The 474,005-nt window shown below is 42.9% G+C and overlaps 11 protein-coding genes, 1 non-coding gene and 2 pseudogenes across 59 annotated transcripts; 6 read left to right on the top strand and 8 right to left on the bottom strand.

Moving 5' to 3' along the window:
• Positions 1 to 3,771: 3,771 nt before the first annotated feature.
• On the top strand, positions 3,772 to 3,843 carry TRNAD-GUC (transfer RNA aspartic acid (anticodon GUC)). The gene has a single exon. It is a non-coding gene; the product is annotated as a tRNA-Asp (tRNA).
• Positions 3,844 to 6,468: 2,625 nt separating this feature from the next.
• Positions 6,469 to 52,282, bottom strand: PLA2G4E (phospholipase A2 group IVE). 3 transcript variants are annotated; one of them, XM_030762724.2, is made up of 21 exons: positions 51,807 to 52,273; positions 51,191 to 51,268; positions 45,363 to 45,435; positions 39,685 to 39,821; positions 35,948 to 36,079; positions 34,876 to 34,916; positions 32,918 to 32,960; positions 32,354 to 32,414; positions 31,591 to 31,751; positions 31,414 to 31,500; positions 31,015 to 31,052; positions 29,007 to 29,142; positions 27,562 to 27,698; positions 24,992 to 25,214; positions 22,452 to 22,566; positions 21,760 to 21,897; positions 20,212 to 20,319; positions 19,459 to 19,662; positions 18,057 to 18,223; positions 10,492 to 10,675; positions 6,469 to 10,068 (listed from the first exon to the last, which is right to left on the bottom strand). In XM_030762724.2, exons 1-21 carry the CDS (start codon positions 51,900 to 51,902, stop codon positions 9,830 to 9,832), a joined length of 2,598 nt encoding a protein of 865 aa, XP_030618584.1. In that variant the 5' UTR covers positions 51,903 to 52,273; the 3' UTR covers positions 6,469 to 9,829. The 3 variants fall into 3 exon arrangements, with proteins under 3 accessions (XP_030618584.1, XP_089760998.1, XP_089761000.1); XM_089904874.1 differs by lacking the exon at positions 6,469 to 10,068 and adding an exon at positions 11,869 to 11,955 and having other exon boundaries at positions 10,588 to 10,675; positions 51,807 to 52,282; XM_089904872.1 differs by lacking the exon at positions 31,414 to 31,500 and having other exon boundaries at positions 51,807 to 52,272.
• A 27,283-nt stretch (positions 52,283 to 79,565) lies between these two features.
• PLA2G4D (phospholipase A2 group IVD) lies at positions 79,566 to 114,264 on the bottom strand. 10 transcript variants are annotated; one of them, XM_089904898.1, is made up of 24 exons: positions 112,785 to 114,264; positions 112,464 to 112,505; positions 111,493 to 111,723; positions 103,679 to 109,769; positions 103,420 to 103,512; positions 100,810 to 100,996; positions 100,016 to 100,088; positions 98,980 to 99,111; positions 98,275 to 98,315; positions 97,852 to 97,894; positions 96,751 to 96,814; positions 96,279 to 96,415; positions 94,992 to 95,102; positions 94,831 to 94,868; positions 94,518 to 94,653; positions 94,070 to 94,206; positions 92,664 to 92,886; positions 87,543 to 87,660; positions 87,050 to 87,187; positions 86,726 to 86,833; positions 86,387 to 86,578; positions 85,948 to 86,114; positions 85,121 to 85,307; positions 79,566 to 84,013 (listed from the first exon to the last, which is right to left on the bottom strand). In XM_089904898.1, exons 9-24 carry the CDS (start codon positions 98,283 to 98,285, stop codon positions 83,787 to 83,789), a joined length of 2,037 nt encoding a protein of 678 aa, XP_089761024.1. In that variant the 5' UTR covers positions 98,286 to 98,315; positions 98,980 to 99,111; positions 100,016 to 100,088; positions 100,810 to 100,996; positions 103,420 to 103,512; positions 103,679 to 109,769; positions 111,493 to 111,723; positions 112,464 to 112,505; positions 112,785 to 114,264; the 3' UTR covers positions 79,566 to 83,786. The 10 variants fall into 10 exon arrangements, with proteins under 10 accessions (XP_089761024.1, XP_089761029.1, XP_089761005.1 ...); XM_089904903.1 differs by lacking the exon at positions 112,785 to 114,264 and having other exon boundaries at positions 112,464 to 112,778; XM_089904879.1 differs by lacking the exons at positions 100,810 to 100,996; positions 103,420 to 103,512; positions 103,679 to 109,769; ... (1 more) ...; positions 112,464 to 112,505; positions 112,785 to 114,264 and adding exons at positions 99,685 to 99,821; positions 103,199 to 103,396.
• A 98-nt stretch (positions 114,265 to 114,362) lies between these two features.
• Positions 114,363 to 129,022, bottom strand: PLA2G4F (phospholipase A2 group IVF). The gene is made up of 20 exons (XM_022587381.3): positions 128,823 to 129,022; positions 127,704 to 127,776; positions 126,974 to 127,110; positions 126,742 to 126,870; positions 126,270 to 126,310; positions 125,987 to 126,029; positions 125,440 to 125,506; positions 123,357 to 123,526; positions 123,155 to 123,268; positions 122,931 to 122,968; positions 122,612 to 122,747; positions 120,850 to 120,986; positions 120,371 to 120,593; positions 119,138 to 119,252; positions 118,776 to 118,913; positions 118,556 to 118,663; positions 117,363 to 117,557; positions 116,927 to 117,093; positions 116,212 to 116,398; positions 114,363 to 115,933 (listed from the first exon to the last, which is right to left on the bottom strand). The coding sequence occupies exons 1-20, from the start codon at positions 128,931 to 128,933 to the stop codon at positions 115,713 to 115,715; spliced, it is 2,550 nt and encodes an 849-aa protein (XP_022443089.2). The 5' UTR covers positions 128,934 to 129,022; the 3' UTR covers positions 114,363 to 115,712.
• A 2,727-nt stretch (positions 129,023 to 131,749) lies between these two features.
• On the bottom strand, positions 131,750 to 178,238 carry VPS39 (VPS39 subunit of HOPS complex). Of its 3 annotated transcripts, XM_022587379.2 has the most exons (25): positions 178,023 to 178,238; positions 170,490 to 170,555; positions 162,676 to 162,740; positions 162,325 to 162,367; positions 161,003 to 161,097; positions 159,976 to 160,074; positions 159,435 to 159,527; positions 157,090 to 157,273; positions 151,110 to 151,230; positions 150,877 to 150,997; positions 147,674 to 147,803; positions 142,905 to 143,047; positions 140,634 to 140,777; positions 140,033 to 140,174; positions 139,286 to 139,372; positions 138,884 to 138,957; positions 138,459 to 138,557; positions 137,698 to 137,815; positions 137,073 to 137,201; positions 135,933 to 136,035; positions 135,668 to 135,713; positions 134,607 to 134,756; positions 134,307 to 134,441; positions 133,958 to 134,049; positions 131,750 to 132,915 (listed from the first exon to the last, which is right to left on the bottom strand). In XM_022587379.2, exons 1-25 carry the CDS (start codon positions 178,093 to 178,095, stop codon positions 132,840 to 132,842), a joined length of 2,628 nt encoding a protein of 875 aa, XP_022443087.1. In that variant the 5' UTR covers positions 178,096 to 178,238; the 3' UTR covers positions 131,750 to 132,839. The 3 variants fall into 3 exon arrangements, with proteins under 3 accessions (XP_022443087.1, XP_022443088.1, XP_089760976.1); XM_022587380.2 differs by lacking the exon at positions 159,976 to 160,074; XM_089904850.1 differs by lacking the exons at positions 170,490 to 170,555; positions 178,023 to 178,238 and adding an exon at positions 168,815 to 170,270.
• A 1,772-nt stretch (positions 178,239 to 180,010) lies between these two features.
• Positions 180,011 to 223,317, bottom strand: TMEM87A (transmembrane protein 87A). 6 transcript variants are annotated; one of them, XM_089904919.1, is made up of 21 exons: positions 223,123 to 223,317; positions 221,766 to 221,826; positions 218,746 to 218,831; positions 215,376 to 215,489; positions 213,226 to 213,279; positions 213,091 to 213,135; positions 209,105 to 209,222; positions 204,346 to 204,407; positions 203,381 to 203,564; positions 202,062 to 202,161; positions 201,633 to 201,746; positions 199,659 to 199,752; positions 198,094 to 198,162; positions 196,191 to 196,299; positions 195,217 to 195,275; positions 194,202 to 194,305; positions 186,722 to 186,795; positions 186,239 to 186,300; positions 184,324 to 184,379; positions 183,752 to 183,782; positions 180,011 to 181,269 (listed from the first exon to the last, which is right to left on the bottom strand). In XM_089904919.1, the coding sequence occupies exons 1-21, from the start codon at positions 223,264 to 223,266 to the stop codon at positions 181,228 to 181,230; spliced, it is 1,782 nt and encodes a 593-aa protein (XP_089761045.1). In that variant the 5' UTR covers positions 223,267 to 223,317; the 3' UTR covers positions 180,011 to 181,227. The 6 variants fall into 6 exon arrangements, with proteins under 6 accessions (XP_089761045.1, XP_022443084.1, XP_022443083.1 ...); XM_022587376.2 differs by lacking the exon at positions 201,633 to 201,746 and having other exon boundaries at positions 223,123 to 223,316; XM_022587375.2 differs by lacking the exons at positions 198,094 to 198,162; positions 201,633 to 201,746 and adding an exon at positions 198,784 to 198,855 and having other exon boundaries at positions 223,123 to 223,295.
• LOC111181557 (COP9 signalosome complex subunit 7a pseudogene) lies at positions 187,119 to 193,068 on the top strand (annotated as a pseudogene).
• GANC (glucosidase alpha, neutral C) lies at positions 223,073 to 305,796 on the top strand. Of its 10 annotated transcripts, none has more exons than XM_022587365.3 (25): positions 223,445 to 224,341; positions 227,218 to 227,280; positions 228,822 to 228,930; positions 237,301 to 237,428; positions 245,350 to 245,532; positions 252,022 to 252,070; positions 254,986 to 255,052; positions 256,481 to 256,577; positions 257,641 to 257,821; positions 258,050 to 258,203; positions 264,638 to 264,873; positions 267,446 to 267,572; positions 268,491 to 268,570; positions 270,816 to 270,959; positions 272,063 to 272,159; positions 275,336 to 275,437; positions 276,814 to 277,057; positions 279,306 to 279,370; positions 280,840 to 280,916; positions 284,189 to 284,263; positions 287,483 to 287,596; positions 289,070 to 289,182; positions 294,932 to 295,035; positions 301,001 to 301,094; positions 305,685 to 305,796. In XM_022587365.3, the coding sequence occupies exons 1-24, from the start codon at positions 224,319 to 224,321 to the stop codon at positions 301,054 to 301,056; spliced, it is 2,688 nt and encodes an 895-aa protein (XP_022443073.1). In that variant the 5' UTR covers positions 223,445 to 224,318; the 3' UTR covers positions 301,057 to 301,094; positions 305,685 to 305,796. The 10 variants fall into 10 exon arrangements, 6 of the variants coding, with proteins under 6 accessions (XP_089760965.1, XP_022443073.1, XP_022443074.1 ...); XM_022587366.3 differs by lacking the exon at positions 305,685 to 305,796 and adding an exon at positions 303,229 to 305,675; XR_002646562.3 differs by lacking the exon at positions 294,932 to 295,035.
• A 100-nt stretch (positions 305,797 to 305,896) lies between these two features.
• CAPN3 (calpain 3) lies at positions 305,897 to 355,294 on the top strand. 2 transcript variants are annotated; one of them, XM_089904970.1, is made up of 24 exons: positions 305,897 to 306,206; positions 330,387 to 330,456; positions 331,949 to 332,067; positions 333,531 to 333,664; positions 334,429 to 334,597; positions 335,429 to 335,575; positions 337,399 to 337,482; positions 338,381 to 338,466; positions 340,616 to 340,693; positions 341,466 to 341,626; positions 342,838 to 343,007; positions 343,352 to 343,363; positions 344,005 to 344,213; positions 344,984 to 345,020; positions 346,767 to 346,784; positions 350,138 to 350,296; positions 351,233 to 351,310; positions 351,688 to 351,745; positions 351,844 to 351,908; positions 352,391 to 352,459; positions 352,549 to 352,627; positions 352,845 to 352,961; positions 353,282 to 353,340; positions 353,751 to 355,294. In XM_089904970.1, exons 1-24 carry the CDS (start codon positions 305,898 to 305,900, stop codon positions 353,775 to 353,777), a joined length of 2,514 nt encoding a protein of 837 aa, XP_089761096.1. In that variant the 5' UTR covers position 305,897; the 3' UTR covers positions 353,778 to 355,294. The 2 variants fall into 2 exon arrangements, with proteins under 2 accessions (XP_089761096.1, XP_022443079.1); XM_022587371.2 differs by lacking the exons at positions 335,429 to 335,575; positions 346,767 to 346,784; positions 350,138 to 350,296.
• On the bottom strand, positions 354,915 to 416,934 carry ZNF106 (zinc finger protein 106). Of its 14 annotated transcripts, XM_089904763.1 has the most exons (25): positions 416,811 to 416,899; positions 409,988 to 410,091; positions 409,639 to 409,734; positions 406,341 to 406,407; positions 401,463 to 401,548; positions 397,569 to 397,630; positions 389,167 to 389,364; positions 383,661 to 385,832; positions 381,975 to 382,608; positions 380,746 to 380,815; positions 379,251 to 379,408; positions 379,110 to 379,170; positions 378,292 to 378,630; positions 375,531 to 376,311; positions 375,113 to 375,168; positions 373,869 to 374,014; positions 372,271 to 372,405; positions 367,389 to 367,505; positions 364,871 to 365,062; positions 363,996 to 364,058; positions 362,840 to 362,959; positions 361,896 to 361,967; positions 361,002 to 361,073; positions 359,248 to 359,394; positions 354,915 to 358,808 (listed from the first exon to the last, which is right to left on the bottom strand). In XM_089904763.1, the coding sequence occupies exons 5-25, from the start codon at positions 401,544 to 401,546 to the stop codon at positions 358,752 to 358,754; spliced, it is 5,736 nt and encodes a 1,911-aa protein (XP_089760889.1). In that variant the 5' UTR covers positions 401,547 to 401,548; positions 406,341 to 406,407; positions 409,639 to 409,734; positions 409,988 to 410,091; positions 416,811 to 416,899; the 3' UTR covers positions 354,915 to 358,751. The 14 variants fall into 14 exon arrangements, with proteins under 14 accessions (XP_089760889.1, XP_089760903.1, XP_089760894.1 ...); XM_089904777.1 differs by lacking the exon at positions 406,341 to 406,407; XM_089904768.1 differs by lacking the exon at positions 409,639 to 409,734 and having other exon boundaries at positions 406,341 to 406,423.
• On the bottom strand, positions 389,009 to 389,129 carry LOC115803498 (U2 spliceosomal RNA; annotated as a pseudogene).
• Positions 416,935 to 419,762: 2,828 nt separating the features above from the next.
• Positions 419,763 to 452,993, top strand: SNAP23 (synaptosome associated protein 23). Of its 3 annotated transcripts, none has more exons than XM_022587353.2 (8): positions 419,764 to 419,886; positions 437,868 to 437,969; positions 438,543 to 438,584; positions 439,001 to 439,049; positions 439,798 to 439,915; positions 449,095 to 449,253; positions 450,333 to 450,477; positions 451,675 to 452,993. In XM_022587353.2, the coding sequence occupies exons 2-8, from the start codon at positions 437,913 to 437,915 to the stop codon at positions 451,738 to 451,740; spliced, it is 636 nt and encodes a 211-aa protein (XP_022443061.1). In that variant the 5' UTR covers positions 419,764 to 419,886; positions 437,868 to 437,912; the 3' UTR covers positions 451,741 to 452,993. The 3 variants fall into 3 exon arrangements, with proteins under 3 accessions (XP_089761084.1, XP_022443061.1, XP_089761078.1); XM_089904952.1 differs by lacking the exon at positions 419,764 to 419,886 and adding an exon at positions 429,003 to 430,176; XM_089904958.1 differs by lacking the exon at positions 449,095 to 449,253 and having other exon boundaries at positions 419,763 to 419,886.
• LRRC57 (leucine rich repeat containing 57) lies at positions 422,109 to 461,708 on the bottom strand. 4 transcript variants are annotated; one of them, XR_016391438.1, is made up of 6 exons: positions 461,279 to 461,384; positions 461,035 to 461,173; positions 460,097 to 460,365; positions 457,609 to 457,794; positions 456,808 to 456,970; positions 422,109 to 451,334 (listed from the first exon to the last, which is right to left on the bottom strand). XR_016391438.1 is itself a non-coding variant. In XM_022587348.3 (6 exons), exons 2-6 carry the CDS (start codon positions 461,360 to 461,362, stop codon positions 456,929 to 456,931), a joined length of 720 nt encoding a protein of 239 aa, XP_022443056.1. In that variant the 5' UTR covers positions 461,363 to 461,384; positions 461,626 to 461,708; the 3' UTR covers positions 451,887 to 456,928. The 4 variants fall into 4 exon arrangements, 3 of the variants coding, with proteins under 3 accessions (XP_022443056.1, XP_022443059.1, XP_022443058.1); XM_022587348.3 differs by lacking the exon at positions 422,109 to 451,334 and adding an exon at positions 461,626 to 461,708 and having other exon boundaries at positions 451,887 to 456,970; XM_022587351.2 differs by lacking the exon at positions 422,109 to 451,334 and adding an exon at positions 461,619 to 461,706 and having other exon boundaries at positions 451,887 to 456,970.
• A 40-nt stretch (positions 461,709 to 461,748) lies between these two features.
• Positions 461,749 to 472,943, top strand: HAUS2 (HAUS augmin like complex subunit 2). Of its 2 annotated transcripts, none has more exons than XM_022587347.3 (6): positions 461,749 to 461,881; positions 465,276 to 465,368; positions 465,722 to 465,791; positions 466,768 to 466,900; positions 468,991 to 469,099; positions 469,857 to 470,691. In XM_022587347.3, the coding sequence occupies exons 1-6, from the start codon at positions 461,789 to 461,791 to the stop codon at positions 469,896 to 469,898; spliced, it is 540 nt and encodes a 179-aa protein (XP_022443055.1). In that variant the 5' UTR covers positions 461,749 to 461,788; the 3' UTR covers positions 469,899 to 470,691. The 2 variants fall into 2 exon arrangements, with proteins under 2 accessions (XP_022443055.1, XP_022443053.2); XM_022587345.2 differs by lacking the exon at positions 469,857 to 470,691 and adding an exon at positions 470,707 to 472,943 and having other exon boundaries at positions 461,750 to 461,881.
• Positions 472,944 to 474,005: the final 1,062 nt, after the last annotated feature.

Raw genomic sequence — 474,005 nt, 5'->3', positions numbered from 1 at the left:
GTGTTTCTCGAAACCACCAGCGCACTCTGGCCAGGTGGCGTCGGCTTCCGGGCAAATCGGAGCTGGTAATAAAAGAGCCTCCGGAGGCTCCTTAGTCTCCGGGAACGTTTACTCATTCCAACCCTGTGGACGTCGATGCTGGGGACAAATGTTCAGAAAGTTCACAGGCAGGTTCTTTCTACCTACTGGCAGGTTATTACACACATTTTATTGGTGAAGAGACCCTGACTCACGGACACAATTGACAATATTTGAAGTAGGGGAAGTAGACTTCAATTTACTTGGGTCTATGTTTCTGCACACTGCCTCCACTAAATTCTGGGTCGATTGAAGACCTTTTGCCCTTAGTTTTCTTTATCTGATTTTCTGTAAATTTGAAGATTTAGTTATCGTCATTATTACAAACTCATTGCCACATAGTAACATAAAAAGACTGTTACCTCCTAGCTGTCTCTTTTTCAGGTGAAAAGGATACATCTAAATTGAGATTGGGAGAAATAATCAGCCATCACTTTTTGGTGTCCTAGGTTACAGTTTTAAAATGTCTCAGTTGTTTCAGAGCATTTCTCAAGTGTGGTGGAGGGGGGCACCTGCATAAGAATAACCTGGGATACTTGTTAAAAATGCAGATTTCTGGTCATCACCCCAGGCCTACCGAATTAAAATACTGAAGAGGGTTGGAGCTCAACAACTACCCCCAGGTGATTCTGATGTATCCTAAATGTGAGGTAATAGGATCACACAGACTTCTCACATTTGATAGCAATGCAGTCTGATTCAGTGGGTATGGGATGGGACCCAAGACTGCATTTCTAACAAGCCCCCAGGGGATGGATCTGCTTGTTCATGGATCATAATTTGAGTACCAAGGCTGTGGTGGAGAGAACAGGATTTGGCATCAAAAGACCTGGGTTTGAATTCTGACTATATAAATTAATTGCTATGTGATCTTAAATGCAATGAGTTGTCTCTCTGCCTCAGTTTTCTTGTTTGTAAATTGGGAATTCCTTTGGAGTTGTGTGGATAAAGTATTTAGATGGAGCTATGTGTGACTAAGGAAGTGCAAAGAAAGCCAAGGGAAAATGTAGTTAGATATCTGCCTCATGTCAAAATAAAGATTGAAATGTAAAAATAAAATGAAACCATAGACCTACTAGAAGAAGAACTACTACTTCAGAAGCTACTGAAGATTTGTAAAATTTGGAAGGGAAAAGCTTTTCTAATCAAAATCAAAGATAGAAATTATGAAAAAAAGAGTTGATAGATTTGTCAACAAAAAAGTAAAGGCTTCAATTTTTTTTAAATACATACAAACAAACCCATATAAACATACTCTTGCCATGTGATCCAGAATTTGCTCTCCTTGGTATTTACCCAAATGAGTTGAAAACTTATGTCCACAGGAGAACTGCACACAAGTGTTTATAGCAGCTTTATTGATAATTGCCAAAACTTGGAAGCAACTGAGATGTCCTTAACGAGGTGACTGGGTAAGTAAACTGTGGTATGTTTAGACAATGAAATATTATTCAGCTAAAAAGAAATGAGTTATCAAGCCAGAAAAAGACGTGGAGGAAACTTAAAACTATATTACTAAGTGAAAGAAGCCAGTCTAAAAAGTCTACATACTATATTATTGCAACTGTATGACATTCTGGAAAAGGCAAAACTATGGAGACTGTAAAAAGATCAGTGGTTGCCAGGGATTAGAGAGGAGGGAAGGATGAGTAGGAAGGGCACAGAAGGTTTGTAGGGCAGTGAAACTTTTCTGTGTGATAATGTGATTGTGGATACATATAATTATACATTTGTCCAAATCCATAGACTATATAACACCAAGAGAGAACCGTAATGTAAACTGTGGATTTGAGGTGATAATCATGTGTCAGTGTAGGTTAGGTTCATTGATTGTAACATATGTAACACTCTGGTGTAGGATGTGGATAGTGTGGGATGTTGATAGTGCGAAGGCTGTGTTGCAAGGATAAGGGATACATGGGAGCTCTCTGTACTTTATACTCAATTTTGCTGTGAATTTAAGACTGCTCTAAAAAAATTCTATTAAAAATAGTATATATAAAAAGCCAAACAAATCCATAAACAAAAGTAAAGGGCAAAAGACAAATTGGGTCAAATATTACAGACATATGTGATATACATATTTAATTAAGGACATTAGAACTTTAAAAAGCTACTATGAAGTTATTAAGAAAGAAATGAATAAACTGAACACCGCATTAGACAAATGAGCAAAGGACATAGACAACTAAAAAAACTAATACAACTGGCTAGTAAACATTAAATGATGCTGATCTCCATTAATAATCAAAGAAACAAATTTAAAATGAAGAGATAACATTAAGAATGGCAGACTTATTTTTCTAAGATGATGCCTAATGTTGGCAAGGGTGTATGAAAAGGTACCTTTTCATACATTGCTGGAGATGGTGTAAATTGGAACTTCTCTGGAGTCCATACTTATCAAAAATCTTGAAAATGCACATTCAAGACTTCTGCTTCTCAACATCATACTTAAGGTGAAATGACTGAAAGCTTTCCCTCTACAATCAGGAACAGGGTAAAGATGTCTGATTTTACCACTTCTATTTAATATCCTACTAGAGGTTCTAGTCACTACAATAAGGCAAGTAAAAGAAAAGGTGTCTAGATTGGAGAGGAAGAAGTAAAACTCTATTTGCAGAAAATATGATCATCTATGTAGAAAATTCTATGGAATCTACAAAAAAAGCTTGCAGAACTAAGTGAGCCTAGCAAGGTTGCTGGGTATAAGACAAGAACCTCCTGTATTTTTATATACTAGAAATGAATAACTGGACAATGAAGTTAAAAAAATCAATATCATTTGCAATAGCATTGAAAATGTTAAATACTTAGGGATAAACCTAATTTTAAAAATGTACAAGGTCTATACACTGAGAACTACAAAGCATTTCTGGGAGAAATAAAGAAGGTCTAAATAAATGGAGATATATACCATGCTTGTGGCTCACAAGACTCAATATTGTTAAGATGTCAATTTTCTCCAAACTGATATATAGATTTAGTGCAATCCCAGCAGGCTTTTATTTTTGTTAATTGACACGCTGATTCTAAATTCACATGTAAATACAGAGGACCTAAAATAGCCAGAACAACTTTGAAAAATAACAAAGTTGGAAAACATACTACCTAATTTCAAAACTCATTGTAAAGCTACGGAAATCAAGACAGCATGGTATTGGTATAGAGATAGACTAATATATCAAAAGAACAAAATAGAGTCTAGAAATAGACCCACACATACATGGTCAATTGATTTTTGACAAAGTGCAAAGGCAATTCAATGGATAAAGGAAAGTCTTTTCAACCAATAATGCTAGAACAGTTGGACATCCATATGTGAAAAAATGAACTGTGATCTCTACCTTGCACTATATGTAAAAATTATCTCAAAATGATTATAAACATAAATCATAAATGTAAGACTTAAAGTTATAAAACTTCTAGACAAAAACATAGCAGAAAACCTTTGTGACCTTATGTAGGGAAAGGTTTCTTAGATGATACTAAAAGCATGATCCATAAAAGAAAAAAATTGATAAATTGGACTTGATCAAAATTAAGAACTCCTGGCCTTTGAAAGATACTGTAAAGAGAATGAAAAGACAAATCACAGACTAGAATACATTTGCAAATTACATATCTGATAAAGGACTTGTATCCAGAATATATTAAGACCTCTTAAATCTCAATATCAAGAAGACAGGGAGTTCCCTGGTGGTCCAGTGGTTAGGACTTGGCGCTGTCACTGCCATGGCCCGGGTTCAACCCCTGGTCAGGGAACTAAGATTCCACAAGCCAGGCGGCACAGGGGGAAGAAAAAAACACACCAAGATACTGTTATATACCTATTAGAATGCCTGAAATTAAGTCTGATTATACCAGTTGTTGGTGAGGATGTGGAACAACTGGAACCCTCATTCATTTGCCAGTGGAATGTAAAATGGTACAACCACTTGGAAAACAGTTTGGCAGTGTCTTAAAAAGTGAAGCATACACCTACCACATGACCCAGCAGGGGGGGAGCAGAGGGAAGGATTACAAAGGGCATTAGAAGGAGACTTTTGTTGGCCTGAAGGATTTACTCATTACCTTGATTGTGGTTATGGTTGACAGTTGGATATATCTGTTGAAACTCAACAAATTGTGTACTTTAAATATGTGCAGTTTATTGTATGTCAATTGTACCTTTACTAGTTGTTAGAAATGCTCACACTTCTCAGGAATTTTATCCTGAGGGAATAATGAATGTAAAGATTTATCAAAGGAATGTCTATCAGCATATCATTTATAATAGTGAAAAGCTGTGACTAGTTGTCCCCCCATGAAAGACTAGTTAAGCAGATGACGGATTCCTATGCAGTCTCTGAAAATTGTTATATAAGATGAGTATTAATGACCTGAGAAAATGCTCAGAATATATTTTTAAGTGGAAAAAAGCAGATTACAGAAGTGAATCCATGTAATTGCTATGGCAAACCGTATGGCAGTTCCTCAGACAATTAAAGACAGAAGTACCATATTATCGAGCAATCCCATTTCTGGGTATATATCCAAAAGAATTGAAGATAGGGTCTCTAAGACATATTTGCATACTCATGTTCATAGCAGCTCCACTCACAATAGTCAAGAGGTGGAAGCAACCTAAGTGTCGATTGATGGATGAATGGATAAACAAAATATGTGTATATACATACAATGAAATATTATTCAGCCGTAAAAAGGAAGGAAATTCTGTCTTAGGTCACAATCTCAATGAACCTCGAAAACATTATGCTACATGAAATATGCTGAGACCCCTTTATCCTTCCTGCTGCCTGGAATGTGGGCATGATGGGTGGAGCTCCAACAGCCATATTGGACCAGAAGGAAAACTTGAGGATGGCAGAAGCAAGAGCTGAAAGGAGCCTGGGTCTCTGATAAGAAATAGAAAAATAAACTTCTTCTGTCTTGTTTAAGCCTCTTTAGATCCTTTTTGGTTATGTAGCAAAAGCAATGTTAACTGATATAGAATTTGAATACATGAATCAAGAACTTAGGACATTACCTTGGCTAGAACTAAAGCGTTGCAAGTTTTCAAAATAGAAGCAGTAGTAGAAGACCTGGGTGTAGATGAGATTGCTTAAGGAGAGTATAGAGTGAGAAGGGGGGAGAGCTAAGCAAAGAGCCTCAAGGAATACTAGCAGTTAAAGGAGAGAGGGGAGGTGAAGCCAGGGAAGAGGCTTGAAAATGTCCAAGCACATGTGGCCCCTTCCCTCTAGGGCTGGGTTGGCAGCCCCTAACGTGTGCCCCTGTGTACACAGCTAATATGGAACTTCTATTGCAAGCCTCTGTTTCCATGGAGGTCTCCTGCATGGGACCAGAAGGAAGCTCCTTGAAGTGTGGGGTCAATTGTTCATCCTTTTTTTTGTTGTCCCAGTGCCTACAGCAGTGACTGGCATGTAGTGGGAAGGCAATAAATATTTGCAAGCAGAACTGAATTGAACTGCTTGCTGTTGGCAAGCAAGTCATGGGAAGGGAGGGTTTCAGGAAGGAGAGAGTGGTCTGCAGGGCCAAAGGTGGTGAACAATCGAGTAAGATAAGGCCTGTAAAGGGCTGGTGCCATTTGGCTCAGTGTATTGGCAATTAGGAGGGCATTGGTGACCTCGGGGAGAAGTGTTTTCATGGAGACATAAGAGCAGAAAACATCCACTGTGGGGCAGGGTGACTGGGCTGTGTGGCAGTGTGGTGTGCTGCCTGCTCTCAGGAAGGAAAGGGGAGACAGGGAGGGAGGGACATTGGGGGAGAAAGGAGTTTTATTTAATTTTTCTATTAAATCATGTTATAGGCAGAGAGCAGGGAACCTGAGGCGGGAGCCTCTCTGTCCTCCCCAGGACCCTATGCTCTTGCCCCTCTCGGAGCTGATGACACTTTGTCCTTATCCCTTGTGTGGCCCTTACTCATCCCCTGCTCTGTGACACTGCCAGCACTGTTTTAGAAGCTAAGTCACTATTTAACTTCTCGAGTCTATATACAAATCTTTTCATGTTTTACCCCCCAACCCAAATCTAAGTTCCTGGAAAGCACAGGCTGTTCACAGACTGCTGTATATCAGGTAGGTGCTAGGCTGATGCTGGCCGCCCTTCCTTCCTCTCCGTCAATTAGTGCTTCGTGAAAACCATCTGAGCTTCAAACAGCATAAGTCAGCAAGGGCTGGTGCTCCACTAGTCGCTGCCGCGGCTTCACAAAAACAGAGGGGCACCCCGCCACACAAGAAAGGGGGAACCCCTGCGGGAGGAGAGGAGGGCGGGGACGAAAACAGCCTTCTCGCACCTCTGGCCGTGCGTGTGGGAAGCCCCGGCAGGGATGAGGGCAGGAGTTATGCAGGGTTTGCAGCACCAGGTGATGAAAGCTGGTGAGTCAACAGCGTTTACCCGCGTGGCCAGTTTATTCTGTGCTCAAAAAATACAATGATTTTATAAACCTCGTTTTACATACTTCGATGAATCCAAGGCAGGGCTGCCTTCACCTTACAATAAACACCCAGGTCTTACCCAGTGGCTCACTCTGATCATTTTAGGAGAACCCGTTTCTTGCAGATGGAAAGAAAAGATGGCAAAGTGGAGGCAGCTGGCTGCTCTGGTGCTGGAGCAGGGTGGGGTCCCAAGTCAGCATTCCCTGGGTGGGGACCAGCTTTGCAGGTCCAGGAGCCCAGTTTATCAGTGGCTCAGGGGAAGTGATGGATTCATGCTTTCCAGCTTATGAGTGAGCATGGCATAAACCCTCTCTTCTCAGACTTTAATATGCATAAGCATCACCTGAGGGCAGTGGAGAGGAGGTGAAAATCTCCTTAAAATGCAGATTCTGAACTCAGTATGGCTGGGGTGCAGCCTGAGATTCTGCATTTCTAACCAGTTCCCCACCACACTTTGGGTAGCAAGGATGTAAATCAGAGGACAATTTTGGTAAACTTTTGACACCTGTCACCACACATCTCCTAACATCCAAAGGACTGCTTAGGGAACATGGTGGCCCAGAGAGGGCCATGTCTTCCAGGTTTGCTGGGCTTCATGTAGACCACATGCCTTTCTGGTCACGCCTTCCATCAGCACAGGCATCTCAATGGCTCAGGTTACACATTTCTCTCTTTTTTTTTAAAAAATAAATTTATTTATTTATTTTTGGCTGCATTGGGTCTTCACTGCTGTGCAAGGGCTTTGTCTAGCTGTGGAGAGCGGGGGGGCTACTCTTCGTTGTGGTGCGTGCGCTTCTCATTGCGGTGGTTTCTCTTGTGGAGCAGGGGCTCTAGGCACGTGGGCTTCAGTAGTTGTGGCACGTGGGCTCAGCAGTTGTGGCGCATGGGCTTAGTTGCTCCGCGCATGTGGGATCTTCCCAGACCAGGGCTCGAACCCGTGTCCCCTGCATTGGCAGGCGGATTCTTAACCACTGCGCCACCAGGGAAGTCCTACACATTTCTTTAGTTAAGTTCCCAGCCTGATGGGAGATGTGGATACTTCGAGCTTCTGTGTCCCAGGGCTTTCCCAGAGATTCATCTGGAAACCATCTCCAAAGATGAGCATTTCCCTCAGGGTTAACCTAGTCCTTTCTGGGTTGATCCTTTCCAGTTTTGTTATCTCAGGGTGACTCTTCAAGAGTTGGGATGTTCTGGCCATGGTGTTTACATAATAAATAAGAGAAATGCCGCTTAGAAATAAGTAATACCATCTGGAAACCAGAGAGGAGGGTTAGGGTTGGAGAAGTGCCTCTGGAGCAGGTTGGTCAGCGAGTGGTGGCCCTGTGGAGTGGTGGCACCAGGCAGCATCACTCACCTGATGCCTCATGTACCTGCCCAGACGTCCCAGAGCTGCATCCCAGATCCTTGTTTGGTGAACTGGAGCTGCAGACTTGGGCTTTGCCTGGCATTTCGCCGGAGCTGGATGCTCAGTCGAGGCTGCCCAGTGGGGATAAAAGGGATCACTTGTCCTCGGCCTTTAAGTGGTTGCAGAGGGGCTGCTGAAACCCCATCACCTGTTTGTGTTTGTTGTTGAAGAGACCAGGATGTCTCTAGTGCTCCATCTAGATCTTCAAGCATTATGCTTCCTATTAATAAGCTGATTCATAAAAATAAAAATCACAAAATACAATTGCCTATAAAAATCACAAGAATACAATTGCATTAAATTTAAAAAAGCATTTGAAGTCAGAAAGAGAAAAACACCGTATGCTAACACATATATATGGATTCTAAAAAAAAAAAACAAAATGGTTACGAAGAACCTATGGGCAGGACGGCAATAAAGACGCAGACATAGAGAATGGACTTGAGGACACGGGGAGGGGGAAGGGTAAGCTGGGACGAAGTGAGAGAGTAGCATGGACATATATACATTACCAAATGCCAAATGTAAAACAGACAGCTAGTGGGAAGCAGCCGCATAGCACAGGGAGATCAGCTCTGTGCTTTGTGACCACCTAGAGGAGTGGGATAGGGAGGGTGGGAGGGAGACGCAAGAGGGAGGAGATATGGGGATATATGTATATGTATAGCTGATTCACCTTGTTATAAAGCAGAAGCTAACACACCATTGTAAAGCAATTATACTCCAATAAAGATGTTAAAAAAATTAAAAAAATAAAGACCACCTTCAGAAATAAAAAAAATTAAAAAGCATTTTTCCAGAGAACCCAGAATGCTTCTCAGGTCCTCTTGCGCATTTCCTGAGCAGAGAGGAGTAGTGAGGGGAGGGCTTTGAGTTCCAGCTCCGAATCCGAGGTTTCTGGGGAACCAGCCATAAAATTGGGCCATGCTATTATTCTCCACACTTCAGGCATGTGTGGGAGCCTGTGGCTCTTGGATCCCCTTCCCTGCAGGGAAGGTTTAAAAAAAATTCCAGTGGGTATACTACTGGGCATATACCCTGAGAAAACCATAATTCAAAGAGACATGTACCACAATATTCATTGTAGCACTATGTACAATAGCCAGGACACAGAGGCAACCTAAGTGTCCATCAACAGACAAATGGATAAAGAAGATGTGGCACATATACAAATGGAATATTACTCAGCCATAAAAAGAAATGAAATTGAACTATTTGTAGTGAGGTGGATGGACCTAGAGTCTGTCATACAGAGTGAAGTAAGTCAGAAAGAGAAAAACAAAATATACGTGTATGCTAACACATATATATGGAATCTAAAAAAGGTCTGATGTACCTAGGGGCAGGACAGGAATAAAGACCCAGACATAGAGAATGGACTTGAGGACACTGGGGGGGGAAGGGGAAGCTGGGACGAAGTGAGAAAGTGGCATGGACATATATGCACTACCAAATGTAAAATAGATAGCTAGTGGGAAGCAGCTGCATAGCACAGGGAGATCAGCTCGGTGTTTTGTCATTACCTAGAGGGGTGGGATAGGGATGGTGGGAGGGAGACGCAAGAGGGAGGGGATATGGGGATATATGTATACATATAGCTGATTCACTTTGTTATACAGCAGCAACTAACACAACAGTGTAAAGCAATTATACTCCAATAAAGGTGTTTAAAAAAAAATTCCAGTGGGTATAAAGCCCCATTACATCCCTTTGTTATTTTCCTTTGTCTCTCTTTCTCCTTCAACCTTTTTTTTTTTTAATTTTAATTTTTTTGATAGAAAGCCCAGGCCAGCCTGCCTGCAGCCCTTGCTAGACAGCGGAGCTGGCTCTGAGGGCCGGTCAGCCCTGGGTTCTGCACCTCTGATGCTAGAAGCAGACACAGGACTGCCCTGGGACTTTAGGGGGGACTCTTACGAGTGTCCTGGGACTTTAGGGGGACACTGACTCTTCAGGCGTTTCTTCTTCTCTACTGCTAGTCGCAAGGCCTGAAGGAGCTTGTCCTTGTTATTCAGGATGTTATATTCGGAGAGCTTCACCAGCTTGTCGAAGGCGGCCTCTGTGTACGTCAGCTCCTTGGTGGCGTAGGGAGATTTGGGACCATAGATGTCAACCTGGCCCTGCTCCAGCTCCTCGGGGCTTCGCTCCACACCTGGAGGAGCAGAAGGACTTGCTGTAGCCCCTTATCACGTGAGGTTGTAATGGTTTGTTTCTACCCCTCTCCCCGAGGCCCACCCCTGCACACCCACAATAAAACGTGCCCATGTGCACACTCACACACGCAGATGCGCACGCACACCTCCTAGCCCACCATGGCAAGGGACATAGCTTGCCCATCTCAGGACGTCCCTGGCACCGCACAGCGCCAGGCTGTGAATGACTGAAAGAGTAGAGCTTGACATCGCCGGTGCACGGGGGCACGGGGGGCCGTTCTTTCTCGCCGAAGCCAAGTTGGGCTCAGACAGGAGCTATGCCAGGCTTTCCTGTTAGTGCTGTCAGAAGACTGCACACGTCTAAGAACAGGAGCTCTCCGTCCAAGGCCAGTTGGGTGCGACCTGAGCTCCCGGCGGCTTACCTGGGGCCTTGTACTTTTGGAAGGTGTCACTGATGAGTGGGAAGAAAATCACAGTGGGGGCATCGGGCTCCTGGGAGCTCTCCATCAGGTAGCACTCCTTGAGGTTATCCTCCTCCTCCTGCACCTCATATTTGGGGAAGGGGATGTTCTGCTCGGTGCAGTACTTGCAGGTTTGTTTCACGGGCTGGAACATCACAGGAGGACATGTTTGAGTATCAGGAGGGGTGAGGGTGGGCAAGAAACACAGAATTCTTAGGTCCAGCTTTCTGATTTCCCCAGTTAACAACTCAGGTCTCCAACTGCTCTGCCTATGTGTGCTATTTTTAGGACAAACCTGGATCCGGATGAAGAGCCTGAGGCAGTAGGTTGGTGTGTGTCCAACTGCAAGCTCCTTCCCCAAGTAAACTGGACAGAAGCCCTTCCAATGATGCTTCACCCACAGACCTGGAGATGTGGCTGGCTCCCTAAGAGGGTGACAGCCATGGCTGGCCAGGCTCCTGTGGGACACTCATGGGCTTTGGAACATGACAGGGCCAGAAAGGACTCTGAAAGGGCATCTTTATAAACAGGATGTAACAGAAAAAGCAGCAGACTTGGAGTATCAGAATCCCCTTAGTTCTTCCCCGTTCTAAGCTCACTAGCTGTGCGATCTTAAGCAAGCCATTTACCGTCTCTGTGCCTCACCTTCCTCACCTATAACATAGGAATAATAGCAGTTGTGCCATCTACCTCAAAGAGCTGGTGTAAGGATCAAGGGAGATCATGTGTAGGAAAGCATGTTGTCCCTTGTTTACAAACTTAGGTCATTATCATTGGTGTCATCCTTGTCATCTGTCTATACTCCCCTTTCCCTGGCCTCAGGATAGGACTGTATTAAAGTAGACCAGGGAGAGGAACCAAGATGGCGGAGTAGAAGGACGTGCTCTCACTCCCTCTTGCGAGAGCACCAGAATCACAACTAGCTGCTGGACAGTCATCGACAGGAAGACACTGGAACTAACCAAAAAGATACCCCACATCCAAAGACAAAGGAGAAGCCGCAATGAGACGGTAGGAGGGGTGCAATCACAGTGAAATCAAATCCCATAACTGCTGGGTGGGTGACTCACGGACTGGAGAACACTTATACCACAGAAGTCCACCCACTGGAGTGAAGGTTCTGAGCCCTACATCAGGCTTCCCAACCTGGGGATCTGGCAACAGGAGGAGGAATTCCTAGAGAATCAGACTTTGAAGCCTAGTGGGAATTGATTGCAGGACTTTGACAGGACTGGGGGGATCAGAGACTCCACTCTTGGAGGGCACACACAAAGCAGTGTGTGCATCGGGACCCAGGGGAGGGAGCAGTGACCCCAGGGGAGACTAAACCAGACCTACCTGCTAGTGTTGGAGGGTCTCCTGCAGAGGCGGGAGGGGTGGTGGCTGTGGCTCACCGTGGGGACAAGGACACTGGCAGCAGAAGTTCTGGGAAGTAATACTTGGCATGAGCCCTCCCAGAGTCTGTCCTTAGCCCCACCAAAGAGCCCAGGTACGCTCCAGTGTTGGGTTGCCTCAGGCCAAACAACCAACAGAGAGGGAACCCAGCCCCACCCATCAACAGTCAAGCGGATTAAAGTTTTACTGAGCTCTGCCCACCAAAGCAATGTCAGCTCTACCCACCACCAGTCCCTCCCATCAGGAAACCTGCACAAGCCTCTTAGATAGCCTCATCCACCAGAGGGCAGACAGAAGAAGCAAGAAGAACTACAATCCTGCAGCCTGTGGAACAAAAACCACATTCACAGAAAAGATAGACAAGATGAAAAGGCAGAGGGCTATGTACCAGATGAAGCAACAAGATAAAACCCCAGAAAAACAACTAAATGAAGTGGAGATAGGCAACCTTCCAGAAAAAGAATTCAGAATAATGATAGTGAAGATGATCCAGGGCCTTGGAAAGAGAATGGAGGCAAAGATCAAGAAGGTGCAAGAAATGTTTAACAAAGACCTAGAAGAATTAAAGAACAAACAAACAGAGATGAACAACACAATAACTGAAATGAAAACTACACTAGAAGGAATCAATAGCAGAATAACTGAGGCAGAAGAACAGAAAAGCGACCTGGAAGACAATGGTGGAATTCACTGCTGCAGAACAGAATAAAGAAAAAAGCATGAAAAGAAATGAAGACAACCTAAGAGACCTCTGGGACAACATTAAATGCAACAACATTCGCATTATAGGGGTCCCAGAGGAGAAGACAGAGAGAAAGGACCAGGGAAAATATTTGAAGAGATTATAGTCAAAAACTTCCCTAACAAGGGAAAAGAAGTAGCCACCCAAGTCCAGGAAGCACAGTGAGTCCCATACAGGATAAACCCAAGGAGAAACACACCAAGACACACAGTAATCAAATTGGCAAAAATTAAAGACAAAGAAAAATTATTGAAAGCAGCAAGGGAAAAACGACAAATAACATACAAGGGAACTCCCATAAGGTTAACAGCTGATTTCTCAGCAGAAACTCTACAAGCCAGAAGGGAGTGGCATGATATACTTAAAGTGATGAAAGGGAAGAACCTACAACCAAGATTACTCAACTCAGCAAGGATCTCATTCAGATTCGATGGAGAAATCAAAAGATTTACAGACAAGCAAAAGCTAAGAGAATTCAGCACCACCAAACCAGCTCTACAACAAATGCTAAAAGAACTTCTCTAAGTGGGAAACACAAGAGAAGAAAAGGACCTACAAAAACAAGCCCAAAACAATTAAGAAAATGGTCATAGGGACATACATATCAATAATTACCTTCAATGTGAATGGATTAAATGCTCCAAGCAAAAGACACAGGCTTGCTGAATGGATACAAAAACAACACCCATATATATGCTATCTACAAGAGACCCACTTCAGACCTAGGGACACATACAGACTGAAAGTGAGGGGATGGAAAAAGATATTCCATGAAAATGGAAATCAAAAGAAAGCTGGATTAGCTATACTCATATCAGATAAAATAGACTTTAAAGAATGTTACAAGAGACAAAGAAGGACACTCCATAATGATCAAGGGATCAATCCAAGAAGAAGATATAACAATTATAAATATATATGCACCCAACATAGGAGCACCTCAATACATAAGGCAACTGCTAACAGCTATAAAAGAGGAAATCGACAGTAACACAATCATAGTAGGGGACTTTAACACCTCACTTACACCAATGGACAGATCATCCAAAATGAAAATAAATAAGGAAACACAAGCTTTAAATGATACATTAAACAAGATGGACTTAATTGATATTTATAGGACATTCCATCCAAAAACAGTAGATTACACTTTCTTCTCAAGTGCTCATGCAACATTCTCCAGGATAGATCACATCTTGGGTCACAACTCAAGCCTCAGTAAATTTGAGAAAACTGAAATTATATCAAGCATCTTTTCTGACCACAATGCTATGAGATTAGAAATGAATTACAGGGGAAAAAACGTAAAAAACACAAACACATGGAGGCTAAACAATACGTTACTAAATAACCAAGACATCACTGAAGAAATCAAAGAGGAAAACAAAAAATACCTAGAGACAAATGACAATGAAAACACGATGATCCAAAACCTGTGGGATGCAGCAAAAGCAGTTCTAAGAGGGAAGTTTATAGCTATACAAGCCTACTTCAAGAAACAAGAAAAATCTCAAGTAAACCATCTAACATTACACCTAAAGGAACTAGAGAAAGAAAACAAACAAAACCCAAAGTTAGCAGAAGGAAAGAAATCATAAAGATCAGAGCAGAAATAAATGAAATAGAAACAAAGAAAACAAAAGCAAAGATCAATAAAACTAAAAGCTGGTTCTTTGAGAAGATAAACAAAATTGATAAACCATTAGCCAGACTCATCAAGAAAAATAGGGAGAGGACTCAAATCAATAAAATTAGAAATGAAAAAGGAGAAGTTACAACAGATGCTGCAGAAATACAAAGCACCCTAAGAGACTACTACAAGCAACTCTATGCCAATAAAATGGACAACGTGGAAGAAATGGGCAAATTCTTAGAAAGGTATAACCTTCCCATACTGAACCCGGAAGAAAAAGAAAATAAGAACAGACCAATCACAAGTAATGAAATTGAAACTGTGATTAAAAATCTTCCAACAAACAAAAGTTCAGGACCAGGTGGCTTCACAGGTGCATTCTATCAAACATTTAGAGAAGAAATAACACCCATCCTTCTCAAACTCTTCCAAAAAATTGCAGAGGAAGGAACACTCCCAAACTCATTCTATGAGGCCACCATCACCCTGATACCAAAACCAGACAAAGATACTACAAAAAAAGAAAATTATAGACCAATATCACTGATGAATATAGATGCAAAAATCCTCAACAAAATACCAGCAAACAGAATCCAACAGCACATTAAAAGGATCATACACCATGATCAAGTGGGATTTATCCCAGGGATGTAAGGATTCTTCAATATACGGAAATCAATCAATGTTATACACCATATTAACAAATTGAAGAATAAAAACCATATGATCATCTCAATAGATGCAGAAAAAGCTTGTGACAAAACTCAATACCAATTTATGATAAAAACTCTCCAGAACTTGGGCATAGAGGGAACCTACCTCAACATAATAAAGGCCATATACAACAAACCCACAGCAAACATCAATGTCAATGGTGAAAAACTGAAAGCATTTTCTCTAAGATCAGGAATAAGACAAGGGTATCCACTCTCACCACTATTATTCAACATAGTTTTGGAAGTCCTAGCCATGGCATCAGAGAAGAAAAAGAAATAAAAGGAATACAAATTGGAAAAGAAGAAGTAAAACTGTCACTGTTTGCAGATGACATGATACTATACAAAGAGAATCCTAAAAATGCCACCAGAAAACTACTAGAGTTAATCAATGAATTTAGTTAAGTTGCAGGATACAAAATTAATGCACAGAAATCTCTTGCATTCCTATACACTAATGAAAAATCTGAAGAGAAATTAAGGAAACACTCCCATTTACCACTGCAACAAAAAGAATAAAATACCTAGGAATAAACCTACCTAGGGAGACAAAAGACCTGTATGCAGAAAACTATAAGACACTGATGAAAGAAATTAAAGATGATACCAACAGATGGAGAGATATACCATGTTCTTGGATTGGAAGCATCAATATTGTGAAAATGACTATACTACCCAAAGCAATCTACAGATTTAATGCAATCCCTATCAAATTAGCAATGGCATTTTGTACAGAACTAGAACAAATCATCTTAAAATTTGTATGGAGACACAAAAGACCCCGAATAGCCAAAGCAATCTGGAGGGGAAAAAACGGAGCTGGAGGAATCAGACTCCCTGACTTCAGACTATACCACAAAGCTACAGTAATCAAGACAATATGGTACTGGCACAAAAACAGAAACATAGATCAATGGACAAGATAGGAAGCCCAGAGATAAACCCATGCGCCTATGTTCAACTAATCTATGACAAAGGAGACAAAGATATACAATGGAGAAAAGACAGTCTCTTCAATAAGTGGTGCTGGGAAAACTGGACAGCTACATGTAAAAGAATGAAATTAGAACACTCTAACACCATACATAAAAATAAACTCAAAATGGATTAGAGACCTAAATGTAAGACCGGACACTATAAAACTCTTAGAGGAAAACATAGGAAGAACACTCTTTGACATAAATCACAGCAAGATCTTTTTTGATCTACCTCCTAGAGTACTGGAAATAAAAACAAAAATAAACAAATGGGACCTAATGAAACTTCAAAGCTTTTGCACAGCAAAGGAAACCATGAACAAGATGAAAAGACAACCCTCAGAATGGGAGAAAATATTTGCAAATGAATCAATGGACAAAGGATTAATCTCCAAAATATATAAACAGCTCATGCAGCTCAATATTAAAGAAACAAACAACCCAATCCAAAAATGGGCAGAAGACCTAAATAGACATTTCTCCAAAGAAGACATATATATGGCCAAGAAGCACATGAAAAGCTGCTCAACAACATCACTAATAACTAGAGAAATGCAAATCAAAACTACAATGAGGTGTCACCTCACACCAGTTAGAATGGGCATCATCAGAAAATCTACAAACAACAAATGCTGGAGAGGGTGTGGAGAAAAGGGAACCCTCTTGCACTGTTGGTGGGAATGTAAATTGATACAGCCACTATGGAGAACATTATGGAGGTTCTTTAAAAAACTAAAAATAGAATTACCATATGACCCAGCAATCCCACTACTGGGCATATACCCAGAGAAAACCATAATTCAAAAAGACACATGCACCCCAATGTTCATTGCAGCACTATTTACAACAGCCAGGTCATGGAAGCAACCTAAATGCCCATTGACAGACGAACGGGTAAAGAAGATGTGGTACATATATACAATGGAATATTACTCAGCCATAAAAAGAAACGAAACTGAGTCATTTGTTGAGACGTGGATGGATCTAGAGACTGTCAGAGAGAGTGAAGTAAGTCAGAAAGAGAAAAACAAATATCGTATATTAATGCATGTATGTGGAACCTAGAAAAATGGTACAGATGAACCAGTTTGCAGGACAGAAGTTGAGACACAGATGTAGAGAACAAACTTATGGACATCAATGGGGGAAAACCCCAGGGGGTTGGGGATGGTAGTGTGCTGAATTGGGCGATTGGGATTGACATGTATACACTGATGTGTATAAAATTGATGACTAATAAGAACCTGCTGTATAAAAAATAATAATAAAATAAATAAAGTAGACCAAAAAACAGTTTCTTTCCCTTGAAAATCCAGAACTTTTCAAAAGGAAATAAATAAAAATAAATAAAAATCTCTGGTCCTAACTCTTTGGTGTAATTACATGGAGGCTCATACTTCCTGGTAGTGGGGAGACCATGTGATCACTTTGAACATAGGACATTACAAGCTCCTGAAGTGGTACAAAACTTTACAATTGACTGGGTTCTATTAAGGTTATTATTATTATTTTTTTAATTAATTAATTAATTAATTAATTTTTGGCTGCATTGGGTCTTCGTTGCCATGTGCGGGCTTCTCACTTCAGTGGCTTCTCTTGTTACAGAGCACGGGCTCTAGGCACACGGGCTTCAGTAGTTGTGGCACGCGGGCTCAGCAGTTGTGGCTCGTGGCCTCTAGAGCACAGGCTCGGTAGTTGTAGTGCACGGGCTTAGTTGCTCCGCGGCATGTGGGTTCTTCCCGGACAAGGGCTCGAACCCATGTCCCCTGAATTGGCAGGCAGATTCTTCACCACTGTGCCACCAGGGAAGCCCTAAGGTTATTTTTTAAACTCTTTTTTATTTTGCAGCTAAAGAATTGCCAAATATGGGAAATGCTCAAATGTAAGAATAAAATTGGAATTAGCTCAGTGAATCTAGTAAACCCATTGCATGAGGGCCAGCGGGCTACGCCCCTGAGGTTTGGAGGTGTAACCTCCATCAGGGATGGTGGCTTGAGCTTCTCCGATGCTAAGTCTAGGAGCCTGTGGGGAGTGGGGTGGGAGCCTTTCTTTGCCAAACTTGCCTTTGTCTGGGACCCAGCACAGTAATTGAGGTGGATGATGAGGTCAGCTTTTCTCTCCGGCCTGAGGATGGGCGGGTAGCTGGAGTTGATGACGAATGCAGTGTCCAGCAGGCACAAGTGGTTCACGGACGCTGTCAGCTTGTTTGGGAAGCCATCTAGCACCGAGTCTGAAAGTCAAGGCTTGTGGTTATCCTTACTCCTTGGCGCCCTGATCTCAGCAGATGGTCAGAGGCACCTGGTGGGGATGGGATGCCCTGCCCGGAGCTCATCCACTTCAGCCTGGCCTCCAGCCCTCCCCTTGGCCAGGGTACCCGGTGAGTCCCAGTGTCCCCCTGGGTAGGCTGAAGAAGAACAGCATTATCTGGGGAGTTTAGCAAGTCTTTTATGGAACATGCACAGAAAGCCCACTAAGGCTCAGCCACAGAATTTGTGGTGTAGCAGGGGCTTAAGACTATCCTATAAATTAGTGCAAACCGTGGGCCCAGAGCCAGCTGCCTTTTCTGCCCCAGATAGTGAGGACAAAGATTATTAGCCTAGGCTCAAGCAGCCATTGCAGGCTGTGGCCAAGTAAAATACCAAAGATGGTGGAAAGTCAAATTTAGAGCCTCAGCAGGGTGGGGACGAACTCCTGAGTTGAAGCTGCAAGACCACAGTTTAAGAGCCAGCTCTGCCACTCACCATTTGGAGGAGCCTGGGCTGGGCCATCCCTGCCCAACTCCGGGGGCAGCACTTACATTAAAAGGTGTCCCCAGGGGCTTCCCTGGTGGTGCAGTGGTTAAGAATCCGCCTGCCAATGCAGGGGACACGGGTTCGCGCCCTGGTCCTGGAAGATCCCACATGCCGCGGAGCAACTAAACCTGTGCGCCACAACTACTGAGCCCACATGCCATAACTGCGGAAGCCCGCGTGCCTAGAGCCCGTGCTCTGCCGTGAGAGAAGCCACTGCAACGAGAGGCCCGCGCACCGCAACGAAGAGTAGCCCTCACTTGCCGCAACTAGAGAAAACCCGCGCACAGCAACGAAGACCCAACTCAGCCAAAAATAAATAAAATAAATACATTTTTTTAAAAATGAAGGGAAAAAAAAAAAAGGTGTCCCCAGAACACAACTGTAGAAAGTCAGGGCCCATACTTCCCCAACTGTAAAATGGGGTCAACTTCTACCTGCTGGGATTGTTATACAGATGCCGTATAGAGTCATTGTACAGATTCAATTAATTAAGTACACCCCCACTCCACCCGTTGTTCAAGGCATCACCAGATGTAGAATACACTATGGGGAGAGTCTGCCACTTGGGCCCAATGAACATGGGCAGAGGAGTTTTCTCATCCTTTCTCCCTCCACATCCACTTCCCTTTCCTCTAAACAGAGGTAGGCCTCAAGGGGCAGCAGGTAAGGTTACCCTTCCACGTGGAGAACTGGCCGTTCTGGTAGTAGTCGGTGTGCATCTGCAGCCCCAGCAGGAAGTTGTGGAACTCAGACACAAAGGCCCGGGAGGTGAGGATGTTGCGGAAAGTATTGGACAGCCATGACCCTGGCGTCACCACCGTGGTGTCCAGCATGTTGGCATCACATTTGGGGATTTCAGGTAGGAGTGGCTCATCTTCTGCAGGGGAGGGGGGGTGGATGGAGGACAGGTTACAGAGCTGGAGTCCCCAGATTGCCCAGGTGAAGCACCGCATGGTTGCCCTGCACCCAGGGGTCAGCCTGTAAGTGCAGTGCACACCTTCCTTGTCTAGTTCTCGGAGCCAGGAGGACCCAGGGGAGAGACATAGAACAGGGGCAGGGTAGAGGAGAAGGAGTGGGGTGACAGGCAAGGAGGGGTTCCAGAGAAAACAGAGAGTCCAGAAGGGTGACCTTTAACTGCATTCATAGATCCCCACCCTCTGCAGCTCTCCTGGGCGCCGTGCAGTTCTTCCAAGCCTACCACACGGTGCATCCACTCCCCCGGGCCAGGCCAGAGCTGGCAAAGGTGTATCCAACTGCAATCACCCTCCTTTCCAGGCAGGGAAGACCCCCTAGCTGCCTTCCTATTTCCGTGGGCCATAGGGATGATGTTGAAACACGTGGCAGGTGGACTGGTCCTCAGTTGCTGACCCACCTTCCCCACCCCCGCCATCGCCCAACCAGGAGGGGAAGCCAGTGGGTCACCCACCTATATCATGCACTCTCTCCCTTGTCCACCTGTGGAAAAACTCCTCCGAGGTGTGGGACAAATTCCAGGCATCGAGCAGGTTCAGGGAGAAGATGCTGCTCCACAGACCTAGGGAGCAGGACCAGCGGTGAGCCGCTCTGCCCAAGAGCTTCCAGGCCCACCCAAATACTGATTGATTCTGCCTTGGACTCGATGCCCCCTCCAAGTCAAGCTGCTCAGGGAGTGGGACGGGCTTTCATTTCCCTCTCCCCACAGTGCAGCTCGACATAAGTGACTCAACTCTTCTCCGCTCTCCTCTTGGAACTGGGAGAGGGTATGAAGGCGTATAAGGCACAGCCCCAGGAGAGACTTAACGCTGACAAGTGCAGGCTTCAAGTTCAAGTCCAGAAATCACCCCTTGCATCAGTTAACACACTAGTTTAGGACAGCGCCTGGCACATGGTGAGCGCTCAATAAATGTAACACCATCTCTTATTATGATTTAAAAAATGCAACACAGTAATAATAATACTCATGTGAAATCGTTCACATACATTGACCCATTTGAATCCTCCATAAGGTTGGTTTTACTCTTAAGCCCAGTTTACAGATGAGAACACTGAAGCTCGGGAAGGTTAGGTAATTTGGCCTACTTTGCACAGCTAATAAATGAGGAACCAGAGTTCAAGTCCGAGTGTCTCACCTACAGATCTCTGAGCCACATGCTCAACAGCACAGGTGTTCAGAGGAAGGAGAGGCTGCTGGGGGCTGTGGGCTTCGGGGCTGACTTCCCAGAAGAAATGGGGCTTAAGTGGGACTTTCTGGGATGGGTTGGATTTGGGATAGATGGAAGGGAGGGGGAGGCAGACAACTAGTTTAAATAAGGGCATAACTGTTGTTGAGGCTGTAAAAATGGGTCCGCTTTTTGCGGTTGCCCTTTGACAGATGTACTTTGGGCTCTGAAGGGGAGAACTCTACGAGTGGACATCACAGTCAGGCCCCTGCACTCAGTGGGCCTGGCTTCTGGAGGACCAGGGAACATAGTGTTGGGAGCTGGGCCAGGCTTCCCCAGACACTCTGTCTTCACCCTGAGGTCCCCTCTGGCCCCTTGGATCCCAGGGGCTGGTTCAAGCCCCGGAAACAGGCATGTTGCTTCCTGGAACCAGGGGGAAGGGGGTAGAAGTTCCAGAAGCTTCCATCTCAGCCTGCAACTCCCAGTCTGGTTCTGAACGGACACCAGGGAGACGACTGGAGACCAGGACATTGGGAGAGTCCCCTTTGTTCCCCAGTGACCCAGGAGCCCCTGTCAGGTCCTTCTGGGCCCACAGGGTCACAGGGAGATCAGGGCAGGCTGGGAGGCTGGGAGGCTCCGGAGCGTCTCCTGGAATGAGGGTATGCTGACAAATGCCAGGAGGGTCATATGCCCAAGGGATAACCCAAACCAGCACCAGCACCTGGCACATGATCCTGGGGGAACAGACCGTGTCTCCTCGTCATTCCTCTAATCAAACTTGGAGCCTGTTCCGCACGGGGCGGGGTTCCCAAGGGCCGCCCCCAGCCAGGAGTCACCTAGCATGTAGCACATCCGCGACTCTGGGATCCTCCTCATCAGCCGCCCCATGAAGAACTCGGAGCCGAAGAGCTCGGTGGGAATGAAGGCTCCATACTTCTGCAGGCCCACCTCGTAGGGGGAGAACTCGAACCACTCTGCACACGAAGCAGCAGGGCAGGGTGTCAGTCTCAGGCCGGGGCGGCCCCGCCCACCCTTCTCCCAGCTCGCGCCGTCTCCCCGGCCGCGAGGAGCCTGGGGTGGGGAGGCCGCAGTTCCCCCGCAGGGCACAGGGGGGCGCCCGTGACCGGCTTCTGCTGGCCCGGCAAGACTCAGTGTGGCAAGCTGCACAGGCTCGTTTGCGCCTCATAAACCCGGACCAAAACCGGACCCCGAAGCAGGGCAGGTCTCTAGAGTCCCTCCATCCTGGCAGCTTAAGAAACGCCTAGGACTCTCTCCCTTCACGACCTTTATTTCCTCTATCCCATCAAATCTCTGCTCAGGGGAGCCATAGGACCCCTGCTGCCCACCAGCTACACGCGTCTGGGCAGAAGGGGGTAGCCAAGTGGATTTCTTCGGCTGTCAGCACATTCTTGGTGTGGAGGCTGGCAAAGGTATGGTGGCGGGATGTGTGCGCTGGGGTACTGAGTGCCTTTGCCTGCTGAGAAGGGACCCACCCCGCCCCGGGGAAATTGCTAGCCACCAGTGTTACCTCTGAAATCCTGGTTGCTTACGTCATCCTTTACATTGATGGTGAGGTAGATGGGCAGGGGGTTCTGGCCCTGACACAAAGCAGCACTCTGATCTGACAGTTTGCATTCATATCTCTGTGTGGAAAAATAATGGTTAAGGAGAAGGAGCAGACAAGCAGCCAGGAAGCGGTGCAGAATAAGAGGACAGTCTGGACCTCTGGTAGCCCACCAGGCTCCTGAGCCCACCAGGCTGCTCTGGAGGTCTCACCTGACACCAGTCAAAGCTGCTCTTAAAATGTACCCAGAAAATGTTCACGCATCCTTGGGCCGTTCATCACCCCAGACACATGGAGAGGGTGGGACTGGATCTGCAGTTTAGAGCTGTCCTTCAGAGTCCTGGGGTTCTCCTCGAGTCTCAGGGACCAGAGAATGAAAAGGCCGGGGTGGAGGAGGCCACCACTGCCCCCTCTTCATCATCTTCCACCCTACTCAAACCAGAGCAGCTCCATTTTTAAAAAATCTGCTTTGCATGTTGGGCTCTCTCATAAACTCATTTGGGAGGCAAAAAAAGATTCTTTTTAAACAAAAGATTTGGAAACTTGGCACCGGATGGCAGTCAAATTCCCTCTAAGCCCCCAGAGCACTAAGTGGTGTAATCAAAGTGGGAGTCCTGCAGATCAGCCTGGACCACAGGCCACCTCCCAAAGTGAATCAGCCAGTGTAGACCAGGCCAGTGGAGGCTTTAGAGGCCCAGGCTCTGATCCCAGGCCAAGCAGCTGCCTGGTGGGTGACATCCATGGTTGCGCGAGTGTGTAAAGGCACAGAACCTGTGTGGGATGGTAAACATGTGTGGGTCAAACAACTCTTAGGCCTCCCTTGCAAGGCCAACGGGATGCCTGTCAGAACTGGGCCCAGGGATATGGGCACCGCAGCAATGACCGTCATGGAAGGAGAGGAAGTTGCAGACTCGGGGAAGAGCCCAATCCACACTCATTATCAAGGGGGCCTGAGGCAAAGGAGCTCCTGCCTTGGCCAGAGTGGAAGAGCAGAGGCCACCTTCCATCAATCCTAGGCTTGCTTTCCCAGGAACCTAGGCTCCTTCCTACACCAAACCCTGGGCAATGCTCAGACTCTAATGTTAAAAGCCTTGGAGCTTTCCTCCCCACCACGTGGAGCACTAACTACTCTAAGAAATATTAACTGTTGACGGAACGGTTGATGAAATTCCCATTTAAGGAATAGCACAGAGCAGGGCCAGAATTCAAATCCCGTCCTGCCTGAATCCAAAAGCCAGCACCCTCAACCTCTGCCTGCCCTGCTCCGTCACGTGGAAAGAGTAGACAGTGGGTTATCAGAAAGGGCAGGGGTCCATCAAAGGCTGTGAGTGCCCCACTGTCTAGCACAGTTCCTGGCATGCAGGAGGTACTTAATTTTGTTGAAAGAATGAATGAGGGAATGAATGAACGTTGAAGATGAGGTTTGGTCCATCCTTGGTTGCTCAAATTGTCTGTGTTTTCTGGAAGAGGGGATCTACTAGAAAAGAATTTGCTGTCCCTCTTCCTTCTGGTAAGTTCTGATTTGAATTCAGAACACTTCAGACACCTTTGGGAGTGGGGCAGACAGCCATAGGCCTGGATAGAAATTAGATGGGAAGCCCTACTCTAGGGTCAAGCAACAGCCAAATTTGGTTCCACCCTGGGGCCTGGGCAGTCGGAAGGGTCCAGGTGTTAGCTGAGCTCACCCTGATGTCCGGGATGGCAGCATCCCATGGGGATCCCACTGCCCTGCCACGGCCCACATGGCTCTCACAGCAGCTGGGTCCCAACACAGGCTGCTTCTCTTCTTGGGCACACACGGCTCAGATCATTGGATATCAGAGCTGGAAGGAACCTCACTGGGCTCATCCTCCGTGTGGTGGCCATGAGAAGGGGCCCAGCAGACCTCCAACTACAGGAGTGTAATTGGCTGATGGCCCAGCTACCATGCTCTGAAATCCAGGGCCGAGTTTGTTCTAAGGCCACACTTCCCACTGGGCTGGTCCCAGCCCATGACTGAGCGTGGCAGGGATCCTGAGGCAGGCCCACTGTGGTGGAGGGGAGGGGGCGGTGCCAGACTCCTCTGATGGCCAACTTGGCTGGGGAACTCTGCAAGGGTCACTGTGCTGACCTTTCAGACCGCACAGTGGGCTAGGATGCTTCCACCTGGCCTTTCCTTCCCTCTCTCCTCCACTTGGGGTCAGGCTTACATCACACTCTGATGGCTCCCTCCCCATTTTCTCTCACAGGTTCTCAGAGGGCCCGCTGCCTCTCGGAAAGGTTGCACCTAAGTCACCCCTGATGTGAGGGTTTCAGTCATACTCCAAAGGGACTCGGGAAGACAATCCCACCATCTGCCTGCATCATGCGTTCTGATGCCTCATGCTTCTTAAGGCCCAAGGGTGCATCTGCAGGTCTAACCTAACTCCCTCCTGCTGTGATGTACCTCCCGGTGCCCCAGTGAAGGCGGAGGGCTGGGCATCATCCCCGGGCGGGTTGGGGCCCAGGGGAAGCTGAGCACCTACCTCGTCCCCCAGACAGGCCTCGACTAGCAGACCCCAGAAGTCTGTGAAGGTGACTTTGTAGCCTTCCTGCCTGCGCTGCTGCAGCTCCTCCCGGAATTTGAGGAGCTGATCTGGGAACAGAGCGGGCATCTTGTCCTTGACTACGTGCCTCCGCGCCTCGAGGATGGCAAGCTCCAGGTTTTTGGAGGACCAGTCAGGGTCACGGTACAAGGTAGCCATGGTCCTGGAGAGAGACAGGTGTGGCTGAGAGAGCTGAGCCAGCCCTGGTCAGATCGACCCTGGAGCCTGGCAGGAAAGGAGGTGGGTAGGTCATGGGAAACCCTCACCTGCCAGGAGAGGAGCCTGGAGGAAATGGGGTGGGGCCCGGTCGGGGAGGGGAGAACATTCTTACTCAAAGTCACGATTGCTGCCATTTCTTGACTGCCTGCCGTGTGCCACGTGGAGCGCAGTGCTTAACAGTGAAGATTCTGGACCCAGATCTTCCTGGGTTCAAAATCAGACTCTGCCACTCACCAGCCATGGGATCTGGGCAAGGTACCTAACTGCTCCTCACCTCAGTTTTCCCATCTGTGGACTGGGGAGAAGGGTGATAACTGTACCTGCCTCACAGCGTTATTGTGAAGATGACATGAGTCAATGTAAAATGACGAGGACAGTACCGGGCACGAAGTAAGTGCTGGGGCCACAGCATTTGACCCCAGGCTTTGCTGATTCCAAATCCTGGACTCTTCCTACTCTGCCACATTAATTCCCATAATTGTGATGCCAGCTAAGACTTACTTCCCCTTCCTCTTCTTAACTTCTATGTGGGCAGAGGGGAGGAGTAAAACAAAGATAGGTATCCCCCTAGCCCTGGGTCTTTGCCTCTGTCTGCCTCTGCTTGGCCTGAACCCGGCTTTTCTCAGTCTAGGTCAGGACAGCACCCAGGAATCCCCCTCCCCACAGTGGACCTGGTCTACAGCTGCACAGCTGTCTGAGCAGCGGCCTCTCCCTTCAGGAGATTTCTTCAACAAAAAGTACCCTGCTCTCCGTAAGGTTCACGCTGTTACTTTCATACCTTTAAAAAGCTTTAAAAAAACATTACAAATGATTGATTTTGATTTTACAAAATTCCTTCCCAGTGCTTTCCCAGGCCAGGAGACACCCTACCCCCACCCCAGCTGGGTCTGAGTTCCTCCCAGTTTCCTGCCTGGCCCAGAGGTAGGCCAGGAGGATGCAGGTGCCCCTCTACCCTGGTGCAAGCAAGTTTCTCTCCTTAACCTACTTCCCATGGGCAGCGGTTTATCGGTGAGATTAAGAATGTGGGTCCCCTCCCCCCCCAAAAAAAAGAATGTGGGCCCTGGACTCAGACAGCCTGGGTTGAAATCCCAGCTCTACCGCTCATTAGCTGAGTGACCCTGGGAAATTTCCTTTCTTTCTCCAGCTGTAAAATGAGCACAATGACAACATCTTCCTCATAGTCTTCTTGTGAAGAAGAAATGAGATAGTCCATTGGAAGCAGTCACCCCAGTGCTCGGTGCAGAGGCAATGCCCGTAATCGTCAGCTATCCTTCTGTCCCACCTGGGCTGAAGCCTCGGGGCCTCTGGTGCACCAGGAACCCTTGGTTTTCCTCACATCCACCCCCTCAAATGAAAGTTATCCAGAGCCCCTCCAGGATGAGGGACACAGCTTGGGACGTTGAGGGCTCTGAGGCCCACTAGTTAAACACAGAATAAGATGCAGCCCTGGCTGAGAGGATGTGTGTAGTCACAAGGCCTGGGTCACCCTAGACCAGGGCTGCATTATGACTTTGGTGGGCCCCTTCCACCATAAAAATATTAAAAATTATCTTCTATGACTGTTGTATAAAGACAAATATAGTGATATATTACTATATATTAAAACACTTTCTTCAAACTAGGTTTCTTTTAAAGAACTTAAAAGAAATTACAACATCTTTGTGGGCCGCCACCGGCATCGTGAATCCCAGGTGCCGTGGCTCCTGTGGAGAAGCCGGCCTCATGCTGGCCTCACCTGTCGGGGGAGCTAAGGGCTCACTCTCCCTGCTCACCAGCAAGAGTGAGGATGGGAGCCCGAGGATGCCTGCAGGGCAGAGGGAGCACGCAGGGCTGGGGGTGGGCTGGAACGTGGCAGCCAGAGCAGCGGGCCAGCTCCACCCACCCCAGGAGACCTGGCACAGTCTGAGAGAGGGCAGCTGCTGGGGAGATGCACCAGTGGCACCAGTGGTTCACTCATAACTGGCTGCCATGCTCCTGGGACCCTGCCATAGTAATGGAGTCATGACCAACACGTGTCCCTGGTGTACCCAGTACTGGGAGAGCATCTCACAACAACCCCATGAGGTCAGGGCTATTACTATCCCCACTTTACAGATACAGAAAATGAGACTCAGAGAAGTTCAACTGCATTCCCAAGGTCACACAGTTGTGAGGGGTAGAGCTGCCCAGGTGTCACGAGTCACTCTAACTTGGGACGGATGAGCTTTACCAGAGACCCCACCCCCGCCTGCCGGCCAGGCTGTTGGCTGCTCGCTCTGGGCTTCACCAGACAGTGGCCCCCCGCTCCTTACCAGGTGGCCCCTGACAGGCCAGTGATGTAGCTGGCACAGTTCAGGATGTTCAGCTTCTGCAGCCCCAGCAGGTGGCCATACATGGCAGTCATGGATCTTGTCCCACCCCCAGTGGCCATGATGGATATCAGTGGGACCTGGGGGCACATGGAGGCAGACTGCTGGGGCAATGCTGGGTAGGGGAAGACTTGGAGAGACAGGAGCTTAGAAATAACAGTGGAAGAGGAAGAGCTGGCGACAGAGAGCAGAGAGTGGGGACTGAGTGACCTGAAAACTGCCTTTCACAGTGTCAAGCCGCCTGGTAGGTCTAGAACTGGACCTTAGTTCCAAACCCAGTGGTCGGTGTCGGGCTTGGTAAATTAGAAGGCCGTGGCTGGAAGGGCTCTTGGCACGATTAATCTAGCTCTCAGTTAACAGATTATGAACTGGGGCCAGGGAGCTGGGTGGCTCGCTCAAGAGCCCAGCTAGCGTGTGATTCCCTAATGGCTGCAGATCAGCACCTGCTGTAGAGGGATTTGATGTCAGGCTCAGGCCTGGCACATGGTATGTGGTCCCTATAGACCATATGTGTAAAAGCAGGGGTAAATGGATTTTTGATGTGAGAAGGAGCACAGTTGTCACCTCTGGGTTTACTTAGGTTTAAGATGTCCTCAGTGTGTTTCCCTATAGATGGGAGAGCGAGGCGTGGAGTCTTTGCCAAGACTCACTCAGTTTTCATCTGAGTGGGGACTGTAAGATGTACTGTCGGCCAAAGCCCCATCACAGCCCTCCTTTAGGGACGAGGTCTCTGTCTACACCTGTGGTTGGCCTCTGAAGTGCGGGCTCTCCGAGGGCTGACCTACTGCTCAGGGGAGTGTGAGCCTCAGCCCCTACCAGGAAGGTGACAGAGGGCTCTGGCAAAGGTACCATCATCTACCCTGTGTGCAGAAGCTGGCCCTGCGTGAGGAAGCTGCCTCTCTCCAGCCCCCCACTGCTGTGTGTGTGTGTGTGTGTGTGTGTGTGTGTGTGCGCGCGCGCGCGCATGTGCGCATACATTTATGGGAAGGGAGAATTGAGGAATGAAAGGCCCAGGGCCTTTTGGGTGGAGGTGTGTAGAATGCGGGTGGTGGTGGAGCTTCCAGTGTTTTCCTGGCTGGGGAAAGGATGCCACATTGTCCCGTGTAGGTAAGACATCATTCATCATCTCAGGATCTGTTAGCGCATGGGGAGCAGCAGCTGGGGCTCCTTCCTTTCTCTCTACTCTGCCCTTCCTGCCCCTTGCGAACACACAACTGAATCACATCCAGCACAGCCCTCACCTGGGCACCTGGAACCTCAGCAGTAAGGGCCACCAGGAAAGGCAGTGCTGAGGCTGCCCTGGGGCAAGGGAGGGACTGCAGGGGGCAGCTGGCAGGCACAGTGTTCGAAGGACAAGCCTGGCTCTGAGCGGACCTCTGCTCACCCACCTCGTCTGCCTGCAGGTCCTCCTCCAGCTGCAACACCTGCTTCAGCGCCTCAGCCACCACCACCCTCCGCTTCTGCAGGAACTCCAGCTCTGCCTGGCACAGGCTGAAGCCTAGCCGCACGTCCAGTGCCTCGGAGCTGTGGGGACAGAGGAGCTTGGCTTAGCAGGTCTGTAGACTCCACCTCCATGGAGAAGGCATGGCTTTAGGGTCAGTTGGACCTAGGCTTGAAGCCTGGTTCTGCCAGGAATCACCTTTGTGACCTTGGGCCCCTGCTTTCTCATCTGTAAAATGGGGCTAATCGTGCTTAACTCCTGGCACTGTCTTCAGCACTTAATGAGATAACAAATGTAAAGCCCCAAAGCCTCAGCTGGTGGACCGTAAGCAGGTACTCAACACAATTAGGGACTCGCTGAACCCTCTGCCTCTTCAACGAGATCTGGAAAGTCTTGAAAGCCTTCCCCCAGGCACCTTCTAGAGCCCAAGGCCAGACATGGGTGGCAAGAGGCCCTGAGATCATTTTGGCCAGTCCCTCTGAATAAAGCTCTACAGTAGGGCTCTTCTGAGCTGGATAAACAAGGTCCTGTTCTCATGGAGCTCATATTCCTTGGTGAGCTTTTCCTGCTCCCAGAGTAAAAATCATCCTGTGTGACAAAAACCCTTCACATCCCTGATCTCACCCTGTCACCCCCACAGGTCTGCAAGGTGGGTGGGGCAGGAAGAGCATGCCCAACACTTGCCCTCTTTTTATCACATCCCTGATGTGAGCAAGTCCAGGCTTCTGGCCTGGCATCCAAGCCCCCACCTGATCTGTCCAACCTCACCTCCTGCTACTTCCTGGAAGGGTCCATCGGCTCTCAGAGCCCAGGAGTAGTCTGGGTTCTGAGCCTCCTCCCTCTGCCCATCAACATCCCTTGCATCCTCCAAGGCCCTCCTCCCCAGTGACTCCAGGAGAATGGACCTTGACAATTTCCAGCCTGAGTCTTAGTGACCCTGGTAACTATAAAGGTCACATCTCCTTGAAGGTAGAGCCTGGGAGCTCTCTCATTATGTTTCCTTCATGTCTGGTATAGGCCTGCAGACACAGCTGTGAGGAAATCTTCCCTTGGCCTCAACAAGGAATGAATAATAAAACAGCAATAATAATAACATTTGTTGATATTTTCTGAGTTTCCCACTTCGCAGATCACTGATTTCTTCACATGTGTTATCTCACTGGATCCTCAAAGCAACCCAATGATAGACAGTACTCCTGGTATTGCTCTAATTTACAGGTGAGAAAAACTGAGATTTAGAGAGGCTTAATAACTTGACCAAGGACAAACAGCTATCAAATTGTAAATGGAAACTACAGTCACTTGATTTTCAACAAGGGTGCCAGGACAATTCAAAGGGGGAAAGAACAGTCTTTTCACCAAATGATGCTGTGACAACTGGATATCCACATGCAAAAGAATGAAGTTGGACCCCTATTTCACACTGTATATACAAATTAACTCAAAATTGATCATAGACCCAAATTGAGAGCTAAAACTATAAAACTCTTAAAAGAAAACATGGGAGTAAATCTTCATGACCTTGGATTAGGCAATGGTTTTTTAAATATGTCACCAGAAGCACAAGTGACAAAAGAAAAAAATATACATACACTGAAGTTCACCAAAATTGAAAACTTCTGTGCTTCAAAGAACACCATTAAGAATGTGAAAGACAATCTCCAAAACAGGAAAAATATTTAGAAATCATATATCTGACAAGGGGCTTGTATCTAGAATATACAAAGAACTTTTACAAGTTAACAATAAAAGGCAAGTCACCCACTTTAAAAATGGGTAAAGGATTTGAATAGATACTTCTCCGAAGAAGATATACAAATGGCCCATAAGCCTGTGAAAAGATGCTCAACATCCCTGGCCGTCAGGGAAATGCAAATCAACACCACAACAAGATACCACTTTAAGTCCCTAAAGATAAATAAGTCAGAGGGACAGACCGAAAGAGGGCACTTTACCAGGGTGTAGACTTCATGTGTAATTCACAATTCTTGTTCTGGGAATTGAAAGATGAAAAGTTTGTCAGGGATGACACCTCAGAGCCAAGTGGTCCCAACCAAATAAGTGGAGACTCACCACACCGTGCCCGCCCCCACCCTGGGACGCTTGACTTAGCGCATGCGCATGCAGCGCCCCGCCCGCGCATGCGCACACAGGTTCTCTTCTGGACGTCTCTCGCCCCCAACCTGGCTCAGCTTCCGCACCCTGTCTTTGGCTCCACAATGCAGCTCAGCAGTCTTCTTTCCCCCAAGACTCCTGTACCCTGCCTGAGAGACCCCCAGACTCTCCCCGTCTCCCTTCCACAGGCACTCCAGGCTACGCTGCTCAGGGACCCCCTCCCAGACCCAGGCCCTCACCACAGGCAGGGTCACCGCCTGGCCGTCAGGGAGGCAATCCAGGGACTGGCACACAGGGTCGTTCTTGCACGCATTGCAGCGGCAAAGCTGGAAGGATGGGCGGTTTCGTGAGGGGAGGGGCTCCTCCCAACTCGAGTCTGAACCAGCCCCTAACCCCCTACTGCCGCAGCCTCCTACCACAGAGCTCCACTGGCTCTTGGGCACCTCCACGTGGATCTGGGGCTGGAAGTACTTGGGGTAGTGGAAGCAGGCAGGGTTTGGGCCGCAGGGCTCCAGGCAGCATGAGATGTGCTGGGTGTGCTCGAAGGACTCTGTTACTGTCACCAGGAGGTCCTTCACTGGAAGAGAGGACAAGAGGGCTGAGACCCCTGGGAAGCCTCCCACTTCCCACCCCAACTCGGCCCAATAAAAGGCCTAGGGGAGGCACCCAGGACAGGGGTTTAGAATTACCGAGGGCATTGGTTAAAATGCCCCAGAGAGTCTCATTCTGAAGGGCCAGGCGGGGCCCAGGAATCTGCGTTTTTACAAGGCTTTTGTGTGTGTGTGTGTGAGGTCTGAGAGGCTGAGTTTTCTGGACTAGTCCTCCTAGGTTCTGCTCCTCCACAAGGTGAAGTTACCTTCCCACTGCACTGAAAGCAGGCCCTCTCCTTGCTGCCAGTTTGGGGGCAGAACCTCTTCCTTCCCCCTCCCCCATGCCAGTTGGGCTGTGCTGCTCTCCTCTCTGCAGACAGGGCTGGAAGCCTTGCATGGGGGGGATGGGGTGGAGTGGTGAGAAGGAGAGTCGCGTATTTGCGGATCTCTTAGGTCCCTGCCAGCTATAAAATGCGTTCCCCATGGAGCCCAGGGCAGCCATGGAGCAGCCAACTCTGGTGTTGACAGGGTTGGGAAGTGGCACTGTCCTCCCCACCCCCCAGCAGGCAGAGGTAGTCAAAGGGCTCACTTTTCCTATTCTTCTGTCTCCTGGATTCTGCGTGAACCTCCAGGCAGGACATTTGTCGAGACTGAAACAAAGGAAGGGGAGGTCATTTTGATCACAAGCTTCCGGGGATGCTCTACCAGGCCACAAACACCCAAAGACTGATTTTCGGGGGAGAGATTTCCTTGAATCCTGAGGCTTTAGATGCATCTAATTGAAATGGCTGTACCAACAGCCTAATTATGAAAATCTTTTTAATTCTGAACTTGTGCTTATAGAGAGATTGGAGTTGGGGGAAAATGGGACGAGACTGATTCTGAGAGTGGGTGCTTTATTAGGGAGATTGCTGAGGTCATTGTTTTGGGAGATGGGATGCTGGTCCAGGTGTTTCCTCCCCAGGAGCAGGAGCCCAGCTGCTGCCCCCACCACTGCCCGCAGCCCCTTTGTCTGGCTTCAGTTAGTCTGACTCCTAGCAGGCTCTGGGACAAGGGCCCAAGTTGGGCCTGGTTTTCCCTCCCACAGTTCTGTTCCCAAGAGCAGCAGCCACAGGTGGCCTCTGGAGCCACAGGAGCCTGGAAGGACAGTTACCACCAGCACGCCATTCGTGATGAGACTCTCAGGTGGAGAGGGGCTGAAAAACAAAATGAGAACTCCTGGTCAGTCATATCGTTCTTTCTAAAAATTTATTTTATTGAAGTATAGTTGATTTACAACATTGTGTTAATTTCTTCTGTGCAGCAAAGTGACTCAGTTATATACATTCTCTTTCCTGTTCTTTTCCATTACGGTTTATCACAGGATATTGAATATAGTTCCCTGCGCTGTACAGTAGGACCTTGTTGTTTATCCATCCTATATACAATAGTTTGCACCTGCTAATTCCAAATTCCCAATCCAACCCTCCTCTACCCCCTCTTCCCCTTGGCAACCACAAGTCTATTCTCTAAGTCATATCATTCTTGACTGATTTCTCACAAGGCTGACAAACAGCCTACGTAGGGTCAATAAGAAGATAGCAGAGCCTTCTTAATCCTTGTGAAAAATATTGGCTTAAGAAACCTTAGATCTGCAGATTGTCAAGGAGAAAACTGGCATACATTTTAAATAGAATGTCCAGAAAAAAAAAAGATTTATAAGTTAGAGGGAGTAGAAGAGTTTCTTTTCTTTTTCTTCCTTAAAGGATAGCTGTTCTTTATGTCCAACCAGATGCAACTGCATGGAGTTACGAGGATAAACAGGTTGCAAGAAAAGGCCAGAGCCCACCATCTCGAGCAAATGTAAACAGTTCTGGTAGCAAAACGGACTCATCCTATTTAATTTGTGCATTTAACGAATAGTTTTGACCCAGCTAGAGAGGGGCCTGGTGAGTGTGAAATGTCCTTGTGTTACAAAGCTGAGAAAGCCTCCAAGGTTACAATTCGCCTAGGGGAGTCCACAGCCCCCCTTGTCAAAATTAAGCCCAAGATGACTGTGTTTCCCTATCAACTCTGACTACCAATGCTGACGTATTTCATTTTGTAAGCCACTTTCTAATTCACCCAAGGAATGTTTTTCCCCCTAAAAGTCCTGTCAAACCAAGAACTGAAGGAGAGAGCCCAGATTTTCTTTAATATGAAACAAATAAAGTTGATTTTAATTTGTCAAATTTAATTTAAATTTTAATTTAAGTTGATTTTAATGAGGCACCTCAAATAGTTCCAAGACCCCCTATGCAGAGGATTCTCCGGGTGGAATTTGACAAGCCCTCTTGTTCTTGTTCCTGCCTCTCATTGTCCCCCTGTCCCTGGGCTGTTAATAAGTCCAGGGGACTCAGTTCTGCCAGGGTTAAGAAGCTGGTTGCCCAATCACAAGGCACACTGCCGCCCCAGGGCAGGCTTGTCCCCTCCCGGCAGGAACCCTACTCCCCTCCCTCACCGCCCTTCCCTCTCCTTTCTCTCTCTGTGTCCTCTTCTTCCCACACTCCAGCTCTGTGACCCAATTCCACTTGAGTCCACGGCACAGTCATACCTCCAGGACCCTGGACCTTTTTCTTAATTGGACATGATGAAAAATAACCCCACATCTCTGTCCTGAGCCTCCCCTTGACTTGGTTCCAGAGATGACTGCAGAGGGGCATGGCCTCTGCTTCAGGCCAGGTTTGGGGGAGTTTGTTCTAACAGTCCTGGGTCCAGGAGGAGACGCCTTGGTCCTGACCTCTTTCTTAGCGTGGCCTCAAGAAGGCCCCATCCCCATGGTGGCAGGAAGTCTTCCCAGAGGCCACTCTCAGAAATGCTGGGGAGCTGAGGCAGGTGATTTGGCCAGAGTACTAGCTCTTTAAAGCAATACTGACATCAGTAGACCTGGATGAGAAGGGGTGGGGCCCAGGCACCTATGGGATTTAGAAGTTCCCAAGTGATTCTGATGCACAGTGAGGAGCGTCAAGGGTGGGAGTAGAAGCGGGGGTGGGGAACTGCAGAAAGGAGGACCCAGCTGTACAATGCCTGTGCCCAGAAGCTGCTTTGGGGTCAGGACCTTGGTGGAATCCTGGGGGGTTGGGTCCTACTCACCTCTCCTCCAGCAGGAACTCCACCTCCAGCTCCTCCATGCCCTGCAGAGGGAGGAAGAGACTGCAGTTGTGAGCTGTGTCTACGCCTCTCTGCAGACCAGGATCCTGTGCCATCCCAGGAGACCCTGTGGACCTGACCCTGTCCTTCGCACACGGCTGTCCTGCTGTCTTGGCATGGGGGCAGCTGCTCCTGGCTCTTTTTGTCCCCTCTGCCTCCCTCTGTCCCCAAGTCTTTGATATCAGGAACATCACTGACCACCCAGGGCAGGGTCAGGGTGTGGAGCTGACCCCTAGACCCAGCAGGTAAATCTCTCTGCCCCAGAACATTTTCCTTTCATCCTCTCCCTCCAGCTTCCATTGCTCCCCTTCTTCTCCAAGGGGCTCAGGGCTTGGGACAAGGGAGATATTGCCCCCAGCAAGCTCAACTCTGAAGGCTAGGAGCCCCTTCCTTCAGCTACTGCTTTGCATCTCTTGCTGTGTAACTTCAGGAAGTCATGACCTCCCTCACTGGACCTTAATTTCCCCACAGAGTATAAGCCAGGTGAGGGCAGGGATGCTTGTCCCTGAGGTGTCGCCAGTGCATGGAACAGTGCCTGGCCCATAGGGCATTCAAATACTTGTTGAATGAATTGATAACATCCTGGGCCTTTTCAGCTCTGACTTTCTCTGATTTGCATATTTGCACTCCTTATCTGTCCTCTGTCCCCTGGGACCATCCCAGAAGCAGGACTCTGAGGAAAGAAAGGGAATCAACACTTATTCTGTCTCCATTTTGTACTGTGAACAGTGCTAGATGCCTTAATTATGTATTCTCATTTAAGCCTCACAGTGACCCTGTGTGGTAGGTCTTACTGTCACTATTGTATGGACGAGGTAACAGAACTCAGAGGAATTAATCAATTTCTGCAGGGTCACAGAGCTATTGATAGTAAGCCAAAGCGCTGGGATTTGAACAGCAGTGCTATCTTCTCCTGACCTGGCTACAGAGAGAGGATCCCATAGAACAGCATCATAGGAATAACCAGCTGCCCCTTGTGAAGCAGGAGGCTGAGGGCTGGGGCACCTGCACTCACCTCTGTGTTGAGTGGGAACTTCACGTGGGTTTTCTCTCGGAAGCAGAGCTTGGTGAGGTCATAGAGAACTGTCAATAAATGGTCATCTGGTGTCACCGTGTCATCATCACAGACGCTCAGCTCTAGCACGTTCTAGGGGAGAACGGAGGGTTCAAGTCTGGTTACCAAGGTTGCATCAACCCATTCCCAGGATGAGCGGCCTGACCTCAGTCCTAGTGAGGAGGTGGGTCTGAGGGATGGGAGCCAGCACAGCTCAGGTGTGAGGGACATCTGTAGGGACATGAATTAAGAGAGGAAAGTGTCTATTCCCTTCTTTGCAACTCTCTGAAGCCTTCCTGCCCTTCTTCTCTGATTCTCCTACTGGGAAATTTTGCTCTTTTGCAAGCTTGGCAGGGGTTTGTGAAGTGTGAGGGATTTCATTTCACCTGGGGGAGAGATGGAAGGGCACAGCAGACAAGACCCCTGTCAAGACATAGAATGTATCCAGCATTGGGACCCAGGAGCTGAAGACAGTTTCTTTGGCACTAGAAAACCGAGCTAAGGGAAGCTAACATCTTCACACTCCAGGGGAGTGATGTGGCAAAGATTATAGAGGGTTTGATTGGGTTGGGATGACATATTGGATGGAACTCTGTCCTTTGGCTCATCAGCCCCTAAAGAGGTCTCATGGATGGTCCCAAAGCTGTATGTCAAGGATGGAGCAACTACCCTGTCGTCTGGCTGAACTCTAAGGTCAATGATTTTAGGTGACATGGATTGGCCTCTGAGGCCACTTTTTCCAAGGATCCTGAGAGATGTAGGTTGCAGCTGGGTTTGCCTCTTTGGTTCCTATCTAGTAGGCATGAGGTGGTTCTGGGGGTTCCCAGCTGAATGAGATCTGTTGACTTTGTAATGACTAGAAACCAGGTGTGTCCCTGAACCAACCCAGCAGCCCCATAGATCTTCAGACAAAAGAAACACGAATTCTGTTTTCAAGACGGTAGGCTGAGCCCAAACTGAAATCCCCCTTTCTCACCAAAAACCATACATATGATAGAAAAGATATTTTTAAAACAATAAATATAAAGCCCTTCTTGAAAACAAAAAGGATATGTCATTAACTTGGAATGGAAAAGCATCTCTAAAATATGAAAGCAGTAAGCTTGATGGAGCTGTCAAGCCTCAAATGCCTCAAGACTGCGTTTGATGCCTCCATGATGAGGCCAAGCTTGTCTTAAGGGCACCCTGCTGAAGCTGTCACAACTCAGGATGTTCAAGAGAGGATTCTCCCTCAGGAGATGTGAGCTCAACTTAGAGTCACCGTATATCTGAAGAAGACAAATACCATGAAACAGCAACTCAACAAATGAAGAACACACACCCAAGGAATTAGAAATAATAAAGCCATCTAAAAAGGATTTAAGATAGAGAAAGCCCTCTGGCCGGAATTAGACTGGTCTTGGGCCTAGTGAGTAGAATGGCTCTTCTCTATATTCTCCTGCTTGGAGTATGTTCTGAAAGATACTGGAAACACACTCTATTTTGGGGCAGGAGACATCCAGTTCCAGTGACAATTAGGTAGGACAAGAGAGACAGGAAAGAGGGTAGAAGGATAAGTATGCCTAGAGGGACAAGTGTGAGACAGGCAGAAGGAAGGAGTGGGTGAGTGGGGAGACAGATAGGTCGAAAGGAGGACAAGAAGTCGGTAGAAAGAAAGACAAATAGGGACTTCCCTGGTGATGCAGTGGTTAAGAATCTGCCTCCCGATGCAGGGGACACAGGTTCGATCCCTGGTCTGAGAAGATCCCACACGCCATGGAGCAGTTAAGCCCGTGTGCCGCAACTACTGAGCCTGCGCTCCAGAGCCCGCAAGCCACGACCACTGAGCCCACATGCCACAACTACTGAAGTCTGCATGCCTAGAGCCCGTGCTCCGCAACAAGAGAAACGACCACAATGAGAAGCCTGCACACTGTAATGAAGAGTAGCCCCCACTCGCTGCAACTAGAGAAAGCCTGCACACAGCAACGAGGACCAAATGCAGCCAAAATAATAAATAAATAAATTTATTTATTTATTTATTTAAAAAAATACAAATAGTCATTATACTACAAAGTCACAGTAATCAAAACAGTATGGTACTGGCACAAAAACAGAAATATAGATCAATGGAACAGGATAGAAAGTCCAGAGAAAAACCCATGCACTTATGGCCACCTAATCTATGACAAAAGAGGCAAGAATATACAATGGAGAAAAGACAGTCTCTTCAATAACTGGGACTGGGACAACTGGACAGCTACATGTAAAAGAATGAAATTAGAACACTCCCTAACACCATACACAAAAATAAACTCAAAATGGATTAAAGACCTAAGTCTGGATACTATAAAACTCTTGGAGGAAAATGTAGGCAGAACATTCTCTGACATAAATCACAGCAAGATATTTTTCAATCCACCACCTAGAGTAATGAAAATAAAAACAAAAATAAACAAATGGGGCCTAATTACACTTAAAACCTTTTGCACAGCAAAGGAAACCATAAACAAAACGAAAAGACAACCTTCAGAATGGGAGAAAATATTTGCAAATGAAGCAACTGACAAGGGATTACTCTCCAAAATATACCAACTGCTCATGCAGCTCAATAAAAAAAAAAGAAAAAAAACAAAAAAAACTGAAAAACTAAACAACCCAATCAAAAAATGGGCAGAAGATCTAAATAGACATTTCTCCAAAGAAGGCATAGAGGTGGCCAAAAAGCACACGAAAAAGTGTTCAACATCACTAATTATCAGAGAAATGCAAATCAAAACTGCAATGAGGTATCATTTCACACCAGTCGGAATAGCCATCATCAAAAAGTCTACAAACAATAAATGTTGGAGAAGGTGTGGAGAAAGGGGAACCCTCCTACACTGTTGGTGGGAATGTAAATTGCTATAGCCACTATGGAGAACAGTATGAAGGTTCTTTAAAAAACTAAAAGTAGAGCTACTATATGACCTAACAATCCCATTCCTAGGTATATATCCAGAGAAAACTATAATTCGAAAGGATGCATTCACCCCAATGTTCATTGCAGCACTATTTATGATAGCCAGGACATGGAAACAACCTAAATGTCCATCGACAGAGGAATGGATAAAAAAGATGTGGTGCATATATACAATGGAATATTACTCAGCCATAAAAAGGAATGAAACAGTGCCATATGCAGAGACGTGGATGGACCTAGAAACTGTCAAACAGAGTGAAGTCAGAAAGAGAAAAACAAATATCATTTAATATCACTTATACCTGGAATCTAGAAAAACAGTAGAGATGAACTTATTTGCAAAGAAAAAATAGAGTCACAGATGTAGAGAAAAAACTTATGGTTACTAAGGGGGGAAGACGGGTGGGATGAAATGGGAAATTGGGACTGACATATATACGCTACTATAGATAAAATAGTTAACTAATGAGAACCTACTGTATAGCACGGGGAACTCTACTCAAGTGCTCTGTGGTGACCTAAGTGGGAAGGAAATCTAAAAAAGAGGGGATATATGTATACGTATAACTGATTCACTTTGCTGTACAGCAAGAAACTAACACAACATTGTAAAGCAAGTGTACTCCAATAAAAATTAATTTAAAAAAAGAAAGAAAAACAAATAGTCATAAGAAGGGCACATGATCAAAGAGAAGGACAAGCAGGCAAGGAGGGGAATAGCAAGAAGGGCAGGCAGGTGCTGTCCCCCACGTCTCACCTTCACCTGGGTCTGGATCTGGAACTTGAAGCTTTCATTCCACTCTGGGTTTCGGCAGTTGGAGATGGTCCTAGTCCTCAGCCTCTTATGAGAGCTGGTGGGCAGCCAGAGGCTCACAAAGCAGTCTGTCAGGCTTACTGTCCGAGGAAGACAAGGGTGGGAGGGGAGGGTGAGGAGCCAACCCAGGTCCGGAGAGGAGAGAGTGTGGAGGCAGAAGCCAGCTTCTGGTCCCCTCCTGACTCATGGCTCTGACTCTCCAGAGACCTTTGTCCCAGAACCCTGAGAAGGTCACGGACTGCAGGCTAGAGGTTTCACAGAGGGGACCCAGGTCCCACTGACTGTTCTCGTGGACACAGATGGCCTCTGGCTCTTCTCAGCAGCACCCTGGCTCTCTGAGCAAACACCTGTTGGTTTGGGACAAGGTACAGTTGCACAATTTTCCCACTGCCAGGGGAAGATCTGGAGGACTAGCCCCCAAGGGTCCAGTTTATCTCTTGCCTTAGCCCAGGGCACCAGGGAAACCACAGTAGGGCCCAGCTCTTCCTCTGGGCTGAGGAGCAACAAGGATTAGAAGGGACACCATCGGCTGGGAGTCAGCCTAGAGGGCCCCAGCGGGGAAGGGCTTGAGTGGAACAAGCTATTCAGCAGGATCTAGGGGCAGGGACTACCATCCACACATGACTAACGTCTCAGATACACCCCGACGGGCTTTTCATATCTCTGCTGGTCTCCCCACATGGGGTGTGTGACCCAAGAAACCCTCACATCTAAGACCACATACTTTATTTTTCATTTGAAAGAACAACGCAACTGTGATGATGCTGTAAGTGCTCTGGAGAAGGACAAAGGCTGTGACCTCAACAGGCCCTCCTGAAGTGAAAGAAGGCCTCCTGGGTCTTCTGTTTGGAGCAGCAGAAGGCATACAGTGAAAAATGGCAGCCCAGCCCAGCTCCTTCCCTCCATTCTACCTGGGAGGAGGGAGGAAGAGGTGCCACGATTGCTCTTGTCACTCTTCTTCGGTCATTCCCAGGGTACCCACCCAATTCATAGAGAACGGGAACAGTCAATACAGTTTCCAGTGTCAGAGAGTCTTGTAGATAGTAAAGCTGGGCAGGGATGCGAGTTCTGTACTGATAAGACTCATCCAAACTACCTCCTAATTATAATTAATAATGTCCTGTGAGAGTGGAACCAGAGGTGACCCACTCCCCAGACTGACTTAGTCCTATATTGTCTCTATACTGAGAACTTTATCAGACTTAATAACCATGGTTTGCATCACAAGCATCCCTAGTTTCTGATTTCATCCCCGCTGTCTGGTTAATCTGTGAGGGCTCACCATTCAGTGAATTGGAATTCATGGCCTTCCTCCCATTGAATAGAGGTGAGATGACCCTGTCCTTTAAATGTCATAATCATCATTAATCCAAACACAAAGAATGACCCAAACCCAACAGAGTCAAAAGAAAATGATGACATCATCCCTATCTTTCCTTCCACACCTAACCTGTTCTTCCTCACCGTCAGCTCAGGTGTCCTGACTAGACACCAAATATCGCCCTTGACTCTCACCTTGAGTCGACTTAACTCCTTGGAGCTCTCCAGCCTGTCCACTTCTCCCTACTTGCATGGTCACTGCCTTGGTGCAAGCCACCTTCATCTCTGCTGCCACTGCCCCAGTGGGTGCCCTGTCTTCTGTCCTGCCCCACCCTAATCTTTTCTCTTTAGAGAAACCAGAGGGCTCTTTTCCCATCTGACCATGTCACTCTCCAGTTTAAGATCCTTTAGTGGCTCCCATATGCCTTCAGAAAGGAGTCCCACCCATTCAGCATGGATGCCCCTCCCACTTTCCCAGCCTCAGCTTCATCTTTCCATCTTCCCTATCACCCCAGCCCCTGCCCTGCCCCCAAACACACACACACACACACACACACACAGAGGTGCGTGCACACATGCACGCACATAAACACTCACACTCCAGACTCCAGCCAAACCCAGTCCCTTGTAGGTCTCAAAGGCCATGCCATCTTGCAATGAACACCCTTCTGTTCCTCCTTCACGCCACCCTTCCTTGGTTAGCCCCTTCAGGTTGCAGAAGAGACCTCCTCTGGAAGCCTCGTCTGAACCTCCAAGACTGGGCCAGGTGCCTCTTGTAGCCCAGGGCCCTCTGCTCTCCTCCCGATGGAGCACTGGCTACAGTTCACTGCAATGGCAGGTCGGTGCATCTGTCTCCACCTCCCACTGCACCCTGGGAAGCTCAGGAGACCCATGTTGGCACCGCTAGATATTTGTTGAATAAATGAATGATAGAAAAGCCCAACTTCCTGCTATTGGGCTGTATCAGTACCCAAGAAATTCTGGGCTGAGTCACCACAGATATAGATAGGCATGTTTAATGGCTCTGCTCAGAGGGAGACTCCCTGGGGACCTGCTTAGTCCTCCTGGACCCCTCCCTTGGCTTTTCCTGGACTCTGGGGCACCTCCTGCTTGTCTGCCTCCTGTACACAAGGAGCCTGCAGGCTGGGACCCACCAGGCCTACACCTACTTGCTTAGCATGATTTGAAGGACCCTGTAAAGGCCCCTTTCCCTCTAACATCCCTTTGCTATCATCAGTCCATGCCTAAAATTGTCCCATTAAATCCACTAAATAAAGTTTAAGTTATTTTGGCCAAAGACTTAAATCTCTAATTAAGATAAAAAAAACTCCTGGAAGAGCCAGGATTGATCAGACACCCACATGTCAAGCATTAATTTATTTCCCAGTCCTTTCGCAGGGAGGCGTTCCACCTCCTCCCCAACAAGGTTGGGAAGGAGAGTACAGCCCAAGAGGGGATAATCCTGGGGAAGGAGGGATGATGAGGTAGCCGCTGGACCCAGATGACGATCTGGGGCATGGGCATAATTAACTGACTGTAAGGCAGTGACCGTCGAGCTGGCAATGAAGAGTGGTTAAGCAAGGATGACCCAATTCTGAGAATTTCAGGGACTTCAGGGAATTTCCTAAGCACAGATAGGTTCTAATCCTTGTTCTTCATGAAGTGACAGAGGGCTTGGTCATCAGAATGACATATCTCTTTTCCCAGAATGTGGGTGGCCAAGATGACTCAATGATCTCTATAGATGTCAAGAACATTGTCTTCCTAATACCTTAGAGACACCTGCCTCACACCCCCTGGGAGTGCTGATTTGAGTTTATTTTCCCAAGAGGAGTAAAAACTCTTGACAGCGGGGAGATTTCCGGGCTGATTTTCTCCCAGCCCTGGTGCAGGGCTGGGTGGTGTGCTCCTTGATGGGGCAGTCACCCCTAAATCTCATCCCTGAATCTCATCCCTTTCAGCCTCCTGGAAATCTTAGAAACTCAGGCACCCATTACAGGGCTGAACCAGAGAAGAGCTTGTTTTTGATCCAAGCTGGAAGGCACAATGTGGGGCAAGGGTAACCCAGGACCTGCAAGAGGTTAGGATAGACTCAACCCAGGTGAGGCAGCAACAGATCCCAGCCTGTGACAACTGTGGATCCAGACACGTGACCTGGGCTGCTGACACCCCCAGACACCATGGCTGCCCCCGGATGCTGTTCTTTAGGGAAATGAGGAAAACATAAAAAGGGGTTCCCAAAGGGGCCAGGGTGTCCCCGAAGGGCAGCCTGTGTGCCAGAGGCGTGTGTGGGGAAGGGGGAGAGGAGGATGGTGGAGCAGACCTCAGCCTGTTTCTCTGGTTCCTGTTCCCCATCCCACCCCCACCTCTAGGGCTTATAGGTGACGGGTGTAGCAGGGAGAAGACAAAAGGAAGGGCCCTGGATGCGGGGGAAGGTCTGAGCGCACAGGTGTAGGCACGCCGTGCGAGTGTGAGGCCGCATGACGCACAGGGCTGGGACAGACACGCCTCCAGAGGAGCCGAGGCAGGCGAGGCAGCTGCCGGCATGTGAGAGCTGTGGCCGTCCCTGAGGGAAATGGGCTGAGGTGTCTGATGACCCATGCTGGCACAGCAGGAAAGGCAGAAGAGGCAGGCAGGTCCTGGGTCCAGCAGACACTTCCAGGCTCCTCAGGTCACACTCACTGGTGGCCTGAGAGGTCCCGAGAAGCCCAAGAAGTCCGTGGCCCTCTGGCTGGTCTTGTGACAGAGCCAGGCCCAAAATGATGCTGGCTGCAATTGCTCCCCTGGCATGGGCTCTGGACACTCACCCTCCCAGGGCCCCAGTCTGAATGCTGCCTGATCCCTTTGTTCTCTCTGGGGCTCCAGGGCCCTCCTTCCTCCACCCTCCACACTCATCCTTACATGGCAGTGTTGCAGCGACAGCTTCCCGGAAGGTTCGTCAGCCTCTCCCACCTGTGCTCCTGCACCATCTGCATATAGCCCTCGGGAAGTCATGCAATCCCTTCCTCAAGAGCTCAGGTGCCCACCACTTAGATTCCTGTCAACCCTCTGAACGGCCCTGACCTCCTCCTCCTGGCTTGTCTCCCTTAACCCCCAGCGGTCCAGACCTGGCATCAAACACTGATTCTGCTTTCGGCAGTTAATCCTCAATGTGCAAAATGGGCCCCACAGCCCTGCCCTCAGGTCGTGTGGAAGATGAATGGTGTTTGGATGTCTGGCCCCAGCTGGCCCCCAGCAGGGGCTCGGGGGGACGCAGCTCCTCTCCCTCAGACTGGGCTCCCCAGGCCTCTGGATGCTCACACCCTGTGCCCTCAAAGCAGCTTTCCTCAGCTACTCCCAGCTTTCAGTGTCCTCCAGTTCTAAATTCTGTGGTGACAAGATGAGAATGCCATCCTCTATTACTGCTCTATAATTGCTTTGGGCATAGACACCTCGCCGTGTATCACGGCTCTCCCAGGCTAATTGAATCCTGGGGTGAGGGCAGTATAACAGAGCTTTGGGGAAACTGGAGCCCTTGGGTGATTCTTGTGTGGTCACCAGTGAGTGGGGACCCCCTCAGCCATGGGCCTTGACACAGAGCTTTCTCCTCCTTGAGGGCCAAGCTTCCTCACTGGATGGGGTGGGGGGAGATGAGGGCAGCATAGGGAGGGGCTTTTGTTCTGCCCACCCAGATGCCTTCATTTCTTTCTGAAGCCAAAGACTTCCCTGGGTCCCCGTGGTCTGGGAATGCAGCAGGGGCTGGGATGAAAGGGACATTAAAGCTGCAAAAAGACCCTGCACAAAGAGCCCTGGTGAGTCAAACCACATCCATGGCTTGAACTGAGGAACTCGGCACTATGGGGCACCTGGCATGCACTGTAGAACCCGTTTGAGATCCAGGTCCTGAGAAGAGCACTGGGGCTGGCCGGCAGCTGGCTCCATGGTACTCAAGGGCCCTTCCTTCCCCGCCACCCCTAACAGCCCCTAAACTCATGCAGAGTCAAGGAGTGCCCAGTGTGGGAGAAGCTACTCCTGGAACGGATCCCAGGGAGGGGAGAGTGGGGAGGAGAGAGCGAAGTGAGCCGTTGGAGGAGGCCGAATGCAGGGGCCGGTCATGCCAAGGGTGCAGCTAGAGGGAGGGGCCTGGGAAAATGATACAAACCCCAAAGTCTGAAATACAACTTGAACATAGAGCGTGCACACACACACACACACACACTCATGCGCACACACACAGCCACACCTGACCATTTCTCCCCCGGGGCCTGTCTCCATGCTGGCCCCAGACGCAGAGAAGGAGGGAGGAGGGAGGGGATACTCACCCACGTCAGCCTGTTGGACGTTTTTCATCCGGATGACCCTCACTGTCAGCAGGTGGCATGGAGACAGCTCCTCCTGTGGATTGAGAGGACAGTGGACTCGCTCTTTGGGGGATTGTGGCAGGTGGCCTTGACGGAGAGAGCAGCACAGGCTCCCACTGCCCAGGCTCAAGTAACCTCCCCACTGTCCATTGGTGTTTCTGGGCTCTGGAGGCTGCTTCTGGTCCCCAGGCGGCCCGAGGCTGTGGACGTGAGGGGCTTTGTCCTCACCCCACTCTCAGCCAGCACACCTGGGAAGAGGGACAGCTTCATGCCTGTTCCGTCCCTGTCTTGCTTGTTTGGATCTTGGAATTGGAAGCCCTTTTCCTGAGCATTTTACCCAGGCTTAGACGAGTCTTTTTACTGTCCACTCCCAGCCCACGCCCATGGCAGACACCATCGGACTCCTCCAACCCACCCAACGACATTTATAGAGGCCTCTGAACTGGAACCCTTTACTCTCCACATCGTCCACTCCATGTTACTAGAATCACTTTCTACCCTTCCAAGAAGATGCAATTCTTCTGTATTTAAAATAATATTGGGGGACTTCCCTGGTGGCGCAGTGGTTAAAAATCTGCCTGCCAATGAAGGGGACACAGGTTCGAGCCCTGGTCCGGGAAGATCCCACATGCCGTGGAGCAACTAAGCCCATGCGCCACAACTACCGAGCCTGCGCTCTACAGCCTGTGAGCCACAACTACTGAAGCCCGCGTGCTGCAATTACTGAAGCCCGGGCGCCTAGAGCCCATGCTCCACAACAACAGAAGCCATGGCAATGAGAAGCCTGCGCACTGCAACGAAGAGCAGCCCCCGCTCGCCACAACAAGAAAAAGCCCGTGTGCAGCAATGAAGACGCAACGCAGACAAATAAATAAATAAATAAAAATTAAAAACAATATAACATTGGGATTTAGGGAAAAACATGAGAGTATGAAGGAAAAAAGTCCCCATAATGCCACCACTCAGAAAAGGTCACTATTTATAATTATTTTTATTTTCAACTCAGACTGCCCACAGATAGTTCATCTGCCTTGGCGGTTATCAGAGATGATACTATTTGTAATAGCATCTACTGAACATGTACTGCAGTAGGGGCGGGGCAGAGCGGGGCAGGACAGGCACCGACCCTTAGTGCGAGACCCTGAGCTCAGGGGTTAGAGGTTCCACTCAGTCAGCCTCACGGGGGTCCTGGGGCAGAGAGTGCAGTGGAGGTGGACAGCAGCCTTCTCCCCAGGGCCCTCCAGCCTCAGGCCAGCGGGTGAGCTGGGCTCCTGGGGGACAGGCTGGGTGCTGGGTCTCGCAGAGCTCCAGAGCCCTTGCCATGGCCACCCACTGGCCGGGCCCAGGCCATGAAGCAGCAGTGAACCTCTCCGCAGTCCCCACCTCTGCGACCTAATGGCGGCGGGGTCTCCATGGGTCACAGGCCGTGGGACCCACCCCTGTTTGGGTGGCCTGAGGACCCCGAGGGCCAGCTGGTTCCTGGGTGCCTGGCTTCCTCAGTGATGAGATCTGGGCAGGGTCTAGGGATCTCGCCCTGAGGACACCGCCAGCTGAGATCTGCCTCCTCAGCCGGGCCTGGGCATTGGCGCAAGGACCCAGACTGGAAGCTGGTCCAACACTCCCAGGCAGGGAACCAGTCCACATAGGGATCCCCCTCCACTTACCAGAGCCTGGACCTCAGAAGGCAAAAGTTGAGCCTTGGGACCTTGCCCTTTCTTGTCAGAAGAGAGAATAACATTTGTTTTGGTGGAGGTTTACAGGAACATCGTTACCTGACTGTGACCTGACCTCAAGAACAAAGGATCGGACACCAAGAAGTCTGCAACAACTAACCATGCCCCTCCTTCACCTTTCCTATAAAAGGGCTTTGCTGAAAGCTTTCAGGGAGTTTGGGAATTTTTAAGGCATGAGCCACCAGTCTCCTTACATGGCCCTGCAATAAACTTTCCTCTGCTCCAAACTCCGACGTTTTGGTATTGTTTGGCCTCACTGTGCATCGGGTACACGGACTTGCATTTGGTAACATTAGTATTTGCTAGACACTTCTCTTATAGTTTCTAATCCTCATAAAACCTTTATAATAGAGGTATTGCCATCTTTTTAAAAGTTAAGAAATAATTGTCATATAACATTGTATAAGGTTGAGGTATACAACATAATGATTTGATGTATGTGTTTAGTATTGCCATATGATTACCACAAGAAGTTTAGTTATCCATCATCACACATAGTTAAATATTTTTTTCCTTGTCATGAGAACAGTTATTTTGATGGCTGTCCTTCCAGCCTCTTCTGGGGCTTAATTCTGACCAGGAACAATAGGACGATGGCTGGGAAGACAGTTGCTTAGTCCCTGAGATAGATACATACGTCAGTTTTAGGGCTTCTTCCTCCTCTCTCCCCAACAACTGCCTCACAATCGGAACAAAAGCCACACTGGCAGACACATACAGGCCTGAGGATTCCTTCTGTGAGATTAACTCTGAAATGTTGAATATATTCATGGTCAATAACTTGCTCTAATGGGATTGCCTTTTGAGCTTTGTAACTGGGCCAAAGGTCACAACACTGCTTCTCTTTTGGTTCTGGAAATACGGCTCAGCCTCTGGGCACGTGGGCTCGTCATTCTCACTCCCCACCTGGGCAGAGCGTGTGTCCTGGTTTGATCTGGTGAGGAGGCAGGAGTCAGCTTTCATCCAGGAGAGCAATTCTGGTGAAACCTGTTCCCCCGGCCCATTTTCTCAGAAGGCAGCTAGAGGGCTACAAGTGGGGAGCTCCCTGAGGACTCAGCCCAGGCAGGGGTCACTCCTCATGTCTCTGAACCCAGGGTCACGATCCTCTTGGCCATCATAGGTCTTCTCTTGCCTCCAGGAGGGGCTGCCCTTGGCCCTGCCCAGCTCCCTTGTGTCTTCGCTGGGAGAGAATGAGCATCCACAGCTTCCCGCAGGACCTCACTTGAGGTCTCCCTGCCTCCCAGGAAAAGCTCTCTGCTGTCATCTAACACGATACCTTCCGATGAGGCTGACCATTTCTTTCTACTCTAACTCAGCCCCATTAACAACACAGCTACCATCTGCTGAGTGTCTTCCAAATGCTAAGTGTTGTGTATATAATCTCTATATTTTATCTTACTATTAGCCTTGCTTTACAGATAGAGAATCTGAGTCTAAGTCCTTTGGCTTTGGGCACTCAGCTAGAATCAAAGGAAACTGAGTTTGAATCCAATTCTAATTCTTAAGCCCACGTTCATAACCACAATTATACTGTCACATTACTTGAAAGTGACCATCAGCAAACATGAAGACAGGTGCTGCTTACCCTGATCTCCTCGTGCTCGGTCTTGTCCTCTGAAAATCTATTTTCCTGGCAGAGTCTTCTTTTCACCCTTCATTCCCCCAAAGCCCCCAAATAATCCCCACACTCTGGCAGTCCTTCTATTTACAGTGTTCTTCTGACACATTTCATCACCTCTCTCTTTTTTAAACAGATAGAGCACATCAGAACTGTAAGGGTACTTGGAGAAGTTCTCGCTTTCTAGCGGCCACAGATGGCTCCTTTGTGGTCAGCCTGGAGCCTCAGATTACACCTTTAGCCCAGGAATTTGCAGAAGACACCCAATTGCAAAGCACTCTGCAAAGCACTCTTACATCTGCCAGCAGGGAGCCAGAGCCTGGAGGGTTTGAGAGAGAGCCCAGAGGGGCGGTGCGGAGAAGAAGGCAGTGGGAACATGGGACTCGGGTCTTGGGCCCAGATGATTCCAGAAATGAGGTCTGTGAAAAATGACCTTCTGGGATTAACATGAGTGTACATATTTTGCTCCTGATATGATCAGCTCAATTGGAGTGCTGCTAGACACAAGCAAAACTTCATGGCCCCAGAGGTAATGGATAGAAAGACGTAGAAAGACGTAATACAGTAGAAAGACGTAATAGATCAAAGTACAGCGTCTGTGATTATGGGAACCTGAAACCAGTGAGCTTACGGAACCCGAGTGTATGGGGTAGCTTACGGGATCCAGGTAAGAACTTCAGGGACTTAGAAAAGCTCATCCTTCCAATAGGATGCCCTGGCTGGGCATCAGGGTGAAAGTTTAACAACAGGCATGGCCAGGCTGCGGCCCTGGAGTTGGGATGGGCAGTAATCCTCCAGTTCATGGGGGTATTGGAGGGTCCTGGGATAAGGACCAGGGAGCACTCCCTGGAGGGGCTAGAACTGAACGCAGGGATTATTTGGCAACCAGTGGAGGAGTGTATTTAGACGCTTTAATAACCAGAACAGCTGTGCAGGGAGGGTGGCTGGATGGCAGTTTGCTGGGAAGTCACTGCTCAGGCTGCAGACACACCTGGCTCCAGCCTCCTCCCTCGCCTCGGTCCCTGGGGCTGGACTTGCCAGAACTCCATTTCCCCCGAAAACTCCTCAGGACAGGGGCATCTTGCCAGCTCATATGGAAAAGAGCTTGACTGTCAGCACTGGCTATTGTGCAATCCAATATTACCCCTTCCCAAACCCTCACTTTAGAGATAGGACTTTGGCGGGGAAGTTGGGAATACAATTCCTTACCCTCCTCTAGTGCGCTGGGCTCTGCTCTACCTGGGGTTGCTGCATCTGTTCTCAACTACCGCCCCCCGCCCCATCCCAGCCATACTCTGAGGAAGGCACTGTTATCCTGCTTTGCAGAGGAGAAGACCGAGGTTAGAGAGCTTGCATCTCACATGGGGTCACGCAGCCCAGAAGGGGCGGGGCCAGGACTCAGACGCAGATCCACCTGACTGCAGGGCAGAGCCCTCTCCATCCACCTGGAGGCTGGCTCTCTCCGTGAATTAACCAACTCAGTTAAAAGCTTGCTCCAGGTCATGCACTAGACTAGTTAATAGCAGAAGCAGGAGTAAAACCCTCAGCTCCCATTTTGGGGCTGTCCTCACACCCCAAGAAACTAGCTATCATCACAAATTAGAAGAATATTTAGTTACAGATGGGCTCCCAGGGCCTGGCTCCCAGGTGCGGGTGAGGGTTGGGAGGAGGGTCTGACAACCCTGTTTCAGAAGTGGTTAGGGTCAGACATACCCTAACCACACCAGCGCGTGAGGTCTGGGTGCTGACGAGGGAGTACAACTCCCGGGGAGCCTGTGGGAACTCCCCTCCGCGGGGCTTCTCAGGGCAGGCCCGGCTGGCGATGCCACCTCCTCCCCCCTAGAGAGCTGGGTGTATCCATCAGTTCCCTGCAACACCCGTGTCAGAGCTCAGGCCAGCCTGGCGATAGCTTCCAGGAGGCAAGGGCCCTCCCTAAAAGGAGAGCATTGGATGGGAACTCTGTGGGATCCCAGAGCATTTCCCTGCTAGTCTGAGCAGCACCCCAGACCAGGGGTCACCTGGGAGGAGCCACTATGGCTGTTTTCCTTTTTATCTCCCAGGCTAGGTGAGAGGTCAGGGCAAGAAATCCCAGCTCTGAGTCATGGACCCTCCAGGACCTGAGAGGGATGGGCACAGCTCTCAATTGCTTCATTCCCGCTTCAAGGTAAGCTCTGTCCCTCTGTGGAGGTTCCTCCTTGCCCAAGCTCCAGGAGACTCAACGAGACAGGAGAGGCAGGAGCACGTGTGGACCAGAGGCTATCTCAGCCCCCTGAGGGCTGTGGAGGAACACAGCCCAGAAGGCGACGTCTATCCTGGCCCAGGCAGCGGGACACCAGGCACCATACAGCATGGGGTTTCCCTCCTGGGCTCCTTGGAGACTGAGCAGGGTCTCCACCTCCCACCCCAAAGGGACAAGACACTTTCAGGGCATCACTCACCTCACTCCATGATTTAGTGTGGTCCGGGGGAAGGTAAGGAGGAAGATGTTGCTGCTGACAGCCCTTGCCATGGCATGCCTACAGCAAATTGGAAGACAGAGACGATGGGAAAGCCGAGGCAGAGCTGGTCTAGAGCCCTGGAAACCTGACCCATGAACCTGGGGTGTCTCTGCAAGGCCGTGAGGGGCTGCATAGACCCAGGAGTCTAGACCACAGACCCAGGAGGGGTGCCTCGTGGCCAATGGAGACAGGTTGGCAATGCACAGATCCTCACCAGACACCACACCACACACTCTCCCAGCAGGCAGTTCAAGATGTCCACAAGGTAAATGCCTGCTCACCGTTAGGAGAGGCCAAATGTGACCCACCCCCGGTGCTGCTGGGCCCAGGATGTCCCTGAGCCACTCTATAGAGTCTTGTCAAGCCCATGGGTATCTGCAGCTGGGCCATCCACCCAGGAGCCCAGCCCCAACTGGGCCAGACTGTGTCCCCTGGTGCCGGGCAGGGGCTGCCCTAGCCGAGGTGCTCCACGTCTCTGGAGTCTGCAGTGCCCCCAGCCCTCCCTGAACCCATCTCCTGCTCTCAGCTGCGGACCCACCCAGCCCTGCTCCCTCACCTCCAAGGTGCAGGTGGCGGAGGGCCTGCCATCCTCCGCTTGGCTTGGGTGTGACGGGTAGTGGGAGGCTGAGGCAAGCATCTGCCTCTGGAGCATGGTGTAGCTCTGCCGCTGGGCAGCGAGATGGGGAACTTATACTCTTACTCAGAGCTCCGCCCTCTGGAAGACTCTTGGCAGTGTCTCGGATTCCCCGGGGAGGGGTTTAGGTAGGTAGACAGATGGCGTTCCTGGGCACAGGCCTCTTAGTATCAAGGGACCCTCAGGTCTTCAGATCCTGGAAATGCAGGGACAGCAGGGTCAGTGGTCTGCTGCCCCAAGAAGAATGACCAGGCTGTCCACTGCCCCAGAGAATGGCAGGAAGAGGCTGCTGGACCCTCATGACTTCAGGATTAGCCCAGCCATGATTTGGAAAAGCTGTCTCTACAGCTTGTCAAGGTCATGGCTCAGAGGTGCCCCTCTGGGGGATATGCCCTCCTTCCTAACTCTACTTAGCCCCATGGCTCAGTGCCCCAGGAGCTGTAGGCAGGGACCTCAGGAGAGGCAGGGACCACGACCAGGACTCAAAGTTAGAGGATGAAGAAGGAAAGTAATCGCCTGAATCCCTGGTGAGGAGAGAGTCAAGGGCTAGTGGTCCCTGCCCTCCCAGGCAGGTGGAGAAGGGGTGAGCCCAGCCCCTACCCGGGCTCAGAGATGCTCTTGCCCCCTGCAGCTGATCCCTATCTCTGTCCTCGTGGCTGACTCACTCCAGGGGTCTGGGGAGGCAGCTTTGCTTGCTCAGCTGCGCAGCTGGGAGCTTTGGGAATTTCCTGCCTGAGCTATTGCCTGGGGGCCCACAACCGGCTTTTCCGGCCCATGGATTAAAGTGATTTTATGAAACTAAGGGTGAGATCTGAATACAGGGCTGATTGGGCTTGAATGCAGGGATGGAACCTGGTCAGTGGTATCTGTGGGGCCTCTCCGTATGCCAGGTGGAGGACATCCCCACCCTGCTCCTCTCTGCTTGCCAGGCTCTCCAGACGGGGGATGGGGCCTTAGCTTGGACCCCTCCCAGCTTGCACCCTTCCCTGCCGCTGCCATGGCGCACTGCCAGGGACACAAACAGCATCCGCGCCCCTCGGTGGACTCTACCAAATTCAATTTAGTTCACAGCGCTTGGTGAGCACCTACTGCATACATGCTACTGAGAGAGGAAAGTCCAAGCTTGAAGCTGCTGACGGTCCAGCTGGGGAGCCAAATGCTTCCAACCCCTCAGAAGCTCGGAGGTCTGAGTCTCCTGTGGTAACGGGGGTATCCTAGAAGGAGCAATATAAACCCTTTACATTTGTAAAAATCTGTGGTTTGCAGACCTAATAACTGGCTACGGAGCACAGAAACGGGGAAATGAGTGTCAGCTGGGAAGGGAAAGAGTGGGCATGAGAAGGCTTCGTGGAAGAGGCAGCATCTGAATTGGGTCTTGCAGGAGAGACGGGATTGCAGTAGCTAACGATAGGTGAGAAGGGCATCATGGGAAGAAGGAACAGTAGGAAAAGGAATAAGGAGGCCAGAAAGCAGGCTATGCTCAGGTATGTAAGTGGGCTGGTATCAGAGTAGCGAGTTGTGTGGGAGGAGGTATGGGGGCGTGGAGAGTGGGACACCGAGGGTGGTGGAAGTTGGGCAGAGAGAAGGGAGGTTCTGTGAAGGAACAAATCTGGAAAGACATATTAGGCCCCCATAGTTGTGACCTTTAAAAGGCATGCTTTAGGGACTTCCCTGGTGGTCCAGTGGCTAAGACTCCACACTCCCAATGCAGGGGGCCCAGGTTCGATCCCTGGTCGGGGAACTAGATCCCTCATGCCGCAACTAAATAACCTGCACATGGCAAGGAAGATCCCGTGTGCTGCAACTAAGACCTGGAGCAGCCAGATAAATAAATAAATATTTTTAAAAATTAAAGAAAAACAAAAGGTGTGCTTTAAATTTGGACTTATTCTCTAGGCAATGGGGAGCCATCAATGGTTTTTGAGCAGGACAGTGACATGATCAGAGCTGAAATTTCAGAAGGCAATGGTGATTGATGTTGTAGACAACCCAGCCCACAGCACTACAATGTCCTGAATGTGATGTGGTGAGGCTATGGTGAGGGAAGGGGGACCCTCCCCCCAACGGAGGTGTCCACCTGGTACCCGTTCCCTCCACTCCCCCACCCTTCACCATCAAATGGGCCCAGGGCAAGCCCCAAACTCCAAAACATTCCTCAAAGCCTAGAACTTGATCCTCCTCTCACTGAAGGAGCCTAGCCACAAATACCCACCCTACCCCGCTCCATCCATCCTCAGCAGCCTATGAAAACTCTGGGTCTCCAATCCTTGTATTTCCTCATTGTGCATAAACCCCTCAAGAGCGGGGCCTCACTTTAGCTGAATGAAATCAGATTGAATAGGAAGCTAACAGGAGGTGGGATGGAAGCTTCTTCCTCCAGACCCTCTACACAGCCTCTGACCCAGGTGGGAGCTGGTGCAACAGCAAACAGAGTGGACTCACCTGCCAGCATTTACTGCCTGGCTCTGAGCTGACAGGGTGCAGTCGGGAAGGAAACAACAAAGAATTTGTGATCTAGTGAGGGGAGCAGAGAGGGCTGAGTTAAGTGGTGAATTGTCTAGTGTGGACTGTAAGCAGGGCAGGAGGGGACAGAGGCCTTGGTGGTGGGAGCTGTGGGAGTGGGCTGGGAAGGTGGGGAGTGCCAGGCATAAGGTAACGTCCAACTATGGGGTGACGGGAGCCTAACCCCCTCCTCTGATCCAGTGTGTCTCTGAATGAACACACAATTAAAGCTACAACAGTATTCTTGGTACACAACTGATGCTCCAGATCAATGCCCCTGCCCCCAGAGCTCCTTCATGCAGAAATTCTGAAGCCATCTCCGCACAAAGTGGAGGGGACTTGGTTTCTTTCTACCCACCGCCCTTTCCTCCCTAATGAGCAGAAAGCCTGAGATCTCCCCAGAGCCCCCCAACCTGCTCTTCTGAGCCTCCACCTCTGACTGTGTCCGGGGGTCTTGTTAACTGGCTCCCATTTATCAGGGTGACCAGGAGCTGCCTTCACCAGCCGCCTCTTGGTCTTAGGTAACCCAGCATTGGAAAGTACATTTCTCCCAGTGGTTCAGCTGACATCACTCCCAGGAGAACCAGCAAGGATGAATTCTTCACCTTTCCTCTTTCAAGATGCCTCGGGTGCCTGTCCCTTCCGTCCCACCCCAGCAGCAGCATCTGACTCTCAGCCTCTTGCCTCTCACGAGTTTTTGCCCCACACACCTGGCTGGCCAGTGAGCTTCGTAACCACGCCCTCAACCTGTCATTCTCCTGCGCAACACATCTAATGCTTTTCCATTCTTGCCAACAAATTCTGGATTCCAATACCTTCCAAGCAGAGCCCAGAAACAGCCCTATGTACACATGAAATTTCATTATACAATGAAGGAAGTATTTCAAATCAGTGATGAAACGATGGACTATTCATTACTGGAAAAAGTATTATAGCTTACCATTTGGAATAATATAAAGTTAGTTATAAAGTTAAAATGAACTTCATAACCACACAAAAATAAATTCCAGACAGATTAAATATCTAAACGTTAAAATAACACTATAGAAGGTTTAAAATAAAATGTTAGAGAATGATGAGGAAGAGGAGGATTTTCCTAAACAAGGTATAAAACCTAGAAACCAATAGGGAAATGCTGCCAGAATTTTTTTTTTAATTAAAAAAAAAAATTTACTTATTTTTGGCTACATTTGTTCTTTGTTGCTGCGCACAGGCTTTCTCTAGTTGTGGCGAGCAGGGGCCACTCCTTGCTGTGGTGCGCAGACCTCTCACCATGGCAGCCTCTCTTGTGGAGCATGGGCTCTAGGCGCATAGGCCTCAGTAGCTGTGGCTCACGGGCTCAGTAGTTGTGGCACACGGGCCTAGTTGCTCCTTGGCATGGGGGATCTTCCTGGACCAGGGATCGAACCCATGTCCCCTGCATTGGCAGGCAGATTCTTAACCACTGCGCTACCAGGGAAGTCCCTGTTGCCAGATTTAAATACATAGAAAGGGACTTCCCTGGTGGTGCAGTGTCCACCTGCCAATGCAGGGGACACACTTCGATCCCTGGTCTGGGAAGATCCCACATGCCATGGAGCAACTAGGCCTGTGCACCACAACTACTGAGCCTGCACTCTAGAGCCCTCGAGCCACAACTAGTGAAGCCCATGCACTGCAACTACTGAAGCCCACACGCCTAGATCCTGTGCTCCGCAACAAGAGAAGCCACTGCAATAAGAAGCCCGCGCACCGCAACGAAGAGTAGCCCCTGCTCACTGCAACTAGAGAAAGCCCACTTGCAGCAACAAAGACCCAACACAGCCAAAGACAAAACAAAACAAACAAACAAAAAACAGAAATGTAAAACTGGGGTAAAGCAAAAGATGCCATAAGCACCATTCTACCTCCAAAACTTATCCCAAATTCCTTCCTCTTAATAAATATCTGTGGATAACAAACCACTCTTAAAAAATAACAGTAAAGAGTAGAGTCTTACCCTGCCTGATACTAAAATAAACTACAAAGTCACACTAACACAAGCAGTAGGGTGTTGGTGCGAGAATAGGACCAATGGAACAAAGTAGAGGGGGCAGAGATAGACCCCGATATTTAAGGGAACTTAACATATGAGAAAATTGGCACCGCAAATCAATAGAAAATGAACAGATTGTTTAAGAGGTGACATGGTCACGAGTGGCTCAGTGTATAATGTAAAATAAAACAGCATCCTCACCTGTCCCCATATAAAAAGATGGGCTGTAAATGGGGTGAACATAAGAAAGGGAGAACTATGAAGTTGGCAGAAGATAACATAGGAGAGTCTATTTGTGGTCTTGGGGACGAGGATTTCTTAAACATCATTTTGAATCCACAAACCACAAGGAAAAAAATTTCTAAATTTGATTACATAAGAATTAAGGGTTTCTGTCAACTAAGAACACAGAGAAACTGTTAATAGACAGCCGACAGAATAACAGAAGACATTCGCACCGCATTTGCAAATCACAAAAGGATTAATGTCTAGTATATAGGAAGAATTTTTACATACTCCACAAGAAAAAGACAGCCATGCCAACACAAAAGTGAACCAAAGATTTGAACCTGCAATATATAGGAGGGGAAACCCAAAAAACTAACAAGCATTTGAGGAGACGCTCAAAATCATTGGTAATCAGAGAAATTAAAACCAAAATGAAATTTCACTGCAGCTATTAAATTGGAAAGCACTGAGAAAGTTGAATAAAGATTGCCTTTCTTCAGGGAGAGAATGGGAAAGGATTTGTGGGTTCAGGGAAGTAACAATCAAGAAGACAAACTCGGGGTAACAATCAAGAAGACAAACTCGGGGCTCATGGGCACCAAGGGTGATAACAGGCCATGTCCTCGGCCCTCTGCACTCAAGTGAAATTATTTTCCCTCCTGCTTTACTCCAGAGTCACTGCCACTGCTCCAGCCTGAGTCATCATCTCCCTCATCTCAGCTATGGCATTAGCCTAACTGGTCTTCCTGCTTGCACTTTTGCCTTGTTATAAGCCATTCTCTACAGAATCTCCTAAAAACATAACTAGATTATTCGACAGCCCCGGTTAGAACCCTCCCATAGCTTCTGGTGGCTTTTACTTCTTGTCATGGCTTCTCACATTCTACTCCTTCCCTTGAACACAGTTCAGCTTGTGAAGTGGAGATGCTGCTTTATTTCACCCTATATAGTGAGCCACTTGTAGCCATGTCATCTATTAAACAGTGTGTTCTTTTCCTATTGATCCGTGGTGCCAATTTTATCATATATTAAGTTTCCTTAAATATCAGGGTCTGTCTCATGGCCCTCCATGCCCTGAACGTGGTAAATCCTTTTCCACATCAGGGATTTTTGCACTTGCCTCTCCCTTGCCCGAAGTCCTTGACTTTCTGCTCTGTGCATAGCTGGCTCTTTCTTCTCTCTCATGGCTCTGCTCAAGCGTCATTTTCTCCAGCAGGCCTGCCCTGACCACCCTTTATAACATGTATGCCTTTCAACCACTTACTTGCTTCCGTGTTTCTCTGGTTATTAATTAAGTTAAATTAGATCAAATCTAACTTAATATATCATATATTGATTTATCATGTTCATCTTTTTGCCTCGTTCCACCAGACCGTAACCCTTTTCAGGGCAGGAACATTGCTGGTCTTGTTCATCAACTGGAAACACCTAACGCCCATCAGTAAGAAGACGGTTAGTTATGGCACATTCACCACTGGACCATCACACAGATGCCGACAGGAACAGAGTGGCTACCATCTATTGAATGTTTACAAAGTGATGGGGACTATTCTTCATATCTTGTATTACCTGTGAAGTAGATACTATTATGATCTCATTTTAAAGAATAATTGAGACATGGAGAGGGTAAGCCACTTCCTCAGAGTCACCATAGTAAGTGACAGGGCTGTGATGCAAATCAGTCTGTCCCAGAACTTCTGGCTTTAACCCTCATACACTCAGCCTTTTGCGAGATGCTACTGCCCTGGAAAATCAAGATTCTCCATTATGTTTTTTAAATGTCTCTTTATGTTCCTGTGTTCATTGATAAAGCTCAATTTCCTAAAACAAACATATAATGAGTAACACAGACATAGAAAACAAACTTATGATTCCCTTAAAGGGAAAAGGGGGTAGGGGAGGATAAATTAGGAGTTTGGGGTTAGTAGATGCAAACTATTACATACAGAATGGATAAACAACAAGGTCCTGCTGTATAGCACAGGGAACTATACTCAATATCCTGTAATAGACCATAATGGAAAAGAATATGAAAAAGAATGTATATATAAGTATAACTGAATCACTTTGCTGTACGTCAGAAACTAACACAACATTGTAAATCAACTATACTTCAATTAAAAACCATACAGTGAGCAAACACAGTTTTGACAACATAAAGTAAAGCAAATATTATGCCCTCCAAGTAACAGGAGATTAAAAAAAAATCAACCATTGAAGTTAATATGTCAAGATGTCTCAGAACTTCTGGTCAACAGATTAGACATGACCATTTCATGATGACAAGATATAAAATAAGGATAAATATGGGCTTCCAGTGGCATGGGTGGCGCAGTGGTTGAGAGTCTGCCTGCCAATGCAGGGGACACGGGTTCGTGCCCCGGTCCAGAAAGATCCCACATGCCGCGGAGCAGCTGGGCCCGTGAGCCATGGCCGCTGAGCCTGCGTGTCCGGAGCCTGTGCTCCGCAACGGGAGAGGCCACAACAGTGAGAGGCCCGTGTACCGCAAAAAAAAAAAAAAAAAGGATAAATATGACAAGAAAGGCTCTTCATTCCAACGTAGGTAGTATTTATGTTCCTAATGTTGTCAACAGATCCTGCCCTTCTTTATCTTTATAAGCAGATGTTAAAGTCCTACTCAGTGCTTTGTATTCTCAAAGCACTTGTGTCCATAGCTCAACATTTCTCAATCTTGTGAGGTTTCTGCTACTAAAACTTGTGCCTCTGGTTTCAACTGGATGATAGGTTTTATCGTCCTGACTCTCTCTCACACGTAGCAAGACTGCCTGGAGCTTTCTGTACACTGAGTTTGCTCTTTGTCACCAGTCACCTCTGTGAGGATGACATTGTCCAGTTAGTTCAAGGTCTAGATGTTGAAGTTTCACAGACCTGGATTTGAACACTTGTTCTGCCACATGTTAGCTGCATGAACTTGGGTAAGTTTATCCCTCTAAGCCTGAGTTTCTCCATCTGAAAAGTGGGAAGCAAAATAATTCCTACCTCATAGGGTGGTTGTGAAGACTAAACGAGATAAAGTCATAGCACATGGCCGGCCCTTAGTTAGCGATGGATTCAATACAAGTGCTATGATCCACAGTACGGCAACCTCAGACACCAAGATGTCATCTGCCCAAGGAGCTCACAACATACGTTGGGTGAGACAGGAAGGTCATACAAATGGTCTCAGGATGATCATGCCACATATGAGGAGAGGTGTAAAAATATGCTGCTTGGGGATCACAGCCACCCAGGGCTGGGAAAGTCAGAAGAGGCTGCCTGGAATAGGAAAAACTTGAACTTGCCCTCGAAGGAAGGATAAGGACTCAGGAAAGAGCATTTCTGTCAGGTGAAACAGCATGAGCAAAGGTATGAAGACTCAGAAAGGATATTAAATAAGGTACCAGATGTCAAGTGTAAGAATCATGATGATTCTTCTGTTGGCAGTGGTGACTCATGAGCAGAGAATATTTAAGAACGAGAGCAAATCCTACTCCTACAGGCAGAACAGGTGGCCATCGGCACTGTGTGGTTTGGGTGAGCTGGAAGGCAGGCATGCCTCCTTCATCAGCCCAGGGTGGCTCCTTGGTGCAAGCCGTGGCCTGCAAAAGCCCCCTGATAAATAAATGCCTCCCCCTCTTCACCAGCCGGGAGTGGCCACTGGTCTCGTCCTACCCAAATGCCCTGCAGTCTCCCAGGGCCCCCAGTTCCATGCAGACTCTGTCTCAGCTTCTCTAGCTGTCACTCTGGGCCTGAGGGGATGGTACTCAGGAAGGATAAACATGCATGTCTGTGGAGGAGGAGGAGGAATCCGGAGCAGGGCCTGTGAGCGTCAGAGGGAGACGATGGGAAGCAAGGTTGCAGGCTCCATTCGTTTCTTCATGGCGTCTGGTCACCTGGCCAGAGCAGAGTCCCATCCATCTGTGTTTAGGTCAGGCTAAGTCTACACAGGCAGACACTGCCTTTCTGTCTGGTCACTTTACAGAGATGGAAGGGCTTCCTGCTGGCCTCAAGGCCGGATATGGGCAGAGACCAGGTAGGGCAGGAGTCACCTGGCCATGGAGCCCGCAGGGCGCCAAGTGCCAGCCGCAGGTGGCATTGCTCAGTGGAGGAGACAGCTGATGTGACACAGGTGGAGAACATTCACTGAACACTCAGGAAGTGCCCTGCACCGGCTCTAATTCTGGACAGACTGACTCTGAACAGAGATTTCTTGTATGTAAGGAACTCTTTGGTGAGTCTCTCCTGGCAATCAAAGACTTAACAAAGAGTTAAAAAAAAAAAAAAAGGATGAAATGTGAACATTTTAACCTGTGTGGTTTTGTTTTATGTTTTTGTCCCTGCAATCCTTTTGGTCCTTTCTTCCCTCAAACTGGCCCCTGGCCTCTGCTGCCCTGAGGAAGGAGACAGTCTTCAAAATACAAAGAGAAACAGAAGATAAATCTTGGCTTCTAAATTTCTCTAGGCCTCAGTTTTCCTGTAAATAACAGATATGGAAAAATACATAGGCAGTCATTTATCCTTGCCCCACCTCCACCCTCCGACAGCTGGCGTAACAGCAAGAAACTCTTGGGATCCAGAGCGGAGAGCACGTCTGACCTCTGGGAGATGCAGCCTCACAGATGTGCCCTTTGGCTCCCAGAGAGTAGAGGGAAGAGGCCCGGGCAGACTCATGGAAACTCCGCAAGGCTGCCTGAGGGGCCCTGGAAGTTAGAGCTGTGGGCCTGTGGGCGATGGTGGGGCTGAGTGAACCAACAGTGAGAACTGCTGGGCTGGGGTTGCTGGAGCCTGAGGACCCAGCTCGGTAAAAGCCACATGAGGGCATCTTGGCGGACGGCCCAGTAGAATGATTGCACTTTTGGCAAACTCATCATTTGGTGAATTGACTTATTTTTTTCACTTTAAAAATCAACTTTACTGAGGTATAATTTAACACAATAAAGTATATCCATTTGATGGGTTTTGACAACTACATACAAATGTGCAACCACTGCCACAATCAAGACGGAGATCATTTCCTTCGCTCCCAAAATTTGCCTCATAGCCCTTTTGGTCAATGCTTCCACTTCTCCCTGGGCCTCAGGGAATCAGTGATCTGCTTTCTGTTGCTGCCAATTAGATGGGTCTTTTCTAGAGCTTCACGTAAGTGTCATACTGTTCAATCTTTTGTGGTGACTTCTTTCGTTTGGTGTAAAGTTTTTGAGATTTATCTACGTTGTTGTATGAGTTCTTTCTTTTTCACTGCTGTGTAGTTTTCCACTGTAAAAATTACAATTTGTTTATTCATTTGTCAGTTAAAGGTGTTTCCAATTTTCAGCAATTATGAATAAAGCTGTTATGAATACACACATACAGGTGTTTGCGTAAATATGAGTCTTCATTGCTCTTGGGAAAATAACTACGACTGGAATGACTAGGTCTGATTGATTTTTACCTAGTGACCCAGAGCTAGTGTGATGTCACATCTGGGATCACCTGACAATCCCAGCCTCCTGTCCTCGGCACTTCTCCACTCTCCCTGGGGGTAGGAAGATGAGTTGTAGTGGTTCAGACGGGAAACCCATGGTGACTCAGGCCAGGGTGAGTGGCAGGGATGGAGAGAAGTGATGGGATTCAAGACGTATTTCGGGGGACTTCCCTGGTGGTGCGGTGCTTAAGAATACGCCTGCCAATGCAGGGGACACGGGTTCAAGCCCTGGTCTGGGAAGATTCCACATGCTGCGGAGCAACTAAGCCCATGCACCACAACTACTGAACCTGCACTCTAGAGCCCACAAGCTACAACTACTGAGCCCACGTGCCACAACTACTGAAGCCCCTGCGCCCTCGAACCCACACACTGCAACTACTGAAGGCCACGCGCCTAGAGCCCATGCTCTGCAAAAAGAGAAGCCACTGCAATGAGAAGTCTGCTCACTGCAACGAAGAGTAGCCCCCGCTCGCCGCAACTAGAGAAAGCCCGTGCGCAGCAACGAAGACCCAACGTAGCCAAAAAAAAAAAAAAAAGACGAATTTTGGGATAGAACCATCACAGTATGATGGTTTAGATATGGAGGGCGGGGCAGAAGATGTCCAGTGGGCTTCCGTAACCTGAGGTGAAAAGATGTAATGCACAAGGGGTGGTCCCGAGGGAAATCCATCAAGTACAAAAGTAGAGGGCAGAAGGGGAGAGACTGGGGAACTGAGCTTTGAGCTGGGCCTGAAATGTGGGCCAGGCTAGGAAAGGCAGCAGGAAGGGAGGGCATTCCAGGAAGGGAAGCAGCAGAATCCAGGTGAAGGGGTGGGAATGAGCTTGCCTTACACCATGTAGGCGGCACAGAGTAGGGCGAGTCCCGCCAGGAGGGAAGGGTGGGCGCCGGGCCATAGGGTGGGCAGCTGGGGTGGGGTCCGATTTCGTCAGGCCTCTGGAGCCAGGCAGAGGTATCAGCCTTGATGTCAGAGATAATGGGAAGCCGCGTGGGCGCTGAGGCCTGCAGTCAGCCACCTGTCACTCAGCGTTCCAGGTGTGCACCAGAGGCTGCAAAGACACCAACAAGCAGCCACAAAGCTTGTGCTTCCTGAAGATATTTACTGACAACCCACTCTGATAAAAGTATGGGTCGTTTATAGACAAAGTCTCTTGGCTTCCTTGGTTTCTTCCAACCTCATTGGCGATTCCTTCTCAGTCTTCTTTGGTGGCTCTTCTGTCTCCACCAGGCGTCTAGAAGGTGGGGAGCAGAAGGGCATAGGCTTCTGCTTCTTCCCTTCTGTCCGCCCCACCCCCACCCCCATTTTTGGGAGACCTCATCCAGCTTCATGGCTTCAACAACCATCTATATTCTGCTTCATGTAGTCAACCCAATTATCTCCCCGACCTATCTCCCAAGTTCCAGACTTGTGTTTGCACCTGCCCACCTGACATCTCTGCTCGGATATGCATATATCAAGCACCTCAAATTTAAAATGTCCAACACAGAAACCTCCAGTCTCCTCCAACCCAACCCATTTGGGGAACCCTACCTTGGTGTCCCCTAGATGACTAAGGGGTACCTCCCAGTTATTAAGGCAAAAACCTAGGAGGCGCCTTTGTGTTCTCATTCCATATCCAATCTATCAGCAAGATAGAAGTTCTGCCTCCAGAAAAATTCAGAATCTGTCCACTTGTATTTAAGCCGCCTCCATTTCCTCCTGGATCACAGCCAGAGCCTCTTCATTTGCCTCCCTGTTTCCCCTCAGGCAGTCCATTCCACAGACCAGCCGCAGTGGTCGGTGTAAAACATAAATCAGATAAAGTCCACCCTCAGATTAGAAGCTTCCAGTGGCTCCCGCCTGATGCCTCAGAACAACCTCAAAGCTGCCTCCTGCTGCACTGGGTCAGCATAAGGCTCTGACTACTTCCTCTCTTCCCCTGCTCTCTGCTCTCCAGACACACTGGTCTTCTCTCTGTTTCCAGAACAGACCAGCCTTGTGCCCACCTCAGGGCCTTTGCACTTAGAAGTTGCTCTCTGTGGAACATTTTCCCACCGGTCTTCTTATGGCTCAGATCTTGGTTCAGATGTCACCATCCTACCTCCTGTCTGTCCCCTCCTGGCTGAAAGTCACCCTCTATCACATGTTTAGTTCCAGTAGCTTTGACATAGAAACAGTCATGTATTTATTTACTGCCTGTCTCCCCCATTAGAACGTAAGTTTCAAGAGGACTGGATCCTGTCTGACCTGCCCAGTGCTCTGTCTTCCACTCCTAGAACAATACTGGGGGCACAGTGGGACCTTGATAAATATTTGCTCAAGGAATGAATATGTGCTTCAGATGTGGTTCCTGGTCTTCCTGAGGTGGAAGACATGTAACAAACCACAGGAAGAGTTGCCTAAGAATACAGTGCAGGAAATGGTAATTCTGAAAACGAATCCGATAAATTCATTTTTGCTGAAGTATTGCTGGATGACGATATGCTACCCAGTAATGCCAGCCTCCACGGGGCCCTAGAAAGATGAAGACGTAATCTACAGGGTGGTCCTGGAGGGAAACCCTTCAAGGACCAAAATGGAGGGCAGATGAGAGACTATTTGAAGATTGGTGGGTCCTTGTGGGTCCCTCAAAATTTGCCATGTGGAGGATTCCTCTGTCACTGAATGCAGACACATCCTCCCCAATCATACACATTCCCCCCACATACATACATTCCCTAATATTACACCCCCTCTTGCAGAGCTGACTGTGATTCTTCTTGTCTTGTTCAGGTATTTCATACCGGTCTTAGGGAAGAACCAATTGACAAGCTTCTGAGAAATTCCATGGAAATTTGCAAAAATAAAGCACTATAAACTCTGACATTTCACCATAAATCTTAACAAATTATAGTACAGGCACACAATGGAATATTATTCTGCCATTGAGGTGACAATTATGAAGTTTAATTATCAGCCAAGAAAACATTCATGGCTGTAATTTTAGGTTAAGACAAAAAACCTGGACATAGATCTGGTCTAAGTATTATAAGCACAACTATATCAACATTATCTAAGGAGAAAAAAGACTGAAAGGGAATAGTTATTGTATTGAGTTAATGCGATTACACTGGGTTTTTCCTTTATGCTTCCAGACCTTTTTTGAAATGACTTTTACACACATGAAAAAGAAAATATTAAGGTTAAGCACAGTGTCTTTGCCTCTGTCCCAGCCCTGTGGCCTTCCTGCTCTTCCCTCAAGCAGCTGAAACAAGACAAGGGCACAGCCTCATTCCTGAGCCATGTCAGGCATGGGGATGACAGGGCAGAGGGGAGAAAGAATTGTAACGTCACGACAACGATGACGACAGCGGTCAGCATGGTTCCAGCTTCCTGTGCCCCAAACACTCTGCTATCCACACCTGACATGACTTTGCCCCAGAGGTGGAGAAACTGCGAGGTGAAGTCTGAGAGCTTAAGGAACTGGTCTGAGGTCCCAGGGTTGGCGACTGACAAAGAGAGTTATGGAAGCCCTGGTCTGATTTCACAGCCCACGCTCTCAACCACTCTAAGGAGGACGGCGCTCTTACAGATACCGAACCCCTGTGTTTCAATGGCTCTCACAGCTTTGAGGGGCCACCTCTGAGTCAGGAGGCCTCTGATGCCAGGGGGTGCGGGCCCCTGACCTCCCAACAGGGTTGTAGCTGGTGCATCTCCCGCTGCATCACATCAGGAGCAGGCCTGGCCTACTGGACCACAGGGACTTCCCCACTGGGGGTACAGGGGACTACAGGAAGGGCGGGAAGGTGTGGGGCAGAGAGGGGGAGAGGAGCCACCACTCTTCACCTGTGACTCTGAGAGGGGTCACCGGCAGGGGCCCTGGTGCTTCTATGGGGCAGTCTGGTCAAGGGGACGAATCTTGGGGGGACTGGTCATCTGCCCAGCTGCCCAGCTGCCCTCAGGTACCTTGGGTGGTGGACACTGGGCAAGGTGACCCCGTGGTGGAGGGCCAGGATGGAGCCAGCAAGCCAGGGTCCAGACAGAGTGGGACAGAGGCAGAGGGGTCCACAGGGGGCAAAGTGACCATGACGCAGTGCTCCTGTGAACAAGGCCCACGGACGGACGTGAGCCTTGCCCCCTGCTGAGCCCAGAGAGGCCAGAGGGGCACAAGAACACGGACCCCTCCCCATTGCTGGGAGCCCACAGGAAGCTCACCCACCTGCCCGGCGGAGAAGCTGGGGAGGCAGATCTGGATCTACCGACGATTGCCTAAAGCCAAGGTTCAGTTTTGGTAGCCCACTCAATTTACCAGATGGGACTGACTTAGTCAAGGTTTTCTCTTCACTGGCCCATAGGTGGGGTCCGTGAGGAAGGCCAAATCAGCACATTCCCTCCAACTTCCTCAGAGCTGCGTGTGGTTACGGTTATGACCCTGCCCTGCCACTAGGCTAGACGGCACAGGCTTAGAATCTATACGTGCCAGATGGTCTGCTAAGCCATTCACCTGCAGGATGCTGAGCCCTCTTCCCAGTATCATATCCGTCGAAACACCTGCCATCTCAGCTCTCCTATCGACTTAGCTGCGTGACCCTAACCCCACTGAGCCTCACTTTCGTCATCAACACTAATCCCTCCCAAGCACGTACAGTGCATGCAGTAAAAGGTCATCACCGTCAGAGTTAACAACTCTTTGGGGCACAGAGACAGGTAAGGACGGGTAGGTGATGGGCGGGGCCCATGGGATGCATCTGGGAAAGAAAGAAATGAACAAAAACACAACCTGTTAACTCTGCAGCAATGCAGGTGATCTTACTTATAGTCAGGAAAGCGGGGGTAAAATTTAAGGGGCCAGGAGCACTCCCCAGAAATGCAGACATACCTGAGAGCCCCCAGGGGCCATGGGAAGTAGAGGTGGGAGATGGGGAGTTTCCAAGACCTGTGTCTGCTCCAAATCACTGACACTCCTTCCTGCTGTGCTGCCTTCTTCATCCCCTTGTAGGCTCTGCAGGACAAACACATCAGTTCCCGAGCCAGGATGGCCTTCTGAGGTCTGGATAGTCATTCCAGCCACGTCCACCTCTCTGGGGCTTAGAACAGGCTGTTCGGTACTGGGTTGGTCCTTAACAGCGAGGCAAACTGTGGATATCCTTGGGAAATTTCAAGGGGGTTTTGCAAAACAGCAAAAGCAATGTCATCGGATTCCTCCTGAAGATAAACGAGCCTGATGATTAAAGAGGTGAAGGAAGTCAGTGCTTAGCTAAAAGAGTCCCACATCTCTGTGAATACATCAGCCAATCCGGGCCGACTTTGGTGGAGAGAATGTTCTTGCTCTGTGTAGAAAGTTAGCAGCAAGCTACAATTACATTCACCTGGAGCAGCTCTCCTCAGGGGAGGCCTGCATTTCTGAGCTCAGATCCAGGCTCCTCACTGCTCAGGGCTATTTTTAAAAGTGTGACACTCAATATGTCAGTGGGGAGGGAAGAGGGAGCAAGGGCTGAGGGTCAGGTGGCTGAGACCATCTAGGCCCCTGGTGGAGTCCCTGGCTCTTGGCTGACACACCCAGATCTCTCTTTTGAGCCCTGAAAATAAATCCCTAGCCTGGTGTTCAGCGCTGATGGAGGGGCCACAGGCCAGAAGGGAATTCGGTAATCTACTCTGCCTCTCATTTTCAACCCTTTCTTTGGTTTGATAGATGCCGTTTCTGGCAGCTTAAAGACAGTGCATCATAGCTCCACAGTAAAAACAAAAATGCAAAAATAAAAACAAAAAACAAACCCTCTTTGTGTCTGTTTACAAGTGTTTTAAAATATACATTCAAAATGTGCATCTTTCCGTTTCTCTGTGTGTGGGCTCTGAGTGATCCAGCATCCTCTCTAGCTGGGGCCACTCCATCATCCCCCTCCCCATTTCAAGACTCTCTTTTCTGAGGCTGTGGCTCTCCCGTGGGGCCTGCCTCTGGCCTAAACAGCCCTGTCAGAAATCAAGCAGCAGTCAGACTCCCAGGTCTGACTGACTACAGTCGTGTTTGGGGGGCGGGGGGGGGGGGGAGATGTATGTAAAGTGTCATTTTTCTGTTTGTGCTAAAAGGTAGCAGAATTCACACCCTCTACCCCTAATTAAGTCACTTAGCAGTAAGGATTATTTTCAGCTGAAAGCAATTAAGAAGAAGCCGATACAAGAAAAGCTTTCTGCTCTCCCTCTATTTGCCTAAAAGCAGTAGGTAGTTTCCTTCAGTCTCCACCAGTTAGACTGTAGGACTTCCCAAATTCTAAAAGATTATTTTAACCTAACAAAGCACCCTGCCATTTAGCCATACCATGGAAAATGCTTTTTCTTTATCAATGCTTTTTGCAATAAAAAAGAAAAGCAATACACCTTAAACTTATACACTGCTGTTTGTCGATTCTATCTCAATACAACTGGAAAGAAAAAAAAAATTAGATTTTAAAAAATCAGCCTTTTATCCAATTTCCAGTAAGCATTACTTTTAGGATTAATCAATGCAAAATAAAACCAGGAACAGCTAAAATGTTACATGGTAAACTTTTTTTAAAGTTAATTAATTTTGGCTGCGTTGGGTCTTCGTTGCTGCGCATGGGCTTTCTCTAGTTGCGGCGAGCAGGGGCTACTCTTTGTTGCGGTGTGCGGGGCTTCTCATTGCAGTGGCTTCTCTTATTGCAGAGCACAGGCTCTAGGCACACAGGCTTCAGTAGTTGTGGCACGTGGGCTCAGTAGTTGTGGCTCGCGGGCTCTAGAGCACAGGCTCAGTAGTTGTGGCTCACAGGCTTGGTTGCTCCACGGCATGTGGGATCTTCCCAGACCAGGGATCGAACCCATGTCCCCTGCATTGGCAGGTGGATTCTTAACCGCTGCACCACCAGGGAAGTCCCTATGTGGGCGTTTTATCTCCAGCTTGTAGGAAGAAAAAAAAAGGTCAGTGTATCCTTATACATCTGCTATTTTTTTCAAGTGCCTTTAACTCAAAATAATCAATATGCAGAGCAGCATATTTGAGGGCAAATCTGGTTTCTTTCAATAACTTCACCTTTGTGAATTTTCTTTTGTGGCCTCTATTTCTTGACAAGTCTAATTTTTTCCAGGTCATTTCTTTAAATCTCCAAGACATGATTCTTTTAAAGTTTACCATGTGAGGGACTTCCTTGTTAGGTTAAAATAATCTTTTAGAATGTGGGAAGTCCTACAGATTAAAAACAAAGGCATCCTCAGTTTCCAGGGGAAAGTTCTTTTAAAGAAGGAAGTTTTCCAACAAGAAAGTCCCCATACTGAGAAATAGAGGGAGAAAACCATGCAGAGAAAGGGGTTGTCAAATAGACCAGCGATACCAAACCATTCCATAATAATTATCCCATTTGTGTTTACATTAAATTACATTACATTCTAGAACTGGCGCCTGGCACAGTGAACTAGTTAGTCATGTAGGGGTACATTGTGTCTTGAGGTTTTGGAAGCTAAGGACTAAATAAGTATTTTGTGCACCTGCAGGCCTTCAATTTTAGGGAACAAAAAAGAAAAAATTTACAAACATAAACATAATATGCATCAAAATGTGTGTGTTTAAATGAAAAATGGTTCTGGTTTCATTGTTAGGAGGACTGTCTCTTCTCAAATATCTGTATCTAGCAGGAAAGGAGGCTTTGACAGAGTATAGCTGGGGACAGTTAGTGAGAAAAATAACATTGTTCCATATTTACCCCATGAACTGGTTCCCTTTGTAAAGGGCTCAGAGTCCAGTGGTGCCTGGCAAGCCCCCAGGGCATAGTAGCTGTCACCCCATCAGCTGTAGGCAGGGTCTCCCAAAGGCACTTTCGTCTCAGGCAACAAAAACTCACTTCATTTTGCTCAAAAAAAAGGGAGGTGGGGCTTTATCAAAAGGAGCTGATTTGTCTGTAGCCAGGGATACAGGGAGGTAATAATTAGAATATCTCATTACAGGTCCAGGAAGAAAGTATCTGATGACATCAGGAGAGACACAAAAGGCTAGGTGCCTCTCCTGCAGGCCTGGATCCCACTCTAGATGGAGCAAGCCCACCAAGGGCCCGGTATGGGCTCGTGGGGCAGAAAGGGGTTCCCACGGCTCCAGAGCAAACTATTGGCGAGTTACCAACCTTTCTGAGACTTGGTTTCTTTTTTTTTTCCTTTTTTTTTTTTGCGGTACGCGGGCCTCTCACTGTTGTGGCCTCTCCTGGTGCGGAGCACAGGCTCCGGACACGCAGGCCCAGCGGCCATGGCTCACGGGTCCCAGCTGCTCCACGGCACGTGGGATCCTCCAGGACCGGGGCATGAACCCGTGTCCCCTGCGTCGGCAGGCGGACTCTCAACCACTGCGCCACCAGGGAAGCCCCAAGAGACTTGGTTTCTTCATTTGTAAAATAGGGATAATGGTGACGATGCTGACCTCGTAGAAGTGTGAGAATTAACACCCGGCAAACAGTGGGCTGCAGTCAATGTTAGTTCCTTTCCTGCTCAATCCCCATTACAGAAAGTGTGGCTTCAGTAATCCAGCTTAATATCAGAACTGATTCATGTAAATATTGTAGATCTGTTGGGACTAAAATGATCTCAATATAACAATGATTTTTTTTTTTTACAGAGAAAAAGATATATCGTCATTTTTGTCTTGTCCCATGAAGGGGAGAGTGGACATTTTCCTAATTTTTCCGTCAAGAACTAGCCTTGATGGAGGTGCACTTGTCACCTCCACCCCCATCCCTGTCCCCTCCCCACAACAGGAATTCTTCATCACAGAGCAGGAAATGGGACAGGGCTTGGCTCGAGTTAAAAGTTCCCTCATTCCTGAGGCCAGAATGCAGAAATAGGGAAAGGAAGGTAGCTCAGAGCCAGTATGGGGCTGAAGCTGCAGTGTAGAAACCCTTTTGGACCCTGCCACCTTGGCACATCAGGCCTTGAAGAAAGTGGCTGTGGGCTGGTGCGAGCCTCATGAGCTGAGGAAGCCAGAGTGGGTCCGAGTCAGGGAAATGGCAGACAAGCCAAAGCCACCTGCCCTGGGGGGCGCGGAGCCTGTGGGTACGTGCCCCGCAAAGCCCTCTCAGCTTCATTCCCCAAGAAGCGCGCAGGGGCAAGCCAGGCAGCAGACCTGGTGGGGTCCCCTGTCATCCCCAGCTTGTCCAGTAGTGGGCAAAGAGGACAAGCCCAGAGCAGCTGGAGCATCTGTCTTTCATCATCAATGCTTCAGGACAAGAGCAGAGGGCAGTAGCGGGGTGCTAGCATTGCCTGTGCTCAACAGTGACACCATGTGGCACTGACTATATATAAAATAGATAAACAACAAGGACCTACTGTATAACACAGGGAACTACATTCAATATCTTAAACAACCTAAATGGAAAAGAATCTGGGGGACGGGATAAATTAGGAGGTTGGGATTAACATATACACACTGCTGTACGTAAAACAGGTAACCAACAAGGACATACTGTGTAGCACAGGGAACTCTACTCAATATTTTGTAATAACCTATAAGGGAAAAGAATCTGAAAAAGAGTATATATGTATACAGTGAGTCACTGTGCTGTACACCTGAAACTAACACAACATTGTAAATCAGCTATACTCCAATAAAAAAAAAAAAGCTGAAAAGTCAGCTGAAAACCTTGGCTGAAGGGAGGCTGCCCAGTTTCCTCCCCTCACAATTTTAATGGCCAGGACCCACCTCTTTGGATTAATAAGCAGCCCTGGGTGTTTTGTTGTTATCACTGACGGGAGAAATCCAGGAAGGAAAAACATGTTTCTAAGCTCGGCTAGTTGGAGGCTTGAAGTCAATTAGATTGATAATTAAAAAGAGTATAATCTCAATCTGAACTCCCAGCTAGAGGAGTGATTACACATTATTACACTGGGGGTTAATCATCACCCCAGGTGTAGGCAAAAATCACATAAAACACCAACGCCAATTTGCCCAGAAGAGTCCTCACCCCCTTCCTGGATGAGATGGACTCACAGTGATCACACTTTCCAAAGAAGAGGATTCTCCTCCACTTCCTGTTGCCTACTTCAGTAGGTGGCCTTGTCATCCGTCCAGTTGCTCAATGGATTAGTCACAACTCTTTCAGTTGAAGGTGTTGGGAGCAAGCTTAGCATCAACAGGAATGTATTGCCTCATCTAGCTGGGAAAGATGCTGGATTAACTCACAAAATTGAGAAATGAAGACCCTGGGAAGTTGAGAAAGGAGAGAACCTGGGATTCGGAGCAGCAGAACTCTTTCTCTGTCCTGCTCTCCTCTCCTCTTCCTCTGCTTCTCTTTGCCCTGGACCTCAGTCTCTCCTAATGTAGACAGTTCCCCTCCACCGGCAGGGGATATAGTCATTAGCAGCCCAAGCTTCCCAAGCCCACCAAAGGAGAAGTTTTCTCACCAGGCACCTTTATCCTAGGGAAGGGCTCTGATCGGCTTGCAGTGGGTCAGTGTCTACCCCTGGGCCAACTAGTGCCAAGGAGATGACATATGTGGTAGGTCAGTCCTGGTCACACCCTCTCACCTGAGGCCACTGAGTGGGGGTTGTGGGCAGAGAAGAGTGATGGGAACTCTCATTTTCTGGGAGCAAATTGAAGACTAGCACAGTCCACCCTGCAGATGCTGGTATCCACAGCATTTTATAATAAACTCCCAGTTGGACCTTAACATACATGCAGAAAAGTACATGAATCATAAGTGTGTAGTTTGATGAATTTTCACTATTGAACACACTCACAGAAACAGCACCTTGATCAAGGGACAGAACATTATCAGTATCCTAGAAATCTACCTTATGCTTCCTTCCAATCACCACTTTCCTGACCCCCCAAAGGAAAACACTATCCTGATTTCTAATACGGTAATTAATTTGATCAATTTGGGAACTTTACATAAATGCAGTCATTCAGTATTATCCTTTTATGCCTAGTTTCTTACACTCAATATTATGTTTATGAAATCCATCCATATTATTGCATGTAGACACAAAGTGTTCATTTCACAGCTGCATGGCATCGCATTGCATGAATATGACAAAATTTATAAATCTTAGAGGCTTTACCTAGGCGTTTATGTCTTTGAATTTTGCTCTGAATTATATCCTTCTTTGGATATACATGTAAATGCTGGTTACTAATTAATATTTTTTAATTAATTTTTATTGGAGCATAGTTGCTTTACAGTGTTGTGTTAGTTTCTACTGTAGGGCAAAGCGAATCAGCTATACGTATATATGTATCTCCTCTTTTTTGGATTTCCTTCCCATTTAGGACCCCACAGAACACTGAGTAGAGTTCCCTGTGCTATACAGTAGGATATCATTAGTTATCTATTTCATACACAGCATCAATAGTGTATATATGTCAATCCCAATCTCCCAATTTATCCCAGCTGCCCTCTCTTTCCCCCTTGGTATCCATACATTTGTTCTCTACGTCTGTGTCACTAATTAATACTTAAGGTTGCTACATGAGATTAAAAGCATATTTTGTGGAAAGGTGTTACAGAAGGATGAGGATGCTCTGCACACTTGAGGTCCACCTTTCCTCACCTCTTTTTGTCTGGGCAACAATCATTTGTCAACACAGCCCCCTGGTGGCGACTTCCTGAACTGCAACCACGGCTCATAGCAGAGGTTAATTACCGGCTTTTCAAAGTATTATATAAAGTAACCGGTGATGTTTATGGAAATAAAAGTGCTCCATCTCCATCTCACAATCTAAAATACTGATAAAAATTTAAAATAACAACTACCATTTATCAAGTACTTACTATGTGTCAGATATTATGTCAACTTCAACACAGTATTCTGTGTATTCCTTACAGCAAGGCTATGAACTGGTTATTGTTGTCTCGTTTTTGAGGTGAGAAAACAGACTTAAGGAAGTTCAATACTCACTCAAGGTTCATTCCCCCAGACCTCTCCCCGAGGAGGTGTGGGGTTGGACAAGAGCTTGCACCCCTCCTGGGGCTATCTGCTGGGAGGCAAGTGCTTCCAGATCCTCTTCTCACGTCTCCCTCTCTGTCCAAGAGGAAGGGACTTGCACTCCTGCTTTCCCCCATCCATTCCCGCAAGGGGTGCGCGTTGTTTTTGTGATTGGCAGAGGCTCGAGACATTGATTGGGTCATGTCGTACTAGTGGATGGGTTAATACACCTACAGATCAAGAGTCGTGTGGGTGTTTTCTCCGTCTTCCTGCACCTCTGCAGCATCAGGTCAGCCTCTCCTCTGTCCTTGCTAACTGCTCCAGACCAGGTATTAAGAAGGATGACAAACCTTTCTTGGTTTGCTGGGGACTTTCCCCCCTGTGCACTGAAATTCCCAAGTCACAGGAACTGCCTCAGTCCCCAAGCAACTTGACTTCCCTTCTCAACCGTGAGCAGGTCAGGACCAAGTTGTTCCACAGACTCAGCTGTTCTAGATTCTCTAAGAGGATGAGACATTCTTTAGGCCTCCTGGTTCATGACACATGAGTCAATCAGCAATCAGCAACTACCATTAGGAATGAGGATTATCAGGTGAGCTTTGACAGCATGTGGGATGGCCCAGCATGTGGGTTCTGCAGGTGGCCTGGGTACAGGCTTTGGTTTGTTGTACACAGAGCTGCCAAATCAGGTATGGAAATACCATGTTGTTAACCACAGGCTGTGATAGTCCCCCAGTTAGCGATCCTAAGTCTTTATTTATTTATTTATCTGTGGTACGCGGGCCTCTCACTGTTGTGGCCTCTCCCGTTGCAGAGCACAGGCTCCGGACGCACAGGCTCAGCGGTCACGGCTCACGGGCCCAGCCGCTCCGCGGCATATGGGATCTTCCCGGACCGGAGCACGAACCCGTGTCCCCTGCATTGGCAGGCGGACTCTCAACCACTGCGCCACCAGGGAATCCCCTAAGTCTTTATTTTTTATTATGAAATGTTTCATAATACAAGAGGATACATACCATACACACTCATATATGATGTAAAAAGTAATAAAACACATATACCCATGTACTCACCACCACTACCACCCCTGCTTGAGAAACAGAATATTTCCAATGCTTTTGAAGCTCCTGTGTGCCTCCCTGTAAGGGTTACAACTCATCTGAATTTTGTGTTTATCATTTTCTCAACTTTTGTTATATGTTTACTACATATCAAAAATAGATTGTTGGCTTTTGGATACTTGAGTACTAAGTCAAATGCAACCATACTTTCTTTTTTCACTTGACCTTGTGATTTGGGGATTCATCCACAATAATGTGCAAAAACTGTAGTTCATCATTTTCCTTGCTGTATAGTATTCTACTGTTTGACTATTCTGTAATTTATTTATCCATTCCCCTATTGATGGACATTTAGATTTAGCTTTTTGGTAACACAGACAGCGCTGGCGCAAACAGCCTCATATATGACTCCTGGTGTGCGTGTGTACAAGTTACTCTCTGGTATATACCTGAACCTGAAAGTCTTTACTGATCGCCCAGTGACAAAGTGCTGTTCTCTGGTTTGATTCTCCTTGCACCTCAGAGTTCCGAGTTCAACACTCGCATTTCCACTAAACCCTCTTTCCCTGTGTATTAGTTAGGATTCATGATTGTGAGTAACAAAAATCCCAACTGAAGTGAGATTAAGCCAAAAAATGAGCGTGTGTGTGTGTGTGTGTGTGTGTGTGTGTGTGTAGTGAGGCACGGGTGTGGGAGGAACGTATTGGAATGAATGTATGATTGAGCAGTCAGGAGGGGGACTGATTTAAACTAGTATCACCTCTGCAGCCCTAAAAGAAGTCTCTTGGTGTCCCTCTGGTTGGTCACCTACTCATCCCTGAGCCAGCCCCTGTGGCCAGGGGAGCACAGTGTGCTGCTCTGATGGGCCAGGCTGAGCTACAAGCCCAGCCCTGGAGCTGGGGTGGTGGGTCAGAGCCCTAAGCTTGTGGGCTGAGAGTAAAGGAGAAGGGAGTTCCTCACCTGGAGATGGGTACTGCTCCTAAAAGAAGGGTAATGACCACAAAGTAGCCTAAAACAGTGAGTGTCTGACTTGCCCTGGGCTTGCATGTGGCTGGACAAGGTATGTCGCATCCTCGGTGTCTGTTTCTTTCTGCATGGCTGAGGGTGATGAGCTGAAGGTCCTTGCGATCTTGTCTGGCTCTGAACTGTGAGCTCTGGCTGCCTCGTCATCCTCCTCCTTGCTCCTCTTGTGTCTCTTAAAATCATAGCTGGGCCCAACCTTTGTGGCGCTGCGAGGTCAGCCTTTGCTTCTCCAGTCTTCCAGAGCATTCCCCATGGAAGTTCTCAGAAATGCCAGGCTGCAGTTCTGAGCTCACCTCCACGGCACATTCATCTGACCACATGACGTGACTTCTCAGAGGCAGCTCACCCAACGCAGGACAACTTCTCAAGCTAAGCCCGCCACGAAGGCCGGAAGTCTTTCTAAAGTACCTCATCGTTCTCACCACAACCTTTCTTTCAGGCTGCAACCTTCAGAGTCTTCTATGGATCTTCACCTTCCTTATGCCCCTGAATCCAATCTGTCACACAATTTGGTCATTTCCTTCCTATATTATGCCCCTCAGGCCCCCTCTCTGCTTCTTATCGCTTTGCTCACTTTGATGAAGGCGGCTGCCATGCTGTGACCTGCCCTGTGGACAGGCCCGCTGACAGGGAACTGGGGGCAGCCTCAGGCCAACAGCCCATGGGGACCTGAGTTCGGCCAGCAGCCGCATGTGTCAGTTTGGAGGTGATCCTTCCCCAGGGGAGCCTTGAGCTGATCACAGCCCCAGCCAATGCCTTGACTGCAGAGGAACGGCTACATCACGCCTGGGCTCCGCCCACAGAAACCAAATGAGCTGCAGGCAATTGTTGTCAAGAGGTGGAGACAGCAGACATCCTGATCTTGTACCTGAACTTTAAGGACATGAATCTAATATTTCACCATTCAGGATGAAAGGAATTTTTTTTCTTCTTCTAATGGACACTCTATTAGTCAGGGTTCTTCCGAGAAACGGAAAAGAGAGAGAGATTTGGGGAGTCCAAAATCTGCAGGGAAGGCTAGGAGGCCAGAGACTCAGAAAAGAGCTGCCGCCTGAGGCCAAAGGCCATCTGCTGGCAGAATTCCCTCTTGCTCTGGGGAGGTCAGTCTTTGTTCTATTAACGCCTTCAGCAGATTGAATGAGGCCCATCCACATTATGTAGGGTAATCTGCTTTACTCAAAGTCCAGCTGATTTAAATGTTAATCTCATTTGCAAAACACCTTCATGGAAACATCCAGGATGCTGTTTGACCAAATATCTGGGCACTGTGGCCCAGCCAAGTTGACATAAAATTAATCATTACAGATACCCTGTACCAGTTAAGTAAATGCTCTTCTTTTTTTTTTTTTCCAGTATGTGGGCCTCTCCCTGCCGTGGCCTCTCCCGCCGCGGAGCACAGGCTCCGGATGCGCAGGCCCAGCAGCCATGGCCCACGGGCCCAGCCGCTCCGCGGCACGTGGGATCCTCCCGGAACGGGGCACGAACCTGCGTCCCCTGCATTGGCAGGCGGACTCTCAACCACTGTGCCACCAGGGAAGCCCATAAATGCCCTTCTATTCCTAATTTATTAAGGGCTTTTCGTAAGTCCTGAGTTTGTGTTGAATTTTATCAAACAATCTTTTTTTAAAATTTATTTGACTGTGTTGGGTCTTTGTTGCTGCATGCGGGCTTTCTCTAGTTGAGGTGAGTGGGGGCTACTCTTCATTGCAGTGCGCAGGCTTCTCATTGTGGTGGCTTCTCTTGTGGAGCAAGGGCTCTAGGCCTGTGGGCTCAGTACTTGTGGCACGTGGGCTCAATAGTTGTGGCTCGCAGGCTCTAGGGCTCAGGCTCAGTAGTTGTGGTGCATGGGCTTAGTTGCTCTGCAGCATGTAGGATCTTCCTGGACCAGGGCTCGAACCCGTGTCCCCTGCATTGGCAGGTGGATTCTTAACCACTGTGCCACCAGGGAAGTCCCTCAAGCTACACTTTTATATTACTATTCTCATTTGATCTATATGTTATTACATAAAATTTATAAGTTTTCTAAAACCCTTCTTGCGTTGTCGAAATAAATCCAACTTGATCAGGAAACAGAAATGTTTCTCAATTCACCCTTTTCTCACCATTCCCACCGCCACCACATGTGCTGGCCAGAAAGCAGAGTGCCAGCCCAGTGCCAGGACTAGGGATGAGACCCCCTGCAGGGCCTTCTGGTCCGTGCCCACCCCCGACCCCAGCCATCTCTGGGCTTGGCCCAGGACGGCCCACAGGCTGCAGGAAGAGACTTGCACAATCTACACGGAGCCTGTGGGTGGGACCTGACAGCTGTCCAAGTCACAGTCCTCACCCAGATAAGGGTGGGGCTGACGGGATGTCCTGGTAGTCAAGAGGCCTGGGGTAACAGCAGGTAGCTGGTGGTTGGGGGGTGAAACAGACAAATACACTCACATGCACACTCACGTACCAGGTAAGGACTTGAGCTTCAGCCATGGGCTGCGTAAGCACTCCTTGGCTCTGGGTCTCTCTGGCTTTATTGAAAGTTCCCCAAATGGGACAAGTCTTTTTTTCCGCTTATGCCCCCTTCTCAGTCTCCAGAGCCTAGGCACTGAGTCAGCCAAGCTGCAAGGTTGAGGGCACAGTCCTCCAGACTGCCAGGAATTCTGACCCACTTTTAGAGGGGCTTACCCAACTGTGCAGTCTCAGGGGACAGCCCCTACAAGACTGTCCTCACTTCAGACACCAGCTGCAAGTTCAGGGGTCCCCAGGACCACCCTCACTTTAGACCAGCTGGCTACAAATTCGGGGGTCCCCAGGACCGCCCTCAGGTTTGATCATTTGCTAGGATGACTCACAGAACTCAGGAAAGCTCTACACCTAGGATTACAGTGTGTTAGTTTGGTTTTTTTACAGTGAAAGGATACAAATTGAAACAAGCCAAAGAAGGAGACAACAGGGCAGAGTCTGGGAGAGGCTAAATGGGAACTTCCAGCTGTCCCTTCTCCGTGGAGTCACCTCTTCCCAGCCACAGTGAGTGACAGTACGCCCAGAGTATTACTAACTGGGGGCCTTGAGCCTTTGATGTCCAGAGTGTTTACCGGGGCTCCATCACCTACTGCCCACGTGGCTGACCTTTAGTCTCCAAGCCCTCTGGGAGGTCAGGCTAATAGCTTTAGTCCCAGTTCCTCTGGAGGTTGGAACTGATAACAGTCTCTTTCAGAGGCCTCATCACAGATCACACTGTCAGACTGTCCAGCGGCCAAAGCCCCCAGGCAAACAAAGACTCTCCCATCAGGCAGGCCATTCCAGGGGCCAGACCCCTCTTTAAGTCACGTTAATCCTTCACAGTACAATAGGGCCAGCTCCAAAGTAAGTGCCCAAAGACACATGGTGGTGTGACTGTTAGAAGCCTGGCCTTGATTTTAAAGCCTCCAGTTCCAGCTCTGGCTTTGCCACTCCTGAGTTTAGTGATCTTAGCAAGTTGCTTTACCCCTGTTGATACCCACCAGCCAAAGACACCCAGGAACATCACTGTAGTTGAATGAATTTGAGTTTATTGGTACTTGTTGCAACCAAGGAGACCGTACACTGTGGGGAACCACGGAGTGTCTCAGTAAGTAGGAGGTAGGAGGGGTTTATTGTAGGATTTGGGCTTGTATGAGGTGATTTACAGTGTAAAGAATTAATAAACAGAAACCTCAGGTAGAGTCGGGAGGCCAGAAGGGGGGTGTTCTCATGCACTATTAACAATAGCAGAGACCAACAGGAAGAAGAAAGACTCCTTTCCTGGCAAGGACTCAGCCAATGAAAAGCCATGGACTCTGCTTACTAGAGCCCTCCCAGCTTCCTTTTCCTCTCTGTAAAAGCATTCTCTTTCCACTGCAATGTAGGGGCTTGCACACACACACCCCCGACTCTACGGAGACAGAAGCTCCTGCACTTGGGACCCTTCCAAACCTCACTCTATGTCCTTCTTCAGGCTGTTCATCTGTATCGAATAAACTGGTAAACGTGTTTCCCTGTATCCTGTAAGCCGTTCTAGCTAATTATCGAATCCAAGAAAGGGGTCATGGGAACCCTAACTTATAGCTGGCTAGTCAGAAATACAGATAACAACCTGGGACTTGCAATTGACATGTGAAGCGGACGCAGTCTCATGGGGCTGTTCCCTTAACGTGTGATCTGATGCTAACTCCAGGTAGACAGTGTCAGAATTGAGGTGGATTGTAGGACACCCAGCTGATGTTGCAGAGAATCGCTTGGTGTGGAAGAAAGCCCCACTCATTTGGTGACCAGAAGTGTCAGAGGTGTTCTGTTTGAGAAATAAAGGAGAAACTGGAGTGTTTTTTCCTACTCAAGCCAGTAGATACCGTCATCGACATCACTGAAAAATAAGAGTTTGTGATAAAATGGAGAAATTGTAGAATCAAAATAAAGCCAAATACATGAGAGACAGAGGGAAGGATGTCCTGAGGAGAGGTCATCAGATGAGGGCCACGGTCTGTCACTGTGACACCTACATGGTGCCAGGGCAGACAGAGTTGTATGTGAGTTTGTGTGTGTGTGTCCCCTTTGAGTGTGGGAGATCATAAGTGAGTATAGTAGCAATACATAAACTGGATTATATACCATGACCAAGTGGGATTTATCCCAGTAGTGCCAAGTTGGTTTAACATCCAAAAAATCCATTATTGCCACATAGCACATTAAAGAATAAAGGGGAAAAAATATAATTGTCTCAATAGACACAGAAAAAGCATTTGACAAAATTCAACACCTTGCATGATAAAAAACACTAAAGGAGCTAGGAATAGAAGGGAACTACCTCAACCTGCTAAAGGGCATCTAAGAAAAAATGCTTTCCTTCCAATATTATGTACAAGACAAGTATGTCTGCTCTTGCCACTTCTATTATAGAACATTATACTGTTCTAGTCAGGAAAAGAAAAAGAAATAAATGGCATCTGGAGCAGAAATAAAGAAGTAAAACCATCTCTATTTGCAGGTGACATGATCTTATATGTAGAGAATCTTAAGGAGTCAAAAAAAAAAAAAGAGAAAACTATTAGAGCCATTAAACAAGTTCAGCAAGATTACAGGATGCACGATTAATATACAAAAGCATCAATTTTATCTCTTTATAATAGAAATGAGCAATTCAAAAAGAAAATTAAGAAAAGAACTCAATTGATAATAGCATTAAAGAGAACAAAATACTTAGGAATAAACTTAACAAAACAAGTGTAAGACTTGCTCACTGAAAACTACAAAACATTGTAGAAGGAAATTAAAGACCTAAATAAATGTAAAGACAGCACATGTTCATGAATTGGAAAACTTAAAATTAAGACGCAGTGCCCCCCAAATTCATCTATAGATTCAATTCAATCTCCATCAAAATCCCCAGCTATCTTCTTTGCACAAATTGACAAGCTAATCCTAATATTCATATGGAAATTCAAGGGACCCTGAATAGCCAAAACAATCTTGAAAAGAAAGAACAAAGTTGGAGGACTCACACTTCCTGATTTCAAAACTTACTACAAAGCTACCGTAATGAAGACACTGTGATATGAGCATAAGGATAGACAAACAGATCAATGAAATAGAATCAGAGTCCAGAAATAAACGCTCACATTTACAGCTAAATGATTTTCAACTGAAGGTGTCAAGACAATTCAATGGGAAAAGAACAGCCTTTTCAGCAAATGGCTGGAAGAACTGGATATTCACTTGCAAAAGAATGAAGTTGAACCCCTACTTCACACATATACAAATGTTAACTCAAAATGATGGAAGACCTAAATGTAGGGGCTAAATCGATAAAACCATTAGAAGAAAGCATAGATGTAAATCTTCATGATCTTGGATTAGGCAATGGCTTCTTAAATACGACACCAAAAGCACAAGCAGCAAAAGAAAATTTAAATGAACTGGGAACCATCAAAATCAGAAACTTCCGTGCTTCAGAGGATATCATCAAGAAAGTGAAAAGACAACCCACAGACTGGGAGAAAAACTGCAAATCATACATCAAATCAGAGAACATATGAAGAACTTTCTCAATTCAACAGAAAGACAAATAATCCAATTAAAATGGGCAAAAGATCTGAATAGATATTTCTCTAAAGAAGATATACAGGGACTTCCCTGGTGGCACAGTGGTTAAGAATCCACCTGCCAATGCAAGGGACACAGGTTCAAGCCCTGGTCTGGGAAGATCTCACATGCTGTGGAGCAACTCAGCCTGTGTACCACAACTACTGAGCCTGCGCTCTAGAGCCCATGAGCCACAACTACTGAGCCCACGTGCCACAACTACTGAAGCCCGCATGCCTAGAGCCCATGCTCCACAACAAGAGAAGCCACTGCAATGAGAAGCCTGCACACTGCAACGAAGAGTAGTCCCCGCTCGCTGCAACTAGAGAAAAGCCCGCACACAGCAATGAATAACCAACGCAGCCAAAAATAAATAAATACATACATTTATAAAAAAAAAAAGATATACAAAAGTCCAATAAATATGTGAAAAGATCCTTAACATCAACATTATGGAAACGCATACAAGATACCACTTCACACACACTAGGATATTTATAATAAAAAAGACAGACAGTAACAAGAGGTGGCAAAGATGTGGAGAAAGGGGAACCCTCATACAATGCTGACAGGAATGTAAAATGGTGCAGATACTTTGGAAAACATTCTGACAGTTCCTCAAAAGACTATGACCCAAAAAAAAAAAAAAAAAGACTATGACCCAGCAATTTCACTCCTAGGTGTACATGCAAGAGAATTAAAAACATTGTCCACACAAAAGAATTGTATATGAATGTTCATAGCAGCATTATTCATAATAACCAAAAATAGCAGAAACAATCCAAATGTCCATCAGCCCATGAATAAAGTGTGGTATATCTATACAGTGGAGTATTACACAGCCATAAAAGGGATTAAGTACTGATACCTGCTACATCATGGATGAATCCTGAAAATATTACGCTAAGTGAAAGAAACCAGACGCAAAAGGCTACATATTCTATGATTCCATTTATATGGAATGTCCAAAATAAGCAAATCTAAAGAAACAGAAAGTAGATTAGTGGTTGCCTAGGGCTGGGGTGGGTGTGGTTTGAGGTTGACAGTTAAGCGATGAGGGGTTCCTTTTTGGGTTAATGAAAATGTTCTCAAATTGATTGTGGCGATGCTTTCACAACTCTGAATATATAGTAAAAGCCATTGAATTGCATACTTTAGATGGATGAATTATATGGCATATGGATTATATCTCACTAAAGTTGCGTAAAAATAGCATAAGAGGAGAGGAGCAGAGGCAGTAAGGGGAGCCTGTCAGGAGGTACTGTGATTCCTGATACCTGGAGCCACCTTCCAGGCCCTCCCCTGCCCTGCCTGTCCCCACTCCTGGTCTGGCACCTCCAGCTTGCACCTCAACTCCATTCTGTTCAGGCGTGAAAAGAACTACGTGTAAATGTTTGGTCGAACCAGCTGTTCTATATGCTGGCCTGGTAAGGAGTTTATTGTCAGCTCCTTCCAAACCAGCTATGAAGGTGAGGGAGAACTCTGGGTAGGACACAGCCCCTCTGGGCGATGAGACCAGCCGCAGAGGCGGCCCAGGCCTGGGAGAGACCGGGAACTCCAGCCCCATGAGGGCCGTGGCTGTACCCACTGCAGGTGGATTAAGCCCCCAGCCCCCAGGATCAGAGCGTGGCCCTCAAATCTTGGGGACCCCGAGAAGTCTCAAGTCTGCGGCCCTGGAGGCCTGGCCCCCGGGGCCCGGTGCCTCAGAGAGGTCCTCAAAGCCTGCAGGATGGTGCCCTGGCTGTTCCGTACGTTGTAGTCACTGAGCTGCAGCAGGCGGTCAAAGTCTTCCTCCTTGTAGGTCATGTTGAACATGGAATAGGGGGAGTTGACCCCCGTGAGATCCACCTGGCCGTCCGGGAGCTCTGCAGGGCTGCGCTGGACACCTGTCCAGGGGTGGAAGGGGGTTAGGCGCAGGGCCCAGAGGCCTCCACAGCTGGCAGAACGGCTCCTGGTGGCTGGACACAGGGGTGAGCTGCTCCCCACTGAAGGGGTTCCTCCCAGCCCCGTGTCCTTTGCCCAGAACTATAACTGTGGATAGCAGGATGCTATTTTGAGGTATGAAGCATGTGCTGCTTCCCACATTTTCTCACAGCATTACACATCTTCCACGGTTCAGGCCCCCGCCCTGGTATCCACCTCACCCCCAGGGGTAAGGCGGAAGCAGCAGAAAAACAAAGCCCTTTAGGTTAGTGGGTGGATTCTTAAAACTCATGATGGAAGCAAGCGTCTGAAAACCAAAGAGCTTTTGTTTTGCAAGAAACAGTCTTTGTTGAGAAAGAGAATCCCAAGATGTGGGCTTAGCATGTTAATGAGTAAAGCTAGAAGGTTTGGAATTATGGCAGGAACTAGAAAGCCAGAAGATTGCACAAAGGCAGAATTAGGTTTTCCCATCAAAAGGGGATAAAAGTCTGACCAGTTGGTGGGAGGCGAGGATTAGAAGGAATGTGATGAGAGTTCAGATTTCGGGGGCCCTGGAGTAGAGGCCCAGCTCCCTGAGAAAGGACCCCAGAGTGGTCTGCGGTAGAATGACAGAGAGGCCAATTGTGACCCCAGACAGGTTTAGGGGAATCTGAGAGAGAGGGGACCGGGGCTTCTCTTTTCTGGCTGTCCAGCCTGGGGGGCCTTTAGGAAGTCCTCCAACAATGTGGTGCGCAGTAGTGGTGGACGGTGACAGTGCAGGGATTCCCATACATGGCCCCTGCCATAGAGCGGGGGAGCAGAGCCCAGTTGTAGTGACGGGCATGGGGAGGGGGAGGCCAAAGGAGCCTGGGGTCATGACAAAGAGGACACCAGCCCAGTGGCTTTGCAGACGGAGGGCCTCTGCAGGGATCTGGGCATCCACAACAGGCCAGGGTATTGCCGTGTCCCAGACTGGGTGGGACTAGCCTTAAGACTCCTCCCTCTGCTGGCTGCAGGGGCACTGGGAGGGCCCAGAGCGGTGCCTCTGAGGGGCCAGGCTTCCAGGCTGTTAGGAAGGGGGGCTGCCTCACCTGGGGCTGAGTGGTCCCTGAAGGAGGCGTTTACCAGCGGGAAGTGAAGCAGGACAGGGGCATCAGGGCAGGTAGGGTCTGAGAAGAGGTGGCACTCCCAGGGCTGGCGTCGGTCCTGAGGGCTGGGCTCCACACGGGGGAACGGCAGCCCCCGGGCCCGGCAGTCTAGCTCCGTCTGCTGTAGCACCTGGCGGGGCAGAGGGAGCTCAGAGAGCAATGGCTACTTCCCAGTCATCCCAGGTCAGCACTCTAGAAGACGCTAGGACAGCTCCAGCCCAAACTGACTGCTCAAGACAACCTGATTCTGTCCTGCTCGTGGCCCAGTCAAGCTACACAGTGCCTTGGAGGGAAGCAAAGGATCCCGGTGGTCTGCAGTATTGTTTGACTAAAATCTTTAGGTGGGGTACAGATCTAGCACCCCATATGGGATTGCTGTTTCTGGGATATTCAATCTCAGAGCCTCCAGGGCCTCAGTAGGGGACCCACTTCTGTCTCACAGCCCTACCCACCCCCTTCCCCAGAGTCCTCAGGGAGGCCCCTGGGAGGATGGACGTGGACAGGCCAGGCTCTCCTCCTAGCTCTGTCCAGCGGTTCCTCTTGGGGTGGGCATGGCGAGCTTCCTCCCTGTCTACCGTTCTTGGGAGCCCAGGGCCCCAGCACCTCCACAGCCCTTCCCAACCCTGGCAGGAGCCTTTGAGTCACAGCCTGTCATCTCTCCCTCCCCCTGGGGACCCAGAAGGTCTGGGCCAGTGGCCCTGCTGCTCGTCCCTGGAGCATGGCCTGGGTGGGCGAAGGGTCTGGGGTTCCCATGGGGTGACCAGCGGCACCTCAAAGGGCGAGGATAGAGAGTAGTCGAAGGATAGTATGAGGTCCAGCCTGCGGCCTGGCCGGAACATGGAGGGGCAGCTGGTGTTGAGGAAGTAGCCGGCATCCACCAAGCAGAGCTGGGGCTCCTGCGGGGTCAGGTGGCCAGCGGAGGAGTCTACCCGGCTGTCTGATGGGAGAGGTAGCAATAGTCAGGGGCAGCCAGTCCAACGCAGATCATCCACCCACCCCTAATACTGCATTCGCCTCCACGTCCCCTTCTAACCCCTGGTGTCACTCCCTGAATGCACGTGCCAGCCCAGCCCTTCCCAAGACCTCCTCCAAGCCACACCCCAGGAGTGGATGCTGGGACCCCCCAGGCCTCTGCCAGCCCCAGCCATGGTCCATCTCCACCCAGAAGCCCAACCTTGTTACCTGGGGACACATGGCAGTGGCCCTTACCTGCCCAGGTGGAGAAGTCCTTCTGGGCACAGTAGTCCTGGTGCAGCTGGAGGCCCTGGAGGAAGTTGGAGCTGTGCTGGTAGAGTGGTCTGCTCGTCAGGAAGCCCTTCAACATTTGGGCTAGCGCTGTTCCAGGCTGGAGCCACAAGGCCTCCGGCCCTGAGGAGGTCCCCGAGGAGGGAGGGGATTCCTCTGAGCCCAGAGAAGCAGACATTGGTCCATTGAGGGGTCTGGAAATGCCTGGCCCTCCCTCCCCTGACAGTCCCCCCCGCCGACCCTGTAGCATCTGAAGGGGAAGCGGCTTCACCGCAGGCTCCCCTCAGTGCCTCCCTTTCCTACCCAGGCTCCTGATCTTGTCCTTGATGTGCTGCTTCCAGGCATCACTGGAGCTGGTGAGGTTATACCAGGCATCCAGCAAGTTCAGGGAGAAAATGTTGCTCCAGATACCTGAAGGCCAAACTCCCAAGAGAGGTCAGCCTCAGGCCTCAGTGCCCTGCCCCCCATCACTTGGAAGGCAGTGGTCCCCACCCCTGAGTGCAGATGGAGAATAGGAGGGGCAGCGGGCTGCCTCTGCAATGGCCCTTCCCCCCAGCTCAGTATCTGCCCTCCCCGGCTGCTCTGCCCAGACCTGGGCACAGGGCGTTCAGACTGACGACCGCTCACCTTCCAGGACGCAGATGCGGGGCTCAGGGATCCTCCTCATCAGCCGCCCCATGAAGAACTCGGAGCCGAAGAGCTCGGAGGGGATGAAGGCGCCGTACTTCAGGAACCCGACCTCATAGGGGGAGAACTCGACCCACTCTGAGGGGCCAGGAGGGAATGAAAGGACAGGGGGTTGGGGGAGCCCCAGCTCTGACAAGGGCCAAAGACACTGCCCCCCAGCAGGCCTCCGCCTCCTCCCCGCCCGGCTGACTGTTGAGCTGACCTCTCCCCCACCCAGCCCCTTGTCTACATCCTCACCACCACAGCCCTGCCCCAGGACGGCGAGCTCTGCTGGCTACCTCATCAGCCCATCAGAACCACCGTCCTTCCAGAAGGCTGGCCATCTGTGCAGGAGTTTCCTGTGTGAACTCTCTGGGGGCCCTCAGGGTGCAGAGGAGGTGTGCGTGCACGTGTGTGTGTTGGAGGGTGGAGTGGACAGGACTGAGGACTGTACCCTTGAAGTCCGGGGTCTGCAGATTGTTCTCTTTGACATTGAGGCTCAGGTAGAGGGGCAGAGGGTTCTGGCCCCGCTCCAGCGCAGCTCTCTGTCCTGACAGCTTCTGATCCAACACCTGGGGTGGGGGCGTGGGGGCCAAAGTAAGGTTGGGAGCACCCTGGAGGCAGGGTGGGAGCACAGGCTGGGGGTGAGGAGCGTCGGGGTCTCCATGTAGGGCTGTGCACTGTGTATCTGCAGACAGCACTGTTCACAAGGACCACAGTGTCAACAGTGACACCCACCCCTGCATCCTGTGGTTCCAGTGGCCCCTCTTTATGGGTTGAAGCATGGAGGGTACATGGACCCTGATGCACAGGCACAAAGGCACACACGCGTACACACACACACACACACACACACACGCTGCTTTCCAGAAAGGACTCAGAAATCCCCCTTCAGTGTACATTGTAAGCTTTGCCAGGGGATGGGCTGCCCCTTCTAGGTTCACCTGGACCAGTTCAAGTTTCAGCCCCTGCCAAACACTCTCCTGACATTCTCATCTGCTCCTTTCCTGCTTTGCACGGCACAAAGTTGTACCCCACTATTTATCCTTGCCTTTTGTTTCTAATTTTCCCTCCAATAGAACTCCAAGCTCTGGCAAGGACTCTAGCTTGCCTTTTGGGGAAGCCGCCACAGAGCCTCACTGAATTCTAGGGGAACAGAAAGGTCTCCTTCTATCCCAGACCAGAAATGAAAATAGAGTTCATCTCAAGCCTCAGCAAGGTTGAGGGTGGTGACTGCCTGGAACCCCACCTGGGGAAGGATCCTGCTGCCACAGGCCCTGGGTTGTTACTCATGGAGCAGTGTGAGTACCACCTCTCTCTTAGGCTCTCTGAGCTGGAAGGCACCCCGCTCAGCAGCTAGACCTAGGAGGTTCCCACCCTGCCATATCAACCTTTAGCATCAGATTTACTGAGAGTTAAATATACAGATTACTGGGGCTCTTCTGAGAGTCATCAGAAACCACTTAGGAATTTGTCGTTTTAAAACCTCCCCAGGTGATTCTGATGATCAGCCAGATGTGCATCCCGGGACTCTAGCCTAGCCCATCCAACAGGGAGTCCGGCTCCCGCACCCGTGACAAAGCCTCAGCACACCTGGTGTGCTTCCCTTCCCCTGGCAGCCCTCTGTCACACAGTGGGAGCACTCAGGTCACAGCCACCTTTTCCTCCAGTTCTTCAGTGGTACCCAATATGACTTGAGTTATAGGGAATCCACAGGAAATTCTCCAAATATGGCTCAAGCGGCCTGGCACTGAGCATTTGTTATATTTACAAGTTAGTCCTGTGGGTGTGAGTATGTATGTGTGCTGAGGAGGGAGGGGGCTTGATGAATACCTGTGATTTCCTTTCTCAAAGTCTTTTATTTAGGAATCCTGTTTGCCTGCTCTTTTGACGTGTACAATCTTTTACTACAGATGCAATTTCTGCCCTGGAAAAGCCTTGGAAAAGGGTCAGCACACCTCTCTATCAACTGAAACAGCACCCAGTATTCCTTTTCCTTTTAATAGCTCACCAGTAAGTCATGGCAAGTCTCTGGATCTCTACCCGCCCCCCCCCCAGTTTCCAAATGAGGGTCCCCAACCCTGCAGAACACCACTCTGATGACTCAAGGGTCCAACCTGGAGTGTGGGAGCTGGGTGCAGTTGGTGGTGTGTCAGTGTGATCTGGGTCTTGCACAGGGTGGCACTAAAGTGTATATAAAACCTTTTGTCTAGAGTTGAAGAAAAATATGTAAGACCTTTTTAACTCAGGAAAAGATAGGAGAAAAACTGTAAGTCTCTCCTTGAAGAATGGTGAGCAGCTTCTAAGCCTTTCAATGTTTGCCAGCAAGAGAGTAAAAACAAAGTTTCAAAGAGATAATTTGAGAAGCCCTGATTACAACAGGTGTATTTTGTAAGTGGGTTTTTATAAAAACTGAAGTAATATTATAAAAGCATATAGACTAAGTAAGTTGTTCTAAGTTTCAGGGTATAATATTTCTCTAATAATACTTAGTATTAATGAAATTGTGATTTGTTGTCTATGGAGTTATATTTTCTGACGACTTAAAATGACTTTTGGTACTGTAGCTCAGTATAGTATAGAGATAATAAATACTTATTTTTATCTAAAGGCAAATTTGAAATCAACACTAAATTTTTCTCAATAAAGAATTATTTTAAAAATGTGAGCTTTAAGAGATAAAGCATGATGACTAAGAAAAAAAAAGAAACAACATTTGCAAAGCTTTCACATTGTGACAAAATTTTTTGAACTGCATGGGTATTCATTTTAAAGAATGCATTGTTGTTCAGTAATATCGCAAGGATTTTTATTCTTGTGAACAATAAGTTTGTCTTTTTTAAAATGACTACAAACTGTGTACATAAAACCATGTATTAAGTCATTACTGGAGGATCAAATGTAATTAAATATGTCTTCTTTATAGCCTAGGATCAAATTGCATTTTCTAGCACTTCATAAAATGAACTGTTAAAACAAGCTTTCCCCACTCTATAGTAATTAATTGTTGCCGCCAGGCAGAAAAGTCAGTTAATAAAACACAGCACCCTCAAAACCAAACATGAACTTAAACAGTAGAGCCAAAGAATACATGGGATATATTAATAAAATAAAAACATTTCAAGTAATTATGTTGGTTTTATAAATTCCGTGCCATTTCGACAAAGATCCCAACAATATTTATCATGAAACTTGACTAACTGATTCTATTATGTATATAGGAGGGCAAAGGGCCAAAAGTGGCCAAGATAATTCTGAGAACCAAGGTGGCAGATGGGGGTAAATTTGCCCTATCAGAAACTGAGATTTATCACAAAGGTAGTAACTAAGCCAGGGCAGGATTGGCACAGGGATAGAGAATGAGCCCCATTAGAATGGAATAGAGGGACTCCCTGTTGGCTAAGAATCCGCCTGCCAATGCAGGGCAGGATTGGCACAGGGATAGAGAATGAGCCCCATTAGAATGGAATAGAGGGACTCCCTATTGGCTAAGAATCTGCCTGCCAATGCAGGGGACACAGGTTTGAACCCTGGTCCAGGAAGATCCCACATACCGCGGAGCAACTAAGCCCGTGCACCACAACTACTGAGCCTGTGCTCTAGAGCCTGCGAACCACAGCTACTGAGCCCGTGTGCCACAACTACTAAAGCCCACGCACCTAGAGCCCGTGCTCTGAAACAAGGGAAGCCACTGCAGTGAGAAGCCTGCACACCTCAACGAAGAGTAGCCCCTGCTCGCTGCAACTGGAGAAAGCCCGCGCACAGCAACGAAGACCCAACACAGCCAAAAATAAATAAATAAAATAAATAATTTTTTTTAAAGAAGTTAGCATTAAAAAAAGGAGGATGTCCCAATGACAAATATACTTGAAAATATGCTCACTGTCACTAAAAACCAAGGAAATGGAAAACTACAATAAAATTTCCTTTCACACCCATAAAATGAAAAAACACTTAAAAGTGTGAAGAGCATGTAGAGAAAAAGAAACTATGATACACTGGTGGTGGGAGTGTGAATTAATACAACCTTTTTGGAGAACAACTTGTCAATAGCTAGAAAAGTTGAAGATACACTACCCAATGGCCTAACAATTCCACTACTGGCTATCATCTATCTTCAAGGCTTAGAGAATCTCTAACACAAGGGCACAAGGAGACGTCTACAAAACCATTGTACAAATAATATGACATTTTTCTTAAGGATATATATTTTTAATAAAAGTATGCATAATAAACGTATATCTAATAAAGTATATAATAAAGGTTTATAAAATATGTTATATATTATATAATATTATAAAGTGTACAGATTGCAGATATGTATGTGATGATAAAACTAAATTCAGGATGGTGGTTACCTCTGGGGGTGGGAGGGAAATGGGACTGAAAGGGGGGTCCACAGGGGGGGCTTTGGCTCTATCTGTAATATTTCACTTCTTAGGCTGATTAGTGAGTTCATGCATATTCCTTATATTATTCTTCATGCTTATGCATTTTCTTAAGTCTGAAGATCATTGTGAGAAATTTTTAATATTAATATTTTATAATAAATATTTTTAAACTAATAACTAAAAAACAAGAATGGTTGGTAATTTCCAAGTAGCACTGGGCTTGCCAACAAGAATAAAATTTAAAGAAAAAAGTTAAAACAAATTCACTTTTGGCATTAGTTTACACGCTAATCATTCTTGGTCAAACACCTGATATCCAAAGATAAGAAAGGTAAGAATCTTTCCTCTGCTAATATATTTGATAGTTTACTTTTTTGTTATGCATGTTAAAAATACTTTCTGTGTTTTAGCTGTTTCAAATGCTTTAAAAGAAACTTTGTTCAGATAACTATATGTGGTAAAACAACAATGTGAAAAAAATTCCTGATTTTAATAATTACATCAGTTAATGTAAGATTCAGCAATTAACTTACTAAGCTTTCCTTAAAGAAGCAACGCATAAAAAATTTATTTGCTCCGTTTTGTATTAATGGTGTTAGGATAATAGTAAAGAAATAGAATAGCTAACACTTAATGCTTACTCTATGCCAAGGCGCCACTGAGTGCTCACAGCAACCCTATGTGTTAAGTACCCTTCTCATCCTCATTGTACAGATGAAAAAAACTGAGGCACAGAGAAGTTAAGTAGTTTGCCTAAGGACACAGCTGGTAAGAGGCACTGGGATTAGAATCTAGGAAATCTGGCTCCAGAGTCTGTGCTTTTAACACTACCATGAAGATGAAGAAAAATACATTTCATATTACAGTATAAATAAAATAAAATGAAAGCTGTTCCAAAAACCTCACTGACTCTTAAACACGATGCTTAACTGACTTTGACATTGGTCCTTAGCTCTTGGGAGACCCAGAAATTTCTGTTTCATGGCAATCAGTTGAAGAATAACCTGATTCAAAATGTCGGCTTCCCAAAGTTGGCAGACAAGGAAGTACAGCAGTTCCCACATCCTTTAACCACTGGCCTCTTACCCAGCAGGAAATGTACGTGCACACGTCAGCTAGTTACAAGGCTGCCCCAGCCCTCACCCTTGCACATAGGCTCCGCCTCGCATGCGCAGGAGCCCTACCTGTCCGTGCAGTGCAAACTCCAGCACCAGACCCCACAGGTCCACAAAGGTCGTGGGGTGGCCCTGCTCAGCCCGTTGTTCCAGCTCCCGATAGTAGCTCGCCAGGCGCTCAGGAGAGAAGGCCTCCAGCTTGCTCTTGGCCAGGTGCTCCCGGGCGTGTCCGATGGGTCCCTTCAGGTCCCTCTGGGACCACTCAGGGTCCCCATACAGATGGGCCATTGTCCTGAGAGAACAAAGGGACATTACAGTCTGAGGTCAAGGCCCAGCATGGGTCGCTGCAACTCCAACTTCCACCCTCCGACTTCTCCCAACACGTGGCTCTGGCTGCCAAAGCCCCACCTATCTGGAAACTGCCTCAGGGCATTCTCTCCTTCTTGATCTGTACTGTCCAATATAAATAGAATGTGAACCACATATGTAATTTAAATTTTCGTAGTAACCACATTTTCAAAAAGTAAAAAAAGATCTGAAAAATTAATTTTAACAGTATATTTCATTTAATTCAGTATCTAAAATTATCATTTCAGTGTGTAATCGATATGAAAATTAATATAAATATTCTTTTCAAACTGTTCTTTCAGAATTCACTGTGCATTTTATATTTATAACACATCTCAGTTTGGACTAGCCACATTTCAAGTGGTCAATAACCACACGTGACTAGTGGCTACTGTATTGTACAGCTGTAGACCCCTACTCCCATCTTTATAGATCCGTCCTGAAGCCCTTTAAGACTCTGCTTGTCAACAGCTGTCACCTAAACTCTGAGTTTACTCCTCTTTTACTTCTTAAAGTCACATTTCGATAAGACTCAAAGGAATGAATCTCTAATAGTGAAAAGTCCCACTTCGTCATAGGCAGAGTGGAGCATAGGGTGGCAATGTTGTCTTTAGGTAAAATAGCATCTCTTGACCTCAGTTTCCTCATCTATACTATACAATAAGAGAAACGACCCCAGAGAGTGTTGTGAGGATTAAATGAGGCAATGACAATTAAAGGAAAAAAAGCTACCAATTTGGAGCTCCTGGTACATGTCAGACATGTTAAGTGCTTTACTTGGGCTGTCCCACTCCAGTACTATGGAGTATGTAGTATTATTTCCCCCACTTTGGAGATGAGTCGACTGAGAAGCAGGGGAAATAAGTTGCTCAGAGTCACCTAGCCAGTAAGTAGTGCTGCAGAAACTCAAACCCAGCTCCTTCTGGATCAGTAGCATGGAATGGATGTCCTGCAATGCCTTGCTCATGGCAGGACCTCTGAATGTCCGTTTCCCCCCTTTTGAGAAAGTCACTTGGCACCCATCAGAACATACTGCTCACACCCACTTAGAGGGCCCCTCTGACGTCCACTCCATTTCCCCTTGGGGCCTGATCATCTCTGCTCTTCCAAGTCCCAAGGGCCCTCACCATGTAGAGCCTGAGATGCCACTGAAGTAGGTCACGCAGTCCAGAAGGCCCAGCTTCTGCAGGGCCAACAGGTGGCCATAGAGAGAGGTCATGGCCCGGGCACCTCCTCCTGTGGCCATGATGCCCACAACGGGGACCTGGGTTGCACAGACACAGGTTGGCTTAACAAGGACAGGGATGGAGCTGCCTCCTGCCTCCAGGGAAGGGACTCGAGGTCAGAGCCTGAAGGAGTCAGGGTTAGAGCTAGCGCCCGGCTCCTCCCCAGCAAATGACAGCTCTCAGCCTTGGATAGATCCCCAAAGAGAGCTTCCCCATGCCCCACATCTCCCCACATATGCCCACTCCTCAGCCTCTGCTGACTGGAGTATCTGGAGAGGGCATAGCAATCAGGCACTCCCTTAAGGCGAGTGCAAGGTATCTGTACCCACATCCCCCTTCCCCCACAAACCTCATCTTCCTGTAGGTCTCTGTCCAGCTGCAGGGCCTGCTTCAGGGCCTTGGCCACCACCTGCTTCCTCCTGCTCAGGAAGGCTTTCTCCTCCGTACACAAATCGAAGCCCAGATGCACAGCCAGCTCCTTCAGGCTGGGGCAGTGGAGGATCCAAGGATCAGGGGGCACCTGCATAGCTCAGCTACTGGCTGGTCGAGCCCACGGTAGCTGCCAAATAAACTCCTTGCTCCCAACCCCTAGGACCACACTTTCCACATACTCCCCAGCCCCGTGACTACCTCTGTCTCCCACAGATGTGAATGTCCCTTACCAGCTCTCAGCCTTGAGCTGCAGCTTCACTCCTGGGGCCTGAAATCAAAACAAGAGACCCCACTCAGAATGTCCTAGACCCTGAAGGGAGTGTGGGTATCCCCTGGGGGCCTTGGGGTCTTTATTCTCACTGGCACTTCCCATCCAGCTGAGGCCACTTACATTTGTAGCAGGAACGTCAACTGTCACCTCCTTCCCCATGGCCAAGGACCTTAGGGGTACAGTGAGGTACCCAGCTGAGTTGCCTGAGTTCCAGCCATTGCTTTTAGAGGTCTGGAAAGAAAAGTCATTCATTCATTCACTCACTCAACAAATCCTTACTGAGTATCTAGACAGTGATCTGGACAGACACAGACCCTCCCTGATAATACAAAAATAATTACAGTATTTACAATTATTGTAATTAAAAAATTACAATTACTAATCATTACAAAAATAATAATAGCTCACTGAATCACTTTGCTATACATCTGAAACTAACATAATATTAAAAATCAACTAAACTTCAATAAAAAATAATAAGCATAGGGGGCTTCCCTGGTGGCGCAGTGGTTGAGAGTCCGCCTGCCAATGCAGGGGACATGGGTTTGTGCCCCGGTCCAGGAAGATCCCACATGCCGTGGAGCGGCTGGGCCCGTGAGCCATGGCCGCTGAGCCCGCGCGTCCGGAGCCTGTGCTCCGCAAAGGGAGAGGCCAGAGCAGTGAGAGGCCCGCGTACCGCAAAATAAATAAATAAATAAATAAATAAAAATTAAAAAATAAGCATAGCTTATATTTATTTAGTGTATTAATAGCTGATGTGTGTTTATTTATTATTCTGAGTCATGTGCATGAACTTATAAAGAAACAGGTAACGAGCTGACGTTAGTAAGTATTGTAAAGGAAATAAGCAGGATGATGTAATAGAGTAACCAAAGGTGGGGTACGTAGAATCTGTTTAAGATGTTGGGGGGGGTCAAGGAGGGCCTCTGAAGAGGTGCCATCTGAGCTGAGATCTAAAGGAGGAGGAGAAAGAGGAGCAGGCAGCCTCGGAAGGAGCCGCAGGAGGACAGGGAAAGCACTTGGTATGTTGGAAAAGCAAGAAGAGACAAGTATGGCTGGAGCATCGTGAATGAGGGGGAGCATGGAAGAAAATGAGGCAACAGAGGTGCGCAGGGGCCAGGTTATGCAGGGCCTATGGACGCAGAAATGGGATTTTATTCTAGGAGCCTTATCGGAGGAGCCATTGAAGACTTCAAACAAAGACTGACATGGCACAGCAGCCCCCCGTGCCCACGCGAGGCCCCTGGTGATCCTCCCTGTCTGCCAAGGACATGGTGCCTAACTGGGGGAGGCTGACAAGGCCACAGGGCCCTGACCTTGGCAGGTGAAAGGCCAGAGAGAAGCCTGCAGCAGGTGGAGCTGGCCCGAGGCTGGGGTCGGCAGGGGAGCTCCAGAGCCAAAACCTACCCTCAGGCACCCACTCAGCTCTGCCTCTTGGGCTGTCATGTAGTGGAAGCGGAAGGCAGAGGCTGTTCCCAGGGCAGATGTCTGTGTGTCCTCATATGAGCCCTTCAGCACCAGCTCCAGCTCCAGCTCGTCCTGATCTAGGGAGAGAGTGGACAGGTTAGCACAAGGGAAACAAGAGCCCGGAACCCCAGCTAGAATCCAGGAAACCAGCAGTACTGCCCAAGCCATGGGGAGGCCGGGTGGCTGGACCATGGCAAACAGCATTCTGGAGAGGGCTCTCCCCACACCCCCCATGGGACTCCCACCTCCAGCGACAGGCCTTCCCCCAGGTCAGGGGGACTCTCCTGCCCAGAGGAGACCAGTTGCTTTTGCGCTGTGTGGGCAGCCTCCTGCTGGACAGGTTCCCCAGCCACACCCAGCAACCCTCCACACTCCAGGCAAGAGGCCAGACCTCACGCTGAGCAGGTCTCACCTGCAGCCTCGGCTGTGCTCCCTGTGCTGTTCAGGTGAACGTCCAGGCAAGACAGTTCTCGGGCCTGGGGCAGATCACGTCATGGGCAGGGGGCTCTGCAGGGGAAGCTGAGGTCTCCCCTCAACCTCACCCCCTGAGCCCCCTGTCCCAAATCCACCACGCGCAGAGCCAGAAGTAGGGTCCAGGGTAGGACCAGTCCTCCCGTTGACCGACTTGCCAAGTGAGCCTGCTGCATTCTCTCTGTAACGCGTGCCAGCTGATGCCTGCAGCCCACTCAGCTCTGGCCGCTACCCTCTCCCTGAGAACTGCTGAGCTCATCAACATGCCGCTGGTCTCCAACACCTCAGATAAAAGGCAGCTGCCATAGGTGTGGCTATTTTAAGATGTATTTGAAAAAGTAATACTAGCCCATCAAACAGGCACTCGTAGGACCCCAAGGGTGGATGGATGCCTGCTTCAGTTTTGAACGCCAGCTGCCTTACTACATGCAGGGCCTGGCTTAGCTCCCAGGTCATGCCTGTGTTGCTTGTTGAGGGTGTTCCTTTGAGTAGAAAGTTTCTAATCCTCGCTCTCCGCACATTCCTGTCCACTGCAGCTTCGTGAGCTCGCTACGCTTTAGGAGAGCTGACCCTCCATTGTCCAGAGGAGAAGCTGATTGACCCCTGATCCTATCTCAAAGCTCCCTGACTGGAAGCACACCACACTGTAACCTGAGCCTGCTGGCCTGGCCTTCGAGAGACTTGCTCGCCCCCTTCAGGGCTAAGAATTATGAAGTTATCACACAGAACAGAACACCATCAGGAAATGCCTAAAATTCCCCCAATGTTCCCTCAACCCTCCTGCCTTGGGCCAGAATTCCTCTCAGCAGAGCCTCGGGCCTCCCCTCTCTCTCCGAGTTCTTTAGCCCCAGGCCCCTCCGAGGCCAGACTGCAGCCCCAGGTGACCACCTAGCAGGGAAGTGGACTGGTCTTACTGCAAAGCCACGTCCTTGCCTTGTCCCTTGCGGCCCACTTGCCAGGCAGCCCTGCCCCTACCCCAGTGTCTGCACTGGGGCCCCTCCCTTAGCGCACCCCACCCCACAGGCCTGGGGAAGATGGTTACCACAAGCACGTTGTTGGTGATGAGGTTTTCTGGGCAGCCTGACCTGGAAAAATCAAACCATCCAGAGTCCGGCCTTGCAAAGGCAAAGGCTTCCTGCACTGATGTGCCCCCTCCCAGCCAGGCTGCACCCAGGTGGGGCCTCCCTGGGTGACACTGAGGGCTCTCTACATCCTGGGTATGATCCAGGGTGTGGGGAGATGCTTCTGAAGAGTGAAAGGTCCTCACCTTTCACCATGGCAGACAAAACACCAGCCTTTCTCTCCTCATTTCTCTGAGGGTTCCCCCAACCCGACCGGCAGGGGTAAGAGATGAGGAACAGCAAATCTGGGCTGGTCAGACCAATGGGAAGATCTGGGTTAAAGGCATTTTCCTAAGGAAAGCCTGGGTCCTGAGACACCCCCTGATCTGTGTGGTATTACTCACGTTTTCTCCATCAGGAACTCCACGTCCAGCTCCTCTGGTCCCTGAAATTAAAGTTGAGCAAGCTGTCAACATGCACACATGTCTTTAGAGTTGACACAGCTCCCTTATGTATCTCATCATCCCGAGCAGCCTCTAAGGGAGGCACAGTGTTACAACTCTTCCCATTTTACGGATGAGGAAATCGAGTCCTGGGGAAAGATGGGCTACCTGCCCAAGTTACCCACAGCTAGCTAGATCCCTGCCTGGCAAGGCTGTAGGGGAAGATGTAGACCACAAGCCAAAGGAGGCTTGAAGATGCCCAGGGCCCATTTCATCTTCCTCTCGAGGGGGACCAACCCCAGAACTCTGCCCTCCCTCCAGGTCTTGGGCACCATGAGAGGGTCAGAGGCAGTAAGCAAGAGTGATAAGCCCACACCCCCCGAAAAGTTGGTCACAACGAGCTGTGTTTTGTGGCCCATGAGGAGGTTTGCCATCACCCAAAACCTTCCTTCCCCGTAGCTGACTAGAATTCCTCCCTTAAGTGATTCAGCCAGTAACAGTCAAGTTAACCTCCTCCTTTCCTATGAAAATGTAAATATCTCTGGGTGGGCCTTCCGTCTTCCTGCAAAGAAGTTCAAACCCAGCAGCATCCCAACAGACAGGAGAAACTGTGCCACTTCCTCAGCCTGGAGCTGAGAGGTGGGGCTGGCGGGAACCTCCACCCACCTGGGGATGCAGGGAGAAGGTCTTCCGGAGCAACCTGCCAGGGAGGACTTCAGAGACATCACAGAGAACCTTGAAGCAGGCGTCGTCCGTCTTGACGGCATCCTTGTCATAGATGCTCAGCTCCAGAACATTCTAAGGACCCGAGAACAGCAACGTAGCACGTTATTAACACATAGTGTGGCTCACACCTGTTGAATCCTCACTTGATGCCGAGGGCCGGGAAAGATTCTTATGCCACTGCACTTTGTACTTCAAAATAAAAACACTGGTAAAACCTAGAAGTGGTAAAAGGAAATCCAGCAAAGTTCCTAATGCCCCCCTGCTCATTTTTGTTTTTATAAAAAATAAAACTCTTTTGAAGTTTCCCCAGCCCAACCCCACCCCTGCTTGGCTGGTTCCCTAAGGCCTGGTAGGTACCAGGCACTATACTGGGAGTGCTCTGTGCGTGATCGCATTTAACCTCAAACAACCCAGGCAGGAGGGCTCTTGCTGCCTCCAGTCCATGGATGGGTTTAGGGAGGACCAGTAGCTTGCCGTTCACACATTCTCTCACACACGGCACATCCAGGCTGGGGCACAAAGACACCCCCTTCCCCAGTTTCTCTGCCTGAGCTCCGGAGGAAGGTGTACTCTACCCCAGGAACCTTCCCAGTGTGGGGCACAGCCTGTCCTCAGGGGGGTGGCCAGGGGTCCTCTGGTCTTCACCTTGACCTGACTTTGGATCAGGAAAGTGAAGGTCTCGTTCCACACTGGATGACTGGAGTTGGTGACCGTTTTGGTCTTAAACTTTGTTCCAGGTGCGGTTGGCAGCTGTAGGATCACATAGGGGTCTGCCTTGCTCACTGCCAACATCAAGAGAACCGTGTGAGACAGAATTCCTCACACCCCTCTCCAGGGGCCTCTCCAGGTTCCTCCCAAGACCCCTGCAGCCACTCTGGGCAGCCCAGCTCAGCCCAGCCCAGCCCCAAGGCACTGGGCCTTCCCCGTAGGACCTGGTCCTCCCCACACCCCTGGGGCCCAGGACACAGTTACTCACAGAGGTCAGCCCAGCCCAGGCCCCGCGCCTCCAGGACCCTCACGGTGAGCTGCCAGCAGGCAGAGGTCTCCCCCTGGAGAGAAATAGGCCACAGAGTCCCTCCTGCTCAGTTACGAGCCCCCCCATTTGGTGCCGAGGCTTCTCCTGAGATGCTGCTCGCTGACGCTGCCAGGCATTCTGGGGCCAAACAGCCTTTGCCCATCACTGTCCCTAGGGCCATGGTCCTGGGCCGCAGCAGTCAGGGAATGGCGGTAGAATTTGTGGGGCGCCCTCCCTTCAGGGACAGGATTGCACAGTAGAGAAAGCAGGAAACAGAGGGCCAAGGAACGGCCACCACACTGGACATGTCAGTTTGGGGTCAGCCACCCCCAGAGCTCACAGGGAGGGCAGCCCTTTGGTGAAGCATGGGACCCTGCTGCCAGGCATTCCCCCGGCCTCTGGACAGGAAGTGGGCACGTGACTCCAGGACCCTGAGCTCTGGGGATCCCAGTGCTCCGTGATGGCCTCAGGTACAAACTGTCTCTTGGGTGTGAATTGGGAAACTCCAAGAGCATCAGGCTGTTACCGTGTGCAGGGGGTGAAAGTTATTAAGATGGTGGCGAGGCCACATCAGCCCACAGGCAAGCCCAATAAGGTGGAAGAAGAAATGGAGTGGGCAGAAGCTCAGAGGGACCAAGAAGACAAGCAGTAGTAGGTGGCAGGAGGAAAAGCAGAGGGCAGGGGGGATGTGGCTGAATCCTGCTGGGACAGGGCCCGGCCGGGGCGGGGAGGGGGCGGGTATCTCAAACCCCTACTTCTGAGGTCCTTGCCACTGCTGAGATCCAGGGGACTCTTCGGTTTCTGTTCTTCCTGAGGCCCCGCTGAGTAGATTTTTCTGGGCACCCTGCACACGTTTCTTATGATAAGGCCCTGTGATCTGAGGCAGAGACAGCACCGTGCTTGCATGGTGGACATTCAGCCTTGCATGGTTGGGAGACAGCGCTGCGATGAAACCAAAGCTCTTTCCTGCTCTGCACCCTCCCACGACCAGTCCTACTTCTATGCGTGTGATCTGAAAGCCTAGGCTCCCACCAGGAAACGTCTCTGCTCTGCACAGGTGCTACCTGCCAGGGGCTGGCTCAGTGTCCACGGCACCAGCTCTCCATGCCCCACAGAGAAGCTTAAAGGACAACGGGTCACAGCAAAGCCAATCAGGCTTGTGCCCTTGCCCCGACCCTGCTACCCTGTGTCCCCACATCATCCCTGTCTTGTGGCTTCTTGCTAAGTGTCTTTGTCATCCTTGTCAGCTCTCTGGCAGAGCACACATGACCCTCCCAGCAAGGTAGGCTCATTTCTCCCTTCTTGGGAATCAATGCTAGTGACATCCACAGGCCTTAAGCCAGAGGTTGTAGTTGACAGGGATTTAGTGTCATTTTAGGCACCTGGCTCCGTTTCCTCCCCACACCCAGATTCCATCGCCGCCCATCACAGAGGTGGTGCTGGCTGGGACCTGGGTTCCTGTGAGGAGTTGTGGTTCAATGCCCGCTCCAAGCCAGGGCGAGGCAGAGGCAGCCAAGCTCTACCCCAGCTCCCACCCCGATCCTCAGGGCCACAGCCTGTGGGCTGCTCTAAAGCCACTTGGGGCTATTAAGAATCGCCCCCAATTGCTCACTTTCCAGCCAGCCACCATACCCAAATTGGGTGTTGCTGCCCATTTCCCCCTCTGGTCACTGAGAGCCTCTCAACTTCAGAAAGCCCACAGTTTCCTGGAGGGTATTTTTCCTAAGATGGAACCCCATTCTCCTCACCTCTAAGAGTGTCACTAACACAGAGCACCCGGAGGATGGGCTGTGACAATCACTATAATGACTGGCCATTGCTGGGGCAGAAGAGCAGGTTCCCAGCCAGGTTGTCTGGATCTAAACCCTGGTCCTCTGTTTACTTGCTGTGTGAGCCTGGACAAGTCACTAAACTTCCTGGTGCCTCTGTTTCCTCATTGTAGTGGGACAAACAATAGTATCAACCTGACACTGTGTTCTGAGGCTGAAATGTGTTAATGCTTGTAGAATGCTTAGCAAAAAGTAAGCAGTTTCTAGATAACTGCTCTTATTACTTACTATTTATTAAGTGCTTGTTACGTTCCTAGGTGCTATACTAAGCATATTACATATTCAAACTCTATTTATCCTCCTGACACCCTCATAAGATAGTTCTCTCATTTCCTCCCATTTTACAGATGAGAGAATTGAGGCTTAGCAAGGTTGACTTGCGCTAGGTCACAGAGTTAGTTAAGTGATATAGTTAGGATTTAAACCCAGGTCTTCAAGGCCAGAGCTCACAACCCCTTTGTGGTTCTACACTCTTAGGACTTTGCTTCTTTGTAAACGCATGCAACTCTCATCCCCTGCCCCATGGATATCTAAACATTAGAATTTCATAGATTTGTTTTAGACAAATAGGATTATTTAGCCAACTAATGTGTTAACTAGTAGGATTCTTTTCTCCTGAGGGCTCTGGGGCTTCACCTTGCCTGTTGAAAGATCCTGCCACCTGGAATACTGCCTTCATTGATACTGACCCTGGATGCTCCTGGAGGGGTCTCAAGCAGGGCGCCTGCACCCAGCTTCATGTAGCATCCTGGAAGTGCCTCTCTGCTGAGAGTCCCAGCCACCCTCTCTGCCCCTGCACAGGAGCCCCGGGGCCTCCTCCATCCTCCGTGGCTCAGTGCTGGTCTCTGCCCATCACGGAGGATATAGCCCAAGGGAGATTGAGCGGGGTCCAGAGGATCTATAACCATGAGGTCTTCAGCTGGGGGAGTAAAAGGATCAGGCTGCCTTTTCTCCCTGCTGGCACCCAGTGACCCGCAGTAGGACAGCGCGGGGAGGTTGGAGAGACAGGAAGTGGGAGCTGCGGGCACAGCCTCTGAGTCAGGCTGAGATGATGCTCCTCACCCTGGTCTCCAGGGCCCTAGATTCTATGGATGCTAATTGATCATCCCACCCACTCCCCATCCCTAAGCACAGATTCCCTCGCCATCTGCCTCCCACCTCCAGCCTCTGCCTAGGCAGAGACTCCAGGTCTGGGACCCAGCCCCTCTCCAGAGACCAGAATCACCTTGGTTTCAGCTATGTCAAGCTTGTTAGAATGCACGCTAGCTCCAGGCCCTGTCCTGAGTGATGCCGACAGGCTCAGTGACATTATTACCTGGTGAGGATGGCCAGGTGGTCCCCTAGGTGTCATTCTCTCCATGCCAAACCTTTGGCTCCACTCCAGGCCCAGCTCTCTCCAAGATGACAGTTCCCTGGCTGGCTGGCAGTGACTACTCCGATGGAATGGGACTGACGGTGGACCTGCCAGCCTCTGAGGAGCCACGATCCTATAAACAGTCGGAGCCCCACCTCCAGGTCACTCCCTCAGCCCAGTACCTTCTCCTCTTCTCCTGGAGGCTGAATCAACTAGCTTTTCCAGAAACTTCTGGCAAGGCTCCAGGACCTGCAGGCGGAGCATCGCTTCCAGACCTGGGATGTCAGGATACAAGAGAGGGGGAAGTCAAGTCCCGGGAGCAGCGGCAGGAAGCTGGTTTCCCTGCGGCTGAGGGCAGAGGGCAGGGTGGGGTCAGAGCTAGGAAACCCCTGCAGCCCAGCCCCAGCCTGAGCCAGGCCAGCCTCTGGGGGAGGAGGGCACCTGAGAGCAGATGAGCAGCCAGGAGCCTGGGAGTAATAATAGGGCGGCCCCAGGGGCGGGCTCCGAGCAGACTCTGGAGACCTAGCTGCAGGGGGCTCTGGACTCCGGCTCTAGGCCTCTCACTCCTTCCGTGTGGCTGGTCCTAGGAATTTAGAGGATTTCTGTTAAAATAGAGTGACAAACTTTGTAGTAAAGGTAAGAGACCAATCAGGAAACTCTTAGATTATGAATATTACAGAAAAAAGCTCTGTGAAGTTACCTGTTTAAACGATTCAGTATGCACAACATGAAATGTTCTCCTGAAATGCCATGAACTCAGTCATTTTACTGTCAATTTGTTATATAATTGAACAATAATGATTTGTTTTTTGAGGCAAGTGAAACTGAATTAATGTTAACCTATTACAAATGGATCTAAAATGTATTATTACAGAATCAGCCAGAAAAGAACATTAGTAATGGTCTATGAAAAATCATTTGAATGAGAACTATCAATACTTTTAAAAATGTAGAACACTGCAAAGAACAACTTATTCCAAAGTGGGTCACAGATGAAGCAATGCACAAAGTCACTGGCTGGTGAGTAGCAGAGCCCAGGATTACGCTCTCTAGACTGAAAGCTCTACCTCCACCCCAGAGTGGGCTCAGCCCAGCCTGGAGCCCATCCAGCAGGAACGCCCTGGTCATTGGTGGCCACCATGGGCTGGGCCAATCCCAGAGCAACCTGGGACCACAGGAGTCCTGAGGAGATACATCCCCCTGGGGAGTGAATTCACATCTCCCTGAACTTAACGCGGGCCTCATCTGGGATCGCTTCGGGGAACTACAGAGGCAGAGCTGCAGCATCACCCTCCAAGAGGTAACCCCCAGTGCCAGCCCTCCACACAAGTATGGGAGGGCCAGGCAGTTCCACACCCCAGAGGACGGGGGTCCCTGGGCTCAGCTGGCTCAGTTTCCCCATCTGTGCAGTGATGGTGTGGTAAACGCTGCACCTGAAGAAGCCCATGAAATCCTGAGGCAGAGATTCTTAATTCGTATGTGTTAGTAAAGCTAACGACCATTCGTATGTGTTAGTAAAATCTGCAAAAGTAAGCTACTTTAACTACAAACGGTGAAGACCGCTGTCTTCCCATTCTTTTATCTCATCTGTTAGCGTTGATGCAACTGTGGTACTTTCAGGATCCAAGGAGAAGCTGGGTTAGAGACACGTACGTCAATTTCGGCGCAGTGGGACATAGTTATGTGGTTTTCAGTTGGTTTCATGTATAGTGAAGTTACTGCCAGCCATTCTGGTTTAGAAATAGTTTCCAAAATACTCCTACCATGCACTGTGCCAACTCATCTGACATTGTGACACAGAGGTGTAGGCAGAGGCTGTGCTGCAGTACAAGAAGAATAAGGTAGAGGAAGATAAACAAGGTCTGAAACATACAGACCAAAACTAGCCTGTGGAAAATTCGTCCAAACAGACACATGAAATCCTAAGTGGAAAATACAATCTTGTTGAAATATGATCAAAACAGAAGTCTCCTGAAAGAGATGTTTTCAATCATACCTTAAATGCTTTTATTCCTTTATTTGATGGGAATTTCAAGAAATAGAAGTTACCATATTCCTGTACTACAAGCAGGTAGCATATCTAGATAGCTCAGAGAGGAGAGAAGCTGGTTAGAGGTGGTAGCAGATTTTATTTTTCTAAAGATGGTTGCAACAATGTCTCCTGTCCTCCTGCTCTTACCCCTCCCTCATCAAGAGGTGGACACAGATTCTCTTTCTCTTGGACCTTTTGGGCTGGAGCCGCTAACTAATAGGATGTGAGGAACTTGACGCTGCTTGACTCTGAGGTTAGGTAACAAAAGGTGATGTAGCTTCTCCCTGACGGCTGGAAAACTCCCACTGAGAGCCACCATGACAGATGTCTGAGTCCCTGAGGTTCCGTGCTGTGAGGAAGCCAGGCCATGTGGAGAGGTCAAGAGTCCAGGGCGTGGGGATGCATAAGCCTTCAGGTGATTCCAGCCCAGCTACTGAGTCACCCCCAGCCTGTGCCCTTTCTGAATTTTTGACCCACGGAAACTATGAGTCTAATAAAGTGGTTACTGTGTTATGTCATTGAGTTTGGGGTGGTGTGTTACATAGCCATAGTAACTAAATCAGAGCTTTTCTCAAATTTGCTAACAATCCTAAAGTTTTACATGGCATTGTCAATGAAGAGCTGCGAAGCAGAAGGAGACTACAAATAATTAACTATTACTAACTATCAATAATTTAAAAAACCAAATTTCATTCATCCAGGCTGGGGGAAGATTTCTTTCTATTTGATCTAAGAAGATGATTTTACAAAATTTTCCTCCCATCACATGAAGGGTTAATACTATCAAGGTGCCTCATCATTGTTGCTGTTGACCTTGATCACCTTGCTGAGATAATGTTTGTCTATCTTCTCTATTGTACTTTACTTTATTCCCACTTTTCATACTGTCCTTTTTGGAACTAAGTCACTAAGCATAGCCCACACTTAAGAAGTGGGAGTTATATTCCATCTCCTTTAGAGGGGAGTATCTATATAAATCATTTGGAATTCTTCTGCATTGAAGATTGATTTGCCTCTCTCCCTCACTGACTTATTTAATTCAATCATTTATTTACACCTGTGTGAACTTATGGATATTTATTTATGCTTTGGGTTATAAATACTATGTTAGTTATTTTGTTGCTCAAATTTATATGTATATGTAATATATATTAAAAATATTACAGGGGCTTCCCTGATGGCACAGTAGTTGAGAGTCTGCCTGCTGATGCAGGGGACACGGGTTTGTGCCCCGGTATGGGAGGATCCCACATGCTGCGGAGCGGCTGGACCCGTGAGCCATGGCCGCTGAGCCTGTGCGTCCGGAGCCTGTGCTCCACAACGGGAGAGGCCACAACAGCGAGAGGGCCGTGTACCAAAAAAAAAAAAAAAAAATTACATATGTATATATAAACCTGTGTGTGTATAATATATATTATATATTAATATATATTAATCCATGTATGTACACATATCCATAATTATTTCTACATGTATCTATCAGTATCTATATTAAGTTAAACATAAGTTCATACTCATAGAGTCTCTAGCTCTAACCCAGTACCTTGTGCTTCATTCTTGTCATCTGGGATTTTTAAAAAAATGAATTAATAATTAAAAATCTAACAATAACAAACATAAAACTCAAGACCCAGATTGTTTGATGACAAGTCTTACCAAGAATTCAAGGAATAGACACAATTTTAAAAGTGCATTTGAAAGGCACCAAGAAAAACCCCCAAAAAACAGGAAAGACGTTCCTAGATAGAAAGACTCCATATCTAAAGATGTCAATTCTTTCCAAAAATAACCTATATGTTTAATGACATTCCAGATGAAATCCCAGAAGGGTTTTCAATGAAATTTGACAAGCTGAATCTAAAATATATATATAGAAGGTCAAAAAACAATAATAGCCAAGACAATTCTAAAGAAGAACAGGAAGGGGATTTGCTTTACTATAAATTAATTATAGCTGAGTCTTGGTGCAGGAGTAGACAACTGGACAAATACAACAGATTATGGAGCCAAGAAACAGATCCACACATATTTGGAAAATTGTTAGATGAGAAAATTGGCAGTGTAGATCAGAGGGGACAGAACTATTCATTAAATGGTGCTGGCAAAAACATAATTTAGGTCTTATATTTAAAAGTAAAGAGTTTGATATTTACAACATCAGAATAAAAAGGGATTTCTTAAGCAAGAAACAAAAACCACAGACCACAAAGGAAAACAATCATATACTCAATTACATTAAAATGTAATTAAAATACAAAACTTCTTTTTAATAAACGACACCTTCCAAAGTTGCAAAAATAAGTTACAGACTGAGGGAAGATATTTGCAATACATTTAGTCAAAAAAGTATTGGAATCAAAAAATATCTTTATACATTAACAAATCAGTCAGAAACAAAAAAAGAACTGAATAGAGAAAATGGGCAGAGTATATAAACAGTCACATCACAGAAGAGCAAACGAGAATAGGCAACAAACATACAAAAAATACGTGCAACTTCACTAGTATTCAGGGAAATGCAAATTAAATTCACAGTAAGATACTACTTCATACACATCAGATTTGCAAACATTCAAAAATCTTACAAGATTTTTAAATGATGAAGTAAATTAAGCATTTTTCCTTCTCCCCTTGGAAGTCTTCCAAAAGCAACATGAGAAAATAATAACAGAAACACAAACTCCACCTCTGATAAAACTAAAAGACATTTGAATCCCAACCCACAAAATATCTGGAAGGACTGCCAAAAGTAATGAAGATCAAGCAGTAGGGGCAGGTAGAGAAGCAAGGATGCAGGCGATGCCTGAGCTCAGAGACAGCTGAGAGTGTACATACCAAGGTGCAGAACACACCCTGAATTGCAGAGCCAAAATAAGGAATGGGGTGCGTGGGCTTGTGGCAGGAACTTCCCTGGGATTGGTTTAGTTATGAGAAATATAGGAGGTAGGGCTGATTGATAAATCCCAGAGACAAGTCCCTTGAACACGAAGCTGAGTATCCCAACACCCGAGCAGACCCACAGCTGCCTATCTCCTTTGGCTGCATAATGGTGAAGTAAAGGAACCCATCATGCTCACTACCCTAAGACATAAAGATGGTTCCTGTTGAGGCACTAGTTGCTCAGGTCTCTCCTTGAGCCTTGAGATTAACTTTCTGTAAATAGTTTGTACCTGTTATTAGGGTTCCCCAGAGAAACAGAACTAATAGGTTGTTTGTATGTGTGTGTGTGTGTGTGTATATATATATATATATATATATATATATATATATATATATATATATATATATATATATAAAGTGAGTTATTATAAGGAATTGGCTCATGCAATTATGGAGGCTGACAACTCCACAAACTGCAGAGTGGAGACCCAAGAGAGCCAATGATGCTCATGAAGTCTGAGGCAGCTGGCTGAAGAATTCCCTCTCACTTGTGGAAGCCAGTCTCTTTGTTCCAGCCAGGCCTTCAACTGATTGGATGAGGCCCACCCACATTATGAAGGACAATCTGTTTTACTCAAATTTAAATGCTAATCTCATCCAAAAACACTCTCCAAGTTGACACATAAAATTAACCATCACAGTGTCCTGGGTTTGGTTCCTTAGAAGCAGAGCCTGAGGCAGGGATTTGGATGCACTTGTTTTATAGAGGAAATCCTCTCAGGAGACTAGCAGTGAGGGGAATCAGGGCAGGAAAAGTAGCTAAACAGCTCTAAGCTGCAGTCTAGCTTCAGGACAACCCTTTGGAGACTTCTGCAGCACAAATGACACCAGATTGTTTCCATTTTGAAGCAAGGGGCCTGGTTCTCTGAACTTCTGTGTCTGTTGGGTGTTGACTGTGGGCTACCCTAGAGTTGGGGGTACAAGTGAGAACATCACTTCCTTGGGTGGGTGGTTAATTTTATGTGTTAATTTGGCCGGGCTATGGTGCCCACTCGTTTGGTCAAACGCTAGTTTAGATGTTGATATGAAGATATTTTGTAGATGTAACTAATTTATAATCAGTTGACTTGGATAAAGGAGTATTGTAGGTGGGCCTCATTCAATCAGTTGAAGAGCAAAAACTGAATTTTCCCAAAGAAGCAGGAATTCTGCCGGAGACTGGAACATCAACTCTTGCCTGAGTTTCCAGCCTAATGGCCCCTCTACAAATTTCAGACTTGTCAGACCCCACAATCACATGTGCCAATTCCCAGATCCCCTCCTCCTGCCGCCCTCTCCAACTGGTTTTGTTTCTCTGGAGAAGCCTCACTGACACAGCAGGTAAGGGGGCTTTTATTCAGCCAAAGGTAAATCTCTGGAGGAGTTACCTGTGAACCGTTAGCAACTAACCATTCCAGCAGCTGGAGGATGGGTGCACTGGTCTGATAAAGAGAATCTGGGTAGGGCACCAATAGCATCCACTACAGTCCCTCTCCTGCACCACTCAGATCCACTTGCTTCCCACATTAAATTCATTCAATCCAGGAACAGCTTTTCCATGATTCTTGTTGGTCACAATTTCTGGGGACACATACAAGAGAAGAGTTAGTGGAATACAGCTTGTGCTGCTACAATTGGTCCCAAATCTGTAGCTGATACTGTCATCTTCCTCCTCTACCCCCCATTCTAGGTTCTCCTCCCCCCTGAGCCAGCACTTTTGCTGGTCCAAGCAGCTCTCATGGTGGGGTGTCCTAGACCCTCATCCCTGAGGGATCTGGAGCTCGGGTTACCACGCTATTATCAGACCATGGTTGCTACAATTGCCCATTTTACAGTTAAAACTTTGTGTGAGAAAATCAAGGATCATTTGATGCCAAGCATATTCCTCCCTGCTCTCGTTCTATAGCAGCAGCCCTAGCTCCTGACGATCGGAACCAATTACCCCTACCAGTATGGTAAGTAATTCCTTTCTTTGCCTGCTGGTCTATCAGCATGAGGAGCCCAAAGTGACAAGGCAGCAGCCATAGTTTTAAGTTTAGTGTGACTCATTGTGTCCCCATATAGAAGCTCCCTGGCCTGGGAGAGCTGGGAAGAGCAGCCCAGGGAGGGGTGTGGCTGTACCCAGCACAGATTGGGTTAAATCTCCAGCCCTTAGAGGGACAGAGTGTGGCCCCCAAAGTCTCTGGCAGCCTCCTTCACCCCTAACCCCCGCTGTATCAGGGAGCCTTGAGGTCCGCAGCATGGTACTGTGGTCCCATGGGTACAACAAGCTGTCAAAGTCTTTCCCCTGGGACACCATGTGGGAAAAAGAACAACGTGAGGAGAAGTCAAAAGAGTTTACTGCCCTGGACACCTGCCTCGGAGAGAAGAGGAGGAGGTTAGGAGCAAGTCACAGAAGCCCCCCACGAGGCCTCCAGGTCGGGCACAGGCTGGCCTTCATGTTTGGAACTGGAAATACCTGGGGGCTGGTCCCCACCTGATAATCCAAGGGGTCCATTGCTGTTTATCTTCCTTTCCCAGGAGTAAGGAGAACGTCATTGGTTCTATGGTCCATCATTATAACTATTCACTGACACCCACTCTTAACCCATTTGCCCATCTCTTGCTTCATTACACTCACTGGGGAACAGTCAATCCTGGTGGAATCCAACTCTTGGACCACTTGGCACCTGCACTCACTTTAACCCCATGACCAGGAGCCTCAAGTGGGTCCCTGTGTTGCCCAGCAGGCCTAGCCCCTGTCCTTAGTCCATTCCCCTCTGCCACTCCAATAACTTGGTCATACTTTCTCCACCATCCATAAACCTCTAAAACCTCCTCCAAACTCTCAGCTGATGACCTTGATTCCTATTGCTAATTGCTTCTGTTACCTATACTGTCTCCAATTTTTCTCCTCCTGTTTTCTTGAACCAGTCAGGTTTCTCTCCCACTGCTCTACCAAACTGCTCTTGTCAAGACCCCCAGTCAAAGCCCATGGCTAGTCCAGTGATGAGTTCTCAGTCCTCAGCTTACTTGACGTCTCAGCAGCATGTGACACAGGTGATGGTGTTTTCCTTGAACTGTTTTCTTCCCCTGGCTTCCTGGACAGCACACTAACCTGGTATTTCTCCTCCTACACCACCCACTCCTTCTCAGTCACCTTTGCTGCTTCTTCCCACCTTCCTGACCTCTCCAGACCTACATCAGTCCACACAGCAAACAGGTTCCAGAAGAGTCTGGATGCCCAGTCTACTCTCCAGCTGCTGTTTTTCCCACCCACCCTATTCCTGCAGCCTTGGGCTCCTCCCAGCCCATAGAAGTGTACCTGCACGGGGGTGATGTCCTCTGGGGCAGCTGGAAACATCAGGGCCTCAGGCTGGCGCAGGCCATGGCAGCAGGTCCCTGGCCATGCTGTCCCTCAGTGAAAGGGGATCTTGGGTCCTGGGGCCGCACGCTGCCTCTCACCCCTGAATTCACTGAGGGACAGCTGCTTGTCTGATGGGAAGCTGCTTGTCCAGACAGAGCTCAGGACTAGATTCCCAAAACCGGGCATAGTCTGGGAATGAGAGAAGGAGCCTCCAGATAGTGGCACTGTCTCACATGCAGGCCCCTCCGTAGCCAGCATATGGGGCATCAGGGGGGACTTGAGAAGGCAGCCTGCCTGCAGTAGTTCTTGCTCAGAGGAAGGCACAGATCAGGAAAGGGGGGTGCAAAGGAGGCATCTAGGCTAAGGTCATCAGGGGCTTCCACTGAGCGTGAAACTTTGCAGGTACCCCTGGGAGCCACTTGCCAGCCTGGTGAGGGCAGGGAAAGGGGCTTGTGTGAAGGCTGTGGCCTCAGCTGTCGATCCCAGCAGGTAATGCAAGAATGTCATGTCTGAGGAAGGCCAGTTGGTCTCTTAAGCCTGTACTTCCCACTCCTTCATGTCACAGCACCCCCATGCTGCCACGCCACTGACCTGAATCACTAGGGTAAATGGACAAGTCTGCAGGGAGCTGGAGGAGGATGGCCAAGAGGGCTCCAAACGCCCCAGGCCCTTTCAGGCACCTTGAGGGCTGGGGAACTCGCTGTCTCATTCAGGAATATCAGAGAACAGCAGCCACTGGCTGGGAAGACCTGCCCTCGGCTACTGGTTCACTCTGCCCCTCCCCTCCAGCCCTCGCTCCCTGGATGGTGGCAGTAACAATCCCACAGGGACGGGGCCTTAAATCTGCCCAGCTTAGCAAGGCAAGGATCTGTTAGGAGGTCAGGGCTCCACCCTCTGGGTGGCTCCCACACTGAGGGCTTTTTCCTCACCTCTTGGATGTCAGCCAGCACCACCAGAAACCTCTGGTACAGCTAATAAAAAAAAGAGCACACATACGTGCACACAGGGACACACGAAGATGGACCACCTCCTCCCATGCCAGGAGGAAGGAGGGAGAAGGGGAAGATTCATGGAGCAAAGACAAGGAGTGAGTCCTGTCAAATGTCCGCAGAAGGCCAGGTCCTTCCCCTGGCCTAGGGGAGGGTTGGGGCCTAGGGACAGGTCACTCTGGCTAGCATTACCAGCCAACCCTACCCCCAGTAAGGTGGCAGCAACAAGCCCAGTTCTGAGCCAGGTTGCTCTGAATGTACCTGGCAGGAGGCGGGGAGCGATGAGGACCAAATCATTTAGGACCAGGCAAGAGGTCACTTCTCTGCAGCTCAGAGCCATCAACACCCCTTAGAAAAGAGCAACCAGCAAGTACTGAGAGCACGCAGCACGCCAGCCACTGTGCTCAGCGTGTCACACACCTTGTCTCATTTCACCCTCATGGCTCCCTGTAAGTGGCCTCTGAGAGCCATAGTGAGGCCAGCAGCTCTCAAACCAAGAGACTCCTTACCCTTGCAAGTGTCAGAGTCAACTTGTCCCGTGGAAGAGTGGACCTCAGTTCTGATTGATGGTGCATTTGGGGACTAAAAAATATATTGGTGATCAAAAAACTCAGATATTGTTAATAGAATGTTATGGAACAATGATACCTAACTTTTTCTATTATTTAGGATATGCAGTTGCTGATTTAACCTAAGTTATTTCTTAAAAAGACAAATTCAGAAAATGTACTGTGTAACTGAAAATTGTTAATTTTTTTAAAATGCTGGGAAGTGATTTCAGCCTGTCCTCTGTCTTTCATCTTGAAACTGGAATTCTCCTTTGTAATATTTTACTTACCCCCCACAGCACCAAACCCATCAGATATAAATACAGATTAATAATTTCATAACACCACTTCAAGGCTCTGAAGTTCTCTAGAACTGCATCCCTTCGGCCTCCTCCCCAAGTCCCACACTGCCACCTGAAGGTCACTGTGCCATTGCATGGCCAGTGACCTGACCAGGAGCTGTCACAGCCCAGAGCTTGTACACAACCCTCTCAGACATGATATGACAATCAAATATATAAAGAAGGTAAAGCCTATTAACACCATCTGAGGGAAGTGGTGAAGCATTTCCATGCAATGAAAACAAGTAGTTTTGGAAGATCCTATTAGGGAACTTAAACAGGGAAATGTGACAGTCAAAAGTTAAACAAAACCCCCCAAAAGATGGATAGAGAAGCAGGCTGGACACAGGTGGAGTATATATTTGTGAACCAAGAAAATCCCCAGAATGCGGCACAAATGAAAAAAATAGAATGTGTAAAAGGAAAATTTAGGGATACAGAGAATCAATTCATACATTTCAATATCCATTTAATAGGAATCCTGAAAGAGAATGAAGAAGAGTAGTGTTTTCATACAGTTGGTAGATAATTTCTTAGAGCTTCAGAAAGACATGAATCTCAAAATCGAAAGAGGTCACTGATTTTTTTTTAAGTTCCCAGTTTAGAAAAATCATAGTGAAACTTTTGAAAATCGAAGACAAAGAGAAAACCCTAAAAATTAGGTAAAGATAAATTACCTACAATGGGATGAGAATTCAGCTGACATCAGGCTGCCCATTGGCAATATGCAACGCAAAGAGGCATTAAAATCTGAGTAGGGACTTCCCTGGTGGCACAGTCGTTGAGGGTCCGCCTGCCGATGCAGGGTACACAGGTTCGTGCCCCGGTCCGGGAAGATCCCACGTGCCGCGGAGCTGCTGGGCCTGTGAGCCATGGCCACTGAGCCTGCGCGTCCGGAGCCTGTGCTCCGCAACGGGAGAGGCCACAACAGTGAGAGGCCTGCGTACCTCAAAAAAAAAAAAAAAAAAAAAATCTGAGTAGATGTAAGCCTGAACCAAGAGTCCTACCCTAATCCAGACTATTATAAGTCAGGGCAAGAAAAGACAATTCCAGACATATCAGGTCTCAGAAGGTTTACATTCCACAGATCCTCCACTATAGAACTATTCAATTTTGCACTCCAACAAAAAGAAAGATAAACCCAAAAGGAAGACAGCAGGTCAAAGGATAAAGACTCATAAAAGATGTGTAAACACCAGCTAACCAGATAGCCTATCTCAAGAGCAATTGTCCCCACTGAGCAGGCATGAGAGAACCAAGCTACCCCGACCCCATGCCAGCCAAAAGCGCTGGCCTGTTAGAAGCCCAGCTCCCTCAGCAGCACCCCCTCCCCGGTTCATGTCCAGCTGGCAGGCCTGGGGTCCCAGGCCAGGCTGGAGGCACAGGCTGGGATCTAGACACCTTCCTCCCAGCTGGGAGCCAGAACTAGGGTCTTCTTCCCAGAGTCAGGATGGGTGAGGCTTTGTCACATAAGTTCCCTGATTAGAAGAGGAACTGTGACTTTGGCCCTGGAGAGCATGCGTGTGTGTGTGTGTGTGTGTGTGTGAGAGAGAGATTGAGGGAGGGGCTGTAGTCAAAGACAGCACTCCCGGCAGAGTGCCGAGTGAGTAATGAGTATGGCAGCCGGGCCAGTGAAGAGCCCCAGGTGGCTCAGCGCTGGGTGGGGTGTGGGTGAGAAGAGGCCACAGAGGCCCTAGCCAGAGGGAGAGGGCCTGAAGACCTCCACGCTAAGCCCAGTCAGGGTGGATCTCCTTTCCACACACCTAAAATCTGCCCATGCTGGAGAGGCTCCAGGTATTTGGAAGGTCCCGGGTGGGTCAGAAGAAATGATAAACAGATCCTCCAGAGAAAGAAACAGATCCCCCAGAGAGAGAAACAGATCCCCCAGATCGGTGGGGTACATCTGTGGAAAAGGCAGGAACCTGGGCCTCTGAGTTCCCAGCCAGGCTTCCTCTACCTCTGCCCATCCCTGGCAGCTGACAGGCCCCCACTAGGAACACGAACACACACGCAGGTTCACGTTCACTCCGCCCCTGATAAATGGATACGCCTTCTAGAAACACCCATTTAGCTTCTGGGAAGGGTGAGACTATTTGCACGAGGTGGCAGCTGTACCCCTGATAAGAGAATGTGACCCAAGTTTAAAGAGCGAAGATGAGTAATTAGCAGGGGGACCCACCAGCTGGAGCCCAGCCAGGAGGGGATATCATCCCACAGGGTCCACCACCCCTCCCTCTACCAAGCCCTGGTCCGGAGCCCACAGTCCCTCCTCTGTCCCAGTCCCCCGACTCCAGCCCGGGTCAGCCTCCAGCCCTGTCCCCAGCCTGTTGCCGGCCCAGAGCCAGCCGGAGGGCCTGCCGCACAGTCTCCACGTTGTTCAGAACGTTGTATCGACTCAGGGCCACCAGCCGCTCAAACTCCTGGGGCTCGTAGGTGAAGTTCATCATGCCATAAGGGGTGTCTGGCCCATTGATGACAAAGTCCCCACAGGCTTTCTCCTCATCTGTTTGTCGTTCCACACCTGCAGTGGGACGGGGAGAGAGTCTGGGCTAGGGCACTCTTGTGGCTAGGAGCTGCCAGTCCAGAAACCCCCCTTCCCCAGCGCATCTGGCTGGTCTGTGGGCTCTGCTTGGGGCCACATCTCAGCTCTCTCGCCCACCGGGAGGAGCCGGGCCAGTGTGCATGCCGAGTCCAGGAAGCAGTGGCCAGCTCGGGGCCTCCAGGAGGTACACTGTCCTGGGTCCAGCACCCCATCACCACCCCAGGGCTCCATGGGCCAGACCCAGACCTTCCCCTCACCTGGGGCCAGGTGTGTGCGGAAGGTACGGTTGACCAGGGGGAAGTGCAGCACGATGGGTGAGCGCAGGTCCTCGGCCTTGGCAAACAGGTAGCATTCACGGGGCTCCTTCAAGTCCTCAGGGGGCACCTCAGTGCTGGGGAAGGAGATGCCTCGGTCCAGGCAGTACTTCCCTGTCATCTGTAAGACCTGGGCAGACACCCAGCCCTGTGAGCTTCCGGCCCTGCCTGAGGCGCCCTGGACTCACGCTGGCCCAGGTTTCAACGCCAGCCCTGTCTCCCAGCAGCCGAGTGACTACAGGCAGCAAGAAGAGAGCCCGCGTCTGGGCGTGCAACCTGTCCATCACCCCACAAGCCTCGAGGGAGCCACTGATAGAGACTCCCTGGAGGGACCCTGATGGCTCTGTTGTTACCATAGCAACAAAGGGACAGCAAACCTGAACCCAGGCCCAGATAGGAGCAAGGAATCCTATCAGGAACAGCAGGGTCCAGAACAGGGGTCTTCTCTTCACCGGGATAAAGGCTCCTGAGGACTCCCTCTGGCCTCCTCTCCTGAACCCCACTCTCCTCCATCACCTCAGCAGTCCTCCCCTTCCAGCTGGGGAGACCAATGCTGCTAGCGGTGTTCGCAAGGTGCCTGCCCAGGCCCTTCTCGAAGGGCAATGCCCCAACACCCAGCCAGGCTGCCTTAGCAAGGACGCCCCACCCCGCACCGTACCTCAAAAGGGGCATCCAGGGAGTAGTCGAAGGACAGAATGAGGTCCACGGCTCTCTGCGGCTGCAGGCTCAGCGGGAACGGAGAGTTGATGGCAAAGCCTCCATCCACCAGGTACAGATAGTCCCGCATGGGAGTGAGCTGGTTGGGGAAGGCGTCCGGGTGCGAATCTGCACAAAGACAAATGCTTGCTCTTTGCAGCAGCCCTCTTCTCTTCGCACTGGGAACGCCCCACTGTTGAGAGTTCTCCTCTTCCTACAGCCACGGGGTCTCCCACCGCAGCCCCCGGCCTGCCTTCCATCACAGTCATCACAGTCCTTCCCCCACTAGCCCCTGGGCAGCAGGAGCCCCCCCCAGCCCCCAGGTCAAAAGGTAGCACTGGCCCCAGGGAGCCAGAGGCACAGGCAACAGGCGGGACCCCGCCCAGAGCAGCACCCACCTTTCCAGGCCAAAAACTCCCTGCCAGACACATAGTCCTTGTGCAGGCAGAGGCCCTGGGTGAAGTTCGAGTTCTGGGCTGAGGTGAAGCGGTAGGTGAATATGTCCAGCACAGCCTGGGAGAAGGGCCCTTGCGGGGTGAAGAGCCTGGTTCGCAGCCTCGCTGGGTCATGCAGCTGGAGCTTCTGGTGGTCGTCTAGGTGTGGGTGGGATGGTGAAATACCGTGAGAAGCCCTCCTTTGTCCAGCAGTCCTCACATCTCAGGGGAGCCCCTCTGTCTCCTCCCCACGTCTCTCCTCCTTCCCCACCCCGCCTCCCGGGTCTCTGACCACTGCTTCCCCGAACCCCTTTTAAATGACTTTTTCTTTCATGTTCCCCATGTTTTGAAAGTTGACATGCACGTATTAAAAAAGTTGAAAGTTGACATTGCATGTATTAAACAACATCACCTACCCTTAAAGTTGCATATGCAACTTCCAATCAGAATTTCACCCATTAAACACCCACTGAACAGTTACCACGTGCTGTGGTGGCCACTGCGCTGGGCACGGGGATGCAGAGGTGAACAGGGCCTGACCCTGGCCCTCCAGGGCTCACGGCCTATTTAGGGGAGAATCTAAAGAGGTAATAAATGGTGACAGTGTCCCGAGGTAAGGACAACATGGGATGTGCCTACGGTTCTAGGGAACCTTGGTGGTCAGACCCTCGATCAGCCTGGAGGGATGGACTGGAACAGAGACGTCCCCTGACAAAATGATGTCTGAGCTGAACTTTAAGAACTGAGCAAAAGTTATCCAGGGAAGAAAAGTGGGAAAGGTATTCGACGCAGCAGGGGCTGAGGCGGGGACAGAGTGTCAACCAGATGCCCAGTGGCCCTGGGCTGACTTGATCTAATGGGAGCCCAAGCGGAGAATTAAAGGTACAGGTTTATCACGGAGCACTCACAACTCCCACTAGGTTTTCTGACATGGGTTCCCCACCCCTTAGCCTCTCTGTAGACCTCTGGGCATCCAGAGACCCTAAGCTAGAAGTCATTTTCTCAGTATTTCTCTGAACCGAATAGGACATCCAAGTCCTTCACTGCCTCCTCCCACATTCCTCATGCTTCTGCCAGGGCCCTGCTGCTGGAAAGAGGTATTTCGGGGGCTGGCCGGGGGGAGGGGAGGTTTGGGGGAGCAGGCTCTCTGCCCTCACCTGTGAGGTTTACACTGCCTCTGCACCTCTGTAGGAAGCCGAGGTCCGAGCCAGTGGTCTTCAGGAAGATCTCATCCAGGCTGGCTGCAAACGCGCTGCCCCATATACCTAAGGAGAAAGGCAAAGTCCCCGGCCCTCACAAGTCCTCCACTGGCATCACCAACTCAGGGCCTGGCGCCTGCCCTGTCCCCTTGTCCCCAGGCCTCTGGCCTAGACTCACCCTGCAGGTAGCAAATCCGGGGCTCGGGGCGGAGCTGCAGCAGTCGCCCCATGAAGAACTCTGAGCTAAAGAGCTCAGTGGGAACATAAGCGCCATACTTGGGTAAGCCGACCTCATGGGGGGTGAACTCGCACCACTCTGGGGGCGCAAAGAGAAGGGAATGTCACCAGGGGCTTCCCACCAGAACCCCATGCTTCCCCTGAGCCCTTGTGACTTAGCAGGTATCTTTGCCTTGTCAAGAGCAGGAGGCAGCAAGCCCACTGTGCTCCAAGGCTCCCACCTGTGCCCTGACAGCCCTGGCCTCTACATCCTCACACTGACCATTGCTCCCACCAGCTTCCTAGGTCCCCACACCCGGGCACCTGCAAAGTCTTCCCCACTGATGTTGCTGCGGACGTTGACGCTGGCGTAGATGGGGTAAGGGTTCTGGCCCTTGCTGACCGCCTCCTGCTGGTCAGACAGCTTGGCAGGATTTTCCTGGTCAGGAAAGAAGGGAGGCCACTTGGCCTTTAGGGAGTTCCCTTTCCCCACCCCCATGGCCTGAGGCTCGGCACCCTGCAGGTGTGGCGTGCCCACGAGACTTTGGTTGCTAAGGCCAGGGCTCTAGAGACAACTCTCTAAGGGACAGGCTTTGGGCTGCAGCAGAGGTGAGGCCACATGGGGTTCGTGCAATTCCAGGGGCTTTGGACCCCCTTCCCTCCCATTCAAGAAAGCCTATCAGAACCCAAGGGAGTCAAGTGACATTTTTAAAAGAATAACTGGGGCTTCCCTGGTGGCGCGGTGGTTGGGAGTCCGCCTGCCGATGCAGGGGACGTGGGTTCGTGCCCCGGCCCGGGAGTATCCCACATGCTGCGGAGCGGCTGGACCCGTGAGCCAGGGCCGCTGGGCCTGCGCGTCCGGAGCCTGTGCTCCGCAACGGGAGAGGCCACAACAGTGAGAGGCCCACGTACCGCAAAAAAAAAAAAAAAAAAAAAAAGGAATAACTGAAAATCCAATCTACTTTCTTTGAAAAAGTAAATCACTAGAAAACATGTATTCTTTTCTTAGACATCACATTCATAACAGATAGCCACACACCAGTGGGCCAGGCCCCGCAGGGCCCCAGGGCTGAGAACCTCGCTCAGCTCTAGTCTCATCTCCCGATGCATGCTGGGCCTGCAGTTCTAGGAGAAGCCACCAGGTGGCGAGAATCATGTCTGCTTGGCCGTCGGGCTGGAGTGGCATTCTGCCTCAGCAGGAGGCTGAAACCATTTGGGACCCTTTCAAAGCACACTTGTACTAGGGCTCGACCCCTCACCAACCAAAACCAGTATCTCTGGAAGTGAGACCTAGGCATGGTGTTTTTGGAAAGCTGTACAGGTGATTCTAATATGCAGACAGACCTGAGAACAGCAGACCAGCCTCTCCCTCCCAGGGAAAGTGAGATGAAGCGTGTCAGCCCACCCAGAGATCCCACCCCTTGCCCCCAGGGAGCTCAGACTTAAAGGATAGCTTTGCAGATCTCAGATCTTAGCCTAATGGGTAAGGCAGAACTAAGTGCTGGTGGGGCAGGGTGGACAGGAGCCATGTTCATCTATTACCTGCTCTTCTCTTACCTCCTGGTATAGGAAATATTCAATAAGAAGCCCCCAGAGGTCGATGAGGTAAGCGCTGTGGCCACTGCTTTCCCGGATCCCCAGTTCCTGGGCATAGTACTGCAGGCGTTCCATGGACATTGCCCCCATCTTACTGCTGCAGACCCGCGCCTGGGCGTGCTCAATAGGGCCCTTCAAGGCCACCTGGGACCAGGCTGGGTCCTTGTAGAGTGTGGAGATGCACCTGGGCATGGAGGGAATTAGGAGCGTGGGAGCACAGTAAGGGGAGAGAGGGATACAAGTGTCTCTGAGTCATCCCTCCTCCCCCATCCCTTGCACCCACTGGCCTGCACCACCCACTCAGAGGGCCCTGGGGACTCAGTCCCTTACTGCCCTTCCTGACCCCTTTGGATCCCCGCCCCTCCCCACCAGATCACCAGGTCATACCTATGCCTCTTCAGGGCTCTCCTTTTTTTTTGCCCTGCCCCTACCTCACTTACCAGGTGGACCCAGAGACTCCACTCAGATAGGTCACAGTGTCCAGGATGCCGAGCTCCTGTAGCCCGGCCAGGCTGCCGTAGAGGGAAGACATGGCTCGGGTTCCACCTCCCGAGCCCAGCACAGCCACCACAGGCACCTGGGCACAATAATAATCATGATAACTTCTACCCCCACTATTGTTCATATGTTATTGCTTAGCATATCAGATATTGATCTAAGAGCCCAACTTGTATCATCTCTTTCAGTCTTCAAAGAAACCCAATGGCATCCCCACTTTACAGGTGAGGAAACTGAGGCACAGGAAGTTAGATAATGTGCCCACAATCATACCAACAGTAAGTAATAGGCTGTCAGACTGAAGCAGTATAACCTCAGAGATGGCTCTTAACATTATATCAGGAAAGTATGTACCTGGGAGGTATATTGGATTCACTCAAAACAGCTAAAGCAGGGTTTCTCAACCTTGGCACTGTTGGTAATTTTGGACCAGATAATTCTTTATTGTGAGGAACTGTCCTGTGTGTTATAGGATGTTTGGCAGCATTCCTGACCTTCACCCGGCAGATGCCAGTAGCATCCCTCTCCCCTCCCCTAGTTGTGGCAATGTCTCTAGACAGTGACAAATGTCCCCTAGGTGGGTGGGGGGATGAGATTGCTCCCAGATGAGAACCACAGAACTGAAGTGACAAAGACCAGCAGGCAGCCTGACCTGCCCCAGACACGGGAGGTCCCCAGATGTCTCTTCAGGATCAGAGGTTCCTGGTGGGATCAGACTAGAAGCTTTTGGGCTGCTCAGCTTTTCTACGAAGGTTTGGTTCATTCCACCCCAGACTTCCGGTTCCTTTCCCTGTCCTTCCTTTCTTCCCGTCTTGAAAAAAATGCTCCCTGGCCATTGCCCCACAAGGTCACTGTCCCTCCAGAGCTCTGGAGGAGACAGAGCTCTCTGAAGGCAGGTCTGTGCCCTCTCTACCCTCCACCCACAGAGCGGAAATGGGGCACAGAGCAGGCATTACCAGATGAGCGGTAGGCTTGCTCAGCGTGTCAGCACTGGGCACAGGCTATGTCTCCTTGGACATCTGCAGCCAGAAGGAAGCCACCAGCCTGTTCCTGATTTACCACAGGTCTCCCCCTCAGCACTGCCTTTCCTCCTGCCTCCACTTCCAAATCCCTTTGTCCTGTTATGGACTGAATTGTGTCCTCCCCAAATTCATATGTGGAAGCCCCCATGTGACTCTCTTTGGAGAAAGAGTCTATACGGAGGTAATATAGGTTATGTGAGGTCATAAGGGTGGGGCCTTAATCCCATAGGACTGGCGTCCTTGTAAGAAGAGGAAGAGAGAGAGAGATTCCCACAAACCCCTGCACGTGCACAGAGGAAAGGCTGTGTGAGGACACAGCAAGAAGGTGGCCTTGTCAGATAACGACCCTGACGGCACCTTGATCTTGAACTTCCAGCCTCCACGTGAGAAAATAAATGTCTGTTGTTTGAGCCACCCAGTCTGTGGCATTCTGTTATGGCAGCCTGAGCAGACTAATACACCTCCCTTGGCTGGGGCCGTTCAGCCCTCGTTCATATGGGGTCACATGGTCTCCCAACTGTGCCCATCAGCTCAGGCAAACGGGCCTGCCCCCTTCTTCCTCTGGTCCCCGCACTTCCTCAACACTTCCTGTCACCTCTTAGACACACAGTCCTCTCAAGGAAGAGGTTGGATTTGGTCCCAGCAACTCTGGTGTCTGGCTTCTCCATTCCACATTCCACACCTGGTTACTGTCGGGAGCCTGGCTCAATCCCAGCACCTGCTGTAGGGCCTTGGACACGACGTGCTTCCTCTTATCCAGAAACTCCTGTTCCCCGTCACAGAGGTCGAAGCCAAGACGCAGGTCCAGGTCCCCAGAGCTGCCTCAGAGGGGGTGGGGGTGGGGTATTGGGTGACTGTTCAGTGGAGAGCCTCCGGCCAAACCGATTTTCACGGGAGCAGACAGATGCACATTCCGTGGAACCTCCCAGAAAGATGCCACAGGACCCAGTCACCCCCAACGCCCGCTGAGCCGTAGGCAGAAGAGTCTCCACACCGCTCACCTCACTTCTGCCTTCACACTCAGAGCCACCTCCTGGCCCTGGAAGAGACAACAGCCCATCCCTGAGCGCACTGAGAGGGACTCGCATTTGCAGCCCTGGTTGCTCTGGTAATTCAGGCCCAGGTGTGGACACCATGGCTGGCCTGATTTGACCCCCTCCCCCAGACCTTTTGTGGGGGTCACAGAGCAGGCAGGGGCGCCTCAGGCACCCAGACGGAGCCTTACCTTGCCCAGGGCCACGACATGCTGCTGCTCCCGACCTAGAGCCAGAGAGGAGAGCAGGATGTCCGCCTCGCCCAGCTTGCTGGTCTGGACCTCCAGCTCAGCACTTGGGCCGCTCTGCAGAGAAGAAAACACCCAGGAAAAGGGGCCTCATTCAGGCTGGATGGATTCTGTCGTCTGTGCCTTCCCAGGCTCCGTCACTCACCTGCAGGACTGTGAGCTTCTCTCCCAGCTCCACCTCCAGCCTGGAACTGAGCACTGGGTTTACATGGAAGGTGAACGTGGCTGGGAGGCCTGCCTCCAGGGGAGGCTGCAGGGGCAAGAGCTGGGGCTTCTCGTAGGCCCCGGGCACTGCCAGCTGAATCTGCCTGGAGCCTGGGAACAGAGGGCCTAGGTGAGTGCCAGGTGAGGGGGTGAGAGTGGGGGGTGCGTGGCCCGTGACGGTAGCACGCCGAGCCGCAACTCTCCTTTCCTTCCCCTTGGAAGTGCCAGCTCATCGCCCTGCCCACTCTCTGGCAATGGGCCCTACAGACATCATGAAGGACATTTGGGGTCCTATAACCTGCTCTGGTCAGAGCTGCGAGCCTGGGATGGGGACGGCACACACAGTGCTCAGGGAAGGGCCCCTGTCCGGAGCTTATGGGGCTGAGGATTTTGAGATTATTATATTAAGTATATAAAATATAATTCTATAATTACCATATTATAATAATCATATATTAATTATTACATTTATTACAAGTTTTCAACTGGTAGTTCCCCCTCTCTTGCTCCATTCAAGCCCCGTGCTCATTGCCTTGGGGGAGGTTTGTGGCCAGAGAGAAAGCAAACAGGCTGCACGTTGTTTCCAAAGCATAAGCCCTTGGGAGAACATAGAGAGTTTGCAGGGGATGTAAAAGGAAGAAGTGGGTTCGTGGCACAGAGAGGGTAGGCTTGGGGAAGCGGAGGAGAGCCAGCCCCGGCCTGGTGAGGCCAGCTGGTGGGAGGCAGAGGGAGGCCTGTGGGCCCAGGAGCAGCGGGGCCCACCCTGTTCCTGTAGCTTTCTGGAGAGCAGGCAAGACCCCAGAGAGAAATGGCTACACATGATACCCAGGAAGAGGGGACCCCAGACAGACCCACGAAAGAGCCCCTAACGCCTCAGGAACCGACGTCCAAATGGAATCCCTGCCCCTACATGCCCTCCTTAGCACTAAATGAGACCTGGGGACTTGACATGACCAGGGGTGGGAGGGAATTAGAGAAAATAAGGAAAGTGATCCTTCTCTCATATCATGGTTTACAGACTGAGACTGATAAGGGCTGTTCACAGTCAGAAACAACAGAAGCTGTGGTGGGGAGAGCAGATGGGCCCCGGGTGTCACAGACCTGGGCCTGGGCCTGGGCCTGGGCCTGGGCCTGGGCCTGGCTCTACCGCTTACTGGCTGTGTGACCTTAACAAAGTTTCTTCTTTGAACCTCAGTCTCATGAATTAAAGGAGGATAATGACTGTACCTACGTTACGAGGTTGTTATGAGGATTAAAAGATAAAACACTGTAAAATGCTTAGATCAGTGCCTGGCTCATAGTAAGTGCGCCATGTTACCTGGGCACGACTCAGCCCGTAGGCTCAGACTCCCAGTGTCGGAGAGGACCTTAGCTGTCATGCAGCCTCCGCTCCCCTCCCAAAGCTGGCACCCCTCCCGAGTGGCTGTCCCCTGTGGCAGACTGCCATGGCCCCAGTTCTTCACTTCTGGAGTTCTCACTGTTTGCCATGTGGCCTTGGTTTCTCTCACTAAAGAGCCTGGCTATATTCCTTGCCCTCCAACTTAGAGTCAGCCTTGTGCTTGTTTTGGTTAACAAAATGTTAGTGAGGGCTGTGATGTGACCAAAGGCTCGAAAAGCACTTGCTCATCCGGCCATGCGCTCTTGTACCTCTGCCAGTGTCTTAAGAACATGCCCAGGCTTGTCCGCTGGCCACAGGAGGTGGATGAGGGACATGGGAGCAGAGCCAGGTCACTCCACCAAGCCCAGCCTAGATCAGCCATGCCCCACTTGACCACCAGATGTGTCTGCCACTGAGATTTTGTGGGTGTCTTTTGTACAGCAGTAGTTGAACCGATACAGCCTCTGTGCTTGAATACTTCCAGGGATGGAAATTTACTGCTTCTGGAGGCAATCCATGTCATCCTTGGTCAGCTTTCAGCAGTGAAAAATTAAGAACTTTCTGCCCCAGACCCATCTTCTTGAAACCAGCAGTCCCCAATCCCCCAGGAGAGAAGGCAAGACCCAAAGTCCCTGACCAGACTCACCATACTCTTGATGTGGGGCTGTCCCATCTCCCTTGAGGGTGCCCTGGATTCTCAGACAGGGCTGAGCCTGAGGAAAGCAGAGGCCTGTGGGAGCCAGACAGTCCACAGGGCCCTGCACAGGGCCTGAACCAGGATGGAGGGAGGGAAGGGTATCTGGGGCAGGGTCGAGCTAACATCCTTCCCAGGGCCTGTGCCTTACGAGCAGGGGTCTTCTGTCACAGCCCCCCCCCACTCCCAGGACTCAGAGGAAGTGGTCCCTGGTGGGAAAGGAGGAGGAGATGAGGGGCCCTGACGGTGGCTCCTTGGCAGACTCAGAAGCCAGGTGAGCAGTGTGCTGTGCACAGGTGGAAAGCCTGGCTTCTGGGCTATTCCATCAGGTGGGAGGCAAGGTGCCCCTCTGTCCCTGGAGGTGCCTCCCCAGCACATCTCCCCTCTGAGGAGGGGTTGAATGTCCTTCATGCAAGTGGGCATGATGGGCTCAGTCGTGGACTCCCCAGTCCCCCGTCCCCCAGACCTGGGCAGCCCCAAGCTGGCCACCCCTACTCACCACCAGGACCCCATTGGTGATGACTTCAGACGCCGGCACCTGGCTACAAAGGATGAGGGGCTCATGGGACGCCTGAATCCCTCAAGGTGGCTATTACTATAATAATGTAACCAAAGCAGCTGGAAGAGCCTGGGGAGCACGGCAGGTTTGTGGGTAGGGGTGGGCATCAAGGTCAGGACATCCCTTCTCAGGCCAGGCCAACACAGGACATGGTGACTGACAGCTGGGAGCTTTGGGTGGGTCTCAGAGTAAATGGGAGGGTACAGGCTCCACCTGGACTCACCTGTCCTCCAAAAGAAATTCCACCTGCAGCTCTTGCGAATCCTACATGGAGGGAGCAAGGGAGCGCCAGTTTTCAGAGGTCCCAGAGCCTCAGGACCTTCCCCTCCCACCCCCGGTTCTACTCAGCTCCAGTGACTAGAAGGCCAGACTGATGCTGTGGCTGCTCGTGGGCACAGGACAGGGTAGCGACATCGCCACTAGGAGCTCCATCTGTTCAAGGCTGTGGACAGGTGCTGTTCTAGACACTGAGGATTCAGCAGTGACCGAGACACACAAAGCCCCTGCCTTCAAGGAGCCCACATGTTGGCTTCCCTCAGGGAAGGAGTGCTTGTGGGAAAGATTTGTGGGGTCATTGCTGCAGGGTGGAGGAGGGTCTGTCTTGGAGGTTGGGCCTGTGCTGATCGGGAGCCCCCTGTGCCAGGGCCTCTTCTCCCGGTACTGGGCTCGTTGCTGGCGCAGGTGGAACCGCTCACCTGGTGGCTGAGTGGGAAGGTGTGTCTGCACGGTTGGTGGGGCTTGAGGCTCCTCAGGTCAAACAGCAGCAGGGAGAGCTGGTCACTGTCCAGGACGTCCTTGTCGTAGAGGGTGAGCTCCAGGACGTTCTGGGGGCAGGGCAGGAGGCAGGGGGGCCTGAGGCAGGGCGGAGGGCAGGCACCTGGGAGGAGCCCTCTCCCTCCGCAGCCCCAGCCCCTCGCTGACCCTCACCTTCACGGCGCCGTGGACCCGGTAGTGGAAGGTTTCGTTCCATTCGGGGTCACAGCAGTTGGCTACCACCCTTGTCTGGGCCGGGCTGGGGGACGCTGTGTGCAGCCACAGCTGCACGTAGCAGTCTGCTTTGGACACTGTAGGTGGGATGGGGAGGGTTCCTCAGCCTCTAGCTCTTATGGCTGGAAAGGTTGCCTGGAGGAGACTGGGGCTGGATGGGAAGGGGCAGAGGAGGCTGCCCGCATAGCAGGGTGGGGCGGGGAGAGATGCGGGAGAGCCCATGTCCTTGACTCCGTCTCCACCAGTTACACCTCCCATTCAACTGAATGGAGATCCTGCTGCAGCCAATTCAAAAGGTCATATGACAGTGCAGAGCACTGAGTCATTCCCAGAAAGGGCCTGATTCAGTAAACAAGGTCCCGCCCAGTGTGAGCACTGGCGTGGAAACCCCTAGAGAGAGACGGTAACTTGTGGCAGCAGCAGGCCTCACACGCTCACCCAGGCTGGCAACCTCCACGAGCCAGCCTCAGGGAGGAGGTGGTGGTCTGCACACTGCCTTCCCCTCCAGCTCCCGCAACCTGCCCCGGGCTGTGGCCCGGGCTCCCTCACCAGAGAGCCCTCCATCCGCTCCACTCTAAACACACATGCACGCTTCAGGCCAGCCCCTGTTGAGCTCTGGGGAGGCCCCAGGGAGAGGAAGGGAGAAAGCATGAAATTGGGGGTCACTCACACAGGTCTGCGCTCCGGATATTTCTGGCCCTCAGCACCTTCACCTGGAGGTCATAGTACGGGTGGGTCTCCCGCTGAAAGGACAGAACTCCGGGGACTCAGCTCCAGGAAGCCGGGTGTGAGGCCTGACCTCCCTGCCGTGGTGCCCACCCAGGGCTTCCCTTGTCCCATCGCAGAGCGGCAGCCTGGCCCCGGGTCACTGACGTCACTGTGCCAGGGACCCAGGAGGCCTCGACAGAGCAAGCGCTGGGGGCTGAGTGTGTTGGTGATGAACCTGACCTTGGAATCAGTTAGGCTGGGATCAAATCTAAGCTGCACTGTGGACTAGCTAAATGGCCTTGGGCAAGAGACTTGATTTCCCTGTGCTTTAGTTTCTCTGTCTCTAAAGTGGGGGTTATGATGATAATCTCACAGGGTTGTAGCGAGTTTTAAATGAGAAGTTGTACAAACTGCCTGGCATAAGTGCTTAATACATGGAGCCATTTTCACTAATTATGTTTATTATGCACCGCAAACATGCAGCCCCCCTGACTACAGTGCTGGGGCTGTAGCTTGAGAGTCAAAGTGAGAGCTGGAGTGATGTGCTTAAGAAGATTAAGTATCAAAAGAGAAAACTGTGATGGACCCCACCCACTAGCTCCTGACAAAGGCTAGAAGACGGCCCAAGAGGGTGCGGGCAGGTAAAGGGAAACCAAGAGTCACCCAGCTGGTACTGGTCTGATGAGTCGCTAAGGAGACGGCAGCTTGGGCTCAGGAGAGATGACAGTAGACTGCAGCCTCCTGGGAGTGAGACTGTCTCCTCCAGATCCCAGCGAGTGCCTCATTCCCCCCACTCCCTCAACCCCCAAACCCCATTCTACAGCCAGGCTAGGGCTTACCGGGCTAAAGCCAATCAGCTTCAAGTGTCACATGGCTTCCATTTCCTAACCGGGCGTGATTAACTTCAAGATTATTATTATTTGGCCAAGCTCTCTAAGCTCTACCAGGTAATCTGGAGCAAATCGGTCCTGGCCCAGATCAAAATGCATTCCCAGGGCTGGCCCCAGTCTCCACAGGGCCCTGTGCGCCCAGGACTCCTCCTGTCCACACCCCCCCCCCCAGGGGAGATCAGGTACTTTACCCACCACCGCCTCCACTGAGGTTCCCTCTTCTGTCTCTTCTGCAGCAACACCACACCCATGAGGGGCAGCTCCTTGCCTGTCAGCCACCTGGGCCAGAGCGCCCAGAGCATGGCCGGGCAGCCTGGCTCCCGGCAGGAAGCCCTGCCTGCGCTCCTCTGGCTACACTGGCTGCTGGCTCAGGTCTGACAGGTAGTGGAGTGGGGAGGGTGGAGCAGGCGGCTCTGCTGAGGAGTCACAGCTGAGGCTGGAGGTGGGGTTTGACGAGCTCCAGGAAGTGACTGGAGCCCAGTGTCCTCTAGCAGGAGGGACTTTCGACCCTCTCAAAGAGGATGAGGAACTGGCACTCTGGTTCCCAAACCTGGACCCTGGTTATCATGGCGCTGCTTATGGAAAATAGATGCCCGCGCCTTACTCCCCAGACGATTTGATTTATAGGGTGTGGCTAGAACCCAGGTGTTCGTACTTCCATCAAGCCTTTTAGATGATGCAGACACAGGTGGTCCAGGGAACAGCAGAGCCAGGAAGTGCTGCATCAGGGGCCTAGGTTCCCCCAGCTATCAGAAGAGACTCAAACTAACACCTTTCAAGTCCCACCTCCCCCACAGCTCTTAAGCAGAAACATGGAAATCTCTGATTCCCCACAGTGTTTCATCTGGACTCAAAGGTGTTTCTAATCCCTCAGGGCCTCTCTCATTTGTTCCCCAAACACTGAGAGGCTGCTGTGTGCCAGACACTGCGCTAGGCCCTGGTCCAAAGGTGAGGAGGGCCCAACTGTATCCTGAAGAAATTCAGACTCGTGATTCCCCGCTGTGGCTTCTAACCAGGACCCCTTCCTGAATCCACGGAAATACCTGGATGGTCCAGGAACAGAAGTAGGGATATGGTCAGGTGGTATCGATAAGGGCAGGTAAAAACCGGCCTGCCTGTCCTTAAGCTACTAGAGATAAAGGCTTTAGAGGGTCCCCTTTGACCATCGTGAGCCTTAGGCTGCAGGTGGTGTGTAATGCTCCCTTTTCTGCAGACCGCAGCCACCTAGGTGGCCAAGACAGGCAAAGTTTCTGGAAGAAAGGATCTCTAGGGCAGTGAGCTGTTGGGAGATACATTTGTTTTCCTCAACCAAGACCCAATCATCTCCACTCTCCTCCCCAGTGCCCAAGTTGGGAGACTGAAAAGATGACATTCCAAAATAAGGTGATTCAACTCTGAAATGAACTCTGCAGGCAAGTTCAGACCAGAAATTCCCAGAACTGCTGTTGGCAAGGTCCCAAGGGGGAGGACCTGTTTTTGCTTAATTTGGAGCATGAGGCCAAGACCTGTGCTGGGGTCTCAGAAGTGCCAGAGTTCCAGCCTCTTAGTGACCTGTATGCCCAATGTGGAGGCCCACGGAGCCACAGCAGGGGAGCCTGAGAGAGGGGCACGGAGCTAGCTGGGGGCAGAGCCAGGCCTGGCGTCCAGGACCCCTGACTGATTAGAGTGCTTTCTGGGCTGTACCACACTCTCTCCTGGAAGTCATCGGACCCATGCCTCAAGAAAGTCATACCTCTTAGTCCCAGACGTTTTTTTCATCCCCAGGGAAAACTCAGGATAGCCAGAGATGGCTCCGGAGAGGGACACAGAAGGACCAGATTGCCTTTTTGGAGCTGGCCAAAGTGGACCAACACTTCTCCACTTCTCAAACATCGCTAGGTCCCTTAATCCCACCAAGTCAACATCTTTCCTGCCTGTCTCAGTCATTATGAGCTGCAGGAAGAGGAAGAGGCACAAGGCCCTAATATGTGAAGCGAAGGGCAAGTAGTTTGGATCAGCTAGAGTTGCAGTGTCTACTAGCACTTTGTGATGCTGGAAATGTTCTGTATCTGTGCTGTCAACATCAGCTACACGCTAGCTGTACCGGACGGCACACATCAAGACAGCAGTGTTATACTGACTTTTTTTCTCAGTCACTAATTGGATTAGTCTTCTCGATTATTAATGTCTCATTGTTATTTTCACCAAATCCCACAGGAAAGGGGGAAAAAGAGACCCAGACAGGCTTGGTTTCGTACTTCATGATGTTTATTATGAGAGATCTTCGTCGTCCTCACTACAGAGCTTTCATCTCCAGCCTTCTCCACACCTCCACGGAGGGCAGAGAGTCCAGGGAAGGAGAATGGAGCTCAGGAAAACTGGGTCGTTTATGTATTCCAGAAGGGAAGGAAAACACACATTCTTCATTCTACTGCTTCAAACACGTGTGCCACACAGGTAGGGAGATACACACACCGCAGGCGGGGAAGGCAGGGCGCGCGGGGCGGGGCCCGTTTCTGCGGCTGCTCCCAGTGGAAGCTCAGTCCAAGCCACTGCAAGCTGCAAACAGGGCCCCGGGGAAGGACTGCATCTTAGCGGGGGCGTGGCCAGTGGGACACGGATCTTGTGAAGCGCTGCTCGGCTGCCTCTGTGAGCGATGCTGACGGCCCTCACTCCGTCCCTTCAGACCCTCCGCAGAGAGCGTGCCTGGGAGGAGCCTCATCTACACCAGCGAGTCAGGCTACAACACAGGCCCCAGATAGCACGGTGCTGGGGTTTAGGAAGGATCTCATGTCAAGGACAGGCCACTAGAACAGTGTCAGTATCGGGTGCTGGCACATACCCTCATTACTGTTAGCAACACTGGGGTAACAAGACGGTGCATCTACAAAATCCCCAGGATGACAGGATGCAGGGCCACTCTCCCTGTGTCCTCAGCCTGCAGTGCTAGGCACCCCTCCTGTGGGCTCTAGAGCCCCGTGGGAGGCAGGGTCTCCCCCGAACACAAACAAGTGCTCAGCGGATCTGGCGGGGAGTTATGTCACAAACTCCTGCTGCCAGCAGCTCGGCCGACTCTCGGCTGTCCCCGAGCACCTCACAAGCACGCCCTACATCACGTCAGTGTCAGTTCCTGATCTGATCGTTCTCTGAGTGCAGCAGAGATCCACCTACCTACCATAACCCAGCGCCATCCTCCAACCCCTGCAAAACAAAGCTGGAGAACAATGGCCAGGCCAAGGTGTAAGGTAGGCAGATGACACTGGCTGGGAAGAGAAAGGTGCCCAGAGCACAAAGCACGCTGCTCAGAAAGCCTAAACCAACCTGCCCTGGGTGGCTGGTGGATGAACCAGGAGCAGGGGCCTCTGCGGACACCTGCCAAGAGGTCACATACCCAGGGCAGCCCACCCTTAGAGCAGCCGTCACACTCGGCCCGAGGGACCGAGAATGAGGCTCTCCTAAGCTTCCAGGCATAGTGCATACAGTCCAGGGAGGATCTATTTACAACACACCTGACAATCGAGCAATGTATTCCTAGAAACTGGGACTTCCTCTTGCTTCTCATTTTACCTTGTTTAAAATACTAGTTATTCCCGGTGTCAGGAAAATAGGAGAGAAAGTCTGGGTGGAGAAGTGGGGGGGGTGAGATAAAGGAAGAAAATAAGTAGAAAGTGAAGGAGACTGAAAAATAAAGATCCGAGTGGGGAGACTGGTGCGGGGACACAGAGTCAGTGACTATAAAGTGACCAGCATTACCCAGAGGACGGGCCATTTGGCCTTTGCAGCCAGAGGAGCTCTGGTACTCCAGGACTTCAGGCAGCCGAGCTGAGGGCTCCTGTGAAGTCTTGCATGTATCTTAATAGAAAACTTGGAATAAACAACCCCAGGGTTGCAAACACTTGAGACAGTTTCCTTATTCGGGTGATTGGAATGCAAAGACAGGATGGTGCCCTTCCCCGTCTCCTCCTGTCCAAGCAGGTATAAAATTCTCCGGAATTGCCTGCAACATAATGGTATATAAGGTGTAACTAATTGTCTTTTCTATTAAAAGTCTGGCAACGCCAGAACACAAGTCTCATTGGTTCAGAGATGTTCCACGGCACAAGGTAGCCAGTAGTGTCCAAATGGAGAGACTCCTGGTGGTGGCAGCAGCCCCCGATTCCCCAGGCCGGGGCTCTCCCAGCCTCTGGGATAGCCGAGTTGTCCGCTGCTCAGTCTTCGGCTTGCTGGGCTCAGGTGTCAGCCGGGTTGACCTCTTTGGAGCAGAAATAGTGCACGACCACCCCATTGGGGTATCTTGCAAATGCACTGCAGGGAAGGAAAATGACCTGGGAGTGAGGACTGCCTCTAAGAGAAGACCACTTCTTACTGGAAAAGGCACCTTACCGGGTGCCATTCCAGAAGCCGCCCACCCTAACCACAAAGAACAGCCTGGCATCTCTGGATTTACGTAGCCACCATCTCTAGCAAATATCCGAACAGAGGATGAGGTCCATGCCATTTGAGCGCATGGGGATATTTCTTACTGTCATCAGTGTGCAAGCATAGGCAGATGGGGCAGTACCCCAGCCTGGCTCAGCAGCGGCTGAGAGCCGACTGCTCATCAGAACAAGTTTTGGGCTATTTTTTTTTTTTTAAATATTTGTTTATTTGGTTGCACCAGGTCTTAGTTGCAGCAGGTGGGCTCCTTAGTTGTGGCATGTGAACTCTTAGTAGCAGCATGCATGTGGGCTCTAGTTCCCTGACCAGGGATCAAACCTGGACCCCCTGCACTGGGAGTGCGGAGTCTTATCCACTGCGCCACCAGGGAAGTCCCTTGGGCTAATTTTAACAAAGGACAGCGAGTCTTTCTAAAGAAAAGGATTCTTCCAGCCATATAAGAAAAAGGACAAATCATTCCTCTTTGAAGGAAAGGGGACTGACTGGAGTATATGCCTTAAAACAGAATGATGCTGCCTCAGGATTTTACTCAAGTCATGAGGCAGCAGGTTGAAAGACCTTTTTCTTCCTTCAGAGGTGTATCCTTAAAAGATAAGGACTTCCTGCCCACATACAGCTCTCACACACCCCCTGGCTACATCACAATGTTTAGCTGCCAGAGCGGAAGGGCTTTATGGGCAAGGAGTCAAGAGCTCCATGCCATACATTTCAGGCCTTTAAATTCTCAAACCCCCTCCACACCCCCCGTCAGACAACGTGGCCTGCCCTCTGGAGGCTCAAGAACTAAAAGCGGCCCGGATAGTCTGCAGCTGCACTTTCCTCTTTGGTTAAGGGGCATAGGGACATTTAAATCCATCCTGAGTGTGACCCACATCAGAGCCGACAATGCATAGCTGTGGATGAGGCTCACCTGTTCCCAATCTTCTTCTTACACACCATGCACACCTTCTCCTCTGTGATGATGCACTTCACCTGCTGGTGTAAAATCCGCTCTTCCTGGACCTGGGAGCAGAGAGATTGAGGGAAAAGTCCCAATGTCCAGCAGGTATTTAGAACAGAAGGAAGGGCCTGCGCTGTCTCACTTCCCAGCCCACAGAGACTCCCCTAATTGAAACACCTGCATTTAAATGCCCAGTTGGTTACCAATCAGCTTGAACTAGAGTTCAAAAGCATAAAGCTCTGCCTTTATCTACAGGGAACGCGGTAACTGTCTCACACTGAAAAGTACCCGCCTGCCCTCATGTCTGAAAGGCTCATACCCTCAGGAACTCTGCATGGAGAAGGTTCTTGAGCACTTGATTGAACCGTTTCCTTTGTGCATTCTCTTCCAAGACCTTTTCCAGAAAGATGCGTATATCGTTAATCTGAGTGTTCGCTGGCAGAAGGTTGATGGCCTGGGGACGGGAAGAGAGAAGGGAATAGGGTGAGGCAGGACACAAGTGAGACTGAGGAAATGCCTGACATCACGGAGCTCTCGAACCCCAGTCCCTCCTCTGGCCCCTCTTCTCATTCCATGCTGTCCACACGCGCCCTCCGTCTCCCCGAGAAGAACTCCTGACCTTGGTGGTATCCAGTTTGCCGTGGTGCAGCTCGAGGACCTGCAGGGCAGCTTGGAGGTTGGCTTGTGGCTCCAGCAGTTCCAGCTTGATTGGCCCCAGGCAGTGAACGCTGGGTGGGGACAGGTACATCCGGAGCAGGGACAGATACACCTGTCTCATACACAACAAGCCACGCATGTCAGGCTGGCAGCAACCCTCCCAGAACCCCCAGTGTGACCACACCTATAGGCAAGAGGGTTGGTCTATAGGAACAGCTGTCACGGAGCATTTAAAACCCATCATTTTTCACCTTTTAAAAAATTTCGTAAAGTCAGTCAACTGAAGATGTCAAAAATTAAAGACTGTGCTCTCCCTGAGAGAAAAAAAAATCAAATGCCTTGTATTTGTTTTGCATTACACTGTTAACAAAACGACTCAAAGAGATCCCTCATTTCCTTTGGCTTTGAAGGCTGAGACCCTGCCACGTATTAGCAGGTGAGGATTACCCAAGATGAGATGCTGCATCTCCTACTGGTACCCGTACCACAGAGTTTCTCAGCCTCAGCACTCAATATTCTGGGCCGAATAATTCTTTGCTGGGTCTGTGCTGTGCACTGTTTAATAGCAACTCTGGCCTCCACCTCCTAGATTCCAGTAGCACCCTTACCCCCAGTCATGGCCACCAAAAACGTCTTTGTACATTGACAGATCCATGTGCAATCTAGACAGAGCACACGTGTGCACCTTACCAGAACCATCAGATGTTCCTTCTCAACAGGCTGACCACATAAATTTATTACACAAGTCGGGATTCTTTCGAGAGTAAAGGGGCAGGGGTGCTACGAATAATCACACGGACGACGACAGATGTAAGCCAGAACCATCCCAAGCAAACCAGGATCATGGTCACGCTGCCTCTACCTCAACACGCACGTGCAAAAGCAATCAGCACATTGACCCATGACCTGTCTTATCTTAGCAATTCATACCAGGGTCACCTGTGGCCAAACCAGAGGGGTTAGCTATGCTAAGAGGGACAGCGCAATGCACCCGTGCTCCCTGGGGCCAGGGTCACTACTTACATCTTTGTTGCCATCTTTATTTTGGTCATAATGCTTGTGGCAGTACCTGCAAGGGAGAAAGTGGTCAGACAAGGCCGCTAGAGATAGCGCATCGATGCTGCCTGTGTGAGCAGCCTAACGACAGCAAAATCGGGAGCCAGCACACGAGGTGATTCTCGCTCCTGCTGAAGGGTGGAGGGGTGGCTTTCTTAGCCTCTCACGCCTCTCATCTCTCTGGAGGGCCTCTTTTAGACCCTTGCGAGGTGGGATGACAGGGTCAACGTACTCTTCAGCCATTCTCGTATCCTTCAGGATGTGGACATAGATGAAGAGAGCTTGTTCGTGTTTCCCCATGCGTCCCAGCAGGAGAGCACGCTCTTCTAAGAGGCCTGTGGGGAAAAAGGTGTTTAAGTAACCATCATCCCCACTAGGCATGCCTAAGGCCAGGGGCTAAGCTATTAGAGGAATGGATATTGGGGAAATATAAAAGGGGAAAAATATTTTTATTACTTGGGATTTTTTCAAGGAGAAAATTACTAAAATTTTTAAAAGGGAAGAGGGGAGGGAGCTATTTTAGGAGGTACTTTATCCCATCTTTTTTGTGATTGCTTATAAATGGGGCAACAACTCTTGATGATCAGCCAAGTGCATAATAAGCACCTACAATGTACCAGGCACTTCAGCTAGGTAAACAGACACCTGGTCTCTGCTCTCATGGAGCTTATACATCAGACAGACGTGTGTCTTTTTTCAGACATACGTCTGTCTGATGTATAATTAGACATTACGCCAGATTATAAAAACTGCTAACCAATGAACTTGGCCAAGGATATGTACTGAAGCAAGAAACAGCTTTCGACCTGGCCATCAGTTAGCATGTGGTGGGGCTTCCCTAGTGGCACAGTGGTTAAGAATCCGCTTGCCAATGCAGAGGACACGGGTTCAAGCCCTGGTCCGGTAAGATCCCACATGCCGCGGAGCAACTAAGCCCATGTGCCACAGCTACTGAGCCTGCGCTCTAGGGCCCACGAGCCACAACTACTGAGCCCACGTGCCACAACTACTGAAGCCCACGCGCCTAGAGCCCGTGCTCCGCAACAAGAGAAGCCACCGCAATGAGAAGCCTGCGCACCGCAACGAAGAGTAGGCCCCGCTCGCCGCAACTAGAGAAAGCCCGTGTGCAGCGATCAAGCCTCAACGCAGCCAAAAATAAATAAATAAAAATTAGCATGTGATTCATACCCAAAAGAGACTCCTCTCAAACAAAACTGAGCCTTCAGAGGGGACAGAACAGGAGCACAGGCCTGAAACATGTGGCTTTTCCCAGGCCCAAACTTTTGGAGGGCTGGGGAACTGGTAAAAGGGAAAGATCCGTTTTTGCATTACCTTCTGCTAAAGTGGCTCTGGACCTAAGCCAGACACTCACCATCAAAAGGAAAATCACAGATGAGCCGGCCTGGGTCATAGTAGCTAGAAATTTCCAAGAACTTAAGGAGCTTCCGTCGGTATTCTCCCAGATCTCCTTCTTCCTCACCAGCAGGGACTGGAGCTTTGCCTTTAAGGAAAACCAGGCTCAGCATGAAAGGATGCTGTCGGGCAGCAATGTGGGGTCATTAAGAAAGACAAGAGGGATGGGATTCAATAATCAGAAAGGGCCTCCATGGTGGTTTCCACTTGGCCTTCTCTTAGGTTATGGTCTCTACATGGCCCCAAAACATCAGCTTGAGGAAAGAAGAAAAAAAACCAAGCTGCGTAGAGAAGCACTCTGCTACACAAACCTGTTTCTTATCAGCACAGGCGTCACTCTGCGGACAGATGTGCTCCTTTCCCACCACCAGGGGTGACGCCGAGGGGAGCTAAGAGGTGCCCAGATCCAGGCACCAGCCCCTGAGTCTCACCTGCGGGGTCACTTAGCTGCCCTGGCTCCTCTGAGGCACTTCCTGCCCACCTGGGCCTGCAGAGAAGGTCTTCTTCCCTAAACCACCCATGACACCCTCAGGTCCAGCTCTCCTCTAAGGCCTGGGGCCACCCCGCTTTCCAAGAACTGGTACCTGCAGGGAAGGACAGGAGATACTCCTTCATCAGACCTTGCACCTTCTCACAGTACAGCTGGATCAGGCAGTTGTGGAACCGAGAGCCCGTCTCCTCCCAAACGTGGATGACGTGTTCCTGAGGCAAGATACAGGTCTGCCTGGTACCCTCTGTGCTGTGACCCAGCCCATTGCCCAGGCTCCCTCACATTTTTAAGGCCCAAGAGGTCCCATCCAGGTTGTCCCCTAATTAGGCCACAAATATTACCAAGGGATAGCTCTTCTAAAACCACTGGGAAATTTCACAGTACAACCCAGCAGTATCAGGAATTATTGTCTTGATTTCCAATCAAAGCTCCTTTATAAACTCTGTCTCATAATCCTCCAAATCAGCCCATGTAATTAAGGTTGAGTATTTGCATTCTGGTACTTAGGACTGACTTGCTGTCCTTCGGTCACAGTTGAGTCTGGCTGTACAAATGTGGCTTTGAAATGTTTTTCTCCAGCATCCTTCTCTTTTATCCCTCTGTACGTCATCTTTAGAAGGTAGCATCTTTAAATCTTTAGAAGGTAGCATCAAAAAGTGCCATCTCCAGCTTGGTCTACTGGGATCTCTGTCTTCAGAGGATATTACATTCCTTACATTCCTTCCAATTCCTTCCTTACATTCCTTCCAATCCCCAAGGGACACAAACCCTAATCTGAACTGGCTAATCACTGCCTCATGCAGTCCTGGATCCTGGGTTTGAAGCCTTTTAGTTCAGATCAAAAAAATACCTTACCAGATATGGAATTGCCAGACCCTTAAAATTCTCCACTAAGAAGCCAAGCACTCGGTCTCGCGGCAGAGACTCCACCTCTGGGAGGTCCTCAGTAAATATCTGTTGGAACAAAACCTGAGTTCTAGCAGCAGAACCATCTGATGGCAATTCTTCCAAACGCACATGCGCACAAGCGTAGGGTCAAGGGGACAGACACTGTATGGGAAGGGCATCTGTGGCCAGTTACTATGGGACAGACTAGGTTGCAGGTCTCCTGGCATCTGCACCAGGCTCTTTCCACTCCACTCGTTGCTGTTCCATGTTTCCCAGCCTTTGAAACACCAGAGAACTGCATGAATCCTTCCTCCCCCTCCATCCACTGCCATCTGAAGTAGAATCAGGACCAACCGTGGTGCCAGACAAATCCAAGGGGCTCCGTGACCTACCTTCAGCCCATCCTCTGGAAAGTCTCTCAGCACCCACACTGAGTAGGAGAAAATCAAATGCAGGTTTTCTGTGCCTAGAGGGAAAAGTCAGCAGATGAAGCCCACCCACCCTGCCCATAGGACCTGGAAGGCAGATGCCCAGGTTGCCCAGGATTTATCTTCCGGAGAAGATAGCTCTGTCCAAGCACCAGTCACTCAGGGCTGCTTGGGCCTACCGAGCTGGCTACACACCAAGGAGCTGTCATGGTTCCATCACCAGGGGGACTTTCACCCCAGTCAGAGGAACCCAGTTGGGTGAACATGACGGAGGGAGGGGAATGACCAGTCGGAATCAGAAAGGGAGAGAGGTCAGGTCCACTTGCACCATCCTCTCCCTGCGCCCCTTCCACAAGCTGGACTTACCCAGATGTTGCAGGTATTGCACTGTCCTCTCATGGCCTTTCAGAGGGGAATTCGCTTTCTTGGACTGATCCACCAGCACCTGCAGAGCTGGCCACGAAGCCCAAGAATAAGGTCATGAACCCCTTCCAGAAGGTGTATCTCCTTGGAAAGTCATCACACTGTAAGCAGTTTTTGGCAGGAAAGAGGTCTTTGCAGGAGGCCCCTTTGTCTTGTCACTAACCTTAAACTGGGCACCTACATGCTCTGCTTATCTGTAGCCCTAGCACACCTTTCAAATCTTGTGATCACACAATACTTTGCTTAACTCGTTGGTTCTTTCCATAGATCAAAGAAGTAGAAATGAAGAATAAGTAATTAAAAGAGGACCAAATCTTCTCCCTAGCTTCCCCTTCAGTAATCTTGTGAACAAACTGTGTGAACAAGACAGCATCTAAAGAAAAATCACGAGAAGGCAACAGGCCTGCACACAGTGGGGGACGGCCCCTATCTCAATGATTAACTGAGATTACTTCCCTTTTTCCCTTTGTTGAGCAGAATCTTCAGAGGGGGTTTCTGGGGCACACTGAGTCCACCATCTCCCCAGACTGCCAGCAGTCTCAGTAAAAGCAACTTTCCTTTCTTACCAACGCTTGTCTCTCTCTCGTGTATTGATTTTTGAGCGGGGAGCAGCCGGACCTGATTCGGTAACAACACCTCAGTCAAAATACAAGAGACTCTCCCAACCACAGAAACCTCTCCTCCAGTCACCTTTCTCATGGAGCCCCTTCTTCTCGTACAGGATGATCAGTTCGCTGTACTTGTGAGCCTTCTTCAGCACGTGCTCGCTCTCTTCGATGTGGCAGTGGTTGTTCTCCAGGCGCAGCAAGGGGGCCACCAGGGCCACGTTCGTCTGCAGAGGAGGCAGGATTTCAGCAGAAGCTGCTTCCTGGGGAGCCCGCCCCTTCCCCAGCCCCGGCCTGCTTCAGGCTGAAACACCAGGGGTGTGACAAGCAAGAGAGAGCAAACAACCCTTTGCCAGGACTACAGGTAGTACCTTGTAAAGCATTTATGCTCTTTCAAACAACATGTTTCAAGGGTTTTCTTGGGAGAGGGAGGGTAAAGAAAGGGGAAATTTTCTTTGGGGAAATACTGTCCCTGTTCACCTCATAGCACTAACCCCCATCTTAGCAGAGAAGACCAGCCCACTGTAAGATTCTGGGTCAACATCTCGCCGTATCCCCTCAATTCCAAGAAGCTCACAGACGTCAGGCCAAGAGTAGCTGGTTCCTGTCATCAAAGGCTTCACTCTTACCAGGGGCAGGGACCCCAGAGTAGGGGACTGTGGGGACCCGAGTGCTGGAGGACTCACATGGAGGTAGCACTTGAGCAGGGTGGTGTCAATGATTTGCAGCAGCTTCTTCTTGGATTTGATGGTAGGAGTGCCTTCCATGAGCGGGGAGGTGCTAGACTGGTGATCAGAGTCATTCAGCTTCTTGACCAATTGGCTTCGTTTCTGCCAAGGCCAAAAATGCGGGGTCAAGGCCAGGACTAAATCTTTCTTTATCACCCGAGCTACTAGGCAATTCCAAATACGTCTAAATCAGCTCACACCTACCCACCCTGATCCCACATTAGCATTCAATTTTTATCAGGGATCAAAATAGATGACCACCAAATCACCAGACACAAAGACAATTATCTACTGAGTATTTACTACAGACCAGGCACTATGCCAAGCACTTTATATATTATCCTATTGTAAACCTAAAACAAATGCAGGTAATATTAGCCCCATTTTATAAGTGAAGAACCTAAGGCACAGATATTAGATACCTCCTAAGTGGCAGAGGCAGATTTCAAATTAGGGTCTGATTCCAAAGCCCCTGTTCTTTTCTTTTTTTAAATCAACTTTATTGAGGTATAAGTTATATACAATAAAATGTACCCCTTAAAAGTATACTATCAGGGGCTTCCCTGGTGGCGCAGTGATTGAGAGTCCGCCTGCTGATGCAGGGGACACGGGTTCGTGCCCCGGTCCGGGAAGATCCCACATGCCGCAGAGTGGCTGGGCCCGTGAGCCATGGCTGCGGAGCCTGTGCGTCCGGAGCCTGTGCTCCGCAACGGGAGAGGCCACAACAGTGAGAGGCCCACGTACCGCAAAAAAAAAAAAAAAAAAAAAAGTATACTATCATATGCGTTTTGACAGATATATACATGCATGTAACCACCATCCCAATCAAAATACGAAACATTTCTGTTACCCCTGAAAGTTCCCTTGTGCTCTTCCCAAAGAATCTCACCCACCCTCTACCCCCACTGATCTGATTTCTATCACTAGAGATTACTTTTCCCCTGTTCTCGAACTTTATATAAACAGAATCATCCAGTTTTTACTATTTTGTGTCTGACACGCCCATGGTCTTATTTGTTCCACCAACTCTGTGGCACAATGCTCATGTCAGTTACCTCCACACATTCCAAGCTCAGTGGAGAAGGCCAGGGAAAAATGTATGCTTGAAGTCCCCTAAAGCTAAGATGTTGAAAATAGAGGGTCTTCTGTGATGCCACACGCTCGGGAGACTTTCTGTCCCGGGAACCTTTTTTCACTTGGCTCATGGGGTGTGCAGTATGCAGACAGAGGCAAGTTTGTGGCTGTCAGCCACCCCTGGAACCCAATGTCAAGGAAGTGCCAAAGCAATGGATGCCTGGCTGGACCTGTGGGACACCCACTGACCCAGAAGCAGGTGATGGGAAGCTGGCTTACAATTTTCCTAGCAATATTTCTCATGCCCATCCAGAGGACCCCTTACAAAGGTCAGCAGAACACTTCTGGGAAAAAATTTAGTAAGTTCTCTGACTCTGAGTGGGTGAACAGGAAATAAATAATAACCTTCTGCACAGAAATGTAGGGTTCAGAGGCTTCAATGGAGACATTAGTTTTAGTGCTGACATGAAAATTTCACTTATCTGCCATAACAGTAAATTGAAAATAATTTAAGTCTAAATACTCCCCGTAAAAAAAACATGTCATAGAAGAATATTTAAAGACAGGGAAGGACTTTCCTAATATGTGGCTAAATGTTTTAAAAGTAAGCTATAAAATAATATATAGCTTGATATCCATTTGTAATAAGTAAACTAATATATAAATAAACAAAAATTATTCACAGGTACAAATAAAAGTCTGGAAGGACAACACTAAAATGTCAGTTAATTTTCTCTGGGTGGTAGAGCTATAGGTGATTTTTATTTTTGTTTTATACTTTTCTGTGTTTTCCAAGTTTGCTGCATAGAGCAGGTATTTTTTCCAAAAGTATATATGTTCCCAAAAAGTTTGTTTTAAAAAATGTATTCTTTTCTATCAACTAAACTTTTCTGTTTTTATTTCCTACAATAGCTTAGTGTGAATTTACCATGAACTGAATGTGTTTCCTGGTATCAGGATTTAGCAAAAAAGAGCTCAATACTATTGTTAAGCAGGGAGATGAAGCAGAAAAAAATGTCCCCCCCCGCCAGACTTCAATAGTGTTCATTTATGGAACACCTGTGGCATTATAGAAGGCCCCCAGTTCCCTGCCATAGAGAAGCAGGTACTGGAACTTCCAGGTAAGCTCTTCCATATACTTCTGTATATACCTACCTGTGTCAGGTAGTCAATCAGAGCTAAGTGAGCCTTCTCCAACTCAGCCCCAGAGAGCACAGGCAGCGGGTTAGGATACTGTAGTTGCTTCCTGTAGTCTGTGGGTAGCAGGTCTGGGTACAGGCCCATCACATGTGTAGGATCTACATGGAAGGTAAACATGATTCCCCAGAAAGGAACACAGCAATTTAAGGATAAACTAAAACAAGACTAGTTCTACAGCAATATAAGTTCCAGACTGACTTTTTAAAACGAATGACTCTTGGGGCTTCCCTGATGGCACAGTGGTTAAGAATCCACCTGCCAATGCAGGGGACATGGGTTCGAGCCCTGGTCTGGGAAGATCCCACATGCCAAGGAGCAACTAAGCCCATGCGCCACAACTACTGAGCCTGCATTCTACAGCCTGCGAGCCAGAACTACTGAAGCCCGTGTGCCTAGAGCCCGTGCTCCACAACAAGAGAAGTCACCGCAATGAGAAGCCCGCGCACCGCAACGAAGAGTAGCCCCTGCTTACCGCAACTACAGAAAGCCGGCGCACAGCAACGAAGACCCAACGCATCCAAAAAAAAAAAAAGAATGGCTACTACCAAAAAGACAAGAAATAATAAGTGTTGGTAAGAACGTGGAGAAAAGGGAACCCTTATGCACTGTTGGTGGGAATGTAAATTGGTGCACCTACTAGGGAAAACAGTATGGAGGTTCTTCAAAAATTTAAAAATAGAACTACCATACAATCTAACAATTCCACTTCTGGGTATTTATCCAAAGAAAATAAAAACACTAATTCAAAAAAATATATGCACGCTAATGTTCACTGCAGCATTATTTTTGCCAAGACATGGAAGCAACCTAAGTGTCCATCGATACATGAATGGGTAAAGAGGATGTGGCATATATATATATGCACACAACGGAATATTAGTCATAAAAAGGAATGAAATTTGCCATTTGCAACAACACGGATGGACCTAGAGGGTATTATACTACGTGTGATAGATTTTTTAATCTGAATTGGCTCATGTGCAGCTGGTAAGTGGGAGAATGGTGTAGGTATGAGGCAAAAGTTGTTTTGGTTGGTATGCAATTTTCCCCAGCTTGTTAATGCTTTGAAGTGACCAGGGGCAAGCTTTCTTATAATTAATGAGAAACTTAACTTATATAGGAAGATCTAAAGAAAAGAGCTGAAAATCCTATAAATCAGTGCAAGTAATGGCTGATTAGTAGCTTCAAAAACCACTATACTTTCTACTAAGTTAAGCCATCTGGGGAAGATGAGAGTAAAAATGAAGCAAAGGTGTTTCCTAGGGGCTTCCCTGGTGGTGCAGTGGTTGAGAATCCGCCTGCCGATGCAGGGGACACGGGTCCATGCCCCGGTCCGGGAAGATCCCACATGCCGTGGAGCGGCTGGGCCCGTGAGCCATGGCCGCTGAGCCTGCGTGTCCGGAGCCTGTGCCCCGCAATGGGAGAGGCCACAACAGTGAGAGGCCTGCGTACCTCAAAAAAAAAAAAAAAAAAAAAGATGTTTCTGCCCCATTAATTGTTTTGGAGGTCTCATAAAGAAGTCTGCACCCAGGATCAGATTTTTTACTTTGATGAAACTAGTTTCTATCAGAAGCAAATGTTCTCAAAGATCTTATCTCAAAAGAGAAAGCACAGCCCCAGAGTTTAAGATAGCAAAGGACTATCATGCTGGGTACCAAAAACAGTGGGAATTTCATTTCAGTAGGATAGCTATTTTTATCCAGTTCCAGTTACAAAGCTGCCTAGGATTTGAGTGGTCTGCTCCAATGTTATTTGCCCCTTAAGTCCTGTTATTTTTCATATTTGTTATAGAACATAAGGTTCTGCAGGACCACATTCAAGGCATTATAGCAAAAATGCCTGTACCTCGATACATATAAAAAAGGGCACCCTGGGTGCCACACGAATATTCTGGCCATTGTAAGGGATCTAGCCTCCCTACTATAAGCAAATAAAGGGACATTCTATTGATATATCAGTCTCATGTGTCAGGGTCAATCTGTCACTAGGGGTCTGATGATCTCTGAATATACTAAGAATATCTACTATAGGACCTAAGGACCAGTCCTTACACTGAAGTCAGTCAATGGAGATGCTGCCCGAAAGGCCCCAAAGGCCCAGTCAATAGCCAGCTGTCCCCAGACCACATCACCACCAGCACATACCTCCTGCTGCTGGTAAGGGTCCACTTGTGCCTTATCTTCCCTATTAGACTGCTCTTTGAAAGCAGAATTCCTGTCTGATTACTGTTGCCTGGGGCCCAGCAGAATGCACTGCACTCTCTTAAGAGTTCAGTATATATTTGTGGAGTGAACAAGTTAATAAGTAGTAGCTTCATTAGGATTGATTTTCAAGTACAAGTATTGTTGGTACATGGAAAAAGGGTTAAGTTTTTACAGCAGTTCTAGCTTATTATTCCAGTGTCTTCCCAAAGAGCTGGTGGCGTACTGAAAACAAATGCCCCAACTGAGTTCATTCAGAGGAAGGATGGTAAATATTTATCAATTTCAGGGTACCCAGCTTCCATCCTCCTTCTTAAGAGCAAACTATTTCATTTTGGTGGGCTCCTTCTTCCAGACCACGTGTCATCTTGGTGGGAGAACAGTTCAGGCAACTATCTTTGCCTTTAGAAGCAGAGTGTAGCCACAACCTCCTTTCCCACCCCTAGGACAGTCAGGAGTGAGACCATGACCTAATCCTGGCCAATCAGATCCCTTTGATCTTGAGAAAGTGATTCAAGGATGACAAGCAGTATGGCACAAATCAACATATATCCAGTCCTACACGCTTCTTTTATGTAATGCTGATACTCCTCCATCATGAGGTGGGGTCTGTGTTCCCTTGCCTTGAACTTGGAAAGCCCTTGTAAATCAATAGAATACAGGAGAAGTGACCATCGTAAAAGGCACTGAGGCTTCCACCTAGGCCTCCTGGATCACTCACTCCAGGAAAAGCTAGTCACTCTGCATGAGGACACTCAAGCAACCCTATGGAGATACCCACCTGGACAAGAACTGAGGTCCCCAGCCCATAACCAGCCAACATGTGAACTATGAGAGTGAGCCACCTTGGAAGTAGATCCTCTAGCCTAGTCAAGACTTCAGACAAAGGTAGCCCAGCCAGTACACAACTGCAACCACATGAGAGACCCCAAGCAAGAACTGCCCAGCTGAGCACTTCCCAAATTCCTAACCAACAGATACCAAGAGAGATAACAGACGATTTGTTATTTTAAGTCACTAACTTCTGGGATAATTTGCTACATGACATTAGACAGCTAATACAAGCTGATGGGGGCAACTTTTATTGAGGATGCAACAACAGGGGAGGTGGTGGCAGTAACAGCTAAGGAAGTGGCTGTGCCGGTGGAGGACTACCTCGGCTGTCCTGGCTACAGAGGGATTACTGTCCAGCTTCCTATTTCCTGCTGGGAGGTCCTCCGGAGCAACCTTGGTTCCTACTATTCCCAAGCCTGGTCCCCCATTCATTTGGTAGGCTCCTCCACCTGCCATTCCCTTAATATTCCAATAAGCCATGCTTAATTTAACCAGATACTGTTTGAATTCTCCAGAATTGGTCTCTACTGCTGACAACCAAGAACCTTAACTGATACAGGGAGTTACCACAGTTTATTGCTGGCCAAGGTCAAGGGAAGATGCAAGAAAGGTAAACAAAGAGGAGAAAAAAAGAGGAGATAGAGAGTCAAACCAAGTATATATAGATTGATCTAAATTAAGCAAAAATGGAATGTACCCAAATGAAAAATTTAATAATAATAACAGCAAACACTTACCTGGCATTTATTAAGTACCACACTGTTCTAAGCGCTTTCCTGTTCTAAGCACTTGACATAATCCTCACTGCCACACCATGAGGTGAGTAGTATTATTCTCCCTGTTTTGCAGAGGAGAAAGCTGAAGCAGAGAGAGTCCAGTCTGCCTGAGGTCAGGCAGTCTGCCTCCGAAGTACCTGCTCCTCATCACAATGCTCTAGTGTCTAGAGAGCTTTTAGGACACTGAGAAAAGAAAGGGATTTGCAGCACTGCCCTACGTGGCTCTTAAAAATGACCTACAGGTGGGACTTCCCTGGTGGTGCAGTGGTTAAGAATCCGGCTGCCAATGCAGGGGACACGGGCTCGATTCCTGGTCTGGAAGATCCCACAAACTGCGGAGCAACTAAGCCTGTGTGCCACAACTACTGAGCCCACGCGCCTAGAGCCCGAGCTCTGAACAAGAGAAGTCACTGCAGTGAGAAGCCCACGCACCGCAACGAAGAGTAGCCCTCACTCGCCGCAGCTAGAGAAAAGCCCGCGTGCATCAACGAAGACCCAACGCAGCCAAAAATAAATAAATTAAATTAATAAATTTTTTAAAAAATGACCTACTGTTGAATCCTACTAAGTTCAGGCCAGTGACTTTTGTCTAGAACAGCAGTCAATAACCACTAGATGATCAAACACACATGTGTTGACTTGAATGACTTTCTGTTACCTTCCTCTAATGGCAAGGGCAAAGCATCCCAGAAAACTGGAAGTCTGTATATGTAGGTGAGACCAGAGTCGTAAGATCAGGACTGTAAATATGTAGCCACATGGCCACCCACAGGATCCTGTTAGGTACGAGGATCAATTTAGATGAGCGTAAACTTTCCCCATTCTCAGAAGTCTGGTGTCATTTCTCCCCATCCTTTCCAGTTCCCCCTCCCTCGATTTAGTTCCTTATCCCTGGGCCATACCCACTTGTTACCTGTGCCAAGTTTAGCAAAGACCTGCATGGACTCATCAAAACGCTTCTGGCAGAAGAGGTTGAAGGCATACAAGTTCTTGATGTGATGGATCTGTTGCTGTTTTTCACTGTCGGAATCATCTTTCATTTCCTGATAAGAGAATATAATAGGTAGGAGCTCACTCACTCAACAAATATTTATTCAGTATACACCAGGTTATCAGACAATACCCTGAAACATGCTATGCCCTCACAGACTGCCCTTACATTCTAATCATAAGTCACTATGCAATTAAAATACAATAGGGTTCCTACAAAATACCTGACCAGTACTCCTGAAAACTGTCAGGGTCGTGAAAAACAAGGAAAGACTAAGAAACTGCCACAGCTCAGAGGACGCTAAGAATGCATGACAGCTAAATACAACGTGATTTCTGGATTTGAACCTGGAACAGAAAAAGGGACATTACTGGAAAAACTTGGTGAAATCTGAATAAAGTCTAGAGTTTAGTTTTAAAACAAAAAATCAAAACAAAACAGGGTGAGTGATGACAGAAGCATGTGGGTAGGGTATTCAGTCTAGTGTGAGTAGTGGGTCCAGGAAGGCTCCCAGGAGGAACGTAAACTGAGACACAAAGGATGAGCTGGAGTTGGCCAGGTGAGGCTGGCAGGTGACAGACGGGAGGAGATTCCAAGCCAAGAGGACAGCAAGTGTGCGCAGGGCCCTAAAATGACAGAGAGAACATGGCCTGCTCAAGGAATGAAAGACGTTTAACACAGCTGGCACAGTTGGGAAAGGTCCTGTTCACAGTAAAATCCAAATAAATAGAGCTACTTATTATCTCTGCTTCTTCCTTTAACCTTTTCCCCCCTTATATCCTTTTTAACCAATCTTTGCCACATTTAATTTCTTCCTTTGAAATGTCTCTCCACGTCAACTATACCCCAATTTTAAAAAAAAAAGGTCTCTCCATGTTTTCCCTTCTTTTCTTTTCCTCTTCTATTGCGTTCACCCTAGTCCAGGCCATCATCAGCATGTTGCCACGCTTGGGCTAAGCTCTCCTGCTTGGTGTTTTAAAGGCTCTCAAAGCCTGGCACAGCCTCCTTAGCTAGGTTATTCCCAGACATTCAAGCCACACCCTACATGCCAGTCAGGATGGCCTCCAAACATCCTGGAAATACTTGTTTCCACACTTGTTTTCACTTCTTCTTCTTCTTTTTTTTTTAGATGTTGGGGGTAGGAGTTCATTAATTAATTTATTTATTTATAGCTGTGTTGGGTCTTCGTTTCTGTGCAAGGGCTCTCTCTAGTTGTGGCAAGCGGGGGCCATTCTTCATCGCGGCGCGCGGGCCTCTCACTGTCGCGGCCTCTCTTGTTGCGGAGCACAGGCTCCAGGCGCGCAGGCTCAGTAGCTGTGGCTCACGGGCCTAGTCGCTCTGCGGCATGTGGCATCCTCCCAGACCAGGGCTCGAACCCGTGTCCCCCGCATTGGCAGGCAGATTCTCAACCACTGCACCACCAGGGAAGCCCTGTTTTCACTTGTTTAACTTCCTCGGGCTCTGTAACTCTCCCTGTTTCCTGCTCCTGCTCCTACCTATCCTTAAAAGGTCCAACCTTAGGATGCCTTTTCCAGCCCAAAACAAAGTTTAGTACATAACTGCCCTCTGAAAGTTTCATGTACGTTCTCTGATTAATTTAAATAAAAGATAGGTTCCTCAAGAGCTAAGATGATATCAAACAACCTTCTTTTGTCATAGAGCAGAACACCTAGTAAGTACAAGCCTAGAAAAGAGAAGGGAAAATGGAAACCCACTTCCATCTTCTCTACTGAAGATTTAACAGACAACCTGCAGCAGGAAGATCACTGGAAAGACCTGAGACCTTCCTTTTAAGAAAAACAGATACTAAAAAAAGCTATGTGCTACATAATACCCTTTTTATAAAGTTCAAAAACTAAATACATATTCAAGAACACAAATATATATGAAAGATTAAACAAAAAAATGTTAAGGGCACGATAAACACAAAGTTAGGATAATGGCTGTGTCTGGAGGGTAGGCAGAGGGATGGGATGGGGAGGGACATATAGGTTATGTAAGTTATTTTGGGGGGATAGGATGGTGGGTTCATGGGTATCATTATTTTAAAAATGAAAATAAAATAATTTAGAGAAACAGATGAGTGGGGAGAAAAATAGTAAGATGCTAAAATTAAATGGCCCAAGACAGAAACAATCTATGGTATATTAAATGTGTCTAACTACTAAGACGGGATTTTTGTTTTATATCTAGAACTTATACACCCAAAATAAATGTTGCTCTTCAAAAGTATACACCATATAGAATTATAAACATATGTATTCCAAAATTTGTGCCCACTGTTTTCCTTTCAGAAGTAATTTATAAGATAATCTGAAAACTAAGTTTTCCTACTATTATCTTCAAAAAATCTCTTCTCTTTTACCAAATTAGCACTGTCCAGTTTAATGACTAAGTGAGGCTTGGAATGACTTTTAGTTGTTTCATAAAATCAAATCCACCCTTTAGAGATGACAATAATCACCACTGGGGATGTTTAAAAGAATAAGACAAGACTTTAAAGTCAATCTCCAAGAAGTGTTTTGGCAATGAGAGCATCACTGAAAGAACAGAATGGTCAGTACTTTGCTGTGAGTAACATCCCACAAGTAACATCCCATCCATTCAAGGAGAGTGAGTCTTGTGACTGCAGCCCTGCTGAATTGAATGTAGCAACCTGAGGTGGGTTCAGAATACCTAAAGAAGGCCTACTTACCCAAGCCCAGGAGACTACTGGTGAAAGGGATTTTGAGAGGCCCTGTAGTTGTTGCATTCAACCACACTGTAATCTTGACAGTTATGACTGTTATTTTAATGTTAGCATTGTCCTTAATTTTTCAAGGCCATACCATATCTATTAAATTATTTTACTGTCCTATTAATTCTATGAAATACTAGTATAATTTAGTATAATTTGCATTCATTCTACATTTGACAGATAAGCAAACTGAGATAGTGAAATCATTTAGAGTCACATAGATATTTTATGGCAGGGTCAGATCCTGAATCCAAGCCCCCTGACTTTCAGCTCTGTGTTTATTCCTCCAGTCCAAACTAAATAAGAACATCTAAACTAAAATCCGCTACTCTGGAGAACAATGAGGAAGGCCCATTTCTCACACCCAAATCTCAGAAACAAGACTTACTGCAAGCTGCAGAGCCAATTCAAACTGCTTGTCCTGGAGAAGCTGTTGGATTTGGGTTGCCATGGGGACTGGAATGAGTCTCCAAACAAAATGGTTGCTGGCCACATAGATAATGTTTGATCTGGAGACAGGAGTAAGAGGATTAGCAAAAGAGCACTGGCTTTATGATAACACAGATAACTTTAAAGCTTTGCAGTAATATGGCAGCTACAGTCAAGAAAGAAATTCCTTACCCTCCTGAGGTAATGAAACGGGGCCTTTGCAATTCAATGCTCTGGACCAGAAGCCTTGGCTCAAATGTCCGGATCTCCACATATCGAGGCAACACTGCAATGATGTAGGGAGGCTGGTGCTCTGCACAAGAGAGAACATCTTGAGTTGCGCTTCTGTTCTAAGCCTTTAGGGTTATGGACTGTTTCAGCTTCTCAGTTCTAAGCTGCACTTGGATCTCCAAATGGTCCACTAGTCAAATACCAAGCCAGGATCCTACACTGTGATATACAAAGAAAAAAAAAATGTTTGTCTCAGTGATGCTAAATCTCCTGCACAAAAAAGATGCATCCAGCTTTGCTCAGAGGGACGTGACTCCACTCCTACTGTTTCCCCGAGAGAGCTGGGTGAAAGCGTCACTGGCTCCTTTCTCATTCGTCACAAAGCCAGGCCAGGCCAAGGCCAGCTGCAGCTCCCCTAACAATGAGTCAGTGGGAGAACAAGGTTACATAACTTCTTTCATTCTCTTAGGAAAGGCAAGAGGAGGGCAACTTCTCTTTTTTTTTTTCCCTAAAATTATGCTAGAGAAAGAGATCCACATTTCTGGCCAATGTTATTTCTGCTTGAGATTTTCACAGTGAAAAGATGCAGAACTCCACCTAATGCTCAATGGTTCACAGAGAAGGCAGCTGGATGGCATTCTCAGTGTAGCCATTTTCTTACATGAGGTAACTAGTGTGTCAAATTCATAAAAACAGAAAGTAGAATGGTGCCAAGGGCTGAGGGAGGGGAAAATGGGTTCTTGTTTAATAGGTACAGAGTTTTAGTTTTACAAGATGAAAAAGTTCTGAAATGTGCTGCATGACAATGTGAATATACATAACACTACTGAACTGTGCACTTAAAAATGGTTAAGGTCAAATTGAAGGATAAAAAACCATATGATCATCTCAACAGATGCAGAAAAAGCTTTCAATAAAATTCAACACCCATTTATGATAAAAACTCTCCAGAAAGTAGGCATAGAGAGAAATTACCTCAACATAATAAAGGCCATATATGACAAACCCACAGCCAACATCGTTCTCAATGGTGAAAAACTGAAAGAATTTCCTCTAAGATCAGGAACAAAACAAGGCTGCCCACTCTCACCACTATTATTCAACAGTTTTGGAAGTTTTAGCCACAGCAATCAGAGAAGAAAAAGAAATAAAAGGAATACAAATTGGAAAAGAAGAAGTAAAGCTGTCACTGTTTGCAGATGACATGACACTACACATAGAAAATCCTAAAGATGCTACCAGAAAACTACTACAGCTAATAAATGAATTCGGTAAAGTAGCAAGATATAAAATTAATGCACAGAACTCTCTTGCATTCCTATACACTAATGATGAAAAATCTGAAAGGGAAATTAAGGAAACACTCTCATTTACCACTGCAACAAAAAGAATAAAATACCTAGGAATAAACCCACCTAAGGAGATAAAAGACCTGTATGCAGAAAACTATATGACACTGATGAAAGAAATTAAGATGATACCAACATATGGAGAGATATACCATGTTCTTGGATTGGAAGAATCAACATTGTGAAAATGATTATACTACCCAAAGAAATCTACAGATTCAATGCAATCCCTATCAAATTACCAATGGCATTTTTCACAGAACTAGAACAAAAAATTTCACAATTTGTATGGAAATACAAAAGACCCTGAATAGCCAAAGCAATCTTGAGAAAGAAAAACGGAGCTGGAGGAATCAGGCTCCCTGATTTCAGACTACACTACAAAGCTACAGTAATCAAGACAATATGGTACTGGCACAAAAACAGAAATATAGATCGATGGAACAGGATAGAAAGCCCAGAGATAAACCCATGCATATATGGTCACCTTATCTTTGACAAAGGAGGCAAGAATATACAATGGAGAAAAGACAGCCTCTTCAATAAGTGGTGCTGGGAAAACTGGACAGCTACATGTAAAAGAATGAAATTAGAACACTTCCTAACACCATACACAAAAATAAGCTCAAAATGGATTAAAGACATAAATGTAGGCCAGACACTATAAAACTCTTAGAGGAAAACATAGGAAGAACAGTCTTTGACATAAATCACACCAAGATCCTTTTTGACCCACCTCCTAGAGAAATGGAAATAAAAACAAAAATAAACAAATGGGACCTAATGAAACTCAAAAGCTTTTACACAGCAAAGGAAACCATAAACAAGACGAAAAACAACCCTCAGAAAGGGAGAAAATATTTGCAAATGAAGCAACTGACAAAAGATTAATCTCCAAAATATACAAGCAGCTCATGTAGCTCAATATCAAAAAAACAAACAACCCAATCCAAAAATGGGCAGAAGACATAAATAGACATTTTTCCAAAGAAGATATAGAGATTGCCAACACACACATGAAAGGATGCTCAACATCACTAATCATTAGAGAAATGCAAATCAAAACCACAAAGAGGTATCACCTCACACTGGTCAGAATGGCCATCATCAAAAAGTCTACAAAAAATAAATGCTGGAGAGGGTGTGGAGAAAAGGGAACCCTCTTGCACTGTTGGTGGGAATGTAAATTAATACAGCCACTATGGAGAACAGTATGGAGGTTCCTTAAAAAAACTAAAAATAGAATTACCATATCACCCAGCAATCCCACTACTGGGCATATACCCTAAGAAAACCATAACTCAAAAAGAGACATATACTACAATGTTCACTGCAGCACTATTTACAATAGCCAGGATATGGAAGCAACGTAAGTGTCCATCGACAGACGAATGGATAAAGAAGATGTGGCACATATACACAATATTATTATTACTCAGCCATGAAAGGAAATGAAATTGAGTTATTTGTAGTGAGGTGGATGGACCTAGAGTCTGTCATACAGAGTGAAGTAAGTCAGAAAGAGAAAAACAAATACCGTATGCTAACACATATATACGGGATCTTAAAAAGAAAATGGCTCTGATGAACCTAGGGGAAGGACAGGAATAAAGATGCAGACATAGAGAATGGACTTGAGGACACGGGGAGGGGGAAGGGTAAGCTGGGACAAAGTAAGAGAGTTGCACTGACATATATACACTACCAAATGTAAAACAGATAGCTAGTGGGAAGCAGCCGCATAGCACAGGGAGATCAGCTCTGTGCTTTGTGACCACCTAGAGGTGTGGGATAGGGAGGGTGGGAGGGAGACGCAAGAGGGAGGGGATATGGGCATATATGTATACATATAGCTGATTCACTTTGTTATACAGCAGAAACTAACACAACATTGTAAAGCAATTATACTCCAATAAAGATGTAAAAAAAAAACAAAAAATGGTTAAGGTGATAGATTTTATGCTATGTGTTTTTTTAACTACAATTAAAAATAGAATTTTTTTAATTAGTAAAAAATGAACCACTAGATGGCATAATTATCATATAAAAATGTAACCTCAAAGAATATATTTATAAGAATAGTTTCTTAGTGTGACTAACTTGCTATAAATTTATTTTCCTCATTATTTATTTTCAGATAAAAAGTTTTTCATATTATATTCACAATTTATACTCTAAATGAATAGTACAATAAAATTTCAAAGCTAGAAGGGAACTCAGAAATGAGGAAAAACTAAGGCCTTAGTAATACCTTCATCAGTTTGAATGCTATTGTTGTTATTATGTTGATATTTTTCATCTTTCCAAAAAATAAAATTCAATAGCATGTTTTTTTTGTATTGAATTCTTTTTTTATGCTGACCTCATTTTAAGAAAGATAACTATGTAAAGTTTCTCTGTCCTTTTAAAATCTGGTCCACTTTAATAAGGTCTAATTCAATAAAAGAAGTAATCTATACTAGAAACCCTTTTGGTTGTCATGTCTTATCATTTGTTCAGTCTCCCCAAGTCTTTGACAACAGAGATGGTCTGGATCTCTCTGTGTCTTCAAACTTGGCAGACTGGCTGGTGTCCAGCAAGCATGTAATGAATGGCGGACAATGACAGTAATTCATCAATCAGCAAGCATTTAGTAAGAGGCTATGATGTTTCAGGCACTCTCAAAGTGGACCAAGACATAAGCCCAGAGCCCACAGAGCTCCTGCACGAGCAGAGGAGACAGACAACTCACTGCATCCAGTGGGACAGTGCAGCTAGCATGACGGAGAAACCTGAAAGGGCAGTGGAAGCACCAAGGGGGAAGTGACTAATTCTGCCTGTGGGTCAGAGCAGACTTCTGAGAGGAAGTGCCACTGAACGGGGGCCTTGTCATATGAGCAGCACGCTGCTGGGCAGACAAGAAAGGAAGAGGCAACAGCACAGATGAAGGCACAGGGATGGGGAGTCCTTTCAGAATGACTGGAGCCTGGGGGCAGTAGTGAAGAGGAGAGCAGAAATATAATGGAAGTCTATAAGAAGTTTAGTCTTCTTCCTGTCAGATGGTGTTCTTCCACCCTACCCAGGAAGAATGTCCCCTCCCTCCATGTGTTAAGGCACAAAAATGTTTTTGCGAAACACTGCCAAAGGGCCTGGGAACTAACAAAGGTCTTAAAACAGGGTCCCCACGCTGGGGAACCAGAAACCTACTTCCAGCATATTACACACAGCTTCACCTAGTCTACCAAGCCTCTTCTTCTAAAGGAAAACAAGGGTCCCTAGAACATCACGAAGCTTCTTGTGAAGCTCTTAACCACCCCCACCCATGGCAAACTTGTGAATATACATAATCTTGAGCCCTATAAAATACTGTCCTTTTGATTTATCTTCCTTCTGGTCTATTCATCTCTAATCACCACCTGAATAACCACCCAAGAACATGATGCTTTTATCAATTCTACCGTTTAGGAATCTAATGGCCTCTCAGACCTTCGAGTGGGCCTCTAACAACTGGCCCCATCCTCATTCCTCCATAATCCACACCACCTGTTTCAGTCAGGTCAGTCTCTGGAATGCCCTCTCACAAATCAGCATGTCTTCTGCATTTCTGCTCATTTTTCAAACTATTCTTTCTGCCTAAAATGAAAGAAATTTTTCTTTAAGCTAGAACCTGAACTCCTTGCCTGGTCTAGTGCAATCTTAATGGAACTTCTTACTGATTAATTGAACAATGAACTTCCCCTTTCTCAACTAGCAAGTCTCAACTCATCCGATTTAATGCCTTAAGCAGGGTCTTGTTTCATCTCTTTATGCAAGATGTAATCCTTGTTTCCCGAGCTAGAGCCCTTAAAGACAGCATGTCTGTATGCCTCTCCACAGCAGTAACTAAAATGCTTACTCTTCGGACTAAAAATGATTGCTGCCAACGTGGTGATATGCTTCCAGGCAATACCATCGCAGAGAGCTGGAAGCCTGAGGCAGGTGTAGGAGCAGAAACACCTGATGTGTAGGACAGACACACCTGAACACACTCTGTGCCTCTAAGCTACAAAAACAAGAGCAGCAATAACCACCACATCAAAAACCTTTTGATGCTGAGTTATACGGATTATAGGACGAAGTAAAAAATTTCCACTAATTTCCAAATGTAGTCTTTTTGGCAGAGACACAAACCATTAAAAAGAAGGTAAAAGAAAAGGAACTAAGAGGTAAAAATAGTAGTAGTAGATAATCACTTCCTAAAATGTACAATTCTGTTTACATTCTTCCCCCTCTGGGGCAAAACCCAACTTCCTACAAAAGCCAGAATATCCCTTTTGGTTTTTTTTTTTTGGCGGGGGGGGGGGGGCCACACCACGCAGCATGCGGGATTTTAGTTCCCTGACCAGGGATCAAACCTGTGCCCCCTGCAGTGGAAGTGCAGAGTCTTAACCACTGGACCGCCAGGGAAGTCCCCAGAATATCCCATTTTTAATAACCCTAAAACTCTTTTCTACTTACAAGAAGGGGAACTGAGAGTGAATGACACTGGAAACCACTGTCTGCTAAAGCTATGAATGGGGCTCCATTCTTCGAGGGTGGCCCAACGTGGGAAAGAGAAGCTATGGTGGTCTCACCCATGGCCACAGGGATGTCTGTCCAGTTCAGGGCACACTTCTGTGTGCAGATCCCCTCCTCATTGAGCACCACGGTGAGATCATCCTGACCCACAGCCACCTTTCCATCTGCCAGAGGTGCAACTAAGGGCTCCAGCTGTTTTCCTGTTGGAAATAGCTCTTTGTTGGACCCCTTTCCATCTACCTATAGGAAGACACAAAGTGAGTCACCCATCATTCTCCAGCCAGAGGCATGAACACACATGGCCCAGAAAAATCAAGTTAAAACCCCAAACCTACAGAAGCCAATAATATTCCTTATTTGGCATAAAGAAATATTATAGAGTCTGTTATGACAAATTTTGTCATCACAACGTTGAACCAGTTCTCTTTTTCTCTAACGTGGAGACAAGCATCTAGCCTGGCAACTAACAATGTCAATTGCTGGCGAGGATGCAAAGCAATTGGAACTCTCATATGATGCTGGTGAGAACACAAAATGGTATAGCCATTTTGTTTGTTGGCTTCTTATAAAGTTAAATATACACTTACCATGGGACCCAACAATCCCATTCCTAGGCATTTCCTCAGGAGAAATGAAAACCTGTGTTTACACAAAAATCTGTGTGCAAAAGTTTATAGCAGCTTTGTTTATAATGCATAAAAATTGTAAACAACTTTGTCCTTCAACTGATGAATGGATAACCAAACTGTAGTACATCCATACAATGGAATACTATTCAGTCATAAAAAAGAATATATTGACACACACACAACACAGTTGGATGTCAAATGCATTTACGCTAAGTGAAAGAAGCCAGGCTCAAAAGGCTACATACTGTATGGTCCCATTTATATGACATTCTGGAAAAGGCAAAACTATAAGAGATGAAGAACAGATCATTGGTTAACTAGAGGTTGGTGTGTGGAAGGAGGGCTGACTTCAAAGGGGCAGCATGAGGGAATTTCTTGGGATGATGGAACTCTTCCGAATCTTTTTCTTTTTTTTTTTTTGGCCACACGGCATGCAGCATCTTAGTTCCCTGACCAGGGATTGAACCTGTGCCCGCTGCAGTGGAGGCATAGAATCCTAACCACTGGACCGCCAGGGGAGTCCCCTGTTCTGACTCTTGATTGTGGTGGTGGTTATACAACTCTAGGCATCTGTCAAAACTCAGAACTGCACATCCAAAAGAACAAATTTTACTGTCTGCAAATAAATGAATACGTTTTGAATAACCTGGTCCTAAAGCAAGATTCCTCACCCTCAAAACACTCCACCCTCAAGAAGCTGACGGCAACACCTAAGGTAGTCAGAGGAATGAGAGCCCTCTTCCAACTTTTGGCTCTGTCCCCCGCCCCTCACAGACTCCTCTCAGGCACCTGTCTGCCTAGTGGCTATGCAGTCAGTTACACAGCAGTAACTCGCCTAGAAGCTTGCAATTCGGATCCTGATAAAATTAGGCTAGTCCAAGAATATAAACAGGGAACATATATATTAACCAGATAAACAATGAAGAGCTAACACAGCAGGGAGTAGGGAAGTGGGAGGTGGGGAGAAAGACCTCCAGGATTGTCAAGTCTGGATTATGAGAGGGGTATGAAGCTAAGGAATTTCTGTTATTCTATAAAATGAATGGTAAACCAACCTTTTTTACATACAGCCTGCATACTGGAGGGGAAAAAAACCAATGTCGTGGATATTTACCACTTAAGAGAAAAAGCAGGTTATAAAACAATGTGTATAACATGAGATTTTTGTAAATAGGGCAGATGCCCATTACCAAAATGTTAACAGTGATTATTTCTGAGTGGGAGAATTACGAATGACTTGCACTTCTTTTCTTTTCCTTATCTATATTTTCTTATTTTCTATAATAAACACATACGGCTTTTGAAATTTAAAAAAAAACAGTGAAAATAATTTTTACAACAAATATACTAAAAGATTTTGGGGGGCAGGAAACTCAAAGTCTTAAAAATACTTAAGTTAATACTAAAATTGGTATATAATTCCTCAGCACTGAAGCCTCAAGATAGCAGTCCATAATAATGCTACTGGACAGAGGCATGCAGCCCTAATTATCTAGCCCAATAACTAGATACAGGATATGGATAATTCATTATGTAGAGAACTGAGAGTTGACTCTGCCTGGCTTAAGATACACAGACATCTTATTTGTGAAAGATGTTTAGCGCATGAAAGATAACCAAACATAAAAACACAAACCCTGTTATGCCAAAAACTCTACTTAAGGCAGTCTCTTGACCTACAGTTCAGAAGCACATAATCATCTCTCCCAGGTAGACTCATAATCACCTTCCCCAAGGTAAACTGACGATACTTGCAAAATAGTAAATCTTACCCTTATTAGGTAGTAGTCTCTCTTGAAACCCACACAGATAGCATTTTCACACCATGCCATGGACTTGGGCACATCTGGTACACTAAAGTCTCCCTGGAGAAAGACAGCAAGAGTTCACTTGGAAAGATGTTAAAGGAAAACAACCATGACCTTCCTGTTATTCCACCCCCATTCTGCAAAATTACTCTCACCCTCATCTGAATACAATTCTCTTAGCATGAGGCCAGGAAACCACCCATAATAAAAATACAAGTCACCCATGAACTGGACAAGGTGCATTCGGAAAAGGTGAAAGCCCCCTTTGATATAAATGAATCTGTAGAGATGTAGAATTGTCCTACTCCTGCCTCTGAAGGCCAGGAGACTTTGACAAGTGGGCACAAGTAACTCATAGGTACTCCTAGCAGAGCATTCATCTGGGGAGAACATCAAGACTGGGCTCCTGAGCTTCACAGGAACTGAAAAGCAAGTCTTTCAAGCTGTGGGTCAACTTAGCAGCAGCTCTCACCCAACCCATGGACCAGGAAACAGTGGACTGTACCTGCAATTCATGAAATTCCCTGTCTTTCCAGAAATAGAGCTGCAGCTTCTTTTTCACAGCCACACACATCCGCAACACCTCCTCCCCAGTCTCTGTGTGCTGGGAAGAGACACCCAGAGCGAATGAGGATGTGCACACGATGACTCCAGAACTGACAACTATATTAGAGACTTTTCTACCTTGAAAAGGCTACTAATCTGAACATCCCTTGTCATACAAGGTCATGCTGCCATATGAGCCAAACCAAAGCACACCATTCTATCTAAGATGCGCTCAGAAACAACAGGCTGAGAAGCACTTCCTCCCCAAGGGCTGCCAGTCAGAGGCCCCGGTCCCAGCAAATGTCATGGGCCTTTATATTTAGAGAGGAAAACCTATATAACTGCTTCCTCCTTTTTTTCTTAAATGCTTCTTGCTCATGGCTGTCAATACCTGCAGGGGCAGGGATCAGCCTGTGTCAGTGACAGCAGGCCCACTTTCAATCCTTTAAAGGAGTAGGGGACGGAAATGCCTAAGCATACAACAAACGATGCAGCGTCAATATAGACCGTAAGTGCTAAAAAGTGATCAAAGCTGAGTAGAGGGGTGACGCAGATTTTGAAGAAGGTAAGGATGACGAATTGGCAAAAATCAGGAGAAATGTCTTTTCCGAATAACGAAAACTCCCTAAGGACAAAGACCACAACGATACGTTCAGAACAAGAGTCACTTTAATGCCCTAGAGCTATGTTCATGTACTGTTACAGTCATGATTTCCCACTAATGGTTTGTCCATGGCAAGCATTTTCGTCCTCGGTTAGCTGCCTCCTGAAATACAGCTGTCCGGTAGTGCACACACAGGGAATGCAAATGTTTCAACATTTTAAGGGGGAAATTCCTCTAATACAATCCAAAATCAAATATTCTCTTTGGAGTCTCTGCTGAGTTTGGATATCAATGTTATTCTTCCCATCTAATGGTAGGAATGATGTAGGAAAGGCTGCATTTATTAAAGCACAAAGCCAAATTTCATCTCGCCCACACTTACCTGGAGGTCACATGTGAACAGTGATGCTCCCTTTGCCTTGGAAACTGTAGTGATTTGTTGAAATGTCAATAGGTCATGGACATAAATATTATTTTCTGTTTGGAAGGAGGTAAGACACCCGTATAAATTCTCACAATTCTCTAGTATAGCCACCTTCAAGACACACACACACACACACACACACACACACACACAATAACTGTGTAACAACCAGAAGAACCAAATGGCAAATACTGGTTGAAAATGTACCTTCAGCTTCACTAACAATGACTTATTCTGGTCCATGACCAGTACGGAAACATTTAGGAAGTCACTTAGTCTTCTAAACTTGTATATTTTGTTCCTTTAAATTTGGGCTGGCTTGAATTAAAGAGCTCTTTCACTTCCAAAGAACACTCTTACACTCTGTCTTTTTCAAGTCTGGAAACTTGTGATGCAATATTTATACAAGAAATTCCTTTCAAAGCTACTCACATTAGGAGGCTCCAGTAAGAGAAAGGAAACCCCCTGTGGATTTTGTACAAACCCATGGCAAGGATTTCTTTTCTAGCAAAGCCAGCGCAATAATTTCACTTGGGCCTCTTAGCTAGTTTTAGTTAATTTAAATGTTTCTCTCTTGACTAGAAACTAAGTTTAAAATGATTCTACCATTTGGGCCCTGGGCTGAACAGTACAGAGCATGAGGCAAGTTTCTAGTTCTTCTGCTTGTCATGAAAAGGCCTCACTGGCCGCCTTCCATGAAACTATGGCTTTTCAAACAAAGCCTGGAATAGTCTGGCCCTGATCTCTCACCTGTCTCTTACCAGTCTCCACCATATACCCTAAGTCTGGCCAGATTTCAGGGCCTTTGCTTAAGCTGTTCCCTCTGCCTATAACACTCTGCCTACCCCTCTCTTCCTGTTGAAACCCTAGTCATCCACTGGACAATGCTGTCTCTCCCATTACTAAGATCCCACAACACTTTTTATAAATTTTCATTGTAACTTATCACACTGTAACATGAGTACTTTCTGTCATTTTGGTCTTCAAAACCAGAACCTAAGTTTCAAAGATAGAAACCATGTCTCATTCAACTTGGTATCCCCAATGCCTAGAGTAGGACTCAATAAATATTGAATGAATGAAGTGATACTTCTTGGAGAACAGAGCTCAAGATATGGGGATGCTGGTGCCTTTATTACCTGTGTACCCTGATGCATCTGGTTAGGAATGTGTCCGTTTCATTGCTAAGTAACAACTATCAAATTAACCATGAAAGGGTTAATCAGGTCATAGCTTTTGTTTCTTGACACATGAAATACAAATGCAACCCCTTTTCTTACCTAACAAGCTGACCAGAATCTTAAACTGGGAAACCACATGGATCTGGAAAATAGTAAATCATTAGACTCAAACACTTCTGACAAGGTTTAACAAATGTTCATTTTAACTGCAATACTAAAAAGGGACTAAAATGCCCGTATCAATGACAAGGATCTGACTTATGTGCAATCACAATTTCTGCTCGTGAAAGAGGATCTCAGGTACTTGATGGATGGACAGAGATCCCGGCATAAATGGGAGGACAAAGAGCAGAGGATCCAAAGATGAATAAATAATTTTACCAAAGTCCTAGCTTTGACGGGGTCTCATAGAAGTCAAATATTCTTGTAGCTACCACCATCACGGCCTACCTGCTGAATCTTTTTGGAGAAGTTCTTATTGGATTTCTCTAATGTCACTTCAAACCTGTTGCAACCTATGGGAAAGAAACAAACATTCACGTTTCCAAACACAGGGATACATATAAAAATAACTATGACAAAAAATGCTGGTCCATACTGCTCTCCTACATGAATTATAAAAAATTCCTTAAAGACTAGAAGTTGGAGATCTAAAATAGCCAGTTGTCTTTATTGAGTACAGTAAGTTGCTTTCAACTGCAATTTTAGAACAGAGGGTTTCATGCACCTTCACTTGGCATTAGCAGAAAGGACCACACCACATTTTACTGAAGCTGCAAGGTACTTATGAGGATTTTATCCTACATAATAGCACCTTGGCAAAGTATGTCACCAAAAGAGTGTAAAAAGTAACAGTCAAATATAGGAGCCCCAGCAATGAATCCCAGCCCAAAGCATCCTTAGACTGAGACAGACTAAATCCCAGCAGTTACCCTGTGTCCCGTATGACAGGACAGAGCGAACAACACCATCCCCAGAGCTAAAGCAATTTAATGCATCTACACTTACTGCCACTCTCAGGTGATGCTACCTCTGCTGACACTTGCTAAAAAGGGGAAGAAAGTTATAGACCATAAAAAACACATGAAGCCAGCCTTGCTGGGATGACCAAAACATTTAGGGTCAAAAGTCACCAGAGTCAAAAAGAGAATAATTATCACAATAATAACAGCTGCTATCATTAACTAAGCAATAGCTAAGTGCCAGGCTCTGGATTTTAAAATTTCTATGTGTTCTCTGTAACTTCACAACCACCTCCAGAAGTACGTATTATTATTCCAATTTCATATCTGAGGAACCTGACAGGTCAAGCAGTTAGGTAGCAGCCAGTGAGAGAAAGCCCAGAGGCAAACTCAGGGCTGACTTTACGTAAAGCCTGTGTGCTGAACCTGCACCCTGCCGCCTGCCTCCCAGCTTGGGGAGAGACTATGTACACGGCCGATCGCTCAAATCGATGGAGACTCTTTGAGGCAGCCACCAGGGCCCACACCACCAAAGCTGGTCTTACTTCCTCCACATGTCCCACAGAAGAGGAGATGAAGACAGGGCCCTGAAGTTCTGGGAGATTCAGAAACCTGCCCTGTATTATGCCATTACATTGCACAAGAAAAAAAAAAAGTCAGCCGTTACTGCTTGATAAAGAGTTCTGTATTTGAAAAGGACTTTATTACCTCTAACAATTCTCTTTATGAGCAGAATTATCTAGGGCAGAGATTCTCACACTTTTTGGCCTCAGGACCCCTTCATCTTAAAACTTACTGAGGACCAGAACTTTTACATGGATTATAGCTATCAATGCTTACCATTACAAATTAAAACTGAGGAATTTAAAAAATGTGTATTTAAAAAAAATTTTTTTTTTAATAAATTTATTTATTTTTGGCTTTTATGGGTCTTCTTTGCTGCTTGAGGGCTTTTCTCTAGTTGTGGCGGGCGGGGGCTACTCTTCGTTGAGGTGAGCAGGCTTCTCACTGCGGTGACTTCTCTTGTTGTGAAGCACGGGCTCTAGGCTCTCAGGCTTCAGTAGTTGTGGCACATGGGCTAAGTAGTTGTGGCTTGTGGGCTCTAGAGCACAGGCTCAGTAGTTGTGGCACACGGGCTTAGTTGCTCCGCGGCATGTGGGATCTTCCCAGACTAGGGCTCGAACCCGTGTCTCCTGCATTGGCAGGCGGATTCTTAACCACTGCACCACCAGGGAAGTTCCAAAACATGTATTAACTGACTTAAACATAACAGTAATAAGCTCATTACATATCAGTGTAAATAACATTTTTATGAATAATAACTATTTTTCCAAATTTAAAAGAAAAACATTGTTTTACACTTTTATAAATCTCTTTAATGTCTGGCTTAATAGAAGACCGCTGACTCTCACATCTGCTTCTGCATTTAATCTGTTTTGATATGTTGTTTGGTTGTGGTATATGACAAACATCTGTCCTCGTGTGGACATTTAGTTGGAAAAGAGAGGAATATTTTAACAGCTTTTTCAGATAATTGTGGATCTTCTTTGATGCTATACAAAAATTTGACAAATGGAGTTTCTTGCAATGTGGAATCTGAAACCTATTAATGAACTTTTCTGTAAAAGTCCATTGGTCTATCTTACACTTCAGATGGCTCTTTGATTCGTGCTTGGTTTAGAAATTTCATGCACTGGAAAATACTGGTTCACATAGTTACACAGATTTTCCAAATGTTGACACATTTTGTTATAGGGCTGAAAAACAATCATGCTCATTATCACCCCTCATCTCATCAGGAAAATCATAAGTATGGAGAAGCTGTCAAGCTCATGGGGATGGATACAATTTTTCCACAATTCTAATTTTCTCTTGAAAGCTCTATCTTTATCATTAGTAACAAACACTGCCAGTTGTCTTCTTTGAAGTGACAGACTCTCTTTGTTCCTTTGTGAGAAAACATCTACAAACACCCAAATGGTCTGAAAAACCGGTCTATCTGTTAGTCATTCTCTCAAGCAAAAATGATGCTCCATGAAATAAGTGGTCAGTTCAGCTCGTTGCTCCAACCATCACATAAGTACTTTTCCCCTGAGACAGCCACTGGGCTTTGTACCTTGCACACAGCTGAAGTGCTTCATGTGTACTTCCCATTGTATTACAGATTATTGAAAAGAGGTGTTCTCAAAGGTCAAGATAGAATAAAATTAATACTTTTTACTGCCCCACAAAGAATATTCTTGAGTGAAACTGGCTTAAAGAAAAAAAAAAAGCACTGTGAGCACATGCTGGGCAAAAATACAACTGCTTGGACAGTGTGGTGCCAACAAGACTGCCAACCACTGTCTTGAACTTGTTATGAGGGGCAGCAGTTTTAGCTGCCTTACTTGTGTACCGTCTGTGCAAATGTCAGTGAAAAAACAATCATGTTTTAGTGTTACTGTGAACTCAAGTTTCGACGTTGTGGCTCCTCTGAAAGGATTTTGGGGAACCTCCTGGGGTCTAGAAACTGTCGACTGGAAAAAAACGCACAACCTAAAAGTTGAGAATTATGTTTTATTCTGTAGACTTGCTAAGGACTTAAGCCAGAGAGGAGCCAGGATATATAGGAGTTCAGACAAAAAAAACAGGTAGTCAGACATCAAAAGATTACTGCTATGTAAGAAAATCAGACTTCTCAAGTTTCTATGTATGGGAGGATGCAAGAGTCTGGGCTCACTGAAATCATTCCTTTGATATGCACCTTAACTATCTAGGGCCAGCATCCTGTTTTTCTCCCTCCTGAATACCCTCAGGGCGCACAGTCTGAGGCTGCAGTGGCTGCCTGATGGCTTGAGGGCCACATCCTTTGTTTACTGATATGGCAGGTGACATTTTTCCTCCACAAGACCAAACTTTGAGAACCACTGCTCTAGGGTGAGGCATCACTGAAGTAAACACAAAGTTGTTAAGATCTTAGATAAGAAGTAAGAAGGAATCTAACTCCTCTGTTTAAGAGTAGACTGAAGTCTCTGAGTAGATTGAAGCCTAGAGACGTTTGTGAACTCACAGGAAGGGGATGGCTCAGGTCAGATCAGAGTCCAGGTCCCCTTAACCCCAGTCTTTCCATGACATCTCACTACCCGCTCTCTCCCTTCCCTCAGAAAGTTAGTCTGGTCGTAGCCTTACTGAGGTTTTGATAGGGACAGAGCAAAGGGACAAAGTAGGAAATTAAATAGTCAATCCCACTAGGGGACTGTAAGTAAAGAAAAAAGTATGGGAGACCCCTGTAAGTTAATGACCACTTAAGAAAGCTGGTTTATTTAACTGCAAAACCAAGCAGGCTTGCTTAGCAACAAAACCATGCAACAGAAGCATGAGACATGCTCCAAAACAATAAAACAATGGTGGCATGAGACACACATCCTTCCCAGTGAGCTCAGTAAGTTATTGATTCCTAGAACATGCTCCTCTGCACGCACTAAAAACAAAAATATAAGGAAAAGGTGACATTATACTGAAACCTGAGATGATGTGCCATTTTTAGCATATGTTACTACCTTTTTGCTCATTTCCATTGCACCATGACAGTCCTGGCTTGACCATGTAGGGATAAGAAAATTCCTTTGCCTGACGTAGAGGAGGAACTGATGACAGAAGCATGACACCTACTCTAGAATGAGGAAGAAGGTGGTCTTTTCCCCCTCCCCACTTTTCCTTTGATTATAAAACTGTAGCCCACTAAGTTCTCGGGGCATGGCACCCTCTCGCCCACCCGCTTATAAGCCTCACAAGTATCCTATTCTAATAAATCACTTCTTATCTATCACTTTGCCTCTCAATGAATTCTTTCTGCGCTGAGACATAAAGAACTGGAGCTCCTCGGAGCCTCCCAAAATGCTATCTAGTGGTTTCAGTTCGGAATATCTCAAATTTAGAAACCCAGTTAGTTCTATGGCTGATTCATGGAGGCCCAGGTCTACTTCTGGCCCATAAACAGACTAGAGCTGGTCCAGAACTGAACTGTTCTCTAGGGGTATAGGGAGAAGTGAAGTCTCTGATCAGTTTGATTTCCTAATTATCTAAGGTAGGTTAATATTGCTATTCAAGTTACCTGTGGGGAAACTGAGGAAGATTAACTAACTTGTCAAAGGTTACATGGTGAATTGGTCACAGGGCAAGAACAGTTGGCACCAGGGTTCCAAGTCACATTAACATTAATATTACCAGTTTGAGTCTATACTATGTTGAAAAGTTTATTCTTATAGTTTGGTTTTCAATTCCTTAATACAGAAATGATATAGTAAACAAGTTACTTTATCAGAGTATTTAGTATTTGATGGCACAAAGAACTGATTATCTCTTGGGATAAGAATATTAGGCTCTTTTTTTTTTTTTTTTTTTTGCGGTACGCGGGCCTCTCACTGCTGTGGCCTCTCCCACCGCCGCGTAGCGCAGGCTCCGGACGCGCAGGCTCAGCGGCCATGGCTCACGGGCCCAACCGCTCCGCGGCATGTGGGATCCTCCCGGACCGGGGCACGAACCCGCATCCCCTAGCATCGGCAGGCGGACTCTCAACCACTGCGCCACCAGGGAAGCCCTATGAGGCTCTCTTTATCTCCCTGCTTTGCACGTCATCTGAGCCCGCAGTAGGCAGTCAAAACACAGTTGTTGAAAGCTGAATAAAACCAAAGGCAGGCTTAATTTTTAAATTACAGACTGGGTCAATGTCACAGAATACAAATATTCTGGCTCTGAGAACTAAAATTTAAAGCAAGGGCCAGCAAAGTACTGCCTGGGGTCAAATCCAGTCCTCCGCCTGTTTTTGTAAATCACCCTTTACTGGTCCACAGCCACACCCGTTCATTTACATGCTGTCTACGGCTGCTCTTTTGCTACAGTAGCCGAGTACAGTAGTCATGACAGAGATGTTGTGACCTGCAAAGCCTAAAACATTTACTATTTGTGTAAGTCAATAAGGTAGAGGGTACCTGGAGAAAGAGAACCAGTCATGGTTTTCTTGATATAAGAGAAGCCATTTTTGGCCTAAGCCATTTTGTGAGCTAAGCCTGGCCACAATGCTTGTCCTTGGACAGATCTCAGTAATAATGATCTTAAGGGAACAAAAGAGCAAGAGAAGTAACAATAGCAAAGATAAAAAATCAGGTGAAAAGACTCCCAGTTCTGTTTCAGTGGTAAAGATTAGCCTCGCTTTCTTGAGATTTTGCAGAATTTAACCCCCTCTAAGGTGCTCAACCACCAGACCAACTGGAACCTAAGGGATGATGATGTTGACCTTTTCAGACCCTCAGTCACTTCACTCAGCTAACGCTTGGACTCTCAACTATCCAAGGCCATTCATGAATATGCATGGACCCTTAGCTCAAAAACTTCCCCAACTTTGCTGTTTGGGGAGACAGTGCTTTGGGCAAGATCCCTAGTGTTTTCCTTACTTGCTGCAAGTAATAAATCCCTCCTTCTCCCACTCTCTGCCTTGGTTGTGTCTTTTGGCTCAACACCCACTAAGAGGCAAACCCAGTTTTCAGGTAACATTTAGTCCTTTTTTTGGAACAAGTTGGCTGACTCCTGATTTAAAGGAAAGTTGAAAAACTTAGAAATGAAATACAGTAAGTCCCCTACGTACGAACCTTCCAAGTTGCGAACTTTCGAAGATGCGACTGCGTGTTCCATCAACATCAGGCGTGAGTGAAATTGCAGCTTGACCTCCGATTGTGTTAGCTGGCTACCTAAGCTAACTTTGTTGGACACCGAGGCTAACTTTGCTGGACTTACGAACGGGCTGTCAGAATGGAACTCGTTCGTATGTAGGGGACTTACTGTAAACCCTGTTTTGATCTTCTGGTTTCTCTTCTTACCCCACCACAGAACCTGACCAGGTACCTTCCTCCCTCCCTATTGCACCGGTGAAGGGTAGCAGAATATGCCACCCCAAAATATGCTACTCTGGCACAAGGATTATTTTGAGTTGAAGGTAACTGAGAAGAAGCAGATACAAGAAAAGCTCTCTGCTCTCCACCATCTGCCAAAGAGCCAGGCACAAATTTACAAAGGTGCCTCCCATCTCCTCTCTATCAAGGACAATATTTAATCAATTTAGAGACAACTCGAGACCCATATCAGCCCACAGACTGCACCAGAGGAATCTACATAACAAACATCTCTAATTAGTTCCCCCATATATTTGCCTTCCCATAATTTGCCACTGTAGAAACTCAAAGTCCTTTTCCTTTGTCTTGTTGCTTCTCTGATTTACAGGTCCCCATACAATCAACCTAAGATGGGTAGAGTTAAAAAGAATTTTTTCCTCCTTTACACCAGTAAGATACTCTTTTTTTCCCAATATGTTACCCTTGCTACAGGTTCCAAAGAGAAGGTTCTATTTCCACACTTACATTAAGCTATTGACTATGATAAGTTATATATTAGGTTGAAAGCTATGAAATTTTGTTTTTTCTAATATAGCCAAATAATGACAATTTAATACGGTTCAACCGACTCTGGCATTAATAGCTGACTTCTATACTCTGTAGCTCCAGGGTATAATATCCAAACACATCAATTTTCCACAGAGAACACAAATAAAATTAGGAAAAGGGAGCAAGGTACTTTTTTCCCCGTTAGAGGGCACTCTAACAGAATAAACGTCAAATACTTTTAGTTATTCTACATTTTTACTGACAAAGAAATATTTGATTAAAGTTTTAGTTTTCAAAGTCCTTGCATCTGACCCCAACAATTTTGTGAGATGCTTTATGGAAGAGGAAACTGACATTGGAAAGGACCTACTCATAGTCACGTGACTGGGGAGAAGTAAAACCTGACTCAAGCCCAGGTCCCCTCTGTCCTAGTCCACCCCGCAGAAGTTTAACAAGATCTTTAACATCAATGGCTCTTAATTTTTTTTTCCTACTACCATACCATTTACATGAGAATTTTACTCCCATTGTAATATTTCTTATTTCTGGTATGAGTCTCCAAGAAGTGAGAAGGGAAAAAACATCTAGCCTCACCTCCCAGATGGGGGTAGGGAAATACAGTCTGAAGAAAAGAGAAAACCCTGGAGATTCTCACAAGTTTCTCCCCACTTTTCCACTGCACTACCGCCAACCCGCAATCACTCTTTTAACGGTCCAGTTTTAGTATATGTGCTGCTGAAGCAAGCACTCTTTTAATGGTCCAGGAATCACTGATTTTACAGTGTATACATATATATATATATATATATATATATATATATATACTTTTTTTTTTCACATGAGCAGTAAGCCACCTCGTACTTTGTTCTGAAAAGCTGCCACTTACCAACATCCTTCCGAATCCTATAGAGAAGAAGATGACCTTGTTTCGTTCCAACAAGCAGCCATTCCTCTGGAAAAGAAAAGGACCATCAGGTTTAGTAAGACCCTATTTCTTTAGCTGGAGCTTATAATCAGAAATCAAAGGGTTGAGAAAATGAGTTGCTTTTGATAGTAGGTGTTTTGCAAAACTAAGGAATGTTTATATTCAAGAAATGTTTGAGGGACTTCCCTGGCGGTTCAGTGGTTAAGACTGCACTTCCACTGCAGGGGGCACAGGTTCGATCCCTGGTTGGGGAACTGAGATCCCGCATGCCGTGCCGTGCAGCCCAAAAAAAAAAAAAAAAAAAAAAAGAGAAAGAAATGTTTCAGAATCAACTAATTGAAGAAATATTTATTGAACTAGGTGAGACATATTAGAGAATGAAAAATGTCCCTGGCTTCATTGTTTCAAAATGAAACTGACCAAAAATTTGATGGAAGTTTATAAAATCATAAAATGGGTAGTATAAACATAAAACTAGGTATCTGATCTCAGAAATAACAGCTAAAAGGCATCCTTTGAAGGTTTGATGATTTTACTTTAGGAAAAATAAGAAGTGCCATAGCATATTAAACTTACAGAATTCATTATCTCAAAACATGGTCTAACAGATAATAATAAGTGTTGCCAAAGACGTGAAGAAACTGGAACCCTCATACATTGTTGGCAGGAAAATAAAATGGTGCAGCCCTTTGAAAAACAGTCTGATAGTTCCATAAAAGACTAAACATAGAGTTATCATATGACCCAGCAATTCCACCCATGGGCATACACACAACAGAAGTGAAAACATATGTCTACACAAAAACTTGTACATAAATGTTCACAGGAGTATTATTCACAATAGCCAAAAGGTGGAAACAACCCAAGTATCCATCAACTGATGAATGGATAAACAAAATGTGACATATCCATACAATGGACTGTTAGCCATTAAAAGGAATGAAGTGCTGATATATGCTACCATAGGATGGATCTGACAACATTATGCTAAATAAAAGAAGCCAGACAAAAAAGGCTACATATTGCATGATTCTACTACATGAAATGTCCTGGATAGGCAAATCTAGAGACAGAAAGATTAGTGGTTACCTGGGGCTCGTAGGCTTAGGAAAATGGGGCTGGTGGGACTGGGGAAAAAGAAAAGGGGTTTCTTTTTAGGGTGATGAAAATGTTCTAAAATTGTGGCAATACTTGCACAACTCTGTGGATGTACTGAAAACCACTGAATTGTACACTTTAAATGGGTGAATTGTATGGTATATGGATTACATTTCAATAAAGCTATTATTTAAAATTTAAAAAAATATGGTCTAGGCCAGTGGTTCTTAAACTTTGGTGTGTATCAGAATTATTTGGGGATTTATTAAAACAGATTGCTACGCCCTGCCCTCAAGTTTCTGATTCAGTAGGTCTGGAAGTGGGACTGGGGATCTGCATTTCTAACAAGTCCCCAGGTGATGCTGATGCTGTTTGTTCAGGGACAGCATTTTGGGAGACATCGGTCTAGGCTAAAAGGCAAAAGGTTCTGAAAGGACTTAAATAATTACCCTGACAGATTTATATTAAATCACTAAGGGAAGTTAAGCATGTACTTCCTCAGGTTTTTGAGGTTGTAACAGTCACTTATTCCTTTCATAAACTCTTGATCTTTTGCAAAATAAAATATTAGATAATGACATAAATAAACTTTATAGAGCATGCATTGTGTTCCAGGAAATGCTAAGCACTTATCATAGGTTATAACAACTATCCTTTGACTTATGTCCTTTTCTTAAATCCCCATTTTATAGATGAGAAAGTTGAGGCCTAGGTAACTTGTCCAGAGCCACACATGTAGTAAGATATGTGTAGCAGGGGCAGGATTCCAACTCCAGCCTGTCTGATCCTTAACCCCATGCTACAATGCACTTACTAAGGCATCCCATCTCAAAAGAATAGGTGTCAGCCATAGGTTGTCTGAAAGACAATGGTTATGTTTATAAAAACAGGTCAGGAGCCACATCAGGAACATTTCTCCAGGTTGATGTCCTTAGTCTTCCAGAAAAAGATAGTGACTCTGTCCTCTTTTGGGTTTTAAAGTAAAGGCAGAGCACAGAAAGTTAAGACACAGTGTGCCCTCAATGACATAAGTGGAAATCAGAAATAACACTAGCTCCAATGGAACACTGGTGATTTATGCCAGAGCAGAACATGGTGAAAAAAAGAAAAGAATTCAGTTCACAATGCTTGCTTTGCAAACGATACTATGTTTAGAACTTTACTTATAGATACCACTGTATTGAGCAATTGAAAATATTAAAGTTGATTTTTAGGACACCCACTAATGTTTCAAATACAAATGAAGTAGAATCTTTTTTAATTCACTTATAACATATAGAAAAATCTATAGCAAAAAGGCCACCATAATGTTCACCATCTTCCCCATCCTCTCCACTGTGACCCCCAAGCCCCTGCCAGGTCCTATTTTTCTTTACCTCTTTCAACAGCTTCATCTCCCACCCTGGTCCACAAGGCCTATCAATTTTACCTCTACAAGGTGCCCGGCAACAGCCCTCCCCAACAGAGTCTCTCCAGGGACCCCTCAGCTGGCCTCACTCTATGTGTACTTCCATGTCTGCTATCTGTTACCTTACAGCATAGCTCCAATGCTGTCACACTGGGGCTTAAAAAAATCCTCATGAAGCTGTACTACCAAAATATGAAGCCAAACTCCTAAGTATGACTTTTAAGAGTCTGCTTTCCATTTTTATTGAAATGTTTATTTACCAATAGATGTTTCTATCAAATGTCTACTCTATTGGTCATGAAATTGAATCAGACAAATTCACTGAAATTTAAAAAAAATTGAAATTTTATTTGACCTTTTTCAAGCATTCCTTTGGAGATGCTGAGGAAAATGCATTTCTCATACACGCAAAGTATTGTTAACAGCTTTCTTTTAACTAGTAAAAGCACCACACACATACTCATTCCTAATCCTCAAACTCATAAGGAAAAACAGTGGGGACTTCCCTGGTGGCGTGGTGATTAAGAATCCGCCTGCCAATGCTGGGGACACGGGTTCGATCCCTGGTCCAGGAAGATCCCACATGTCACGGAGCAACTAAGCCCGTGCGCCACAACTACTGAAGCCCACACGCCTAGAGCCCGTGCTCCACTGCAATGAGAAGCCCACGCACCGCAATGAAGAGTAGCCCCCGCTCACCGCAACTAGAGAGAGCCCATATGCACCAATGAAGATCCAATGCAGCCAAAAATAAATAAGTTAATTAAATTTATTAAAAAGAAAAGAAAAAGAGTGTATCACCCAGAGGTAATGATGGCACAGAGCTCTGAAAAGGCTTGATTTTGTTACAGATGTCAGTGGGTGCTCAGATGGCCGGAGGACCTGACCCAGGCTGGCCTGTGCACACTCTATGTCATCATATAACACAGCCGTGCACACAAGACACAGAAAATGAAAAGCCTGCAGAGCAGGCAGAGCACGGGATAGACAGTCCCTTCTGAGACTCAACACTGCACATCAGAAAGTGGAACACACTACACTAACGGGTAACACGTGCAAAAACAAACAAGAGTCAGCCCTAGAAAATTCCTGATGGCCTAATCCTGAGCCACAGGTTAGACATGATTCCTCCTGGGAAGGAAGGTAGAGCCCTCTAGCTCACAATTACCCTAGTGAAGCTCCATCCAACGTTGCAACCCAGTCCAAACTCATGTGATAAACAACCACTGCTGAACACAGCAGGGAGTACACGGACGAACAGGGTAGTCGGCACTTCTCTTCTTTGGGTCATACGGCAAAGAACAGTGTTTCTCAAAGCATCAGCCCCTGTTTAACTGCATCAGAATCACTTGGACTTACTAAAACTGCACATTCCTAAGCCCTGCTCCCAGAGATTCTAATGCAATGATTCTGTGGTGGTGCCCCAAAATCTGCATTTTTTAATTACATGAGACATTTACCTAGTTCCAAAGCTAAAACTATGAGAAGTCCCTCCTCGTCCACTTCCCCGTTCTCTTCCTTCTGCTATAGGTAACCTTTTTTTTTTTTTTTTTTTGCAGTACGCGGGCCTCTCACTGTTGTGGCCTCTCCCGTTGCAGAGCACAGGCTCCGGACGCGCAGGCTCAGCGGCCATGGCTCATGGGCCCAGCTGCTCTGCGGCATGTGGGATCTTCCCGGACCGGGGCATGAACCTGTGTCCCCTGCATCGGCAGGCGGACTCTCAACCACTGCGCCACCAGGGAAGCCCTATAGGTAACCATTTTAATCATTCTTGATTTATTTTTCCATTGTTTCTTTGGAAAATATAAATAAAAAGGATTGGGTATACACACACACAGATACACACGCACACCCTACATTTTTTATAGGCTCTGAATATACATCAAAGTTTGAGAAACAGGCTCTAGAATCAGACATGATTTACTGGACGTGACCTTGGAAAAACTACTTAAATTTTCAGGTTCTTCTTCTGCAAAATGGAGTTGTTATTATTTCATAAATGCTTAATGCAGATTAGTACTCAGTAATGGAAGCCATTACTACTATTAATTAATTAAGCAAATATTTAATAAGTATCCATTATGAGTCAGGAACTGTTCTAGGCACTGCAAATAAACCTATGTACAAAACGAAGTTACTGCTCTGAAGAAATTTATATTCTAATATGGAATGAGAGAGACAATAATAACATATAAAATAGCATTAGGTGGCAATCTGTGAAAGAAGATAAGGCTGAGTAAAAGAGTAGCACATTGGTGGATGTGGCATTTTCTTTTATATAGAATAGTTAGGGAAGGTCTTGCAGATTTATGTGACATTTCAGCAAATGAAATGAGGAATGAGCCATATAATACCTAGGACAAGAGAGTGCCAGGCAGAGGAAACAGCAAGTGCAAAGGCCCTGAGATAGTTACATGCTTTTGTGCTCATGGAACAAGGAAGACAGTGTAACTAGTATCAGAAAGGAGCAAGGGATAAGAACAAAGGGGATAAAATCAGGGAAGTAACCAGAGGCCTGATCATGACAGGTGCTGTGATGACAGGTGTTGTTATTCTAGTTGTGATGTGAAGCTACTGGAGGGTTTTGAGCAGAGGAGAGATGCAATTAGATTAAGTTTTCAAAGGATCACTCTACCTCTGTGTGGCTAAAATACTGCAAATGGCACAATGGCAAACCCAGGGTAATCAGTTAGAAGACTACTACAGTAATTCAGATGAGAGAGACTGGTGTTTTCGTCAACAGTAGTTAACAGTAGAGATGGAGAGAAGTGACTGGATTGTGGAATTTTTCAGGAGGTGGAGCAGACAAGATTTGCTGATGGATTGGATGTGGTGTATAAGAGAATAAGAGAAGTCAAGAATAATTCCAATGATTTGGGCCTTAACCAAATGGGCAAACAGAAATGCCGTATGCTGAGCTATGGGATACAGGGGGACAGGCATGTTTTGAAATCAAGAACTGTTTTGGCCATGCAACCAGATATGCAAATGAAGATGATGAAGAGGCAGCTGGATTCTACAACTACAGAGTTTCAGGAGAAGTCATCATCATCATCAGTATTTTCCTCATTTCCATATCCCAGGAGATGGATTATGGTGGCTCTGTGACATCTTCCACCTCCAATATTGTCTGGCTCTCCAGAAGCCTGGAGGTTCCTGGATGAACTTTCCGCCTAAGGTCATGGTGTAGATAGAAGGGGTAACAACTAGAAATAGCAATATTTATTGCTGGTAAAGTCTGAAAATAAAGTAGTTTTGAGGCACAAGGCAGTAAATGGCCTCTTGTAGCCAATACCTATCACAGCGTCCTAGTAGGCAATGGGTGTTTCTCCTGTTTGCTTGGAGATCAGGCAGAGTGAAAGCTATCTACCATTTCAAAAACTGTAATTCTGGAAAGCACAGGTTCAGGCAATCTTCACTGACACGAACCAGAGTTGGTGAAAGAGACTGAGATATGTGTACTGCTAGTCCCACAGGGTATCAGGGTCAAGAATTCTGACAAGCTAAGTACAGTGTGATAAGTAGCTGCATCCATCCTTTTCAGAAGTATATGTCCGAGGCTGAGTGGAATACCCCTCCCTCCACGTTCCCATGTTAGGCAGCGTATGTCTCTAGTATCATCTATCTTGCATCGTAATCTGTTCATATTTCTTTGCCTGCCACTGTGTGTCCTAGGAGCACAGGCATTGTTTCTTATTCAGCCTTGTATTCCTGTCTCTAGCAGAGAGACAGGTCCATGTAGGCACTTAGTACATACTTGTTGAAGAAACAGGAGAATGAGCCCCTTTGTGCTGAGTGTCAGGTCTTTCATTTTTTCAATTTCTTTATTTCTCTTCTATTTATTTTTAATTTTTACTGAGAGCATTTAATGACAGAAAAATGGCGGTTTTCTTGAGACATCTGGAGGAAGCAGGATTCTCTCCTTAACCCTAGGACAGCTTGCTGTGGAGGTGTGACTTTAAATTGGCCCAGAGCTAAACAACAAGGTCCTACTGTAGAGAACAGGGAACTATATTCAATATCCTGTGATAAACCATAATGGCAAAGAATATGAAAAATAATGTGTATATATATATATATATATATATATAACTAAATCATTTTGCTGTACAGTAGAAATTAACACAACATTGTAAATCAACTATATTTCAATTAAAAAAAAAAAGAGGTCCAGGGCTGCTAAAGGTTGGGGTGGTGGTGAGGGGCACACATTAATAAGAAGATCTAGAGTGAAAGCACCTTACTGAAAAGGATGTGGAGAACTCTGACTAGGTGGCACTGTCCACAGATAATGAATAGGACACCAGCTTCCACCAGGCCCATCATGGGTACCTGGCTCAATATAAGATCTGATTGAGGGTTCTGAGCCACCTTTTTATGGCCCTTGATTTCTAGGACCTGGACATTAACAGGAAAGACTGAAATTACTTCTGTTTGGTCTTTGGTTATCAGACACACACTCACAGATAGGAGCATAATGTTTGTAGTTAAGAGTCAAGGTTTATTTCAGAAACCATTTGTATTCTGGGGCAGAGAAGAGATACCTGACCCTGCTTTCTGCACTGGCCAATCCCAAAAGGATCATGCAAGTTTTTATAGGTTAGGTTTCATGACAGCCTGGAATGATGCTCTTCTACCTAGAAAAGCTAGGTAACTTGGGCATTTTGACTATAAGGCAATCAACCACTTGGCTAGATTAAGAGTGGAGAGTAACAAGTTAGCTACAGTAATTAGAAGTAAGCGATGAGTGATCATTAAGGGGGAAAAGACATAGCTGTTAACTTGTTCAATGCAAAAAACAAACAAACCATCAAAAGCAAACAGCTCCACCACCCTCGCTGTCAACAGTGCTCTGCCCTCCCTCATCCTAGGCCCCTCTCTGACGGCGTTCGACCGGAGTCCACACAGCCAGACTCCCGTCCACTTCCCTCGCCTCGTGAAAGGTCCCTGCCGCTCCCGCGCTAACCCCGCCTGGCCCCTCGGCTCACCCCAGGCAGCCAGACAGTCGATCTGCAGAGGCAGCTTTTCTAGGATCGGCACCGGTTCAAAGGCGTCGTGCATGGCGGCGGGCGAAGTCGCCGCCGCCGCAGTCTCACCCGGACTGTGCCGGGTCGGGTGTGGGGACGGAACCAGGCCAAGGGAAGAGCCGGGACCCCTGCTACTGGCTCTTGGGCAATATAGCCATCATCAACACCGGACTTCCTGCAGTCAAGCCCGCCCCTTCCGCAACCGAAGCCCCGCCCCTTCCGCTCCGGTTCCTAGAGCACACTCGAGGAATGCCCTGGTGATCGGGACTGCGTTTCACCCTGGACCGACCTTCTCCATCGTGGAGTGCGAGTGGCCGTGGGCTTAACAAGAAGGAAAAAGGATTTTAATCTTACAACTGTCTTGGGCAGCATAGGGTAGTGAAGAATTCAGGCTTTGGTGTCAGTTAGACCTGGGATGGAGACGTACCATTTAGGAAATGAGCTAAGTAGCTGTGGCGTTTAAGAAACAATCTCTAGAAGTCTTAGTTTCTTTATCTGCAAAATGATGGTAGTGTTGCGTACCTATCTAACGTGTGAGCGCTTAGCAACGGCTAACAATCTAAGCACTCAATGGTAGTTTTAGTATTACCATTATAAACCCAACTAGTTCGAGTACCTTACCCTTGTATTTTACGGGTTAGTCTAGGCCTGTGGTTCTCAAAGTGTGGTCCCCAGATCAGCATCACCTGGGAACTTGTTAGGCAATCTCAGACCTCATTCCAGCCCTACTGACTCAAAAACTGTGGAGTGGGGAGTCCAATAATCATTTAATAAGTCCCCAAGGAGAGACCATGAACTTTAAAATTTGAGAACCAATGCAAGAATGATCTGTATCTGGCAGTTTAGCCCCAAGAAAACAGCAGACATGTCATGAAATTAAGCATTTGGTTTAAAGCAAAATGTAAAAGAAAAAAGGAGTGAGCCTATGATGTAAGGTGTTAAAAAACAAAAACAAAAACCCACTGGCCCTGGTCAGTTTTACAGTCTCTTCATCTGTAAATTAGGAATACTGTCCCATCTTTATCAAATGCTGTTTCTGATAATCAAATGAAATATTTTCAAGTAGTAAGAAACAGAAAAATTGCTAAACGAATCTTGTGGCTGGTTTTCACCATAGAAACTGAACAACTTGAAAATTTAGAATTACCAGCTGCTGTGCTAGAAGGCGGCCGAATACCTTGTAGTTCCAGACCCAAGGACCAAGACCAAAATAAACAATGTAAACTCTAAGGTAACAGGTCAATGTGATACTACAAATTCCTTCTGAACCTCTTCTAGGAACTGATACACTATAACCAAGCAAAGTAACACAAGAAGCCATAAGAGAAAGCAGAAAGAATAATCAACCTATAGAATTTGTGCTATACACTCCTGCTTAAAACAACAGGTTCTTGGGAATTCCCAGGTGGTCCGGTGGTTAGGACTCGGCACTTTCACTGCCAAGGCCCAGGTTCAATTCCTGGTCAGGAAACTAAGACCCTGCAAGCCACATGACATGGCCGGGGTGGGTAGTTTTTTTTGTTTTTTTTTTTAACCTAGTCTCAAGTTAATATCTAACCAGTCTCGAAAAATATTTGACCAACTATCCTGCTGCATTATGACTGCTGTTCACTTGCTAAGTTTCACTGTGGAAGAACAGAAGCACACGAAGTTAACACCAGCCTTTTGCAAATGGGTTAACCTGAGAATAGTCAGTTCTTCATATTGTTTCTTAGAGATACTATCTAGGTGATTTTTTTTTTGTTGTTAATCACCATACCAAACAACTATAGGGAAATGTTACATAAATATTTAACACTTTAGTGAAGATTGTAGTAGTGTGGTCACTGGTTTGAACAGAAAATAAGACAACATAGAATAAAAACCATGGAAGGAAAATTCTACAGGAGAGAGTTTGGGAGAAAGAAGGGTCTTTAAAGAAAGTCTGGAGAAAAAGTGAGAAAAAGATATCAATTTTGTTAAAATTTTTTAATATTAAAAAGTGGCATGAACTTTCTATGTAGAACAAAAAATCTTGGGAAGGCAAAATTGGACAAAATCATTCAAACAAATATAGTGCTTCAAATGAATCCCATCACCTTGTGATGTTTCTTATAAACCATCCCTAAACCAACACCAGATACAAGAACAGTCGATCCTAAAGAATGAGCAGCAGTCCAGGGCCTCCACACTATTTCATGCAGAAAAAACTGTTTAAGCCAGAAGGACCTGTTTCCTTTGTATTAGCTCCTGCTTCTGAAGCATTATAATCCCTTTAACAGGGTGCTCACTCACATGCACTTACGACAGAGTGCCTTTCTGCATCTAGTGCAACACCCAGTAAAAGGCATGAAGGCAAGCAAAGCATTGCCTAGGACTCTGCAATGCTGCCCTTGAAGACTTACAAAACAGTAGTTAAAAGTTCTGGAGTGTGCACCACATTGCCAGCAATGGGATGTGTCACAATAGCAGATGTCAAAAGAGTTAAGCTAATATTTCTCTCTAAAGTACATCTGAAATAGAAAAATCTTTAATATACACCGTTTGTAAACAAAATTGCACTTGATTTTGCTTTTTCAAATGATCTAAATCACACTGTAACAGTCTCTCTCTTTTTTTTTTTGGTTGTTCTTTTAATCATTGTTAGAACCATGGCTCCTTAACGCAGAAGGACTCCTTTTTCTCAAAACTACCTCTGCAAGATTTAACCTTGGCTTCCCAGGAAATGCAAAGATAATTAACAATTTCCCCCATCACCTATGTAACTCCCTAAATAAATTAAAATTACAGGCAGTTGCTCCTGGATATTACTTATTATGGTGTTGATGTCACAGTTCTTCAGAAGATGTTAAATTTTTTAGTTTGACAGATTAAACAATTTAAACATTATAGAAGGTTTAGGAACAACATACACAAGTTGCATAAACATCCATGTCAGGGTGTGGGAGGGAAAGGGGCATCAATGCTGCAAATAAAAAACTTGTAGATTTTTCTCATCCTATGACCTTGTTTTCAAAAGAATGTTCTCCTTGTTCCAACACCTCTCGCCAGCTCCAATGCACAAAGATCAAGGAACAGATCAGGATGTCATTGCCTCCTTTAATCCCATGGAGCAGTGTAAAGACTAACACAGAAGCTGATCTCTTCCCAGGTACTAGCCATCTTCAGCTGCAAATCTTCCCATTCTTTACTCCATTTTGGACCTTTCAAAGTGCGTGATCATTCGTTCCTGGGGGAAAAAGGTTATGCTAAGTATATTAATTTTAAATGGTCTACATTCCAAATATCTTTTCCAAAGATGACCACACACACATTTTCTATAAGTACTTGCTTATGTTCATTAAATATTTAGAGCAATGGTTCCTAACCATCTATAAAGATTTTGATACACAAAAATGTCCAAGTCCCAAGATTAACTGAAGCAAAACCTCTAGGCTTCTGGACAACAAACCACAAATCAAACGGAACTGTATGTTTTAGAGTCACTTAAGCTTTAATAAAAATGTGTACCTCCTCTGATTCAGGAATCTAACTTAATGAAATAGTCAAGGATGTGGGCAAAGATTTAGCCACTAGCATCTCCACTGCAACACTCAGAATTATAACAAAATACTAGAAAGAATTAAGTGTCCAAAAATATAGGACTGTATAAACAAACTATAGTATATCCTTACAATGAAATATACTGATTAAAATTACATATGATGAAAAAGTTCTAGAGATCTGTTGCAAAGCAATGTGCATATAAGTCAACACTTTGCACTTGAGAAAGGTTAGAATGGTAGATTTTACGTGTTTTTCACCATAATTTTTTAAAATCATGTAAAAAAATTACATTTGACTATAAAATAGTATTTATAGTATGCCATTTCAATTGATAAAATTAATGTAATACTATTAAATTTCACAGTAATTATAGTAATTTTACCTTAGAGTATTTTTTCATTTTTCCTTTGCTTCATTTGCTAAGTACCTATAACAAATTTATCCCAAACTCTGACAGAACTGTAAATCCCTTTTCAATATGATCAATTACATCAGATTATCTATCCTTTTCAGGTTTTTTCCCTTAGAAATACTCGTCCCTGAAGCTCTCTGTTCTCCTGCTCCATTCCGGACTAGCTGTTCTCCAAACTTGTTGCCCAGCTGTCACACTCTGAGAATTTCTTACATCATCCTAGGAATTTATCCCTGCCTCTCTGTGTCGGATCCTTTACTTCCTGGATCCGAAGTCTTTCTCTTTTTAGTTCCCTCATTTTATGAATAACATTTTCTAATACTTTCCTGAGAAAGCACACATAGGATGTCAATTATTTTAGTTTTTGCATGACTGAAAACATCTTTGTTTTACCCTTATATTGATAGTTGAGTACAGAATTCTAGTTTGAAAATCATTTTTCTCAGAATTCAAAGACATTGTTCTATTATCTTCTAGCTTCCAACATTGTTGAAGAGTCTGATGCTGTTTTGATTCCTAGTCCTTTATTTGTTTCTCTTGTAATTCACTGTTCTTTTTCAGTTCTTGAATCATTTTTTCACACAGGAAAATATAAACAGATGAAGTCAGTGCCACCAAAAGTACTACAATAAACCCATATTCCCATAAACAGCACAACTGGGTTTCACATACTCAGCCTCCTCTGGCTGAAATATGCGTGTCTGGAGAGCTGGAGCCAACGGGATACCCTGAAGGCAAACTGTTAGCAGAAGATGGCTCCCAAGAGAAAGATCTAGGAACTGCAGAATATACCACAAAAAGCAAAGGCTTGTCTGAAAGGTAGAGTTCTCAATTATCTCAATGCATGCAACAGCTAAGGAATCTGACACTGTGTAGTGCACCACACAGCAGGTCAGTGAGAAGTGACCATTTTTTAGCAGTCAGTCCAACACAGTAAGTCACAATTGGGCAGAGGCTTTTAAAAGGCTTTCTGAAATCGTCACTCTAGAATAACCTAAACATTCAGAACACGTCTAGAACTGGTTTCCACGAACTCAGACTGCAATTCTTACATAAAACCTGATGTGAAATCTTCTAGATAAAGCGTATGGAGCCATATTAAAAGACTAATAATCAACATAAACATTAGAGGTACTAATTATCCTTATTATCTGGAGGACAGTGACACAGATAACACTGCATAGTAGGTAAATTAAAATAACTTTTTTTTTTTTTTTTTTTGCGGTACACGAGCCTCTCACTGTTGTGGGCTCTCCCGCTGCGGAGCACAGGCTCCGGACGCGCAGGCCCAGCGGCCATGGCTCACGGGCCCAGCCGCTCCGCAGCATGTGGATCCTCCCGGACCGGGGCACGAACCCGTGTCCCCTGCATTTGCAGGCTGACTCCCAACCACTGCGCCACCAGGGAAGCCCCAACTTTTCTTTATTATTTTTGCCTAGACTAGATAAGGGTTAAATTTGAATTTCTTAAAGACAAAGGAATTAGTGGAAGAGTACAGTACTGGCTACCCAATTTAAACAAAGACATTCTCAAGTCTGACCACACTTTGTAAGAAATAAAAGGAGGACATGTACAGAAAGGAAACATTCTTGAATATTTTAGTTATAATATTAGTATTTCTCTTTTCATCCTTTGTCAACTATACCAACTATAGTTCATCAGTCCATTACCGAGTCATATAAATAAATCTCCTTGAACAGAAGACTTAAGCCACCAGACCCATAGTTTATGTGCACATGATTTGATTACTAACCTCATCTGAATCCAGAAGGGCTGGAAGTGCTCTGCAGAGAGAAAAACAAACTAAACAATGTAAAATAAAGCCATAAATGGTTCAAAAAGGACAGTGAATAATGACTACAATTTAAAGTTTTTGTAACTACCTAAGATTTGCATCCCATTGAAGACATTTCAGGAAAAGAAAAAGCAAATACAAAAAAAAAAAGAATCACAGTTACTAGAATTGTATGGACTTTAATAGGAACAATGTTTAATTAAAATTATAGGTATGGAAAGGAACTCAAAAATTCCAAAAGGATTATCCCACTTATTTAAGGAAGACCTATAGTTAAATCTTTCTGAGCAGAAATGTCATCTGAATGAATAATCTGGATTATTTCTGTTTGTATATCATTCCTGGTCTTTATTTTCTAACATCTTTTTAATATTTTTAACACTTCAAATTATTTCAGTAATTTAACCTTTTACTTCTAGAGTTAACTACAAGCATTCTCATTACTATGCTCTTCAGCTCATTCATTTAAAATAATAAAAGTAATACTAACTGTGAAAAAGGATTCTTGTGGTAAGGATTCAAAAACTTACACATCTGTCACAGATGAAGGAACATTCTCTTCTACCCACTTTAAATCATCTTCCTGCTGAGAACATATAAATGCCAGATGTTACCAAAATGCACCAAAATATACATCTCAAGTAACGATCTAAAGAGGTCTCAATTTAGTCTCTTGTCACTCTGAACTAGTATATTCACATAACAGGACAAATAACAGAAAAGTCAAATAATTTAATATAAAAAACTAAACTATATGAATGAAATATAAAATGATATCCTACATCCCTAAACGCTTTCTTCTCAGTAATCTAATACCTAGAGTTTTTGCTTCATGTAAGCTTTGCTCCTTAAAACTGAGATAAATTCTAAAGCCCTTTTAAATGCAGAGTGAATGCACAGTTATTCTTAAGGAAAAAAAAGCTGACTGAAAAACTCTTGATTTTTTTAAAAAATTGAAGTATACAGGGCTTCCCTGGTGGCGCAGCGGTTGAGAGTCCGCCTGCCGATGCAGGGGACACGGGTTTATGTCCCAGTCCGGGAAGATCCCACATGCAGCGGAGCGGCTAGGCCCGTGAGCCATGGCCGCTGAGCCTGTGCGTCCGGAGCCTGTGCTCCGCAACGGGAGAGGCCACAACAGTGAGAGGCCCGCGTACCGCAAAAAAAAAAAAAAAAAAAAAAATTGAAGTATACTGTTGATTTACAATGCTGTGTTAATTTTTACCGTGCAGCAAAGTGATTCAGTTATACACATATATATTCTTTTTCATATTCTTTTCCATTATGGTTTATCACAGGATTTAAAAAAAAATTTTTTATTGGAGTATAGTTGATTTACAATCTTGTGTTAGTTTCAGGTGTACAGCAAAGTGAATCAGTTATACATATACATATATCCACTCTTTTTTAGATTCTTTTCCCATATAGGTCATTACAGAGTATTGAGTAGCATTCCCTGTGCTACACAGTAGGTCCTTGTTGTTTACCCATCCTATATATAATAGTTTGCATCTGCTAATCCCAAACTCCCAATCCTTCTCTCTCCCACCCCTGGCCTTGACAACCACAAGTCTGTTCTCTATGTCTGTGAGTCTTTTTCTGTTTTGTAGATAGGTTCATTTGTATCATATTTTAGATTCCACATATAAGTGTTATCATGTGGTATGTGTCTTTCTCTTTCTGACTTACTTCACTTAGTATGACAGAGATTAAGTCCATCCATGTTGCTGCAAATGGCATTATTTCATTCTTTTTTATGGCTGAGTAGTACTCCGTGGTATATATATGTACCACATCCTCTTTATTCATTCATCTGTTGATGGACATTTAGGCTGTTTCCATGTCTTGGCTATTGTGAACAGTGCTGCTATGGACATAGGGGTGCATGTATCTTTTTGAATTACAGTTTTGTCCAGATATATGCCCAGGAGTAGAATTGCTGGATCATATGACAACTCTATTTTTAGTTTTTTGAGGAACCGCCATACTGTTTTCCATAGTGGCTGTACCAGCTTACATTCCCACCAATAGTGTAGGAGAGTTCCTTTTTCTCCACACCCTCTCCAGCATTTGTTATTTGTAGACTTTTTTTTTTTGTAGACTTTTTAATGATGGCCATTCTGACCGGTGTGAGGTGATACCTCATTGTAGTTTTGAAAAAATCATCTTTACTACAAAAAAGATCACCTTAGATTATTAATGGGGCTATGATTTCATTGATGAAAACCGTTAAACAGAACCATCAGAATGGTCTGGAACCTTTTCAGGACATAGCAGCAAACCATCTAGTTAAAAGATTACTAGGTCCTAGACAGAATCTCTTGCTATCTCTGTTTTTAAAAATGTTAATTACAGCATAGGTAAAAAATCATTAAGGCCTGTACATAACTGCTGAGCTCCACCAAGGGCTAGAGGACAGGGGAAAAAAAAAAAAGATGTCATACTTACTGCTTTGTTTAATTTACTATTTCCATTTGGTTCTTGTTTGGTACTTCTCATTTTCATTCCTTCTGTAGAAGAAAAAAAAAAATAGACTGGTTAACTAGGTCAGTAGACCAGCATTGATAGCAAAAATGGATTCAGAGCTTTATTTTAAGCTTATTGACACTAAATTATACTACAGATAAGTTTTTCCATCTTTACATTTGTGCTAGAAAGTTCAAAGTCAAGTTTTCAGCCCATCTCTAGCAAGTAAACTGGACATTTAATGTGCCATTATTTACTGAACATGGTTTCATCTAAAGATTCATACCCTTACTTTCACTTCCCCCTAACTTCACTGCATATCAAACTGAAGAACATGTTGTAAAAGAATAAATACATGCATCAAAGTCTCTTGATTTTGATACTCAAAATGTTATACTTCTTTTACTCTATTTCTAAAATCCAGAAAAGAATATTTAAAGCACAAAAGGTGAATTTTATCACTACCAAAGCTTTCTTTCAGCATAGGTTCCTTTTGTTCATCCTCCTCCTCTTCCTCAGACAATGGTGAAAAGGCAAACCTGACAGAACAAAGGTAACAGAAGGAAAAAAATTAGAAAACTAAAAAAAACTACTCCACTATCTGGATTTTACAGGACTAATTATTGAAACCTGAATTATAGTCATTCATTACATCAGTTTAGTGAATAATAAAGTAATTCTTCCCCTTCAGAAAGCTCTCAATTGCAGCTATTAACAAGAGAGAAGCAGGACAGTATCATATTTATGAGTGCAGGCTCAGCCACAGACTACTTGTTACCTTACACAAGTTACCTATTCTCTCTGTGCCCCAGGTTCCTCATTTGTAGATGGGAATAATAACAGAACATTACTTATAGAGGTAATGAAAAAAGCAGGTAAGTCATTTCAAATAGAGTGCTTAGAACAATACCTCACAGTAAGCACTCAATAAACGTTCACTTATAAGCATATGTATCACACAGGGGTAAGTAAATTCTCTGGTAATTCAAAATTTCAGACTTCAAATTGGTAGTTATGATTGGGAAAGCCTCATCTTGTTGTGTTCCAAGTAATTTAAAATCTCAATTTCTAAGTGGGGAGCTGAGAAGATGAAGGCCTGACCTGGAATATCTGTTATCTTTCCTTCGCAACTTACAAGAGATTCAGCAAAGCAGCTACCAGATAGGTAATTCCTAGAATGCTTTAGCTTTGAACTCATTCTGCACTTTCCATTTTACTGTTGCCTATTATTTTCACTCTGCTTTGTTTTAAAATCACCCTTACCTGATAAAACTCCTTATAAGCTAGGAATAATAGGGAACACCTGTAACCTGATAAAGGGTAATTAACAAAAATTCACAGTATGGGCGCAGTAGTTGAAAGTCCGCCTGCTGATGCAGGGGACACTTGTTCGTGCCCCGGTCCGGGAAGATCCCACATGCCGCGGAGCGGCTGGGCCCATGAGCCATGGCCGCTGAGCCTGCGTGTCCAGAGCCTGTGCTCCGCAACGGGAAAGGCCACAACAGTGAGAGGCCCACATACCACAAAAAAAAAAAAAAAAAAGAAAAAATTCACAGTAAATATCAAAGTCAATGTGATCCTTGAGATGCATTTATTTTAAAGTCAGCATAAGATGAAGAGGCCCACTCTCATTTCCTCTATTCAGTATTATACAGGAAGGCCTAGCAAACACAAGAATCAGAAATGAGACAGGAAGACTATTAATTTGAGATAATAACCAATCTAATGAGAAAATCTAGAAATTATTAGAACAAGGTAACACAGGAGAGTTAATGGGTGTGATATACAAAAATCAATAGCATTCCTACATAATTGGAAAAGCCTAAATTATTATTTTAAAAGAGGTTGCATCCATAAGATCCACAAAGGTTTTTAAAAAACACATTTAAAGTTATAAAACATAACCAAGGCATTGAAAGGATTGAAAAATGGAGAGATAACACACTCAAGGATGGGATTTTCAAAAAGATACAAAATTTCCCTAATTAATCCATTAAGCTTAATTAGATTCCAATCAAAATCTCATAAGGTTTTCCTAGAATTAAACAAATAAGCTAATTTTCTTTTTTTTTAAAGCAAAGACCCAATAACAAAGTATATTTTTTAAAAAGAAGATTAAGGGGGAGGGCGGTTTAGGCCCTGTAGATACAAGATTTATCAGGAAGCTAAGATAATTAAGATTAAGACAATGTGCTACTGAGCAGGATGAGAGCAAAAGGGACAAGAGAACCTATAAACAAACATACTCTTTATGAATGAAAGCTCAAATGTGAAATTTTTTTAAAACTTATAGAAGAACTTTATGACTTCACCTCAAGGTAGGAAATAATTTTCTTAGAACACAAAATGTATAATCTGTGAAGGAAAAAAAATGACAAATTTGACTCCACATTTTTGAGTTTTTCTATAACCAAAAACGTCACTAAAAAAAAGTTCAAAGATAATCAAACTAGGAGAAAATACCTGGAATACTTGAACATTGGAAATATCTGGAATATTGGCATCTAAAATATATTAGGAATTCCTACAAATCAATACAAAAATGATCAATAAGGCAATAAAAAAATAGCCAAAGATATAAAAAGCTGACTGACGTAACTGACTGTAAACATATAAAAGACATAAAAAGTTAGCTCAGTCTTAAATGCATATAAAAGTAACACTGAATATTAACGCTCATCCATCAGATCTGCAAAAATTAAATAAAATAATGGGAGTGTAGAAGAAGGGAAGAGGAAAGAGCTCCTCATACCACTGTTGGTAGATACGCAATTTGTTTCAGATTTTTTTTGGAATACAATCCAGTCATACTTTAAAAATTACAAATACACATACCCTATAACCCAGCAATCTCAAGGCTACTCACTAATATGTACTGAGCATCTGCTATGTGCCAGTGTGTAGTGAAAATTTAACCTTGTGTACACAAAGAGAGGACTGGTTTTGCCCTTGACTACTGAGAGGTGATCTCTATGCCCCTGGCATGTCCTGCATGATGGGAGTGTCTCTGGTCACCCAGTTTGGCTCTGGCCACAGGACAGTCTAACAGTGTGACCTGTGACAAGGTCTCTGGGGCACACAATATTACTTCTGGCCTCCAGAGGAACTAGCAACTAAAGATAAGCCTGACCTCCAGGCCCTCCTTGGAGACTGAAGTTCAGCCACACAGATAGTACGTAGTCAAGCCCCAGTAAAATCTCTGGACACCAAAGGCTCGGGTGAGTTTCCCTTGGTTGGCAATACTCAGTGTGTACTGTCACACACTGCAACCAGGAGGAGGGAACACCATCTGTGACTCCATGGGAGCAGACAACTGCATTTGGACCCCTCCCGGACTCTGTACTGTCAGTCTCTCCCCTTGGCTGATTTTAATTTTTATCCTTTTTCTGTAATAAACTATAGCCATCAACATAACAGCTTTCAGTGAGTTCTGAGTCCTTTCAGTGAATAATCAAACCTGAGATGGTTTTGCAAACCCTTGAACTCGCAACTGTGTATCAGAAGTGAGGACAGTCTTATAGGGACCATTCCCTCAGATTGTGCAGCTTGGCTAACTCCATGTAGCCAGGAATAGTTCTTGGCCTTCATGGAACTTACATCTGGTTTGAGGGTTGGGGGATAGGAAGAGAAGATAGATAGTAAGTAATAAATAAAGTATATAGATTTTAGAAGATAATAAGTGCAATGAGAGAAAAAAATGAGGCATAGGGGTATTCGAGTGTATAAAAATAAATGTATGTAACCGAGCAAGACCCTATAGGACCTTCCTGGGATAACCCCTCTTCCCTGGCCCCAAACCCTCTGCCTGTCTTTTGTCTGTAGAAAAACTTTAGCTTCCTAGACCTTCCCCGAGTTCCAAAGAATAATTTTAATCAGAGAAATGAGAAAATGTAGAAGCAAAGGAAAACAGTCAAGCAAGACAAAATAATAATAGTTTAGCCATTAAACAAAGTCAAGGACCTTTAGTTCCTCCTTAAGGGCTATGGATAATATCCTGAACCATATCCTTTGCGCTGTTTTGCCGATACTGAAACCCATACCAGGTGGAAGAAGTTAACTGTGTGCTGCCAAAAGCCTGTAGATCCTAGACTGGTTGGAACCAGAAGGCTGACAGGATTACCTCACCTCTAACCAATCAGAAGAATGTCTACAAGCTGATCATGCACCCCACACCCCTGCTCCCTTACTCTGTCTTTAAAAACCTTTCCCTGAAGGAAAGGGAAAGGGAAGTCCCTAAACCTTTGCTCTAAGTACAACTGTATGCTGAGTCTCATGAGTCCTTTTAAACATACGTGGTCTTGGGCTTCCCTGGTGGGGCAGCGGTTAAGAATCTGCCTGCCAATGCAGGGGACACGGATTCAAGCCCTGGTCCGGGAAGATCCCACATGCTGCGGAGCAACTAAGCCCGTGTGCCACAACTACTGAAGCCCAAGCGCCTAGAGCCCGTGCTCCACAACAAGAGAAGCCCCCACAATGAGAAGTCAGCACACCTAAATGAAGAGTAGTCCCCGCTCGCCGCAACTAGAGAAAGCCAGCGCACAGCAAAGAAGACCCAACGCAGCCAAAAATAAATAAATAAAATAGATACATTAAAAAAAAAAAAAAGTGATCTTGGGGACCCTAAAACAACCAAACTGGAAATAGTCCAAATGCCCATGAACAAGTTAATTAACTATACTACATCTGTACTATGTAATATAATGCCATCCATGAAAATAGATGAGTTTAATTTAAACCAGTTGTCTTGGAAGGCATTTCCACAATGCACTGTTGAGTGAGTAAAAGATTCCATATATTAACAAGGAATAAAATGTGGCAGGATACATCACATTGGGCTGTTAACACTGGAGTTACAGGGAGTGGGCACAATGCTTTTTAAAAAAGGAGAAAGGAAGAGGAGAGGTAAAGCAAAAAAAATTTTTTAAAGACTAAAGAGGGCTTCCCTGGTGGCGCAGTGGTTGAGAGTCCGCCTGCCGATGCAGGGGACACGGGTTCGTGCCCCAGTCAGGGAAGATTCCACATGCCACGGAGTGGCTGGGCCCATGAGCCATGGCCGCTAAGCCTGCGCATCCGGAGCCTGTGCTCCACAACGGGAGAGGCCACAACAGTGAGAGGCCCGCGTACCACAAAAAAAAAGACTAAAGAAAGGGAAAAATTTTATGTATAGATATAGCTAGCAAGTGAACAGAAGATCAATAGATCAGTGTAGAGGGAGGTGGCAGGAAAGGCTGGGAAAAGCTGCTGGAAGTGACAGAGCAGTGGCCCCACGCAGTGTGCTGGAAGAGAGGTGGGTGAGAGGGACTTTGCTTCCACATTCCACATTTCGGCTGCTCACAGTGTTTGCTTACAGGACACATGCTGACCACTTAGCTGAAGCCCAGAATCTTCCTCCACTCACAGAGGCTCAGAAGGGTAAGTTTTGGCATCTATCAATCGTCACCCTGGCTGCCAAAGTCAAGTGTATCCTATATGCAGTACCACTGGAGGCCCTCGTCCTGCAGAACATGTGGCATATGGAAGACACTGTCACTGAGGCCGTGTACGCTGACGTGATTCGCCTCCCTCGACCAGCCCAACCAGAGACTGGAGGTTGACATCCAGCACCAGGACCTCAGTGCCACTGCCTGAACCCTGCAGGAGTGGTGATTGGGCAGCAAAGTGGTGCTGTCAGGCACTGAGGAGCAGGTGAGCCATGTAGCCACATCTCAGGAACCTGAGCAACACGTGACTGAGCTGAGGGAACCAACTCCTGGCACCAACCAGTGCCAGCCCAGCGAGAAAACCTCAAAGCGCAAGGGGCTCTGAGGGAGCGCCAAGATTGGGTCCAGATCGAACTGAAGGGACTGTCATTTCTTCCCTGGGACTGTGGGACTGTGGGGCCCCAGCTATCTGCCTGCCCCTTAGGAGTCCTCAGAGAGCTTTCTTGTGCCCCTGACCAGTTGATAATCCTAGGTTCATGACCCTTCACACCTCCCTTCTCCTCTCCCCAACTCCCAAGGGAGGAGGCAAGTACATGGGGTTTTTTTTGTTTTTTTGGTTTTTTTTGCAGTATGCGGGCCTCTCACTGTTGTGGCCTCTCCCGTTGCAGAGCACAGGCTCCGGACATGCAGGCTCAGCAGCCATGGCTCACAGGCCCAGCCACTCCGCGGCATGTGGGATCTTCCGGGACTAGGGCACGAACCCGTGTAGCCTACATCAGCAGGCAGACTCTCAACCACTGCGCCACCAGGGAAGCCCCCAAGTCATGTTTTTGTCGGTACTTTTTGTTTTATGTGACTTTCTTCCTTTTTTCTTTTTCCCTTTTCTCTCTCTTTTTAATAAATTTATTTATTTATATTTGGCTGTGTTGGGTCTTCGTTGCAGTGCGAGGGCTTCTCGTTGCGGTGGCTTCTCTTACTGCAGAGCACAGGCTCTAGGCACGCAGGCTTCAGCAGTTGCGGCGTGCGGGATCAGTAGTTGTGGCTCACAGACTCTAGAGCGCAGGCTCAGTAGTTGTGGTGCACGGGTTTAGTTGCTCCGCGACATGTGGGATCTTCCCAGACCAGGAGTTAATAAACCCGTGTCCCCTGCATTGGCAGGCGGGTTCTTAACCACTGAGCCACCAGGGAAGTCCTGTACCTAACTTTCTTATGTGTCCCATTGTTCCCTCCTGCTCCCTGCCATGCTCTCTCCCCTATTTCTTTAGAAGCCAGCATCCGTCCCTGTTTATTATATGTCATTGAGTAGGTGGGGCTGCTATGTCCTCAGCATAACCCACACGTGTTCCTTCTCCCACCACCCCAGCCCTGCATACCTAACCCCCAGCTCCTACTCCCTGCCCCCAGGCTATTTGGGGAGCATCTGAAGAGCCACAGGGCTCCCACCTTTATTCCCATCCTGAGAGTTCTGGGAGCCAGCCTGCCTTTCTAGGAGTCACTGATGAAAGTCTAGGACACTTTCACCCCAGAATCCTGTCACACTGCTGTTGTTTCCTTTCCTCTTTCCTGACCTTGGGTCCTGGAATGCTATTGCTTTGATGACTCCATAGCCTAAGGGCAGCTGTTTCTTGAGCTGTTGTGAGATGGTTCATTCTTGACCCTGACTATCTTAGAAAGCCTGATGGCAATCCTGGAAGGATTTATTCTTCCTTTTGTGAGTTTGGTGGGGGAAGGGCAGGGGATATATTGTAATAAAAAGAGTATATATACATATATCTATATATAACACGACACAGAACTAAATCTGCAAGAGGTCTATCTACAAAAAAAAAAAAAAGATTAATGTAAATGAGGGTCACAAGACCCTTAGTTATACCATCTCATCCTTTTCCTTCTTCGGTGGTATAGCTGCATAATATAAGCTCTTAACTGTCTAAAAGCACATGAAGAGGGGGGAAAAAAGAAGGGAAATAAAGGCATGGCTAATAACAAAATAAAGATAGCCAATTCGTAAATAACTGAGATTTGCCTATAGTTAGACAAAGCAAATTCACATGTTGATTTTTATTCCATAGTCAGTCACTTAAGTTTTCATTTTACCCTCTCTGTTGTTACAAAATAAGCTGAGCTACTGACTATAGAAATTGTTATTTCCTTCTGGACACTAGATAGGTGAGACTCTCATTACAATTGTCACAATCTATCTACCTCCCTTATTTACCCATACAAATACTTACATTAACAGAAGATGTCAGAACTGAAAGGGACCTCATATCAATAGGTATCAATTCCCCCTCTTTTATGAAGAGGAAACTAAGGTTCAGAGAGGTGAAAAGAGGCAGCATGCCAAAAAACACAACTCACATTAATAGGACAGCTGAGACATGAATCCAATTTCCTGAGTCCAGACCCAATGAGTACTGTTTCCATTACATGATACGGCCCTGACAGTGTCACCCACTGAACCACCCCAATCGATAACGTGGCCATTCAATGGTTAGCAGCGTAAATAAGAAGAATCCCCAAACCTCTGGTTGTTTGCAGATGGTCGCCAGAGAACCATGATGACAAAGAGGATCATGGAGAACAGCAACCGCCAGATGGCATCATCCACCCACAGCTCCCGCCAATCCTACCAAAAGGGGAAAAAATACATTTATATACATTATCTTAACCTTTGTTCGCAAAGCCCTTTGCATAGAACAAGAACTACTTGTTTATTCATTCAACTTATATTTACTAAGGGCCTGCTATATATGCTAACAAGCACTGCGCCAAGCACAAAGTGAATGAACCTAATTTCTTCCCTTGTAGTGATTACCATTGTTAAAGAAAAGGCACTAACCAAACAGAGTGCTTGTCAATGCTTCATTATAGCTCTGAGAATCTTTAGGGAAGGGTTTTTATATAAGGTAAGAGAAAGTAACATCAGGTTGTTATTTTTTGTAATTTTCGTTTTCATTTATTTAGTTTTACCAAAACAGAGCCATAGCTGCCTCCAAAGAAATGCTACTGGCCATAGTCTTTGTGCTCAGATCTTAAGGACATGGTTTTTACTCAGATTAGCATTATTCACACATACTTAGTATTTAAGACTCTGGATTTCTTATTTGAGAATTTTTAGTTAAAGCAAAATTGGGTTATGGCAGACTGTAGTTATCACTTATAAAATTCTCTTGAACTACTAGTATATATAGTATATGATACATATAGAATACTCAGGAGGAGAGAAGCATACTAATAACCCTCAGAGTGGAGACCTAACCCTAATTTTTTTTTTTTTTTTTTTGCGGTACGCAGGCCTCTCACTGTTGTGCCCTCTCCCGTTGAGGAGCACAGGCTCCGCGGCATGTGGAATCTTCCCAGACCGGGGCACGAACCCGTGTCCCCTGCATCCGCAGGCGGACTCTCAACCACTGCGCCAGCAGGGAAGCCCTAACCCTAATTTTTTATAAGGTACAAACCTTACCACTGTCATCAACATCATTGTCTGTGTATAACAAACAGTACACTATTCCTAAATGCATGTGTTTGTTAACTCACCGACTGACAAGTCACTATCCTGAACTTCATGGTTGTCCAGATGATAAACACAATAGATGCTAAGAGGAAATATAAAACCTGGTCAGTATGAACGTTGGTTTATATCCCCAATTACATTCTCCAATTCTGGTTAAGTGGAATCCCCCACATCCCTAACCCCCAAACATCACCGTCACTTTCTGTTATTTTAACATATTTATTCAATACAAATTTACTTAATTACTCTATACAAGGCCCATGTACTCTTGTCAAACCTTTCTGTACTTAAAGAATAATTTTGTTTACTATCTGGCTACTTCAGTAACCCTGAGAATTGTAAATGAAGTTATTGGAAACGTGGCTTTTCCCAGCAATATCAATAATACAATTTTTTCCCTTCCTTTATCCTTAGTATAGTAATGCTAATTTTTCTTTAGCTGGTCAGATGGGGAAAAAAAAGGCTGATAAAATGACTGCAGGACAAACATAACTGTTGGTTCCAATCACAGGCCAGACTTCACTTTTCCCGCTACAAGGGCCAAAAGGCAGAAAATAAGCCTACTTTGGCTATGGTCTACCTAATGTCTATATTTTATGCATGCTTAGTAACATACGTAAAAGGAGTATAATGGCAATGTACCCTAACCTAAAATACTATAGCTATTTAATAAAACCAAATAAGTATTAATGTCTTCTAAAAGGAATCTGAATGCTCTATGGCACTCAAGCTAACTTGCCTCAAGAAAAAGAATGGAGACAGGATATACTAACAGCTGAATTAATTTTCATCTATTATACTTAAACTAAATGGTTCTCAACCTTTTTTGAACCACAGACTCCTTGGAGAATGACAAAAGCTAAAGACCCCTTCCCCAAGTAAAATGCACAAAACTTTTCTATGTAATTTTACAGAGCACACCTATAACCTCTCAGGTTAAGAATCTCTGTTCTAAAAGGATCACATTTAAACATCAGGAAGAAAGTCCCCAACTTACCTGCCACTGCCAAGATAAGTGTGTTGGTGAAATGTCGGTACAAAGAGAGTTTTACAATGTTCCTCCGAAGTTTTAATAGCTTCATTGTTTGAGTCAGGCTAATAAATATGTGTTTGAAGGTCAAGGAAATCAACATTCAGAAAAACCATAAGCTATTAAATTAATCCTCAAGTTTCTGAGGATCTGGGGTCATAATGATAGAGCTATGGATCCCAGAGGCCTTACAGCTCTCTTATTCTCAATCTCACAAACACCCCAAGCTTCACCATGATTAATAAGAAAGTCTTCATTTTTAATGAGATACTGAAGAGAAGACAGAACCAGGATAAAATGAGAATGGAGAAAAATAAGAAGAAAAAAGAGGAAAATATTAAAAAGAGAAATAAAGACAGGAAGCAGCTTTCTAGAGAAACAAAAAGAAAGAAGAAAAAGAAAGACAAATGGAAGAAAATGAAATGAAAATGAGTAACAGGTAAGGGAAGAGAAGTTAGCGTTATCTTCTCTCTTCCTTTAAGGTAGGTAGCTCTGTTCTCACTGTCCCAGGTAATCCAGTCTAGGGTCATAAATACACTTGTGCCTCCAACCTTCCAGAGTTCTACACTTAGACCCCTTGTGCCATATTAAGAGAACTGCCATCAGCTGCCAGATCAATCCTGAATTAAAAGGACAGTACAATTACAATTGGCTGAGTATTCCTTGCAGTTAGGCTCTAAAAGTAATGACTCTCCATTTTCAGAACATTATTCCCAAGCAGAAGTTGCCACAGAAGACAGGAAGGGAATTGATGACTACTGAAGAGGATATCTGCTCTCATGTCTGACTTTCAGAATGAGCAGATACAAAAATGAATGAGGTGGAGCTTGGTCTGTGCTTTGACAAAGACTTATTAACAAGCTGCTACCTAAACACTGGGTTATCTCATTGTTTGGTCCAGTCCCACTTTCCTCTCTCCACTCCTCCCAATATTTATAGAGGTTCACAAAGCACACTTGAAAGATATTGATCTAGAAAAGCTTGACCATTTGAAGCAAGAACACTTCAATTTCAAAGATTTTTGATATATGATCATCTACTCAAATCCATAAAATTATTATTTTGTTTACATTCAGCCATTTATAACAGTTTATCAAGACAATAATATTGCACATAGAAGCAAATACACAAAAACCAACACAAATTTAAAAAAAAAAAAAAAGGATAAAAGTCCCAAAAGTCAAATCCTTCATCCAATAGGCCAAGTCCCTAATAAACAGTATTTAATTTTAAGAAGAGAAAAAGATTACTTAAATAGAAATTTGTCTGTTACGTGCTGACTGACTTCACCTGTAAATGAATCAATATTTACTTCAAAGAGTGGAAGCCTTCAGACAATCCCAAGTCAGCTTTTGAACAGGGATATAAAACACTTACCCTGTAAGGATTTAAATATGCTAAACCTACATAGAATTTTAAGAGAGTCAAACAACCTTATGTAGTCCCCAAACCACATTTTAAGCATCAAAATCTTTTCATAATTTTCAAAGCATTTAATAATTCCTAGAGGCTGAAAGAAATGTCAGGAGCAGAGCAGCCAGTGATTCTAACGCTAAGTGGGGTGCACAAATAAGTCCAAAATCAAAGTGAAATGTTCATTTAAAAAAAAAAAAAGGAAAGCCACAAGCTTTTATCTTGTGCTCAGATCACAGTCACCAATTTCTGATGCAATTTTAAAAATTAAAACCAAAAAAAATGCTTACCTGAGGCCTCAGGTTGTTAGACTAAAAACACCCTAATCCCAGACTAAGGAGTAATCAACAAAACTGTTAAAAAGAAAAAAAAAAAAACCTTTGCAGAAAGATCAATGGAAACCCATCTCCAAAAGGAGAAAATGGACTGCCATCAAAGAATCCAATGAGAAGGATATCCACCAGCACAGGGCAGTGTCTAGGAAAGCCAAGGGGATAAAGGCCAAGGAAGCAAGATCAGTCTGGGCCTGCAGACAAAGAAAAAGAGGTGGTGAAAAAAGAGATGTCCAGAGAGGAACAGAGATGAAACCAGCACAAGATTCTGCATTTATATAATCATCTGGAGTGGTTTTGCATTTGAACTGAAAGAAAACAAAAAGGTAGTAACATTTGGCACCTGCATCGTTCTTCCCTTCTGACAAACCATCATGTATAATATACAGCTATAAGCATTTCACACAAATTGTTGATTACAATCTCAGTACAATGAAACATGCTGCTAACTAATAAGTGTTTTTTAATACAGAGTTATAACGTGCTAATAGAGTTCTTAGCACCCTAAGATCAATGGTAAGAAGCGACCACACCAAAAACTTTATGGCAGTATAAGTTCCCATTCCATCCTATCATTTCCCATCATTTTGGTTTTGGCTATAAGTCCTAAAGACCCTTCTCATATTTAAAATTACTGCATCATTAATATACTAAGAATTATTGATTTCTGGAATTGTAATATACAATGTATTTTTCAAAATAAGATGTAAGGCAAGTATCTATCTCCAAAACTATGCTGCTTGCTTTCATAAAGTTTAAGACGCTATTTATTTAACCCTAACTACCCAATCACCAGGGCATTACTGAAAGGATATCCATAAAATAATACAGGCATCAATTGCTGAGAGGGCCAGGTTTACTATCAAAGCCAAAGGATAAGAAAAATACTACAGCAGCAGAAGAAAGAAAATGAAATTGACAGGTGGTTATAGTTGCTGAAAGTCTAAGGAAATTACATACAGAGGACAGTGTGGTTTGAAAACCAAATTTGCATCCATAAAGTGATTCATTTAAGGGGCAATTTGTTGCAAAACTTACTGAGCCCAGTTTAATTGAGAGAAAAGTTTACAGCATTTACCATCTTGAATCTAACAAGTTATTGCAGACAGAAATTTTTAAATAAATAGGAAAATAAGTGGAATGACCTAGGGAGGCCCACTTCTTCACATTAATCCAGCTCTAACATAAATTTCTTTATCACATATGTCTCAGTGCTTTGGTTTCCTTCCCTAACAAAAGGCATAATTATGTAATTGTAAATAATTATGTAAAGTATAATCAGTTGAATTTTAAGAAAGCCTCTGAAATGCAAGTGCTGATTAAGCAAAGAGCACTGTCACTTTAAAACAAAAATCAGATTAACCAGCAAGTGCATGATTACAATGTTTGTCACTTCCGCAAGAATGGAGCCAGCTGCTCCATTGCTGCTTCCCACTGGGGAACTAGTAAATAAGCAGTAATCTGGGGACAGGTGGGAAAGCGTTCATTCCCCATCACACATTAAATTTATGAAGCTCTAATAGATAGATTAAAAAGAAAAAATGAATTATACATACGTTTGGTAAACCACAGCCCAAAGGTGACTTAGAGGAAGTAGTAAAGAAGCCCACAGACATTTCCAATTAACCTCCTCAAGACAAAAACTACATATCTGAAATGACCACAAAAATTCTGATTAAGCAATACTGACCCCAGTAACTCTGAGGACCCCTTCCATGCCAGAGAACAAAAGATAAAGAGCTCCTGCTACCACAACCTTGTGAAGAGTGACTCCAAGGCGAGGCCTAAAGAGGAAACAAAGAAATGAGTACAAATGCAACAAACCCCGAGACAAGCTAAGTAACAAAAACTCATGTTGATTAACGCAGGCCAACAACTTAACAGATATAAGCCAGACATACTTGATTCAGCTGAGAAAAACTCAAACAGACATATGGTCTTAAATCAAGACAGTGAACTCTAGAACTTGAGATCCGGTCCCTGGTTACTGCATTTTTTAAAAAACTTTTTATTACAGAGAATTCTGAAACATATTCAATAGTATAATGAACCCCTATAAAACCATCATCCAGTCCCAAAAGCCATCTAATCCTGCCCCATGCACACCTTATCCACTTCCCATCCTCCCATACTATTCTGAAACAAATCCTAGATCTTACCTTTTATTTATATGTATTTCCGTATGTTTTTAAACAGATATGGACTTTGAAAAAACATAACCACAATATCATTATCAAATCTAAAAATGTTAACAATTCCTTAATACAATCAAAATCTTATTAAAACTCATTAAATAGTCTGTTATCAAGCTCAAAATCCAGCAAAATGTGAAAAGTCTGAGTAGCTTCTGTGTCAAGGAGGAAAAATCTTAGATCCTTGATACTCAAAGTACCTCTGAATCAGAATCTACGTTTTAACAAGATCCCCAGGTGATTCATTAGTGCATTACATTATGAGGTGCACTGCCTTAAATCATGTCTACCTAAGCCTTAGCAATATTTGTCCTTATATTTTGTTATATGCTAGAAAAACTGCAAATGAGCAGGAATTTATTTCCCCAATGGTGTTATCTTAGAAACCCAGAATACTGCCTGGCATACAGGAGGCAACCACATATGTTAAATGAACATATACATTTTAAAAGTGAGAACCCCCCATTCCCCTAATCCCATTTAAAGCAAAACTCCTTTAAATGAATGAATAAATTAAAAAAATTAAAGTCCCCCATTTCTTTAATTCCACTTAAAGCAAAACTCCTTGAATAACTGTCTATACCTAACTCCAATTCCTCTCCCCCTATTTAAGAGAGAATGCCCCTTATTCTCTCTTAAACTCACTCCAATCAAGCTTTTTGTCCTATCCCTTCATCAAAGCTGTTCTCATTTAAGGTTGCTAATATCCTCCATGTAGTTAAATCCAGTGATCACTTCTCAATCCTCTTACTTGACACAATTAATCACTCCCCCCTTGAAACAGTGTTCAGCTTTGTCTTCCACTTCACTGGTCACTACTCAATTTCCTCTGTCCTAATTCTACTTCACCTCATTGACTTCTAAATAATAATAGTCCAAGGGTTCAGTCCTTTGACCTCTTCTCTGTATACACTCACTTCCTTGATGATCACATCCAGTCTTAATGGCTTTAAATAACAGCTACATCCTTATGACTCCCAAATTTATATCTCTGCCTTAATTTCTCCCTCCTACTTCCCTCATCTGGATATCTAACTGACCTTCTAATCCTGCCTCCACTCCAAACTTATTCCATTTAAGATCTTCCTGAACTCAGTAAACGTCAGTTCCGTCCTTCCGCTTGCTTAGATCAAAATAGTTGACATTATCCTTGATTCTAGATCAAAATAGTTGGCATCATCCTTGATTCCTTTTCTCTTTCACATCACACATTTGATCTACCAGCAAAGTCTACTGGCTCTACCTTCAAAATATAAAAGAATCTGACCACATCTTAACATTTCTTCCCCTGGTGTACATATAGCTTCTTCACCAACTTGGATCTTTGCTTAACTGCCAAAGTGAAGCCTTCCTTGAGCACCATATTTACAAATGAAAGTTCCACCTCCTGCCTAGAACTCTATATGCTTTCCCTGCTTTATCTGCTCACTGACATATTAGATTTTTCATTCACGTATTTTTATTTTACTCACGTATTTTTATCTGTGCACCAGTCTGTCCACAAATGTAAACTCCAAGTCTTTTGTTTTCTTGCTGTATCCCTAGGGCCTAGAATGTCTAATATATAGAAGGCACTCAAGAATGCTCTTCCCATTAAAAAAATATGATTTGCAAGAATACTTTGGAAGAGGAAAGTCACAATAAGTTTACTCTAAAAGTTTGATGTTTCAATGTCATTTGCTATACTGCAAGTTTTCCTGCAGATGCTCCTTAAATTCTAAGTAGTAAAATGAAACACTAACATTTTTCAAACTTTTACAAATCTACAATATTTCAGATACCTTTGATTTCAGAAATATTTCTTATATCGACTCTTTCAGAATTACACTGGAAACCTGTAACACTGTTTCAATTTAATCAGTATTTTAATTTGCTCTTCCATATAAGAAGTTAATACTTACTTGACTATGCCATATCCCAGACTAACTATGATGACCAGGGTTCGAGCCAGTGAGCGTTTAACTGCTGAAAGCAGCTCTGCAAGGATCAGGGCACCTTGGACTGTAAGAAAGAAAAAAGGAGGGAAAAACGCAGTATGTAAACTAGGTTTGGGAAAAGGCACAATTCTAGAACCAGAATGTAGATTTCTAACACTCTTCAGAATAAGCACTGATATTAGTCCTACTTAAAAAGAATACCTCTTCTGCGATGTTTACAAGTACAAGCTGATATCACTTAGTATCTTACTCATGTGGATAGCAATCTGGGTGTGCTCAATTTACCTTCCCCCTCCACCTCCCGCTTCACTAAAACCTCAGCAAAATACCTCAGCCTACTTCAACAATTATAGCATCTAAGGAATATTCCTCCCAGTTTAAAAAACTGTGAAATATAGCTACCTATATGTAGGAGAGCACAAAACACAACACAGAATTTTCAACTCACTTTCACATCTATTATTTTCAAGCCATTTCAAAGACCAGGGAAAGATGTAATTAGTATATCTTGCAACAAGAATTATTAATAATTAAATGGTCTGATGAGAGAGAACTGAAGCTATCACAAAAAAAACTTCAGGGCTTCCCTGGTGGCGCAATGGTTGAGAGTCCGCCTGCCGATGCAGGGGACGCGGGTTTGTGCCCCGGTCCGGGAAGATCCCACATGCCACGGAGCGGCTGCGCCCGTGGGCCGTGGCCGCTGGGCCTGCGCGTCCGGAGCCTGTGCTCCGCGGCGGGAGGGGCCACGGCAGTGAGAGGCCCACGTACCGCAAAAAAAAAAACAAAACTTCAGTACGAAACAATTTCTATCACTACCTGTTCACCTTACTAAACCATAAATACCCTCCTATTTTCTTGGTATTACTATATTTTACCAACCCCGCTCCCCAACCCAGTATCTCTGAAATCAAGGTAGGTCTTACAATCAATGGCATCTTACAATTAAATTAGCAGTATTTACCTTCTTTCTTAGATGCATATAATAATGGTACCTTAAAAATCAACAGCAACTGAGATTCAATAATGATAATAATAGTCCCAAAGTGGCCACTACTGTAGTAACTTTTGTGAGTTTATTTCAATAAAATTACTCTTAAATAACTGAACCCACAATTTAAGAGATTAAAAACAAAGTCACAATCATAGTGATTCTGCTTAAGTTATTCTAATAATTAAGTAACTGCAAAGTAATAGCTACTTAATGACTGCTGACCTTAGGAAAATCGTCTTAAGTTTCACCTGCCAATCACTAACAAACTGGCAAACATTTTTTGGTCACATACCAGATTCTCCTTTGTATCGGATATTCTGAAATTCTGCATAGAAGACAGCTTTCTCAAGCATTCCCAGGAAGATGACAGCACCAATCCAAAACTGAATTCTCAGGAGATCTCTCCAATAGCAAGCAGACCATGCCAGCCACAGAACACCAAATAGGACATATACAATACACATCACCATGAAAAACTGTCATCCAAGTGGGTAAAAGAGAAAAAGAAGGATTAAGGCCAAGAGCCAATTTACAATCAATACACAGTCTTAACATAATGTAAAAAATATACATACTACACCTTCTATTTTAAAAATTATTTTATTTCTTTGAAGTTCAATACTAAGATGAAAAAACTGTCTCCTCTCGGGCAGAGAGAGACTACCTAAGAGTTTCCCTTAGAGAGTGACCAGTCTTTTGTATTAAAAGAGTTTTTTCAACTCACAATCTAAAATTATTTAAATGAAGACAATGAGAGGAAAAAAGGCACGGTAGGGTTAGGATACAGCTGAAGGCAAGGAAACACAACAGAGTGGGAAAACTATAAAAGTACAAGGAAAAAGAAAAAAACTCCACACACAAATCTGAAAACAGATTAAGGATGTTCTCAGACACACAGACTGAAAAGGAGAAAGTGTCATCATTTACTCATCCTAAATGGGATCAGAAACTATAGGGTTTTAAGAAGTACCCCATTTTGGATCCTAGAGAGGATGTGAGAGGTGAAATGACCTTTGAGGTACTTTCCAACTCTAAAATTCCACAAGTCACTGACTTCATTTTACAAATGAGAAAATGAGGCACAGGGGGGTTCACTGACACTTCCAAGATCACATTCTAGTAGGAAGTAAGTACAGAACTACAAGCAGTATTTTCTGAACTGTTCAGGAACAAGTCTTTAATACTGCCACAAAACATGGACAATCTTTCAAGCTAAACTCATTTAATGTTGAGGTTAAAGAATATAAGTTCACTTACAATCATCAATGGGTATTCTTCAAGCGTGAGGTATTCATAGGGACCTTTCACTTCAACAGTCACTGCCAAAACACAGTCCTCAGAATTAATGTAAAGAATGAAAAAATTAAACAAGAACATTGATATTTGTTTGATTAAATTAATGAAAACTCCATTGGGTAATTTACTTTTATCCATTTCAATCCTGGTGAATATTACATTTGTAAAGCACTCTGAAATTCATGAAGTGTTCTGATGGTTTGTGCTGTGTCCTGCACAGGCCTCAGCATGACTCTGCTCTAGTCACTATCTTAGGTGGAAAAGCCCTCTGTTCCCATACTCACATCCTTTAAAGACTAAGTTGAATGTATTTCCTCCACAAAACCTGGTGAGCTGCCCAAGTGGAACTATTCCCCATCTCCTCTAAATTCCAAACATACTTCATGTATGCTTTTTCTTACATCACTAATATGCTTTGAAAGTATTGGACTTCATTCCTTCATTCTGCTGCCCTCTTTTTTCTTTTCTCTCTCCTTACCTATATTTTCCTACTGCTTTCTTTCATTTTTACCTACTTTAACTTTATGTGACTTTCATAATTAATATATCATTTTCAGAAGGTGCTTAATAATAAGGAAGTGTTTAATGAAGCAGAACAAATGACAGTAACAACAAGAATTTGAAAGATTTGCCTTCCTGAAGCAAACCTATAACTACTTTAAAATTGTAAGTGATAAAACTACTTGGATAAATATTAAGTATGATTAATAAATAAACTGATTTATCTGAGAAGCGATATCACCAGAGAGAGACTATTCAACAAAAATTTCCTACTAATTTTTATCAAGCAAAAAGGACATACCATTATTAAAAGTAAATCAGGTCTAATGCTTATATGAAGAAAAGGAGCATCCCATAATAGCAATCACAAAAATTTCATAGCTGAACTGGTTAGTAATCTAAGCCCTCTTAATTTAATAAAAGAGTAAATAAAGTAATTAGTAAATATTTGTCAATTCTTTGTTGACTCTACAGCAGGGGTCAGCAAAATATAGCACATGGACCAAATCTGGCCATCTATTCCAAAGTTTTATTGGAAAATAGTCACATCCACCTACTTACATACTGTTGATGGCTACATTTACACCACAGTGGCAGAGCTGGGTAGCTGTAGCAGAGAGAACATTTACTATCTGGCACTTTAAGAAAAAGTTGGCTAATCCCTGCTCTATGCTAAAATATAACAAACATTTACTGAGCACTTACCATGTGACACACACTATGCAAAATACAGGAGATGGAAGGATGTAGAGGATGTTTTCTGCCATCTAGTGGATTACTATCTTCAGGGGACAGGGAGTTGGAAAGCAACAGAGAACTGTGCCCCTGAGCCAAACCCAGAAGGATGAGTGTGTATTTTCTATGATGAAGTAAAAAGCCATCCAGGTAGAGGACATTACATGAACGAAGACTGGTGTGAAAATGCATGATATATTTAAGGAACATGTAGTTTGAGACTCCATATGGTACCATACAGTAGCATTTTGACACAAGGCAGCAAAAGGTAAACTGGGACAATTTGTAGAGTTTGTAAGCCTTGCTGCAGAATTGGACATTTTATAGTAACAGGAAGATATCAAAGGTTTTAATGAAGGTAAGAAAGATGATAAAAGTGTTTTAGAGAGAGAATTTTAGGACTTTCACAAGGTGTAGTTAAGTTTTGAGTATCGTCTTTTTAGTTCCAAACAACAGATGTATAAAACAAAAACAAAAAAGAGAGGAAACAAAAAGGACATGAGCTCAAAAACAAGATAAACAGCTCCATGTATCAAAACTGAACAAAAACTCAGAACAGTGCATGAGGTTGAATCCATGGTCATGGACTCTGGGCCCCAAAGTATGCTACAGTAGTTGAGCGTGCAGCTCCTGTGGGATCACTGAAATTAGTAGGAGTCTAAGATAAAGGGGAACCAGAGCCAGATTTGATGCATGAAGAGCCTGAAGTAGAGTGGAGCAAGGTTTCTTCTCCACCCTTTTCAAAGAAAGAAGGTACACGGTAAATCTTGGCAAATGCTCCTTGAGACTATTACTCATTAGGAAGCCATGGGCCTAGATACAGGAGGATATACATATGTCTTGGGTCTAGAAACTGCCAGGCCACCTCTGGTTTGCCTAGATCTGCTATATTCCATATTACTATGGAGAATAAGACCCATCTCTGTCTTGGGAATTAAACATTCAATACAAGAATCCATAAAAAACAAAAGTTTAAAATTAAGTCAAATGAATGAAATAAAGAATAAAGACGAAAGTAGAAATTAATGAAATAGACAATGAAATAGAAAAATTAACAAAACCAGAAGCTGGTTCATCGGGATAAAAATATAGTAAAATAGAATTCTAGAAATATTTTAAAAGTTAAAAAGAGAAGTCACAAAAGCAATATTAAGAATAAAAAAAGATTTTTTTTTGTAAAGTAATATCATTACTAACTTTAGGCCAGCAAATTTGAAATCTTGAATGAAATGGACAATTTCTCAGTGGGAAAAAAAAGAAAAACCCTGATTCAAGGAAAAATAGAAAAACTAAAGCTAAAATACTTATTACTATTAAAGAAAATAAATCGGTTGTTGGGACTCCGCTGGTGGTCCAGTGGTAAAGAATCAACCTTCCAAAGCAGGGGATGTGGGTTCAATCCCTGGTTGGAGAACTAAGATCCCACATGCTGTGGGGCAACTAAGCCCTCGTGCCACAACTACTGAGCCTGCATGCCTCAACTGGAGAGCCCAAGTGCCACAAACTACAGAGCTCACGCACTCTGGAGCCTGCACACCACAACTAGAAAGAAGCCCATGTGCCGCAACAAAAGATCCTGCGTGCTGCAACTAAGACCTGACACAGCCAAAAATAAAATAAAGAAAGAAAGAAAGAAAATATATCAGTTGTTTAAAATCCTCATGGCATGGGACTTCCCTGGTGGTCAAGTGGTTAAGACCCCGTGCTTCCACTGCAGGGCGATCCCTGGTCGGGGAACTAAGATCCTGCATGCCATGCAGTGAGCCAAAAAAAACCCCCAAAAAACCAAAAACCTTCATGAGGGAAAAAAAGAACATCAGGCCAAAACACTATCATAAGTGAGTTCTATCAAACATTCAAGGAATGGATAATTCTATCCTTACAAAAACTGCTCAACAGAATATAAAAACGGGACATTCTCTGATTCATCGTACGAAACTCGCATAACCTGGATGCCAAAACCCATAGAAGATGTACGAGAAATTAAAATCATAGGCCAATCTTACTTTGAACATATGACAAAAAACTCTAAATAAAATTCTGGAAAATAGAATCCGTGTGTGTGTGTGTGTGTGTGTGTGTATGTGTGTGTATCAAGGCTAAATAGTGGCATCTCGGAAATTCAAGAATGGTTTAACATTAGAAAACCAGTTAATGCAATGCATCACATTAATAGATTAAATGAGGAAATCTATATGATCAATTTAATCAATACAGTTAAGCATTCCACAAAACTGAGTATTCATTCTCAATACTAAAAAAAGAAAAAAGAAAAAAATTCACTTAGTAAACCAAGAATAGAAAGAAATATCCTGAACCAAATAAAGAATATTTTTAAAAAATCTACAGTGGGGCTTCCCTGGTGGTGCAGTGGTTGGGAGTCCACCTGCCAATGCAGGGGACACGGGTTTGAGCCCTGCTCAGGGAGGATCCCACATGCCGTGAAGCAACTAAGCCCATGCGCCACAGCTACTGAGCCTGCGCTCTAGAGCCCGGGAGCCACAACTACTGAGCCTGCATGCCACAACTACTGAAGCCCACATGCCTAGAGCTCGTGTTCCACAACATGAGAGGCCACGGCTATGAGAAGCCCACGCACCGCCAACAAAAGAGTAACCCCCGCTCACTGCAACTAGAGAAAGCCCACATGCAGCAACAAAGACCCAACGCAGCCAAAAAATAAATAAGATAAAAATCTTAAAAAAAAAAAAGACAATAAAAAATCTATAGTAAACATCATACTTAATGGTGAAATGTGCTAATATTGCCAATAAAGTCAGGAGCAAGAAAGGATGGCCACCATCATTGTTTCTATTCAACATTCTACTTGAGAAAGCAGGGGAGGGAAGAAAACTGTAAAAGAGAAGGAAGAAACAAAAAAAGAAACCACAGAAGATAAGACCAATTAGTAAGTTATTGTAAAATTCTAGGTAAGAAATGATGAATCCCTAAACTGGGCAGCAAAAGTAGAAAGGAGAACACTAAGAAAAATTGAGACATTAAAATATTATCCAAGTCAGTTGATTTAAAAATTTCCAAGTTTTGACTTCATAACTAAGTTTTAACAAGTCTACTGAGAACATAATACTAATTGAAAATTTTAAAAGCAGGAGGATCAAATGAAGGAAAATGAAATCTAGTATCTATAATACATAATAAGAAAGCATACATGAAGTGCCTATCACATACATATTGAATGCAGAAAAATGTTAATTTCTCTCCCTCAATTTTTCTACTTGACAACATTCTTAATTTATTATTCCCTCTTTATTTTTTTGGCTGTACTGGGTGGCTTGTGGGATTTTAGTTCCCTGACAAGGGATCGAACCTGTGCCCTCTGCAGTGGAAGCATGGAGTCCGGACCACTGGACGGCAATGGAATTCCCCTTATTATTACTTCTTTAAAGCAATTTTACACTACCCACCATGCGACACAGCTAGATAACAGTAATACAAATGATAAAAAGAAACAAAATGTACTTACTGGTAAAAAGATTACTTAGTGAATTTTCTTTTGATGATTCTTTGGAGGGTGAAATGCCAACATGTACAATAAAAATGTATGGTGCATCTTGCCAAGTTTTCAAGGGCTCATGCATTACCTAGAGAAGAAAGAAGACATCATATCTCCCAATCTTAAGAATTAAGAACACAGGTTGGCGGGAGGTGGGTGAGGAATTGGGAGATGGGGATTGACACATATACACTATTGATACTATGTATAAGACAGATAACTAATGAGAACATACTGTATAGCACAGGGAACTCTATTTAATGCACTGTGGTGACCTAAATGGGAAGGAAATCCAAAAAAGAGGGGATATATGTATATGTAAAGCTGATTCATTTTGCTGTACAGCAGAAACTAACAAAACATTGTAAAGCAACTATAATCCAATAAAAATTAATTAAAAATTACAAAGTGGCAAAAAAAACCCCACAGGTTAATTACACAATATGAATATTTCGTTCCAGAATGTGCCTAGAAACTTGGTTGAGTCCTTCACTTTTACTCATTAAAACAGTAGCCAAAACAAAACAAACAGGCCTACAGTGTATACAATAAAGTAGGTTAATTATAAATTACTAAAAGGCAGGACATCTTATATTTTGTTATACACAAAAATCTCATGTTTAACATTTTTCTTTTAACAAAGAAAACCTCAATTTAAATTCCTAAAATGAAACTCTACTTAAGCCATGCTAAGATGCTAGGTTATATTTTACACAAATATCCCAAACAAACTAAAGAAATTTAATTTAAATCACCTGGAAAAAATCACCCATGATGACATCGGTGAATTATAAACACCAGCTCCTGAATCTAATTCCCTTTGTTCAATGCCCTTCCCAAGACCACCACAATTTCTGCTAACGAGGTCTCACATTTATATCAAAAATTTAATCTTGGCTAGGCTATATGGAAAGCAAGAGTCACTGTCCCCCAAAGTCAAGAAAGTAGAATAAATAGCCTCCATTGTTTATGGAACTGGTTACCTGATCCGAAGCCAGTTAGTCTGTGCACAGTCCTACCAAAAAGCCATCAAAGGATGTGTTGCCTTAAATGCTAGATGGACTATGGACCTTCACAAAAGCAAGACTAAAACAGAAAGACGAGGGAGATGAACATAGAAAAAGCTTGGCTGCTTCTTCCTCATGTCTGAAAGGAGGCACTACTACATAGGCTTGCAATTTATTACTTTCTGGTCTTAAAAGGAACTTTTATCCAGAGACCTCTGGGTAAGCTTCATTGATCTATGAAACCCCTCAAAGTGGATAACAGATTCTGCATTTTCCTAGGGAGCCACAGCTTTTCTCAAATGCTAAAATTATCCTACAACCCAAGAAAATTCTGAACAAGAGTTCAAAAATTATACTCCATGAAACAAATTCAAAGTGTCAAAACAAAGCAGATTAAATGATTCTTCAGCTTTACATTTACTAGGTTATCTTAGTAACTTAAGGACATAAATGTCATGTTGAATCATACGTTGATTTACCTCTGCCTGATAGTCTCTTTCTGACAAAATGCAGGGGCACTTTGTAAGAAAACTGTACATATTCAAAGTTACAGGTAATCATGTCCTATTTATCCACTGAACCTCTCCTGAACTTAACTGTTCATTAACCAGTAAAACTTTGGTATAATAATAATAATATTGCTGCTCTGCTATTAATTTTACATATCTTAAAAATTACCTCTTACAAATCTCAAAGGGACTGATTCTCATATTCCAAGATTTGATAAAGTTTGCACTTAACTCTGAAATATAGATATTTTGACCCTGTAAAAATAATATTCATAGGCTAGGCACTCTGTTAAGCATGTAATATTTATTACTTTCTTTAATTCTCACAACAATCCTATCAGATACTATTACTAGCTCCTTCAACAGGTGAATGGATAAACAAACTGTGGTACATCCAGACAATGAAATATTATTCAGCACTAAAAAGAAATGAACTATCAAGCCAGGAGAAGGCATGGAGAAACCTTAAATGCGTATTACTAAGTGAAAGACACCAATCTGAAAAGACTATATATGATTCCAACTATATGACATTCTGGAAGATGCAAAACTATAGAGACAGTAAAAAAAAAAATCAGTGACTGCCAGGGGCTTGGGGATAGGGAGGGATGAATAACTGGAGCACAGGGGATTTTTAAGGCAATGAAACTATTCTGTATGATATTATAATGGTGTTTATCTGTCATTTTACACTTCTTAAAACCCAAAGAATGTACAACATAAAGAACTAACCCTAATGTAAACTAGACTTCGGTTGATAATGATGTGTCAATGATGGCTCATCAATTGTAACAAGTGTACCACACTGGTGCAGGATGCTGATGGTGTGGGAGTGTGAGTGTGCATTTGTGGAGGTGGTATGCGGGAACTCTGTGTTTTTTGCTCAATTTTGTTGTGAACCTAAAACCGCTCCAAAAAATAAAACTTATTAATAGAAAAAAAAATTATAATAGTAAACATATCACATTATTCCTTAAATCAAACCAGAAAACTCAGTTAATCAAGATATTAAATCTTTTCTTAGGGGAAGGGACAGAGAGAGGCCCCTTCCTCTAAAAAACATGTTTTATCAGAGTTTTAATAAAAGTGAGTAGAGATACTGAACTTATTAGTATCCTTTAAATAGGATTATATTCTCTTAGGCTCAATTTCAGGAAGAATAACCAAAGGACAGATAATTCTTTGACTTCTTTTGACTATAAACAGACTAAATATTTCTAAATATTACTTGTGATATTCAACCGGGTCATCTTTTCAGCCAGCTTTAATCACTGGGAACAGGGCTCAAGCCCTGAGTAGAACTTAAAAGTATGCTATGCACAGAAGACCACTGAATAAAGCACAATTACAAACAGCCAATATGCATGTAAATGGATATTCAGCATCAACAATTATTTTTTAATACAATTTACAAAAATTTAACCTGAAAAACTGCATAAATCTGTTTTAAATTATAATAGCCATTGTTTGTGAGGAAAGAGAGAAACGCAATCTTACTTTCTTGGGACCACAAATCACTACAACTTTTCTCCAGAGCACTCTGACAAAACATTACAAAAGAATTTATAAACTGTGCATATACTTGGACCCAACAGTTCCACCTCTAGGAATTTAGGCTAAAGAAAATATTATAAATGTGCACAAAGATACAGCTAGACACTATGAACATGATCCTATCCATAACAGTGAAAATTTGGAAGCAACTCAATGTACATCAACTGGGAGTTAATTATAAAAATCATGGTAAAATAGTAAGCAGCCCAAGAGAGGCCTGAGTAGGCCCTAACTGCTCACCCCGACTGATCTTAAGGCTCTGTACAAGAAGGAAGTAAAAGTTAAAACAGAGTTTTAAATTGTGAAAGAAGACAGACACAGGCCACAAATTGTATGATTCCATTTATATGAAGTGAACAGAACAGGCAAATCCACAGAGACGGAAAGAATAGTGTTCGCCTAGAGCTGGGGGAACAGTGGAATGAGGAGTGACGGTTAATGACTGCATGGTTAGTTTTCAGGGTGATGAAGATGTTCTGGAATTAGACAGCGATTGGTGGTCGTACAACTAAAAACCTCTTAACTGTACATTTTAAAAGGGTAAATTTTGAGATGTACTCTTCCAATTATATTCTATCACAAGATTTTACATGGAGTTTAAGGTTCTTCCTTAAAAGTTTCTTACTATTTACAAATAATATTTATAAGGTGATAATTACAAAACAATACAGACTGATTGTAGCAAACATGGAAAAGACAGAAAACATAAAAAAGAAAATAAAAATCACTCACAATATCATCCAGATATAACCGTTATTAACATTTTGGTGTATAACTTCCATTCTTAAGTTTCTTTTTAAATGTAAGCATAAGATAAGAATTTAAAATAAACAAGCATAAGAACACTAAAATGTGTTCAATGCCCTAAATTCCCTATCACACTTACAGTTTTGTCTCCAGTAAAGGTAAGATTTGTTCCATTCTCCTTGGCCTTCAAACAAACAAACAAACAAACAAAAAAGAAAATTAATTCAGAATTTCTACTGTACTCTCAGAAATATATAAAAAGGAAAACAATTACCTCCTGTTTTTCTCCTAAAAGAGGCAATCGATGCATGAAATCCCCAGAAAAACTCTATGAAAGAAATAGAAAACCAAAATTAAAGATGTATAACAGCAAAAGAAAAGCATAGCTCAAAATCCACAGAAACAGTTAAAGCAAAACATATAAAAGTAAACGTAATAATATGGCAGTAACAGACAAAATACTTCCAATTAACCACAAACAAGTGAATAAAACCTTGCTAGAAACTAAAAAATAGTATCAAACCAAACTGGCCACTCAATTTTTCTGTAAGATTACAGATATTGTCATTCTTGACAAAACCTTAGACAGAAAACATACGAGTAGGATAAATGGATGTCATAGTTCCCTGAATTTCTACACATGAGGAAAATGTGGCTCAAAGCTATAAAGCTTTAGATACAGAAATGGGATCTGAACCTAAGATTCCTAACTCTGAGGTCCACTGCTCCTTCCATCACAACACATGCCATGCCTGTAAAAAAATCCTCCACTAATTACCTTTCTTACCAGTTATCAGCAAAGGAGGCATTATCCTTCCTGAGTAATTAGGGCATGTATTTCAATTCTACATTAGACTGGAGGAGGAAACCTTATGAAGAGGGGTTTATGCCAAAACCCTGGAAAGCTGATAGCAGATCTAAAAGTAGTGAACCTTGGGCAACAATATACAACAGGTAACTTTCCACAATCAAATCCAAGAAAGGCCAACCAATCCTCCTAGCCTGGGGGATAAATTTGGAAAACCAACAGAAAACCCCCTACTCAACATCACATTGTGCCTAGCTTTCTTTTTCTACCATACTTCCACTATTTTAAAGCTATTTTCTTTTTATCCGAGGTCATAAAATCTACAGTATGACAAGAACACAACCCTTGTAGTTCAATTATCAATGACTTCATTTGCTCATCAATTAATAATTATTAAGTAAAAGACTTCTTATCAATAAACTTTACTTCTAGTAAGTAGACAGGAAACCTAACTTTCCATGAACTTGCCTCTTCAAGGAAAGGTGCTAAATAATCTGAAGCAGTATTTAAATGCAGTAAAACAAAGTAAAGGCTATAGCTAAAATAACTATTTTCAACACCTATAAAATACATAATTTTTCTATCAAAAAACTGGGGTCAGATTCTACTTCTAAGAAAGGAGAATTTTATAATATAAACCCCATTTATATGATTACATATATATAAGCATTAAAATATACAATATTGGGAATTCCCTGGCAGTCCAGTAGTTAGGACTTGGTGCTTTCACTGCCATGGCCCAGGTTCAATCCCTGGTCAAGGAACTAAGATCCCACAAGCCACAGAGCACGGCCAAAAAATAATAATAATAATATAAAATAAAATAAACAATATTATTCACCTCTTCCCCTTTATTCGAAAAAAGTTGTAAAGTTCAACCCTTTGATTTCAAGTCTATAGTAGGAAAATCTAAAAATGTTGATTCTGGGATATATCAATTAGATGAGATGACAAGAGGTTTAAAAAATGAGGGTTTCAAAAGTCCATCAATGGATGAATGGATAAAGAAAATGTGGTATATACGTACAATGAAATATTATTCAGCCTTAAAAAAGAAATGAAATTCTGATGCATGCTATATGGACGAACCCTGAAAACATTTTATTACGTTAAAGAAGCCAAAAAAATACTGTACGATTTTCCTTCTTTGAGATATCTAGAGCAGTCAGATTAACGGGGAAAGAAAGCAGAATAGTTGTTACCAGGGAAGTGGAAGTGGAAGTGCGGGTGGGTGTTTTTATTATTTAATCGTTATGAAGTAACCACTACAGATGATGAAAAAGTTCTGGAGATGGCTAGTGCTGATAGTTGCACAACAAGGTGAATGTACTTAATGTAACTGAATGGCACACTTAAAAATGGTTACAATGGTAAATTCTAGGTTATATATATTTTACTATAATAAAAAAAACCGGGGCTTTGCTTTTTACACGCAAAGGAAAGCACATCCTCTCTTTGAGACGAATATTTAAGTGGCTGACTATGTACCTATCAGAACATGATTCTAACTTGCTTCTGTCAGAAGGAATTGAGGAGTGAGAAATGCGTATCACCAAAAATACAGCCATCATATTATTCACCTCTTCTATTTCCCTCCAACTACTATCAAATATTACCTGTGTTTTAAAGAGTTCACTGCAGTTTTGGAACAATTTTGATGATGTCTGATATTTCCCAGACAAGCCTTTTTTTTCCTTAAGGTTTTCCAAGTATGTCTCCACTTCTTCTGCCTGGAAAAACAGAGAAAATACAAAGTATTTAACTTATGTAAGATATTTAAAAGAAAACAAATAGATTGCCTTTGGTACAAATATAGTTTTGGATTTGCTGTTTTTAAAATTAACAACATCTTGGGCTTCCCTGGTGGCGCAGTGGTTAAGAATCCTCCTGCCAATGCAGGGGATGCCGGTTCGAGCCCTGGTCTGGGAAGATCCCACATGCCACAGAGCAACTAAGCCCGTGCACCACAACTACTGAGCTTGTGCTCCAGAGCCTGCAAGCCACAACTACTGAGCCCACGTGCCACAATTACTGAAGCCCTAGAGCCCGTGCTCTGCAACAAGAGAAGCCATCGCAATGAGAAGCCTGCGCACGGCAACAAAGAGCAGCCCCCGCTCGCCACAACTAGAGAAAGCCCACGCGCAGCAGCGAAGATCCAATGCAGCCAAAAATAAATAAATTTACAAAATAAATAAATAAAATTAACAACATCAGATAAAGACTATATATTAGTATTCAAGAATCTAATAGTATTGGACTCTAAAGTGCAGAATTCTAGTCTACGACTCATGAAGGATAGTTCCTCTTAAAAATTCTAGGAAGACTGGGAAACTGTCAGAGTCCACAGGGTTTTGTTATAAGAAAATATACTTACAAGAGTTCCTTGACTAAATTAACACCACCAACAGCAACAAAAAAAAACTTGTGCTTCTAAGCTAGAGCACAAAACTGTTGTAGCCACTCACAGCCCACTATTAATACTATGAAAAAAAAATCATCATTTCTCTGGCTTCATCAGTTCTGTGAGTTTTCTCCCATACCAACATCCCTAATCTCACCCTCTTTTTTTCAAAGCTCTAATTTCACACCTCCAACTATTTGCTTGTCATTTCCATAATTCTGTCCTGTGACAATTCAAAATAATTTTTACATTCTTAAGTTGTCCTACCCATGAAGACTGAATCTGATAAGCTTGACCAGTTTTTATCACAAGTTTCAAGCATATGTAAATTTAACTAGTGTTCGATTAGGAGAAAAGGTCAATGATATTTCAAACCATATTCTGGAAATATTTCTCTCTAAATTCTTCAGTCCTCCTCATCACACCAATCTTACCCAATGTTATATAACAAAAGCAAAATACAATCAGCAACACTACAAAAAAGATAATGTAAAACCCTAATACTGGGCAGAAATTCAAAATGCTTAAGGTTTAAAAAAACCAACTGGACGGTGGACATTTTTTAAAGACTAGTCCTATTATTTTTTTAAAAGAAACCTCAAGAATAGTAGGGGAAATGTAAAAAAGAAAAGAAATGATGCAAATAGTGGGATGAAAACAGAATGCAAAAGGCCTGAAAAATCCATCTAGGAGCTACATATCTTCAATGCTCATATACAGTGTATTATAGCAACTCTGAAAGTGTGGCCCATGGATGCTTTCATGAGGTTTAAGAGGTCAAAATTATTTTCATCTTCATCATCATCTATTTGCCTTGTACTGACAGTGCAAAAGTAATGATGCGAAAAATGGCAGCCTCCTATCAGTGGTACCTAACTGTACTAGTTAGTAGTCATTGTACTCTCACAGTCACAAACTTGCAGTTAAAAAAAAAAGGCCAGTTTTAAGTAAGAATGCCCTTGATGAAACAGTAAAAATTATTAATGTCATTAAATCTGGACCTTTGAGCACATGCCTTTAAAATATTCTATCAGACAAAAAAATAAGTATGCAAAATACTATAAATGACTGTCTTAAGACAAAGCACTTTGCAACTATTTTAACTTGTAAGCTAAACTATCCACCGTTTTCATTTACTTGAAAGAATGACCAACAAACTACAGATATTCAGACTTGGGTATTTGGGAGATATTTTCCTGAAAATGGGCAAAGGGAGGCTGTCACGTCAAGGAAGGCAACTGAAGCATTCATTGTCAATAATAAAATTTAAGGGACTTCCCCCAGTGGTTCAGTGGTAAAGAATCCACCTTCCAATGCAGGGGACTTGGGTTCGACCCCCGGTTGGGGAACTAAGATCCCACATGCTGTGGGGCAACTAAGCCCACATGCCACAGCTAGAGAGCCCGCGTGTCGCAAACTACAGAGCCCACACGCTCTGGAACCTGCATGCCACAACTACAGAGCCCAGGCGCCCCAGAGCCTGCATGCCACAACTAGAGAAGAGAAAACCCGCACACCACGACTAGAGAGAAGGCCGCGCACTGCAACTAGAGAGAAGTCCTCGCACCGCAACGAAAGATCCTGCACGCTGCGATGAAAATCCCGCATACCGCAACTAAGACCTGACGCAGCCAAAAATAAATAAATAATAAAGTCTTCTTGGACCTTGAAAAAAAATTTTTTTATTAAAAAATAAGTAAATAAATAAAATTTGAGCTTTCAAGTAAAAACTGGAATTTTGGAAAACTTGCATGTTCCCTACCATGATTTATAGTTTCCAATACTTACAGAGTATCTGATGAGACTGAAAGGTCATATTAACAAATGTAATTTTGAATTAATTGTAAAATGAATTAGTATTTGGAAGGTTTATATAATTCAGCCAACCAATATTTTCTAAGTGACCATGAAAGATGCTGCCAAATCAGACATGGGCAAAAGACCATTCAAAGTGCAAGACATACCAATTTATTTTAATATAACAGAGCACAGAAAAAGTTCACTGATATGGTTTCAGATTCCACACTGCAACTAACCTTTAAGAAACTCCACTTATTGCATTTGGGTATAGAATCAAAGAACAATATCCACAATTACCTGAAAACACTATTAAAATACCATTCCCTTTTCCAACTACATATCTGTGTGAGGCCACATTTTGTGCATACACTTCAACTAAAATAACACATCACAATAGACTGAGTGAAGGAAGTATAAGAATCCAGCTATCTTCTATTACACTAGATATTAAACAAATAGATTGGCAAAAATACAAAATAACACCACTCTTCCCAGTTTCTTTGAAAAACAGTTTTCACAAATTAATAAATATTTCTGTATTTTTCTGTTTTAGTTTCTAATACAGTAACCCACATGAATAAAGGCTTTTTTGGGGTCTGTAGTAAGTAAACACAGTTCTGAGACCAGTAAGTTTGAGAACTGATAGTACAAATTTGCCTGCATATTGGGAAGCATGATTCTAGTTCCAGTTCTTCTCCATAGCTACATGACACTCTTTCCTCTATCAGGTTGGGACCTGATGATATCTAAACTCTAAGAAAAGCCTGTAATTTTATGCTCCATACCTTGAAGTTGTAGATTTCATTGTAGCAGTCAGCACTTTTCAGATACCAGGTTATATTCAAAGACACATCACAAGGTTCTCCATCAACTATAAAAGAAGAAATCTTTGTGAATAAAAGATAATTCCCAAACAAAGCATTTTTCCTAAACTATTACCCCACATCCCATTTCCTGCTAAACTAAGATACTCAAAGACCATCCTTTCTCCAAACAGAAGGTAATGAAATAATAAATTTTAAAAGAACTAGATATTCTTCAGTTAAAAGTAAGAATTGTTGCTCACAGAAATAAAAAGCAGTTAAGGATTTTTAACCTTTGAAACCGTGTATCTATTTTTATGCCTTAAAATCTTCATTTCTGATTCTCTCTTGGGAAAAAACCTGGAAGTGATAAAGCAGCCTTAAGTTAAAATCAGTCTTCTGTTATCATTTAAATATTTACTGAGCAGAGCACTTAAGTATACAGCGATACATGGCACTGTGTTAGGCCAAACAGGGGAACAGAAGGGAACAAATTATTGAAGACTCTTAAGTCTTAAAAAAGATTCTAGTTGAAGAGTCAAGGAATAACAACATTAGGAATGTCACAAGGCAACAAAAATAGTTCCACTGAGGGAAAACCTCATGGCTTAAACCTTGAGAGATATCAAAATTGGATAGAAAAGGACTATCAACAAAAAGCAAACCTGGCTGGGGAAGGCAGGAATAGAAAAGACAAAGATAAAAAGAGTTATTAGATTCTTTTTAAAACTCACCTTAAGAGAAGCCTCAAGGAACCTCATGAAATCATAGAAGCCTCACATAACTCATTCAACATATTTTGAGGCACAATATTCTAGTGAACCAAAGCATTAGTCTGAAGACTTGGGGTGTAAACCTGACTATATGACTGTTAACTGTCTCACCTGGGGGAAGTCAGTATTTCCTTTTATCTTTGATTCCAGCTGAGGAAGGCAAAATATACTAGAAATACATACTTTGTGCAAATGTGACAAAGATAAACACGACCGCATCTAAAAACCTACTTTTGGTTCTTAAAAGAAGCACACCTAAAATTACAAACTTTCCCTTTTCTTTGGTTTAAGTGGTTTTCTCAGACTAATTTTTAAGCGGCACACTTTTATAAAGCTCAACTTTTATAAGGCTTTTATAAGGCTAAAATACACAAAAATCTGATGTGTTGGATAGAATGTATGGAAATGCTGAAATGGATACTGCAATCTTGTTATGAACTACTCAGAAGAACCAAACAGAAAAGGAATTAATTAAATAAAAGCCCTAACAGGAGATTTGCAGGGAAATGTGCCTGCAAAAATACTACTATTTATGTTAAAAGACATAGAATTTTTTTTTTTTGGCCACGCCGCGAGGCTTGCGGGATCTTAGTCCCCAGACCAGGGACTGAACCCTGGCCCTCTGTAGTGAAAGCTCCGAGTTCTAACCACTGTACCATCAGGGAATTCCCAAAACACATAGAACTTTAAATGAATGGCTTTAAGAGACAATGAAAATGGTCCTGCCACATTCCTCACCTTCCCTCGGCTGGCAGGTCTAGTCCCTAAGAATCTTACATGAGCCAGGTGCAGGTGTAAGGGAGAAGTGGCTACCTCTAGAAAGGACTGGAGTTCCAAGCTTTGAGCAAATCTCACTTCTTTCTCCAAAACAGACATTTTTAATGTAGGTGAAAAATTGTAATTTTAGGCTTAAAAAGAAAAGAAAAGAAAAGAAAATGGCCCTGCCAATTTCATGGAAATCTATTGTATACCATACCCACAAAAGCATAAAATCAGAGACAAGGTAAGTATGAGAAAACACAGAAGTAACAAAGTGAAAGACAATGCAAATTTTAAGAAGCTTCCAACCCTCCAAAAACAACGAAACACAGACACTTCAAAATATGCAGCTTGACCAAAAACCACTAGAAAAACCATTAGAACAAAATACAGGTAAGAAGAAACTGTACAAAATAAAAGGACAGAATAGCATACAGGCTGTCGGGGTATCTCAAAAGACAAAATACTGCTATCCCTAAAAGCTCTTCTTTTCTAGAAAGCCAACCTCACAAGAAATACCAGCGTGTCAGAGTAGATTTGATTTAAATCAAGCTTAAATTACCAGCCAAGAGATCATATTTTCATGGACACAGTACATTCTTCATAGAAATTCTACCTAACCCCTCCATCCCACCAGGCTATAATCTCAATAAGAGAAAGGGTCTTTTCTATCACTTCCTTGCTGTCTAAAACAGTGCCTGGCACTATACATAGTAGGTGTTCAGTAACTACCTAACTGATTAAAAGAATAAAATCATCCAACTATGACATACTTTGCATTTTCATAGAGAGAAATATGCATAGGAGCACACATGGATCTGGATTTTTATTCCTGATCTTGAAATGGAGCTGCCCATGATCATTCATTCTCTAAAAATAAAGCCAGTTTCAGAAATAAAAGGAAGCTTTTCTTTAATACACAATGGGGTATTCTGGATTCAGATACAGTGGTTTTCCCACTGGACAGACTGGTTTTGTTCTACGTATCCCTATTTCCTGGTAATTATCTTTGAGCTTCCTCTTCCAAAGATCCAAGTGGTAAAATACTCCTTCAGCAAACAAAAGCTTTACTGAACATATTTATTCAGAGCCAATGGTCTGACAAACCTAGGTCATGTGTCCAGTAAACATCTAACAAGCACACAAAAACAAAATCGGCAGTTATCTCTATGGCTCAGAACAGATTAAAACCCATGGAGGCGATCAACCAAAACAATGTGTCAAACTATATATTGTTAACACCAGAAAAACAAGAGAAGAAAATAAAGTTCATAAAAGTAAGTATTCTAAAGATTATTCTGTGAAAGGACCTTAGTTACACTACATAGGTTTATACCTAGATAGTGCTGGACTATTAAATTTCAGAACTTATGTTGAGAGTAAATCATCAGAGGTAGAAAACAGGTAATTTGAAAGTTCAAAGATCACTCAAAAACTCGAATAAAAACTTCATGAAATGCAAAAACTCACATTTCAGGAAGATAGTGGTATTTTTGAAGAGGATCTTTCCAAAACTAAAATAATTTTTCCCCTGCAAAGATAAAGGAGAGATAATTAGCATCAGATCACTTTAATTCCCAAAGCAGAATATAACTGATATAAAAAGCTAAAATTTATAAAATGTTGACGTTAGCTTTCTTAACACACACACACACAAAAAAAGGCATCAATATCCCTCCTTTTAGTAAAATTCAACCATATCCAAACTGCAGGATTTTGAAGCTTGGTGCAGAGACAAGTTTTTTCTTTTTTCCACAGGCCATGAAGCAAGGACTCCAGAAGGAAGGCTGCTAGAAATCCTAACCTAACTTAAATCTTTCTAAAAGGTACTCCTTAATCAGTTCATTCCCTTTACTCACTAACCACCGTCCAGAATAACCAATCATTTCTTCAAATAAACTATTCTATGAGCAGACAGCCATATTTAACTATTAACCATTTTACAGGTAACAAATAAATACCTAAAACTGAGAATCTGAACATCGTCACCAAATTAACAAAAGCTGTAATTCTTACCATATCAAAAGCTCAAATAAGATTTGGGCATTACAACCAGTGAGCAGAGCAGAACAAAAAGGCTACCGTGGTTTTAATACGACTAATGCTTTTCGGCATTTCCAGCCAGCATCTGATTTGTCGGCTCACAGCACTATAGCTCTTACTCAAACGACGTTTCAAAAAGGTGGTAAAGGGAAGAAAGGGTCAACCAATCCAGTTAATTATCCTTAAGAAAAACTAACTTATCATAAGAAATTTTAGAATACTGTTTCTTCCGTTTTAAACATTCTCACGTTAGAATACATCATTTTAAATGCCCAGGCTTCCTAATTACACGGCAGGGCTTAGAATAACCATTTCAAAGTCCAAATGAAATCAACCAACTTCCTAAGTAGAATTATCCAGTAACAAAAAAGTACAGAGAAAAAAAAAAGAAAGAAAGATGTCTATTTACATATTCCTCTCATCCAACCCGGGGTCACAAGATTCTGTGAAACTTCTGCTGAAAGAGAAACCACTCTCCACCTATACATCAAGTTTACACGTTTCCAGTCAGGCAATGAAAGTTCTCTGCCTTTGCTGATAAGAAACCGCTCCACCGCCACTCTCCGCTCCTGAATTGACCCTGACATTCCTGCTAATTTACCCAAAGAAGTGTACGGCTTCCCGCTCCAGGGAGGTGAGTCCCGGTTAAGCAGCTACACAGACACTCCCGGCAATCCCACCCCTTTGGAAGCGGACTTCAGTGGAACCTTCATGGACCCCTTGGGCTGCCGTAGCCCCACCCCTTGCTCCTCCGGGCTCAGTTGCTCCTGAAGTGACCACTCACCGACGGTATCGGAATGTGCCACTTGGATCGGTCGGCAGCAGCGACGGATGCCGGTCCTACACTGAAAAGCGACAATGGGGACGTCTGAGCCCCCAGGAGAAGAAGAATGACAGGCAGCACCTGAAGCCACGCAGCCGCCGCCATCTTCACAGCCGTGGAGTGCCTACCGAAAGCATTTCACCTTCTTCCGGTTCGTCCCGCCCTCTTCCGGCTCCGCTCTGGGGGCGGGATAATCCGGGTCCTCAAAACCTCTGGTGGCTTGTTTGTTTAGCGACTCAGCGGCCCCGCCCTCAGGCAGTTGTCAGGTTTGGTGTGAGGCTTTGGACCTACTGCGCAGGCGTCTTCCTGCCGTAACCTGGTCACCTTGGAGTGTTAGAATGATCCACAAAAGTTAACAGCCGAGTCTGTTGGCTCTTCTCTCTCCCAGCCCTTAAAGGGTTTGGGGACCAGGGAAGAACCCCATGTGGCGTTTGGCTTTCTCCTCCTCCCGTTCGCCCCAGTCCCTCATCGTTTGAGTCAGACGCTGGGGCCAAAAGTCTGGCTGCCTGTTTAGCGTGTAGTAGTGAGTACTCGGTTTCCGGAGGTATTTAAGCAAAGACTGGAGTTTGGCGGTGGTGGAGTATAAGCCTTCCTAAACGGCATAATGTAGTAGACAACCCCTTTTAAAAGACCCTTCTAGCCGTGAAGAGTATGATGTAGAGTTTGGTCGGAGAACATCAACCTCCAGCAACAACCCCGCCGGCACTTCCTACTCAAAACTAAAATACAGGAGAGAGTGGGTCAGTTTTCAGTATCCGTGGCGTGACAGTCACTGAGGTAGATCTGCAGAAGCTTCTACCTAATCACGCAGGCCCTGTCGGTACTTCCTCGTTCTCACGCCCTTGGTCTGCATCCTCTAGCGCTCTTTGAGTACACGCCTCCTCGGATGCAAAAACCTTTTCGGTTTCTAATGAAGGCAGCTCCTCATCAGCTACTCAGAACCAAGAAAAATTTGCCAGATAAACCTCTGTAGAAACCCTAATTTGGGCCTGGAAATCCCGGGAGCAAGTGTCAATTTGTCACTCCTTAAGGACATGAAAGTCCCAGAAACTTGATGGTGGTGAAGTGCTGGCGGTTATTTAGAAAGACTGACAATCTAAAAGATCGCCTGGGGCCTTGGCCTGAGATCTGGGAGCCTGTGAAGTGACTGGGAAGCCATGGACGCAGCTGAGAAAATCAGGTAAAGGCCCAGTGGTCCAGCAGGGACTGACCCCAGGGCCCACGGAAGCAGGGGATAGATAGTACCTGAAAACAACATTCTGGCTTTGAAGACTTTATTTTTTTATAAATTTTATTTTTTTTTTTTTGGCTGCGTTGGGTCTTCATTGCTGCGTGCGGCTTTTCTCTAGTTGCGGGGAGCCGGGGCTACTCTGTTGCCGTGCGCGGACATCTCGTTGAGATGGCTTCCTTTGTTGTAGAGCACAGGCTCTAGGCGCGCGGACTTCAGTAGTTGTGGCTCGTGGGCTCTAGAGCGCAGGCTCAGTAGTTGTGGCACATGGGCTTAGTTGCTCCGCGGCACACAGGCTGAAACCTGTGTCCCCTGCATTAGCAGGCAGATTCCTAACCACTGCGCCACCAGGGAAGACCCTGAAGACTTTATTGATTGTTTGATTGCATGTCTTATTTGCATATTTTATATCTGTGGACTCAATCTCTAGCCTTCTCAATTCCCCACGGAATTAATTGATATTAATAGCCTCTCATGAAATACTTGAAGGATGGTTAACAAAACCGGAAGAATTGTTATCAGAACTCTTTTTTTTTAACGTTAACATGGTGGTATTTATTTATCTTATGAATTTATTTATTTTTGGCTGCGTTGGGTCTTCGTTGTTGCGCACGGGCTTTCTCTAGTTGTGGCGAGCTGGGGCTACTTGTTGCAGTGCGCGGGCTTCTCATTGCAGTGGCTTCTCTTGTTGTGGAGCACGGCCCTAGCTGTGTGGGCTTCAGTAGTTGTGGCACGCGGGCTTGGTAGTTGTGGCTCGTGGGCTCTAGAGCACAGGCTCAATAGTTGTGGTGCACAAGCTTAGTTGCTGCACGGCATGTGGGATCTTCCCAGACCAGGGCTCAAACCCGTGTCCCCTGCATTGGCAGATGGATTCTTAACCACTACGCCACCAGGGAAGCCCTGTGATCAGAACTCTTAACACATGAATTTCAAACAGGTTGCTTTCCAGGTTCAGCTAAGTACATCTCTTCCTATATCATTCCAGAGTTTATTCTTCAAAACTGGAAAGATCTTTGACATAAACCACAGCAAGATCTTTTTTGACCTACCTCCTAGAGTAACAGAAATAAAAACAAAAATAAACAAATGGGACTTAATTAAAAGCTTTTGCACAGCAAGGGAAACCATGAACAAGACAAAAGGACAACCCTCAGAATGGGAGAAAATATTTGCAAATGAAACAACAGACAAAGGATTAATCTCCAAAATGTACAAACAGCTCATGGAGCTCAATATCAAAAAATAATCCAGTTAAAAAATGGGCAGAAGACCTAAATAGACATTTCACCAAGGAAGACATACAGATGGCCAAGCGGCACATGAAAAGATGCTCACCATCACTAATTATTAGAGAAATACAAATCAAAACTACGATGAGGTATCACCTCATGCTGGTCAGAATGGCCATTATCATAAAATCTAGAAACAATAAATCCTGGAAAGAGTGTGGTGAAAAGGGAACCCTCCTGCACTGTCGGTGGGAATGTAAATTGATACAACCACTATGGAAAACAGTATGGAGTTTCCTTAAAAAACTAAAAATAGAACTACCATATGACACAGCAATCCCACTACTGGGCATATACCCAGAGAAAACCATAATTCAAAAAGATACATGTACCACAATGTTCATTGCAGCACTATTTACAGTAGCCAGGACATGAAACCAACCTAAATGTCCATCGACAGATGAATGGATAAAGAAGATGTGGCACATATATACAGTGGAATATTACTCAGCCATAAAAAAAAACGAAACTGAGTTATTTGTAGTGAGGTGGATGGACCTAGAGTCTGCCATACAGAGTGAAGTAAGTCAGAAAGAGAAAAACAAATACCGTATGCTAACACATATATATGGAATCTAAAGAAAAAGAAAAGGAAAAAAATGTTCAGAAGAACCTAGGGGCAAGATGGGAATAAAGATGCAGACCTACTAGAGAATCGACTTGAGGATACGGGGAGGGGGAAGGGTAAGCTGGGACAAAGTGAGAGAGTGGCATGGACATGTATACACTACCAAACGTAAAATAGCTAGTGGGAAGCAGCCGCATAGCAGAGGGAGATCAGCTCTGTGCTTTGTGACCACCTAGAGGGGTGGGATAGGGAGGGTGGGAGGAAGGGCGATGCAAGAGGGAAGAGATATGGGGACATATGTATACTTTGTTATAAAGCAGAAACTAACACACCATTGTAAAGCAATTATACTCGAATAAAGATGTTAAAAATAAATAAGAAATAAAAAACATTGGCCCCTAGATTATCAGCATCGTCTTAAAAAGCAAAGGATTTTCCTTCTCTGTTTCTATCCTTATTCTAGCACCTCGTACATACCTCTGTTATATCATTTGTCAGGTTGATTTGTGATGTTGGTTAGGCTGTCAAAGAAAACTCAGACACAGTACTTCTTATCTTCCTCAGAGCCCAACACTCAGCAAGAAAGTTCTGAAAATATTTTGTTGAATAAGTAGGTGGGTGGGTTGTTTTTGTTGGTCTGGTTTGGGGCTTTTTGTTTTTACTCCTTCAGATTTTATTGTTGTAGCCATAGCCTTCAGTCATTCATTTTAAAGAACCCTTTCTCATAAGTGACAGTGCTCTTTTTCTGTTGCTTTCTGAGCAATCCCAGAACTTCATGTTTTGTTGTTTACCATGGGTGGTTTACAAAAGGATGTTGTTCTGCAGCAAACACATTATTGTGTTATGGCCATGACACAATTTTGCATCACAATGATTTATGTCCCATGATTTATATTATAGTTAGAGAAGGTACAAAATTTGGATTCACAAACCCTATGTAAAATAAGTTTCTTAAAATGTCTTTTTATTAGTGTTGAAGATGAAGCTGTGGATAAAAAGATTTTCAAAGACTGCAGCAAGATTGCTTTCTACAGGTAAGAAGAGGAAGTATATGACCTAGATAGAATAGTTCTGAAAATATTTCAAAATTGATATTTATTAAATTTTTGAGAACTGATAGACTTTCTGAGGAAAGAGTCAATTAGGAAATTCAGTGATTAAATAATTTATTGACAGGAGAAATTCACCTTTACTACTCTAGCTTAACTCCTGTATTATTTTATTATTATGTTATTAATTATAATTAATTATATTGTATACTTATACATTATAATTAACATTACTGTGTTAATAAACAGGTATTTTAAAAGTCAAAGTGTTTTTCAACTAACGTTAAAATTTTGAATCTTTGAAGAAATAATACTTTTACATGGTTCAAAAATCAAATAATATAAAAAGATACACATTGAAAAATGTTACTTTCTTTCTTGTCCCCTTCCACCCCATTCCACATCTTTCCCTGTAAGTAACCAGATTTATTAATTTCTTATTTATCTTTCCAGTATTTCTTTTTGTGAATGCACATATTCTTATATCACCACCATTCTTAGGCCAAGTAGCTTTCTATATACACTGTTGTATACGTCTTTTTTTCTGCTTCATAATTTATTCTGAAGAGCTCTGTATGAGTATATGGAAATTGTCTTCTTTTTCATAGCTGTATGGTATTCCATTGGGTAAATTATAATGTATTCACTCTCCTACTGCTAGACCCTTGGGTTGTTCTCAGTCTTGCTGTAACATCACTGCCACAGTGAAAAGCTATACATATGTCATTTCCTACACATGCAGGTATAATGTCATTTCCTACACATGCAGGTATATTTGTAGGATGAATTTCCAGGAGTGGGATTACTAGGTCAAAGAGTAAATGTATTTGAAATTTTAACTATTACCAGATATCCCTCCATAGAGATTGTGTCATTTTGCACTCCCATCACCACTATATGATTGCCTATTTCCCCAGAGCCTCAAAAAATATTTCTTTAAAACTTCTTTGAGTGTCTACCTTTATGTGGTCCTGAAACTGAAATCACCAAAAATTATATCATACAACTTTCTAATTTATACACACAACTCTAGAGAAAGAAAATCATATCATTTTAATTCTGAACAGGTACCTTAGAGGGAATTCTATAGTGAACTCCTGGTCACCTTGACAAACCACTGGATTATATTGGACTTCCACTAAAATTTATTAAGTTTCAATTAAAGTATACATTTCATGGAAAGAGGGAGGAACATCAACAAGCTAATACGTGTCATCTATGAAAACTGCCCCACCTTCTCAATAAAGGGGACAAAATACCATCCTTGAGTAGTGTTATGGTGAACAATTTTATTAGTACTCTTCTTATTATTTTATTAATTGCATTAGCACTCTGCTTATTAATTTTCTTAGCTCTCTAAATTATTGATACTCCTCTTAGTGCTTTATTGGAGTACTAATATACTGCTTGTGCCCAGTTCACCTACTATTGAAGTGAATTTTAATGACTTCCACATGGTAATATAGTCTTTTGGAGGCTGAGAGTCACAAATCATTCTCAGACGTCTGTATACTCCAAATCTGTAGGCGTCAGAAACAGCGGCTCTCCAAGAAGTCTACCTATCGGGCATTACTAGACTCAGTCACAGAAGGCAAAGAGAGCACCAGGTTCCAAATCATCAACGAAGCAGCTAAGGTGAGAAAAAGTATTTTCTACAGAGAATTATTTGTTTCTATATTTATTTGGGTTGAATGAAGTAAATTTCCACAAAGGCTAATTAAACTATGTATGCTTCAAAAACAAACTTTGTGAGAGAAGTAATGCCATCTTTTTAATATCTACACAATGCTACTTTAAAAGTAATATGACTGTCAACATATAGATTGCCTTGTATCAGATGCTTTCTTAGATGTTTTACGAATGTTATTTCCTTTTAATTAATCTTCAGAATCATCTAAGAGGTACATTGCATTGTCCCTAATTTTCAGATAAGGAAATTGAAGTCTAAAAAGCCACTTGCTCAAAGTCATAGCTAGTAACCAGAATTTTCACCTGTGACTGTAGACTCTGTCACGCACCCATGCTCTTTTTTATCACTATTACACAACATACCCTCAAGCAAGGTACAGATTCAGTGAATGTCCAAACCTCAAAATGTGAGTGGGCAAGAGGAACAATGGTCTATGCAGTTGAATAAGTCACAGATGTTCCCACCCCTAAGCTGCTTCACTAACAGATGACCATAGTTGTTACATGCTGAAAGGATTAGAGCAGTATCCTAAGTGCTTTTTCTCATCTGTCAAGTTTTCACACTACTTCAGATGGGCCAGTCACAGAGGAAGTGCTGTGGGCCAGGCTAGGAAGTGTGGTTATGCACAAGTAGTTGATGCTTCCAACCTGACCCTCACTTCACATCCTCCCCTGTCTTCGAAAGATGTCCTAAGCTTCTAAGGCCTCCCAGACCAATCTGGTTTAATTGGTAATTCGCTAAAGGACATAGGTAAAGACGTGCAGTCTAGTCCCATAACAGCTTAGATAGTAATTCCATCAGCTCACTAACAAATCCCAGTTCTGGGAAGCAGACTGAGAAGACATCCCCACTTTCACTGCAGCATTGTGAGAGATCTTGTGACTACCGTAGAGCTTGCCGTATAACATTACACTGAGGAATCTTCTCGGAGAAGACAGAGCAAACACTGCCCCACAACATCAGGGCATTCTCTGTAACATTTGTAAGGCCTTTAACTTCGTCGAGAGGCACAACTTTATTCCCAGGCAGGAGGAGCAATGGCACAGTGAGGAAGGCTACCTTCCATATGAAGTTTTAGAGATTTTAGTCACTTCAAAGATGTAGAATTCTCTAACATAGCTTTCTTGCCTGAATTCAAAATAGGGGCTAAAATCATATCAACAGTTTGTGTTCTCTATCCCCGTCCCTTTTTCCCAACTTATGGTTACTTAAGGATGTAGTTGTGGTAGCAGCACACTTAGTTCTTTTCTCTTAACTACACTGAAGGGATGGTTAGCCTTTCTTCAAAACCTAGTGCTGCTTCTTAATACCACTCATTTTTTTCTGGAGGAATTTCCCTCCTTGCTTGGCATCTGTGCAACCTTTGAGTTCACAGCTCATGGTAGAGTACTGATCCAGGTCTCCCAAACTTTACATCCTTTTGTAGCCAAGTTTGAAAGCTGTTCATGGGAAAACATGGGGCAGCATTAATTTCTTTCCTAGAGAGCCACCCGCCATTTGCATGTGGTCTAATAGCCCAATACCCCGCCAAACCCCTGTATTCAGGGTCAGCAGAAGCAGCTGGCTCCAGGAAATGCAAGGAGTCCACCAGAGACCTTCCAGGAGTCGGTAGGTCTTTAATACCAGCAGTCAGTTCCCTTCCTTTCTCATTTTTCCTGTCATTTGCTCTTTTTCCTTCTTGCCTCTGATGTGTCTAGCCCCAGAGAGTTGTAGCTGTCCCATGGTCAGGGACAGTCCCTTTCTGTCCTTGGGGAGGCTCAGTCTGTTGAGCACCTGAACAATCCACTGTCGTGATGACACATGCCGAGGCAGAGTAAATGAAGCACTCGGAATACCAGTGTGGGCCAAAATGCAACTTCTCGATGCATCTCCATACCAGTGAAGTTAGTGGTAGATCCTCTCACACTGCCTTTTACAAGACTATAGGTCAGTTTCTCTGTACACACCTCTCTTTGGATCCTGAAAATATGAGGGACAATGCTGTTCAGGTCAGGTGCCAGAACCAGAGCCCACCAGCTATGGATGCCTTCAAAGGAAAAGAAGCCACAGTCCAGGAGGACCCACAGGAGCTCAGCGCAAGACAGCACATGGCTCAGAAGGGAGCTGAGGAGCCGGACAAGCAAGGGCAAGTGATCCAGGATGTCAGCAACGTGGCTCCCAAGACTGAGAACTCTGAGGACCCCTTGGAACAGACACAATGTTCAGGTGTTGGAAATAACAGTGCTGCACAGGGAATCTGCATGCTCTGATGTCAGGCAAATGCATGCAATGTATGTTTTGAGAGGTCACCCTAAAATTCTGAGCTGAATGTCATTTTAATGTCCTCCTTGTCACTTGGAGTTGAGATGACTAATAGGGACTTAAGGCTTCGTGCCCTCTATCAGTTTGATAGGGACAACAAAGATCCAAACAGTAATTTCTAAAGTTGTCTGAACCTTGTATCCTGCTCACTGCATAGTCAAGGAGCCTCCATTAGAGGTTTTTTCTGGGATGAGATGGGTGTTTCATGGGAGATTTCACAGTAGGATATGGTATGGATATGGTCTGGAGATTTTTAAAAAGCCACGTATATCCACTTATTCAGAATGATAGCTTTTTATTTCAGGTTCAGAGAGACAGAGCCCAAAGTCTAAGAGGATCATATTCAGCTCACAGCTGCAGTTCTCAGATTTCACTGATGAGGCAGATTCTGACAAACCCAGCACTCTTAGTGCCTACCTGCCCTCACACCATTAAAACTCTTAAAGCAATAATTTTGTTGTCAGGCTTTGTTGTTAATTTTTGAAATCCTTCTTCCCAATTCCGTTCTCCCAACCTGCTACTTAATAAGCAACCAGGAAACAGAACCAAGTTTCATTCACCGTTGTCTTAGTGAGCTCACACTGCTATAACATAAACTGGGTGTCTTAACAAACCTTTATTTCTCACAGTTCTGGAGTCTGGGAAGTCCTAGATCAAGGTCCCACTTCCTGCCCTGTAGACTGCCACCTCCTTAGTGTACAGTTGACCCTTGAACAACGCAGGGGTTAGCAGTGGAAAATCCAAGTATGACTTCACAGTCGGCCCTCAGTATACATGGTTCCACATCCACAGATTCAACCAACCAAGGATTGTATGGTACTATAGTAAGTATTTATTGAAAAAAAATCCATGTATAAGTGGACCCATGCTGTTCAAATCTCTGTTCAAGGGTCAACTGTATATTCACATGATGGAGAGACAGCTAACTCTCTGGTCTCTTCCTGTAAAGGCAGTAATCCCATCATGACTCCACCCTCATGACATCATCAAAACCTAAACACCTCCCAAGGCCCCATCTCCAGGTGCCATCACATTGAGGGTTAGGGCTTCAACATATGAATTGAAGGGTTGGAGAATGGGGAAGGTTTGGGGGAGGGGGGAAAATGACACAATTCAGTCCATAGCAAACATGATATTCCTGGGACACAGTAATGTTACAAAACAAACTGAAGTGTTGCCCTGTGTGTTGCCTCTAGGTCAGGACATCTAGGCTTTGAAGAAAAGCTGGTTGCAGGTTCAGATCCCTAAGTTTTCTCACATAGGGTCCTATTTCTTATGACAAAATAATCAGATATTTGATAAAGAAGCTTCCAGAAAATAATCTTAAAGGAGTTATCAGTAAAGTGTTGACTGCTTTTTTAGACCTCTTTTTTTCCTACTACTATCAGTTTTTTACCTTCAGTCAAAATTTGACATGGATTGAGAAAAAGAGAAGATCTAGTCTTGTGACACCAGAGCAGGGAAATTTATGCTGTCTTCTGAGTGTACCTAAAAAGCACTGCTAGCAAGGCTATTTGGAACAGACCTACGTCTTTGACCTACTTTATATTGCTAATTTTTATGCTTTTTCATGACATGGATGAACTATTTGGCAAAATGTTTATTTTGCAGCCTGTTTGCAAGTTTTCACTGGTGACAACACTTCTGGCAGCTTCTCCAAGGGTGCAGGGATATCTCTGAGCACCTCCATGAAGTTATCCCTTGCGTCTTCATCTAAGCAATGGGACTTTGCCCAACCAGCCACCTCCTCAACAGATGAGGAACAACTACTACTTGTTAACCAGGACTGTTTCTGCAGAAATGGCCAGGAACAGGCAGCTTATTGGGGAACTGGCCAAGCAATCAGAAGCATACCTGGACAGGCTAATTGTCCTTGGGGAACATGCTAATGCCCAGCGTGAACTTGCCAGCGTTCTCCATAGAGAATCAGTGCTTGCAATAAACCAACTGGCTACAACTATGGAAGGGGCAATAAGTGCCCTACAGCAATTTAATGAATCTTAGACCATTCTCTGAATCCTGGAAGGTCTTGACCAATAGCTGAGAGAGGTCCTTGCTCACTTCTCTAGGCCTTTTAGGTTAACTATTCCTTATAATATAGTAGAGAGACCTGGTTCCAGAGGACAAGCAAGATCTACCCATCACGGAGAAGTTGATGGGGTCATAATTTCCCTTATTAATACCCACCACCATTTAAATATATGTTAGAGGGCTGTTCTGTTAACTCAGTCATAGTCTCTACTAGTTTGGGGTGAAATTAAAAAAAAACTTTTAATGTAACTGTGATCCATTCCACTGCTTGAATGTATAGACAAGGCTGTTGTTACCACCATGATTTTTATAACCTGTCTCATATTTTTGCCCTTGTGGCCAAAAACACTAGACTTAGGGATGACAAACTACTGGGTTTTATTTTTATTCGGTATGGGAGAAATAAGATAGGAAAAGGGAATTTATGCTCTCCCAGATTATGGGAGGTGAGCCTCTGAATGAAAAACCAAGTAGAGACTTGTGGTACTAAAATGAACCTCCAAAATGTATTCCTTTCTTTGAGGATTTATTTCATCTTCTCTGTGTAGGAGGACATTTACACATCTTAAATCTTTCTAGGGGAGCAAAACCCATGCTGTCTCACCTTATTTTAAATGTTTAATTTTATGTTTCTTCACTTATTTTACATAAATCCATCTTGCCGCAATCTTTACTGCTATTCTCTAAATATTAACATTAAATAATTCTGAGTTTATGCAGTCTAACTTCTGTAACAACATATTTTTTTGTTTTTGCTTTTTTTTGCGGTACGCGGGACTCTCACTGTTGTGGCCTCTCCCGCCGCGGAGCACAGGCTCTGGACGCGCAGGCTCAGCAGCCATGGCTCACGGGCCCAGCCGCTCCGTGGCATGCGGGATCTTCCCGGATCGGGGCACGAACCCGTGTCCCCTGCATCGGCAGGCGGACTCTCAACCACTGCGCCACCAGGGAAGCCCACAACGTGTTTTTTATTGTCATTTTTAATCACTAATAGAGATTCAATAATTTATTTGTATATTATTTTAAAATAAATATCCAAACAGGTCTCTAGAGAACAGAAATGTTTAGAAATTCTTAATGTTTTAGATAGAAGGATATAACATTCATGTCCAGACTTTTTGACAGCCCGGTTTTGGTTGAAGAATTGGACAATAACTGGCAGTTAAGAAGCCCAGGGAAGTGGTTTATAAACTGTCATGCACAGAGCCCTGAGGTTTCCGTAGAGGTGTCTCAGAACTCAATGCAGGGAGGGGAGCGGGCTCAACGGTAGGGGCTCTGAGCCACTTCCTGCTGTTTTCAGTCCAAGTACCTTTACTTATTGGACTTCTGAGAGTCTGCTCCTGTTGATTTTTTAAGCCAGTAAAAACGGCATGAGCCAGATCATACAAGCAAATGTATACTAAGGTCTAAGGAAATTATGTGCTTGGAATATGAAGCTATGTTGATGATAATAAGAGATAAGAATGAATTTGGATATTGACTTTGAAAAGGGTTACCTATTGGCAAAATTGGTTTGCTTAATTAAGTTAAAATGAAAACAAAGTGGGGTTTTGACTCTGATTTGTATGTTTGCTTGCCTAGGGTTATTATAGGAAAAGCAGGGTTATTGCTACCTTCTCTCATATAATTAGGATTCTTTACTAGGCTGCAGCCTCAAGAACAGAACATATCAGACCAGTCTTTGGTTTAAAAAAATAAAAATTTTTAAGAAAGTTATTTTACTAATAATGGGGGGATCTCTGAGTATATAAACGAAATGCAATTTGTTAATCACATATAAGGGACAACCTGTGTGCCCTCTGCTTAGGATGTTCTTGCCCATTTTTGCCTACCCAAAGTCCTACTAATCCCTCAAGGCCCTGCTTAAGTCCCTCTTCCTCCAGAGAGATGTCCCAGAACCCCTCTCCTTACAGTCATCAATATTCCCCTTCCTTGTTCTCCCGCAGCACATGTCCTCATCCTATCTCAGCATTTATCATAAAATGCTTTACGGTTACAACATAGGTGTTGCATCTCCTCTAAATTGCACTCTCCCTAAGAGTTTAGCCATCCTTTTCACAGCAATCAGCACCTCACAATATTAGATGCCAAATAAATGTTAGTTGAATTAAATTTGAGAGAGTAGTGGAAATTTATGTCTAACTTGGGAGGGAATACATAATCTAACAGGACTTCAGCCTTATACTTGGATACATTTTCAAATCTTAGAATTCTGATGGCACACTTGAAGTAAACCAAATATACAAAAGAATACTAAACATATAAGCAGTAATTACAGTATGATTGGGGGTGGGGGAAAGGGGGAGGTGTTGGCCAAAGAGTACAAACTTCCAACTATAATAAGATGACTAACAGCATAGTGATTGTAGTTAATAATACTCTATTATATACTTGAAAGTTGCTAAGAGAGTAGATCTTAAATGTTCTCACCACAAAAAGGAAATGGTAATTATGTGACTTGATGCAGATGTTAGCTAATGCTATGGTGGTGATCATTTTTTGCAATATACAAGTATCAAATCAAGGAGTTGTACAACTTAAACTTACAGAATATGTCAATTATTTCTTAATAAAGCTGGGGAAAAAATTATTATTGTATGATCAGTACTACATCATAACCTTGTTTTTTTTTTGTTTTTTTTTTGCGGTACACGGGCCTCTCACTGTTGTGGCCTCTCCTGTTGTGGAGCACAGGCTCTGGATGCGCAGGCTCAGCGGCCATGGCTCACGGGCCCAGCCGCTCTGTGGCATGTGGGATCTTCCCAGACCGGGACATGAACCTGTGTCCCCTGCATCGGCAGGCGGACTCTCAACCACTGCGCCACCAGGGAAGCCCCATAACCTTGTTTTAAGAATGTCTGTAAAAGCAGCCACAGCCTATTTACCATTATTTACCTGGTCACTCTTCAGTGTCCTGTCACTGTTCAAGTGCCCTTTCCTATATTCTGAAGAAGCAAGGTTCCAGTAACATCGTTTTGTGGGGGAGGGATTGTTTTTGTTTTTGTTTTTTGGTGCTGCATTAATATTCTCCCTGCTTCCTATATCTTGCTTGCACCACAGCATACCTGTTCTGTGTGTTACCTCACACAGGCTACCCAGCTTAGCCTTTCATTTAACAGACATTATAGTAACAATACACAGACCCAGTTGTAACCAGAATTTGGCATCATACTGTACTTAATGATTTGCAACCAGTGCAGCATGGCACATCAGTTGAAAACCACTGTCTTAAGATATTTCCCTAATCTTGATGCCTCATTTTGTAATCTAAATCCAGCCATCTCTGCCTTCAGAGTTTGTTGTTATTGTTTTATTTTTCAAACTCTCTATTCTCTTTATGATTCTATGTTGCTTCCATCTTTCATCGTAGGCAGTATTTAACCTAAATTCTCCATCCTCTTGAGAAAGCTGAGAATATCCCAGCCTCTAGAGAAAGTTCCCCAGACCTTAATCTAAGTGTACAGGAAGTGCCTTGATTTTAGCGCAGGAAGCCTTATTCATCTACAGTAGAGAACCCCAATGACCACCATTTTACTGTCTATTCTTTTCTATTCTGTGGCTTGTTACCCTTCATCTTTCGTTCAACTGGAATCCAGTTACTCTAGTTTTAACACCAAACACTTATTCTTAAGATACCTGTACTTTATCATAGATACAGTGGGCTACATGTCCCAATTTTCCAAGGGCAGTTTCAGTTTATGCCTGTCATCCACTATCGTTATTAATAGAGAGCCCTCTCACTCTTAACAGTCCTGGTCTGGACAATTATATGTTTGCCTAACCATAGAACACATAGGAGGTGTTTGTTTCTACTACAGGTAGAGCCAAGCAAGTACATATAGATTGGAAAGCCTTTCCTTCATGATTACCATTGTTCTCCAATTTGCTTGGCCTATAATAATTTAAACATAGTTTTCTAATTATCACAATTTGTAGAACTGACCTGGGTAACCTGTTGAAACTAATCTCGTGTGTGTTCCCAGGTTCCTCTCCTGGCTGAAGTTTATGGTATAGAGGGAAATATTTTCAGGCTTAAAATCAATGAAGAAGCACCCTTGAAACCCAGATATGAAGTTCCTGATGTCCTCACAAGCAAGCCAAGCACTGTAAGGTAAGCCAAGAAACACACTACCTTGGATACACCCTCAATATGTTCTTCTGTCATACCTTGAGTAGCAGCTTTTGTATGAGTCTCTTAGTTTGCTTCTTCAAAGATACAACCATTTGCAGAGTTAGTTTTTAGTTATTTGGGGATAAATTTATCCATTTTGATGTTATCCATTCTGTACTCTCTTCCTCCACCATTTGACTCAACAGCACTTATTAATGGGGAGAAGCAGAGCTTCTGATCTTCTCTCCTCCTGACAAAGTAAGCGGTTTATCAGCCAGACATTGGGAGCAAGCAGGAGAGCTGTTTAATTGACTCACTCAGATGAACAGCAGGGCTCCAGAGATCCAATGTACTAGCAAAACTCCCATGCTTACAGTAATTTATACAGTTAGACTGACTCACTTTTAATTAACGGCAGTCTCAGAAGTCTAACATATAATCTGTCTTAGAGTCAGAGATAAATTAATAATCAGTTTCTAGGTGGAAAAAAAATCTTTAGGGATTAAAGCATTTTTCATGTACCTGCAGAATCTGCATCAGTTCTCAGCACATTTTCTGGTGATATTTTAACTTGGTTCTGTCTGTTGGTTTGTTATTTTCTTTATATCATGTCACTAAGGGAATATAAGATTATGCCAGATGCTTTAATTTTCACTACATCATTATCATAGTTTTATGTAGATTATTTTTTCCATGAAAATCTAATAAAAAGTTAATAAATTATGGGACTTCCCTGGTGGTCCAGTGGTAAAGAATCCACCTTCCAATGCAGGGGACGCAGGTTCGATCCTTGGTCAGAGAACTAAGATCCCACATGCCGCAGGGCAGCTAAGCCTCCACGCCACAACTACAGAGCCCATGCGCTCTGGAGCCCACACACTGCAACTAGAGAGAAGTTTGCGTGCTGCAATGAAGAGCCTGCGCACCGCAACGAAAGAGCCCACATGCCACAACAAAGATCATGCGTGTTGCAATTAAGACCTGACACAGCCAAAAAAAAGTTAATAAAGTATAAGGAGAAATTAATTTAGCTATGCTAGAACTATCATAAATTTAAAATATATCAGTGAGCCACTACTATATGCTAAGAACTTAGGAAATAAGAATTAAAAAGGGACTATTCTCATGACTTTGCAGTTTGGCAAATGAGAGAGAGAGAGAGAGAGAGAGAGAGAGAGTGAGTGTGTGTGTGTGTGTGTGTGTGTGTGTGTGTGTGTGTGTGTGTATTTCCTCTTGGTCACATTACATTATTTTTTACTCTCCTGGACGATTCATTTTACTAGTAGACCTTTAACATTTTTACATCTGTGTTCATAAGTAACATTAGTCTATAGTTTTTCTGTGCTATCTTTGCCAGGTTTTGGAGTCAGGGTGATATTAGCATTGTGTAGTAAATGTGGTATATTAGTTTTGCTTCTATTTCAGCCTTTTTCTAGAGGACCTTTGGCTACTGTAGTAACTAAAAACTACATTTCTCCATTTCCCAGACTCCCATATAGCTAGTTTCTGATGTAATTCAGGTTCCACCAATCAGATGCACTTACAGTTATCTTGATTTCAGAACTGAGTCTCCCATTTTGCTGATGTGCATCGGCAGCTATAGAATGACTCTAGAGCCATTAGTTAGGGCAGTGGTTTCCCGATCTCTGGATTGCTGCTGAGTTGGCATGATCCTGGAGCCCAGCAGTTGCCACATTGACTTCTGATTATCCAGCTTCCTGATTCCAGCTAAGAGAGAAGTTCTGTTGGCCTGCAATTATGCAGTATTGTTCTAGGAGTCATTACTGGACACTCAGCCAGGAACCTGCTACCTCAAACCTTCCATGATGTTGTAAGCTAATAATTCCTCCATATTAAGTCATTTACTTTCTGCTTAAAATAGCCAGAGTTGTTTCTGTTATCTGCAGTTGAGTTTTGGTTAACATAGTCATTGATATCAGAATGAGTATAAGCAACAGACCCTCAAGGATGGGAATCTGAGCTTAGTTAGCTGATCTACTTGGATTTGAAGGCAGTGAGGACCTGGTTTTCATTAGACGGTGAGATATTAATGTTTGGGGCTGAATACTACCCTCCCCAACCAGACTCATATGTTGAAGCCCTAACCCCCCATACCTCAGAATGTGACTATTCCGAGATAGAGCCTTTGAACAGGTAATTAAGTTAAAATAGGGTCATTAGGGTGGGCACTAATCCAATATGACTGGTGTCTTGTAAGAGGAGGAGATGAGGATACAGATAACACAGACAGAGGGATGGCCATGTGAGGACACAGCAAGAAGATGGCCATCTGCAAGCCAAGAAGAAAAGCCTCAGAAGAAACCAAACCGGCTGACACTTTGATCTAGGATTTCCACCCTCCAGAATTGTGAGAAAATAAATTTCTGATGTTTAAGCCACCCAGTCTGTGGTATTTTGTTATGGCAGCTCTAGCAAATTAATACGACTAGCAATAAACCACAGCATTCTGTGGCAGTCACTTAAATTACTACTTGTGGTTGCCTGAAATAGAGTGCCTATTGAAAGCATGGCTTGGGCAAACCAAGTGGTGGGGCCATAGCATAGCATGATTGCCATACAAAATTCAAAACTCTGAGGTGGCCTGGCTGCTATTAATTCACTGAAGAACTTAAAGAAAACAGCAGTTTCAGACTTTTAAATTGTCAGAAACCTAACATATTTCTATGACAATCCTAAAAGTCATATCTACAGAGTCCTCGTAGCTGAAAATCGGAGTTAGATTCTGTGGTTTTCTGAACTAGAGCGTAAGTTGAATTCACAGCTTCATCAGGTCTATGAATTTAGGGCATCAGCTGTGAAAAGGTAGGACTCCCCAAAATTGAATAGCAACATTTGGGAAGATTTGGATAACCCTGAGTCCCAAACCTCAAAATTCCACTGAGCCTCCCAGTTCAGCAGAAGCAGCTCCTTCTCCTCCATCTGATAAGGCTGATCTCACCTGCTTGGACACCCCGTGTTAACCTCACCTGAAATATACTGTGCCAGGGGATTCCAGTGCTCCCTGTGCTTCACCCTTACCACCCTTCACTGCCTCCAGACCCACTATCAAGTCAGACCCCAACATGCCTAGGGAGCCAATTACAGTCAAACCCAGGAGGAAAAGGCTTACACACCTAAAGAATTAAAAGATTTTATACTGGCAAAAATCTGGGAAATATGCATGGAAATGATTTCTGAGGGACTTCTAGACCAGAAGGAAGGACCATAATTTTAGGATCATGCTAAATTTACTGACATGGGTACAGGTACCAGAGAATCCAGATTTAATATGCTAGCTTAGACAGCTGAAAGTGGTTCTAATTATTTGCTTGGTTAAGTATAACTTGAACTCAGCTATGGACTGTGCTGAATGAAGCTGAGATACCAGAAATTCCTTGGCCCGTGTAGAAGATATGATTCATAGACTTAGGGAGATAAAGATGTTGAAGTGGATATGTCATATGCATCTAGCCCCTAATTCTGTTCTCCAAAGGATCCAAAAGATACTCCCTTCATTGAGAAATACATTAGTGAGGGAACACTTAGAAAGCATTATAGTGAGTGAATGTCTTTTCTGAGCTAGAGATAATGGTGGGAATGGTACCGTTAAAATGGGCTCCCTGATTTCAGTGGAAATGTTGAGACTCTAGGTAGCAGAGTCAAAGTAGCAGCATTTAGTTGTAAGAGACAAGGTAGACGTGTTTCCATAACAGGGCCTGTGTGGTACTCAAAATGGCTCAAGCCTCAGGACAGTGCACAATACGTCAAGGGGTCCATTAGGCTGAAATAGATGGACTAGAATCCTACTTGACAGAAAAATCAAAAGAACTCTCTTTAGGTTTGATGAACAGTGAGACACAACCTCTCAAACTACAAAGTTAGTTTCCAGAACCCAAAGCATCTTGCTTGAGGGGCAGGCCTAGAATCCATGGAGGAGGTTGTAAAGATATAATAAGATCATAAACTATCCCTCCTAATCCTCCCTAATGAGGCCTGTGACCAGGGTGACTATGCACTAGAAAAATATCTAGACCTAGGGATTTAATTTTTTTATTTTTAGATCTTTATTGGAGGATAATTGCTTTACAATGTTGTGTTAGTTTCTGCTGTACAACAAAGTGAATCAGCTACATGTATACATATATCCCCATATCCCCTCCCTCTTGAGCCTCCCTCCCACCCTCCCTATTCCACCCCTCTAGGTCATCACAAAGCACTGAGCTGATCTCCCTGTGCTATGCAGCAGCTTCCCACTAGCCATCTATTTCACATTTGGTAGTGTATATACGTCAGTGCTGCTCTCTTACTTCGTCCCAGCTTCCCCTTGCCCCTGTGTCCTCAAGTCCATTCTCTACGTCTGCATCTTTATTCCTGCCCTGCCACTAGGTTCATCAGTACTGTTTTTTTAGATTCCATATATGTGCGTTAGCATACGGTATTTGTTTTTCTCTTTCTGACTTACTTCACTCCGTATGACAGACTCTAGGTCCATCCACCTCATTACAAATAATTTAATTTCGTTCCTTTTTATGGCTAATATTCCATTGTATATATGTGCCACATCTTCTTTATCCATTCATCTGTTGATGGACATTTAGGTTGCTTCCATGTCCTGGCTACTGTAAATAGAGCTGCAATGAACATTGTGGTACATGTATCTTTTTGAATTATGGTTTTCTCAGGGTATATGCCCAGTAGTGGGATTGCTGTGTCATATGGTAGTTCTATTTTTAGTTTTTTAAGGAACCTCCATACTGTTCTCCATAGTGGTTGTATCAATTTACATTCCCACCAACAGTGCAAGAGGGTTCCCTTTTCTCCACAGCCTCTCCAGCAGTTATTGTTTCTAGATTTTTTGACGAAGGCCATTCTGACCAGTGTGAGGTGATACCTCATTGTAGTTTTGGTTTGCATTTCTCTAATGACTAGTGATGTTCAGCATCTTTTCATGTGTTTGTTGGCAATCTGATGTCTACTTTGGAGAAATGTCTATTTGGGTGTTCCACCCATTTTTGGATTGTTTGTTTTTTTGATATTGAGCTGCATGAGCTGCTTGTAAATTTTTGAGAATAATCCTTTGTCAGTTGCTTTGTTTGAAAATATTTTCTCCCATTCTGTGGATTGTCTTTTCATCTTGTTTACAGTTTCCTTTGCTGTGCAAAAGCTTTTAAGTTTCATTAGGTCCCATTTGTTTATTTTTTATTTTATTTCCATTCCTCTAGGAGGTGGATCAAAAAGGATCTTGCTGTGATTTATGTCATAGAGTGTTTTGCCTATGTTTTCCTCGAGGAGTTTTGTAGTGTCTGGCCTTACATTTAGCTCTTTAATCCATTTTGAGTTTATTTTTGTGTATGGTGTTAGGGAGTGTTGTAATTCATTCTTTTACATGTAGCTGTCCAGCTTTCCCAGCACCACTTATTGAAGAGGCTGTCTTTTCTCCACTGTATATTCTTGCCTCCTTTGTCAAAGATAAGGTGACCATATGTGCATGGGTTTATCTCTGGGCTTTCTATTCTGTTCCATCGATCTATATTTCTGTTTTTGTGCCAGTACCATACTGTCTTGATTACTGTAGCTTTGTAGTAGAGTCTGAAGTCAGGGAGCCTGATTCCTCCAGCTCTGTTTTTCTTTCTCAAGATTGCTTTGGCTATTCAGGGTCTTTTGTGTTTCCATACAAATTATAAAATTTTTTGTTCTAGTTCTGTGAAAATGCCATTGGTAATTTGATAGGGATTGCATTGAATCTGTAGATTGCTTTGGGTAGTATAGTCATTTTCACAATGTTGATTCTTCTAATCCAAGAACATGGTATATCTTCCCATCTGTTTGTATCATCTTTGATTTATTTCATCAGTATCTTATAGTTTTCTGCATACAGGTCTTTTATCTCCTTAGGTAGGTTTATTCCTAGGTATTTTTTTTTCTTTTTGTTGCAGTTGTAAATGGGACTGTTTCCTAATTTCTCTTTCTGATTTTTTGTTGTTAATGTATAGGAATGCAAGAGATTTCTGTGCATTAATTTGTATCCTGCTACTTTACCAAATTCATTGATTAACTCTAGTAGTTTTCTGGTGGCATCTTTAGGATTTTCTATGTGTAGTATCATGTCATCTGCAAACAGTGACAGTTTTACTTCTTCTTTTCCAATTTGGATTCCTTTTATTTCTTTTTCTTCTCTGATTGCCATGGCTAAAACTTCCAAAATTATGTTGAATAGTAGTGGTGAGAGTGGACACCCTTGTCCTGTTCCTGATCTTAGAGGAAATGCTTTCAGTTTTTCACCATTGAGAATGATGTTGGCTGTGGGTTTGTCATATATGCCCACTTTCTGGAGAGTTTTTATCATAAATGGTGTTGAATTTTGTCAAAAGCTTTTTCTGCATCTATCAAGATTATCATAGGGCTTCCCTGGTGGCGCAGTGGTTGAGAGTCCGCCTGCCGATGCAGGGGACACGGGTTCGTGCCCCAGTCCGGGAAGATCCCACATGCCGTGGAGCAGCTGGGCCCGTGAGCCATGGCTGCTGGGCCTGCGCATCCAGAGCCTGTGCTCCACAATGGGAGAGGCCACAACAGTGAGAGGCCCGCGTACCGCCAAAAAAAAAAAAGAAAAAGAAAAAAAAAAAAGATTATCATATAGTTTTTATCCTTCAATTTGTTGATATGGTGTATCACATTGATTGATTTGCATATATTGAAGAAACCTTGCATTCCTGGGATAAACCCCAGTTGATCATGGCATATGATCCTCTTAATGTGCTGTTGGATTCTGTTTGCTAGTATTTTGTGGAGGATTTTTGCATCTATGTTCATCAGTGGTTTTGGCCTGTAATTTTCTTTTTTTGTGATATCTTTGTTTGGTTTTGGTATCAGGATGATGGTGGCCTCGTAGAATGAGTTTGGGAGTATTCCTCCCTCTGCTATATTTTGGAAGAGTATGAGAAGGATAGGTGTTAGCTCTTCAGTAAATGTTTGATAGAATTCACCTGTGAAGCCATCTGGCCTTGGGCTTTTGTTTGTTGGAAGATTTTTAATCACAGTTTCAATTTCAGTGCTTTTGATTCGTCTGTTCATATTTTCTGTTTCTTCCTGGTTCAGTCTTGGGAGGTTGTACTTTTCTAAGAATTTGTCCATTTCTTCCAGGTTGTCTATTTTATTGGCATAGAGTTGCTTGTAGTAATCTCTCATGATCCTTTGTACTTCTGCAGTGTCAGTTGTTACTTCTCCTTTTTCATTTCTAATCCTGTTGATTTGAGTCTCCCTTTTTTTCCTGATGATAGACCTAGGGATTTTAAGTGCTGTCTCTGAGCTTATATAACTCCTGGGGATCCAAAGCATCCTAAAAGTCTATGTGTCTGATTGGACTTTTGGAAGTCAGGTGATAAATAAACAAAAGTTTCATCTTTCCATCTCACTTTGGACTGAGTGAATCAATAACCCAATCTGTGTTATTTACTCAGTTTCTAAGTGTAGGGTTGGAACGAGAAAGAAAAGCAAAATGTTTAAATTCTATGCACCAACTTGTTACTAACCTGTCCAGACCAAAGTAATAACGATGATGAGAGCTAACATTTACTGAGCGCTTATTATGTGCCAGGCTCTGTGCCAAGTGCTTTACATGTGTTATCTCATTTAATCCTCTCAAAAAGCTCTATTTGTTCTTGCTTTTATCATTTCCCCTTTACAGATGAGGAAACCAAGAACTAGAAAGATTAACTTGTCCACAGTTATACACCTAGTGCGTGGGAGAGCTATGTTTAGTCCAGGCTTTCTGACACCAAAGCCCATGCTCTCAATTACAGCTCTCTACTGCTTTATCTGTGCTATGTCACATGAATATTGATTTACTAATTTGAATTGAGAATTGCATTGAGCCATGTAAACCTATAGCAATTTATTTTTCTCTTCCTGCCGTGTTTTCCAGGCTGATTTCGTGCTCAGGGGATACAGGCAGTCTCGTATTGGCAAATGGAAAAGGAGATCTGAAGTGTCACATCACAGCAAACCCATTCAAGATAGACTTGGTATCTGAAGAGGAGGTTGTGATGAGCATAAACTCCCTGGGCCAACTGTACTTTGAGCAGCTGCAGATTCCTCCCAAGCAAAGGTATTTTTGTACATTACTTACACATAAAGAACTTAAGAAAACCTGATTGTGAATACCAGTTGCCTAAATAGATAACCCATCACCATAGAAAACTGGTTTGCCTTATTTCCTGGGATATTGTTCTGAGAAATTTCATCTTTTCACCTGTGCAGGTGAATGCAGGCTTGATGACAAAAATTATTCTCAGACATTTGTGAAGATGACACTCTTAACACATCCTATATGTTTGACCGAGGACATTCTCTACCCTACACATCCTTCTGAAAAAGCATCCTGTTAACTTTTTTTTTTTTAATAAATGTATTTATTTATTTTTGGCTGTATTGTGTCTTCGTTGCTGTGCGCAGGCTTTCTCTAGTTGCGGCGAGCAGGGGCTACTCTTCATTGCGGTGCACAGGCCTCTCACTGCAGTGGCTTCTCTTGTCGCAGAGCACAGGCTCTAGGCGAACTGGCTTCAGTAGTTGCAGCACGTGGGCTCAGCAGTTGTGGCTCGCAGGCTCTAGAGCGCAGGCTCAGCAGCTGTGGCGCACAGGCCTAGTTGCTCCGCGGCATGTGGGATCTTCCTGGACCAGGGCTTGAACCCATGTCCCCTACATTGGCAGGCAGATTCTTAACCACTGTGCCACCAGGGAAGCCCGCACCCTGTTAACTTGATAGATGCTAATGTGAACTAACATGTCTTCAGAATTTCATTTTACCTCTTTAGAATAACATGAGTTACCTTAGACTTGAATAGTTGTCCAGGAATTTTCTGGAACCAACCATTTGATCAAAGCTGTTTGTGTGTGGGTCGCATGAATTGGAAGATAGTAGTAGAAGGAGATTCTTCTTCCGTTTTTACCAATATTGTCTTTAAATCCTCCAGTCTTTCTATTTTTACCCAAATAATGAACATCTTATATGAGCCGCAGAAAGCATTCAACATAGTGATTTTTTTCTGAGTTTCAACTATTTCTATTTTAAAATTTTAATATTAAAAAACCTTATTTTGGGACTTTCCTGGTGGTGTAGTGGTTAAGAATCCACCTGCCAATGCATGGGATGCGGGTTCGAGCCCTGGTTCAGGAAGATTCCACATGCTGTGGAGCAACTAAGCCCATGTGCCACAACTGCTGAGCCTGCGCTCTAGAGCCCTCAAGCCACAACTACTGAGCCTGCACACTACAACTACTGAAGCCCACACACCTAGAGCCCATGCTCTGCAACAAGAGAAGCCACCGCAATGAGAAGCCCACACACCGCAACAAAAAGTAGCCCCTGCTCACCGCAACTAGAGAAAGCCCGCGCAGCAACGAATACCTGACGCAGCCAAAAATAAATAAATTTATAAAATATAAACGACTTATTTTATCACAGAAATGTGTTCATTGAAGGAAAAATAGAAAATATTGAAAAGAAGAAAAATTAAAATACCCACAATCCTGCCACCTACTCTGTTAGTGCCTTATGAATATAATTCAGTACTTTTTTTGACTGAAAATACTAATAGCATAACAAATCCCTGTATTTGTTATTTATATTTAATTCATTATTTATTTATATTTAAAGCATTAATATTTAAAACATTTTTTCCTTTTACTAAACTCCCATTATTTTTGTTTTATTTTGTTTTAGAGATGATATCTAAGTTGGGCTTTTAAATTTTTATTTATTTATTTTTAATAAGCACATTGTACAAAGGTGTATATACACAGGGAGATCAGCTTTGTGACGACCTAGAGGGATGGGATAGGGAGGGTGGGAGGGAGGTTCAAGAGTGAGGGGATATGGGGATATATGTATACATATAGCTGATTCACTTTGTTGTACAGCAGAAACTAACACAACAGTGTAAAGCATTTATACTCCAATAAAGATGTGAAAAAAAAAAGGTGTATATAGTGAAAAGTCTCCCTCACCATTTGTGCCTGAGCTACCTCATTCCATCCTTGAAAGTAATCAGTGTTTCCAGTTTTCTATGTATCCTTCCAGAGATAATTTATGCCTATACAATAAGATTAATGTATTCTTTGTTTTTTCCTTTCCTGACACAAATGATATCATCTTTACACATTATTCTGTACCTTGCTTTCTTTCCCTTTACCAATGTGGTAGTTTCTAATTTCTTTAAAACAGCTACATAGTTTCTATTATATGGTTACACTGTGATTCATTTAGTTAATCCCTGCTAGTAGACTTTAAAGTTGTTTCTGATGTTGTTTTACAACTACTTACTTCATGAATAACCTTGTATATGTGTCATTTTGCATACGTGCAAGTATATCCATAGACCAGAGTCACAGAAGTATAATTTCTGATCAAATGGTTTGTACATCTGTACTTTTGATAGATGTTTCCAAATTGCCTCCCATAGAGGTTGTGTACTAGTTTATGTTTCCATTATTTGTATTTATCTTTGTGTTAGGAAAATTAGATTATCCACTTGGAAAAAAAATGTAAGGTCCTAACCTCAGAACATTAGCAAAAATGAATTCCAGATAAATAAAAATAAAGCACACAAGAAAATAAAAATAGGAAAAAATGTAGAATTTTAAAAATCTTATTAGTGTAAGAAAAACTGAAGAGCCATAGGAAAAAATGGTGATTGATTCGATTACTTAGAAATTTTAAACTTTAAACTTTATTATAACCGCAAAAACAAAATACAAACAAACAAAAACACTTGAACAAAATGAAAAGGCAAGGACTTGTAATTTCCAGTCTGGCATGTGAGGAGCTCAGAAGTTGCCACAAACAAGAATGAAACGTCAATCAAAAAAAAAAAAAGAAAATTACTCAAAATACAATATAGACCTAAATGTAAAACCTAAAACTCTAAAACTTCTAGACAACAGCGAAGAAAATCTTGAAACCTTGGATCAGGCAAAGATGTCTTAGATATTACACCAAAAGCATGATCCACAAAAGAAAAAAATGGGTTAAATGGACATAACCAAAAGTAAAACCGCCTGCCCATTCAAAGACTATATGAAGAAGTAGGTTATTATTCTTCCTTTAATTTGCATTGACTATTAATTATTTTATTTTGTTTTATTTTATTTTATTTTACTGTAGTAAGAGCACTTAACATGAGATCTACCCTCTTCACAAAATTTTAAGTGTTCCATACAGTATTGTTAACTGTAGGCACAGTGCTGTACAGTAGGTCTCTAGAACTTATTCATCTTGCTTAACTGAAACTTTATGCCCATTGATTAGTAACTCCCCATTTCCCCCTCCCCTTAGCCCCTGGCAGCCACCATTCCTCTTTGAGTCTATGAATTTGACTATTTTAGATACCTAATATAGGTGGGATCATGTAGTATTTATCTTTCTGTGACTGGCTTATTTCACTTAGAAGAATGTCCTCAAGGTTCATCCAGGCCTTAGACTTTGTTCATTTGAGTATGAGTTGCTTCAAACTGGAGGAAATGATCTGGAAATGCATTAAAATTTAAAATATGTATACATTTGAACTAGCAGTACCAGTTTTGGGACTTTGTCCTGTTGTAATCAAACACACATGTATCTAAGATAAATGTATGAAGGCGTTTATTGTGGCATTGTCATAGTAAAAACTAGAAAAAACCTGAATAATTAACCATAATCAATTATAATAAAATATTATTCAACAATAAAAAAGGGATATTAATCCCTCTGTATAATGATTCAAATAAAGCTTTAGTATATTAAAAAAAGACTATATGAAGAGAATGAAAAGATAATTCATAGACTAAGAGAAAATATTTGCAAAGTATATCTCTAATAAAGAAGTTGTATGTATTGATACAATATAGAAAGAACTCTCAAAATTTAAGAAAATAATCTAATAAACAAAAGATTTGAACAGATATTTCACCAAAGAAAATATACAAGTGATAAATAAGCACTTGAAAAATATGTTCAATGCCATTAGTCATTAGGGTATTGCAAATTAAAACAACAGTGAGGTACTACCACACACCTATTAGAATGGCTAAAGTTTAACAGGCCAACCATATTGTTAATGTAAATTGACCAAATAAAATTATATCCTTCTTAGCAGGAGCTGATAAACTGACACTGGGCTTGGAAATGTAAAAAAAATTTTCTATAGACGGGCTGAACTGAAACCAGGGAAGAGTGAGTTCACTAGATGGGGGTAACATGGCTATTTGGAGTGAAAGGTCAGTCCACAGCATCGTAATAACACTAATGTGTATATTCACAACAAAGTAATGTCACTACATTTAATAGACAGCACCAAAAAGTAGACATAGTGGGGACAAAAGTTCCCTGATATAAATGGCTGCCTAGACTTATTGTCCTTGTGGATCCTTGGGAGGCATTCTTTGAGACCAAATTGAGACTGGTCCCTGGGCAGAACGTTGCTCTCTGCCTGTTGAACATTCATGCTGCAAGAGGTAATGAGCCTTATTCTAAGTACAGATGTACCTTGTACTTGTGTAATGTCCTAAAGGAGAATCATAGTTTACATGCAATCTTGCAATCTTCTGCTATGCAAAGTGTTTATTTTGCCTTTTTCAATATATTTGCTTGACTTAGGCACTTTGAACAAGGAAAAGAAAAATAAAACACTTCTGAACTCTGATCTTTCACTGCTTTTGTACATTCTGATTGTGAAGTTGAGGGTAAGGATGTTCAGAAACCCATGGGGAATTTATATGCCTTCAGAATATTGTGCATGCTCTAATATGATGAGCTTTTAAAACACTTCGTTAAAACATGAATCAATATGTGTAATTGTATAGATACTCAGCTAATTTTGAATGCTGCTGATGGCATAACTATATATATAAATTTTTATATCCAAAAATATATTCTTGTGTGCTGCTTTTCCTACCTAGCGATGTTATTTCATATAATGAAGATTGTTTTCTTTTTTACTAACTCATTTCAAAGAGAAAGAATTTTACTTATAAGCAAGCTGTTTTTCCCCCAAACATTCCAAAACAATTCTTTTTCTTCTTTGTTTTTTTCATCCAATAAATGATAGCATTATGATCTTTAAAAAAGAAAATAGCAGAGCAGTTTTTCAGTTATCTGAAACGCTGTCTCCTGGGCTGCAGTCCTCATTTTGCCCCCAATAAAACTTAACTCCCGACTCTCAAAAAAAAAAAAAGAAAATAGGAGTAGTTATATTAATTTCAGAAAGAGCTAACTTCAAAACAGGGAAAGTATGTGCCTGATAACGAAGCATCAAAATACTTGAGGCAAGAATGATAGTACTGCAAGTAGAAATAGATGAATCCACTATTATAATTAGAGACCTTAACACCCTTCTATCAGGAATGGACAGATTCAGCAGGGAGAAGACCAATAAGGACATATTCTAATTCAAAAGCACCATCAATCAGCTGGCTATAATTGACATCTATAGTCTCCTTCATCCAACAACAGTAGAATACACATTCTTCTCAAGCTCACATGGAACATTCACCAAGACCATATTTTGCGTCATAAAACACACCTTAACAAATTTAAACAAATGGATATCATACAATGCCAGCTCTCAGACCACAATGCAATTAAACTAGAAATCAACAACAGAAAGCTGGAAAATTCCAAAATACTTGAAGATTAAACAACATGCTTCTTAATAACACAAAGAAGAAATCTAAAAAGAAAGAAAGGAAAAGATTTCAAACTAAATGAAAATTAAAATACAACATCAAAATTTGTGGGATGCAGCAAAAGCAGTGCTTAGAGGGAAATTTGTAGCATTGAATGCAACTATTAGGGGGGCAGATGCATTTGAAGAGAGGCACATAGGAACTCCAAAAGAACAAGTCATTTCTGTTGCTTATGCTCACTGGTAGGTTCATAATTGTTCACTTTAGTAGTATTCTTTAAACTCTGTGCATACATTATATACTCTTCTATATGCATGCTGCATTTTACACTAAAGAAAAAATTAATGTATAATGAGTATGAATAGACAATTCACAGAACTAGAAATACCGCTTAATGTATAAAAAGGTAGTCTGCATCATTAATGGTACAAGTTCAAATTGAAATGCACTATCTTTTCTAAAACTTTAGATTGGCAAAGAGTTAAAAAAAAAATCCATGAAGTCTAGTATTGTTAAGAATGGAAGAAATAGCACACAAATACAACTATAGGTGTTAGAATAAGTTGTCATCATTGTGCAAGACAGTGCATCATGTTGCTCCATTCTAAGGTAATACTGCGCAAGAGGAACTGTGTTCTACCTTGCTTATGTTTTGTTTAAATACTATGAACATGTATTACATTTATAATAAAAAAACTGATTAATGTATTTCTAAAAGAGTTAAGAAAATTCAAATCTCTCTACATTTTATAAGAAATCAAGCTGTTGGATTAATGTTCATCATAAATGTTTAATTTCATAAATTTATTTTTATAATGATGTTATTTTTAATAAGTTAAAGTTTATAATTTATGGGGTCTCAATATTTGGAAATGGAAATCTTTATCATTGAACAAATTGTCAGTCTTGCCATGAGTGAAACAACTTTATATTACAGCAGAGCTACCAAGGAAAATGAGGAGGATACATCAGATGACACCACTCAGGTAATCTACATAGAGTAATTTATCTTTTTAAAATGTTTTTCACTATCATCATCATTATGTGGAGTATAATAGGTCTGTTCTTCCCTTATACAGGTGGGTAGTTGGCAAGTGCTTTACTACATATAAATGGGACCTCCTGTAGGCCAGGCACTGTTCAAGGAATTGGTGCTGTATCATCAAACTAATCAGAGTCCCTCATTATCATGGAGCTTATATTCTTCTAAGTCACATTAACTTTTTTGGACTTTAAGAGCAAAGGAGAACTATGGAAAGGTCTTAAGCAGCAGAGATACATGGTCTGACTTCTGTTTCAGAAAGATTATTTTGGCTAAATTCTGGAGAATGGACATTCCAGAAATCTTCTCTTCATCCAAAGCCCCACACATCTTTAAAGGAACCCTGACAGTAGCTATGGCCACCAAGAATGGTGAAAAATATTTCCAGTGCAATAAGACAAATGCTTCTCCCTCTTGAGAACCGGCCCATACTGATGAATATGAGAGAGAATAATTTTTCCATTTTCAAATAGGGAAGATAAAAACTAACACATTTGTGCCTTACACAGCTTTGTGACAATATGTTATACTAGCTTTTGGAAGACCTGTAATCAGATAGCTTAGATAGTGGTTTTGAGTCAAACACCCCCTTGCAGGACTCTGATGAAAACTGTGAACCATCTCTGTAGAAAAAAAAATTTTTTTCCTACTGTTTCAGGGAGTTCACAAACTTTAAAGCCTATCTAGACCTCAGGATAATAATCCCACATTAAGAATTCAGGTGTCGGGCTTCCCTGGTGGCGCAGTGGTTGAGAGTCCGCCTGCCGATGCAGGGGACACGGGTTTGTGCCCTGGTCCGGGAAGATCCCACATGCTGCGGAGCGGCTGGGCCCATGACCCATGGCCGCTGAGCTTGCGCGTCCGGAGTCTGTGCTCCGCAACGGGAGAGGCCACAACAGTGAGAGGCCCGTGTACCGCAAAAAAAAAAAAAAAAAAGAATTCAGGTGTCATTTTAAAAAAAACAGACTCACTTTACAGAAGCTTTAATTATGAAGAAACAGCCTAGAAATAGGGAAAGGGCTCACTTTATTATTATTATTATTTATTTATCTATCTATTTGTTTATTTATTTTGGCTGTGCTGGGTCTTAGTTGTGGCACTCAGGATCTTCGTTGCAGCATGCGGGATCTTTTAGTTGCAGCATGAGAGATCTTTTAGTTGTGGCGTGCGGACTTTTAATTGTGGCATGCATGCGGGATCTAGTTCCCTGATGAGGGTTCGAACCCAGGCCCTCTGCATTGGGAGTGCGGAGTCTTACCCACTGGACCACCAGGGAAGTCCCTCACTTTTTAAAAAGAAATGTGCTTTTCACATACACACACAATTCTTTTAAAACTTTTTTCATTTTACCAGAGAAAAGGTGACTTTTGTAAAGCCTGAAAGTTCATGGCTCTAGGTCAAAAGATAGTGAACCTGAGCAGTGGCCATCCCAGTTGACTTCTCCATCCAGCACAGGAACACAGCCAGTAGTTTGGCTAATTGAAGCAGGGGGGAAGGTGCCCATCTCAGCCAAAATCTTCGCTTAGGGTCTCTCAGAAGAGACCCAAGTTATTTGATTCTAAATGTTTGCCTTACATATGTAAAAGACTGCATTTTGCAAAGTGCTTTCACATCATTTTGGCTCTTTTAAAGATATTCACGTCAAACAGTGTGGCAGTTCCTAAACAATTAAACATAGAATTACAATATGAGGGGCTCACCTGGTGGTGCAGTGGTTAAGAATCCGCCTGCCAATGCAGGGGACACGGGTTCGAGCCCTGGTCCAGGAAGATCCCACATGCCGCAGAGCAACTAAGCCCGTGCGCCACAACTACTGAGCCTGCACTCTAGAGCTCGCGTGCCATGACTACTGAGCCTGCGAGCCACAACTACTGAGCTCGCCTGGTGCAACTGCTGAAGCCTGCGTGTGCCTATAGCCCGTGCTCCGCAACAAGAGAAGTCACTGCAATGAGAAGCCCGCGCACCGCAACGAAGCGTAGCCCCTGCTTGCCACAACCAGAGAAAACCCATGCCCAGCAACAAAGACCCAACGCAGCCAAAAATAAAAATAATTAATTAATTAATTAAAAATTAAAGAAAAAAAAGAATTACAATATGATCCAGTAATTCCATTTATGGATATATATCCAAAACTGAAAGTGGGACTCAAACCAATATTTGCAGCCTATGTTCATAGCAGAATGATATTCACAGTAGCCAAAAGGTAGAAGCAATCCGGTAATCCAAGAGTCATTGACAGATGAATGCACACACAAAATGGAGTATATACATGCAATGGAATATTATTCAGCCTTAAAAAGGAAGGAAATTCTGATACATGCTACAAAATGGATGAATCTTGAAGACATTATACTAAGTGAAGTAAGCCAGTCTCAAAAGGACAAATACTTTATGATTCTACTTAGATATCTAGAGTAGTCAAATTCATAAAGACAGGAAATAGAAAAGTAGTTGTCAAGAGCTGGGGGGAGGGGAGAATGGGGAATTATTGTTTAATGGGTGCAGAGGTTCAGTTTGGAAGGATGTAAAACTTCTGGAAATGGATGGTGATGATGGTTGTACAACATGTGAATGTACTTAATGCCACTTAAAAATGGTTAAAATGGTAAATTTTAAGTTATGTACATTTTACCACAATAAAAAATATATTCATGTCTGCTATAGATCATAAGGATGATTAATGGCATTTATATAGAACATAGATCTAATTTGATTAATATACTGATATCACAAATTGGCCTTTTAAAAGATGAAATCACTTCCTCAGTCTAATATTTTAATCAAATAAATGTGCTATTGTGGTAACAACATTTGTTGCAATATATAACCTCAGTTTGCTCCCTTTTTTTGTGCCAACAGGAAAATCAAGAGGAACTGGGCCTGTGGGAGGAGAAATTCAGAAATTTTGTGGACGTCAAAGATAATGGTACAATTAAAACTGGTGTAGTGTTAAAACAGACCTTTCCAAAATGGCCAAAAGTCTCTATCTAAAAGTCCCTTGAGCTTTGGCACCTAAACACATGACTTCTGTAAGGTGAACAGAAATCTCATGTTTGGGTCCCCTATTCTTCAGTAATGCACTGCAATAGAGAAATAGCGAGTGTATGACTTGTGGGGAGTGTAGAAGTATAGGCCTCATGGAGCTTCTGGTCTCATGGAGGTCTGCATACTGCTTGTACTATGCAGTGAATCAGACAGCTGCAAATTCTACATTCTACTTTTATGAGAGTCAAGTGATAAGAAACCAAGTTCTAGAGCTCATTGGCTCCAACATTTCAATGCAGTGGTTCTCAGCCTTTTCCAGGCCTCCCCATCATTCATGTGAGCGTCATGTGACCATCTATGACATTTCTCACTAGGCTTAGTGATGGGGGGGGAGGGTGTAGGTGGCTGGGAAGGAATTTGTCCCTTTAGGAGACACGGTTCAAATACTTGGGGCTTATTTAGTTGGAAAAAATACTCACTTTTCTCCTTATTTCTCCCTACCCTGGGGAATAACAGACCTTCCCTAACTCCTTGAGAATCTCTGTTCTAGCATCTATTTCTATAGCCTCATATAATGATCAGGACTGACATGTGCCCAAAAATTATAAGTAGAGGGGCCCTAAAGCTCCCCTTTCTGTAACATTATAATCCTTTTTACCTTACCTAAAGCACCCCCTTTCCATAAACTCCTCCAAATAAGGATCATTTGATGGCAAATACTTTTACCTGAGAGGGAATTTAAGTCAATGTTATCTCTCCTAGTTACTTTCGTTTTCCCCATATCTCTAAAATAATTGTTAGATAAAGGACTTGTCTTTGGCTAAAGGAAATTTATATATCTACAATCACAGGGAAGGGGGTATTTTGAGGAGCCAGGAAAGGTCCTCCTGGTGCCCTTGACCTTATAGTTTCTGTGTGCAGTAAGAATGAACAGTCAGGCAGAAGACACCCAGTCTTTCATCTAGTAAGTATTAAAAGTGCTCGCTATCATCTGCTTCCTAAAGCAAACAAGTATGCAATACATTTCTGGAAAATTTAGATTAGGGAAAAAATCTAAAACTTTGTAATCCTATTTTACAGATAGAAAGGAGATTTACTATAAATGAGGACACAGAGAACTTTAGCACACAGCTAAGGAAACATAACGAATAAGTGCCCAGAACTTTGCCATGTGCATTTTTGTATCCCCACAACACCTAAATATAACATCGTACAGAGAGTCAGCATACATGACTTACTGATTGATCAGGGCAAGCTCAGGTCTCTTGATCCCTAGTCTAGTCATCTTGCTGCTCTTATAGTTGCTGAATCTCCTTAATCGATTGTCCCACTGAAAAGCAAAACTCAGTCACTATCCTGGTCCCTGCAGGTCCTGCCTCCATTGGTTTGGATTTCTCCTTGCATGGGTTTGAGCATGTCTATGGGATCCCGCAACATGCAGAATCACACCAACTTAAAAATACCAGGTAAAGTGAAAACAAGAATTCTTACAGGAGGCTCTGGTTTCTGGACTGGAAAAGTCTGAAAGGAAAATATGTGAGATGTCTGAGCCAGTGCTAATATGTATCTGGCCTTTCCCCTCTTGATATTGCTTGTAGATCTTTAAGAATTTCCCTTTAATGATCGCCCAGAGCAGTGGTTTTCAATTTTTATATTTTGGCAAAAAGAAGACAATTATAAAAACTGTATTGCTGAACCTAAAAATATAGAGGAAGTAAAAATATGGAGCTGCTGTTGTTGAAGTAGCGGTGAGAGCTTCATAATATCACCTCCCTGGGTTTTGCTTTCACCTCCCAAGGCCTTTCTGTGGAACCCTGGGAAATACACTGTGAAGATCACTGACCTAGAAAAAGGCTTTTACCAAAAAAGGACAGTGAGCCAGAGAATGGAAGAGTGTGGCATCTCATATCACCTTTGATTCCCTCGGGGAGATTATTTCAAACTAACACTATTGACAAACAAATGCCAGGGGTATCACTCTAAGAGGAAGCGGAACCAAAGAGAAACAGAGTCTGGTCAAAGTTGCCAGGTTCAGATGCTGTTTAGATAATAGGGAGACATAGTGACAAGTGAATCAGAAACTGTGTTGCTCTCACACCAACCTGAGCTCCCTGTTCCCCACCTCAATTCAGTTCCTAATCTTTCCCTACTCAGCACTGTGGAAACATGTTAGGATACTATCATTTTGCTTTCACGACAGAGAAATACAAAATTTGTCAATTTATTGTGTGCTTGCTATTATGCAGGATTCACAGGAAATGGTCCTCACCTCACAAGAGATATTTAGAAAAGCTATCTAAGATATTAGATCATACAAGCCAATAGTAGCATGAAGGGATGCCAAAGGAATCAAAGGAGGAGGATCATACTCACCCACATTGGGTCAGGAAACCTTTAGGGAAGTGTTAGGAGTTGAGCTTTGAAAGATGTATTGTACCCAAGGGGAGAATGCAGGGGAGAATGGAGCTATAATATTCATTAAGAATATATATGCAGTGGTAATTGGTAATCCTTCCTTGTGTGTTTCAGTGATGGAGATGCTTACCGTCTTTATAACCTAGATGTCTATGGATATAAAATACATGACAAAATGGGCATTTATGGTTCAGTGCCTTATCTCCTGGCCCACAAACTGGGCAGGACTCTAGGCATTTTTTGGCTAAATGCCTCAGAAACACTAGTGGAGATCAATACAGAACCTGCTGTAAAGGTGAGCAATGGATCATGGCTGCATGTCATACTCACAGAAGAAACAAAACCACTGAAGTGTAGTTGTAGCTCTGGGCTTTTAATGGCAGTCCTCTGCCTCCAGAGTCCTCGCAGTATAATCAGTGAAGGTTATTGGTATGTACTAAAGGATCAGACTATTACACACATATGGATGGGTGTTGTGGGTTAGAGGGAAATTTTTCAGACCTTCATTCCATTCCTTTTCCAGTATGCATTGACCCAGATGGGCCCAGTTGCTGCTAAAGAAAAGGGCAGATCTCAAACTGATGTGCACTGGATGTCAGAGAGTGGAATCATTGATGTTTTTTTGCTGACAGGACCTACACCTTCTGACGTCTTCAAGCAGTACTCATACCTTACAGGTACTTGCATGTGGAAGTGCCAGTTTCTTGTTCCATTATATTTCCTCTATCCCATGTAGAATCACTGTAAATTAATATTTGTTGTACACCATATAGTATTTATAAACAACTTACCCAAGCTTTTAAAGAAGCAAGCATTTCTCCTCCCACTCTCATCCCATTCAGCTTGGTTAAACATTCCACTGGGGCTGGAACTCTCCATTCTCTAATCCCTAATACTCACCATCTGCCTTCCTTAGAGCCTTTTAACCCCTGGGCTTTCTCTTCCTTTATCTCAGATGACCAGTATCCCAACCTGAACTTTTCTATGTTCTCTTCTCCATTAAAATACAGTGGCTTTAGCACTATAAAAGCATTTTATCTTTAAAAGATATGAGATTGGGGCTTCCCTGGTGGTGCGGTGGTTGAGAATCTGCCTGCCGATGCAGGGGACACGGGTTCGTGCCCTGGTCCGGGAAGATCCCACATGCCGCCAGGAGAGGCCACAACAGTGAGAGGCCCGCGTACCACACAAAAAAAATAATAATAAAATAAAATAAAAGATATGAGATCATCTCAATTGATTGCAGAAAAAGCATTTGACAAAATCCAACACTATTTCATGATAAAAACATTCAGAAGACTAGGAATGAAAGGAAACTTCATCCACATGATAAAAGGCATTTATGAAAAATTCACAGCTAACATCATACTCAATGGTGAAAGACTGCAAGGTTTTCCCTAAGATCAGAAACAAGATGAGGCTTCCCTCTTTCACCACTGCTATTGAACATTGTAGTTAAAGTTCCAGCCAGAGAAATTAGTCAAGAAAAAGAAATAAAAGGCATCCAAATTGGAAAGGGAGATGTAAAATTATCTCTATTCGTAGATGATGTGATACTATATGATAGAAAATCCCAAAGAATACACACACACACACACACACACACACACACACAATTAACCAAAGTTGCAGGGTACATGGTCAACACACAAAATGAGCTGTGTTTCTATACACCAGCAATGAACAATCTAAAAAAGAAATTGAGAAAACAACTCCACTTACAATAACATCCAAAAGAATAAAATACCCAGGAATAAATTTAACCAAGGAGGTGAAAGACTTATATGCTGAAAACTACAAAAAATTCCTGAATTAAAGAAGGCCTAGATAAATGGGAAGAAATCCCATGTTTGTGTATTGAAAGATTTAATATTGTTAAGCAAGCAATACTATTGGACGCAATCTACAGATTTACTACAATCCCTGCCAAAATTCCAATGGCCTTTTTTTAAGAAATGGAAAAGCTGATCTTTAAAATCATACTGAATTTCAAAGGGCCCTGAATGGGCCAAAAGTCCTGAAAAAAAAATGTTGGAGGACTCATACTTCCCGATTTCAAAACTTACTACAAAGTTAAAGTAATCCAAACAGTGTGGTACTGACATAAGGATAGACATATAAGCCAATGGAATAGAATTGAGAGTCTAGAAATAAACCCATACATCTCTGGCCAACTGATTTTCAATAAATGTTCAAGACCATTCAATGGAGAAAGAATTGTCTCTTAACCACATGGCACTGGGACAACTGGATATCCACGTGCAAAAGAATGAAGTTGGACCCCTATCTCACACCATATACAAAAAATTAACTCAAAATTGATCAATGACATATATATAAGAGCTAAAGTCATAAAACTCTTAGAAGAAAACAGGGATAAATCTTCATGACCTTGGATTGGCAACAGATTCTTAGCTATGACACCAAAATCATGAGCAACAGAAAAAAAAATTAGACAAGTTGGACTTCTTTAAAACTAAAAACTGGGCTTCCCTGGTGGCGCAGTGGTTGAGAGTCTGCCTGCCGATGCAGGGGATGCGGGTTTGTGCCCCGGTCCGGGAAGATCCCACATGCCGCGGAGTGGCTGGGCCCGTGAGCCACGGCCGCTGAGCCTGCGCATCTGGAGCCTGCGCATCTGGAGCCTGTGCTCCGCAACGGGAGAGGCCACAACAGTGAGAGGCCCGCGTACCGCAAAAAAAAAAAAAAAAAAAAAAAACCTAAAAACTTTTGTGCATCAAAGGACATTATCACAAAAGTGAAAAGGCAACCTATAGAATGGGAGAAAGTGTTTGCAAGTCATACATAAGATAAGGGTCTAGTATCCAGAATACATAAAGAACTCTTATAACTCGACAATAAAAAGGAACAATCTAACTCTAAGATGAGAAAAGGGCTTAAATAGACATTTCTCCAAAGAAGATGTACAAATGGATTAACAAGCACGTGAAAAATGCTCAACAGCACTAGGTATTAGGAAAATGTAAATTAAAACCACAATGAGATACTGCTTCCTACCCACTAGGATGACTAAATCAAAAAAAGAGGGGAAATAATAAGTGTTGGTGAGGATGTAGAGAAGTTGGAAACTCATACATTACTGGTGGGAACGTGAAATGGTTCAGCTGGTGTGGAAACAGTTTGGCAGTTCCTCAAAACGCTAAACATAGAACTACCATATGACCCAGCATGATGATTGATTTTGTGTCAACTTGCCTAAGTCATGGTGCCCAGATATTTGGTTAAACATTAGTCTAGATATCACTGTGAAGTTATTTTTTAGATGAGATTAACAGTTAAATCAGTAGACTATGAGTAAAGCAGGTTAGTCTCCGTAACATGAGTGGGCTTCATACAATCAGCTGAAAACCTTAGAGAAAAGGACTGAGGTATGCTCTAAAGAAACAGGAATCTGTCTCCAGACTGTCTTCATACTCAAGCTACAACTTCAACTCTTCCCTGGATCTCCAGGCCTGCCTGCAGAATTCAGAGTTGCCAGTCCCCACAATCACATGAACCAGTTCCTTAAAATCAATCAATCATTTTCTCTCTCTGTATATGTACAAATACATACACACATATACACACATCCTATTGATTCTGTTTCTCTGCAGAACCCTAACTAATATACCCAAAAATTCCACTCCTAGATACATACTCAAAGGAACTGAACAAGGACTTGAACAGATACTTGTATGCCAGTGATCTCTACAGCATTATTCACCATAGCCAAAAGGTAGAAACAAGCCAAGTGCTCATCAAAAATGAATGGATAGGGCTTCCCTGGTGGCGCAGTGGTTGGGGTTCCGCCTGCCGATGCAGGGAATGCGGGTTCGTGCCCCAGTCCAGGAGGATCCCACATGCCGCAAAGCGGCTGGGCCCGTGAGCCATGGCCACTGGGCCTGTGCATCCGGAGCCTGTGCTCCGCAGTGGGAGAGGCCACAACAGTGAGAGGCCCACGTACCGCAAAAAAAAAAAAAAAGAATAGATAAACAGAATGTGGTATATACAGAAAATGGAATACTATTCAGCCATAACAAAGAATGAAGTTCTGATACATGCTACAACATGGATGAACCTTGAAAGCATTATGCAAAATGAAATCAGCTAGACACAAAAGAACAAATATAACATGATTCCACTTGTATGAAGTACCTATAGTAGGTAAATTCATGGAGACAAAAAGTTAAGATTAGCAGTTAGCAGCGGCTGAAGGTTGGGATGAGTAACAGAAAGTTATTGCTTTGTGGTTATAGAATTCCTGTTTGGAGTGATATAAAAATTTTGTAAACAGCTAGTGGTGATGCCGGTACTACACTGTGAATGTAACTAATGCCACTGAATTGTACACTTAAAAATGGTTAAAATGGCAAATTTTATGTTACATATATTTTACCACAATTTTTTTAAATTGGTAATGTAATATGCTCCACTCCCCACAAAAAACCCACATTGAATTGTATGCCTTACATGGGTAAATTGTATGATATATGAGTTACATATCAATAAAACTGTTAAAAATCAAAGCAATGTAGCATCATTTCTGCTGCATTCCATTGTTAAAATTTCCTGAGTCTAGCCCATTTGCAAGGGAAGAATTTGATTCCAATTTTGATGAGAGGAACAACAGAGAATTTGTGGATATGGGAAGACACCCATATAGGAATAAGTACCATCAAAGCCCCCCTACAGCCCCTTTCAACATTGTTATTAGAGAGAATAGTCTGGTTTACAGGAAAGTGCTTCAAAAACAGTGGATCTGCCACCATGGTCAAAGAAATCTGATTTATAAATTTATAGATTATCTGTTAACTCCTAATGAGGATTTAGTTCAATAATATCCTCTTACCTCTTCCTCCCAACATTGTTATATCATAATTTTTGGTTAATCAACATTCAGTGTTTACATTTTTCCAATGCTCAGGGGTGTCAGATGCTTTATCCATTCCACTTTTTCCCCTGGAGACTTACCCCCAGATCTCTATCTGGACTGTTTTTCTCTAGGCTCCCTGCACAGCTGTCACCCTAGGACTTACTGTTTTCTGTTTTCTGTTTTCTGGTGGTAGATCTCTCCCTTCTTGGGGCCCATGTTTTTCTTTTTTGTGGTTTATTAACTTGGTGGGGTTTTTTGGTTTTTTTTTGCGGTACGTGGGCCTCTCAGTGCTGTGGCCTCTCCCGTTGCGGAGCACAGGCTCCGGACGCGCAGGCCCAGAGGCCATGGTTCACGGGCCCAGCCGCTCCGCGGCATTTGGGATCCTCCTGGACCGAGGCACGAACCCATGTCCCCTGCATCAGCAGGTGAACTCTCAACCACTGCGCCACCAGGGAAGCCCTTAACTTGGTTTTTGTTCATTGTTCGAAGCATCTTCTGGTAGTTTCCTACGAAAGTGCATTAGAGGTCTACTTTTTGCATCTTTGCAGATATGAAAACATCTTCTTTTCCTACCTTCTCCCTTGTTTGATAATTTGGTAACTGGATTGAAAATTATTTATCTCAGAATTTGAAGGCATTTCTCTATAATCTATCTTCTTGTTCCAAAATCACTCTGAACTCTGTTCCTTTGTATATGATCTATCTTTTCTCTCTGAAATATCTTCTCTTTATCTCTGATAGTCTGAAATTTCTAATATTCTGAAACTCTGAAATTTTACAACCAAATGCCTTGATATAGACCTTTTAAAATAATTGCATATTAGATGTAGACTCTTTCATTCTTGAGAATTGTATCCTTCGGTGCTGGAAAAGTTATTATTCCTTTGAAAATATCTTCACCTCCTTTTTCTCTTTCTACTCTACAAATTTTATAATCTTCTCTTTTTTGTCCAATCCTGAGCAATTTTCTCAATTTTATCTTCCAGGCCTTTCCATTTATGCTCATATTTCTAATTTCTGCAGACTCTTTCTTATCCTCTGATTGTTCCTTGTTTCTAATATCTTATACTTGTTTTATGCTACCCTAGTCTTATTTTATGGGTGCAACTTTTTTTCATCTCCCAGAGATACTAATGATAACATTTTGATATTTACTTTGATTCCTTGTATTGCCCCTATTTTCTCAGAGATCCTTTTACTCTATTTCTTTATGTGAGTCCCTCTGTCTAATTTTGGAGGCTTTACTCATATGTTGGATGATCCTTGGCTATCCATGCATACTTAAGAATAAGGTTCTGCCCGGAAGCTCTGTGTACCTGGATGAGTTTTACACTCTCGTGTTGAGGTGGAGGGGGGAATTCTCCTGTCCGCTAGTGTTCTGGGAGCAGGGATGAACCCTTCTCATCATCATCCCCCTCATAAGCACTCTGGTGAAAGCTTACTTGGTTTTGCTCAATAGTTACCACACCACCCCTGCCTGCTGCCTTCCAAATTTTGTTGAAATTACTCCTCTCCCATTCTCTTTGTTCTTGTGGCTTTATTCTTTTCTTTCTTTCTTTCTTTTCTTTATTCTGATTTTAGTGGGACTTTAAGAGGGGAAGGAGATAAATGCAAGTGGTTGACCAGATGTCCTCCATGTTATCAGTAAATGTTTTGATGATAATTTCCTGACAGTTCTTCCTGCCTTCAGTTTCTTTGCCTTCAAGTCTGCTCCCAACTAATTTTTCTAAAACATAGATCTGCTGAGGTTACATCTTGCCAAACTTTTGATGACTTCCTATACAAGATTTAGAGTCCTTAGCCTGAACTACAGGGTCCTTTACAAACTGACCCTCTCCAGTGTCATCTTCTGCTGGCCTCCTTCACAGTGTAACCACCCTGGAATATTTATTTTTCCCTAAGCTTATCATGTCCTTCTCTGCCTCCATATCTTTTCTATTTCATGTGCCTCAATGATCTATTCATTCTCCCTGCCTGAGAATACTCTTACTTATTCTTCAAGGTTCTAACCAAGTGTTACCACCTCTGTGAAGCCTTTCAAGACTCCATACTTCACTGCAGCCAAAATTTATCAGCCCCTCTGCAGTCCCACAGCACTTGAGGGTAGGGACTCTGCTTTCTTCTTGATATTCTAAGTACCAGGCTCAGTGCTTAGACCTTGTAGACATTCAGGAAACATTTATCAACTGTATAATTACCATTGTGGTGGTAATTGGCTCAGTTGTCATCTCCCCCTTTTAGGCACACAAGCCATGCCCCCTCTCTTCTCCTTGGGGTACCATCAGTGCCGCTGGAACTACAAAGATGAACATGATGTAAAGGCAGTGGATGCAGGATTTGATGAACATGACATTCCTTACGATGTCATGTGGCTGGACATAGAGCACACCGAAGGCAAGAGGTACTTCACCTGGGACAAGAAAAGGTTCCCAAACCCCAAAAGGATGCAAGAGCTGCTCAGGAGCAAAAAACGTAAGGTAAAATAAGCCAGCACTCTGAACCTTTTCATTACAAAGCATTTTTAAACTTTTTAAAGTTGCCTTGATACATTAGTGGAAGAGAACCATCTGGTAAAAAATGGCCAGGAAAATAGTACCTTCAATTGTAACTGTAACTGTGATAACAGAAAAGCAATGGTGAGAAGGTGGCCATCCCTGCCATCCATCCCTGTCTTAGCAGTCCATCCATCCCTGCCTTAGTGGTCTAGGTCCCCGTAAGGATGAAGGGGCCTAGCATTCAGTTCCATTCGTTGTGTCCACCCTGTAGTGATGTGATGGATGCACCCCACGACGCAAAATTTGATTTTGATGTCAAGATTGATTATGTCACACTGGCACCAAGAGGGTATGAAAAGGCTAATTAGTCCCATAGTGAGGCATTCTTGGGGGAGCAGACTAGCTCCCAAGCTCCTTTGAAATAGGTCTGAGAGAGCTGGGAAAGGAGACAGGATCAGGTTTTAAGGTTTTAAGGTGGTTAGAGGGTTGAACTGGGGTGAGGATTCCTGTGCATGCACCGGGGCTTGTGTGGTTTGAACTTCCTGTTGGTACCAAAGAAGGGAGCATCAGGGCTTTCTCTGTCAGTACACACAGATGTGGGTGGAAGGCTAAGGGGGAATGATGGGGCTTGAAGCTCTTAACAGTCGCTCAGAAATGGAGTCAGATTCTTTATTACGCCATTTTTCCTGCATGCTTCCCTGATGGACTCCATCTGTCCATATGGCCAAGGAAAGAACTAAAATAGAAAATGAGGACAGGGAGAAGACACTGGAAAGTGTGTAATGCGGGGCGGGGGGGAGTGATAGCAATAATGAAAAGGGTGGAGAAAAAAACAAGAGAGGAAAAAGGAGGAACCCCATATGTATCACATAAATGGATCTGAGATTAAAGTTGCCTTTTCAACCCATTGCATTGAGCCCCAGGCCTTTCACAGGTGGTCAGAGCCAATGGTGTTAATTCTTAATCTCCCAATTAATAAACACCTACCATTTATCAGGCATTTATTATGGAAGCAGCCCAAGAGCCCATAGACAGATGAACGGATAAAGGAAACGTGGTATACATATACAATGCAAAATTATTCAGCCTTTAAAAGGAAGGACTTTCTGATACATGCTGCAACATGGATGAACCTTAAGGGCATTATGCTACGTGAAATAATCCAGTCACAAAAAGACAAATACTGGGCTTCCCTGGTGGCGCAGTGGTTGAGAGTCTGCCTGCCGATGCAGGGGACACGGGTTCGTGCCCCGATCCAGGAAGATCCCACATGCCGCAGAGCAGCTGGGCCCGTGAGCCATGGCCGCTGGGCCTGCGCGTCTGGAGCCTGTGCTCCGCAACGGGAGAGGCCACAACAGAGGCCTGCGTACTGCAAAAAAAAAAAAAAAAAAAAAAAAGACAAGTACTATATGATTTCACTAATCTGTAATACCTAGAGTAGTCAAAATCATAGAGACAGAAAGAAGAATGGTGGTAGCCAAAGGCTGGTGGGGAGGAGGGAGTGAGAAGTTGTTTTTCTGTTTTTTTGGGGGATTTTTGAGTATTATTTTTTAATATTTATTTATTCATTTGGCTGCACCAGGTCTTAGTTGCTGCATGTGGGATCTTTTAGTTGCAGTATGCGGGATCTTTAGTCGTGGCATGCGAACTCTTAGTTGTGGTATGTGGGATCTAATTCCCTGACCGGGGATTGAACCCGGGAGCCCTGCACTGGGAGCACAGAGTCTTAGCCACTGGACCACCAGGGAAGTCCCGGGAAGTTGTTTTTAATAGGTATAGAGTTTCAGTTTTACAAGATGAAAAGAGTTCTAGACATTGTACAACATTGTGAATCTTTTTGACACTGTTGAACTGTACACTTAAAATTGGTTAAGATGGTGAATTTTATGTTATGCATATTTTACCACAATTTAAAAATTTTGTAAGTTTTTGAGCAATGGAGAATTAAACTTTAGTATGTAGAATAGATTTGAATAGATATGAGGAAGGATTATTAGAAGGTTATTCTAGCCAAATAAAGTGGTTTTGAGGCCCCCGAGCATGTGGAAGTGATGGTATTAGAAGGGCAGGGAGAGATGCTGGAGAATAGTGCTGTGATCACAGCTCTTCTCAAGCCTCCTTCCTAAATATGGCTGTACCATATTTAGGTTTGGGGATTTTTTGTTTGTTTTTAATACGCTAGTTTCTTTTCTTTAATGTTTTCTTTTGTGTTATCTTAGCCTCTGGCTATCTAGGGAGCAGGGACCTTGCCTGCTTAATCCTTTATGTAAAGCACCCAGCACCACAGAGAGATAGAAGCCTAATAAATGTGATCTTAAGAACATGTATTGGTGGGGCAGCAATAATTGTGAAAAAGGATGGGCCTGGTTCTGATATCAATTTATATTCCCATAAGCCCATGAAAGTTTATAGGATTTTACTGGTATCTGAAATATTTCAGTAATAGTAGTTGTTTTGAGTAAAATTTGAATGCCAAAGCTATGATGAAAACAAGTAAATGAACGTATGGCTCATATAAAACTGATGAAATCTTTAAACGTTTATGTCCTAACAGCTTGTGGTCATTAGTGACCCCCACATCAAGATTGATCCCGACTACTTAGTGTATGCTAAGGCCAAAGAACAGGGCTTCTTTGTGAGGAATCATGAAGGGGGAGACTTTGAAGGTGTATGCTGGCCTGGTAAGATGTCATTTGAAACACCTGTTATCCACTGTTTAGTCCCAACTAATGAAGGTTGCATGGCCATCTTTCTAATTTCTTGAAGTTGTCACATGCTACATTTATGTGCCTTTCCTTAAAGATGATAGTATTATCTTCATTTATATCTTTCATTTAACATCTGGTACAGTGTGCTTTGTATACATTTATAAGTCAATGAATGAATGAAAAATTAACAAGCAAACCTCAGTGCCATGCTATTTCCCTAAGCAAATAAAAATTAAAAGCCAGGGAGTGAGAAAATGAGAGGAGAAGAAAGAGGAAGAAAGAAGAAGAATCCTGCAATCTCTCTCCCTGTGATTCTTCTTTGCCCTGTTAGCCCATAGTTTTGACTTCCCAGCCTTTCATGAGTGACCTCAGCTGCCCCTGACAACTCTGAAGTCTTCATTTCAGAAATTATTAGTTTAAAGCCTTGGTAAAAACTCCTCAAGGACAAAAGGGAATCACCACTCTGTCATATGATAGCACTCTATCACAAGTCCATGCACTGTAGAGAAACCACACGCATTCCTCTTCTCCCTGTACCACTTATAAACATGCCTCTCCTCTCTTTAAGAACAGAGAGGTCACTCCAGGCTATCTGCCATCCTTACTGGGCCTGTCTGAGGCCATCAGTGAGGGACAGGCTCCACCTTGATGCTTGTTCATTGGCATTCCCCTGGCCGCTGAGCTTGAGAGAGCTAGTGATTGTCACTGGAGTCCAGCATTGCCTTCTTCATTCGTTTCTCACCAGACCGTGCCTCTGTATCAGCTATCTTTCACATTTGATGTGAGGTGCCCATTCATTACCCAGCTTTCACATCTGATATTCTTCTTTACAAATATATTACCATGAGGAGCACCATTCCTAACAGGCTGTCTACTCCTCTGCCTCTGCAGGTCTCTCCTCTTACCTGGATTTTACCAGTCCCAAAGTCAGAGAGTGGTATTCCAGTCTTTTTGCTTTCTCTGTTTATCAGGTTTGTTTTTATTCTTTTGCTCTTTCCTAGTTACTTGGAAGGATAAAGTAAGGAAAAAAAGTGATTAAATAGAGCTACTCTGCTTCACTGAGTAGCTCTTGATAAATAATACTTGTATGAAAAGACAGAGATGCCAGGGACTTCCCTGGTGGTCCAGTGGTAAAGAATCTGCCTTATAATGCAGGGGATGTGGGTTCAATCCCTGGTCAGGGAACTAAGATCCCATATGCCATGGGGCATATGCCATGGGGCAACTAAGCCCGCACGCCACAATTACTGAGCTTGGGCGCCTCAACAAGAGAGCCTGTGTGCCGCAAACTACAGAGGCCACGTCCCCTGGAGCCTGCACGCCACAACTAGAGAAAACCCACACGCCACAACTAGAGAGAAGCCTGTGCCACCAACGCGCCTCAACAAAAGATCCCGCATGCCTCAACAAAGTTTCCATGTGCCGCAACTAAGACCTGACGCAGCCAAAAGTAAATTAAATAAATAAATAAATAATAAAATAAATCTTAAAAAAAAGACAGGGATGCCAACCACATTACAGACCTTGGTGGTACCAGGAGTGGTGCCATATGAATTACCAAGTGCACAAAAGCTGTGATTTTGACTTCTATTATGATAGACTCTATGATATATCAAAGTACTTAATAATAGAGACTTATTATATTTTCAAACTGTATAAATTTTTACATAAAATAGTATTGTATAATATTATTAAAGATGATGATAATGATATATGAGAAAGTATCTTGCAAAGTATAACGTGATATTAAAAGTAAGGTACAATAATAATTCTTAAAATCTTATAAGAATCACAGAGAGAACTGGAGAGGCCACATCTAGAGAACCGTTTTCAATCAGCGGTGGTGATGAGAATAATGATGTCTGATATAAACTGAGTATGTGCTGTGTGCCAAGCACTATGCTACTCACTTTGTGTGCATTATACCATTTCATCTTCACGATAACTCTTTGAAGTTGGAATTGTAATTAACTCTAATCCCACAGGTGAGGAAATCAAGGCATGGACAAGTGTAAAAACCTGCTAAGTTCACCCATCTAGTAAGTGGTGGACCTAAGATTTGAACTCAGGTCTGTCTGTCTCCCAAGCCCAGCTCTTAACCACTAAACTCTAGTTTCTGAGCATCCTGTATTAGGATATAGAAAATAACTTAGAGCAGGGGTAAAGAACACGTGGGCCAATCTGGCCTTGCTCATTTGTTTCCCTATTGTCTAGGCTGCTTGCACATAACTATAGCTGGGTTGGGTTATTGAAAAAGAGGACTTATGGCCTGAAAAGGTGAAAATATTTACTGTCTGGTCCTTCCAGAAAAAGTTTGCCAACCCCTGTCTTAGAGGGTGCTAAAAAGAACAGTCAAAGTGGTTAAATATTTGGAATTTATATAGCCGTGTTCATAGAAGTATACATGATTAGAAATAATTCAAAGTAAAGAGTCAAAAGAAAACATATAAGCCTCCTCCAGTCATTTGAAAGGCTACCATGTCGGGGAGGCAGCAGATGTATTCTGTGGTATCCCAGAAGGCAAGCTAGGCCCTGTGAGAGGAGCAAGGAGCAAAGGAGCAAGACTTTCAGAAGATAATGGAATGAGCTGCCTGAGGGACTCCCAGTCATTGTAGCTATTGAGTCAAATGCTGAGAGACCAGGGATTCTATAAAGGGATTGCAGCACCATGTTAACTACATGACTCAACAGCCCCTTCCCACTCTAAAGCTAACAATTCTATGTAGAACACACACTATAGATCCTGCTAAGAAACGGGTGTCCTAGCCAAACCTTTCATAGTGTTCGAGGGAAGGGGGAGTCTTTTCATGGACAGCTATAGTTGCCCATAGTTAAGAGTTGTAGCAGATGATGGGTGATGTAGAGCCTAATTGTGAACATTCACAACCTTCCTATAGTGGTTCTCCAGGGGGTCTCAGAGCAGACCTGTGGGCCACGTGGGAGTACAGCACAGCACTCTTTCATTCATAAGTGCTCAACAAGTACTTATTGAGAACCCTCTACCATTTAGGTTGTTCTAGGTGTTTGGGATTTATCAATGAACAAAACAGACAAAATTCCCTGCCCTGTGGAACTTTTAACCTAGCAGGGGACAGAGCATAGATAATAAACGTAACAAATAATAAATTAAATGGAGTAAGAAAGAGGAATAGGGACGGCTATCATATTAACCTTGTCACTGTAGGAGTTTTATCATGACCAAGATTGACTTCCTAGGGATCTACTGACATCCTCTACATATGGAACGACATGAATGAGCCCTCTGTCTTTAGAGGGCCAGAACTAACCATGCAGAAGAATGCCATTCATCATGGCAACTGGGAGCACCGAGAACTTCACAACATCTATGGCTTTTATCAGGTAAAACATCTAAAAAGCAGCCACCTGGATCCATGTGCCCTGACTTTTGGGCTGAAAGTCATTTGCTTTAACAACCATGCTATACAGTTCATTTCTTTGTGTGTCTTTTCTGACAACTGTTGATACAATGGGTCTTATCAGGTTGTAGCCAGTATAAGACTCATTATTTCTCCCTTTGCATTTTTTCCATCTATAATGAACTTGATTAATTTATAGATATTGGTCGATTAATGATAACATAGAAACATCTTCCTTGACAGGAGCCATTAGTAAATGGCATTAGATAATACCTCAAACCTTTTATTGAAGTAGGCTGTGTATAAATATGTAAACAAAGGCAATTAAAACAGATTTTTTTAAACTTCACAAACGTCTAAATACAGCAAGTCTTATATTCATACCAGGGGAGTAAGATTTAGACCACAGATGCACAATTTCAATATGTATACTTCTAAAAGTAGAAAGCCTTCCTTAAGTACTTAGTCTTCTCAATAGAAGGTGGTAGAATTGTTTTCCATTTGCCAGTCACATCCAAAAAACTTGGCAGTCACTTGCCCTAATTTATATCCTTGGTTCTTTGTTATCTTCAAAATGTAATGGTGTTCCTGTGGGCCTCCCACAAATTGCTGTTTTCCAGCGGGAGCTGCTGGCTACATATAGCACGATTTTCAGATGCTATCTGTGTACTTCTCTACACAGCCTCTTGCTATAACTGTAAACTATCAATACTTTATAGCTGGAGAATTTTCTTATGTAGGCCAGGGCCAGTCACTTAACCTCTCTGAATCAGTCTCAGAGGTTCTTGTGTAGGTTACTAGAGAAAATCTTATAAAAATGCCTCACAATAGTAAGCACCAAGTAAATACAATTATTTACTATTATTTCATTGCTATTTTAATGAGATAAATTGTTTCACTCTTTTAATAGGGGAATTTAGAGTAGTTTCATTACATCATGAAAATTATTGGGCAGATTTTTAGTATTTTCCATTTCACATTCCCACCTACTATTTACTTTTTGCATGTGAAATAGCTTATTGGGGATGTCTGCACAGTGACCTAATCCAGTCATCTCTTTGAAATTTTTCTCCTTTGACTTTATAGCAAATGGCCACTGCAGAAGGACTGATCCAGCGATCTAAAGGGAAGGAGAGACCCTTTGTTCTTACACGTTCTTTCTTTGCTGGATCACAAAAATATGGTAAGGACTGGTTCATATGATCAGACTTAAAAACACAAGCTAGCAATCTGTCTCTTTTGACCATATATGGTATATGGTGCTACTGTGTTGATGCCTTCCTTTTCAGTAGGTCAGGTCTTAGATTGTAGAGAGCAATGTGCTCTGAAGTGTGCATTTTGTCCTTTGAGACTGAGTAAACCAATTTTAATAAAGTTTAGTTACTTTTTTCCCACTGAAGAACTGGACACTTAGTTGTTGGGAGAATGACTTCAGAGTATCTGTTTGCTGGGATGGTCATCTTTTTTTTTAACATCTTTATTGGAGTATAATTGCTTTACATTGTTGTGTTAGTTGCTGCTGTATAACAAAGTGAATCAGCTATACATATACATATATCCCCATATCCCCTCCCTCTTGCGTCTCCCTCCCACCCTCCCTATCCCACCCCCTAGGTGGTCACAAAGCACCGAGCTGATCTCCCTGTGCTATGCGGCTGCTTCCCACTAGCTATCTATTTTACATTTGGTAGTGTATATATGTCCATGCCACTCTCTCACTTCATCCTAGCTTACCCTTCCCCCTCCCCGTGTCCTCAAGTCCATTCTCTACATCTGCATTTTTATTCCTGTCCTGCCCCTAGGTTCTTTAGACCTTTTTTTTTAGATTCCATATATATGTGTTAGCATACGATATTTGTTTTTCTCTTTCTGACTTACTTCACTCTGTGTGACAGACTCTAGGTCCTGGGATGGTCATCTCTGATCCTGTCTCTTTTATTTATCAAGACCAGAGAAAATATACTTTAACACATTCCTTCAACCACCTGTTCCACTCAGCAATGCGGTTTAAAATAGACCCAGCTTTTGCTTGTGGTCAGCGTCATCTATAACTGGATCCGGTTTACTAGCTAATGTAGATCTAGTTCAACTTAACCACCCTGTGGCAGGAAGGCTATTTTAAGTCCCCTGGCCTTGCATAAATAACCTGAAGCTTAGGTCCTAGTTTGAGGAATCCAGCCTTTATTGTACCATAGACAATATTAGGCCTCCTACTCCACCCCTGAAAACCAGCCCCAATGGCACTCTGAAAGATGCCAAAATATAATCATCAGGCAAAGATTCAAGTACAGAGATACTCAGCATTAGTCCTTAAAATAAAAAATAAAGAAAATCCAAATAGCCAACAATACGGGAATAGTTATTAAATTATGGTATATCCGTATGATCGACTGTCATAAGGCTATTTAATATAGTAGCATTAATTGCATGAGAAAATTTTTGTGACATCATGATAAAAGAAAAAAAAAGCAGAAAGCCTAAATGTTTATATATTATCCTGATTTTGTTAAAAAAATAAATATATGTAGGTAGTAATCTAAGTAATTATAATACTGTGGTGATTATGAGTGATTTTAATTTTCTTCTTTTTACTTATCTCTATTTTCCAAATTCTCTACAAGTATCCCTTTTAATCACTATAACAAGTAAAGTCTTTGAATGAAAACACTTATAAGCAGCAGTTTAAAAAAGATAACGGGGGTGGGGGAGGGATGGACTGGGAGTTTGGGGTTAGCAGATGCAAACTATTACATAGAGAATGGATAAACAATGGGCCCTGCTGTGTAGCACAGGGAACTATATTCAATGTCCTGAGAGAAACCACAATGGAAAAGAACTTTAAAAACTGTGTATATATGTATAACTGGATCACTTTGCTGTGCAGTAGAAATTAGCACAACATTGTAAATCAACTATACTCCAATTTAAAAAGAAGATAACAGAAGATACGCATACTAAGTAATCTTTGATCTCTTAAATATTGGCTCACTGCCTAGTCTTCAGTACTCTGTGTGAAGCTATCGATTTGCCCCAAAGCATAGCAAGTGAGGCATTACAGAGAACACTGCTGTGTCAAGTTCTATGCTGAGACCAATAGCCAGAGAGAGCTTTCAGCAGAACAACCACATGAGACCTGAAAACATCTGAACGTTTACATGAACTTCGTTTCTTGATAAGAATGTTGTCATGTGGGTTTCAACATCATTATGCAGATATGTACATATCTCATCTGAAGTCAAGGAGAAATTATGAGAATACTATTTTAAAAGTCCCTCGAAAATATTTTTCTTTGCTCCCCATAGGACAGCCTAAAATTTCTACAGAATATTAAAGCAAAAATAGCTACCAAAAGTATTTTGGTAAAAGATTGACAAAAATGTTTCAGGAGTAGTCTAGACTTAGTAACGTAAGAGTTTTTTTTCCTTTTATGATCCTCTTTAGTGTTATATACCTTTACAAGCTCTTATCAACTATTCAGTGCGCAAGAGCACTGACTTTAGAGTCAGACTGCCTGAGCTCAAATCCTACCATATCCATTGTTTGCCATATTTCCCTCACTGTAAAATAAAGTTAAACAATGTTTACCTGATAGAGTTGTTGTAATGATCAAGTGGGATAATACAGGCAAAGCAACGTAACACCTGGCTCAGTGAGGGCTCTGTAAATGTTAACTATTGTTATTGCTGCTATTATGTCTCCCTTGTACCGTCTTAAGTCCTCTTATAGAGGATTTTGTGGAGTTAGGGGCGGTGTGTGGCGGATAGGCATATAGATTAATGGAACAGGATAGAGAATCCAGAAAGGGTCCCACACATATATGATCAAATGATTAGCAACAAAGTTGCTAAGGCAATTCAATGGAGAAAGGAGTTTTTTCAATAAATCGTGCTGGCACATGGTGTATCCATGTGGGGGAGGGGCTACCTTGACTCTTACACCATAGACACAAAGTAACTCAAAATGGAATATAGACCTAAATTATAAAAGCTATGACAAACAAAAAGCTTCTAGAAGAAAACATAGAAAATCTTCGTGACTTTGGGACTTTCTTAGCTAGAACACAAAAAACATGAACCATAAAATAAAAAAAGATAAATTGGACTTCATCGAAATTAAAAACTTATGCCCTTTCAAAGATATTGTTAAGAAAATGAAAGTCAAGCCACAGACTGAGAGAAGATATTTGCAATATACATATATATCTGTCAAAGGACTTGTATCCAGAATATATAAAAAGAAAGAAATGTTTTCCTTTATGTTGGTTTGCCTATTACAAATAAGGAATCTAAATATGAAATTGAGTACCTGGGCTGATTTGTGATTTTTTTTCTTTTAATACCTTCTTACTGATGACCAAAGGTGCTGTGTGGACAGGTGACAACACAGCAGAGTGGAGTTACCTGAAAATTTCTATCCCTATGTTACTCACCCTCAGCGTGACTGGGATCTCTTTTTGTGGAGGTAAGTGATATCCTCAAGCTTGACGTGAGAGAAAATCAAAGGGAGGGTGTTTTCTTTTTATTATTATTATTAATTTTTATTGGAGTGTGGTTGCTTTACAATGCTGTTAGCCTCCACTGCAGAACAAAATCAATCAGCCATATAAAGGGAGGGTATTTTCATCAAAGCTGGTCACAGATCTCTTCTTGTGAGCTGTTTTCAACAGGGATACTCTATGGCCATACCACCCTGAACGTGCCCGATCTCCTCTGATTTCAGAAGCTAAGCAGGGTCAGGCCTGGTTAGTACTTGGATGGGAAACAGGGGTAAACATGGGAAAAAGAAAATGAGGAGAGTGAAGGAGAGCAGACTAGAGAGGAGAGTGAAGGGGATGCTTCAGAGCTGTGTGTGTACTGTCTGAACTGAGGACATGAAGAAAGTCATCAGAAAGTGAGCCAGAATGTTTCTTTCCCTCATTCTCTTACTGCTCCCTCCTTAGACACTCTTGATAACGGAGTTTCTCTTCTTAAAACATGCCTTTTCTACCTGAAAGTGAGAAAAATGGAGAGAACTACAAAGAATTTAGCAAATCAGAAATCAGCCTGTGACACGTTTTAACTGTTAAATACACACACATACACACACACACACACACACACACACACACACACTCTCTCTCTCTCTCACACTCTCTCTCTCTCTCTCTCTCTCTCTCTGAAAAGATAAATTTAATTAAAATAAGATTCTCTGATGGGCTGCCTTTCCCTAATCCTAACAATTCCCTGCAGGTGAGAGATCCCAGTATGGAAGGTGTTCAGCATGGCTACAGGTCCAGCTGCTCCTTGTTTTCAGTGGGCCTGGGAGCACCTTAATATCACTTTTTGATAGATGTGGTTTTTTATGGCATTGGTCCACATTCAATACAAGGAATATGTATCCTGCTTAAGGGATAAGCACGAATTTCTCCCTAAACCTCTAATTCTGATTATATCTTTCCCTTTAGTTCTTTCTGTAATTTTTATCTTGCTTCAGCTGTTGATTTCAAACGAAATCAATTGCCAAACCGCCACCCCACCCCTAAACACAGACTTATTGAATCAGGCAGACATTTTGCAATTTCTGGGTTACCTGGGCTCAGGACATACAGAAATGTTGATCTTGCAGTAAAGCCTTTTGACAGGAAAAAAATATATTCAAAGAGCGTACTGTCAGATCCCCAAACAGCCTTGAGTTTTTTAGTATGTGCTCCCTAATTTGAGGCCACAGTTTTATGCTGTCATTTTGAGTGTGCATACAGCGCCTTTGCCCTGTCCGTCTTCAAGGACTTATCTTACCTGTGTACATCGTCTGTTAGACGCCTGGGTGTCTGACTCAACCTTTCTTAATTGACTAATCAGCGGATGTAGGCGGCTTCATCGGGAATCCAGAGGCAGAGCTGCTAGTGCGGTGGTACCAGGCCGGAGCCTACCAGCCCTTCTTCCGTGGCCATGCCACCAAGAACACCAAGCGACGGGAACCCTGGCTCTTTGGGGAGGAGCACACCCGGCTCATCCAAGAAGCCATCAGAGAGCGCTATGCCCTCCTGCCCTACTGGTATTCTCTGTTCTACTCTGCACACGTGGCTTCCCAACCCGTCATGAGGTAAACAGGCTTCACCAGTCACACCAGCAACCAGTCTCTACCAGAAGATCCCCTCAGCCACTGGCAATGGAGTGACTACAGTGATTGCAAAGAAAAGCCAGGTGTTTAACCAAGTGCCAATCGGCTTATTGAGCACCAACTGTGAGCAGGGTCAGGCAGTGGAGGTCACAGAAGATAAAAACTAGATCTCCTGCTACTTGGTGGTTCAAGTGTTAATATCTGGTAGGAGACAGAAATAGGAGAAAGAAAGAAAAGAAAAAGGAAGTGACTTTGTAACTGAATTCATCCAATATTTAACCCATGTAGTTCCCCTACAAAACTTGCCACCGCAAAATGTGTCTCTTTGGCTTGAGGATTCTTGGGGGCTGATTGTTTTTAAGAAACAAAAGGCTCAGGAAGTCTTTCTTTTTAACCTCCTCCTTAACTGCCTAAAAGAATTTAGTTAAAGGACCTGGTCCAGGAAGTACATTATCATCAGAGATATCTACAAGGAACATGAGCTAAGCATGGTAGGGGGAACGTGGGGACCGAAGTCCTCTCTGTGTCCCATTTTCTCTGCATGGCCCAGCAAACATTTGTTTACCAAACATTTGTTTTTCCATCTCCGAGTGAATATCCTTCCTCCCCTTTGAAGTCCCAAACCCACTCCCTTCTCCTTTTCTCAGGTGTTATATAAGCCTCAATTGCCGATCTTGTCCTTAGGCATCATATTTTTATGGAACCCCCTCATATGTACATAATTAAATTTGATTTTCTCCTGTTAAATACTCTCATGTCAATTTAATTCTTAGACCAGCCAGAAGAACCTAGACGGGTAGAGGAAAGTTGTTTTTTCGTCCCAGCACCCACAAGCATCCTCTCATGAAGAACAACTTATTCTGCCAGGCTTAGCTCTATCTTACCCTTAGGGCTTTTCCTAGTGTATGAGTTATATTCTGATTCTATTTTGAAGACAGGATGTGAATACCAACTTTCTGGGTTAGAGAACAGTACACACGGAGACAAACATAGTAAATACATCAAGACCTCTAGATTAGCAGTTCCTCAGTCTGGCTCAGATCAGAATCATCCGAGGAGCTTTTGAGAAATACAGATTCCAAGGCCATACCACCAAACCTACTAGGAATCCCTTGGTTAAGTTCCAGGGATATATATTTGTTAGAAGTTTCCCTGGTGATTTTAGACATCAACCAGGTTTAGAGACCGCTGCTTTGTTATATTTAGTAGAAAAGGAATAGATTATTACAAAGGCTAGTGAATAAACTAAAAATAAGTTTCTCTTGTTAAAAAATATCTTTTCCTCATGAAATTGAAAATAATATTAGAACCATTAGGTTAATATCCAGATACATAGATATTGAAAGTTTTATGATTTTTATAAGCCCATGTGCCTCCTAGTTAGTTGTGTACAATAACAATAAAACAAAACTCAAAACCCACACAAGTTTCTGAAACCTCCAAAAATGTTGCCAGCTTGAGAACAAGAAAAAACAATTATTTTTATTTAAATAGGCAATGATTAACGATTCATGAAAAGCAGTGACAGAATGAAAAAATGGCACAGATTTTACAACACTATAAAATTCGGTTTTACAAACATTTAAGTTGTTTTACACCAAACGTGTTAGGCATTTGGACTTGGACAAAGCTCCGATTCTGTCAGAGTAGTATTTAGTGCTCAACAATAAGAAGGGGAAATTTCAGGTACCAGAATTCTCAAGCTTTCATTGAACCATTTAAGCTAATACATAGCTCTTTCACATAAGAAAAATATATAGTAATCATAACAAGTGCTCATAAAATCTTTTTTTATAAATGTATTTATTTAATTTATTATTTTTGTCTGTGTTGGGTCTTCGTTGTTGCATGTGGGCTTTCGCTAGTTGCAGCGAGTGGGAGCTACTCTTCATTGCAGTGCGCGGGCTTCTCATTACGGTGGCTTCTCTTGTTGCGAAGCGTGGGCTCTAGGCGCGCAGGCTTCGGTAGTTGTGGCACACGGGCTTAGTTGCTCCATGGCATGTGGGATCTTCCCGGACCAGGGCTCGAACCTGTGTCCCTTGCATTGGCAGGCAGATTCTTAACCACTGCACCACCAGGGAAGCCCTCATAAAATCATGAATCATACAAAAAGAGTCTTGGCTTTTTCCAATTTCCTTTGAATAGTTATAAAACTGAAAATCTAAGTGACTGAATTATAATAAAAATCTAATGATATTGAAGTAAGAAATTTCTTTTTTCCTTTCCCCAGGCCTCTGTGGGTAGAGTTCCCTGATGAATTAGAGACTTTCAGTGTGGAAGATGAATACATGCTGGGTGAGCATTTCTTGATTAATTATAGTTATGATAAATACTTTAATTATGTTTTCCTTATTGTATTTTCTAGTGTAAGAATGCTTAAAAATCCCTAATCTCAAGAAAGCCAAAAACAAAAATAAAAGAAATTCCATCACCAAGATCTTTAGTGTATTAGTGGGATCACAGCTCTATTCTCTTGTCATGCAGCGCTTCGCATAACATGTTAACTTCACATAAACCCATTTTATTTGTGGATGTAAGTTGGGATTCTTGTCTGGGTCCACTCCTAAGCCTTATGATACCACCACAGGGAAGGGAAGTAGAAAAAAGTAAACCAGATAGTAAAGGCTCAGAAGAGCTTATTTCGTATGCAAGATAGGGTTGTTTGTTTGTTTTGGGTTTGGTTTTTTTGTTTGTTTTGTTTTTTGGGTTTTTTTGGTTTTGGTTTTTTGGGGTTTTTTTGTTTGTTTGTTTTGGTTGGCCTCTTCTTTAACAAGGGTTAACCAGATTTGGAACATGGAAGTTTATCATTTGTGGAATGGGGTCAAGAAGCCAGGCTCAACACAGAATTGCCCAAAAGGTGAATTCCATTTCTAAAGAGCAGAAACCCCAAAATGTAAACAACCTATCTCTTTTGGTCTCCACTCATTCTTAGGTCTCAAATTTCAAAGCTACTTCCCCTGGAGAAAATTTCCCTGACCAAAATTGCTTCCTAATACCTAATTCCACCTGCATTAGTCAAAGTCAGTCCCTCTTGTTATGTAAATTTCATTCCATTTTGTACTTTCATCTTTTTGGTATTTGTCTTAACTCTAATTAATTTGTAATTACTTGTTTAATATCTGTCTTTACTGACTGTAAACTTCATGAGGGTGGGGACCATGTCTGTCTTATTTGTCACTCTGTCCCCAGAGCCTTAGCACAGTGCCTGGGACTCAGGAGGAACTCAATGAATATTTGTTGAATTAAAGAGCAAATTCATAAATGGATGAATTTTACATATGGTGGTGCCAAGATCAAAATGAAATTAATAATCCAGATTGCCTTTAAGAGAATTACAGGCTTCCAGTGATACCTGCCCAAGGAAGAGGACCTGAGTATCTATGTGGACCACACTTCTGGGTCACAGTTGTAGACTCACCACATTCAAAGTCATGTATAGCAAACAATGAAGCACTTAGAGAAGTGCAATGGTGCTTTCAGATGACAGTTATGCACAAAATAAGGCTGTGCCAGACTTGTCAGGGTCCCTGCCTGTAATCCTACTATACCATAGGAGGATTAATGACAGGTAATAATACAGTTACCTCTGAGCACCTGTCCTCTTTCTAACTAACAGTGCATCTCCCTGATGAATCATTGGTTCAACTCACCAAGATCTCTACCTTCAAGAAGTTCAGTTGAGTGGTCTTTGAAACCACAAAGAGAAGGGATGTTTTCAGACCTCTTATCATGATATTCAACTTTATTTCTTCTCCACTTTTCAGGAAGCGCTTTATTGGTTCACCCAGTCACAGAACCAAAAGCTACTGTGGTTGATGTGTTTCTGCCAGGATCAAGTGAGGTAAAAGTAAATGACAAACATCCGCATACCTTACATGCCTCACGTCTCTTCCCTTCAAACTTGGTGGCTTAAAATGACAAAAATTTGTGCTCTCACAGTTCTGGAGGCTTGAAGTCTGAAATCATGGTGTCACCAGGTCTGGTTCCTTCTGGAGGCTCTGAGGGAGAATCTGTTCCATACCGCTCTCCTAGCTTCTGGTGGCTGCCTGCACTCCTTGGCATTCCTTGGCTTCTAGCTGCATCACTTCAGTCCATGCCTCCATCTTCACAGTGTGTGTCTGTGTCTCCCCTACCACTGTCTCTTATAAGACACTTGTGATGTTATTTAGTGACCATCTGAATAATTCCAGATTACCTCCTTATCTCAAGATCCTTAATTTAGTCAAATCTCTTACCATAGAAAGTAATATTCACTCCGTCCAGGGATTAGGAAGCAAATATATCTTTTTGAAGAGCCACCATTCAGCCCACTACACTTGTCATTACTGATATGACAATAACCAGGCTTTTCTACAGAGTGCTCATGAATGATGTTCTTTCTGCTTGGTTTCTCTAGTAATTTGTAGTTCTGAAGGTGGGGCTCTTTACAAAGGTTCCCCTGCCAAGCAGAAACCTGAGAAAAAAGTTAAATATAACAACAGCTAAATAAATTGTCCTGCCAAGCATTTCTGCTGAGAGTTTCTCAAGTCGATTCTGACAAAGCGTAAGTTCCCATTGAGAAGAACGAGCTCCCTTTCTGACTTAACCACAAATTTCTATAATGACCTATTAATATTTCAATCACATTGTTGTGACTATGTAACCTATTCCTTCAACACTATTTCCCAGACTGTTCTGTGATTGTTTCTGTTGCTACATCTTCCCAAAGCCTGGGTAGGAAAGCCAAGCCGTTTCTTGCCAGAACTTTACCTTGCTGGTTAGCTAGTAGTGCATCACACTGTGCAGGGAGCTATCTAAAGGCCTTGCTGTCACCTTCCCCGTGTTTCTGTGTGGCCCATTCCCTCTCCTGCAAATCTGTTTATCGGGGAGGGCTTCTCTGACACCCTGTTTAAGATTATAAACCGGGGCTTCCCTGGTGGCGCGGTGGTTAAAAATCCACCTGCCAATGCAGGGGACACGGGTTCGAGCCCTGGTCCGGGAAGATCCCACATGCCGCAGAGCAACTAAGCCCATGTGCCACAACTACTGAGCCTGCACTCTAGAGCCCGCGAGCCACAACTACTGAGCCCGCGTGCCACAACTACTGAAGGCCACGCTCCTAGAGCCTGTGCTCCGCAACAAGAGAAGCCATGCAATGAGAAGCCCGCACACTGCTACAAAGAGTAGCCCCCGCTCTCCGCAACTAGAGAAAGCCCGCATGCAGCAGCAAAAACCCAATGCAGCGAAAAATAAATAAATAAAATAAAATTTTAAAAAAGATTATAAACTACTCCCACTGCCCCGGTTCTGTCCAGCCCTCCTTCGTCCTTTATATTTCTCCACAGAACATGCCATTTTAAACATCCTGTGTATTTACTTTTATGTTTTGTTTATTATTTATCTCTCCCATTAGAATGTTAGCGTTTTGAGGGCAGTGATTTTTATCTGTTATGGTCTCTGCTGTATCCCCAGCATCTAGATGGGCACGTGGCCCATAGTAGGCCTTCTGTAAGTACTTGCTGGGTGAGGAGCTTGGTGACTAAGCTCTGGGTCTGATCTACATTATGTTTTGTACCAGTTGTATGCTTCCTAGGCTGGAGATCTTTGAATATGGCACCAGAGCACACACTCTATACCTCTCGTTTCAGTTAGTTAGAAATGGTCGACAGGAAATCCCCAAATATTGTTTGAATCCTTTTTTTTTTTTTACCTTTCACTCCCACCAGCTTTTTATCTAAAGCTAGTAGAATTCACCAAAGAAAGACATTACGAGAAAAGAAAGCTAAGACAAAATCCCTTGTAAACACAGACGCAGAAATCCTTGACAAAACATTAGCAAATTGAATCCAGCCAAAGATAATACTTCATGACAAGGTGGGGCTGATCCAGTTGAATTAAGAGTTCACTGTAGCTAGCAACTGTCAGGTCACAGCCCTCTCACATTCACAGCCAGACAATGACAGATTCAACAGCCCAGCTTTATAAAGGCTCTGGTAATTCCAGGAGGTGAACTTGCGAAATAGACTCTGTGGCTGCCAGAAATTACATTGAACTAGAAGAGAGAAAAAGGTTTTGTTTTCTTGCTGCTTCTGATGGTATCTTAAGGATTTATCCCACCAAATTACTTTGCAGGACTTTTTTGGCACTTTAGCAAGTAAACCCCCTTGACAGGCCTCTCAGGTAAGAGTTTGAACCTCATCCCTGAATTGAACTCTGTTAAGAAACAATGACACTATAGTAGTAATCCAAGTTTCCATTTGTTTTTCTCTAAGATCTGTTTCCCCGTCTGACACTTTTTTTTCTGCCTCATTTGTAATCTGTTTGCTTGCAATGTGCTTTTTCTGCTTTGTTGTGGTTTTCTCTCTTCCATTGTCTTTTTCACTACTAGATCATTAAGTTTTTTTGTTTTTTAAAAAATTTTTATTTATTTATTTTTGGCTGCATTGGGTCTTTGTTGCTGCACACAGGCTTTCTCTAGTTGTGGCGAGCGGGGGCTACTCTTCGTTGCGGTGCGCAGGCTTCTCATTGCAGTAGCTTCTCTTGTGGAGCACGGGCTCTAGGCATGTGGGCTTTAGAAGTTGTGGCACGTGGGCTCAGTAGTTGTGGCTCACGGGCTCTAGAGCGCAGGCTCAGTAGTTGTGGCACATGGGCTTAGTTGCTCTGCAGCATGTGGGATCTTCCTGGACCAGGGCTCAAGCCCATGTCCCCTGCATTGGCAGGCGGATTCTTAACCACTGTGCCACAAGGGAGGTGCTGATCATTAAGTTTTTATAAGCCAACTGGACTGTAAAATCCATGAGGGCAGGTTCTGTGTCTCTCTGTTCACTTGTGTGTACCCAGCGATGCTGGGCGCATGGTAGATTGATCTATAAATAACTTTTGGATGGATGAATGGAAAAATGAATGGCCTTTTAGTCAGCTTAATCTGTCACAGTACTAGGTTTTTCCTTTGGGATCTTTTTAAAAGCATATGTTCTTCCTAACTTCTACTCAAGGTGTTTTTATTTTTTTAATTGTATTTATTTTAGCTTTCTGGTTATTTGAAATCCAGATAAATGGATGTTTCACTAAATAATGAAATTGTGAACAGAGTTGCTTATATACTCTTTTTCATTAGGGTCTGTTTCTTTTCAGGTCTGGTATGACTCTAAGACATTTGCTCATTGGGAAGGAGCATGTACTGTAAAGATCCCAGTAGCCTTGGACACGGTAAGTTATTTTCAGACTGTTATTTTTACCTATTGTGCTGTATTTGTCTACTCGGGCTGCCATGACAGGATACCATAGACTGGGTGGCTTCAACAACAGAAATTTCTTTTCTCACAGTTCTAGAGGCTGGAAGTCCCAAATCAAGGTTCCAACCAATTCGGTTCCTGGTGAGGGCTCTCTTCCTGGCATGTAGACAGACACCTTGCTGTGTCCTCACATGGCAGAGGGAGAGAGTGAGCTCTCTTGTCTCTTATAACACTAATCATTTGGATCAGGGCTCCACTCCTATGACCTGATTTAGTCTTAATTACCTCTGTAAAGGCCCTGTCTCCAAGTACAGTCACTTTGGGGGTTGGGGCTTCAACGTGAATTTTGTGGGGACACATTTAGTCCATAACATGTGCCTACATAGAAAGAACCAAGGACATCAGTGTTCTGCACGATAGTGGTTGCCTAGAGCTGAAGGCAGGGAGAGGGTTTTGGGAGCAATGGGGAGTGACCACTAATGGGTATAGTGTTTCTTTTTGGGGTGATTTTAAATTGATTATGGTAATGGTTGCATGACTTTGAATATACTAAAAAACATTTAATTGTACACTATAAATGGGTGAATTGTATGACATGAATTATATCAATAAGGCTGTTAAATGTGAGAAAAAAAAGAATATAAAAAACATACTCTGGGGCTTCCCTGCTGGTGCAGTGGTTGAGAGTCCACCTGCCAATGCAGGGGACACGGGTTCATGCCCCAGTCCGGGAAGATCCCACATGCCGCGGAGCGGCTGGGCCCGTGAGCCATGGCCACTGAGCCTGCGCGTCCAGAGCCTGTGCTCCACAACGGGAGAGGCCACAACAGTGAGAGGCCCGCGTACCGCAAAAACAAAAACAACAAAAAAAATACTCTGATTTACATTTGTATGTCTAAGAAAAATAATAACACTGACAACAGAGAGTATACATGATGGTCTCCACATACACCATACAGAATATTCTTCTACAACACCAACTCAGAAAACATGAGTTTTTAGTTGGACCTCTAGGCCCAAGGGGAGGCTATGAGTTATGGTTTTAGACTCAGAGTGGCCCATCTAGGCTGCATTTCTGAAGGGAAGTTTGCTCCTGCAGCTGAATCACAATGACTACCACAGGCCCTAAGTAGTGTAAAGATTTATAAAGAGATATTGATATTATTTTTTAAAATTCTCAGCAGCAATATGAACTCCATTATATAGAAAATGATTTCAGATGCCAACCTTCAGGTCTAGAAGAGACCTCACCATTCATCTACTTGAATCCCTCATGCTTACAGGTGAAGAAAGTGAGGTTCAGAGAAGTTAAATTCCTTGTCCAGGGTTGCAGCTTAATTGTGGCAGAACTGAGACAAGACCCCGGGTCAACTGAACACCTACTCCAGAGCCCATTCATACTAACTTACTGCCGCATTCTTTGAAGGAAAAAAAAAGAATAAGAAGAGATTGGTTGATGAGGGTGGGGAGGTAAATGTACTTTACTTCTTGCTGCTGACTTCATGTCAAGCAGAGGGTGGACATCTTGACTACTTCCATCCTGATTCCCAACTTCATGTATACAGCAGTCCCCCTTATCTGCGGTTTCACTTTCTACAGTTTCATTTACCTTCAATCAACCATGGCCCAAAAATATTAACTGTGGGACTTCCCTGGTGGCGCAGTGGTTAAGAATCCACCTGCCAATGCAGGGGACCATGGATTCAATCCCTAGTCCAGGAAGATCCCACATGCCACAGAGCAACTAAGACCGTGTGCCACAACTACTGAGCCTGCGCGCCTAGAGCCCATGCTCCACAGCAAGAGAAGCCACCACAATGAGAAGCCCACGTGCCGCAACTAGAGAAAACCCACGTGCAGCAATGAAAACCCAGTGCAGCCAAAAATAAATAAAATTTTTTAAAAAGAAAAAACCCAAAAACATTAACTGTGGTCCAAAAACATAAAATGGAAAATTCCAGAAATATACAATTCATACGCTTTAAATTGCACGCTGAGCTGAGTAGCATGACAAAATCTCGCGCCATCCTGCTCCCTCCTGCCCAGGACATGAATCATCCCTCTGTCCAGCAGATCCACACTGTGTGTGCTACCCGCCCATTAGTGTAGGGGAAATACCTTTATATAGGGTTCAGTACTCTCCTCGGTTTCAGGCATCCACTGGGGGTCTTGGAATGAATCCCCCGTGGGGAAGGGGGGACTACTGTATTCTTGCTCTTCTTCCCGCTTGTACATTACTCAGAGCAAAGTACAGGCCTTCACGTGATTCAGGGAGCTTCCTTACAGAGGATTGCACTGGGAGGCAGGAAACCTACTGGGCTGTCCTGGCTGGGAATGCCATTCCAGAAGACCCATAGATAGGGGCCATGCCTACTCTGTTGTCAGAGTCACTTCAAGTGCCCTTGGTGGCTTCTATAGCAAAAGTTTCACAGTTTTACCCTCAGAATTGAGTCAGTCATCCTGGTGATCAGGGAAGCAGGAGCAAGAAGGGTATAGGCTGAAGTAAGGACAACAGTCATCTTTCCCAAACCAAGAAACTACCATCTTTTTTTTTTCCGGCTTAGTCAGGTCTTAGTTGCAGCACATGGGATCTGTCGTTGCTGCGTGTGGGCTCTTCATTGCTGCCCGTGGGCTTCTCTCTAGTTGTGGCGCATGGGCTCAGTAGTTGCGGCTTACAGGCTTTAGTTGCCCCGCAGCATGTGGGATCTTAGTTCTCCGACCAGGGATCAAACCTGCATCCCCTGCATTGGAAGGCAGATTCTTAACCACTGGACCACCAGGGAAGTCCCTACCATCTTTTATAAAGACATACATATGTACATCTGGGCCTGCTCATACAGACAGACAAATTCCCTCTTTAGCAGGGTCCTAGAAATAAACTTGTTTGTTATATTGACAGGAAAATTAAAAATACAAAACAGGAAAGGCTACTTATAGTCAGAACAGATAATAAATTGATGAAGGGTGAGAAGTTTCCCTAATAATTTAAAAATGAACCATTTTTAGTGTTTGAACTCTTTTCCTTTTAATGCCAGGGCCCCCATATTTGCCATCTCTGTGTTCACAAATTTATTTTGCCTTTGAGTCTATACTTGTAACAAATGTGAGTCTTGTACAATGAAATATTTTAAAAGTCTACTTTGAAATTGCCTTATATGAATCCTCCTTCTCTGAGAGTGTTGCTCTGTTATAGATACCAGTGTTTCAACGAGGTGGAAGTGTGGTACCAATAAAGACAACTATAGGAAGATCCACGGGCTGCATGACTGATTCCCCATATGGACTCTGGGTGGCCCTAAGCACTAAGGTATTTGAAAAATGTTACTTTTACACATCTTGTTTGTTACTACTCTATCTCTTTATAGTTGTAGCCTTTGAGTATGTGACACTATGTAAAAGTGGTGAACCCCATCTACGGGATAGGTGCTTCTGAAGTTTATGTAGAAATCAAAGTTTTGAATCATTTCTTGTCTGACTTTCCTGGAATTATCCTTAAGGGTACTCTTAGAACTAGAAATAATAGAAATTTCCTCTAGGGCACTGTGACCCTTGGTGCTCTGCAGCTTGACATTGATTACCACTGGACTGAAAGCTCATTGAGCCATAGGCAGCCTGCCATACGGATTAGCCCTGAATCTCAGTCTCCTGTAAAAGGGTCCTGTGTCTATGCAACATTCCAGGGACACAGTCTCATGCAATGACTTCTATGCTCATCAGATGGCTCAAACAATTACAATCTCCTTGGGTAAAACCTGGAAAGATCCAGAGTTGATCTGTCCTTTTGAGGAGATCTTTTGAGCCAAAGGAGGCCTATAACAGATTCCTCTTCTAGCCATCTGCCAAAATACAGTGCCAAACACAAATCCTTACTCTTAAGCAAAAAAAATATATATATATATGTTTTTGTTTTTGTTTTTTTCCTGTACGCGGGCCTCTCACTGTGGTGGCCTCTCCCATTGCGGAGCACAGGCTCCAGACGCGCAGGCTCAGCAGCCATGGCTCACGGGCCTAGCCGCTCCACGGCATGTGGGATCCTCCCGGACCGGGGCACGAACCCGTGTCCCCTGCATCGGCAGGCGGACTCTCAACCACTGCGCCACCAGGGAAGCCCCTTAAGCAAATATTATAAAATAATTAAGCTTTCTTTTTCTTACATCTTTCTTTTCAATCCGTTTCATTTAAGCATGTTTTCTTGGGTCAAACTATGGACCTCGGGCTCATGTGAGGCCATGGAATAATTACAAGAAACTCGAGGTCCATAGCACATGAAACATTGTCAATAACAGTGAACTGCCATATGGAGTGCTGTGATATTATCTGACATGCAAAAGTGGTCCTCCTACTAAAAGACAGTAGGAACTAGATACCGTTCTCTAAATGGAGGGTCTTCTAAAGATAGTTGATCTCATATGTTGTATACCAATTTTTTCTTTTAATTTCATTTCCATTCTGTGAACTTTTCTTGACCTGTTGTCACCTTCTAGGATAGTATTTTGGGGGAAGCCACCTATGCCGCTGACCATACTTCATAGTTTAAATCTCTTTCAACAAGGCCTAACTCCTTGTCCTCCTCTTGTGTGACTTGTTTATTCATGTTATTTCACAAATGTGTAGTAAGTGTATATATTGTATGACTGCTTTGTACAGCTTGAATATTAAGCAGTTGTTCAACATAATTTTTCATAGATTTAAAAATCTATTATTTCGTTTAGGGAGGCGACAGTCTTTTCCTAGAAAGCTATTATATAAGCACATTCTCTATCCGTGATTCACTCTCCAGGGTTCTGCTGTGGGTGAATTCTATCTCGATGATGGTCATTCATTCCAATACCTCCACCAGAAGCAATTCTTGCACAGGAAGTTTTCATTCACCTCAGGTGTTTTGATCAACAGGTAATGACAGCTAAAAGAGCTGTGTGCTTTCTTAAATTATGCTATCCTCAAATGCAGAGCTGCTATTTTAAGAAATTAATGATGAAGGCCACTTGTGGAGTATTCTTCATTTTTCCCCCCCAGGTTCATTAAGGTATAATTTTTTTAACTCTTTATTTTTTTTTTTTTTTATTTTTTATTTTTTAACTCTTTATTTTATATTGGAGAATAGCTGATTAACAATGCTGGGATAGTTTCAGGTGCACAGCAAAGCAACTCAGCCATACATACACATGTATCCATTCTCCCCCAAACTCCCGTCCCATCTAGGCTGCCACATAACATTGAGCAGAGTTCCCTGTGCTATACAGTATGTCCTTGTTGCTTATCCATTTTAAATATGGCAGTGTGTACATGTCGATCTCAAACTGCCTAACTATCCCTCCCCCCCGGTAACCGTAAGTTCATTCTCTAAGTCTGTGAGTCTTATTCTGTTTTGTAAATAAGTTCATTTGTATAATTTCTTTTTAGATTCTGCATATAAGGGATATCATATGATATTTCTCCTTCTGTGACTCACTGCACTCAGTATGATAATCTCTAGGTCATTAAGGTATAATTTAGAAATAAAATTTCAATAAAATATACTAGTATAAAAATACAATTGTAATATATTTAAAGTATACAATGTGATGATTTGATATATGTACACATTGTGAAAGTATTCCCATCATCAAGTTAATTAACACATCCATCACCTCACATGTTTAACCCTTTTTTTCCCCTTTTGATGAGAACATTTAAGTTCTACTCTCTTGGCAAATTTCAGTTATGCAATACAGTATTATCAACTATATTTACCGTGTTATACATTAGATTCTCAAACCTTATTCATCTTATAGCTGAAAGTTTGTACTCTTTTACCAGCCTCTCTCTACTTCCCCCAACCCCCAGCCCCTAGCAACCCCCATTCTACTCTCTTTTCTATGAGTTCAACTTTCCTTTTTTGAAATTTTTTTTACATTCCATATATAAATGACACCATGCAGTATTTATTGAATTTTTCAGTTCACTTCTTGTATTCTTCAGGTCTATATTTTGTTTGGTACGTTTTAATATTTTCTGTCTTCGTTGAAATTCTCACTTTGTTCATGCATTGCTCTCTGACCTTGGTGAGCATCGTTATGACCACTAGTTTGAACTTTCTATCAGGTAAATAACTTATCTCCATTTTGTTGAGGTCGGTTTCTGTAGATTAATCGTGTTCTTTTGTTTGGAACTTATTCTCCTGTTTCATGTTCCTTGACTCTTTGTGTTGGTTTCTCACATTAGATAAGACAGCCACCTCTTCCAGTCTTGACAGACTGGTCTCATGTAGGAGATGAACCTCGTCGATCAGCTGGGCCTGAGCTCCTTGTTGTTTCTCACACCTTTGTGATTATCCAAGCTGCCATCTTTGTTCTTAGTGACTCACGGTTGTTGAGGATGTGCTGAGACCCATCCGTGTCCCAAAGGGGCAGATTTTAGTCAGCACCTAGTTGCAGGCTGATTAGAACACTCAGGCAGTAGCTGGGAAAGTATGCAGTCAAATCCCTTCCAGGGAGAACCTGTGCGATGGATGTTTTTGCCTGCTCCCTCTGCACTGAGCCCTGGGGGGATAGCCACACTGCCTATTAACAACTACCTCTTTATTTGCTATCATTAAGCCTCTTGGCTATCAGAGCTAGGTGATTTTAGGGCCATCCCTCAGGTGGGAGCCTTGAAAGGAGGGACACTAGAACTGTGGTCCAAACCCTTCTCTCTTCCTGGAGAAGCCAGGAGTTGGGGATTCCTTCCCAATTTTATGGGACTATGCCAGGGGTGGGGGTTATATGGAGAGTGTGTCTCAGCCTTTCCTACTTTTTTTTTTTTTTTTTTCATAGATGGCCTTTCTTATGTTGAGGTAGCTTCCCTCTATGCCAACTTTCTGGAGAGTTTTTATTAAAAATGTGTGTTGAATTTTGTCAAAAGCTTTTTCTCCATCTACTGAGATGATCATATGGTTTTTATTCTTCAGTTTGTGAATATGGTGTATCACATCGATTGATTTGCATATATTGAAGAATCCTTGCATCCCTGGAATAAATCCCACTTCATCATGGTGTATGATCCTTTTAATGTGTTGTTGGATTCTGTTTGCTAGTATTTTCTTGAGGATTTTTGCATCTATATTCATCAGTGATATTCGTCTGTAATTTTATTTTTTTGTAGTATCTCTGTCTGGTTTTGGTATCAGGGTGACGGTGGCCTCGTAGAATGAGTTTGGGAGTATTCCTTCCTCTGCAGTTTTTTGGAAGAGTTTGAGAAGGATGGGTGTTAGCTCTTCTCTAAATGTTTGGTAGAATTCACCTGTGAAGCCATCTGGTCCTGGACTTTTGTTTGTTGGAAGAGTTTTAATCACAGTTTCAATTTCATTACTTGTGATTGGTCTGTTCATATTTTCTATTTCTTTCCGGTTCAGTCTTGGTAGGTTATACCTTTCTAAGAATTTGTCCATTTCTTCCAGGTTTTCCATTTTATTGGCATAGAGTTGCTTGTAGTAGTCTTTTATGATGCTTTGTATTTCTGCAGTGTCCATTGTAACTTCTCCTTTTTCATTTCTAATTTTATTGATTTGAGTCCTCTCCCTCCTTTTCTTGATGAGTCTGGCTAAAGGTTTATCAATTTTATCTCTCAAAGAACCAGCTTTTAGTTTTATTGATCTTTGCTACTGTTTTCTTTGTTTCTATTTCATTTATTTCTTCTCTGATCTTTATGATTTTTTTCCTTAGACTAACTTTGGGTTTTGTTTGTTTTTCTTTCTCTAGTTCCTATAGGTGTACGGTTATATTGTTTATTTGAGATTTTTCTTGTTTCTTGAGGTAGGATTGTATTGCTATAAACTTCCCTCTTAGAACTGCTTTTGCTCCATCCCATAGGTTTTGGATCATCGTGTTTTCATTGTCATTTGTCTCTAGGTATTTTTTGATTTCCTGTTTGATTTTTTCAGAGATCTCTTGGTTATTTAGTAACGTGTTGTTTAGCCTCCATGTGTTTGTGTTTTTTACATTTTTTTCCCTGTATTAACTTCTAATCTCATAGCATTGTGGTTGTCAAAGATGCCTGATATGATTTCAGTTTTCTTAAATTTACCAATGCTTGATTTGTGACCCAAGATGTGATCTATCCTGGAGAATGTTCTGTGTGCACTTGAGAAGAAAGTGTAATCTGTTTTTGGACGGAATGTCCTATAAATATCAATTAAATGTATCTGGTCTATTGTGTCATTTAAAGCTTGGGTTTCCTTATTAATTTTCCATCTGGATGGTATGTCCATTGGGTAAGTGAGGTGTTAAAAGTCCCCCACTATTATTGTGTTACTGTCGATTTTCTCTTTTACAGCTATTAGCATCTGCCTTATGTACTGAGGTACTCCTGTGTTGGGTGCATATATATTTATAATTCCTATATCTTCTTCTTGGATTGATCCCTTGATCATTATGTAGTGTCCTTCCTTGTCTCTTGTAACATTATTTTAAAGTCTATTTTATCTGATATGAGTATTGCTACTCCAGCTTTCTTTTGATTTCCATTTGCATGGAATATCTTTTTCCATCCCTTCACTTTCAGTCTGTATGTATCCCTAGGTCTGAAGTTGGTCTCTTGTAGACAGCATATATATGGGTCTTGTTTTTGTATCCATTCAGCAAGCCTGTGTCTTTTGGTTGGAGCCTTTAATCCATTCACATTTAAGGTAATTACCGATATGTATATTCCTATTACCATTTTCTTAATTGTTTTGGGTTTGTTTTTGTAGGTCCTTTTCTTCTCTTGTGTTTCCCACTTAGAGAAGAAGTTCCTTTAGCATTTGTTCCTTTCACATTTATTGTTGTAAAGTTCCTTTAGCATTTGTGTTTCCTGCCTAGAGAAGTTCCTTTAGCATTTGTTGTAAAGCTGGTTTGGTGGTGCTGAATTCTCTTAGCTTTTGCTTTTCTGTAAATCTTTTGATTTCTCTGTTGAATCTGAATGAGATCCTTGCCGGGTAGAATAATCTTGGTTGTAGTTTATTCCCTTTCATCACTTTAAATATATCATGCCACTCCCTTCTGGCATGTAGAGTTTCTGCTGGGAAATCAGTTGTTAACCTTATGGGAGTCCCCTTGTATGTTATTTGTCGTTTTTCCCTTGTTGCTTTTAATAACTTTTCTTTGTCTTTAACTTTTGTCAATTTGATTACTATGTGTCTTGGAGTGTTTCTCCTTGGGTTTATCCTGCCTGGGATTCTCTGCACTTCCTGAGCTTGGGTGGCTGTTTCCTTTCCCATGTTAGGGAAGTTTTCGACTATAATCTCTTCAAATAATTTCTCAGGTCCTTTCTCTTCTCCTTCTGGGTCCACTATAATGCAAATGTTGGTGCATTTAATGTTGTCCCAGAGGTCTCTTAGGCTGTCTTCATTTCTTTTCATTCTTTTTTCTTTATTCTGTTCCATGGCAGTGAATTCCACCATTCTGTCTTCCAGGTCACTTACCTGTTCTTTGGCCTCAGTTATTCTGCTATTGATTCTTTCTAGTGTATTTTTCATTTCAGTTATTGTATTGTTCATCTCTGTTTGTTTGTTCTTTAATTTTTCTAGGTGTTTGTTCTTTAATTCTTCTAGGCCTTTGTTAAACATTTCTTGCATCTTCTCGATCTTTGCCTCCATTCTTTTTCCGAGGTCCTGGATCATCTTCACTATCATTATTCTGAATTCTTTTTCTGGAAGGTTGCCTATCTCCACTTCATGTAGCTGGTTTTCTGGGGTTTTATCTTGTTCCTTCATCTGGTACATAGTCCTCTGCCTTTTCATTTTTGTCTATCTTTCTGTGAACGCGGTTTTCGTTCCACAGGCTGCAGAATTGTAGTTCTTCTTGCTTCTGCTCTCCTAATTGTTTTCTTTGTTTGCTTGTTTTGGTTTTTTTGTTTTTAACTTATTTTTATTTATTTATCGCTTATTTTGGCTGTGCCGGGTCTTAGTTGTGGCATTCCGACTTCTTAGTTGCAGCATGCATGTGGGATCTAGTTCCCTGGCCAGGGATCGATCCTGGGCCACCTGCATTGGGAGCATGGAGTCTTACCCACTGGACCACCAGGAAAGTCCCTCCTACTTGTTTTGATGTGGGTATTTTCTCAGTCACCCAATGTATAGGAGTCACTCAGCTAGTTTCCGGATTTCTCTCAAAGGGAATTGCTCCATGTGTAGCTTTATATTCAGTGCATCTGTGGAAGGAGGGAAATTCAGAGGGCTTTTATGTTGCCATCTTGGCCTGGAGCCCCCCAGGAGTATTTTTCAACCACTTCATGAACGTCCCTTCCTTATTGTCTCTGTCTTCCTTTCCTTCCCTCTCTGAAAAATAAAAAAGAATTCAGTAAAAATTCCCATTAATCCAATTTATTCATCTCTTCAGCCATTCATCAAGTATCTGATTTCTTACAATTTGATTGTAGCATCCAAGTGACATTTGGGACTTCAGTATCCTTAAGTGATGCCTCTCCAAATGGCTTGTTAGAGGGAGACTACTGGTTAGCTTGTCCTCGGCACATTGGGTCATCTTTTTCCATCTCTTCATCCTAGTAAATGTGACCACTATATGTTTCATGCCTCCACAGAGAAAGATGGGAGGGGAACTCACAAGGCTCGGGATGGTGACCTGGTAACCAGTCCAAACCCCTATTCCTCTCCTTCTCCTAATGCCATTTGTTATATCTATTCCAGTTGTGCTGACAAGAGGGGTCATTATCCCAGCAAGTGTGTGGTGGAGCAGATTTTGGTCCTAGGCCTCAAGAAGCATCCATCTTCTGTGACCAGCCACTCACCTGGTGAGGAAACAGGCCATTTGTTTTTGTAAACATAGAAGTATCTGCAGTGAAGAGATGATTAGTCTAAAACTGACAAAATGTCCTTAGCCAAGTGGACTCTGCTCTTTCTGGCAGGAGTCAAATATACTAGTATCTAGAGGGCGTGAGGCCATTCTGCTTCTCTTCATCAACTGGTCTTTCTGCTCGTTGTAAGCAGTTAATATTTTCCTAAAGGAAATTATTTGGGACTTGAAATAATATTGTAGGTTCTCTGAATATTTTTTTTAAACTGTAGATATCTGAAGTCCTGGGGAATCCTGCTCATGGAGTTTATGGAGTTTCTTAAAGGACATGGGATAGGATATATCCTTTTTTACCTACTGAATTTGTTGGACAAATCACTTTGTTCCTTAGTTTGTTTTCTATCAGTCTTGCACTCAAAACAGTGGAGTGTTTCATGTTTTAAAATTTCATGGAAGTCCATGGGTACAAGTACTATTAATTTGGATTCTCCTATATGGGGCATAAGGTTTTATAACAGAGTCAGAAACATTTTAAATTCAAAATTTCTCTCCTAGATGTTCATCAAACTTTCCCTTTTACAATTTTGATATCTAGATGGTAAAGCTCAGCCTGTGGCTTTTACATATTGTGCCAAAACATCCACCCTGAACCTGGAGAAGTTCTCACTGAACATTGGTGCTGACTGGAAGGTCCAAATCCAGTGACAGAGCAGTGCACCTGGTGACAAGTGATGGGAGCAGCTGCACGTTTCTGCCTTTCCACGGGCCTTTTTTTGCGATTTGTGCTGCATGCTATTGACTTCTCTGGCTCAAAGTCATCTTTCATAAGTCACCAGTTTCCTAACGAACAATAGCTTTCAGATTTTTCAGATGTTACATTTTTAGATGTGCTAATAATACTCTTTGTGTCACACACGCCCTCTCCTCCTACATGCAAGTGGCCCAGAGACATTTATAGCGTTCACAGATCTCGCATTGCTCCTTGGGCCATGACCTGTGGTATGCACTCTGGCCCAGTGGGCAGTTTCTCTTTGAGCACAGCTGGATGGGTTTGTTTTATGTGAGAAGTGGGCCAAGCCCACCCACCTTGTGGAAGCTTGTCTCAGTCCATGTGGCAGAGCCACTCGGGCTCCAGCAGCTGAGCTGCTCAAGGCCTATCTCCAAGTGGACAGCAGCTTCTGGTGCCCCCCCACCCCAGTTATCTTTTACCCACTTAGACCTGGACAAGACAACCTTTTCTGCTTGGAGTGTATTCACTGCAGCAACAGGGAGTTACTCTACCCTAGAGACTGACTCAGGAACACAAAGGGCTCTTTTCCCTGTCATGTTTTTTGGGGTCCAAAGTTCCAAATTAATCTCCTAAAAATTCTAATTTCTTTATATTAATTTTTTTATTAAATACTGTCCACTAACCAAAGCTTATTTGTAATATGAATAAGCTATAATTTAAAATAATAAAATAATTACCCATGTCCCCACCCTCAAACTTCAGAAATAGAACACAGGGCCGGGATGAGGGGGAGGCAAGTAAGGCACTTGCCTGGGGCACAAAATTTAAGGGGATGCCCCAAATCACAGTAATCAAAATAAATAATATTTTAATGCAATACTTTTAAAAATCAAAATTAACAGCAGGGCTTCCCTGGTGGAGCAGTGGTTGAGAGTCCGCCTGCCGACGCAGGGGACGTGGGTTCATGCCCTGGTCTGGGAAGATCCCACATGCTGCGGAGCGGCTGGGCCCGTGAGCCATGGCCGCTGAGCCTGCGCGTCCGGAGCCTGTGCTGTGCAACGGGAGAGGCCACAACAGTGAGAGGCCCACGTACCACAAAAAAAAAAAAAAAAAAAAGACAAAATTAACAGCAAAAAAAAATCCATGATGAACAAAATATCAAAATTTTAAATAAGGACAGGATCGATAGTACTGCGTTTTACTTTTGCCTCAGACTCTAGTACAGTGTGGCGTGGGCTAGAACACTACACCATGCCAGTTCCCCAGGATGCTCCCCAGGGACGCCCTGCGGCCGCAGCATCTGCTGGGGCAGTCACATGTCCTCAGCACTGCTCAACATGCACATTTGCTTATCAGGCTTCTTCCACTCAGCAGCTTGCCAACTGCCACCTCTATGCCTCTGTTCCCTGGGTCCCAATATCCACAGTCTGCCCTCCACCTATGCAAATCCTACCATCCATCCAGGCCCAACTCAAATCCCACTTCCCCACAGAGCCTTTCTAACTACCCTAACACCCTCAACTCCCCTTTACTATGAGCAGTGATTTTGCCCTTCTCTGAAATGCTGCCCCACTTATAATATGCATTCTGCTTAGCATTCTCAGGGATGGTGCCTCAGTGTTTCAGGTTTGTCTGTCTTGTTCCCTTACTAGATTGTATGTTCTTCAAGATCATGTTATATTTGTCTTATATCTGCCAGAGCACGATTATACTTGGCTTTTAGTAATGGTTGGCTGTAATTGGTTGACTGATGGATTTGATTTATTTAAAATTGAGAATTGAATGTATTTGTTTCTAATTTACTCTTCTGACCTAGAACTCTTCCCTCCAGATATAGTAAACATTACACATTTCCTCATGGACACATTTGATTGTATCAGTTGAGATTTGAGCTTTGCACCATATATAAGCGCACATAGACACATATAGATTCTTTGCTCCTATTTCTGTAAGTTTTGCAATTAAGGAGAAAGGAAGAAGCCTCCATTAGCTGAAGTCCGATTTCCCAGCTTCAAGTTTCCCTTGCCAAGCTACAGTAAGACTTAAACTGAAAACTGAATGCTCTTACCTAATATAAATGATGGTTTTTAACAGCATTAAGGCTGAATAATTAAGACCTATCTTCAGTTCAACATTTATTATGTGTCTATTATTCATCCATTTAAAATATTTTTGGAGGAAGGAATGAAATAAGAACTTTAGAGTAGGTTAGTGAGGAACTGCTCTGTCTTGACCCAGAACTATCCTGAAAGGTTTAACTAGATACATTGAATGGAGAGAAATACATCCTGGGTGTTCTTAAATGTTATCTGCTCTTATTGCTTCTCACACTTTACCCCCCTCCTATATCTGAAGCTCAGGACCAGAGAGCTAAGCGGGGCCGAGTTGGCCTACAGTGTTGAGTTACCTTGTTGTGGCTAATTCTCGATATGTTTTCTCAGGAAACTGGATTTTATGTAAGAACTTAGAATCATTTTAACAAAGATTCAAACAAAGCTCTAAAATGAATATATAATGTGTCTTTCCTTTAAGACTTAAATGCCAAGGAATGAGTTGACAAATCAGTTTAAACGTTAGAAACTGCTCAAGAGAAATATGGGCAAAGGTAATTCATAAAAGAAATTGAAATAGGCAAAATAAGCATGAAATATGCTCAGCATTGTTAATATTCAGAGAAATGGGGGTGTCCATGATTGGCCAAGATTAAAATGAAAATGTCCAGTGCTAATGCTGGTGTGGGGAATAGGCATTTTCGTGCATCATTGGTGGAATTATGCTAAGTATAATCTTTCTGGATGGCAATCTGGCAATAGCATCAAAATTTTAAATTTGCTTTAACCCAGAAATTCCACTTCAGATAAACCAGATAAATTGCTCAGAGCTACTAATTGTAATGTGGATTATACTATGGAAAACTAGAAATAAACTAAATGTCCTTTATCAGGGGATTGGTTAAATATAGCCCTTTCATACAGTAGAATATTATGCAACCATTAAAATAACAATGTATATATATCAACATAGAAGTATGTGTTTGATAAAATATTTACTGAGTGATTTCATTTATGTAAGTTTATAATAAACAGACCAAAGCTGGGGACTTCCCTGATGGTCCAGTGACTGAGACTCCACGCTCCCAATGCAGGGGGCCTGGGTTTGATCCCTGGTCGGGGAACTAGATCCCACATGCTGCAACTAAGAGTTCACACACCGCAACGAAGATCCCGCATGCAGCAACGAAGATCCCGTGTGCCGCAACTAAGACTTGGCGCAGCCAAATTAATTAATTAATATTTTTTAAAAAAAACAGAATTGAGGCACATCCTATACTGCTCAAAATGTGAAGGCCATGAAAAACAGGTCTGAGGAACTGTTCCAGATTAAAGGGGGACTAAAGAGACATGACAACAAATGTATGATCCTGGGTTCCATCCTGGAACTATAAGGGACATTACTGGGACAGTTGGCAAAACTTGAATAGGATCTTTTGATTACATGGTAATTTTCCTAATTTTGAGAATTGTACTATGATTACATAGAAGAATTTCCTTATTTTTAGGAAATACATACGGAAGTATTAAAGTAGCATAGCTCTGACTTACTCTCAAATGGCTCAGAAAATAATTTATGTATGTATGAGAAAAAGAGACAGAGAAAATTGACAAAATGTATTAAAATGTTATAACTGAAGAATCTGCATGAAGGGTATACAGGAATTCCTTACACTATATTTTCAACTTTCCTGTTAAGTTTTAAACTATTTCAAAACAAAAAGTTTTAAAAACAAAGATGCTGGGCCATATCTTCCTAGTATCTAATAGCTTTAAAATGTTTGCTTTCTATTGTTGTAAAGGCTTATAAGCTGTAGCATGTAAAATAGGATGAAACAAATGGAGTTAAGAATGAACTCCAAGCCACTATGTAGAACAGTATGGAGGTTTCTTAAAAAAACTAAAAATGGAATTACCATATGATCTTGCAATCCCACTCCTGGGCATATATCCAGAGAAGACTGTAATTCAAAAAGATACATGCACCCCTATGTTCATAGCAGCACTATTCACAATAGCCAAGACATGGAAGTAACCTAAGTGTCAATCAACAGATGAATGGGTAAAAGATGTGGTATACACATACAATGGAATATTACTCAGCCATAAAAAGAATGAAATAATGGGACTTCCCTGGTGGTCCAGTGGGTAAGACTCACTTGCTCCCAAGGCAAGGGGCCTGGGTTCAATCCCTGGTCGGTGAATTAGATCCCACATTCATGCTGCAACTAAAGAGTGCACATGCTGTAACAAAGATCCTGCATGCCGCAAGTAAGACCCGACACAGCCAAAATAAATATTTAAAAATATATAAATAAAAAAATTTTTTAAAGAATGAAATAATGCCACTTGCAGCAAATGGATGGACCTAGAGATTATCTTACTAAGTGAAGTAAGTCATACCGAGAAAGACAAATATCATACGACATCGCTTATATGTGGAATCTAAAAAAAAAATGATACAAATGAATTTACAAAACAGAAACAGACTTACAGACATGGAAAACAAACTTATGGTTACCAAAGGGGAAAGTGGGGGAGAGGTAAATTAGGAGTCTGGGATTAACAGATACACATTACTATATATAAAATAGATAAACAACAAGCACCTACTGTATAACACAGGAAACTATATTCAGTATCTTGTAAAAACCTATAATGGGAAAGAATCTGGAAAAGTATATGTATATCTGAATCACTTTGCTGTACACCTGAAACTAACACAACATTGTAAATCAACTATACTTCAATTAAAATTTTTTCTAATAAAAATAAAAATAATGAACTCCAGTACAAGAAAACACCTTTATTTCTGATGCAGCAGACCTCTTCAGAATCATCAGATCAGCTGTTCTTCACCGGAGAAATGCCGGGCCAAACCAAGCCCCCTACTTCAGGGAACACAAATACCACCCTCGGAGCACTAGGCCAGCAGCCCCTGACCTCACACCACCCACACTATGGCAGCGCTGTACGTGCTTCTATATGTGCTTCCCCACAGAGGTCCTGTCTGACTGCAGGAGCTGACCATGGAGCTTTCAGGAGGGTATTCACACTAAGAAATAGAATGGAATACATGTTTATGTCAGGCATTTATTTAGGGCAGATGCCCTGTATAGTGGTCAGGGAAAGTCCTTCATGCATTTGGAAGGCCAGTTTTGTCACCTTCCTTTTTTTCCCAGGTCTAAATCATCCTGTGGATCCTGGCTATAGTGGACCTGGGGTGGTCAGTTCCTGACAGAAGTGATCCGAGGATGTAGATTCCAGTTTGACCAGGTACCAAAACATTCCCTGCCCTAGAGGCCTAGTTTCTTTTTTTCAATATTTATTTATTTACTTGGCTGCACCGGGTCTTAGTTGCAGCATGCGGGATATAGTTCCCTGACCAGGGATCGAACCCAGGTCCCCTGCATTGGGAGCACGGACTCTTAGCCACTGGACCACCAGGGAAGTCCTGGCTGTTTTCATTTAAATGTACCTATAGGACTATTTATGTTCTGGGGTACAACTCACTTTCAGAACTAAGTGAATTCTAGGGTCCTGGTCCCACACATCAACATGACCAGGGCCAGTCCCAGATTGGGCCATTCTCCTAAAGGCTCCGTAGAGTGGAAAGCACAGCTCGTCACCGTGAGTTTGCCTTAAAGTTGTGCTGAGCCTTACATCCTGGTTAACTAATACCGGCCTATCAGATTGTTGTAGCCCTAGGGAAGACAGCAGTTCTAGAGTTTGGTCTGCGTGCAGAATTCCTTCACTTTTTCACATCCTTTTCAGTATCAGTGTATCATAGTGATAGGCAGCAGAAACACAGTCAAAACACATAAATATTTGGAGTTTAATGGGTTTTAGCTCATAACTGACCATCTTACCTAAAAGCCTTCTTAGTCATGGAACTCCTATGACCATATCAAGCATTCCACTCTGCTTTTAAGATTTCCATCTACCAAACTCTCTGAATGCCCAGCATAATTCCGCGGGTGGGGGTGGGGGGGAGTGGCACTCTAGACTAAAATAACTTCTCAGTCCAGGGCATAGAAAGCCATCAGCAACTCCACTGGAAACAGATTACCATATTAACCGCAGACAACGGGGGCCATATAGCTCACATTCTAGCAGAAATAAAGGAGACATTGGCATCCGATATCAGATCTGCCTGTCTTATGACCAGCTAAAGACTGCAGTGCCACAGCAAGGCCAACCAGAATCAGACAGCTGCTTCTTGACTGTTGTTTTCAGCACGGCTGATGGTGTTAGATTTCACTCCCATCAGAGCTAGGGGAAGGGAAGCCCTGACTATTTATATGCAAGGATCCAGAGATCTTATGCCTAATGCACATTACTGGAGTCTTAGTCATGCATTTATTCCTTCACTGGATATCAGGAGACCTGGGGTCTAGTTTGGTTCTGTAGTGAACTGGCAGAATGACCTTGACCATGTCATTTAATCTCTCTAGGCTTTGGTTTCCTCTTTTGTTCAAGAAAAGAGATAAGCTCTAAAATTCTGTGAGTTTCCCATGACTTAACTGTAAAAATAGAGCAGATATCTCAAGTTTTCTCAGCTGTAAAATGGGATTAATCAAACGTGCAGGGTTGTGTACAGATTAAAAGTATTCCATGTGTATGGAAAGGAAAAAAATAGTAACTTTACTTTGGAGAAACCTGGTAGATGCCACCTTAGCCAAGTACTCAAGGTTGATATCACCAGTAATAAAATACATCAATGTCATGTACCCCCAGATCTGATTTGATGAGAAGGGTGCATAACCTCTGTGATATTCATCCCCCAAACCATAATCTCAGTCTAATCATGTGAAAAACATCAGACAAACTCAAGTCAGGGACATTCTACAACACACCTGACAAGTACTCTTCAAAAGTGCCAAGTTCAAGAGAGACAAAGACTGTGGAACTGTCAGAGATTGGAGGACACTAAGGAGATATGACAATTAAATGCAGTGCAGATCAAATTCTGTAACAGAAGGGGGAAAAAAGCACTAGCGGAAACACTGAAGAAATCAAAATATGTCTTGTAGTTCAGTTAGTGGTATCTTACCCACATTCATTTCTGACTTTTGATCATTGTACCATGGTTATGTAAGGTGTAAACATTAAGGGAGGCTGTTGAAGGGTATTCGGGAAATCTGTGCTATCTTTGCAATGCTTTTGTATGTTTAAAAGTACTTTAAAAGTTTTTAGGGGACTTTCCTGGTGGTACAGTGGTTAAAACCCCGCACTTTCAATGCAGGGGGCACGGGTTTGATCCCTGGCGGGGGAACTAAGATCCCACATGCTGCGCAGTGTCGCCAAAAAAAAAGAAAGTTTTTACAACTATGTGAAGTGGCTAGCTCACAGTAGGCACTTAATGAGTGGTAGGTGTTCTAATTATAAGCGAATGCATTAATCCCAACAGTGTTGAATCAAAGAAATGTTGATGGAAGACAGTGATACGCAATCATTAACTGCCTTGGCGCAACAGAAGCCATTCCAGCTGCAGATGCTGCCTGACCTTAGCTGAACTATGTTATAAAAACGAGTTCTTTATCCTTGAAGAGGCTCTGGGACTTGAAACCGCGCAGCTGTTCACATGCTCATCATCTACCTTTGTCTGTGGGCTCGGATTGGATTTCTCGCTGATAGCATGAGCTTCTACAGCTGTGCGGCTGAATAAACCTTGAGTGTGGACCTGCTAATCTGACAGGGGGTTTTATTCACAACAATTGGTAGAGCAAAATGAATAGCACCTTGCACACTGTGTGTTTGACACAGTATTCCCATTGTGCTATGACAAGAGGCTGATCTCCATCACACACCCATCTTCATTACCAAGGACGGAGCTAGCTTAGACAGCTGAGGAAAAGAAGGTCAGCTGTGTGGGGGCCAGAGACAGCTCCTCCCCCGGAGGCAGATCAGCCAAGATACTTTGATTGCATTGGCAAAGCGATAAGAAGCGGAAGAAATTTCTTCTCACGTAGGGAAACGTCATTCAACAGATATACAACACATATTTATTAAGAACCTTCTATGTGCTTAACCCTTACGGTGCAGTGGGGACCCAGTTCCCACCTTCACAGAGCTTATAGTCCTGTGGCAAACAGGAAGCTCAATAAAGAGAAACAATAAAATGTGGGTTGGTGCTGTGAATTTCAAGGTGGTATAGAGCTGGGACTCAAACATATGATGGCACATATTATGGCGGGAGAAGGAAACTGCCCCCCTTTGTTTTCCATTCCATTAGTGAGTTTGATGGTGGAAGTCAGTCTTTTTAGAGGCTCTTTTAGTGCAGGCAGATAGGCACGCCTCTGATTGGAGACTCTGTGACCACATGGTCCTGGGCAGATGCACTGTTCACATGGAAGATGGTCAACAAATGCTCATAAGGTGAAAGGCTGATTTGTGCCAATGAGTAACTGTCATTCAACCTGATATAACCCAAAATAATATTAACTTCGGTTCATCTCTAACATTTATTATGTGCTTAAGACAATCCTGCCACTATTTTAAATGTACACAATTTGTTTAGTTTTTACAACTCAATAACAGAATGACTATCATTATACCCATTTTATAGGTGAGAAAACTGAGACATAGGAAGAAAGGAAGAAGTAACTTACCTAAAGCTACACAGGCACAGCCAATGAGCAGCAGGCCTAGACTTTGAACCTAGGCAGTCAGCTTCAGATGCTGCCCTTCTCTATTCTGCCTCTCCAAGAGTAGTAATAAAGATCCTTGGGCATTTCCTTAGAGGGATGGGGCAATAAGCTGATGGTTCCTCAAAGCTGCAACCCCAGGGATCACGAGCCTGGCGGGACTCCCTATTTCAGCTGTCACTTCCTACCTTCTCTCATAGCCTCTAGCCTTGGGCTGATGAGATGGGCACATGGGAACAGGCAGAGCTGCAGTCTGGGACTAGCCTTCACTCAGCCACACTTGGTATATGGCCATCTCCTGACAGCCTGGGTAGCAGCTACCGTGAGTAGAAGACAAGGCAGAGGCCAGGCAGGCAACTTCCTTCCCCAGAGCCACTTGTGGTCTCATCTAAGAGCCCTGAAGCCAACTGTTTGGGTATGATATGCCAGGACTTGACGGCCAACCTGGCTCAGTATCCAATTCCAACTTCTGACTCAGATGCCTAATGTAGCACGCCTGAATAATCTGTACTCAGGTGCACTTTTTGTAGAAGATTTGGTCCCAGTGTTTATCTTGGGGGTGGGGAGAGACAAGGGATAGCTAGGTCAAGTGGGCAAGAAGAGACAGGGATTTTCTCAACTGAGGACTCTGCTGAGTGGCATTTTCCACCCAGACAGTTTCACTGAACACTGACATCAGAACATTCTAGAAGAGATGCCAAATCCAGTTGAATAATATTCTGATATCCTAGAATTTTAAAAAGTAAAAATCATGTTCTCAAAAATGCCTAGAACATTCTCCTAGAATTCAGTATCTCACATTCACCCTTGCAAGCTTTTTTCAATATTGTTTTCCATTAATTTGGTGGCTAATAGCTTGATAGTCTGGATAACTGCCAATTCAATAATGTATCTGCCATTCTTTGCTAAGTTTCAGTGTTCAATTTGCTCAAATATTCCCCTTTCATTTCCTGACAACACCAGAACTTAATGGCAACACAGGAACATCCCTGGCCAGGTCCTTCTCTCTCTCGAGAATGCAGTCTAGCTACACTGCTAGCCTCTCTCTTGCTCTCATACTCATGATCTTTCTTCATGTCTATTTTTGGTTTTCCTGGCTCAGGCTTCTTTGGGCCACTGAAACACAACCCTCACTTTCTTTCTCTCCCTCTGGCATGTATGCTGCTGGTAGGAGCCCCCTAAGTAAAAACTGCTACAGAAATCCTTACTCCTTCCTCAGGAAAACTGGATGGCTTCTGGATCACAGCTCAGTTTTTGACGTGAACACAAGCTGGACGACCTTCTGATGGGCTTTACACTTCGAAGTGGATGCGGACATTTTTCTCTCCAATGACAGAATCACTACGACTTCCTCTTTGCAGTTGCTTCCTTTCCTTAAAGGTAGCTGAATCTTGTTGTCTTTAAAAACTTGTTCCTTCCAAAGTTGCCTGTCATGCTGACCGTCATTAGCGCATCTGTGGCCCCACGGACAGGGGCTGAGCCCAGGTCTCCGGGGCCAATCCCCCAGGTAGCCCAGGGCAAGGGCACCGAGGCCGGCGGCGGAAACCCAAGTGGCATCTACTCGGCCATCATCAGCCGCAATTTTCCCATCATCGGGGTGAAAGAGAAGACATTTGAGCAGCTTCACAAGAAATGTCTAGAAAAGCAGGTTCTTTATGTGGATCCTGAGTTCCCACCGGACGAGACCTCTCTCTTTTATAGCCAGAAGTTCCCCATCCAGTTCATCTGGAAGAGACCTCCGGTGAGTAGCTGAGTGGTTGCAGCTTGGGTTTTTTTCCCTCAGAGAAGTTCTCCCACTCCGCACCTCCCCACAGCACAGCTCTGTGGTGCATGGGGCACTGGGCGAAGGATCCTGGCGGTAGCTCTGCAGGGCTGTGTCCTCAGGTGAGGCAGGGCTGATTCTTGCTCTCTGCTCTCTCTCTCTCTCAAAAAAAAAATCTTGCTCTTTATGAAAGCCATTGGAAGTCAGTTTAATTCACCCTTTCCCAGAACAAATTCCAAACTGGAATTTCCAAACAAGTTCCAAAATTCCGACCTGGAGAGTAGTCCAGATCTACCCTCCTCTTTAAGTATCTTGCATCTTTATAAGATTCCTTCACTTTCTTACTGAAGGGCTAAAATCATGATGTGCTTTTAAGTTTGCCAGTAGCCACGTCTCTCTGAAATGGAAAGAACCCTGGAAAGAGGAGAGTGGCAGCAAAGACTACTTTTTCATGCACAAAATGTTAGGATTAGAAGGAGAATCCCTTGCAATCATTTGAGTCCATCTACCTCACCTCACAAATGAGGAGATAAAGGCACACCAGAGTGAAGTACATCCAGGGCACGCATGACAGCCTGGATTAAAACACTGTTTCTTTTAGTGACTATTCCAGGAATAGTCAGGAAAGGAAAGTGAGGAAAGTCACATTCCCCCGGCTCCCTGCTCTGATCACACCTCCAGCATGACTCTTGTCCTTAATTCAAGAAATCTTTATTGAACATCTTCTAGAGCCAGAAACCAGGCAAGCAACTGAGGAGACAGCGTAATAAGGAAAACAAAACTTCCTGCTCTCCTGGAGCCTAGAGTCCTGAAGGCAAGACAGGCTTTGAACAAGAGTGATGAGTTTCAGGAGACAATGTTCAGGGCGCTTCAGAAGGCAAAGGAGAGCTAACCCAGGCCAGGGAGAGAAACCCTCCTGAGGAAACCATTTCATCCGAGCCCCAGTGCTATTCGTGAGCTTCAGCAGGTTAAACTGAGGCCCAGTGCTATTCATGAGCCATGTGTTTCTTTTGTTTTGTTTTGGCCAGTGCAGCTTGTGGGATCTTAGTTCCCTGACCAGGGATTGGACCCGGACGCTTGGCAGTGAAAGCGCAGAGTCCTAACCACTGGACCACCAGGGAAGTCCCAAGCCATGTGTTTCCTTTTAACCTGAGATGAAATATCCAGGTTAAATATCCAACAACCCGGTCCTCACCCTGTGTGTTCCACAAGGGCCCCTTTCCTCGCCTGCCGGCTCTATGCTCAGGCCCGTGACTGTCCTGAGGGCCCTCAGTTTGGAAGGGAGGACTGGAAAGAACTTCATTCTCCAACCCAGTCACTGCCCTACTGCGAGAGAACTGGGACACGTCGCATCCCTGATGAAATATCTTCAGTGACACTGTTCTCCCCTCCCCCCATGTTTTCAGATAAGTCCAAACTCCTTACCTGGGCTATAGGCCCTTCTCCAGCCAGCCCCGGCCTCCCTGTCCATCTCTCCGTCACCCTCTCTCCTGGACCCCTACACATTCAGCTGCTCTGTTGTTCTAAGTCTTCTCATACACAGCCTTTAGACCAGTCAAGATACTACTCAAAGCAATGTGTTTGAGTATCTCGTGCCTGATCTAAGTGAATCGGTCCAACTGAACAAGAGGATACGCGTATGAACCATCCCCTCATGGGCAGGAAACTGCCTGTCCTTTTGGGCCATTCCAGTCATCCCCATCAAATACAAAATGTGTGTTTGATTGTGAAATGTAAGTGCATCATTCGAGGGTGAAGGTGACCACATAAAGGGGGAATCACACTGGGTCGGGGAACTTGGCTGCTCACTCAGTTATCGGCTATGACAGCCTCTGGAATAAGGCGGTGAGCAAATGCTCCCATTTTCCCCATCTGCCTTTGCCTTGTGCATTCCAGGTTATTTCTCCATACTCTCCTGCAATCACTCTTAAAATCAGGGGCAACCTAGATCCCTTTTGCTTTTGGAGGGATGGGACATGGGCCAGCTGCAAGGCCTTGTGCATCTGGTACCCTCCTTCCCTTGGGAATGCAGGACCCCCAGATCGCTCCACGGAGACCCAGAAGCCCACGAGGGAATTCTCCCTTGGGAGGCAGCATCTCCCTTCTTGGTGCCTCTGCCCTTCCCGGCGAGGGCCCCTCCATAGGCAAGTTGACTCACATCCTCTTGTGGTGCAGGGCACAAGGATTCTGTGCAAGGATTCTGCATAGAAGATTCTGTGCAGTGCTAACCCTCTGAGTCAGCTCAGCTCACTAAGGCCACCAACAACAGAGACTGGCAATGTGTTCCTGAGCCTCCCCTGTCTCTGGCTCTAGGCAGAGTCACCTTTCAGGAAATTCCATCTCATTCCAGCCCCACCCTAACCTGGACCCCAGAGAAGCAGGAGTCCACCTATTTGGGAACCAGGTTAAGTCAGCTTCAGGTTAAACTGCACTTGATGGATACAGCCTCAGTGTCTCTTGGCTCTGCCAGGAGAGGTTATAACCTATTTGGGCCTCCCATTCACAGCTGAGTTGAGGTCAAAACTGCATCATTGATGGACAGCCACCCCCAATTTATCCCGTCAGCTCTTTCCCTAGGAAATCTGTTTTCCCTTCCTCCTCTGCCGTCTAAGCTCCTGGGGCTGATAGCTGAGACTCTGCATTTTCCCTGAGCCACTTTCTGCTCAGCTTTGTTTCCACTGGTTCTTGGGGGTTGGGGGAATTTACCATCTTTCCTTTATCTCCAGATCCAGTGCTTTATAACTGACCGGCAATGGCTGGGCCTCCAGCCATAGGCTGCCCAACTGCCTCTTCCCCTCAGGTCCTGTCCCCATGGCTCCATCTTTTCAGAGCCTGACCCTTTGCCAGTTTGGAGCTGGGTCCCAACTTCACCCACATTCCTCTGGTGTATGCCTTCCCTCTTACCTGTTATTATTATTACAACCCCATATCCAACTGTGCTTTGCCCCGGTTGGTCTAACCTGGCTCTCAGCCCTGCTCTCCTGCACTCCTTGGGTCAGCTAGCTCCCTCTGCCAACACCTAGGCCTGAGGAAACCTCTTTCCCAGACAGACAGCAGCCCCTTTATATTCTGAACAGGTGACTTTATTTCCTATAGTTTCCATACCTGGAAATCTCTTGATTTACACTCTTTTTAAGGCTAGAATTTAGGTAAGTTTCCCAAGTTGTAATTTATCACGAACCATCTTTCAACAAGTCTAGAAGATTTTGATGCTGGTACTAAGATCTTATCAGAGAGTATCCACGGAAGGTCACGACCACCACCCAGCTGAATGCAATTGGAGGAGGCTTTCTAATATAACATGCATCACAATTTCAGGGATGTTAAAATATGAGGGGGGAAAAGTACCTTGAGAATAGACAAATAAGACCCCTTTCCCCCTTAACTCACAGTCCTGCCATCCCCTTCCTACTCCTTTTCCCAAACCATTTCTTTCTCCTCTGCTGCCTAGCAGCCTGACTCCAACCCCACCAGCTGGGCTTTGCTGCTCTCTGTCTGACCTGGTCTCCTACCCCTTCCCAAGTCCCCAGCATCCAGGCAGAGCTAACTTCTCCCTTGTCCCAAGCTGTTACACCAGACAAAAATTAAAAAATAAAATAAATCACTACATTCTTCAGGTTAGGTCTTGTTACCACTACAAAATTATCTTTGATATTTTATACATATTTATCCAGACGTGTTTATATGTGAATTCTTACCGTGGCTGAATCGTCAGCTTTTCTCTTCAAGAGGAAAACACATAAGGAAAAAGTAGGAAGATTCTTGTAGTTATAGGAAGGGGGCTGGACATGGTTGTTTTCTAGGGGAAAAAAAAGGAAAAAAAAATGCTGATTTACTTACAAGAGAAAGGAGAGCTAGAACAGAAACCAAAGGGGGGTGGGGGAAGCAACAGGGCAGGAGACCACACAGGTGAGGGTCATCCCTCCCCTTGACCTGACCCTCAAAGACCTCTTTACCAATGAACTTGTGAAACGCCGGAGGCAAGTATATAACTTTTCTCAGTAAAGGGCGGAAGTTAGCATCTTGATTTACACAGGCCGAACTGGGCCAGCACACCAGGAAGTCAGAATGTGGAAAGCACAGGAGTGGGGAAAGACAGAAGCATAAAGAAGCAAGCTGCCCAGAACCCGCCGAACTGTGGTGGGAGGGAGGAGGGTCTGACCTCTCAGAGGCTATGATGTGGGGATTCAGGATCTCCAAGGAACCATGAGCCCTCAGCTAACACCTGGGAAGCATACTGCTTAAGAGAAGCTGACACTTGCTTTAACAGTTTCATCCAAACTTCAGGTTTAAATAATCACCATCAGAACTTTTAGGAGTGTATTATACCCCCCAAGAGCACCAGGAATAGAGAGTATATATTATAAAGCAGTATCAAAGCTGCTATAAAAAAACTCCTTATAAATCATAGGCTTGAAAAATGTTTGGGAACTACTACTTTTTGCCACTCCAGGTAGATGGACTTCTTTCCTGATGTTAAGGTTTTGAAGGGAAAACGATGCCCCCATCTCCTTTATTAACCTATGGTTAGTACTTTCTCAGTCTGAAAGTTCACCCTTATTTCTAGCCAGAACTCTTCCGGCCACAATTTTAGCACATTATATCCGGCCCTGATCCAGCAGACAGTGAAATTGAGTCAGCTGATTTCCTCTATATATTAATTCTCCTTATTCGTGAATAATGCCATCCTTCCTTTAGTTGCTTCAGATCAAATAGTCATAAAACTTCTCAACTCTACCCCATAGGTGTGATTTTTCCAACCCTGGAGTTGTCAATGCTATGATCCACATACAGTCGATCCTCAGGACTTGTGGATTCTGTATTTGTGAATTCACCTACTCACTGAAATTTATTTGTAACCCCCAAATCAATATCCATGGTGCCTCTTCGGTCATTTGCTGACATGTGTAGGGCAGTGAAAAATTTGAGTCTCCCTCCATGCATGTTCCCAGCTGAAGTCAGACAAGGTTACCCTCTGCCTTTTAGTTTCAGCTCTCAGACTATAACCAAGTATCGTTTTCATAGTCTGGTGCCACGTTTTTTCTCTGTTTAAAATGTCCCTGATGAAGACTTCCCTGGTGGCACAATGGTTAAGAATCTGCCTGCCAACGCAGGGGACACGGGTTCAAGCCCTGGTCCGGGAAGATCCCACATGCCACGGAACAACTGAGTCCATATGCCACAACTACTGAGCCTGCGCTCTAGGGCCCTCGGGCCACAACTACTGAGGCCGCGTGCCACACTACTGAAGCCCGCATGCCTAGAGCCCGTGCTCCACAACAAGAGAAGCCACCGCAATGAGAAGCCTGCACACAGCAACAAAGAGTAGCCCCTGCTCGCCGCTACTAGAGAAAGCCCACGCACAGCAGCAAAGACCCAACACAGCCAAAAATAAAATTAAAAAAAAAAAGAAGAGTAAACATGTTTAAAAAAAAAATGAAGCAAACAGGCTGAGGGCAAATAAATAAATAAATAAATAAATAAAATGTCCCCCAACGTGTAGCGCTGAAGTGCTATTTAGTGTTCCTAAGTGCAAGAAGGCTGTGATGTGCCTTGGAGAGAAAATACATGTGTTAGATAAGCTTCATTCAGGCATGAGCTATAGTGCTGTGAGTTCAATGTTAATGAATTAATATATATATTAAATAAGGTGTCTTTAAACAGAAACACACATAAAATAAGGTTATGTATTGACGGTAGACACCCGGGAATCTAATGCTGTATTTCCTCCGGGTGCAATGACTCAATATTCACTAACTGAGCACTCACAGTCACAGTGACTTTATAGAATGTAACTACCATGAATAATGAGAATCAACAGTATTCCTATGTTCTCTCTACTCCTAGGTATCACAGCTTGAGATAATACCCTATGAACAGTGTGATCAGTAGGAAACACTGCAACATAGTTTAATCTATTACAGTCATTATTCTTTTTGATGTTCAAATTGTCCCATCTTCAGACAATGGGAGCCTCCTACAAGTTGCTTGTATCATTTGACATGACCCCATTCATTTTCAATAGCTTCCTTGTTTTCTGGCCACAACAAAAAGTCTCAGGCTCATCTTGTACATTTCTTGCTCTAGATCTGGAATGAATCATTTCTTCAAGGAGGCTGGTTCCTTTTAGTCTGAACTAGAGTTAAAGAAAAGGAGTGAAATGTAGAAGACAGCTGCCTACTGACTTCCTGGGACCCAGTGCTTGGCCTTTACATCAGCACTCTGAAGTTGAAAGTTTTCTGACCATCTGTGGGGACACCAGAGGTCTGTTGTTCTAACGACCTCTTCCACATGCCCATCACCTCTATAATTAACACCCCACCCTGGGTAACTTCCCCGCAGGGGGTCACGTGACCTGAGTTACTCAATTCCAAAAAGAAGAAATCCTAGTTTGGCACAAAATAAATTTATTTCATTCCAGTGTGAGATGAGAGGGAGGGAGCAGAGCTACAGAAACACCGATGCTGTGTGCAGTGAGCCCTCTGCTTCTGGGCCTAGGGCTCAGTCGCTGTGTAGCTGCTTCTCTCAGGGATATTATCTTTCCAGTAGAACCAGCTGGGAGGTCTGCTTGTAATCTGTTTGAGTGTCATCGCCTGTCAGACAGTTTAGAAAGCAGTGGGGATCCCTGGGCTAGCTGCTAAAAGGAAGAATTGGGGGCATGGCGCAGAGTGGTCAAGACAGCTGGATTTAGAACCAAACAGACCTGGTCTGAACCTTGGCTCTGCCCCTACCAAGTCACATAAACTTTCCAAGTTTCGAGCTTCTCTTCTATAATGCACATAGTGATATTCTCATCATATGGCTGTATCTGAGTATCCATAAAATCCTACTAGGTGCTCAAGGTAAGGTGGCAATATTAGGATAGGCAGCTGAGGACAGGAGCATAACACGGTGACGAAGTGCACAGGCTTTCAAGTCAAAGAAACTGGATTCAAATCCCGACTCCACCTCTTACCAATGTGACCTCAGGCAAGTTACGGACCATTTCTGGGTCTCAGTTTCCTCCCATGTGAAAAGAAAATGAAAATTCCTACTTTCATAGAGTTGTTGTAAGGATTAAATGAGATACCGTACATGACTTGCTTAGCGCGATTGCTAATAGCGGTGACGGTAAGTGAAAGGCAAAATGAGGTACCCAGTTGAGAGCCAGCCCCCTCTCTACTCAGCAGAGAATCATCACAGTGCCATCCTGGAGTGGGGCTGGGGAAGCATAAGTTTTGGCGAAAGTGTGACAATTCTATAAATATCGATAACATTTAGGACTGCCTCCCATTATATTCCGCAAGACGGCAGCTCCTCCTGAAAGTCGTGATGGAGACAGGACCCTAGACATCATGGGAGGAACAAGCTGAAATAACTCAGCAGTAGAGCTCTGAGAATGGGAGGGGCAGAGACAGAAATAGCCAAGAAAGGTATGAGAAGATGCATTTCATTGATTATGAATAAAGAAGAGCATCTTTTCATAATTCATGTAGTTCTTGATTATTTATCTTGCTGTCCACGAAATAGCTGTTAATGTCTTTCGCTCATTTTTCTATTGAGTCGTTTGTTTTTTTCAACTTGAATTATAAGCATTCTTTATGTATCCTGGATACTAATCATTTATTGTTTAGATGTGCGTTTTTTCCCATTTTTTGGCCACATCACGTGGCGTGTGGGATCTTATTTCCCTGACCAGGGATCAAACCCGTGCCCCCTGCATTGGAAGCCCAGAGTCTTAACCACCGGACTGCCAGGGAAATCCAAACTTTTCCCTCTTTTAAGGGTATTGTTTTACTTAAAAAATTCTAAATTAAAAGCTCTTAATTAGAAGTTCTAAATTAATTCTTAATTTATTTTTTCCTTTATAGTTAGTGCTTTTTGTGTTCTGTTAAGAATGTTTTTCCTAAACCAAAGTAATTCCTTTTTATTATCATTTAGAAACTTTATTTTTCTGCCTTCATATTTGGATCTATAATACATCTAGAAATGATTTTTGCATGTAAGATAGGGATCACATTTTGTTGTTTTTCCATATGGATATTCAAAGTTTCCAGCACAATTTATTAAAAAGACAATCCCTTTTACAATGACACTTTTTAAATAAATCAAATATCTATCAATGCGTGGCTCTGTTTCTGCGCTCTCTGTTGTGCTCCATTGTGTGTGTCTATCTTTGTGCTAACACACCTTGTGCCAATAAGTCTTTTTTTTTTTTTCTCTTGGCCGAGCCACATGGCTTGCAGGATACCAGGGATTGAACCCGGGCCACAGCAGTGAAAGTGCCAAGTCCGAGTAACCACTGGACTGCCAGGGAACTCCCACTAAACTCTTAGTAATTCTAATAATTTGATTATTGATCCCAAGTTATTTGTCTATAGAGTCTATGTTTCTGTATAAATAGTTAGGTCACGTGAAAATAATAATGGGGCTACCCAGTGCATTATGCAGCCTAATTCGTGTTTTATTGCACTGGCGAAACCCTCTAGCATAATGTTAATAACTAAGGAGATAGCAGGCATCTTCCTCAGGTTTCCCGTTTTAAAGGGAGTATTCTTAATGTTTCACTGTTGAATAGATTTTCTACACATTGATTTGTAGAAACAACTTATCGTTAAGAAAGTTCCCCTCTATTCCTGCTTTGCTAAGAGTTTCTTTTAAAATCATAAATGGTTGTTGAACTTTAATACGTTTTCTGCATTTATTGAGAAAATTGTGATTTTCCTTCTTTAAACAGTTAATATACAAAATTACATTAATAGAGTTTTCCGGTATTGACCCCTTGCATTCTTAGAATAAAACAAACTTAGAATGTATTATCATTTTTACATGTCACTGAATTTTGGCTTACAAATCCTTTATTTAGGTTTTTGCATATATGATCATTAGTGAGATTGGCTTAATATTTCCCTTTCTGGTGCTGTCCCATTTTGGGATCAAGGTTATATTAACCTCCTAAAATGAGTGGGGAATGTTCTTTCTTCTATTCTGTGAAGAGACTGTGTAAGATGGAAGCTATATGCTTCTTAGATATTTGGTAGAATTTTGCCAGCGTTTTCTTTAAAGGAAGATTTTATTTATTAATGAAAATACAGCCTCTTCAATAATAATGGGATCATTTGAAATTGTTTTTCTTCTTGAGTCAGTGGTAATATTTATTCTTCTAGGAATTTTTAGTAACCATTTTATCTCTTTAAAAACCTTTTTTTTTTGCTCTAAAGTCAATCATATTGGATATTAATGTAGATACAGCAACTTTGGGGGCAAGTTTTTGCTTGATATATATTTTTTTCATTCTTTTACTTTCAACATTTCTATGTCCTGATGTGGTGCATGGGCTCAGCGGTTGCGTGTGGGGGCTTAGTTGTCCTGCGGCATGTGGGATCTTAGTTCCCCGACCAGGGATCAAACCCGCGTCCCCTGCATTGGAAGGCGGATTCTTAACCACTGGACCATCAGGGAAGTCCAAAACCTTTGTCTTTTAACTGGAGATTTTAGTCTATTTACATTGATTATGAGCTTTGATGTACTTTGGGTTTATTTCTATCTATCTTCCTAACCATAACCTTTCTGTTTGTATTTCTTTTGAAATGTTCCTGTTTTCCTCTTTATGTCCTTTTAATTGATTAAAAGTGCTTTCTCTCATTTTTTTTTTCTTTCTACTAGTTTGGAAGTTATTGATTGTTTCTGTCTTTTCAGTGGTTGCCTTAAATTGTTAGCATACATATTATCTTGACGAAGCCTGAAATATCAATACTATTATTTTTCTCATAAATAATATGAGGAAGATAGAGCACTTTAAGTACTCTTCTAACTAATATGCCATGGTTGTTCAGAATTTTATCTCTATCTTGATTTTTCAACCTTAAAATTAGAAAATATTGTAATTTTTCAATATTTGCTTAAATTTACACACATTTGCCAATTTCTTTGTTTACTGATCCTTCCTGAGTCTTAGACTTTTCTTTCTAGAATAATTTTACTTTTTCCTAAAGTACATTGTTTAGAAGTTCCTTTAGTGGGGGTCTGTTTGTAGTAAGCGTTTCAATTTTTATTTGTGTGAAATTTGCTGTCACTCCTAAAATACTTTTCCTGAGTAATCAGCCCTAGGTTTATTCTCAGTGCTGTCCTCTGGATTACATTGTTGTTGAAGTCAGCAATCATTCTATTTGGTATCCCTTAATAGGCCATCTGCCTTTTCTCTCTGACTGCTTTCAAACTCCTCTCTGTCTATGGTATTCTGCATTGTTGTGTCTAAACGTGTATTTCTTTATATCTTTCCTGCTTAGGATTCATTGGGATCTTGAATCTGAGGATTGGAGTCATTAATCCATTGTAGAAAATCTCTTAGAATATTATTTCTCCCCATATTTTCTGTTATCTTCTTCTAGAACTCCAATGAAATATATGCTGACCTTATCTTGCTCTATCACATATGTATCTTAACCTCTTTTTTAAAAAAATTTCCCATCTTTGATTCTCTGTGTGGTATTCTACGTGATTTCTTCTGAAGTAGCTTCCAATTCACTAATTCCCACTTTAACACCACCTAATCCAATTATTGAATTATTAAATTTCATTGTGAACATTCATTGGATACTGGTTCAAAAAATAAAAGCATCTATAAAAGACATTTGGGGAACAACTGAAAAAACTATCACAGGGATTTGGATCTTGGATAATATTAGAGAGCAGTAGTTAATTTTCTTAATGATAATGGCATTATGGTCAGTAGGAGAGTGTTCTTGTCTTTAGGAGATGCCTGGTGTATCCTAAGTATATCCCTAAGTATTTAGGTGTAAACTGTCATTGTACGAACAACACTCTTTCAAATGGTTCAGCAAAAAAATAATAAAATCTATACATACATATATAGATAGGTAAAACAAAGATGGCAAAATGTTAACAATTGTTGAATGTAGATGTAAGCTATATGGGTGTCCATTCTTTAAACTTTTCTGCAAGTTTGAAATTTTTCATAATAAAAAGCTTAAAAACTGTGATAGCTAAAATCTAACATTTCAATAACAGGGTTAAAATATAAAATCAAGGAAAAGGAAAAAAAGAAAGAGAGAAAGGAAGAAAGGGAGAAAAAATAATTGAAAGGGAGAGAAATGTAAAAGAAATAATATAAGAATATCCCAGAACTGGGGACAAAATTCTCTACCTTGAAAGGAGTCACTGAGGGCTCAGCACAAAGAATTTTAAAAATAAATAAACTCATACCAAGACACACAAATGTGGCTTTTGGAATTGGGGTGGGGGATTGTTGGGGAGAGGGAGAAGGGAGAAAACCCTAAAAGCTTTCAGAGGGAAAAGACAGGTCACATACAAAGGAATGTTCATAAAAATTGCATCACACTTCTCAACACCAGATGCCAGGAGCAATGAGACAATGCCTTAAAACTTCTGAAAGAAACTGATTTTCAACCTAAAACACCTAGACAAATTCTCAATCAAGTGCAAAGATAGAAAAGAGATAGATGGGCAAGGACTCAAGTGACTTACCTCCCACTCATCCATTCTTACGAAAACTGCAAGTTGTGTGCCAGTAAAATCGAGGAGTGAACCAAAGAAGGGTTAAAATCCAGGAAACAGATTTCCACCCAGGAGAAGGGCAGTCAGTCCCAGGCCACTGCTCCAGACCTGGAAGATTGCTGGTCTGGTCTGTAGGGGAGAAGGGCTGCAAAGGAAGGCCCTAGGTTGGGGAGCAATGAACCTCTAGGTTATCTATGCATTTAAGTATTTGTAAAAACTACTGCTGAAGAAAAGCACTGATGGATACATTAAAAAATCAGAGAATTATAAAGAATAAGAGAAAAGAAACATTTATACAGAAAGGAAATGTAACACAGCATACTACTTAGTTAAGAAGTGAACAATAATTATATTAAAGGAAATAATGAATTTTAATTTCTCTAAAATTTATAACATAAGTATTTTGGGAAGATGATGGGCAGAGCATAATGTGAGAAACCTAAATCTCATTCCCCCAAATAGGAATTCTATTGATACTTTCTAAAAATAATAAATTAAAAAGTAATAATATAAGCATATTATTTAGAAATATAGAGGTAAATACCAGAAGAAAGAGCTAAAAGAATTAAAAGTGGCTGTCTCTGAGGAGAGAAATTTTCAGGGCAAGAGACTGCTATTCCTCTAGGTAACTTCTGTTTGACTTTTTAAAACTTTGTTCATGTATAAACTGAATAAAAATAAATTTCTTAAAAAAACTGACCTCAAGAATTACGTTGAGGGCTTTCCTGGTGGCGCAGTGGTTGAGAGTCCACCTGCCGATGCAGGGGACGCGGGTTCGTGCCCTGGTCCAGGAGGATCCCGCATGCCGCGGAGTGGCTGGGCCCCGTGAGCCATGGCTGCTGGGCCTGCGTGTCCAGAGCCTGTGCTCCGCAACGGGAGAGGCCACAACAGTGAGAGGCCCACATACCGAAAAAAAAAAAAAAAAAAAAAGAATTACGTTGAGCTATTATAGTGTCCTGTAAAGCCAATGTCATGGTTTCAAACACTAGTGACCATAGAATCCCTGATGTGCTTATTTAAATTGCAGAGTCCCAAATCCCTACCAAGAGGATCTGAATCCTTAGGTCTGGGGTAAGCCCTAGAATCTGCATTTTAAACTTGCATCCCAGGTGATTCTGATGCAGGTAGTCCAAAGACCACACTTTGAGAAGCACTGACAAAAACTGACAAGAGTGAACAAGTGGACAGGGAGACGGCATCCTCCTAGTGGGAAGGCTGCCAGAACGGAGCTTCCACCCATGCCAGCTCCCTGCCCTTACTCTAGAGTTGCCCGTTTGTGCATGGTGAAATTTTGAAAAAGCTCAGTTTTCTTGTGAATATATTCCGACACACATTTATCCTCCTTCCCCATCTACCACTTTCTCTGCCTCAAAGGTCCTGAACTCACAACGGTGGATGTCTGTTCACTGCACTGGGACCCACTCTAACAGGGACTCTCATTTGAGGTCAAGCTACCTACCCTCTGGGTCCCTCTCACAGATTAGAGTCCCTAAATGTCCAGTCAAGGTCTTTGGGGGGATGGGGCAGGGACATCAGGAGAATGAAGGCTTCATTAACCTCAGACAATGGCCCGGAACAGAATCCTCCTATGCATTCAGGAGCCTGTATAGGATTAGTGTATACAGCATGTTTCGAAGGCCCCATGCTATATCCCATTGGCCGCCAGTGTTAAAGGCATGAATGCCTTTTGCTGAGGCAGGGTAAGCCTCTCTGTAACTATATTTTCTCTTTTTAAAGAAAGAATCCCAGCAAGGCTGATGGAAGTAGCCTGAAGGTCTGCAGGTCTTGTGGCCTGTCCTGGGGCTGTCCCTGGCTCTCTCGCTCCCCTTGCCAGCTCCCTGTCTGACTGGCATGGTGTTGCCCCTTGACCGTGGGCTCAGGGGCCTCCAGCCAAAGCTGCTGACTCTGACCACGGCCTTTCTCTGGGCTGTGTTCATTTGCATTGCGCTGCTGAGAGTGGAGGAGCTATATAGGCTCCGGCCCATTCACGGGAGGATTAGGCCTTGGACTGAGGGCGCAGCAGGAGAGAGGCCACAGTGAAGTCCCAGCTCCACTCCCTGAGTGGTCACCATGCCCTACCTGCTGCCAGGATTCTTCTGTGACCGTGTGATCCGGGAGAGGGACAGGAGAAACGGAGAAGGCACCGCCACACGGCCCCTCAAGTATGAGGGGCAGGATTTTGTTGTTCTCAGACAACGGTGCCTGGCTCAGAAGTGCCTCTTTGAAGACCGTGTGTTCCCAGCAGGTGTTCAGTCCCTGGGCTCCCATGAGCTGAGCCAGAAAACCAAGATGAAGGCCATCATGTGGAAAAGGCCAAAGGTAGGGATAGGAGGGACGGGGCTTCAGGAGACAGCTCTTGGGAATGGGAGGTCAAGTGGTCCAGAGCCTGAGGCCACAGATCCCGGATCTGAGCAAGTGGCTTATCAACATTCTCCTACCCATTTGCCCCCAAAATATATTCCTGCTTCCTCCTGAAACTGGAGCTGTTATTTTCTATTCCTGAACTAGAGATTATTTAATACTTTATAGATCCCTGAGACTGTAAATATTTTTAAGAGAGCTAATGCACTGACTTAAATTCGTAGTAAAACAGTAAGGAATAATTGATGTTTCTTCTCGAGAGCAGGTATTCTGGGGGTGGGAAAGTGGAGTGGTGAAGAGGACTAGGGCTCACAGTTTCAAGGAGAGTTCCCTGGAAGCTGGTGAACGGTTATGACATAGAAGGCTGCAGGAGGCTAGAGATTTGCCTTCTTAACTTCTTGCCTAAGGGTGGTTCATTAGTGATGTGTCACTTCTGTGTAAACAAAAAGGTCCATGCTGACCAGCCACACTCCCTACAGGGAGAAGCAGTTTGCTCAAGGATACCTTACTGCCTGGCAATTGAGGAGTCCATTTGTTTCAACTGTATTCAGCTACTCTGTGCTTCTCAAAGTGTGGTCTTTGGACTACCTGCATCAGAATCACCTTGGGATGCCAGTTTAAAATGCAGATTCCTAGGACTCATCCCAGACATAACTGTATTTCTGTATTAACTATCAGTATTTATAATAAGCAAAACATGAGTTCATACTAACTTATACCAAAGTATTTCTCTTTGTGTGTGTATGTGTTATTGTAAATGAAGTTTGTTTTTGTTTTTATCAAATTCCATTTGTTCATTGCTGGTATATAGGAAAGCGACTGACTTTTATATACTAACCTTCTATCCTGCAACTGTGCTTGCTTATTAGTTCCAGAAAGGTTTTTTTTTTTCTTTTTGGCATTTGTTTGGGATTTTCTACATAGACAATTATGTCATCTGTGAATAAAGAGCTTATTTCTTCCTTTCCAGTCTTTATAAATTTTATTTCCTTTTCTTGTTTTATTTCATTAGCTAGGACTTTCAGTATGATGTCGAATAAGAGTGGTAAGAGGAGACATTTTGACTTGTTTCTGACCTTAAGGGGAAAGCATCTAATTTTTTAACATTAAATATGAACATAATTGCAGTTCGTTTAAAACTTTTTAAAAGTAAATTTTCTTTACCAACTTGAGGACATTCCCCTGTATTCCTAGGATTTTTATCATGAATGGGTATTGAATTTTGTTAAATGCTTTTTCTGCATCAACTGATATATGATCATGTGATTTTTCTTCTTAGCCTGTTGTAATGGATGCCATTGACTGATTTTCAAATGTTGAACCAGTCTTGCATACCTGGAATAAATCCCAGGTAAATTATATACTTGTAGTGTATAATTTTGTTTATACATTGTTGTTTTTGAGTTACTAATTTTTTTTTTTTTTGAGGATTTGGTTTCTATTTTCATAAGAGATACTGGTCTGTAGTTTTCCTTGGCAATGTCTTTTTCTGGTTTGGGTATTAGGGTAATACTGGCCTCATAGAATGAGTTAGGAAGTGATCCCTCTGCTTCGATTTTTCTGGAAGATATTGTAGAGAATTTGTATCATTTCTTCCTTGAATGTTTCATAGAATTCACCAATAAATCATCTGGATCTGGTGCTTTTTTTTTGGAGGGTTATTAATCATTGAATAAATTTCTTCAATAGGTATAGCCATATTCAGATGGTCTGTTTGTCTTTGTGTGAGTTTCGTGTCTTTTACGAAATTAGTCCATTTTATCTAAAGTTATCAAATCTGTGGGCTTAGAGGTATCTGCAGTATTCCTTTATTATCCTTTTAATGTCCCTGGGATCAGTAGTGGTGATCTCTCAATTTCTGCTGTTGGTAATTGGTGTCTTCTCTCTTTTTTCCTTGGTGAGCATGGCTACAGGTTTATTAATTTTATTGACCTTTTCAAGGAACCAGTTTTTGGCTTTATTGATGCTCTCTGTTGTTTTGCTATTTTCAATTTCATTGATTCTGCTCTTTTATTATTTCTGTTTTTCTGCTTGCTTTGAGCTTAAATTTTTTTTCTTTCTCTGGTGTCCTGAGGTAGACTATTGGTATTGATATCAGATCTTTCTTCTTTTCTAATATATGCACTTAATGTTATAGATTTTCCTCTAAGCACTGGTTTCACTGCATCCCACAAATTTTGATGATATATTTTTATTTAGTTCAAAGCAATTTTTTTTTTTTTTTTTTTTTTTTTTTTTTTGCGGTACGCAGGCCTCTCACCGTTGTGGCCTCTCCCATTGCGGAGCACAGGCTCCCATTGCGGAGCACAGGCGGAGCGCAGGCCCAGCGGCCACGGCTCACGGGCCCAGCCGCTCCGCGGCATGTGGGATCCTCCCGGACCGGGGCACGAACCCACGTCCCCTGCATCGGCAGGCGGACTCTCAACCACTGCGCCACCAGGGAAGCCCGTTCAAAGCAATTTTTAACTTCTCTTGAAACTTCTTCTTTGACTTGTGTGTTATTTAGAAGTGTGTTGTTTAATTTCCAAATAATTTGGGATTTTCCAGTTATCTTATTGTTATTGCTTTCTAGTTTCATTCCACTATAGTCTGAAAACATACTTTGCATATTTTCTATTCTTTTAAATTTGTCGAGGTGTGTTTTATAGCCCAGAATGTGGTCTATCTTAGTGACTCTTCCATGTGATATTGAGAGCAGAATGCGTATTCTGCTATTGTTGGGTGGAGTAGTCTATAAATGTTAATTAGATTAAGTTGATTGCTAGTGCCATTCAGGTCAACTATATCCTTATTGATTTTCTACCTGCTGAAGTTCATGAACAAGGGGTGTTAAAGTCTCCAACTATAATACTAGATTTGTCTATTTTTCTTTTTAGATGTATCACTTTTTGCCTCATGTCTTTTGACACTCTATTGTTAGGTGCATCCACATTTAGGATTGTATGTTTTCTTGGACAAAGTACTCCTTTATCATTATGTAATGCATCTCTTTATCTCTGATAATTTTCCTTGTAATGAAGTCTGCTTTGTCTGAAATTTATACAGCTATTCCAGCTTTCTTTCTTTCTTTTTTTAAATTTATTTATCTATTTATCTATTTTTTTTGGCTGAGTTAGGTCTTTTGTTGCTGCACGCGGGCTTTCTCTAGTTGTGGCGAGCGGGGGCTACTCTTCATTGTGGTGCGCAGGCTTCTCATTGCGGTGGCTTCTCTTGTTGCGAAGCACGGGCTCTAGGCACGTGGGCTTCAGTAGTTGTGGCACGTGGGCTCAGTAGTTGTTGCTCGCGGGCTCTAGAGCGCAGGCTCAGTAGTTGTGGCGCACGGGCTTAGTTGCTCCGTGGCATGTGGGATCTTCCCAGAGCAGCGCTCGAACCCGTGTCCCCTGCATTGGCAGGACGGATTCTTAACCACTGTGCCACTAGGGAAGCCCTCCAGCTTTCTTTTGATGAGCATTAGCATGGTGTATCCTTCTCTAGCTATCCGACTCTTTATATTTAAAGTGATTTTCTTGTAGATAACATATCGTTGGGTCTTTTAAAAAAATCTATTCTCACAATCTCTACCTTTTTTTTTTTTTTTTTTTTGCGGTACGCGGGCCTCTCACTGTTGTGGCCTCTCCCGTTGCGGAGCACAGGCTCCGGACGTGCAGGCCCAGCAGCCATGGCTCACGGGCCTAGCCGCTCAGCGGCATGTGGGATCTGCCTGGACCGGGGCACAAACCCATATCCCCTGCATCGGCAGGCAGACTCTCAACCACTGCGCCACCAGGGAAGCCCACAATCTCTATCTTTCAACTGATGTATTTAGGCCATTCACATTTAAGTGATTATAATATAGTTGGATTAATATCTACTATGTTTATAACTGTTTTCTATTTGTTGCAATTTTTGTTTCTCTCCTCTCCCCTTTCCTGCATTCTCTGGTTTTAATTGAGTATTCTATATGATTCCATTTATCTCTTAAGTATATCAATTATACTTTTTAAAAAATGTTAATGGTTATGCTAAAGTTTCCAATATACACTTACAACTAATCTGATTTCACCTTCAAATAACATATACCACTGTATATGTAGTCTAGTACCTTATAACAGAAAATTCCCAATTCCTCCCTTCCTTCCCATGACATTACTGTCATGCATTTCACTTATCCATATGATATAATTACTCAACACGTTGTTGTGATTATTACTTTAAATAAAGTTATCTTTAGATTAAAAATAAGAAAACTAAAAGTTTTATTTTACCTTCATTTATTCCTTCTCTGATGCGCTTCCTTTCTTTATGTAGTCCAGGTTTCTGATCTATATAATTTTCCTTCTCCTTGAAGAGCTTATTTAAACATTTCTTGCAAGCCAAGTCTGCTGGAAATGAATTCCCTGTGGGTTATTATTTTAAACATTTATTTTATTTATTTATTTGGTTGTGCCGGGTCTTAGCTGCGGTAGGTGTGTTCCTTTAATTGCAGCATGTGTGCTCCTTAGTTGCAGCCAGCAGCCTCCTTAGTTGCAACTCGCTGACTCCTTAGTTGTGGCATGCGCACTCAGTTGTGGCATGCATGTGGGATCTAGTTCCCTGACCAGGGATCGAACCGGGGCCCCCTGCATTGGGAGCATGGAGTCTTCACCACTGCACCACCAGGGAAGTCCATTCCCTGTGGTTTTATTTGTCTGAGAAAGCCTCTAGTCTCCTTCAGTTTTGAAAGATAAATTCTCTGCATATAGAATGCTAGGTTGGTGGGTTTTTCTTTCATCAATTTAAATATTTCATCAATTTAAATATTTCTTGCTTGCATGGTTTCTGAAGAGAAGTCTACTATAATTCTTGTCTTTTTTCCTCTAGAGCAAAGGCATTTTTCTCCCTCTTGGCTTCTTTGAAGATCTTTTCTTTATCTTTGGTTATCTGCAGTTTGAATATGATATGCCTAAGTGTAGTTATGTTTTATTTTGCTGGCATTTATGCTACTTGATGTTCTTTGTGCTTCTTGGATCTGTGATTTGGTATCTGTCATTAATTTTGGAAAGTTCTTGGACATTATTACTTCAAATATTTCTTCTGCTCTGTTCTTTCCCTCCAGTATTCCAATTATGCATATGCTGAACCTTTTGAATTGTCCCACAGTTCTTGGATGTTCTGCTCTGTTTTGTTTGTTGTTGTTTTTGCTGTTATATTTTTCTCTTTGCATTTCACTTTAGGAAATTCCTATTGTCTCATCTTCAATTTCACTGATTTTTTTTTCTTGTCCATGTCTAATCTACTGATGAGCCCATCAAATACATGTTATACTGTCTTTTATTTCTATCATTTCCTTTTGATTCTTTCTTAGAGTTTCCATCTCTCTGCTTATATTGCACATCTTTTCTTAAATGTTATGTACTTTTTCCATTAGACTTTTTGACATACTTATCATAGTTATTTTAAATTCCCTGCCTGATAATTCCAACATCTATGTTATATTGGAATCTAGTTCTGATGCTTGCTGTTCAGATTGCATTTGCCTGCTTTGGGGCATCTCTTGTAATTTTTTACTGAAAGCCAGACACATTGCTTTGGGTAATAAGAACTGAGATACATTAGCCTTTGGTATAAGGATTTACGTTAAGCTGGCTAGAAGTTGTGCTGTGTTTGTTTCCTCCAGCTGCAGGAGTCAGAAGCTTCAAATTCCTTTAATATCCTTGTTTTGTCTCCTCTCTTGACTTTGGGCTTTCCTAAATACTTATCAGAGTTTACATCTTGCAGCTCTTTCAGCTGTAAGTCACTGTTATTTCACTGGAGCTCTGTTGATGTGGTGGTATGATCAGGGAGGGGAAGTGTTCTATAATCTAATGATTAAAGTTCTTCCTTTTAATGAGACTGTCTCTCTGGGCTATGACCTTCATACACGTTTCTCCATTGGTACAGCTTTTACCCCTTCTTAGGTGAGAAAGCCTGGAGGTGGCTGGAGTGGGAGTAATACACTTCCCCCAACATAGGTAAGACTGGAAAAGTCTTTTCCCCTGTAGGGGGGATCTTTCTTGGGTCTTCACCATGAGAACTTGGATTTTTGGAGGTAAAACCCATGAAAGGGTTAGGGGTTTCTCCCAAAACTGTGGCCTCCAGAAGTTTCTCAGTTTTGTGCTAGTCCACACTCAGCTTCCTGAAATTCATCAAAGTAACCATTTAAGTGTTCCTCCCAGTTTGTGGCTGAGGCAGCTTCTGTTCCAGATAAACAGATCTTGGCTATAACTCTCTGGTTTCACTTGTGTCCATATCTCAGGGTGGTAGGTTGCCCTGCAACCTCAGTTCTCTGATGGATCCAAGCAAAGTCACTGGTTTTCAGGTGTTTGGCTTTTTCTTGTGGTAAGGATGGGAGGGATGACTTCCAAGCTTTTTACATGTTGGAGCTGAAACCAGAAGTCCCCTACATATATCTATATTAGCCCACCCTTTTAAATGTATGCTTTTGTTTTTCTTATAATGCACATTGTATGTTAGGATAACACACACACATAATTTAAAACTAATAAGAATATGTACAGTTGCATGTTCAGAATATTTTAATGACGGAGGTATACAATAAAAAAAATGTTTGCAAACCACAGCACTCAGAAACTGAGGAAATGGTCATCTGTTGCTAATTGTTGGGAATCCATCACTGACAGATCCAGTCTCCATGCTAAATTATAGCCAAACAAGTGACCGGAAGTCTTAGGTCCCCAAGTTAAAGTGACAGAGCCAGGACAATTTACCCTTTGTTCATATTAACCAACAAAAACAGATCTCAGATACTCCAGGAAAGTAGGTGGTGGGAAGGGGTATCTAGGTAAATCTAGCTGTTCTATGAATTAACCCTCAACAAGTTTGGTAACTGACCCTCACCAAACAGACATCTCTCACGAGGACAAACAACTGAGGGTCCCTAGGTTGGGGGTTTCCTGGAGGGCGGGCAGGGACGATTTCCTATTTTTATTATATCCTTAAATCCCCCAGCCCTGTGCATACTTGGAAGCTCAATTAATGTTTGGTGAATTTAGCTGAGGTAGTATTGAAGGTAAATGTAGTATATTGGGGAATCTCTACTACTGCAAAAAATGTAACTCCATTCAAATACCTGGACCTCTAAGCAGATGGAAGAGAAAGCAGTGCAGTTGCTACTGCCTTTCCAAGTAGTCAGCCCTGGAATTGGTGGCAGGTGAGGAGATGAGGTGTGCTTCTGTACCTATAGACCCAAGGAGAGAAATCTATCCTTATGACAGCTAAAAAATGTAGCTATAATTCTAGTATTTGAGTTACTCTACAATATATTCCTTATAACAGGGCATGACATTCAGTAGTCAAGTGTCTCAGCTGGCAAGTAACAGAGGCCCAACACAAACTAACTTAAACCGAAAAAAAGCTCTATAACTTGAATGTTCAAAAGTGATGATCAGGTTTAGACACACTGAATCCAGGCCTCAAACAATGTCATCAAGACACAATCCCTAATATCATCTATTTGTCTATCTACCTGTCTATCTATTTATATCACCTCCGACCTCTCCACCCACTCCCCCATCTGCTTCCTCTGAGTTATCTTTTATTCTCAAGTGGGCTAACTTCACAAAGGGGCAAAAATGGCCACCAGCAGCTTCAGGCTGACACTCCACCAGCTTAGTAACTCCCAGAGGAATATGTATTTCTTTCTCAATAGTTACAACGAAAGTCTTGGCCCATATCTCATCGGCCCAGATTTGGTCATGTGCCCATCCCTGAACCAGTCACTCTCACTCTAATTGCCCTTAATAGCCATCTGGATCTGGGTGAAGAGGGAAGCCCACCAGAACAACATGGGCTGACAGCGGTGCTGCTCCCCAGTTGAAAATTGAGGTGTAATGCCAGGAGACAGTGGTATGTATTTTAAGGAGGCAAAACACTGGGGAGACAAAAATAACATATGTTGACTATACCTTAATTGGTTTCTTTGTTAAGAGGAAAGAGTCTTATTTGGAATAATGAGAGTTTTATATTTTATTAGTGGGAAATGGTTTTTAAAGACCACATTCTGGATGTTGATGTTTTCTTTACTGCTAGATTTTTACTGCTTCTAGTTTTTTTTGTTTCTTTTGTTTTAGTGCAGAGAGATAGAAAATTTTTTCTAGGGAGACAAAAATAAATCATGAGTTATATATCCAATTCAACTTTAACACTGCAGGGTTGTTACTTAAGTCATTCGGTTTTATCATTTTACATATTTTCTTTTACACTAAAAATATCCTGGTTCCTAATGACATTAATGTACATTCTTATTTACCTTATCCTACATGTCAAAGTTTTGAAGTAATAACAATGTTATTTTTCTTTATTATGGTTCACATTTCTTTATGGTTTTGGTTTTTGACCTTAGGCTATATCCCAAAAGGAATAAACAACCAAAATTTTATATTTTAATTCACTTGAAAGAATTCTTTGTTCTTGTTTTTGTTTTTTTTTTTGCGGTACACGGGCCTCTCACTGTTGCGGCCTCTCCCGTTGTGGAGCACAGGCTCCGGATGCGCAGGCTCAGCGGCCATGGCTCACAGGCCCAGCCAGTCCGCAGCATGTGGGATCTTCCCAGACCGGGACACGAACCCACGTCCCCTGCATTGGCAGGCAGACTCTCAACCACTGCGCCACCAGGGAAGCCCAAGAATTCATTTTATGTGTGTGGCCATGCCATCAATTTGATAAGCAGTTTGGTTCCTTTGCTTCAATTTGCTCTCAGCTTTTAAAGATTGCTTTTTAAAATTGTCTTTAATTTTGGCTTTTAATTCCATAAAATTTACATGATTCCTAAGTCAAAACTATTTTCAAACAGTTATATTCAGAGTTTTACTTCCATCCCTATATTCACCCCCTTAATCCTTCCCTCTCCTATAGGTAATCTTTTTAAAAATTATTGTTTTGGGTTTATCCTTCCATTGATTAAGAACTTCAGGCGGGATTTGTGTGTGGTGTGGTCTAAGCACGACTGACTCTCCATCTAGTAGGAGAGAGAGATTCCTGAGTGCAGGGAGCTTCAACTCATGTGAGTATACCAGCTTGTTGTGATGGGGGAAACAGAAGGAGAGGGCTGTGTCACTGGGATAAGCTTCTCGAAGCTGTGAAGAACGGTGTTAAAACAAAAACACAGAATCTACAATTATTTCAAAAGTTAAAAAACAAAGCATGGGGACTTCCCTGGTGGCACAGTGGTTAAGAATCCGCCTACCAATGCAGTGGACATGGGTTCGAGCCCTGGTCCAGGAAGATCCCACGCGCCGCAGAGCAACTAAGCCCGTGCACCACAACTACTGAAGCCCGCGCGCCCTAGAGCCCACGCACCACGACTACTGAGCCTATGCACGGCAACCACTGAAGCCCGCATGCTGCAACTACTGAAGCCCGCGCGCCTAGAGCCCATGCTCCGCAACAAGAGAAGCCACTGCAATGAGAAACCTGCGCATCACAGTGAAGAGTAGACCCCACTTGTTGCAACTAGAGAAAGCCCGCGCACAGCAACGAAGACCCAACGCAGCCAAAAAATAAAAAATAATAAAAAATTTAAAATAAATTAAAAAAAAACAAAAAAAACCCAAAGCATGACACATCCAAACAAAAACAAGAGCACCCTCTGTCGGTCTCTGTTGGAATACACATATTTGGTAGTGCCTGGATTTGAAAACTGCTCAGGCCAGGGATGTCCTATTGGGTTACCTTGAATAAAGAACGCACCCGCCAAAAATAAAAAAGAACGCACCCGCCAACAGATGGGGAGGCCTCTGAGGCCCACACCAAATTTACCCTCGGCTCTCCCCAGCTTTCAAGTCCTGTGGCCCTTGGGACATATGCTGATACTAAATATCTATGTTACCATGTCTTGGGGGAAAAGATCTTTACTTTCCCTCCTGTACCTCTTTTCCCTGGCAGAGAAAAAAAAAAGCAAGAGCCATGTTTTCTAGTGTCCCTCCAAAGCTGTGACAGTAATGACACTGCCCTAACTCTCAAGGTGCATCTTTACTCAGACAGTATATCAGTGTGAGGGAGCAGTGTGGAACAATGGGAAAAGAAGCCATGTATCTGGCTTCTCTCACTTACTAGCTGTGTGTCCTTGGGCAGGTTTCTTAACCTCTCTGAGCCTTGGTGTCCTCATCTGAAAAACAAGAATGATAGTATCCAATTCATGGGCTGTTTTTGGAGGTTTAAATGGGTGGTGTGTGTAAAACTCTTGATATGTGATGCCAGTACTACGTATGGACCTCAGTAAATAATAGCTACTGCTACTATTATTATTTCCTTTTTGTTTCACAGGAAATTTGTGAGAATCCCCGATTTATCATTGGCGGAGCCAACAGAACTGACATCTGTCAAGGAGATCTAGGTAGGAAAGTCCCTCGGGTCATATCTAGCCAAACAATCAAGGGGTGATTAAAAGGTGTGATCCCTTCACAGTAAGTAAAGGGACAATAATCTGTTTTTGCTTTTAATGAATTGGGGGGAGGAGGTTTTGATAACATTACCTTATACTCATTTATCAACGTGCTGGTGATTGCTTCATTTAATTTCTGTCCTTCCCACCTTTCTCACTAGTTCTTTGCCTTGTGTCACAGGAGGTGTGCCTCATTCCACAGCCTCCTCTCCAGAGTCTCCAGGACACTCACACACCCCACTCAGCGAGACAAAAGCCCTGCTTTTAGCTGTACCCACCTTCCTTAGAAGTCAGCTCTGAAACTGTCCATGTACCACGCATGTCCCTTGGGCACACAGAATCTATATGCTCACAAAATGTGCTTTTGTAACTCGAACTCTTGTTGAAATTGCCCCAGAATAGCTTCATATTAAACGAGTCTTTCAACAAAGATGACATTTGCCATGTGGATGAGTGTCAATTTTCTGTCTGGTTGGTTAGCTTGTCTGCTTCACCAGTCTCCTCTGTCTCAGCCTCTTGTTCGGGAAGTATTATCTTTGGTGTGGACTGTGGGAAAGCTCTGTGAAATAAAGTTGGAGAGACATCGACAAACACGGTTTAAAACTTGTGGGAAAAGGGCACTCAAGACCAAATGAATTTGGCTAATCTGGCCCCAGAAGGAGAGGCTGAAGAAGTTTTGGATATCTGAGTTCCTGCACTCGAGGGAAGACTGCCTGCAGAGCCCTGGGCAAGCTAATAATCGGCCTGTTTCAGAGGAGAGGCTGGCTGCCTGGGGGGGTCTGGGGGGGGCCAATGGTGGGAGGAGGGCTGTGGCAGCTCTCAGCCTCCCCTCTGCAGTCTCAAAGATGCTGTCATATCCCACAGAGCACAACGAAGGCCTTGTATATAGTCTGTGCTCTGTTAGTGATCCAGGCCTGCCCCTTGGGCATTCACACACGCATACACACACATACAGAGGGCAAAGTGCCACCTCCAACTACTAGTCAGCTTTCCTTACAATACAAATGGGCTGCACTGATGGCTCTCAGATGCTCAGTCTCTGCCAAGGTCCGAAGGGGAAATGGACTCACACTGCAAAGTTACAGGGCAGGCAGATTTCCTGTGGGTGTTGGAAAGAATGACCCAGTTATGACCCCTACTGCCCCGTCTCCACTGAGGTCCAAATGGAGGTCTGAGCTTATGTTGCAGACAGAGGAATTGCTTACAGCTTTCAGGAAAGCCAGTCACAAGGGAGTAAGTTACCCTGTCGATCACATGGTCCAGAGACTGCTGTCACACGCCTTCCCTGGGTTGACACCTCTGTAAGGTCAGATCTGGAAGTGGGACAGTGAATGCCAAGTGAACGCCCTTCTCCAGAGAAGTAGAGCAGCCGATGGGGATGGAGTCTCCGTCTTCCCTGGAGGTGTGGGCCCTCCCGTGACCTGTGCCGCGTGTTTGCCTGCAGGGGACTGCTGGTTTCTCGCAGCCATCGCTTGCCTGACCCTGAACAAGCGACTGCTTTTCCGGGTCATACCCCATGATCAGAGTTTCACCGAAAACTACGCGGGGATCTTTCACTTCCAGGTGAGGTCAAGGGAGTGTAGTTAAGAGGGCCAGCTGCTGTCTACTCACCACTGGTCTCCCTGCCTTCACTTCCCAGTGGCTCCAGGAAAGGTTCCCACCCACCCTCCCGGCCATGGATGTGGGCAGTGATCCCCTTCAGGCCTCAAGCCTGTGAGGAAGCAGTTGTTTATCTCTTCCTATCCTCAAACCCCTACACCTTCCGCTAGGCCCCAGAAAGGTTGGAGGATATCCTGTTTGCTGACCTGTGGGTCTATTTTTTCCTCTCCAGCTGGCTGGCTTCTGTGCTATTACTGGCAGCCCTTCTCAAGTAAATCCCTAAGATACTAGCACTGGGAATCCAGAGGGCCCTTTAGGTTGTAAAGGAAATCCCATCCACGGCTGCAGCTCCTTTTTACTTGTGTCCCTTAAACACAGGTCTATACCAAGACTATCACGCACCCTTTCCAGCCTCTGGAAGAAAAGTCTGGTTAATCTGGGAACCAGGCTTCTGCTTCGGCCCAGCAATGAGTCTTTTGGTTCCAGAATCAATTCAGCCATTGGAAACTTTCTGGATCCAAATTGTCCTGGCAAAGAGCCAAACCCTGTGCTGGCCCAGAACTGAAATGAGCTTCGTATGTGGGCATCTAGCAGATATCGGGGTTCTGAGGCATCAATCTGTCTCCAGCCCTTAAGGGCTGACCCAGATCATCAGTTGATCTCCTATCCCAGGACTGAAGACGTCAGAAAGGGTCTTCTCTGCACGTTGAGGATCAGTGTCCTGCTGCCGTCCCAGCTCAGGCAAGGCAGCTGGGCCCTGAATTTTGTTTCTTCAAAATCAAGCTACTCACCTCCCTCAAATATTTAAAAGGTCTGATATCTAAAGGATCATAAACACAAAGACCAGACAGGTTTTTGCCCTCTTGTCCATAAGGGAGAAAATTAAACTACATTTGGATTTCTTGGGTCAAAACTGATTTGTTCAAAAAAGAACATCATCCAGAATTAAGAATATTGGACAGTGTTCCTGCTTTAGCCAGAGTATATTCTGGGTCACTTTCCTTTTCCACGTCAATCCTTCTTCTTCAGCAGCAATTTCTACCTTATTTGTCATCAAGAAATACAGAAATCATACATCATCTTCACCTAGACCAGTGGTTCTCAACCCTGACTGCATATCAGGATCAGTTGAGATGCCTAAAAATACTGATATCTAAGCCACACCCCAGACTTACAGAGCAGGAAAAGGAAAATCTCAAGCCCTCAGGTATGTAGGGAGCGCCTACCATCCCCCATACCGAGCTGGACTGGGTGGAAGACAGGGTGGTTTGTAAACCACTTCTTGCCCTCAAGGAGCTCCCAGTCCAGTTAGAGAAAGAGTCACACACTCCAAACCCAAGGTGCTTGGTATTAAGGAATGTGGGGTAGGGACACATTTCCCAATGGTAATCTGAGGATGTGACTCTATGCTTGACGCTTCTGTGCAGTTCTGGCGCTATGGAGACTGGGTGGACGTGGTTATTGATGACTGCCTGCCGACTTACAACAATGAACTGGTTTTCACCAAATCCAACCACCACAATGAGTTCTGGAGCGCTCTGCTGGAGAAGGCTTATGCTAAGTAAGCAGAACTTTAGACTGAGAGGCAGGGCTAGAGGCGAGGAGGTGGACTGCAAAATCCAGCCTGTGTGTGTGTGTGTGTGTGTGTGTGTGTGTGTGTGTGTGTGTGTCTTCAACTGTGATACAAAGTCAGAGAAGATCTGTGTGTGTGCGTGCGTGTGTGTGTGTGTGTGTCTTCAACTGTGACACAAAGTCAGAGAAGATCTGGTCCAGGCAGCAGTGATTCTAAGTAAAACCACTAAGAGTAGAAATAAGACGTGTGTAGGAAATCTTTAGCTTTAGCTTCTCGTAGTGAGCTCTTTAATCCTGCCTTCTTGGTGGCATTGCGAATCCTAGATGAGCGCATTATATCTTTGGAGCTCAGATCCCAGAGTCTGGCTTGGCTCCACCTCATGAGCTTGCAATATATTAATAAAGCCATGTTGTCTCTAAACTTAGAAGCCCCACCCCAGCTACTAATGGCTTTAACAGAGCCCTACCTCAGGTTCAGGGTATAGTGGAAAGCATCAGGAAGTGGGAATAGTGGGTTCCATCCCAGTGTTTCTCCTCTCTGTGGCCTTAGCTGGTCACTTAGCCTCTAGAGCTCAGTTTCTCCATTGTGAAGAAAGGGAATCACAGTACCTATTCCAACAGCTTACAGGCTTGTTGGTGAACTGGATGAGACAACATCACAGGACCAAAGAGTAAAGTTCTGGTGGTAGGGGTACCTGGGTCATGTTTCCTAGAACCCTGTGACCCCAGATTGGTCTTCATCCTCTCTCTAAGGCTCCATGGTTCATATGAAGCCCTGAAAGGTGGGAACACTACAGAGGCCATGGAGGACTTCACAGGAGGAGTAACAGAGTTTTTTGAAATCAAGGATGCTCCCAGAGACATGTACAAGATCATGAAGAAAGCCATCGAGAGGGGCTCCCTCATGGGTTGCTCCATTGATGTAAGTCTAGGGTGTGGGATGCAGGGCAGGAAGCTGCCAACTATTGGGAAGCCTTACCCAGTGACTAGCAGCATAGGGCTTTCCTCTGGGACAGGGTGAATCTACTGTTTTAGGAAGGTGGAACTGGTTCTCAACTTTGAAAATTGGGAATTTCTCAAGGGAGAAGAGTTTGTGGAGATTTTCAATAAAGATATTCAGCAACGACATTCTAAGCCCTGGAATTTAGGTGGAAATAGGTCCAGAGGCCTATGTCAGTGTAGGCCTCTGTGGTCAGTGTTTCTCAGTCCCAGCATGCCACTATTAAGCTGGCCACACACTTGGCTTATGGACCTGAGCCCACCAGTTCCCTAAGAAAGCCTCCCGGTCATTGAGCTTTGATTGTATCTCTCACTTGGGATACGGGCTTTGTGTTGTAATCTGGGAGAAACTCAGCCTGTGCAACAAAGTGGTGTGAACTGAGACCAGAGCCAAGAGTAAGGGAATGGCAGACTGGCCAGGAGACACACCTTTCCTGGGGGCTGCTCAATGTATAATAGTCTTGGCGATTTCCATTGCTGAAGAAGAGCCCCAAGCTAAATTCCTGTTCCTTCCTCTCCTAGTACACCCAGTAGATGGGGAAGCTTGGGAAGATGAGCCAGCGTAAAGCACCCATGGATGAACATTTTCTTTCTGCACCACTGTTCTCCATCTTTTCTGCATTCATGCTCTACTTATCTCTACTCTTTTCTTTTGTCTGTCCCCTCCCTTCTTTCTCTCTCCTTCCCTTTCTATCACCCTCCTTTGTTTGCTTTCTCTCCCACCCCTTCCCCTGCCCTCCCCGTCGGGCCTCAGGATGGCACAAACATGACCTATGGAACCTCTCCTTCTGGTCTGAACATGAGGGACTTGATTGAGCGGATGGTGAGGAATATGAATAACTCGCATCTCAGGGATTCAGACCTCATCCCTGAGGGATTCTCAGATGACAGACCAACCCGGGTGTGTACGCCTCTGATTGTCAGGGCTGACCATCCCTCCCACCTGCATGACCCAGCCCTGTTGTATGTGGTGTCAAACCTTCCTCAGCAGCCAGCACCTCACACACAGGCTCCTCCTGAGGCCTTCCAAGGGTCTGGGTTGGAATAACTTGCCCTCTCCAAGGTTCCTGAGGAAGGTGCGGGAGGCAGCTTTTGGAGGGAATCTCTGTGGGAGGTCCTTCAAACTCCATGGTCCAGGCAGTTTCTCTGATAACGAATTAACAGACAGAAATACAAGAGAGACTTCATTCATTTTAAAGTACTTCTCTCCTTCTAATTTGTTCATTTATGTATGCAACACATATTTATTGAGCTCCTACTAGGCACTAGGCACTCTTCTAGCAAACACAGAAAATTCTCTCCGCTTTGTTTAGGATTCTAGTGAACAAGCAGTCTCCCCCCAACACCCCCGCCCCAGAGCTTATATTCTAGTACTTTTAGAAGTAATACGTGCCATGGAGTAAAGCAGAAGAAAAATTAAGCTATTATTTTCCCCATCTAAGGATAATAACGTTTGGTATACGTCCTTCTAGTATTTTTCTATGCATACTATTAAACTAAATTTTTATTTTAAAATAGCTGTCATACTGTATGTACCTCTTTGCAGCATGCTTTTTTTCAGTTAGCTTTATATTCCGAATGTGGCAATGAGAATTATATTCTTAATGTGTCTCCTCTAACATTTTTTTTAGTGGCTGCACAATATCCCACCATGCTAATAAGTTATAATTTATCTACCCAATACCTTATTATTGGGAATTTAGATTGTTTTCTTTTTCTGGTCTTGGCTATTACGTTTAAATGTTACGATGAACATCCTATAAGATACATCTTTGTGTCTGTCCATGATGATTTCCTTAGGACAGATGGCCAGCAGTGGAATAGCTAGGTATGCATAAGTAATGCCACAAGAGTCATTTCAAGTGGCTCCCTCCCCCCCTCCCCTCCCCCCACCACCTAGAACTGAGAGATGCACGCATCTCCTGCCCCCCTCCCTTTCTATTCAGCATGGTCTGGGTCCTATAAAGACTGGAATCTGGAAGAGGCTGAGATGCAAAAAGCCCTGGCCCTCCACACACCCCTCACCTTGAAAAGGCCTCCAGGCTGCTCCTCTTAAAGCTGTTATGCTATCAGGCAAAGTGAAGCCACAGAGATCCGTCTAGGGCTCACTGGGCTTTGGTGATCCTACCCCTCTGCCCAGGATCTCCTGTGGCTGCAAATCTCAAATGGAGGAACTACCCCTGCTCCCTGAGGCATGGTCATGTCTCAGCAGGACTCTCCTCTGGCCTCCTCAGAATTCTCTCCCTGGGCGCTTTTGATTTCTTGAGCATGTTCTGGGGGTGTGTGGAGGAAGTGAGGGGATGTGAAGATAAAGGGTTAGACCTACATGTTTCGTCTAACCCCCTCTTCCCAATCCCTTTCTCTTCCAGGAATAGTCAATCCTGGGTGGGCTCAGGGGAAGGGGAGCCCAATCCAGGGCAGCCTTCATCTGCCCCCACTTCCTCCTCTGCAGGACCCCAAGGGATCCAGAAAGGAGGGCCAGGCACGCTCTCACCCACCTCGTGCCCCAGCTCCATGTCGCTCTCCGACGGTCTGGGGAAACCACTTGTCTGGGCTGCATCTTCTTGGCTCTCTGAAAGGGCTAGTGAGGGCCTTCTCATGGCTGGGAGGCACACTTCCAGGGCGCGGAGGAGTCCTCGTCCTCGCAGAACCCAGGACATGAACCAGTGTGAACTTTGTCTCAGGCAGCAACCCCTGACAAGTTGTCTGGTTTTCACTCCACAGACGATTGTTCCAGTTCAGTACGAGACAAGAATGGCCTGCGGGCTGGTCAAAGGCCACGCCTACTCAGTCACTGGGCTGGAGGAGGTGAGCCTGGCGGGACTCGGCGGGACGGGACTTGAGGGGCTACTTGGGTGAACCTCCCGAAGTCAGGACTTGGCTTTCTGTGTCCCTTCACATCTGTAGAATTTGCCTCCAATCAGGAACTCAGGCCGAGCGCCTGGGGTTGGAGGAGACCACTGGGACTGGCAGGTGGATCTTGCCACAAGATGGTGCTCAGTTTATGTTTGTTTTTAGTGCTAAAGATAGCAATTGCCCCAACATTTCCAAAGAACAAATAGAAAGCACTTTGGTTTTATGAAGTTGATATCATGGGCTCTTGTGTTCCTTGTTTTTCATGGTCAGTTCCAAGGTTTTGCTTCCCCTGGGATGTCTGGCCTTCACTGGGTCACGTCACAGACAGGAACCTTGTCAGGCCCCTTGTGCACAATTGGGCGAGTTGTGCCCTGTTCACAGAGATGGGCAGAGAGGGGCAGTCGTCTGCAGCAGCCCATGCAGCAGACAGGAGGAAGGGCCCCTTTTTCTGATTGATCCATCTGGAAGGGACATTTTCTATAGTTCCTCAGCCAGCAGGGGCGTTTTATCTAATTCACACAGAGGCAACTTGTGCTAGCAGAGCCCTACATTATATTCCCTGCCTCATCTCCCAAAGCTCTGAATGGCCAGATGTTCACTGGGAAAATCACTTCTTAGAAGACGGCAAGGTGGTGGCCAAGCCTGACTCCTGCAGACTCAGCCCTAAGGTTCTGACCCATCACCCTGCCATTCCACAGGGGACTTGTGATTAGTGTCCTTGACCGGGGCCAGGCAGGACAGGCCCCTGTACAGGATTCTCTCCCCACTCCCACCCCAGCCCTCAGGGCAAGACAGAAGACCCCCTTTCAGAAAGGGCCCAAAGGGAGAAAGCTTTTTCTCTTTGCTCAAGGCCCTGTACAAGGGTGAGAAAGTGAAGCTGGTGCGGCTGCGGAACCCCTGGGGCCAGGTGGAGTGGAATGGATCCTGGAGTGACAGGTGGGTGCGGGGACCCCACGAATAGGGGACAACGAGGCCTGGGGCAAGGCAGGGCTGGGTACCGAGCCACAAGAGTACTACAAATGCTTGGTCTAAAATCACCCTTAAAACCAAGGATCCGCAGAGGAGAAGAGGGGACGTGGGCTTCAGGAAGGGCTGGGAGCAGAGCCACGGGAACCTGGGATCCAGAGAGCTTGCTGATGGCCACTGTCTGGAAAGGAAAGATGTCTAGAAAGCCTGGGCTAGGTCCAGGCAGGAGGGGAGTCTTGATGCAGGGGTCTGGACTGGACAGGTGACTTCCCTTCTCGGAATCTCTGTTGCCTTATCTGTAAAATGGGAACAACGTTAGCACCTACCCGGTGGGCTGTTATGAGGAGAAAATGCGGCTGTGCCAGGAGAGCGCTTAACCAGTGCTAAGATTTCCTCTCCCTCACTATCCCCATAAAGAGATGCACAGGCCCTTTGCATGAAATTTACTGCTTATCACTGAGAGCAAGTGACTGGGGGCAGCAAAAATAGCACACCTGGGGAAGCTCTTATGAAGGCTCCAGAAGGTTCACAAAGCCTCTATTGTCCCACCCCAATCACTGGCTCCTGACTCCGCCTCTCTGGTTGGAGAGTAGGCCCTGGAGCTCCTTTATTCCCAAGGCGGGAGAGCAGGACTCAGCAGCTGGGAAGGACCACACCCAGGCTGTGTGTGTCCTTCAGCCCCTGGCTTACCTCCACATACCTCTTATCTCAGGGCACCCTAATTACTGGTTCATTCGGCCATTCATTCACTTAGCAAGTATTCGCTGAGCACCTACTGAATCCCAAGCACAGGTCTAAGCACTGGGGCCCTTCCGTGAGCAGGCAGCCTCGCCTGGTAGACCGATAAGGTGCTGATCCTGGTCTCCTTACCGTTCCCTTCTCTTATCGCGCAACAAATCCCCAGTTCCTCAGTGTGCAGTATGTGCCAGGCCCCATGCTACTGTCTGGGGACTTAGAAATGAATGCAGAGATTCAGGGCCTGCCCTGTGGGCTTTAAGGTCCAGTGGGAAGGACAGAAAAACACTGATCGTTGAGAGAAATGCTATGGTAAGGGTCACAGAGAGGGAGCCCTTCTCCTGGTCTGGGTGGGACAGGAAGGGAGAAAGTTGCCTGGAGGAAGTGGCATTTGAACTGGGCTCTCTGCTCTGGGAAGGCCCTCGGTGCCCCATCAGTTGTCCACTCCACTGACCCGAGTCACCCACAGGGACCCTCGCTGTGTCCTCCAGTCTCAGATCTTGGTGTCCGGCCTTAACTCACTTGCTGCCAACACCTCCACTGCAGGGGTCACTGACTAGTGGGGCCCAGCCTCAGTCACACAAGGAGACCCTCCCCCCAACTCCCCGCCACTGTGCCCCTCCTGCTGGTCTCAGGAATCTCCACTTCCCCTCCGGTATTCCCTGGTTCCAAGCACTTCCTCAATCCCTTACCTCTCCAAACTAGTTTAGTTTCATTCTCCTCCACATGCCTGAAACACAAATGTGCTTTATTTCCTCCTTCTTCGAGAGAAAGAGTGTGTAAAACTGCCCAGCCTTTTAAAACATAAAACTGGGATGTTTCGTGGGGTGGCAGGAGGAAGGAGAAGTTTACATGTCTGGTCTTTCTCTCAGTAACTCAGACAGTTACTTATTAGATGACGGGTCTGTTCTAAAAGTTTTGCATGCGTTATTTCATTTCTTGCTCATCACAGCCCTGTGAGTAGGTGATATAATCATTCCCCCTTTGCAGTTGAGAAAACAGAAGCTGAGAGGGGTGAAGTGACTTGCCCAAGGTTACAGCTAGTACTGGTATGATTAAATTGAAATCCCAGTTTACCTATTTCCAGAGCCCAACTCCTAACTTTAAAGTGTGAGGAACGGTTAAAGATTCAGCCAGAGAAGAGTCAGGCCCTTATAAACCATTCAAAAAGTGTGGTCTTAATCCTGAGGATGGTGGGAAGCAATTATTGGGTTTTACACTGAGGGTATCAGATCAGATTTGCATTTCGATGGTTCACACTGGCTGCAGTTTGGAGATGACCTATTCTCTGAACTTATTCATATTTCTCTGACACCTCCTGTCCCAACTCACACCAGGCCTTCCCTTTCTTTTTCCTTCCCTAACTCCTCCACTCTCCCTCCAGTTGGAAGAACTGGAGCTTTGTGGACAAGAACGAGAAGGCCCGTCTGCAACACCAGGTCACGGAGGATGGAGAGTTCTGGTGAGTCCAGGACCCAAGAGGACCCTACAGGGTAAGGGACGGGGTGGGAGCTGAAATCTCAAGCCTCCATCCCCGGACAGAGGCCGTCAGATTCCAGCCCTTGGGACATCTGGGCCCTGTTCTCCAAATCCAGCCAGAGACCCAGCAAGACTGAGGTTTTGAGAGGAGCCCAAGAGTCATGGTGATGACTGAGCCCAGGACCGGGCCAGCACGCTGTGGCTCCCACCTCTCTGTGCCCCTCCACCACACACGTTGCTCCCTCCCGGCCTCCGCGGGGCCGTTTCCTGAGCCGAGGAAGCTCTGCTTACTCTGCTCAGTCAATGCCCTCCTCACCCTCACTCAGATCATTTCTACTCAGCCTTCAAGTCTCAGATTAAAGGGAACTTTCTTCAGGATCCCCTTGTTTTCCTCAGGATTGTGATTAATTTATCTGTGATACTCACCACCTTTAAAATTGCTTGTTTCATCGTCTGTCCTTCCCCAACTATCTCTCTTTCCCCTGGCCCAGTGCCTGAGCCCGGTGGAGGGGCACACAGTAACACTTTGGAGAACTGAATTGCTGCCAAGCTCTCCCATCAAGAACACATGAGTTTGAGTCGTTATTGCAAGGGATACATCAGAACTGATAGTACTGACCCTAAAAAGGAAGGACAGGGTCCTCTCTAGGATCATGACCAAGTGGCTCTGGACTATTTCATTGTGCTATGTTAGCCCTGGAGTCTTACCTTTCCCAGCCTCCCATATGGGTCTCTCTCTTCTTCCAACCTCTCAGGATGTCCTATGACGATTTCATCTACCATTTCACAAAGCTGGAGATCTGCAACCTCACAGCTGATGCCCTGGAGTCCGACAAGCTTCAGACTTGGACAGTGTCCGTGAACGAGGGCCGCTGGGTGAGGGGCTGCTCTGCTGGAGGCTGCCGCAACTTCCCAGGTGGGAGATGCTCTGGATGGGGGAAGGGTCCAAGCAGAACAAGTTCCAGGTAGAAGAGTATTAACTAGCATTTGCTGAGTCTCTACGAAGTCCCAGACACACATTATCTTATTAAACTGTCCCCATTTTACCGAGAAGGACACCTCCATGCTGAGGAGTTTGCATTAAGGAGCTGGTAACAACCTTTAAGCAGGTTATTATGTCAGAACAGGATTGTGTTCATAATGCTGAGGATGGGACTGGAGGACTGAGTTAGCAGCTTCTGCAAGAATTCAAGCCAGAGATGAGGAAAGCCTAGGCCAAGTCAGGAGCAGCAGAGATGGGGGTGGATGGGACAGGTTGAGGGGAGGGAATACTGGGTGATGTGGAGATGGAAGAACGACTTCAAGATTCCCACTCTGGGGGCCTGAGCACATGGTGCCAGGGAGGTAACATGAAACACACAAGAGAAAAACAATCGGTGATTTTTTTTGTTTGTTTTTTTGGATGGAGTCGGTTGTGGGGAGGGGAGGGGAGGGAGGGGAGTTTACTTTGAGACATGGGAAGTCTGAGGCACCTGTAAATATCCAGGTGAAGATGTGTGATAGAGAACTGGATGCATAGATAAGAATGGTACTTGACTCTATGATAGGGACTCAATATAGATTTGTGGAAGGAAGGAAGAAAGGATGGAAAGAAGAGAGAAAGGAAAGGAGGGAAGGAGGGAAGAAGGGAATGAAGGGAGGGAGGAAGAAAAAAAGAAAGATAAAAGGGACAAAGGGAGAGAGTCAAAAGAGAGATTGAGGCTGGGATCTGCAGCTCAAGTGTCACCAGCATGCAAGGAGCAGTTCGAAAGTGGGAGTTGATAAGACAGCCTAGGGAGGTAGAATGATGGGGTGAGAGAAGAGGCCTAGGACCAAATCCCAGGGACCAACAACACTGACGAGAGAGGTGAGGAAAGTGAAACCATCAGCAAAGACAGAGAATGAAAGTTCAGAGATGAAGGAGGAGCCACGCAGGCATCAGTGCAGCTCCATCTGCATAAAGGTGTAAAGGCTACCCCCCACACACCAAATAATTAGACAAATGCCTGGATCAGTTTTTTCCCGTACATATTTGAGCACCTAGGTGTGGTGGGATAGAGATAAATAGGTTCCCTCTGTCTCATCTCCCATCCTGCCTTGTCTCTGAGAGGCAGATCTGAATGTACAATTCCTTTCTGCGGGGCACAGACACTTTCTGGACCAACCCTCAGTACCGTCTGAAGCTCCTGGAGGAGGATGACGACCCTGACGAGTCCGAGGTGATCTGCAGCTTCCTGGTGGCCCTGATGCAGAAGAACCGGCGGAAGGACCGGAAGCTGGGGGCCAACCTCTTCACCATCGGCTTCGCCATCTACGAGGTGCACCATCCCTGATCAGCTTCAGACCACCTTTTCAGGAAGGAGGCTTTCAGGGGGCTTCCCGAGGGGTCCCCCGGCTTTCCCAATACCCATGACCCCCCCCCACAAACTCCTGATATCGGGCCCACTTGTGTCAGAACCTCTTAGAAGTTTGTAACGAGTGGAAAAAACCCCCCGTCTAGGGGAGGTGGAGGGGGGCCAGGGCTCTCCAGGTAGGTACACGGGGAGCCAGACCCCTGCATTTGCTCTATGATTGCTAGCATGCCCTTTTGGCAAGCTTTCCATCCCCATTCAGATCTGAAATCACAGAATCTGAGCACCTTCCTTTTCTGTTTCTCCCCAAGGTTCCCAAAGAGGTACAGAAGTGGAGCAGCCAGCAGTGCGTGCAGCGTTACCTGGGGGCCTGTGTCCACCTGTGGCACATCGGGGAGCCTCCTGTGGGGTTTGTGGGCAGGACTACGATAGGAGAGGGCCTTGCCCTCATTACTCAACTCCAGAGCCAGGGCCTCAGGGTACTGCATGGCCTCCTGACCACCGCCCCTACAATGTGCCCTTTCACCCCTCCCGCCAGAGACCATCGCACACTCACACACTCGCTCACACTCACACAGACACATTCTGAGGCTGACTGCCCTCTTTGGGGTGGAGGGATGGCTTCCCTCAGACCCCAGCTCAGCTCCCCCTGCCTCCTTGGGGTCCTTCCCCAGCCTGGAGGTGATCTGGAGCTAAGCAGCGGCAGTTCTGGTAAGTGGCCCTGAGTGGGGGATGCCAGAGTTGACACTTCTGGATCACAACATAAAAGGAAGGGGATATGGATGGAGTAGGGAGCTCCAGGGATGTTGAACTATTCGAGGCCTTAGGAATCAGAAGTCGGTAGGCCATGACTGTGAAATGGGTGACCAGGGAATCGGCAAGGAGGACTCCCTGGAGGAGGACTGAGCAGGACAGGGCATCCCTCCCGAGGGGCTCAGGTCCCTTGGGCTCTTCTCTCCCTCAGATGCACGGGAACAAGCAGCACCTGCAGAAGGACTTCTTCCTGTACAACGCCTCCAAGGCCAGGAGCAAAACCTACATCAACATGCGGGAGGTGTCTGAGCGCTTCCGCCTGCCTCCCAGCGAGTACGTCATTGTGCCCTCCACCTACGAGCCCCACCAGGAGGGGGAATTCATCCTCCGGGTCTTCTCTGAAAAGAGGAACCTCTCCGAGTGAGTCCCAGCCTGGCTTTTCCCCCTAAGAGCCCACATGGCCCATTCCAGAGATTAGAGGTGTGAGGCAGCTGGACAGGTCTCCTCCAGGAGTCCTGGGATATGCTGACCAGGCTGTACCTCTTCCCCTGTTCCCAAGCCACTGGCCACTTCTCCCCTACATCTATCCATCCCACAGATAGTTATCGAGCACCTGCTATGTCCCAGGCACTCTTCCTCTAGGCACTGAGGACACAGCAGTGAATTAAACAGAAGGAAATCCCTGCCCTCATGGAGCTTAACATTCTAGCATGAGACGACAATGTACAGGAGAAAGCATACAGAGTATATTAGATTTAGATAAGTGATAAGGAGAAAGAATAAGGTGGGAAGAGGGATAGGAGCAGTTGGAGTTGATTGAACTTTTAGGATTAGGATGACCAGGGAGGGCAGCAAGGCCACATCCTGCCCTCTTGGTCATCAGAGGTGAGTTCATAGGTCCTGCCACTTTGACCTCTGTCCCTAAAAGAAGCACAAGGTCCATGGATAGGTGGCTGGGTAATGCATTTGGGGAAATCTGGACAAAGCCAACAAGAAGCTCTGTGTCTGCACTTGGCTGCAGGGAATGATACCTGTGGTGGAGGATGTTAGTTCCTGGGGTTCTCTTGAGGTCAGTGCCAACTTGACTCTGAGCAGCCTCTGAGCAGCCAGGTGACCTGAGCAAATCCCCTCTGTGCTTCCTACTTACTCCTGGTGACGCTGAGATACCCTCATGTTTGTGTTCCTCACAGGGAAGTTGAGAATACAATCTCCGTGGATCGGCCAGTGGTAAGTGGTTTGGCTCTTACGTGTGAGAAGGCCCAGGGCACAGGCGGGTGATGGAGGGGAGAGTGGGTATCAGCAGAGGGACGTGGGAGTCTGGGGTGTGCAGAGCAATTACTCCGTGTTACTGCAACTTCTGTGTGGCATGGCCTGAAGTCATGGGACTTACGTCCTGGGGATATTTAGTTAGTCCAGGGGCTAGAAGGACAGAAGAGAGTCATAGAAGGAGCAGCAGTTTGAACAATTGGGGGGGGATCAAGGCCACAGGAAGGGATGACAACAGCAGCGGCCAGCTCTGGATTCTGAGTTAGAATCTCACATAGAAAAAAAGCAGCCCTACACTGGCTCTGAGTCCGTGTCAAAACCCGGGTCCTCCACCTGCCAGCTCTGTGACCTAGACAAGTTATGTAACTCGTCTGACTCAGTTTCCTACCCTGTAAAATAGGGATGGTAATATGTGCCTTGCAAGGCTTTTGTGAGCTTTGAATCAATGAGATCATGTACATGAAGGGTCTGGCAAAGCACGGGCCCTTAAATGGTGATTATTGTTCATGTGTTTTACATCTTACAAGGTACTTCTCACATGTGTCATCTCACTTGATCCTTGCAAGGTTTCTGAGATGTAATAATAAGGTCATTCTCCCTGATTTTCAAGTAAGGAAGCAGAGGCTCAGTGGGGTTAAAGGGCTCCCTTGAATTCACAGAGCTTGTAAATGGCAAGGCTGGAACTCACATCCAGATTCTCTGAGCCCAGACTCAGGCTCTCTCCCCCATCCCATGCCGAGGCCTGTCCCCCCCAGGGTGGGAGGCCCAGGGTTAGATGCACAGAGCTGGTGTGTGTTGGGGTCTCCTTGCGTTGAGGAGTCTTGTGACTGCCTTGGACTTTGGGCTCTGGCTAATTAATTGTCCCTTGTGTTCTGTGGGTGTGTCCTGGGCCAATAAGAGGACAGCAAATGCCCCACTGAGTCATCTTCTGGGTAGTGACACTCATGGTTCTAATCCTGACCCTGTGCTAGCGGCAGATCTCCAAGTGCCTTCTGAATTATCACAGATGTTGGTTTTAGTATTAAGTGCATTTGGTGCTAGTCTCGTCTTTTGAATGTCAGTAATCAGTGTATTTATCAGACGTTGCAAACTGAAAAGCTTCCGGGGACTGGCAGGTCACCTACCGGAGTGGAGCAGGCAGGCGTGGGGGTTTTGGTGTCCCTACGCTGGTATATTCGCCTGTAGTTGTCAACTGGCACTTGGTTTCAGTGTCGGAGAGACAACTGGTGTGGCGGTGCGTGCAGCAATCTGGAGGGTGCAGAGAGCTGCTGCTCCCAGCTCCCTGGATTGCTGTCACAGGGGGCCACAGGCCCGTGCAGCCTGCCAGACCTTCTCATTTTACCAAAAAAAGTCAAATAAAATTCATTTGCAGGCCAGTTTGGGTGAGCCACTTTTTTTGGTGTTTTAGTAACCAACTTCATTAAAAAATACAAAACATCTGCCAGAAGATCTCGCCTTCCTTGGCCACGTCCAATAGCAGAGTGGACTACAGAAGCAAAGCCATAGCAGCCGCCAGTCTCTGGGCCTGGAGAGGTCTCTTCTCCTTTCACCCTCCAGGCCCATTTGGCTCCATGTGACCTGGATTTCTGGACCCTGGAACCTCACCCCAGACTGAGGACCAGGTCACAGGGAAGCCAAAAGCCACTGGGTTTTCTGGGAACTTGCTTTTCACTTATTCTGCATTTATTATTTCCTTTCCTTGTGCAGAAGAAGAAAAAAACCAAGGTGGGTGTAAGAGGGTGAGTGGGCAGAGAGCACAGCGTGTGCGTGCGCATGAGCATGCGTGCACTGGACTTGCCCCCCTCCCCCCAGCCCTCCACCTCCTTCCCTGAGCTCCTGTGGCATCTGTGGGTACACAGCAACGATAGCTAACGCTTGCTGAGCGGAGGCTACGTGCCAGGCACCCTTCTAGGTGTTTTCCATGGATTCTCTCAACCCTCACAGCAACTCTATCAGATTGGTACAGGCAGACCTCGGAGATATTGCAGGTTCAGTTCCAGACCAGCACAATAAAGCGAGGATCGGAATAAAGCAAGTCACACGAATTTTTTGGCTTCCCAGTGCATATAAAAGTTACGTGTACACTATACTGTAGTCTATTAAATGTGCAATAGCATTAAAACTAAAGTACCTACCTTAATTAAAAATACTTTATTGCTAAAAAATGCTAATTATCATCCGACCCTTCAGCAAGTCACAGTAGCAACGTCAAAGACCACCGACTGCAGACCACCATAACAAATAACATAATAGTGAAAAAGTCTGAAATACTGCAAGAATTACCAAAATGACACAGAGACACAAAGTGAGCAAATGCTGTTGGGAAAATGGCACCGATAGACTTGCTCAACACGGGGCTGCCACAAACCTTCCATTTGTAAAAGGGCAGTATTTGCAAAGCACAATGTAACAAGGTATGCCTGTACTACTATTATCTCCATTTTCAAAGGAAGAAAAGCTACAGGCAGATTGACTAACTTGCCCAAGACCACACAGCCAGTAAGTGGCAGAGCCAGCCCTTGGAACCAGGAGGTCTGGCTCTGCAGTTGTGCTCTGAACCACCACGTTATATTGCCCGCTCATAAGAGGGAGGGAGAAGATGGCCCTCCAGTGAAAATGGGCCTGACATGGGGGTCCTGCACAAACCAGAAGGAGCACCTCTTCTTTTTCAGAAACCGGTTTGGCTAAGCTAAGCAAGGCTTGATTCTTGCGGGTAATGGCGATGGGTTCTGTTCTTCAAGGGACAGTGAGAGAGCTGTGTGAGGATTTCCATGGAGAGTGAGGGCCTTGTGATGCCAGCTGCCTGCTCAGCAGACAGGACGGCTCCTTCTCCCCCCCTCTATTTCCCTGCCTGCTCCCCAATCCTCCTTTTTTCTTAGCTTTCTGTGGAAGGGGCGGTGAGGACGCCCAGAGGGGCTGTCACTGCCAGGGCTCTTGTTCCAGGTGAAGCCTGTTGCAAATCCCCTCCTAGACAGTGACCTCTCTCTCTGAACTAAGCCCCCCTAAGTCATGGGCCCTGATGGACTCTGCTTGCTGTGCGTGTCCAGACGGCAAAGGGGAAAGGGGAAGAGAAGCTTCATTGGCACAGCCCCAGAGGAGCTGCTCAACGTGACTGCTTTAAAGGGGAGAAATGAGGAGAGCTACCTGGGCAGCTTCCCCTCCTGGGGTCTTAAGGAATAGTCCCTCCTGGGTGTCCTGGTTAAGACCACTTTGCTGTAAGAACACCATCACTAAAGGTGACCATGTGTGCTAAGAGCATCTCAGGGGCCTCAGATGAAAGCTTCCATCTGAGACCAAGGGCACTGTTTCCCTTGTGTGGTTTTGGAGCTCGAGATTACCACCTCATCCTTGCTCCATTCACCCCATAACTTCCCCATAGTCTTCAGGGTGGTAGTGCCTACAGTAACGGTGCCCCTTTTAGAATTCTGGTTTGACCACCCAGAGTGCCATCCAGAAATGACTGACCTTTGGGCATCCTCAAGCCCACGGAGCCGTAGCCATAGGCTATCAGACAAGGTTTGGTGTTAGTGTTCATGACAGCGTCTGGAAGGATCCGTCATAGGGGTCCTCCAAGCACTGGTGCTGATGCAGACCAGAGCTGAGAGTCATCGAGCACCTAAGCACCTAACACTGCATATTAAGGCACTGTGCTGGGGGTAAAATATACATTGGTTTCATTACAACAGTATCTACAAGGTAGGTGCTGTTATGATTCCCCTTTTATAGATGAGGATAAAGACTCAGAAGTACTTGCCTAAGGACACACAACTAATGGAACTGGAAATCATATTTGTCTGCTCCGAAACCCATGTTTCTTGCCCTCAGCTCTCTGGTGCAGGCCCCTTATACTCTATTGCCTGTGTTGCCCAGACCCACACTTGGGCCCCAAGATGTGTGCCTGGCAGAGGTGCCCCATGGCCACACCATGTCCATGGGCACACATCCCCGCCTCAGACTGTGAGCCCCACTTGCTCTGGGATTCCCTACAAGCATCAGTTACTTGAACAAGACCCTTTGCTTGGAAGGCAGAGCAAGCCAAGGTACTTGGGGCCTGCTGGGAGCCAAAGCCAGGGAAGCTCTTTCCATAGGTCTGTCCATTTGTGCTGTCCCAGACGAACAGTATGGAAAGGCAAATGGGGACTCAGCGGTCAGGTTCCATTTCTGCTCTGAGAGACTCTGATTGCCCCCTTGCTCTCTGCCCTGCAGCCACCAGCCCAGCCTTTCTCCTCTGGCTTTCCTTGTGGGATGTAGACACCAACCAGTACTGGCACAGCATGGCAGCTGCTCTCCACCCTTTTATATCCTCCTCACTTGCATGAGCATGTCTGGCAAATACCCCTTATATTTGTGTAGCATCTTAAATGTTTTTGCAATACAATTTTACATTCAGTATCCCATGTGATCCCCATAAGAGCCCAATGAGAAAGGCAAAGCAGGTTTTATCATCCCCATTAATGGATGAGTAAACCGAGTCCAGAGGATATTTCTCAGATGTGAGGGGTACGGCTGGGACGCCAGCCAAGTGTTCTGACCTCACTCACTGACCATGCCATTAATCAGAGTCCTTTTTTCAATGTGTCCTCTGCCGAGTCCTAGAGGCTCCTTGGAGGTGCCTCAGTAGCTGCCACGGTGATGTGGGGATGCTGAGGGAAAAGAGCTCTGCCTTCTTCATCAAGCAGAGAAGCTCTGTTTTTAATGACTTCTGGGGAAATTTAATTTGAACAGGGCTTCCATTTGAAAAAAAAAATCTACAAAATACTTGAAAACCACTGCACTAGATCATGCTGCTTTTAGCATTCTTAGCATTTTCATGTGCACTAACTACCTTGCTTAATCCTCATAATTCTACCATGAGGAGATAAGGAACTGAAGTCCAGAGAGACTTAGCATCTTTCCCCAAGTCACACAGCTTGTTAGTGGCAGAGATGGAGGTTGAACGGAGGTTCAGGAACTCCCAGCTCTGCTCTTTCCCTCTTCACTGGACAAAGCTGGTCCAGGAAGGAGGTTGCCTCCTTGTGCCCGCTCAGCCAGTAATCCGTCTCCTTCCTGCCCCCTCCCTACTTCCCTCCTCTCTCCAGCCTATCATCTTCGTTTCAGACAGAGCAAACAGCAACAAGGAGCTGGGTGTGGACCAGGAATCAGAGGAGGGCAAAGACAAAACAAGCCCTGATAAGCAAGCGAAATCCCCACAGGTTTCCGAGCATGTGCATGAATGGGGTAGCCAACACACAACTGAGGTCTATCCTCTTGGGGTGCATGGGGGTTGGAGGGGCCACAGGGGTGGGGTGTCCCTTTAACATCTAGAGGTTTGGGTTTGTCCCACTGACCTTTTCTCTCATCAAGTTCTCCTAAAATCTGGGATGCTGCTTGGGTGAATGTCTTGGGGTTGGCTGCCACACCAAGCTGGTCCTAGGCCTGGGAAGGACAGGTTGAGCCTCCCCACTGGAGCCCATCCAGCCAGGAAAGAGAGAGGGATGCAAAGCCTAAGACAGAAGCAACTTGAGATGGAACAACTGTTTCCTGGTGTCATTAACAATGGGGAGGATAAAGAATAGTAGTGGAAAAGGGGGATGACACCAGAAATGGGAGTCCTCCAGAGCTCAGGGGACGGTGTTAGAGAGGGGGAGAGGCGGTCATATAAAGCTTACAGGAGGTTATAGACTGAGAGGCAAAAGTCCACAGATAAACCCAGGGCTATCTCTATCCTGTAGTGCCCGTGCAACGGAGTGGGGAGGGGAGGAGGGTCCTCTGAAGATTTGGCCTTGATGACAGAGGCAGCTGGAGCTATCAGATTGGTCTGGCCCCCTCTGTCCTGCTGGGGCTGGTTTGGTTGGGATGGTCAAGCTCAAAACAGTGGAGGGGGCTCTAGCAGGTGTGGATGGGGGGAGAGGACCAAGAGGGCTGTCTACATGATTGCAGAGCTAATATACCTCCTCTGGTTAGAATGTCTGAGCTGCGGGGGTATGGAGTGAAGGGTCACCTGGGCCTAGACGATCCTCACTCCAGATCACCAGGTTCAGCTGAGAGAGAAGAGCATTTGCCCTGTACCCAGCTCCTGCTGCCACCTAGGGCTGTTTTAGGCACCTGGCTCCTTCAGTCCAGAAGGAACTTTCCTCTCGGGTCTGTCCATCTCGCTGGTCCTCACCAACCAGTTTTCCTTTGCGCTTCCATAGTCAGAGCCCGGCAGTGCTGACCAGGAAAGTGAGGAACAGCAGCAATTCGGGAACATTTTCAGGCAAATAGCAGGCGATGTGAGTACCTCCAACCCCGACTCCCACAGACACTCCTCTCCTTAATTGCTCAATTTGCCAGCTATTTCATTATGGTTCAGTAGAGGTCATTTTGGCTTTTGGTGGAAACAGGATGTATGAGTGTAGCGCAGAAATCCACAAGTGAAGTCCTCGAGTTTTTGAGCAACACACCCACTGGGTGGCTCTGAGCTGCCCACTGCAGTCTGGACAGCTGAGGCTGCAGTGTGTCTTCCTCAGAAGAGCCCCAGGTTCCCCACGACAGAATAGCCCTGACAGGGACTTTACAACCACGGACAGCCGGGATTTGTTTTGCAAAGCCTGGGCTCCATCAGTTGCTGTACTCTTGAACCATGACTCTCTTCTCCCTACCTCCTCAGGACATGGAGATCTGTGCAGATGAGCTCAAGAATATCCTTAACAGAGTTGTGAACAAACGTGAGTGGCTCAAACTCTGTGAGAAACAGGTGGGTGGGGGGGGCAGTGTGTGTCCAGTTATCTGAAAGCAGCTCCTCACTCTTCTCCATACCTCCCAGATAAGGATCTGAAGACACAAGGCTTCACGCTGGAGTCCTGCCGTAGCATGATTGCTCTCATGGACGTATCCTTCCTGCCACCCCTTCCCAAGCCTCTGTCATCAGCCCCTGTGCAGCCTCTGGGGGCTAGGGCAACAAATGGGGTGGGGGGGCCCAGTCAAGCAGAGGGGCTCAAATTCATGCCCGAGGAAAGATTTAAGGAGGCCCTGAGTTACCACCTCCTGGCTGCTGGTCTGAAAGGGGCTGTTGGAGGAGGTACAGTTGGGAAGAACATTGGCCTCTGCTCTTAACCTCAGGCCTGGGATTCTGCCTGGGGCCCTAACGAAAGTGGTCCTTAGGAGAAAGGTTCCCTGGGTTATAGAGCAGGCATTAATTTTGACTCAGGAAGCATAGAGGGGGGTGTTAAATACCAGGACAGGGCAGAGTGGGATATCCTGGGCAAAGCTCTCCTATGGGGCTACCTTCCCTGCACAGCCACCTAGAAAGCCCTCTCCCCATCCAGGGGGATTTTGCTATGTGCCCTGTAGCCCTGACTTCCTTCCTCCAGACAGATGGCTCTGGGAGACTGAACCTGCAAGAGTTCCATCACCTCTGGAAGAAGATTAAGGCCTGGCAGGTGGGATGAGAGAACGAAGGTGGGAGTGAGGAAGGGACTGATTCAGAGATTCAGTGTGCGACCTCTGTCCTCAAATTTTCTATTGCCAGAAAATTTTCAAGCACTATGACACAGACCAATCCGGCACCATCAACAGCTACGAGATGCGAAATGCAGTCAATGACGCAGGTGTGGGGAAGAAAGGGGGTGGCCAGGATGCGGACTGGAGCCGGTGGGAGAAGGAACGGGAGGGGAGGATGGAGCCACTTGGGCCCTACTAGAGATAGGAATGAGAGGGCTTCTCGCTTTCCTCTCCCAGGCCCCAGAGTGACCAGGAGGCAGGGGAGATAGCACGCAGGCCTGAGGGCTCCAAGCCTACCCCATCTCTCCTGTGCTCCCCCCACAGGCTTCCACCTCAACAACCAGCTCTACGACATCATCACCATGCGCTATGCAGACAGGTCCATGAACATCGACCTCGACAGCTTCATCTGCTGCCTCCTCAGGCTGGAGGGCATGTTCAGTAAGTGGACAGCTACCCTTTTGCTCTCTTTGCCCCTCCTGCCCCCTCTCCTGCAGCGACAGCTGTGGTGGCGGGAACCTCCACTAACTGACCTACTGTATGACCTTGGACAAATCCCAATCTACTCTATTCAGACTGAACAAAGATGAAGGGCCTCTTCAGGCTCAGAATGGGATGGCAAAGGGAGGGTTACGGGTGGTACTCTGCCTGGTAGATTTTTGTGCTGAAGAGCAGCACTTAGCACACAGTTAAGAAAAGGTAGAGCAGTGGAGGGGGACTGAGCCTTTAACTGGCCTCTGGCCTGTGCGTTCTCCACACAGGAGCTTTTACTGCATTTGACAAGGATGGTGACGGTATCATCAAACTCAACGTTCTAGAGGTAAAGCCTAATAGAAGCCGTACAATCCCCCTGTACCTTAAAATTCGAGGTAGAGGAATCCATGAGGAAGACTGGACACACTATGCACTCCTCACTTCCCAACGGTGGTGGAGGGATGGGATGGGAAAGGAACATAAAGGGAAGCTCACGGCTCAGCAGGATGTGGCTCATCGGGAACGAGGACTGGGGGAAGGCTCCAGGGAGGCCTCAGTTCTACAATGACTTTATGCTGGAAAATATGTACCTTCTAGGAGAGATCTGTGGGAAGGATACAGTACACCGCTGCTTCTCAGAAAATCTTCCCAGTGTCTGGCATGCTGGGGGCTGTCCCTTTCCTCTACCCCATTAGATCCCTAGGGCTGGGCTCCCTTTTCTTGTTTGCATTCTGATCTTGGGACTTCCTCTTTCAGTGGCTGCAGCTCACCATGTACGCCTGAACCAAGCTGGCCTCATCCAAGGCCATGCAGGATCACTCAGGATTTCAATTTCACCCAACAGAGCTAGAGCCACTTACCTCAAAGGACACAGTAGCTGCACCCCCAGCAGACCTCCAGGCACCTCATCGGTCTTGTTCCTCCTCTACTCACTTCCTTCTCAGCCTCAGGGTATCTGTCCATCTGTCATGCCCAGCCTCACCCTTTAGTTAAGGAATGGGGTAGGGAGAACAACTCTGTCCCTGTGCCACATGGAGGCAAGTGTCTCCGTCTGCCTCAGCTAGCCATGGTCCAGTGACAGCTTTGCTTGGAGTCTGAGTGGCCTCAGCTCTGAAGCAAACACTCCCTTTAGCTTGCCCTCGGCTGTTCGCAGAAGCATTTGCCAGTGGCACTCAACACTTCCTGGTGCTAGAGCCCTCTATCACCTTTATATTCTCCCACTCCCATGACAGCAGCCCAATGAGCGTTTGGTTCTGCCTGTTTCAGGATGGGCCTGCTCCAGAGTAAGCTAGCTCAGCGGAAGAGGGTTGCACACTTTGGGTTATCTGACTCGTAAGTTTGGTTGCATTTTGAAAAAAAGTTGATCTAAATAAAGGCACCTGTATAGCTGGCTTGATCGTGTTTTGTTTTCTCACATTTAGATGTCAGCCATAGCAGGGATGAGTAGCTCCAATCTTACCCATCACGTATAGAGAGCCGTAGTTTCAGAACACAGCAATGGAAAATACACACATACACAAATAAATCCTAAACCCCACTTTAATCATGGCTTTTGCTATTTCTTGAGCACAGGAATCACTCAAATACTTTCCAAGACACATGAGGAAAGGAAGGGGAATAGCTGTTGGTGTCTAGATCAAGACAAAATGGGTCACCTATAACCAGAGGGGCCAGTTACCTGAGTGTAATGGAGCAGAGATAAAGTTTTTAATCCTAGTTCCTCCACTAATATTGACCTACTGTATGACCTTGAACAAATCCTTATATGTAGCGGTCTGCCGAGCTTATCTGGACCATGATCTGTGGCATATCTACAACCATCTTTCATTTTCTACCCAATTTCCTTCTTGTTCTCTATACCAATGTGGAAAAGAAGGGTTTGGCTATGAATATGAATATGCAGATAAGGTAACAAAAATAAACAATTAGTAAAAGTACTTTATTTTCCCCTTATATTTGCTTTATAACTTGCTTTACAAAGTTAGGAAGTTCGCAGCTTTATACCAAAATGTAAGAAGGCTAAGCTATTTGCTTATAAACATTTTTGCAGTCAAGTGTCATCTGATTTCATTCTTCTAACCCATATTCAATTAAAAAAAAAAATCAGACACCAAGGGTGCTGGCACAGCTCTAGGGCATATATTTCTCTTGAGTAGGAGGAAGATCTTCAACAGCCTTTCCTCCTTGACTCCCTCCTCCCCCAATTCAGTTGGGCTACTACCTTGAATTTAGAGGAAATCTGGGAAACGTTAGTCACCATGTGACCCAGCAAGGCCACATACTTGGGGGTTGGAGGTGAGGTTAGAGGTTATTGTCTGGTAAGCAGTAGGTTTGGTTTAATCAGGATTTCACATCCACTTGTATATGGGACTCAGTATAACCCAAATCATCTCTACCACAACTTCTAATTCTAACCATTAGACAGCTTCTCCGAAATCCTGAGGAACCTGATGATTTGGGGCAGGGATAAGATCACTGTTTTAACATTGTGGCAGGCATGGCCTTCTTAACCGTTTTAGGAGTTCTCCTTTAGGTAACAGGAACAAAATTTATAAGACAGCGTATATAAATTGCAAACCAGAGGGTACCTGCTGTTTAAATCCCACTTCACAATATACTTTCATCTCCCCTCCAATGAATTCTCTTCCATAAAATATACCATACCATTCCGCTAAGTTTTGTACACCTACTCCCACCAAATCATCCACATACCTAGTCACTAAAGTTGTGCACTGTATAATCTACCAAAAAGAAAAAAAAAACAAAAAACCCTTTGTTAGGCAAATAATCACTTAAATGGCAGTGATGTTGCCTATAAATTATAGATAGGTCAGGAGCTAAACACTCAACTGCTAACTCTTCTGAGGCAGAAAAAAAATTCTCCACAAAAGCAGGAGTGTAATAGCAATGACGTTCTCTCAAATTCAAGTAACATCAGATCAAGATAACTTTATACTGTGTTTAACTGCTTTATACTGAGTAGAGCCGTATACCAAAATTTTGAACCTGATTAAAAACTTCAGGATAAAACTTGAAGTGACTGATATGTGATCAGAATAAACTGCCATTAAAACCCGAGCATATGCGCACAAAAGGATTTATGCTATGGTTCTCTTGTCTTCTAGCTGTCAGAAGTGAACACAAGTGATTAAAAACAACATTCTAAAAATGGCCTCCAATTCCTTATAAGAAATGAGTTGTGTTTTGTCAGGTCATGTAACAATTGCCTTCCTCAACTAAGTACTAAATATCAGAGCCAACACAAATCCCTGAGCCACTGCTCTACTCTGAGGGGGAACAGAAGGCCAGAATCAGCCAAGACATTGTAGAAGACTTAAAACAAGACTTTTGCATAACTTTCAAGACACTTAAAAGTCATAACATACAACCATAAGCAGTCAAGATGCTTATGGTGCCTTTATTTCTAAACAGGTGGCTACAGCAGTGCATATAGGGCAATACACTAACCTGGTGTTAAACGAATTTTACGCATTCTTGAAACAAAAACATTATTGCCACGGCTTCAAAGAAAATTCTTGTGAAATGAGAAAAAGTATTACAAGTATAGGTGCCCACGCGCATACACATGTACAAGGAACATCCACAACTGCACACATAAAGGCAGACAGACTGTGCGCGATTCTGTGAAAGTTAAAATCAAATCAGTTTTTACTGATTCTATCAGTCTGTTCATACCTACAGTTCCCCATGACTGCCCAACACCTCATATACCCCCTTCTAGCTGTACAGAGGCTCCACCACTCTCATCTTTTCAGACATGTCCTCAGGCAGGACAGAAGGGCACCTACGCAACAGAGTATGCAAGACTTCCTCAGCACACTGCCCAGCCAACGTGGAAATGTGGGTTCACTACAGCCCAAAGGAAAATGCTAGGTTTAGCAATAAATCCAAACGTACTTTCCTGGGAATCACCATTCCCAAACCCACAGAACAGCTTAGCTTCTCTGGTCACCTGTACAGGAAATGGGGTGAGAGATGGGAATGCTTGCTCTCAGACAGAAACAGCACACATAAACTTTATGCAACAGGATCTTCTCTGTTCTCTCTCAAGTATCATGCCAATCTCAATAGTTGTGCCATTCATAAGGACAGAAGTAAACAGCTTGTGGAGCCATTCATTATCTAGATGTATCTCCTAGATTAGTTCTTAATGTTTTTTTTTTTTTTGGATCCAGTGAGAACCACTGGAGGCTTCCCTGGAAAAAAAAACACCTACTTAGTCTTACACACAATTCCAGGGGGTTTGGATACCCTCTTGAAACCTATCCATGAACGCCTGGGGAAGTCCCCCTGCCCCAGAGCCTGAGTGAAGACATGTGAGTAGACGTGTGTGCACTAAGATGGGTGGAGATAAACCTGGATGCTCTGCAGTCCTAGGAAAGAATAGGCATCACATCTGAAGCTTGGTATGTGGCGCTGGGCTCTTCTCCCTTTTCCTCTCTCTCTCTGTAGAAACTTTCAGAGTTTTGAGAATCTAGAAACAAAAGGCTGGAAAGCAACACCTCCATGGCTTCTCTTAAGAGTCCAGAGAAAATCCAAAAACAAAGCAGTCTCATGAAGGCTTTGTTCATTTGGCTGCTCTCAATGGACAGGTAGGGTCTTTCCCTTCATCCTACTCCACCCTTCCCAGCTAGTGGGGAGGTGAAGGCAAGACATTGGTCTTTAAGAAGCCTGCCTGAGGCCTTGAAAACTATATTCAGATACTTTATCCTGACTCCCCCATTTGAGTACTGCGGGTGGGTGGAAAGTACCCTGTGAACCCAGAGGAAGTATATGATGGCTACTGTCAGTCCAGGCACAGCCAGAGAATAGAAGAGTGGGGTTTGGCAATGAAGTAAATGAAAAGGTTTCAAACCCACAGCCTGCCTGGAGAGTCAGGAGCTGGAAAGAGAGATAAAGGTTATACCTCCAGTTCGAACAGCCTGCCAATACCTGCAGTGAGTGCCCAGGTCTAACAGTGAGGTTTCCAAGTAGACATTAGGTCTATGCACTGCCTTGAACTGAGCACTCTGTCAAAATCTGCAGAAATTCAATAGGAAGTACTGTCTGTAAGGACTTGTCATTATGTGATTTGCTGCCTGAGTCCCTAAAATATAATCAGCAGAGCAGTTACTTTAACTGTTAAAAACCTATTGTGTGTCCCTTTAGCATTTAAAGCCAGCTCTGTCTATCTACAAAGAGAATACAGAAACACACTGTACATAATTGTTAAGAAAGGGAACTATTTGCTTCCAATTTAAATATCCAGCTGTTATAATTAACTGATTGTAATAATTAAGGAGAAATTAAAACTGATCCTAAAAATCTAGCACTGGACAAATTTGTACTTAAAAGCCTGCCTATAGGTTTAAACCATCATAAGAACAGAAACTAAAAATCACAGACTGAAATCAATAAAATATACATATGATTAGGGTCAAACCGGGTAGCCAATTAAGATCTGTATTTTAATAATCATCTGGAGAACACCAGTAGCATAAATTACCATATGCCATGCTGTCCCAGAAGAGTATGGTTCCTTAAAAATCTGTTTAAATCTGACAAACCTCCAGCAAGAGCTTAGAAGTGTAACCTATCACCCCATAGAGCTGCCCAGACTTATGCTAGTGGTAAGCCTGGCTAGTAACCACTCTCTCCTTCCCTGATTCACTAGGGAAGGGAAGACACTGGCCTGTGTAAGGGGCTGATGTGAAATTAGTTCAACTAAAGACTTCCCAACATGGGAGGCAAAAAACTTCATGAATCAATTTTGCTGTCATCCTCAGCATGTCGTTCAATGTGTCCTGCAGCATCCTAGGAATAAAGGGAAAAGGGCCCATGAGAGAAAGGATGGTAGTAGGGCAAGAGAAGGTCAAAGCTAGGGAGCTTCACAGGTACATTCTAAGATCCATACATGAAAGGCAGTTAGGACCCAGTACTCTAATTTACATGGAACTGCGCAGTTAAAGATGAGTTCTTAACAAGAGCACTGTAATAAACCTCTAGGTTCAGTTACTGGACTGGAAACATGTGAAAACATTCTCTTTAGGCTCTTTCTCAAAAACTACCTATTCTTCATTTGAAACCTCATTAAGCTATACACCAAATCCCTGGATAGTAATAAAAAGAAAAATCCCTACACTCTCCCTGTTTATTGCAATTGTGAACATTCTAATAAGGCAAAAAAGGTTTACTGAACCCTGCTCTGAGCAGTCAAATGACCCCAGGTTGACCTCAAATCCCACTGATGTACCTGTTTGGATCCTTTCCTAGCAGTAAAAAAAGCATCACAGTTCTTCCAGCGACATTTCAGAGTCTGAAAGTTCGGATTTGTATGGTCAGTCAGCAAATGTTGTTTTAAATGATCTATGACGCCAAATATCAGAGAGCAACCGTGCCACTGGAGGGAAACAGAATGAAAGGGTAAGTTTTTAAAGAGCATAGGAAACATGCAATGAGAATATTCCTCACTTGCATCCTGTAAGTAAGTCCCTATTCTTTAATTTATTCTTGGCTAGGAAATTCAACAAAGCCAGAGGTAACCAAATTAATCATCAATTTAATGAGAAACTTGAAAAGACTGGGAAGTCTTTTGACAGTGCAATATTTTGAGAAGGCAAAGCACTAAGGCAGCCATTACATCATTAGATAAGGAAGCTGTTAGCAAATACTGACAGACAAGTTACATAAAATTCAATTTAAACCATACTTATGCTTTATCTTGCCATCATAAAATGAGTTTCTTAGTCCATTTATTTAAGAAAGGCAAAGAGCTTTCCTGCAATACTTAAAGGGTTAATTTTAACAATTCTAAGAACTGTTGACTTGTAAACTTGAAAATACAAATGTCTGATAAAGAAAACTACATTTGTGGAAATACTTGTAGAAAACTGCCAAGGAAGCCTGACTTTACTAACAATTTTTATTACTTGAATCAAGTCTTGTGATCACCTATTTTTTTTTTTTTTTACTGTATTATAAATGTGGCTATGTTTCAATTGTTAGTCAGAAAACATAAAGACTCTTTGTCTTGGCTTTTTTTCCCTACAGGCTTGTAAGAAATCCTATGATTCTCATTCTAACATGTTCATTTCTAAAAAGCAATGCAAATTTGAGTTTTTCCTCTGTAAGCACTATTCCATCCCCCCAGCTTTAAAACCAGAAGGTATTTTCCTCGTTTCTCTAGATAAGTTAAGTCTATTTGTATATTCCGGAGCCTGTTGTACTAGATTTTGCTTGTCTTCACTGAGAAGACTAAAAATCAAAGATAGTGATGTGTAAAAAGCTGAAAAGTAATTAGGCCAGAGACAAACCCAAAATCAAATTTTAAAATGGAGAGCATCCAGTTCATTTCATCAATGCTGAAAAAGGAGGTCAGGGTTTAGGGAAAAAAAAATTCAGTGCCATCAGCTTTTCTCTGGTCACAACTAACTATTAGAACTGATGAAACAAATTAAGGTTTATAAGAAACAGTGTGAAAGTTTTGAGGGTTAATCACCAGCTCCCACCCAAAAATAAAAACCACTCAATTTAGCCTAGTAAACTGAGGTTTAAAATTTCAAAAATGCAAATTTTTATCTGCCTATTCCTCAAAAACCAATGAGGAACAAACCAAACTATACATGTAATGCCTGAGGAATGGCTAAAGTATTGTGGGCAGGTCATGAAAATAAGCACTTACACCTTTCTTTCACACACTTCTGTACTGTTGATGTTTTTGTAGGCATGTTTCAATAGAGTAATAAAACAAAATAAAAAACACAAAAGAGATAAACTGAGTGGATACTTAAATATGCTTTATATCTAATCCTAAGATTAGACTTTTCATTACAGAAGTATGGAAGCATTTTATGTAGTTTTTAAAAAATAAGCTTATTTGTCCTACAGTGGAAGGCAAAAGTAGACGCTCAATATAAAAATGCTAAACCGATGACAATGAAGATCTATAAATTGGCCTGGGGTTGTGCAACATCTAAGTCTGGTGACAAGAACAGTTTCACTGCTTACCCAGCAGCGGTAATTCTGCATCAGATTCAGCCTCACGGCCTGAATACTGCCATCATAACAGCCAGTATAAATCTAGAGAAAAAGGTTTATCACATCAGACCAAAACAACACACAATAAAACTACTACAATCATCCTCAAAATAAGAGTCAAAAGTTACTGGTAGCAGCTACAACAACAAGAAAACATAAACCTAAACCCAAACCAGCCCCATTGTACCATAATGGGAAAGTATCTTGTAGATCTTCTAGTCTGGACACTTTGAAGCTGTGCTCCTTAGAGAGCCACTCTTGGGATTGTGGCTGAGAGCGGAAGTGGCAGGGATCAGAGGCACCACTTATACTTTAACTGGTGTAGCTCTGGCTTCTACTGGGCATTGCATATTAGGCATCTGTATTTCATTGGAACAAAAGGTTCTACTGCTTAAAGTATGAAAAACATCCATTCTGGTTCAACCTCAAAATTTAAAAATAAAATAAATCAAGGATTAGCAGGGTTACATGAGTTAGCTTCTACTTTTAGGTCTGCTATAACTATGCCACACTGGCCAAATCTCCTGACTCTATTCCAATGTACTGTCCAGATCATAATGTCTCTGAAAAAAGCAGCACTCAATTTTTTTTTTTTGGAAACATCTTAAATTTACCTTCTATTTAATGGTGGTATTATATTTTGTATTGTAATTATTTTAGCTCTTAATAAAAAAAGGAATATTCAACAGCATTACTGGGTTTTCAATATTATAATACCAAGAGATAGAAAGACATTCAGTAATGAGGCATATCAAAAACAGATGTCATTTTTGGAAGTGACAAGTAGTAACATTATTAATAGTTTGTACAATTTTTAGTAAACACATTCAAAGGCAAATATGTGGCACAGCAAATTATACTCACCATACTTTTATGGATGGTCATACACATAATCATGTCTTTGTGTCCTCCATAAACTTGCAATCGATCATGCGACTTGGGTGGAGGGAAAAAAAAAAAGGAGAGAGAGAATTAAGGTTATTTATACCTTGTGTTTAACAGGCATAGTCCCTGAAGGCCTTTGAAAGGTTTAAAACTACACCTGAGGTACCAAGCTGAAGTACCAGTAGCATGTTAACAGAAACATAATCTAACAACTCCTTCTCCTCATGGGAAGAGCTGGTAACTGGAAAAAATAAAACCAATTTCTGTGTAGTGTCAAAGTCTCAAACCTGAAATTGCACACAAAGAGAATCAGACAGATGTTACAGACTATAGCTGCTCTCCAAAAACCATTTAAATTTTTTTTTAAACCATTTAATTTTTTTTTAAAACAAATTTATTTATTTATGGCTGTGTTGGGTCTTTGTTGCTGTGCACGGGCTTTCCCTAGTTGTGGTGCACGGGCTTCTCATTGTCATTGCTTTTCTTGTTGTGGAGCACGGGCTCTAGTTGTACAGGCTTCAGTAGTTGTGGCATGTGGGCTCAGTAGTTGTGGCTTGCAGGCTCTAGAGCTCAGGCTCAGTAGTTGTGGTGCATGGGCTTAGTTGCTCTGTGGCATGTGGGATCTTCCCGGGCCAGGGCGCGAACCTGTGTCCCTTGCATTGGCAGGCAGATTCTTAACCACTGCGCCACTAGGGAAGCCCACCATTTAATTTTTAACACGTGTGAGCCTGACCAGGTATCTCAGAGTAGTGTTTCTGAAAGCATCCTCCAAGGACCAGCTGCTTCATAATTATCTGTAGCACTTGTGAAGAACTCAGATTCCTGAGTTCCACCCCAGCCTTTCCATATAGAAAAATCAACACCAAATCCAAATAGACAGTCTCCCCAAGTCATTCAAGCAAAATACTGGGTCTAAATTCTACCTGTAATTCATAGACACGAACAAATTTATCCAGGCAAGCAGTCACCATCACTTTTCCTAGGATATTCACCACAGTCACTGCATGATTGTGACCTTTATAGATCCGTACAAGCTCACCAGTCTGCATCAGAAGAGAGATAAGAGTCACTAGACTGACCTTAAAGATTCCTTCCGACTTTTGAGATTTATAATTCTGTAATTCTAGAAGACATAATTCTGAGACTACTTGTACAAACGCAGCTGTACTAATTTTAACAGATGAAGTACTCCCACAAGCATTTTTTACTTTTACAAAATGTATGCACTGTATCTTTTTTTTAATAAATTTATTATTTTTGGCTGAGTTGGGATTTTGTTGCGCGTGCAGGCTTTCTCTAGTTTTGGCGAGTGGGGGCTACACTTCATTGTGGTGAGCAGGCTTCTCATTGCTGTGGCTTCTCTTGTTGAGGAGCACTGGCTCTAGGTGCGTGGGCTTCAGTAGTTGTGGCTCACGGGCTCTAGAGCGCAGGCTCAGTAGCTGTGGCGCACGGGCTTAGTTGCTCCGCAGCATGTGGGATCTTCCCGGGCCAGGGCTTGAACCCATATCCCCTGCATTGGCAGGGGGATTCTTAACCACTGCACCACCAGGGAAGCCCTGCACTGTATCTTGATGGAGAGAACCCCAAGTCACAGAAAGAGAAGGGCCACAGCTATGTGTGTATGTATTTTATAGCTTTTGAAGTATATTCACTTTTATCATTTCACTGCATCTGGACATGTCCCTGAGGCTGGATAACCCCCAAGTTTACAGACTAAGAACTGAGCTTCAAAAGCAGCCTCTATGACTTGAGCAGAGTCTCTTGGCTGTTTTTACTTGTGCTATTTTAAACTATGTATCATATCTACTTTCTTAGAGCCTCAGATGCTCAATTTATCTCATGTTTAGATGAGGCATTCAAACTAAACCTTACGTAAATTTTGAGTCTATTCCCCACTAAGAATTTTGATGAGGTCAGAATTTCTACAGTACTTAATATTATCCAAGAGCTTATGCGCAGGGATTATTATTAAGCCTTTCACTAGAAAAAGGGCTTAATTTAAATTGCAAGAGGTCTGAGGAATCCTTCAAGCTTTAATCATCATTCTACTAAAGATTTCTTCACACCAACATGGCTTACGTGAATGTTGTGGGCATGGACTGACTGATCACTGGAGCCACTGAACACAAGGTCATTCACCACCTTAAAGAAAAAAAATTCAGTTAATGAGATTCGATATAACGTTCTGAGTTTCCTTTAACTTGTAATACACATTAGCAAATTCTACTTCCCACCCTATTTTGAGATGAGCATGAATGAGGTATGAAATAAGTTTCTCAGACAAATTTTCTGAACTGAAACTTATGTGCTGCCACCAAGTACTCTGATGAATTGACAATGTACTACTGGTTTTGTTGCTTCTTCGGAATGATTACGAAGCAGCCTAGAAGGGCATTCGAGTATATCTACATTCTACAATAAGATACAATTTTATTTGTCTCTTGGTTAATATATTAAAAAACAGTATGTCCTGTGGTAATCCAAGCCTAAAGAAAAGGGTCATAGGGACTTCCCTGGTGGCGCAGTGGTTAAGAATCCGCCTGCCAATGCAGAGGACATGGGTTCGAGCCCTCGTCCGGGAAGATCCCACACGCTGCAGAGCAACTAAGCCTGTGTGCCACAACTACTGAGCCTGCGTTCTAGAGCCCACGTGCCGCAACTACTGAAGCCCGCACACCTAGAGCCCGTACTCCGCAACAAGAGAAGCCACCGCAATGAGAAGCCCATGCACCACAAGGAAGAGTAGCTCGTGCTCACTGCAACTAGAGAAAGCCCGTGCGCAGCAACGAAGACCCAACACAGCCATAAATAAAAAAATAAATTTTTCAAAAAAAGAAAATAAAAAAGGATAGTAATCTGTATTCTAAATAAGGCATTAGACAACATGGTAAATTTCATTCAAACCCTTCTATTTGTACCAGACAATGAACTCCTATTTTTTGCACTATACTTGCCTTCATGCAGAGAATGGTTTTGCTGTGGCCCTCCAGAGTTCTAAGGAGCAGTCCATTCCGTGCATCACGCACACTAATGGTACAGTCATAAGACCCCACAACCAGCAGCTTTCGGGCACCTTCCTGAGCTGTGGCAAGACAGCTGACAGCCCGAGGGCCATGGCATTCAAAGATTTCAAGTCGTTTGTTGTTCTGAAAAATACACCACCATTATATGAAGTAAAAGCAACTTAGTTGGAAAAATTCAACATCAACTAACCCAAATCACTACCTTGATACAAACTCTAAATTCTAACACCAGTAAGTTCTCATATCTACTCCCTATCCCTAACTCCCCAACCTCTGCCATTCCTATTCCAACACTCTGCATTCATGACTCCTTCCTTCCTGATTCTCGTGGGGACAGTCTCACATTATAAACTCATTTCTACCTTTGACCTGCACTATCCTGATCATAATTAGAATTTGGTTCTCTTTTATGCCCTCTCTCACTTCCCTTAAATTAATGATAATGAATGATAAACCTTTTTTTCATATTTGAATACACTTTCCACAGACCCAAGAACTCTCACTGTTTATTTGTCATCCAAAATTTATGCACTCTGCCATGATTGTTTCCAAAATTCTCTTTGAGAACTACCTTCTTAGACAATCTGAGTCTCTCATTCTCCACCTTTCTGCTATTCCGACCTTCTTCTGACTTCTGGTTCTATGTCTATCTCTCATGACATCATTAAGTTAAACTACAGAAGCCTTTGTATCAGTCAGAGTGGCATGGTCACATCCTGAATTCCCAAACATTCCTTTAACTCAGATTTTAGACTTGCTTCCCTCATTCCCAAACCAAACTTGTTCATAAAGTTTCCTACTTCCCCAAAACTCTAAAGAGGTAGTTTAAGGTGCGTGCATGAGATAAAACTCCTAGAAACTAGGCAAGAGCAGCAGCTGGGAGCCTACAGAGCTGAGCATCAATCTCAGTCATCTTGAGATGCTGGGGAGGTAGATCAATGGAGTTCAGGGCCCAATGGCGGGAAGGCCCAGGTAAACAGCCCATGCTTTCTGTTGAGCCCCAGAAAGCACTGCGTTCCAGGAGTATGGGCAAAACAGAAAAGGTCCAGCCCTAACAAGGCTTCAAAATTCATATCTCTGCAGAAACTCTCAGATCTCTGTCTCAAAGTCCATCTTTGCTGGGGCTTTTCAACCATTTAAAGATCATTTCAAAAAAATAAAAGTAAAGACCATTCCCATTTGAATTTGTCATCATCTTGCCCCAAAACTTCTACCTACCTTTGATTACCTTAATCTCACAAAATAGAAGAGAACTGGGTAATTATCAAGTTTTATCCTTTAAAATATTTTAAATCTATTCTGTCTTCATTTCTATTGCCCTAACCAAATCTAATCTAGGTTGTTAGCACTTTGCATTTAGAATGCAAAAACCTTTACTAATTACCCTTCTGTGATCTATTCATATCTAGTGAACCAAATAATCTGACGCTTGATTATATATGTGCTAGTTTCTTCTAATTTGATTTTAAGCTTATTAAAGGCAGAAACCATGACATATTTTATTGCATTCCTTGTAAGTAGTTCCAGCTAGCTGGTAGAAGGAGAGATAGTAGGTACTAACTAAATATATGATACTGTAACAAGGCATAACACAGTAACATTCTAACACACTGTTAAAAGATGACCAGATGGCCTCGGGATAGAATGCTACAACTAACTAGTAACCAAACCTATCACTTCTACCTCCAATTACATCTTTTATCCATTTTCTCTTCACCTTAGTCTAATCTTTCATGTCAGCTGCCATAACAAAGCCTCCTAAATGGTCTCCAAGCTTCTACTAGTACCAGTATTTTCCATCCTGTTCAACTCCAGACTGACATTTTCTAAAATACAAATTAGATCATGTCTCTCTTACTTTAAAGCTTACAAGTCCAACTACATTAACAAAGCACACAGGGCCATTAAGAACTGGTCCGTATTTCCATTTCCTAAGCCTTATCCTGAGACCCAGCATGTAATAGTGCTCCATAAAGGTTTGCTCAACAAATGGATTTATATTTGGGTCAGGAAAGAATGAGGCCCACAGGCACGAAGGCAAACCTTGACTTAGTTCAAGTCAAGAACAAGCTACCCTCATGAAACCCTAAATCAGTTCCAAACCACAGCAACGTCATACTCAAAGGAATTTAAGCTCATTTCATGGTGTCATTCTTAAAATGAGACAGACTAGTTTAACCTATGACTCATTATTTGGCCCCAAATCATCAGGCCTGGTTTAATTTAGTAGAGTTACACTTTGGTCCTGGCACACTTGGGCCTGAGCAGACAGAATGCAGCATCTTGTTTCACTTACAACAGAAGATAAATTTTTGAGTAGCAGCTAATTCTGTTGCTTTCTCAAACACACACAAAAACAGGAAAACATCTGCCTTCAACTTCTTCCCACACACACTCACACCATTTTCAAGTGGCATGGGAATTCAGCCTTCTCTCCCCAACCACTAACCTTTATGTTGAAGGTGACCACAGTGCCATTTGCCAGTCCTGCATAGAGAATTCGCCACCTACTGTGGAGGCAGAGAACCCGGTCTTCCAGCTGTAACTGCTCCACACACTCTCGAGTCTGATAAAAGCACACAACACCTGATCAGCAGAGATTAAAGGCAAATAAGATGTGAAAACAATCCTCCTGAGAACAGTGTGAAATGATTTTTTATGAGGAAGAAAATGTAGCATCCTCTATTTTGTAGAAGACTATCTTAGACTGTTTTCTGCTTTGAAATATGTAGCCAAATACCCTCAAGCTGTAGGTAATATAGTAAACAAATGTAACTTCTAATGTTACCTATGTTTCTAATTTGGAATGTAGAAATTCTTCAAAGGGCACTATGGATTGGGTTCTAGCCTCTTAAATTAAGTAGCCAAAGATAAAGTTAAAGCTGCACTTGACATTTAAAAAGGAAAATAAAGATTATAGTTGTATATCTGATAATTGCATTAATCAAATATGCGCTTTCCTGCAACTGATTCTCTATTTTAATAGCTCCCAAATGCCTCCTTCAAACCAGTATCAGGTTAGCTGGTCTACAATTACCCAAGAAGCTTTGAAAATATATAGAACCCTAAGCTTCACCCCAGTCTCTGAGATTCTAATTCAGGCCCTGGAATATGTGTTTTTAAAATTTTCCTTCATAGTTCTGATGCATATCCAGGTTATACAAACACAGTTTGAGCTGACCTTCAAGAAACTATTTCCATGAATTTCCAGAACTGGGTTATACTGATAAAATCTACTTACCTAGAACCTAGAACAGGGCCAGTTACATAGTAAGTGCTCAAGATTGAATGCTGTTGAATGATACTAAGTGACTAAAGGCCCAAGTTTAGCTTTTTAAAGAGGTCTGGATACAGACATTAAAATCAAGACAGTTATAAGTAGGACCTACTTGTCCCATCCTATAAGTAGGATGGGACAACCTATGGGTTGGATGATAAAAGCTGTAGACTATCAAAGTCTTTGATCTCTTCCAACCTTCTTTCATACGTGAAAGAGTCAGTCTTTTAAATTACTTTCCCCACATAAAATTACAAATATAAATGCTGCATATGCAATTGTAAAATAAAGGAAAAGACAGTGAATATGCTCAAATGATAAGATATATGTTGCCTCTGGCTAACCCATTCATGTGAGATCATTTTGTAATTTTATAGGAGAAATGGAATACGTTGCTGTAATAAAAAAACTATTGGTGCATGCAACAATAAAGATGAATTTCAGACATTATAGCGAGCTAAAGCTAATGTGAAAGAATACATCCAGTATGGTTTATTATGAAGTTCAAGCACAGACAAATATAATCTATAATGACAGAAATCAGAACAATGGTTTTCTTTGGCTGGGGGTGGTTAGTGGAAGGTGTATGAGGGAAGCTTCAGGGGGATGAAAATGATCTGTGTTTCAATCTTGGTGGTGGTTAAACAAATGTGTATCTATGTAAAAATTCATCAATACTTAATGTATACTTAAAATTTATGTACTTTACTATATAAAGTTACACCTCAATTTCAAAAACTAAGAATTTTTTTCACTAACATACAGTCCCACTATGCCAAACACTACTGCGGGTTAGAACCCTTAAAAACACTGAAAAATCTTTTAAAAGTTTTTGCTAATTTTATAAGTCAAAATGGTACTGAACTTCTGTTTTAACTTCCATTTATTGACAAGACTGTTATTTTCAAATAGTTACTTGTATATTCTCTTTCTAAAGAATTTCTGTCTTTCAATTCATGTGTAGGGATTTTACTATTTCTCTTCTCAAAGGTGTAAGCTCCTTACAACATATATTAACCCTATGTTTACCCTGTCCTGTTACAACTATTTTTCCCTCTTTTTACCTAAGACAATTTCTTGCCAAAATCTGTTTACAATTTTCAACAGACTTAAGTATTACTTCCATATAATAAAATTCACCATGTTAGATATACGTTTCATTAAGTTTAGTAAAGTATGCAGTTATGCAACCATTACCACAATCAACTTTCAGAACATTTCTAGCACTCTAAAAAAGTTACCTCGTACCCTCTTTCAGTCAGTCCCCACTGCCATCCCAGGCAACTCTGATAGTTTTGCCTTTTCTAGAATTCCATATTAAGAGAACATTCAGTATGTAGTCTTTTACATATGACTTCTTTCCCCTAGCATGATGTTTTTGAGATCCATCCATGTTGCTACATGGATGAATAGTTTATTCCTTTTTGTTGCTAGTATTATTCCACTTTTTATATACCACATTTATCCATTTATCAGTTGATGGATGTATTGATTAATAACGCTGTTATGAGGTTCCTTCTTACATTCAGGATATTTGAAATTTGTGGCTTCTCTTTGTTTTGATCAATTTAGCTAAAAGTTTTTTTTAAATTTATCTTTTCAAAAAACTAGCTTCTGGTCTCACTGATTTTTCCCTATTGTGTGTCAGTTTTATAAATTGGTGGTTTCCATTCTGCTCTTTATTATTTCCTTTATATATCTATTTCGGGTTTAACTTTTTCTTCTTTTTCTATTTTCTTACAAACTCAGATAATTGATTTTAAACTTTCTTTTTTTTCTAATATAAGCATTTAAAACTAGAAATTTCCCCCTCAGCAATGCGTTAGCTATCCTACAAATGTTAAGCTGGATGCTCATTTTCATTTAGTTCAAGATATTTTCTAATTTCCTTTGTGACTTCTTCTTTGAATCATGGGTAACTTAGAAGTATGCTGTTTCATTACCTCTTACTTGCTGACTTCCAAGATTTCTTTCTCTTTTTTTTTTGGTGGATTTCTTTCTGTTATTGATTTCTAACTCCACTGTGGTTGGAGAACATACTCTAAATGATTTCAATCCTTTTAATTAAGATTCTCAATAAGACTAAGACTTATTTGATGACCCAGCAATGGTCTATACTGGTGAATGCTCCATATGCACTTGGAAAGAATGTGTATGCTGCTGTTTCGGGTGGCAGAGTCTATGAATGTTAATTTTTTTTTTAACTATAAATATTAATTAGATCTTGTTTGTTAATGGTATTGTCCAGTTCTTCTACATCCTTGATGATTTTCTGTCCAGTACTCTGTCAAGTATTGAGAGAGGTGTTGAAGTCTTCAACTATAATTGTGGATTTGTCTATTTCTCTGCTGTAGTTCTATCAGTATTACTTTACATATTTTGGTGCTGTTATTACATACATATATTTCTAATTGTTCTATCTTCCTGCTATATTGACATTTTTATCATTATGGAATGCCACCCTTTTCTCAGTAGTATTCCTTGTCTTAAAGTCTATTTGCCTGATAGTAACATAATCACTCAAGCTCTTTTTGTTATTATTTGCATAGTACATTTTTTCCATTCTTTTAATTCAACCTACTTGTGTCTGAATTTAAAAGGTATGTCTTGTAGACAGCACAGATTTTGATGTTTGTTCTTTAGCTAGTCAATCTCTGCCTTTTGATTTTAGTGTTAATTCACATTTAATATAATTATTAAATATGGCTAGATTTAGACTCCAATTTGCTTTCTATTTGTCTCATTTTTATTTCTCTGTTCCCCCATTTCTGCCTTGTTTTGCATTAAACAAGTGTTTTTTAGTATGCCATTTTAATTCCTCTATTAAATTTTTTAGCTGTCTTTCTTTGCTTTATTCTTTTAGTGGTTGCTCCAGGGCAGCTGTTCTCAGAGTGTGGCCCCTACACCAGTAGCATCAGTATCACATGTTAGAAATGTAAATTCTTGAGCCCTATCCCAAGCCTACTGAATCAGAAGCTCTGGGAGTGGGGTCCAGTAATATGTGTTTTAACAAGCTCTCCAGGTCTATCTGACACACACTGAAGCTGTGAGCCAGCCTTCTGGAGATTACCTCTTTAAATTGTAACAATCTAGTTCAAAGTAAAACTGACTTATCCCCAATAAAATATAAGAACCTTGCACCAGCACAATTCCATCCTCCCTTTCCTTTGTGCTCCTGTTACCACACATTCCATCTATATATGTTAAAAACCTAATCTTTGGTATTATAAATTTTGTCTTAAATAATCAAATCTTTTAAAGAATATATGTGTGTATATATATATTTTTTAAATTTATTTATTTATTTTTGGCTGTATTGGGTCTTTGCTGCTGTGCACGGGCTTTCTCTAGTTGTGGTGAGCGGGGGCTACTCTTCTTTGCGGTGCGTGGGCTTCTCACTGTGGTGGCTTCTCTTATTGTGGAGCATGGGCTCTAGGAGCATGGGCTTCAGTAGTTGTGGCACGTGGGCTCAGTAGTTGTGGCTCACGGGCTCTAGAGCACAGGCTCAGTAGTTGTGGTGCACAGGCTTAGTTGCTCCGCAGCATGTGGGATCTTCCCAGACCAGGGATCAAACCCATGTCCCCTGCATTGGCAGGCGGATTCTTAACCACTGTGCCACCAGGGAAGTCCTATAATACATATATTTAATGCTAATGATTTTCTCTCATTTCTTACAATACATTTAGAAAATTCTTTCTCAGAGGAGATATCTACTTCTATGTTTTCAGGTTTAAAAAAGTTAAACATTTTGTTTTCTCTCTAGTATTAATTTTGGCATATGATATGAAAATAAAAATCAAGAGTAATTGTTGAAAAGATCAAAGGAGGTATATTATTAATAGTAGTAAGTGAAAAGATACTGGTGGAGAGAGACAGAAAACATGGTTTAGATCTAAGCCTCATTTCTTCCAAAGGCTATCCAGGGTACTGGAGTAAGTTCAGAAGCAAGAAAGTGAACAGAATGAAGCATCTGTCTCAGTGTCTCCACTCTACACAGTAAATACAGTCAAAGTGTTTCAATATTATCATGTTTGATTTTGCTGGACCCACTTACCTTAACATTATAGCAGCGAATGGTGTGATCGCTGGAACCAGTGTAAAGGGCAGCATTCTTCCCAGAGGTCTGAGTAACCAGGAGGCAGTTCACTTTGGAGGTATGGCCCTCAAAGACACCAATATACTTCCGGCTCTAAAGTCAAGCACAGTTCAGATCATTACTTGTGGATATAAATGGATTAGATAATGCATTTCCTCAAAAAAAAAAAATGATGCTAAAACATACAGTTCATTGTTGTAGCCTCAGAGTCTAGAATATTACCTGGTATCAAAAGGTGTTCAGTAAATACCTGTTCACTGAATACCCAGCAAACAGTCACATGTACTGAGGTACCTGCAACTATATGTTAACTGAGCCGTAAGTTCGTTTGGGTTTTTCCATAAGATGTTACAGAAAAACCTGAACAAACTTTTTGGCCAATCCAATACTTAGGGCAATTTGCTATAAGACATATCAGAATTTTAGTTAACATCTAGGGCAAGGCTCTCCAACATATGGACCAAAAAGCTAGCAAATCCAAACTATAGCTAATTACCCAGTAAGTTCCTGCATTTGATCAGTATGCAGAGAATGTGCCACAATATTCAAAGACATGTCAGATGCCATCACAGGTCTAGTGTTCCAGGTGTGGTTTCATAATGGAACATCCTGTTGTCTCTGTGCACATACTGTTATATATTTAGAATGTACATATATACCTATACTTACCTTTCAGTTCAGAGTTAGAGCCAATTCCCCAAATCTTACAGTCACACCTCCTGGTACCATTGCTTCCTTCCTTCAGTCATCCCTGTTGCCCTCACATTATTAGGCTAAAGGAACCTATATACCTGTTGCCTACAGCAAACATTTTCTCAGTCCATCATCTATCTAATCTTTTGATTTTCAAGGACTTCATCAGTTTCAAATACTTTCACCATATTTGTTCAAACATAGTGTTCCTAAAGTTTCTTGGCTATCGTTGTGGATAAACAGAATTAGTTTGACGCATACCAGACTCAAAACTCAAAAGTCCATTCTATGAAAATGGAGAGTAATGAGCATCAGATTATCCTAAGTGTGGGCTAGTGGAAGACCGTTGCTCTTCTTAATAACCGGGATAATTAATCAACTCTCAGGGAAAATGCCTCCTCTTATATTGACTACTTCCCCAGTACTCACTCTATCCCTTCTCTATTATGTAGCAGCTATGTGACAGACCTCAGCATCAACTCCAGGGCTGGGACCTGACTGTTGGGAGCCTATTGTTATAATCCCATTTCCTTTTGCCAAGTGACTGTTCAGAGAGGAAAGCACAGGACGCTTTTTTGGTGGTGGGAGGGAAAAGAAACCCCTGTGGCTACTGACATCTATCTGTGAGCAGGAGGAGAACTTGCTTTAGTAAAAGGTGATATCAGAGAAGGCAGAATGGAAATAAAGAAAGAAATTAAGTCTCCAGTGACCCCACTGAGCCGCTGGATCAACTGTATCTAAAGTTAGTCTAAAGCCCACTCCATCTCTGGACAGCAAATAAACTCCTAGTCTAAGAGAGAGCTACTTGGAGTTTCTAAAATCTGCAACCAAGCAAAAATATTCAAATTGATGTATCAACTTACCACGAGATTATAAACTCGGACAGTTTTATCTGCTGAACAGGTATACAGTAAATTCCCAAATATCTGAATTGCATTCACTGCAGCTTGGTGCCCCTCAAAGCTCCCTTCTGTGGGCTCATCATCGTCTCCTGGCTCTGAAGATATTTCTAGAAAACAAGAATATGTTTCAGAGATGTGTCTGCCTGTGTCTCAAAAGATACTAAAAAATTTAAACCATTATGAAAAAGTGGTCTCTGGATTCTCCTTAAAGCCTAGGTCCCCCAGCAAAACACCACATTCTCATTAGTGATCTTCATTATGAAGATTTCATAATAAAAAAAGGCAGGGAAGACCTTTCACTTCAGAACAAGATACTTATATAGTGAGCTTTGAGTGATACCCATAAGGCACCAAGTATCTCTCCACATCCAGTTTCCTCTGCTGCCAGTTATCTTGTTGAGTAAGGCATTATTATTATTATTTTTTTTTTTTGCGGTACGCGGGTCTCTCACTGTTGTGGCCTCCCCCGTTGCGGAGCACAGGCTCCGGACGCGCAGGCCCAGTGGCCATGGCTCACGGGCCCAGCCGCTCCGCGGCATGTGGGATCTTCCCAGACCGGGGCACGAAGCCGTGTCCCCTGCATCGGCATGCGGACCCCCAACCACTGCACCACCAGGGAAGCCCAAGGCATTATTTTTAAGTAGTTCCTTCTCAAAGCAAAACCCCCCAGAGCCAACAAAACCTTAATACAATTGTCCCTTGGTATCCAAAGGGGACTGGTTTCAGGACTCCCCCACCCCCCCACACACTGAAATCCACGGATGCTCAAGCCCCTTATATAAAACGGTGTAGTATTTGTATATAACCTATACACATCCTCCTGTTTACAGCTGACCCTTGAACAACATGGTTTGAATTGTGCAGGTCCACTTATACACGAGTTTTTTTCCCCAAGAAATGCATATTACACAATCTGCAGTTAGTTGAAGCCATAGATGTGGAACCGAAGATACAGAAGGCCAACTATACTAATTAGGTGAACACGTAAGACAGCCAGGTAAGAGAGATGGGAGTAAGAAACTGAAATGCCAGGATTTGAGGATTTAGGAATACCATAACTGCTGGTCAAAGCAATCCTCTTGGTAACAAGCCCAGTACCCGTCCCCTATTGTATAAGCATATTTAAGTAGATTTAAACCCTGGCTCTAATATTTACAAGACTTTTTTTCTGTGATTAATTTAAATAAAACTGAACAACCAAATACCTGAAGAGTTCTTTGATCCTTTTATGGAGGAGATCACAGTCTGAGTTTCTGCCACACTACAAAATAACAGCAAAAGTCTTCTTAGCATCTGTGTGAACAGGCCAGGCAGTAAAACTTATATTTTCCTGACTCAAAAGATTGTTCTAAACAATGGACAAAATAGCAATGATATAAGAGATCGGTTTTTCCATCTGAAATTTCTATATGAAAGGAAATAAAAGTACAGTAAATATTTACAACACAAATGAGAAAACAGAAAATCTCCATTGCTAAGGTTTGATTCTTCCATACCCATTATCCCTACTGATTTTCTATAAATATGACTCTTTAAAAAAATTCTGATTCAGAACAAAAAGTTCTATTTTTCAAGAATAGAATGGTGAAAGTTGTTCTGATTGGACCAACACGGTGTCCTTACCTTACAGGGATGCCATCTTTATAACGGGTGCCAATCTCACTGGTAGAGCTAACTTCATCACAACCAGAGCGAGAAGTTTCTAATGAGTTTAGCTCTGTGGAGTTACGAATATCCTTTTTAGATGGGCTGTCTGGTTTCTCTTCTCCAGTTTCAGAAGAATCAATGGCTACCACTTCTAACTGAGGATTAGGAATTTCTAGGACTTCCAGAGACGAGTCACTATCTGGTTCATCTCTGACACTCTCTTGTTCTGGACCAGTTCTGCTATCTTCCCAGGTGGAGGTTGTCACTTTCCCCCCTTTAGTGGACTTTCCAGTTTTTACTTTCCTTACAGGTTTAGCAGTAAATATATCCTGTTCAGTGTCACTGTTCTCAGGAACATGGGCAGCCCGCAGAGTTTTCTTCTTCCTAAGTTTCTTCTTTTTCTTGTTCCCCCTAGCTTCAGCTGATGTCAGAGTGGACTCTGCCTGTTGTTCTGGATGGTCAGCTGGAGAGTGGGGCTCTTTCTCTAAAGGGGTTTCTGAAGCAAAGGACAATCTTGGAAAAGAACTGGTACAGGCTTCAGACCCGCTGTTGCCTCTGTTTGGCTCTTCACCTTCTTTATTTATGCTAGGAAGACCAGCTGATTGGGAAGAGGGATTGTTCCCTCTGTTTCTGGTATTTCCTTGCTCCACAGAAAACTTCAGTTCTTGGCTAGGCTCATGGAATCTCTCTGTTAGCTCTGATAAGGACAATGCTGCAGTGATAACTGGATAAACTGGACTACTGTCACTGATCTCTCCTGAATTGAGAAGGAAAAAAAGAATTATTCCATCGTTTTTGTGTCTGGTATTTGTAGTCATAAACTACAGTTATCACTGATTGAACTTCTACCAAATAATGACATTTCGATATGTTAACAACTTTAACAGTCATGGTTTAGTTATCTCACCCCTCAGCTTCCCATAACCTACACATATTTCTATTATATATACTTTGCCTTGCATTAATCTCACAAATTACATGCATGTCTTATACCCTACAAAAGCTCCTTTTATGGGCAGGGATTGTTTCTATTGATCTTTTTTCTTTCTTGTTTGAAATGTCCACATATTTAACAATGTGTTTTATTCTTAGTAGACACAAATATCTATTTAGCTAAAGTGCTTTCACCTTTATTTCGTAGAAGTTTTCATTATGCATTTTACCTGTATATCATCCAATTTAGCTACATACTAGCAGTTAAAAAGTCAGCTGACTTAAAATGTCTATTTTCTTTGACTTAGTTATTTCATGTCTAGAAATTTAAACTGATGAAATAATCACAGACATACTCAAAGACATATACAATGCAGTGTTATACAGAATACAAAAAAAGGAAAAAACGTAAATATTCAAAGATTATATAAATTATTGTATATTCATATTATGCAACTTCTGAAATATTATACAACTAGTAAAATAGTGTTTTAGATGAATTATTTTTATGACACAGGAAAATGATCATGATAATTAAGTGGGAAAAAAATCAAGTTATAACAGACTATGACTTGTCCTTTGTATAAAGTCTCATGTAAGCACATAAACATTTATAATTTTAAAAGACTGAAATATATAACAAAATAACAAATCCACATTTTTATAGTTTCCCAATTTTTTACAATGAACACGAATTAGTTTTGCAATCAGAAAAGGAAATAAAATACAAGCTATTTTTGAAAAAAATACTACTAGTTTTTAAAAAATACTAAATAGTATCCATATAAAAATAACATAATTCAATATGAAAGATAATATACATCTGATGTAGGTATCAATGATTAGTGTTGCAACAGATAGCAAAATGTAGGATAATTCTTCAGACTTTTTGTTTTTGCTCAAAAAAAAAAAAATCACACAATATCAGTTTGCTTCTTTCATTTTAATATTTATTTATTAATTATTTGTTTATTTAGGCTGTGTCGGGTCTTAGTTGCAGCAGGTGGAATCTTTAGTTGCAGCTCACAGGCTTCTTAGTTGCAGCATGCGGGCTTCTTAGTTGCGGCATGCGGACTTCTTAGTTGCAGCATGCAGACTTCTTAGTTGCGGCATGCATAGGGTATCTAGTTCCCCAACCAGGAATCAACCCAGGTCCCTTACATTGGGAGGGTGGAGTCTTACCCACTGGACCACCAGGGAAGTCCCTGTTTGCTTCTTACTTAATTTTCAATGTAGCACCACTGTGGTTATGCAAACTTCAGATGAGATTTTAAATAGCTTGGAAGTTATTCTCAAATGGTAACTAGGTTAAGAATTATTTTATGAAGAGAGTAAAAACCCTGGCTATTTCTCAAAAACACCCAAGTTTCTATTAGATGATTCCAAACCCCAGAGCCCTCTGCCTTTCATCATGGCCACCTGCTCCTCAGGTCTATATTAACCCTAGTTTGTACTTGAAATGATAAAGATAGTTAAGTAATGAGAAATTCAGAGGATATATCTTATCTAGAAAATTGACTAAACAACTTCAATGCCATTTATCTCACAAAAACCAAATAATTCTGCACCAATCCTAATAAATGAAACCTGTTAAGTGCTAATCCAAAGTCACTTCAGTAATCCTACATTAGAGAAAATTAGAAAAAGGTTACCAATATTTAAATAATCTTCCTAAATAAGAAAACTTCAAGAAAAACTGTAATAACTTCAGTTTTAATGGGCAAGTATGATGTTACATCACTGATATAAAACTGCCGTAGACCCACTACAGGGTTGCCCTTAACCCAGAGAAAAGTTTACATACTATTAGCTTGCAGTAATTCCTTGGACACATTGCAAGCAGAGCCTTGTGACACAGCATTCACATTCTCATCCTGTTCAGGAGACATGGGCTCTTGTTTAATCTGAACTGATGAGTCTGGAGCAGGAACACTGCCATGGGCTTGGAAAGTAGATGCGATTCCTTGGAGAGGGGCTCCAGTGGATGACGGAGACACAAGGGAAGATGAAGCCTCCAGGAAAACCGGGAAAAAAGGAGTAGGCAGCAGTGTGGCATCAGCAGATGTTTGAGATCTAATGTTCCTTTGTTCTTGTGTAAGGTTACAGGGAACCTGGTCTGGACGCTCAGAAGGTTCATATGTTTCTAGAATGGGAAACATACACAAATGCAAAAATGTTATCTAAAAAGCCACTCATTTCTGAGCCAATTTGTATTTTTAAAGATTACAAGAGAATTTTAAAAACCCTCATAATTCTTTAAAATAGATTATTATATAAGCTATATTATATATAATATATATTATATTATATATATATAACTACCAAAGAACAGGCATTAATATTCCAATTTTTCAGATTTTAAGTGACTTATCCAAAGTCACATCGGTACTAAAAGAAGAGCCAAAATGTGAACCCTAGTCTTGGGACTCCTAACCCAGGACTCTTTCTGTAACATAAGCATTTTGGGGATATACAGTCTCACAGGCCTTTCTATAGAAGGATGAAACCAAGGAGACACGAGAAAAATCATATTAACTTTTTCATAACATTTTAATTCCCCTCCACAGAGAACCAAAAAGTAACAAGTTACAGAGGGTCCAATCCATCAGATTCTCTGAATACCTTGTAATCCCTGTAGAATCTGTATTCTATGGGTCCTCAGGGTACTCATCTCCATAGTTATCTAAAAATAAAGTATTTTGTTAAGCATTTTTAAATCCAACTTCAAGGTGATCCATTTTCACTAGACATTCCATCTGCTACTACCTGCTGCTTGAGCATAAGTAGCCTCTGAACTTCAACATAAGCTGTCTGAAGAGCTGCACGGGCTTGCAGAAGGTTGTTATCCATGCACTGCAATGATTTGCTTAGTTCTTCCTCCCTTAAAGAAATATGCAGCAGCTGGTCAACCTGAGAACGTTCTGTCAAAAGAAACCATAAGGTTCAGTTTAATACTGGAGACTTCTCATTAATAATACAGTTCCTCAGAAGATGGAACTGCATCAATTGTCTAGGACAGGCCTTTATTTTCTCCCCACTAGGTCACTGGAAGGAGACTCATCAAATTTTACAAATCATGTAGTCAAGCCTGATGCTGTCAAAAACCAAGCCTCATGGTTTCAAGCATACCACCACATGGTACCAATTTACCAAATCACCATCTTCCACCATGACCCTTTCCAAGCAAAATCTCTGCCCCAGGCAAATCAACTCTTGTAGGTTTCATTTCCCATGTTCCTTTATCTACTACCCTCTTCACCCAAGGCTTTGGCTTAGATTGGGCCCCAAACCTGAACTGCTTGCACTCTCTTCCCGATTCATATTTTTCTAGTCTGTTAATTTAAAGTAGTTCTCTTTATTACAAAAGGCATCCTGAAGAAAATGTAGATTTGAAACAGTACACTTAAGTTACTTTAAATAAAATGTTCTACTATGTGCACGTATTTGTCATCTTTATGTTTGCCTCTTTCCCATTCAATACTCCAAGACCTCTCCCCTAAACTCCAGACCCACATATCCAACTACCAACTTGATACCTCTACCTAGGTGTCTCTAAAGTCCTTTAACTCAAGGGATCCAAAAGGGAACTCACCATCTTCCTCTACCCTCAATCTGAAACTCTCATGGAATTTTCTAGCTCTACAAATAATGCCATCATCCACCCAACTGCCACAGCCAGAAAATGAGGTCACCCTTGACTCCCACCTTATCTATCACATCCAATCACCGAAAGTTCATCCAATCACTTCCTGCACTAGCCTTTATACCCTAACGGTGTTAGAGTCAGTGTAAGGCAAGAGTCATAGAAGCATATCAGTCAGGGAGCCACACTAATAACTTCTCTACTTAACTCACATGAGAAGAGCAACCAAGATGCCTCAAAAATGGAAAGTGAGAGAAATGGCTATAAATGACCAAGAGGGATAAAATTTTTACTAAATGTCCTATTCCTCTTCACCCCACTGAAAAGGCCCAGTGACACTTTCTAGCTATACACTGAATTCAGTTTGTCCAAGATATATACTAACTTTAGCTTTCAGGTCTAGGTGGCATCATATATTTCTTCTACAGCTGCAACTGGATATAGTAGGAAATCAAACTTTTTCTATGCCCTTAAGCAAGATGACAAAAATATCAAATATAAATAAATAAATAAATGGGCATTCCATGTTTGATAAGCTACACTCTGTATCAAGTTGTAAAAAGGCTGAATTGCTGTAAGAACAATTTCTTTCTGCCAGAATATTCTATACTATACCTTTCTTTCCTTTAATCTTCCTTCTTTTATTTTTTCTCTCAAGACTTGGGAGTTCAGGAGAAGATCCATCCTAAGGAGATAAAGAAAATTGAATAATATTAAATATGTAAAGGCCATTATCCAGGAGGGGAAGAAAAGAACCAGTTCTAAGATAGTCATACATTATTCTTCATTATTGCTACCATCTCTAACAGGGCAGTAGGAGTCTCATGAACATGGTATGAACTCATATTATTCGAATGAATGTATCTGATTAAAAAAAAAATACAATCCAAGGTCAAGTACCTCCCTAGCAACCTAGAGGGATGCTAATCCCACAGGGCTTAGGCAAAGCATATCACCTTGGTAAAAGCTAATAATACATGTATCTGATTTCATAGTTTCTACTTTAGAATTCAGCAAGAAAATCTTTACAACCAAAAACTCAACAGCCTGAGACAAGCCCCAAGACATTAGCTTTGTCATAAGACAATCTCTCATCCAATAATATCCACTACAGCATCTAGCTCAAAGGAGCAGAGTTGGAATAACTACTTTGTTATATTGTCCCAATATTAAAGGAAACAGCCCATTTTCACAGTGACAGATTCCAGACTATATTACCACCAGCAACTCTTTCTTTTCAGAAAGGGTTCCTGAAAGGGTTAGGCAATATTAACATCAGAGGTGCCAAAAGAGAAGTATCAGTGAAGTAATGGATTCTAAAAAGACCAGGCTGGGTAACTTAAGTACAAAAGATAGAGTAACAGAGACTAAGACTATGCTCATATAGATGTACTCTCATAGTATAAAACTACCTTAGTGTTAAGCCTAGTAGTCCTGGGTCCGACAAGCACACATGCCCTACAAATGCAACACTAGAGTACCTTTCTTCAGCAGTACAGAATGCATCATGAAAACAGATAAAGTTACAGCTGAAGATGTGGCTCATTCCTTGGTCAGGTGATACAAAGAATCATTGGCTTAGATACTAGTTTTAGAGATGACTTCATATTTTCCTAGTACTATACATTCATATTCAATTACATCTAACTTACTAGAGTTACTCAGTTAAAGAATCCAGTAGGATAAGAATATGAAGGTAAGAGTAAGCTTCAGAAATCTTTTATTCCAGAGTAGGGAGAACCACAACCCCAGATACCCAAGAAAAATTAAACAGTTAAGTCTTTCTAATTAAGGCCAAGTCACCACATGAAATGTTCTACAAAAAGCACAGGAATCATACTCACTCCAGTGGCTCTTCGTTTCTTTCTAATATTCTGGACATCATTTTGTTCAGCACCAGAAGTACAGCTACTGTCTGTGGCTGCATCTGTCAAACTGGAGATTGCAAGGGCTAAGGATGCATTTGATGATAAAGAGTTTCCTTCTCCATTACTCTCCTGGGCATTGTGACTCTCTGAAAGTGGTGTAGAGCTCTCCTGGCTGTGCAGGTCTTTTGCCAAATGCATCAAAGGTATCGTATGGTCAGATGATAATTGAGCACTATGTCGCCTTCGAGTAGCAACATTTTCAGCTCTTTCACCTGTTCTTAGGGAGGCAGCTAGAGGTGTCATTTCCTGCTTAAGGCCCATGGTTGTTTTTTGACTCTGTGCAGACCTCAATGAGTTATTAGGTGAAAATATCTGCTGGGGCTCATTTTCTTTGCCTGTAGCTTCCTCACTGAAGAAGCTAAACACAGAAGGAGCCCTGTCCATGATCACACTGCTCTCTGAAAGGCTTCGCTTCCTTGCCAACCCAGGGGATGAAGAAATGGAAACACCTTCCCACTGGAATCCTTCTAGACTGGACAGATCAGGCTCCCCATCCAAATCCAAGGCCTCTTGTTCATTTTGAACTAGAGGCACCATTTCGATGCCAAACCTCGAGAAAGAAAGAAAAGGAAAAATAATTAATCAGACATGGTTGGGAGAGGGGGCACCACTTAACGTGCCAGACTCTGTTAAGCACTGAGGTTACAAATATAAATAGATGGTTTCTGCCCTCAAGGAGCATTAAGAGTTCTAAACATAAAGTAAGTTAACTCTATTGTAAGTATTATAATGTAACAAGTACCAAATTAGATATTTGTATACAGCTATATACAAAAGGAGGGAATAAAAACTGAGGGTTTTATTTAATATGGAGCTCTAAATCAACAATAAATACGTAATTTTTAACAGCAAACAAATAAAAAATAAACAAAAATGTTTATTAAGCATTTACAAGCAGCAGACACCATGCTAAGAACTTTATAATCTCAATGATACTCACAAGTTACAGGAAAAGAAAAGGGGGCACAATAAGTATGTTATTTCGACACGGATAGAAATTTAAGCCTAGAGGGCTATGTAATTATAAAGCAGGATGATTTTCAAGTAGCAAACCTATGTTGAATGCTGCTTTACCATTCAGAAAAGTTTAGTGCCTCAACATAAGATGAAGAGCCAAACTATTACACAAGTACTTAGGAGAAAGTATTTTGTGATCACAAATACAAATGCCCAGAGCAAATACAGAAGGATAACCATCCACACGTTCTAAGTAAAAGGTAATGAGAACAGTTATACCTAAAAGTTGTACCACTCATTAAGATCTATAGATAGATACAGAGCTATAGATTGACCTTTTTTACGCTGTCACTTTATGGCCCCTATCACCAAAGTGCTAGATTTCTAAGTTTTTTCTTTGTCCCTACTTCATTTCTCAGAAGTAGGTGTGCTTCTTTTTAACCTGAACTCCCTGCTAGGAAACACCTTATTCCATTGGTTATAGAGTAGGCAAGTAGTCACTCCTGGATATTTAAACCAGACATCTACAACGTATATTTTTTGCAAACATTTAATTAAATTTAACAAGGAGAATTCTCTTGACCAGAGTCAAAGGGTAAGTTTAAAAGAAAAAAAGGGAAATGGATACTGAAAAGAGGCACACACCTGGGTAAGCCTTTGCCTAGCTCTTGCTTTTTCTTGGTTACTTGCTGAATGACCTGTTCCCAGTTGACATTTCTCCGAGATGCATTTAGAATCTGCCGGAGGGTTGGCTTGAGCCCAGACTCCTTCTCTGTCTCACTCTTTCGATGACCACTGATATTGCGGATGCGGCGAGCACTATTGAGGTTTGGCTCAGGAAGGTGTGCTCCAGTTTTGCTCTTCAAGCTAATGTGACGGGTTAGATCTCTCTGGAGTGAGGCAGGAAAGCCAAGCTTACTTAGCTCAGGCAGGAGAGGGCCTGAGGGCTGACCTATATCGTTTTTTTGAAGCTCAGCATCCAAGCTAGTAGTCTCAAAGCCTTCTGTTTCATAAGATACATGAGATTTAACAGGGTCATCAACCTGTGCATCTTCTAGAGAGGTTTTCAAATCTAGCAGTAAGTCAGAGTGTGGGCTGGCTACAGATGTCATTTGTAACTCAGATTCTTTCTGGTGAACTGTTGAGTTACATGGGGAAGTCGATGGTTTTCTAGATGTTTTCAGGTTTTGGTCATCCCCCCTTTTCTCATCAGCAGCATGAGTACTGCAGGATAAAACTTCTGTAGTTGCAGAACCCAGGGTTCCAATTTTTGTTCCATCCTTTTCTGCATCAGATATCTCTCCATCACTTTCATCTTCTAATGCGTCTACTTGAAACTCAATCTTCAAAGATCCTTTTTCAGACTCTTCTACATTCCTACTTGCTTTTGCATAATTCCTGGTCCTTTTAGAAGCGCTAAGAAGTGGATTTTGCAATGACTCATTACACTCTAGCACATCTTTGGCTTTTTGTAACGTATCACTTAAATTTTCATCAGGTTCCCTGTGAGTTCCAAATGCACTTTTATGCCCTTTTAAAACACGAGGACCTGAATTTCGCATTTTGGATATGTAAGAACCCTTATTATTTTCCACTGTGGGTTTGTTCAAGGGGTTTGAGTGTTCTCCAGGAAAAAAAGAATTCGTTTTGGTGTTTTTTGAGGGATTCTTTGAATCTTGCTTTTGAGGAGCTGATTTAGTGACTGGAATTGGAAGGAGTGGGGATTTTAGCAATGGCATCTTATTTAAGGTATGCTCTTGTTCAGGTTTTTCTACAATGGGGCCCTCTCTCACTACCTCATAGGAAGCAGTGCAGTCAGAAGTGGCTTTATGATTAAGAGATCTAGTATGTGTTTCTTTTTGTGTTTTCAGTGTTGGAGAATTATTTCTTTCATCAGTTTGGGGCTCTTGTATTCCTGTGGTTATCAAGCTAAAATCATTATCTATCGTTTCCAACTTGTTACCAGTGACTTCTTTCACTCCCGATTGTAAATCCAGAGTCTTCTGGGAGGGGTAAGGAGTCCAGCGACGGAGCTTTTCCCTTGCCACACTGCCATTCTTCCCACCAATTTTGGAAGCTAAGGTATCTGTTTGTTTAGTGGCTTGGCTTTCCAGATGCTCAAAATTGAAGTCAAGTAAGCCCTCTGAAGAAAACTTATCACTTGTAAATCCTTCAGAAGGACCTCTGTATGTGGCGACTGCACCAACTTTGTCATTTTCTTGCCGCTGCCACTTATATCTCTCTTGATTATATTTGTTTGACTTAGATTTCTTGTTCCATAGCACAGTCACGTCTTCCATTTGACAGTTAGAATTTCTGTTTCTGCTTGGTTGAAATTTGTCTCCGGGGCCACTGTAATTCCAACTATTTGTGCTACGTACACTGGATTTCCAGTTTCCGTTACTGCTGTTCATATGCCGACTGGAAAAGCCACCTGTTCCTTCAGAATGCCAACTGGAATTCCTTCCTGTACCATTATGATTCCAATCTACCATTCCACTATTTGAATGCCAACCACCTCCAGAATTACTATGGTTGTGAAACCAAGTTGAGGAGCCTCCTGCAACACCCTTATGCCACCCAGAACATCCTCTTGATCCACCACTACTCCTCGAAGAATGTGGGAAGCTGTTTTTCCTAGTATTATTATAGCCATCTTTCTCCCATTTCCGGTCCCGCTGAGGAGGTCCACGATGATGCCATGCTGGCTGACTGTAGCTCTCTCTGTCTTGGTAAGGAATTCGGTCTTCTCGTCTCCGTTGGGATCGCCTGTCATCAGAGTTTATTTCTTGGCTGCTATTGGAAGGTTCATCTTGCCTGGAAAAAAAAGTCTTTCATTAGTGATTTAAAAGAGTTCTCCTGGTCCCTCTAAAGGCATAACCCACCAAACTTCCGCTCTGCCTTCCTCCTCTGTTACCTAGAATATGTAACAGAAACTACTTTTATTTCAAATAGTAGATGCTTTCATATCTTTAAATGATATAAACTTATATTTCACAATTTATTGATTAGAAATTAACATCTTGTGTCTCCTATCACCCCCCAAATATTAAAAACTTGACACATTTATACTGTCTTCCCTCTCCTGCTCCTGTTTCTCTCGGCATATTCTGGGATTTTGTCCCTATCATCCAATTATTATTTTTATATTATACAATTTTTTGAAAATAAGAACAAGTATATTTTGTAGCTATGGTTAGTTATCATAGTTAATACAATTTAAATTCACCTGCTCTTAATACCATGATTTCTTCAATAGTTGGTTCTTTCTGAAAACCCAGTTTCTTAACCTATTTTAAATGGTGAGATTTTACTTTGCATCATCACTTTCATTAATAAACACTTTATTATTAAGTACACATTCAGTGACTGTTAGTGGTAAAAGAAAACTTTTATGTATAGTTCCTCTTCCTGAAGGGCTTATAATCTAGCTAAGGAAATAAGCAGGGTCACAAACAGGAGTAAAATAGCACGTAACAAGTAGCACCCACAGTAAGTGCTATAAGGAGCTCCATGAGCTAGAGCTTTTTATAAAGAAGCTACAGCTGTTTCAACTATTCATGTTACACAAGGAGCTCACAGAAACGTGAATAAATTTAAGCAAACATCACAGGAATAGGCGTAAAACCATTTTTCTCTAAAAAGCGCCTATAGTATGCCTAGCTCAGTGCTTAGCATGTGGTATGTGCTCAAAAAATTGAATAATACTAATTAAAATGTATTGAGTACCTACTTATCATAAGGCATTTAGTGCTAATCACTTTACACAGATTATCTCATTTAATTTTCACAACTCTGCAGCAAGTAGCATTATTACTACTTTTTAGATAAGGAAACTGAGGATTAGAGAGGTTAAGTAACTTGCCTAGAGCAAGATAGCTAGTTAGTGTTACGGCAGAGGTCTGAACCTTGGTGTCTGACTCTAGAGCTCTTTTTTTAAAAACTGAAGTGTAGTTGATTTACAATTCTGTGTTAATTTCTACTATACAGCAAAGTGATTCAGTTATACATATATATGTATATATATATAAATATACATATACATTCTCTTTCATATTCTTTTCCATTATGGTTTATCACAGGATACTGAATATAGTTCCCTGCGCTATACAGTAGGACCTTGTTGTTTATCCATTCTATATATAATAGTCTGCATCTGCTAACCCCAAACTCCCAGTTCATCCCTCCCCCACTCTCCCCTCCCCATTAGCAACCACAAGTCTGTTTAGAGCCCACATTCTTAACCACTAGACCTTGATAGAATAAAAATCTCAAAGTTTCGGCAGTTGGGTTCCCTCCTTAAATTTTAAACTCAGTATTGACTTTAACTGGCTTTAAAAGCTTTGAATGTCTGTAAGATTTTGGACACAAATTGGAATTTCCTCCTTTTTCACAAGACGGAATTAAAAGTTAATTTACCTAAAAGTTCAAACATCCACTTACATTATGAATTACAACTATTTCTAAACAGGAGACCCTAAGTCCCCAAGTGACAAGTGCTACTACAGATACTTGGAAGATTTTTATACCACCATTAACCAAAATTTTTTTTTTTGTTTCTAGGCAGTATGAAACTTATGACATCCAAGGAGATCACTGACTTGGCTCTACTAATTATGATCCAGAAATGAGGAGAATTGGGCAATTTAAGTCAGTCACAAAGTAAAATTCCTAGATCATCATGAATTGGCTAGGTCAGGGGGACAATAGCATGCAGCTAAACCCACAGCCCAGAAAGAATAATATAAACTAAAAACCTCATGAAGGAAAAAAGAAAAAAACCTCATGAAGAAATAAGTAGATGACTTTATAAATAGGTCACCAAAGAGGCATATAAAAATGATCAAAGAATAGTATCTACAACATGAATGTCTAATTTACTGAGAAGCTCTTTTACCCTCTGACTTAATGTTTAATCATTTACACAGATAAGCTAATAGTGGCACAAGAGTGTAAGAACAAAAATAGAAGTTAGTCTCCTAGAGGCTCCAACACCCTAAAACAAGAGTAAACTACAGCTATACTGAAAGTAGTGAGAATGTCATTTGAAGGATAAGCAACTAAATAATTTAAGAACCATGTTGCTACGGACATTTTAAAACTAAGAAAGTCCCCTTCAAGGACGTGTTCAAAAAACTTTTAGCATATAGAATAAAAACTACTTCTTTTTTATATTTAAACCTCTAACTGAAAATGAAATACAGACCAGGGATAACTAGTATTCAAGAAGGATCTTTAAAATTTTTATAATTTGAAATGTTTTTTATCATGTTCTAGGACTTAAAAAATTACCCCACCTCATAACTGGTTCTATATCTCTTTTACTCATATCTGAAATTTTCTGCTTCATTAATTAAACTCTTCAGACCACAAATCAGTAATGTTAAAATACAAAACGCTAATACCTGAATTATATATTTAGGTATGAAATTATGTAGTACAAGCTATAAAACTTCTATTGCTGAAATGATCCTGACAGTGTCCAACTGAATATAAATTTATTCAATAAATATTTACTGAAGAAATTAATAATAAAGGGATAAATCAAATTTGGTAGAAGCACCATGTTAATTCACATTAGGCAAAACAATTTTTTCCTAAGGGATGAAATAAGAAATGCCATATAACATACTCAAATGAAGCTTATTCACTAATACCTTCCACTAGAAAATATGGATACCAAATAAGAATTTATTGGTATCCAAAACAATTTGGAACTAATAAAAACAGTTCTAAACATAGTTATCAACATGGTAAAATTCAGATACATAGCCTAGCTTTTAGGTAGGGTCAATACTGAGTTTTGGGGTTTTTTTTTAAGGAGTTAATACAGTAGTTCAAGAAAGCATTCCATTGCCTTTTATAAATAAGACAGCAACTTCAAGGTAAACTTTATAATTAAGATAAATAAGTCTGTGGCACAACTTTGTAAATCAACTATACTTCAATAAAAAAACAAAATTTAATTTTAAAAAAAGATAAGTCTGAATGCTATAGGCTGAAAAGAATGTAAATGGAAAATGTATTCTCTACTACATTCTGTTTCAGATAGGCTTTTTAAACTGATAAGAACAGATACTACACTTGATCTTAGCCAAAAGGCCGAGAAGCGATCAGATAGGCTTTTGAAAATATCAAAATTATTACTTACCGACTTTGTTCCTTCCTTTGTTTTATTAACTGAACGAGTTCCTTGTCAAAATAATCTTCCTCTTCTTCTTCCTTTCCATCATCTTCTCTTTCCTGGGCATCAACATTATCTTTGTGCAATTGGCCAGAAATGTGCTTTGCATACGCAGAAAGACCCACTTCTGTGACCCCGCACACTCGGCACTCATGACTACTGTCCCTAGGGAAAGAGGCAGATGAGGGACATTCAATTCTCCCCACTGGCATGGCACACTCACAAGATCTGTTATAGTTTCCTCTGAAAGACACTGCACACTTTGGCACAGTGAAAAATTAGTTCTAATCAATTTCAGTGCTCCTTTCATCACTTTTAATAAGTTTGTTCATAAGTTACTTTTGAAATGAATTAAAGATTCTTTTCCAGCAATCAAGAGGCAATACACTTTAGAACAATATAGTTTAGGAGGAGAAATCTTCTTGAATTGCTGTACTTAAAACCTTGCCAGAGGAAACGTGGTGAAAGGGGAGGCAGGGCGGGGGGCTCAGAGCAAACAGAAGTTGCTCCCGAGCACACCCATGGTGCCAGCTGCACTCAGAAAGCCTGGCGACAGCTCTTACATTTAATCTCTGGCTCAAAAGCTTTCTCCCAGTGAAAATTAAGGGGTGGAGAAAAGGGTAGGCGGTGTAGCCAATCACAACCTGGTAACTAAATCGGAGCAGCTGGAGCTCTGCCTGGAATGTGAAGATTCCGGACCCCAGGGCAAATGATACTAGTAGTCTCAGCAAACTTTTTTGGTCGGATGATACATGTGATCTACATTCTGCTTCAGAAGGGCTTATTTTAAAGGGAATGGAAAGCATTTCAGTTGTAGGAAGTTAACAGCTGTGCTAGGCAAATGGTTTTTCTCAGGTTTCAGAAAAGAACACCATTTAGAGAGAAGTATAATCAGGTTCTCGGTTAAGAAAGATAATTGGGCAGGCGTTTTCTTCTTTTACTTTACACACTTAATGGTATATCTCATACTTGGCCAGTTTAAGAAGCCAAAGTCTTGAATCAATGTCCAGAGCTGTAGTAGATGAATAATTTAACTGCTTTTTTAGCTACCTGAGTCCCTTGATTGGTTCAGCAATCTATGCAGTCATTGATGAGAAACACCTGAACACCATGGGCACATGTGTAATAAATGGACAGTAATATCCACTCAATAATCCAAACTGGCTTAACTCTATCACTTGTCTTGGGTTAATACTAGTGATATTTTTGCACTTCCTATGCCATTCTATAAAAACACACATACAAAGACATGCTGTCTTTGATAAGACAGACAGACACAAGAAATACATACACAACACTGCTTCATCTTCCCCTCACATACATCCAACAAGACACGGGCAGAATTCACATCAGTTAGCCAGAAGAGACCCTCAAAATTAAGCACCTCATTTACTAGAAGATGGTTTCTGTTACAGATCATCTGAATATTCATTAAAAACAAAAAACTTACTGAGCAACTACTAAATTCCAGGAAACAAGCTAAGTACATGGTTAATGGTGACAAATTATAAACAAACAATGCCCAGTAAGTAAACAAAACACAGTTTTTTACTTGGTACGAATCATGAAAAACACCTCAGACAAAAGGAGAAACTTCATAAGTTTCCATCTTTTTTCTTGACTTTGTACCTCAAATGCTCTGGAGGCAATACAGTCTTTGACATTAAGATTCATTTTAATGAGTTCTGACCAGATTCCCTGAATTACCCTGAATATCGATAGTTTAATTCATTCTAATCCTCCAGGAACTTAAATACATTATTTTCGCTGAGAGTTTTCAACTGTATTTTACTACAACTATATAGTTAAAGAAAAATAATCCTCAACTTTCTTCAGTTTACCTGGGATATCCACACTCTTCTCTGAAGCAATTAAAATTAAGGTAGTTCATTCAAAGTGAATGTTAACTTGTAACAGAAAGCAAGCCTTTTCTCACAGCAACACAGAATGAAGTTTAAAATGTATATATAGGGCTTCCCTGGTGGCACAGTGGTTGAGTCTGCCTGCCAATGCAGGGGACACGGGTTCGAGCCCTGGTCTGGGAAGATCCCACATGCTGCGGAGCAACTAGGCCCGTGAGCCACAACTACTGAGCCTGCGCGTCTGGAGCTTGTGCTCCGCAACAGGAGAGGCCGCGACAGTGAGAGGCCCACGCACCGCGATGAAGAGTGACCCCCACTCACCGCAACTAGAGAAAGCCCACGCACAGAAACGAAGACCCAACAGAGCCAAAAATAAATAAATAAATTTTTAAAAATGTATATATAAATAGAAATCTATCCCCAATGGGCAGCATCAGAAGAATCTGAAGACTAACAAACTTGGCATACATAATTTACACTATAATAACAACTCAAATCAACTGAATTTTCTGGTTAGAAAATCTTTTGGGCTTTAAACTCTCTACAACTGTGGAAAATGTTTTTAGTCCACTTTTCTACCTCAAAGTTTATAGAACGCTAAACCATATATTGCAGTACCAGGGACATCATTCTAAAAGGTATTCTTGAATAAAATCCCTGATTTTATCCTTAGCTCCAAAATGCAGAGAATTTTTTTCTTTTTCTTTTTTGGCTGTGCCGCTTGGCATGCGGGATCTCAGTTCCCCGACCAGGGACGGAACTTGTGGCCCCTGCAGTGGAAGCACAGAGTCCTAACCACTGGACCACAAGGGAATTCCCACAGAGAATTTTTCATATGTCCAAACCATCAAAATCCCTCTTTAAAAGACGTAATTGGAAGATGACACTGATTTTTTAAAATATTAAGGAATGTAGTATAAAGTAGAGAGTAACTAACTCTGTTAAAAATAAATATCCATAATCATAAACCCACATATTTTGCAATTTCCAAAGCACAAGTATACGTTGGACATGTATCAAACGCTCAAACACAGATTTTTTAAACATTTTTGCTTTCATTGCAAGAAAGAGTATTAACCGTAATTCCAAAGTTACTTGATAGAAAAATACCTCAAGATCCTACCCAGAAGGGTATAGCAATAAGTGCAACATAAAAGTTAACACTAAAAACACAGATTTATCAAAACACAGAAATCCCTAACATTTTTCTTATAAATGAAATCTAGTTTTTTTTTTCTTTTTTTTAAAGATAAGCTTTACAAGAAACTTCAAAAAGAGAAAAGAGAGAATCTACATTTATACTGAGGAAGAGCAGGATAGGTCAACCACATCTTGTGAAAATTCAAATGTGTCTGTGTCTGGAGTCAAGCATATTACAATATGCATTCAGGCTCCCAAATAGGGTGTTTGGGAAACTACATGTTCTTTAAAGCTAATAGCAAATTAAATAATATTTGAATGATGCTATTTTCCAATTTTTTATCAATAACCAGTTAAAATACTACTTTGTATAAATATATAAATAATTGTTGGTAAAAAAGTACTGGTTTACTTCCTGACTAATAAAGGCAATAATTTTCCTCAGAGCGTTTTAACAGAGGGCCCAAATTAGCTTCATCCTGTTACCACACAATTTCCTCTCATGTGTGAAAGGCAAAGCCTTCAGATATTCTATCCATAAGCTCCTCTTTATTAAGCTTGCTCTAACTATACCACAACAGCTGGTTGATAAATTAAGGTTTGTGCCCTTTTAATAGCATCTATCTGTAGAAACTACTTACAGGCCATACATCTGAACAAGTAAGTACATCAGGAAAAAACAGGAAAATGTTCCAGATGTCTACAATCGTGAACTAAATAAGTTACTCACTTCTCAATCAAGCTTGCATTCAAAACCTAAAAAAACGCTCTTTACATTTCTTAACCAGATCACAACCAAAAATTATAGTGATACTTAATATCAGAAAGCCAGTAGTTAAACATGGAATCCAGAGGAAATAATCACAAACTGAGGATAGGAAGAAAAAACATAATGACTGATAACTATTTGTCCCTTTGGTACAAACTAGTGATGACTGTCATGGCAATAAATGTTCCAAGTCAGTAAATGATTTTTAAGATTGTGTTGTTTTTTATAGTTTTGCCAGCTGTTTTTCCTTGCTACCTGCTTGCCTTCTCCCTTATAATTTGTACTGGCCAGGAAACCATACCAAACCTTATAGCACTATATCTAAAATATGAGTAAATTAAGTACCAAAGTGCTCTCCTCTAAATAAAATGAGTTTGGGTGTTAACACTGACATTACTATTGTCAGTTCAGAGGCTTCCAATGCTTATTCCTTAACTATCTGATTATGCTCCAAATAACTAAAAACAGTAGGCAAAATCTCCATGGCACAATTAAGTTGATGAGTGGGAGGAAAGGAGAAACAAATTACAGAACAATACATATATGGCATGTGGTTCAGTTATGGTAATAAGACAAAACAAAATGTGTGTAAATATAAATATAAATCTATGTATACACACAGAAAAGAGGTTTGGACAGAATATACACTAAACTGTTGACTTTCCTCTAAGAGGGGAGTAGGAGTGGGGGAGAGAGTGAAAGGACCTCTACATTTTTTACTTTTTATGATTCTGCACTGACTGTGAACATGAATCTTAAGTGATCAAAATTTGTTTTTTTAATGTTTTAATTAGCTAATTAGTGATCTTTGAATAAAATAAGGCATTAGTCTTAGAACAAAATGAGCTTCTCTCCTAATGACTAGATTTACTAACCTCATTTGTTTTGTTTGATTTTATAATACAGTACAGGTCACTAAGAAGCCCAGAAAAAGGTGAATTCCAGAAAGAAGTATGTTGGAAATGGGATCAAATAATCCACATATAGGGAATCAAAGGTTGACTGTATTTCATAGGTTCCAATGATAATGAGTTAAAGATCATATATACTCAACGTATTATAAGGGCTCTCCACATTAAATCTGAGTGAACACCTCTTTTATACTGCTGCTAAGACCTAACCTTCACACAGTAAAAGACTGAGACCATGGAAAAATTCCACTAATATGCTAAACAGATGCTGAAAGTTTAATAACATATTAATTTGCCCACACAACCTAAAACTATATTACTTAAAACACAAATAATTCCAAATGACTTAGGTTGGCATCTTGATCAAATCTTGCACAGTAAGTCCCCTACATACGAACGAGTTCCGTTCCGAGAGTGCATTCATAAGTCCGATTTGTTCGTAAGTCCAACAAAGTTAGCCTAGATACCCAACTAATACAATCAGCTATATAGTACTGTTCACAAATAATAATACATAAAAAACACAAAAAATAATGAAAACATTTTTAACCTTACAGTATAGTACCTTGAAGAGTACAGTAGTTCAGTACACCAGCTGGCATACAGGGGCTGGCATCAAGTGAACAGGGAAGAAGAGTTACTGACTGGAGGAGGGAGAGGAGGAGGGAGATGGTAGAGCTGAAGGATCGTCAGCAATAGGAGATGGAGGGCAAGCTGCAACTTGCGTTCACTCAGATTTAATGTGGAGAGCCCTTATAATACCTTGAATATATATGATCTTTAACTCATTATCATTGGAAACTATGAAATACCGTCAACCTCTGATTCCCTATATGTGGATTACCTTAATTATTTGATCATCACACCTGACGCTGACAGCACAGTCTGGCTCCTTGCTGGATTCAATTCTATTTACCATATTGAAAAAACGATCCGGTGATGTCTGAGTAGTAGCTCTTTTTTTCTTGTCATACATAACACGGTAGCACTGGATTGCATTCTGAACGGCCGCTGCAGCCTTCATGTACCATCCTACGTTCAGGTCCTGTGCCTCAAAAACTAACAGTGCCTCCTCAAATAAAGAAAATCCCCTTGATATTTCCTGCGTCATGAATCTCTTCGGTTCTTCAGTTACTTCTTCGTCCTCCTGTCTCTCTTCGTCCTTTCTCTGGGCCTCCAATTCCACAAGGTCTTCATTAGTCAGCTCCTCTTGTTGCACAGCAAAGAGTTCAATGAAGTTGTCCTCTTTCAGATCAAGCTCCAGCTTCTTGCTGAGGGTCACTAAGTTGCTGAAGACCTCTTTGGACTCATCCACCTCCTCAAATCCACGAAAACCGTGAACAAACTGCAGGCAAAGGTTCTTCCAAACCCCATTCATGGTGACAGCCGTAACCTCATGCCAAGCAAAGTCAATGTTTTTTATGGCCTTGTAGATGTTATAGTCCTTCCAAAACTGTCACAAGGTTGCTCCTGATTCGTCACTCACCTTTACCGCCTGACGAAAAGTGTGACATAAATAATATTTCTTGAAAGTTGCTACAATTCCCTGGTCTGTAGGTTGGATGAGCGACATATATTCAGTGGCAGATGCACTACTTTGACTTCGGGATGAAAGTTGTCCATGAATGGGGGTGGCCTGGAGCATTGTCAAGCAGCAAAAGAATGTTGAATGGGGCGTCCTTCTCCAAGCAATATTCCTCTACCTCTGGGATAAAGTGGTGGAAAAACCAGTCCTGGAAAATGGCCTGTGTAACCCAGGCTTTGGGGTTACTCTTCCACACAACAGGAAGAGAGCCCTTGGCTATTTTTTTAAGGGCTCTTGGGTTCTCTGAATGATAAACTAAGAGAGGCTTCAGCTTCATATCACCAGAAGCATTGCCACCAAATAACAGAGTTAGCCTATGCTTTGCTGCTTTATAGCCTGGCAACCACTTTTCCTCCTTATTGATATAACTTTGGTCTGGCATCTTCTTCCAGTACAGTCCTGTCTCAACCACATTAAAAACCTACTTGGGTAAATACGTGCCTTCATCAATAATTTCTCGAAGCATTTCAGGAAATTCCCAGGCAGCTACTGTATCTGCACTCGCTGCCTCACCACTTACTTTTACATTGTAAAGGTTGGTTCTAGCCTTGAACCGATGAAACCAGCCATGGTTAGCATTAAAAGACACGCCCTCTGATTCTTTGCCGTGTTTCTTCTTCAAGTCTTCATAAAGGCTTTTAGCTTTCTCTTGAATCAACATTAGGCTGAGTGGGACTCAACGCTGATGCTGATCCTACATCCACACATTGAGAAGCTTCTCCATCTCCTCCATCACTTTTCCACACTTCTTCAGTATTACTGTCGGCATCATTGGCCCAGCAGACTTTGCTGTTCCATGATCTCGTTCTTTTTTTTTTTTTTTTTTTGCGGTACGTGGGCCTCTCACTGCTGTGGCCTCTCCCGTTGCGGAGCATAGGCTCCGGACGCGCAGGCTCAGCGGCCATGGCTCACGGGCCCAGCCGCACCGCGGCATGTGGGATCCTCCCGGACCGGGGCACGAACCCACGTCCCCTGCATCGGCAGGGGGACTCTCAACCACTGCGCCACCAGGGAAGCCTTCGTCCTTCTTCTTTAGAATCATGCTGATGGTTGAACAATTCATGTTATAAGAACAAGTGACATCTACCATCTTTTCGCCTTGCTCCACTCTCTCAATTATTTTCACTTTGTTTCCGTTGTTATCGCTTGGCGCTTCTTAGCAGTACCAGCTACCTCACTGCTGCTTTTAAGCTTGCTTCTGTACATCCTGGACTTGAAATAAAAATAGTGTACTCTCTATAGTACTTTACAGTAAAGCACACAAAAGCACAACCACTTGCAGAGGATGCACGCACATGACAATGTATGCTAGACACATGAACTAACTTACGTAATTGGACATGGGAACACACATTCCCATCTGTGAAAGTTCACAACTTGAAGGTTCATATGTAGGGGACCTACTGTAACCATTATTCATGGACTAAGGTATAATGCATATTTCTGTTTCCCAAAGTTTCTCTGTTCCATACTGTCTCCAAACTTCAAATTCACACATGTCCAAAACATCAAAAGAGGAAACTTAGTTGGAAAAAAAGACACAGGGTATACATACATGCTACATTTAATGTCTTAAAGGTACTTATTTGTTAGATTTTCTTTCCCTAAACATCTCAAGCTTTAATTCACAAAATAGCATTCTTAGATACTCAGGGTTTATACATCTATTTTATTTACACTAATGAGATTCAGTGCTATTTAGAAGACTTTGGACTTTTCAGACTATTCCAGCAACAGTAAAGGTTTATGGCCTGCAATAATTTGAACACTGCTGAGGCAATAACATGAAATGTCCTAGTTGCAAGGCTGCTGTGTAGGAATAAGAAAGCTTATTAATGAGAAAACTAGCTCATCCCCACCCACCTTTGTTGTAACCTATTTGCTAGAGTTGCTGTGAATTCTACACATTTGAGATGCACAAAGATTTATCCCTTTTGAAGGCAAAAAAAAATCTATTGTACTTGTTATTAATTCCAAAAGATAGTTCTATGCCATAAGACAACATTCATTTATGAAGGATTACTATAAAATAAGCTGACAAGCACCATCAGCCCTCAGATCCCCCCACATCCAGAAGTTTATGGAAGACAGCCGTCCCATACCTGCCCTTCAGGTTCTCAAGTTCCCTGTGATGCAACATGCTCCGCATGTGTTCGTCCATCTCCTTCAAAATTAAAGAAAGCAGGTTAAACTAAGGGGGATTGCTTTGGGGAAAAAAATTCCTCTGTCCTGTTCAATCAACAATTGGGGCTCAAGCTCCTTGTATCAAAGTCGTGTTTGCGGTTACCATTCTCAATTCAATATTGGAATCAGTTCTTTATTACGTAACTCTTTAGCTTGTTTTTTGACATATTTCATTTTTAAATAAAGCAATAGTTAAGAAAGACCTATTTAAGTGGCTTTTCAAAAAGGTTTGAAAGTATATTGTATTTAGGAGGCAAAAGAGTAAATAATAAACAAATATGTTAAATTATATCCCAATATAAGGAATTTACTTAAGTTTATTAAAAATTTAAAAAACTGCCTGAAATCACATAACTTCTCAACTACTTGGCTACTTTTCACCATATCTCTTTCCCCACTCAACTGAGAGTTTCTCAAGAGTTAGTTACAACTCTTACCCATATCTTGGCCAGGACCTGACATACAGTTACTAATATTTGTTGAATGAACAGATGGATACATCAATTCTACACAGAAGTTACAGATAAAACAGAATTTTCCTATGGTAGGTCAAAAAATGCCTTTAACACGGCAGTTCAATCATGGCTTCACCTTCACTGCCCACTCCCTTCCCCACATCAATTGATTTGTTTGGTTCCAATGAAAAGTTTGAAAATATACTAGATTCTCCCCTCCCTCCCTCCCACCCTTGGTGGGAAGGAAATAAAATCTGTGGAAAGAGCTTCCACTTATAAGTATAAGCGTGACACACACGCACACACCCCTCAAAAAACTCAAAGTTGCAAATGTCTGTCTCTCTGTCACACAAAGTATATATAACAGCCAGTATGCCATAATAGAGAATGGCTGTTTACCAATATGATAAAAGGGTTACTACAATTGTTGAGTATTACTATTAACTGTGCCCTGTGCTAAATGCCTCAAACATTTTCTCATTTGAACCACAAAACACTGCTAAGGGAGGATTATTAACATCATAAGGACACAAGGGTGTAGAGAAGATAATTTGTTTATTCACCAAATATTTATCAAGTGCTTCTTAGGTGCCAAGTACAGAGCTAGGCACTGAAGGGATAAGTGTGAAAATATTTAGTCTTGCCCTCTCAGAGTCACAGATTATCAAGTGGTGAAAGTAGGACTCAAACTCTGGCAGATCCGACAACAAAGTCAACATTTCAAACACCATGTCATGTTGCAAACATCTAGTGCATTGAGATTTTTTTATTATATACAATTCATTCGTCAAAATGAGTACAACAACCTCTTCTTTAAGTTATTTACACACAGTGTGATACACAGTGTTATGATTCAAAACACTTCCTTTAAATGGCAATTTTACTGAAGATGACCACCATTTCCTTCCTATCTCTACAAATGCTTCATCCGGAAGGGATAGTTTTACATGTGACCCCTTCTAGATACAACTGATTGGCCATTAACCAGAATGAACATTTATAGAGCGGAAAACTAAGTTGAGTTAGTGACAGGATACAGAATGAAAAAATCCATGGACAATATACAACACCTGCTCAAATCTCTATGCTTCCTGTTGTTCAGTTTTTGTTTCCTGTTGCTCAGTTTTTCCTTGGATTAGATTTAACATATGCCAAATCTCCTTTTCTTGAGCTAAATTTAAGTGGGACTGTTTCTTGCAATGAAACTATTCCTAACCAAGGGAGTATTCATTGAAATAGGTTACTCTCTCTGATGTAAAAACCAATTCTGTATTCTATTTCAGTTATAAAAAATGTTATCATTCAAAACTAGTTTTAATGTGATTTTTTTTTTTTTTCCACATGGCTTGCGGGATCTTAGTTCCCTGACCAGAGATCGAAGTCGTGCCCCCTGCAGGGGAAGCACAGAGTCCTAACCACTGGACCGCGAGGGAATTCCCTTAATATGACTTTTGATTGTTTAAAATACTTCAATAATCTGTCTCTAAATTTACAATGTGAAATCCTCTTCCATCCTTCTATAAGGAATGAATGCAAATAATGAGACAACTGAGTTTTCAAAATAACTGAGAAAGATCCACAGGCACAGTTCCAAATGCATACCTGCAGAGTTACCAAGCTTCTATTTAGTCCCTTACATCAGTATTATGTTGTTAAAAGGAGGGGGGAAAAAGGGAGAAAAAAAGGATTTGGGGTTGAACAAATTTGGAAAACACTGAGTAACAGAAAAAAATTTTAATATTTTTTAATTCCAGGGCTTCTCAGATTTTCATAAGTTAATAAGCATCAGGATACTCAGGGATATAATACACAGTCACCCTAGATTCTTTTCTCCTTCACAGTGTATTTGGAGAAACCAAGCTAATACTAGTTTGGGAAACTAGAGGAAAGCACATCAACATAAGTTGTTCATAGTCTATCTAAAAATAAGTGTCTGAGTTTATCCCTTTCAGTTAACCCATTCCGTTAATTTCTTACCCCATATCTTAACACTTAAATCACGCCATTCCCTTGCTTAAAAACCTATAGTTGGCTGTCCCTAAGGCAGGAGTAAATAACCCCAGTCCTTATTTAACTTTGTTGTGACCCATGGAAAAGTATGAAGAGACGAAACATGTTTTAATCCAGAGAAGAAATGCCAAAAAGACTTAAAGTAGCAAAATTATGAGAATATAACAAGATAGGCCTGCTACTCCACGAAGATCTGACACCACACCTCTGAGTACCCATCTCATACCTTCTCAATTTCCCTCTAATCTGAAAGTAGCCTTATTGAAAATTTGAGTTAACCCTGGTCTAAATTTTTAAAATTGGAAGAGCCTTTTGTAAAAGGCAGCAAGTATATTACTAAACATGATTTAAAAATCTCAGCTGATTTTTCCATCACTAACAGAAATCCTAAATAGGAAAAAAAACATTCCTCACCCCAGCCTACTAGATGGATCACAATCAAACCCCTCAGTCTAGCACTCAATACTGTTTATTAACTATCTTCACTTAAATTACAAATTAAATTGTGGTCCCGCTACTCCCAAGATGAAACTGTTCTAATCAGGTAAGCCTTCTTACCAACTCCTAGAACTGTTATACTCCATTCTACCGCTATACCTTTGTATGTATTCTTCTCTCACCTAAAATATCTCTTCTCCATTTCTTTTAAGCCATTTTACACCCAAACGTCTTTCAAGGTTTACTCAGACTTCGCTGGCTAACCTCACTCATGATAATCTTCCCAGTTCTCTGAACTTCCAATGACAATCAAGAACATCTTAAAAACACGGAGAAAAAAATTCCTCAGTATTTAAGCTAGCAGCACTCTTGGAAAGCAAGAATAAAGAAGAAAAAAAAAGAAAAGCAAAATGTGAGACAAACTGCAGCCAATTTCTATAAAGCAAAGGTAAATTCTTTTAGTTCTTAAAAATGTGTTTTTCCTTGAGCAACATCCCCACCTTGTGGACGTCTAAGAATATAGTTAGTACCATTGCTGCTGTGCTGCACTTTTCACAAGAATATGCAGAAAGAGAACTCCGCTACGTATCAATGCTGTTACCTTAGCTAATCAGAAAGTTGTTATAATCTCAACCTGAATTTTAATGTCTTTTCTCTATAACTGGTTACTAGCTGAATATCTCTTTATCATACTGTTGAGTATCCTCAAATTCCAGGTAGAGGTTTAATAATATAGTTACTGGTTTTATGAGGCAGTAATGAGAAAAAAACCAGTGAAATAAGACTAAGGTTTAGGAAAGAAGCATAAGTAAGATGTTAAAAGTTTTTACCCATCTATAAATTCCACATGATGTCTCTGAAAAAATGATCAGTCATAAAAGCCTCAGATTCTCCCTCTTCTATTATTACCTTTTTTGAGCTGTACACAATGTGGCACAATATGCATTTTCGTTCTCGTGCCATAGTGACCAGATCTGAAGCACTCAACGTCATACCTGCAATGAGGAAGTAACATTTAGTAACCTTTTCTTCCCAGATGTCTTTTTAGATTCATCTTAACATAGCCCGAAATACAAATCCTGCAACTCCCTCACCTCCACCCTGCTCCCCCAGTCTTCCCATCTTGGTAAAGGAAAATTCCAAGTTTCCAGGTACCTAGGGCAAAAACTTTGGGAGTCATCCTTGATCCCTCTTTCTCACCCCATATCCACCCTCATCAGCAAATCCTGCCAGTCCCACCTTGAAGTACATCTGAAATCCAACCACCCCTCACTGCTTAGCATATCTACCATCTCACATGGCACCAGCCTACTGACCTGACTCCCTATTTCCACTCGTTTGTCCTCTCATGGTCTATTCTCAAATTAGCAACCAAAGATTCTCAGAACAGGATTCTTTTAAAATTTAAGTCTGATCATTTAACTCCTCTGCTCAGAATCTTCCAATAGAATCCCATCTCACTCACAGAAAATCCAAAGTCCTTTGTCATGGGCTACAAAATCTGTTTCTCTCTCATTCTCTGACTCCACGCCCTATCACTCTCCCTGTATTGCTCCATTCAAGTTACACTGTCCTCCTTGCTATTCCTTGATCACACCAGGGATTCTCCCACCTTAGGGTTTCTATATTTCCTGTTCTCTCTCCCTGGAATATTCTTCCTTAGGATGTACCTATGGCACAGCAGAGAGTTGACCCCACATCTCTTATTTCTGGTTTAAGAGCCTTTTCTCTGTGTTATGCTGACATTTAAAATATTTAAATAAATCTTTCAGACAAAAAAAACATGTATTTATGGGTTTCAAGGCTCACTCTCTCATGCTGCCTCATCAGGGAGGCCTTCCCTGACCCCCTATAAAATACTGTACTTCCTGCCCTCCGTTTCTTCTATCCCCCTAATAACCTGCTTAATTTTTTTACTTTTTAATAGTACTATGGTAGATTGTTTCCACAGATGGCCACAACATTATCTCCCACCCCACGCGCTCTTTTGCAGTGTGACGTTGTCACCACCACCCATCAAAAGGTATAGAGTCTATTTTCCCTCCCTGTGACCTGCTTTGACCAATAAAATGCAATGGAAGTGACAATGCAATTTCTGAGGCCGGGCCTTAAAAACTTTGCAGCTTCTGCCTTTGCACACTTGGAACACTCCCTCTTAGAACCCAGCCACATGGAGAGGCCAAGGGGAAAAAAACTGAGGCCCCAGCTGAGCACCCAAACAACAGCCAATGAGGGATCCTAAGTGGGACCAGTTAAAGAACCATGCAAATGAGCCTTTTTCAACCCACAGAATTGTAAGAAACAAAATAGCTGTTTTAAGCCAGTAAATACTGGGACAGCTTGTTAAACAGCAAGAAATATCTGAAACAAACATCCTTTACTACCTAACATAGTATATATTTGTTATTCTTTGTTTCCCCAATTAAAAATTAAGCTTCACAAGAACAGAGACTCTGTATATTTTGTTCACTAGTATAGGTCTAGCACTGAGAACAGTGTCTGGCATACTGTAGGCACTCCATAATTATTTGTTGAATTGTTCCAAATAGAACTATCTTAGGTTATTAAATGTAAGACAGAGATAACTGGATAAATACTGAGGTTTGGGTTAAGACCAGAAGGGTCTCTATTCTACAATCCTCTAGCACTACCATACTTTCCTCCTGCATCCCTGCAAGGATGCCCTATCTGAGAATTTAATTCCATTCCCCAGGCAAAATTATTTTTCCTCCACACACACACCAGACTCTAATAGATTTATCTGCTTCCTTGCCTGGGCTTGTTCCTTATGGGACTTAAAATTGTGATGTAATGAAGTTATAAGCTGCCCTAATTTAATCTTTAACCCTTACAAAACATGGTGGAAAAACCAATGAGAAAGAAGCCTAAGGTTCTCTACCTCTCTTGTCACTCAGTTTCCTTGCTATTGCAACCCACTCCATACCACTACTAAATGTCTGAAATAATTCTATTCAATAACAAATTACAAAGCACCAAAACAAGATTGTGGGTAAAATTTTGACCATTTGAGAAAGGTGAATGTTAACTAGCTAATAAAACAAAGAAATATACCTTTATGGATAGGTATAGTATTATTTATGCTTCTAGTATTACTAACCTATCCTAAATCTCAAAATTAACACAAACCACTGTGGTGCTAAGTGTCAAAGCACAATTATTCTTTTAATTCCCTTATGTCTTAACATTAACTTTAATTACTATTTGCAAGCAGTATTTTGTTATTTCATTCAGCAAGCATCATTCTAAGAGCTGCAAAATCAGTGATAAAGATGATATATCCAGAAATGTTTTTAATACTGCTTCAAATGATTACCCATTAAAGCAAAACAGGAACAAAAAACTTGAAAGCAATGAAGAAGTGAGACTTCCTGGCACAAGCAACAGCAGTTGCTGTGGGGTTTTTATATATTTACTCAATTGAAAACTAAGTACTAAAATACCAACTGTGTTTCTATTTAATAAAGCCATCAACTCGCAGTAAATGGATAAAGAAAGTCATATAATAAAAATACTCTCTATCAACCTTTTAACCAAAGACTCCCTCTTTTTATTTATTTTTTCTTTTCACGAGCTCCATGTTTCTAATCTGCATATATTAAGTTTCATTTCTGTAAAAATTTTCACTTTCATAAAAAGTGTAAACTGCTAGCAAAGTATTTAATCAAGAAAGACCTAGTATTTAAAAATATTGAGTTGAGGGCTTCCCTGGTGGCTCAGTGGTTGAGAGTCCGCCTGCCGATGCAGGGGACGCGGGTTTGTGCCCCAGTCCGAGAAGATCCCACATGCCGCGGAGCGGCTGGGCCTGTGAGCCATGGCCACTGAGCCTGCGCGTCCGGAGCCTGTGCTCCGCAACGGGAGAGGCCACGGCAGTGAGAGGCCCGCGTACCACAAAAATAAATAAATAAATAAAATAAATAAATAAAAAATAAAAATACTGAGTTGATATGATTACAGCTAAAGACAAAAGAACTTTAATTTGTACATCCTTAAACTGGGTAAAAATATAATTTCCATTAAGCTTTCTGAAATAGTGAAATTAGCTCACAGCCTTCTTTAAAGGTCTTAACAAGGATTAGAAGTCAAGGAAATAGAAACCATCCAACTTTGCAACCTCAAAATGCTTGAGAGGTTACATTATACAAGCCAAGTAAGTCAATTCAACTACTGCTGTCCTCACTTTAACCACCTTACATTTTCCCCCATATCATTTAAATATACCCATTATGAAATCTTTCAAATTTTCCCCAAATAACTGTGAGAAATATCTGTGATATTTCTTAGTCATAAGTCTAAAAAATCCTACAATAAGTACCTTTTCTCAATATCTTAATTACTATCCTATTAATACAATTATCATTCTCATAGGCAAAACCATATTACTGATTCTTTTCTTTCAGATTCTCATATTTAGTCACCAAGTCCTGACAGATTTCAATTTTTAAATTATTTATGCTCGCTGTACAGTAGAAATTAACGTAACATTGTAAATCAACAGTAATTCAATAAAATAAAAAAGTTTTTTAAAAAGAGGAAAAACAATTATTTACTCTTCAGTGTGATAAACCTGCATGACTTTATATGTATTCTTCTCCCTTCACCCAACTGTTATACTCACTAATGTTTCCTGCCTTGACTCCTGCTCCCAATAAATGAACAAGTTCTAAATCCAAGCAGTACATCAGAATCACCCACACAGCTTACTAATAAAAAGAAATACAGTTGTGTGGGCAGAGTAGAACTATTGCATTAGTCCCCAGACACCCCATTCTGTACTTCACCATGCTTTGAAGGCTGTTTGATGGTAGGTATGTCTGGTCTCACTGACCTTACCATGAGGAAGGGATCTGTCTTTTCATATACCTATAACACTGGTTACAATAAGCACATAGTACTTAAGATATTTGAACTCTGACATAATTAAAACCAATTGAGACTCTATATGATAATATATTGTAAAACACTGAAGAAAAAAAGCATAATTATTGGTTTGTTGGGGTGGGGGAAGTGGTACTCAGATTAGTATCCCTTTTCTGAATTCCACAGGTAACCTGTCCACCTTAATCCTGACAAAAAACTAATGGATTTCTGGTGAGCAAGACAGGGCAACAGAGAGACAGTTCAGTGATACAACAAGTTTTTGTCACTACCCCTAGGTTGCCCAGGTTATGGAACAAAGATATGACTGGCACTTCTGAAAAGTCCTCACTTTGCTGAGTGGGACTCCCCAGAAAGTTTCAAGGCTCCTAGCTAAGGAAGGAGTTTTAGTAAGCTGACAACAGAGGTCAAGAAGTATTTTGGGGCATATGAACCTGTAATCACAACTTTCAAAGGCTTATTCTGGGTACCTGTCCTATTTACTAGGTCTAAATTCTGGCTGGCTCTTGTTTCCCAAGGCAAGTGATTGGTGGTTTCCTGCATCCATCCACTATCTCTGATGGAGCATAAGTTCATAAGCATTTTACTCACTAGCATTCCTACTTTTTATATTATCTGCCCTAACATAACACTCACCAGTATCATATACGTATGTGTATACACACATGCGCGCGCACGCGCGCACACACACACACACACACACACACACACACACACACACACCACTCTTTATTCTTTATTAGTAAGCACAGGGCTAAAACGAAGACAGGAAGTTAAGGCTGTGACTCAGGAAAAGGGATCAAAAGTCAAGCATCCAACAGATGAAGCTGTTCATATTGCCCATCACCAGGCAAGGAAATGGACAGGGCAGACCACAATCTGATTCCTTACCTCAGAATCAGAACTATGGTCAGGTTCCAATACTTTACTCACTTCTGGAACTTGGAAGCATTATGTCCTAGAGGGAAAAATAACTGAGAAAGAAACTGGGATAATGCCAACTCTAACAAGGTAATAAAAATACTAGCAAAAGTTGTCATCATATAACAGAGTAAGTCATAAGCCCAAAGATAGCTTATACAAACACTGTTTTAAAAGTTTAACTGGGTAGCTTGTTGCATTTATTTAACAGTTGAAAAAGTTGGCATTCCTGTATTCAACATATCATTTATATATATTTCCAAGCAACCCCAAAGATCCACATAGTAATGTAAAATTCTATGACATGAATTACAATCAATGCAAGCTGAGTGAGCCTTACTAACTGCTCACTATTCTTCTCAAAAAGCTTTGCTGTTCTCCGTGCATCTTATTGCTAACAGTACATTCAATAATCTTCATCCACTTTATACAAGTATGACTATAATAACAATCATTTTCACTATTTCTTCTTTTTATAGAATCTTTTAAGTTCATGGGTGACCATACCACAGTATTACAGTAAAGCATTTATTTTAGCAGTTTTAATTTATGTTAACAGCTTTCTAAATGCCTTTGTCCTGTATTAAAAAATCATTAAGCCTCTGAAAAGGTCACCATATATTTTATTAGATTTTAAGAAGGAATTTATGTGCTACTAAAGTAGTGGTATTTGCAAATTTTGGAATTTGCAAAAATCTCATATCCTTGTAAATGTCAAAAGTCAAAAGCTCACATGCATACTGTACATGTGGCAATGATGTATCCCAAATCCCAGCAATACAGTAAAAAATATGCTTAGACAAAATTAGCTGTTGTTCAAAAGTACGGTATTCCAAGAGCTTGAAAAACTTCCCAGGGCTCAAACTCACCTTGAAATTATCAGCCTAAAAAGTATACCTATATAATATCCTCCTAAGTGGTCTCAGCACCCCCCTCTCAAACTACTCTCAGGTAATCCTGTACCTTCCTAATTCCTTATACAACAGCAGAAGTAATCTCTTTAAAATGCAAACCTGATCATAATATTCCCTTGATTTTTCTCCCTATATTGTATTTTGCAAAATTTCAAACACAGAAATATTTAAAGAATTTTATAGTGAATATCCCACACCCAGTTTACCATATACGCATATACCCACCACCTTGATTCTATGGTTACCATTTTACTCTACAGTACTTGCTTTATCAGATACCTATCCATCTATCTTTGGTCACTTAGTCATGATGTATTATGATTTTTTAATATTTTGCCTAGAATTTTTTGGGTCTATGTTCATAAGACACACTGTTCTGTAATTTTCTTTTTTTTTAATAATTTGTTATTTTTATTTGGCTGCGTTGGGTCTTCATTGCTACGTGTGGGCTTTCTCTAATTGCAGCGAGCGGGGGCTACTCTTTGTTGCGGTGCACGGGCTTCTTCTCATTGTGGTGGCTTCTCTTGTTGCAGAGCTCCAGCTCTAAGCATACGGGCTTCAGTAGTTGTGGCTCGCGGGCTCTAGAGCACAGTCTCAGTAATTGTGGTGCACGGGCTTAGCTGCTCTGAGTCATGTGGGATCTTCCCGGACCAGGGCTCAAACCTGTGTCCCCTGCACTGGCAGGTGGATTCTTAACCACTGAGCCACCAGGGTAGTCCCTGTAATTTTCTTTTCAATCTGTAATACCTTTATCAGGTTTTGGCCTCGTGAAATGAGTGCTTCCCTTTTGTCTATTTTCTGAAAGTTTATGTAAGACTGATGTTATTTCTTCTTTAAATACTTGATAAAATTCATCAGTGAAACCCTTTTTTTTCATTAATTCTATTTCTTTAATATAGGCTTATTCAGATTTTAACACATTGACATTTTTAGTACATTGACATTTAAGAAACTGTCCATTTATAGTGTCAAATTTGTTGGCATAAAGTTGTTTATAATATCCCCTTATTATCCTACAGGATCTGTAGTGATCCCTTTCATTTCTGATACTACTAATCTGTGTTATCTCTGTTTTTCATTATCAGTCTATCAAGTGGTTCATCAATATTGTTGATTTTTTTCAATGAACCAACCCTGGCTTTGTAATTTTGTCTATTGGTTGTCTTTTTCTATTTCACTGATTTCTTCTATTGTCTTTATTATCTCTTCTCTTCTATCTACTTTGGGTTTACCTTGCTCTTCATCTACTAGCTTAAGGTAGAACTTTATTTAGCTCATTCATTATCTTTAAACCTTACTTTTCTAAAGGTGTTTAAGTTATAAGTTTCCCTCTAAGAACTGCATTTTAGCGCTTTTAAATAAACTATAATAGTTTTAAATTTACAGAAAAGTTGCAAAAAACAGGAGAGTATCCATATAGTCCACCCCTTTTCCTGTATTATTTACATCTCATATTAGTATAATTTGTCACAATAAATCAATATTGATATATTATTATTAATTTAAGTCCATGCTTTGTTTCCTCTTTTTTCACCTAGTATTCTTTTTCTCTTCCAGAATTTCAACAAGGATCCCACATACATTTAATCATCATGTCTCCTTAGGTTCTTCTTGGCTATAACAGTTATCCCACAGATTTAGATGTTGTATTTTCATCATCCAGTTCAAAATATTTACTGATTTCTCTTACAATTTCTTCCTTGACTCATCGATTTACCAGTTTCACTGAATTTCCAAATATTTGCAGGGTTCTGTTTGACATCTTGATTTCTACTTTAATCCCATTATGGTCAAAGAAAATATTCTGTAGTATTTCAACCCTTTTAAATTTATTAAGACTTGATTTACAGACAAGCATCTGGCCTATACATACCTCTGGGGAACAAAATGTATTCTGTAGTTGTTGGGTGGAAATCATCATCTATACTGATTTTTTTGCCTGTTTAGATGTCTATCAATTGTTGAGAAAATTGTTAAAATCACTGTGATTGTTGTCTCTTTCTTCCTTTAATTGTATCCATTTTTGTTTCATGTATTTTGAAGCTCTGATATTAGGCACATACATATTTATGACTGTCTTCCTGATGAACTGACCCTCTTATTATTATGAAAGGACTGCCTTAATTCTGGCAATATACTTTATCTTGAAATCTACTTTATCTAATATGAATATAGCCACTCCAGCCTTCTTATGCTGTTTGAAAGGTATATCTTTTGGCATTTACTTTTAGTCAATCTGTCTTTATGCACTGAATCAATGTTTATTCCACTAAAGTAAATGAAATTGCTGATATGGGTGGATTATGTCTACCATTTTATTATTTTTAATCTCCTATTTTTTTGTTTGGCTGTACCTCTGTTTCTGTCTTCTTTTGCATTATTCACTTCAATTTTTCTGCTAGATTTTTAGCAATACTTCTTTGCATCATTTTTTTTCCACAGTGGTTGCTCTAGGATAGAGAATATACATCCTTATCATTTTCACACTGTACTCAGTAACATGCCACTTCACGTAATCTGTAGAAACCTGGCAACAATACAGGTTCATTTACCCCCACTTCCCATTCCATGATCTATGGTATATGTTTTATATCTACAATACATGATGAACTCCACAAGATGATGCTTTTTTTTAAAAATAATCATAGACAGTATTAGGAAATTAAAAGAAAAAAACCAGTTTCTATTTATCCAGATATTTACCATTTCTGATGCTCTTCATTCCCTTAACAAAGATTCAGGTTTCCATCTGGTTTCATTTCCCTTCAGCCTGAAGAACTTCCTTTAGCATTTCTTGTAATGCAGATCTGCTGGAAACAAGTTATCTTGGTTTTATGTGACAATATTTTTATTTTGCTTTCATTCTTGAAGGCTATTCTACTGAATCTGGAATTCTGGGTTCTCAGATTTTTCTTTCAGCATTTTAAATATTCTCTAGTCACTCTGGCCTCCGTGATTACTCCCCTGTATATAACACGTTGGGGTTTTTTGGCCACTTTCTAGATTTTTCCTTTTATTTTTGGCTTTTAGCAGTCTGACTATGAAAAATCCAGTCACGGTTTTCTTCATTTATAAACTAGAGGTTTTCTTGTCTTTACTTTTCTTGGTTTTGCTGAACTTATTGAATATGTCAATATATGCCTTTCACTAAATTTGGGAAATTTTCAGCCATTATATTTTCAAGTATTTTTTTTCTTCCCCACTTTTTCTCCTCCTATTCTGGGATTCCAATTATGTGTGATGGATTTTTTGATATTGTTCTCAGGCCCTTTTTTCCTCCTACTCTTTTTCTGTTCCTCTCACTGAATTTCTATTGACCTTCAATTTCATGGATTCTTTCCTCAGTCATCTCCATTCTGCTGCTTAGCCCACCTAGTTTAATTTATTTCCAAAATTATATTTTTCAGTCCTAGAATCTCTATTTGGTCTTTTCTTAATCTCATACTCATTCTTTATGAGCACAATTCCTTTGCATCATTTTCCTTTCCTTCACTAATAAATAGTTATAAAAGTTTTAAATCTTTTCCTGCTAATCCCAACGTTTGGGTACTTTACGGTCCATCTCTGTAGATTGTCTTTTAACTTGAGAATAGGTTACATTTTCCTGATTCTCTGTACATGAGTAATTTTGGAATATATCCTGACTATTGTAAATATTTAATTGTTAAATTAAATAACAAACATAACTGTTATTTGTGGAGACTCTGGATTCCTTTATATTCCTTTGAAGAGTGTTGATTTTAATTTTTATTTATTTTTGTTCTAGTAAGTATCTAAATTGGTTGACTCAAACTGAAAACTCTGTTCCTCAGGTAGATGAGGTCTTGATTCAGTTCTTTTATCTTGAGCTGGGCTTCCTGGAGTCTGCTCCACGCACACATAGTTCTCAACAGTGTGCCAAGATTTGGGAAGAGTTTATTCACAGAATTTGATGTTTCTATTTTCCAGGATTCTCCTCTTACTTTCCAACACCTGTGACTGTCTTGAGCCTTATTTTTGGTTCTTTAGATCACAAAGACTAGCAGTTTACTATCAGAATTTTAACCATCCTACTTGGCACAAATTGAGGCCATGAAAATGAGAAATCACGTAGTTCTGTTCCCCAAGTGTCAATTACCTTCCAGAATCTGTTTGCTTTTGGTAACTCTACAGTGATCTTAGTTGCTTTATGTACTTCTGTCCAGATTTAACAGTTGTTATCTGCAGGAGGAGCTTAGTCATGACCAGAACTGGATTCCCATGCTTGCACTTTTAAGAGCCCTCACTGTGTTTGAATAACTCCAGGCAATGGTCAAGCAGGTGGGGCTTATCAAAGAAGACATACTCCTCAATCCTGTGATGGAGTAAGAGGCCCTAGGCTTAGTGATGAAGTCTGCTGGGGTTTGAGTGACTCTTGAATGGCAGTTGTCTTTCATGAGGTGGCTCAGCATTCCAGTCTACTTCAATTTCACCTCCATCTAAACATGAAATTTATGAGTCCCTCAACCGTACAAAGAAAATGCCTTTCTTACACACACTTATGTTTTCATGCCTCAGTCCCTCACTTTTAAAGGCCCTTCAATGACATCCAATTATTTAAGACATATACCAAAATATATAACAAGTCTTATAAGGCCCACTGATACGATCCTTGCTTATGTGTACTACACATGTTTTAGCTACTTTCCCCCTTGATCTCTGTGCACCAGACAAAATGGTATTTTCAGTTTTTCCCACCTAACATGCTCCTCCCACAGGGCTTTTTCTTATGCTGGTCCCTCTCTTTACAATGCTCTTACTCCTTTCCATCTAGTTAACTACTCATCCTTCAAATCTCAGTCCAAACGTCAGTTGCCTGAGGAAGCACTCCCTGATCTCCCAGACTAGGTATTTCCTCACTATATGCTACTCCCCTAAAATCCAGTACCTTCTTTATACCACTTATCACAACTATGACTATTTCTGAGGCAGACAGTAGAGCAGCAGTTCTCAACCATATCAGACCCAATACTCTTTTTTCTAAAACATTATGGGAACTTTCATTCATACATAAATATGAGGGATTATTATAAGAATCCCCAGTGTGCTCCTCAGTCACCTTTCCCAATTGTCACCATACAATTTTTTTCTTTAAAGATTTTTTATACCTTCTTTTTATTGTAAATATTTTATAACACCTCCTTATCCTTCCTGAAATGAAATTCAGAGCTACTGTAACTTACCCATGTAAATTTTAAAATAATGTGCTAGCTATAATAAAAAAGAAAATTTATCATAAAACAATATGTATTTCAACATATAAATGCTTTGGCATGATATTAAATAAGACTACAAGTGTGACAATTACAAATATAGACAGATATAGGTATTTTATTGTTGATAAAAATACCATGAATAACATTGCTGTCTGTGATATGACCTTCCAAAATAGTGACCAACTCTTGATAAACTTTCTGAAACAAAGAAACCAGTCTCTTGATTTACATGATAACCATGCTCTACGCAAAATAATAATAATACTGTGTGTTTATATGTAAAATGAATTTGATTCTAGGCTCAGATAATCATAAACACATTTTTCACCTACGTGAAAAACCCTCTGGGACATTTTAAAGTGACACAAGGTGTGGAATAACTTTTTACTATACATGGATGTCCCTTACACTGCAGGATGTCTAACACCCCTGATCTCCATCCACTAAACTCAGTGTCACCCTCCCAATTATTCTGAAACCAAAAACACCCCTGCAAATTTCCAAACCTCCCTGAGGGATGATCCCCAAACCATCACTGAAAACCACTGCATTAGGGTAAAGGAAGAAAGCAAGATCTATATAGCCAGACTGCTTGGGTTTGAAACCTGGCTCTATCACTTACTAGCTGTGTGATCCTGAGCAAGTAAGTTAATTTTTCTATACTTCAGTTTCCACTTATAGAATAAAAACAATACCAGTACCAATGTTAGAGGGCTGTTATGAGGAATAAATTAGAAAGTCCATAGTATTTTGCACAAAGCAGGTACTAAATCTTTGCTATATTTAATTAGTATAATTATTTGCTTAATAACTGCCTCTCCCAATAGAGTGTAAGCTCCATGACAGCAAGCCGGAATGCCTGTCTTGTTCACCATTTTATTCCCATTACGTGGCACACCATCTGGTATAGAATAGGTATGCGATATCTGTTGAATGAATGAAATCAGCAAAGATGTCTGTAACAGAAACATAATAAAAACTGCAGTATAACCTTCAACAGTAGTATTATTTTAGGTTATACTACTAAATACTTCTACATATGAATGTCAGAATTTACCCTGATGACATATACCCATGTATAGAATATCTCCAGTGGGATACTCAAGAAACTAGTAACAGTCATTGCCTCTGGGAAAAAGAACTGAGGACATGGGGGTCAGGGATTTACTTTTCACTATAAATCCTTTTGTACTCTCCAAAAATTTAAGCAAAATACACATATACAGTTGACCCTCGAACAACATGGGGGTTAGGAGCTCTGACCCTCCTCACAGTCAAAAATCCATGTATAATTTGTAGTCAGCCCTCGCTATATACAAATTCAACCAACCACAGATGATGCAATACTGTAGTATTTAATTTTTTTTTAAATCACCATATAAGTGGACCCATGCAGATCAAACCCATGCTGTCCAAGGGTCAACTGTATAATTGTTTTTAAAATTAAAAAAAAATTTTTTTTAACTCATAATATGTTTTTAAACAAAGAAGACTTTAGGCCCAAGAACCAAGACTATATAATGGTTCCAGGTAGGGAACTTTTTTGGAACTCCAGAAATCATCAAGAAGTTTAACTTTCTGGCCTTCCCTGGTGGCGCAGTGGTTGGGAGTCTGCCTGCCGATGCGAGGGACGTGCGTTTGTGCCCCGGTCCGGGAGGATCCCACATGCCGCGGAGCGGCTGGGCCCATGAACCACGGCCACTGAGCCTGCACATCCGGAGCCTGTGCTCCGCAGCGGGAGAGGCCGCAACAGTGAGAGGCCCGCGTACCGCAAAAAAAAAAAAAATAATAATAAGTTTGACTTTCACATATTTTGAACCTTCAGAGTGGTTCATTACAGGCTATCACACCACAAAGATCAATTCCAGTTTACTGATACTCCAAAAAGTCTAATCTCATTAGATATTGATTACCCACCTAAAAAGATACAAAGGGACAAATAGCATAACTACCAGCAGTAATAACAATTTTATATTTACATACTAGTTTATAGTTTACAAAATATGGTGGAAAAAGCGTGACCTTGGAATTAAGCAAAAATAACTAATGTGTCTACCACCTTGAGTAAACTTTGGTCTCTCCAAACTTCAATTCCTCTTCTATGAGAACAATGCCACCTAGTTATCAGGGTTTCAGATTAGAGAAAAAAAAGAGAATTTCTTGCAGTGAGTTTTGTCTTTTTAAAGATAATTATTTGTATTTTGAATAGTTAACACAAGTTTCAGAATTATAAAGGTACAAAAGGGCTTACAGCTGGTTTCAAGGGGTGAAATGCAACTTTACAAGGAAAGACTCAGACTTACCACCTGAACCCACTAATCAATCTTAGCACCACTATCCTGGGGAAAACTAGACTACACAGCCTGATCTTTGATACAGTCACCAAAGTGTTTACCTGAACTAGTCAAGTATTACCTCTACCTTCAAGTCTGTAGTAACATGTTAAATGATAACACTAGGAATCAATCAGATAAATCCAAATAATTGTACAACATTCTATGAGTCATGATGAAAAAAGAAAAGGATAAGAAAAAAAGGTAACTTCCAGACTTAAAAAGACTTCAAGAGACCTAACAGTCAAACTCAATGCACAAACTTTGATTGGAAGATGGATCAACAATGGTAAAAAGAAAAAAAAGGAATAATTTGGGGAAATTTTAATAAGGATTGGGTATTAGATAATATAGAGAAATTATTGTTGTTCAGTGTGATTATTATATAGGGTTAGGCAAAAAAATGTGCTTTTATTAGAAACACACATTAAAGTATTTAGGGGTGAAATGTCAGGAATAAAAACAAATACAGCAGAATATTAACAGATTTTAAAATCTGAGTGATCGATTTACAGGGGATTCAAAGTAGTATTTTTCCTACTTTTCTGGATGTTTAGAAGTTTTCATTAAAGAAAAAAAAGGCTTATAGAGAAAATTATTCCTCTCCCACTGGCTGGTGACTCCCAGCCACCTCCAACTTATCACTGTTAACAGTTTCTTATGTATTCTTCCAGAGATATTCTATGCATGTATATACGTACAATAATCACCGCTCAGTTTTTCCTTTTTAAATATCTTCCTTTTAATCAAAGCAATTGGTTGTGAACTAACCTGATCTAGTATCTTTAATTAAGGCTCCTATCGTTTTCTAGACTCAATAGTTAACTCTAGAAACTATAACTGTAATATAGTTGCTTCTCAACAGAAGTGCTTACAATATCTAACTTCATGTAACAGGAAAAGGATGAGATTCGTCATCGTATGTGAATTTCACCACTTCATCACTTACCCTAGCTAGGTTATCTTGAGCAAATTACCATCAAACTCTCAGCGACCTCACCTGAAATGTGCTCCAAAAAAACCACCTTTCATTATAATATCTCATTAATTTTTTGTGACAGACCTGAGTGTATCTGGCACATGTGTAGTAGGTGTTAGATAAATCCTAGTTGAATCTAAATATTATCTTCCATTGTTTCACTCACTTGAGAACAGAGCTTAAAACAAATTTTAAGATTTTCTATGGGGCTTAGAAGAGTATTAGGCTCTTAGTAAGTGCTCAAAAGTTATTTTGGCTTGAATAACTTTGATATAAACCATTATGGTGGAAAAAGACTCATTTGCTAGGTAAGAGAACTTTCCTTAACTAGGATGGGTGTCCCAAACTGCTAAAAGCCATGGAAATCTCAAACTTCCCAACAAGATGGCTTAATCTGACTCTCAAAGATGATTAAATTGAGCAGGTTTAAGGGGAAGTGAGGTGCAAAGCATTTCCTCTCCATAAGTATACACTGAGATTCGGACTGAATATTAAATTGACCCATAGTAAGCGCTCCATAATTAGCAGCTCTTATTAAGACGAATCACACAGGAAGAGAAGACGTAAGGAGGAAAAAGAACGAAGGCTGTCGGTCACAAGAGGTGGAAAGGTGTCCGTGGCCTGAGACGTGTAGGCCATAAAGGGCACCTGGGTCTATGGGCTCCCTGCGGCCCCGGGGGGGGCGAAGGAGGTCAGCGACCTCTCCGAAAGGTCAAGCCTCTGGAGCCACGTTTCCCTCTGGAGCTGGGAGCAGAGCCGGAACGCCCCCGCGAGAACCTGTACCCCGAAGCCAGAAGCACCGCCTGCCCGTAAACCCGCGCCGATTCTGGGAGAGGGGACGACCCGCCGCGCCGGCGCCGCAGCCCGCAGGAGCAGAGACCTGCCGCGTCCTGAAGCCCAACATCCTCCCTAAAGTGGCAGACCACCGGGACCCTCGGGCTCCGATATGCCTCAGCACAACCCGGCCCTTGGATACTCACACTTACAGCCGAACCCTCTTACTCCATCAGGCCTCCGAGGCCCCAGCGACGGAGCCCACTGACGCCCCAGCCGCCCCCCTCAGCTTCGGGTCCGAGGGCCCGCTCCGGACCCGCTCCCCGCCTGGCACCGCCGCCGCCGCCAGAGCGCAGGCGCACAGCACCGCCGTCGCGCTCCCTTTTTTTTTCCTCTGCGCTCAGCCTTTCTCAATAACCTAGCTTTATTTGAACACACGAGAGTGAGCAACGGACACAGAGGAAAGAGGCTTTACTGGAAAAGAATGAAGACCAAAGGCCGGAAGAGTTCGTCCGCTGCACCGGACGGTGCTGTGACCAGCCTCCCTCGTTTCTTTTTCATTCTTTTTGCTCTTTCTGGGCCTCCCTCTTGCTCCTACTCTCTTCTTAAGTCTCGACCATTCCCTTTAGGTAGTGGCAACTGTTGTGGCTAAATTTCCAACCACGCCTTCCTTGTAAAACTTATTGAAACTTAATGGAAGGTGCAAGAGCTTTAGAACAGACAGACCTCAGGTCAAATCTTGACCTAGATACTAGTAATTTGTGATATTGGGAAAATTACAAGTTTTCTTGAACCTCACTTCCCTCAGAGTTAAAATTAGGGTGTTGCTGGGAGTGAATCTTATCTCTCAGGGCGTTGCTGGGAGTGAATGACAAAACATAGGTCAAATGCCTGTCCATGAATGGTGCCTAAATCCATCAACACCAATGATTATATTTCTTATTAGTACCTAATGTATTTATATTCATCATTAAAGTTAGCCCATAACCATTCCCTCAGGATCTTCTTTTAGTGACTAAAACTAGTCAGATAAACCAAATTACATTAAAGTTGATAATGATGTGAATTTCCTATATTATTGAAAACTTCTAATAATATCTATGTTTAACAAGACCTTCAATACCTCAAATCAAAGTAAGCAGCTCCCTCCATCTATGTGTAAATCCAGATTTGCTTCTAGAGGATTGAGGAACTTATTCCAATTCCGTATTTGTGACATCACAAGTCTTTGAAACACCAAGGGTTAGGGTTAGGGTTAGGGTTAAAGGCATGCAGTGTAAGAATTGCTTTACCCTGTAATCTCAGGGCCACAGTCCAAGAGAAAGCTTGTAGAAGACCAAGGTCAGCTGTTGGTGAGCATCAAGGTAGTCGTAGATCAGCTTTTTTCAACCTTGGCACTATTCACATTTTGGAAATAACACTTGTGCTGTCCTGTGCATTGCAGGATATGCAGCAGCAGCCTTGGACACTACATGCCTATAGTACCCCCCTTATGACTCCCACCTAGCACACATACACACCTGTTGTCCTGACAGTCAAAAATATCTCCCAAAGGAGAAAAAAAAAACTCCAGACTTTGCCAGATGTCCTCTGGGGAGCAAAAATATCCTTGGTTGAGAACCACAGCATTACACCAGCCACCATCCCAACCCTAAATGAACTCATTTTCTCCACTTCTACCCTCAAGAAGTGATTACTGCTTAAGAAAGCCACGCAGGAGGGCAGAAACTGGTGAGTTCATTTTTTCCAATCTTATACAGGCCCTCAACACCACTTACCTGTCCTACTACTTTTCTCTGGTCAACTTGCTCCATAACTTTCTACAACAATATTCCAAATCTTCTCCACTTTTCTTAAAACTCCTAACTCTTTATCAGTAGGTGACCTTGTCTCTTACTTCACAGAGAAAACAGAAACCATCAGATGAGAAATTCTTTAACTTCCTGTTACTAAACATACAAACTTACAAATACTTCCTCTCATTAAAATTGAGGAGATATCTTCTCTATCTTGTTTCCAAGAACTTTCCTTCCAACAGTGCTTTAGATTGCCTCTACTCTTACCCACTCAAGATCTTTACCTACTAACCCTTCTCTTTAAAACAGTCTTTTCTCAGTATCTTCTCTATCATGCTTAAGTTTCTCCTGTCTTAATTCTAATAACAACAAAAAAACAGAAACAAAAACTTTGACCCCTTGTCATCCTCTTTTCAGCCTCCCTTCAAGACCAAACTCTCCAAAAGCCGTACAATTTGTCCCCGTTTCTGCATCTCCTCTCTCTTCAAACTAGTACAATCTATCTTTTAACCTCATCATTTCACCACATAGCTTTCACTAAGATCACCATTGTTACTAAATTGAAAAGATATTTCTCAGGGTTCATCTTCCTTGACTCCTTAGGAACAGACAACTCCTTTGAAACTCTTTTTATTTCCAGCACTATGCTTTATTCTTAGAGGTGCCTGGAACCGTTTCCGGACCTGCTTAAAACCCTTCAATATTTTCAATGATCATGGTAAAGTGCAGGTTCACTAGTCCAAAAATGCAAGATCTTCCAAGATCTGGCCATTGCCAACTTTTAAAAACTCATTCCCCCCTTCACCGGAAGATATACGATGAAGCTTAAGCCTCTAAGTAGGATGAACTACAAGGAAATTTCCAGAATGCGCTATGTTCTTGGACTCTCCAGTGCCCACAGTCTGGAAATCTCTATCTCCCTCCCGGACTTCCGGGGGAACTCCTGCTTATCCTTCATGATTCAAAAGTCACTTCCTCCGGGAACCCTTCCAGATACCCCTAAGAATAAAGCGCTTAGTTCATTGTGCGCCAGCAGCGCCTCGGATTTTCTATATGTCAAGCATTATATTCAGTCCACCATAATTTGTTTACATATCTTTCTCCCAAATCTAGACAGAGGGCAGGGAAGGCATTCTATTCGCCTTCTTTTCCTCAGCATTCATCCCGCACAGTTCCTGGCACACTGTTTGCCCTCAGTAAATGTTTGCTGTGTGAACACTTCCCAACTTCGCGCGGGTCTCGAATTATCCGGTTAACGGGCGAGTCCCCAGGCTCTCCGCCTGCGTGGCAAGGAGATTTAAAGCTTCCGCACGGTGATTGGCTCCAGCTTCAGGGGTGTGTCCGCGCCCGCCGCGCCGGGGAAATGCGCAGGCGCGCGGGTCCGGCGAGCGCAGGCGCAAAAAGGCTGCAGCTGGGGTGCAGCCTGGAGTCCGGCCTGCGGGTGTCCGAGCTGCCGCGGCCGGAGAGGAGTGGCCGGAACTGCTTGGTGAGTCTCCAGGAGTGGGGCTGAACGAGCTGGCCGAGTGAAGATTGTGATCATAATCCCAGGGAGAAAGAGTATATCGTGACGGTTGAAAAGTTGGTGGCGTCGGGCTTAAGGGGAGGAGCGGGCGCTCTGGCCCCGACTGGGCAGGTCCGGCCCGGATCGAGGACGTGAGGTGCCTGGAGACTATCTAGGGGCTAGAGGAGGAAGGGTGGAGAGATGGTGGTTCTCTGGACCCTTCCTTGAAACCTAGCAGAGGTAAACTCTCACTCCCTCATCTCCCACCCTCGCAGTGTTGCTGCGATCGGGATTAATAGACTGTATGGTGGCCACAGTGACCAGGTAACTCTGAACTAGTTGTTTGAAGGTTTCTGAGGTTCATGGCATTGGGGAGTCCATGCTCTCCAGGAAAGTCCATTCTTACCTCACGGCTTTACTGAAGACACACGAAGGAAAGGGTGGGTAAAAGATCGAATTCCACGGAGTAAGGGGGGCGGGGGGAAAGTCCTGGAAAGTACTATTTTACCTGGGACTTTTTTTCATTGTTAGTCACCACAATACTAGGAAAGGCAGGTGGGAGTTAGAGGAAACCGAAAGTCGTCAAAGTTAGGAAAAGAAGATGAGAAAGGGGTAGTATTTTGCCTTTTGCTACTTGTCATCTACTTCGGGGAGGGGTGGGGGCTATTGGGAGAGGAGAGTTATGGACACTGGCAGCTTCTGACAGTGTTCCCTTTGCCTTGTGAAAATAATGTAGCTTCTTAGTAGCAGATATTTCGAGAATTGAGAGTGATATTACTCCATCTGCCCTGGTGCCATTAAGACTGGTTTTCAGATGTCCGGGTGAAATACTGCAGCTATGACCAGATAGAAATGGTTCTCCCACTTTCTTGTCTTGCCTGGAAAATACCACACTTGAAATTCATGAGACATCATTAGCAAGAATACTTTGACATCTAATCTTAAAATATTTCATAGTAAAATTTAAAAATATTAATATTTCTGCCACCAGTAAAGTTGATGCCAAAGGCATCCAGTGATCACTGGTCATTCATTCCTTTGGCAAGAGGTAATGAGAAGAAACACATTCATATAAATTTTAACAAATATTGATATTAGAAAAACCTCTTCTTACATTACCCTGCTCCTTCGACAGGTCATGTTAAAGTAAATAAAATGATCATATAACAACCTACAACTTAAATATTTATCAGTGTTGCTAGAGTTCTTTTTTTGGGTGCTTGTGGTATGTGAGTATGCACTAGAAAATTGCTGTTATCTTAGTTCCAGAATAGGAATGACTTACTGTGCCATTATTTTCTTAACAATATTATACTCTTTCCTACAAACAGTAGAATTTCTGTATGCATCTTAGTGTTTGTTTCTTTTACTCTAAATCAACTTTAGTAACAAGCTCACTGAACTAAAGGTCACATCTCTTCTAATCATTCAAAACACAACCTTGAACCAAGAGGAGAGCAAACAAACAGGTCCTGTTGCTCATGGGACAGCTATGGTACTTCACTTGGCATGAACCATACCACCATCATAAATTATACATTTTAGAAGATCATCTGTGTTACTATTTTACATCAAATTTTAATAGACTTTCTTTTAAACATTACCCTCTTCCAAAGTGATAATCTGTGAAATCACGGTTTTGCTATATTTTATAACTTTTTCTAGTACATATTATAATAAATACATAAGTATTAAGTGCATAAGTATTGCTTGTATAACAACTAAAATAATTTCTTGTTCTTGCTCTGCACTTTGGAAAATACTGTTTTGGGCCTAATCTACTCATTTTTAAGAGAAAGTGAAGACTGGACTACCTAAACTCTAAGGCCAGTGGACTCCAAAATTCTGTGAGCCTTTCTTTCTTTTTTTGTTCTTTCTGTGAGCCTTGTGATGATGGCCTTCATTATTGTGACACAGTTCTAACAAACTTACTTATCTGGTTTCACCAGATGAAAGTAGATTAGAATAGCAAAAGTGAAAAAGAGGATGTGTGCTCTTTGACATTTTTGTGTGAAATCAGCTGCCTTTTGTTTTGTTTCCTCTGAATTAAGGTGCTTTGTTTTCCTCCTGTGTGTTCCTCTGTCTTAAATATTCTGGAAATCTGTTTTTTAACTGTGTTTGTACTCTGCATTATGTATATGTTAACATTTATAATATATGATGTTGCTTGCATCTAAGAGTGCTGAACTTTTTATTCCAGTGCCATATTTTGTTTCCAGGTCTGTAGATTGACAGAGAAGTAGATGACAAGGACTGGTTTTTTCTTTGTCTTGGGCGGGTAGAGGCTTGGAACAGATGGATCCAGTGCCTCTAACAATTGGAGGAAGTGGATTGTGGAGCCAGGAAACAGCATCTACTGTTCTTTTTGTAATATTGGTGGGTGGAGATGGGATTCCATTTGCAGTCCTTTAAGTCACTGACATTTTGGTTTTGATTTCAGTTTAGGTCGAATTGCTACTAAAATATTTAAATCACTGTTCACTATGTTTTTCTGGAATTCCCTCATCTTAAAATCTTAACATTTATTTTAACAAGGTTTGACAATTGAGATTACCTTTAGACTGCCTCTTGATACTTATAAAATAAAATCCGAACTTATTGGTATAGGATATAAGCCCGTCATAACCTCTCTCCTACCTGCCTTTTAAAGCCATCCTGCCCCCTCTGTACACAGGCACATACATACACACGTTATATTCCTGCATGACTACGTTGTGGCACTTCTTTTTTTTTTCCTTTTGGCGGTGTGGTGTAGCTCATGGGGTCTTAGTTCCCTGACCAGGGATTGAACCCAGGCCCCAGCAGTGAAAGCACCGAATCCTAACCACTGGACCACCAGGGAACTCCCTGTGGCACTTCTTTAATAGTCCAAAATCACAATTTTCTTAGAGTTGATTGTGCTTTGATTCCCAAATCACAATCCTGAGAGGTGTTTAATAATTATTATGAAAAATTATAATAGTTTTAGTTAGCATTACATTCTAGCAGGGTTCTAAATGCTTTGTATAAATTAACTCAATCCTTATAACAACACTTGAAGTAAGCATTATATTCTCATTTAATGAGAAAACTGAAGAACAGAGAAGTTAAGTAAGCAATAGTCATGATTTGAAACCATTATGCCTCCAAATACTGGCTACTTAACCACTACACCGTATTGCTTTTTGTATAAACAAGAATGCCATTCCATCTGCTGTGGGGGATATTCCTTTCCAGGGATCTGAATGCTTATGTTTGCCTGTGGCACCTGACTCCTCCCATCAGAATATTTGAGAAACTTACCAGAAAGCATCTAAGTAAACTTGGAATTAGGGCCAAAATACTTGGATGGTTTAGGTGAATATTTCTCTCAGGCAAGGTAAAGCCATGCTGGTCCTCCCCACCTCACACTTGGTATTTCCCCGGCAGATTCCATACTTATGTCTGCCAGACTGCGTCTCTCTTCCCTGGGGAACGACTGCTGCATTCTTGAGCCTCCTTATCTTTCATATAGATCATCCCTTTTCTGTTCTCACGGCCTTTCCTTTAGACGTGTTCAATATAATTAATTATAATCACACCTAGATCTTCCTCCCCAGGATTATATCCTGATCACTTAGAGTAGAATTGCAGAAGTTCCAAGGCTGAGCAGTACTTGAAAACTAGGTGTTGGACATCAAGCAATTAAGTTATAATAGGTGCTTCTGTAAAACTGAAGTGTAATTTTGATCTTTTTGGTTAGTGATCTGTAGTGGCACTTTCTCCCTCAGTAGTATGATTTCTGTCTTGATTCATGTGCTTCAGCGGTCTTTGAAACCAAGGTATTTAATAGGTATGATTCAGAGGTGTACTTCTTATATTTGCATAGCTTTTGGGCTTTGGTATAAGAATTGCTAAAGTTGCTCCTATAGGGGGAAGTAGAAGGAAGAAATGAACCCTAACATAAATAAGGCTCTCATCTCATCTAAATGCTTTCAGGAAGAATTAAATTTCCTAATCAGAGCGTGTATTCTTTTTGGCCTAACCTAGAATGTTTAGAGTATTTTGGAATACCATGTACCTGTACTTTGTGAGTATAAGTGTGAACATTTTTTCTTCCTTCCTTTCTTCTTTGTGTGTGAACACTTTTAACGTTCCATATTAAAAGTGGAATCTAAGAATGAAATATATTTCTAAAGAGAAACTAAATTCTTTTATGCAGTAAGTGATGGTTCATATCTGAATTTCTACTTCGTTCTCTGTAATCCTTTTTTCTATTCTTTCCATTTATTCTCCATTACTCATGTTTAAGAGTCTTCAAAAAAGAGCTGCTTAGGTGTATTGTGCATATACTAGTACTTTATTAGGCACCTGGAATGGCACCTAATAACTCACAACATGAGATACCACGTGTGAGGTAAGGATGATTGGCAAGGCTTCCAATAACCTGAATAAAATATTCATCCCAACCATCCAAGTATTTTGGCTCTGATTCTAAGTTTACCTGGAAACTTTCTGAGTAGCTTCTCAAACATTTTGATACCAGGAGTCAGATGCCACAGAGAACATAACAAATAACATGAGTGAAAATGAGCAGTTCATTAGTAATTGTCATTTCATGAGTCTTTGCTCTGTGCTAGGCACTGTGCTAAGCACTTTATATACCTTAACTAATTTTATTTCTGAAACAACCCTGAGAGGTAGAACTGTAATCCTAACGAATGAGGAAACTGAGACTTGAATATGTTAAGTAAATTGCCCAGGTACCAGAGCTAGGATGAACTCAGGGTCTATCTGACCTCGGAGTCTGTGTTATGAACCACTACATTATGCTCATTCAACACAATTTATTAAATTATCTCACCTTATCTGGATGTAGAAAGTTTAGTCACAGGAGAATTATAACTGAAATCATATTCAACCCAACTAGGCCTTGACAGTATTTCAGATGGTCTTAGCCTCAGGCTAGGAAGACGATAGTCTTGTAGAGAGACAGAATTTATGTGCATAAAACAATTAGAAAACTTAAGTGAAAAGGAAAACTGTATATATTTGGAGGCAGGTAGCATAAAATAAACATTGCAAAAGAAACAAAGGTAATTTTCTTGGCATCAAAATATGTTCCCTTACTTGATAGTAGATGCTTGAAAAATGTTTGTGGAATGTATCGAGAGAGATGAATTCTAGGACCAGGGTTCCTTTCTTCCACACCTTCAGACTAGGTAGGCTGCTGACTCCTCCTTGCTCTCTGTCAGCAAAAGGAAGTTTTCAGCTCCCTTGGGGAGGTCACCATAGCTACATGGTAGTTTTTACCAATTCTCTTCTGACAGCCCTGGCCTATAGGACCTCTGTCTCGCTTGCCCTCTTATGACCACACTCCTCTGCTTTCTCTTTCTCAGCTATCATCAAGTCTGTTCCAAGAAGTATACCCAACCCCTGCCACTTCTCCAGTAACGACTGTGTAAAGAAAGCCTAAGAGTTGCATTTTATTCTCTTAGCATAAAAAAGTTGGATTAGATGATCTCTGAGGTTTCTCTTTAGAGATAATTCTCTGAAATGAGAATTAAACAGAAACTTTGTTCACACATAATTGGTTAATTAAGCAGAAATTTCTGTAGGCTGGTGTTTTCCAAATGGTGTTCCATGGAACCCTGGGTTCCTTGGGATTAATAGAAGTATTCTTGGAAGGATTTTATGGTCATCTACATTTGAGTGGGATAGACAAAGGTAAATAAATATACTTCTTCACTGCTTTAGAACTTATGATTTCCAGCCAAGAATTTAATAAGCCAGCCAGTCTATAATGTGAGGATAAACATCAAAACTAGGAGGGGATGGGAAGGTGTAAGAGCTAAATATCTTCATTGTAGAAAGTCAGTGGATGATACCCAAAATTGACAAATATCAAGAAACAACACCATAAGCATGATTTAGAAGTTGGGAGTTAAACACTAAAATAACTAGTACTGTTGAAAATTTTGCCTCTGGGGTCCTGGGAGCAGGAGTTGGTTTGGGGGAAGAGGAAGGTCAGGGGAACTGCTATTTATTGGTGTAGAACTGTTGGACGTCTCAAACCATGTGTATGTATTTGATCAAAATTAAATATGGAAGAATATCACATCTTCAAAAATAACTTTTAATGGCTGAATAACATTCCATCATGTAGTTATACCATAATTTTTCAGTCAAATTTCTATCACTGGTTATTTAGACCACTTCAATGTCTTTAACACTATAAATAATACTGAGACTAATGTATTTTTGCCTATATCTGTGATTTTCTCCTAAATTAATAAAAGTGGGAAAGGCCAAAGAATAGGGATATTTAAATTTTTCTTGTATATATTGCATTATCTTTTGAGAGTTTTGATTTTTTTTAAATCAGCATTTTGTTTTCTTAAATAGTGCTCAAGTAAATTTTAATTGTATAGGAGTAAGAATTGAAATGCCCATAGATAACCTGGGCTTGAAAAATACTATTATATCAATTTTTCTTTTGTCATTGGAGCTTGCAACATTTTTTATCTTTTAGAGTTTTTCATTACCAATCAAAGGTTTGTAGTTATAGCATAGACTTTTGCTGTTAACAAAGTTCTAGAGTGTTCCAAAACACAAACATACACAAAACCAGTGTATGTTTGTAACTTTTCTAATGTTAAAGTGATTTTTACAGAAAATTTAGAAAATACATTATTTTATAAGGCAAATAAAAATCACCTGTAAAGGGCTTCCCTGGTGGCGCAGTGGGTAAGAATCTGCCTGCCAATGCAAGGGACACGGGTTCAAGCCCTGGTTGGGGAAGATCCCACATGCCACGGAGCAACTAAGCCCATGCGCCACAACTACTGAGCCTGTGCTCTAGAGCCCGTGAGCCACAACTACTGAAGCCCGTGTGCCTAGAGCCTGTGCTCTGCAACAAGAGTAGCCACTGCAATGAGAAGCCCACGCACTGCAACGAAGAGTAGCCCCCGCTCGCCGCAACTAGAGAAAGCCCGCGCGCAGCAACAAAGACCCAACACAGTAAAAAATAAATAAATAAAATAAATTTATTTTTTAAAAATCACCTGTAAAAATTTTTAAACATTTTTATTCCATGTAATTTAAGATAGGGTGGACCTTCACATTTTTGGCCTTTAGTTTTTAAACTGTACATAGTTTTTAGCGTAGCCTTAAGATCTATTGATGAGAATTACAGTGTTTAACCTTGTATAATGACCATTTTAAGTCTTTTCCAAAAGTCAGTGTTTTCAGATATACTAACATATAAATAATGAATTTGTTGCCTTATTTAGGTTTCACTTTCTCTTGCATACTTATTAATAATAGCCAGGAGTACCAGTTTAAAAAAAATTATTTTCTCTCATTACAAGAAAGAAAACTTGGAATTATTTCCCTTTTAAAAATACAGAAAGGGGCTTCCCTGGTGGCGCAGTGGTTGAGAGTCCGCCTGCTGAGGCAGGGGACATGGGTTCGTGCCCTGGTCCGGGAAGATCCCACATGCCATAGAGCAGCTGGGCCCGTGAGCCATGGCCGCTGAGCCTGTGCTTCTGGAGCCTGTGCTCCACAACGGGAGAGGCCACAAAAGTGAGAGGCCCACGTACCGCAAAAAAAAAAAAAAAAAAAAATACAGAAAGGCATGTTTACAGAATTCCAAGAAGTTGGAATGAAGAAGTTAATGAAGAAGGGCATCAGGTGTATTTCTTAATGTGGTTGTTCTACCCTGTTTTCCAACAACCATTTTTCTCCCTGGAGAAGAAATGTGATTCATTTAATGTAAAATATGTTTTTTATTTCAGTGGTGCCTACTCTATAACTACTATCATTTATTTTAACTAAATCTCTTAACTTAGATTTTACACTGTGGCAGAAAATAGTTTGTTTAGCGTAGGAAAAGCTACAAAATTAATGTTTTTCTTCCTATCTTCCTTTTAATTCTTACTCATACTTTCTTTTTCTTTTACTTGACTATTCTTTTTCCAACCTTAAGTCATTTTTTTTTGTTTTTTATTGAAAAACTGAGAGATATTATTGAGATACTATTCACATAACTTAAAATTCCCCATTTTAAAGTATGCCATTTAGTGGCTTTTATCATATTCATAAGGCTGTGCAGCCATCACCACTAATTCCAGAACACTTCCATCACCCCAAAACAACCCCATACATATTGGTAGTCAGTCCTACGTCCCCCTAACCGTGGCAACCACTAATCTGCTTTCTGCCTTTATGGATTTATCTATCCTGGACATTTCATATAAATAGCATCATACAATATGGGGCCTTTTGTATCTGGCTTTGTTCACTAAGAATAACGCTTCCAAGGCTCATACATGTTGTAGCATGTAAACTTCCTTTCTATGGCTGAATGATACTCCATTGTATGAACGTTTGGGTTTTTTGTTTGTTTGTTTTTTAATAAATTTATTTATTTATTTTTGGCTGCGTTGGGTCTTTGTTGCTGTGCACGGGCTTTCTCTAGTTGCAGCGAGTGGGGGCTACTCTTCGTTGCGGTACGCAGGCTTCTCCTTGTGGTGGCTTCTCTTGTTGCGGAGCATGGGCTCTAGGCATGCTGTCTTCAGTAGTTGTGGCACGTGGGCTCAGTAGTTGTGGCTCTTGGGCTCTAGAGCGCAGGTTCAGTAGTTGTGGCGCACAGGCTTATTTGCTCCGCAGCATGTGGGATCTTCTCAGACCAGGGATTGAACCTGTGTCCCCTGCATTGGCAGGCGGATTCCTAACCTCTGCACCACCAGGGAAGTCCCAAGTTTTTTGTTTTTTGTTTTTTTGTTTTTTTTTTTAATTTTTGGCAGCATTGGGTCTTTGTTGCTGTGCGCGGGCTTTCTCTAGTTGTGGTGAGTAGGGGCTACTCTTCATTGGGGTGTGCGGGCTTCTCCTTGCGGTGGCTTCTCTTGATCTGGAGCACGGGCTCTAGGCATGTAGGCTTCAGTAGTTGTGGCACGTGGCACACAGGCTCAGTAGTTGTGGCTCACAGGCTCTAGAGCGCAGGCTCAGTAGTGGTGCGTGGGCTTAGTTGCTCCACAGCATGTGGGATCTTCCTGGACCAGGGATCGAACCTATGTCCCCTGCATTGGCAGGCGGATTCTTAACCACTGTGCCACCAGGGAAGTCCCAAATTGCTTTTTATCTCAGCAGTTGAATTATCTGTTTTTGACTGGTTCATTTTTATAGTTTCTAGATCTTTGTAACAGTGACCTGCATTTCTATTGATAATCTTTCTTAATTCAATTAGCATTTTTATTACCACCTTTGAACTCAGGATCTGCAGGGATGGGGCAGCTACCAGTGCAAGGCTCTCTCCTCCCTGATTGTTGGCAGGCCAGCAAATGTGCACTCCTCCCAAGTAGAATCTATTCTTCTCCAGCCCTTCATACTGTCATAGTGGTTCTCCCAGCAGCCAACAGGGCTTTTCTCCTTTGCGCAGACCCCCAGGACTGGGATACCCAGATTGTTGCTTGACCTGCTTGTTCCCCAGGGTGAGAGTCTGCCCGTTCAGACCTTCTCTTCCTTCCAGATCCCTCCCAAGGTTTCAGATCCTGACCTGATGCTTTTTTTCTATCCTACTCCATTAAGTGGAGATCTCTCTTGTAGCTTTTGTTGTATAGGAGTTGTTCTGTCAGTTTCCAGCAGTTTTCCCTGAGAATTGTTCCACTTGTAGAGGTGTTTTTGATGTGTTTGTTGGGGAGGGTGAGCTCCACGTCATGCTACTCTGCCATCTTCATCCCCCTCTCGGTTTTTTCCTACTTTTTGACTATTACGAATAATGCTGCTTTAACATTGGTGTACAAGTTTTTGTGTGGACATATGTTTTCATTTCTAATATATGTAGGAATGAAATTGCTAGATCCCATGGTAGTTCTGTGTTTAACTTTTTGAAGCCTAAGTTGTTCTTGTCCTTTGTCATTAACCTCTATCTATATTTTTCCTCCATTAGGTACCAGAATTGTAACAGGGAGAATATCATCCATTAGTACTTGTTTGTATATTAAAAAATGAAAACTTTTATCCGAAACAGTGGTTTTCAACCTTGGCCACATATTGGAAACCTGGAGAGTTTTAAAACTGACTGATGCCTGGTTCCCACCCGCAGAGATTCTTATTTAATTAGTGTGGTCTGCAGCCTTGGCCTCCAAATTTATAAAGGCTCATCAGGTTATTATAACGTGTAACCAAGGCTGGGAATCACTGCTCTAAAATGTGCTTTAAGCATGGCATTAGACTTGCAACTTGGAAAAGGCAGAAGGCAAGGTGTTGCAGGAGAGAAACTGGGACTCTAGAGGATGGTCCTGTCCCAGCTCTCAGGTGAGTCGCTGGGAGGGCCGCTGAGTGTGGGTTCTTGGCTTGGCGTAGGAAAGAATTCAAGAGCGCCATAGTAAAATGAAAGAAGGTTTATTCAGGGAGAGATACACACTCCATAGACAGAGTGTGGGCCATCTCAGAAGGTCAGGGCCCCAAGGTATGGGGTTGTCAATTTTTATAGGGGTGGGTAATTTCATAGGCTAATGAGTGGGAAGATTATTCCAGCTATTTTGGGGAAGGGGCAGGGATTTCCAGGAATTGGGCCACCACCCACTTTTTGGCCTTTTATGGTCAACCTCGGAACTGTCATGGCACCTGTGGGTGTGTCATTTAGCTTGCTGATGTATTATGATGAGCGTATACTGAGGCCCAAGGTCTGGTGGAAGTCGACTCTTCCGCCATCTTGGACCTAACCAGTTTATGTAACCAGTTTATGTTGTGTCCTCAGTGGCAATGCTATTCTTTTAAAGGTTGTGCCCAGCCGCCTTCCTGTCTCACAGGGACTTCATGTGTATACAGGTTGACCCTTGAACAAGGTGGGTTTAAACTGGGTGGATACACTTACACTCAGATTTTTTTTTTCCAATAAATACCTACTACAGTACTAACATAACCCCTGCATTGTTAAAGGGTCAACTGTACTTTTCTTTGGGCAAAGCTGCTACAGATTTGAATGACTTGATAATGTGGTTCTCTACTCTCCATCTAATATGCATAACAGTAATTGAAAACACATGCTCTAGAGCAATCTTCCTGGGTTTCATCCTGGCTCTACTTGTAAAAGTTGCTTAACCTCACTGTTCCTTAGTTTGTACATCTGTAAAATGTGGGATTAAACAGTGTTTGCTAGGGTGGAATGTTTGTATGTCCTCCCCTCCAAAATTCATATGTTAAAATCGTAATGCTGGATGTGATGGTGTTAGTAGGTAGAGCCTTTGGGCGGTGTTTAAACCATGAGGGTGGAACCCTCATTAATGGGATTAGTCTCTTATAAAAGAGATTCCAGAGAGTGCCTAGCCCCTCCCACCATGTGAGGGTGCTTTAAATCATAAAGAGGGCCCTTACAAGAACTTTTAAAATAGCCAGCCTGTGGTATTTTGTTATTGAAGCCTTAATGGACTAAGACAGTGTTGTAAGGATTAAATGAATGTGTGTGTGTGTGTTTGTATTTTTTTAATATTTCTTAGAATAGTGTCTTGCATGTATAATGCTTTATAAATATCAACTATTGTAGTTAGAGTCCTCTCAATCCCCTACCCACTATCTAGACTTTCAAAATGGTGAGTAAAGATTATTAAAAAGTTAGCTGCCATTTAAAATATTTTTTGTATATTTTTAAATTTTTTCATAATAAAAAGTTGAGAAAGTAGCATAATGACCCTCCATGTATTATTCACCCAGCTTCAGCAATCATGGCCATTCTTTGCATCCTCTGTACTCCCACCCATTTCCCCACCTTTGTTGTTTGTTTGTTTTTTCACCACATAGCATATGGGATCTTAGCTCCCGACCAGGGATCAGACCTGCTCCCCCTGCAGTGGAAGTGTGGAGTCTTAACCACTGGACCACCAGGGAAGTCCCAACTTCGAATTATTTTAAAGCAAATCCTACAGACTTTCATTTATTTATTAATTAATTTATGTATTTATTTTTGGTTGTGCGAAGTCTTAGATGCAGCCAGCAGGCTCCTTAGTTGCGGCATGCGAACTCTTAGTTGCGGCATGCATGTGGGATCTAGTTCCCTGACCAGGGATCAAACCCGGGACCCCTGCATTGGGAGCACAGAGTCTTAACTGCTGCGCCAACTGTGAAGTCCCAGGCTTTCATTTAAATGGCTTCTCATTTCATACATTTTCTTTGAATCCCTGACAGTGCTGAATGTCAGTAGAAAAGTTAGAGAACAAGAATACACTGGAGGTGAGGGGCTATGACAGAAGATTGACTGTACTCCAGGATGGAGCTGTTGTAAATTCTCAGTTACAGCTACTTTCTCTGCTTCTTTATGGGATCCTCTTTTATCCACTTCTTAGTATTTTGCCATGAAAGTACTAAGAACTTATTCAGACTCCTTTAGAACCCACTCCTGCCACATCATGTGAAGTATGTTTCCCAGCCAAACCGTAGCAAGGGCCTTTTCTCTAAACAACTTTTAGCAGTTTAGGACAAATGTTTCCACTGTATTATTTCTATACTTTTATGGTTGGGGTGGGTGATCATCAATTAGTGGATAGAAATGTTTCCACAGATTTACACTTACTGTGAATATGTGCCAACTGGAAGATCTGTCTCAGGAAAGGCTAAGAATTGATATTATGCTTATGAATTAGGGTCTAGAATTTATTCCTTGTCCTTGTTTTCTCCAATCTTATAAATCTCTTTTCTTGGTTGTCATAAACTATCATATTTTACAATAAAAATAAATGTATGAAATTTAAAAGTAGTACATTACAAACTATTTGGAAAATTGGAAAAAGAAGAAAAATCACTCTTAATTCTACTATACCACAACAGCCATTGGTTATATTTTGATGATTCCCTTCCAGACTTTTTTCTACCCATATTTTAACCCTGCGGTAATTATAGCACATATTTGATTTTTTTTTTTAAGTCTTCTTTGTTCACTGTATAATATACTAACCTTCATAACCTAAGCCCTTTTGTGGTTTGTGTTTGCCAGCTTTAGCCAGAAAAAAAGAATCATTTAAGGTCAGTCTTTAATTTTTTAGACATGCAAAGGTATATATATTTGTCTAGCTAAGTATCTATCAACCGGAAACTTGGTTTAGTTCTCCATCTTGATGGATTTTTTTTTTTTTTGATAAGAAGCAGTGAAGTTTAATTAACCAGCACTGAAAGGTAACCTTCATGGACCAGCATCACTTCCATGAGCTGATTGATTAAGTGGGAGAACCACAGGCCTCATGACTGGCATGAAAATAGTATAGCCTATACAGTATCATCAACTTTAATATTCAAATTTAGTCTTCAGATGGAACAGTTAATTAGTAGCGATTATTTTCAGTTGCATTTACATTGATATCACTCGTATTTAACATTGTTACTTTACTTTTGTTTTGCCTACTATTTCTGCTTCCCTAATGATATTGAAATAATGGCTAACACTTGAATACCAGCTATGCTTCAGGCACTGTGCTAAGCACTTTGTATGGATCATCTTTTTTAATCTTCACCAAAAAAGCCTTTGAAATAGATCTGTTACCTCTATCTTACAAATGCAGACACTGAACTTTAGTGGGGATAGGTGGCTTGCCCAGGGTCACACAACAAATACATTTTTGAGGCCAGAATTTGGATGCTGGAGCTCCCACTACTCACCACTGTGCTAGCCTGCTCTGAACAGAAGTTTCTACTTGTTGTAAATACATTAGTTACCATGAAAGTCTAATCAAAATATGCCAAAGAGAATTGCACATTTTATCAAACTGTTAAAGAGTACAGTAATAACTGTATGAGTGTAACTCATAGAGCAACTTACATTGTGATTAACTATGTTTTAAGAGAAGGAATAGGCAGGAAACTAATGGTAGAATATTTTAATGCAAAATCCTTGCCTTCCAGTATAAATTGAGTTAATACTTTATAAAATCATTCTTATATTGGTCTTTTCAGGTATCAGTGATTTAAAGTGCTATTTCTTCATTACTTCCTGAGTATCCCTCCATTTTTATCAATGAAGACATGTGGATCTCCTGTTGATTAAGTTCTGAGTCCTTTTTACTTTGTATTCCTTCTTCCCAGTAGTATTATTTTCATTTTCTAAATTAATGTAGATATTTTTCAGGTTCTAAATTATTATAAAACAGATGAAAGCCATGATTACTCTGGTCTTTCTAGTTCTTCCTTCAGTTTAACCATCTTTGAGTCTGTGGAAGACATAAGATTTCATGGTATTACTATAGAAAGTATCTGAAATTTTGAAATGAGCCATCAGGTAGAGTGCTTAGCCTATATTCTTATATTCAACAGTTCTCATATCTTATTAAGGGGTGGTACATCCAACAGTAAGACTATTTACCAGACCATGAGCTAGCCTTGGTTTCAGAGTTGATCCAGCCTTGAATAATAAATCTGCTCTTTACTCAGTCACCTTGGGCAAATTACTTACTTAAACTGAGCCTTAGTTTCCCCACCTATAAAGTGGTATAACAGACATAATGACATATATAAATAACTTAGATGGTTATATGATACATAGTACATGCTCAGTGAGCATTTCTTCCTCCCCTCTCCCCCCAAGGTTTATAATAGAAAAGAAATTAAGAAAGATAACTAGGAGTCTGCTAGTAAGCCCAAATGAACCATAGTAAGGGAAACAGGGTGTAAAGGCAATGAGAAAAATCTTGCATTTTCATCTCAAAGGCACACATGTAGCGTAAGTTCCCAGGAGCATTGGGAAAATGACACAGATATTTAATCTATTGGGTTATACCTAAGAAAAGTAAGTTTAATGGAATCTTTGTGTCAAGTGATGTTTCATTTTTCCTTCCCTGCCCCTTCTCTAATTCTCTTTACTCTACCATTCTGGATAGCCTTTCCTGACTGCATGAGAAAAACTTCTGGAGATAATAAATACGAGTAAAGCTATATAGCTAGTTCTAGCTTGCACCCTGCCTGACACTTCTGAGCAGTTTAGTAAAGGCTAAAATAGCCTAGGGAGTATTATTCTTTGTCTCTCTTTGGCCTTCCCCTTACAATTCTGCTTTGTCTCACTTACTCCCATTTACTATAATAATGTGCTCAACATCCTCAAAAATCCAGAGTAGAGAAGTCTTAGGCAGCTCTGTCCTGATATCAGCATGCCAAACATGTGAGAACTTTACAGAAGTCTGTTTCTTGTTTGTGTGTCATCTGCTCAGGGAGGGAAAAAAAGAAGTACTAGGCAGCACTTTGAGTTCACTTAAAAGGTGTGTCCTAAAACATGGCACCACTGCTATGCCAGGAGTGACTCTTCACATCTGCTTCCCAGCTATATCTGCCTTTTTTTTTTTTAATCTGCCTTTTTGATAATTAAAGGCAAGGACTCTTGGAATCTTTAAGTTTGACAGAGGTCAGTTTTACATTCAAGCCTCTCTTTGAACCTACATGGAGTTTTGTTCATATTTACTAGGAGAATAACAAATATTGACTTGTAATTGCCAAGAATCACTTCTAGGAGTAGAATTACAAAATTATACAGTTTGAGAGATCTGAGCTTCCTTACTCCCAAAATATCTTCCTACCCATAGTATACTATATCGGAAAACCTAATCGGGATGTCATTTCCAGATACTAACTGATTAGTGTGTATTGCTTTTCTTAACACTTTCTGCTCTATGGGGCATTTAGGAGTTTCACGTGAGAGGGACAGATAACTTTGGAGCGTACCGCCTAGGAAGGACAGGCTTTGAAAGGAACCTTGTGTGGGAAAGCATGAGACTGCCTGGGCAGGCAGATGGGGATATTATAGAAAGGAAAAGCATACAAAAACGGTGGGAGGGTACAAAGCAACTTCCTTTTCTTTTTATAATTACAACTATGAAAGATTGACAGAAGAGAAACTGTAGCATAATCATATGTGTGATTAAAGCTAAAGTCTCATAAACAGTTAGCAAGGTAATAAAGCATGCGGTTCTGTTTATGCTTACATCTAATGAATGATCAGTTCTTAATTTAAGAGAGGGCTTTATATCTTGATTATGTATCTTAGTATATGAACCTTTTGGCAGAGCCACAGTCCTACTATGGCATACAAGCTATGAGATTAAATTTGCAACTTTTGGCAATTTAATAATTTTAATAACAGTAGTTTTATGAGCATTAATGTCTTTAATCAAGGCTCAAAATCTTAATTAAATCCTGAAATGGTTAGCAATGACAGTAGAATTATAAACAAGGCTCTAAATGTAATGCCTTCCTGTCCTAGGAATGGGATATTGTCGCTTTTTGTTTAGATGGTTCTAATAAAAGTGTTGGTTAGCTACGGATGTGACTAAAAATATCTGTATGTGACCAGCAGGCCATTCTAAATCATACACATGTAATGGCAATTTTTGGTTTGTGGTTCTAGTGTTTATTTGAAGGCTTTGTGCTACTATTACATGTAGCTTTGTTTCTAAGATCCACTTAAATGAGCGTACATCTTGTTTTTCTACTTATTTGTTCATTCAGCACACATTTACTGGGGTACGAACTGTCATATCCTGTTAGGTGTTAGAGGTACAAAGATATAATAAAATCCTTTCCCTCCAAGTGTTCAGTACTAAGAAGTTAACAAAGTTCCCTGCTCGTCAGTGAGTGTACTCCATGGCAGGATTTCTCAACCTGAGCACTTTGACATTTTGGGCCAGATAATTCTTGTTGTGGGACTGTCCCAAGGAGCATTATAGGAGGTTTAGCAGTATCCCTGGCCTCTACCAACTAGATGCCAGTAACATTACTCCTCCTTACCCCCCCCACAACTCCTGGCAATCAAAAAATTCTCCAGATATTGCCACATGTCCCCTGGGGATAAATCCAGAATGTGAACCACAATTTTATATGTGTCATTGACAAAGGGCTTTGGTTTTCAAATTTTTAATAACGAAGCTAGCAAATGTAATAAAAAGAAAACAACCTAGGTAAGTCACACAGTGCTTATTACTCCACATGACTGCTCAAAGAAGAATACTATACAACAGTGTATCGCTGTTAATATTAGAGGGCAGGACTCTTGGAATCTTCACCTATTAAAAGTTTTATGTTTCAGTTTGAATGTCTGTGAGATCAATTCCTGAGTTACTATGAGTTACTAAGTTACTAAGTATAGAAGAATAATTGTACAGTTTCTTAGGGACTTTACTAAAATAACAGACCATACAGTAATCGGAAAGGGAGAGTCTACTCTTTTTTTTTTTTTTGCGGTACGCGGGCCTCTCACTGCCGTGGCCTCTCCCGTTGCGGAGCACAGGCTCCGGACGCGCAGGCTCAGCGGCCATGGCTCACGGGCCCAGCCACTCCATGGCATGTGGGATCCTCCCGGACCGGGGCACGAACCCGTGTCCCCTGCATCGGCAGGCGGACTCTCAACCACTGCGCCACCAGGGAAGCCCAGGGAGAGTCTACTCTTAATAAAAACTAGGTCTTTTCTGAGCTCTCTGTATCAGCATTATCCTTTTCTTGTTAAGAATGAAAGTATTTCATTTTTTCCAATGAGTAGCCTGGACAACTGGCACATTTTTAGAATGTTTCCTGTGCTTTGCAGGCACAGGACTTTGAATTTGTTACTTTACTAATGGAACACCACCTAACTTCAACTTCTTCACCTTATTGCTTTTCCATATTCAGACAATGTACAAAGAACATTGTACAACCAGGAATTCATTTTAATAGTTTCTTGAAGCTTGTCTTCTAGTAATGCCTTCCTTCTCAAAGTAGAAGGACCACTTTCCTATTAGAAACAGTGCTTCACTGGAAGTCCTGAAACCTGAGTTTTAGTTTCACCTCTGGTAATAACTAGCATTTAAGCATTTACTTACCATCTCTCAGCCTTAATTTCTTCACCTGAAATTTAGATAGATAGGTAGATAGATAGATAGACAGATAAATAGATAGGGATAAAGATAGGCTATTTTACCGTGTTTTCCAAGTATCCTAAATTCCATAAATATACACTCTTTGCTCAAACAAACTTGTTTTTTGTGTCCTTATTCTTCCAGAATATCCACATTTCAGTTTCTCCACCTATCAAGTTTTAATTCATCATGGATAATCTGTCAGCAGAAGAAATTCAGCTGAGGGCTAACCAGGTTACTGATGAGGTAAAGGTTTTACTTGGAATAAGTAATAATTCTCTTTCAGTTTTCACAGTGGAAGGATGAGAGGACCTTCTTAGAAGACCATTTTGGCTTCTTCCTAGTCTCTTTATATCAAAGAATGCATTTGCTCTAGAGCGCCATTACTAGCTCCTTATTTTTTCAACTCATCAAAAAGCTAAATAAGTGAAAACAATTTGTATGTTTTTTTTGTTTTTTTTTAGTCATTACTGAAGAGTTACTTACAACAAAGATATTCTAGATTCGAGGAATTCTGACATTTAATTTTAACAGAATTTTCTAATATCTGTGTAATATACCTAGATTTCTGCTTACATTAAATTTTTTATAAATCCCATTAACTTCACCTTCCAAATTTTCTCTTAAGGACCATCTGGTAGGAAGAAAGTAACCAAAATTATAGTAATAAGCTTTCTTTTTTTGTTTTAAAGGGAGAGGTGGATGGGCTGGCAATCTTTAAAAATAGAGTAGCATTATGAATATGGCCTGTGTTCAGATTTTGGGCGGCAGGGGGGCGGGAATTGTTGTAGAATGCTGAAACTCTGTGTTTTTTCCTAGTCTCTGGAAAGTACAAGGAGAATCCTGGGTTTAGCCATTGAGGTAAGAAGGTGTTTAATCATCAAGTTAAGTATAGTAACTGTATAGAAGGGGTTCTGATAGCACCGGCTGGAATTACTGTTAAGAATCAGAAGGGTATTGTATCAATAAGCTTTATTATTTGAAACCAGCAATTGCTGAAATGGTCAAACCATGCAGTAATGGGCCTTTTTTGTTTTTCTAATTGATAGTATTGGAATATGACAAGGAAGACAATTCACCATGAGTCTGCGACTTATTTTGGGGGGTTAATATGTTAAAGTGTGTTGGTTTGGGGAGATTAGTTTCCTCTGTAGCTCTAGTCCTCTGAGAAACTTAAGTTTCTAATGATTCTCTCTTGCTGTTTTTCAGACTTTGTAGGTTCTGTTTCTGTTTTGTTTTTATTTTGCTGTGCTCTCAGCGTTTTCCCCTTCTTTTAGTCTCAGGATGCAGGAATCAAGACTATCACTACGCTGGATGAACAAGGGGGTGAGTTGCAGTCATTGGCAGAAATTCTTGATTTGATTTAGGATGCCAGAAAGCCTTTTCAAATCAGCCGTGTATAAAATTAATTAAGCCTTTGGGAGTACCTTCCCTTTGTAAGATAAGAGTGACATTTTACTTCTTTTCTGCTGATTTGAATTATATCATGTTTGTTGCCTATTTGAGGTGGGGGCACAATACCCCATTGTATACCAAGTATTTATTATGTAGCAGGGCTTATTGTGTGTATTGGTCGTACATGAACTAGACATTATGATATTTTTGCATCATTTTCAGAAATCAAGTTAAGTCCTTAAATAGGTCAGATTCAGGCAGGCTTGGAAACATTCTGTTTGATTTGGCTCTGAGCAATCTGGTCTAGTTTTTATCAGTCTTATGACAGCCTTCAGGTTTTGAGCCTATCCAATAATAGAAATGCTGGGGATCTGGTCTAGTCACAGTACACTTAATTTGGTTGCAGAAGTGATGTCTAAACCAATCCTCACATGCTCCTATTATACAAATTTCTTTAGAACAAATCTTTCCACAGTCAGAGGCCAGGTGCCCCAGGATCAGTATGTGAAAGACTATTTTCATTCTGGACAGTCTGTAATACCATCTGGCCCTGATACAGTCACTGTGATGGGTTATTGGTGGATTCGAGGTTAAAGTTTTTGCTGTTCCATCATAATGGCGTTTTCTGGTTGGCACCGTGAATGTAACACAAAATGTAACTTCCACAACTTATTCTTAGAACAACTAAAACGCGTAGAAGAAGGCATGGACCAAATAAACAAAGACATGAGAGAAGCAGAGAAGACTTTAACAGAACTAAACAAGTGCTGTGGCCTTTGTGTATGCCCCTGTAATAGGTGAGTTGATAAATCAAGACCTTTTTCAAATAAATCTAAAGTGAGAGCACACCCCTCCCCACTTCCCAATAAGTATGACAGGGCCTAAATAAGGAACTTTGTTAGATCAAGTGAAGCTGTTTCTCCTTCAGTCAGATCAAACTTTTTGTATAAATGGGCATGTTCACCGCAAACCATCGCTTAAATTTGATCAATCTTTCGATCAAGTCCCAATTTCATTTTTTAATAATACAAGAAAAGGTTAGGAAATATACATCTGGGTAATACAGAGCAGGATAGAATTAGTGTCTTTTCCCTTCAAATAAGGAGAATTAATAAAATATATGTTCTGTGGTAGGCACATGAGGGATGGTCAAGGGAATAAAGGACTTGGATCCTGGCTTCAAAAGACTTACCATGTGGTTGGCTATATGAGAGAGAATAGCAAAAAGTAAGAACTATATAAATCTAGGGCTAGATCATGTGATATCAACTGAGGCTAAAGGTATAGAACTGATAAAGGTTGGTTTGGAGACCATCTTATAGGAGAGATAGGACTTGAGCTGGGCTCTGAATGACTAGAAAGATCTGGATGGACATGAAAGAAGTGGGAAGACATTTCCTGTGGAAGATTTAATTTAAATAAAGATTACAGAGGAGCTTGACTTAACTGTACTACATGATTCATATAGATGAGAAGTGGAAAATAATACATAAGTAGGCAATAGAGGAACTTTGAATGCCAGCCTAAGGGGTTGATTGATTGGAGTGGAGTATATAACCGCACACCAAGAAACTAGTTAGGAACCTTTTGTAAACTAGGCCTGTGGGGTATAACTTTATCATCAAGATTAGAGAGAAAAATGTAAGTCAAAAAAATTCACGTTAAATCAACTGATTATATATCAAACATGAAGAAGGAAACATTAAAGAAGACTCTGAAGATTTGAGGCCTCTAGTAAACTAGGAGATGAAAAGTCTTCAAATTATTTGTGTATAGTGTATGAGATTATACTTGACAGAAAGGAATTCATTCTTTTTAGTGACTTTATTATTAACATTTAAATTCTCTACTTAATCTTGGATAATATAAACTCCATGGTGTTGACAAAAGTACATGTATTCAGACAAAGATGAGGAGTCATTAATGAAGCAACTTTGAACTTTACCTTTGGCTGAAACGACGTTGTCTGGAGATTGACTATCCTTTCTGCTGAGAGTATTCATTTTTAAAGAGCTTTGTAAGCATTACTGCTTCCATCCAGTTGTCTCAGCTGGTGTGGTAAACCAAAAATGAGATACGAAGGTTTACAGACTCTCAGCATTTGTTTACTCCTCAAAGGAGTTAGGAATGGAGGAGGTTTTGCTCTGTCATGCTTTCAGATAAGTGTTTCATGTGACAGCATTCTCTGTGCCATTTCTACTGGAGAAAATAGAGTTAAATTACTTGTTGGTCAACTTTAGTGTTTGTTTTGGGCATAAGAAGCTAAGAAAGACAAGTCTGTTGACCTATTTAGACCTTGGTTGACTCTCCAAAAGTGCATATTTTAATAACTATGACCTGCGAATCAGGGTTTAGCAGATTACTTTCAGCAAACAAGTTAGAAATGCACAGATTTTTTTTAATCTAAACTCTTTTTTTAACTATGTTTTGCAAACTTACTTGCACTTTTCTCCTATGTTCTATGTACCCTCTTGGAAGAGTTCAGGGGAAAAAGTAAATGAACTTCACTGAGATACATATTAAGAGAAGAGCAAGGAAGAGGAAGTCCTCCCTAGAACCTAGAGCAAATTATCTCCGATGAGTAGGAAGAGCAGGGAATAAGGTGGTCTGATATCATAAAAAGTGGGAAATGGAGCTACATAAGTATTAATTTTATTTTTCTTTGCGTACCCAGACAAGCATAGGCAGGATTTTCTTGGACAGTATGAGAGAGAAGGTAGAGTATGGTCCTGAAGCAGTCCGTCGTCAGCCTCTAACCTCAGCAGAGCCCTTTCCTAGTGGGTCAAGAGAAGAAAGCACTTCTTAACAGTTGGAATCAAGGGGCTCCTATAACAGAACACTTGTTCTCTGAAGAGGAGAGAGTAGTGTTTCACTTTAAATATTCCGATTTTAATTGCCTCCCTTCCATCCATCTCTCCTTTACACCATTGAGTCCTTGCCCTCTATGGTATCTCTTGTCCTCAGCTTTATCTATTTTCACTCCTGCCAGGGGCGTGATCTTTCTAAGCTTAATCTGCTAATCTGTGTTTCAGTTAGGCTTATCATATAAATAGCCATAACATGAGCTTCTGAAAGGCAGAGACGGTATCTTAGTCTTCTGTATAAAGCTAGTACTAATTCTGGTACTAGTAACAACAACTCAGGTCCACAGTCTCTTAGAAGACTAAAAACTCTAAGAGTTTTTAGAAATCTAAAAAACTCTGAAAGCCAAAGGTTTGTTTTTTTCGGAATGTAGTGCCACAACTTATTAATTAGGCTACGAGATGTAACCTGAACTGAAGCTATTTAATAGTCTTTATTACACTTAGCATAAATGTTAATCTGTTTCACTGCAGAAATATTGATGTATGTGATTGTGTGGTACTGCTCAAAATGTCTCACATCCAAAGGTTTGCATGAGAGTTGTGAGCCTGTATATTAATTTAGGCTCTTACTATCCTGAGCACTTTAAATTTAATCCTTACAATACCCTTAATATGAGATAGTTCCTCTTATTATCACCATTTTACATATGGGGTAACAGAGGCATAAGGAGGCTACACTAACAAGTGGAAGAGCTGAGATTCAAAACCAGGCAGAGCCCTAGTTTTTAACTGTATGCTACATTGCTTGACTGGCAAGAAAAGAATGAACCTTTTTGTTGTTGCTTTTGTTAGATGTATTACTATGTAGAAAATGTCTTGAGTAGATTTGTTCTTTGAGATTTCTTTTTTTAGTAGTATTCATTAAAGCCATATCAGCAGATCTTTTTCTAATAAGACATGGAAATAGCTTCACTTAACAGAACCCTATATTAGAAGTGAATTTTAATTTTAGCTAATTCTTTTTAAAGGACTACTAGAATTTGAAAACAGACTACCAGGATTAAACTTTAAAATTGTGAATAAATGTCATTCTTTTAGCTTGCTACTATTTGAATCCTAAAAGCAAAATAGAACAGATCCTTATTAAAAATCCTATATCTTTGTCAGTAAGTTTGGGGTTTTTTTGTTTTGTTTTGTTGTTTTGGCCGCGTCACACTGCTTGCGGGATCTTAGTTCCCTACCAGAGATCGAACGCAGGCCCCTGGCAGTGAAAGCGCCGAGTCCTAACCACTGGACCTCAAGGGAAGTCCCTTTGTCAGTAACTTTGATAAGTTGTAATTCTAATTAACGAGTTTAAAAAGAGGCAGGTTTAAAATGGGAAGTCTCAGAATAGTAAACTGGCTGATGTCCCAGTTTAACCATTGTCAGACAAAGTATTCCTCTGTCTTAACCTGCCTCTCTTCATTCTGTGCTTAAAATGTCAAACATATCGGCACATAGTTTGAAGATAGGTTGGTATTTCTGGACCACTTACTAGAGAAGTTGAAAATTGGTACTACAGGTTTTATACTATTGAATCTTATGTCATATTAAAATGTAAATATTCAACTCTGATTAGTTAAAATAAATATTGAATTACTGTATTTTAGTCAATATTTGAGTGCTTCCTCCATCCTACTCACTGGAGATACAAAGTATTTGCCTTCTCTTCATGTTAATTTTCATAATTTTAGGACAGAATATCATCATTCAGACATTCTTAGGAAAAACAAAGTATGCTCTGGTTTAAATAGTTTTCATGTTTTTCTTTTTATCTAGATTCTCAGATGTTGGTTGTTTCTATGAAACTAGGCAGGAATTTAAATGCATTATGCTTTGAAAACTAAACCTGTTTCTGTTCTGTTTGATTGGCATTCACTGTTTTCTGCATTTCATTCTCTCACCTAATCTCTTCCTTTCTAATACGCTTACTAAAAATGAAGATTTAACATCAGAAGCTGAGCTCAGTAACTGATCAAAGGGAACTTTAAGATGCAGTCTTGTGGCGCAATTTGGGCTGTTAACCTGCTATCTAAAGGTGATGCTTCAAATGGCTTTTCTGTGCATGTGCATGGATTTTGTGAATGGTAGAGACTCTTAAAAGCTGTGCTGTGGTGTGTAATGTAAAGTGAATTTGTTCTTGATGAGTGCTGTCTGCCAGAAGATGGATTGATGAAAGGATCTTAATTTATAATACCACCCTTTGACTAATGGCTCTGATACTAAGTTTTTGCTAAAAAACACTTAAGATTATAAAAGTAAAAACACCCCTAAAGTTTCCTAAGAAGTTTTAAATAGGTTGATCTTTGTAGAGAATTGCTGCATTCTAGTTCTGATCAAAGGTAAGGGAATTCAGGCTAAATACATAGACTTTGATTTCAGCTTCCTTTCTTCTGTTAAGTTTTCCTACTCCTTTCTGGTTCCAGAATCAATATTTCCTCTCTTGAAGTATTGCTTCTAATGATTTTGGATTCCCCATGATTTAGGCCACTACCAAATTGAGGAATTAACTGCCAATGTAAGTCATCTTAAATGCCATTTGGAACAAGGTGGGATATAAATTTAAAATGTTGCCATATCTAGTTATCTCCTTTTTTTAAATAAGGGTTTACCCTCTTTATATATATTATCATCTGTTCCATAATACCTATTATGTCATGTGTTAGCTTGCTGTGGTTTCGTATTGAATTAATGCACTTAATTTTTTTATGGAAGTTAACCCTCTAGTCAGCCTACTGTTTATTATAATGTTTGACTCTTTAATTTTGGATCTTTATGGGGACTATGAATACCATGGTTAAATGTTAGAAAATTGTTTGATTTCTACCCTTTGTTTCTTGCCCTTCTTTTTCTTCTTTCCTATAACCTGATCACCTCTCTCCCCCCCTCCGCCCCCGAGCTTGGGCTTTCTTTTTGCTATTTTATTCAGTTAGTACTAATGTTGACAACCAAAACTCAAAAAAGAAATTGTTAAAGTTACTGTGTTCATATCCTGATACTTGTTTTCTATATTTATAGCAGCTTCTTAAGGGATATTTCAAATTCTTATTTCAAACATGCCATTTTTGAATGTGATATTTATCTGAAAAAATGTAGTAGTTAAAGATTATTAAACTCTTCAAAACTGACAGTCGGGGTAAATCTAACTTTCTAGATGGAGTTCTTAATTGCATTAAAAGCTACCACAAATTTGCTTAAGCATTTTATTATGAAATCTAATTTCTTCCCAAAGGGGCTGTTAATTTTGTTATGCAGAAGAGTTCTGTTGCAAATCAGAACCATTTCTTTCTTACTGTAGACCAGAAACAACCCTGGCCTAGATGTCTTTTTATATAGCTATATTCCAACTATATTCGGCTGCTTGTAGATCTCAAAGCTAGGGAATGTTAATGGGCTATAAGAATAAACATGCCAATTGGTAATCTGTGCAATTAAAGACGTGAACTTTTAACTAAGGATCAGGTTGAGTTGAAACCAAAGAACAAAAATATTTGTCTGGGCTTTCCTGGTGGCGCAGTGGTTGAGAGTCCGCCTGCCGATGCAGGGGACACGGGTTCGTGCCCCGGTCCGGGAGGATCCCACATGCCGTGGAGTGGCTGGGCCCGTGAGCCGTGGCCGCTGAGCCTGCGCGTCCGGAGCCTGTGCTCCGCAACGGGAGAGGCCACAGCAGTGAGAGGCCCACATACTGGAAAAAAAAAATTGTCTAATGCTTTACAGAACAATTTTACATCTATTATCAACAGCCCTGTGACTTATTAAGTACTGTTATCATCTTAGTTTTACATATAAGGAAAAGATGCTCAGAGATGGAAGTTTGCATAAGGTTCTGTAGCTACTGAATGACAGGTCTAGGATTGGGATTCAAGTCAATTTACTCTAAATCTTGTGGCTTAAAAAAAAAACCTTGTGTATACGTTCGCTTCCTCCAGATTAATTCCTCAGTGTCCCAATATATAGTAATACTAAGGTGTACTACCATAGTAATCTAAAATATTCCTTCTACAACAGATTGGAAGTCTCTTAGAACAGTGTTTCTCTTCCCTGGTTGGGCAGCTAAATGATCTATTGAATTTAAATAAAATCATAGCTACAACAGAAGATTCCCAGGCTCCATCTGACAAAAATTGAAGTAGAATTTTCAGAATGTAGCCTGAAATACACATCTGTGTATTCAGAATCATCCAGGTCACTTTGGTGCTCAGTCAAGTTTAGGAAATACTACCTTTTAAAGTACTTAAGACCCTTTGAAGGAAGACAAATTAGATTAAAACCATTGTTGTTTTTATTAGATACTCAGCTGTCTGACAATGCCCTTAAAAACAGGTGTCTTTAAGGGTTTTACAACTCAGTGGGAGAAGCTCCAGGGTAACAGCATGTGGCAGGACCTTGAGCAAGCAGAAGGCATTATTACCTGGAGTAGAGGTGCTGAAAGAGACATGGAACTATCACAAGGATGAAGATATGAAATCAACAGCATATAAAAATCACTGCTTTATAAACATGCAGAGCATGTCAAAACTGCATGAAAAAGTAGTGCAGAGATTTTTTTCCCCAATCCATTTGAAAATAAATGTGAAAATTCAAGTCAGCTTTTTGTACCTTTTCCCCTTGATATTGGAAGAACATCAAAGATCCAGTCCTCTTAAAGGGAGAAGGGTTTGATAACCAGTCTGATTATTTATTTATAAACTATGCTTTAATTGAACCTCATTCACAATATCATGTTAAAACAATTCGTTTGCATCTTATGCCCCTTATATCTAATTGAAGGAAGAATTCTCAGAAGTTGAAGGAATTTCAAATATTATTTCTTAAGGTTGAGGAGGTTGGAGCATGTGTATATCCCTTACTAGACCAAGAGCCCACAAGTCTGTCCCAACCCAGTGCTTCTGTGCTAAGACTCTCAGAAGCACAGTGTCTTATTATTTAGTGACATTAGAATTCCAGCCTTCAACCTTCGACCTGTTTTACAGTCTAACATCCTGATAAAAGCCTCACTTATATTACTTCTATTAATATTTCTGGTTAACTTTCTGATAAACTTATATGTTGTTTATTTTGCTTGGTTGCTATTACTCTGCTTCAGAATTTTGCCTGAGATCCATCTTATTAACAAAGAATACACGTAAATGGGTTTTTTACTAAACAGAAATTATTTATAAATATTCATTTAAATAATGTGTATATCAGGGACTTCCCTGGTGGTCCAGTGGTAAAGAATCTGCCTTCCAATGCAGGGGATGCAGGTTCGATCCCTGGTCAGGGAACTAAGACCCCACATGCCACGGGGCAATTAAGTGCACATCACAACTACTGAGCTCGTGTGCCTCAACTAGAGAACCCGCGTGCTGCAAACTACAGAGCCCACACACTCTGGAACCTGAGTGCCACAACTACAGAGCCCACGTGCCCTGGAGCCTGCGCTCCACAACTAGAGAAGAGAAAACCTGCACGCCACAACTAGAGAGAAGCCCGCGCACTGCAAGGAAAGCTCCCGCATGCCTCAACGAAGATCCTGTGTGTCGCAACTAAGACCCGATGCAACCAAAAAAAAAAAGTGGGCTTCCCTGGTGGCGCAGTGGTTGGGAGTCCGCCTGCTGATGCAGGGGATACGGGTTCGTGCCCCGGTCCGGGAAGATCCCGCATGCCGCGGAGCGGCTGGGCCCGTGAGCCATGGCAGCTGGGCCTGCGCGTCCGGAGCCTGTGCTCCGCAGCGGGAGAGGCCACAGTAGTGAGAGGCCCGCGTACCGCAAAAAAAAAAAAAAAAAGTAGTACTAAATAATGTGTATCCCACCTTGTTCCAGGAAGGATTTAACATGGCTTATTAATAACTAAATAGATTGATTTATTAAACATATAGTACCCTTTCTGTGGCATTGATGATTAAGGTCTAAGATCCAATTCTAGGTTTGCCAAACATGAATCCTCACAGGATCCTATTAAGAAAGGAGCCACTGCTTTCCTAAAATCTCTCCTTTGCTTTTGCGATTTCAAAACTTCCTCATTAATGTATCATGTGGAATAAATCAGAAACCAATGTTATAGCCATATACTACTTTGTTTTTGTTTATAGAAAAGCAAAAACTAAAATTGTGTGAGTGGAAACTTTACCTAGCCAAATAATCAGTAAGAAAAAGTTTTATTTGTGTTTTTTGTAATAGCCACTTAAAAGTCATTTTACTAGGTTCTTTTTCTTGCCATTTATACCAGTTCAAATAGTAAATCCCACGGTAAAATTCTGGCTTTGGCTGATTTTTAGCTATGTCAGTTAATCTAAACATGCTTCTATTTTTAAGAGGCTTGGATTTAGGATCATTTTTTTTTTTTAAGGTGGAACAGTAAACTCTTAAATGAAAAAGTCCTAAACCAAAGGATTTGTAACTGGTACCATTGTAGCCAAGGAACTCATTCATTGCCTTTCCTTCATAATGTTTGTTTCTTAAGAAACCTTTCTTAAAAAAATTTTTTTTATAATAACTTTTAAAATTTTATTTTTTTATACAGCAGGTTCTTATTAGTTATCCATTTTATACATATTAGAGTATATATGTCAATCCCAATCTCCCAATTCATCACATCACCACCCCCCCCAAAGAAACCTTTTTTAAAAAATTTAATGCACAATTCTAACTTTAAAAAACAGATCAGCTGAAACTACTACAGTTTAAGTAAGTGAGCAACTGAGGTCTAAGTACTGCCCACTCAGCCTTCTTTCTCTTCCATACTTCATCAACATCTGAGATGCTTCCAAGGAACCATTAAGGCATCCCAGAGCACCTTTCCTAAGGAATTTTTTTCCTAGTGTCCATTAACCCCTTTTCTGGAGAGTGTCAGAGGCTAGGAGAACCTGAAAAATCAAATAATTACATTTTGGTACTTGCTAACTGCTCAGTGAAGATTTGGTGGAAGTAGTTTAACCTTTAAAAAAATGTTTTTAATGTCAGTGGGCTTACACAGTTCATCTTTTTCCTATGCCAGATTGTGATGGAGCATAGTGTAGATAATCTAGATCTAGCTGCATGTAGCTTTTATTCTAAGGGTGCTAGGGCATCCCTAAGGTAACAAGCACTAATAATGTCATTTCTCCCTCTCCTGCTTTTTGGTATCTCTCTACACTCCTGACTCTTATATAGGACAAAGAACTTTGAGTCTAGTAAAGTCTATAAGGCAACATGGAGAGATGGTGGAGACAACTCTCCTAGCAATGTAGTATCTAAGCAGCCAGGCCGAGTGACAAATGGTCAGCCTCAGCAAGCAACCACAGGAGCAGCCAGCGGCGGATACATTAAACGGTATGCCAGCTCTTCCCGATATTTTTATTCTTTTCCTAAATGAATGGCTCTCTCTGGAGACTGGGTGTAATTATGCATGAACCCCAACTTATTAATTAGAAATAGCATTTATTCCTTTTTTTTTTTTGGATTTTTAAAAATTTTTTTTTGGCCGCACAGCATGTGGGGGTGTGTGGGATCTTAGTTCCCCGACCAGGGATCGAACCCATGCCTCCTGCAGTGGAAGCGGGGAGGCTTAACCACTGGACCACCAGCGAAGTCCCTTATTCCATTTTAATATTTGCCTTCTGACAAAATGGTGACTGGGATTGTTGACATTCAAGGATGGATTAACTTTTCTTTGTAAAGTACTTTCCAAATTATTCAAGTAATCATGTTTTACTTCTGTAAATAAGAAGATGTGTTTTAAAATGTATCATCTAGAGTAGGAGTCGACCAAATCCCTATAAGGATATCTGTAAAAGGTCAGATAGTAAATATTTCAGACTTTACAGGCCATACAGTCTCAGTCACAACTACTCAACTGCTCAACTCTGTTGTAGGGTAAAAGCAGCCATAAACAATATATAAACAAATGAGCATGGCTGTGTTCAAATAAAACCTTATTTATAAATTCAGAAGGCAGGCCAGATTTGGCTTTGGGCCAGGATTTTGCAACCCTTATTTTAGAGCAGTAGTTCTTTAGACCTAAGCATGCATCAGAATCACCTGGGAGGTTTATTAAAACACAGATCGCTGGGGTCCCTTCCAGTCTCTGATTGAGGAGATCTGGAGTGGAGTGTGAGAATTAGCATATTTTCATGTCTAACAAGTTCTCAGGTTATGCTGGGAATTACACTTTGAAAAACCACTATCCTAAAGTTATTTCTTAATCTTAAATGGCTTTAAGATGTTGTGCTCTCTTGGATTAGTCTTTCCATTTTTACTATGGAATGTTTCCCAAGAATGGTAACCTGCATCTGTTGGGTCTAACACTTGCTGAGGTCATTTTGGTTACTTATTTTTATAAAAACTAAATCCAGACTCACTCCATTTCTAATTCACCCCAAAGTACTGAATTAACTATCTTTTTGTGATAGTATAACAAATGATGCCAGGGAAGATGAAATGGAAGAGAACCTGACTCAAGTGGGCAGTATCCTAGGAAATCTAAAAAACATGGCCCTGGACATAGGCAATGAGATTGAGGCTCAAAATCGACAAATAGAACGGATCACAGAAAAGGTAAGAGCTTTTTAGTGCCACAGGAAAATGGGACATCCGGTATAGTGTTTAGTAATAGACATCTGTGCTAGATGCTCTGGGGGAGAGCAATAGGGATAAGATCCTGTCCTCACAGGCCTTGCAGTTTTGATGAGTTCTAACACATTGAAAAACAATAGTCAAGTCCTCCTGTCTCTTACTCAACTGGTTCATTTAGAAACCAAGACCTTGGGACGAAGTGGTTTTATTTAAAATTTCACACATGAAGCTCACAATCTCCTCTAACCTTTCTGTGAGCTGTCGGGTTTGTTTTTTTTTTTTTTCCCCTGAAAGAGCGAGTTAGCTTTTGGAATTTTATTTTGTTAACTAATAACAAATTAGTAAGTTCCTGAATCTTCATCTCATGAGTCAGTAGGTAAAAATCAGTTCTGCAGAATGGTTCTCATGGGGTGGACACACAAAAACAAGAGTAACAAAAAAGTGTGGTTGCTATTTTTTACTTCATATGATATAAAATATACTGAAATTGTGTTCTGTGTTTGGTTGTGTCACATCTAAAAGCTGTTCTTATTTATTGTTACTTCATTAAAATCTCAGTATACTTTAAAGGTTGGGGTAAGTTTTTCAGCTTGGCTTTCTGTTTAATCACTTATGATGGATTTCATTGAGGCAAATAATGGTTCATAAGATGTTTTCAATGCTGTTATGTGGGTTTAGGCTACATATTACCCATCATTTTAACTTACATATTGATATGGACGGTGATACATCTGTTCCACAGATCTTGGGGTAGGTTATTTCAGTCTCTGGGTGAGATCTAGGCTAGCTCCAGATGAGATTCTATGATTCAGTTCAGGGGACTCCCGCAAGGTCCAGATCTATAGCAGAGAAGAGCATTATATTTTCACTGCATCTACATGCCATTGATTATAAGATGCATCCTAGTTTCAGACATGTTAAACTATGAAAAAAAATGTTATAGTACTCATGAAATACTGGCAACTTCTTCTGTTATATCTTTGTCATGTTTATACACCCAGGTTTTTCCAAATGAATTTGATATTCTGTCACTTCTTGCCCAAAATGAGTTTTGTAATGTGGCTTGGACTATTTCCTGAATTTTCTCAATGTGTCAGTTACTCTAAGTACATGAAATTTAACGTTTATTAGAGCAGCTTACCTTGTGAAGTAATGCTGGTATATTTTTCTTTTTTCCAGGCTGACACCAACAAAGATCGTATTGACAATGCCAATGCCAGAGCAAAGAAACTCATTGACAGCTAAAGCTACTGCTGTACTTCTTTATCATTTATTCACTTCCCTAGCTCCTCCTTCAAAGTCATTACCTTTCCAGAGTTTGAAATTTTGGTTCCACACTCTTCTAATCGGGAGATGATGTGGAAGAAGATCTAAGAGTAACAGCCCCCCTATTCTTTTATTTTCTCTTTTTCCCTTGAGGGTAGACTGCGGCTTAGTTTTCCTTCTAGTACTTTCTTTCTCAGTCCATACGCTTAGGTTGGTTTTCATACATCATATATAATGTTATTTTTCATTCTCTCCATTTACTTAGCAAGTTCTTCTGCTTTGAAACTTTGGAAGCATTGCCAAAGACAGCCATGTAAAAGGCTGGGGGCAGTAGGGGCAGGCACAAGGAGGAGAGGTAAGAGGTTGTTACCTCAGTAAAACCTGCAGACCCTAAAGCCAAAAGTTGCATAACCACAGTGAAGATCTAGTTGGGTTTAATTTCTGTTTAAGTTGCAGTTTTTGCCAGTTGAGGCCAATGCTTGGTTTTGGAGCCTGTATACACAATATTTTTGTTATACATCACAACTTTGCAACCTCTGCTTCAAAAAACAGAATGAGTTTTCTTAAAGTGAGCTTAATTTCTGAACTCTTGGTGGTTCATCTATGTACATAGATTCTATGATCCCATTTCATATTGCACCATATAGGAACACATGGTATAAATGAATGGCTTTTTATTTTCATATTATTAATAGTATCATGGTCCCATTACAGGCCTATTAACCTCATAAATTTGTCATTAGTCTTTAAAGAAAAAATATGTAAATATGTATATATATTATGAGAATTTCTCTCTACAGCAGGGCTTAAAATTTTTTGGAAAAGTTTGACAAAGTATATCACGTGAATTCAGATTTACCTCAATGCCAAGAATTGTTTAGATAGGAAAAAAGACACTTGTTTTGATCTCAGGTAGAAAATAGTTAGATTGCTTTGAGTTTTATGTAGCTTTAAACTTTTTTAAAAACTAGAATTTATTCTGTTTAAAAATGATTTAGAAAATTATGTCTTTGGTTTACTTATTGATGATTGCACTATGATTCTCTTAGCTTTTTGGATTCAACTTCCAGAATCACATTTGCTTAGATCCTGAACAGTGTTATAAGAATCTGATTGGTATTTGTCACTTTTATTTAAAAACTAGCTTCTGCACACTTCAGAGCTATTAATGTCGATTGGTTTGACCAATAACCACTGTTTGATCCTTACAATTAAATTTTGTAACTAACTAATGGAACTGTTTTTTCAAATAAGTGATGTGCTTCTGTGAGTACTTTTTGGGGGGTGGAAAGCAATAATTTTGTCAGCTCTTATTTGACAAACTGAATAGAGCAAAGATCCATAAATCAAAAGGCACTCCAACAAACACCTGACTTTATTAGCACCTTTCCCATTTTCATTGGAAATATAGGACTTTTCATTGCTATGATTTGTCATGAGGTTCATTTTAATCATTACTAGTTGTTTTATTCATTTGAGCTTATAATACACTAGCGACTAAAAGTGTTTATGAGTGAAAACTGCAACGCACTTACTGGAGGAGATAGAGTTAACATGGGAACTTTCAAAGGCTGAAAAGGAAAATATTTATAGTGAGATTTAATTAGGCCCTCAGTAATAGAAATGCCACATACCAAAAAGGAGTAGTTTGGCAGGTGGTAGTAAATGTGTGTGTATAATAAGAAGGTATAAAACACTGGGAGCTGTTCTATACTTAAATATCCTTCCTAAAAGCGTTAAAAAAAATTTTTTTTAACACTATTATGGCTGAAGGAAATAGTTCTAAAGATACCAGTATGCTGTTCCAACAGTATAATTGGTTAGAAGTGTGAGCTAAGGCACCATATTGTCTGGATTTACACTCTAGCTCTGCCACTTGCTGGCTGAGTGACTATAAAACCATTTCTGTGCCTCAGTTTCCTTGTGCGTAAAGTGGGATTAATGATTCCTACCTCAGAGAGTTGCTGCGAAGACTTAATGTGGTAATGCATGTAAAGCACTTAGAGCAGTGCCCAGCAAACGTAAGAGCTTATTAAATGATAGCTGCTATTCTCTCTAGAGTGGAGCTCTTTTTGGGTCAAGGATCTGTTCGTGAATTTGGTGAAAGACAACACAGCCTATCTCTCCAGAGAAACAGACACACAAACACACACACGTGAATCATGCATAAATGGGTCTTGAAAGCCCATCCATGGATCCCAGGTTACATATTTTTTCAAAGCTTCTGCTACTGAGAAAAGAGGAATGAGGACCTAGAACTTAGGCTCATAATACACTAGAAATAGAAGCTGTTGACTTAAAAGTCTTCTCCTGTGACACTGTCTGGAAACTTGTTTCTATTACTTTTGAAAGGTAGTGACTGAGGTGGTTAGCACAAGCTCTGGAGTCTGACCAACTGTGTTCAAGTTTTGGTTTAATCATTTACTAGTTTTGTGAACTTGAGCATAAAACTGACCTATAATTAAGGAGTTAAACATTATTCTCCACTGAACTTAATTTTTTTTTAACAATAAGCTCCCTCTTCAGGTTTCTGGTCTTATAATGACAGTGATCTTTATCCCCTATAGTTGTGCCTGTTTTTTTCTTCTTTCACAGTTTTAATTCATCCTTTGTTTACCACATTTCAACTCTAGATCTTTTCATGTCATGTATGGATTAGGAATCTCCCCTTAACTTAAACTTCTACTTCCCAGACATCCTATACTCAATTGCTCTTAGAATTAGTTTCTTTAAACGCTATTCTTTAGGTTACTCCCTTACTAAAATCCTAAGTTATCCCAGTTACATTCCTAAGCATACTTATAGTTCTCAGGTTGATATTCAGGTTCCTTATTCTCTACTCATTTGTTTTTCATCCTAATGTAGAGTTTGCTCCAAGCCTTCCATTTCTGTACAACTTGCTAAATTCTATTTTAATGTTTTACAGGTAAAATAAATAGCACCATTTATTGAGCGCTTACTCTGTCATAGGCACCATTCTAAATGCTTTTATGTATCTTTTCACCAAATCCTCATAACATACATGAGAGGTAGGAGGTGTTTCCCAATATTATGGATGAGAGTAAGTTGCTCAAATTCATAAAGCTAGTAAATGATAGACTTTGGATTCAAATCAGGATCTTTCTGACTCCAAGGCCCATGTTCTTACTCAGTATACTACACTGACTTCTAACCAAGCTCTAAAAGAAGGTAGGTGATTTAGAATCTCAGTCTCCAGACCTCAAGTCAACCCACTTTATTAGCTCATATTTAAGTCTAAATACTTGTGTACTATATCTTTGGGCATATTACTTTACTTAATCCCTGCCCTCAAGTAGCTCAGTCTAGCAACAGGCAGATGAATACAGAATGTGAGAAATGCTGCCGCAACAGATGGAGCAGTTAATTCGGCTTAGACTTCTCAGGAAGGGGCTTAGACTTAGAAAAGGAGCGTGTTAGTAAGAGAGGGCATTCTGACTGAACAAACAATGTAAAGACAGTTAAAGGAGACAGATGTTGCACTGTGGGTTTAAGGAGCAGAATAACCTGGTAAGACTGGGCAAGTGAATGAGAGTGAAGAGAGGGTATCTGGAAACAAGGCTGGGTCCAAGTTGTGAAAGTTAGCCATCAAAACGGGATTCTCATAAGGGTAGGGATTTTTAAAACTCCCATTAATAAATGTCTTGGGACATTTAAGTTATTTAATTTATAAGTTCTGATTTATTAGATAAGTACTGATAAAATAGAGAAATGTTCAGTAGATCAATAAGATTAAGCATTAAACAAAGTTTATAAAAAACAAAACTCAATTGGTAATGTAAACTGGCACCCCCATCCCTCCCCAGTTGAGAAACAGAGAATAACATGGGAAAAAGAGAACCCCTAGACCAGATTTAAGGTCAGAGAGACTTTCCTCATATAAACACTAGGCTCTTGTGATCTGACGTAATGGTTAAACTAGGTTTGTAAAATGAGAACTAACAGTACATGGTAAATGACAGCCCCTTGGCTAAGACAAAACATCAGAAAACAGCAGAGTTGTAGCTTTCTAAATGTTCATGCCAGTAACAGTCTGAAAAAATCTACTTTTATAGCTTCAGTTTCTCTTAATAAGCATGGTTTCCAGTACCACAAAATGTTTATAAGTCACACGAAGGCATTTCAGTACTCTTGCAACCCGAACAAGAACATAAAACATTTCTTATCAGTTTACTTTCAAACAAAAGGCCATTTACAGGTTAAAGTTCCCCTGTCGTCTTACTTTAAAGGATTAACCTTTCTTCCAGCCATAGTTATTAAAAAATCTTTAGTATATTCTCTCATTCAGAGAATAAATTTGATAAACATAAGTTGTTGTAAAATACTGTAACAGTAGCTTTTTGATAGGTAATTTGATTATTAGAGTTCTAAATACAAAAAGATGACCAGAAATAAGAGACCGTTTCTAACAAAGCTTCAGGAAAATCTTGATTATTAAAACCCTTGTATCTTACAAGTTTTGCATACAGTTTTAGCTCTTCAGAGCCCTCTATCAATAAGGCACCTGCAATAGTAAAAAAAAAAAAAATTGCTACTGCAGCCTTGGGAACACCTCTTAGTGTTGTGTTGTTGCTTCTCTGACAAAGTACACTTTTAATCAAGAGCCATACCTTTATGTACATCCTAAATTCCAAGTATAAACATTGCAATTGAACTAATGGACTGGAGTAAAATCATAAATCCTTAGATTAACCATAGCAGCCTCTCATGAATTATTAGAATTTCATAAAAATATGAAGTGTCAACACAGGGTGGAATGGCAAATGATTTTCTGAAAGCTCGCACATTGAGACACATGAAATTTCAAGCTGTTGTGTGGAGCTATTCTGGTACCAGGCAGCATCCCCTCACTGTATACATAGCAACTAGCTACTGGGTTTCTCAAAGCCCAACAAATGATGGTTTCAAAGATCAACATTGTCCTTTGCCCTATCCATGACTCAAAATAGAAGAGTCTTCCTGTGTTTGATTCCCTTTAGCTTATTTGAGATGAGCCCTGGAAAGGAAAAAGATTGAGTGAAATATAACCTCCTGGAATATCATGTCCTCACTGCAGATATCCTTGACAACAACAGGAGCCTTTCATTCAGCCAGATTGCAACAGGTTCCAAGTCAGTGTCCTGTATGGTTCACATGCTCCTGGAGAACATCATGCAAACTTCTTCTTGGTGGCTGTGAACCTCTCCATGTACTGAAAATCATGAAAGAATACATGTGTTATTTTTCCCTGAGCAAATAACTAACTTATTGGTTATTTAGGATTTTATGATTTTTTTTTTTTTTTTTTTTCCGGTACGCGGGCCTCTCACTGTTGTGGCCTCTCCTGTTGCGGAGCACAGGCTCTGGACGCGCAGGCCCAGCGGCCATGGCTCACGGGCCCAGCCGTTCCGCGGCATGTGGGATCTTCCCGGACCGGGGCACGAACCCGTGTCCCCTGCATCGGCAGGTGGACTCTCAACCACTGCACCACCAGGGAAGCCCATCCTTTATGTTTTTATGGTCCTTCATTTCCTACAAAATCTACCTATTCTAGATGCAAATTTAAAGCACATGGTTTTGTGGGGTGTTTTTTTTCTTTCCTTTATATCTTAATAGGACACCTATCAAAAGAAAAAGATGCTTTACAATAAGCTGTCTAGAGAAAAATATCATCTTGGCACAATACCATTTGGCTGATTCTCAGAACCCACCTCCAAAATGGAGAACAAATCCTTATTGACATAAACGGATTATACATACGTCCCGTACCTAGAAACACTCGTGTGAGTTACTTCACCTTTCTCTTCTCTGGAGCAGTGACTAGAAATTCAGAAGTACACTAATACATACCTTATCATAGCCTTCCAGTTCTCGAAGTTTCTTTATTTCAAAAAGGTTGCCTTCTACAGCAAGCAGACAGATCTGGGAATCACTGAGGATGCTCTGTGGAAGCATACTGAGCTCAAGACAATTCTCCTCCAAACGAAGAACTTTAAGGCGAGGACAGCAAGATATCTTCACTGAGATCTGAGCTATCTATTGAACAATTTATAAAAGGGATAATAGGAAAAAGTATAAGCACTGTAATGATTATTTTTTACTAAATTAAAAAATCTTTACTTGAATATTTGTCCTAGTTCTTTCTTCTACCACCTCCATTTTCTCACTACCCACTCACTCCAGAAGCCTCTTGTGTTATCCAGCTTCTGTTACTACTACACTTTTTTGGGGAAAAAAAATCTTTTTTGAAGGTCACCAGTGGCTTTTTGGAAACAAATTTTTCTGATAATAAAAGCACTGTTCATTATAGAAAATTTGAGAATCATACAAGGTTAGAGAAAAAAGTTACCTGTAATCCATCACTGTAAACATTTTGGTACAATTACTGCCAATCTTTTACGTGTACATAGATGCCAACCACTTTACTGCCAAAGTCAAGGATTCGTTGCCCTCATTCCCTGTTGCATTTGACTGTGCTATCCCTTTCTTGAAACTCCCACTTCTTGTACCTAAGTGCTGTGTTTTTCTTCCTATCTTTTGAATTATTCCTGATTTTTGGCTTCCCTTCTTGTTTGTATGGACATTTTTCAAGCAGCAGTCCCTAATACTTAATATTCAATCTTTCTAAACTTTCTCCTAGAAAGCTCATTCATTCTTTTTTTTTCTTTTTTGCGGTACGCGGGCCTCTCACTGTTGTGGCCTCTCCCGTTGCGGAGCACAGGCTCCGGACGCGCAGGCTCAGCGGCCATGGCTCACGGGCCCAGCCGCTCCACGGCATGAGGGATCTTCCCAGACCGGGGCACGAACTCGTGTCCCCTGCATCGGCAGGCGGACTCTCAACCACTGTGCCACCAGGGAAGCCCTCATTCATTCTTAAAGCTATCACTTCTTTTAAGCTATCTATCTACATTCATTTCTGCCCACCTCTATTCCACTCCTATGCCTCTGATTTTTAGTAAAACACATTGGATGTTTCACCATCATAACCCACTCAGCATGCCCATTCCCAATAGCACCACTCTTCTTTTAGGCTCTTGAGCTCAATACCAAGCAGTTATCTTTGATTCATTCAGCTCTTCTGCCCTTTAAATGCTCCAAGCCACCTAGTTATATTTACTATGCCTGGTATCATCTCAGACCATCACCTGGACCTTGTTAAAACTGCAAATTCTCAGACCCTACCCCAGACCTACAAAATCAGAAACAATGAGTGTGGAGCCCAGTGATCTCTTAACCAGCTCTCCGGGTTACTCTGATGCACACTAAAACCTGAGAACCATTGATTTAAGGCAGCATAGGTGAATGTGGAGCAAGTGCTCAATTTGCTTAACAAGTTTTTTCCAATATTTTTCCCCAAATATTCAGAATTTTTTTCCAAAAAGCTCAAGAACATACAAGAATATCCACTTTAAGGAAAAGATAAAGCCAATCTCATCCAAGACTGACTGAATTTCATCATAACGTAAGGTCAGGACATTCTAGAACAGTTTTGTCCAATAAAACTTATTGCAACTAGTGGAATGTTCTATATCTGTGCTGTCCAATATGGTAGCCACTAGCCACCTATGGCTGTATTGAGCCATACTTGAAATATGGCTAGTGCAACCGAGGAACTGAATTTTTAAGTCTAATTTAAATGAATTTTAATGGCCATGTGGCTAGTGGCTACTGTAATGGACTCTGCAGATCTAAAAGCATAGACACTAGAAAAACTAAAGACTACCCAGTCTCACTATGATCAGTGTTTCATCATTTGTGCCTTATGTCTAGACCAAAGATTGTTTCTCCAGTCAGATATGTGTTAACCAAAGAGTTTCTGAAGTTATGGAAATAAATTTCAAATACTGCAATTAAAGCTGTCCAACAATCTCCAAAAATCCTACCACTGATGGTTTTTCCGCAAAAGCAGGACACACACTTGACAAAGATGTCAGCAAAAGGACAACTGAATGAACTCTGATGTCCAACTCTGAGAACATATGAGTTTAAGCCTCTTTTCCACTCTATCTTCCTGACATAGCTCCTTGCTAGATGATTAGAGGTATATTTGAGGATGATCTGAAGAACTCACGGTTTGTGAAACAGAGGTTTAACTTTTGAAATTGCCTCACCATGTTACCCATCCTACCCTCCAAAAAACACCTACACAACAAACACACCCAGTGTCTCAACTAACTTCACGGCACTTTGGGCTTTGTAATTAGTCCAGCCCATAGAATATACCTCTCTTCTAGCCTCTGATACCCCTCTCCATGATTACAGTTTAGAGAACAATTGTTTATTCAGGAGACCGTAAACCCACATACATGCTGTAGAAAAAAACCCTTAAGCTCTAGACCTGGTTCTGGTTGAGGTTGAGTTCGATGACCTGCAGCTCCTGCACTGTGTCAGGTATGCTCCGAATTTGGTTCTTGGAGAGATCCACTACATCCAGGTGCCGTAGGTTACAAAGTTGGGATGGTAGTGCTCTCAGCTGGTTCCCAGAGAGGCTCAGGGTCTTAAGGGCAGATAGTTGCCCAAAAGTAGATGGCAGCTCTCTCAAGTGATTGTTGTTTAGGCTTAGTGTCTCTAGTTTTTTCAGATTGCATAACTCATCAGGAAGGACAGCTGGCAAAGAAAAATTTAAAAACCTGAATCCAATACAGCTGAAAAACACCTTTGATGAAGTTTATAAAAACTGTATGGCAGTCTGTTATGCCTCTTGTTAATATACATAGGCATTTCACATGTTGTGCCATTTTTAAGTATTGCATTTTTACCAACATCGTCTTCAGAAGGTGAGGGTGCCATCAAAATTCAGGAAAGCATTATGTGTATAATAGGCTCCTTCTGTGAAGGGGCCACTGCACAATCCCACAGCAATTGTGTGGGATTTGGAAGGCCCTCTCCTTCCCATCCCATCCGCCCTTCCAAATTAGCAGCAAAGTTAGCTCTGCTTACATTACACCCCAAAGATGGTCCCTTTCAAATCCAAATTAACCTCCTACCAATCATTACACCAGGAGAGGAGGCTTATATATGTAATTACAAGAGATAGAAAGCTTCAAGGACTCTGACATTCTTCTGCATCTTGAGCTCCTGAACAGTTTCATAACAACAAAAATCAGCTTGTAAGAAAAAGAAAACACCCTTCTTTTTCTTTTTTAAGATTCTGATACATTTATTTGAAAACCAGTTTAATAACATTATAATCGTACTCCACACTCTATTCCAAGAGAAAAACCACCCTTCTTAACAGCTGATAACTAGCAAAATTCCCAGGCGCAAAAGCCATACTCAGTTTGTTGTTGTTCAAGGACAGGCTCTTCAGCAGAGTGAACTTCCCTATAATCATAGGCGGTAGACTCTCGATCTTGTTGTTGGACAAGTCGATGGTCCTGAGATTGCTTGTCAGCTTCTGCAACTCTGAGGGGAACTGAAGAAAGGGGCTCTCAGCGCGGAGAATCCCTTACCTATTAACTTCACCGCCCGCCGTCCCTCTCCCTTTAAATTCCCTTGGTCGGATCCCTCCCAGTCTCACCTCGGTCAGCCCACGGTCCTTAAGCTGAAAGACACCAGTTTTCTGCGCGGTTTCCACATGAGCGCGGAGGGCACTGTTTCCCATCCTAGCGCCAAGGCTCGGGTCTCTGCGGGAAGGAAGAGCAGCTGTCACCACTCGGCCCTGCACCCAGCCACCCCGTCGGCCTCCCGGCTAGGTCTCAAGCTCCAGATGTCACCTCCTGCCGATCCCTGGATCTTGGGGGCCAGCTCAAGAGTGGCAAGGAAGAAAGGGAAGAACACCAGGCCCCGCCGCTTTTGCAGCTGTTCCAAGGCTAGACGCCGCTAGGAGCCTACAGAGGATCAGGGATCCCCGAACTCGCCTCCTACCCCTCAGCTTTCAGCCGGCTCCGCAGGGGTGGACCCGGGACTCGCGCTCGCCTGAGATGCGCTCCCTAGGCTTCCGCCGGGGCGGAAACGCCCTGTGACGTCATCGAGCCGCGCCGTGCGTTCCGCTCACTCTCCGCGCCACCCGGAAAGTCGGCTGCCAGCCATGGCTGAGGCGAACCCTTGGGTCCCGGCGTCCGAGCCAAAGGCTGCGGGACTACTGCTGGGACATTTCGTAGCTTCGGGGTTGGTTACTCAGGTGCGTGGGGGGCGATGGTGTCATTAAGGGGGTGCCCACGGTGGCGACAGAAGATAGCTGTGAGGTGGTGGTGCTGGCTGCGGGAGTGGGTGGGAGGGTGCTGGCTGCGGGCTGTTCTAGAGTCGGGGCCGATGGAGCTCCTTGTAGGTAGCAGAAGTGACTGGTCCGCGGTGGGCTCTGCAAAAGCGGGGCTCTAAGGAGATGGTGTTTCAAGTGTCTGGCAGGCGAGTTATCCCAGGTCAGTTCTTGGGCGGTAATAAAGACTAGTGTTACCCGCCTTTTTTCATCCAATGATACCGCCTCTAGATTGTAATCGGTGGCGGGGTTAGGAAATAACGGGTAGGTGGTTAAAACATACGTTCCCAAAGAACGCTCGTTTGTGTGAAATATTGAAGCATTACGGGAGGCGTCGGGTACAGGAGAGCGCCAAGGGAAGCACGCATCTTTAAAGGCCGGGGGGGGGGACCAAAAAAACATTGGTGAAAAAGACCCGAGAGACCTTGGAACATGATTGGAGGAAGGAATTAATTTTGAGAAGGAGAGAAGAGGGAGATTAGCCAAGGGGTGGTAGTTTTAGGTTCGGCGGGAAGAGCATGTTCATAGGCCAAAGGGAACACGCCAACAGAGGGAGAAATTGAAGATGTGAGGGAATAATGGAATAGAAATGGCAGATGTGACAAGGGAATGGGAGAAGGTTGAGAGAAGGGAAAGAAAATTTGAGACAATGAGGAAGTTGAGGAATTTCACCAAAAAGGCAACTGAGAAAAATAGAAACGGTAAAACCATCTACAGAGATTAGCACCATGCACATGATGAAAGATTTATGAAAAATAGACAACTTTTTATACCTAGAAGAGTCATTAGAGAATTCTACTATCTACTTACAGTAATTTTAAGATGCAGAAACTAAGACCTGAGGAGACCAAGAAACCTGTCCAGGGCGACTCAACTAGTGAAGTAGAGTTAGATCCCAGAGCCCTCCCTTTTCTGACACATATCATCTCTAAAATGAACTGTAATAGATGATAGATACTGTAACACTATCTTGAAAGAGTTTAAACGTCTGTTGAAGGACTTTTCTAGATTACTTGAAGACCTAGTAGCCAGACCTTATGGATTTGGGGGGAAACGAGGGGTAGGAATGAATGCGTTGGAAAATAGGCAAAACATAACCACAGCACTCCCCAGTTCTCACCTTCCTCACTTCTCTCCTGTGTTTTCTTGCTACCAGATTACCTAGTGCTCTCACCTGTATTGTCCAGTTCTGTAACAAAGTAATTTGGTAAATTCATACTATAAGACATTTGGGACTGAGAATTGGGCTGCAGGTTGTCTTTGGGACGATCTTCATAGGGTCCTTCAAGTAACACTAATTAGACAGATACCTGTTTTGCCAATCCATAGCTCCGTAAGACCTTGTTATAGGGACTTCCTTGGTGGTGCAGTGGTTAAGAATCCGCCTGCCAATGCAGGGGACACGGGTTCGACCCCTGGTCTGGGAAGATCCCACATGCCATGGAGCACCTAAGCCCGTGAGCCACAACTACTGAGCCCAGGTGCCACAACTACTAAAGCCCGTGCACCTAGAGCCCATGCTTCACAACAAGAGAAGCCAGAGCAATGAGAAGCCCACACACCCCATCGAAGAGTAGACCCCGCTCGCCGCAACTAGAGAAAGCCCGTGCACAGCAACAAAGACCCAATGCAGCCATAAACAAATAAATAAGTAAATAAATGTTTTTTGAAAAGACCTTCTTATAATCTTACTGCACAGCTAGGCCCAGTGAGGAAACTTTGAAGATTTGTAGCATGATTTTACTTTAAGCAAACTTTACATATAAAAAACCTATTTTTATTACAAGGATTTGTCATTGATTCTTTCAAAATGATGTGTTATGTGATCCCTTTAAGCAGTCCATCCCTTAAGTGCACATCCTCCCATGTGAATTAAAAATTGAGTAATGCTTAAAATTGTGATGTGATATGATACAACTCTTATAGAAAATGTTGTTTGTTTCAGCTTTGTTCTTTTTTTTAAAAAATATTTATTTATTTAGGCTCCCTTGGGTCTTAGTTGCAGCATACGGGATCTTTAGTTGAGGCATGCAAACTCTTAGTTGTGGCATGCATGCGGGATCTAGTTCCCTGACCAGGGATCAAACCCAGGCCCCCTGCATTGGGAGCACGAAGTCTTACCCACTGGACCACCAGGGAAGTCCCAGTTACTGAGCATTTATAATGTTTAGTTCTTTTTGTCTGGAATACCTTTTCCTTCCCATCCATCATGAGCTTGTTAAGGGCAGAGAGCTTGTTTCGTTCATCCCTGAATATTCTATTGCCTAACTCAATAAATGTTATAAAATTGATTATCATCAGTCAGCAAACATTTGCTATGAAGGGCCAGAGCATAAGTATTTGAGGCTTTTAGGTCCATAGGGTCGCAACTAGGCTGTTGTAGTATGAAAACAACATGAGATAATAAGTAAATGAATGAGTGAAGTTGAATTTGAATAAAACTTTATTTCTGGACCCTGAAATTTGAATTTCATATAATTTTCATGTGTCACAATGTTTTTCTTTTGATTTTTTTTCTCCAACAATTAAGAAATATAAAAACCATTCTTAGCCCTTAAGCTATACAAAAACAGGCACTGGGTGCATTTAGTTCATAGGCTGTAGCTTCGCAATCCCTGGCCTATATGATATCTGAAGTTCTGTCCTGTGCTAACATTTTAGAGAAGAAAAAGAGGATAGAAAAAATTATAGATGAAGCCAAGGGATGAACAAGATAATATTCTTATTCTGAGATAACCTGCAATTTAAGAAAGCAGTATAATATAGAATGAAAGGATAAAAAGGAGGTGGGGGGTAGGCTTTTTCAAGGAATAATTATGCCTGGACAAAACATTCCTTTATCTAAGAGAGGGAGAATGCAGAAAGAGACAGTATGAATGACTTGTAACCAATAGAGGTCATTTAATGAACCAGGTGAATGATTCCATAGCCCAGGAAGTGTTTAATTTTAGCCCCAGGAAGGTCTGAGAGACTAGGTCATTTGTGTAGAAGTGATTCTCCAACAATTTCAACTTTAGAATTTTTTGGTAAGCTATCAGCAATGCCAGTCTATTGTGCATGATGCCTTAAGAAATAGTACAAAGTGATTTTCTTCTTTGTTTTTCTTATTTTTAAAATATTAATATTTGGGCAAAAGACTTGTGATGGTGCAGGTTTTAAAAAACAGGAAATATACATTGCACTGTCCTACTCTGTATTTCATTTTTCAGGGGCAGCGTTGGACATAATATATCCTCATATTTTAGACACGTGGCCATGCTATTCCAACACACACATAAACTCTGACATATTGCTGCTTTCTCTGTTCACTTACCAATAGGAGATGTTAAATATATCTAAGAAATCAACTTCTTGCTTTGTGAACTTCTCCAGACTACAGCAGATCACAGATATTCAAGCTGAAATCTACCAGGTAAGTTATGTTGGGAGTTTTTACTTTCTACCTCTAGTATGGAAAAAAATCTTAACTGGCTCCAACAGTAATCCTCTTGCACGCAGAACAGTGTCTAGCGCATAGTCGTATAGGCTTTTCTTTGCAGTAGTTAATAATAGTAGTAATGGTCATAGTAGTAGTTAGGAGTAGTAGCAGTAGCAGCAACAGGGCTCGAACACCAAAATGAAAAGATTCAGTAAATCCCTGGGCTCTCATAACAAGTCATCCTCCTGGTCCCCTTAAATATTCCTAAGTTAAAGACCATTTTTATCAAAGCCTTTACTTCAGGCTACTTTCTGCATGAGCTAAGTGTTTTTTTGTTTCTAATGTAGAAAAACCTGGAAATTGAACTCCTAAGACTAGAAAAAGATGCAGCAGATGTTGTCCATCCTTCCTTTTTGGGTAAGTGGTTTAGTTAAATGAGTAATCATTGAAATTTCAACTTTTTCTTGGATTACTTTAAGCACTAGGCTATAAAATTATGATAATTTTTCCAGGTATTGCCCCAAAGCTAACAAAGTCAGTAGAGCTTAAAAGACAAAGGCTGAGGAACTTTCCAGATGAAAGGATCCTAAAGAGACATGACAGCTAAAGCACAGGGTAGTCATGGATTGAATATTTGATTAGAAAAAAATTTTTTTAATATAAATGACATTATTGGGATATTTGGTGATGTTTAAATATAGGCTGTATTAAATATTGGTAGTATTGTACTAATGTTAAATTATCTGAATTTGATACTTGTAGTATAGTTATATAAGAGAATGTTCCTATTTTGGGAAATACATGCGGAAGTTTTAGGAGTAAAAGGTCCTGACATCTGCAACTTACTCTCATATTGGTTAGCAAAAATATATGTATGGGCGTGTAGAGAAGAAGGGGAAAAAAAGAAAACGTATCCAAATGTTAGTTGGTGAGTCTAGGTGAAATGTATATGAGAGTTCAATCAATGAGCTACTCTTGAAACTTTTAAGTTTGAAATTTTTTCTAAATAAAAATTTAAAAGAAGAGACAACTGACAACCATTAACAATTCTGGGGAAAATATTGAAATAAAAGTAGCTTATAAGACAAATGTTTGTTTTTTAATGCTCTAATATAGAATATTAGAGACAGACAATTTATGTGAAAAATATGGCTCTGGCTATAAAAACTGAACTAGGAGTAGAATTGGGAAACAGAATTTAGCACTAGATTGGGTTGTCAGTAGGAAAAGTAAGAGAAAATAGTTGAAAATGAAACTGGTATTGGTATTAAAGACAGCAAAGGGGATATATTTAGGAGAGAAATGGTGGGATTAATTTTTGACCATTGATAGTATTAGTGACTTCAGAACTTTTCCTGTTGCTAATTATAATTACTGTTTCCGGTTTGTGTAGCACAGAAGTGTCATACTCTGCAAAGCATGAATAATCATTTGGAAGCGGTGCTAAAAGAAAAGCGGTCCCTCAGGCAAAGACTGTTGAAACCCATGTGCCAAGAAAACTTGCCTATTGAAGCTGTTTATCACAGGTTAGACTAAAAAGTAGACGTTAACAGTCACACATGTTCCCTGAGGGTAGTTTTTGTTTAGACTAATAGTTATTTCATAGCATAATTCATTAAACAGTATATGAGTGATCGTATCTATTAATATTATTATTAATGCTGATACATTAAACCAGAAAGAAAATCCTTTACTTTTAAAGAATTGTAGCAATGGTTAAGAGAAAGACATTCCTTTTGCCCATTGTGTCTTAGGAATTATAAATAATGACTTTAATGAAAGAAATTAGATCCATAACATATAGTAAGGTAGATAAAAATCATTTTTATTATGTATAGACAGCTTTCTGTGATGTAAATTTATTGTTGCATTAATGTTGCCTCTATATAAAAATTCTGTTGGGGGAGTTTAAGCAGGGACAGATGAAAACAATGTCAACTAAAAGGAGAAAAATAACAGTTCTGATCTCACCTCTGCTGTTTATATGCCTCAAAGCCTTGGGCAAATGATTTAAGTTTTTGCCTTAGTTTCCCAATCCATAGAATGGGGATGCTTTCTATTGCTCTCTTTCTCATAGGAGTATGGAAAGTATCAAATTGAAGGTGTAGGTAATTATTAATAATAAATAACAATAAAATTAAAAAGCAGTCATCTGGGGATCTGATTGCTAACTTTCTCCACCAGTGCCTCACTAACTGACCCTGAGCAAATCAATATTTCCTCTAAGTGTCAGATCTTTTATCTTGCAGTAAAATAATAAATATACAAATCCCATTCTTGTGGATATATTCAGTATCTATTCAGTGTAGTTAAATATCATTAATGTGTATATTATACATTATATATATCAGAAGAACTGAGTAATAGTTTTAAGGCATTTTGCAAATACAAAGATTCAAAGTAGTTTCATGTGTAGGCTATTTCAGTGAAGTACATTTATCCTTATTGTCTTCACCCTTCACCAAGAATGTGTAGATTGAAATGGAATGAGGTTTTACCTGGAGAAATTTTTTTTTAAGTTCTTCACTCTTTTTTAAAAATTTATTTATTTTTTAAAGTTTTTTAAAATTTTATTTTTGTCTGCCTTGGGTCTTCGTTGCTGCGCACGGGCTTTCTCAAGTTGCAGCGAGCAGGAGCTACTCTTCGTTGTGGTGCACGGGCTTCTCATTGCAGTGCCTTCTCTTGTTGCAGAGCACGGGCTCTAGGCGCGCAGGCTTCAGTAGTTGTGGCACACAGGCTCAGTAGTTTGTGGCCCACGGGCTTAGTTGCTGTGTGGCATGTGGGATCTTCCTGGACCAGGGATTGAACCTGTGTCCCCTGCACTGGCAGGCAGATTCTTTTTTTTTTTTTTGGCGGTACACGGGCCTCTCACTGTTGTGGCCTCTCCCGTTGCGGAGCACAGGCTCCGGACACGCAGGCCCAGTGGCCATGGCCCACAGGCCCAGCCGCTCAGCGGTATGTGGGATCTTCCCGGACCGGGGCACGAACCCGTGTCCCCTGCATCGGCAGGCGGACTCTCAACCACTGCGCCACCAGGGAAGCCCCAGGCGGATTCTTAACCACTGCACCAAAGTCCCAATTTTTTACTTACATGAGAAAATTATTAACATTGATGTTTGTCTAACGTTAGATTGGGCTACAGATATGATTAGTGTTGTCTCTTTCTGTTTTTGTGTTTGGATGAAAAGTTAATTCCTGTTTAAAGTGAAAGAGAAGAACCTTTTTTTTTTTTTTTTTTTTTTTGCGGTATGCGGGCCTCTCACTGCTGTGGCCTCTCCTGTTGTAGAGCACAGGCTCCAGACGCGCAGGCTCAGCGGCCATGGCTCACGGGCGCAGCCGCTCCGCGGCATGCCGGATCCTCCCGGAGCGGGGCACAAACCCGCGTCCCCCTCATCGGCAGGCGGACTCCCAACCAGTGTGCCACCAGGGAAGCCCGGAAGAAGAACCTTTTTTATCACTGATATTTCCATGAATGCAGAAGGGTTATTAACGGCTCATTGGGTGGATTGTAATTCTCTTAATTTCATATTAAAAGTCCTAATTAAAGGGAAAAAAGAGAACACAAAATACCTGAACTAAAAAAAAAAAGAGTTGACTTTTTTTCTCCCTCCTTCAGATACATGGTGCATTTGCTGGAGTTGGCAGTAACTTTCATTGAGAGATTAGAAGATCATCTTGAAATAATTAGAAATGTCCCTCATTTAGATGAAAATCTAAAGAAAATGGTGAGTATTACCAATAGCATTTAAGTACCTCATCAACTCCTTTCACATTGCTTTTAGCTATCTTTAGTTCTTTTATACTAGAATCTCAAATGTGTGATCTCCTTGTCTAATTTTTTTGTTGGCTAATATTATGAGCAAATTACTTTTTTTATATCAAGATGCCTTTTCTTTATTTAGAAGTCATTTTACATTGTTTTATTCCAATATTTATTAAACATGTGTTATCTTCATTGTGCAAGGGACTGTGCTATAGGTATCATGAGAGATAAACAGATATGACCAATCCCTGCCCTCAAATTCTCAAGGTTTGGTGAGAGAAAGTATAAGATACTCTCTACTTTATAGTATTGTATTTGCACAATGAGTGCAGCAGAGAATTATAAAGAAGATGCTGTCTTTTAACACAGGGAAGGGGGTGATTACTTTCACTTTAGGGAGATTAGGAATAGGATAGGAAGTAGGAATAAAGTTTTAAATAGGAGTTAATAGCAAGCTCTATCTTGAAGAATCAGTGAAAACTGGATGTGCATCAGAAAGAGTAGTTCAGCCGAAAGCAGCAATGTGAGGAAAGCCATGAAAATTAGAGAGCACAGGTAGTTTGAGGGAAGAGTGGTACTCCACTTTGGCTGATGCTTCAAGGTATTGAGAGGGAGATTGACTCGGGGTTAGTTTATGGAATATTTTGAAAACCAGACTAAGAAGTTTAGACTTTGTCTGAGTACTGGGGAATCACTGGATGTTTTTTTCTGTTTTTTAGAGAAGGGCACAGAGGGTTGACTTGAGCAGGACTGTACCTTAATCATGGAGAAAATATTGGATAAAGTAAACTGAGGCTTGTCACTCAAAGTATGGGCAGAGCATCAACATCACCTGGAAGCTTGCTAGAAATGCAGAATTGCAGACTTCATTCACTTTAGACCTTCAGAATCTGAATCTACATTTTAACAAGTTCCTCAGGTGATTCCTATGCACATTAAAGTTTGATGAACTGTGGGTTAGAGGACTAGGCAGAGGAACAAAAGGCAGAGGAACTTGGAGAATAAATACAGTCATTCAGATAAAAGATTTAAAGCATAGGAATACAAAGGATTGTGTAGATTTTTGGAGGTCAAATTTCTAGCACGTGGCTACTATTTGGACAAGGGACACATCCAAAGAATGAAGTTTCTAGCCTTGGGGACTTGAGGATAAGTAGGATCAAGAGATTAAAGAAGCCAATGAGTTTGTTTTTTGATATGTCTTGCAGAGACAGTAAATGTTCAGTCATGGTTTGTTGAACTGTGGTTAAATTAAGTTTGAGATATTGAATATGCATCTGGATGGAGATTTCCAGCAAACTGAAATGTAGGACTAAATTTTAGGAAGAAGATTAGGTTTGACAATATAGATTGAGGGTCATCTGCATTGAGGTGATCATTGAAGACAAAGGAGAGATGAACTCACAAAGAAAAAGAACATGTAGGACAGCACAATTTTAAGGAGCCTTTGTATTAAGGGGCTGGAAAAGATGAGTTGTCAACTTTTGGTGTCATAATTATTTATGATATAGTAATGTATTAATGACACATGATTTCTCTCCTGTTTCCCCCTTCTTTCAAATGTTATAGAGCACAGCCTTAGCAGAGATGGATATTTTGGTGGCTGAGACAGCAGAACTGGCAGAGAATATACTCAAGTGGCGAGAACAACAGAAGGAAATTTCCTCTTGTATCCCCAGAATATTAGCTGAAGAAAATTTTCTTCATAAATATGATGTTACAGTGCCTCCTTAACCTTTTATTTCTAAAATTAATGTTCAAACTCTTAATGAAAAGTAATTATCAACTTTTTATTTTTGTTTAATTATATGTAGTCATGTGAAATCCATTTCTAGTCAATTATAACATGGGTATTTATAGACTTTGCCACTAGCAATACTGAAAGAGCCCTCTTTATATTGAAATACCGAGATTCCAAGTTCATTAAGACAAAACTGAATTTTCCTTTGTTTTTCATGTATTTTCATTCCACTTTTCAATAAAACTCAAATACAACTATAATTAACGTGAGTGCATTAACCATATCTTAGGCAACAAACTTTATTATGTTGTTTTTTTAAAAGATGCTTGTTTCTGGGTTAGAAGAGTCTTGAATCTGAAAGTATGTTGCTTATTCCTGTGAGATTGTCGCTAAGTATGCAAAAAACAGCAAAATAGCAGACCTGACCGCTATGCTTTGAAAGGCCTGCTTGTAAGGTTGGTCCTTGGCTGGCATCTGGGAACTTAGATTTCTAGGGTTCCCTCCACTCTCACTGATACGAGTTGCTTGCTGTGACTAAGGCGTTTGTACAGTGTGGTTTGTGCTGAACACCAGCTTTCTTCCTGGCAGTCTAGAATTTTGGTATGTGCTAGGCAGAAGGTACCTATGTGACTATCCCGCAATAATAACCCTGGCACTGCATCTTTAATGAGCTTTTGTGGTAGACAGCATTTCACACGTGTCACAACTCAGTTGCTAGGGGAATTAAGCACCTCCTGTGGTACTCCACTGGCAGGGACTCTGGAAGATTGTGCCTGGTTTCCCCCGGACTTTGCCCCATACACCTTTTCCTTTGCTCTTTTGCTTTGTATGCTTTTGTTGTAGTAAATCATAGCCATGAGTACAGTCGTATGCTGAGTCCTATGACTCCTCCAAGCATATCATCAAACCCAGGAGGTGGGGAGGGGGCTCTTGGGGACCTGACACACTAAGCAATTGCAGAGGGTGTTCACTGGCAGCCTTAGAAATAGGCAAAGAAGAAAAGTAGAGCAAAGCAAAGAAAAAGGCACATTATTGTAAAACTTATAGAGGTTTTACCTTACAAATTGCTCAGATATTTTACCTGAGATTATTATGCATATAAAAGGGAGTGGTATACTAAGTCTCAGGATGCTTTCATTTATATCAGTAGTAGAACTACCCTTGGCTTATTTTCAGACTTGGGGTTCTCTTTTGCTTTTTTAAAAAATTTTATTTTATTTATTTATTTTATTTTTGGCTGCGTCAGGTTTTAGTTGTGGCATGCAGGATCTTTGTTGTGGCGCCCAGGCTCTTTGTTGCAGCCCGCAGGCTTCTCTCTAGTTGTGGTGTGCAGGTTTTCCCTCTCTAGTTGTGGCGTGCGGGCTCCAGAGCACATGGGCTCTTGAGTTTGCGGCACACGAGCTCTCTAGTTGAGGCACGAGGGCTCAGTAGTTGTGGCGCGCAGGCTCAGTTGCCCTGCACCAGGTGGGATCCTAGTTCCCCAACCAGGGATCAAACCTGCGTCCCCTGCACTGGAAGATGGATTCTTTACCACTGGACCACCAGGGAAGTCCCCTCTTCTGCTTTAAATGGATGCTTCAATATTTTTATACTGCCCTATTCGCTGTATCACTGGAGTTCGCTCATCCTTGTATTCATCACACTCTTAAAGGCAAGAAGACCTCAACATAGTGGATGAGTTAAGTAGTTGTTCATAAGGAAACAGGATCATTACCCAAAACTACCCTGCTAAAAAAACACATCTTGAAGCCTATTTTGCTGACCTTTGCAAATGGGTTATAGAAGAGTGGTCATAATTTCTTGAACATTGCCTAGACTCTTTAAGCAAAACTTTTAGTTGTATTTCATTAGAAATCTGTTCAAGCCCAGCCTTGGTTTCAAACATCTTACTAAGCTTCGTCATGTATTGTCAAACATATATATATGAGTATATGTATGTATATTTTTTTACATCACATATGTCACAATTATTGATACACCTGGTTGTTTTGGGTTTTATTTTTGCTTTTTTGACTTTTATGTATTTTTCAAAATAAAAAAATAAACCTGTGATTTTTAACTAAAATTTTGTGGCTCTTGTCTGAATCCTATATGATTAAAAGGACAGATTCTTTATTTAATATACACAGTTAAAGTGTAAGCATACAGGTTATCTGATTCACAAAAGCTTGAGGTAAGTTGAGACAGGTCTACTACAAAGAGAAAAGCTAATTTAGTCTGTGCTAGAGTCAATAAGTGTGCATCAGGTTTTTTTTCCTCAGCTTCTAGATATGTGGATAATAACAAACAAAAATAACTCTGAATGTCTTTCTATTTAACACCAGAAGTTGTGTGAGATTTGTGAATTCACTTCCAACATAATAATGATGCCACTTTATGAAGACTATTCTGAAGGAATTGAGATGCTACCTGGTTTTTCCAGCATTTTTCTTACTTTACTCCTTGCTCTGATCTGTGACTCTGCCATCCTGACCCCTGTTATCCTCTCAAACCTCCATAAAGTTAGGAAAATAGCCTGAGGAATAGGAAAACCCAAAGGGTTTCTTGACATGCAAAATATAGAGTTTAGATATTAATAAAACTAATCAATGTATTGTGGAATTTCCTGAGATGTAAAATGAATTTATGTAAGAGATTTATTCTACAATTTGGGGAATCTACTCATGTAATTGAGTTTACTTTAAATTAGTTCAAGATAAGCAGATCACGTTCTAGAGTTCTTTTAATTTTGCCTTTTCTTTTTCCTTTTTCACCATTTCCAAGTTATATTTTCTCTTCTCCTTTTGGAAATACCTCATAAATGTTTGTAGGAAAAATTTACATTAGGATGTGGTAGGAGCAGGAGTCCCATTAGCAGTTTATGAACTTTTCCTGGGAGACTATAGACCTCTGATGTTGCTCTACCAGAATTTAGGGTGAAAAAATAGGAGTCAAATATCTTACTTGAGACTTTGAATCACTTTATTTTCTTAATGTGGAAGGCTAGTAAAAGTGAAAAGTCATTCATTTCTTGAAGGTTGTGGTGAGATGACATTTTCAAGGAGACCCTACACAAACTCTGAATATGCTTCCTTATCAAAAATCAATTTACCTCTAGAGGGCAACATACGCTATATATTTTTTTTTT

The sequence above is a fragment of the Delphinapterus leucas genome, chromosome 2 (assembly GCF_059928025.1).
Source record: "Delphinapterus leucas isolate spDelLeu-1000000601 "Yukka" chromosome 2, BTC_Dleu_Yukka2, whole genome shotgun sequence".
Classification (NCBI taxonomy): domain Eukaryota; kingdom Metazoa; phylum Chordata; class Mammalia; order Artiodactyla; family Monodontidae; genus Delphinapterus; species Delphinapterus leucas.
Note: the sequence above shows the minus strand (reverse complement) of the source record. Positions and strands in the feature narration are given on the sequence as shown.

Bases quoted from the DNA above. Each gene is read 5' to 3' on its own strand.
- PLA2G4E (XM_030762724.2), bottom strand. From the start codon at position 51,902: ATGCTCCAGAGGCAGATGCTTGCCTCAGCCTCCCACTACCCGTCACAC. The intron at 51,269-51,806 runs GTGAGGGAGCAG...AATTTGCTGTAG, and splicing joins CCGCCACCTGCACCTTGGAG to GCATGCCATGGCAAGGGCTG. The intron at 31,053-31,413 runs GTGAGGGCCTGG...TTCAATTCCCAG, and splicing joins AGGCGGTGACCCTGCCTGTG to AACAAGAATTGTGAATTACA.
- PLA2G4D (XM_089904879.1), bottom strand. From the start codon at position 103,243: ATGGAGAGAATGACACCTAGGGGACCACCTGGCCATCCTCACCAG. The intron at 98,316-98,979 runs GTGGGTGGAGGT...CTTTAATTTCAG, and splicing joins CCTTCTCCCTGCATCCCCAG to GGACCAGAGGAGCTGGACGT. The intron at 96,815-97,851 runs GTAACCATCTTC...GATCTGCCCCAG, and splicing joins TCACCAACAACGTGCTTGTG to GCCCGAGAACTGTCTTGCCT.
- PLA2G4F (XM_022587381.3), bottom strand. From the start codon at position 128,933: ATGCTCTGGGCGCTCTGGCCCAGGTGGCTGACAGGCAAGGAGCTGCCC. The intron at 126,311-126,741 runs GTGAGCGGTTCC...CCCTCCATGTAG, and splicing joins CCTTCCCACTCAGCCACCAG to GATTCGCAAGAGCTGCAGGT. The intron at 125,507-125,986 runs GTGAGTAGGGGT...TGCTTTCCTCAG, and splicing joins TCACCAATGGGGTCCTGGTG to GCTCAGCCCTGTCTGAGAAT.
- VPS39 (XM_022587379.2), bottom strand. From the start codon at position 178,095: ATGCACGACGCCTTTGAACCGGTGCCGATCCTAGAAAAGCTGCCTCTG. The intron at 139,373-140,032 runs GTGACTGGAGGA...CTTCGTGGCCAG, and splicing joins GAAGGGGCTCCATGAGAAAG to CTCTGCAGGTGCTGGTGGAT. The intron at 134,442-134,606 runs GTCAGGAGTTCT...TCCCGTCCCCAG, and splicing joins GCAAACTGGATACCACCAAG to GCCATCAACCTTCTGCCAGC.
- TMEM87A (XM_089904919.1), bottom strand. From the start codon at position 223,266: ATGGCGGCGGCTGCGTGGCTTCAGGTGCTGCCTGTCATTCTTCTTCTC. The intron at 218,832-221,765 runs GTGAGTTTTTGC...CTTCTTTTATAG, and splicing joins TACCACTATCTTCCTGAAAT to TTGATGGAGAACCTTGTGAT. The intron at 204,408-209,104 runs GTAAGTACATTT...GTGTTTTGGCAG, and splicing joins ACTAAGTAATCTTTTTACCA to TGACTGTTGAAGTGAAAGGT.
- GANC (XM_022587361.3), top strand. From the start codon at position 224,319: ATGGACGCAGCTGAGAAAATCAG. The intron at 264,874-267,445 runs GTAAAATAAGCC...ATGTCCTAACAG, and splicing joins TCAGGAGCAAAAAACGTAAG to CTTGTGGTCATTAGTGACCC. The intron at 289,183-294,931 runs GTAATGACAGCT...TATCTATTCCAG, and splicing joins TCAGGTGTTTTGATCAACAG to TTGTGCTGACAAGAGGGGTC.
- CAPN3 (XM_089904970.1), top strand. From the start codon at position 305,898: ATGCTGACCGTCATTAGCGCATCTGTGGCCCCACGGACAGGGGCTGAG. The intron at 330,457-331,948 runs GTAGGAAAGTCC...GTTTGCCTGCAG, and splicing joins CATCTGTCAAGGAGATCTAG to GGGACTGCTGGTTTCTCGCA. The intron at 335,576-337,398 runs GTGTGTACGCCT...TTCACTCCACAG, and splicing joins CAGATGACAGACCAACCCGG to ACGATTGTTCCAGTTCAGTA.
- ZNF106 (XM_089904747.1), bottom strand. The intron at 382,609-383,660 runs GTGTGTGCCTCT...TTCTTTCTCGAG, and splicing joins CTAGGCAAAGGCTTACCCAG to GTTTGGCATCGAAATGGTGC. The intron at 358,809-359,247 runs GTACATCAGTGG...CTTTATTCCTAG, and splicing joins CTAGGAAAGGATCCAAACAG to GATGCTGCAGGACACATTGA.
- SNAP23 (XM_022587353.2), top strand. From the start codon at position 437,913: ATGGATAATCTGTCAGCAGAAGAAATTCAGCTGAGGGCTAACCAGGTT. The intron at 438,585-439,000 runs GTAAGAAGGTGT...CCCTTCTTTTAG, and splicing joins TCCTGGGTTTAGCCATTGAG to TCTCAGGATGCAGGAATCAA. The intron at 439,916-449,094 runs GTGAGTTGATAA...ACTCTTATATAG, and splicing joins TGTGTATGCCCCTGTAATAG to GACAAAGAACTTTGAGTCTA.
- LRRC57 (XM_022587348.3), bottom strand. From the start codon at position 461,362: ATGGGAAACAGTGCCCTCCGCGCTCATGTGGAAACCGCGCAGAAAACT. The intron at 457,795-460,096 runs GTCTAGAGCTTA...ATTGTTCAATAG, and splicing joins TCAACCTCAACCAGAACCAG to ATAGCTCAGATCTCAGTGAA. The intron at 456,971-457,608 runs GTATGTATTAGT...CATGATTTTCAG, and splicing joins AACTGGAAGGCTATGATAAG to TACATGGAGAGGTTCACAGC.
- HAUS2 (XM_022587345.2), top strand. From the start codon at position 461,789: ATGGCTGAGGCGAACCCTTGGGTCCCGGCGTCCGAGCCAAAGGCTGCG. The intron at 466,901-468,990 runs GTTAGACTAAAA...TCCCTCCTTCAG, and splicing joins ATTGAAGCTGTTTATCACAG to ATACATGGTGCATTTGCTGG. The intron at 469,100-470,706 runs GTGAGTATTACC...CAAATGTTATAG, and splicing joins ATGAAAATCTAAAGAAAATG to AGCACAGCCTTAGCAGAGAT.